General features: G+C 37.2%; 8 protein-coding genes and 2 long non-coding RNA genes across 36 annotated transcripts; 4 read left to right on the top strand and 6 right to left on the bottom strand.

The window, feature by feature from the left end:
• Positions 1 to 1,951: 1,951 nt before the first annotated feature.
• Positions 1,952 to 42,266, bottom strand: TDRD12 (tudor domain containing 12). Of its 6 annotated transcripts, XM_026109530.2 has the most exons (31): positions 42,087 to 42,259; positions 40,492 to 40,544; positions 39,401 to 39,562; positions 38,939 to 39,075; positions 37,407 to 37,526; positions 35,106 to 35,161; positions 33,537 to 33,622; positions 31,358 to 31,559; positions 30,616 to 30,704; positions 28,987 to 29,051; positions 28,147 to 28,207; positions 27,649 to 27,759; positions 27,057 to 27,242; positions 26,200 to 26,356; positions 24,807 to 24,934; positions 21,864 to 22,055; positions 20,582 to 20,710; positions 18,843 to 18,960; positions 15,147 to 15,286; positions 14,828 to 15,048; positions 13,991 to 14,090; positions 13,206 to 13,393; positions 12,595 to 12,805; positions 11,690 to 11,782; positions 9,483 to 9,652; positions 6,150 to 6,265; positions 4,533 to 4,587; positions 3,107 to 3,220; positions 2,867 to 3,020; positions 2,707 to 2,773; positions 1,952 to 2,350 (listed from the first exon to the last, which is right to left on the bottom strand). In XM_026109530.2, the coding sequence occupies exons 2-31, from the start codon at positions 40,513 to 40,515 to the stop codon at positions 2,265 to 2,267; spliced, it is 3,738 nt and encodes a 1,245-aa protein (XP_025965315.1). In that variant the 5' UTR covers positions 40,516 to 40,544; positions 42,087 to 42,259; the 3' UTR covers positions 1,952 to 2,264. The 6 variants fall into 6 exon arrangements, 4 of the variants coding, with proteins under 4 accessions (XP_025965315.1, XP_064375724.1, XP_064375725.1 ...); XM_064519654.1 differs by lacking the exons at positions 12,595 to 12,805; positions 13,206 to 13,393 and having other exon boundaries at positions 42,087 to 42,260; XR_010391445.1 differs by lacking the exons at positions 1,952 to 2,350; positions 2,707 to 2,773; positions 2,867 to 3,020 and adding an exon at positions 3,837 to 3,943 and having other exon boundaries at positions 3,135 to 3,220; positions 42,087 to 42,262.
• A 2,047-nt stretch (positions 42,267 to 44,313) lies between these two features.
• On the bottom strand, positions 44,314 to 49,428 carry NUDT19 (nudix hydrolase 19). The gene is made up of 3 exons (XM_064519652.1): positions 48,649 to 49,428; positions 46,879 to 47,086; positions 44,314 to 45,712 (listed from the first exon to the last, which is right to left on the bottom strand). The coding sequence occupies exons 1-3, from the start codon at positions 49,339 to 49,341 to the stop codon at positions 45,486 to 45,488; spliced, it is 1,128 nt and encodes a 375-aa protein (XP_064375722.1). The 5' UTR covers positions 49,342 to 49,428; the 3' UTR covers positions 44,314 to 45,485.
• A 6,474-nt stretch (positions 49,429 to 55,902) lies between these two features.
• On the bottom strand, positions 55,903 to 61,567 carry RGS9BP (regulator of G protein signaling 9 binding protein). The gene has a single exon (XM_026109534.2). It carries the CDS (start codon positions 61,085 to 61,087, stop codon positions 60,374 to 60,376), a length of 714 nt encoding a protein of 237 aa, XP_025965319.1. The 5' UTR covers positions 61,088 to 61,567; the 3' UTR covers positions 55,903 to 60,373.
• Positions 61,553 to 112,451, top strand: ANKRD27 (ankyrin repeat domain 27). Of its 12 annotated transcripts, none has more exons than XM_064519645.1 (30): positions 61,553 to 61,687; positions 70,932 to 71,085; positions 71,918 to 72,048; positions 74,264 to 74,374; positions 75,474 to 75,630; positions 77,089 to 77,243; positions 77,564 to 77,623; positions 77,723 to 77,776; positions 77,859 to 77,924; positions 78,011 to 78,087; positions 78,458 to 78,579; positions 79,530 to 79,608; positions 80,479 to 80,611; positions 86,045 to 86,137; positions 86,977 to 87,104; positions 87,599 to 87,681; positions 88,468 to 88,583; positions 89,378 to 89,470; positions 89,850 to 90,047; positions 90,353 to 90,412; positions 90,513 to 90,632; positions 94,902 to 94,946; positions 100,155 to 100,277; positions 102,060 to 102,257; positions 104,041 to 104,160; positions 104,779 to 104,940; positions 106,573 to 106,681; positions 108,050 to 108,131; positions 108,718 to 108,790; positions 110,686 to 112,451. In XM_064519645.1, the coding sequence occupies exons 2-30, from the start codon at positions 71,055 to 71,057 to the stop codon at positions 110,962 to 110,964; spliced, it is 3,258 nt and encodes a 1,085-aa protein (XP_064375715.1). In that variant the 5' UTR covers positions 61,553 to 61,687; positions 70,932 to 71,054; the 3' UTR covers positions 110,965 to 112,451. The 12 variants fall into 12 exon arrangements, with proteins under 12 accessions (XP_064375715.1, XP_064375717.1, XP_064375716.1 ...); XM_064519647.1 differs by lacking the exon at positions 70,932 to 71,085 and adding an exon at positions 68,171 to 68,237; XM_026109520.2 differs by lacking the exons at positions 61,553 to 61,687; positions 70,932 to 71,085 and adding exons at positions 61,910 to 62,201; positions 68,171 to 68,237.
• A 2,221-nt stretch (positions 112,452 to 114,672) lies between these two features.
• PDCD5 (programmed cell death 5) lies at positions 114,673 to 120,015 on the bottom strand. The gene is made up of 6 exons (XM_026109522.2): positions 119,862 to 120,015; positions 118,846 to 118,886; positions 117,499 to 117,560; positions 117,018 to 117,109; positions 116,689 to 116,760; positions 114,673 to 115,704 (listed from the first exon to the last, which is right to left on the bottom strand). The coding sequence occupies exons 1-6, from the start codon at positions 119,925 to 119,927 to the stop codon at positions 115,657 to 115,659; spliced, it is 381 nt and encodes a 126-aa protein (XP_025965307.1). The 5' UTR covers positions 119,928 to 120,015; the 3' UTR covers positions 114,673 to 115,656.
• LOC135329779 (uncharacterized) lies at positions 120,006 to 137,073 on the top strand. The gene is made up of 4 exons (XR_010391444.1): positions 120,006 to 120,989; positions 126,363 to 126,528; positions 133,345 to 133,439; positions 136,822 to 137,073. It is a non-coding gene; the product is annotated as an uncharacterized LOC135329779 (long non-coding RNA).
• Positions 137,074 to 137,894: 821 nt separating this feature from the next.
• On the top strand, positions 137,895 to 210,616 carry LOC112988789 (neural-cadherin-like). The gene is made up of 33 exons (XM_064519638.1): positions 137,895 to 138,930; positions 156,957 to 157,154; positions 158,046 to 158,271; positions 160,667 to 160,871; positions 162,472 to 162,583; positions 163,873 to 164,122; positions 166,872 to 167,014; positions 170,055 to 170,227; positions 171,227 to 171,395; positions 172,136 to 172,306; positions 173,231 to 173,403; positions 174,464 to 174,631; positions 175,200 to 175,449; positions 175,577 to 175,704; positions 176,582 to 176,768; positions 177,519 to 177,662; positions 179,124 to 179,407; positions 179,892 to 181,506; positions 183,346 to 183,439; positions 184,628 to 184,812; positions 185,031 to 185,260; positions 187,909 to 188,186; positions 189,613 to 189,827; positions 190,862 to 190,989; positions 191,590 to 191,717; positions 195,597 to 195,720; positions 196,738 to 196,918; positions 197,827 to 197,993; positions 198,794 to 199,058; positions 200,841 to 201,021; positions 202,061 to 202,305; positions 205,096 to 205,250; positions 208,468 to 210,616. The coding sequence occupies exons 1-33, from the start codon at positions 137,895 to 137,897 to the stop codon at positions 208,879 to 208,881; spliced, it is 8,622 nt and encodes a 2,873-aa protein (XP_064375708.1). The 3' UTR covers positions 208,882 to 210,616.
• Positions 210,046 to 254,720, bottom strand: DPY19L3 (dpy-19 like C-mannosyltransferase 3). Of its 7 annotated transcripts, none has more exons than XR_010391442.1 (20): positions 254,453 to 254,720; positions 252,991 to 253,133; positions 251,412 to 251,545; positions 242,390 to 242,480; positions 241,371 to 241,492; positions 241,022 to 241,167; positions 239,221 to 239,344; positions 238,288 to 238,422; positions 236,447 to 236,578; positions 235,208 to 235,309; positions 234,285 to 234,358; positions 233,889 to 234,047; positions 232,241 to 232,366; positions 231,771 to 231,882; positions 231,154 to 231,210; positions 226,161 to 226,243; positions 219,760 to 219,892; positions 218,895 to 219,053; positions 214,490 to 214,577; positions 210,046 to 210,191 (listed from the first exon to the last, which is right to left on the bottom strand). XR_010391442.1 is itself a non-coding variant. In XM_064519643.1 (19 exons), the coding sequence occupies exons 2-19, from the start codon at positions 253,109 to 253,111 to the stop codon at positions 214,545 to 214,547; spliced, it is 2,043 nt and encodes a 680-aa protein (XP_064375713.1). In that variant the 5' UTR covers positions 253,112 to 253,133; positions 254,453 to 254,720; the 3' UTR covers positions 214,213 to 214,544. The 7 variants fall into 7 exon arrangements, 4 of the variants coding, with proteins under 4 accessions (XP_064375713.1, XP_064375712.1, XP_025965297.2 ...); XR_010391440.1 differs by lacking the exon at positions 210,046 to 210,191 and adding an exon at positions 210,665 to 211,524; XR_010391441.1 differs by lacking the exon at positions 210,046 to 210,191 and adding an exon at positions 210,665 to 210,796.
• Positions 253,822 to 301,639, top strand: LOC112988795 (uncharacterized). The gene is made up of 9 exons (XR_010391443.1): positions 253,822 to 254,164; positions 276,584 to 276,682; positions 280,075 to 280,112; positions 281,727 to 281,797; positions 281,879 to 281,972; positions 283,194 to 283,240; positions 298,574 to 298,662; positions 300,934 to 301,046; positions 301,192 to 301,639. It is a non-coding gene; the product is annotated as an uncharacterized LOC112988795 (long non-coding RNA).
• ZNF507 (zinc finger protein 507) lies at positions 259,119 to 284,011 on the bottom strand. 5 transcript variants are annotated; one of them, XM_026109526.2, is made up of 9 exons: positions 283,952 to 284,006; positions 282,986 to 283,028; positions 276,868 to 278,996; positions 275,771 to 275,876; positions 270,071 to 270,185; positions 267,397 to 267,501; positions 263,371 to 263,505; positions 263,176 to 263,225; positions 259,119 to 263,094 (listed from the first exon to the last, which is right to left on the bottom strand). In XM_026109526.2, exons 3-9 carry the CDS (start codon positions 278,989 to 278,991, stop codon positions 262,862 to 262,864), a joined length of 2,868 nt encoding a protein of 955 aa, XP_025965311.1. In that variant the 5' UTR covers positions 278,992 to 278,996; positions 282,986 to 283,028; positions 283,952 to 284,006; the 3' UTR covers positions 259,119 to 262,861. The 5 variants fall into 5 exon arrangements, with proteins under 5 accessions (XP_025965311.1, XP_064375710.1, XP_064375709.1 ...); XM_064519640.1 differs by having other exon boundaries at positions 259,119 to 263,225; positions 283,825 to 284,011; XM_064519639.1 differs by having other exon boundaries at positions 259,119 to 263,225.
• Positions 301,640 to 413,204: the final 111,565 nt, after the last annotated feature.

Here is a 413,204-nt window from a genome sequence, read left to right as displayed (position 1 = left end):
AATGAGATTTTGTGGTTATAGTCAGCTCCATGAAAATATCAGCTGTATGCAGTACTGGCAAAACAACAACAAAAACAAAATGAAGGTTAAGAACAGCTAAGGGAAATAACAGTGCAAAACAAAATTGTAATTATGTCATTATATATGCATACTCGATGAATACTGTTTTGTCCTTGTCCCGCTATTACTATATCTACTATAAATTTGAAGTCACATCTACTGTAACTTTGAAGGTTAAAAAAAGAAATACCTTGGGGGGGGGGGAAGGGGAAAAGGCAGGGAAGATGATCACAGAGGTCTACAAACAGAGTCTTGAGTGACAGAAAAGTGGTGAAAGCAAGCTAATTGTTCCTATTACAGCTCAAGAGGTACAGGACATCAAGTGGACTGTGCAGTGACAGGTTCAAAAAAAACAGGAGGAAGTATTTTTTCACAAAATATGTCATTAGACCATCGAGTTTATTACAGGAGAAATGTTAAAAGTTGACAGAGGTTCCAAAAACTACACAAATTCAAGGAAAAAGTCCACAAAAAATCTCTTCCTCATGAAGAACCTGATCACAAACTGCTAGAGACTAAGAGAGTATTTTAAAAACGTACTGCTACATATTTTAGTTTTTTTTTCTTTATACATTGGCTCTTGCCAGCTGCTAAGAATGTAAAGTTGAGGGAGGTTTTTGCTTTCATCTCATATATGCAGTCTTAGTTTCCAAACAAAATATAAGGTAACTTTCTATGCCTGTTGAATAACCCACTGGATTTACCTATCAGCAGAAAAAGCACCTCATGTTATATTTAGGTACCAGACAAGCCAAAGAAAGGCAAAATGTGCATGGCAGGAAAACATTCTGCTCCACTAGGGTTTTTAAGCTGGTCATTCGACAGGTCTCAGTTTGCATGATAATGTAGAGCAAGATCAAAATAAAGCTGAATTAATCATTTCCATTAAAGCTCTTCTAAAGCAATTTAAACTTTGCAAGTATCTATACTCAAGTAAAGGTTATAATTAAGCTCAGTTGTAAACAGGATCACAATAGTGAGTATTTATCATCTTTAACTGTACATTTAACAATTTTTACAAGCTTTTCTGTTGCACTGCAGTTTTCCATTGGCATCAGCAATATGCATGAACAACTACAAAAAATATAAAATATTTTTCACTGTAAACACATTACCGCAATTTCCCCCCCATTCTTGAAGTAAAGGAATCCAGTGTTTCTTGAAAGAATAATCCCTACCAAGCAAGTACACCATCCCTTGTTAAAAATACAATAAGGTTAAACCTCTGTTCTAAATCATCAGGTAGTTACGCTGGGAGGACTGTAAAGTGCACTGAGATACATGGATGCAAAGTGATCAATACCAGATTCATGTATTATAAATGGCTTTTACATTATTCCTTCAATGTAAAATATTCTTGATGGGTACAAATGTAACAGGGAAAAATCATTTCCTGAAAGATGGTATATTAAAGGGCTAAGCATTAGGGCTAAGCAGACAAGATTTCATTGTTTATCTAGATGAGAAAGGAGATTTAGATGAACTGAGATGGAATGAAGCAAGCAACAGCATTCATGAAAAGTGAAAACGTCAAACTGAAAACCAGTACTGAATCCGCCATCACAGCGCTCGTTTGACAAAAGTGGTACAATTCAGCATTTTGTACCATGTCAATACATCTCCAACCAGGTAACAAAGGTTGTCAGCTGAGTTCAATCAACACCTGAATGGACACCTTGATGCAGAACTGACAAATGTGATGATCACTAACAAAAGTGATAATATATGCATGCAAGGGATGTGGTAGAAACAACTGACCATCAGAATTCATCTAAAAATGAAAGAACAAAAAAAAAACCACCACCCATAACCATTGCTAACACCGCAAATTCATTCAAATAAGCAAACTAGAAGCTCTGTAATTACAAATAAATCCAACTGCTTCACAAACCAAGTTTAATTTTTGCATTTATTTTTACTGTTTGGACAGCACACATTTACACATGTGCACACCATCAATAAATGCCAACAATTTTAAGGTGAAGGCATTGAAAAATATTTATAATGTTGTTCTTCTGTAGAAGATTTCTTCAGATTCTTAAAGCCAAAAGGTAAGGACTTTATTATTTACCTCCTACCTAATTAAGGATAGTTCTGCAACCTGTATAATTAGTTCCACCAACTTGACTGGAAATTCTCATACAAGAAGAGAGATGCTATTTTGAAGGACAAATCTTAATAGAGGAAATAGATTTATCTCCAAATTAATCATCGCTTTCTGTTCCACTGTCTTCTGAAGAGTTCATCAATTCTTCTGTTACTACAGTAGGGCAATGCAACTTTTTAGTACCTGCAAGTAATGAACAGAGATATAACATCATGAAGCGAGAAAAACAACAGCTTCACAACAAACAATATACAGACATATAAAAAAGCACTGTAGACTTCTGTCTACAAGCTAGACCAAAACACTACAAACTACTTTACCAAACTACTTTTTATTGTCTGTGCTTTTAGAAAACAAAAATGCTTTGCTATATGTGGCTAGGTACTAGAGATACTTTCATGTGTTTTCTGAAGACTTCAGTGAATCAGTCAAGAATGCCACATATCTGAAATAACCAAGTATTTCAAAGTTTACACAACAAAAATTAGCATGCTTATTATTTTATGCATGATAAACACCAACATTTGCTCGTTTCTTACCAATTGGAAATGGGCTTTTATCTTCAAAATCTTCCCAATGTTCAAAATCAAAAGACACATGAGGATTCTGTTAAGAAAAACATTGTTTGAAATACTCACACTGAAGCACAACTAGTATGTTCAGAACATTCAATAATTTTCAAATTAATTTCCATTTCACCTTGTTCTTCAGTAACTTGCACCACGATTGTCTCTTCTCTTTTGCAAGGACAATAATAGCCTCTTTATCCTTAATCACACATGCAGACTTTTCTACAAGTATATGCTGATGCAGCTCCATGTCAGCCAAATAAAATTTGTCTCCTGAACAAGCACTAAACCATCAAAAGAGTTTTAAAAAGTTAAATGGAAGCTGACAGTCAAACTTTATGCTTATTAAACTTACATTTCTTAAACCTACCTGAAAACCACCTTCTCTTTAGAGAACTTGCATTTATAGTCAGCTATACTTGCTATTTTTACCTTCACTGTAACAGTCTCTTCATTTTGAAACCATTTTATTTCTGGATAAAAGCTAAAATAAATAAAGTTTAACAGGACTTACTCCAAAATAGAAAAACAAGTTTTAGACAAGCTCTTTTACATACAACCATGGTATTCCCATTAGGGTGCAAACAAGCAGCTGAGTTTCAGCATGTGTATGGGTACTCAGCCACAATAATTTGACACTGTAGAATGCCAAGAAAGCACGTTATATTCTGTCAGCCAAGCTTGCTACAAAAGCACTAGGGTCTCAGTCTTTGGAGGAGCATATCTATTAGCTAAAGTGGGAAGAAATGCAGTGCATCGACTTTGATCAAACATATTGCCTCATTTAAGTATACTATCATAGTCTAATCCTTGGAATGACAGTGGAAAGGGTAACAGTAGCAAGACCAACCTCTAAAAGAAATCAGACTTTTTAACCAGGCAGAGACACATTTCTCATCAAGGTTTTCAACTGCATACTCAACTGCTGTTAAATCTCAGACTTCCCCCAAATTCTGAAATATTATAACCAATAGAAGATAAACCCTGTTAGGAAACTGTGATATCAGTTCATTCAGGTTGCTTCTCTTATCATATCTTCAGCCACATGTGAGCCCTCACAAACCTAACTGATGAGCCATACCTCAACTTATATTACTTACTGGAAAAGACCTTCCACTGTGGTAGCAAAGCTGCAGAAGGAGATACATGCAGATTCAATCTTCAATCACCCTAATTTTTTTTCCTTACCAAGAACTTTTCCAATAGGCTAAAATAGAAAACGAACATTCTAGTACTCGCACAAGAAAATGTTAATCGCCCATAGCTAGCATGATAGGTAGAAGAGAAAGAGTAAGTTGTCCAAGGGAAGCTCTGTCTGCTCCCAAAGTCTGTAAGAAATTTAACAACATTTCAGGATCCACTGTCTGCTGGTTTTCCCCCAGACTGCATGTAAGATGTCCCTCAGCATATTCATAATCACAAACAACCCTGACCTAAATAAGCAAAGGATTTAGCATTCATTTCTACTGCATGCTACACAAATTGTCTTATCCACAAAGCACCTTATAATTTCTTCCTGCAAGGCATCTTAAAAGCAGCTGCAAATCTGCATTAACTGGATCCACATTCCAAAGAGAAAATGGGCCATATAATTCCATGTTGCAGGCATTCACAGTTTCAAAATAAAACCAGATCTTTTTTTTCTTTTAAAGAACAGAATCACATTAAGGAGAGACACACAAAACCAGTTCATCTCATTAAATATCAATACTTGGAGACGGGAGGGTAACTTACAATAAAAAAAAAAAAAAAAAAAAAGTAAAAAACCAGTAACAATTCACTCTGAATTTTTCTACCATTTACGCTGATGAAGGGTAGAGTCTTCTGCTTCCTTAACTTCAGATACACCACCTAAAAAATAAATAAAATACCCTTTGGGTTTCTTATCTGTACTGTAGAAGCCAGATACTTTCAGAATATCTAAGTATTGTCATAAAAATAACTTGTCAGCATGCAGATTAGTACTGCAAGCATGTATCTGTACTTATATTGGGTATTTCCCACTGAGAAATATTTAATGAAGTTAGTAATGCATCTGAAAATTTAACTAAAAAGAGACTATTATACTTGGTATTTAAAACAAAACAACCCCCTCTTCCCATCATAGTTTTCCACCAGGTCAGGAAAAGGCTTTCCAGTCTTCGAGATACTCAAAGAAATCTAAATTAAGTGATATGCATCATTTAAATTCTTTTAATTGCTACATTTAATAGTTCGAAAGTAATACACAAGATTGCAAAGGAGTTTAAGTCTACATAATTATGTGCTTTGAAGCTTCCTCTTTTTTCAGTAAGAAAAGAGACTGCGATGGGTATTTAACTTTGAATTTTAGAAAAATTAGATCTGCCGAATATTGGTGGTAGAACAATAACCTATTCCCCATTTAAGCCAAAAACAGTTTCTAGGCAGAGTAATTTCATCCTTTTCAATATTAAAGGCTTTTCAGTACTATTTTTTCTAAAGTTTTTTTACTGAAGAACACCTGAATCCCTTTCCTCAGTGAAACAAATTACATTTTTTTTTTTGGCTAATTCTGCACTGTTCCCTTGTTTTAAATAATCTCCGATCCTTACTACTCAAAATACTCTAACTGAATTTGGACACTTTCCATAAATACTGTGGAACTCCAGTCCTAAAGATCATCCCATCTATGACTAGAGTTTACAGCAAACTAATTTCAAGAATACATTCCCTGGTATCATCAGGCAACACTTCCTTATTGAGCAAAAAGCACTCTGTTTTTTAACTGTAATTTCAGATAGCTATATAAACACGAGAAAAGGACTAGGTTTGCGCTGTATGGAGAGGGAATGGGGCTGTGTATGTGCATGTAGTGGTTCTTTGAGGGAGGTCAAGGTGAAAGGGTCCCCCCAACGACAAAGGGCAAAAATCACTTCACAAAAACCTTGCAATAGAGAAGTAAGGCTTCAGAGTGATCACTAACTGCTGTTTAACTCTGTGACTAGCATGTGCAGACATTTCTTAGGGAAATTTTTGCAGTACTTATTTATTTGAAACATGAAACAACCTCCCAGTGAACAATACTACTATTCACATATTCCAACAGGTTCCAGCTTCCTTAAACCCTTTGCCACCAAAATGCTCATCCTCTCCACAGGAGAGATTTCCTGCTCATGCATTCCATTCAGAGCCAAACAAGTCTGAGTCTCTCAAAAACAGAACACACATATGGCCCACAGCATATCCAGGTCGCTTATTATCAGGTATTTGTGGCTCACTGTAAACATTACCTATATGGTTCTATTCTGTATGCTCAGAGAAATCTGCCTTTGGTAAAACAACTTTTAGGTTGACACATAATCATCAAACTTTCATTCAACTTTTTTTTTTTTAAATGAAAATTTGTTTTTTTGCAAGTTTTAAAATGTTTGGTAAGTTATGGGAACATTTACCATATGGATGATGCTCCAAAGTCATTTTGGAAGAACTACAGCTTTCAGTAGAGTTTTCTTGTATATTCTGCAAGTGGGACACATTTTGTGGACTGACAGTTTCCTCCTTTATGCTTCTGGACATAGAAAAGACATAGTTTTAAAAGAAAAGTTTTAAACATATTTAATAGTTAAAGCATTCCTAATCATACTTGGAAATTCTGTTGAAGTTATTTGAATTTTCCTTCTAACATACACAAAAAATATAAAGCCTCTAAAAATGTACTCATAGTATTCAATCTATCTCACCACAGGGTTGCTAAACTTCAGTACCACAGAAAGTATTTATACAGAAATCCAAGTTAAGAGAACATTTAAAATTCTGATGGTAGCAGTATTTCCTCTGAACTGTAATCATAAAAACCTATTGCCATTAGTCTGCATGTTAAGGGGGGGAAGGGGAAAGGTGTTACTGATAGACCTAGACAGGAAACAATGATTCCCTTTCACAAAGGATTTCAATTTTCATTTTTCATTCCGATTTAGAAAGAAATAAAAATTCCAGAATACTCTATTAAATAACTGTTCACTCATTAGTGAGAAACCTCTGGCTCTACAGCTCTGCAGCCAGGGGCTTCACTAGCTGGACTCCAGGATTTAAGAAGCATTGAGGCAGAGCCAAGCAACTTGAGACCCCTGAGACCTGTAACCTTCCTCTCTGCAACAGTCAAAGTTTTCATCAAAACATTACTGAGATGAACACAGCCCCATATAATTTTTGAAATGCTAAGCCATCAGGTCAAATGAAAAATTTTTTTTTCCCCATTACCTCCACACAGCTAGCACTATAAAAGAACTGAGCCTATTCTAGTGAGCCTTCACTTAGTATTTCATTCCACAGAAGGAAGTATCAAAAAATACTAACTTTTAAATTAAACCATTTTGGAGATTTAGCATTAATACCTATGGCAAGCATCCTTAATCAGAACCAAAGCAGTTTACCTTAATTACTTCAGAGGTAAATTATTAAGATTAGGCTCATTTTAATCCTAAATGATATCTTTAACCATTTACACCTTAAAAATATCCCTCTCGGCTCTCCCAAATATTTCCAAATAAACAACTCTCTGAGGTCAGGTAAAATACAGCACAGCATGTACAACCTAATAGCATTTTTTGGAAATTTCTGAGTTATGCATTTCAAGTAATCAAATACTTCTTTTCAAAAACTCAATACCCTACGTTTTTCCAAATAGTAATAACCTCTGAATGGCAAAGTCGGACAAAATCTAAGCTTACTTTAAAGCAATCAGAGTTCTACAAAATGTTTATTCATACACCACACAGGCACCCTACAAACAGCCACCAAGCTAGAATGTCCCTCATAAGCTGAGGGAGGACTTGAACATTAGAGGGCTGACAACTGGGAAAGTAAATAGTGGATGAAGTTAGACAAAAGCCTTGTATATTAAATCAGGAATAAAGCACCACAAATCTGCATAACTAACATGTAACTATGCATACTGTGCAACAATTAACATATCCCTACTGATCAGGAGCAACTCAGGAGTATTTTCCAAGCCTTCATGAGATGATATCCAAATATCACGTAAAGAGGTGACCTCCACTGTATACTCAACAAGTAGTATTTGAGCTGCATAATCTACTTGTACATTCTTAGTCTGGTTCCGCTTTGACAGTCCACAAGAGAGGGGAAAGCCCTCCTTTGGTTTCATCTGTAAATGGTGTATGACAGGCTCTCCTCCCAGTGCACAGCATACATAGGGAATAGCATGTGCCATCATATTGTTTTAACTCAACACAATTACTCTGGCAACTTCATCTGATGGAAGCTCTTGGAGTCCACTTATTTAACTACAGCCTTAGTTGCCCCCCAGAAGGGCTGCAGTCAGCTCTGCAGTTTGTGTTGTTTCAACAACAGTGTTGTGCTTGGTGAATCTGCAAAAAGAAATCTAAGCTACTGCATTATAGATATTTGAAGTGGAACTACTGCACAAAGTTGTCCAGGGTCAGGTGTAACATGCTCTGGCAACCGCTAGGAGGTCACCAACTTTGCTGTTTAACAGCATGAAGCGAGAAATAAGTTGGAAAAGGTTCTGCTTGAAGCAGCAGAAGCCTCGGAGCCCAGGAGTCTTTCATAAGGAACGAAACCTGTAAAAAGCCTTCCTAACATCAACAGTACAAAAGCTGTTCTCAAATACTGATTTTTAGGGTTGAATACAATATAGGAAAAATATTATCTGGATAGGACTAAACTCTGATACAATTCTAGATAGAAACAGTGGAACTTCAATGAAAATGGATGGAAGTGGAATCCAGACGGACCAGGCTTCCTCATCCTTTTGGCTACCATAAGTCAGAGAAATACTACCTTAGTTAACGTGTTTAATCCTAAGACAACACATCCATTGCTCATGATGGTAGTCCAAGGAACTTTTGTGATTATGAAACAATACTTACACTCCTAAAAATTTGAGATTTGTTCTGTTCTGCTCTTCTTCATAAATATTAAAAGACTTGGCTTGTCAGACAAAAGCCTTGAAATATTTTTGCAAGGATGGCATTTGAAGCAGAAGAATAAATGGTTAAAGAAACACTCCTGAACAAGATGCCACACAGACCAGAAGGAAAAACTACAGATTTCATGGGTGCCTTGGGACAAACAGTCTTAGGACACTGGACAAACCACAGCAAGATGTGCTCTTTCACTTAGGTAAACTAACCAGACAACTCATTGATGAAAGATGTCCCTAACTCTCACAATAAGATTTAAAAAAAAAATACATCTTATTTAATAAATCCGTGATATCCCCAAGAAAAGGAAATAACCGAACTACCACAAATACAGTATTTACTCAGTTTTAACAATTTACAAAGAGATTGATCTGGAAATGCAAGGAAGACGCGCACAGCACTGCGAAAACAAACATGGCCATTCTCATTAAGAATATGGCTCTAATTCTCAAGAACCCCCCCCCCCCCCCCCCCACAAACCACACATCAACTGAACTTTCCAACTTGAATACCGCGCTTGTACACACACTAACAATATACTTTCTTGAGGTGCTGTACTGACTGGTAAGCATTCAGAAAAAACTACTGATGTTAATAAAGACAACAGAAATTGAGTTCAGACTCAAGACTACCTACCTCAAAGGCTAGTTTTGTGGCTAAAGAATACAGTCAGAGAAAAGCAGACCTAACACAAACACCATTAGCTCCATGTCTAAATGGAAAGCATATTCAGTAATATTAATAATGTAAACATCTAACTAACTCAATGAAATTTTCCTATACTAAAATATATGCTGAAAAAAAATTGTAAACACTTACAAAGTCTCCAAGTTCTTCTCATGAGCTAATACCTTCACGTGTCTGCACAACTTCTGAAGTTGTTTTATATGTTCCGGATTGTCTGTTCCCAGCCCCATAGACAAAATCTCAGATCGAACATTGTATTCATTGACATAAGTCTTCAAATTTGAAAGCCTGGTAACCCGGACCTTGAATTACAGAACACAATATATGAAAACAATAGTTCACAGACTCTCTCCACCCCTAGGCTGTTCTTCAAATTACACAATAAACATATCTCCATTTATTAATAATAGTTTATTAACAATAATCAGTTGTCTCTGATTTTCAAAAGGGAAAAGTTCTTACCTACATTCCATTGATTTCAAAGAATCACCATCTTTTCCACCCTGATAACAGCTCAAGTAACCAATAGCTAGTTCCATCTAACAGAACCAAGAAGGCAAAGAGTATGAAACCCTGGCCCTGATTACAGATATTTCAGCCAAAACAAACACCATACAGTTAAAGTAACTAACTTCTAGACCCCAAAAACAATTAAACTGCTGGAGCGGGGAGAACAAACAAAAACCCAGAGCACCAAACTCAAATAACAGCATAAAAAAATCAAAGAGAAAATACTGAGATACACCAGATAGGAAAAGAAGCTATCCATGAGAATTACTTGTAGATGATTTTTTTCTTTCCACTTTTTTCATCTACAATAGTTAATTGAAAGCACAGACGAAAAACATAGCAAGATACATTCCAAAACACAGGAATACCTTACTGCGCTCTTTGGCAAGACCCAGCAGCCACAAGAAGCACATCACAGATGTCGTAAAATGAACTTAAGACCGATATCGTGACAATACAACTAGTTTGATCATGCTACTGTTAAAAATCAAGCACATTATTAAGTCTTTCTATTTTTGTCCTTTACTGTAACTTTCAGAATAGATAAAGGAAACCTTTAAAGACAGACATAGCCTTACGGCAATTCTCTACCAACAAGGTTTTGGGAGACTAGGAGAATATTTAGGGGAAGCATCACTGCATGCATGACATACTCTTAACTCCTCCCTAGCCATTCCCTTCAAGCCAGCACTTCGGACAGGGATACTTCGTCCAGCCCATTCTGATGGGCCAGAGAAATGACAGAAAAACAACACAAACATGGCACTGACCTTGTAGTTTTAATTCCAGGAAAAGCTTAAAAAGTCAACTTTTAGAGAGAAACAGTATTTAAAACAGTTATGTCATTTGTCTGAGATTACTGCAATGATAAAACTTAACGAAAACTCTTCATCTCTTAAAGGGTCAGAATCACAACCTTTATATCAAAACGGTTATGGGTCCTTTTTTGAATGCTGATAGAAAGAAATTCAGTTTATGTCTCAAAAGAGCAAGAAATCTTCCAAATGATTAGTGCAAGTAAAAGGATATTAGAAACAAGAACAAAAGCACCTATTCTTGCTACTCTGATCAAGAAAACTCAAGGGGAGAGGGAGGGCTTAAGAGCTTCTTTGAATTTGCAGAAAAGCCTGGAATCGAACTCGCTGCAGGAAAAAAGGATTGCAAGAAAACATGAAAAACCCAGAAAGAAACAAGGGCATTTAAAAAGACAGCATCAAATCTAAAAGCCAACTGTGTCTGAATCATTGCAAAAGCAAAAATCGTAATACGACTTGTTATACACTGATCATTGTTCTCACGATATGGACAGGTGAGGAAGAACAATCACCTTCCCCAAACTCAAGTTGGTGCAAGAACCATAAAAAACAGCAAAGAGGTAGAAACAAAGTGAATAAATCTCTAGAATATCTCTCTAGTATAAGAGGCCTTAGACATCCGCAAATAATCTTAACATTAAAGCACAAGTGTCATTCTTTAAGAGGAACGTGTGACAAACTACAGAATTTTACAAGAAAACAATGTGAAAAAAATAGTACTTCCAAAATACATTTTTGTTATTAATTTTTTCGGAATAGTCTGAATGACTATTAGAATTCATATGCTGCTTTGTCACTGGTGCAAATTCAGCTCTCCAGATTTACAGTTCAAGTTATACTCAATCACATATTCTATCTACTCAAGCACAAATATTAATGAATAGTGTTATGTGGATCCTGAATAGAATAAAACAAGAAATACCAGAAGGGAAGAAAAGAAAGAAACAAAACCATTTATAGAGGAGTTCAGATAAAAATATCAAATATATTCTAATGCCATAATTTTATACTTACCATTGGGTCAACCCAAACTGTATTTCCCAAAGTAAGGACCATTTTTGCTTCATGTGGTTTTCCTTTAATTTTGTGATAAATATGACTAGTAACCTAAGAAAAACAATTTTCACTCCATTTGAGATGTGTAACATAATTTTGCAGTTATTTTAAGCTCAGAAAGTTGTTTTATTATAAATAACAACGATAACTGTATTCAACAAACAAAAACCCCTACTTTTGAATTAACTGATGAAACACTCAAAGTATTAACAGATTAAAATAGTATCACTCCTTGAGGAAGGAGCTTCCTTAACAGAAGACTCAAACAGACCAATTTACAGACATTACCCTTTGCCTACTACTCCCCACAGATTCAAGAGTGTCAATAACTTATTTTGGAAGGGGCTGTATGCACCCTTCCCCCACTTAGAAAAATTCCGAAGAGGAAAAAGGTTTTCTGGCTTCTCCAAAGAGTTCTTTGGAAAAAAGATTTCCCAAAGACACGGTATGAGATTTATCACTTGAGTTGTACTGATTAAATTATCACTTCCTGAAACATCCAAAGTTGTCTGTAGATAACAACGAGTAAAGTAGCTGACAAGGCAGAGTATTAAAGATCATATTTTACTTGATTCGATTTGAAGAAAACATGAATGCTTACTGTGACTAATATATCGTTTATTAAATCATTTGGAAGAACAATCCTATAAATTTCACTTTATTATTCTGTAGGCATAAAACCAAGAAAACTAACTTAGAATTATCTGGCCCAGCAACACAGATATCTGTTGGTAGTATTAACAAGCAATGAAATTTGAGAACTAAGTTTACACTTTGTTAACTGTTTTCCCATAGGAAATAAGAAACCAAGAAAACTTACAGAACTTAAAGGAAATACCAGGAAAAAAATTGATGAACATTACCCTTGGGTTCCATTCAATCTCATTGTCAATGGGTTTCACGCTACAAACTATAAATTCCACAGCCTGAGGTGGCAGACACTGAAATCTTGCAGGTAACTGAAGCAGTTGATGGCTCTCAACTTGACTCATTCTGCCTTCATCTATGTATTTAATTGTAACATTAAAGAATAATTTTTCTTCTTTTTTTGGGGAAATCTCTACCACCTGAACCCTTCATGGGGATTAGAGAAGAAAAACTGAATTATTATTCATTATATCTGTTGTAAAAAAGTTTTCTTTTCTAATTTACTCTTTTCTAATCTTTTAAAAATGAAATCTTCACGGTAAGTTAAAACAGAAAATTTTTGTTTCTGCATTAATGTTACGTATTTTTAGAAAATATTACATAGAAATATGTGTGCGCATGTGCATGAATATGCACTTACTCTTTTTTCCATTTGGCAACTTAAAAAAAATATGCTCGCTTTTTAAAGATTGTGTTTTTAAAGACCGATTTGAATAGCAGTAGGGTTTTCTTCTTTGCTGTTTTCTTTTTTTAAAATAAGAAATGTTTAGATTATTTTGTATTAAAAAGTATACCTGAAAAAATTTTTAAAGATTTTTTTTTTTACCTATGAAAAAATGTTTCCTCATACAATCCATACAATGCTAGCTTCTCCACCTTTTCAACAGAGATGTTATTATTAGGCTTCTTAAAATACTCATTAATTTCTTCAGCAAGAATTGCATATTGGTCCTTTTGTTTATCTACTATGCGACCAAAGTAGTTTGTTGCACTTACAATATGCAAAGGCACTATCTGAAAACATAAGACACATTAGGAAAAGAAGGAGAACAGGGTGATTTCTGAGATGAAATGATGTGTATGTTCTCATATTCAAGATCACCTATGTCTTTAAATCCTCACTTCTAATGAAACATGCACCCTTTTCTAATTAAAATTCTCTTCCCTCCCCTCCAGAACATTAATTCTTGTCTCTTCTACAACAAATATTAATTACTGAAATCTATACGAACTTTAACCTTTCTCACTTTTGGTCAATGGTCTCAATTTATGTTCTGTTTATTCCCTCACGTAAGCCCCCCAGCCCATAGAAAGCTAGGCTAGAAAAATCCTCATTATTAAGGCAGAAGAAAGTCAGAGGGCAACTTAGAATCACCTGCAAAACAATTTCAGTTCAGACTAAGAAGGAACAAGGAAAAATATGTGACACTGCTTATTTATGCCGCAACCCTTGCAAGTCCAAGATGAAAGAAACCTGAAGAACAAACATCTCAGAGATACAGTACATAATACAATAATATTAGTGTAATCTGAAAAAAATTTGGTACAAATTTAGCTACTTATGATCTGTCCTCTTGGTACCTGAAAACAAGATAAATACTAACAACTTACTGTCATACACCCAGGCGTTGGTGTAATTTTATCTGGTATATTCTGGGGTATGTCTGTTTGTACATTAATGTGATGACGATCTGGACAGGCTCTCCTATTCCTACATGTTGAAAGAAAAAAAACAGTTCAGAAAAGAACCCTTTACCTTCATTGGTAAGATATTCTGATGCAACTTAAAACACTTCAAACACTAAAATTTTGCATCAGCCCCAAATGAGATGGAAATTGATTACGGAATAGCACCAATGACTCCAGGAGATAGAGAGATAAAACCTTCAAGACTCTTAACAGGTGAAGTTCGTAATAAAGATATCACCTTATTTCAGAGGAAAACAAGCACTAAAAACTAACATTTTTTTCCATTACTCATAACAGTAGCTACACTGAAGTCATACCTGAGAACGCTTTAGCTTCCTCCCTCAGGCATTACTTACAATCCAGTTGTACACAGCTCAGAGATAAGTCATCCTCTACTTGCTCACCTCCAAGGGATAGGAGAGGATAGGTAAAGCACGTACCAGCCCTGTGGAATTGTGCCTAGAATACTAATCAAAGCAATGGCTTGAAGCTCACTCAGGTACATCTGGCTAAGAGTTAGGATCAACTACGCTACTGTGTCAGACTATGTATTAGTCTCCACAGAACTATGTTAATATTTTTGCTCTTATAGAGGCACCTAAAGAATGACACAAGCAAAACAGTGAAGAGAGAATCATGAGCAAAAACCAATCCAAGTAAGAGTACTCAACAAGAAAATTAATCAAATATCTAGTAGCAGTAATCATTCAGAGCAGATAACGCCTTGTTGTTTAAGTATGGGTGTTCTTATTTCCTTACTTGCAAATCCCAAGTGTTTTAAGATAGGTGCACAGTGGCCTTGCAAGCTTCTTCTCTTCTTCAGCTTCTAGCACCCTGGCAGTAAAATCATGCAGTTCTGGTGGAATTTCAGCTTCAGCATGCTTCAAATAGTGCAGGACCCCAAGAGCATGGCACACATTGTTTTCTGTTAGTAGTAAGACTGACCTTGCCTTTGTATATTCCTGATCAACAAAAGAGCCCTAAAAAAAGGGTTTTAAAAAAGTTTTTTTTTTTTTTAAACTTATCCACTGTGTAAGTATCAAATGTTAATATTAACTTTTTCATGATTTACTCAAACCTTCTCTATCACATTATGGAAGTTGTCAGACATGTTGTGTAGACGCTGACCAAAGATTCTTGGAGAAGAAGGAAAACTGAAATGTATCACGCAAGTTGCATCTGTAATTCCCAAAGACTGCATGCAGTCATCTGTTAAGACTAAAAACATGTTTTATACGCACAACATATTTAAGAAGTACTACAAAGTATTACATTATATTTGTCATGGCTGTTTCCTTTTCCCCATTCATTGCTGTAAGAACCAAGAAAAAGGTCTTTTCTAATATACTCACATAAGGTGTTATGTTTCTTCAGTCAAATTTCATAGGCACATGGCAAAGATACAGGATTACACATTAGTATCTTCTAATCATCTCTTGTGTAATCCTGTATCTTGTATCAGTATCAAAACAAAAACAAAATCAGAATTGGCCACTGTAAAGTACTTTGCAATTCATTATCTAAGAATAAACAGAAAGTAAAGTCAAATTCGAGTATAAATCCAACGAAGCAGATGATCTTCATCTGCTAACTTTTGACAAAACAGACTTTTCCCTAGATTCTGAACAGAATACACTTTGTGAAGATTTTAAAGAGAGAAAAGTTTTATCAAAGCTTAATATTCAATAATGTAGCCTTACACTGAACAGGGGATCTGCTGAAAGGTGTTGAAGAAAATGATCTCTGTCACCTTATTTTCTAATTTGTCCAAGTATATTAACACTATATAGGCTGTGGAGAAAACTCTAGCATCTCCAAGGCCTGGAGATACATCCTGTTCTTGGTACAAATTCTCCTAACCTGAGATAGAAATGAGGGAATGAAAAAGAAAAGGAAGAAAAAGAACAAGAGAGAGACTGAATGAGAAACACTGAAATTCTGTTAACTACTTACATACCAAAACAACAACTCGGGAATTTTCTTGGACTGAAAGTCCAAGAAAGTGAGACAGCAGCTATGTATGCTGAGAGCTGCAAACTGACACCATTAAACACTGAGCAACTCAAGAACAAAGGTAAACATAAGGTGGTCTAAGCATAATATAGATTAAAAGCTACTAATAGTAAAAATAAGTCCTAAGTACATTCAGATGAGAAATAAGAAGGTTCCTTTGCTTCATTTTTTTAAAATGCCATTTCCTTTTGAAAAAAAGACTTTGGGACCATTCATATCCAGTTTTATAGTTGTGTCTTCTTTCAATCAAGAGCCAGCACAGAAAAATACAGTCACAAGGAGGACAGCAAAGGCAGAAGCAGCTCAGGAAGCAATTAATTACTTTACTTAGGAAAAAATGACACCTTAATTAACAAAAATATCTGAATTCCCAAGAAAACAGAACAATGCTTAATTAAACAGAAGAGCTTATCCTATGGTAGGATGCAGTTATGTTAGAAACTTATCTAGTGTTCCCACTTGCTTTGAGCCAATTCTGGCAACAGAGAGCCAGAGCAACTCACTAAAAAGTGACAAAATTTGTCAAACAAATACAAATAGAACTTGTAATTTCAAGGAGATAATCAGCTTCCTTCAAAATCAGAAAATATACCAGAGTTGGAGCAGGATGGCTATAAACCCAAAAACTACAAAAGAAGCAAGAAGGACAGAGGAATAAAACCATGAGTGTTTCAGAAAGGTGAGTTTCTAGAGGAAAATTAAATCTACCTAGACTTTCTAGAATTTCTAAAGGATAATCAGCTACTAAAAGCTATTGTGCTTAACAAGGTCCCTTCTAATGAATGCAACCTGAGACTTTAGCTCTAAGGACTGACGCTTTCCTGGCAAGAGGGTATCAAGAAAACATACAGCGAGTAAACTGGCTAACATAAGAAAGACCTTTTAAATTGTAACACGTATAACTTTCGCCATAAAGGTAAAAAGGAACAATCTTTGAGAATAAAGCATTAAGAATGGATGAGTCGTCCACTGAGACAGGGAAAAGAAATTTAATCTTCACATTATTTTCCCTCTGCTTCATTTATGAATTTTATGCCTGTGCTATTCTGAATGCTATGAATATCTGCATTTTACTTAAACCTAGTTTATTCAATTCATCTTTAAATCACATTTATCATCAAAACATTCCTCATCCAAGGGCAAGGCAAATTACAAAAAAGGCAGAAGTAAAGGCTTTTCTTTACAACTTCCTTCCCTGCAGATACTTCTAAAATGTAACAAGGTATTAACCCAAAGAACCTGCACGATCTCTCATCAAAAGCAGGTTTTCCAAGAATCAGAAGAGCAGATATCTTCAAATGACCAGTCTTTACCTAGAAAGTTCTCTAGGATGCTCTAGGACAGTGGCATTTGTAGAAGACCAGGGTAGAGAAGCAGAGGTTATTCAAGACCTGAACAAGCAAAACTCTCGTCAACTGGTGAGCCTAAACTACAGCACTATACAGAAGTATACTAAAAACTAGTCAAGATCCTTGCAAGAGCGACCATACAGATCACACCAAAGGTTTGTGGCTTCGCTCCAGCTCGCATCCTTGTTTCTGACACTGGCTAACAGAGATGCCTAGGAAAACTACAAGACCAGGGCAAGCATGTAGCAATACTCCCACACAGTCCTTAGCGACTTGTGTTCAAGATTCAGTAGGGTGGTGTATCTTTCAATATTACAGTCCCTAATATAGTATTCTGTTTTGTTTTGTTTTTTTTTAAAGCAGTGGCTGAAATCAGCAGGAATTAAAGTAATGGGTGGGTGTATAGAAACAATGATTTGACACTGGGCATTTCTGTTTCCTTTCAACTTGCTGGGGGAGAGGGGCAAAGGGCACAAGGAAAGAAGGAGGGACAGGGGGAGGTAAGAGGAAGCAAGCAGCTGAAGTGACTAACAGCAATGAAGCTTGGGATAGTTACTGGAAAATAAAGAGACTATGGAAAAACTTGACAAGGGCATTCTCTTGAGAATTTCCTGGAATGAGTAATCGTCGCAGCAGGTAGGTGCCTACTATTACAACAAAAACAGCGAAGAAAGCAAGCACTCCTTTCAGAGTTCTCTGCTTCTAGAAAGACTGAGACATGTGGAGCCCCTAGCTGACTGCTAAAGCGATGCAAACAGAAAGCAAGTCTTTCTCCTTCAGCACCTAGCACCAGCCCAGACAGGTCAGGCACAGGTGGTCAGATCCTGGCTGACAAAGTTGGTTTCTTGTGAAGATCCGAACACCTGAAGTAATGTAGAAATGCTAACACAAAGTCAGACCAACGGATCAGATGTAATTAAGTCAGTATTCCTGGTTTCAACGTACAAAAGGGAAAAATGAAGTTTAGAACTGTGTAAGAGTCTTTGCTACTGTGAGCAGCTTAAAAAATAAAATTCTACCAGAACATATGGGAAATGTTTATGCCAAGGCTTATGAGCATCTAAATTACTTCATACTGAAAATACCTTTGTATTAGTACACAATCATAAAACTGTGCAAGTTCTATAAAAATCAGTTACAACAACCATTTTTGATTACTAATATTAGAGGAAGCATAAGGGAATTCTTCAAAATAAGTAAGGCTTACTGACAATTTCACTCTCATCAGCTGGCCTTGGGATCCAGAAAAATAAAAACTGCACTAGCTGTGACACTAGCAAGTAAAGTGGTAACTGGAAAAAAAAATTCATAGGAAACTTGCTCTGTGGAAGCAACAGTGAGCTAAGCTAGTAGAACATAACCGATCATGAAGAAATAATCGCAAACTGAGAACTAAACAGGAAGATACTCACCTAACACAACGCGAGTGCCAGAACTATACTTTTTTGTCCAGTGTTCTAAAACATATTCAAAATTAAACTTGCTTTCTTTATGTATTTTCAAGGAAAATATTGAATTGCTCCTCAGTGCCTGATGATGAAATAAAAAGGGATATTGTCCCAATACTGCAGTAAATGCTCTAATAAACTCTAGTTTTAGTGTATCTTGTTAATCTCTAGCTTCCCTTAGTTACTATAAAGGGAGAGCCAATAAGGGAGTTATGAAATTCTTAGATTGTATGAAAAATATTTAAGATTAAGCCTATTCATTTCCTGTATGAAAAGAAAATTAATAAAGCTCAGCTTCTTACAGATTAGTGTATCACAGTTGTCTAAGAAGGTGCAAATTCCATTCAAAATTTTCCAACCACTAAAAGCATCCTCTCTGTTCTAGGTGGATTCTATTACCTAAAAACACACAGGGTCATGTTTTCTCTCTCAGAAAAAGCACACAAAAACCCCTCAGTGATCTACCTACACTTAAATTGCATGAATGTAATAATCTTTAAAAGGCTCTACGCCTTTTTCAAGTTCACGGTTCACAAATTAAAAGGGGAAATACAAAAGCATTGGTTACTTAGTAAACTGGCATGTCTAATGAACTAAGTTAACACTTAAAACATTCCAGATACACTAACACTTACACTAGAAGTATCCTTAAGGATCACAGGATCTATTCCAGCTTCTGGAAAGGAATGTATTCCCATTTTTCAGGATCTCTGACCATCTATTCCTATTATACCTGAGCAGTCTAGCCATACATCCTTTCAATCTCTCATCTTTGAAGCCATCTCTAAGGTTTCTAAAGGTTTTAATTTTAATATCCTCATAGCCTGCCTCCCTTAGCAGTAATATCCCCATCATCCACATGTCCCTGTCCAGGCTTAACAGCACTGCCTCCCACCTCCTGTTTCCCAATCAAATCAGAATGAACGCCACTCTTACTTCATACCATCTGAACACCAGTAAAGAGACAACTAAAGTACGGAAGAGATTTTTTCTGTTCTCTATTACTATCCGTTGCTATGTCCACTGCAGAAAGACTAATTGCAGGGAAAAGTCCTTAGTCTCCCTCTCTGGAATACTTTGTATACAATCTCATTAAGAAAGAGTTGTAAAACCAGAACATGTTCTAATGGAGATAAGTTTTTGAAGAAATCTTCTGCCAGTTTCTAACAAAACCTCTACTGAGCATGGTATCTTCCCCATCCCCCAGGACCTGAAACTTAGCTAAAATCTGGTGGATTTCAAAGGATGACAGAAAACGCTTTTCTCAAATCAGAGCAACAGCCTTCTACAACTTTAACTATGCCGAAGTAGAAAGGCAACAGAACAAAACTTCTAAATATCATGGCTTAATTTTTTCCCCTAATCACTCTTGTAAACAGTTAAAAACAACCTCCCCCGCCCCCACAAAAACAACTCTCACACTGACAGAACTTTTATGGAGAAAAAGCCACCTTGATCCAACTCAAAAGCTTCAACCTGACAGTCAGAAATTAGTTATGAACTCAATAATGGATGCTTTCTATGCAAGACATTCCTGTCAGCTAAGCTTTTTTAGAGCTAGCAGAAAGGTGGGGCTGGGAGCTATTTTTAACAGGAAGAAACAGCTAACTTCCAAATGTATAGTTCTTTCTTCTCAGAAGCCAAGATATTTTAAACTTGTCATATTAATAATTTAAATAGCATGTATCTATGTAAACTGTTACCTGATGAACCATTTGTGCTTCATTTATTGTACTAGTGAATATCAGCATCTTTTCAACATTATTAGGTGTAAAATCCAGTATTCTGAGCAACACAGCAATTCTCTCACTGTTCAAGCAAAGCTGCACGACCTAAAAGTCAATACAAAACACAGGGCTGATGATTCATGTAATCTATACACATTTTGCTACATAATTCTTCCTTTTAATAAGCACTAAACATTGTTATGTAATACCACCTAAATCAAAAAGAAATTAGTACACCCTAGCTCTTCTGCTAAGCTTACAGAAGATACAATTCTTGGAAAGGTGATCAATTTAGGATGGCTTTCAAAAGCATTTATTCACATAACATAATCAAACTCTCATATTTAGGCACCCAAATAAAATGCTCTGTTAAAAGAAAAATCTTGGTGGCAATTTTATCTATTACTTTATTCAAATTTATCAATATAAGTTTGGCATTTTCAAGTATCACTCCAAAAAACATACTGCACTGCCTGAAATACTCTGTTAAACAACTAAAGCATCAAAACTATGACATCTTTCAAACCTGTAAAACCACAAATCCAACATATTACAAGAAGCAATATTTTTTCAGGTTTGTGTCATGCTTCTAGTGTCTAGTCATACCAATTTCACAACATATTTAATCTCCAACTTACGACAGTCTCAGACACAAAAGAACTCAGGTTACAATTACAACAGTTTGTATTATTATTAATGACTACAGCATACTAACTAAGCATATTAACTAAGTGAGAAAACACCTAATAACAGTTAGTAACTTTGACCTAACATTTCCAGAAAGTAAGTTCCTCCTTGTTGTGTATCACACACTACAAAGATTAGTAAAACTAGCATTTTACAAGCACTGTCTTGGAATAAATTACTTTGTAGTTCTGCCATTCACAATTAATGACTTCACACACATTCCAATAATTTTTTTTTTGTCAAATTATACCATTTACAAGCATTTCACATCAAATTAAAACCTCTATGCACTAATAATGAAAGAGTCGGGGGAGGATCTTCACCTCAGTCCTACAAACCAAATTAAAAGACCTTCAGCTCATTCAGTGATTAACATTATACAAGTTTTCTAAGAATCACCTCAAGCTGATATATGGGAAACGAATCTGAGCAGAGTTTTGAGTTATGACTCCAGCAGTATCCACTTAAAGCAAACCAGCCAACCTGCACACTTGTATGTTGAGCTTAATCACCACACAAACGGTAAGATATCTTAGTATACAAACAGTTGCAACATTCCCCAAGTTTCTACCTGTTGCACGTTTCCACATATGGAAGCTTCTTCTATAGCAGTTATCACAATGTAAGGATCATTCATGAACTCCTTTAGTAAATGTGTTATATGTTTATTCCAACAAGTTCCAACAGCAACGATCTGATGTGGTGAATATAGGCGTTCTTCTATAATAACAGTTTTCCTGTAATAATCTAGTATGGTAAAAACCTATCAAAAAAAAAAGATGTTTTTTTCTATCCTTTTATTCTATTCCAGTAAATATGTAACCACAGTGAAGATGACACTGTTTGATCAAACAAGCATTTGGTTTGTGCACTTTTATTCTACTATTTGAGCACTTTTTGAAGTAAGAAGAAAGTGACAGGAGAAAACAAAGGAGAAATGCACACGTACAGACACACACAGACACAATCTTCTCTAGAAGAGATTGTAATAATCTGTTAAGGGAAGCAGCTAGAACAGATGAATACCCAAAGGAGAAGTTTCAGTAAGCCTTTTACAAAAATCTTCTAGAAAAATTAACATTCCAGTATTACAGGTCAACCTGCTAATAACCACCAGTCTGCTAAACAGAGAAACTGGAAAACATACAACCATGCTTGTACATTTATCAATGCCTCTGCCTACAGTTAGTTAACCCTCTATCTTGTATAGGCATACAACCGAACAGAAAACAAAGAACAGCACCTTAAGAAATACACAGTTGCCACAGAATTTTCAGTGATTTAAAAAAAATAAGTTTTCAGTCTTTTTCTGTGAAGTTACAGACAGCATCCCTTCTTCAATATGGTTCCTCTAGACATCCAATTAAGAACACTGTCTTCTCAAACTCAGTAAAAAAATCTTCAGAAAGCAGTCTTCTTCAAGACATCTTTTGGGATCATTAGAAAAAAAAAATTTAGCTCACAAGACTATCTATGACCAGGTCAGAACTGTCAGTCTGTGACCCTTCAGATTCAAGGAGCAGTCCAAGACACCATCTGAAGATTTCCTTCAAAAGACAGGATCATAACACAGGATTGCCACTGAGAAGGCAGAAACTTCAGGGAAAGGATTTGTTCAAATATGAGAAACACTAAGCCAATGTGAAAGCAGACCTAAGAGGTCAGAGGCAGTCAGCAAAAAGTAAAGTTAAGAAGATAAGCCAGTACACTAACTTGTCCCCTCCCCCAACCAAGTGCTAGAAAAACATTTATTAAAAAGAAAGGTCACAAGGGAAAGACAGAATGAATGTATTTCTAATGACATCAACACACTCTACATAAGAGTCGAGCAACTCAATGGTGGAATGGCACCAGAGTTTTTGGCACATAAAGCACTACCATATTAAGCAATTTTCCAGGGTTCTGCCACAACTCTAAAAAGCAAGCCCTCAACCTGGCATTAAACTTATCCATAGCAGCAATGACATCTCAATATTCTTGATGTTTCTGTAACACAATGCTCTGGAAGAGCTGTAATAGCTCAACTGTAATCATATGACAACTTCCATTTGAAACATCATCTCTTATTTTTTTCCTGTTCAAGATCGATGGTTTTGAGCAGCTCAGAAGAGCCTACAAAATGTTACACTTCTACTCTGGAACATGATAGGGAAAAAATACAATTTTTGCAACTGGTTAAGATCAGGGAGATACAAGTACAGTATTTTATAAATTGTCTTTTCCACAGTCTTTACGTGGCACATCTGCACTCTGTCTCAAAAGAAAGAAGGGATATCCCACTGCAGAAGGACCACATTTGATCTCATTTATGATGAGATCTGCTGCTACAAAGGCACACTGAAGCAGCAAACTGGGCAATCTAGCCCCACTGAGAGATTTTGCTTGCTTTTCATCAGGAATTAGTTTAAGAACTGGAATCATGGCCCTTTCATCTCATCACCAAATTTTAGATAGGTAATACTAATAAATCAAAGATATTTTTTAATTCATAACAGTTAGAAAATAGATGCATCTAAGCTCTTTCTTGCATGTAGACAACAGTGTGCTGCAATACTGTCAGAAAACATTTGTCCTGTGAAGCCACAAAGCGGCAAGAAATTTCATACTTTCTGCCAAAAAAAGTTTTAGCGTGTAAATACCAACTAAGTTGCTAAAATTCTGCTCTTTTTCCCCCATTCATCAAGATACTCTCTCATCAAGAAGAAATAGCAAGACCTTTGGAAGAAATTTACGTGAAGAACGTAACTGTGTGGCTGGCACAGTTTTACACATAAACTACTATGTGGTTTACTCAAATAAGCCACTGTTTGAAGATTAATACATATTTGTCAGTTAGGAACTTGCTACTGTTTTTTTAAACAGGATTCAAGAGTTGGGATCACCTTCTTGCTTGCGCCAACGCTAAAGCCTAAGGGTAGACTTTTATGATGATTTCCAAGAGCAGAGATGTTTCGTAAAGCCGACTTCCGCCTTTCTACGGAGGCTGAGGAGCTTACAGCTAAAGACAGTTATTGGACTGAAGTTGCTCGTAACAGCACTGATGGAAAGGAAAGGGAAGCTCCTAACGGCAGGAAATGCAAGTCTTTAAATTAGATTGAAAAACAAAACAAAAACAAAAAACCCTACACTGAAGCTATAGCTACCATGCTGACAGAACATCTATAAGTCTTCGGGAAACCATCTATGGCAAACAAGACACTATAATAAAGCAGCAGCATAAGACAGGACAAGATAGAGCACTTCCATTAAATAAACAAACAAACCACATACCTGCGGATGGCAGGGAAAGCAGAATAGGTTAGAACTCTACTTTTCTTGTATTTCATTCTGCTAGAACTAGAGATTTTTCTAATTCTCTTCCCAGCTTATACTTTGCCATGGGGTTGAAAAGGGTTTTTTGGGTTTTTTTTGTTTGTTTCTTTGGGTTTTTTTGAGTATCTTCCTGCACCTTCGAGACTGTTACGGGCACAGAACTGAAGTAGCATGTCACCATCTGAAAGTGTAATCCATTTACCTGTTCACTAGCTTCAGAGAACAGTACCTCAATCTCATCAAAAATAAGATGGCAAAGTCTGAGCAATAATAAGCTGTGATGTTCCAACAGTCTCAAGAGGCTGTACGGTGTAGTCACGATAATTTCACCTACGCGTCAGAAGAAAAAATTGTTACATTCTTAATTCGTAACTTGAAAGAATACAAGTAAAAATACTATACGCCATACTCATTTATTAAAAAGGGCATATCTGCATTTCAGATGCATCATCTTGAATATTTATATACACGTGTATATATACACATATATACATACACACGTATATATGTTTGTGTGTGTATGTATACATAAACACACATATATAAAAGACACACACACACACTGAACTCCATTTTCTGACTTCTGGTTGGCAGTCATTTTTGGTCTGCTGGTGCAGTCTTTACCCTTGGAGATTTTCAGGACCTGACTGAGTAAAGCCCTGAGCAATATGGTCTGATCTCATAGCTGAGATTGTTAAGGGTTAACAAAAAGCCCACAAAAGATTAGCAAAACTAAATAAAGTATTTTTAGTAAATACAGATTTAGTAAGGCAAGTCTCTCAACAGCTTTTTTGCCTCTTCTGTGCTACCTCTTCTCTGTGAGGTATCCTCCACATACTACTACAGTTAAATACACAAATTACTTAGAAGTTATTGCAATAATCAGATTGCAATAAACAATGGGAAACTGACATAAAAAAAGAAAGTTTCAAACAATATTAGATTCGTAAGTTATGCAACCTTTTCTTCAGTGAACTATCATCTCCTTTTTAATCCTTCACTTTTCCAATACCACTTTACCAATACCTTCACTTTTCCAATTTTTATATTGAGTAGAGCAGAATTGCATCCAGTGCATATGCTATAAAGTAGCATCAGACCTGTCCCCCCAAATATTTATTAGAAATATGTATGTATGTATGTATGTACGTACACACACACACACACACATATATATCACCTCTGTTAGCAATGGATGCTTACATATCAACCAAAGCTATTACGAAACTGGTTCTAAACCAAGGAAGCCCAGGATTAATCCTAGTTCAGCCTGATCTTTAGCATATCCCCACAACCAATCTGACTCAAGACTAATGGTCATAGAGCTTAAAACAAAGAAGCTGAGTACACAGGTGTTAGATTCACAGGCAGAACAGCACAGAATAGCTTTAACAACATTTACTGTCAAATAGCACTACTGGAGCTCCATATACTACAACGGAGGTAAAGCGACAGAACTATCACTTTATAGAACAAAAGACCTACAAACTATTAAATGTTTCTTTCACAATTTCCTGAAATTAAGGCAGCCTATATAGCTTTCAAGTATAATTAAGTAAATTAAGAAAAAAAAAAAAAGAAAAAAGGGTTCTTACATCCTCGATGAATTTTCACGTTTCTAGCTTCTTCTTTGTTTTGCCCAACTATTATCAACATGGGATGAAGCGGTCTGGAGCATCTGCTGTATGTTTTCAATAATTCAAAAACAAGTTGTGCCTTCTTCCATCCAGGACATACAATTAATGCTAGTGGCTACATACACATACAGACAATTTTACACAGTATTAGACAACAGTTCAGAATCTTAAATCGTACTATTTCAGTATTTAAGGCAAAAACAAAATCTGCAAAACAGGATTTTAAATACTTTAAAACTGAAGCTTTTAGTATTGTAACATATCCTCAATGCAGATGTTCTAGATACAAGGAATCATAAGTCAGGCTACCTGGAAACAAAAAGAAGGATGCATGCAGCAACATACAGTAAAATGTCCAAAAATTTAAACACAGAAACAGCAGCACCTTTTCTCATTTGGGGTTGTACTAGACAATCTCCAGAGGTCCCTTCCAACCTCAATGATTCTATGTTTCTATGATCTGATAAAAGTTACAAAAGGAATTCAGATATTTAAAACAGCTAACACAAATCTGAATTTAGTGAGGACAGATTATCACCTTGAGAACAAAACTTCATGGAGCATCTAAGTGATAATGTCATTATATCACTTCTTAGACATGACTTGATAAATGAGTTTCAGACCTCCAGATTCATGCAGTCTGTAAACCTTTAAGCGGGAGGCTTATATAAACAGCCAAACATTACAGAGCTATACAAAGACTTAGGATGTATATATTATAAACATTCAGCATTTTTTGATCATTTTCTAAATGACATACTTCTACATCTGTACTTTAGAACAGAAAATTTGACACTACTCTGTAATATACATACTCCACTCCTATTCGGTAAGGATGTGTAGCAACTTTCCGACTGCAAAAACGTAAGAACTGGTGGAATATATAAGAGAGGATCATTTCCCTGATGTGAGATGGCAAGTACATCACATCCTCGAGCTATTGGTGGCCAACAGTAAGATTCTGTGAAGTTAGGGCCTAAAATTTTTTTCCGAATAAGTTCCTACAGAAAGAGAAATTAAGAGTTCCACATGAAAATGAGGTATTTAAATGTTAATACTAACAAACAAGACAAAACAATGAGCGTTTTAAAGACTTTTGACCCACTGCCCAATAAACATCCTTGGCACGCAGTATGAAAAAAATCTGTTGGGGTGATGAGTTAAATTAATAAGCTAAAATTAGATTCAAATTCTGTAACGTGGCAGTGGCTGATCTATCAGAAGAAAGCTGTACAAGTCTGACTAGTCTCTCTAAAGTTTTTTCATTTATTAAAATACATAAGCAGCTTCCTCAACATTCGTCAAGCAAAATAACGTATTACCACAATGACGTATTATCTGAGGTCTATGTTGGGGCATGATACTAGCCTTAAAGGTACTCAGTTTGATACTAAATACTAGCATTACCTTTTTCAGATCATCAAAAAGTGGTGCTGTTTCCAAAACTGAAGATGGCTCAATTTTGTTGCTAAGAAAAACAAAGTTTTCTTCTGCACTAACATTCTGCAAATTCTGAAACTGTACGACAAGCAGAAGACAGTTTTAAAGGCAATATGTAATAAAAGGATTTTAGTTTGTATACGACACGAAAGCATTTCTTGTATTTTAAAAATGGTATTTTGACACAAAAAGGCAAAACAAATTGATCTGATCATTATACATGGATCATATTTAAAGTGTATTTACAGTTACAAAGACCACAGTGGTGAGAAATTATTAGTACCCATTTCTTAATAAAAGATTTAAAGATTGTCATAATACAACAACTTTCTTAAACTACTCAAAAGAACGCATTATATGTTCTGTGCACAGTTAGTTCTCAACTACAGCCTCAAAATACAATCAAAAAACTGACTAGTACAATTTGCACAAGACAAATTAAATGAAAGTTAATGCCTAAAATACCTGTTGGTCACCTTTATTAAAGTCAGTCTTCAGAGGATCAGAATTTAAGAACTGCAGGAGTCTGAGAAGTGTCCAGACATGAAATCCATTATAAATGAAAGAGTAAAATATAATTTATAAATACTACCAATGTTTCCAAAATCTTCTCACAAAGCAAGAATTCATTCACAAAGTATTTCTGGTGTATTATAAATGTCAAAGACAAAAATCCTCTAACCTAACTGCAAAAAAATCAAGTATCATTCTGAAAATAATATTCAAATTTAACAGTAGCTTTTCAACATCTAAAAATAACATAAAGGAAAACTTCATAAAAATTAATTGGTAATTCCCTCAAGTTACAGAGAAGAAAAATCAGATCTGAACATAGGAAAAGGGTTTCTTACAGTTTCAAGGAATTGGGGGAGAGAGGGGATGAGAAACCTTTACATCAGTTAAAAATTGAATTAAAAGAATAAAAATCAGTCTTATTACATATTTTTTGGCTGACATGCAGCCTAGGAACTCAGCAAGCATGGCACAAATCAATTTATGTTCTCATTAAGTTTGAAAACATTATAACTTATGCTAAGAATCAACTGAAACAACTTGATCTGTTTAATGCGCAGAACAGTACTTTCTCAAAACATGTTTGTTAAACTTACAAATATGCTTTTGAGGAAGAGGGGAATTTGAACTTGCTGACATTCATCCACACTACACCAAAAATAGCAATTTCTTCTAAAAAATAGTTTGTGTTTTTTTTTTTTAATTTCCTCAGAACAGTAACCAAAAACATACTACAGCTCCTACAAAGTTGGTTACATAACTATTTTAAATATTCTACACATTGAACCATACCTGTCTGTGTGAACAGGAATAGCTGTGTTTTCCTCAAAAGGCAAACCCAGCCCTGCTTTGACAATCTGACAAGAAAAGACAAACAAATTTTTTAAACACTAAAATACTGCTCAAGAACAACATTTTAGAAAAATATTTAAGTTTACAGAGTTAAAACTCGATTTCTTACCAAACTCCAGGATTCTCCAACTATTTGGATTTTTCTTTGTACAAAGTTACAAGCTTGACTGATTACAGCAAAAATTTTGATGAAACAAACTTCAAAAAAAAAAGAAGTCTAACTTGTTATACCACAGTCTTCTCTTTATTCAGAGCCAAGAAGGGTACAAGGACATCACCTACACAAAGCTAAAATTAGTTTATGGCCGTATCTCAAACTACAGCTCTAGACAGGGACTCAGATCAACACGGTTTATAGTATGAACATATTAATTAGTTCTCACACATATACTGTGCCTTTAAAACAAAACAAAAAAGCCCCCAAAACCTTGCAGACAAGAAACTGGAGGAAAAATAAGAACAGGTTATCTGTCTGTAGCTGGATTTCAGAGTAGGTTATCCACATGCGTATTTACAAAGTGAATGTGCATGGACTTAAGTTGCATGACAGAGCAACTTCTCAAGAGAGTAAGCTGTAGCAGGTATTAAATCTAAGTCACCCCAAAAATCTTCAGTTACTGAAGAGGGGATTTACTAGCATTCATCATGAATCACAAGCAATCAAACAGGTACAACTTCACCAGAAAGACCTGCATCACCCAAGTGGCTGGTAAAGGTATTTCAGCTAGCTGTTTGTGGAAGGGTGTAACAGTAACCCTGCTCTGCTCCAGTAACAACCCACATTACCACTTTCATCATGATTGTCTTCAAAATCTTTTATTAAAATATTCCAGGGTAAGTTCAAGAATGGTTGCCATCCTCCAGTTCTCAGCAGAGCTAGAAAGTAATTTCTGTAAAACACCTCTTCCTTGGAGCTGAGGGGAGAGCTAGTACCATTGCTAACAAAAAAGCAAATCTCTCCTTTAAATCTCTCACAGAAGAGGACATGGAACAGCACACAAGTTCTTTAAAGAGAGAGACTGGATACACTAGTCATTATTCATCTAGAAGGTATCGGTTCATTTCCCTTTCTCCCCATGGAAAGGTCATAGTTCCCATTGCATAATTCAGTACACAACTCAACACTCAAGAACAAATGCTAATCTTTTGAAAATGATTCAAAGAAAAACAGTAAGAAAGTTTACAAGATTAGACATCTAATCTAAAGTACTAGAAGACATGGCAAATAAGAGACTCCAGGAACACTTACCAGGGTATACTGTAAGGACTATTTTGTTTACAGGGAAACATTAAAATTTACCTTGCTATATATTCAGAGAACTGAAAACCCTAGTACAGACAGCTACCATCTTCATAAAACTGTAAGCAAAGGAGTGCATAAGAAAGGGTAACTTTTTAGAAGCTATGGTGCATTTTCATCTTCTGCAATTAAAAAAAATTGAAGTAGAATGTTCTGAAATACATCAAGAATTAGTGTAGTCCCAAACCTATGTTACACAGATCAACAAGCTAATGGTTACAGTAGTCATTATCTAACTTTGATAATATAATCTGAAATATAATACTTACAGATTCAGTACTTGCGTTTAGATCTGTGCTTGACATCTGGTGACTGTGCAGTCCTTTCTTGAAGAGAAAGGAAGTGGAAATAGCATGACCTAGGAAGATGATCAGAAGTGTGTTACTGAATTTTTAAATTGCCTGAGCACATACAAAACCAGTCTTCCAGTATTATTATTTACAGCGGGCTGCCCCAGATTTGTCATTGAGTTTCTTGTATCATTTCCTCTCTAATGAGGAAAAAAAAAAAAAGAAATCTACGCAGTTAGCTTTACAGTTCTAAAAGATAACTGTGCAGATAAATTAAAATATTGACCAAAAAAGGAAAGTTGCATAATGTTTCTCTAAACAAAAAAATTTGAATCACTGTAAACAACTTACCATAAATAATACAGTTTTAAAAGTACCTCTGTTCAAATAAAGCCCTTCAAACTCAAAAAACAACCCACTACTGATCATAGCTAAGAGTAATTTAAACAAGAACATCTAATACTATTAGGCATATCAACAAATGCCCACATCAACTCATTCTTAGCTTTCCTTTGTCTTATGCACTACAAAAAGCTTTACAGTATTCCTACATCTGGTGATTTGGCTGCTTTTCTGATTTGTAAGTATGCTTTATTAGGGGGAAACCATTTGATCCAATTGTTGGACTCAAACCAAGAGACTAGGTCCAGGTTCAATATATCCAATTAAAGATGCATGATACATTGCATATATGATTGTTTCTGATATACAGGGTGCTCACCTGTTTCAAGATACTTGGATACCTTCTCCTGAAACAGCACTGGGCTGAAAGCAAGTGCAGGATTAACAATTTTTAGTGGAAGAGGAGACTCAACATTTAATGATGTCTGGCGCTCTCGATCATTTGCAGGATGCTCTGTATTCTCTTTACCCTCCTCAAAACGAGCAAAATTCTTTGAGACAAGATCATCATTAACGCATACCTACAAAACAAGGTATTTCTTACCTAATATCAACAGGCAATAAACTATAACACTACATACTTTTTTAGGATGTATTTGAAGCTTTAAACAACAGCAAGACTGAAAAGGTGTCCATGAATGCTTTCTGAAGAATAGAAAAATCAGTCATGTCTTCATACATCTTCTCTAAAGCAGCATTAGCTACTTGTCAATTTGATACTCTTCACTAAAATTCTATATTCCAGTAACTCCTTCTGTGACCCTCTAAAAATTCAAAACTATTAAGGAGTGAAGCTGATTTAATTCTTTTTGATTCAACAAAAGCATAAAATCAAAACAATGGCAGGACAAAGTACTGCTACAGCTAAAAATTCTAAAACCCTGTTGCCTCAAACAGGATCACTGACACTACTGTTATTTGGTATTCTAAACTGATAAAAGATTAGAATTAGTATGCACCGTAAAAGTTATTGTCTACAGCACAGACCACAGCTTCAGTGTTAAAAGTCTTGGTACATGCCAATTCAGAAGCAACGTTTAAATAAATTTATACATATTGAAGGGCTGCTTAAGTTATACAGTAGTTACAGTAGAGATTTAGCAAAAGTCAAGTTACCTGTTTCATGCAAGTGTATCTAGTTTTTCCAAATGTTCAAGGACACAGTCTTATGCAAGAGAAAGTGTGGAATAGTATTTAAAGATGTTTCATTAAGACAGTCGCATGATAATATAAGATACCGCAAAAGGTGCACAAAAATAATTCACAACAGCTTTTCATATGAATTACTTACTGCATATTTTTAAAGTGACATCTCAACGTGGGGTGCAGACTAATTCAATGTTAAGAATTGCAAAATTTTCTTTTAGAACTCAAAGACAGTATTTCACTTTTTTTTTAAGCAAATACTCCAATGCTTAAACACTGGTATTGGGTTCTGAAACATGTACCGTTTAACTGGGCATTTAAGTGCTTCAACCTTCAAAATACAAATGCTTATTATGAATAGCTGTGCATTACAGCTACAGGAAATCCAAGGGAAAACTCCAAAAATTCATTCAGCATAATTCTAGATCATTTAAAGTTACTTCTAGTAAATCCACCTTAAAATGAAAGTGATGTGGTTTTAACATTAGTATTAGCTTTCATATACTTTCCTATGTATTTAATATGTTATTTGGGCAAAGAACCCTTAGCTTTTTATTCAAGTTTCACACTAATACAGATATCCCTAGAATTCTTGATTATTTGCTCTCTCTCCTTTTTTTTCTTTTTTTTCTTTTTTTTCGTCAAGAACTTGATATGTTACTTTAAAATTTAACATTTCACTGAAATTAATGAGATTTAGGCAAGAAGGAAACAAAGACAGACAAGGCTGCTGTGGTGAACAAAACGGACCTGTTCAGATAACTGCCATTGTTCAAATTTTTACCAGGCTAAATCACCAAGAAAACATGTTCTGCAACCTATCACTCATTTTCTGCAAGCCTCATTTATGGTTTCTTTCTCGTAGTCTTTTCTGTTTTTCTAATAGTTGTACTTGGACCTAAACCAAGCTAGATCATAAATGATAAATTTATAAAACCAAAGAACTTCATCAGAAGCTGACAGAAATTAAGTAACTATTTGAAAGGGCAAAACCGCAGAGAGAAATGAACATTCAAATTATTCTATGGGAATGTGTACTTTATTTTGGTTATGCAAGACATCTCTGTGAAGTTCTACAGAGCTGTACTTCACTTGTTATTTGATAACTTCAAAAGAGAGGTGCAGTGGGGAAAAAAAAAAAGTAAAGTTTTTGCCTCTCAGGATCCCTCCAGAAGGTTATAAGCAGTACAAATACAAAAAAAGCCTTTGGTAAGTAAATGATTTAGGTTTTACTGTACCTGAAAAATTATAGAACTAATTTAGAAGTAACGTTTTTCAGTCTTAAACTGATAGCAATTTTATGATTTATATAGTGAAGCGTGTGAACAGATTTGTAGATATAAAAATCTTACCTTTTCATTTTTTATTGTCACATAAAGAAGAACATCAAGTTTGTTACCTTCAATAGCGCATAAACGTGCTTTGACTTGGGTAGTTGCTAAATGTAGTAACAGAAGCACAAAGGAAAAAGATTAACCTCTTACCAAATTATCAGTATTTCTATTTGTACTTTCCAAGCTAGACAAAAATTACATGACAAAAAACAATTATGTAATATATTTCTTTAAAGAGAAACTAGTAAAAATGTACTAACTTTTTAATGAAGTAAGAGTCTAACAGGGCAATAAAAACTCAAAAACAAAATTAAAAGAATTAAGTTGTCCTTGGTTTTGGAAGGAAGACTGAAAGCTGAAACAGACAAATGATGTCACCACACAAACTAGTCTTAGTTCTACATTAAAAGTTTTAGCTCATCTTTTAGCCACAGATGATCTTCAGTACAAATGTATCCTTTCCAACCATGAGATTTACTTTTCTTTAAGGAAGACATATTTGCACATTTGCATAGTTTGGTTATGCTCTTCATTTGCGTAACAAACTTCGCTATTAAATCATTATGCTTGTTAGAAAATTCTGGAGCATTCTTCTGCATATGTTCATGACATACTAGTAAAAAAAAGTTTATATTATTTCCTAACAGCATAGTCTGGGGATATCTCTGAAACTAAATTTAATGTTATCATTGCTCCCTGCTAACCTTTACTCTGCACAATAATCTACGACACTCAAGATGTGTGAAGAAACAGTAAAAACCATGAAAAGCACTATGTTCCCATCAGTATGCAACATTATCAGCCTAAAGACTCTTTATTACTTTCATATTCATCCTCTCCTCCTCAAATACCTGCTTACTCACAAGTGGAACAAACTCCATATAAACATGGATTTTTTTCAGATAGAAGCACATTAGCAAGAAGATTAAAGACAATTTTAGTATATAGTTCTTTTTATGAGACCAACAGCTGCCCCACACCAAACAGAAGACTAGATACAAGAAAGACTAGATGAGCTACTGAAACACAGAGTGTGGGAAAGGACAAGTACAGACTGGAAAACAGGTAGTTCTAGTTTACTAAATATCTACTTGAAGTACAATCTATTAAACAACATAACTATGTTCAAGTTACACACCTGAAGGGGTAAACTGGTAAGCCAGACCCTTTCATCTCTATACTAGACCACACAACATAAGCAGCTAGCTAAGATGGCTGTTATGCTGATTCAAAGATCTAAGTTAAGGTACAAAAAGGTTCCACTGTCCAAAACAGATGTTATATATGAGTGCTACACTCTTTAGCCTGCCTGAGAAACCCAGAGCCAGATACCACCTAGTCAACTATCAAAATTTCCGTGGCACACAAGCCCACAATACTCAAGGTGCAGATTCATTCATAGTTTTGGCTTAGTCGATCCATACAAAAAAGTTTCATGCAACTATTTTCCTTTCATTTTTTATTTCTATACTTAAGAATGTTGTGAAAAATAATCAAATACATAAACCCAAGTATTTTATTGCTCTGACAGTTAATTTTTCCCAAAGTAAAAGTGCCTATTATGATTCTGACAGGTATTTTATTTACCTTTGAGAAGGCTTTGAAAATACTGAGTAGCAGCACAATCCCATCTTTTGGCTGGTCTAGAAAAATAAACATAACCAGTTGCCCCTTAACATCAACAATTAAAATGGTATTATGAAAGTCGATGCATATGAAAAATGATTTGTCTCAAATCATTACAAGTCTTAAAAACTGCATCCACAAGAACACATTAGCAGAATCTTACTACTTACAAGTTCAGTCTTTATAACCATGTTTTATAGTTTATCAATAACATAAACTCTGATTGAAAATTACTGGATATGGCTTTGTCAAGACATGCTGGCCTCCATCCAACATAAAATATTTAGAAATTAAATAGAATAACAAAAATTTGAGAAAGAATCCTCATGCAGAGCACATTGATTATTTCTAAGAAGATAACTAGTGAGCAATTTTGAACAAGCACTTTACAAACATTAAAGTGCTGAAGACTGAAAGGCCTATAACAGAACATAAAATTCTATCTTTACCACATTCTGCAGCTGCAAATATAAAAATATATTTTAGGAATCAAATAAAGAGCACTAAGACAGACACAGCTGAATCCTTTATATACCTACTATCTTTAGCTGATATAGCTATATACCTACTATCTAATTTACAGAGCTAGTCCACCCTGGAAGTACACTATTTCAGTTCAAACTAGGATAGTATTTGTTTTGTCAGAGTGTTGAAATCAAATACTCATTTCTTCTTCCAAACAAAAGTATAAACTGCTTGACTACACCTAGTTCCAAATATTCTTTAACAACATGCAAACCCAAGTAGGCTTCTTGCTGTTGAGCCGTATTCCCCAGTGAACTAACAGCTTCCTGGAACTCAAGATAAGGATACAAAAGTATTTTGCATTACCACCAGACTCTAGTGAAAAATTTATTCCAGTCCTTCACAACCGCAATAGATGAAACTGACAGTAAAAATAAGGGAAGGACAACAGGAATCCAAAAAATTCTCAAGTGGAGAGGTAGAATGGTGAAAGAGAAAGCTATATAAAAAAAAGAAAGAAAAAGAAAGCTGTAGACCTTCAGTTCAGCTGAACATAGAATTGTCACAAAAAATGAATAATGAGAATAAGCAGAGCACATGCAAGAAACAGCACAAAGGGATGGACTGGTAAAGAAGCTCATGAGCTACAAATTGAGAAATACAGTTCAAGGGGGTGGCAGAGGAAGGACAAGAACTACCAGAAGCTTATCTAAATTTTCTGAAGTGTCTAAATAAATATCAAAAGGCTTAAACAAATCGATGATAAAGCCTAAGTTATTAAGGAAGTAAGCAACCTGCACAGCAATCTCTTACTTAACTTACTGCAATCAAATTGGAATAAACAGACAATGTGCATTCCAGAATTCTGAAACAGCAGATACCTACTCGCTTGTCTAGAAGTAGTATTTTCACCAAGTCTGAGATTCATGATATCATGAAACTGGAACATAAACTAGGAGAATGGAGGAGGGAAAAGAAAAAAAAAAAAAAAAAAAAAAGCCACATACCACCACCAACAACAACCAGACCAACTACAAACTCTTTTTTGACTCCGTGTAGATCAAACAGCTGTTTTTTTGTTTGTTTTAAGGAAAGAATGCATCAAAAACACGAAGAAAAAGGAAGAAAAAACTTGAACACAGATAGAACTGTGAACATAACCTCCTACTGCTTTTAGTACCTGATTACTCTAGCTATGAGAAAGATGGCAGATCTCCTCTCAGGCTTTTAGAAAGTATCTGACCTTTATGAAAAGTTCTGAATTGCACAGGCAGCTCAAGTCACCCATGTTCAAGACGACATTAATTCAAATTTCAGCAAGTGCTAAAGTCTAGATAAACAATCAGAAGAAAGAAAAAACACCATACAAGCAAAGATTAGGAGCGCTTTGATTGTTTAATGCAACAAAATAAAGGCTGAAAGCAGATATAATTGTTCTTAAGTATCCTGAAGAAAGGAAAACGATGAAGAGAAATATGTTAAAGAATACTGCTGGCACAAGAGCAAGTTAAGTTTGAACCAATTATGAATATAGTTAAAATAAATGTTACATGATTCTAACTATCAACATTAAGAGATCCTGGAAGCTTCCAATGGGGTACTGAGTAAAGCTCAACTAATTGGTTTTAAGGTAGGGGTTGTTCTGTTAATGAACTACTCATCTGAAATAGAAAAAGTTTCCCAAATCTGATCTCCTATGTTCTTCCTAAAACAAAATCTCTTCTAAGAAAATTCTGCAACAAAGTTTCACATCTAAAAGATTTATGACTATAGTACACTTATTCTCAAACTACTTACACTATTTTTGCAGTATCTTCACAAAAGTTGATATGCAAAGTCACTGGCTTTGTGCGATACAGTCCACATTGTTTTGCTCTATATGGAATTTTCATAAATGCTTCCACTGCAACCCGAATGCTTAAAAACAAAGCAGAAATAATAACAGAATTTTACAGAGCAAATTTTACTCTCCACACATCATTGGTCCCTCATACACATCCTTCCATTATCCTGTACCTGACAACACAGTTCTAGAATTTTGGCTCCGACTGGCAAACTTCCTGGAACCATTGTTTTATTTTTCTCTCCAAGAGAGGTGCTGTCAGCAGCAATTAGTGAATAGATTTGCTCTGGAAATGAATACACTTTCTATTTACTGGAAAGTTTTCCAATCCTTATCCTCTACTGTTTAGTCTTTTCATGATACTTAGCCTTCACGCTTTCATGTATACCATCTGGTATTGCATATGCCATTGGCAATTCTTACTTCTGAGTGAGAAACCAGATTTACCAGAAGTAAATTTAATTTAAATACATTGACCTACCTCATTTGCATTTGTCTTTATTTTCCTAAAAACATTACTATTTGTAAAGCTATCACTAAAATGTTCATTGATAAGTAATTATCCCTTACACTCAGTTTGCTGAGGCTTTTAATAAACAGCAAGATTCTATACATAGTATGTTTTTAAGATCTGTATTTCAAATTTTTATCAAAAAGCAGTAAATTAAGCAATAAATTTACTTGTATCAGAAAATTTTAAACTCACAGTAGTGTCAAGCTGCTCTCTGATAAAGGGACATCCAGTTAAAAACCATCATTTAACTTGTAAAATTTGTTTTAAAATAAGCTTGCTTTATTTTGTTGAATATTCCAAAAGACATTTATTAAAACCTCTTGTACTCAAAGCTGCGTATTCCGAACAAGGGAACTGTATCTGAAGCTGAAAACTGAAACAGGCTGGCTTGTTTGTCATATTTCAAGATTTTAGAAACAGTAGGTTTCATACTGGTTTTATTCAGAACTAGAAAAAAATGAAAACTCACCTTTTTACACCATGCCAAGTCAGACCGTCAGCTCTTAATAAAGTAAACAAGCTAATAAATTGAATTTGAAAACAACAAAAACCACTACCACGTGTAGATGTCAAAGATGTTCAGCAACTGAAACCCTGCTTCCATATGTTTTGCCAGTGATCTTCACTGGTTATCATTTTTAATTTTGGTAGTATATAATCTCTTAATAAGGAAGAGAAACATGTTTAAATGTTAATTGGCAACTGTACATTTCAGGCAATAACACAAATTGCCACTTTTCAGCTTCAATTTTTTTTAAATTAAAGAAAAACCTGCAATAGAAAAGGTTTTAAAAACACAGAACGAAGACTGGTTTGCATCCTCACTGGCAAACGTCCATCACATGCCTAGCAGTCCTTTGCGAACCCAACCCACACCTTAATTAAACCAATGCCTTGTGACAGGTAATCTTTGTGCACATTAATTAACAAATATATCACAGTGACAGTTTCAAACAAACAACTAACACTTACTCATTTGATTTAACGAAAATATATTTGGCATAATCCACAAGAAAACATTCTGTTAGATAGTGATCTGTACAGGACATGATTGACTTAATAGCTGCTCTACACCAGCATTTCAGTTCCTTGCTAAAAACCACACAAATCTGAAAAAGAAAAAAACAAGACAGTAACTTCTCGTATACAGAGCTCATTACACTGTTAGTTTTTTTCAGAGGCAGGAATGTACCACATATTAAACAGACTTCAATTTTCTTTTTAATCTGCAAACACTGCAGCTTATGTAGCTATGAAGTTTAAATTTAAACACATATATGTGGATGCCATTCTCTACCTTACTACATACCAATATTCAAAGAAGATTAATGCATATCTAGGATACTTCACTCCCAAACCAATGCAAAAGCCAGTTCTTTCCCCGTACACAATGCAATTTCTCTCTCTGTATACATAAAAGAGCAATGATTTTACCTGGCCTTCTTGTAATGTTAGTGGCTTTATTTCATCTGCATCTTGACAAGATTTGTCATAAAACTGATTCATTTCAGCATTCAGATTTTTATATTCTATTTCATTGACTACATAAGGCCCACATCCTTTTACAGTAACCCAAAAGCAACCTGGATCTTCAATCTAATCAAAAAGTGAAGCAAGGGGAAAAAAAAAAGTAAAGATAAATTACAATAACAAATAGTAAAAGATAGATTACAATAACAAATAGTATTATCTCCCACTAAACCAATAAGACATAGTTAAGAACATCTGAGCAGTAAAAGCTAAAATAAGACTTAAAGACAGGCACCTTAAAAATTATGGCAACTGACACTTAGCATACAGGATATTAACAGGCAAAACATCTTTCAGCTTCAGATCATTAGTTAATTTCATGTTTTCCCAGCTTTGTAGTTTCTTTAGCATTCCAGCTAACAAAAATGTGTATATTATAAAAGGTAATAATATTATTTAAAAAGTTGCTTAAATCAAACACTAAGTGCAAAGGCAAAGCTTTGTACTTCCAGATGAATGTCTTCAAAAACTATGCCAAAAAAAACCCCAAAAAACAAACAAAAAAAACACAACACACACACAACCATGCCCAAGAATAAAAGAATTCCACAGATGGACTTTTCTTTATGTTTAGAGGGCCTAAAAGACAGTTTCTTTAAAACGTGGCCATAGGTTTCTGCTCAGGCTTTGCAAACATTTATATCCCAAAATTTCAGCTAATCTGGGTCCCCACTGCTCCAGGGCAACAATTTTTTCACAACATTTTGCAGAATTCAATAGAAACTAGTACTATACCAAATTTAAGACTATATAACACATCTTCCATTTTAGATTTTAGTAGTGTCCTTACTGATCTCTTTTGAAATAAAACCTAACAAAACACCTAAGAGAAATGGGAAAACATATACAGCCCATATTTCACCCTGCATGTATAAGAAATGGCTGCTGAATGGAAATACAGAGGCATCATCTTATTTCTAAATCTGTCTTCCATAGAGTTTCACTGAATTAAAAAAAAACAGCAATTCTTTCAACATTTAAAAATATCGATATACCTCTAATATCAAGACTTCCATCATTCTCAGCTACTGAGTCTTCTTCAACACTACTGTAAGAAATTAATAAACATTTGATTAACTATTTTTAAAGCTGCCATTAGTTTTGAAGCATATTCAAAGAGTGTACATATACAGCAGGCCCAAAGATTTTTGCTACTTTTGAAAGGGGTATTAATATAGGCAGCTGATTTACACACATTAAAGGGTTTAAACCTGCTTTTTTGACACAGCACTATTTTGAAGTGTAAGTAAGACTCACCACCCACACTTACATACAACCACATCAATTATCAGTACATCAGAACATATCTATCACCTAATTTTCAGTACATCAGAACATATCTATCCTCTTCAGTCTACTTTCAGTCTTACATTCGAAGGTCAACAGAAATATTACAGTTGAACACAGGGTTGCTACAATCTAGGTATCTGACCAAATGGACAGAAACACCACAGAGAGATACTTTCATCACTAAAAAAATATGATGGAGTTGCAACCTTAGAAAGTGATTTTAACACAAGGGAATTTTTACTGATATTTGACACTGCCAAAATGGAATGCAAGTTGCTTTAGGTTGTAGATAATACATTCTTCCATTATAATTGCTAGGCATAATATGTTGGGTTACAGACAGCAGATTTGCGTATCATAACTTCATCACTATAACATTTAGCCTACCACTTACAAGAATTTGCATTAGAAACAGGTGCCTAATAAAACATTTCAGGAGAGGAAAGCCAAGACATTGAGCATCCACTTCCAAAGCTAGCGTTGAACAAGTCAGTGCTGAACCAAAAGCAATACAGCTGCACTGTGGTTGTATTAGCAACATGCTTTGTTGAGATAGTACTAATTACTCCAAGTTTGACACTACAACAGAACAGCTAAGCCTATTTTGGAAGCTTTACCTACTAACATACCACACAAGCGTACCAATGAAATCTCTAGCACTGCACTGTAATACAGTCTACGAAGATACACATCCCTCCCTTGGGCACCTAGGGACACTTTAATTTCAAGAATTACATGGGACACAAATAAATTCCTTTCATCTCTCAGTCTGATAAATGCAGAACCAATAAAAGAAAAATCAGATTATCACAGATGAAGCATGACCATGGTAAAGGCTAGCTCTCTCCTAACCTATTTCTAATAACCACATGCATCCACTTCAGTACTCAGTAAATGAAAACAGGAATGTTTGCACAAACCCCAGGGCCACCCCAATGCCATAAAGGATATTTACCTCGCGAAGAACAAGAACTCTCTAACCCCCTCACCCCAAACCACTGCCTTGAGGCAAGCACGTGGCAGGAGGTGAAAGGATGCCTACCTCCATAACCACATAACTCTGATACAAACGCTCCTGGAAAGGGAACTGACTTCCTTTCCCAGCCTGCCTCCCTCCCTTCTCCCAACCCCATTCCCTCTAATGGGGCTCTCAAGAGGTGCAAGTAAAGAAGAACAAGGCAGAAGATGAAGGAAAAGACAACTAAGAAACTTTTTATCCCTTTATTCCTCCCACCTCCATAGCTTTCTTCACACCCTGTCGTCGTTCTGCATTCCTCCTAAGAGGGGCAAAACCTCTAACCTTAATCGCCAGCAGCATTACGGCCACGATCGCGCAGAGGAACGCCGAGGCCGCCGCCCCGGCGCGCTCCCCAGAAGCTTCCAGAAGCAGGTACCACGCCGCCGCCTCAGCTGCCAACTTTCCCGCGCGCAGCACCACGTCCAGCGCGCACGCGCAGCTCCGCCCACTGCGCACGCGTACACGGGGAGTGGGCTGTGGCTACTGCGCGTGCGAAGGCAGGGCGGTTGGAAGGGGCGGGGGGGAGCAGCGCTGGCGCTTTCTCAAGGCGTTAAAGGTATCGTTGGAGCAAATGAGCCTTAAGTGAGAGCGCGCCCCTTCTCCCTGCTCCTGCCCCCGGCTGGGAGGGGCGAGGCTCGCCCGTGCCGCACTGACAGCCTGTGTGACTGAGGCGGAGCAGCGGGAAGGCAGCGCCCGTCCCGCACCGGGCAGCCGTTACAGCCGCGGCGGCGCTGTTTCCTAGAGGACCCGACCTCTGAGGTGGAGCGTGCTCGTAAAAGGTGTGCGAAATTAGGCAGGTAGGGAGCAAGCAGCTGGCACGTCTCTATTGAAGTTCAACTGTACTCTTTAGGGAAAAAACAAAAAAACTTCAACTGAAAGCAGCTTGTTGCGAGTGCCTCACAACGCCTGGGTTTTAGAGAAAAGGTTATTTCATTCCCCCATCTCAAGCTCTGGGATAAAACAGCTATCTAGTTGTTTATTCATTCTCTTGTATTCTGTTCCCGTTTTCATTCAGGCTTAAAAATCTTTCTTCAGCCTGACTTTGCTTGTTTGCTGCATCTGCGCAGACACCATGCCACCCCCAGAGAAGGGGGCCAAACATGCAGCTGGGCAGCAAAGGCCGCTTTTTTTGTCAGCAGCCCTTACTTAGACTGGCTCAATATTTTGAAACTTCAGCCTTAGTCATCAGTAATTTTAACTTAGTACTACATAATATTTATTGTATGTATATACCAAGACATTTATGTTTCCATTTAACGATTACCTTCATTTTTGGTGTAGACATAACATCTTTTTTATTACTTTTTTGTCTTTTGACCTTCAAGCTCCTCCTAGTGGATCGTGTTGCTTTTATTAGTGCAAAGAGAACATTTTAAATTACATGAGATAAGCTGGCAAGGCAGACTATTCACTTAAATAGAAATTACAGATTTAGTATTGTTCTGTTTTTGACACACAGCACAAGTTAAATTAAAATTAAAGGCTAAAATAGAAATAATTTAGAGCATGCTGGTGTGTAAAAACTTGCATAAGAAAATAACCTCTCTTTAGGTTGACGAATCGTTTCTTTCCTAAAAAATATTTTCTCCTAATAACTACTTTCACCACAGAATTAAACTAGTAGAACACCCACAAAATACAGAACAATGACAGATGAACAGGAAAGCTCTCCAACAACTCTGAAAGATTAGATTGCAAAATCAAAGCAGTTGGAGATTACATAATTACTTTCCATTATCAACTGCTACTTACAGAGACTAAAGGATTTTTTTTTCTTTTAAGCCTTTGCAGGAACAGAGCTAAGCAGCTAACCATTGTTACTACAGAATAGCAGTTAAGTAGAAGTAATTCTTACCCTCAAATCTTATTTTTTTTCCTGTTTCTGTCTGTCATCTTTTCCTGGACTGACAGAATAGCATCCTTTGACTGCATCACTGTCTACCAGCTTACACAAAAGGTGCAAAAACAGAGCCCAGCCAACACTAGTTCTTTGTCAGTGCTGTATCTTGTTAGATTTGTGTATCTTTTCAATGTAACTGGTAAAACAGCCTAGCAATTACTCTGATGGCTTATTTTGTCTGTTTATAATGATAACTTAATAAATAACTTAAAGATCATGTTGAAGCCAAAATATTTATGTTACCACAGACCTCACAAACATGATCATTAACATGCCTTTCCTTTTCATCCTTCTAGTACTACAATGGCCAGTGTTAATCTCTAGAAGCTAAAAATCATGCGAGACACTAACAGAGAGTGCTTTCTCTGCTTCCTCTTCTCTCTATTTTTCTCATTTTACTGTCTCCTTCATGTTCAGAAGAGTTAGTCAGAATAGTCTGAATAAAATTTTAATCATAATATACTGTTTCATTGGATCAGGAATATTTACCAGAGGTATAAAAACTTCAATGGCATCTGCAAGACCAAGAATGGTCTGAGCATTTTCAGATATAACAGTAAGATAGAAACACATTTTTCCAGATGAAATGAATGCTGCAAACCAACTCAATTTAATGAAAATATTGTACAAGTTTTTATTTTAATTTAAATACAGAACACAAAGCTTTCTGGCCAGCTCTACTGGCTAATGTAAGTCATCATTCATTCTTCTTCCATATAAAAGAGATTCCATGTCACTGCCCCATTTATTCCACTTGTAACACTGAAGAAATAAAACAAACCAAAAATCCTAGCAGCAGCAAGCAGCAATGCTCCTTCTGATGTCTTTAAATCTCTTAAAGATACATTTAGGAAAATAGTTACAAAGCAAAATGTGGGATGTTGAAATGTGTAAATCGGTGTTTCCAAGGTAGTAACTCTGAAGTTCTTGGTATCTTTTTCAGAGCTAAACAATTTATTTTTCCTATTTTTAAATTGCCAACATATTTAAAGTAAGTATGAAAACAATAAAGAGAACGGTTGCACTCAATGTATTAGCTTATATCCCAATTATTTCTACCTTTGAAATTTGTAAAGTTTTGTATAGATTACCATTAATGGAAACAATTCAGGTGTATCAAATATAAACATTAAGTTTAAAATCAAAATCAGAAAGCAGTCAGTGAATTTTAGCTAACAGTTATATATACACATATATATGGGCTTTCCCCAAAATGAGAGAGAGAGACTAGACTGGAAGACTTCAACAGAAATAGAATGAAGGATTTCATTAATTTCTAGACACACTTATAGTTGCTCATCTGATAACTCTGGGAAACATAGTAAAATAGTTCTTGAATTCAAAACATATTTGTTCTGAACGTAAGTTTACTTTAATTTTCAGTGAGAAAAGAACCTGTGTGACCCAAAGGACCCAAAGTGTTACAGCATATTCCACTACTAGTATGTAAGTAGAATAAGGTGGTAATGGTTCAGTTTGATTATAATCTAATCACTTTTAAGTTTAATCAAGTAATTAAGTTGATGGTTGTTGCTGAGTTTTCAGTAGTGACATGTATATCATAACTGGCACAACTGTGCAGTTTCAGAGAATCAAAGAATTAGCTGCACATGAATCTCAAACCTAGATCCAAATGAAATGCTTTGGCAGGGCAATGAAATATTTTAGTCTCTGACTAAAACTCATCTCCTGACTACTTGGCAACTGTTAGAAAGGACCAGAAACACTAACAATGAATACTTATGTAATTAAATATATTCTAACTTTAAACCAAATGCATACTATAATCTGCTGTTGTAATCTGAATTATTGGAGTTTATCACCACTGGATTCATATGTTTATATTTGGCTTGAATATTAACATAAACAGCAACATCATTGATGTTTTTTATTACTATCCTGTGAAATACAGTACCCTCTTTCATTAGATCTTCAACCTTCTTATCTGTTGACAAGGTTATTTTCTTTTCCCCTGTATAATCTGGATCTTCTGGATATAACTCATCTCCTGGGAAAAAAAAGTTTTAGTTATACATTGCCCAGCTTATTTTTCAGCCTTTTGACTGAATGATACTAGCAAATTTTAAATCCTTATCAGGACATGAAGCTCAGTGGGAATAGATTTGACAATATAAATGTAAATTGCCTCTAAACTTCTCCCTATTTAAAAATGCAGCCACAAATTTCTAAAGTATGTGTCAGTGCCACAGCAGAGTACATTTTAGATGTTGTAATAAATGTTCCAGTGCTCTCACTAACACTAACATGCTGCAATCACAGTCTTTTGAGATAGGAATTTATGTTACAGGGAGAAAATGAGACAAAGACTTTTCCAAATATATAAAGGTAACCTACAGTAGAATCTAAGAATACAAACTTATTTCACTCCATTTTGTTGAAGAGAAGAATGCATTTTTTCATATAAGTGTATGTGACTCTACATGATATATGTAATATATATATTAATATATATGTGTATATATGTGTAATACTACAATACAAAGATTTTAGAGATTGTAATAATAATAAAAAAGGAGAACGGGAGAAAGCATTAAAAAAAAAAAAGCAAATCAGTGAAGCAGAAAATAATAAATGGCAGAAGCAGCTGGGACCTTTATTTTATTTTTATTTTTTTAAAGGAGAAGAGGACAAAAATGCATATGATTCATGAAATGAAAGACATAAATAGGAGGAAAGGGGAAAAAAAAGAATGAATGAGTCTTTTTAGATCATTACATTATCACTACAGTTGTAAAAACTGATGCTGCACCTATGCTTGATCTACTTGCCCTTCAAAGTCAAATGGACAACTGAAGTCAATGAGAATTTTAATTAAAAAGGACCAAATAGGAAGAGCTCTAATATTCTGCAGATAAAAACAGAAATAAGTTGAAATGACAAAATTTCTTCATGAATTAAGATATTAATGGCAACCATATGAGAGCTGAGGTTTAATGAGATTATGATTAAGTGCAGAAATAAGTATGTTTTCTGTATGGTGCAATAGCTTGTCTCTGACAGTGGCCAACATGAACTGTATCAGAAAAGAAAGACAAGCAGCAGGAATAACTTGACTTCTAAAAATACTTTTCTTCACAGTTACAGACCGTTTATGCCACATGGCATAAACCCAAGCTTTTATTATATTTAAAAACTTTCACTTGGGTTTCTTACCTGGTAATAGCTGAATGTAGCCATCTGAAGCAGTTAAAATCACTGGCATCCAACGTTCACATCCTTCTAGAGCTCGTTGAGAGTTGAACTTATGTAGCTCGTGAAGTGAAGAAAAGTTGCACAACCTACATAATTCATAGAACTGAGGAGGAGCAAACCATATTTCCTGAGATTTAAAGTGTTCAATGGCTTCTGGAGGTGATGACCACTGTAAGAGGAAAACAAACCTTGAAATAATAGTTTCATCAGCAGATACTGAAAGTATCAGTAACTTTAAAGTCCATAGCCTTAGCAAGGAAGCCTTCACAGAGTAAGAGCATGAAGCAGTCTAACTTCTCTGAATGCAATAAAAGCCACATATAAACGATACCAAAATAAAAGCAACAACAAAAAGTGATTCAAAAAGTTTGAAAAATGTAATTAAAAAATCTGCTAAAATTACACTTTTTCCTATAAATAATCCTTCATTTTACATGTAGACATGCCAACTTTGGAACCTAAAATTTAATCTGGCTTTAAGAGCTTGACTAAAAGTCTACTAAAATAAAGAGGAAAAACAGAACCTCATTGTGAACTCAGTTAACAGAGATTGCTACCAGTGCTTCAACAATTAATTGAAAATTATCTCTAAACAGCTGCTTCCTATACACATTGTTTTCAGAGCAAGAATATCCAATTTATCATATTTTATAAACATGGAGTTCTTCTAAATGTGTAAACTATTCCTAATCTTAATCTCATCTCACATGATGACTTTGATGATGTGAAATGTGTGAATAAACATTTACAGTAGATTTCTGCCATTATTAAAAACTATAAGCACAAGCACTTTGAAGGTAAGATCTCAGGTGCTTTAAAATTTCTATAGCAAGATCAGTTAAACAAAAAAATGTATAGAAACATTAATGATACCAAAAACATTAGGTGAAGTTTTACAGAACTGCCTGCTTTGTCATCAACTTTTAGCTTGCTTTCAAGCTTTTTTCAGAAGCTTAAAAAAATGTTTCTTTAAAGTCTGATGCATCTGACTGAGTTGTCTCTAAAAAGATCCATTAATCACCAGTCTTTACTCTGTTTTACCCTTTCCAATTAAAAACATCAAAAATCAATATAACTCAATCATGTTGATAAAATATTGCACCTAACTCTACAAGAGACCAAAATTATTAGCAACTCCTGCAGCCCTGAAAGACTCAGGACATACTGCACGGGTATCTCCAAGCGTACTGAATGTCAGCAGGGTAATAATGGCAGTACTCCGTTGGTACCTCATGCATGGAGCATATAAAGAGTGACCTAGAGGTTGTCCACCTTCCAAGCAGATGGTAATTCAAGGTGTAAATGTATGAAGGGCAAACAGTTTCTCCAGCGTAAAGCTTTGTGTAACATAACCTTCAAGAAGCTAATTCCCTTCTACCAGATACTCCAGCAGCACATTTGATTAAAAGGCACAATTGCAGCTATTGATTAGAAGCAGAAACGTACGCAAGGGGAGGATTATCAGGAAGAGGAGCGCTCGCCTCCGACTGCTTCCACCTAAAGGGAGAGTTATTAGGGCGTCCGGACCTTTGGGTGACTATCTGATCACCTCTGCACCTCCCGTGCAGCTTGCGTGGTTTGGGGCTGGGGGAGGAAGGAGGGGTGAACAGGAGGGCTGCATGTGGCAGAAGCAAGATCCCCTGGTGCTTGCTGCCACTAAAATACCGCCCGGCCGGAGTACGAAGCGCGGCACGTAAAGGGGAGCCGCGCGGGCGCTGGAGGCGCTCCTACCTGGAAGGCGGTCACCTCCCGGTCGTCCTGCGAGGTGCGGGGCGGCCGCTGCTCCAGGCAGCACAGGTAGAAAGCTGTGTCGTAGCGCCGGCCGCCGCGGCCAGCCCTGCCGACGGGGGTGAGCCAGTTGCTCCACTCCCGCAGCGCCCAGATGTTGGGGGCGCAGCGCAGGTGGCGGCAGAGCTGCAGGAAGCAGCCCGCGTCCTCCTGCACGCGGCGCCGCCACGCGCTCAGCTCCGCGGCGGCGGGCAGGCGCTCCGCGGGCGGCAGGCGGGCCGGGCCGCTCCCCGCCGCCGGCCCGCGCCCCGGCACCACCAGCAGGATTCCCGCCTCCTCGAAAGTCTCCCTGATGGCGCAGATACGGAAGGCGACTTCCCCCGGCAGCGGCGAGCCCAGCCGCTCCCGGTCGGTGGCGAAGAGCGGGGCCCGGCTGGCGCCGGGCGGCGGCGGCCTCACGCGGCCCAGCCCGCACTGCGGCGAGGCGGGCAGCAGCCCCAGCCACTCGGCGGCGAAGTCCGCCGCCTCCACCAGGCCCCCCGGGAAGACGTGGGCGCTGGGCAGGAAGCCGCTGCGGGGGCTGCGCTGCAGCAGCAGCAGCTCGTAGTCAAAGGCGCCGAGCGAGGCCCGCGGCGGCGCGCCCGCCGCCAGCAGCAGCGTCGCCGCCTCCCTCCAGTGCCGCAGCCGCGAGTTCATCTTGGGCGGCCGGCGGCCGCGATCGCGCCCCGGGGCCGCCCGGGCGCCACCGCCGCCTGGGCTCCCGGAGGAGCCACTGCAGCCGCAGGCGGCGGGCGGCGGCGCCCCGCGGGCCTCGGCCGTGGGCGGGCAGCGCCCGCCGGCGCCGGGGCCGCGCTCGGCGCGCCGAAGGCCTCGTGCGGTCGGGGCACGGCGCGTAGCGCGGTGGAGGCGTATCACAAACGGACAGTAATGCCCCCGTCACGGCATTACCGTAATCCGGTAAGCAGTGTCCTCAGAGGGCCAAAGCTTAGGTAAATACAGAGGGTTTACAGGCGCAGGACTTCTAAACGGCAGTGAGAAATGAGCCAGTCGCTTTCAGTCCAAAAGCCACCCTGCACTTCCCGAGGTTTCCAAGCACCAACGTTGCCACGGCGCGATAAAAGAGGTGCAAATGTCCGGTGGCTACGGGCCCCTGCGTCTTCACGGCTGCTGCTGAAGGCGCTGTGGTGAATCCAGGCAGGGCCAGGAACTCCGATTTGTACTGCTAATACTTCCATTGACCCAGGGGCTGCTCTCAGAGACATTTTACGTCAATTCCACATGAACACACGTTGATAACAAAAATCATTGTACTTCCTTGATTCAATTAAACAAATGGAAGAATTTTAAATTCCCATCCAGAAGCTGTTTGATGTAAATCTCAAAAAAGTAGTCATCTAGTAAGAAAAGTCATATACCTTCTCCTACTATGTAATGTGAAGAGTATGATTAAATGTTGAGCAGAAAAATTTTTACAGGGAAATATCATCTCCTCTTGCCAGACACATAGCAATCCTTAGTATATCTAAACCTTAGGTATGGGTCCCTTAGAACTTTAGTATGTCTAAATGGGTACCAACCGGTGAGAATCTATTAGTGAAATATTGAAGTTTACAGTTAATTATGTTAGGAGAGATTTTTTGCCTAGTTAAAATCAGTTCAAATCTCTGCTTAATTTGTATATAAATTACTTCACCTTAGTCAACCAATAGGCATCTGAGGGCTTAAAGAAAGCACTTACTTAAAGCTTTCTGTGAAAAGAAAAAGATATTTAGATTAATATTTGAGAATGATGTGTCTGTGAACACATGTATATACAGATATTATATGTGCACATGCACAAAGCGCATTCTCTTTAAATCCTATCTGAAGGCCCTTCTGGTTTCATCCCAAACACAAATGCTGGAAAGGCAGAAAAGCATTAAGACTGAATGTGAGGAAAACAATGTGAGACTCAGAAAGTTAGAAGTTTTGTTGAGAAAGGAAATAATATAAAGGCTGATTAAAAAAACTAGATACATGTATTTCTTTGTCTGATTCAAAGACAAAGCAGTTAGTGAAGTTAAAACTGTCAAATGTAAAACTGATTAAAAAAAAATTCTTCCAGCTCACAGTAATCCCATAAAAGACATTGTCACAAGATTCTGAAGCTCTCATTCCTCAGAATCCAAACCAGTCACTGATGGTTTGGAGCTAGAATAGATTCAAGTAAACAGGTTATTTTATTATTTCTATTTGTTTGCTTCAGGTTTATTTAAGAATTCTTTTATATCTATTGGGGGATGCATTAAAGTATCTCAGGGCACCTAGATGCTGCTTCTGAGTACTTTCGAATATTGCTTTAGCAGCACTCTGTAAAATAGTCTGTTGTATTACTGTTAGGCTGTGCTAGGAGTTACGTACATATTCATACACTTGTTTATCAAGTTATCAAATTTTATTTGTGTGTGGAACTTTGGGAGTGGTGGAAGTGAAATTTTCAAGACTGGATAAGGCCTTTTCTTATACAGACTTGAAACCAATTAGTAAATTTGAACTGGATGGACAAAAAGCAGGTAATGGTGATGATGGACCTGGCTTTATCTGAATGATATGATCTTCATTAGCATTCCAGACTCCAAGTTGTGTGAATTTGTTCTAAATATTAATATACTGTGGAGGTTGTCTGAGATTTAATGTCCAATGGGCTTGATTTTGCAGATCAAAAAGATTCAGGGTCCATTATGTCAGATCATAAAGGTATTCAGCATAAAGGCAAATGTTGTAACAATGTTACTGGCATGTGTCATACAGAATCCTCCTCCTATTCAGAATCCTTCTGTTTTTAGTTTAAGGTAAAGATTTGGCATTTTAAGTTTCAGTATTTTAAGTAGGAAGTACTCATGTACAGTTAATGAATGCCATCATTTTCAAATCAACTGTACATACAGGAAACTCTTGCTATGGCAAAAAATGCAATGTATGATATCCCTGAAACAGTATATAATGTCCCCTAAGAAAATCTGATAATAGACAGTGGTGCAGATTATGTTGTCATCTTAAAAGAAGTTTCTAAACTTGCTCTACAGCTTTTTTTACCCAAAGCAGTCTAAAGTCTCACCAATGCTAGTATGTTAGGCAAGAATATCCTGGAAAACAATTCCTCTGGCTTCATTGGTGTACAGTGGTCCTAAATTTGGCAGATCTAGCTTCATAGACATTGTTACATGGGGCAAACTTTAGTGTGTGACTGCCACATGGACTGCTGCTTGCACCATCAAACATAACATACAGGGTCTGTGGCTAGAGAAGTAGTTGTGTGGTTGGTTAGACGTTGCTTATGGCTTTTCTCAGCATCTGAAGCAGTCCTGTGGGATCAAATACAGCGAAGAGATTATTCTCCACTCCAGTTACTATCTTCTTCCAGAAGTCCCAGGGTAAGGAAGGCATCTTTTTCTCATACGAAAGGTAGCCTTTCTTACTCAAAGGTCAGCATATAAACTGTTCCAGGCTATTGATGGCAATTTCCTCTCAGTATCACCTTACAAAACAATAGTTTAAATTTTCATGACAAAGTTGAAACTACCTCATGCAAAGTTCCGGAAGCATATGAGCACGAGTCTTTAATTGACCCAGTTATCAGGACTGGAGATTGCAGGAGATCAGAAACTCTACTAACAAAGATCTAGGGTGTGAAGGGATATTTTAGCCCTGCCAGTTTGCTACTGAAAAAGGCAAAGCCTAAGCACTGTGAATGTGCAGGGCTTTGCATCTCCTCTGTCAAAGCTGTGTGAGTAGTATCTAGCGCTGACTTGCTGGAGATAGCTCAAATGAATATAGAAAACATCCTAAAGCCAAACTAGACTTAAGGTTATCTATAAAGCATGTTCTGTTTTTTCATCTCCAACTTGGATGACTTCTTTCTTCAATTTATTCTGCTAAAATGCTGAGTTTATCTCACTTGTATTTAAAACTTGTATAGTGTCAAGAGTGATTTCAGGAGGACTGGAAAATCTGAGATACTCTGTTCCTCAGGAACATTGATTTTAAAGCAAGAATACTGGTTTATTCCATTACTGCAGTATAAGCGTTCCAACACAAGGGCATTCTACATTCATCTGGGCGCTTCTGCACTGTGCTTCAAGGGCCAATGTGTAGACGGGGAATAAAGGAGACTAACTTGGAAAAAAGTCTCCCCATAGCAAGAGTTAGCTAGAGATATTAATAACTATTCCTGACACTCAGTAAGAGGTAAAAGAGAAGGCTGGAGAGTCAGATCTGCTAGTAGATAAAAATGATTTTTTAAAAGTGCTTTTGCTAAAAATTAAGAATTCAGATTGCCTTTCATGCAGCTTGTATGCCAGAACATACAATTGTCTCAGCTCAATGGACCTTGAATACTTTTTGTATTTCAGTTGGTTGTTTTCAAAGACAGACTGCGCTGTACTGAAAAATAAAGCATTCTGAAGCTTTGAAAAAATTACATCAAATGAAACAGTATAAGTTTATTACATTGATAATGATTCTTTGTGGGATCATATTTCAGCAATGTAGAGATTATTTCAATGCTTTTCTCTCCACTTTAATTACTGCTTATGACACTTCTGAAGAATGAAGAGCATCAATTCCTTTAAAGGAAAAAGACTCAGGTCACTAGAGATGATTGTAAAACTAGCTTTCTGGTTTTTTTGTGTCTAGAATACTTAGCAATTGAACCACTTAATTCATTTATGTTGCATCATTGCATAAGTTATTTTGCATGTCTGCTGAATGACAGATCAGTGCAAACACACCATTGTAATAATTTTAGATGAAAAACAAGGTCCGCCATTATTTCACAATTTAATTTGGCTTAAATAATTTCCTGTGAATTGCATACAATTACAGTCAGTCAGTTCTTGATTTAATTTATTTGCATCTGATAAAAGTTTCCATCCCCATGCAGATATAGTGCCTACTAACGAAATGTTATAACCACAAGTACCAAGTATGAAAGAGGAAGAGTTTAGTGAGCATGTCTACTACTTCTTAAACTGGCTTATTTAAAAAGCAGATTTTAAGGCTTTTAGATTGATTGGCTCATGTCATACAATAAATAGCCAGAGGTAATGAATAATAAAAAAGTAAATAGATTATTCATTGCATATTCTACCAAGTATTGTTTCCAAAACGTGAATAAATGTAAAATCTAGAAAATGCAGGGTTTTAATTATAGCATCTTTATGGAGACTGGCTAAAAATGAAACAAATTTATAGCTACCTTCATATAAAATAATATTCCAACAGATCAAAGCAGATCAGAAAACTAGGTTACAGATAGTATTAACAACACTGGAAATGTTCTACTTCCAACAGACGCATAATGGATTACAGCTTTCATGCAAACTGAAATTATGGTTCTAATTCTGCAGCCTTTAATTATATGAGTAGTCTTTACACATATAATTTCCCACTAAACTGAGCAATGGCTTGTATGAATAAAGATTCGCACTGTTTCCTTTAGGACCCAGAACTCAAATGTACGTCTGCATCTTTCTCTCTCTAAAATATTTATGTATATAGTTACACATGCAGTTAGCGTATTAGATTAAGTTGATAAGAGTATCGTGTTTTGGGGGTTTGGTAGTCCTCAGGCATTTTATATGGTATAGATACTTAAATACTTTCTTTTGCGTGCTTTTCCTGTTTCTGTCTTTTTTCCCCCAGAGGATTATGCTATCTATATATAGCTGCTTCAAGATCATACAAAGGAATTGCATTGAATTTTTAAATTATTTTTTCCTAATATAGCTGAATGACCTAATGTTTGCTACTTTTATAAAGAAATCCCTGATTTTAAAATTCATTTTATGCTATATAATCCTTTAATCCCCAAACATTAATGAGTCTGAGTGTACGTATTCTTTGCATATTTGTGTGCAAGTGACAGATCTGACTGATCACAGACTTGACTGATTATTTTAAAACATAATGGAAAACTGACCAAAACAAATTCCAAGGAGGTAAAAGGCACAGTTTATACATTTATACTATGATTGGGACTTCCTTTTCTGTGCACTTGCATTAGATACAGCTTTTAGAAAATTTTTGGGGTTAATTTGATGGAAATGTTATTAATAATATATGATAAATAATGTCATATAGTAACAGTGTAAATACAAGAAAACATGCAGTTTAGTCAGAAAAAAAAAAAAAAAAGACGACACTGTGGTGGCTCCAGAAGTGGATTTCTGATACATAAAAGAACTATAGTAGATATTCTGGCCAAATTAAGGGCTGTGAGCCTAGAACAGAGCAATGAACATAATTGCTTTTACTAACTAGTCTCTCTAACTCATAGAATTTCAGAGAAGTTGTGATTTTACCTGTAGTTGCCCACATGGCTTCTAGTCACACTACTTTCAGCATGGAATGCTGCTTGTGCTTGGCTTTATAAGAAGGTGAAGAAGAACCATTACATCACTTAGATGCCATGTGACTTTTCACCTTTCCAAAGATTTAATCAGTGTTAACTGATTAAGCTACATTTCCAACTGCATCACAATACTGCTCGAACAAGGTGTCAGAATGGATGACAGAATCCAGCCTTCTGGGACCACCCTCTTCCAATAGAAAGTCTCTCGTGCTGTGAAACAGAGAGAAAAGGGTTGTCTTTCAAATAAAATTGACATCAACTTGCGACAAGTCAAAATATTTTTACTTTTAGTTCTGTATTGAATTAATCAGCGAATGGGTAGACAGTTTCAGAGATGCTATATTCTTTGTCACAGGGGGATATAAGACACTGCCTTCTTATAGAAAAGCCATAGCTTAACATTCTGATGCTGGTGTACTATATTTAATAAAAAGCATACTTTGCTAACATAAGATGAAGACATATTTGCATACATCTTTGTATGTATACATTTGCATACATCTACTTTGCTTTTCTTGTCCTTCCCTCAACACAGTTAATTTTGTAAGAGAAAAAGACATTCTTTTCTAATCCTGCTTTTACTGTATGCTTACCAAATGCTGCTCACGTGTAGACTACTATTTTATCCAGATCTCTTCCCGCATTAAAAGACTTACATAATCGTATTGAGAGAAAGCACTTAGAGATCCATAATCCATTGGTCTTCCTGAATGACTTTTTACATAATGAAAATCTGTGAAGGGTAAATATGTTGACCAGGAGTTCCATTAACACTTAAGTTTTTTTCTGGAAAATGTGTATAAACAAAACACACCTTATATGAGAGAAAAAAAGCCCATAACCAACACTTTCAGACCACAAAGTAAGCACTTGTTTAACTTTTAATCCAAATAGTTGACATCAGCCAGTTTACTCATTTTTCAGTAATTGCATTCACATAAAAAACTTTTCATGTTTACATGAAGAATTTTGAAACTTTAGTTTTATTTCATAATCATAATGCTATGAGTTTCATGTTACATTCAATTTACAAGATGAGAGTCATTTTAATCATATTATTATTCTGTGTTCGTTTTGTTAGTAAATTAAAAATGAGTCTACAAATTTATGCTTATAGACTAGGAGTCCCAGAATAAAATCACAGATTGCTGCATTTAACAGAAACAGTTTTGATAGTTTGATACAACTATTGATAGTTGCTATCAATACCACAGAACCAAATTTCACAGTCTGTAAGTTGTGTACATCTTTAGCTGCAGTGAATACAAGCTTTGCTGGATGAAAGAGTGCAGAGTTTGGACGCAGTAAGAATCCAGTATGTTAGTCTTCTGTAGCTTTCAATCTCCCAAGGCAGAGGCCCACTTTTACCCAGGCAACAATATTGAACAAGTACTGCTGAAGGCAACATCGTACCTGTTATCCTGAATCCTACTGGTAGCTGTTTCCTAAGGCAAAGATTTCTTGATTTGTCAAGACCACTGATTTCCTTGCAATATAAATTAACATACATCACTCTATTCAAGTTTGGTAGTTTGAGAGGGGCAAGTTTATTTCAAGAAAATTTTAATTTGAGGGCTTAGGATATCAGTTCAATGACTTTGGTTGAAATAGGAACTTCTTGTTTAAAGGAACGCTTTGACAAGCTGTATTAATATTACAGTTTTTGTTTGGTTTTAATTACTGCTGCAATCCATCCAATAAGTTATATGAACCTGCTTTATTTTAAGGTAAATAAAGAGTGACAGTAACAAATTTTATTCTAAGAAAATACCACCCATGTGCAGGCAAAAAACAATGTAATTTAAGTCAGTGATAAGATTTTAGTGTATAACAAACTTATACAAAAATGTATATATCTTATGAATAAAGACAGAAGAATTGAAGCAGAACAAGATTGAAATTAAGCAATGAGAATCTTCTGTTGTACTGAAAACACAGTAACATTCTCAGTCACTGATCAGCATCAGAGTATTTGTATTTTTTATCATACTATTTAAATACAGAGTATTTTGATGTTTGATGTTACATTTTTTCACTTACAAAAACAGTACTTCCAATCTCTTTCTGGTTGCATTCCAATGAGGAAAAAATCTAAGGCTGCAAATCTAGCACATTTGTTTACATCTTAATTTAAAAGAAACATCAGTTTCTTCCACATAAAATACAGTTTCATTGCTAATTCCAATGCTTTTGTGGTTAAATTGATAAAGACATTTAATCCTTTTCATTTTGCAGGCTGCATCATTCTCCTGGTATTTTTTATAGTAGAATGTTCTGAGATGATTCAAAACTGTCTAACAATAATAATTGAAGAATAGTTAAGGACAGTTTCTGCTCCCACTTCAAGCACAGACAAACATTATTTGGTGGAAGGAGTGTCTTGCCCTCTGTAGCCCAAAATGCAGCCATGAATTATAGTTAGCAATTATTTATTTCAGAAAAAACCCCTGTGCTTTAGAAGGAAGTTGTCACTGTAGAACATTAAAATCAATTCAGGGGAAAGTACTTCTGGGCAATGGTGGTTTCATGTTATTTTGAATTTGTGTACTGTTGTGTCTGAGCTCTGTCACATTGAGCGCACACTTGTATCAAGTGGTTCTCTCTCTCTCTCTTTTTTTTTTTTTTTAGGAGATTAATGGTAGGGACATTATCTATTTAGATGGTGCCAATCCTCTGTTAGAATTTTACTTAATCTTTTAGTTTCACATAACCCAGACATAAGACAGTACAGATTTTTAGGAACAAATTAAAGATGAATATATTTGCAGCCATCTTTGTCTGAGGATTTGAAAGTGTATTTTTCCAAGGTCCAGTCCTTTAAATACTAATTTGTATGCATACTCATAATGAAGTGAAACTTAAATAATTATAGACTGCTTACATGAAGTCTTGGGGTCCTGTATTATTCAAAATCGAAACAAAGCATAGACTGAAAATTTACAGCTCATCAGCTCACTGATGCTTGCTTTTGAAGATGAGATTACCTATTTTTAAAAATTCTTCTATACAGCTAACCATGGATAAACAGTATACCCACATCAGGATTTCAAGATACAAAATGAGTGCTATAGGTGTTACCATTTACTTATCCACCCAAAACAGGACTTGCATTACTTGCTTTTTCAGAACATTTGGTTAAATCATCCAATCTCAGAAGGAATATGGATTGTTCAAGAAGCACAGAATAGAGTCCAACTTCTCATCTATCTTCATGTGAACTAAGTAACAGGAGAGTGCAGGCAGTGAAAATACCCACAAATCCGTAGTGACTGGCAGTGACAATCCAAATCTGTACATTTTCCCACAGCTTTTGCTGTATTTTCCATAAATATGTTTACTCAATATGATTGTGAAGGAGATCTTCACACTTAAAAATGAACACACAGCAATTTCACCATGTCTATGTCTGGACAGACTCAAACAATAGCACCAATAAATACAGACTTGAGTTTGTTAGAGTGCTCTTTGGGATCTCTAATAATCTAGATTTGCTACATACTAAGCACATCCTAGAGAATGATAGAAGAGAAAGGAGTGTGGAGTCTTATTACATTGTGAAACCCCATAAGAATGGAGCCTAGACTGGATCGATGTGCAGAACTCGTATTATCCTTCCTAGTAATGGTATTGTATAAACTTAAATTCTGGTCTCCCCTTTGCACTATTTTTTCCCACCTACAAATGACCAGATTCAAATCTGACACACACCTTTCCCCCCCAAATCCAGTTCTCTTAAGTTTTAAAGAAAGGTGTTTGCTAGAGTTTTTCTAATTATGCTTAGTTCTCAACTCAAAACTTAGTTCTTCAAGAATGCTCTCAACATGATTCTGTTTAACAAGCATAAACTAGTAACTTCACCAGATACATCTGACTTTTTAATAATTTGTCCATAATAATCAATGCACCAGAATAACTGCTTATTAAAAAAACCTGTATTACAGGGTCTTTGTATTTGTCTGTAGAGTGCGCCATGTATCTATGGCACTATAAAATATGTATGGAATATAGGTACCCATTCTTGAATGGGTAGTGTGCGTTCACTTAAACAGAACAAATTTCCATAAATTACATAACAGAAAGCATAATACATAGGTCCATAAACAAGACATTATAAAGCTTCTCTGCAAAGTTCGTGTCAGTTCTCACACTTTCACCTTTAAACATTTCTAATGCTTCCCCATAAAATTGTCAGTTTTATGCCGTTCTTGCATTTACCTCCCAAAACTGCAGTGTATCAGATTAATTGGACCAGTTATGGGTCCAGTCCTTCAGGCTTCCTCTTCCCTAAATGATTAATCAGACAAAACGGAGATACATTTTTTTACTTTTTCTGGTTTTCTGCAAGTAATTCAGGAGCTTGCAGAAATGTGACTGCACAGATGTAAAACCCTGCCTGTCCACATGATAGAGATGTTTTTGGATGTTTTGAAAGGTCTGCTTCTGCCATGGGTAGATTCATTGCTTCTAGTTCCATAGTTAATTGTGAAGTTCAAACTGTTCACTTCTGCAGAAAGAATAATTTGAACCAGTGGTAAGAATTAGCCTTTCTGCAGGGGAAGATAAAATCATGGTAATTGTGGAAGAGAAACAAGAGGCTTGTTAGTATTTTTCTGAATAAACAACTCCCTGTTTTTTCTCTCTGTATCTGGAAAGCCATTAGTCATTAGCATATGCTGTGCCAATGTACAGGACCTATGCGACTGGGTTCTGTACAATCCAGTCTAAATCTACAGACAGTATTTGGTATCAAACATTGCTTGTTCTGTCTCCTCCATCCTGCTCCACACCGCCCTCTGCCCCAACCACTAATGTACATTCTTTTATTGGGGTTTTCATCCTTCCCCTCCTTTATAGTATCTCATGTATTTGATGAAAAAATCTCCAGACGTTCTATTTACTTCATCAGGCAAAACACCTGTGTTAGCCTCCAAATTTGTGCTACTCTCAAATACTGTAAACAATGACCAGCAGCAAACATCAGAGCCTATTCAAGAATGAAAAATACAGGCTTCTGAGAAGAGTGATCTATTAATAGCAGACAAATCCCTGTTATAGCCAGTAGTGATAATACCCTGATACTTCACAGTTAACCATTACAAGTCCAGCAAATGAATACATCCTATTTTGCAGTCTGATTTGCATCTTTTTTCTTTAAAATACAAGAAGAAACAAATTGTGCATTTAGGATTTTGAGAGGCAAAAGTTTTGTTTTGTTTTTTCAAGTGCTAGGTTTGAATGCTCAGCTCATCCAAGTGACCCACTTCAAAGTTAATCGTGAGGCATTGAACACTTGAGACAGACAGGAGGGGGGTGGCTCTTGCCAGAGCCCACCTCGGCCTAGGAGAGTTTTACCACACACACTGCCAGGACGATAGCGATAATAAGCACAGCGGAGAAAATAATCCCAGCTAGAACTTTGCTGATATCGCAGAAAGATTTATTCTCCTCCACAGAGACCATGCCAATAGAAGAAGCACCCACGCTCATGGTGGATTTGAGTTCAGCCCCAGGGTCTTGCTTAGCCTCTACCGTCCACTGCGGGACATTGACCTTCATTTCCATCTCGTACATCATCTCTCCTACCTGGTTGATTTCGTTTTCTAGATCTTTCAAATCCACCACATCTATGTTGTGCTCAGCCTCGTACTTCATGTTCTGGATGCTCATCGCCCTGGCGGCCACGCCAGAGGTTCCCCCGCTCATGCCTGTCTGGATCAGGTGCTTTTTGGGGACATTCAGCGGGAACTCGTGGCCCAGCTCCAGGGCTCTCCTCATATCGATCTCCAGGATCTCTAGGCACGTGGAGAAAATCACCCAGAGCCTCTCGAACTCGGCTTTGTCCTCCTTACTCACGGTTTTGTCCTTCAGCACCGTGGTCAGCTTGTTCCTGTTGGCCACCGCCAGCTCCTGGGCTTTCTGCCGGGTCTTCTTGAGCTCCTCCCGCAGGTTCTGGGAGTCCGACGTGCCGCCGATGGTCAGCACCATGTGCCGGTAGCAGGCGGTCACCTTGTTGAGCGCGTCCAGCAGCGCTTTGCACTCCTCCTTCACCATGGTGCCGGGGCTGCGCGGGGCCGCGCCGCCGCCGCGCTGCTGCCGCGCCGCCGCTCACCCGCTGCCGGGCGCGGGGAGCCGCCGCTGCCCGCCGCCGCCAGCGCACATGGCCGGAGCCGCCGCCGGGGCGCGCCCGCATGCGGCGCCCTCGCGCCCGGCTCGGCTGCTCACGCGGCGCCTCGGGGAGCCCGGGCGCGCCGCGGAGAAGTTGGGGGCGCCGGCGGCATCGCTGCCGCCTGCCGCCGCCAGCGCGCAGCGGGGACCGGGCGCCTCACTCCTCGCGCCCCGCACGGCGCCGGAAAGCGGCCGCGGCCCCCGGGCGCCGCTCCCCCGGCAAGCGCCGGACCCCGCGCGCGGAACCGGCTGCCGCCGCCGCCCGCGTTGAACGCGGCCCAGCTGCGCGCCGCGGGTCACATGGCGCCGCGCGGGGAGCGCCGCGGCCTCCGGGCGCGGCCGGCCCGGCCCTATAAGCCCTCGCAGGCTCCGCCCCCGCAGGCTCCGACCCGCCGCGGCCGCCTCGCTCCGCGCTCGCTCCCTGCCGCCGCCCGGCCATTGGCTTCGTGCGGCGCCGCCGCCGCGCCGGGCCCGCCCTGGATCCCGGTAGGGCTCGCGGGAGGTGCGGGGCGGCCGGGGGGCTCCCGGGGAGGCCGCGGAGGAGGGGAGCGGTGTTGTGGGCGCGAGTAGCGCGGCCGGTCCCGGGCCGCCCTGCGGCGGGGGCTGCTTTGCGCCGCGGGGCCCTGCCGGCGGGGGAGCCGGGGCGCAGGGGGGGCCGGGGTGCGCGCCCCCGCGCTGGCGGCGGCTCCCGCGAGGCCTGCGGGAGCCGCCCCCGCCCGCGCCGCGCGGCCTGCTCCGCTCCCGGCGCTGAGGCGCGGCGGGCAGCGCGGGGCGGGGCGGCGGCGCCAAGTTGCCGCGGAGGAAGTTTGTCCGCGCCGCGCGTGCGGCGGCCCCGCGCGTCCGGCCACGCAGGCGAGTGGCGCTTCCCCCCGCCCGCTTCCAGTGCTGTAAACCGGCAGAAATATTTAACACGCTGCTGGACTCTAAGTAACCCTGCTGCGCACTTTATTTATGCAAAGCCAACGTTGTCTGCCCGCTGCCAGGCGTCGCGGTGCCGCAGGTAAGCTGAAGTGCCACGGGTACTTCGGCTGGTCCCTCGGGGCACGGGCGCGCGTTCCCTTTACCGTCCGTCGGGGTTGCGTGGGGCGGCGGCCGGGGCGCCTGCAGCTAGCTCGGTGAGGTGCGGGAGACGCTGAAGTCTCCTGCTAGCCGAAATGATACATCAGACTTCCCTTACGAACATGTTGAAGTGCTGCTGTTATGATCAGCGCTGAGCACTAAAATACCCTGTGTATTTTGTGTGTGTGTGTTCTAGAGTGTATGAGTATTCTAGAAAAACAGATAAAGTTGGTAATTCTGAGCACCACATAGCAGACTAAGCTAAGCTGGCTTTGTAGCACATGGTATATCTTCAGCAACGACAACTTCTGGAAAACTTAATTGTCATAACATATGCTACCCCATATGTCTCCATGGGTAACTAAATGGCTTCCTGGTGCTACAGTAACTTGAAAAAGATGTGGATGCATGAGGTGGGGAAGAGCAACCCCTTCCTTTAACGTGCCACCACGGTAGTGGAGGGTGAGCTGTAAGCAGGGTAGGTCACTGCGAGGAGCGGGCTCGTGGCAAAGTGCTTTTCTGTTGCTGAGCCCACCTTGAGGAGTCCATCTAGGCAGCGCTCCTCCTGGACCTTGGTGGCTTCGAAGGTCAGTCACCTACCCTTGGCTTTGTTTTGCTCTGCCTTTACTTTGGCCTGAAGTCACGTGCAGCTTCTGCTGTGAGTTTGCTACTTGTGGAAGAAACTGCTTTATAACTCTCATAGGTTGTGAAGTTACTGCAGAGTAAACTGAGTAGCTCTCTACCAGTTTGTGTGTTGTGTTAATCTAGGAGAAGTAAATTGGTAATGCAGGTTTCCTGGTAGGAATGAAGAAACAATGGATGATTTTGACCTTCTTGTAAGCAAAGTCTTGTAATTGCTTAATCATTGTCAGGTGGAAAAAGGATTAGCTCTTGGTTTGAATCTGGAGTCTTATGCGACTTGAGAGTGTTAAGCTTATTGCTAACTAATTTATGCATTTATATATAGTAGCCGCATTTGAAGTCTGCTGTACATCACTGAAGTTACTAATCGCTGCAGCACATCACAACTTTGAAGCTGTGCTTCTCTAAAACTAGCTGAAAAGGGGGGGGGGGGGTGTTCCAGGAACATGTGACTACTTAAACCTGAAGGTGGCAGCATCTATAATCTATATCAGATAATGCCTAAATGCATCTTCAGATGTACCATGTGGGAAGAAAGACTGTTCATTAGATCAGTTTAAGGTAGGTTGTATGCAATTATCCAATTTGGACAGATTGGGGAAACCCTGAGAATTCAGCTGTAGCTTGTCAGATAAACACACTATTCTGAAAATCCAAATCTTGATACCAATTTCAAGGAAGATAATGACTAGCCAAAGTCATCTTGTCCTGGGAAAGGTATTGGGGTGAAATATAAAAATCCCTAGAAGTGAATGAGGAAGCAGTATAATGGGTAGGAGAAGAAATGCCTTTCCTGTTTCTATGGAAAGGCATAATTAGATGTTAAGAGCATATTGTTCCTATCCCAGTACCTTTAAAAATGTTTGCAAAGTACTCTGTGATGCTTCTGGAACATGCTTGAACTTGTTTAAATCCTATATCTCATTCTAAAGACTTAAGTAGAATTTTAAATAAATGCAAGTCTGGTTTTGTGCATAGTGAGTTATGCAGTATCAAAAGACCAGCAGTAGTTAAAATCATTTACTTCACTAGTTAGAACAGTTTACCTGTTGAGTTATTTCTCACCTTTCTCCTCCTTCTCCCCCCTCCAAGGGAACTAGTGTAATTCTACAACACGTTTTTCATAATTAGATGTTTTAGTCTGATGTTTAAGCTTTTAGCAATGAAGGGGTAAGACTAGGGCTAGCCAGGAGGCTAGCCAGTTTCCATATGGAGATGCACAAAAGTCAACCTAAGTAATAAGGAATGGATTAAATTTCTGGCTTCAGGTTGTCTTTTGCACTGGATTGGTATCAGCGTTATGTAATCTGCTGTGAACAGGGGTGTCCTGTAACTCTGTAGAAAGAAACCATTAGCTCTGGGATGCACATCTCTAGCTGGGCAGCGTTCAGGCCCACTGCAACACCAGTGCAGAGGCTGGGGAATTCTGGTGCTGTCTTGCCTCAGTAACCAAAGGATCAAAATAATTGGCTTAAGTAAAATGTTCTTTATCCTTGTATTTCAACCCTGTGGTTTGTGTTGTCTCCCCAAACTGTGCGCATCCTGACTGCTGATAAAGGTTCTGCTGTGCCAGCTGCACCTTCCGATGCCCTCCCCGACAGCTCCGCGAGCCTGAGGAGATGGTCCTATACAAGTACAGCTTGCTAATATATGGAGAAAGCCTTCTTATTTGAGAACCTGTTTTGAGAACTTTATACCTTCTGTGGTTAATATTTTTCCTCCAAACGTGTTCCTTTTAATTCTGTTTACTTGCTTTGCTGCTCAGCATTCCTGTGTTGTCTGTTCCACTGCTGGCTTGTGAATGGCTTAAGGTCTCCTATCTGATACCTCAGTGCAGCAATGATAATGACAAACAAAATAAAAATGGGTGGGGGCTAACAGCTACTCCAATATATTTTTTTTAAAACCTGTGAGAATTCAGAATTAGAAGTATGATCTTCATTCTCTTGTGAAAAGAGTGCTGTTTGTTGCTAAATATGTGGCTACTGACTAGAAAACTCGTCTCTAAATCGGGAGAGGCAACTGGATAAAAGTGGTAGACTAATATGTTGAGTGATGAGCTGCTCGTTAAAACACTGATTCTCCATAGAGGAGAAAACTAGGTGATTGTTAAGAGTCAGGCCTGTATATTCTTTGGCCTCAAGTCTGAGACAAATAAGATTTTCACATCACAAACCATGGTGGAAATGCATTATTAAAATAAAGATGAACATTCTTATTTCTTTAATCTCTCTTTGAGAGTTTATGAAAGGGGATTCATAACCAAAAGCTGCCTGAGAACTGATATATAACTCCAGTTTCCACTGTACTGTACCGTTGCTGATGGGTGCTGTAGTCTGTGGGAGGCCAGTTTGAGAAGGGTGGGAGGGGTGGCAGGAGAGCCTGCAGGCCCTAAAAAGGGAAGCAGGATTGGGGGAAGCAGAGACAGGCCAGGAAAAAAAAAATCCATGAGATCAGTGTCAGTTCTTAACTCTTCACTGGAAGAAAAGTGTGTGTGTGTGTGTGTGTGTGTGTGTGTGTGTGTGTAAATCAGCATATATCTTCCTGAAATTCTCCTGCCCTCCTCTTTCCAAAATACGCTCTGTTGCTGCCAGATTGAAATTCTTGGATTTAGAACTTAGTTTTTCCCAGGTTGCTAGGAAGCCTTGAGCTGACTGGTGCAACTTTGCCACTCTAGAGTCTCATAACTCTGAGCTGTTGTTCTGACATACTTCATTCTAATAGAAAGCTATATAAGCTGCAGCTGAATCTAAAAGGGATAGACACAAATGTCTCCTTTATTCGCTCCTGTTGAGCAGAGTGCAGTGGAATATGCCCCGGAGCTACATTTAGTAAGATGCTCAGCGCTTGTCCGGTAGAGGAGAGTAAGGTTTCTTGCGTACTGATAAGCTGAGAAAGGAGCTTCCATTTCTGTTTTTTGAGGTGAATGCTGATTTGAGGGCTCAAGTCCAGGTTGTAGCCTTTGCCCTGAAGTAGTGTAAATATGAGGAATAGTAGTTCAGATAAAACAATGTCTGAAGTGTTAACCAGCTTTTTATTTGGACTGAGACTAGTTAAATTGCACTGATGTTAAATTCCTGTCTGTTGCTCACAAAAGCACTTTAAGATATGCTTAGCTTTCAGCTGTTCTTGCTAACAAGAGATGTTTTTAAAGAGAAAAAAGCATCTCTGTGGAAGAGAAATTCAAGCCTTTAGAACTGGGGAACAATTACTCCCTCTTCGTTTTTCTGCAGAGGTCTGCAGTTTGATGTGATAAATACCCATACCAGCTTTGTGTGTCAAAAATGTGTATCTGGCTGCTTCTCTGAACTAAATATCTTATAATTATGGATAAGGAGTCACTGCCTGTTCTGCTTTCTCTCATTCTTTTGAGCCCCTCAAAGTCATGTTCTCTTAGCTATTGGTTTACCAAGCCTTAGTTGTTACTGCTGTAGAGCCTACAAGTTAAGATCAGATGTGAGGTTAAGGAGTAAAACTTCACGATATTACCATACAAGTAAAATTCAGTGGATTTGTGTTTCTTGAATGGCATGCTAGTGGATGCAGTGTGGAGGATATTGAAGAATTTGGCATGGCTAGGAAGCGTTCTGTTTCTTTGTAGCTGTGCTCTTGTAGAGAGGATGTGTCTGTACTTGATAACTAGCATCCTAGTGTAATATCCTAACTTACTTGCTCTCTTACAAAAAAGTCAAGGTACTGTATTAGGGCAATCATTTTCTACCAGTGTCAGTATCTGTCTTACTGTCATTGCTCTGCTAAAGTATTGTTAAAATGTGTTAGTAAAAACACTGAATCTTACACTGTTCAACAGTATATTCAAACACTGTTTTACATTCAGAAAGTCCTTAATTCTATTATGAGAGGTATTTTCTCTGCAGCATGTCTTGTTAGGTCTTTAATTGCAGCGTAGCAGAACATTCAGAAAAGAATGTACTTAAGAATTAAGTAAATAGTTGTATAGTTTGACAGTTATGTCATGTCCACATTCTTCACGTAACCATGCAATGACATCTTCTAGTCTGTACTTTTATGCTTGCTTGTCTTTTTATTTCAAAATGCCTGTTAAGAGGAACTGGAAACCAGACAGGTCTGTAAAAGGCTCCCTGTTAAAGGAAAACACCGGTAGTGACAAACTTCACAGTGAGGCCCCGTTCACTGTGTTCAGCACAAAGTCATAAGACTTCATTTCCAGTCTTTTGGAGAGAACAGTGACGTGATTAGATTCAATGATACAATTTTTCACTTTAGCTATCTCTTCTGCCAGAGGTATCATTAAAAGCTATTGTGCCCCTGTTAAGCTAGAAAGGATTCAGCTGTTTTTTAAAATTGCGATCATGCTTTTTTAAACACTAACAATGCTTATTTGATCCTCTGCTCAGCTGTGTTCTATTCTTCCAGCAATTTCTGAGCTATTTCTATGTGTTTATAGGCATGAAGGCACACTTAAGTGATAGTTATATCTTCCATTTAAACCTTTTATATGAAATTAGTACTCATGTTTTGCTTTACAGCTCAGCATGATAGAATTTAATAAAGGTCCTAGTGAATAAGGTTTATGACAATTTTTAATGGACTTTCTGTTAAGCATTAAACAGTTCTGGTAATGCATATAGAGCTTTGTGCTTTTTCCTCCTTTCTTAATGTAAGTGAATCTAAAGCTGTCCAACGAGAAGATAGAGGAATAAGTCTCCTCCACCCCACCCCCAGTTAAATTGGATTGAAGTTGGATGTTGTGTTCTGCCAACAAATTCTCAATGGAGTATTCTAATGCATTTCTAGGATTACAGCAATGCATTAGGCAGTATTTTCAGATGCACTTAACTTTTGAGGTGGAAAGAAATTGACTTAATCTTAAAAATGCCTGAGCCAGAATTTGGGAAACTTCAGTGTACTATTTTGATTCTGTAACTTAAGCTATTTAAGCACAGTATAGAGGCCTTAGTTGTTCTTGTAATTACTTAAATTGTACATGGCTTATACCTCCCAGTTTCTATTTCTGTCCACAGAGAATGCTGTGGATAGGTGAAAGAGGTCCAAGTAAACATAGTGGATGTGACTGTTTCAGTTAACTTAATAAACATTTCACTCTTCTACAGCATACCCACATTTTAATCAGATACGATAGCAGTACACCAATGTAGCACTGACTGGGAGCTAAGCATGTGCAGGGGTAAGGAGAAAATGTGAGAGAAAAGAGAAGGAAATTCAGAATGGTGATTCTCAAGATAGTACTCATTTGGCTAATGGTGGTTATTTCCTGCTGTGTAGGAACACGTGTGCACTGCTACATGTGTTCAGCTAGTAGTTCAGTCTTCACAAGCAGCTTCTGCTCAAGGTGAGTGATAAACATTCTTGTGAACTAACATTTTAGTTTCCTTATTGGAGTTATAGCAAGTTGATGGCATCTTAGGTACATTACAGTAGCTAAAATGCTAGGGTTCTGTGTTCAAATGCTGCTTCTTGTCATGTGGCTTTTTGCTGGACCTGTTGAGCATGCTTCAATGCAGCCAGTTTTGTCTGCGGTAAATGAATCTACATGGCTGCCACTAAGTGATCTGAAATAAGTTATTTGTGGTGTGTAGTCTCATGAACTGGAAAGTGAAGAATATCACTTTGAACTCTTGACAATCGCAAACTGAAATCACTTTTGAAGCACTTCAGTCTCTTGTGTTTTTTCTGGGTGCTGGCAATGACTTAAAAGCAACATCATAAATAAGGTAGTAACCATAAATAAAGGCAGCAAGCTTCATAAGCTCTGGGCTTTTGTGGGAGTCTTTTCACCTTCAGTACATCTCTTCCACCTGTTTTTTCCAGGGACTGCATAAAATGTTGTTCATAATTTGCTTTTCTAGACAGTGGTCAGTCTTGATAGTATGAGATAAAATTTGTGGAATGTGTGCTTCTTTCCCCCTCTTCTTCCTACTGTGAGAGGAAGATTTTGGGTGTAAAGATTCAGTGAGCTGAAAAACTTTCAACATAGACATGATAGTTGGAAGCACTCACTTGCATGCTGCAGTTTTGCCTCTACAATCACTAATACTTGGTTGCCTTCCAGTGTCAGTATGCTTTTTTTTCCCCACATACTACATGGTATCTTAGTACATCCTCCATCACTGTCCAAGGTGCTGTCTTGTGGGGAGGATCATCGTCTTGTTGACCAGATACTGAGCTTAAATTCACCAAATAAAGGAAGAGGAGGATACCTCAGTGAGCCAGCTTTGTCAGTAAAACCTTGATCTGGAAGATGTGTTGAGAGATCATCTAATCCAGTGTCCTGTCCTCACTATATCCATATCACTTCTAGTAGTGGTTTGTCTAACAGGTTCTTAAAGATTTACAACATCAGAGACTTGATACTTTGCCAGGCAATCTAAAACACATGTTTATCTTCCCTTTAGAAATGAGTTCCTGATCTGTAGTTGGAGTTGTCTTAACTAACCTAAGGCCTGTTTCTTATGGACAAAATTGTCTTCACTGAGAGGAGCTTGATACATACTCAGGAAAAACTTCTCATCTGTTTTATGCAGTTTCTCAGCTTAAACAACATCTGTTTGTCATGTTCTTTTAGATCCTGCTGCTTAGGCTTTCTTGCCTTTCTCACTTAAGTTCTTCCTCAGTCAGTTCTGTCTTCCCTGAGGTGCAGCACCCAAAACAGGACATAGGACTCTAAGTCTTGCTATGGTCGAGCATTTTGCAGGTTACACACATGTTTATACAGCCCTGTATGGCATTTGACTTACAGTAGTGGCTCTGACTCTTGTTTGGACTGTGATCTGTGGCCAAGATCTTGTCTGGAATTGCTGCCTAGCCAGTTGTTCAGCAAACAGGTTTATGTGGCTAATAAGTGCTGTTTACTGAGGTCTGGCTTAGTTGTAATCTGTGGATGTGTGATTAAATACCTAGTCTTGCAGGAGACCCACCGCTGGATTGCATTGTTCCCCACCACTGCACGCCCAGGTTGAGGAAGCCCACAACTTGAGCTTGTATTGCAGCTGCCTCTCTGGAAGTGTTTATAGCAATCATCACTTGTGGAATTGCTAGTGGTAACACTGTTTGCATAGACATGGTATGACAGATCTTATGCAAAGCTTTAGTTTTACTGAATTTGAAGGCTTTTGTAATTACAGAACTTGGCTAGTCTTGTAAAGATGTCAGTGAGCAACTCTTTCATTTCCCTTTTGCATAAATAAACTTCAGATCTGTACTTCAAAGCCTAAAGTGTTGAAACTGCTAAATTAACATTCTTTCACAGAAGCTCTTAATCTTATAATTTTATCTTATTTTTAAAAATGACTGGATTGTTTTACCTGGAACTTCTCAGGTAAACTCTGCTTGTTGGTTATCTGCCATTGCTAAACTTCAGTGATTCAGGCTCAGGCCCATGCTTTAAGTAACTGGTGATAATTCTGTAGTGGAAATTGCCTGCAACTTTAATGGATCATGTTTGTATTTAGCTTTCTAGAGGAGATCTCCTTGCACCTAATTATAATGAGGTAGCAGACTATAGATCAGCTAATGAGGTAGCAGACTATAGATCAGCTAACAGACTATAGATCAGTTAACAGCATAGCTGAAACTGAATTACTATCTAGAAATCTCTGGCAGTTGGGTGTACTTTTTTCCACTCTATTAAACTGCCATACAATATTTTCATGTCTCCTTCCTGATCTCCAGAGGAAGATGCACGTTTCTGCTACCAGTACAGCATTAGGTAGTAAGATATTACAAATAGTACAGAGTAAGTGTAAGAAGTTCACACTGAACATGTAATGTGTTAAATGTAACCACGCATTGGAGAAAACACAAGGGAATACTAACTGGGACAAGGTCAGCATGTTCAAATTAGTCCTGTTACTGCCCTCACCTTCTCCTAGGGCACATAGCTGAGATTATGTGAAGAAAATGTGCAATTTTTGATTCCACATGGAGCTGGGCGAGGGGGGAAAAAGACACAGGGCAGACTTCTTCAGTGCTCGTAAGCCTGTTAATCTCCATTCTTCTGAATAAAATAATTCTCACGTTGTTCCAGAAAGGGCCTGTTGTGGTTGTTCCAGCTCTTGCGTGTCTAGAGCATGTGCCCTGTTCTTTACTGAGGATTGGAGCTGAGGCAGGAAGCAGAGTTTAGTGCCTCTAGAGATCATCTTTTCCTGTGATGCAGCTAGTGATAGATCTGCAGCCCCCAGGTTGGGACTTCTCTTTTCAGTCACTCTTTGCTCATTGATTTGTTAAATGTTGTACATCTGCCTTACAGCTGAAATACTTCTGTCCACAAAATTAGTCCCAGTGGTGATACTTAACAGAAGTGTTCCAGAACTTAGCTTGATTTCAGATCATTGAGGATGTTTCCATGGGAGTACAGATGACCATAAACTATGAATATCATGGTATTGTTTTAATTAAGACTCGGATATTCATATCTGCTTCTTGTACCTCTTTCCTATAGCTTTCCCTGGAAAGTTGAGGATTGCCTTACACAAGGGTTCATGTTACGCTCTCTGGGTGTCTCATTGTGTGTGAGTCAGTAATACTTACACGGGCAAGTTTTATGCCTTGCATGAACTTGCTGCAAAAATATCGGTGTCTTGTGATGCAGTAGAATCTGCTAGAGAGGAGCTGTTAAATCACGTCTCTTAACTGGCATTGCTGAGGTCTCAACCAAGCCATCTTGTGTATCAAAGTGATGGTAATGTAAAAATCTCTCTCCTTGTTTCCTAAGCTTTGTCCAAACGTATCATGTGTTAGACTATAGCACTGGAAACCATTAAGGACACATATTGAGGATAACCATGCAGCAGGAAATGTCTTTTTGTGAAAACTATTCTTTCTGACTAATTTCTGAGTAACTATTTTTATGTTCTTATTAGTTAAGCATGCCCTTGGCAACTCACATCGAAATCTGAAACTGCTTTTTCTTTTTAAACAAGAAGAAACAAACTGCCCCCAATGTATTTCCAAATACTATGCCTTCACAGATGTCATTTGTGATGCATTAACCATTCTCTATACATATCTTAGAAAATCTCCTTGGAATATCTGAAGTCCATATGGCCATGTATGATGAAGATCTCTTGAAAAATCCTTTTTATTTGGCCATTCAGAAGCGGCGTCCTGATCTCTGCAGTAAAGTTGCAGAATTTCATGGTATTGTAAGTATAAATATATTTAAAAGCTGCTTATTAAACTGTAATGATATGTATCTAAATCATATGCCTGCTAAAAACTTGTGTAAAGATTAGTGCAAGCCTACACAAAACTTAGACTAAAAGTTATTCTTAACGTGAAGTTGTGCATTATCCACAAATATGGACCTTCCTTCTGATGTATCTTATGGTGGTAAAGGATCAAAGTGAGTGCTGTTTCTAAACTTCAGAGGAGTCTTATTTTCTTTACTATTAACTAAAGTTACATATTCTTCCACTTGCTTGTAATTTAAAATGGAATTGGCCTCTTAAACCCTAATGAACAGATAATCACTCCTTTCTGACAGCATTTTATATAGTAAAACAAAGTCATTAAACCAGGCTGCTGGAATAAAAACTCCAGTACTTTAAGACTTCTAATTTGAGTATTCTGCATTTAATCTTGATCCAAAACTAAGTGCATGGCAACTCTTAAACTTGGAGCATATCACTACCTGATTATGAAACTGTCTTAAATTGGTCAAAGCTCTTTGAATTGCATATTACTTAAGGCGATATGATCAGCAGAACTACTAAAATCTGTTCAACAGTCCTGTTTGGTTTTTTTTTAAGGCTTAGTTATTGTATCTCTAACATTGTTACTTCCCTGTATTAACTATACTGCAGACCCATTATATAAGCTCGATATGGCTGTCCCAGCATTCATGTGGAATAACAAGCATACCTTAAATAAAAAAATACCTATATACTTAAGTATTTGTATAGGGTCAGAGGGATAGACAATAACCTGAACAGTGAATGTTTGAGCACTTGTTAAGGCAAAATTTTGTTGAATATTTGTGGAACTTTTATGTACCATTAACCTTCAGAAACGACTGATCTCTGTATATTGACAATTCTGGTGCTGCTAATGCCATTACTCTTTGTGCTTCCAGAATAAGTGTTTGAGTTGTAGGTCATGTTGACATTTCCGAAGAAGGTTCTTAGCTCTGGAGTAGAAATGGTTAAATGTTTTTTTGAAGACACTCTCTGAAGCTTTCCTAGTACTGAAAGAACCATTTGCTTCATGCTCATTTTCTCCTTGACAATCAGTGTATTTCTTTTCAGCATGTGTACAGTCTTTCTTGTGTTGAAGGGAGTGCCAGTCTTCTGTTACAGAGCAGAGACCTCTTGCTTCCTTCATAATTTTTTTCATAATTGCATAATATTTTCCTATAACTAGAAAGTACTGATCCATTGCTTTACTCCAAAGCACTGAAGTTTCTGAAACTGAGAAAGTGCAGTCTGAGTGGAGAATACTTGGCCTAAAAATTCCAAGATTAGATCAAATTGGATTGATCATAGAAAGTTGAGCTTCTTGGCTTCAGTAAAATTCTGATGATGACATTACTAATTGCTAGATAGTGCTGTCTATTCTGGCCACCTCAATACATAGACTAAATTCAGTCTATATGTTAAATTTAAGTGTGGCTAAAAGTGTATGTTAATAACATACTTTAACATACACATTTAATTAAAATTTAGCCATGATGCTAAAGTATGAGATGATGTAGCAAAAAGGACTTAATAAAGCTTCAGGCTTTTTTTAACCTTTTACTCTGTCCTGTTTGTTAATATAGTTTGGTTTTGACTATGCATGGAGTATTCTTGAATAATTTAGCACTTGTGAGGTTGTTCAGGTTGAAATTTAGACTAACATAGTGTGTACAGATGTTAAAACATAATGTGGTGCTTATTAATTAAGAATTAATCTCAAACTTTATTTGTTAGTGTACAGTAGCCCTTACAGATTTGATTTGTAATTGCTAGATTTGTTCCTAGATCTGTTCTTCCTTCAGATAGATTTTAATTTTTTAATTTTAATTTAAAAATATACTCTGATAAATGCTACTAGCTACCTAACGTAAGTCATTCAGGTGGCTGGTGCTAACCAACTTAAATGGTGTTTCATCTGTTTCTCTTCATAATGCTTCCTTCAGCTACATCACTCCTCAGTAAGACACAAAATGAAACTTCTAGGATGATCATTGAACTGCATGTGTAGCAATGGTCTCTTCCTTTTTTTGAAAAAAACCCCCATAGTTGCTATATGCTAGCTGGTAAATATTTGTAAGCCTGATTCAGTTGTTTGCTCCTGAAGGAGTGTAAAGGGTAAAAGCAGACTGGGTCTGACTGACACTGCATTTTTCCTCTAAAGTGTGTGTCTAACTCTTTTCTTTAGGTATTAGTTCCCTGCAAAGGAAGCCTTTCAAGCAACAGTCTCTCTACCTGCCAGTTTGAATCCTATGTTCTAAAACCATTAGAAGAAAATTTTCAGACCTTAAATGGAAAGGTATTTCAGTTTTGATATCTGACTGTAGCTTGGACACTCCACTAAATGAATCACTGCAGTTGATGACAGACAGAGTGAGCTAATGACTACAGGAAGTAGCTTAGATTTACAGCTAGCTGGCAAAATAAGTATGTTGCTGAATCTAAGCCAAATTTCCTATGGATATACTGCTTTCTAGGAGGGGCTATATTTTGACATCTAAATGAGAATAGATGTACTGTTCAGATGGTATCACTACCTATTTGATTTCAACTTGCTGCTTTACTAAAGCAGCTTTGTAAAGATTAATGGTGTTTTTCTGTTACGACATCTTTGATGCGGGTACATAAACCAAATAGTCCCCATTTGTGGCTGTTAGGGCTTTTGATTTGTGGCAGAATGAGCTTTATTTTAGTTAAGAACTCAATGTCTCTTAATTTCAGGCAAATAGCCTACCTATAGTGTATACAGATGCAAGTTCACCAAGACTTAAGACAAAATTAGGGTGGTGTCAAATTGTATCTGAGGCCGGATATACAAATTCAGTAAGTCCAGTAGAAACTGACTTTTGCCACTATTGTGGCACCAAGCCATGATAATTGGTACCAACATCGCATAGGTCTTGGATCAAATCTTTTTTCCTTCTCATTTTGCAGTAGAGACAGAGAGCTTGGTTTGTGGTCTGTTACCCAGATATTCCTACTGTAGATGTACTCACAGAAATTGTTTGAGAGGATAACACTGAGCTTGAGAAATGTAGGCAAGATATATGGCCTCTGCCTGAAGCCAGACTTTAGGCCTCAATTGTATAAGTTTTCTCAATTCTTTGCCTCTTCTAAAAGTGCCTTAAAATCTGCAACTAGTCACTTTAACACTTTGGAGAATATTTAATACCTCCTCCAAGAGTGGACTTGTGAGGAAAGCAAGTATAAGTATGATTTAGCTAGCCATTGTAGACTGAAGAAGTCTCTGCTTCAGAGTCCACACAGCCCAGGAATGTGAAGTCTCTTGAATCTGGGGCTTTCTTGTCTTGCAAGATTCTTTCCTCAAATGTAATTATGCGATGTCAAAGAATAACTCTTTGGAGGAATTTTCAACTTTCTTTTTTTTTTTTTTTCAGGAGATCTTTATACAAGGAAACATCATCATTTTAGGAACTGGTTTTAATTATAATCTCTCAGTACCTGTTCTTTTTGAGGAAACATTTTACAATGAAAAAGAAGAAAGCTTTAGTATATTGTGTATAGCCCATCCATTGGAAAAAACAGAAAGCTCAGGTATGTATTGGAACATGAACAGTTGGTCTTGTTTGTGAAGTGAACAAATTAGTGTCCTTGAGGTTTAATACACTTCCTTCACTCTGAAAAACACTCTTGGTTTTGAAAGCTCTCTGCTTATTAACGTGCTGGTGCAGTTGCTGGTATGCTGATGGAGAGATATTAAGTTGTTGCCAGCCAAACTTAGTTCTGTGGGGCTTATGTCCCAGTCTAAGCACTAGAAATCATCCGCAGAATAATTGATCTGGTTTGTTTGGTAAGTCAATGCATCTCAGTTTAGTGATGACTACTTAAAATTAGGATGTAGTCTTTGAAACATAATGTCTGGCTTGAGATGCAAGGTGGGATGCATGAAAACTGGATTGAGGTAAATTCTTTTATATGAGCACTTTCAGTGGCTAGAGGTGGTGTAGCACAGTTATATAGCAGTTCTTCTGGTGGTAGTCTCTCATTACTATTTTAAGTTTAATGTTTTGATAGTATTGAGGGTGTCTTGGTATGGTTGGGGAACACTATTTCTAAGTCTACTACTAAAGCTGTGAATGCAGCTAGAGTTCCTTGCTGATTATATATAAAAAGTAATCTGTGTTTACTGATTAGAAGGTTGAAGGCTCTTAAAACATGTGCTTTTTTCCTAACATCAAAACTGTCTAGTCTTTCTAAATTCATAAGAATCCCTGTTAGTAACAAACAAATGATGACAGGGAAGCTTGAAACAAAATAGCTCGAATGCCTATAGGCTTAAATATTAATCTCTGTCTGAAAAATTATTGTAGTGTGTTCCCCCCCCCTCCCCAGTTGCTTGATGTAGTTGTATAGCAATCTTTCAGCAGTGAGGTAATTTGAAATCAGTGAGACCTGAGCCTGTTGTTCGTTGGCCTTTCTAGATTGCAAATGAAAGGTTTGCCCAGAGGATGTTTTTGGAGAAGCTACATGAATTTTCAGTGGGTGGTGCGACTGTCTTACTCAAAGGAAAGTGGATTTTGTTTAATAATACTTACATGGAGTAACTTGGCTCTTTTTCAGAGAGAAGCTTGCCTAAGTAGAGGTTAGGTTATGTACAAATCAAAGATGCAGTTTGACTTCTCACTTATAGCACACTGCCTGCCTGCATGGGCATTCCAGTTCAGCCGTGGGCTTGCTTTTTTTACTCCACTTTCAAGCCTGTCCCTCTCTCAGGTTATGGTTGTGGCAATAAATTACCCTGGGGTAGAGCAGCATGCAAAATCAGGGTTTTGGCTATTCCAGAGAAATGCTTGGGAGATAAAAGGCAAGAGAGCCTATTCTAAAAGTGGTTATTTCAATGCATTAAATTCTTCTCATTAAAATTAACACTTTCAGTTATGCGTATTAGTCTGAATTAATGTTATGTTGCACACAATTTGTCTGTATGTCTAGGGACAGACAGTACTTTATTATGCATATGTATTGAACTTGTGCTGTTGACTCTCATTTCAGCTGAATCTACAACTTCATCAAATTCCTATTCTCTTAAAAATATTGAAGATGTTAGGGAATTCTTGGGAAGGCACTGTGAGAGACTTGATAAATACATAGGATCTTTCTACAGAACATTTAAAGAACATGAAAGGAAAAGCCTGCGTCACTACATAGTCAGTATCTTGATGTTTGGTATTTAACTTACTAAATATAATTCACTTTATTGCTTTGGGTATCCTTTTCTTTTCAAGCTTTTCTATGTCAGAACAGCCCAAAGTTGTGGGGGAGGTGGGAAGGGAGAGAATTCTTAATTGTGAATTACCATGTCTTAACTATTGGCGAAAAGTGATTTTCAGTTATAAATCATATCTTGGTATAGTTGAGACCTGTATAGTTCTCTAAAGCAGGGAAGACTTCCCTTATTTGTTTTTGTTTTCTTCCTTCAAATCAGATTAACTTGAGTCTAAAATCTTTTTTCTTCTGTACCCCCCAGGATTCTGTCAGTGCACTCTATACCAAATGTCTCCAGCATCTTTTGAGAGATTCACACTTGGTAAATACTTATTCTCCTAAATATGTAGTACATAGGTAACTTACTGCTTAGGTAACATTAACTTTCTCTTGCTTTTTTGTGTGGCTTTTCTTTTTTTAGAAGATGCTTGCAAAGCAAGAAGAGCAGATGAATTTAATTAAACAAGCAGTTGAAGTAAGTGTCTGAAACTGAAGAAAATACTTAGTGAGCTATTTTTAACTCCCTTTCATAGCTAAACTACTGCTTTTTTCCACAGATGTATATTCACCATGCTATTTATGATCTGATTTTTAAATATGTGGGGACTATTGAGGCAAGTGAGGTAAGTGAGGTTAAACTGGTTAGTTGCTTGCTACAGACTAGTTACATTAATCCATTTTTAAAAATTGCTGCCTTTCTATTGGTTAGGATGCTGCTTTTAACAAAATCACAAGGAGCCTTCAAGATCTCCAGCAAAAAGATATCGGAGTAAAGCCAGAGTTCAGGTGAGAGATGAGACTGTGGACTTCTTGAAGTCATCAAGAGACTGTTTTAAATAGGAGTCATTGTAGACAAAGTAGCTTCTGAACAGACAATAACAAGTTTGTGTATGCTTCTCATTCCTTTCAGACAGAAAAATAATGCTTGGCAGATGTCACTTTAGGGCAGTTGTACTGATCTTAATCTTCTTGGCTTTGATATTCTTATGCTTCTGTAGCCTGTAGATGGAGAGAGAAGTGCAAACACGCTTAGAAGGAGGGATAGAAATCTCCTAATACATTTCAGTAATGAATCAGTTTAGACTTTGAGATTTGCACATCCTGCACAGGACCTATCTGATGTATCCTAACCTTTCTTTCAAAAATTATTTCATAGTTTTAATATACCACGGGCAAAGCGAGAACTGGGTCAGCTGAACAAATGTACTTCCCCTCAACAGAAGCTACTCTGTCTACGAAAAGTGGTACAAATTATTATGCAGTCTCCTAGCCAAAGAGGTCAGTAAACAGTGAATTAGTAACTAATTTTAAATTTGGATTTTGCTTTTCATCCCAGTGTTTCATGTGTACCGGCTGACAGCTGTTCAAATCACCTATTTGTGGGTTAAATGCATAATTAAGTAGAGTGGGGTCTCCCTTGCAGATCTCTAAACAAAGATAAAACAGAGGCAAGATAGAAGATTCTTCAACATTGCTTCTCATGGGGTGAGGTGGGATACTTGGTTAGCTACATATGTTTTAGAACATGTGAAAAGTTTGTATGTGCTAGGACTCTTCTCATGTAGAACTGAGGATGATCCATTCTGACACTGAGCTGCTGCCAGATCACTCTTGTTGTCTGTCCCTGCTTCATGATAATTTTGTGTATACACTACTCTTGAGATGCATCTTCTTGCAAAATGCAGTGTTGATAGGGGACAGGCAACTTCTTGTATGCTGCGTTCAAAGGGCCAGCATGGATTACAGGTATAATTCTGTTGTGGGGAAGCATGAGCCTCTTAGTCTGGTACTCAGGTTTATCTAGCCTGGAGAGAGAAGATACTTCCACTAAGCAAATGGAGTAGTAAAGTGAACTTGCACTTTACACCTTCGCATCTCTTATTTTCTCTAGGAAGACTCATGGGCTATGGAGAAGCATGTTGACTGAGGGTGGTTTTTGCCATCAGGAACTTCAGAATTTTTGAGCTAGTGCTCTGGCTCTTTCTGTATGGGAAAGAGAATACTGATCAAATACTGCAGTTGTATTTGTGTTTTTGCGTTTTTGCTCCTGCCAGCCTATTTTGGAGGGAGATTGAGAACATACCTTTGAAAGGCTGCATTGGTTACTTAGTACATTGTCTACTGGGAAGGCTGGCCCTTAGTCTGAGAAGGCAGAACTTCATATATAGGTGTAGCTCTTGGTTTGAGCCATTGCATGACTAATGTCTGATGTAAATTCTTTCTTTTAGTTAACATGGAGACGATGTGTGCAGATGATCTTCTCTCTGTTTTGCTATACTTACTTGTAAAAACAGATATCCCAAACTGGTATGTAACTTCTTTGGCCATACAAAGCTAATCATATTGTATATAATGCTGCTGTAGGGGGCAAATGTTTCTGGACACTTGGTAATAACTTAGGACTGACATAATGCAGAAAAAAATAGGACAAATGGCAAAGATGTTAGTATTACAGGTGTGAAAAAATTAAGTCCCTACTTAGAATGCTCTGCTTCTACTCTTTTAATCCCCAGTCTGGGGAAAAAAGTGGTAATGTAAGGGGTTCCTTCTACCAAATATGCACATCCAATACAGACTTCACAGTAGACTGGTCTTTTCTCATTTGTCTTAGAGCTGCTGAACTTTCGATTCTAGTTTATGTATAAAGTGCAAACTTCTGGAAAGTTGCAGAAGGAGTGGTTTTTAACTGCTTGCTACTAGCACCTGCCATTGTATTAATCTTACCCCACTATCATAAGTGTATATTTAAGCCTTTGAACTATTTCTGAACTGAATTGCAGTGTTAGATATACCACACAATCTCTGGTATTGGCATATTTTTTCTTTGATTTGTAGCAATCACTTGACACTGGTGCTTATGATGCTTGAAGGGTATATTGCAGGAAACATTATCTCCCACTGCTGTCCTTGGCCTGTCTTTGATATTCCTTATATTTGATCCTTACTTTCCATTTGAATAGCTAGTGTAAAACCAACTTTATTGATATGTAGAGTTCTGATCCATCTGCAAAGCTCAGAACAGCCATTGTACTGCTAGCATAACAATCTTTGTTGTTTTTCCTTAATCCACACCTATTGTCTGCCTGGATTGTGTAAGATGAGTTGCAGTATTAAGATACATCATGCTAGTGCTATCTTATCTTTAATGATCTATAGCTTTAACTTTATTTATTACAGGATGGCCAACCTGAGCTACATCAAGAACTTCAGGCTTTGCAGTTCAGTGAAGGATGAATTGGGATACTGTCTAACCTCAATTGAGGCTGCAATAGAATATATCCGACAAGGCAACCTTTCTGACAGATCAACAGTAAGCTACTCTTAGTCTGTCACATGTATATTTGATAGGCTTGTGGGGCTATGTATTATTGAGTGGAGAGAGTGAGTGAGTAAGCTAGTTCAGAGGCTGCTAACAGGTGAACATAAAAATTCCTCTTTGTCATTTGACGAATGGGTTAAGAGTAACTATCTGAAGCAAATGCTGAAATGACCTAAATAATTCTTATCCTAACCTAGCAATACCTGTACACTCCAAGAGAAAGTAGTTAAATGTCAAGCAAGTCTGCCTTTTCATATGATTAGAGGAAAAAATCACAGCACTATTTGACAGCTGAGTTTTCAGTAAGATTTTTAGTACCTCTTATTTGTCCTCTTTTTATCATGCTTGTGAAAACAATGCAGTATTTCAGAGTAGGCATAGTCTAAGCTCTGAAATGCTGAGACTTTCTTTAATAACTTTAAAAAGCTTGGCTATGATAGCAGAATAGGAGGATACAGAATAACTTAGAATTATTCAGTAAATCTTAGTACAGTGCAGTCTAAACAGTTTACTTGCAGTGCAGATTAACTTCATAGCATCAGGTTGATAGTCTGGTGGGAATGCAGGACTGCATGATATTAGTGGTGTTTGAAAGTCATATTGCCTTTCAGGATCTCTAACCTGGCAGGGGCAAGAAATTTGTGGATGCATGAATTATTTCCTACTGGGCAGCTGGACTTTCTGTCAATCGGGTCAAATTGCTGCAGGGCAATGAAGGATGACATTGATGTGACTTCTATGATCTGAAAACTCCTCGTAGCTTATTTAGGGAAAGGATCCAGCCTTACTGTTCCTGTAAAAGTTTCTACTGTTGCAAAATTAGGTGTTCCTGATCTGATGTAGAAACCAAAAAGTGAGCTTGGAACCAGAGGGAATTCAACGTGTCTCAGTCTGCCCAACTGCAAAGCGCTGGAATCTAGTTGCAGGGGCCAGACTAATGGCTCAGTGTGCAGGGCTTGGGATGGGACAACCTGGGGCACAATCTTAAAGCAAAAACACTTTAACATTTTAGCCTTCTGTTATTTTTGCTGTTGTTCTTTTTCTGGGATCTTTCCATGAACCTGTTTTGTACACTTGAAAAAAAGCACTTTCATTTTGTGTAAAAACTGGTATTTCTTGTTTGTAATACTGTATTGAACTATGTTTAAAAAAATAAAAATACTAGTCTAAAAGGAAAACCCTGCCAATCAGTTTGACTTCTGCAGCTCTTGCTAATCAATGTATAAATAGCAGTGCTGATGTCTGGATGGAGAACTGGAACCAAAGTAAACTTGGTCTCTTCCAAAAATGTCAGCAAACTGAAGAAAGGAAAGATTGCTCTTAAATTTCTAGAATAAAAACTGCTTCCTATGAAATGCCTGGTCCTATCCTGCACAGCTAAAGATAGCAGTAGCTTTTATGCTGGGATTGCTGTTAAGTGATTATAGCTTCTTGATAAGTACTACTGCCAATAGGATATTTCTTTGGGAGACCTCTGTCCTGAAAAGTGAACTACATCCTTTAAGCCTAAATGAGAGCAGCCTGATGCTGCTTAAGTTAGAGTATCTGCACTAATAGACAATGTTCATAAGAGCCAGTAATGTGTCCTTCAATTAATCACTCTAGGCCTGGAGCTGAGCCAGCTGATAGTCTCCCTCTACCTTCTCCCTTCAGTGTATGTTGTGAGCAAGCAGCAGGCACTCCTTCCTCCTGCACTGGCTTTCGCAGGAATCAACACAGCTTGAGGGCAGCGCTAAGATGAGATGGTGGGAAACAGCAGAACCTTGAAGACAAGGAAATGAGTGACCCTTTGCTCTCTACCACAGCTGGAAAGGAAGGAACTAGACCATTTTCCCCAAGTGGGGGTGAGGGAGACAAGTTAGCACTTAAAGAGGCAGAATGGGGAAAGAAGGCAGAAATGGGAAAGCAAGTAGTCACTTGACAAGAATAGAAAAAGAAGTAAGGAGATGAAGACTACATGGTAGGAACTCCAGGTAGCATTGCTCGCTCTCCCTTCAAAACCTATCAGTTGAAAGATTTCATTTATTCACTGTTAAAGGAAATCAACTTCCTACTTAAAGCAGTGGTTACCAGGTTGGTGTTCCATGGCTCTGTTTCCAGATTGCTGTGCTGGAAGGGGTTATGGGATGTAACTGAGCGGGAACATTGCTGTGCCTTGGGGCTTTGCTACAGCCACTTCTGCGGCTACATTTAATTTCATAGCTGGCTTCAGATAGAGCTTCTGGCAAATGCCTCTGTTCAATTCTGAATGAAGCTAACTACAGAAGGAAAGTCTGCAGGGAGCAACATACTGTGTGGGATAATGGGCAGTATTATCACGCTAATGTCAGTGACAAAACTGCGGTTAGGAGAGATCTGCCAAATCTCTTCACCCAATATGATCCAAGTCTGGAGAGACATCTTGAGTTTGGGTCCAAAGGAGGAAAGAAGCATGTAACTTGGAGCACAAGAGACTTTCTTGTGCATAGTCAACCTTATTTAACTAGGGTCCAATTCTTATTAACGTGGATTTCAGTTAAGTTCCTATGCACAGTTGATATGTGCTACTTCTAGTTTGGAGGGTTGAAGTAAGGTTGAGCTCTTAGAATAGGCAGTACTTAGATTCTTATATAGAAAGAGCTCTAGGTGACAATGAAGTTGAAACTTAAGTGCAAGTGGCAGAGGGAAAGGAAAACCTCAATGCAAAGTGAGGCTGATCAAGTGTGATGCTTGTAATAAAGTGCGGGGGGGGGGGGGGGTCTTTCAAAGTCCTAAACTGTAATCTGTTAAAATCTTAGATAGGTTATCATGTGGTTAAGCCCTCAGCAGTACAAATATCTTTTTTCCTACATATAGAGATAGATAAAAAGCTCATTAATGTTTAGATATATCTTATTTTCTGGACAAACATTCAAAATAGCTCTGTCATACCAGAGAAGGGTTCACTCTCAAAATAAATAATTTTTGTTTTACTCCCTAGAGCAGGTAGGTTGATGTTAAGCTGGTACAAGCAATTTTGTCTTGAAGCCATTTTCTTACTTAATACTTTAATCAATACCTGATTCTTCTTCTGCACTAGGATTGCTGCCTCAAGTGGCTTTTTAACTTAATTAGCACATATGGGGGAAATCTCTTCTTGTAAAAATCCACTGTGGAAGGAATATTACTAAAACTAGGTTTCACTAGTTACTTAGATTCTGGATAGTGAAAGTATTAAACTGTGAGCATTTGTATTAGAAATTCTGACTAGATTTTTCAAAAATTGGTATCTTCAGTAAAGTATTAACATCTTTTTCTAGTTAATAAAATTTTCAATCAATTAATTCTTACAGAAGCTATTTCTGATTACACTGAAGAATCTATCCAAGGATACACTTAGGGATTTTTATCTAAAGTACCTAGGTTTGAAAAGATTGGTGGATAACTTTGTCATCTTCACATCTAAATACAAAATTAGAAAAAACAATTTCAGGTCAGCCAACAACTCTTGTCTTTGTAATAGAGTATGTCTGTACCGATGGTTTTTCTTTTCCCCTTCTGTGTTTATTAAAAAAAAAAAAAACTTGGTTTAGCATAAATAGCTAAATACAGCGTTCATAAATAGTTCATGCTTTAAAAACTATTATTTAAATGGGGTATGCTGTAAGGGAGAGAGAGCTTTTAAGCACATAGTATATATTAGGAATCTACAAACTTGCAGACTAGTGAGTTTTGAAGAAAGCATGCATTTTATGAAAGAGATTCTAATATTGTCATAGGGAACAGATTTTTACTATTCCTTTTGCAACTTCTCAGTTTCTGCTGTGATCTTTGATTATTCATCCATTTTAAAACCTATATTAAAATATTAATTATGAAAAATACTGTTTATAGATTAACTGTGAATTACGAGTCTGAACTTTTATCTCTGTAAATCTCATGTAGGCATACTTCTAACAGTGTTATCGGTTCTAGCACTGGGGGTTTTTTTTTTTTTTTAGACATCTGCAAGAGATCTGTGTTGATTTTGAAACCGTAGTGATTCAAATTTCTATAAAATCTGAACATACTTCTGGTATTCAAGTGATGTTTTCTATTTGCAGTTTGCTAATTTCTTAAAGTTCATTTTGGCAAGTTGACTTACTATTAATCTCAAGAGCTGAGTTAGACTTTTTGATTAGTTGATGTCTGGTATTTACAGACTTCACTGTAGAAGACTGCAGAGTGGATCCTAAACCATCAAGGAAGTTGATCTGATGGTCAGTGTGCATCTTAACAGCAGTAGTCTTCAGTTTGGATGTCGGGGGTCTTGGGGGACAGTTGATTCTGGTTTACTACTGCCTGTGGTTGACAGTGAATAAAATTTCTTTGGATGTTGTGTCTTTTGGATGACTATGTGTAAGTGTCTCCATCTGCTTTTTTAGGAAAGAGAAAGTGGTTTCTTTAGACTGATTTTATTTCATGTGAGCTTCAATACAGCCATTTCAAAAGCTGATTCTTTTTAAGAATTTTCTCCTGGTTTTGAAAGCGTATACATTCTTAGCACATCCTAAAGAGTATCTTGGGATTGCTGAGAAAGTAGAAACTGCCATGTTGAGTTGCAATACATGTTGGCTTAGCTGAGCCTCCCATTTTCAACAAGTGGCCAGTAGGAAGGAGCACTCGAGTGAGTCCAGTATAGCATTAATCCTTCGCCTGGCACAACCTTCTCTTTGTTCTCCAGCAATCAGCAGAACAGTTACGGGGAGTCTTTGAGTCAGAGTTGCATTTGGGTCACCCTGTTTAATAGCCACCAGCAGAGATGTCTGAGATGAATTTGTCTAATTTTTTTTGAATCCTTTATACTTTTGACTTCGGTAACGTCCTATGGCAATCAGCTCTGCAATAAAAAAAAGCCCACATCCCTCTCTCTTCTTTTTTTCTACCCAACCTAATCTACCCTACCTGTGATAATTTTTGCGAGGTACCCCAGTTCTTGAATTTTGAGAAATTAGTAGATAATCATTCTTTGCAGTTTTCTTCTGCACTTTTTGTGATTTTATGCACTGCTGTTGCAGTGAAACCTCTTTCAGAGTGAAGAATCCTAATTTCTCCTCACAGGGAAGCTGGTCCATTTCTCTCATCTTTCTTGTTGCCTTTTCTGTATCTTTTCTAGTTTTACCGTGTTCTCTTTTAGATGATTCAACCCTAGTTTTACTAATGCACAGTGATGGAGAATTTTGGTTGAGGAATACTCTGGTGAACATCTGGTTATTTTTTGTTTAAACAGCAGTTATGCAGACCTTTAAGTCTTGGAAATAGAATCCTAAATATGAAACTGAATTATTAGAATTTACATGCATCTTACAGTTAACAGGTGGTAAATACAGTGTTTAATATTTTTAAAAATCAGTTTTATTTTTAAGGTAATTTCTTTTTACCTGTGAATGAATATACAGGCAATTGACTTATCTACTTTACTTTCAGGAATCTGAGAGACTGTGTGACAAGTTGCTTTTGAGACAAAAGATGAACTTGTTGTCCCAAATGTCTACCACTCCTATAGATTGCTTATTTAAGGTAAATAAATTGCTTATTTAAGGTAAATAATTTTTACGGCAGAATTCTGCATATACTTATGTAAATCACATTTATACCCCTTCCTTTGTATGATTTTCTGAAATTAAAGGCAGTGTTAATCCAGTATTAATTATGTTAGTGCTGTAAAATATGTTTTAATAGACGATAAAAGTGTGCTTGTAGTCTAGTGCACTTCTGTGCCAGAACTTCAGCAAGTTGTTAATATGGTCTTATAGATTTCAGCATGTATTCTAAAAATATGGAAGTCAATGAGGATGAAATGCTGCTGCTGCTGTTATTGATCAGCCCATTTAACACAGAGATGCAATATTAGCAGCTAGTTCTCTCACAGCTTTCATTGCTTAAAAATAAAAAGATTTCTGGAGAAACATCAAGTGTAGTCACCTGACAATCCCTTTATGTTATGTATTAATCTCATAGTGTCATTCTAAAAGAATTGTGCCTATGCAAGGACACAAAGCATAGCTTCTAATTATATGTGTTCATAGCTTATGGCAAGAGACTTAGTAATTTTATAGTAATGTGTTTACACAGAGGGAGCTTAATTCCGTGACTGAGTCTAAAGAGAACAATAGGAATTGTTTTAATTTTTTTATAGAAAGTGAGGTAAGCCAAGAACAGAGCCTTTTTAATACTAAATGTCCATCAGGGGGTTTTGTGCTGTGGCATTGTTCATTTCTGCTTTCTAATGCTTGAATACATGTCTTTTATAATCAGTTTCTTTGGTTTTGTGCTTCAGTAAATTACTTTTTTTCTTCTTCTTCTTTTAGAAGGCCTTTTATATCACTTCCTCATTCTCTTCTCTTGGCTTTTTGTAGCATATTGCTTCAGGTGATGAAGAGGAAGTGGAGCGATTATTAAGTCAAGGTGACAGTGATAAAGACACTGTACAGAAAATGTGTCATCCACTCTGTTACTGTGACAAGTGTGAGAAGCTAGTTTCTGGGTAAGGACTCTTCATCTCTGCAAACACACAAAAAGCTATATGAAAGCCTTGATTTAAGATATCCTTTAGAATATATACTATTTTTGGTTTTTGAAGATGTTAGTAGCACTTCAAGGTATAATACAGAGCACATGTTCATATGGTTTGAGAAGACAGAAGAAAGAATGAGTATCCTCAGAAATACCCAAGAGGATATGAAAAGGAAACTACTGAACAGTTTGGAACCAGGCATATTTTGTGATGGACGTTGAATATCCTTTGGTAGACATGGGAGGGAATGTCTTGAACCTAATTTACGTGTCATGGACAAAAATAGATCTTTTAACTAAATGTAAAACTCTGTATAGAATAATTTGGTGATGTGAAATGAAACAATAAAGGATAAAAAGTTTTGAAATCCCTTCCTTGTCAGCCTTGGCAATTTCTCTCTCTTCCTCTCCTCCTTATTTCTGCTGCATAGGTAACAGCTTCTTTTAAACCACTATATTTTACAGGAAGCTGAACGATCCTTCCATTGTCACTCCGTTTTCCCGAGATGACAGGGGATATACACCACTTCATATAGCTGCTATTTGTGGTGAGTCTTCTTGTTTCTCTTCACTGATGTTTTCTCTTTAAACAAGGAGGCATGCTAGCATGTTTTCTAAGTTTACATTATACAATGAATTTTGCATTAAATTATTTTCTAGTTACAGGCTTTGGAAACTGGTATCTTGGCCCTGACTGAAGTTACTGTATTTTCTTTTAAACTCAGTTTATTATGGCTAAGTTATTGTCTGTTTGTTTGTTTTCTGGCTGTTTAGCATTACCTTGGCAACTATCACAGTAGTTCTTTTTTCAGTCATGAAAAAAGTATAACTGTCATCAGAAATGAGTCTTGTTTTTAAAGAGCTGGCAGATTGAGATATTAATCTTTAATCTTTCCTGCAGCTAGCTATGCATGGTAGATCTATACTATCTCCTGTCTTGTGATGTTTATTGATTATGACATCAATCTTGCATTTATTAGACATGTATTAATTTACTTTGGAAGTTTTTTTTAATCATCTCCTTTTTTATTATTATTATCCTGACTCCCAAAAGAAGAATACTTTTTGTGACATGACTTTACTTTCTGTCTTTTCTTACTCTCAAGATGCATGCATAGCTTGCTCGTGGCTGGAGGTCCTTTTATGGAGCTGTGACCTTGAGTGGTCTGCAGTAGAATGATACACTTCCCCAAAAAACAAGTTCTCAGGAAGTGAATATACAGTATGCAGAAGTGCAGAGTGTCATGGTTCATAGCTCATGTTTTAATTTGAAAAGTAGCTATGTTCTTGTGCATAGTTTGCTTCTGTCTTTTAATGATGGTATATTTTCCAAGGGCAAACATCATTAGTGGATTTACTAGTAGCCAAAGGAGCCGTTGTCAATGCTACAGACTACCACGGTTCAACTCCACTTCACCTTGCCTGTCAGAAGGGATATCAAAATGTTACAGTAAGCACCAAAAGGCTTAATCAGAAATAAAAACAAATACTTATCCCAAGTAATAAATATATGACTCTCATCCAAGCTGTTCTATTGTTATTATCATTTAGGTTTTCCAGAGCTTTTACCAGAACTGTGTGTACTGTCAGAATTAAAGATCTTTCAGCATTTTAATTTGCATATTTTTTTTTTCCTACAGAGCAACGTTTTCTGCCATTTGTATTAACCAATAATTGGCAACTAGATACGCCTGATAAATTCGTCCCCTTTATTAATACAAATCTCCAACACATAGTGGAGATCCCACTAGCTTCTCTGCTCTTGATTAAGACAAAAGAGCCGTTGCAGTCATTGAAATAAATTAAGTTACTTCAAATTGTGTTGAAGATAAATTAAATATGTAGCTACATTAATTAATGTGTACTTGAATTTTGTGTATATGATCCTTGAATTACCATTGCTGAAATTAACCTATGTCTTCACTTACATAGACTTTTAAAATATAGGGTAAATTTTCATGTAGAGTATATATTGCAGTGTTTGCTGCAGTGGATGATTCAGTTTTTCAGTGACAACTCCGAATATGTAAGAAGCAGCTTTTATTTGGTTCAGAGGGTAGGGCATAAACAGTGCTGTAAGGCCAAGAGGGACTGTTACAGCTTGTTATTTGAAGCAGAAGAGACATAGCTAGTTTTACTGAAGTGCTTTATCATGCTAGAAACCTAAAACAATCTTCAGAGCAACAACTGTTTGCTCATAAATTTTTTAGTTACTTAGATGTCCACTCTTATTTTTCTTTTAAGCTCCTGTTACTGCATTATAAAGCAAGTACTGATGTTCAGGACAATAATGGAAATACTCCACTTCATTTAGCCTGCACTTATGGTCATGAGGATGTAAGTAATTGTTTTATAACAAACTAAATGGACATCCTATTGGAATGGAATTAAACTGTGATCTCAGTTTGCTCTAAAGTTGCATATTTTAAAAAGTAAATAAAACAGATTTGGAGGGTAACTAGTCTTTGCTATAAATTTGGGCATTATTCAGTAGTTCATAGTGATTTTTATTGTGTATTCACATTAGAATTGGTATTATTGTGCAAATTTAGTTATTTGATTTTTAACTCTTGTTTAGTGACACTGAGCCATAAAAGTCTGCCCTGTAGGGACTGGATTATAAGATCAGCAGTAAAAACAACATAATTATTTAGGGTTGCACATGTTGTATGAATTGATAGACTGATATTATTGATGTTATTCTTTTTCTTTCCAGTGTGTCAAAGCTTTAGTCTACTATGATGTGCGTTCCTGTAGATTAGATGTTGGTAATGAAAAGGGAGACACTCCTCTCCATATAGCTGCTCGTTGGGGCTATCAAGGGATCATAGAAGTGCTTTTGCAAAATGGGGCCAACCCAGATATTCAAAACCGGATGAAAGAGACTTCCCTACAGTGTGCATTAAATTCCAAGGTATTCCTCTCTGTCATCTAGCGTTTTGTTTTGTTTTGTTTTTCTAATGCAGTTCCACAGAGGTGGATGCTTACTTGTTAATAGGATTTTGCAGTCTGGTACTATTAAAATGTATGTTTGCATTTGAGGAAGAATGATCACATTTTAAATTGAATAGCATGAATGCAGTCTCTCTGTGGTAATAGAACATAAATTTGTAAGCCTGTGCTTTTAATCTGGTCAGTTGTTGTTGGCTAATTTGTTTCAATCGGTGAATTTCTCTTTAAGTGGAGTTACATTGGTTTTCTTTAATATTTTTTCTGCAGATTTTGTCATTGATGGAACTAAACTATCTAACATTTGAAAGGGGACAGAGTGCTTCTGAGGTAACAACCAGTGAAAATTGCTAATCTTTTTGCATAAGTTTTACCTGCTTAATCTGATGATGCAAGTTTTTCTGTTTGTTTTTTTGCTGACTTATTAAAGTCACCACTTAGGTCTCCTCAGCGCTCAACAGAAACTTTCAGCAGAGGATCATCTGTCTCAAGCTTGTCGTCAGTGTCAATTGATATAAGACAAGAAGATGTAAAGAATACTTATAAGGAGGTAAGACTGTGAGATGCAAGTTTGATAATAAATGAAGCGAAGGAAACAAGGAGCAGTGATGCTTTTCAACATTGTTTTAAGCTGGAATAGCCTTCTCCCTGGTTTGGAAAATGATGTGCTACTGTCCTAATTTGCTTGTCGCCTAAGTATCTAAACACTTATTTTTATATGGTATCAGCTGTTCTGCTGGATCTTTTTAGGGAAAAACAAAAGCATATTTGGAGTAGTTGTTCAAACCCACTGTAGTTAACTACGTAATTTGAGAATTTGCTGAGTTTTACAAAATTTTAATGGTAGTCAGTGCCCCAAGGACCTCACTGTCCAGGAATTAAATGCCATTGTCAGCTTACAAAACCTCTCAGGGATGAGAGAAAGGTACCAGCATACTGGCAAACAGGACAATAAAATAGAATGTTAAGACAAGTTTTCAAAATAGGCATAGGAAACCAACTTTGTAACATTTGAAGAAATATGTATTATATACTGAAAATCTTGCACATACATTTGCTCGTTTTCTTCTGACCAAACCGACCAAGATGCCTTCCTCTGCATTTTCTTTCTCATCTTTCTCTCACATGGCATCTCAAATTCATACTTTCAATTTATCCTTTCTTAAGCCCTTATCACCACTGCTTCTGATTCTTCTCTCTTTATTTTTTCCTTATCCTCCTGTTCCATTTTTTCCAAATTGACCTCCTCAGTATTTTTGTTTCTGTCTGTGTCATCTCTACATTTAAATTCTTCCTCTTCCTTCTATTAAATGATTCTTCTCTTTCCAAAAGTTTCTGTCTCTTAAAACTGTTTATTCTAAAATACTCAAAGATGTGAAGTTTGACTGGACAAAATTAATTCACACTTTGTTATCAGTTACTCTGTGAGAGGCTTGATGTGGGAGTGTACCTCCCTGCTTGTACAGGGCCAAGGTCTGTAAATAAGATATAATGTACATAAAAGTTCACCTAATAGGAGATTGAGGATTTGCTTTTTTCTTAGGGGAACAAATTTATCCCACCCTGGAGCTGAGGCTGTAGTTCAAAACAGGGAAAAAGATTACAAGCAGCTTATACCTTAGATCCTTGGGGTTAATGACCTCTTCCTGTAAACCAGCTTTAGCTCATTAGTGTTTGCCAAGTTTCACATGGGCTCACTGTTATTATTCGTACTAAGCAAAGAAACTAGGGCCTAATCCTGAGAGTTCTCCGTGAAGGGATCTGCCACTGGAAGTAATGGAAAACTGACCTTGCCAGCTTCCCAGACTTCAGGGCTTAGACCACGGATTAAGGGGACATAGTGAGATCTTTATTAATTCACACTGCTGGTGGATTAAACTCTTTGCTGAAATGAGTCAGTCAGGGTGTATGTCTTGTCTGTGGCTTATTTGCAACTTAGAAAAGAGAGAGTAAAGAGCCAGGCATGTAAATTTGGAAACTGCTTGGTTAGGACTTAGAACTTTCAGCCCAATTTCTGTGCAGCAACAGAAAAAGTGAGTATGTGAGTGAATTGCAGTAGATTTATTCAAATGGCCGTTTCTTCTGTATTTGCATTGAAAGAAGATACTACTCTTCAGTGGAGGATTGAGAAAGCCACCTGGGAAGATGAGGAAATGCCTGTAGCAGCAGACTTTTTCCTAAGTACTCTTAATGAATTATATAAAAGCTGCATAACAGATGCTATATATTTCTGCACTGCTAAGGCCTCAGCCAGTTTTTTGGAACTGTGAGGAAGTTCTTACTTTAGAAAGAAATTATCAGAGCCTGTGGGTCACTTATTATTACTGTTAAGCATCTGTGTGATAAAATTGACCCCTGACAATCATCAGGACCTTCACAGTCTCTGGTAACATTATCCTATGTGGTTAGGGAATTTTGTTAAGGGAAATGTGTGAGAGGTACTATTCTCCCTAATATATATTGTCCATTCTAGATATATGTGTGCCAAGTGTGGGATTCAGCTCACCTAACTTCAGATGTCTGAAAGAGAATTTTCTCAGTCACCTGTTTTCCCTCTGTAGTCAGTAGAGAGAAATTGGTATCTCCAGAGAGCAATTAATCTCAGACATTTTAGCTGCTTAATTTGAGCTGAGTGTCCCTAAAAAACAGATAAAAATGGATGGAGGGATTCCTAATCTAGCCTCTGATAACAGGACTTCCTTTTAGTCTCATTCTTTGCTGGACCAAACAGTGCCGTCAGAGTTGACTTGCCTTTGGTCTAAGATCCCATTCCCACATCTGCATAGCTGCAGATTGATTCTTAAGTTTCCTCAGAAGTCGCTTGCTGTTTGTGAGGGAGTTCACCACTCTGTGTCCTTTAGCAGTACCTGGGCCTACATATCTGTTCTGTTTATCCAAACATAACATTATATGATCTTAACTTTTTTTTTATTTTTAACCTCACATAAAACAAAAAATTGGTATGATTCCCTCCAGAAGTGTTATAGAAAGAAGCTAGTAGTTTATGCACAAAATGTAGAGTCAATCACTAACATTTTATGTATGTGCATGCTTTTTAAAAATTAAAAGCTGTATTTTTTGCTGTCAGCATATCCAATTCACAGGCTATACTAGAGCTACAATGTAAAAAACAGTTAGTTTGTACTAAAGTGGACTATATTCAACTTAAGCAAAGATAAACAACCAATTTCCATCTTCACTACCCTTCCAGAAGGGTGAAGACTACTTAATGTGCTGTCATGGTGAAACATAAACTCCAGTGTTACTAATGTAAGTTGTCATTAGTAACATAAGTAAGGCTCTGAACTTCGAAGGAGTGTCCATTTGTTTCCATTGTGTGAATAATAATGTCTCCTTCAAATAATACTTTGACTTGTGCTTTATAAAAAGACTCTTCCATGAACAGTAGCATGCTCTCCTGAACTGTGGAAGGTGAAAATATTTTATTCTGTTATCAGTTCAATCCTTCTGCCCAACACACAGAACATTTGTCATGAATGTGTTGTGTCGCAGTTATAATGAACAAGATGGTCATTTCTAGATAAGGATTGAAATGCAACTCTGTTATTCTGTGACATCTTCAACTTGCGTGGTGTTTCTTAATATTGAAACAACTTTGGTTACACAGCAGCATCTTTGGTGATAGAGCAGTGTTCCTATAATGCTGAAACAATCTTTCACAGCTTATTAAATAATTCTTCAACAACCTGCAGAGGCCAGACATGTTGCCTCTCAATAGCGCTAATGGATTCTCCCTGCCCTTCTACTGGCGCCTGTCCCGTTTCTGTCAAGTCGCATCTCAACTCTTCTACGTGAGAGCAGAGAATCGAAGTGGCGGGGGGAAGTACATGTGCTTCTCCTGCTTTCACGAACAAGGGGAGGGATCGGGGAAGGGCACTGGTGCGCTGCAGAGCACCTTCCATCTCTGCTGCACAGAAGCACATTCTGCTCTCCTTCCCCAGCCGGCCTTTCCCGCATACGGCAGTGTGAGCAGAGCTCATGCACAAAGGAGTACCTACGCCAAGCAGACGCGCTTGCACGTTAGCTGGTCTGTACATACTTAATTGCTCTACTTCTGGTCCCTTGGAAGAACTACCAGTCAGAGACCTGGCTTTTGCTGGTGCTACTAAAATACTGTTTGGTTTTTTTTCTTTTTTATCTTTTCAGATTTTAAATAAGAAAAACTTCACAATTATATTGAAGTTAGATTTGTAAATGTTTGTTTTTAACTTAAGAATAAACCAATGATCTGCAGATGTGCATGTGAACAATTGGAAAGCATCATCTTCATCTTAAACTGTTGTTTATCAACTAATAACATAAAATAAAATAAAACAACCTCCCATTCTATGTGCTTCTGGTAGCATATAGTAGCTCAGCAAGAGTCCAAACAGTTTAGTATTCCTCAGGGTGGGAGTTTGTCTTGAGGGTTTTTTTTGTTTTGTTTTTTTTTTTTTTTTGTTTTTTAAGTGTTAGGTTCACAACAAAAGTACATGCTCAGCTGCTGCACAATAATGTGGTATGTCAGCTTACATGGTTTTGCTTATGCATGGACTGTATGTGTCCTGTAGTTAGGTAAGTGCTGCTTATCTTCAGCCAAGCAAGTCAGAGGTCATCAAATGGCCCATGGCCTTACATGCTTTTGCATTTTATGAATGTTTTTTTCCTTTCCTTTAAAACTTTATCAATAAATGTGAGATGGGCCAGTAGTAATCCTGTCACTCAAGCTTAGGAGGTTAGTAAAGGACACTGGATTCTCAGAGTACAGCTTAATGCCAATAATAACAAAGCAAATAAATTTTGTTTTCTTTGTGAATAGGTGGAAAAACTCTTGAGAGCAGTTGCTGATGGTGATCTGGAAATGGTAAGTCTTAGAATGGTTGCTGAATTATTTAAATCCAGTTTACCTGATTCAAAATGCAGAAGCTGTTTGTGAATAATACTGAGTGAAGAATGTATCATCTGCTTATTTCAGCAACAATTAATCAAATTCATCTCACTTTCTACCAAGAATATTCACTCTATGTCCACAAATTACTTTACCTACAGTACTTTAAGGGTCATTGTTCTAACAATTCCATGACCTCTTACAAAAATGACTTAAATTTGAGTAGTATAACGCAGTACCAGCTAAAAGAGAGCTGTGGATTTAATTATTTTAAATACAATCCTTTTAATCCCCAGTTTTGAAGTACATTAACTACATTTATTTGGGCACCCTTCTGATTTTGGAAAAAAGAAAGTACAGAGCTATAACTAGGTCATCTTGATGAGAATTTTGCTTGGTAGCATTTTTTGCAAAAAAACAAGAATTTTTCATGACCTGCGATAGCTGGAGATTTATTTCAAAAGATGGGATCAGTGCATATTAGAATCCGTTGTAGTCCCATTATTGGCCTGAACCCAAGCTATGGTTTAGATAACAGGGCTCCAGATTTCAGTTTGTCAGAAGAGTTAGAACTGATCATGAGTAAAATACAAGGGGAGGAAAGGGAAATTCTTAACTTGTTTATACTGGTTTTGCATTGGAGCAACTCTGAATCTTGGTGGAATTACCTTGGTTTACCCCCAGTATTGCCAGTAGCCAGGGTCACTTTTTCTCTGTTTAATTTTTACAAGTTTTCTTGATTATTGTGCCTTCTGCTGCTCCCTAGTGTCATTGCTGCATTCTTTGAGGGCATTATGTGACTAGAACATTGTATTTTCTTCTGTGTTAGAATCGTTTTGTTTTATATTTTGGACAATTTAAGCAATTTCATCCCTTGTGAAGTAAGGCCTACCCTTTAAAAATGTTTGCATAGCCCCTGCTAGGCAATGCCAAGAAACCTGGGAAGAACGCAATTCCGGACAGGCATATTGAAATGAAATATTGTGGGAAAGAGCAATTTATGTGCTTGCAGGTGCTCACGCTGCACTGTTGGATGCCATTGTTAGGGAACATGGTACCTTGCAGATCTGTAAAAAGATATGTATATTGAGGTGACAATGTTGAATTGAATGTACAGGCAGCACAAAACAAACAAAACCAAACAGGGCAAGATAGGTGAGATTTTAGGAAAACCTGATTTTTGGCATCAAATCCAGTATAAAGTGTTATTCCCTGTTGCTTGTTCCTATGTTAGAGAAGCCCATCGTATCTTTTCCCGTATGTGAATTGATGCAATTATTTGAGTGGCAATGCTGTGAAGTGGTTCAGGAAATTGAATGGTGGGATTTACAATTTATTGGCTTATGTTGCATTGTAGTAATACAGTTTTTTAATCCACAGTTGCTTTTTGATCCCCAAATATCCAGGTTCTCTAACACTTTGATCGTTGAGTATTCCTTACTGTATGTAGTGCATAGAATAATTATGTATGCACAAGTACTGTGTACATGAAAAATGGGCTTTTATTATTTTTTTATAATAACTTTTTTCCATATTTTATGCTGGGAGCACATTCAGGTTTTACTAGTCAGTACAGAGAAGAAGTTCTCTGAGAGACTCACAACTTTTCTGTATTTTGGATTTCACTTGCAATAGACAGTTGATGGCTATGTTCATACCAGTTTCAGAATTGTTGTCCTATAATTTGTGATACTTACCATTTGTCTTGACATATTTTTTGAGTTAGTATTGCCATTTACTTCTGGAAATTTGAAAACCAAGGTCCAAAGTCACTCTACTGAAAAAATGAAGACGATGCACAGAAATTGTAGAAGTATTGCATTTGGAAAAATGTGTAAGGTTGTATATTTCTTGTTTGTTTTGTAATTCATAGGGCAGAATTATGAAACTTTGTGTGACTGTGCAGGGTTTCTGTACTGGATCTGTGTTCTGAAAAATTAATTTGGGTGATACATACTAGAAATTACATGTTAATGAAGTGTCATACAGCTCTGTACATAATAAAATACATATTGATTCTGTAATGTGTTTCGTTCCAGTTGGATGATAGGAAGGAATTTATTTATCAACTGATAGAGGAAAATACTACAGGAAAGGACTGTGCAGTTGCTAAGTAAATATCATTATCTTAGTTTATAACCTAACTTAATCTTAGTAACTATTTCCTAGTTAGCCCTTAAGTCATCTCAAGAAGCAGCAATACATGCAGTGGTGGCATTTACCATCTTCCTGGTTAAAATGCATATGCAAGTAGTAAACATGAATATATTACAATTAAATTTTCAGAGATTTTTTTGAAATCTAAACTGCACCATAAAAATCTTTAAGGAAAATCAAGCATATTGCTATCATTAGCTGAAAAACTTGTATCTAGTGCTGATCAAGAGATATCAGCAATGTAAAACGTAAAGCTATGCATTTGGATGACAAAATCACCTTATTTCCTGTGGATTTACTTTCCACATTTCTCAAGTTCATGTAAGTGTTCATTATGAAAATAATTGTCCAATTGGCTGGCAAAGGTTACAGCTTGCATATAAAAAAAAAAGATTATTTAAAAATTCTTATCTCGTTCTGACAGCCTGAGATGTGTTTCCATAGGAACAGAAGCAGCAGTAGGGTCATTAGCGCTGTTACAGGTTTCCGCTGTGACAGCTAGCTGAGCTTTGCAAGAGGAGGCATTAAAAAAGTGCTGTGGAACTGAAAGATTAGAAAAAAAATTATGCTGTGATTGTTCAGGAAGAAAAAAAACCCTTTTTCTTCATCATAGCACCCGTAAATCTTAAAAGCAAGTATTTTTTAGATTGGAGATAATGATGTTAATCAGTGGCAGTGATGTTAATGGGCTGACCCAACGGCAAATACTCCTACACTTTGAAAATAAAATTTAGCCCACTTTGATAAATTTTCTGGGTCTACAGTGGAAAAAAGAGTATTTGAGGACAGTGTGGAGAAAGAACCTATATAGAAAGGACTAAGTTTAATTCCCAAAATATGTTTCAGAGTTATGCAGCAACTTTTTTTTTGGTAGAGGGGGCAGGGCGAGACTATACTTTTTGCTTTTTTACTGGTTGCTGAATTGGTAGAAAAAGATCTCTCTATTATTAGTGGAGATTGCCGAGAGTCTTAGATGGCCCATTGTATGTTGCTTTGAAGAAAGCTTTTACATGCCTCTAGGTCAGTGAAATATTGTGTAGAAACAGTCGATATTGCTACTGTGTAGAAATAGTCAATAAATTCTCAGTGTTTCATTCTTAAGCATGGAAGTAGTGGTTGCGTGTACTTCTTGGCTCCTTGGGGATGGCAACCCCATCTATTCAGCTTTCAACAGGATACTTAGATTTAAAAGAAAAATAAAAGGGGAATTAACCTTTTGACCAAAAACCTTCAGATGAAAAAAATGGCTACTCCCCTGTAATTATAAGTAGGTACGCGTGGGAGTAGCGTGTTGAGTTTTTTTGTGAGACACTGATATTAGGATGTTGAGAGTTGCCATGTAGTGTTACATTTGGATAATAAGGGCACCAGTATCGAGCTGTGATAGAAGCAGAAGAAGGTGCCAGTTGCCAGAGTCTTGGTGAATCTGCGGGGAACAGGGGAAGTGAAGTGAAACTAATTATGCTCGTTTGATGTTTTGGATGCATTCAGATGTACCAAATAGTAAAACTTCACTTACCTGGGCTTTCATACACAAATACAAGCTTGAGAGAAAATGTATTTTTACTTCAGAGAACAATGTGGATTTTCCAGGGTAAGTAATGTTCCCTATGAAGCATCCCTTTTCTGTTTCAGTTACGCTGTTATTCTGAAACAGGGATATGGCCCTTATTCATTCTGGCTTTCTGCAGGAAGTTCCTTTCTCCCCACTTTTTTCCTGACCAGCATCTGTAGAGCTCTTGTATTGGTCTTGTTTTGCACCGTCAAACTCAAGCTATGAATCCAGCTCCATTTCAGTAGAAAGAGGTTCCTCGACTTTGCTTCATGCCACTGTTCAGTGATTTTTGTCTATGGTGACAAGACAATGATACATGCTTTGACATGCCCTTGCAAAGGGGTTGGTGCTGAAACAGTACAGTGTCGCTGGCTCTCAAAAGCTGCTGAACAGAAGAAAACCTCAGTAAGGTGACAAGTGTTACAGCTTCATACCCGCCATGTAATCCTGTAACTAGCTGTGTCTGGGAAGTCCCAGAAGATGTGGAGGAGCTCTGAGTGCCACCCTCCATGCACAAGTGAGCGAGGACTAGTGATCTCATCTGCCTTCTGGCCTGTTTTTTGAGTGCCCTGTGATGTTTTGTCCATGTTAACCCTTTCCATGCACCTGGAAAAAGGTGCTTGTTAATGTGCTGTCTCTTGAGTTTTGAGACCAGTTTAGTTCCCACTTCTGTTGTGAGTTTTTTGAAAGGCTTGACTCACTAAGCATAGCAGGACCTCACAATGTTACGGTAGATGGATGTCAGGTGTACCACTGCCAGATGGTATGTATGATGACGGAGGCTTTGGACAGTTGCTCTAGTTCTAAGATTTCTTTAGTCCACAGTGGATTAATGAACCTCAGTGTAAAAGTGTATTTCTTAAACTGCTTTTTTTGTTGCATCGAATTTAATGCAAAATTAACATGCAGTAAGAATCACTGCTTGCGGATTGCACAGGATGCGCCGAGTTCTGAGACTAACTACACTGAAGGGGCTGTCAGCTCTCCAAAATGAGGCATTATACATTGAGACAAAGTAAAACTGCCAAGCTTGGGAGGTTACAGGTCTAAGACAAGTCAGCATTGCTGCACAATTTTTGATGGTGGTAAAATGTCGTCATCCTTGTCACTTCTTACATTTGTTAAAGCAAGTAAAGACACAAAATTCACATTGACGTGAGCTGGCGCAAATCTTTGTCTAATCTTCATCTGAGCTAAAAGGATTTGGAGGGTTTGAGCAGAGGTGAACACTGAAGTTTTGATTAGGCAGCAGGAAGTCATTTATAATTTATTTTACTGCTGTACTTGGTGAACTTTCTAGCTGCTTTGTCAACAATAACTTTTTTTAGGGGAGCTGGTGCTGGGAGGTGATTCTGTATAGTCTCCCTGAGTTATTCACAAGTGTCTGTAAAATTTTACATGTGTACATATGCAAATATATTAGGACGTGGAACTTTTGGGCTCTGTAAAAGAGGGCTTGCTTTTGATGCCAGGTACGTTATCTCTTGGAATGGATGGAAGATGACTTGGAAGATGAAGACGACACAGTCAGTACATCAAAACCAGAATTCTGCCATCCGTTATGCCAGTGCTCAAAATGTGGGCCAGCACAAAAGGTTGGAATATTAATTCTTTAAACAGTATAATTTGTATTCTTATAATGTAACTTTTAGCTCCAGGGAAGTAGCACTCATATTTCTTTACACCTTGCACCTCTGTATTTCTGTCTAAAAAGCAGTTGAATATATACAGACCATAACTGTTGATGTGATGACGTGAAGTTGTCCTCTTTTTAATGAGGCTGTGGGAAGGTTTGGATACAGGAGCAGTGTTCAGAAAGTTGTTTCGGTACCTAATGGAGTGCAAAAACTTTGCAGCTTGCTTTTAGGATTTGTAGACTGCTGTCTTTAAGGTTTGAACAACTTTGAATAAATGAGGTCTACTTTTTTTTTCTAAGCCTCAGTTTCTTCTGGGCCTCTTACGACTTACATTTTGAACTGTCACAGAGTATCTACCTAATCAGTTAGTAATCAGATTATCTAGGAATACCTGCTATTCCTATAATCAATGTAGTGCTGATAAAGCCTTTTTTTAAAAAAGTGTGTAACATTCTTACAAACTGTTTCTAAATGCTCTTCAGCGTTAAAATATAATTGCAAAGACTTCCTTTCCCATTATTTATCACAGACTGCAGAGAAAAATCAGGCTTTACAGTACCTATTTTTTTTTAATATGGAATGGTCCCAGCTTTTTGGAAATAGAAAACCAATTACTTGCACTTCAGGAAGAAAATTTGTTACTGTGTCTGTCTGAAGGTTTACATAACTGGATAAATCACTGCAGAATTAAGTATGAATTTTCAGTGTTTTGGCTACTTTGAAGTAACCATGCCCATAGAGCTAACAGAGAACACGGGAGATGGTTTAATTTATTTCTTCTAAATTCGTCATTGCTACCTTATGTTTATTTTGTGTGGGATAGAGTATGCTAGTTGTCATTAGATGCTTCATATTCACATCATGATTTATTTTCTGATAACTTGTGTCCTTTACCCCGAGTACTGGAATCATGCTAAAGATACCACGGCTTGAGACTCTGATGTTCATCTTACCGATAGCAGGGAAGGAATGGCGCTTGCCAGTGAATTTATTTGCATACTGAATGAAGAGTAGAAGGAACTTGTTAACTAATTTTACCAGTGTATTAGGTAGGCACACATTGAAAGCATACTGAGGATAGGCAGAATGAGAGATTATTTACCACTGTGAGTCTCGGGCCCCTGTGCAGTTTGAGAGAGGAGTAAAGCAGGATGTTTTGTACTGCTGTGTGAGCTGTGGGCCAGGTAGTTTCCTTGATTCCCTGCAGGAGTCTGTGCCCTGGGCTGATGTTCTTCTACATGAATAAAATTAATTTTAGTTGTACTTTATCCTTAATATCTCAAGCTTCATACAGCAGTAAAATACATGCTTAATGTCTGTCTCCAAGAACATAAACTTATGTGTAAATAAAAGGTAACTTGTAATATTAACACCTATTCTCTATATGTAAGGATAGCCGAACAGCTATATAGAAACTGTAGTTTTTACTTCCATCTCAACCTGGGCAGCTTTAGCCTTACTTAATAAGATGAAACTTTGCCTGGAGTTTTTCTATAGGAAGCTATCGTGTTGGAAGAGAGAAAAATAAAACCATTGTTCCTTTGAAAAATACGACCAAGCTGTCCTGGTTTACTAACTGTCTTCCTGAAGGTCTCAAGCTTGACCCCGTGGCAATAGTTCTTGTAATGTCCATCCATCTGTTTTGGGTATACTTAGTAGGTATTTGATTGCTTTTTGGTCAATAGAAAGTAGCATAATTAGTTATATATAATTAGCTTTGTTGTATATTTTCCTCAACAGAAATTTGCAAGGATCCCTGCTAATGGTCTTGGAGTAAATGTTTCAAATCAAGATGGTTTTACACCACTGCATATGGCTGCACTGCATGGACACTCTGAACTTGTCTCTCTTTTGTTGAAAAATGGAGCCAATATCAGTGCCAAGAATGCAAAACATGCAGTTCCTCTTCATTTAGCCTGCCAGAAAGGACACTTCCAGGTAGCTGAGCCTTTTCATAAATGCAAGCCATTTAACACTTAACCACCCAAAAAACCTGTTTGTGAAATTTTCAATGTAACTAAACCAATAATAGTGCAGAAAGTCTGGATTGTGTTTTATTTTATTTTTTTAATTCTAACTCCCCAGAGAGAAAGGGCACCTTTCTGCTGAAACAGTTTCTGTAGGCACCTTTTCTGTCTTAATATCCTAAAATAATGGTTTAATGAGAGTGCCGGCAATAGTGAAACTATCTTACATAAGACACTACAGAAATAACTCATGCAGCTGAATATTCCTGTGTATTTTTAATTTTTTTTTAGAGAAGTGTAAGTTTGTGTTTAGAAGTCTGCTCCCACTTAAAGTTTTGTAAAGAAATAAACCTGTAATAACTAGCTTGTGTTAGCAGAATTCCTGCTAGCAGATTTCATGAAGATAGCCCTGTTGAGTGTAGAATGGCAATATTTTAATTAGGTTTTCCTAGATATTTTGCCTTCAGTTTCAGTGTCATGCTTGTAGTTGTCCCTTGAAAGGAATGTCTCTTGTGGTTACATATTCATATACTTTGAATCACTTCAACCTTTATAGAATTGCAGAACTTCTGAGCTGTGCTCAGCTCTTACTTTCTGAGGTTATGGTATCCCTGCAACTTTTTGCTGCATTTTAAATTAACTGTGGTCACCACTGGACAGATCTGAATCTTGAAAAATCCCAGCCTAGGGAATTAATTTCCTCCCTCTAGAGCTCCAGTTATGTGGCTCTGTTCATTTTAAAGATATACGTCTGTCTGTCTCGGCTCTTTGATGTTGCATTAAGTTTCTCTTAACTGTTCAGAAAAAACAGTCTTTCTCTCTTCCTGTAGTTCAATGAGGAGATGTATATTCATCTATGGGTGCAATGGACTTCTGGGTATCTGGGTATCTTCAGTAGCTGCAGTATTAAATACCTATTGTATCTTCAGTAAAGTCACTCATGCAAGTATATGGGCCAACTCATGGGCCTACTGGAGCTTTGAGGGTAGCAGCGTAACCTCATCCTCTACTTCAGAGTGGACATAAAGCATAGGCACTGAAGGAGAAGCATGAACTAATGAGAGGAGAGTGTTAATACAGGAGAGGAGGTAAATGAGAGGGGAAAAATACTGGTAATGAAAAAGCAGTTGCAGATGTGAGGGGATGGAAAATTGGAAGATACAGACAAGTGGAAAATCGGGTGTAGGAGGAAAGGAGCTGATGATTGCATGAGGGAATAAAAATTGAGAGAATTGTGAAGGTGGTTGTGAGGGAAATCACTAGGGAAGCAAGAAGGACACAGAAGTATACAACTCCAACTTGGAGGTTAATGAATGTTAATTCATGGGGTCTTTACAGTATAAAGAACTCCTTGCAAAGTGAGTTAGGAAACTCTGGTAAGTTAGGAAAGGAGGATAGGATGGCGGTGCTGTTGAGGTTTGTCTTTTATGTTTTGTAAAGTTACTGATTACGTATATTTTTCACATATCCTGGAAGCAAATTTGCTTGTATTTTCATGTTCTGTCTTTTTTTCCAGTTGTTTAGGGCTTTTTTTAGAAGGTTGAGGTAAAATATGAAAACCAGTACGGTAGGAATAGATATTTGTGGTTATCTGTTTGGCCAAGATGAGACTTTTCTTCTCTGTCCTTTTTTCTTCCATCTATTTTTCATTCTCCATTACCTAATTTTCCAAAAACATGCTTGAAAAACAGGACTTTCACTGCATGTTTGTGGTTAGCTAGTGTCTCAAAAGATACTGTTACTTCTTCCTATAGGTGGTCAAGTGTCTGATGGATTACAGTGCTAAACAAAATAAAAAGGATATATATGGAAATACTCCATTAATTTATGCATGTTTGAATGGTCAGTATGAGACTACTGCCTTGTTGTTACAGGTAAGATCACTGAAAACAAAATGTTCAGAATACTATTTTTCATACAGTATTTGTGTTTATCCAGTACTCAAGATTAGTATTTTTAGTTGCGCATTTCTCCATTAAAACGTCTCAAGGAAAACTGGGAGCATCTCTTCCTCTCTCTATCATTTCAGCCCTTCCCTTCTTGTTTTTTATTAGATATTTTATTAGATAAATACTACCTTACTCTTGTACAGCTAACTCTTTTCATGAAACTCTCTTGTGGCAGGGGGCAGGTTTTGTTGCTTAAGGTTATATAATGTAGGATATTTGTGTTTCGTACAGGTGTTCTTGTGTTTCATTTAGAAATCTCTCTCAAACTTGGAATATGTAGCAGATACATGAAAAAATGAAATAAGCTGATCCATGAAATCGTGTGTATAAGCGAGAGGAGGAAATAATATGGTTGGGTGGGTTATTGTTGAACTGCTGATTGCTAGCATATGCTTTCAGCTTTTTGTATATAGCTACAAGGATTCTGTTGCATTGTTCTCATTCATCTATTGAAAATAAAAGGGAGAGAAAAATAATAGTAATGTGCTATCTCCATTTCATTCTACTCTTTATTTATAACTTCAATTTTATTTTGCTGTCCAGCATGGGGCCTCTGTTAACCTTTCTAATGCCAAAGGAAATACAGCACTGCATGAGGCCGTGATAGGAAAGAATGAAGCCCTCGTAGAGCTGCTACTTCGGAATGGTGCAGTGACGCACATAAGGAACGAAAGGCATTGTACCCCTGCGGACTGCGCTGAACCGGTGAGTGCAGAAAGTTTGTTTTTAAGGTTAGATTTTCCTAAAATTCGATATGCATCATGTGGGGGGGGGAAAAGCCTCCAAAACTGTTTATCACAATAACATTTTCAGCCCATCATTAGTCAAGACTTTTGTATTTAACAGTGGAGTGTGATATAAAGACTAAGATTCCTGTTTAATCTGCTAAATCATAAAAATAAACAATCCATTTATAAAACACTAAAAACTATGTACCTATGAAATTATCTGATGCTGAGTATGGTACATTTAAATTTATGAGGTTGTTCTCTTTATGGTCAAGGTTAGTGTAAGCACTTAGAGACATACTAATGTTAAATTTTACCTTTTCCCAAAACTCTTTGCTTTTCAAAAATGAGATAAAATGGCAGGTGAGAGCACAGAATTCCGTGCATCAGAAATGCAGTGTTTATTTTTGAAGATTTTTTATTTGCTACCTTGCCGTTGAATTTTTTTTCCTCTTTTATCCCTCTTCTTTCTCTCGAGTGTTTTGATGGTAGTTGGCTAAAAACCTCGATATTCTTCTTTTGATGAGCTGCACTTGAGCTCTTAATTCTGGCTCTGTATTCAAATAACTAGAAATTAACTTCGACTCATTTAAATAAACATAGTTTCATTAGAATCCTTGTTACAATTTGAAAATAAAACAGAGAAACATATTGCAAACACTGTGAATAAAACAAAATTAGAACCGACATACCACTCTGTCAGCTCCACTCATTGAAAATACTGCTGTGTGAAATCCATACACAGCAATACACACCATCTAATGAAAATCTGCCTTCATGTAGGAGCTGAAAGCTTTGCTTATTGCAGAGTAAGATATGAACTGACCTAAATTAACAAGAAGTTGCTTCTTGATCAAAAATCAGAGCAGCTGGGCAGATGATAGATATTATGTACAATATGACTAGTACCTGTTATGTTTCTAAAATAAGTTATCAAAGATAAAAAACACGAGTGTAGAAAGAGTAAAAGCACAGATACACCATGTATGAAAGAAAGTTAGGAATGGCAGAAGGAGCAGAAGAAATGTCCAGTGTAGGAAAACGAACACCTTTTACTAATCAGTGTCGCTGCTAGCAATCTTTTGTTCTACCCACCATATTTTCCCCTTCACGCCTTTTGATATCTTTTATCAGGTCAACCAGAACTCTGGCCTTCCCCTTTACTAAGAGCAATAACATACTCTGTAATACTACATTATAAGGGATTGTTACACTCTTTGAATGATTTGATGCTTGGTCCCTAGCTTCGTGCACAGTAACAGCCTCTGAGATGTAGGATTATGGCCCTAAAATGCCCTACTGCATTAATTTCAGTATGCATATTATCATTTATTCATAAATTAGATTAACCATAAATAACACAGCTTAAAATAATAGCTCAAGACTATAAAATCATCACTCCAGTACAGTGCAACTTGTGGAACACTGTTTCTGCCCCTATTCAAACTCACGTAATTTAAAGTTTGTATTTAGAAAGATATATTTTTTGTGTGGTACGTTCATTTTGGCAGCAATTAACAAACACACTCTGCATAGACTAGAATCCTAAATTGTACTGATGTTTTTCTTTTTTTTAATAATGGTGAAAATGGAAACTTTTAAATTTAAGAATTCAAATATCATTAAGTTGCTGGAAACAGCACCAAGCTATGTACCTACATCAGAAGAGAGAGAAAAGGATTGTGAGCAGCATGCTACTATCAAGATAAGAAAAAAAGGTGTGTGTTGTATTTTCACTGCTATAAATAAAAAGAGATTTGGGAATTAATGTGTGACTGCATCAAATATTCAATATACTTAATTTATATATCATTAAAGAACAGTCAGCTATTTTGCATATTTATTGCAGGTAACACCTAAAATACTACAACTAAATGTGGCAGACTTTGTATTATATTCATGACATCTTCTGCAGACTAAGTTTTCACTTTTTCTGTGCATGGAAGAGAATTTTACATACAAAAGCATTTAAAAGTTAGAAAACATGGCATGTTTGAGATAATATAATTAACCATGTAAGACCTGCGCATTTCAGTGCAAAGGTTAAAGAGATTAATTAAAATCACCTCCAGTTACCATTTAAGTTGCCCTAGAACACATTAGGGAGTGATCTTTCAATTAGTTATAGTCTCAGATTTTGGGACGGAAATCAAGAGCTGCAGAGGTAACTTCCTCAATCAGTCAGCAAGATTTCCAGAAGATTTCTTTCTGTCAATAGCAGCATGTAATACCATCTAAACAAATACATTGAGATGCATGGCTGATGTGCTTGATTATTGACACTTAAAAAGGGATGGTGTTATTCCTGGTCTGTCCTCACCTCTTTCCTCCCTCCCTCAGCTTCTGGTCCTGCTTATCCACTATTTCCTTTACGCTGGCTCAGAAGTTTGTCAGATCAGTTTTCAAGCTGATCCAGTTCACTAAGCTGGGACAGTGGGAGTAATGAGTTTTGTGGTGAGCTAGACAGCTCAGCATCGTAGAGTATCTGGTGTCACCAGCGCTGTGTGAAGAAGAAGGTGGGACTCCGTGACCAGGAGTTCGGGAAAAGTAGGAGCAGGAGTGCCCATTTCAGCATCAGTGAGTTTTAGTTAGGTTTTTCAAAATGACTCTTGCCTGCTTCCGTGAGAAAGACTGTCAATATTTTGTTGATTAATACAAAAAGAAAATTTATCACAGTATGCTGGCACTACAGACTGATATAGTCCTTTCAAATATTATGGAAATAGTTTTAAAAGAATAGTAGGCAACATGAGTAATATAACTAAGAGGTGGAATAGCACGTGTGTCTTAATTCAGGTTTGTGATAATTTGAATTTAGAGCCTCAAAGTCCAGAATCGCATCATTTCTTCAGAAGCCGGGCTAGTCAGGTTGATCTGATCAAGAATGCTTATTCCTGCAACTTAAAATACGGTAAATTTCCCAATCAGAAATTGTGACTCTGATTCAAATTATTACTATTATAATTTTACTGTAGAATTTTAAATTGAATGTGAATAGGGATCACTTTTCATTCAGAGCTGTGTTTGTTTAATTCTTAAGTGTGACTCAGTTGTAATTTTAGCTGCTTGTTCTTTTAACCCCCTAGTGAATTCTAAGCCATGTGAGAAAGCCGATGATCCCATAAGCAGACAACTGCAACTGGTCCAATCAATTAACAGATTTAACAAGTAAGCATAGAAGCTTCCTTGGAAGTATGTTTGTTGTTTCCCATAAGCCAAAAAGAAATGTAACATACGATAAAGGCCAAAAGTGGGTTACGCATCAGAGATGACTAATTTGACAAGAGAATACTCTGAGGCTTACACATTAATAATACCAGACAGATGTTCGGGATATGAGATACTCAGTGATGGTGAACAGCAGTGACATGCCGGGCAGCAGGAGGGAAAAGCTGGCCAGCAGGGGAGTACTTGTAAACTTACTTAAAATTGTTTTTGCACTACCAATAGTTGGTGTACCGTATGGTAGGAACATGTATGCCAGACCACTTTAAAAATGTTAGTGCTTCACTCTGTGTTTGGGTTTTGACTCTGAGCTCTTTAAACTTTGGCATATAGTCTGTGGTAAAATACAGGAAATACTAGTAGGCCATCGTTCGTGGGGGGAAAAAATGTGTTGTCAGATAATACAGTCTTGCTGTGTTGAGATAGTGCCATCTTGTGGATTTTCAGTGAAGAAGGCTTTTATGGAAAGACTTGCTGAAAGGATGTTGCTTTATGTAGTTAAATTTAATTCTTTTAAAATATATTTTAGAGCAAAACATTTACGGAGAACAGTAACAAGAGATAAAAGTGTCCCTAATTTTGATTATCAGTTATTGCATCAGGTAAGAGGAAATACTTGTTTGAGTTATTTGTATAATATAGTAATTATTGGTATTGTCTGCTATTAATATAATACATCTAACAGGAAAGATTCTTTACTAATGGTGGTCAGTGAACCCAAAAGGCCTGACCTGTTTTGCTAAACTGCTAACGTTTCTTCATTGTCCAAATGTCGATGGTGCTTCTATACCACCTCTTAAACCTCTTATTCTTTGTCACTTATTGCAGGCTTCATCTCTTTGTTGTCTGTGTCTTGTCCAGCAAAATCTGGGATATACCAAGGCTTGAAAAGTCTACAGCATGTAAGAAAAGCTGTAGTCAAGCAGAGATGCTACTGACAAGAGAGAAATTTTTCAGTAGGTTGAAACAGAAGGTTGGAAGAGAAAGGAACAGCTAGACACTGAAATACCAGTTAAAAATTGGGGTTTGCATGATAAGCCTGCTGCGAGGAAGGGATTGTTTGCAAGGGAGATAACAAACTGCATGTCGCATTGTCAGCTGCACCACAAATGTATAGTGTGATCTTCAATAAGTCACTTCATCTGCGGTTGGGGGTACCACGGCACCCTAAGCCAATCTAACTGCTGGCTGCTGCCCTCCCCGCAGAGCATGTGCTCCCCCTCCCTTCTTTGCACTGACTGTAGCTCTCACTGGACCTTCTGCTGAGCCATTTCAGCATGCTAAATAGCAAAACTACCCTATTCAAATGAAAATTAACAGTTTTCTGCCAGGTTAGCTCAGTAGCTACCCACTAGATTGACTTAGGTAGCCTTGGAAATGCAGTCTCTTTGCTTCTCTTCTCCATCTCTAAAATCGAATGCTGTCCTATTTCAGAGATCCCTTATGAGATTTAACATTGGCAAAGAAATCTGAAAATGCCAGATGAAATGCCATAAAATGTATTATTTTATTCTTTCTAGTATTAATGATAGTACCCCATTTTAAATGTGAGATTTAGATTTTATAGTTGTGGATCACTGAAGGCAGTAAGTCATGAAAGCATGGCAGTTGTCAAGAAGCTACTACGCAGCAATGGTATATAGCACTTTCACCACGTGTGACTGTCATGACTGTGAATTTACTGGTCATACAGCTCTAAATTATTAGTGGGCTTAGTCATGCATAATCTTTTCTGGAACTTTTTCAATATTGTTACTGTTATTTCAGTAAAAGGATATCATAATTAATTTGTGCCTTTAATTCCTCTAATCTTAGAAAATCTGTTATTAGCATGCCTGGACTCTCTTTGGTACCTTAGTTATGTTCACTTTTGCAAAGTGGCCAGTAATCAAGGAGAGCCACACATTCTGCAGAGGAAGAATCAGGAGCAGATATGGAAATGGAAGACAAGAATTGTTGCAGTGACCTAAAGAGAGTCTTAAAGAAGAGGGACTACAGGGGCCTCTTCCCTGGGAGATCAGATCTGGAAGCAGAGAGTTTTGCCTTTAGAACACCGTTCAGCAGTACCTGGTTGAATCTGGCTGCATTATTGCTTACTTATTAGTTAATGGTAAAAGAAATGGCTGTGAAATTGAAATATCTTGAGACTTGCATTAAAAAGGTATTCGGAAGAGTTAGGATGATACTAGGATAGTGCAGGGGAAAAAATGTTTTGGAATGCCTTGATTATCTTTTCAGTTCTGGTACTAATTTATATGTAGCCTGGGGCAAGTTAGCCTCTTTTCTCCATGTTTCCTCGTATGTATAGTGAGGATAATTACTAGCCTACAAAGTAAGCTATTTTTAATCGTCGGCTGTGTTCTCATTATGAAGAATGCCATGAAATTAATGTGATAATTATAATCAAGAAACACTATATTCATTTTACTTTTTGGAATGAAGAAAAATGAAGAAAATAGACAATGCTTTAACATGTCCTATTTTTCCACCCCCACAGTTAGCTATTAAAAGCTTTGATAAAACCAAGTTAAAAGCTGTTGAAACGCTGGACCAGAGCAAAGTTAAGATTATTGACACAGGCTGCAGCGGTGAATTTGTGAAACATGATGATGTGAGAGACGCTCCTGATAGGAGTAAACTAATGCACCGAAGACACACTGTTAATGTGCCGCTTTCAGCAGAGAACGTCAGCGATAAAAGCGGTTTAGCCAGTCCTAGAAATCCAAGTATTTCACAGTCCAAAGAGTGCAGTGATGACTTGTTTTCAAAACACTGACAAGCAAGTGTGAATTTGATGACAAAAGCTGAAGAACTAGGTGGTGTTAGTTTCAATATCCTTGTGCTGGATATCAAGGAATTTAGTGATGCTTGCAAGCTATGCCTTCCGAACAGGACACAGGGATGACTCTTCAGCAGAAACAGAATCTTCCTAGCACTTTTGAAGACTGAATCCTCTGGTTATTCTGGAGATAACTATTTAGCCAGTTTGTTATTGATCTCAACAAACAGGGACATATTGAGATGTGGACAGCAAAATTAGTTTCCTATTCTACTTAGCACTTACTAAAAAAATTATATGTAACGGTACACCAACCAAAATCCTGTATTGTACTTTTCAGCCACCCACTTTGTTTTTAAAAGTCTGAATAATTTTTGCATTTTCAGTTTTTACCACTACATTGGATAAATATATATAAATATTTATTTATATATATATAGATATATTGGATAAATACGTATTTATTGCCAGAAGTAATTCAAATGTCTCTATTTTTATTGTAATGTTACAAACCGTTATAATATATATTTCTGTATATTTCAGTAGCTGGGAAAACAACAGTTGATAAAATCTGTGATGCCATCTTAGAGGTTTATACATGCTATTAACACGATGGGAAGTAACCTGTGCTGATTTCTTTGCAATGCACCCCTGTATTGGGTCTGCAAGATCAAGATCTTACAGGAGCCAAGATGCTGAGAAAAGATAGAGAGCACTTGATGAAGCTAAATTGGACTCACTGTTCACAGCCTCATTAAAAAAAAAAAAAAAAAGGCAGAAACAAGTATGTATAAGGACATGTAAAATTGTTTGAAGGTTTTTTTTTTCTCTAAGGCAAATCATGCAAAAACCACAAAAATACTTATGATTCTGGGCAAAACTGGTTAGACAAAACTGCTGCTTAAGAGCCTGTTCCTATCTGACTGCTATTTAAACAGGTGGACTTCTTGATTATGAAAGCTACTACTGACATCAGTAAGCATTTGTTGGAATAGGCCAAATTCTAGAGGTGACCACTGCTGAAGAATTGAAAGCTCACAAATACCTATGAGATGGCAGCTTAAATTTGGACTTCATTTTTGACTATTTCAGTTAAAAATTTTTAAAAGTGGTTATGGTAGGAGAAATGTGTAAATAGCATAAGCCAAGTTTTCTAAATGCAATATTTTTTATTTTTGGCTTATGTCCAGCTTGCAGTTTATTTCATAAGATATTTTTATGAATAATTCTGTTTCTTTTAACTGTGATATTAGTAAACTGCCTGGGAAAATCCAAAGCTGGAGGACAGACTGATGATTTTTTTCAATTAACTTTTTAATCTAAGGGGTAAACTGTGCAAAAAAATGCACACATGGACATTTGGAGATGAGGGTAATGTGTTTATTTTTCTAATAATTTATGAGTTCATCTGATTTTTTCTAATGTGCCTTGGATTTGTGCCAAATGATGGAAACGAGAAAAACAGTAAAATAATTCTTGAAAAAGCTGTTTGAGTGCTTATTTAAAACATTTTATCTTTTATCCCGTTTTCCTTACTTTTGTTCTCAGAGGGATTTGAAAATTTCACCTTGTGCCTATGTATAAATGGAGGGGATCTATTGGAATTTACTTTTAACTTCGGTATGACTCTCTTCTTCCCCCTTCTGTCCTATGTTTGTGGATTGCCACACATGATAGTGTGTGCAATACAAAACTCTTAGAGAAACCGAACATTTAAAGAAGGGTATTTTATATTATATAAAGTTTTCTTCTCTAGCCTTGAATTCTAGTTAAAAACAAATTGTATGATGGATGTTCAGCTATTGCAAGCCAAAGGGCAAGAGGGAAGAGATGTGGGCTAGGCTTTTTTCTTCCTGTAACCCTTAAAAACATGAACTAGAGCAAGTCAGTTACTCTTACCTGTAAAAAAAAAGAAAAAAAAAATTACTTTTGTAATACTAGGCTATGCTGCTTATGAAATACCCAGATGTTATTGTAAAGTTTAAAATACAGGTAAATGTTTATAATAACTGATTTCCAAACTAACTTGTGAGAAGTAATTTAACTTGTGTTTTAATTACACCATGCATTTAAATGAAAGACTGATTTTCATCTTAAGACTTTTTGACAGTATGGATGAGGAAGAATCAGTTTATTAGATTTTTAATACTGGTGGTATCTTGCTACAGCATAAACGTAGAGATTATACTGCTGTAACTACAGTTTTACAGAACATGAGTCAATACAGCAACAGGAAGATCAAACAGTGTCAAGCCAGTTTTGTTAGTCCTTAATAATAGGCCCAGTATGGTTAACTAGCTTTGGAAATAAGTTTTAAGATACCATTGATTAAACACCTTTGAAAAGGGTTAGAAAGAATTAGAAAGGGGGTTATGAGAGGATGTGAACTGCTGAATTTACTTAGTTTCTATTTAAAAACAAATTGGAATTCCTTATACCTGGAAAACAAAACCTGTTAAATACTGTTATATTTGAAACGTAAAATATTTTGTTGTGTTCTATGCAAGCAATGAAACAGCTGCAGCAGTCTAACTTTCAGCCTTGATGTGAATTATTATATAATTGGTAGATTTTATTTTTAAAATTTACAGACTATTTAACTAGAGGACTGTTCATCTGCCCTCTCTACTGGGATGCTCACGCACCTACCAGAGGAAGCTCTGAAGTTCTAGTCATCTTATAATGGCTTTTTTTTTTAAAGCGGGGAGTTGTACACTCACAGTACATTAACAGTCTAAAATATATCCCCATGTCTATTTGCTGCTCTTCTGTCAGTAGGTAACATGGACACCACTGAAACTGTGTGTAAGTGTGGCACATTAAGCACAACTAAAATTATAGGAGGAGTTGGGCAAGTTAGGAAAAGCATTCCTGATGTATTTTACAGTGTTAAACTAATGCTTGTCTTTGAAATTTCTTTTTTCTGAAAGAAAAATGAGACTTATAGGGGGAAAAAAAGTAGCTTACTGAAGTAATTTAATGCAAACCTAGTGCATATTGCCTAATGTAGTTTCCAACAAAAATTATATTTAAATATCCAACCAGTATTTGTTAATGTAGTGTTTTAAAGAAAAAAGTATATATTTGTATTAGAATGAACTTGAATTTTCTTCTGTATTACAGTATCAGCTGTTCTTGTGAACCTGAGACTACTTTAATGACCAAATCATGCTTGTTTATAAAACTGTGTTCAGTCTAGGATAAAGTTATATTTCCAGGCATTTTGGATATATATGTATAAGAAAGCACTTAAATCCTGAACAGTTTCACTATAATCCTACTAGAGGGTACTGCCTAACAAATGATTTAGGTAAATGAAATAGTTTGCACAATTCCCTTGACATGCTTAACCAAGCCTATCATTACAAAATACCTTAATTTTCTAAGGTACCATGACAAAAGGCTAAAATGGAATAGTATTTGAAGGAAGTACCCCTGGAAAGTTCCCCCAGCTATTTGTATTGCAACTATGCTAAGTCAACTTCAGAACACTATTATGAACTGTCTGCAAAATGTTACTGTACAATCTAGTAAATCTCCAAAAGGTAGAAATTAAGATAAATTAAAGGTGTTATTTCTTGTCTTTACAACTGAGATTTTGGAACAGCCTTCCAAGAAGGCAATAAAGCTTACATTGTTGATAGCAGAACTTAATAAAATTTTTAGCCACATTCACACAATGTGAAAAAAAGCACCCACTCCTGGTCACTTTAAACAACTTTATTCTGTCCCCAAACTTTATTCTGTCCCCAAAACATTGCATTTGGGATCATACACACTTCTCAAGTGATGTCAGAAAAGGGTTCTTCTGGTGGTAGAAGGTTTATCAACACAACATTACAGTATTTATCCGATGTATTTCCATAATCTTATTTTTGAATAAAGGTATAGCACAAGTTCAGTTTTATTTTATGCATGCAGAAGTTGTAGAGATTTTAGGAAAACTGTCTTTTTTTCAAAATAAGAAACACTCCAGCCATTTGATAAAAATGGAGGTAGTTTAAAGAACATATGATACCAAGTTTTTGAACAGTGCTGTATTGCACACTATACTTTAACTTGCTTTGTTTTGAGATAACTTGGTTATTTCATGGGGAACAGTTCCGTTACATGCTGGTTGTAATTTCATTACACAGACTACCTGAAAAGAAATCCTCCGCTCCAAACTCCAATCATCAGTACTTTGATACCAAAACACTTTATTTTTGTCAATTTCCAGTAAAGACTCGAGAGCCAGTGAGCTGCCAGATAGGATTCCTTCATGGACTCAGGAAATCTTGTTTCTAAATGAACTTCCGTGATTTAGACTTGGAGGTAAGTCTTTAAACTTCTAGTTGTTCCCAACTTTGTACTTTGACTCCTCATGTTACGGTATCTCCAATAGGAGCAAGTTAAGGGTGTGCATGTGCTGAAAGCATAGCTTACACACTGAGTAAGGGGCAACAAAACATTCATGCTAAGGAAGCAGCGGGGAACCCTCACACTGCTCAGGCCTCTTATACCGCAAAAATTTAAGTTATAAAATCCCCTTCTCAGATTTATTTTACAAGACAAGTTCATTTGTTGGCTTTTTTTTTAATATATATAAAGGTAAAGAAACGTAAACATTTTCAGATCTTTCATTCTGCCTGATACAGTATATTGCCTTTTTTCCAGGCAAGTTGTTTGGCAGACAGTCTTACAGTGTATTTAATAATCATCCTCTTCATCAGAATCCAGTACTTTTCTTCTGTTGAACTAAAATGAAATATATGAAATGAAAATACAAGGGTCATAGTAAATCCAACATAGAGCAAGCCTTTGAAACTCTATATTTTTGACATTAAGTACAAAATTCTCAGTACCTTCTAACAGCATGAATTACTGCAGCTTATACAGGAGCAGAAGATTTCCTCCTGTTGTAATACCCTCCCCCAGTACAATGCATTACATAACTAGTCTACCTGAAATAATCTCATTGGCAGAGGTCATATTTTCCTTGCCTTGTTCTCATCTTCCTTCCCCAATATTTGCTTCTGGCAAAATGCTAGATGCAGGATACAGTCCATGACAAGTCTTTTGTCTGACTTGGTACAATCTAAGCATTACCATCTACATCCCCTCAGCCTCTTTAAGATCACTCACAGGCACTTTTCTTGAAACTCACTTCTGTAATAAGGATAGAGTCTGTGCACACAGAATTTCAAGGGCCTGAATTATGCTGCAGAACTATGAACACCTCTGTTGTTTCCTACATTTTTAGAGGACGGTATCTTCACCATTGGGCAGGTATCTACCCAATGAAGAATTTCAGACATTTCTCAATAATATAGTTTGGAGATTCACATGAGCCTACTAGTAGAACTGTAACAGAAAAGCAGTTAATAGCACTAGCTATAGCTAGCTATAGCACTATTTTCTACTTACCATAGCCAAAAGCACTTTTTAGTGGTCAGTGCACTACTGTGACTGTCTGCTGTTTAGACTGCTCTCCTTGTTTGTCTCGCAACAGAACCCCGATATCCCAGTGATAATATCTGCAAATTATCTACTGATTTGGACAGCTGTAACTAAATCCCAATACTTATCAGCATGGGGAAGAGGGTGATAAGTGTAGAACTTGCTTTCTGATTAACTGAAATGGTGCAATACAAGCCACTTTTCTACTCATTTCTTTTCATATCGGATTATATTTCCTATTTTTTAAACAAATTGAAGTTGTATTTATGAAGTGAAGCTTACCTTTACTGTTGTTTTCTTTTCTGTTTGCTGACTCACTTTTTCAAGTATTTCTATCAAACCCTGTTCTGACACCTAGGAGAGCAGAACAAAAGCCACATAAACACGTTCTGAGAGATGCTTAGTATCAAATAACTGAGTAACACTTTCCCTTCATATAAAAGGTGTTTGGCTGATAGAATTGTATAGTATATAGTATTTAGAAAGTCTCAACCATCTCTTCCAGTTAAGTAATTTACAGATACTGAAAACATCAAATACGCTTTTTTGAGGGCATTAGGTTTGAAAATGAATAAATATGAGAAAGAGAGAAGTAGAGAAATATAACTCACCTTTCCAGGTAGCTGTCCAAATCTTGCCATCTGTATAAGATAATTCTCCACTGCTTTTGCTTTATCTGGTTTCACAAGTGCCAAATTACTTACTGCAACAAAAAATAGGCTTTGTTCATTTTATTTTAAAATGAATGCCTTCACCAGTACTAAAAAACCTGACAAATGCCACTATAAAACTGTCTTGTTCATTGTCACCTTCATTCTAAATATGTTTCCAATAACTATTTTTCCTCTCACTGTGATTATCATTATTAATTCAAGAAAGCATTTGATTAAAAACATTGAGATGTCAGCTAACCCCATCCCGACCAATCACTGATATTATTGCTTGAAAAGCTGTAATAGTTCTACCTTCCCATCAATTACAGTATTTTTCTAGTCCGCCCTCTATACAGCCACCTAAGTGTCTGATTTAAGCAGCACAGAGGTATAGTAGAAGAGAATTTTTAATTAAAAAGTAACCTGAATCTTAACTTACATCGTGCACGAGCTGCTTGATCTAGAACTTGAGCTAAAATAGTATTTCTTATCTCTGCTTCCCTGTAATGAAAAGTTAGTTACACGTTAGAAAAATTAGTTACACATTAGAAGTGAGATATCAAGTGCCTAAAATAATATGCACAAAACAGCTAAGTTTACAGAAGACTTTCAATTCCTATAAGTGACTTTTGAGGTACCTTCCAACCCTACATTTACATAATTTCTTTCATAGCATTTTCTGTCATGGGTAGCTCTACATATTTGGAGGATGGGGTTAAGTAACTGACAATCTTCAAAAAAAAAAATCAAGATGGAGTTTACTACTTATAGCTTATTAAAGTTTACTGTTACATCTTGCTAGAAAGACACATGCTATCCACTCTAAAGATTCTGCATTCAGTTCCATGTGGAGCTTCACCAACAGCAGTGTTTTTTAGAGTAGGCATAAGGAATAGCCATGCAATTGCAAGACTCAACCAGAAATTGGTATTTATTTAGCATTTTTCAGTAAGTCTTCACATACTTACAACATTTGACTTAACAGTTTGCAAAAACAGAATTTATGTATTTCAATTAACAAACTGACTATGTGCTCTCATCTCAAGTTCCTGCAGAAGTCTGGCTTTTTGTTATTATTTTTTTTAATTTCTACTTAGTGCAAATACTAGATGTTTCCACAACTAAGCTCTGACATCAAGCATTTTGTTTCAAATTTTTAACTGCAATAGAAACCCCAGAAAAATCAGATCAAATAGGACAGCACATTCCCATAGCACTAACAGACCAAACCTCACTCAGAAAAAACTCCCAACAACTTTGGCATTGGGAGTTCGGCTTTGGGAATAAGCTACAGCAAGAATAGTCAGCCTTCCAAACCACGTATCAGGATTTTCTTACGACCAACACTTGCTAACCCTGAAAAGCCAAGGTTCCCGAGCTCAAGAAGCAGATGACAGGTGGGAGTGACCATGACTCCCAAAAGCATCCCATTATATCCCTAAGGATCTTGAGATTATCACACTCAGCTGAAACCCAAAGTAAAAATGAGCAGCTCCTGTTGTTTTCCATAGTCAGGATTCAGGCTGCCTGACATACAAGCAAATAGAGATATTGTAGAATATTCAATATAATCATGGCATGGAAGTCACACTTGGACCACTCAAAAAACAGATGTTAGTTGCCCTTGGATCAAATCTTTAACTTTTCAGTTTATTGGTGTCTTTTCCAACAGCAACAAAAGTTCATTTGAGTATTCCAGAGAGATTAAATCATCAAAACAGTTAGTACAAAGCTCAAAGCTAATAGATTTAGAACACTATATAAAAAAAAAAGCTCCCATTTATACCTCTGTTTTGCTTCTTGTTGTGCTGGATCACCAGAAGGATCCTAGAAAGTAAGAACAGGATAAATAATTATCGTCATCCAGAAACATTCCACAAATGACTGTAAATTTAAACATTCCAGCAGAGATTAACATAAACCAAACCTGCCTGACCACGGACTAGATCCTGAAAAATAAAAATTGGCTGCCCTAGCAAGTAAACATGCGATACTAGTGGTTGCTCTCCTTATGTTACAGTAACATAAGCTAGTGCAATGACTAGTGCTACTGCATTTATCCACAGACTGCCACAGGATTGGACATATGAGGTCTCCTCCTTAGATCTAGGGGAACAAGCTTTCCTGAGGCCCAGAAACAGCCAACGGCATTAATCCTGCTAAAGTCAGCAAGCGACAGATAAAATGCAACACCACACTTCATATTTACTGATACACAAGAAAACATAATCCTAACATGGTATTTTGGGATTAAAATTGGCAGCTGTAGCGAAAAAAAAAGAAAAGAAAAGAAAAAAAGAACTAAGCAAGCTGAACTCTATGCTGTATCTGGAACTCAAATTTTCTGGGCAACACTTCGAAGCATAACAGCAGAATAAGAAAACCACAGAGAGAGACAACAAGGCCCATCAAAAGCGGGGAACAGATTCCCCCCCAGGAACAAGGGAGGAAACGGGAAAGCTCCGGCTCTAAAACACGAACGAGGGGAGCGATGACGGCGCTCTGCAGGACCGCGGGCGGCGCGGGGAAGGGCCGGGCAGCGCTTATGCGCTGAACCGCCGGGCCGCAGCCGGCAGGTCCGGGCCCCGCAGCGGCAGCCGGGGCCGCCGCTCCCCCGCCGCCGCGGCAGCGCCCCCCCAGAGCGGCCCCCGCCCGCTTCGCCGTGCGCTTCCCCAGGCTTCGCTGGAAGCGCCCGTTACAACGCACAGGCCCGGGCGGAGGAACAGGCCCAGCCGCCCCCGACGCCGAGGGGGCCCGAGTCAGGGGCGGGGCTCGACCGGGGCGGCGGCCGCCGCGCCTTACCCCGTGCTTGGCCTGCAGCTCGGCCAGGCGCTGCTGCCGCAGCACCTCCAGCTCCTCGTCCGCCATGGTTGCGGGCGGCTGGCGCAGCCGCAGTCGGGCGCCGCCCACTGCGCCTGCGCCGCCGCGCCAGGTGTTGCTAATCGAGCGCCGAGGGTAGCAATCGGGCGCGCGGGAGGGGCGGGGCGCAGGGTGGCGGCGGCTGTGGCCTCGCCTCGCCTCATGGCGCAGCAGTGCCGTGTGGCGCCGCTCTCCCGTCGGCCGCGGGCTGAGCGAACACGCAGGCGGCTGTCAGCGGCTGTCGTGCGGCCGCCACGCTGGTGCCCAGCTCTCCTCAGCCGCCGGTGGCCGCGGCAGCCTTCCCGCGCTTGGGCCGCCCCGGCCGCGCGGGGGAGCTGCTTCTCGCTGGTGCCGCGGCCGCCCTGCCCCAGTCCGGGTGCCGCGGCCGCGCTCTGCGGGCCCCGCACCGAGCAGGGGCCCCTCGCCGCCCGGCAGCGTGCGCCGCGGCCCTCCGGCTGGGGCTGCCGCTTCCCTGCCGCGGTGCCCAGGCTCGTAAGCCGCGGGCAGTGTAGTTTCTCCAGAGGGGTGGTCGCAGCTGCAGCAGCGGTGACGCTCTGAGGAGAAAGCGGGGAAATCACCTCTTTTTGAGAGGAGCTGGCGCAGCCGCTGCGCAGGGAGGCCGCCTCGGGCCGGGCCGGGCCTGCGGCTTCCAGGCCGAGTTTCCCCGAGGACACAGTGCGGAGCCTGTGCGCTCTGCAGGGCGAGCTGCTCCTAGACTGGGGAAAGAGGGTTACCCTGGTACGTCCGTTTTCCTCTGTCCTCGTAGCTTACTGCCATTCTCATGCCCACTGAGTTGAGTTTGTTTGCACTGCACTGATGCCTCCCGAATTTACCCAAAAAAGCCCTCGATTATGCTGTCCACGTGTGCGATCTTGACTGATATTTCCACAAGCTCCGATCAGTCATGACTCCGCAAGAAGTAACTTACCATGCTACAGCCGCTTATTCCAAGTTCGAGTCAGAGCTGGCCATCGGGACTGCAGGAAAAAGAACGACGCGACGCTGCTTCCTCCACCTCAGTGGCGAGCCGCGGCCCCTCTGGAGCACAGCGGCGGGGAAAGCCGACAGCGGGTACGAGCCTTCCTCTGAGCTGGTGCGAGGCTGCTCTAATACCAGCTCCAGGTGACTCTTACAGAAACACGCACTTGACAGCTTCAGTCTTGCTAAAAGAGTGATGTGGGCATCCCAAATACGGCTTTTAATGTTGGTTGGAGTTGCACATTCTTGTTAAAAGCTGTACTTGGTTCATCACACTTTTAAATTTTATTTAACCAAAAAAACCCCAACCCTACAAACACCAGAAGCTATTCTACAAGGGTAGATAAGTCATAACTTCCTAAAAAGAGAAGTTTCTATAGAAATATTAACAAATATTTCTAGCCTTGTTGTTAAAAATAATAAAAAGTGTCCAGTGTTTGTTTCATTAATGATTTCAATTAAGAACTTCTGCAGTGAATGCAGAAAAAATTAGTAGAAAGAAATTAGTTTTCCTTTAGTGGAGCTTTCCACACTGCATGCCCCATATGGGTAACGTGAGCCCATCAATTGTAACTTCAAATCATGCATCCATCCAAATCACCTGTCAAGCATGCTTAAACCTCCCTAAATTTAAAATCAGTGTGTATTTGAGGAGCACGTTTTTTAGTGGATTTAAAGTGAGGTTCTTTTTAGTTTCACGTTAGCAGCAGAGGGAGCCCTAGTTCTACAAAAGAGTATTTGTTGCTCATTACTCTGTAAAGCAGAAAACACAATAATTGTTGTTTTTTGCTGTGCAGTATGTTCTCACAGATGAAGCTTTAATCTATATCGTACATCTCTGTTGCTGTAAATTCATGCTCCATTATACCACCATATGCTTAGATTCAGTTGCAGAAAGCTGCAGTAATCCTAATACTTCTTCTAGCTTCATAGATATTTGTGTTGCATGTTTGATTGCATATTGTTTTCTCACACACTTAAAGGTTATGTCTTAATAAGTTGTTGTGAAATGAGTTTCTTAGCAATGAGCTGGCCGTTGATGAGTTTGTATGTCTTGAGAAGGCCTTGTAGTTGTCAATTACAATATGAGTTTCAGGAGACAAACAAAAGTTTGGTTCATTAAAAAAAATCTGGAGGCATGAATAACAACGTTTTAGGTTTTCTCTCATTGTTGTCTAGTCAGCTGCCTATTTTCTTTCTCATCTGCTTACAGATGTCTATCAGTACCTCTACAACGTGCACAGCTGATCTACAAACATGAAGGCATAGGCATCAGTTTTTCAGAACCGGTTGAGCACTCTTACAGTGTTCAGGATTTTTAATTATGGTACAGAAATACTGGATTCCTGAAAGTGTTATACACACCTAATATGTCCACAGAGTTGTGTGTGTCATTTATATTGATGAAGAAAGCTATAATGCTATAAGTAGGAAAAGAAATGCTTTAAAAACACTGTTCTAATGTTTTAAATTTATTTTCTAATAACTGTGTCTGAGTTACTTTAACAGATACTATTTTCAGATTTCAAGTTCTCCACTTGAAGGGTCCAGTGTGAACTGGGCTCTTTCAAAGTGCCTGAAGTTGAACACCCCAAACTGAATGATCTTGAAAAACTTTGGCTTTGTTACTTGGGCAAAGAGGGCTTAAAAAGTTTAAAAAAAAAAAAAAAAAAAAAAAAAAGAGTTTGTTGTGGTAGTTAAGTTTTATATAGCACTTTGTAGCTACTATTTTGTCCTACCTGAGACCTCAGGTCAAATTTCACAGATATGAATGTCAGCAAAATCAATGGGAGTTAAAATTTGTGTACTTGCAAAGAAGTTTGATTTATAAGGAATACATCTGATCTTCTAACTACTGTAGTATTTTTATAAAATCTTCAGGATTCCAAACCATCTCAAGCTGTTAAACATTACATATGGTGTTCTAACAATATTGTATCTTGTGTGTTCTGATACCATATTATTAATTCTTCCCATTATCTGTCACATAAAGCCTTGCTAAATAGCATAAAGTTAGTTGTTATAAGCTTAGATTGGTGTAAAAATACTGATCTGACCTGAATTATACTCAATGTTTATCGACTAGATCCTGTCTGTCTTGTATTGTTAATAAGTCAAATAATTTTTGCTGAGTACTCATAACATTCTGTACTAGCACTTATTATATTCTGTTGGTGTAAAGGCATTTGGGGTGAATAAGCAGATAAATATAACAAGATCATGGCCAAGCTACAGGGCAGAAAATGGATAGGGTAAGTATGAAGAACAGGACAGTTGATGTGTGAACTGACACCCTTCATAAAAGTAATAACGTATTTTTTGTTGAGATTGGGACACTGGAAGTGTTCACACTTGAGTACATGTTTATTTTTGTTGTATTATATTGGTTAATGTTTTATTTTACTGAGATCTATGTATAATGTAGTCTGCTCCATTTGAAAATTTAAGTTCTGGTCATGCATGAAGGATTCAGACTAATATTTTAGGAAAGAGGACAATTTCCTCAAGGAAATATTTTCTTATGCTGTCTGTTACTTTGATTCTTTCTTCTTTAATATACCTATGTACTTTAGTGAAAGCTGTCATCTAAAAATTAATTCCTAAATTATTCTAACAGAATCTAATCTTTAAATAGACAAAAATAATTTATTCTGGTACTAAAATAATAACATTTTTGTAATGACTGGAGAAAAATAATATGCCAGGGTCAGTACGGTATCTTTAAAAATATATTTGTCAGCTGTGAAAGGTGCTCAACATCAGTTGGGTTGCCAGTGATAATGAACTATAGGTATATTATTAATCCGGTAGAGTGACAGGAAGTTTTTGGTAGTATCTATTCAAGTTACTTACCTCCAAAAAATAATTTTGATGAGCCAGTTATTTCCCAAGACTTTTGAGACTTAATTTCAAACACTAGAGGGCTCAAGAAATGTTTCTATTTTTTACCCTGAGGTTTTAATCGTTGTAAAAACTGCATCTCTTTCAATAATGTTTACATTAACCTCATTATCATGTTTAAAATAACACCATACTATAGTAATAACAGAAGAATAGCAACACATGAATAAGCTCATGAACAAAACATCTTTCTCAAGCAAGTGTAAATAAAGTAAAATACCTAAGCTATGGCACCATCTGGAAAATCCATGTGTAGTATGGGAAAATAAGCAGAAATTCTGTGTTTGATGAATTCCTAGCTTAGTCATCTCTCACCTAAATTAAAATTTTAGTAAAAATCTACCACATAAATATTTCTGTAATGTAAAGAAAAAATAGCAAAGATTGCAGTGCCTTCAAAATAAGCATTGTAAAAACTTTATAAAAACTGAAATATGAGACTTTCTAGAAACTAACTTTAAAAAAAGGAAAACTGAATTCAGTATTTAATATGAGAGATATGAAGAAAAACTTACATTACCTTTGAAAACTAAATTTGTCTTAAATTTAAATGTCTTAAATCATTAACAGGTAATTTTAGCCATCTAATTAGATATTATTATACATCTGGTCAGATTTACTTAAATCGTACCTAGTCCAATGCTGACTGATGTAATAGAAAATTTCCCCTTTAACTCCCATTTTTTAATAAACAAATGCATTAAGGCTAATAACAATTACTTGCAATGAAAGAGACTGAATGTTGCCTCATTAGTGGGTTCTAAATAAATACAGTCTTGAGAAACACTGTCCATTCTGCCTCGCGAATTTACAAAGATTTGTATGCAAAAATATAAAACTATGGCAGAATAGACTTGGAAATGGAATGACATGGACATGCGAGTCAGAAATGTGAGGAGATCTCAGACTATGAAAGACAGGAGTGAAAAAGAGGAAAAAAATATTGATTGTTTGTGGTTACATTTCCTAAATGTACATTGTGCATTAGGAAATGTAAGAACATTTCTTAAAATACAAAACTATATATTTCTGGCTTTCTGGATTACATTTTTTCTCAACTCTAACAATCCTGAAACAGTAAACAGCAAATGTTTTGCAGGAATATAATCCATACAGTGCCATCTGTGGAGTACATTCAACTTTTTTTTTGTGCTATGTATATATTTAAAGTCTCACGCTGAAGCCCGTGAAGTCAATGATGATATCTTAGAGATTTCCATAGAATCTGAATCAAGACTTAGGTCCAACATCTGCAAAGAACTTGAAGTCATGCATGACACTCAGACCATGAGAAAACCTATTAAAATGAGTATGTGTATTTCCTATTTATACATATGTATATTTCCTACTACGAGATTGTCACTCATGAATTTGTTCTGCTGCAGAAGTGCTAATAGTTACTTCAGCCTGGCTGAAGCAATTCATGTGATTTTTATTGCTTAATATACCGTCTTTGAGTGATGCCTGATTTTTTTAAAACATCTGCAATGAATGTTTTTTGTTTTGCATTGTTCTGAATGTAGAGCATGAATGCCTTTGTTTTTGGCTCTAAGCTCATACCTCAGATTGTTTATTTTCTTTCTGGCTAATGTATTTTTGCCCATGTGAAGCAGATGTGTTTAATGAGCTGTGGCACAGCAAGGGCAGTAAAACATGAACTCTGCATTATCAGCACATATATGAAGTGAGGGGCAGGGTATGGATTAAAACAGCTTCCTGTTTTTCTTTTAGAATTGTAATCACATTCATCATATTCTTCTATAGTAGTATTTGCTGTATTGTAAAATTTCTACAAGCCAAATACATGAGTAAATGTTCATTTTATGATGACTATACTGTCTTATCGTCCTGTCCTAAGAACTTTTATTCTTACTATTCTTCATATTCAAACTAGGAATTAATTTGAACAGAGCAACTGTTTTAAGAGTCCAGACCCATTGTGTGCAGACTAGCTGATTAGGTTAAGCACTTCTGGAAACGGAAGAGGAGGGTTGTGCTTGTTCATGATCTGTGTTTGCAGCTAAACATTGCTTGTGCTCAAACACTGACATTCTGCAGCTCCCATGCACGCACTGAACCGTGAATAATAAATATGGAGTCGCCAATCTAGGAGTATCGGAGTTAAAGCAAAGCTATTGTAGTTACCAGTAGTGTCAGTTTATGTGATAAAATTAGGTACTGTCACTTTTAGAAATGTGTTAATTCAGGAGTTTTAGAACTCTTACTAAATGAGATATGGTAGTGTATCTTTGATCTCCACCATAGCAAATTTTAGTTTTTAAAAAAACAAACAAAATCCGTATTCTTTAAATTTGACAAGGAAGATATCTGATGGATGGCTCTGCTAAAAGATACTACTACATAAAAATGAAATGCATTTGCGCAGCAGTTCTTTTTTTTCTGTATGCTTTCTTTAGTAAAAAAATAAACTATTTCTAGTTTTTACTTCTTCTTGGAAATGACACGGCAATAAGCAGTGAACTAGATCTTTTTATAACAGAATTATGTATTTTTATTGTTAATAGAATTATGTACTGCATTCCAATTATTTTTATTGTTCTCTAGCTTACAGAAGAGAATCTGCTTCAGATGATGTGGAACAGAGGACTCCTGTAAAGCTCTTGGCTTGGAATCCTTCAGGATATATGGGTTGCTCAAATATGACTTAAAGTTCTGCCTGTCTTCTAGAAGAGAGGGTTGCCAGATTTGAAGAGGTGTTGCTGCTGAGCACGTATGTGAAATCTGTACAAAACCCTCAATATTAATTAATTTTTATTTTACTATTTTTCCAGTTGATCACTGACGTCGGCACGTCATACTGTGGTCACAGGCTTCTGTAGACTTAACTTCAGAAAAAGTTAATCGACACATTGAAATTTCCTTTGGGCTTATTCCTTAACATTCTGGGCTTTCTTCATGTAGGCACCTTCATAACTAAGGAGAGTTATAACAGTCTATTAATAATACTAGTTGCTTCCTTATTGTATGTGCATGTTAATGAAGTTTGATCTCTCTTTCTGTAACTCAGCTTTTTCATACTAAGGATGAATGATGTTTTCAGGATGGAGGAGGACTCCAGCATTAAGATTTTGAATATTTGGGTAATCCTACCACATTGGCAGTTTTATTATGATGCTTATAATCACTTATGACTGTTTCTAGTAGGGAAAAAAAGGCCTTACCTGTGTTCTTAAGTTACCTCTGAGACACTTCCTCACTAAAAATCTTTGCAAATAGTGGGGCAGTTGCTGTATGTAGCAAGAAACCGCAAAGTATGATTCATAGCGTGATGGGAGTACAGATAACTCAGACTTTCTGTTGAAATTACTTGTCAAATTAATCATCATTGCATTTATGTACAAAATGCTACTGCAGAGGAAAAGATAGTCTACAACAGTGTAAGTCTATAACAGGATTTTTGATCTTTCAGCCTTCCCTAAGTATCAGGAGTAATAGGTTAGGTACATACCTAAAGCATGTATTCATCATGAAGCTGAAGAAAAAATTATAAAAATTACCAGAGTGTCACAATAGATGAACTACTGTCATAGTCAGTACATGACATACCACTGCTGCCTGCTGCATGTTGTAACTCATGGTACTTATAGATAGGAATCAGCTCTTTTTGCTCTCTGAAAATCTGCCAGAATTTACCTGTTTTGCTTTTAATACTTGTCAAGGCATAGGTGGTATGCAGAAGGGTGGGCTGAGCTCTAATACTGAGCAGTTATGAAAAGGAACTGAAAAGTTACGTTGTTTCTCACCTATGTGACATAGTACAAGAAAGAAGATACAATATGGCACTGGGAATGCATGGTAGATCAACGTTTTAGAATGGATATAGGTCTCTTCTTTAAATCTTTCATGTGTGATCGATATTAAAGCCATAGGGAACTCCTGATCGCCCAGTCTGATCTGCTTAACAGCGGACTTAGCATTTCTCCCTTTCTTGTGCAATGGAAGAATTGTTCTTACCCGCTATTTAATTAAACATTCTTCTGTCTAGGCGTTTCTGCTTAAGCAAGCTTATAATTATAGTACAGTGAGTATGACTACATTCTCGATTCTTGCTGCATTTTCAGTTTAATTTAATTTCAATGCTGCTCTTCTTTCTCGAAACTACTTGAAAAGATGGATTTTCCCATTCCATATTTTGTGCTTGGTTATCGTGCATGATGTATACCTAGACCTTCAGGATTTTTCTGGGGCTATGGTTTTATCCTGATGAATAGGGGAGTGATTTCCATTATTTTCCATGCATTGGGACTAACTTGGAGTTGATTTAGAGGTCATTTTAGAGACCTAAGCATTCCCAATAAAGAGAGTTGCACAGACCACGAAAAAAAATATAATTAGTCCTTTAATTGACCTGTGATATCTTGTAATTGACAATTAGAGAACAAATTGACAAATTCAGGACAAATATGGCGTAATTTTCGGTCAGTGGAGTTGTAGGAGTGCCAATGTAGAAGTAATAATATGGAAATTTGGAAGTCCTGCTGTGACCTTTCTCTGTCCTGCTTTCCCTCTGTGTGGAGGGAAAGCATGGTTTTAGAAATCCCACTGTGTGTGTCACTGTATTTCGTTCTATTTTTGACCACTGTTCTGTTCACATGTTTATAATACCAATCAATCAGTCTTGAAATAGACTTTGCAGTCCTGAGAGATTTCTAACTAAAGGCAGTATGATTTTTCTGGAGCAGATTTTTGCTTTACTTTCTAAGAAGATTCTCAGTTATATTCTATATTTTGCTTCATATTGGCTTTCTTGGAAATATATTGAGGAGTATACCTTTCTATACCTTTATCCTTCAGCAGTCACTAACATGTCCAGGCATATTTCCTCTTAATTTTGGTTCTGTAGGATTCCATTAATTCCACTAGAACTTCATGACTAGTGAATCAAAACTGCACATAGCAAGTATACTATAAATCTGGTAGATAATTCTGTTGGTGTCCAACTGTGAAGCCTGTGATTAAAGTGCTATGATTAATTCACAAAACAGGTACGATTCTCATGATACAAAATGCAATGAGAAATATCTGAGTCTAATGAAAAATGTGTATTTTGTATTGGTACTGAGGGCATGGATTTCCCTTCCTTGGTAAAGCCTTATTGTAACTTATCTGTAAAGAAAACATAAGCAGTGATCTATATGAAATACATACACAAAAAGGTCAAATAATGAAATGCAGTAGTAGTTATTATATCACCAAAATATTATTCTCTAAGAAAATTATTCTTTAAATGTGCTTATGTGTGATATTTAAAAATTCAGTTTGTAGCACTTAAGAGCAAACTGCTCTCGAATCTGGAAGATCTCTATCAAAGAGAATTTTGCATCGGATCTAGGTCAGTCCATCTGTAGCTTTCAGAGCCACAGACCTTGGCAGCTGTGGGGTCCCTGATTTTGAAACAGTTTGCGTGCTCCAGATCCTGGAGGCCTTAACATCTATCCCAGGCCATAGGGCTGCAGTCCACATGGTGTGTTTCCCAGAACTGCAGAATCTGGAAGACCAGGACTCTCAACAGCCCTTTAGGCAGGATGCTCAGAAGCCAGCCAGAAACCTGCCTGGGTTCTGCTGGAATCTGAGCAGAATTGAATGAAACACATCATCTTTGCCAAATCTGCAGACTCTGACAATCAACGTAACATTGCAATTTTCTGTTTAGTTCTGCTGAGGTGAAAAGAGTTGGGATACTGACACACAGAGAAGTGTGGAAGGAATAGAAACAAGAATGAGTTCATTCTTTTTATCTGTTTACTGCATCTATACAAATAATTGAAAAATACTGTGAGTGAGGTGTACCAAGATTTAATATCATATTGCACATATGCATTCATTGTGTTTTATGTATTGAATGCAGAAACAGCAGTCTGCTTCTCACATAGACATATTATCAAGGCACTTATAAGGCTGAAGCATTTTTTTGAGACAAATAGATGTTTAGAGAGTAGTATGAGGTCATTTACAAAAGTCATTATTTAAAAACATGTAAAACAGCCTTTTTATATCAATCACATGTCAGAATTCTGATGAATAGGAAATTTTAATCATATGAAATTGTTTTTTTAATAAAAGCTTTTCTTTACAGATTTTCAAGCTGTTTACTGAGCCTTACTAATAATGTAATTAATTCAGTAAGTAATAATGCACCAACCAGGGAAAATAGAATATAACATTAGACTGTTGAGAGTGAGAATTTACTGCTACTGTATTGTCTGATTTCAGTATACATGATATACGTGATTCGGGTTTCATGTTTTTATGCATGTATAACTATTTAGTTAAGAGTTATATAGGATATGTTCCTGACTAACACAGGCTCCACAAGAAATATGTTTGTTTGCACAGGTTATTGTGCTTAAAATATATATATATTCTAACCTTCTTAGACTTGCATACAAATGCACCATGTTTAACTGCAGAGAGGGTCTTCCTGCCTCTGGAATAAATGGGCAAGTAGTTGTTACAACATACTGAGAGATATTGAAAATGTCATCAGTTTTTCAGTTTTAGAGGAAGGATTCTACTCTTAGCGTGACAGAAGGTGTTTCTTGCACTCATTAGGCTGCTAGATTCTGAGAACAAATTGTGAAGTATAGTGAGAAAGCAATATAAAGAGATAGCAAGGATTAGACAACAGCAGCTGTACTTCTGAATAATTTAAGTTAGTTTGCAAAATTATACAGGAAAAGATTATCACTTATACTTGCATTTGAGCAAATGGAGCTACAAATGTTGTTATAAAAAGTGACAATGTACAAAATATCTAAAATAGCACAGGGATTGTCTTGTCACTTGGGGCTAGAGCCTGCAGAGCTGTGTGCCAGTACGCTTGTAGAGTCAGGAGTGGGAAGTAGATAGTGTGGAAGGAGCTTACTTTGTCTAGATGTGCAGCTGGGCAGAATCCTTCCTGAAAGCTTAAACTAGTGCTTGAGAGTAATGTCTGTCAGGTGTATCAGATTATATATTTATCAGCTTGCTCCAGAGTGGTATATTCATTCTCTTATTGATATATATTTATAGTTATTTGTAGTCAAAGATCCTAGGGGACTGTAAAGCCCCTTTCTCCCCTTTAAAAGCCATCTAGTGATTATGCCACAATCACAAGCACTCACTGCTTCAGGCATATTTGTCTTTTGATCAAAAGCAAAGCAAATTATGCCAGTTTTCCCTAAGCCAGCCTGCCCTTCAGTTACAAGGTACGTGTAAAACAAGAATGATTAGCACTGGTTTTCTCTCCTGCCTCAGTATTTACAATGAAATTCCATAAGGTTAAGGTAAGATTTTCCTCAGACTGTTTACTGTTTGTATTTTAAAGGAAATCTAATTTGTGAAATACAAATGCTCAATTAAATAATTGATATGATTTTTTTAATTAATAATTTTCTTATCATAAATCAATAAGTCAAAAGGGATGCATATTCAGTAATTTTCAAACTTGAACTAATAATTTCTGACAGAGGCTATGATTGTCATGGCCTTGCCATCACCTGATCACACAGATGAATTCAAGTAATCTGCAGGCTGGTTCTGCTTGATGCTGTGCACGCCCACTGGATATCCTTGGTTATGTGGGATCTCTGGAGATTGCATTCACCTTGCACCCCATGTTTGCAAGCTAGCAGTCTCTACAGCCTGTGAGCCTGGTCAGGAGACATACAGAGGCATGTAGGTGTACCCTTAGAGCTGTAAGTGCTGGCCTTCACAAAGATAAAAAGAGGTTAACTTTTGATTACTGTACTAATAGACACACACAGGCAGTTTGAGATAGGAGCAAGAAAAGAGTCCTTGCTTTAGTATAGGAACAGGTGCTTCTTAAATGTCAGATAATCTGAAATTAGAGCTAGCAGAAACAGATGGTAAGGAAGGGAGTGGCCATAAATTGGAGAAAGGCCGGAAGAATTCAGGGGATTGTAGTGTAATCTTAGAGAGTGCTGTTGAATACTAAGGAAGAGGTAGCAAGTAATGATCTGTAAATTTTATTCTTTCTAGATCTTTTATCTGAGTAAACTTCTGAAGTAGTAGACCATGAAGAGTCTGGATTGTAAAGTCAGTGTCTGTCTTGTGAGGGCTCCTGGAGCAGTGCTGAAGTTAGAAAGATTCTGTACAAGTATCTAAAGCACCAATTTGGATCCCACTAATTTTGTGGAGTTAGTAGTAGGATTAGAATCTTAAATATGTCTGTGATTATTGTAAGATAGTGAACTGTATAAATAAGCAACCTTTTATTTTTTTAATAAAACATTATAAAGAGTGTCTCTAGTTTCCTGATACAAACATACAAAAAAACTTCTCTGATATATCCATATATATGCTGATAAAATAACATAGGTTGAATTTTGCTCTCATGAATGGGGCTTATCTTTAAAGTCAGTGAGAACCATATTTATATCTAAATTAGTTAAAATTACTTATGAATTTTTAATGCAGAAATAAAAGACCTTTGAAAATGTAGTTCTGTTCCTAGTTTTCATGGATTTGTATAATATTGAGAAATCCTGGTGGACGTAAAAAGCAGAGGTCACTGAAGTGATCCTGTGCCATGGTAAGCCTTGTCTAGATGTGTGGACTTCTTTTTTTTTCCCCCATAGATTATTTCAAGGAACAGAGCGTACAGCATCAAGCACTGGCACACAGGTGGGTGGGCAACAGTCCAGCTATTTCTGATCATATCCTGCAGTATTGGCTATTCTCGATTATGGGTAAAGTTTATTTGTTACTGCCTGGGACACACAGTGTAACTATGTTCTTCAGGATGTTTATATTTTGGAGCCTTTCACCCTTAATAAGGGAATTTTTTATTAGTCACTACTGTTTGAGTAGTTTGGGGGATACCTCAAATCTTTTCTGAGTGCGTTCTCTCATTTTTGAAACCATAATTTTTAATTCATAAGCATAAATACATGAGAACTGTCCGAGTAAATTCATTACGGCAGCAAGATCTTGGTAGTTCTGATACATTTTACATATTTGAGTCATGCATAAATTGGGTAAAAAGGACTGGGATTTTCAGAGCATCTTTTGAGCACAGAAATCATTCACTAACTTTTATTATAAATGTAGGTTTAGTAAATAGAGGTTTACAGCATACTAGAATAGCTAGACATTTTAAAGCTACTCTAACTCTCTAAGGTTGTTCTGGAAAAAATGAGAATTGTTTGGAAAAAATGACATCTGATATAATTGCTACTGTGAATTGTTTATTTGTCAAAAGCTGAGTTGTTATAATGTAATACTTCTTGCAGTTTTAAGATACATGATGTTCTTTTTTTGATGATAGGGGAGGTGAGGAATTTGTTTTACTTGATTTTTCTAAAATTGAAATCCCTACCAAATGAATAAAAAAGATCACCTGTCTTTAATTAAAACCTTCACTTTGTATTGGAGGCATACAAACAAAACAAGCAATTATAAGATTACATTTTGGAAATAAGTGATGTTTTAAATGATCAAAAATGACATTTTCTTGCAAAAAAAAAATCCCAAAACCAAATAGTAAGACCAAGTTTTCATCTCCCCCCCCAACCCCCCCTCATAGAGGAAAGCAAATCTCCTGATGAAGAAGCAGTTTACAGAGCCTTCAAATCCGAAAAAACTCTTCGTGAAGACCTAGAGACTCCTGAGACAATGCCGGTAAGTGTTTTTTAAATCAGATTTATATAATCCAATTTTGTGGAGTAAGTAAATGCAAACCTACTGTCTCTACAGACAGTGGTAGATTGCCATTTCTTTGGTCTATTCCATGTGTCACTCCTGAGTAGGTTTTCTGGACTAGCTGACATTGGAGAAATTTCTAACAAAATCCTCAAATTCCTTGAAGAATCACAGGTACCCAGGGGACCAATATTAGTGTAGAGAGAAGGGATTCCGTATAGGTGGAGTTTTTTCTGACTGATTGCGGAAGACCCAGGCAGATCTATATGTTGTTGATAGCGGAAATATGTTTGTTACATAATTACAGAGAGCTACTATGTTTCAGGAAGGCCTAGTTTACAAAACAATTAATAAAATTAGGTATCTAAGATCTGTTTCATGAGATCTGAGTTTGCAAACAAATGTTGGTTAAATTGTTAGCTCTTTTCATATATTTTAAGTGATAGTTGAAGGCTTGAACTAACCATGTCCAAGGTATGTATCATGCAAATTGCTCCTTCAATTTTTGCTAGTGAAGTAAAGGCCAGTCCAGCTATATGTTTACTACACAAGATTTGCTGGAATGTGCCAGAATTTTATTGTTCTTTGTAATTATGCAAAAACAGAGAAGCTGAGATAAATTCCTAGGTCTTCAAGTACATAAACATATATGAGAAACTTCAGGGATACTTCAGCAGCCCTGTTGAAGTCCAGCTCATTAGTGGCCTCTTTACGCTCAAAGTAGCTGAGCAGGGAAAGTCAGATGACATTCTGCCAGTGGAATTGGACAAGCAGAGGTCTGTACAGGTTGCGGTTTCTCTGTAGCATCTTACTGTGTAGGGGACTGTTGGGAAAGTTCCTTTTATTTTAGAGCCATATAAATCTCTGTGACCAAGTTATGCATTCTTCCCATCCCAATCTGTACTCCACCTCACCCTCTACATGTTCCAAAGACCTCACAAATTTCCTTTTATAAGACCAACAAAGCATGTATGCTGTCACAAAAGAATTGAAGATGTTCCATGTAGGAGGGTACTTGTATACACACATTTCAAGGGACATGTTCGAACTCTGTGAGAAAAACCTCTCTTAAGAATTTTAGTTTTCTTAAGAAGTTGAGCTTTCTACATCAATATAACATTGTAAAATTTCTTATAACAGGTGCATTCATTATTATTATTGCTAATTATGATGAAGATTTAATTTGGTTTGGGGAATGGGTGGGAGATGGATCTATTTATTATTTCATCCCAATCAAGTCATACTTTCCTATATTGAAGTTTAGATACACTATGTTTTTACATTACATTAACTCTTCAAAACTTCAAACATAAATGCATTTTTCCTATAAATTTTGCTTGCTGTATGTGGTCCCCCAAAAGAAAGATCTCATGAAGAAGCTGAGCATTGTAGTGATTGCTTTCTGGATGCAACACCAGAAGTAATAACAGCAGTTGCTTTGTGATCCCTGGTGTCACTGTGCTTAAACCCATCTTCCCCCCTAACATATGGAGGATTTGTGTACATGGTGTACTGACAACTGAGTGGAAGAGAAAAACGTTGGCTGGGAGAAAGTGAATTCCTCATTAGGCAGTGCTGCTTTGAGCTCCACTGGTGGGAACTGGCTGCAGAAGACCTCCATATGGCATTGTGAAGTGATCTGAGGCATGGCAATAGGGATAGGATAAATCATATACTGTTACTGATGTTGGAATGTACAAGCGTCTGATTAGGATGTCTTCTTTGGGTTGGTCTGAGATTTTTCTGAACTGAGAAGGAAAAGAAATAGACATGATCATCAGTATGGGCAAGATTGTCCTGTCCATGGGAGTACAGCTTCTTTATCAGTTACTGCCTCCATCTTATTGCAGCCTTCGGTAGCAACTTGATTTATAGCCCTGTTAGATTGCCCCGAAAGTTAATTTAACATGCATTTCTATAGTGAAAGAGACTAAAGTCAGATGTATACATGGGAAATACCATTTTATATACCACTTAGCTGAAATTAATATTCAAATTAAATAATTAGCAATCTGTTCCTCGGAGATTCACACTGACCGATGTTCACTTGTTAGTCTTGGACTAAGATTGAAGACTGCAAAGTAAATGAAGGTATGCAGATTCACAATTATATGGTAGTGATCAGAAGAGACAGACCTTTTGAGAACATTGTTTAATTTTTTCCTTTCCTCAGAGATTTCTTCACTAATTTTATTAGTCTGCCTTTAAGTTGGAAAGTGTGTAGAACTTGAAAGACAAAGGAGAAAGATGATATTGTTCATCGGCTAGATTCCCCTTTCTGAAGCATTCCCTTTGCTAGAAGGGTGTCACTGAGAAAAGGAGAAGCTGAATTGGCTCTATCTGCCAGTATAACTCAGTCAATGTGCTTGATTTTGAACGTACTTGTAGCTTAAAATGTATTGGCATCAGTTCAATGTTATGGGTACAAAATTTATTTGTGAATACCAAGTTGGAGGAGTTAAAACATAACAAAATTGATCATATCCTCATGGGAAGGAGAGAACGGGCCCAGAGAGTCTGTGCAAGAGGTGGTTTGTTGACTACTGAAACTGCAGAACACTGATCTCCGAGGGCTTTGACCGGACTTGGGTAGTGGAATGGGGAATGAAGTGGGGACCTGATGCCCAAAAATGTTTCTATTTGACTTCTATCTTTCCCTACCTCTGTTTCTCCAATTCCCATTCTCACTTTTTATACAGATAGTCTGTGTTCCTCAGAGACTTTTTTTATTTTTTTTTATTTTTGGTGGTGGAAACTTACTTTACAGGTACCCACATATTCAACAGAAATGTTCATGCTAGAATTCAGAAATTCTTAAAATTCATGACAGTCATTCATCCTACAGCCTAGTTTTTTAGGCATTCACCAGACAATGTACCAGACTATGACACTGCTCTTCCTGTTTAGGACAACAGCTTTAAAACTAGATAAATGCTGTGAGCACTGCTAATTCTTCTTTCTTCAATGACTCTGCACAAAGTTAATTGCAAATAGCTCTTCCTCTTTATGTTTACATCCAACCGGAGTCTGAATTTGCTTTCTTGTATAAATGAGCTTAGAGTAATCCTTGTCAGAATTACTTGGATCTTGTCCTGCTTTGTCCAAACTGAAGATCTTTACTGTACTTTTAGATATTCCAGAGCCTTCCTCCCTGCAGTTTTTCAGGGAAAAAAAGCTAGAGATGTCTTGGGTTTTGTACCAAACTGGAATTGAAAATGCTTACAATCTCAGAAACGTGTGTGGAATGGGAGAAGCAGTTCCTATTTAGTACTAAAGATGAATTTCCTTTTTTTCAGATAAGCATGGACATAATACATTAATGTATGAAGCTGATGATTTGTATATCTTTAATTACTTTTAGGATGAAATGGAGGAGATCTGCCTTGTGGTACTGTACAGCACATGGATTTTCATTCTCAGTCTGCTGTAGGCTTCCTGTTTGATCTTGAACTCCCATTTCCCCACAAAGGTAATCACTTCTCCAGAAGGATATCAGAAAGGTATGATAATTTGCTTATAAGGCTTTTCACAGTCTTGGGTGGGAGGTATAAGGAAAATGTGTTGTCTGTTTTGTAACAAAAGTAACCATTATTCACAGTCTTACAAAATTTGAGTAATATGACAAATACACCATTTTTAAAAATATTTTTTGCCTTTCTCATCTCAGAATAAGATGATTTGTAAGGTTAAATAAGTGATTTATGTACTACATAAAAATGGCTGAACGTCTGCTTTATATTGTGTTTGACTTTATTCTTGAAATGAAAGCACAGTTCTGTTCTGAGGAGGAACTATCTAATATGTTATCTTTTAATGCAACGTATCAGATTTGGGAAGCTAGTTATTAGTTAACTTTAATGGTGAAATTTAATTTTATTGTTTTTTGGGTTTGCTCTCTTCTATGCCAAAAAGCCAACACCAGAGTTAAAGAAACGCTGGATCCTGTTTCTTCCTGGTTATCCCCAGAAACGTTCACTAGTTAAACTAAGTTTAAAGCTTCTACCAATGAAATCCTGAATACCTAAGTTTTAGCTTTACAGATCTGGAGGTATTGGGCAGCAAACCCTGAGAGCATTGCGCACAAAGGGCAGTTCGGGCTGGCAGGTAGGGCTCTTCCCGGCGGGGACCCCTGAGCGCGAGGCTCGGGAAGGCCGCTTTCGGGAGGTGCGGAGAAGGGGCGGCGCGGAGGCTCCGCGCTGCACCGCCCCCGCCACTGGGCGCAGCAGGTGCCGGGGCGCGGGGCGGGACCGCCCCCGCGCGGGGGCGGGGCGGGGCGGCAGGCTCGCTCGGCGATTGGCCGGCGGGGCGGCGGGCTCGCGAGGCCATTGGCCGGCGGAGCCCGCGCCCGCGGGCGGCGGCTCCCGCCGCGCCCGCCCGGGCACTCGGCGCGGAGCGGCGACAGCGGCGCGGAGTCCGCCCGGCGCGGCTGCCGCCATGGGGGTCCCCGGCGCCCGGCGCCTCGCCGGCTGCCTGCTGCTCCTCTGCTGCGCTCTGGCCGCGGCGCGCGGCGCCGCGCGGCGGAGACCGTCGTTCCGCGGGCAGGTGCCGGAGAACTGGCCGGCGGGGACGCGGGTGAGCGGGCTGAGCATCCCGCTGACGCGGCTGGGGCCCGAGCCCTGGTGCGCCAAGGTGCGGGGGCGCCGCTGGCGGCTGCAGCTGCTGGGCGAGGGCGCGGCGCACTTCCAGGTGTCGCTGCAGGCGCGCAGCGGCCGCGTGTGGCTGCGCACCCGCCGCCCGCTGGACCGCGAGGCGCGGGCGCTGTACGCGCTGCGCCTGGGGCTGTGCTGCAAGCACTGCCTGCCCCGCGCCGCCGCCGCCGCCGCCGCCGAGCTGGCCGCCCTCACCGTCCGCGTGCTGGACGCCAACGACAACGCGCCGCGCTTCGTGGGGGCGGCGCGGGCGGGCGTCACGCGGCTCCGCGTGGAGGAGACGCTGGCGCTGCGCTCGCCCGTGTGGCAGGCGCGCGCCGAGGACGCGGACGCGGGCGCCAACGCGGAGCTGCGCTACTTCGCCCGCCCGCGCAGCGCCCACTTCTTCGTGGTGCCGCGCAGCGGGCGCGTGGTGCTGGTGCGCTCGCTGCTGCACGTGCGGGCGCCCATCCCGCTGCGCCTCTTCGCGCGCGACCGCGGCCGCCCCGCGCTGCTCAGCGCCCCGCTGGAGCTGGAGGTGCTGCCGCAGCCCAAGGCGCTGCCGCCGCCGCCCCGCCGCCGCCGCGCCGCCCCGCCGCCGCCGCCCCCCGCCGCCCTGGCGCTGTCGGTATGGGCGCCCGAGGACGCGCGCCCGGGGAGCCGCCTGGCCGCGCTGCCGCCCGCCCGCTTCGCCGCCGCCCGCTTCGAGCTGGTGCCGCCGGCGGCCGGGCAGTCGCCGCTGCGCGTGGACCCGGAGAGCGGCGCCGTGACGCTCGCTGCCGCCCTGGACCGGGAGGCGGCGGCCGCCTGGGAGCTGCTCGTCCGCGTCCGCCAGCGCGCAGGTAGGTGCGGGGGGCCCGGCGGAGAGAGCCGGCGTCTCACCGGGGGGGGGGGGGGGGGGGGTGTCTGGCTGCGGCGGCTGCGGGGCCGGGCCTGGGGCCGCCCTGTGCCTGGGTGGTCTGAGAGAGGCCCTCGGACGCCGTGGGTGCGGGGAGCTGCGCGGTGCAGGCAAGGGGGATGCTGCAGCGCTGTGCTCTGCCGGGGGAACGCTCACCTGGGGCGGCTGCAAGGCCACTCCGTGTCGGGGCTCCATTATTACAGCCATTAACGTTATCGGAGGCGTTAATGAGCGGCATGGAAAACTTGTAGATAATTACATAATAACAGCGTGTGTGTGTTGCTTATGTACATGTTGAGGCAAAGAATGTTAGCTCTGCTGCTCCTTTTCCCCTGCGGTGTTTCCTCAGAAGATGTTTAACGCGGCCCTGATCGCACAAACGCTTAACTTTAAGCACGTGGCTGAAGTCATTGAAGTTTGAGTCGGTATTAAAGTTAAGGGTGCTTGACTCGGGTATGAGGCGAGTTTTTTTGCAAGACTGGTGCCTTCGTATCCTTGTGGCTGTTTTTTTAATCATAAGAGTCCAATGCACACCATTAAAATTACTTGATTATGGTTTAAATTGACACCAATATTCATGGAGTCTTTCTCAGATTAAATAAATAGCTTATTTTATTTTATCTCTGGTTGATTACTTCTATTACTTTAAAAGTCTTATTTCAGTTTTGAATGTTCTTGATTTTTTTTATTTCAGCTAAGAAAATCCAACTTAGTTTAAGCATCTTTTTAATTCATAGGATGGTGAATATCTCTGCGCATTCACCATGCTTTTTTGTTATTTTTTCCCTTATAATATTCAGGGAATTTTTTTTTTGTATTGCTTGTCATTGTAACGATGTTCTGAAGATGCAAAATGACTGACATAAAAATAGATTATCTAGAAATGCGGGTATTTGAGGAAAAAAATTACACCAGAAATTATTTGGTTGGCTTGATTTCTTCTTGCAAATATTTAGAATGGTTGTTATGTTATGACTTTTAGTGCTTGTGAAAACTGCCAGATTATCAGCACTGTAACTGCTCAGAGTAACTTCTGTTATCCCCAGAGCAGCGCGGACAGGAGAGCTGAAAAGCTTCTGATGCTATTTTGTCCCTCATCTTTTCTCTCTCCTGCCTGAGGGGCAACCTGTAGGAGTGCGAGGCAGTTTACTCCTCGGTGTCTGTTAAACCCCTGAGGGTGCCTGCAGCGTTCCTAATTAGTGCTGGCAGTGCCCCTGACATGGATACTTCTGCCTGTGAACTGGCTGGATCACAAACTCGCAGCGCTCAGGTCCTCAGGAACAGCTCTCGGAGCCTTCTCTCCCGTTCTCGCTTGGCTGACGTCGTGCCCATCATTGCGGCATGGCATATTGATGCCAGTCAGCTCGCACTGGCTCTGTGCAGTGCCCTGACTCGAACTTCAGCCGCTAACCTGGAGGCTGATGGAGCAATTTCCAAAACACAAATGCTTTCTGTGTCCCGTCTTCATTACTTAATCCTGAGCAAGGCTGTTTGCCAAAGGGGCTCTCATTACTCAGAGACTGTGACAGAATCTATTGGGTCAATCTGAGTGTGCTTCTGGGATTTTCACCCAGTCTGTCATGTAGCTCAAGTTTCATCCCTTTTTGATGTCACAGCTCCCTCTATCAGTGTCAGGAAGATGTTGTAGAGAAGTGCTAGCTAACCTTGCCCCTGGTTGCTACAGATCTTACTTGTGTGATGGTTTTTACTGTTATCTAGTCTGAATATAAAAGTCTGAGATTGCCTGGAACAAACCCTGTCGCTCTGTCATGCCAGAGACCTCTTCAGAAGCAGTGTTTGCGAGCCCAGTTAAAATAGCTAACCAACTTCAACTTATTTTCAGGGATTCTTTTTTTCACCCATCTTGTACTTCGAGTAAATGGCTTTGGTGTGTTTTCCACTACCTCGATGTATTGCTGATAGTGGTACCAAGCAGATAGTAATCTTTAAGGAATATCTAGAACTAGATTCTGACTGACAGAGACTAGGTAGACAGTTATTAATTGTGGGTGGCAAAGGGGGTTATTAGGTGCTAGTGATTTTAAGTTTCTTTGTTTACAGGGGCCTAAGTTCAAAAATATAACTTTATTAGTGCTAGTTTCTTTTGATTAGGTGAAGGTTAATAATGACATGATCCCTTTAAGATTCATGAATTGCACAGTGCTTAATTTTTCATTTTAGAGGACCTAAAATGTTTGAAAAAGGGTATTGAAAAAGACTTAGAAAGTCATGTCTCATAAGAAGAGATAAGTAAAGGGATAGGACAGGAGAGAGAGGAAGATGGCTGGCAGAACTAGGTGTTTTAATTAATCTGAAATGAGGATGATGTGAGAGCTTGTAAATACTGCTTTTTTCTGGAGCTTTTGCAGAAGTGAATTTTCCAAGTGAATTTAAGTGTGGAGATGGTAACACTTTGTTTTGTTGTGATAAAAGTGTCAGTTCAGGTTGTTTCTCCAATTTGTTTGTTTTGCTTGCCACATTCGTGCCGGCTTATTTGAATCATTGTACATAGCCATAAATACCCCAGCGGTAAGGGTTTTCTGGTTTTAGAGCTTATGTTATCAGATGTTGATTTCTGCTCAAGTGGTATAAAGTTGCATTAATTCCTTTAGCTTATTTTTCAGTTTCTGCCCCTTAATTCCTGCTGCCTGTCAGCTGAGATTTGAAAACTAACCAGTAATTAATTCTGGCATTAGTCTCTTCATTCAGGCAATGTTGTCAAGGATAAGAAAAGATTTTTAGATGCTTTAGAGTATAAATTCTACTCTCCTTGTCCTTATTTTTTCAATCTTTTTTTTTGTGATTCATTTGTGATGTGTACCTCATTATCTATATTAGCAAGTAATGCCTAAAAGCGTAGTAAGATTAGTTGTTTCAAGGTATGTGAATACTATACCATTATGTACACCAAAAATGTGTAGTAATGTGACAGGTCTAACTAAAACTGACAGATGGAAACAGATATTATTCTGCGGCTGCAGCTATACATACAGCATGGAAAATCATTATTTTTGAGTAAGAAAGCTAAATAAGAGTGAATGAATGTTGCCATGTAGTATAGATCTGTTTAAGATCTTTTACATTTCAGTGACGTATCTGAACTTTTCTGTATGTTACTATTCTCAGTGTATATCCAAGGCAATCCTAAGAAGTGCTGTGAGAATTGATTACTAACTGTGAGCATAGGAAATACAGTTTCAAATAATAATTCTAAAATCAACCAGTTCATTTTTTTAAAATGTTTTCCTGGAAGTTTTGATTTGCCTCTTTATGACAAATAAATGAAGTAACACAACTGGGTAGAAATCACAGCTCTAAGTGCATGTTTTAGAATGATGTGCATGTAAAAACTAAACAAACCCCAGGCATATACGCCATGCTGGCATTGATAAGACTATGCGTTGTAGCAAAACAGAATGTTCTTGTTTAAAGCACGTATTTAATAATAGTTTTGGAGTTGGGGAGAGAGAATAAAACTCCAAGCTGCTCAGCTGGGCATCAGAGACTGTCTTCATTTCAGAGTATGCTTTAAAGAAGAGGGAAGAAGTGAAAATAACAAAGTGTTTTCCAGATATTACTCTTGCTCCATAAATTTCAGCCAAAACTGAGGGTAAAGCTTTTTACTTTTCTTAAATTACCTTTGTTACTAAGATGAAGTATCACAGCGTAGTTAAGGTTGGAAGGGACCTCTGGAGGTTGTCACAGTCCAACGCTCCCCCCAACAAAACAGTCCAGCCCCCTGTTCAGAGTATTTAAAAGATAAATTCCAGTCATCTGCCTAATATAGCTACGATATTTAATTTCATTTATAATTTCCAGATCTTCTGAGAGTCTGTTGTATGAAATATGGCAAGAAGGCTTTCATGGTAGCTTCATGTTTTATTTGTGTGTCTATTTCTAATGATAGTCTGAAACTTCTGTGTGGGTCCCTGGAGGGCTCCAAAGTCAATGGCCTTTGGAACAAAGCAATTGGTGCTTTTGATTAATACAGGCACATGGCAGTCAGCAAGAAATTTTATGTTTATAGTGGTCCACTGGCCCTCAAAATTTAGACACCAGTGTTTTATAGTATAAACTGTAGCATATTCTTTGCCTCTTACCAAAACAATCAAAACTGGTAATTAGGTCCATCTGTCAGTCAACTAACAGTACTATTCTGGTTTCTCCAGCTTACCTCTTAATTTCATGTAGTAAACTCAGTGGGGAAATCTAATTCTTTGAAATAATAAATATAATATTTCTATTGTGTATTTTAATGTTACAATAAAATTAACTGCAAACCATGAAGAAAAACCCACATTATAGGGTTTTTTTTGTTCACTTTTCATGTTTGATAGTTTATAGACTTTGTTTTAATATAGCTTAAATGTTTTCTGGAAGCAATAGAGACTAGAAGACAGTGACAAGGAAATCTGGACATATTGTGCATAGTCTGTTCTTCATGGTGTGAGTTCTGCTGTGCTTGTGGAAGGGTAGTATTTCCAGACCCTGAACAAGAGAAACGAGGTACTGTTTTGTTTTGTAGTATAACTTCAAGTGAGTTGCCTGAATGAATTTTCAGCAGAAAGGTTTAAAAGCAAGCAAAAGTCAGTTTTAAGGCCTGATGATCTAATATAGTAACAAAATTGGAAACAGAGAAGAGATAACAGATGAGTAGAGATTACTAGCTTTCATAATCAGTCAGCTCTTGCCTTTCAGAATAGGGCTGACACATGGGTGTGATTGAGGTCAGGTCCTTGAGTGCACCAACAGGCCCTGCAGCCTCTTAACCCTGCTCCCCAGGTGTGACTGCCTGTGTCTGAGGCCAGCTCTGATACAGCGCAGCCAGGTAACCTCAGCTTGGACAGTCGGTTGTGAGGAGCCTTGTCTGTGGCCTCTGCCCCATGTCTCAGAAGCTGTATTTAAGCTGAGATCCTTGCCTCAGCTACACTGCAGGTGTGCCCATATCTGGCCGAGTACCTTGCTCACCCTGTCCTTGCCTGGCCTTGCCTTGGCTTCACAGCTCGACCTCAGACCTTCCTTGCTGCAAATTTGTCTGATGATCGTTGGACTGTTGGGTGAACTTGGTTAACGTCACTGGACCTACGCTGTCTTCTTTCTCAGGTACTGTGCGTTGGTGACAGTGACATCTCTGCCTGCCTTGCTGTCCCGCTTGGCTCCTGTCTTGCCTTCCCTGTGAAGCAGCCCACTCTTGCTGCCCTTTGGCAGTTGAATTTTGCAACTTCAGCCACAGCATGCATGCTTTTGTGTAAAATATTCTTTCTTCCCTGAATACCTAGAGGGCTTAAGTTACTTTGCCTAGGCACTAGGAAGAAAATTTAATCTTAAGAGAACTGAAACCACTAATTTGAAACTGAAATAATGGCCCAACAGTATTTACATTTTTCATAACTTACAAATGTGTTGACCAAAAAATAAAATCCAAGGGAAACACCAGGAAAAATTTGTATGTTGGAGCAACCAGATGTTAAACAGAATTGCTAAATTTAGGGGCTTAAATTTATGAATACATTTTTTGGCACATTGTCCATGATGAGCAAATTCTTCTAGTGATCCCCACCAGTGACCCAACCCTGAGCTAGATTCTTCAGCTAACCTAGATTCTTCAGCTAACCTAGCCTAGAATAAGTGATGGTTATGCTCATGTTTTCTGTAGCATTTCAGATATATCTCATTTATTGGGACACAACATTTATTTATTCTTTCCAAAAGTATGGTACTATTTTAAAAGTTTTTCTCGGTGAATAGAAGTTAAAATATCTTAGATTGTCATGCATGTGAATATTTTAACATAAAGCTAACATTTAATTTAAGAGGGAGCCATTGTTACTCCATTAATGCTTGGGGGAAGTGCTTGAAAGATCCTCTCTCTCTTTAATCTTCTGTCATTTCAAGCTCTTATGACCTGGCTTCATCCATGGGCATTAGCTGTGTAATCTCCTCTGGTTCATTTCTTCTTATCAGAGGATTTACTAAGGGTGATGTTTGACATGCCTTCCAAATAGTTCACAGTAGTCACTTACATTTTAAGTGTATTCGTTGCGTTTAAATTGACATATAGAGTGGGGATGCCAAGAGTTTTAGTGATATGTATATTAAACTTTGAAGGTTTTCATTATTATAAGCCAAGGATCATCTGTTTCAGTTTTTTCCGAGACCTTGGCCACTTACTAGCTACGTTGATTCTTTGTGGTTCCTCCCAAAGAATTAAGTAGCTTCTGACTGATGTTTTGTCTTTTATGACTTTTATTACCCCTTAATGAATTACAGTCATTTTAACAGTTGTGAATCAAGCTGGGCTTAAGTTGAAGTCATCACCTGTTATCAAGCAGATGTATTTCTTGAAACTGCAATGATTCTTATGCTATTAAGTTGAAAGAAAACACATTCTGTGTGCATTCAGAATGACTGTGGCTGTTTACAATTTTGGAATGCTACTTACTGTTGTAGGAAGGAGTATCTTGGGAAGCTTTCAAAGAACCATCTTGATATTTATTCAGTGAACACTTTGATGCTACATGCTTTCTACTGCAAGCAGTCAGATTAAGATCATCTTTGTGAGACTCCTGGACTTTAGCACCAAAGCTATTTAGATCTTCTGGCTGTTTTTTATCTCAAACATTTAATTTCCACAAAAGAAATCAGCTTTTTTAAAGATCTAACTGAGTTTCAGTACAAATCTGTTAATCTGATAGAAGTAGTAAATTGTGGAACATACGGATGGAATCTTTCTTAAAGCTGGTTTATGACATTTCCAATTGAATGTTGATTCTGTGACTGACGTGGCAATTATGTTACTCTTCATTTGATTATGAAACAGTTTTATTTCAGTTTTTCTTAACTTCTCTTTTTTTCAGTTAGTCTCCTAAGTGTAGTCTCCAAATTTGTAAATAGAGTATCTTTAAACATTTTTGGTACATTTGAGTTCAAGTTGTAGAATAAAATAGAAGCCATTGCTGAGACTTTTATCCCATGGCAAATTTTTCTTCTAATTCAAAATGCTTTATAGATTATGAGTTTTGGAACCTGAGATCTTGCCTGAAGGGCTCTGAGTAAGTGCCACACTGAACCCTTTTGCCTAATAACATTTTTTTTCCCCTAAAACTGGAACCAGCCTTCCACAGTCTGCTTTGGACCATTTCGGTTGTGTCTACACAGCACAGAGAAGCAGTGCACCTAAGTCCCAAAGACAGCATCAAGCCTTGTTGGTACATCCAGACTGTGGTGCAGACTTGCCCCTGTTCCTAGGGGGGGTTGTCAGAGCCCCATGCTACAGCTATCCCACATGCAACTCTCACCCTAGCTCATACCAAAATCATAGAAATCTCAACATAGTGCTCTGCTGTGCAGAGCTGTCCTTGTCCTTTCTCTCACTGAGAATGACAAATGGTGTGTTGGGTTAAATTTAGTATTTGGAAGGCTGTTTTCTTTTTATTCAGTTAATAATATACAACATTTCAAACATTAACCCAATCTGTTTTTCCTTATTTCGATAAAAGAGAAGATAATGCCCTAAGTTAGGAAATTTGATTGCCTTAGGTGATTAATCTTATGCCTATGAAGATCTTCTACTTCTTTAAATCAGAATTGCATATAAAAGTATTAGAGTTGAGAAAGCTGGTCAATTGATGTGTCCTTGGTTTGACTATTTGAAGATGCATCCTGGGATACAACCCTTTGAGAACAGTAACAACTATTGTAATCACATTATGCTGTGTCATATGGCACAGAAGTATTTCACTATTCCAGGTTTGTCACTGTTTTTTGGAATTGCAAGGTCTGCTGTAAGATGCACACCTGAATGATGAGCAAGTTCAACATTCCTAGTTCTCTTTTAGGGGTGGAGTTTGGAAAAGCATCTGCAAGAAGAAAGTGAATTAGGGGGAGCAGCGACATTGGAGGTTATCGCAAGGAATCCATGTGAAGCCTGCGGTACAGGACATGGATGAGATGACAGATCAGATAGAGAGGGGAACTGCGGCTGGTTGGGTTTGGTTTTGGGGTGTAGGAAAGTGGTACTTGCAATAGATTGTCAAGGGTATTTTGGGACTGAGATATGAGGGAACATCAGAACAGAGTGGGAAATTTGGTGGGAGAGGAGGAGAATGGGACCGGGACAAGTTAGGGATAAGGAAGTGCCAGCTTTGGGACAAAGGCAGTTTGAGGGCAATAGACCAGAAGAGGGTTGGTATTCAATGGGAAGGCTTTGTATATAAGGCTAGCTCCTCATCGCAGTTTGAAATGGAAACCCCACTTCCTGAGTCCCACTATTCCCTGCTGCAAACAAATACTTGCAGATCTTACAGCAAAGGGTTCTTTCTCCCTCTAATAACAGTGTGCTTAGAGATACCACTTTATTGCTTTTTCTTACCTCTAGTGACAGAGTTATCTGTGGTATGAGTAGGGTTCAGCTTACTGATGATGCACATAAGTTTCAATATGTGATGTGCCATGACAAGGTTTCTCTTTTTCATTTGCCTTTTCTGGAAAATTAGAATTAATCATGGTGTCCTGTCTTTCATGTGCGTGGGTTTGCAGTCCAAATAATGCTAGTTTAAACGATTTTCTGTGCATAAGGATATAAAGTAGTACAGCAAGCTGTATTGTGGAGGCCTTTTCTTATACATGATGGGCTGCAGAAAAATAAACCAGATTACTCCAAGGAATTCTAAGGAAAATTTCAAGAAAAGTTTCCCTCTTAGACTGGAACTGTAGCTGCTACCTTGCTACCTGTTTAACTGATAAAAGTTCTCTCATTATGATAATGCTTTTTGGCAATCGATCATCATTTATTAAGACACATGATCTGTTACATGAAGACGTCTGTTGCGATTATTAACATGCAGTCATTTATTTCACATCTAGGCCAGCTTGCTTTTTCTGTCTGCCAGTCTCGGTGGATGGATGCTGCACTGGGAAGTCTCTGATAGCATGGTTATCTCTCTACTCTATTTTAATTGGTGATTTATATTAAGATCCACCCTGCCATGATCATTTAGCTCCTTTGATGTTTTCTTTACTTCTGTTTTCAGGTTCATTTTATGTGCTTTAACTTTTATTTTAAAAGCTAGATGAGGGTAAGGAGCAGAGACATGACAGACTGTCATAATTCTATCTACAAGCAAGATAAGGCACAGATAGGAGGGAATGTGCCCATCAAAGTTATCTCTTTAGAAGGTTTATGTTTTATGAATGAGCAAACTACTGTACTTAAAAGAAGCCCATCATATACCTCATGAATTCCCAGAAATGACAGTAGAGTAGTGTTTCTGCATGATTGTTCTATTTTTTTGAAGGGTATATGGAGAGATCGGGTACAATAACCAGTAGCTTTTATCTCATGTTGTATTATGGAAATAGGAACAGATAGCTCTCCTGATTGCAGCTAGAGGCTTAGGACATTAACAGTTTTTCTGAAAATGTATCTTTCCAAACTTGAAATCGTAAGTATTTTACATGAAGAAATATTATGAGTGTAGTATTAAGAGTTCAGTATATTTGCGAATTTCCCTCAAAACAGCAATACCCCTTCAACCAAAACCAAATATTTTCTTCGCACAAACCCAAACAATTAACAAAACCTTGTTTTCAAATGCATTTGTGTATCTAAGGCAAGTATCTTATAAGTCAAATGAACTTCAAAAGCAAAAAATCAGTACTACCTTGAATGCCTAATTGCTCATAGATTGCACTTCTGATGTAGACTAGAATGTAACAGCAGTGTTGACCTAAAGACTTGTAAGACTTTTAACACTTTCATAATCTCCTTTTGTAAATGAATTGAAATGACCTAAAAATGCCAGGAGCAGCCTAGCTTCTCACCCATTATTGTTTAATCATAATAATACAATACTACTTCCCTTAGTAAAGTCAAGGAATGTAGAATATTTTCTACAATTGCAGAGACGTGTTCACTCAAATATTCTGTATTGTCAATTTTTTTTAAATTGGAATATCTGGCACTGTCAATTTTATCAATTATATTGATGCAGAGAAGCTTACATATGTAATAAATACAAGTATTTGATTTTCAAGTTTTGGCTTACAGAAGCATCCATTTGATTTTTGAGAGAAGAGATTGTCATGTAATCCTAATGAAATCAGAAGTCTGAAAATATGTTGGATTTCACAGATAGACAGCATCTTTTATAATTTGACATGGTGAAAAGAGATGGGTTTAGAGGCTACTCTAACCTACAATATTTAAATTCGCAATCAAACTATTTCAGCATGTATGATTTTTCCAGGCCTGGTTTAACCAGTACTACATTCAAAAGTTGTTGTTAGCATTGTTGAATGATTAAGTATTAAAAGCCCTCTCATCCTTTCGCCCCAGTCTTTCCTTCCCCTCCCCTGGCTTAATAGTACAGGTGCATGGGGGAGGGCTCCCTCCCCCCAGTTGCTGTATGAAATGAGAAGGTTTATTAATTTGCAGTATCTGGATGAGGTCCAGTGAATCTTTACAGCCTGGCTTTGATACTAGGTTGAAGAGCCATTACTTCATATTAAAACCTTTTCCTACGAAGTTCATGGAAAACACCACAGAAGAGTTGTTTTACATAAAGCTGGATTCAGTAAAAACAAAATGATAGTGAAAAACCTAAAGAAAGAAGGAACCATTATGGTAACTGATCAAGATATTTGATCACTGCTAGTAATTTTGAGTGCTTTCTTCAATTTTGGCAAGACTTACCGTCTCCGAGAGGCTCATGATTTTGAGAGGGCTTTGTATTCCTTTTAGATACTAAGTCCCTTTACAGTGTCCTAAATCTGGCATAACAATGACTAATTATTTTACAAGATTGTGACATTTAATTTGTTAGTAATTTTCCTATGCTTTTTGGACCAGTTATGTAATGCAGCCTTGATAGTATATATTAAACATTTCATATTTTTTACTGGGAATAATTTAGTTTGTATCTCAACAAAGGATCAAATTTCCAGCTTTGCATAGTTAATTAAAATACTAATTTTTTCCTTATGTATTTCACTTTGTCTTTATTAATACTGCTCAATCTTAGGAACTGTGCTTCATGAGGCCCTGTCTGCCTTTTGATCTTTGAGATTTGGAAGAAGGAATCTAGTTAGGAGACTGACAGCAGGCTCCCTCCTTGATCTGTGCTCCTGCTTCCTGAAAGACGTTTGAATAACAAATTTTAATGCTTTCTCTTGGTGAAGTGGTTCCCTTTCAAAGAGTTGAATTTTGTGCTAAATTAGGAGCATTTAAGATACTGCAAAAATACTCTCTATCTGTCCTTATGACTTGGACCTTAATGGACGTGAAGTCATGTTTTTGGATATGTAGTAATTCTGACCTTACTAAATCAGTTTTGTTGGATAGCTGAGATGACCGTATGTTTTTATACATCTGTTGAAAGGTTAAACTGGTCTAACACTAAAATTAGTCTAACATAAAAAAAATGAAAGTCTTAATGCTTAAGGATATTATGTGGATAAATTGTGACATTGCTTGAAGTACTCTTGCTGTAGAAAGCAGCAATTGGATTATGTTGATATGTTATTTTCATGTGTGGTTGGTCATCACAGCTGAAGTGAAGATTTGTGTTTGGTAAGCGTGCGTAGGATGGTTCTACAAGATCTGCTAAGAAGTTGGTACTTAAAATGGAGTCAATGATATAAATAAAAACTCTGAAGCATGGCTGCTATATGCAGAATACGCCAGTAGAAAACTGACTTCCTTCAGTTGTATGGGCCTAGAAATTTGCCTCCAGGCAGACTGAGGAAAGCTATAGTTGAGACTCTTTCTCTAAAATATTCTTTTATTTACTTCATTACATATTACTGCTCTTAAAGAACATTTGTTCTAAGGTAAAACTCCCCAACAAATCAATTAATATTTTGCTTAAGGATTTTTTATTTTCCAAAGGATGAGAGTCTCGAGTTATAGCATATCATGTATTTCCTGTGAGCCCTGTGAGTTTAGTGTTATCTAATGTAGCTTGAATTCAGAGTACGTAAAACAGTATGTGCAATGCTTCCTGTGTTCTCTAGTTTTTAACCACAGATAAACATTAAAAATAAAAGATTATTAATAGATATCTGTAATGAGGTTTTAGCACTGGATTAGGAAGATTGGTTTTGGTGATAGGGACTGAATTTCAGCATTGCCGTGTTTTTCAGTAATACTAAGTTAAAAACGAAGTCATTCCAACTGAAGGAAACACCAGGGAAAAAGCAGACTTCAGAATGAGTCAGAGAAGGATTCTTGAGAGATGAATGGACTTTAATAAGGATTTAAGCAGCTAAGTAGGAAAAATGCCTGGACTAAAGTTTATAATTTTAGTTTTGATTTCTTTTTATATTAGTTGAAAAGAGAACTTTAAAGAGGGCTGAATTTTGATACTGTAAAGGGCAAATGAATGGTGTTCACAAATATTTGAGAAAAGCAATCTACTCATAGAATTTGTTTTCATCAGTTTCAGTAGTGTAGAAAAATATAAGTAATGAGAAAATATTTTCTGATCAAATAAAAAGGTGATTATAGCTTTTTGAGTACAGTGTTCTTTTTTATATAAATTCTAAAAATTATTATTTTAATATAACATGGTCCAGTGTTATGTTATTGTTGTCGTGCTTTTATGCAGCAAAGGGCCATCTTGAGTTTTTATCTTTTGTTGTTCAGTATCTGTGAGAAAGCAATTCTTTTTTTTCTCTTGTCTGAAATTAGAGAAGAAAATCTGTCCAATGGAAAGTGTGCACATGTACAACTATATAATCAGAACTATTCTTTTAGTAGGATTTTTTTCAATGGATGAGATTGTTAGATATCAATAATGTGCCTATCTTGAAAAGCAAGTGCTTGGTGTTTAATACCGAGAAATTCTTATTGGCAGTATGTTATAAGACAATTTGAAAATTCTTTTAGGGAGAATTTGACTTGTGTCAGATTCCTGACTTAGGATCTCAGTATGGGTTGACTTACCCATCATGTAGTTGCAGGTATGCCCACTTGCTGTCAGGGGCTAGTATTTTGAACAGATACTCTGAGTATAACCTATCTGTATGTTTGTAGGATTTAACACAAGTAAACAGAGTTACCAGTTGTAAGTAAATGCTCAGATTTTAAGTGGAATGATTATAACATATTACTTCTCCTATAATGTAGTAGTAGTACTGCTTATGTACTACTTACATACTATTCGTGAACCGCTTCTAATCATAATATACTAATGCAGGTGTATAATAACACTGCAATAATGTACTACTATTAGTATACTATTAATATTCTACTGTACATGCATAACCAATACAACTATTAGTTGTGTTTTGATGGAAGGAGGCATCTAGACACCTTAAATTATCAAGAGATGTAGCTTTCTAAAATTTTCTTCCTTCTACTTCTGTCTTCAAGTACAGGTCAGTTTCATAAATGACAGTGTCTAACCACCTCATGGGGAAGAAAGTGAATTCTATCGCCTAATTTAAAATCAGATAAAGGTCCAGTTTAAGCTACGTTCTGTCAGAAAACAATTGTCAGTTGCAAAAAATAAAAGACCGCATTTTGTAATATGTGTCATGGCAACTACAGCAAATGAAAAGGTTTTAGATATCTGCTGTACTCATTAGAAAATAGATTATACTTTTAAAAATCACATTTGTGTATGTATACTTTGAAATTCTTAATGTGTTGTCCTGCTAGACATGCATATATTACACATTATTGTCCATGTCAGTCTCTTCATCACATTCATTGTCCCCTGGCGAGTCCTTGTCTGATCATGCTTCGTTGAACGCCTTGATGTTGTTTCTACAAGTTGTCAGGTCACATTTGTAGGTCTTGATGCAGAAAAGTATAGTCCTGTATGGTATTTCTGTTATAGTTCTTGCTTTGATATATGGTACACAGTCAATGGAAGACTTTTAGTGATTTTTTTTTCCTCTTCAGACTGCCTTTATCTGAAAACTAAAACATGTCTAAGCATGATAATTTATTTACTATTTTTGCCTGTGAATCAGATTGCCTATGGTTGATGGCAGAAGATAACATACCAATAAGATCTACAAGGTCACATGCAATGAATATATATACTGGTCAAGAGAGGCACTTACGCCTGTCTCTTTGATTATGTGCATTACAGTTAATGCTGACTATCCTAACAAAGTTCTTAGAGTATTCGGATGTTTCAGGGGTAACCAACGTACTGCTGAAAGCTTTGATCTTTGCCAAGATGTCAAATGACATTAAGGTCTCCTAACTATTAAAACACAAGTACCTGGAGGAACATGTCCAAGTCTTTTTGTTTTTTGATGAATAAAATTTGCTAGGACATGTGAGGTTTAATGTCAGTCCTGATGCAGTTTTCTGAAGTTTCCTTACAAGAAGTATTTCTCAGTTATAATTATGTACTAAGTACCAGTATATTGATGTTCAGTGAACAGAAAACCAGTAAGTGACGAGAGTGGAATTTGCATCCAGGTTTACTTCCTTGTCCAATATAAGCAACATTTATTCTTCAATTATTATTTCTTTTTCTATATATGAATATTAAGAACTTTAGCAGAACTTGAAATAGAGTGAGTTCACTGCTTGATTAGGATACTGATTTCCAGACTCCAGAAGGACAAAAGTCAATAACCTTTCTAGTCCTGACAGGGCTAACAAGGTTGACACTCAAATCCTCGATAGATCTTGCTGGTACAGAGACAGATTTTCAAGGGGTCTTAACTCAGCTTCTAATTTAGTGCTTGCTATTTTCAACCTGCAGTGTGCCCTGACAAAATAAGGTAACAGTGATGTATTTAAAAGGTTGTGACAGCTTCCACAAGACCTGTTCTTCAGAGAAAAGTCAGGCAAGTTTGACACCACCTTATCCCTTTTGTGCTTATTCTTTTGAACAACCTTTTCATTAAAATCTCTGAAACATTCAAGCAGACGCTGATCTCATTTGTCACTTCTCACTTAAAACTTTTCCTGCTTTGGGTGATCTTGTTGATCTGTGTCCGAGGTTGAACTACACCATATAACAAGTCTCTTCATCTGCAGTTTCCTGGGGTGTCTCTGAGTGGCTGCTGTGGAACTCCTTGAATGCATGTTCTGACATCGTCCTCTTTGAAACACATCTGGCTTTATGTCGTAGGGTAGTGGGAAATGATATTACCGATGCTATTGCTTTTTGCATCCTAATTTTTGAATGCTTTTTTGATGCCCATCCTGGCTTCTTTAATGATACACATTTTAACAGCATCTGCATGCGAAGAGGAGAAAGTGTGCAATTGCTTTCACAGAGCCTGTCTAAACGTTGAAGAGGATTGTCTCGGCACGCTGCTAGCACAGTGGAGGGTTGAGCTGGGCAACAATATTCTCATCTCAGTTTCAGTCTCATAGTGAAACAAGATGAGTTTCTAATTGAAAACGTCAGCTTCACATGCAACATGATACACTAGAAAAGCCAAATTGAGCATCCTTACGCCAGGCTTCTCAGTACTTCTGATTCCAGAAGTGCGATACATACACACACACCCCTTGTCTCAGTAAGAATCTAGAAGAGTTTGTGAGACTTGGATGGCTGTGGAAACTGAGAACTTTTTTCAGTGAAAATGTAAAAACATGTGAGTTGCATGTATTCGTGCTCTGCAATGATGTGAGCAATGTTTCAGGCTTTTCGTTCAGGAGACTGAGCATTTCTGTGACTTATCTTTCCAGAAATCAGAAGGCTGTCATTGCTGTAGGCACTTCTTTCTCATACATGCCATCTTGAGCTAGTGTTATGTTCTCTGGAACATTCGATTGAGTATAGGACATAATCATAAAGACTTTTTTTTGGAGTTAACAAGTTATTGTCTATCTGTTTTGTGTTGCTCTTTTGAGAAAGAAAAGAAGTGATGTATTCTTAGTACAGTTGTAAAACTGAGATGCATTTAATGCAGTTTTACAAGTTTAATTGAGGAGATCTGTGATTATCTGGTGTGAGTACTTATTTTTATATCAAGACAGTTGTCTTGGTAAGAACAGAAAGTACTCGGAGGTCATGATGGATTAAGCCTCTGGAAGCTAAACTAAGAAACATTTGACATTGTTAATCACAGCACCAAGGAGTTTTCTTTACCCCAATCCACTTACTGGTTGCTTATAGATTGCAGATTATGATCAGGTGTGCTGAATATGCCACTTGCTATCAAACAGAACTTACTAATTACATAAAGCTGAAACTTGCAAAGGACTGTGATGCGCAAGATGTATTAGGACTGCTATGGGAGTGAAGGGATAACTGCAATGAAAACATACATCAGACAGAAGTCACGTATTTTAGTAGGGACATTGATGTTCTTTTGGACAGGGATGTAACGCTGCAGTTAAGAAAGAGGGGAAAGACAGAGTGCAGTTGTTCCAACTTAAGTGGCCTACTTTCGTGGGACAGTATTCCTCCTTAGCAAGATAACGCTGTTCAGACGTTTCGGCAACACTTTATATTTACAGCCTTAAATACTAAGCACTTTGTATTATTAATTACCATTAAATTAAACTGATAATTTTAGATGTTCTTTTCTATGGGCATATTGTTTAAATTTTTGTAAGGCTGTTTTGAAGGTAAATGTGTGTGCATATATATGGAGATATTCTATAATATATATAAAATTATAAAAATGAAATATATATAAAGTAAAATAATAATAATTCACTGGACTTTCCTGATAAAATAACACCATCAACTTACACCATCCTAAGTTTGTGTCCATTATTAAACTTGTGAATAAATCATGTTGTAAGTGTAGCACCTTAGCTGGTTTTACTCAGGGCATTTTCCCTTTCACTCCCCCAAGCTTGTTAACTTGGGTACATTGCCACGTCAATGCAGTTGTGCTGCTTTCAGAGTCAGGCTGAGTGTGTGTGCACTGCTGTTCTGGAGGCAGAAGGATTAAGTACAGACTGCAATGACAATGACACCCCAGTTAGCTTCTGCAGCAGAACTTTTTACAAGTGTAGTGCCTGTCCACTTGGACCCAAGCTGGCCAAGAGGCCTAAATATTAGGCCTCTAAGTATTTATTCTCTGCTCCCTGGTGTTACTGATTATAAAAAAGATACTTGCTTTGTCACAGCCTTGTGTAAGCACAGCTAAGTTGCTCCAAAACCTGAGCTAGCTCTGTGTATTTGGAGCAAGCATTTATCAGTTAAAAGTATATATAAATTTATTCAGGAGTACATAGAGGAAAAGGCTTTCTGTCTGCAGTATCATTTTGCTTTCTTTGGAACTTGAAGATTTTAATCCCATCCTTTAGTTTTGTGTTCAGAAACATTTTTCACGTAGGAAATTTACATCAATCCTTAACTCTGGTCCTGGAGATTTCAGAGCACTTTCTTAAATCTGCTGCTTCTCCTTTTTGTCACTCTTCCAACAATAGCTGCTTGATATTTATTACTTGTTTGGGAGCTCTGCTGTCTTCATTGGTTCGTTTAATAATGGCAGAAGCAAAACAGTTTTTAAGAATCTTCAGTTGCCAATTTTTGGAAAATTGGATAGATCCATTCTGTTTTTTAGCAGCATTTAATTTGTAGTAGAAGTGAAAACTATTAGAACTTGCTTGAGCTTTCTAACTAGCAAAATTAGTTAGTAGATTGATTACACTTTTTTGGTGACAAAGATTTATGGGTTTCAAGTTTCAGAATTGCTTTAATCTGTGTGTAAACAATATTTATTAATAATTTTTTCTTTAGCAAAAAAACTTTTCAGAAAACATGTATTTCAATTTTGAAAACTAAATATGTGAGACACTGGTAGAATGCAATATGAGTAGCCTGATCTTGCAGTTTGACAGTGCTTGTGCATTTTTTTTTTCCATTGCATCTGGGTGCTGTTGATTGCAGAAGATCCTGAAAAGTTAGGTCTTTCTAGATTACATGTCAATAACATTGCAGATGATATAAATTCAGGAACTGATATATGTTTCTGTCATTCCAAGTGCTATCAAGTACCTGGCTAAGTATTTCTTCATTTTTCTGTTACCATTAGGAAAGGACTGGTACTTGCTGCACTTAACACTTACTGTGACAGATGTGAATGACAACGTACCTGAATGGGCCATGGAACCCTTCCCCTTCTTGGCTGTGGTTTCTCCTCAAGCTGCAGCAGGTACTAAAGTATACAAGCTGCTTGCTGTGGATGCAGATGAAGGGATCCATGGAGCTGTAGAATACTTTCTTCTGGAAGGTAAATTAAAATCCCCTCATTGTGTCCTTTTTAAGCTTTACTGTTGTGACTTTTTCCTCCTTATACTTCAGTAAGCAAGCTTCCTTTCCTTGTGAGGAAGGTTCATAAACCTTCAGTTTTGTACGTGAAAAAATCGGCTTTTAGTGAAGGTACAGACAGATTTGCCAGGTCTGAAGTGTGTTCTCTGCTCAAGGTTGGGTTCCTGCCTGGATTGTCACCCAGTGAAGGTAATGGGGACATGAGGTGGGCAGTACTCTTCAGGGCTTTGGCAAGGGGGTGGCAGTGGCAGCCTTTGTCAGAGTCTGCCAGCTGGACTGCCTGTTTATGAGACAGCACAGAGTATCTTGGGTGGAAGGAGCTGAGGTTCCTTCTCCCTCACAGGAGTCATGCTTCTGGTTCATTCACAGCTTTTTTTTAAGAGTCTGGGTTGTGCCTTAACTGCCTAAAGCTTGTACAGACTCGCTAGTCCCACTTCTTTGTGGGACTCAAAAGAGAAAAACAAAACAAAGCCACAAAAAACTTTAGCAGTAGTTTTAAACTGTCTATACTCAACAGAAAGGGTGTAGCAATACCATTCCAGGGGTGAATTTGTTTCTTTTGGCTGTGACTCTAACAAAGTTTTTTCTGGTGAGAGATAATATATATTTAGGGTCAAATAATAGCAGCGTATTGGAGGGTGAGGAAGACAGTAACCATCCAGAAAAGTAAAATGTAACTTAGAAATGTGGTCATGGGTGTAATTAGCCGGTTCTAAACAGACTTATGTTTTTTTTGTGTGCGTGTAAATTCTAAGTCAAAAACAACTTGGAAATGGACACCCTATTCTCCCCTCAATTTTAATCAAATATAAATGTACTTGTTGACAACTATATGTGGACCTGTTCTTCTTAGGTGGAGAAGACAGATTTGAAGTTGAGAAGGACACCGGCTGGATTAAAACAACAGGTTTGCCATTGGTGAGGGACAGGGAGTACTTACTGACTGTACTAGCGGCAGATAAACTTGGAAGCAAAGGGTCTCCGGCCTCTGTTTCTGTAATTGCTGGACTTCGACCACCACAATTTACCAACATATCATACATTGCTAATGTTCCTGAAAGTATGCCACAAGGAAAATCGTAAGTACCCATTAAAAATAATGCAGTGAAACTGTGTTCCTAATTTGTTTCATGTTCCTTGTTTCATCTGCCCAAAGGCCCTGTATTGCTTGTGAATCCCAAAAAGATATCATAGTTAGCAATTTAGATATCTTAATAGAAGAAATGTTTAAGATAGCGTGTGATGATACATGTTTTAGTCACCACTTTATACAGAGAAGTGGTTATGAATAGTTATGGTTTCTTGCTTTTTAGCTGATAAGCAAAATAAGAGCATGTATTGATAGTGTCCTAATTTTCAAATGACATGCAGAATGTCAATTAGAAGCCTTATATCATGAAAGAAAATATCCTGGTGTGAAAGAACATGTGAATTTTCTGTGTCTGTGTTTGGAAAAGTGCCTACTCCATCAAGTGAATATCAGAAAAAACAAAAGACTGTTTACTGCTTTCATCAGTCACAGTGACAAACTGAGAAAAAATGAAGATGCCACAAACCTTGTCATTTTATTTTTCTTGTCTAAACATATGCATCTAAATATTGCAGAAAATGTCAATAATGTAGGTTCACCTGTCTAGTCAGTTCCATCTTTGCCAAACTGTTTCATTTTGAGGCCAAACATTTCCTTTTCCAGTTGAATTAAAAATACTTTTGTCCTACAGGCTTATTTCTTGTGTTGTCATTCAACTGTTATTCAAGCTATATTAGCTGTGGCATTGTATTTTACTGTTCAATCTACAGCATTCAGTTTTACAGCATCTAAGTAACCAAGGTCTGTTAAGATTAAAAAAAAAAAAAAAAAAAAGAATTTAACAACTGTTAATAGCAGTAAACTGTAATAAATGAGCATAAGAGGAATGTATAAATTGTGGAACGCTACGAACACCTATTAGATGCCTGCTGCCTTGGATTCAACAATTTTAGGATTAAAAACAATGGAATTCTTGGATTATTTGATAGTATCCAAAGGGAACAATTTTATGATACAAGAAGCTTGAATATAAACAGTGCCCTCCCAGTGAAAGTGAATTATTATTGTGAGTTAACCAGAAATAGTAATGAAAATCATGGTAGAATCCCTAAGTTCTAATATTTAAATCTGACCAGTTATACAAGTGCACAGTAAAACAGAGTCCCTGTCATGTAGTAAATTTCTGGGGTTATAATTTCACAGTTGTAGGCTGATCTAAGGTTGCTGCTGACAAAACAAGTGTTACCAAATCTTTCTGCCTTTTCCTTTGGTCTGGCACTAGCTCTAATATGCTAGTTGGCTTGGCATGCAGATCCAATGAAAGACTACCCTAGCAAAAAAAGAGTAAAGTTTTCAGCTGGATTGTTAAACTAGCTCACAGCATGGCCTTATGATTGTTAGCGCTGACAGAAGAAGTGGTATGAACATGCAGCCAGGATAGGGAGTGAGGAGGAGGGCAGAATAATTCCTGTTGGCTGGAACTGTCTTGTACTGCCTTCAACTGACTGTGAGACCGCATCTTATTTAGGAAAACAAACAAACAGAAAAGGAATAAAGTAAGACAGTGACCTATGGCAACCTTTGACAGTTTTGCAGTGTTTCAGTGCTGCACCTGCAAGAAGCTAGAAGACAGCAGCATGGAAATACAGAGGGGAAAAAAGGTGTTCAGACAAGTCGACTTTTGTCTGTTTGATTGCAATTGTGATTTGATCCTGTGTGTTGCTGGGTTATTCTGAGAGAATGAGAATCTTTTTTTGTGCAAAGCCTGCAAGATAAGGCAAACAGCTGTTGAGGAATGAGTGTTACATTTTAAACCTTTTAAAAATATTTCTTTTATGATTTATTTCTTTTGCTTTATATTGTAGTACTCTTCCCACTTGAAGACTTTATAAATTTCAGTGGAAACAAGATAGTGCCAGACAAGATGTAAACACATATGTCCTGTATGCTGTGTAACATGTACACTGTATTACTGATTGGCTTCTATCCTTTTGCAGTTACGTATTGAAATACTCAGAATGATTGGAACAGCAAACTTACCATTCTAGTATTAAAACCAGTCTTGTTTTATGTCTTAGTTTCCTACCTGAAAATCATAACCCCCTTGTAAGAAAGATAAAAATTCAAATCAGAACTGCAAATTCAGTTGCAGCAAAAATAAAATCCTCTGTTTCTAGGTTTTTAATCCTTGCTGTGTTCTGCTTCCAAGGATTCTAGCTTTATATTTTTCACCTCAAGATGACAGAAGTATTGCATAACTAAATGTTCAGATTTGATGTTCAGATGAATTTGTCATTAACTTCAGTGAGCATTGCTGTAATCAGACTACAGGATTGCACTTTCAGGACTAACGTGTAGCATTTTTTGCCATATTTTTTGGTATGTTTTATTACAAGCTTAAGAGATGTTTTCTGCTTTTTCTTTTTTTTTAAATTTTCATGCAGGTTTCTCACAGTCTCCGCTATATCATATCAAAACAAATCCTTGATCTACAGTTTACTAACTAATCCTAGCGGTCTATTCAGCATTGGTCAGGCAACAGGAGATATCAGTTTAACTCGGAGTGTGGATTATGAGAGTGACCAACACCAATATCTTCTTTTGGTCAGAGCAAAAGAAAATGAGGAACAGCTCAGTAATACAGCTGAGGTAAGCATTCACTTATGGCATTCCGTATGGATTTTCTTCCTTTCCTCAATTTCCTTCAGTCTTTCGGATTCCTGTGTAGATACACTAGTGGCTTTTATTTGCCCAGCTTATCCTATCTATTCTGCTATCCCTACTAAAAGTCTTTGGATCCTCTGTATAGATGAGAAGGGCTGGATTAAGTACTCTTAGAGTTTATTCTTGCTGATCCTGAAAAGGCTGTTTTTGAGGGATCAATATGCCATCCCATTGTAGGTCCTAGGTCTTATCAGGGAAGATATGGTAAGAGATGCTACCAAGCCAAACATGAGGTTTTCTCTTATTCTAAACCATCATAAAGTGTAATTTATATTTGAGATTACTCCAATTTAAAACAAAAATGAAACAAAATATAAACACAGTGATTTATTTAGTTTCAAAAATACAAAGTGAACTTGTAAGGACAGGAAGTAATAAAAACTCATAGGTATTGGAAGGTGAGGGTTCTTGTTGTTTTAGAAAGCTGTTTGATGACAAAAAAAAAAAATTCTGCTAAATATAGTTACTACAGTTGTTTGAATCCAGGGATTCACTGAGCTAGAAAATGCATGCAATATAATACTGCATTCCTGCTGCAGCAAGTAGGAGTACACTACAGGAGGTAGGATGAGGAACAAGTGGGAGGACACAGAAAAACAGTGTGTCAGTATAACAAACTGGCTGTAGCATACCAATGACTGACGATGTGGTACCCTTTTAGGTACCGCAGGAAGAGAAGCGGTAGAGCATAGCTTGAAAGAGAATTACGAGATGGTTTTTGCCAATATATTTAGCCTAAATCTAGTTTTTCTTGCACTTCCTTTACATTGATTCAACTTCAACAGTTATGAGAGAGCAACTCCCAGTTTATACTGACCAAAGTAGGAGGAAATTGAGTGTACATCTACCTATTGCACTGTGATGCTAGAATACTCTAGACAACTTCAGACTGTCTCAAGTGTAGCAGTATGGACTGCCATAAAGGCTAATTTAACAAACTCCTTACTGTTTGCATTGTAAACAATGCAGCTGTGGACTCAATTGATATAAGAATAAGAAAACATTTTTAATAAGGTTAGAAACAGGATTTGTTTCTTACTTGTTTTAGTGTGATCAGCTCTGTTGTAGTGACTTCTGAATTACACTGTTGTAATTGATTTCAGAACTTGGTCTTGACAGATTTATACTGATAAGAATGTAATATGCTTGGCAGTAGAGTATGGACTTTTACAAATCATAGAAGGGTTGGGAGACATGATAATGAAAAAAGGGTGCTTGGAAAGCAGACAGTCCATTTCCCTTTCAATTAATAATAGGAAATAATCAATGGAGATGAAGGGGAATGGAAAGTATTGCTGTAAGGGACTGAAACTTGGCATTTTCTAATATTTTGGAATCTAATATAAACAATTCTCAGCAGGAAAAGAGCATTCTAAGAATGACAGCTTTTCCTATGTGCTATAGCTTCCAAAATCCTCAAGGATGTTGGTTTTTGGCAAATCATTCCATCCACCATAACAGTGAAGGCATTCCCTTGATCCACTTTGATACCATTGAATGTTCTTTTCTTTTCCATTCCGTTCAGGTTGTGGTTGTAATCACAGATGTGAATGATTGTGCCCCAGAATTCCAACAGCTGATTTACAGCAAAGATAATGTTCCTGAAACAGTTGCTATGATGACTGCACTTCTACAAGGTAAATACTTTTTAAATTATTTGTTACATTCAGTAGGAGTATTGTTTTCTTTCACAAATTAGAACTCATCTTAGAAGCCAAAATTATCCAGCTCAAGATGGGGTAATTATAACTCTGTGGAGTCAGTTGGCACCTGTAGAATTAGGTCATAAGCATTTACTACTGTCACAGTCGAAATGATCTCAGGGGGAGGGAAGAGGAAGGAAACGAATTTTCTCTGCAGGATTTTGAAGTAAGAGGACTTAAAATGTGGTTGCATTAGATCAGTAGGCTCATAGTAACAATCCTGTGGTGTTTCTCTTTTTGAAGGAAGAAAATTATGTTAGATCAGAAATTGTGGAGACATCAGCCCCCCTTCTCTGCCCATCCTTAAGAAGTCTATGTGTGCTCACAATAGGGAATACTGCCCTTTTTATGTTAAAAGCTTCTTGTGCGGCTTGAGCGTTATATGTGAGGTTTTGTTTGGATGCAGGAGAGCAAGATTTGGCTTCTTCCCAACATAACCAATAACTTGAGCTGTAAATGAAGATGCTCTGTATTGTACATAAAATACAAAATCATGTATTGAAAATGTTTATAAGGATATGAACAGGTTCTGTCAATAAAACAAACTTTTGCCAACTGAACAGTTGTAGAAGGGCCTTATTAGTCCTTAACCATTATGTAAACTTGTTATAGATCTTGAGGAAAAAGGAAGTTTAACTACAGGAAAATTATTGATCCCTAGCAGGATGTTACAAAATGCTATTTCCTGTTCTGTTTAGCAATTTATCCCATGGTAATGGTAGTCTGTCAATTATTATGCTGGTGACTGAGTTTTTAGCATGGGTTTTTGTAGGTTATGGGTAGGATCTGACAAACACATTAATTTCATTTGCATGATATCAAATAATATGTGTAAATATAACTTCATCTGTAATCATACAGGGTCTAATCTCTCAAAGTGAATTTAAGTCAGCAGTATATATCAGGTGAACAATGAGACTCTGGCTCTGTGTGGGAATATATTTCTGATGGTATGGGGCTCCTTAGACGCAGCAGACAAAGGCAAGATCTAGTGGCTGTATTCAACCAGAGACTTAAGATTTTTCTTTACAGCTTCTTTTCAAATAAGGGTTAGTTGAATAAAAAGCACAGGATGTAGCATAGTTTCATAAATTATTTCAGGCATGATATGCCAAGGCAAATACTATTACTGCTTATACTATTAATTAATTCTTTTGTTAAAGTCCTTAACATTTCAATTCACAGACTTTGATCTGGAAAATTCTTTCTTTCTCTTTTAACAGTGACAGCCACTGACTGTGATTCAAAAGAGAACGCCGAAATACTGTATTACACTTTGACTCCAGATTTTAGTGTTACTTCTCATGGTACTGTTTTTCCAGCAATACAGTTGGACTATGAGCGACCTAACCATCTTTATGAGTTCATAATTATGGCTGTAGATAAAGGAGAAGAGCCCAAGACTGGGACAGCAACTGTTAGGATCCATGTTTCAAATGTGAATGATGAAGCACCTGAGTTTTCCCAGGCAATGTAAATACATATTTTTAAAACTCTGTTATCTTCGTTTTTTACTGCTGCTTTTTTTTATTTTGGTTAGAAGGGTGATTATTGTACGATGTTCACTGATTTAGGGTCATTCAAATTAGTGTGGTTAGACTGACAAATTTAAGATTTTTTTTTTTTGACTCTGAGACTTTGTTACTACCAGTGAAGAAAGGGCTTTCAGTTTGTTTCTTAATTGTAAAGTTTAGACACAGTTTCAATCTGTAGTAGGACTCATCTCTAAATAGATAGGATTGGTATTGTAGACAATCTTGTTTAGCAGATCTTGCAGGTTTCTTTTTTTCCGGTATGTACTTCCAATTAGTTTTAGATTAATTGGAAATAGCTGTAGTAGCCTACACATTAATGGTCTTTCATTCAGTTGCTCTGCTGAAGTCAGGATCTTTGGATGACCTCATTGTCAGTTTCTAAATAAATAAATAGCATGTTGCTAGGAATTTCAGTTACTGCTGTGTTTTAAATAGTTGTTTCCTGTACACAGAATGGATATTGCTATCCACTATGTGGGTTGTGGCTCTATGGGATACTTGGCAGTGGGAAGCTCATGTTCCTGTTATCCTAGGGGAGGTATGGTAGACTATCGTGTGACATCTTGCTCTTGCTATTTTGAATTGCGTTTCTAGAAAATTAATTACAGGTTCGTTTTCTCCTATAATGGTGCACAGGAGATGAAAGTGCAGTAGCTTACTCTCTTCCTCTGCACAAGTGAGGCTCCAAATCCTTGTATGTAGCTTAATTCCCTGTTGAGTCCTATCCACCTGTAAGGTGCAGTGTGGAGTAGAGCTGACCATGTGAGGAAAACAGAGGATACCAAAACAGATGGTGCAGTACTTTCAGACTGTACGTTTCAAGAGACCCCTACCAGCGGAAATCAAGCAGAAAAAACAGGCAACCTGATGTTTTCTTTAGCCCTGCTCCAGGGCACTTTGTGGAATTCTGCCTTTTCATTAGTCAGTTGAAGCTCAGAGAGAGTCAGCAGTCTCCCTGTCTTGCCAGTTAATCTCTGTCATATAAACATTAAATAAAAATGTTTAGATGACAGAATCCTAAATGACCACTAAATTATAAAAGCCATAAAATTAAATTCACTCTGGTTATTCATTATTGAAATTTGTCTCACTTAGTCCCTTTCCTCACAAGCTGTAGAGCATATTTTCTAAGCTTCAGTAAGTGTTTTTCTTCAAAATTTGGGCCTTAGAAATGTCAGAAGCAATGTCAGAAGCACCGTAAGCTTGCATTCGGGTTAGAGGCTCGGTAATGGAGTTCCCAGTTTACTGTTGTCAACTTCTGACTTGTATGTATCAGCTTAACAGTTGGAAGTTGCTCTGAACAGAACCTAGGAAGGGATTTCAGTGATGCTAAGCTTGTGGTTTAGCCGAACAAAACTTCAGAGCTTCCTGACTGTCTTTATTTTATGTGAAGGTAATCAATGGCTTCAAAATCTTGTGTTTTCCTTTCTTTCCTAAGCATTGCTTAGGAGATACCACTTGGAAAAAGTTGATCTTTTGTAAAGTGTTAGTGGATCTCTGCATTTTCAAATATTAAGCAGATTAAGTAGCTTGCTCTTCAGATGCTGCCTGCTTTTCATTGTTTTTTTTTCTTAAATACTCAAGAGTCATTGAATACTGTTAAAATGTGACATGTAAACGTCTGATTCTGGATGTAGTCTCATATCTGTTGAGAATTTTTTAATCAGAATATGAGTGACAGCATTAAAGATGCTATGAACATCTCTAACAAATTGGAGTCAAAGAACAGTAAAAGAACCCAGATTTTATTACTGAAGAATATGATTAGAATGATCATTATTTTAAATTATCAGATGTTCACCAGAAGCTTTTCTGTTACCTGTGCTATACAAGTTGCTATTGTATACATGTACAGTGTTGGAAATAAATTCATCTCCCAGAGGATGCATGCAGTTTTTATTTTAATCAATGAGGTTGAGACTTTTGCAACCTGGATTAGAATCTGGACCAATTCAAATCACACCTCCTGAGACTACCTAAAGACTCACCACTTTTCATGCGTATGATCCATAAGTCCCAAGGCATTTGGACCTTGTCCTCTTAGTTTTTTCCAAGGGTATTCTATTTATCTCAAGTTCTTGTTTAACCAGGTTAACAAGCTTAGGCTGATGATGCCTCTTAAGAGCTTACAATGTGAGTGATGTGCCTGGTCTTGAGAACAGATTTTTCTTTTTTTTTTTTTTTTTTTTTAACTGACATTATGCATATGTCCTCCAGAACTGATTCTCATCTTAGTTGTGCCGGTGTAAATCCACAAAGAATACACTGAAAGCATTTTGACAACTTATGTCAGAGAGTATGCTACAGGAACCAATGCTTTTAAACCTGGCAAATGTTTGCTTTGATTCTGTGAATTATATATCTCACTTATTTAAAATAAAATGGTGAATTCTGCATATAGCCCAAGTCTTGCTATGAAGGCAAGCGTCAAAGCTTCAATACTCCTGAAAGTTTGTGATGGAAAGCTATAGGAGGCAACAGCAGAATAACATGGATGGAATAATATCGTTTCATTGGTTAACAAAGTTTATAAGTGCAATTGTATTACTCAAAAAATTAATAAACCTCTGCAGTACCCTTTGTACAGGTAGTCAGTAAATGTCAGTAGATGTTGTTGTAGAATGTAGTTGTGTGTATATATTTTCTGTCTTAATTTCTAAGTATCTTGTCATAACTTCTTTTAACAGCTACAGGAGTTTTGTTTCTGAGGATGCAGGGCCAAATACACTAGTTGCTACAGTTAATGCTGTTGACCCTGATGGAGATGGTATAACATATGATATCCTATCTGGGAATCAAAAAGGGAACTTTGTTATTGACCATAAGAAAGGTAAGGATACATTAGCTCTTTGGTGCTGCAGTCACAACTGTCTGCTGATCTTGATGCGATGCATGCAGAATTTGGTCTTTGTTAGATAGCAGTTATAAAAATTGAATAAGCATATGCTATTTTTGGAGCCTCTGCTAATCTAATAAAAATTGCAGGACAAAAAAATGTAATTGTTCTAGACTCTCTTCTAACTCTTAACATCTGTGTATCATTTTCCTAAAAATTTTGTACAATTCTTTTTCTGATTTGTTCATTGTGTCATTTCCATTAGTAACTTAATCGACAGCATTATTACCGATAACAGGTAAACGTCATCTTCCAGAATGTCCAACAAGGATTTGAATAACACTTAATCTAGGAAACTAGTTTCAAAGTTTCTGTTAGGGAGTAACAAGAGCGGGCTGCTTCATAGGGGAAGACAAGTCGGGAGCCAAGGGTGACAGCAAGGCAGGCAGAGGTAGAGACCCCGCTGTCACCAAATGCCATCCCACAGCACCTGAGGAAGAAGAGAGCGCAGGTGCACTCAAGGGCCTGACATCAACTTACTGAAAGTGGCCAAAGTAATCACGTTGCCTTGTGAGGAGAAAAAACTGTTTTGAAGAATGAATTTGCATATTGATACTGAGGATGGAATTAACACTAAGTGTTTCAGCCTGTAGCTGATTTTGGTCCTGATGCATGATGCTCGTGACTACCTCTCCACTCAGTAGAATAATAGTGAAGGAGAGGTGGAGAAAGCAGTCACGTCTTAAAGCCTGGTGATGTAATTTGTTTCTCTGTTTGTGTTTTCCTTGGTTAATAACAGTCTTCTACAAAACCCAGAATTATTTCAAAAAGCACAGTATTCCTTCTGCATATGCAGTGGCCATTATGCTATGCGTGGATTGATTAAACAACAGAGCAGACTCAGGACACAGTGCTGCAGGAAGACGCAGAGCTCTGCATGACACGCCATCTCCCTTTTCATTCCTCCCAATTGATATGTGAGGTTGAGGGGCTAGGGGGAAGCTGTGATCCTGGGCTGGGGGAAAACTCCCTGAATCTACCTGGTAAATATACACCCATATATTGTCCAATTTTGATTTGGCCTACTAAGAATTATGCAGGGCATAAGCCTGTGTTCAACCCTTTTACATATCTTTTTATGCTTAAGACAATAATAAACTTCTCATATAACTGGATCTGTGTGCAATTCTGATATATGGCAAGACAGACTGGAGTCATTTTTTTTATGCAACTGTGGCAATAACTCAATTCAAACTGATTCAAAGTGAGCCTTTATGTTTTAAAAAGTTTTTTTTTCTTTTCTGTGTTTGTCCTGTCAATGTGGGTGTGAGCAAACACTTTTCAACCCAGTTTACTTGTGCTTTGCTGATACAAGGTGATGCACCTGTTGGCAGAATCAGGCTATTACTGCTTTTTTTTCTGTTTAGGTGAAAGTATGTTAAAGATGCACTAAATAAGTAAATTTTTTGATTTAATCCTTTTGAGCATTGTCACATACCCAAAGGAAAAAAACATAACACTGGTGTCTTCGTTAAATCCCACAAGCACACATCATCTGAATAGGTTGGCATACCTATTTGAATTAATAGGATTTGTTCGATGTTTATTGCTTGGAAAAAAAATAAAGGAGGACGTTCTGAGACAGAAATAGGAGACTAAATTGAAATCCCATTGATGCCAATTTTAAATTTTGAATGACTTAACTTCAGTGAAACTACTATATGTTTAACCTCTCTTGAACTCCAGTCAAAATCTGAATTTAGATCCCCCGCCCTTATTTTCCCCTCCTTTTATTCTTTCTGACTTCAGAATAGAGTTGTAGGTTTTCAGGGTAAAATTTCTAAAGATATTTAGGCACCTAAAGAGGAATGATAGTTTCAAAAGTGTCTAGTTGTCACACAGGCAGAATATCTGATGCTTTTGAAAATCTTTATTGCAAATGCTCAAAAACTTTTAACAGTTGTTTGGTAGCATCTCTTAGGGTCAGATCTATAGTTTTTATAATAGAAGATTATCTAAATAATTTTTCTTCCTAATTAATTTTTATAGTCTATAAAACTTAATTCAGAAACATTAGCATTATTTTAATAACACTTTTTGGCTTTTGTCACTTAATAAAACGATAAAGGCTTATACGGTGGCTTGCAACAATTCCATTTCAGAGATCATGTCAGTGGAATAGTCTGTGCCCCCTTGTCACAGAAGTGCACAGGTGAAGCAGAGATGTGTCAAAAATAAGTGCTGCAGCAAAGAAGTACACTTGCAAGCAAACTGAGTGACAGTGATGCTGTGACAATATTCTACTGTAATGACAGTTGCTATTATGCCTGATGAATAATAGTGGTGGCTGATGGATGATGGCGCAAAAGAGTGACAGCTTCTTACTGCATGTTCTCAGATAGCTGTTGTCTGTTTTGCTTATGTAACAGATCTTTCATACATCTTTCTCTGACAGTGCCTTTATGTCCCGTTCGGTAGGAAACACCATTTGGGTGACTTGGGAGAGGAGCAAAGTAAAGGCTTCTGAGGATAGGTCTGTATAGGCAAACGCTGCTATGGTTGTGCTGCAGGAAGATAAACTTGTGCTAGTTTCAGCTGAACTATCATGGGTAACAACACCAATGAAGACATGGTGACACACGCTTCATTGCAATAACTAAAGAAGAACATACCCAGGCTCCCTGGCCGGCCTGGTACAGGTTAAACAGAAGTTTGCCACAATGTTTCTCTGTTTTCTTTGTTTGTTTTTCAGTTTTGTTTTTTCCTTCCTGAAATAGCTACACTAAAGCTAACATATGCAGATCAGCTGCCTCATTTGGCTTTGTAGACCTGCCTGCAGACAAACCTGTTGTTGTGCTGTCTTTTGTTTTAACATCACACTGCATTAACACTACCTAAGTTTAATTTAACTGTAGCCTTGTGGTTTACTGCTGAATGGTTAAACCAGAATGGTTTGCTGTGATGCTTACTGGTAAGAGGGATAACTGTTATTGGTTAATACAGGAAGAAATAACACAACCTATTGTTTTTACAGGGCTAGTTAGACTTCGTTCGAGTCCCTTTCCTAGGCTGCAGGGGACAGAGTATGTTCTTAATGTCACGGCTACTGATGATAATGCCTCTGGAGGGCCCCATTCTCTTACCGGTACTGCTCAGGTTATTGTGAAAATTGATGACGTCAATAATAACAAACCTGTCTTTCAGAAGGTAATGTGTTTATTTTGCTAAGTGATATATATACATGTATGTAATAGATATATATTTATATATATTAATTAGACTGGTGAATATTTAAGGCTGTCACTGCAAGTGATGTAGCAGATGAACTATTCAAGAAGTGATCTCCTTCACTTCTGAGTCTTGCTGCCACTGTCTTCTCCGTCTTTCACATCCTTGTTCTGAGCCATGAGTGGTTTGTTGTTCTCTTCCTGCAGCAGAGCAGCTCCTGAGAGTGCTGTCTCTGCCCTGAACCATATCTCATTTCTGACATTTTAGAAGAGAAGGATGACTGAATAACTTTTGGAGGTTCAGTATGACATCTGAGGAGGAAAGAGAGCGGCAACATCCTTTATGCAGTGGACTTGTTACAATATACCAAAATTCCTCTCTCAAGTACATAGACTTCCTTTGATGATTGTATGACTGAGACTGAGGAAAGAAAAGAGTGAAAGGGTTTTGACTTAAATTATCAAGTACTTTAAGAAAAGAAATGGTTGCATATGTTTTTAGAATGTTGATTTATATTGAAGATCTCTTGTCTAAACATTTTGACTTTGATGCTGATGGTACATACGTTGATTGGCAGTGTTGCGTATTTTGAAAAGTTAGTGACTGTTCATGTCAGTCTTGCAAATATCGTTACTTTGTCCTTGACAAAGTTACTTTGTATAGAAATCCCTTTTTGACCAGAGCAATTCTGTGACTTTTTAAAAAATTGTGGGCAAATGCATGCCCTCTTTATTGGAAGCGTTTGCAGCTGTAACATTTTGTCCAAATATTTTTGTCAGTTGGAAATACTGAATGGCCTCAGATTGCATTTAGTTCATATAATCGCAGAACAGTAAGTGAAGTCTGTAAATTAATCATGGTACAAATAAATGTTAACATTACTGCATCTGAATAGAGGTGCAACTAAATACTTTTTAGTCTAGTACATATTTAAATCAAATGGCATGGGGATTTTTTGGCCTTTTTTCCCCACTTTAGTGTCAGTATTATCGGAAACATGCTTCTGTATTGGAAAACCAGCCTTCAGGAACAGTTGTACTGCAGGTGGAAGCCACTGATGCTGATGAAGGAGCCAATGGTATAGTGAAATACGGCTTGATGCAGAGAGATGGTATCTTACCAGCATTTAGTATTCATCCTGACACAGGTAAAGTGAATATCAGAACTGATAATAGCAGAATAGAAACCATTTTGTTACACTGATGGAAGACAAGCTTAAATAAAATCAGATTTTGCACTTTTCATGGAGTCTCTTGATAGCAGACAAAATATAAGCTTTTTTAGCTGCATGAACAAATATTCTTAGTTTCATACATGTCCAGTACTTACCTGGAATTGATGTTTTTCCTGAAATGTGGAAGTTCTGCTGTGGGAAATAACTGTGTGGTTTTGTAAGTAGATTAAAAAATATTCAGATTTTATGTGCATGGTATCTTGCAGCATTGCTAATGACATATAAATGACTTATCCAAGCAGCAGAGTACAAAGAGACTATATGCATGGAAGGGCAAAACTGTAAGATTAGACTGAGCTTTTAGAGGATAAAAGACAGGAAACATGCCTTACATTGTACTTACATTGCTTCAGAAGAAAATGTAATTTTTATAAACTCATTCTTTTAAAGTCATTTTGGTACTTATCTCTATTTTCTATAATAAAGTCCAATTTTGCAAAGATATAAGTATATATGACATTTTAACGGTCTGAGCAGCACAGTTTAAGTTTCTGAAATTTTGTGATTGGAGCCTTGCACCTAAAATTCACATTAGAGGTGTATTTAACCCATTACATTGTAGCTCAATGTATGAACAATGAAGTAAACCTCTGAATGCATGGTATTGTCAAATGCATGGTATTTTAACTCTTTTGCCTTTAATTTGTTTTCAGGAGTCCTGACAACTGTTCAGGTATTTGATCGAGAAAAACAGAGGGAATATCCTATCACCGTGACAGCAACAGATCAGGCAGCGGAACCACTCATTGGAATATGTCAGATAAATGTTATTATCCTGGACCAAAATGACAATGATCCCAGATTTGAAAACACCCGCTATGAATGTAATTGAGTCATTGGATAGCGTTTCAGTGCCCTGAGTGTGAGCTTACCTGATGTCTAAGATTTTTGGTTTTGCTCTTTCCTGACATTAGATCTTGTGACTGGCTAGATGATAATAGCCAGAGGTGCGCTTATCTTAATTGCAGAATTGTCATTCTGTATAACGTACAATGTAACAAGTACAGTCTTGATTTGTAGTCCTTACTGAGTGCTGTTATGGGCAAACCTTGAAACAGTAGCCATGTCAGTATCTTTGCTCGTTTAAGTACACCAAGCATTGGTGGTACTGCTCCGAGAGGTAAAGGTGGTAATAAGCATGAAAGTTTGCAGCGCTGAGCAGTAACTGTATCCTTCCTTTTCTGATTAATATGTTTTTGTTATAACTTTTGATTACATAGTTTTTCACCTGAATGTCACCATTTTGCAGTGTTTGTTGTTTCACCTTTCCTGATTGGTTCCTCAAAAAACCCTTCTTGTTTATAGATAAACTCCCAGAGGCATTCATAATAATCATTAAAAAAAGAGTGAAAAAGAGGGTATTTCTCAGTTTGTTATAATATGCAAATCCTAGAAAGTAGTTTTTGACTGCGTGGTTCCCCCCCCGGTTTTATGCAGTAAGTTAGAATGTCATTTTGTACATTTCAGCACTTAGTCCTTTAGTGAAAAATGTAAGATTAAAAAAAAGTATCTTGGGAAGAATAAGAATTCTAGGTTTTGAATGTGATAGTACAAAGTTCAAATGTGATCCATAGTTCAGGAGTGATAGCAGCACTTTAAAATATCCAGTCTGATTTTTATGGGCATCGTTACAAGGTGAATGAAGTATAGCTTCCCTCCGTTTTTACTTTACTATTTCTTCATGGTAGAAAATTGTTCATGATGCTTTAATGAATTAATGATCAGTCTGAAATCTTTTTTTGCATTAGATTTCCTAAGAGAGGACACAAGAATTGGGACTAGTTTTCTTCGTGTTGCAGCCCATGATGCTGACTACAGCTCAAATGCTGCTATTACATATTCAATAGCAAATGAAGAACCTGATTATTTACAAATTAATCCTACTATAGGCTGGGTCTTTGTCAGCCAACCCATATCTCAGGTAAGGTGCTTGCTTCCCTTATAAGCCTGACTGCTGTCTCAGTACATCATAGGAGGGACTGAGATCACAACTTTGTCCCTCCACATTACCTCTCCGCTTTAGAGGGTCTATATGGCATGTTTAAATTAAACCTGAGTTGAAGTCTTTTAGCTGATGACTCTGAACTGCATACAGGCAAGCTCTGCTCTCAGCTGGAAAGTAGCAGCTGACAGCACTGCCTGTGAGAACCTGTTCATCCTGCTCCAGTTTGCTCTGGCATACTAATGTCAGAGCAAGGACTGTGGAGGGCGGGACCCTAAGCAGGGGAACAAGAACCCAGGTGTAGGACTTTGTTGTATTAACTGGCAATGAGTTAAGACGCAAACCTGGGTATAAAGGAGTGAAATACTGCTTCTGTTATGGATTCACACTTGATGCATTTTAGTCACACTGAGCTACGCATAGCTCTCTCTCAGGAAGGTGAAGGCATAGTGGACAAAATTGTTTCACCTAGCTGTCTAAAATTCAGCACTTTCAGCCATTTCTAGATAAGCAGTTTGATATTTTCAGAGTTGTAAAGTAATTTGTGTTGAAGTGAAAATACATACAGTTGTTGATGTCACTCTTTAAATACCTATTAGATGTTGTTCATATCTTTGAAATTTAACTTTTAAGTAGCTGACACAAAATTTGAATGAAGGTATATTCTTTTAATATATTTGCTTTATTGAATCTAAGAATCCTAAAGGCCTGATAACAAAAATGTTCATAGGTAAGCTTAAGAACTGAGGGATTCCACAGATTTTTTTTTTCTACTTAATGTGTGTGAAATCTGTTCAGGTTTATTGAGGCATATAGCAGCATTTGCCAATGATCCTAAATAAAGCAAATAGCAGAATTTTCCTACCAGCTTGCAGCTACTTCATATTTTGAGCTCAGTCTTCTCTACTGTGGATGTTTTTCTGTCTTGATGATTTTTTTTCAGTGTGCCTTTAATTTTATATATTCATTTATTTTGCAAAAGAAGCTCATCTGAGCGCTGATCAAACCTCCCTGTAATGAACCTCTTCTTGCTGTTCAGAGGTCCTCTATAATTCGAGAGATTATTGCTACAGATGGAGGCAATAGGAGCAGTAAAGTTGAACTTGCAGTAACTATTACCAGTGCAAAAAACCAGCCACCACAATGGGAAAGAGACAGTTATGAAGTTGTTATTCCGGAGAATACTACACGAGATGCATCAATTTTGGTAAATTTGGGAACTGACTGTTTGTTTGTAAGGCTCTAGAGTATCTGAACAGGCTTGTTTGCTTCAATTTAGTAAACTTATTATAATGTTTTTGTGTATGCAGTGTCCAATGATCTGCTACCAGTTTTCTTTCAAAAATGCTAACAACAGTAGGCATTTTTTGCTCTAATTCATGTGTATGCAACTGCTATTCAACTTCTCTTCCATTTGGACAACACTATAGGTTTTTGAATGCTGCAGTCTTTCCTGAGATGGTTATTGGACTCAAAATTCTTAGACTAGTTCAATTTGATTGCTCAGAACTAGTAATTGGATCAGTAACTGTAAAATACATGTTTTTAGGATAAAACAGTGAGTGACCAAACCTGTGAGAAATGGTAACCTTTGATCGCAGCTGTTTGTGGCTTGGAGGTCTATCAAATAAGCTTAAAATTTCATATCAGAAGATAATTCTGCTAATGTTTTCTCTTGAGATCTGAAAATCTGGGACAGTTGGTACACAAGAGCTTTCAGAAATATTTCTGTACTTATAAATCTGTTAGTTACGCATATGTTTTGAACTGCACAGACAATCAAAGCAACGTCTCCCCTTGGTGATCCCCGTGTGACTTATAACCTAGAAGAGGGACTTGTTCCAGAGACCAACATGCCAGTTCGTTTCTACCTGACTCCAAACAGAGATGATGGTTCTGCTTCGATCCTGGTAGCTGAGCCGCTAGATTATGAAACAACACAGAGCTTCCTGCTGAGGGTTCGAGCTCAGAATGTTGCTTCAGTTCCTCTGGCAGCATTTGCTACAGTCTATATTAATGTAACAGGTGTGTAAGCTGTGTAGTGATGCTATAATGTAATCACAGTGTGTGTGTGTGTATATATATATATATATATATATATTTTTTTTAAGTTGTACAATTTTCTATTTATGCACGCTTTTTGATATCTTAGATGTCAATGATAATGTCCCATTCTTCACGTCATCTATTTATGAAGCCTTGGTAACAGAGGGAGCTGGTGTTGGGACATTTGTTGTTCAAGTCTCTGCCACTGACCTTGACCTTGGTCTGAATGGTGAGGTAAGCAAGGTCTTCAGGTATGTATAGCTCTGTATGAAGTAGAACTAAATAGACTAGAGGTCATCAGCCGGAGAAAGGTATGACTAATAGGGGAATGTGATATAAAAGAGTGAACTGCACATGATATAAAACAGTGAAAAATGCAACTAAAACTAGCAGGTGTCAAATGCAAAAGAAACAAGAAGAAATATTTCTTTATACAGCCTGTAGCTCAGCTGACAAATTCCTTGCGACAGGATGCTCTTGTTTGGAAAGGTTTACATAGATCTAAAATGTGATTGGATAAATTAATTGAAGAAAAAAAGTATTAAAGACTTCTGTGAACTGTAAATTAGAGGCACTGAAAACTGAATCCTTTTAAAGTATGTTAAGTTTGCACCCAAAAGTGAGGGGGTACTCACTACTGATTTTAAAAATCTTCAGTAAACTTTCCTCTGTAGAGGATGCACATCAGTGGAAGCGGAAGTCAGGTACACTGAAACATAAATACAGTAGAGATCAGAACATGGTCCATAATACTGAATAAGGTCCAGTTCAGCTCACCTATGGCTATTATATTAGTACCTGGGATCTTCAGCTGAGTTTGAGTGCTGTTGCATAAGCAACGGCAACATATGAAACATAGGAGCATGCAGTGCAAGCATAGGAACTAATGAACTCATGAACTAATTAGACAAGACAAATTTATTTCCATTTACAGATGGACAGTCAGGACACAAGGAAGTTAAATGACTTGATCAAGCTGGTAGTTTTACTCAGGTTTCTTCCACCTGGCTGAGTTCTTAACCACAAGACTTACTTCTGTCTTTAAGCTCTTCTTTAATTATGAGCTATCCAACTAAAGTCTAGATTAACAAACTTCTTTTTAATCTTTTAGATAACTTACTCCCTGTTACATGACCGTAATGGAGACTCCACACATTTTTGCTTGGATTCACAGACAGGCTCAATATACACTACCTCAGTATTTGACAGAGAGAAGAAAGGGTCCTATCTTTTAGAAGTCAAGTCAGCAGATGGCTCTGAATCAGCTCGACCTGGAAAACGTGGGAAGCCAAACTCTGGTAAGAAACTGATGGCTGTGACAAGCATGTTTTTATGTTGGTTGGTCTCTGAAAGGAGAAGCTCTGAAATGCAAGATTAAATTTCAGTTTACCTTTATTCAGGCAAACTTGTAAAAGTTTTTTTGTTTTGTTTTGTTTTTTACTGTTTGTCTCTGCATCAGTTGTGTCGGAGCTGGAAGAGATGTTTTATATGATGATCATTCAAATTTTTTGTTCTAAAACTAAAAGAAAACGAGGGCTTCGTGATTAGATTTTTGAGAGTATTTTCTAACTAGCAATGACACTCCTGTTATCCGCTGGATGAAAACCTCATTTGGGTAGTGGAGGAGTTTCTCAGAGCACTATATATAGTACTGTTCAGTCGAAAGTAATTATGAAGTATAAAGCAGAAAAAGTTCAAGACGAAAAAAGTCCCATTCTTAATCGACAGGGTTGTGCTTAGATAAAGACTTAAAGTTTGGCTTTTGTGGCTTTAGGACAAAAAGTTATGACTTGAAACTGTACAATTGCCATATTAGGCATCAGTTACTCGCATGTTATCTGTTTAAACAAATTGGATGTGACATTCATTTGATATCCAAGTGCTCCTGAGTAATGCTGGTATATAAATTGTCCACAGTCCTAAGGGTTTGTTTCTGTATTGTCTGCATATTCACCTTCATTTAATGTGCAGCTAGACAGTTTAAGGAATTGTAGCTGACAGAAGTGGCACAGCTGAGTATTTTAATCTCTTGTTTCTTGTCTCTCCAGACATGGCCTACGTGCACATTTTTATCAGTGATGTGAATGATAACAAGCCTGTCTTCACTCAAAGTGTCTATGAAGTAAATGTAGATGAAGACCAGGATGTGGGCTCAACTGTCATTACAGTCAGTGCTAATGATGAAGATGAAGGTAAAGTATTGGAATTCCCCGTAGCGGTATTTAAAACATTAATGAGTTAATTTCACCACACCAAGACATATTTAGTGATGTTAGAAGGAAAATGTCTCTACATTTTAAAACTTCTTTGTCTGAACTGATGGGGCATGAACATTAGTTCATAATGGAGCTGTGAGGCATAAGCCAAATAACTTATTATGTGAGGCAATGCATTAATGTGGGATGATGGGGAATGATTTCTGTGTCAGCAAATACAAATTTATTATAGATCATATCGTTTTTTAAAAATGGATTCTGATAAAAATGTCCTGGTTAATTAGAATGAATCAGACTTGTCAGTGAGATTCCTTTGCTTTCTCTATGGACAGGGGAGTTGTGGTATTGTTGTTGTTTTTTGTTTTATTTTTTGGGTTTTTTTGCATGCTACAGAACAGTGTTGTCTTATTTGAAATTGGACTTCCTAAAAGCATATCAGTCTCTGCTGTATTGGTTTATCTCCAGATCAGTAAGAAATTCAGCAGCAAGTCATGTAGAAACAAGTACATAACCAATCCTCATATCTGAGCAGGAGGGAGATGCAGATTTCCATCTTTTGGTGGTGAACTATAAATTTGACTTGGCTGTTTGGTTAAACCATACCTTTTGTTGCACAAGACCCAAAGGATTGTTCTAGCCGCATGTCTGTGAAGCGCACATACATCCTGGCTGCATTTGGTTCCTTACCCATGTAAGGAGGTCAAGACAGATGTGGCTAAGCTGTCACTGAAGGATTTCCTGCACAAGGGACTCTTAGTTTATTACTTATGATGGCTGTGAACCTACTCTATAGTGTTCGATCAGGAGATCTGATGTGATGGATATGTGGCTGTTTATTTCTATCCTCTCGATAAAATGGATGATTAAAGATACAGCTATGAAAGAAGGGAGGAAGAGAGGAACAGTAACTTAACGGTAAAGCTTGCAGAATGAAAGGCTAAAAGTCTCTGCTTGATCTAAAATAATCTACAGATTGGTACTTCATCTGAAATCGTGAGGTCTTCTGTAATGTAGTAAGCCAAAGTAGGCAGTCAGAATTACCATTTTTGGTAAAATCTATGGGGATGTGTATATGAGTGCAGAATGGTTCTACTGTATGTGGTATTTTGTGATAACTCATTCTTACGTGCTGGGTGCTACCAAGTACAAATTTTTCATTTTGGTCTCATAGCCTTGACCAGTCATACATTACTTCAGTGAATTGGAGGGTTCATAAGTAAAAACAGCATTAATACTTCATTGCAAAGACACATTTTTATAATTAGACACCAATTATAATTGGATATACCAGAATTGTAAATACTGATAAATGATCTGACATAGCTACACATTTTGAAAGAGCAGAAATTATCATATTATTTGTTCTTCATCTTAACATGCCATGTTTTAATGTACTTTAAGAAATGTATGTTTTCTAACATTGTTGGTGATTGACAGGAACAAATGCTAAATTACGGTACCAGATCACAGCTGGAAGCACAGGAGGAGTACTTGATGTAGAACCGGAAACAGGAGCCATTTTTATTGCCCAGCCCCTAGATTATGAAGAGACAAAAATGTATGAGATTCACTTGTTGGCATCTGATGGGAAATGGGAGGATTACGCAGTTGTCATCATCAATGTCATGAATAAAAATGATGAGGCTCCAGTTTTCTCTATCAGTGAATACTATGGAAGTATAATTGAGGAACTGGAAGGGTTACCGGTCTTTGTCCTTCAGGTAACGTATGTAATTTCAGAGATTATAATATTTCAGTGGAAGAACACAGGTTACACTGCTACCGTTAAGATAATAATAATCCAGTAGAAATATATTAATGAAATTTACTTCTCCTGAGTATTTTTGTCAGTGGAAGAAGAAAAATAGTTTTATGAAAAAATAATTAAAAAGATAATAGGATAAGCAGAATGCATCATTTGTGATCCTAAATAGCAGATCATTAACACTTTAAAAAGCTAGTGGAATAGCATGGTTAAATTACCTCTATAAATATGAAAAAATAAAAGATAATTTTTATATTGTAATATGCTACATTGTTACTATGAGCCACCTCTCATTTGCCATTGATCTAACATGCATATATTAATAGTGTATCACACACTTTTGCATGAACTCCTTCCTCAGATTGCAGTAGCATATAGGCTATAGTGTAATCAATGCGTGTTTTGTAATTCCTATGTCTTTGTTTTCAAAACTTCTGTAGGTTGTGGCAAATGATCCTGATAGTAATGTGAATGAAGGGGATGTGAGATACTCACTACATGGGCACGGTGCAGCTGATATTTTCACAATAGATGAGAACACAGGCAGCATTTATTCACAGAAGATGCTGGATCGGGAAGAAAGAGCACTGTGGAGATTCGTTGTATTGGCTACTGATGAAGGCGGGGAAGGACTTACTGGATTTGCTGATGTAATTATTAATGTGTGGGATATAAATGACAATGCACCCATGTTCGCATGCATGCCTGGTGATTGCAACGGGAGTGTCTTTGAAAATTCTCCTGCAGATACTTTAGTCATGGAAATGAGCGCGGTTGATCTTGATGATCCAAATGTAGGTCTTAATGCAGTTCTGACTTACAGGATAATGGACAATGTTAAAAATCAGTTTGGTACCAACTTATTTAATATCAGTCCCAATACTGGCACAATCCATGTAGCTGAGGGAATGCTGGACAGAGAGAGGACTGAAAAATATTTTCTCATTGTTGAAGCAAGAGATGGGGGAGGTCTGACAGGAACTGGCACTGCCACTGTCTGGATTGCAGATGTTAATGATCATGTACCTAAATTCACAAAGGAAACGTGGCTGGCAACAATTCCTGAAAACAGTGTTATTGACTCAGAAGTTCTGCAAGTGTCTGCTACAGATGCAGATATTGGGGGAAATGCTCATTTAACATTCAGTATCATTGGAGGAGATCCGGATCAGAAGTTTTATATTGAGAATGACAAAGAATGTCAATGTGCTACTATCAGACTGAAAAAAAAATTGGATTTTGAGAAAGCACATGAAAGGCAATTTAATCTTACTATTAAAGTGGAAGATCTCGACTTTTCTAGTATTGCATCGTGCCTGATTGAAGTTGAAGATTCTAATGACCACAGCCCAGTTTTTCATTCTCAGTTTATTCAGACCAGTCCTTTCTTTGAAAATATGCCTGTAGGTACTACAGTAACCACAGTGAGTGCTACAGACAAGGATTCTGGTTTGAATGGGAACATTATATATTCTATAAAGTCAGATTCGGATCCTATGAGACAGTTTGCAGTTGACCAAAATGGTCATGTGATTGTGGTGGATGCACTAGATCATGAAATCATGCAGAAATACAGTTTAATTGTGCACGCCTCAGATCAAGGGACTCCTGCCCAAACTGGAAGTGTTACAGTTTTGATTAACTTGCTTGATGTTAATGACAATGGGCCAAGGTTTGAGGCACCATACATGCCCGTAGTTTGGGAAAATATGTTGAGGCCTGAAATGGTGTATGTGAACCATACATCAAAGCTGCTTCATGCATTTGATCCGGACAGTGAGGAGAATGGGCCACCGTTTACATTTTCATTGCCACCAAATTATCAGAATTCTTTGGATTTTTCTCTTACTGACAACAGAAATAACACAGCAACCATTACAGCTTTGAGGTCCTTTGACAGAGAAAGGCAGAAGGTGTTTCATTTGCCAGTAATTATAACAGATAGTGGGATTCCAGCTATGAGCACGACAAACACGCTAACTATAACAATTGGTGATGAAAATGACAACTCCCATGAATCTGGCCATAAGGAAGTCTATGTGTACAGTAACAAAGGTAAGTGCTATTGAGATATTGTATCAGATTTGTCAATATAGTACAATTTTACACATTATTTCTCTCTTGCAGTTTTTTTATGGTTTATGTATTTCCAGGCTAAAGCTCCAGTTCTGTAAAATATTAAATAAAGTGTATAATATATAAAATAAGATATACTGAAGATGGGCTGCACTGGTTTATCTGTTTACAAAGTTTGGGCCCTAATGTGTAAAATACCATCTACCAGAAGACTGTTAGCTACAAATAGATGTTTGTTTGTTTCTGAAATATATACATTTGCAGTTACAGAAATACAGTATTTTCATAAAATAATAAAATCTATCTTTTGTTCATTTTTTTTCACCTACCCAGAGGTTGGTTTGTGTGCACAGGATGCAAAAAGCATCTGGCACTGAGAGCTCTAGAGATGAGAATGCCTGAACTGAAGCAACTTAGATTCATAGAAGAGCCTTATACATACACTGTAGACCAATCCCACCTCCACTGTGACGGCTGCTGTGTGACTGAGGAGGATGTAAATTTTGGAAAAGGAGGCCTTCTGCTGGCAAAAAAATATCTAAGAGAAAGCTGGGTCAGTGCTTTGTTAAGACAAAATGTAAAGACACATCTTCAGGATGCAATGAGCAACTGCTTCCTAGAACAGTCTTAGAACTGACAAAAAAGATGCTATTCTGGATGTTTTCTTGAGTGGTGCACATGATCTAGTCCAAGAAACATTAGTAGGAGAGCTGCTCTGTGCTGTGAGGCCTCACAGCAGCCACAGTGCTGTGAGGTTTAACATTGCAGTGGGAGAGAGAAGGCCAAATGCATCCACCAAGTGAAAGTTTAACGTTTTCTCATCAGAGTGCCTTAACAAAGCAAAAGAAGTTGAACAATGCTTTCTAACATTTGTCTTGACCTTCTATTACCATGTTTTTGGCTGAAACTCCTGTAAAACTTCACCTGAATTAAAACTAGTCCTGATGTCCCTTGTGTGCTTTATTAAGCATTTCCCCAAGTATAGCCAAGTCTAGTTGGAATAGAATATCTCAGTTATTACGATGTTAGAATTTCTAATAAGACAGAGCAGAGAAGATTAAGCTACAGAAGATATTTTCACAATTAATTATTTTTGCTGAATTCAGTATGCCTATATTAGAAATAGATGTGACCACATTCTACCATAGAAATCAGAGAATTCAGTTTCTAGGGTGGATTGGCTCCACATTTGAACTTACAAAATCTTGTATGTTGGTGCGTCTTGGCTGTGGAGCTTACCCTCTTTGGCGCAGTTCTCTATAGGCGGCTGCTTTTGCTGGTTTAGAACAGCAGGATGGAACTTCTGATTTTGTGATAGCCCACAGGAGCCTGAAATGCCAAAAACTGGCACGGGTTAGTGGCTTCCTGTCCATGTCCTGTTCTCTGCCATATCCTTTTCTCCCAGCTGCACCCCGTGAGGTGCTCTTCCTTTTTTGCTGGATTCCACTGATGTGTAATGTAAACGAGCATAGTAATGGAATGTTTGGGATTTTAACTCCTGATGTGGCGATGTATTTATTTTTTGGTCTGAGAATTTTATGAAGAGTTGTATTATTCGTATATCGTTCTATTGTCATTTTGGGTTGTTTTCGGTTTTAATTCCTTCATGTGATATTCATAGATCGCTCACCTTTCCAGGGGAACTTGTAGCAGAAATCACATGACAGGCTATGTGTTATTTTAAGAGGCTTGTATCATAACCATCACCAAATCAAGCGGGAATTTGAAAATGATAAACTCAGTAATGAATGCAGTGGAATTTAAAGCCCACTGAAAAGCAAACATGAAATGCAGATTTATTATAATTTATTTCAACAGGAAAATGGTCAGCAACAGTGCTTGGGGAAGTGTTTGCACCAGATCAGGATGACTGGGACAATAAAACATTTCTCTCTGAAGGAAAACTGCTCAAGTGAAGCTTGTATTTATGTCAAAATGAGTAATATTTATGCTTCTTTAATTATTTTATTCACTATGCATTTCTCTGTGTTGAGGGTGTGCTTAAAGCCAGGATTATTGAGTGTGATAAGGAATTTACCTTCTGAATGCTATTCTTTTTTTTTTAACTTGGGTAACAAGGTATCAAGAAATTAATGCATGCAATATTTTTCTTCTTTTTGGAGAATGCAGGGTCATACCATGACTTTGATTTTTAATCAGATCTCCTCATTAATTTATTTAAACATGTGCTTTCTGTAAGACCCAGTTTAAATATAGGTTGTGTTTTTAATGCATGCCACCAAATGTTAGAGTTGATGGAATACAAATAACAAATTTAAAAGGAATCATTTCATCAAATGTGGAATTGAGTTTGGTGATCTCTCTTGATGGCTAAATTTATAGTTGCATGGGCAATCATAACTTTTAACTTAGAGTTATTTCTATTCACAGAAATACTAAATTAGATCTTTCACTCCTACTAATATGTTATTTATCCATATCATAAAGTGAGATGGCATATAGTGTAATTATATACAGTCCTGAAATATAGGTTCTACAGAAAATGAATGTGAGTTTCTGGCTCTACTGTCAAGAATGAGAGTTTTAAAGCCTTATCTAGATCAAAATTAAAGATTGAGTTTCTGTCTGTCAGCAGCCACTGAGCCTGTTTTCCATTTTAAGAGGTTACTGTTCCGTAATAATGGTCATAGAATATTTCCATAATTATTGATTACTGTCTCTTTGGTTTGGCACGTGCAAATGATATGACAGCTTTCATACAGAACTTTTCCTGTTTTAAATGGATAAATGAGAATCCAGGAAGATTTGGTTTTGTCACTTTTTATTACTTAATGTATGGGCTAGTGCATGATTACTACTTTGAACTCCAAGGTTACACTGACTCCTATGGACTATGTGCTTTTATTCAGGAAAGGGAAGGTCTAGGGATTTGGAAGTTACAAAAATATCTTTTCATAAACTCTGCAGATTGCCATTTCACAATTAAGGTGTTTTTTTCTGAGGTCATTTGCTGATTTTCGTAAGTATTGATCCTAGCATCTTCATAGTAACCTTTTAGGCCTTTTGAATTATGTGAATGAATAAAGAATATTTTCAGTTTTGATTTATTAAGCTTCTCTAATTGAAAGTTTATGTCTAGATCTTTCAGATTAAATCAGAGGACTGGTTCTCTGATGATGGTGGATTACGCTCCCCAAGGAACATACAACTTAAAAGTTAGAGTTTCTGATGGAGTTTGGCCTGATGTTTTATCTACAGTACAAATCCACGTCCAAGAGCTGGAAAATGAAGCCATACAAAATTCAGCTGCTGTGCGTCTAGCAGGTTAGTTTTATTTGCCAGGTGAGAGTTAAATCAGGTGCTTATATAGTTAAATATTATGTGATTCTAGGTATCACTGGTGATTCTTTGATTTCGATATCATTGTAAGGCATATGCACTTTTCAGTATGTTTCCATATTGTTAATTAAGAAGTAAGTTGAGGGACTAACCTGTGGTCTCCCAGTATTTGATGTTTATGTATTTATGAATCTCAAACTCAGATATCACAGCAGAGGAGTTCATAAGGAGAGATGAACATGGCAAAAACAGACTCGACAAGTTCAAGGAATTACTGGCAAAAGTATTTTCAGCTCAGCTTAGTGATATCACTGTATTCAGTGTGATGAACATTGATGGAAAACAGACAGATATAAGATTTACAGTCACTGATGGTTCTGCATATTACAGACCAGAGAAACTGCATGCTGAGTTGGCAGCATTTAAAAATGAGGTATGTGCCCTAGTATTTTCATGTAAACTTGATATTTGGTCCCAAACACCAAACAAACCTCAGTGGAAGAACACGCTACATCTACAAATAGCTTTTTTGCTTTACTCAACACTTATTTCACAGATATTTTTGTCCTTCTCTTTAGTCCCATATGCACAATTATCTTACAGTTGTATTCATTTCTGTTTCAATAGGTGTGACCAATTTTAGTTACGGAAAGATGATCCTCCCTTTCAGATCACGGTACAGTCTTCTGTGTTTTCCAGAGTCAGCATCTCACTGTGCAGTTTATCTAATTCTGAGTATGAAATCAGAAGCATCCCTACAAGCCAAAGTGGTATTGTAATACAGAGAATGTCTTGAAAACGACAGCTTTTTGAACATTGCAGGTCCTGATGGAAATATCCAAATTATCCACTAGTGGTTAGACATTTATATTATAATAGAGGCTTGATGTCACCCAGATTGAAATTCCCTTGTACAAAGAGACTACAGTCTTTAGAAGAGAATTCTTCTGGAAGGAATATGCAGTTTAGAAGATGAGATAGAGCAGATGAGTGAGATGGAGACAACCAGTTCCATCAGTGTATTTAACTAACTGTAGGTCAACTCTAAATATGATGTGACCTCCCCCCTTTTTTCTATTTTAGGGGAAAAACAGTTTTTGAATGTAAGATGCTTCCTGATGACCTAACTGTCCTGCTCGCTTATCACATCCTGCATGCTTTCTGACTCTGTTACCCAGACTTCATCTATCTTGGCCACACTCTTGTACAATTTTCTGCAGTCCTCCAGATTTTGGCTTTTGTTGAAGTCTTGCAGATGCAGCTGATTAAGCAAGTGCTGCTGAGTAAGCTTTGTGCCTTGCACAAAGGCAAGATGTTACTGCTTAGCTAACCGGCAGTAACTTACCCTAGACGGGACAGCACTTCCTGCTTTTCATTTGTGGCTTTGGGGTCTGTTTGCATATAATACATGGTACATCTTATGGAGGACTTCTCCTGAGGAGAGAACAACACTTTCTGTTTGTGTAAATATCGTAGGGTCTGCCTGGTTCTGGGAATCAAATAGCATACCTTAAAATAGAATATCTTAACTTTCCACCTGCCTAACTGCTGTCAGACAGCAAAATACACATTTTTCTTGTATCTTAAATAGTTGTGTGGATTATTAGAAGCTTCAGAATGACCCAAGCTGGAAATATCAGAGACAAATACTATTCATGTATCATAACTGCAGCTTCTTATGCATATTTATAAAATTTTTATAACAATAATACAGAAAATTGCATAGATTTCAAATATTCTGTGCCATAAAATATGGCTGATGAATTCATCGAAGTGATAACAAGGGGTTTGGTTCACATATTTTAATGAAAAAAAAGTTTGTATTAATTATATATCACCTTTCAATATTTAATGAATAGCTCTGCTGAGTAATCACCAATAGTCTACAGAAACCAATCATAGCCAGAGAATTTCTCCAGTAGTTTTTGTATATGTGTTTAAATATAGAAAATAAGTAATCAGCACTGGAATTATTCATTGAATAGCTAAATAAATAATATGTTTTTATTAACCTCCTTGGTGTATGGCTTTGCCACGTTTTCTGTTAGCAGCAAAAATAATCCATCCTAATACTATAAAGGAGCCAAGGCTGTTTATGTACACTGTATTTTTTCTGTAACAGTACTACATACCTGTCTAAACGTGCAATATAGACTCCCTACTAGTGGTTATAAATGTGGACAGTAGACCCCAAACTGCATTGGTGGGATACATCATGTCATTATATAGTATGTTTTTATACCTTTGGGACTTGTTTTCTCAAATACGTCTTATGATATTTGAGGACATCCTGACAACTGGTTATAAAGGTCAAAGTTCTTAGAGTGGTGGATTGAATGGAAAGCACAAGTAAAGTGAAAAAATAAAGAGCATTAGTATTTATGTATTTTGGTCTTTCCAAAGCTTCTTTTTAAAATATTTGTCATATATTTTACATTGGAAAAAATATATTAAATATACAAGTAATAATGAGAGTCTAAATCTGATTGCACATTGTTAGTTTTACATTGGTATATTTCTGTTGCCCATGATTTACTTTTGACTTGCATGATTGCAAGAATAGAGGATCCTCTTGTATTGAGGTCTGGGCACTGAATACAACATTCAGTGTGTTTGAACCATCAAATCATCACGGAAGTTATGAAGTAATATCTGGATGTAACTGATGAAGAAGAATTGATATCCTGGCTTGAGCCAGATCATGCCTGTTGCTACTATCAAAGAGTGCAGAGATGTGTGGCTTAGACCACGCAGTTCACAAGGTGGAATATAACTGCTATCAGAGCTTAATCCTTAGAAATAATGTTAGTAGGCCAGTGCAGATTTAAGATGTTCACTATCAGTCATGTCAATGATTAAGTTTTAGGAAATATCGCTACTGTAAATTTTTTAAAATATTTCCTGGATTTGTTAAGTTATTGTGCTTGCACTTTGCTTGTCGGGGATGTTACTGACTAATATTCAAGGAGCTAAAGTACTCTATTCAGTTTATGATGGCTTAGATTTTTCAGAAATGAAGGAGTAAATAAAAGCACTTATTAGGAAAAGATTGGTGATCTTTTAAACTGTATTTCCTCTTAGATCCAATCAGCTTTACAAGTGAACATTTCACAGATAGATGTAGACGAATGCAGGAGGGCAAATTGTAGCAATGGCAACGGTTGTACAAACTACCTTACAGTGAGTGACATCCCAACAGTGACGGATACTGGAAGTGTGTCATTTGTCTCTGTAACAACCACCATCAATACAGTCTGCACCTGTCCAGCTAGGGACCGAATTCATCAGTCTTGTGACTCTTACCCTCGAAGCCCTTGTCTCAATGGTGGGAGATGTATTGACACTTTGAATGGTTACAGGTGAGGAAACTTGTATTGCAGCTTCCCTTACTTTATCTTTCTTTTGTTTTTAAAATGTCAAGTGTAGCTAACAAGATTCAGATCTAGAAAAAATGATGAATGCACTTCTGGCTGAAGGAGAAGCAAAGGACCCGCAGGTGTACTGGAGCATAAACTTAATGACAACAACGTCAAGGGCCCAATGATAGTGCAGTAGCCCTAAGCCTGTGGGGATCGTGCATGAGTAAGAACTAAAACCTGGGAATCCACATGAAAATGCCTACTGTTTTTGTAGTTTTCTCTCTCTGTGACTTCCACTACCTGATATATATATTCTTATACTCTCCTACACAGTTAAAATGATTTCACGTAGTATACGAAAGTTCTTTTATGGTTTCATCATGTCATTGAGCAAGGTTACCATTACAGGACTTGAAAATATTTGCAGTGAGATCTTTTAAAAATGAGATTGGTTAGCTGAGGATGTTGATAACAGGATAGGGAGCCTTTTATTTTGGATATGGCTAATATCCAGTAAATAATAGCAGAGAATTGTCACTATCTGACACTTACTCATACGAGTAAGTTGGTGGTTTTATGTCTACGTCTAGATTGACCAGTATCTTTGTAATAGCATTCACCAAAATAAATCAAAGGTCTTTTTGGTGGGATTAGCTGAGAGGTCAGAGCGTTGACTTGATATAGGAACCATGCTGTTCTTTCAGCCCTGGACCTACAGGCTTTCAGGGAAAGATTTGGAAAGACACAAAATTTGGAAAAGCAGCAGTATGGTTTTCTCAGGCTCTGAAAGAACAGTGGCATCACTAACATCTGTCATCTTTCAAGAGCACTTAATTCAGTATAAAAGAATGGGAAATGTGCACTATTTTTTTTTCTCTTCCAAAACAGTAATAATAAAGGAGAATACCAGTAGTAGCAATGCTAGCGGGAGAAAGTGAAATGTAGTTTAAACCATGGATATAGGGACGTTAGAAAATATTAGATAGGAAACTTGCTTTACTATAACATCTGTTGGTCTACAACAGTATTTCTTTAGTTAAATTATACAGGTTTATTCTAGCTGGGAATTTACCTCCTTGGTTTTTCTCTGTAATAAATTGACCAAGCAGTGTTTAATGTTCCATCCTTCTTACCTAGTAAAATAATTCTTTGTTCCTTTCATTGTATGATTTTGAGTATTGTCTCTCAATAATGTAGTCTCAAAAATAATTTTTGAAGGAAATAGCATGGTGGATAAATATGCTTTGTACTCATAAAAATATTTTAATAATTAATGCACCCATGTATACATGGAACCTAACTAAAATCTGCCTTGTTTCACTGCTGTTTTTAGTGTGATTTAAGAGCTAGTTTTGTTGCATGTAGAACCAAACAAAAATTGAATATGAGAGAATCTCGACTTTTCTGTGTGCGCGCTCTCTTTCAGATGTCTTTGTCCTGCTTCATTTCATGGACCAGACTGCCAACAGACTAAGCACAGTTTCCATGGAAATGGTTATGCATGGTTTCGTCCCATCAGGCCTTGTTTTGAGAGCTCACTCTCTCTTGAGTTTATTACTGCGGTTCCAGATGGACTTTTACTATATAGTGGTCCTTTGTCAAATTCGGAACCTGGGAGTACAGAAAACTTCATTGCAATAGGTACTTCTGCAAAGCATGTGAGAAAATTAAATGTCTTTTGGGAATGAGTATCATATGAACAGTGTAGTAGTAAAAGTGTGAATTCTGTCTTTCTATCTTATAAGATAATTTATTTGTGAGAAAACTGATTTTCTGGGTTGAAAATGTTGGAAAATATTTTGAAACATTCTCTAACAGGTCATTTTGCTTTGATGTATTGTTTTCTTAGAGCCTGATTTAAGTCCATCAAAGAGCTATAGAAATCAAGGTGAAAACAAAACAGCCAAAATTTTATATAGGAAAAAAATCCCACTAGGAAAACTCCAGTGCTATAAAGGAATTTAGGTACTTTGAAGATGGGTATTACATGATTAATGCAGCCTTAGTCGTATGTCATTCTTATCTAGCTTGCTGAGCAAAGAAATCCACTTAAACCGCTTTCTGTCTTACGGCATTTTTGCACTTTTCTTTTTAAATGGGCAATGATTTGATGAATGAATCCAGTCTCAGTGCACCATTGTAGGAAGATTTATACACCAATAGAACTCATTGCTTTAAGTTGATGCATATTTAAAAGGCTTGCTTACTGCTGCATTTTTTTGTGAGTTAGTATACAAGATGCATGGTATAGTTGGTATTTTATATTTTCCTAATTATTTGAAAAATTATGTTGTTGGATGTTGTTAATCATTAATTTGATTTTTGCTTTGTTTTGCAGTTTCTTGTGAATTTGGGTAGAAGTTGGGAGGGTGTAAAATATGTATGTATTAGTTTTATTTTATAGCATTATAAAGGTACGGATTGCTTATCAGGAATTAGTTCTAGTGCTTTACCCTTGACAAAGAAGTGGCATAATCTAAAGTATAAAAGTCAATACTATATTGAATGAGTATTCCTAGATAATAGACGTCATAGAATATAATTCCAGTATTTCTATACTGAACACTGCTTTGTGTGATTAGCAATAACTATTAAATCAGTACATTCGCTGTGTTAAATATCCAAAATGAAAGATATTTGTAGGTGGATTAAATTTCTTTTGCTTGTTGTGTTAGAACTCTCCAGTGGTATTCCTGTGCTGAAGATGAGCCATGGCTCAGGTTCAGTGATGCTGCAGTTACCAAGTCACCTAAACGTAACGGACAAAAAATGGCATCAGCTAGAAGTCAGAACCAGTGGTCAGGTCAGTTCTTTGATTTTCCACAACAGAATATTGATACTTTCATACCACTTGCCCATGCAGAAACCGAAGGGTAGAAAACTGAGCCTGGGCAGTTATATATGTTAGTCTAACTGTGCCCGCTTAGACTCAATGAATAGTATGAATTCTGGGGAGACTGCACTGTCAGCTCTAAATCCACCTATGTTGTAATCTTTTATATTTTGGGATCAGAGGGTTTTCTGTTTGTTGGGGGATTTTTTTCAAGCTCTGCAGCACATATGGAAGGTTCATTCGGGGTTAGCTATAATTTGCACACTCAGTATATACATTTGAACACTGAAAACCTGTGCACAGAAATCAGAGAATTACTTATTTGCAAATACAGTTACCTGTTTTGTGAATGTGGTTAAAATACTCAGAAATACAAATTAAATACTGAGGTTAAGTGCCTTTTCCTTTTTTGTTAAATGGGTCTGTTTTGGCTTCGCTATTTGTCGCAGGGTGGAAAACAGAACAGAAAAGAAACTTTTTATGTAAAAAGAAAAAAGATGGTATCATATTTAAGAAGTTTATTGAATTATACTGGAATTCTTAATTCAGTAATCCTACGTTTTGATATAGGATATTCGATTCACTTTGGATCACTGCAGTGCAGCTGTTGTTTCAGAGATAGAAGGAGTAGGCAAATGGCTATCTACTGAAGATCGTACAAATTGTGAAGTCTTTGGGTCTGTTCCACGAAGAGCAAGGTAACAGCACATTTCTGGAGATTCACTGAAAAATAGTTTAGTCTAAAGCTTTTGAACATTTTCTTTATCAAATTGAAGCAAAGTTATTAATGACTAGAAGTATTTATTTTTCTCGTTTCTGGGTGAAGACCTGACCTTGAAGTACTAAACAAATTTTAAGGAACCAGTCTTCCTCCAAGTAGTGTTGTGAGACTGCGACAACTGCAGAACATTATGTGGCTAGTAGTGGAGCTCTTGTGGGTAAGATGTACCATCTCTTATCCACAGGACTTCTCTCCTCTTATTTTATTTAATAAATGACTATAAACCTACTCTTGAAAACCTCACAAAATTTGGCCAGTTGACTTTTTAAGGGCAATAACTCTGGATGCTTGAGCAATCTTACTACCTCATTCCTATAAAGCTGAGGGCTCCTACAGACAAATTTTGGCAAATGTGTTAAGGCAGACTAAGACAACAGTGTCTCCAGTTGATTAAAAAGGCTACTGCCTTCATAGCAGAGTCAGAGGAAGCGCACATGTATCCATACCTCAGTTGTTCACTTCACAGACTGGTGTACTAGCATAAGCTGCTAATTAAAGTGGGCTGGTGCTGATAGGCTTGCTTATGAGCCGCTGCAGCTCATTATGAGCTGTAGAATCCACCCATGTTTGTTTTCCAGCCCGGGTGCAGTAAATTCTCTGGTCTTGCGCTGGTGGCTTATCCTCAGTTAAAACCAAAAAAAAGTGGTTGGAAAACCTTTATTTAGAAAGCAGTTATCACAGTCAAAGCAAAAGAATGTTTTGAGTAGCATTCTGCAAGGTTATCAATATCCTTTTCATTAAAGACTGGGTTATGCTTATTACACTTGCTGATGACATCAAGCTGGAAGAAACAACTAGGGCACAGCTTAGAACTGAAAATGATCGCAGGAAACTGAAAATACGACCTGAAAATATACTACGCTTTTCCACTAATGCATGAGCAAAGTATTGCATGTAGGCAGGAGTAACCTGCCTCACAAATACAGAGAAGGAACAACTGCCTAAGTACCTGTAAAAGATCTGGAGGATGGTTACAAGCTGAGCGACTCAGCAGTGTCATGTTAATATAAAAAGGGGCAAGCAGTATACAGTAATACCGCAACATGTATAAAACCTTGAGAAATCAAAAGTAATGCTTAAACTTGTTTAGCAGTGTTAGGCCTCAGCTGTAGTTCTGGGCCTGGTTTTGTGCACCACAGTGAGGGATAGGTGTGGACCAACTGGGTAAGTCCAGGGAGGAACAACTGTCATCAGCTGTCTTTAAGAATATGACCTATCAAGAAGGAACTGAGGTCACTTAACCGAAAGAAGGGAAGACTGAGGAGAGATACAGTAAGTCTTAGAGTGTATATATATATATTTAAAAAAAAAGAAAAGCCATAAAGAGGATTTAGAAAATTTCCGCTGTATGTTCTTGAGAGATGGGAGAAGAAATAGTGGCTTTCAGTCACAGTACGGAAGGTTCAGGTTGTATTTTAGGGAAAACTTGGTACTGATAAAGATACTTGAACACTGGAATAGATTATCTGTGGAGACTATGATGTTCCTTTTATTTGTTCACCCTCCAAATCTCCCCCTCCCCTCAAGACATAGATAGTTTTAAGTATGGGTGGTGATTTTTGAATACGCATATTTACAAGTCTCAAGGAGCTTCCAGCTACTGGTGAATAACATTCCTTTTTCCTCTGAATGCCAGTCCATTTGCACATTCACACTGGGGGGCACTCTAAGCTGATATTGAACCTGTTCTCTGAGGGAGGGCCTTTGAGTTGAAGAGGAACTGCAAGTCTTCTCTGCCTGTGTTGTACCGTGTGTGTGTGGTGGCATACTGGTTAACAAAGGTATGAGGGTAGGGTGCCAGATGACCGCCCAACAGACCTCTGAATGGGAGCAGTCCTTAATGATGCCGTGGAAGTTGACTGAGCTCTAATGGACTAATGTGCCTGACTGCCGTGTTAGCTACCACAAAACAAGTCCTGATAGTCTGCTGTCCACCAAGGGTGTCTGTGTCCAGATATTTGCATCTTGGACACCCTTGCTGCCAAGTTGAAGACAAAAATGTCTTCCTAAATGGTTGTGTCTTGTGTCTAGAATTTGAAATACAAAGATTGTTGGGAGGAATGACTTTGTTCTAGAAGTATGGGGTTTTGAAAAGAAAACAAGGGATTCTAGAAAAAAGAGGTAGGGTACGGCTCACCTAGCTTTTGATGCCTTCGCTGTAAGTGTCTGTCTCTGAGGTAGTAGGACTAGTCTCTCTTTATAGTTAATAGGGAGGCCGTTCTAAGGAGTGATTTATACAACTTACTTTAATGTCCACTTTAGGATAAGACAAACTGCTCTGTAGATTCCAGTGATTATAGTACATAGATCTCCATTCACTGTAAAATCAGCCTAGGGTTACTAGCTCATTCGTAGCTGTTAACATCCACAATGCATATTTTTAATCAGATAAATTCCATGTAAATTGTCCTCTTCCGAAGTTTATCTACTGGTTTGATTAAAACTCAGAAATCGCTGTGGGTAGACACCTGAAGAGGTCAAATGCACTCTTACTCCAAATAAAGGTGATGCAAGTTGGTTCAGTCATTGGAGTTTGAATATCACCTATCATTCTAACAGCAGTGCTAGCTACTGAGAGTGCAGGGTTCAAGGAGATGGAAGAAAGAGCAAGTTGGGTTCAAAAAGCTGACTTGTGAGAGACATTAATAATAACTTCAGATCCCACTGTGGAATGAAATCTCCCAAAGTGGAGGAAAAAGCCACACCAAGCCCCTGAGAAACCTGAGTGTAAAGTGGTGAGTAAATAAGGAATATTTTTCAGTGGGAGATTAGAAGAAAGGAATAGCAGAACTAAAAGAGTTCCCTTCTTTTAAGCTGTGGTAAGCAGATGTTAATGGGCGATATCTAGAATGGAGAAGGGCCACTGCAAACTTGTTTTCTTAGTTATTCAAAGTATACTATGAACTGCTTTCTACAATTAATATTATTTTTCACTGGTGATTAACAGTTCTGTTACAGTTTTGAAGCCATCCACATTCTTTTAGATACCATTTCGACCCTGACTCCTGAGGCAGCAGGCATGGCCAAAAAAGTCACAGCAGACTTCAGAGCACTCTAGATCCTCTAGACTGATCATTTTGCATGTGTTTGATTCTCACTTAACACAAAGTCCCAGTAAGTGTGGTTGTTTGAACTGGGATTAAGCCTTGTCAGCAGTTGCGTGGAGCCCTCCAGATTATGAAAAGAGTGTACCAAAAAGGGGAAAATATAAGAATAAATGAAAAACCAAAAATGAAAATTGGGTTGATAACTCAGACAAAAATAAACTGTGAGAACTAAAGCAAATGGAATTCTTTGGCTTAGAGAGATCACTGGGAGAAATTGCAGCGCCTGGATGTGTGAACTATTCCTTTCAGATCGCATTGAGCCAGGCTTTAGGTGTCTGGCCTGTAGCATATGCAAAATAGTCCTGGTTGTTATTCCTACAGTATAAACGTGCACACAGAAAAGCACTTGAAAATCCAGTATCTAGAATATCATGACTGTTCCCGACCCGAACACACACAGACTTCAATTGTGATCAAGTAACCTGTTAAACTCCCAATAGACTTCACAGCCATATTTAAAAAAAATAATTACCCTTAATTTTAAGGGTCAGAGTTTCTGCTTGATGACAGACTGTATTTCAGAGAAAAAAGCAGATAAAATATTTGGGTTTTTTTGTTCTTTTAGAAAGCCTCTATTCTGTGGAAGTGCAGTCTAGATGTTATTTATTTTTCCTATTCTATACTGTCTATATTTGAAGGTAAATTCACAGTCTATTTTATTATTATTATTATGCATATCATTTTCAAAGGTATTTGAATGTGAACCATGTTCTTCAACTGGGTGGTGTAAAAGAATCGTTACCATATTCCTACCCACAGCTACTGCACAAACATTTTTATGGTTGTTTGCGCAATTTCATCTTGGATACTCAGGTAAGAGAAGCGTAGCATTAATAAACTTTCATATGAAATTTTTAGGAAACTTGTATGGCATCTGAAATTCATTCTATGATAGTTATATCTTGGTTCTGATCAGTAATGGCTTGATAGCACAAAGTGATGGGCACTATAAAGCCTCTGTTACTGTCAATGAATTGAGCTATTGAGTCTGTATCATGGGATTCACATTAAACCTCCACAGATTGTTTTATAATCATTTTGCTTGGCAATACTACGAAATCATAGAAGTTAAGATATTCACCACCACTGGCAAAACAAAACACTGCAGCATTTTAGTTGCTCTTCCATCTCTGGGCCCTGTGCTAGCATCTGTTTTGGTATCTGTTTTGCTCAAATGTCATGCCATCTTGTTTCTCTGGCAGGGAAGAAACTGGTAATAGCAGCCAGTTTTTCAGTTTTGCTTTAATAATGTTCAAGCAGCTGAACTTTTTAGTAGATCCGCACATTTTGCCTACAAGTCCGGTACAGGTAATTACTGCTTCCATTAATCCTATTCCATGCCCATGTGTGTCAATGTATATTATAAGAAAATTCTGCTGGATTTTTCTACTGTAATTAGAATAACTACCTTGAAAAGTTGTTTCTCACCTACAAAAAGATGTATTTGTGAGCCAAAAACTATTCTTTTGTTTATACCCTACTTCATGCATATGTCTTTCAAGCTTCTTTGCCCATTCAAGGAACTTCTGAATGGCAACTGTATGGCTGTTTTCTTATGTCAGCTGTCTGCTTTGTTATGAAATACTAGGGTTTTTTTTGCTTTCCTAGTCAGTTGAGTTTATTCAAAGGCAAAATATGCTCTTGATGGTTAATATTTAAAAACAGGACTTCAATAAAAATAATTTAAAATACAGATGTCAAAAAGCAAAGTTAATGTCTTGAGAGATACAGATAAAGAACAAGCTGTTATGCGGTATAGCTATTACTATTTAAGAATGAAGTATAAGTGTTTAACTGATGTTTTGCTCTCATACGATTTTTCTCTTGAAGGTATATGACCTTCAGTCTCCTGCAGAGTCCCTGAATAGCTTCCCTGGCTGCACACTTACAGATGGGAGCTGTGAGACCTTGGGGTCGTCTTCCTGTGGTGTTCATGGGAGGTGTCTTGGAGACTGGGGCTCATTTGCTTGTCGTTGTTTGCCAGGTTACTATGGCTATCGGTGTGATAAAGGTAAAGTCTCTGTTTTTCTGTTGCATTATTAATTGTTAAGCTGGCTCATTTTATAATACAGAAAACTTAAAATGTTTGCAGGTAATGATTGCTGAGATGATTCCTGATGTTTTAATTGTTTAAGGCCATGTTTCAGTGTAATTTCTGGACATCTTAAACAATGTTTTTGTTTTTAATTCCCTTTGAGAAATAGCTTTCTCAGTATCAGGTCATTTCTTCAGTACTGAAGATGTTTGTGCATTAACTGTTAAAATGGGAACTGTTCGACAAAGAACTAGTGAACCAAATGGTGTGTTCTCCTCACAGTTCAGAGGTTTGCATCTGTTACACTTTCAGAAGTATCTAATAATCTAAAACTTAGATGCGTGTGTGCCAGTGCTTACTGTGCAGAATTAGAACTACGCAACTGGAATTCAAAATTATTACCTATTGGTGTCTGAAAGGGACTGCTGGCCCAAGAGATCTATGCTTTTGGTACAGTAGGATCCTTCCTTGCTGTCTCATAAAGGGCCAAAGTGTGCAGCAGAATGACAACTATAAAATCTCAGGTTTTGAAAGTTCGTTATGGTACTTAACATTTTGTCTGCAATCTCTTCTCTTGTGATGGTCAGAGCTGCTTCTTTCCTGCTGTCATCCTGTGTGAGCATTGTAAGGAGGAATATTAGCAGGATCAAGTCAGGAAGGAGATGACCTATTTATGAAGAAAGATGAAGCAGGAGAGTGACTAAGGGAGTTGTGGGAAGACATAAAAGCACATGTCCCAAAAGGCATCTTGTGTGTTATGGGTCCATGCAGTGCACTGCAGTCATTTCTTTTACTTTCAACTATTTCATTATGAAAACAATGGAAATAATAACCCTTCCCTCTCTCTACAGAATGATTTAAAGGTCTTTATCCTCTCTTTTTAGTTGCCAAAGAATACACATTTGGGCCAGGAAGTCATATTCGCTATCGGCTTCCTGTCAGTGTGCCTGCCCGTAGGACACTGTTAGAAGCCATGATTAGGACACGGCAGCCTGACTGTGTCATCATGAGCATGTTGTCTCAAAATAAGGATGAATACATCACCCTACAGGTGAGCAGACATCCTGGAGAGTATTAGTATAAAGTTAAATCAATCCCAGCCAATGCTTAACAAAGTGAAACATAAGCCTAACAGTTGAAAATAAAACCAAAATGCTCATGCCAGGCACAAAATTCTTGGAATTAGTTCTTTTATCCACACTTACAGATCTGATCCTTCACTTGTGACATTGATTGCACAACCATGGAATCCGGTTGGCTTCAAAGGAATTTATTGCCCGTTACAGTGAAGTATCCCGTTTGCCATATAGAATAAGATGAGTGGTCTATCTGCTCTGGTATCCGGTTCAGCATTGGCTCATTCTACATAGTTCGGACCCTGCCAAGAAAGATGCCTGTAGCAGTTTTAATGATATAGGCTTCTGAAAGTTACATCCTCCTCATTTTATATATACGATTGTATGGGTCACCTCTTGAGCTAAGTTGGTTTGAGCTATCAATGTAGAAGTGATATACCAGATTCTGAACTACATGAATCCCATAAATTTGTCTAAAAGACTTGTGTAATCAGAGAAGCCAGGTAAAATTGCTCAGAATGAATTACATGCTACCACTGGTACACTGCTACCAGTATTTAGGTTGTGTAGTTCAGTAGCACCTCAGGTATCTTTATAGTATACTGCAGTCATTTTTGTATGTGCAGTGTAAATATACTCTGAATTTAAAGAAATGTTTTATTTAATGTTGATGATTATGTACAAGTTTTGGTTCAAGTAATGTGACAGGTCAGTAGAAAATATTAGGTGATGACTTTTTCTTTTCTTTCTTACCACTCTGTTAATTATCCACAAGGTGGTTCAGGGATTGTTAATGGTCTCATATAATCTGGGTGATGGAGACTATTCTGTAAGCCTTCCCTCCTACAACATTGATAATGGCGAATGGCATCATATCACAATGGAGAGAATTGAAAATGAATTTACCCTTCGCCTTTATGAAGGAGGTGGGGAGAGAGAAATTCTGAGAGCAGGAGGAGTATACAAAGAGATTGTGATTGACCCCAGCAGCTTGGTCCTTGGAAACACCTACCCGTTCAGTCAAAATCAGAGTTTTCAAGGTGAGGAATTCCTTATCTCATTGTTCAGAATTTGGACCTATAAAAATGAAGGTTTATTGGTACTACATGTGCATGCTGTGAGAAGTTCATCCTATTTGTGTAGAGCCCATATTAAATGGAACTTTTGCAAGACACTTTGCAAGAGGGACAAGTCTGCTATTTTGCTCAGGAAAACGGTACAGCAGGGAATTAGGTGCAAATACTGTTAGCTACTGGATTTAGAACAAAGATGGTAATCTCTTCACACCACTGTTTAAAGGATATGTATATAGGATCCATGAGCTTCTCCCAGATGGACTGTGGATGGCTCATTGCATTAGATATGGAGAACTGATTCATGTCCAGTCCATTCTTCAGCTGTCCTTTCTTACCAAATAGAATTGTCCCTACACTGAAAGGAATGTTTCCATTTTACATGGGCATTGCACAGCACACAACAAACTTATCTTCGTGCACTTCGGATTATTGGATTTTACAGTCACTCACTTGAAGCATTCTAATTTTAACTAAAGTTAGAAATGGTTTATTGAAGTAGAGCTAACAATTCAAATTTTGAGCAACCAAGTGGACAAAGTCACAACATCAGTTAAAAAACAGATCAGTTTTAGCCTGGAAAAACAGCACAACACTGTTACAAGAGGAGGAATTAGAGAAACATAAGACAAAGATATCCAAAACAGCTTTACTCTGTCCTCTGGTAGCAGCTCACCCTCCACCTAAAATCACAATATGATTACTGCATTGTGTGCAGCATTATTTTCTATATTGACAAGGCACTTGCATCATTACCCTGTTAAATGTGTCTGGTACCTGTGTATCAGCTCCCCTCATGGCTTTCATGTCTTTAACCAGATTCTAATAAATCCATTTGGAACAAGACAATAATGTTTTTCACATCAGATAAAAAATATTCCAGTGAATAACACCAAGTGCTAGGAGAAAACATATGAAATATATATACATTAAAGAGAATAACAACTTAGAACATTAGTGTGTCACAAACTATTTTAAGAAAAGATAAACATTTTTTCACTAGAAGTAATTGCACAACTGAAGTTTATGCTGAGAACTAGAGACCATATTTTGAATTTTTATTTATTGGATTAATAGTGAATGTTTTGAAGTAAATAGTTAAAGAAGTCAAATAGTTTATTGATGATCATTTTAATTAGGACAACCAATGCTGTTGCCACGCAGCTGTATCTGTGTTGAAATGTTAAGGGCTGTGGAGCTGTAAAATGTACTTAATTCATAGCGGTATATGCTTCTATGCTCAGGCATCTCATAGATATGAAACTGATGTAACACATTATAAGTACAAAATCTCATATTTCTATTGGTAACCCAAGGATGTTTCATCCTGTTATTTTTTTTGTTTGCTCTTCTATAAAGGTAAGCTGTAAAATACAATTAAAAATCAACCCAATGCCTTTATACTGTTACACATTGAAGAATATTACAAATTTGCCACAATATTTGGGCTTTTCTTTTGAAAACATAGTAAAAGGGTACCTGTTCTGCTCTCTTGAACACAAGCAGATAGTCGCCTGCAGCAGCACTTGATTCTTGCTGAAAAAGTTGAGAATCTTGATCAAAACTTTAACACGTTCAGTCAAAAAAACGGAGCACAATACTGTAAAAGTTTAGGGAAATTCAGTCCTAGATTTGAATTTTGGCAGCCTGGGTCCTCCTTTAAATATAAGTTATGCCAAATCTTATGGCTGCTTCAAATCATTCTTGCTGAACGGATTTTAAAACAATCTCTTTTGTTTCTTGCCTCAGGATGTATGAAAGATGTCAGATTCAATAACTACAGGTTGCCTCTGGATACTCACACAAAGGAGCCGGTGTCGGTATTAAGTGCCCAGGGAGTGAAAGAAGGCTGTTCTTCAGAGGCTTGTAGGAATAACCCTTGTAACCAGGAATTTATTTGTATTGATTTGTGGATGATGCATGAATGCAGGTAATTGGTGGAAATAAAAACACAAAAACCTCCAGATTCAGGTGAGGAAGGGTGGATGCACACAAAGTGTGCAACATGAAGGCTGCCACAGGCAATCTTGTCAACCAGCTGAACTACAGTGAAACACGGAGCTAGATGTCTCCACGGGAACACTGGCTTCAAGGTTACTCAGGGAACACTGTGCTTTTAGGCACTACCCTTAGCTGATGTAAATCATCATATCTCCATTGATTCTGTAATGATTTTGGCTGTCTTAATCGAAAAAATGTTTAAAGAATAGCAGCAAATCCAGAATGTTTGTAAAGACTGAAAACTAGGAAAAGATGGTGTGCTAGCTTGAGTGGAACGCAGCACTAGCATGGCTACCTTTCTTTTGTGGAGCATGTGCTGTGCAATGTAGATGTGCTTTCTTTTGTTGGTATTTGACTTAAACCATCTTAAGCTGTGACTTTTGTTCCTTTATAGGCCAGTCAAGTTGAATTAGAAGCACTGCATCATTAAGCTAAGAGTTTCTTGTGTGTGGCTGGGGCTGAGGTTAGGACAACACTTCAGTTATAATCCAAGTTACTTATGCAGTGAAGACACCCTTAAAGCATTACTAATTGGCACTGTCCACACAAAGAGAGTTTTCTAGAGATTTTTTTTCCCCTAAATGCTGTAAACATCTAACTGGCTGGAAATTCACCCTAATGGAAACGCAAAGAATGTAGCACAGCTTGTCCCTCCTAGGCAGAACTGCAGACCATGGTCCTAATCCAGCTATTTTTCATAATCAGGTAATCTTTCAGAAGCCGGTGGAACTACTTGAATTTTGAAAGCCATTAATGTAAGGTTTAAAGGTCTGGAGCTCTTTATTGTATGAGTGCTTTAGACAGGACTGCAATCCTGTAACTATTCTAAGACAAGTTACTTACTTCTAGTAGACGTTTCAATAATTCTATATAGAGAATGCCATCAAAGGCTGGTTTAAAGTCTTAAATGCTGTCTTTCATGCCTACTTTTCTCAAAGGTTTGTTTCATTTTGCTTTCATCTTTTCAGTTGCCCTCCAGGACACATGATCATGGAGAATGCCACTGATAGACGCTGCGTATACACTGCATGTGCTAAAAGGCCCTGTAACTATGGTACCTGTGTCTCGCAGTCGCCAACCAAGTTCCAGTGTGACTGTCCTGATGGCTATACTGGACGCAACTGTGAAATCACGCTGGCGATCTTCCACAAGGATGCAGGCCTGAGCTTTAGTTCCATGTTTGCCATCTGCATTTGCTTTTTGGCACTGTTAGGTAGTTATGGCAACTACATCTTGTATTACCTTTGGTGAATTAATTTATCCATCTTGACCTGAATATTCCTCATGTCATCTTGCTGCTGAAAAACCACTTTCCTAATGGAGGCGCAGTTTTTCCTTCACTTCTTTGCCATGGTCTCTGTCTGCTTCATCAGCTCATTTCTCATCCCCGTTTGCAGATATTGCTAAATGAATCAACATTCATCAGCTGTGGAAAGTCTTTGCAGTTTTATTTTCTCCACATTTTCACTTCATTTCTAAGAAACTGTTCAGAACTGGAAGCAAATTCAGTTGAATAGGAAGAAAAGAAATTACTAGCAGTTAAGCATTGTTTAAATAATACTGATCCTGAAACAGATTTTTCAGTCTAGGAGAAATATACTGTGTGATAGGAATACATTTGATCAGAGAGGAGCAATCTCTTGCATCTTACCCACTTTGTCACAGCCCCTAACAGCTGCTTTTGGCTTCTTGCATCATTTTCAGGCTTAAGTAGGGTCACTCTATGAAGAAGGATCTCACTAGTGAGGAAGGATCACATCTTTTAGTCCTGTTGTTTAATCTAATCTCATGAAAGTTTACCTGAGTAAGGACATAACATTTTTGCCATGGCTTTTATAGCGCTTCATAAATCACTTCAGATTTTGTAGTAAGACCATATTATTAGTCATTGTGGACTATTTTGAATCCGTGGCTACCTGGAAAAAAAACATCGCTTTTCCCAGGTCTGATACATACTATGTTTGCCATGCAAATATGAACAGCAAAGAAGGTGGGAAGTTAACTGGTTTTGCAGCTTTTGGAATCAGTTACTTAAAATGGATAAAAGATCATTATGTTAAGGGACATTTTTTGCTGTTTCATAGTAGTTTTATGGTGAATTGACTGTGTTGTTACCTGCACTTGACTGAATGAGAAAAAACTATTTTTACCTAATAATCCTGCTAATGTTTCAGGTTTAAATTAAGGGTTAGAAATGGTTGTTTTTAGCCAAATGGTATGCACTGCTGGAAATTTTAATAGATGTGGTAACTATGGTATTATCAAAGAACTGCAGGTTTTATTAGGATAATTTTAAATAAAATTATTATTCTTAAGACTTAAAATGCCTTTTCTCTTGCATAGCTTCCAAAGAGTGGTAATACATTCATGAAGTGATTAATTCATGTAATTTTAACTATAAATGTATAAGTTTACAATAGATTAGAAAAAGCTGCTTTTCTAAAGTCTGATTACATCTTCTAAACTCAAATGGGGAACCATTTTGCACTTAAAGCAATACTGGGGTGGCTTCACATTGGCTTGGTGTCACAACCCTTCCTGCCAGGAGGAGACTTCAATTCATTTTTTTCAGTTAAAGATGGAGTGATACTTTGGAGCTTGCAACTGCCCTAGCCCTAATGCTATGGACCAAAGAAACAATATACTTCATAGGAATACTTTTAATGACAGTCAAGTTTTATAACTCAGGATCATAAATTTTGGGCTGAGCAGAGAATAGGGTGTGAGATTACACTGTTGATATCTGTATGGAAGAGGCATACTTTCTTCAGTGGGGGTATTCCTGATTTACAGTCTTGTTGCTGAGAACAGGCTTTTGTCTCTGGAACCGAGGCTATGTTAAGACTTAGTACATTTGAGTATGTCAAAATCAGCTCATCTGAAAAAGGACTTTGCCAAACTGTTACAACATGTGGGAAAATCCTTGTGTCTTTTTTTTGTAAATTTCGAGGAGAAGAAAAAAACCCATACATCTCAAAACTGCACTGATTCGGCTTGAAGAATATAGCTACACAGCACAGTGCAGGGCATAGATCTCAATATACGCAAGTTTTAGTTTCAAGCTCATCTAGATACTGCTATACAGAATTGCACTGTGGTGCATAGATACTCCATAAGGTCTCTGTAATTCACTGCAATGTTAATTTATTGTATCCAATGGTTTGAGGTCTTACTATGAGCTTTTGTGTATGAGTTGGTAGCACACTGGTACACCAGTTTCTATTTGCATAATGTTCAATATCTGATATTGCTGAAGCTTTATAACTGTCAGTGTGTAAAGGCACCTAAGCATTTAAGAAAAATGTTTAAATTTGTGGATGCTAAGACAAAACATGTGCCTGATTTTTTTTTCTAATAATATGTATAAAGCAGTCATTTTCGCTTTTCTCTCATGTCATATACTTCATTTCTGTTATTTATATAATTGGATTTGTTACTTTCAACTCATTGTTATTTATGTGCTACACCTTTGTATACATTTTCTGATGGAAAAAAAAAAACCTAAGTCAATACAGTAAATAGGTTTCTGAACACCACTTGTGTCATTTAGTTCTTCAGTAATTGTTATGCTTATAACAACTTAAAGGTACTCTTTAAACATCTTTTCTTCTGTCTTTGATATTTGCTTGTAACTACATTGATATTTAATGGAAGTAATGCTCAAATCAAGAGCAGCTACAACTACAAATGCATCTGCACTGTAGCTGCAAATGATCTCATTGGCTTGACTTCTTGAGGATTTAGTTCTGCTTTCTTTATGGCTTGAATGAAATTGCACCAGATTAACTTTCCTGAAGTTATTCATAGCTTATGTGACTGTAAGCGCAAATCAAACATATACGGAGGAAGACAAAACTGCAGCCTCACTAGTTCAGACTGCAAACCGGTACTGTAGTACTCACGTAGAACAGCTGTTGTCTTAGCCATATTGCAGTACTTTTGTGTATAAATGTTTTATTTGTTTCTGAATGATTCTCGGTTTTGCTCCTATGTGTTCACACAGTTCTGCTTAGTGCTACACTCTTGTGGGCTCGCTGGAAGAGTCGCAAAGGTCTGAATGGAGGAGTTTACCATGTACCTGCACATCATGAGGATTTGGAAGACATCAGAGAAAACATCCTCAACTACAATGAAGAAGGGGGTGGGGAGCAAGACCAAGTAAGACTCATTCTGTTACACTACAATAATAAGTGGGTTGGTTGCTCACCATGCTAATAAAAACACATACTGTTTTATTCTTTATGAAAGAATAAACCTTACCCTTCTAAACCTTCCCTAAGGTACCCTACCTAAACCTTCACTATTGCAGTCGATAGATGAATTATTTGCAAGGGTATGTATACAAGTGTGCATGTTTTTTAAACAGAGTTAAGTGCCTATCAATTTTTGTCTTGAAGGAAGTGATCCTATGTCTGTGATTAAGAATGCCTGTAGAATGAGTTTAGCAGTGAAGAACTAACAGCTGATCCCTTTTTGGTTTCATGGCTCAGGAGACACTGCTATTCTCCATGGCAATTACTGCTGTAGCAGTGAGGGTTTAAAAGAGCCTGGCATGAACTGCTCCTTATGGACTCTTCCTTTTGGAGACTTCATAACGGTGTTTTTTCTGCTATTCCAGACATCAGACTTGCTGCCCCGAAGGTCTTAGTTATTCAGACTTGTTAAGAAATTCTGGTACTACATTTGTTCCACTTAAGCCTTTAAGCACTTGGGGGGTGAGGGGAAGGAGGAAGAACCTTTCTGCTTTTGTCTGTTTTGGACAGAAATATAGCAGAGAATACACCTTGCTATTATACTTGAAGCACACCAGACTGCCCAAAACAGGTAATGCTAACGTTTCTACTAGTTGTCTTAATGGACTTCTACATGGCAGGAAAAGCCAGAACTTTGGTAGAAAACTGAAGATATTCTAAAACAATGAGTAATTTAAATGGATTATTTGCTGACCCATAGATGTTTGCTATGTTAGAAAATGTGAGGAGCTTCATTGCCTTCTTTAAAACAGATCAAAAGGTGCAGAGATTCTGCAGAGCTAATTATTGTCGGATGGATCAGTGAAACATTTTAAAAATTAAAAGTGAATATGATGTGTTCCAAAATTCCAAGCATCTTCAACAATTTTTAGTTATATTAAGAGTGTTTTACAAGGCCACCTTAGGAAATACATACCTACTTGTAAAATGCCCTTAATTCCATGAGGAATTACTGTAAACATATTAAATACAACATTTTCCAAGTGATGCATAGACAGCTATGTGCATACATCCTACTATTTTTAATAAGATTAACTCCATCTGCAGTACTTGGCAGCTATACACCCAGGAGGTCTATAGATGGAGAAAATCCACATTACCATAGGACCTGTTTAGTTACTTTTGGAGAGACTTCCTTAAAATACCGTCTTTATGTTAAGTAGTAGAATCAAATGAACTAATGACTTAATCATCTTAATCTGAGGCTATTACACAGTCTTGAAGAAATGTTGGTTTGAGTGAAGCCTCTATAGGTTCTGTATATTGCTCCTAAATTATTCAGATTGGGCTTGCTGGAATTACAGCTGGGATTGCAGCTAAGACCTTCCAGTATTTTTCTGAATTGCCTAATTGTTTGTCCAGATTTAAAAAAACAAAGTACCCAGAATTACAAAACTTTAAGCACATTCTTACATTATCTTAACCAAAAGTATCACAAGCATAGTTAGACAAGAGAGAGCCTTGTTGTTGGAGTTAGCTGAGGGCACGACTACTGGGACAAGAGACTGTTACTAAGGAGTTTCTGTGCCTGAAATAAATAGAAATATGCCTCAGAAAATTAGGATGTCATAAAAATTGTAGCAGATTAGTGCGCTGCTGAGTATTTACTTAACATCATTTGGTGCTTAGTTGTGTTAAAAGCAAGCTTTGAAGCCAGAGGCAAGGACGGTCTTGGGTTTGTAGACTGCCAACTAATGATGGTATATAATCAGAAGAAATGTTGTCATCTTAATGAGCAACTAATAACAGTGAAGGATGATTAATATCGCCCAGTTTACTGAAGGGGTGATCCTTAGATCTTTATTTGGATAAACTCCCATTTAAATTTGGTACAACTAAAAGTTGCCACCTTTCATTGATTATACTGGGAGCCATGCTAATATAAAATACTCAGAATGGGATCATATATTAGTTAATAGCTTACACTTACTTAGAGCATGCCTAAGATATGTATGTGCTCTGTAGGTCTTGCATTGTCCATCGCTAATGGTATTTAGTCTCTGGATGAGTGGAAATAAGCAGCTAATCTGTGTTACAGTCTTGTCCCAAAGTCTAGTCTTGTCACTGACATGGCTTCTTGATTGCAGAGTTGTGGTAATTTTTTCTTTAAACAGTTCTCTGTCTCTGATTGAAATGCAGCAAAGGGCTCATAAAGATCAGCTAGGCTAAAGCTCTTGTAAAATGGTTATGTGCAATTCAGCACGTGAGAGCATAAACGTAACCTTTTGAAAGGTGCTGATTGACAGCTCTGCCATTGATGGCTACTATTCAGATGAATAGCATGAGCAATGCAAATAATAACTTTTTCTGTAATGAATTCTGTCTCGCACAGCCTGTCAACATTTTTCTTTTTTCTGTCTATAACTATGTCCAGAGACACAACTGTGGGACTGCAGGGACATGGAGGACGCTGTAGGATAAAATTGTTCTTTTCTCAGCTGACATCAAGGTTTTGATCAGTTAATGCAGTTAACGTGTACTGTACTGGTAGCTTTAGTGACTGAAGTTGCACTTCAGGAACTACAGAACAATTATCAGATAGTGTTAACTATTTCTTCACTAGGAGAGGGGATACAGTTTTTGTGACAGGAGGTTATTTGGCTTTTACAATTATTCCACTTCCAGAGAAGATAACTAGCAACTGTTCTATAGATTGATCAAATTATAACAGATATCACAGTAGATGTTTGAACCATTTGCAGAACTATTTGTTCTAAACCGTTACTTGTGAATCATTCTCTCACATCTTAATGTTGCTATTTTCAGTATCAGTGTGTTATAAAGAAACATATTCAGATCTGAATTTTAAAACAAAAATTGGGGCATTTCAATCATTGTTATTTAGCTTCTAATTACAAAATTAAATCAGAAATTAAATTTGACATTGAACCCAACGGTAGTAGTGCAGGCTGCGCAGGTGTTCATCAGCCATTCTCACCTACTGGATGGTCTTTGGGTTTCTTGCACTCAACGTGGGTGGCAGAGTTAGCTGAACAAGCCAATCCTTGATCCGGTGTTCAGGCCAAACAGACTGCCTCAGGATTTTCTTCTTGTCCACTAGAACCTGAAAGTTTGGGACCTATAGGGAATATTAATTTAACACAAACAATTTCTCACTCCAGGATGCATACAACATGGCAGAGCTCCAGGTGTCTATCCAAACCAGTCCAGGCTACTGCTTCTACAAGAAAGGAAAAACAGCAAAACTGGACAGTTTCTTTAGTGATGTGTCCCTGAGCGTGCAGGAGCAGACCAAAACATCAGCAGCTACAGGAGGAGGCTCTTTCACTAGTGGAGACTTTGGTCGGTACTTGTTGGATGTTGTTAGAGGTGCTGACCATCAGCCCCAGGCTTTACCCTGTGATTCACTGCAGGTGTTTTACACTGAGGGAGGAGGCTCGGTTGTTGGCAGCCTCAGTACTCTGGGTTCCTCTGGACTGGATGAGGATACAGTTTATGATGACATTAAAGAATGGGGACCAAAGTTTGAGAAACTAAGTGAACTGTACTCACATACAGATGCAGAAGACTTGTAGATTACCAGGTGTACTGTGTTGGAAGTTTTGGAAGCAAGCATGAACACTTTAGTTTTTAATTCTCTTGCTACTTATTTTTTTAATTGTTTGAGAGTTAATCCACATTCGCACTAAAACATTTAATAGGACCTAGGTTTGGGGCATTTTGGATATTTACTACTTGGGATATAAACTAAATGGAAAGAGTAAAGGCCAGCATGGGGCACTTAGTCATTCACATGCAATGGCTGAGAAATAATAAAAGCTCCTGTCATTCAGATAATGAAGGGCTTAGCTTATGCGTAGAGGCTCTCTCCAAAATGGTGCTGAAAACATGCTCTGTGTACTGCTTTCAGTGCTTTCTAGGAGTTTGTGTTATGCAGGTAACCTTGCTAGGGAGAGCTGACCTTGGGGTATGTATGCATATGCCTGATTAATAATAGTAAAAAAATCATTTTCAGTGAAAAAGAAAATCCAAGATCCCTTGGATGTTGTAAAAATGGCAAAAGACTTAAGATCTTTCCTGTCTCCAAAAAATAATTTCACTCAGCATTGTGACTTCTAAAACTAAAAATCCTGTGATAAATGAAACCTGCTAAAAGGCTAATACAAAGATGGTAATTTTCCAAAAACTAGAAATTAATTACAAGAATACAAACATTTATTTTAGCAATATGATAGCACATAATACTGCAGCACTCAAGTGCTCTTTGGTAGAAAAATCATGATCACTTGGGGGCAAAGAGAGAAGAAGAAAAAGAAGTTACAGGGGATTGAATGCTCTATTATAAATTTATCAGTCTCTTTTTCAGACCATTTGCTGTCCAGCTAGTATTCTGGATCTTTTTTAAAAAGAAAACAAAAAAAATGTATTTGAAGCAGAGAAAGCTCTCTACTTTTCTTTTTTTTTTTTCTCTCTCCAGTTGAGACCACTTCTATATATTTAGTCAAGTGCAGCAAGAACTTGATTAAGGATATTCTGTGCTGTTTCTTTGCCTTTGATAATTTAAATACATTCTACAGATTCTAAGATTTATACTTGTTTCATTAGAACAAAGCATAAAACAATGATGTATTGTACAATGACATATTGTAAAACTAAGACACTACTATTGCTTTGCTTACAGGCACACTGGTAGCTGTTTTGGGAATGTCAAACATGTTACAAAGGTCTGGCTTATATTTAGGCTAAATTAATTTGCACATCTCCCAAATCAAACATACATGCAGTATCTTGTTCTCACACACATCTGATCATTTGTGACACTGGAAAATCTTGAGCATGCAATCAACAAATGGGTACTTGCCCCAGAAAATGTGGTATTTTTCATCTGGAAAAGATAAAAACAGAAATGTGTTTTTTTACCCATGCCTAGTAATTTTAATTCACACATGGTACATAGTCTATGATTTTATAATTTTACTGATAACACTTATCTGCAGGGAAACATAGGTTAGAATATCTTGTAATGTTCACAAATCAGGTATGTCAGATTCTGTATTTCCTGATCATAGCAGTCATAAGCAAGGTTTAAAAAAAAATGAAGTAAAGAGATATTATGCACAAAAAGCTATCCCTTCCCCAAGAGCAGTAATTGTGTCTTTATCCCTTATGTTCTCTCCATTGCTATGGATATGCTGTCATTTTGGTTGGTTTTAATCTAATTCAGCTTGTAAGCTCCTCGGGGCAAGGACTGTCTTTTGATTTGCCATGCCTATCTGCAGCACCATATAAATAATAAATAAGCCTTCTGTATATGATGTGTCTTCCTTGCATATATTTTAAATTGACTAAAGCTTGCACTTTCTTGAACTATTTTTCTCAAAGCTTTGATCAGACACTTCTGCAGACATCACTCAGGCACGCTGTTCTGGCTGAGGATGAGCCGAGGAAAGAAGCAGTTGCTTCTAGGTGGTTGTTATTCCTGTTTCAAACCTGCCAAGAGAACTGTAGGTAAATCAGTCTGTCAGGTTAGTTTAGAAGCTTTTAGAAGAGTTCTTCTAATCCACATGAGCTGAGCAGTACTAGGCAGAAAGCAGAAGCAATTGCGGTTATGCTGGTACACCTGATGGGACAGTAGGAGGTGGGGGGTGATGGAGAAAGGCAGTTGAACAACTGTGTCTATGAATAAATGTTTTGTCTTGTACTTTATATTAATTTGAATTCACATCATGATTTCAGTAATTGTAACTCTGCATACCCTGCTTCTAATCTCTGTTCAGTCAATAATGGAAATAAGTGCGTTCTACTTTCTTAACAATACACTGAAATAGTAATATATGTCCTTCTTAGGACATATGTGGGAATTTTGTCACATGGTGGAATTAAACCTAGGCCATTTCACTGCAGGAAGATATAATTAGAGGACAGTACTCATCTATTGCTTTGCTGGGACCATAGCTTTTCCAGCCTTGCTCTGTCCTTCAAGCCACTGTGTGTGGTCCATGATGCTCAGTGGTCACGTGCCCATGCAAGATCACTTCTGTCCTGGAAAACTGCAATAGTTCATCAACCAGGTATTCTTTCCACTCACGGAGAAGCAGAGACAAATCCAGTTCCTGTTTTTAGAGCAGTATGCTCCACTCTTGCAATATTAGTTGTTTTCCTCGCCACCAGAGGGTGGAAGACACTTCCAGAGGAAGTGGGATAAGAAAAGCTTGGAACTGAAGTCAAAAGTAAGTAAAGTAGAAAATGTTAGGCACTGCAACTCCAGTTATCTTCATATAGCAACAGACTGTAGATTCTTGACATTTGTGGAAAAACACATTCTTAATACCTTAAACATACTCAGGGGGGAGACTGAAAAAACAGAAAGCCAAGGACTACACCTATAGAGGGAACTGGGCTCTTACCTGCCCACCTGATGCACTCACATACAAAAGGTGTAAGCTTTGAATGTCACACTGTGGATGAGCATGACTCCATGGGCTTTGTCTGCGTTTGCACTGCTACCATGCCTCAGAGACCTACGATTCTGGTCACAGCATCAACTTCTAGCTCAATTATGCCAAGCACTTAAAGCCAACTTGCAAGAAACCTTGACAAAGCAAGAAAGTAGGCAGTCTCTGTAAAGTGACTGGGAGCTCACTGCGCTGGGCGACAGGTCTCGGACCCTCCCATGGGGTTATACTCAGCAGCTGAGTTCATGCATCTTTGCTGCCGCAGAAGATGAATGTTAACACTTCTACAAGCTTGCCAAGGGACTGTCTAGATAGAAGGGACTGAAGAAATACAATAGACTTGCATTTGCAGATCTATTTTGCGTTACCCTGCTGGTGTTGCTGCAGCAGCAGCAGCAGAACCCACCTGCAGTTGGTAACTGGACTCAAACTTAGTTATGCACTCACAAGACATGTTACTGTTTCTGAATTTTCCAAGCAGAACGCTGCAGCTGGCATAGCCCAGCATGATTTTTCTCAGATGTCGGAGTCCTGCTTGCACATGGTATGGTCATAGCTTTTGCAATATACAGACAGCTGATTCTTCTAAGGTGAAGTAAAATAATAACTTTACATTCAACAGTTAGTCAAGTCATGTTACCAATAGACTTACTCTGCAAGCAACCCACTGCCTGGGATTTGGGAGCTGAGCAGCTGACATGTACACATGCACATTACTTGCAGCAGGACACATGTATGTGTGCAGCAGGTAGGTGGTCAAAAGATCTTCAAGCTAGACAGGCAGGACAAACTGCAGCAAACTAATACATCTTAAAAGCCTGTCAGTTATTTTAAGAGAAGTAACTTCTCTTTCCTCTTCCTCCCTAGCCTGTTATATTCATTCATTCCCACCATGAACACCAGGTTGAGGTTTGTAACAAAATACAATCAACAGAGGAGTCACTGGTGCCTTGCTACAAGTTTTTTGCAGTTAAACCAATTATTCAGCAGCTGGAACAATTTAACTCTCCCATCTTCCCAGACGAGTGACTGCGATTCAGAGGTCTGCATTCCCATGTCTTTTGTTGAAGCTCTTCTGTCTGTTCATGAAGTACTTACATGGTCATTGGGTGAGCTTAAAAGCAAGCTAGAACCCAGGCCTGTAGCTTGCCGGGAAGACACACAGGGACTGGGTTGCTTAACAGAGTCACAGAGTGGCTCAGGTTGAGCTCTCACCTCTTACCATGCCCAAACCATTCCAAAACAGGCAATTTAGAAGCCAACTTGAAGTTGGTGCTCTAGTACCATTTCTTCCCTAATCACAAGCTATGACACTGATTTGCAAACACATACAGATACTAATAAACTCATCAGGGCTACTTGCGTTTGTGCTTGTAGTTAGACCTAGGTTTTACGGACTATACAGGAGAAAATAAAAGGACAGAAAATATGAAGGAATTAAATAAGTGCTACAGGAACTTACCTTGTACAGATACAAGCTCAGTAACAGGACATAGTCATTTGCTGGTGCCATGGCCTATTTAAACCTGCCTTTTCTCTTTCTAGGACTTGCTAATCAGTTCACTTAATTTATCTGTGTTAGTGCCACTGGTCTAATTACTGTACAAATCCTGACATCACATCACTTTGCTTCTTCCACATTTACAGAGACACATACAAATGTTTTGGTATTTCTTTACACAAAAAGCTTATCACAGTGTGGCTCTGACATCTCTCAAGAACAGGGCCAGCTGGCCTGACAACAAAAAGCTTTGCAATGGGTAAGAGGGAAGGAAAAATTTTTTAAAATTATAATAAAAATAAAAGACAAAAAAAATCAGTGCATCCCTAGGTAGCTGGATTTTCAGTAATCTGGTACTTTTATTAATCTTCTTCCAAGTTCTTTACAGACTTTAACATGTAGTAAGACCATTTTTTTTTTAGTATAAAATATTTGTAAAGGCCTGAAATTCGAATAATCTTGTGGATATTAGTATTTAATCTGTCTGCCTGTCAACTACATTAATCTGTGTTTTTTCCCCCTTTTAAAATAACGTTCCAAGTATAACATGCAGCCAAGCCATACGAAAGCTGCTTGTCCTTAAGTCTGACCTACTGGCTAGTACCAGCAGGTTTAGAAGGGAAACCTTGGCTGTAAAAGGAGCAGGATTAGGAGATTAGGAGGAATTCAAGCAGTTCCTTAGTTATAGAAGTGATGGAAAACATGGCCATTTCTTGGGGATTGAAATAAACAGCTTGCACTATGCTACTGATAATTCTTGATGGATGAGATGGTTTTGAGACACTTGGTTCTCTGACACATACCATTCTATCAGCAGACCACCTTATGATTACATCCCATTAATTAATAATCTTATGGAACTCCTGGGTTTGCGCCTAATTAACATTACTGCCCTCCCCCCCCCCCCCCCCAATAAAAAGATCTCTTAAGAGTGGCATTACATGTGCAAAGATGTACTCAGGCACTGGAGATGAAAAAAGGTGTGCTGGAGAATCATATGTATGCCTCTGTGCAGCCCCTTTCTATCTCCTGAGAGGAGTTCCAGCTTTTCAAAAGTGTATATCTATATCAGGATGTCTCAATTTAAATCATCCTAATTCACACTAATTCACTGAGTAAGATTACTAAAGCCTGAGCTACAATGAGGAAACTAGCAGTGGAGCTCTATGAGTCAAAGCAAATTATATTTACTTAAATTAGTATAATTCCCTCAGACTGTCTACTGACCGTGTTACAGCTAAGCACATGGGGTGAACTGGTAACAGTCCTGACTGCTACATCTTTAACTTCCAATAGTGAAAAGAAGTCCGGCAACCTGTAAAACACAAAGATGATTCAAAAAAGTCAGTGATATATGCCATGTAACAAGCTTGAAAAAAAGTCAAGACTTGCTGAAAACTGTTTTCCTCCATATGAATTGACACAAGGAGTGTTAGATGCCCTTAATGCTCTTTTCTCTATTCATCCCACCATTAAAAAAAAAAAGTTTTGATTTTCCAGTGACACAAGTTTATTTAGTATACAATAGTCATTACATCTCTGTACAACAACATATTATAAAATAGTTGTATGTTAGATTTCACCAGCAGAATATTGAAACAAGAAATGAAAATATAATTATGGATCTCAAAGGCTTTTCTCTCCTCTAAAACATTCTGGCTACTTTTGCTAACATTTTGGCTCTGCGATCTAAAAAAGTCCTTCACACCTACAATTCCACTGATAACGCACAACTTAAAAGTCCTTGCAGATGATACATAACATATTGCAGAAATCACAATGGTGTCATTCACATAGTTAGTTACTTGTAGGATTGCTGTAAGTGCACAGCCACAGGTGTTGGTCACGGGGGTAGATCATACTTAGTATGATGGAACAGCAGCCACTTGGAAATAAGATGCATTGGGATGACATAGTTCCAGTGTAGGCAGAAGTTTTTACAAAAAATTACACAGTTTTAATGCAATGAACATGTATTGTAGAAAGACACAGGAAGCAGAGAAAATAATTCTCAAACAAATAAAACATCACATATCTCCCAGAAGTCTCAAAGACCCTTACACCCAAGCCCTAGGGACAGGAAACGCAGCCCTTTTTACCACGCAGCTCAGCACCTTAGTGGAGGCTGACTACTCACCGCCGCTGCAGCCTTCCCCAGCAGGCCCTGTGCTGGAGCCAAGCCCTTAAATCAGGGGCAGAGACACAGCTGCTGCTGCTGGGGGTCACTGTCCTGGAGAGCACCTTCCCTCTGCTGAGCTGGTGAGTGCTCTGCTCTTGGCATTTTCTGTTTTATGGAGATTAGCCTTCTGAAGGTTGCACTAATTAGTCACTGAAATATGTCTCTCCATTTAAAATGAAAAATTTCAGATACTGGAATGGTTGGAATTGTTTAAGAGTGTCATAAGCTATGGAGGCCTTAGTGACTGCTAACTGCAGAAGCTAAAACAATTTCAAAAATACTGTGAATCTAACATCTCAAATTTCTACTATGCTGTTTTATGGGGGTATTTGTGTTCCAAGGAGATACTATGCTACTGTGGTAGTTCTGGATCACAACAGCTGTGTATTTAATGCTTTCCAAAGAAAAAAAGCTATCTTAGGTTCTCCTCTGTAATTTTTTTTCACTCTGTAGTTTCTACAAAAAGCTTAAATTTCTGTTTTGGCAATAATAGAGACTCTGCTGAAGAAAAACATCTACTCTGTTTAAAAATAACTACTGTTATGGTCAGGACTTAGTTTCCAATTGGAAGAAAGTTAATGCACCTTTAAAGAAAGACACAACCACATTTTACAGAAAGACAATACAGCCTAGAGGTACTTTACCTTACATGTGCTTGTTTTCAATTACTGTAAGGCACTCATTGAGGAATTCACTGACCCATGCTCTCAGCAAGTACTGGCATGCATCATTACAGGCCTAATTAAAGTTTTAATACTGATTAAAATGTTTTATTATTGTATTATGTTAAACTGCAGTGGTCCCCAACCTCATTAAGGGATACAGCATAGAAATTATTCAGGAGTTTCAGTTGCTCAGTTTAACAATCTAGCTACTGTCAATGTTTGATTTAAATGCAGTCTGATTAAAGCACGCTTTCCTTTTGTGTTAGCATGAAAGTGCAGGAAAATGTTGAATGTTGTTTAACGAGTATTTACTGAATATAAAATTGTTTGAGCATGTGACGTAACTGTCTCCCATCTCTTCAGTAATTTACCTGACTGCAACTGAAAAGGGAAAACATTTAAATCATCTGGAATTGGAACACAGCTCAGTTGTGAAAGTTAATCTCATTACACATCTTGATTAAATTAAATGTGGAGTTTGCTATCAGTAGCACTTTAAGTTTCTCATCATTAGAAATTAATTGCAGTGGTAATTATTGTAACTGAGTTATTTGCACAGGCCACAAACACTCTAATAGGTGTTCAAATGTTAATTCAACATTGGCCTAGAGGCACTTGATTATTACAACTTTGTTTCTCATGAGAAACAAATGATCCTAGTAGATATCTAATTAAGGTTGGAGAGTACTCTTAGACTTTGTCAGACTTAATCTCTAATTTCAACATAAAACCAAAATAGCACTAAATTACAGTAAAAGTGAGATGTTATCTACATAGCATTTAAAAAGTCAATAAAATTCACAAAGTTGTAGCCTGGAAAAAAGACAAAGGCTACAAACAAATCACAAAGTTCTCGGAGACTGAGGCCTGCCTTCACTTACTCTTCCCATTCAATTCAGAAAGAACCCTGTAATCTATTTTTTAGGATAAGGGGCAAGGACATAATGACAGTTTTTAGTGTGCTAAAAACGTAGCTTTGTATCTAAAATACTGTAAAGCAAAGCTCTAGTACCTGAATGTATTTTAAACACCTAAATTTCCTGCCAGTTTGAGAGATGAATGTTTCTCTTGTAAGGCTGGCAGTGCTCTATTCGGGTATCCTACTTCTGGAATACGTGTGGGGTGAAAGGGATCCCCTGCCGTTTGGAAAGCAAATACAGAAAATAGCGTTGTGAGAATCCAAGCGGAGAAATTTGTTCTTTGTTTGTCCTGAGCATTGTAAGAGGATACAAACATGCAACATGTATCAAAAGCATGCTCCAACCTTAACTCTCACTAGAAATACATAACACTCCATCATTAAATGCTTAACATTACAAAACAGCATGTTTCTGTATCACTAAAAAAATGCTGTACAATCATTAAAGTTTTATTCTTTAAACTTGTTTGCTGATTCTGCACTCACTGATTCTGCAAACGTACTCATAAACTTGGAAACTCATGTCCACATACAGCCCGAACGAATTCAAAAAAGAGGCACTGAAAGAGCATAAAGGTTGGTCAGAAAGGATCAGACTGTAAGACTGAACCCAATACTGCTGTTATTTTAATGGTTCACAAAGACAATGCATACTTAGTAATGGAGTAGCATGGCCTGCTTTCATGGAATTTCTATCATTTTTATAGTAAAAATCCAAAACCCTGAGCAGAACTTCATAGCTTAGCTATTCTGCAGTGGTCATGCAGGCTGCTCATTTCATGTCTTTTGGTTGGTTAAAAATAGAAAAAATGTATATCCTAGGTGTTCAGAAGGTCAGACTTGATAACCAAAATGGTCCCTGCTAGCATTTATTTATGAATCTATGAAAATTTTGGCAACATCAAGAATGTTATCAAAACAAGGCTGGTTTTTTTCCTTAAAAAAAGTAATTAAACAAGAAACCATTAATGTAAAATGTATTACAAATGTAACATGTTTGTAAACTTCTTCTGCATCTTCTAATGTGGGCTCTAGCATTAAAATACTGAACTTGAAGCCATTGCTAGAAATGTTATTTATGTTTAGCAAGTTTGTAAACATGGAATGTTTTGTTTTGAAACACTCTAGTGAAGTGTACGGTATAAGAAGGCAGGTTTTTTTTAATTTCCTCACAGAAGCGAGGATACAACGAAGGTTTCAAATCAGGTTCATTCTCTCCCAAACCATCCATGATCTGTAATGAAAGTGAACAGATCTGTGAAATATCTTTAGCCAATTCACTGTTATAAGCAATAATAAGAAACCAAAAACAACCTTGGCAATTGATTTGGAGGGTCAGACTGGTCAGATTTGTTAACAGGGACTGTGTGAAACAAGTGGGAGGAAGAAATATTAAGATTACAGTATCATTGTCTCTGTTATTCAGAAATGGCTGACGCGTCAGTGGCACCTATCTGGTCTTGGTTACGTTGCCTGCCACGGCTCTGCGTTAACTCTAGAAATGCTTGAAAATTCCCGTGACACAATGGCCTAGCACAACCGCCCGCCTTCCTGAGGGAGCTGAAGCTATGACATGACTCACTCTCTGGAGGGGAACACTACGCGTGCACTGCTAACCTGCTGCTCAGCAGGAAGTGATTACTGATCTTTCCCAGGTTAAAGTCCTCCTTGTTAATTACTGAATACCATTAAAAGCAAGGGGGGTTCATCCTGGCACTTGTGAGCATGTTTAAAGGCTCCATTAGATTTACTTCCCACTGTCTCAAGGAAGTAGTAAAAATCCAAGCTGCTTCAAACCTCAATTACAGCTCTTCCACAAAAAGCTTAACAAAATATATTTTATTTCTAAAACTTTTATATAATACTTACATGACCATTAGCTATATCAAGCAGGTCACGTAACCGGCAGCCTCTACTATGTCTTCTTTCGTAACATATACTGTCTTCTAGGATCACATAGTCCGTGCCAAAGGATCGTAGTATTTTGTAAACATCTTCAGGAGATCTCTTGGCATAGATCTGATAAATCTATAAAGGAAGAAAATTAACTTGTAAGACGATAAGTGTATTATCACTATGCATTTCTTTGTTTGCTTTTTCATGATTCCTTTACCTTGAACCAGAGAAAGAAATGGGATCTATAATCCACGTGACTTAAGTATTTTCAAAATACTTCTATGTATGTTGTATCCAGTAGCAATCTAGAGTTTCTATACTACAGCTACTATGATCCAGAACAGCATTGCTGTTGACTACAAAACTGAAAGATAATGAATCAAGCTGCTGTCTGCAGAAAGTTCTTGGCAGATACCTGTAAAGCTCTTGGAGACTAACTTGCAGGGAATGATAGCTTAAAACTATCTCTCCAGGTCTGTATGGAGGTCATTTTTAATTAAATGTAATGTGCTAGTTTGGGAGCTGAAGAGGCAAATCAAGGGAATGTTCCATATAGGTTAAAGAACCTGGTTGAGAAGCAGGATTCAGAACTAGCTCGAGTACCTAGGTATAGTTATCCAGACATACACCAGCCACCAGAAGTGAGTTAGCAGATGCTCAAAGCACTGTGAGTTTCACAGAGGAAATTAAATCCTGGGACTGTATCTGAAGATAAGCTAGAGCAATGGATAACACGTATGATGTGAATTCTGATGTGTTATTAGAGATGGCAGGTGCTTTGTGGAATGGAGCCAGTGATGAGGATGAGTATTAGCTGAAAAAATCAGAATATTCTTACCTGTTTTGTTCTCTCTCTCAGATTCTTATCTTCATAATGGGGATGATTAGTTAAGATCCGTCCAGTGCACAGTTTGACTCCTGCTAGTAGCTGCATGCTCCCAGCAAACACTGCTGTGTTTGGAGTGTTTGACCTAAACAAATGTTCACAAGTCTGAGAAGTCTCTGTAGGGGCATTTTTGGCTTCAATTATTATAGACCAGAAGGAAAAAAAGACTAAAAAATATTTTCCTGCCTCTCCTCTTTTCAGGGAGCAAACTGCTGAAGCAAATGTGTGCACCCTTTCCCCCTGCCCCCACCCCTGCAAAATGAAGCCTTAAATTCTACTATTCCCTTTAATGACATATTTTTATCTCATATGAGACATTCTACATAAAACAGATTAGCTAATCTGAATGCAAGCACTTCTTGGTATTGTCCTGGCATTCACTTGGAAAACGAATGGAATAAAAATTTTCCTAGTGTGAGACAGACTGATCTTCCTATTTGGATAATCATGGGAAAGAAATAAAGTACAGTCCCCAAAAAAGTCACCCTAGTTACAAAAAGCATGGCTGTGGGGGAATGATGCAGAAGATGCTAGATAGAAATACTGTTAATTATTGCTGTTATGATCTCACCTAAAATCCAAGCCACTGCCCGGAACTGTTATCTAAATGACAGTTCTGGTATTTCAGGATTGTCTAAATCCCCATAATGAAAAAATGACTTCTGCCTCCCACCCTCATGAGTTTGCAACCTAAAATATATGAGAAGACACAACAGTAGGACACAGCAGAGAGACACAAAGCAAAAATGCAAGGCAGTACAGACTACTATAATTAGGCTAATAAAAATGTGTCATAGTATGCCAATTGCTTAGCTGGTATCTAGTGATCAGTAGGCACGTAATCAAAGGGTGTTCTGTGGAAAGACTGAAACAACAGAAAGAACTATACATTAAACAAAGTAAAATGAAATTTAAAGGAATGTGAATAGACACCTAAAATCCACACACATCCATCTAGGATAGTCATGACTGCGACATGCCAGGGTGCATTTAGAAGCCTTTTGAAACCACAGCTATAAATTTGGTCTGCCTTAAGCTCCATGATAGGCTTGAAAATGTTAAGAGACCAAGCATTAAATTTCACTATTGCCTTCCACAAGATAATGCTTAGAAATGAACTAATATTTATTACAAACCCTTCCTATCTGAAGAGGACAGAGACAGTATTTTTAATATGCCAGTTTAACTTTACTGAAATACTAGTTTTTCAGCAGTTTATAAAACCAGTTTCATTTTAAATTCTGAAAATATGTAATCTCTCTTTAATATTTCTTGTCTACTTAAATCATTCAAAGCCATAAGCATTATGAACTGAGTGTTTCATCAAAAGAAATGAATTAATTAGTCTTAGAATTCAATGTTACTCATACGTAATGTCCCTGACAGGCTGTCAGCTACGACTGATCCCTGAACCTGCAACAAAACACAATTCTTTAGACCAAGCTGAAAAGAGCAAGGACTACATTCACAGAGGGGCTTGGTAGAGCTCAGACACCTAAATAGAAAGTGATGGATCTCAAAGCACCTTCCATATGCAGGTATGGTCATGCCTGCTCCAGCACAGTTCTTTGGTGCTAAAAGCCTGTTTCCGTGCCTGTTCAAGGTTAGTTTAAGTTTTGTAATGCTCAGCAGTACTCATCTCCTGCCTTGGCCTCATCAAGCAATCCTTCACATATCGTTCCTGAAGAGCCCAGTATAATGCAAACTCGCAGGATCAAACTTTGTTTAAAATGGGAAAACAAAACAAAACAACCCAAACCAATCTCCCCAAATAGCCTGCAGGAATAGCTGCCTTTTTTTTTTCTGACCTTTTTCCATAATGTACTGGTTAAAATCTTTGTCAAAGATGAAGATTCAGGTTCAGTTCTTCCCCTTTCTAAGAGCATCTGCTCTTGCCCAGAAGAGGTGAAATTGTGGGTGAATGTGTTTTTTAGCTGGCAGGTGTTAAGAGAGCTGTGGCACCACTTTCTCTTCTGCCTGTCTTGCAGAAGCAAGCGCTGCCCCTCGCTTGCTTTCCGAAGCAGCGGCCTGCGTGCCTTGCTCCTGGAGGGAGCCCAGAGCTGCCCCTTCCTGGGAAAGGCAGACGTAAACCTGAGTCTCAGGGTAACACGTATGAAGTCGCAGAACATGATGCAGCTTAAGACATGTCACTGCCCCTGTCTTACCGGGGCCAGCCCGGATGGTTCCCAGAGCGGCAGGTGGCTCTCAGCAGTGCTGTCGGACGCGCTCTTCTCCTGCGCTTTCCTGGTAACGCCAAGAAACCGAACCTGGCCCTGGGCTGCGCTGCTGGGGGGGCACCGGGGAACCGACGCTGAGCTTACGTGATGCCTGCCCTTCCTATTTCTAGCTTAAGGAACGTGAGCTAGTAGCAGTTACCAGGTTTTTATCTTCTGAAACAGCCACTAGAGGGAGACCTGACAATTAACTAACAGTTTTCAGGTACAGCCTGATTCCTGTGTTTCACGCAAGCATCTTTCTCTCCCGCTCCCACCCGAGTCAGACACTGACTGCCGCGGTCTGTATCCACAGCAGCTAATGTGCTTCAAACCACTGAGTGACACTTCTCTATTATAGAAAAACGAAGCAATTTTTAAAAATGTCTGAACAAATGATGTATAAAATGAAAGGATAATTTGTTTTTATAGCTTTCTGCCGAGCTCCATACCACACTGCCCAACCTGAAAACAATTTATTCTGTACGAAATGTCACTAAATAATGACAAGGACTTACAGGTCAAACTGATTTACATTATATAATTTAAATGTCATTCCAAGCAGACCTGATGGCATTTTGAACAAATAATCTCATTTATTTTTGAAGCTCTAAGCTTTCAACAAGTTAATTACAGCTGAACTAATGCGTAAACTAAGCCCTATAATGTAATGTGTGAAGCTTTTTTAAATCTACGCTTAAGAATGTAGAGAATTATGTAAATACTGAAGAATAACTCATTAAAAAGAAAAGTGTTTTACAGGAATTACAGGTCTATGCTTTACTTACACAAACTTTAAAAAGCAGTAGTAATTCTTTCTCTTATTAAGTTGCTAAAGAATTATTGTGAGTTTGTTTTAAGGAAGCCCTACCGGAATGGCAAACACTGCAATGATAAGTTACATCGTTAGAAACAGAATGGCTGTTTCTATTAAAGTCCTCCAAAGCTGAACTCTGTAGTCAGCTTTCAAAGCTGTAATATCTGACAAATTTCAAATTATTCTTTTACTAGCATCTGAATGTGATAGGAATCTACAAAGCAAAGGGGGTCAGAGAGAAGGAGATTCTGAAAAGGGCCTCTCCAATATGGCACTTGAGAATCTTTTTTTTTTTTTTTTTTTTTTTTTTAAAAAGTCTTATTTCCAGAATACAATATTAAAATATCCCAAGATTAGCTGAAAATGACAGGCAGTTAAGCATATTCAGTGAAACTGTCAAGGTTCTTTTCTTTCTCCGGTTGGGAAAGACTGAAAATGGCAAAAATGGAAAAAGATAGCCACCAACAGAGAGCAACAGGATATGTTTTTTGTCAGTCCCAGCCCCAATTTCATGCATGCACATTTTGCTCTCATAAAGGAGTGCCCCTACACAGTGGATATAAATCCAGTCCTAAGGCACTATTAAGTACATGCCTGAATTTTACTGACAAATCAAGAATCAATCACAAACAATAAGCCCAAGAATTTAAGAAATAGTATTTAAAAGAATTAGTAGCATTACTTTTGAAGTGTGAAATATGTGTTGATTTTTGGTATGATTACCCTTGAGATCATACTTCAGGCACATAGGTAAGTAAGAGTGAAGAGTCAGAATTTATATTTGGCTTGAAATTAACAGATAGCCATTAGCAGAAATTAATGAATAAAAGAACCATCACTGAAACATGGGTATTCCATTTTTGTAACCTTAGCTGCTTATTTTTAAATCTGTGGTGTCTCCATTATAATTAAAAATTTGTCTGATTGTCCCCCACACCTGAATCAAATACACTTGACACACAATCATGCTCTGCCAAATCTCAGTTTCAGTTAACTTTTCCACTGGTTTGGCTGTAGTTTGAGATTTGTAACAAGCTTTTCTATGCTTATGGCTCTCCAATGTGGGACCAGAGCTGTGAACTATCCTGCATCATTGGTAGAACTAGAATACATTAAAGGTGAGGTGGTTGGCAGAAAAAAGCAAGAGACTGGGATAAATAAGATCATTATAACAAAAATTGTGCTCTATAATAGATGCAATCCAATACTATGCAAAGACTTTATTGTAAAGATATAAACCAGTAAAACTTCCTGGAACTGCTGTGGTAATTTTAGTACATGGAATAGTGTTTTAAAAAACAAAACAAAACAAAAAAACCCCCACACTCTGCAGACACTTTACATTGGACAGACGAATAGTTCGCTGTTATTCAGACTGTATATTTGGAAAAGTTAATATGCATTGAGATCTAAGCAGATAGAAGGGTTGTCTTGATGTGGAGAGACTGCAATACAGATGAATTATTCCTAATTCAGTGCTACGCATGACAAATTGGAGCTCCTCATACTGAGTGTTAATAATGAATAATTAGTTCCTGACACCAATGGAGCATAATGCAAACTTGACAGATCATTAACTATAGCAGAACTACCAAGTGTTAGTACAGTGAAGTATTTTTCTTACACATCAAAATTTAAGTAAAGAAAATGAGTCCCACCTTGAGGAACATACCATAAATTTCTGTTGACTGATATTTAATGCATAGATAATTAGCTTTTCTTTACATGAATAATACTTCTAAACACAATAAATTCTAAAGAGAAAATTTCACTCTGTAATTGTCTGTCATGACTTAAAATGAAAAGAGGACAAGCATCAGTTTAGCATTCTCAGCACTAAGAATATAAGAAAAATTATTCTCATTGGATCCAGTCAAATCTAGTTCATGGCTGGGAATAACTCCACATGCATATTTTATGTATAAATCTATATATAACTCCATATATTGTACACAGGAGACCTGAACTATCAGACATTTACCATCTCTTAATAAAACAGTAGTGCTAAATGGAACTGGCTGGTAAACATTAGTCACGAGAACATGTCAATATGGCTGCAGAGATATTAAATGATGGAAAAAACATGGCCTGCTTTCAAAATAAGTCAGTGAAGGTTTGCCATATATCCTGCTTGTAAATTACTCCTGGCTGATGGACTAAAGAAATACAACATTACAGAGCATAAAAATGTTGCTCTGGGTGGAATGGGCTTTAACTGCTGGTTGACTGGTTTCACTTAAGTTCACTGTATGCAAAAACACAACACAGTGCTCCAAGGAAATATTTCAAACGGTTCAGGGCTAAATGTAGTAAATTCAGATTTCCTTTCAGAATATTTTCCTCAAGAAGGGAACACCTTCCAAATATATTCAACTCCCAGGAATATCTCTGTTCAGAACTTAACCTAAAAGCTTTTAGCGGTGACCTTATTTCACAGAACATACCCTTTAAGTTCACAGTCCTCCAGAGAATGCTCTACCTGGCCCTTTTCTCAGGATCTTCTACATGCAGTGTCCCAAACTGTTTACACCTTATAAATACTTTCCTACACTTTGTGAGAAAGCATAACTGATGAGGGGGATTGAAATGATTAATTCATATTCCTGATACAGACTTTGCACCTACGCTGTGTCTTGGGAAGTTCAAATTTGATTACAAATATTTTGTTTCAAGGCTCGGAACACATATTGGGATTAATTCTAATTTCAGTGTAATTAGGTATATTGAGAGCTCTGAATTCAGATTTCCATCCACTTTGCACACCAGAATCACCATGTTCTTGTAACAACAAGGTACTCTGTAAGTATGAACAACTTGGATTATTTTAAAGTTCAAAAAACAGACTGCAGAGTAAAGATTTTCCAGCTCTACAACTCTGTACATCCAAGATTCTTAAAACTATAAAGTTGAAAAGATAAGGCCATCTGATGGAGGAGGCAGAGAGGGAAATTATTTCAATGCAAAGTATTATTGTTGTAAAGAGGTAGATACAATTATTATGGAAGAAACCTGACACCTCTAAACTGACACCTCTTTCAACTGGGAACTAAGTGTGCTCATGGGAGCAAGTGGAGTAAACTGGTTCCAGACACACAGGCAATACACTGCCACAATACTGAACCAGAGCAGTCTGGAAGACTACATCTAACTGTTGTCCACAGCCATTAATATGCTAACCTCTAAGTAGCCCATTCCTCCTTAACTATCCCCACGGGTCACTAGAGTTCACTGATGACCTGTGACAAATAGAAGAGCACTATAACTAAGAACATTAAATCTATATAAATAGCATTTAAACTAAATAGAGAAAAAAATCCTCTTACTTAATCCAGTTCATCAGCTCCACAGTGTCTGGGTCATAGAACTCTCTCAGCTCTGACAGTTCATCCATTATTCCTGGCCAGAACTAAAATGAAAGCAAAATAAAACAAACTGAAGGCAGAATGAACGAGAAAAGCTCTGCATGTTGGAATGGATGTCTTTATTTCCTCTCAGCTGGCAACTGATCTTGTCCGGCTCATGGATAAGTTGCAAGTCATAAACATATCTACCCTTCTTATGAAGGATGTGTGACTGCCATTACAATACATATAGACAGTTTTGAAGCTTGATCTGCAGCTCCTGCTTGATGACCAGAGAGGAACAGAATGACCAGCTGAGGGGAGCCTGAGAACAGCTTTTCTCGGATGCACATCTCACTGGAGGGTCCCAGGATTCTCTGAGCTAGTTATCAGAGTATACCTTAAACTCGATGGGAAACTAGAAGTTGCTACCGAATGTTACTCTTGTGTATTATGTCCACATCACAACAAGTTGTTCCAGTTTCCTGACTGGAGAATAAGTTTAAGTGTTTTAAGTTATTTCTTGATTGAGTTTTAAGAAGAGAACCAAGAGGAAGATGCAACATGTAACAGTTCAAGACATAACAGTCAAGCCATCAAATAATGACTATGATGGCAAGAGAAAAGGCACTAGAAATTAATATGGTGCCATTAACTTCAGAAAGGCAGCTTACAACTAAAGGGATGTAGAAAATGTCCCAAAATCTGTATCAGAACCTAAAATCCTTAGATGTGCTGTGGATGCCACCAATGCATTCCAAAAGGTTGACTCAAAAGAGAACCATGAAGGCAAAAAAAGAAAAGTAGGACTGCATAGTAACATCCAATAGACTATTTGGGGAAAACAGATATTTCAAAACTTACCAAAGACGAAGAATACCTAAATCAAATATGAAGAAAGGAAATGATGACTGAAATGGATTTTGAAAAACTAACAAAAAACCCAACCAACCAGCAAACAGAACAAAGATTTATTTAAAGGGTTTCTTGTTGTTTCAGCAGGTGAGTATTCAAGGGCAAAAGGGAGCAATTAAGAAAGATAATGACAATGCTAATAACTGACTGCTTTGCATCAGAGAGAATGTGGTGGTGAAACCTATTGCAAACCTGCTTTCTTTAGATAAAAAGGATCCCTGGCTTGCAAAGTGAAATGTCACAGGAAAAAGTACAAGAAAACCCTTGTGATCACATAAGCCATAAATCATCCAATCCAGATAGTACTCATCCAAGAGTTCAGAAGAATTTGAATATGATGCTGCTGTGCTACTTAGCAAAAATAAGTATTCTTTCACTAAAACTGTAATTACGTAGGAAGACTGGAGAGCAGTAGATATAATTGGACCAGTCAAGGGACTTATTCGTGTAAATGTTTACTTAATATACCTGTTAAAATTATACTGACTGTTAGACTGAGAAACACCTAAAAGGTCTAGGGATCTGGCAGTACCCCTATCAGAGCATTAGTGCAAGTTTTGAAAAGTACTATAGTATTCCAATAGACAGATTTCTGCTTTTCGAAAGATCCCTCAAAAGAGACTAGCACAGAAACAAAGCAGTTGTGAAGTGAGGCTGTAGAATGTCACGATGCATCAAAGATTCCCCTCTTGGCTGAGCCGCCCCAGCTGGCCAGATCTTTTGAGAGCTTGGAGCGGAGATTGCCTGGACTCCTCAAGACTAGTGGCGGAAGAGAACGCGCTCTGCTTTGCTTCTAGGTTGTGCTGTAAACCTGCCCTGCAATCTACTGCAAATCGACGCTGCATTATCTACTAAATGCTGGGACTATTATATGGCAATACCTAATCTATATAGGTTTTTCAAGTCACAATGTGACACTACTGCAACTTTTGAATGAATAGAAACAGCTGCCTTTCACCAGAGGAAAATTTTGGTAATGGAGCTTTCTATAATTGAGTTTAAAAAGGGAATTCTGAGGTAGCAAAGTTTTCAGATAATGCTATATTTAGTCAAGCCTAGAGAAAACTGAGGAACTCCTGGAGATCCAAATGCAACAATGACAAAATAAATACCGATTAATGCAAACTAAAGCATAGGAACTGATACAACGATTTAGTGTTGTAAATGACGTATGTCAGAGCACGAAAAGCAGTATCATGACACATACGTAAGGGATATCAAAAACAGATTATGTATATCAGATTCCTTAATTAAAGGGGGATATGACAAATTACACAGAATAATGAATGATATGTAAAAGAGCTTTCGAAATTGTAATGTGCTGGTCTCTGGAGGCAAGTCTCCAGGAAAAGTCTGTCAGATGTCTTAAATTAGTAACAGGGATTTCTGTCTGGAATGGAAAAATTTTAAGGGCTTGCCATTTTCTTTAGTTGTTTCTTCTACAGCCTGTCAAGGATTTTTTTTTTTTTTTTCAAACAAGGGTTGTTTACAAACTTTAGGCTTAAAAATACAAACGAAAAGTACATGAAGAACGTGCATGAAGAACTTCTGTATAGCCAAAGATACGATTGACTGTTCAGATGATCAGCATGAGCAGAGCTATGTGCTGCCACAAATATATACCTTTGACTGGAGCAAAAGTACTTGGCCATGGTGAAGATAAACTATCCATTCACGTAACTCCTCAAACTGCCTTTTTACCAGCAAAGAAAATTCAAAATTATTTGGCAAAAAACAGGAACTCTAGACTTGCTGAAGCTCACAAACTCATTTTAAGTGCCAACAACTTATTTAGAAATGACTGATTCACTTAAACACAATTTGGTGGACGTTATTGTGTTGAGTAGTTAAATGCAGGGGACACTGATACTACTGAAATCTATATATAAAGAGTGTGAAGTGAAATGTAAAGAATGTTTAGTACTGCATATACATATGTATGTATATGTGCGTATGGGTTATCTGTAACATAGCTAAAGTACGCATGGAAATACTCCAGAACTTTCACTTTATGTGAGAGAGATTTTGTGCTGTTCTAAAGAAAAAAAATTGTGTAAAGAGAAATGTATCTTGCAGGACTCGAAACATGCTGTATGTGTAATCTGAAAGCTAGCTAGTGTTGTTGCTGCATCTGCATCCCAGTAAGTTATTTTTCAAGTGACGTATCTGGGATTGTAGTAACCACATGCCTCAAAAGAGGCTTTCATTAGCTTATTCAGGATTAGGATAAAACTCCTATTTTGAGGAATGGCACTGAAGCATATTTCCTCTCACAAATGTGACCCTAACAGGTAACAGAATACAGGTTTGCTTACTATTAGTTCAAGAAAACTAGCCATGCTTGCCAGTTAGACTGTGTGTGTGCTGAATATGCAAGATACCCATGCAATCTGAACATCCATTGTGCGTGAACAGATGAATTCTTATCTGGAAAGGAGACAAGTAAGTCTCTGATAGCAAAATCTATTTGAGCTGTCAGTTTGGTTATAAAGGTTTTGGAAGGAGAATACATAAACCTAGTCTCACAGTAGTAATGGAAGGTTTCTAGGTTTCTCTCGGTAAGAATTTCTACTCCAATCATTGCCAGAGAATCTGATGACAAGTTTTATCAGCGTGTCAGATAGGCTTCTTTCCTGAAGGCTCACTAGCTCTAACAGCTTTGCAGAAAAGACACATACCCAAATACATCCACTCATCTGGTAGCTGTATTTGTAAGAACTGACTCTTTAAAGACAAAAAATTCCCTAAGAGGTGACAAGTTTCTTATATCCTATATTTAGAAGAAACACAAAAATCTTCAGATAGACCAAGCACAACTAATGACTGAACAAAAGCCTGTAAAAGTCCATGGTGATTTCTTTTGACCTCAGAATTGAATCTGACAGGATTCAGGAACTTCAGATCTGCTCATGAAGAGGGGTTGGAAGGTTCTTAATTGATATCTCTCATTTGACCATCTATGAGAATGTCGTGCTCTCGCCACCACCCACGTGAAAAGAAATGGCAGTATTTCAGTCCGTTTCAGAGATGAAGATGATGACAATGGGTAGATGAATTCCCCAACTAGCATGGGGGGGGGGGGGGGGGGGAAATCCCTGAAAAGTCCTCCATCAAAACAGTAAGGAAACTTAAGTGAAATACCTCAGTGTAATTTTACTTGATAAACTGTTATATTTTTCTGTTTGATTTTGTTCCCCTATTTTAAAGGGGGGAAAAAAAACCCAACAGACTTCCAAAGTTCAGTCTATTAGCAGCTTTCTCAACTATTAGGCTTCACTACTACCTTTTTAACTTCAGTAACAAAGTTCACCTTGAGTTTCTGTGGAGGTAATGATTTCATGGAAAATTTATCTTTTGCTAGGTATTACAGAAACAATTTCTGCATCAAAGTGGCTTCTGAATTTTTTTTGTCTTTGTAAATACACATTGAAAGAACGGTCTGCCTATTCATTACTGCTGTAACAGACTGACAGACTAAATCTTGAGCATGTTGTTATTTTAGCTTGGTGTTCCATAAATATGTTGTTTCACATATTTTCATATAAAAAATTGACTATAACAATCACTTGCTTCTGGGACAGACTGAAGATAACAGAACTATTTGACTAGTTTAATAATTTTGTACATTTACCTTAAAACGTATCAGATAAGGCACATTAGTATAGAACATTAGGATTATTTCTGCTCCTACAATGAATTATTACACAATCTAACAATCTGTACCTTATCTGCAATTTAGTAAGTTATAGTTAAAACTGGAACAGACAGCTTACCCTTTCAGAAAATTATGCATATAAATCACACCTGGTAACTTACACATGCAACTAGACAAACACTTATCTGTGAGCAAACGTCTTGGATCACATGAGCTTAAGTGACCCTTTAGGTACAATTTTGTATGCATAAATGCATATGCAATTTAAGCAGGCTATCATAATTCTTAAAATTCAGCTATAAATGTTGTATTTAATTGTATATAAGACAACATCCCTTTAGCAGAAAAGGAAAATCTTATACAACTAAAAAATGCCAGAATACTCAGAGAAAAAAAAAATCTTACCTTATATGAAATGTACAGTAATGTAATTATTGGTAGAGAATATCTAATCACACACGTCTAAAAGAAATCACAAAAATAAACACTGGTGATACATTTATTTGCATAGACTTAATTTTTAATGTATTGATACCAGGTAAGTTTGTCATGGAGTGGAATTTTAAGATCCTATTCTAATTCTGTTTTAAAGAAAATCCTATTTAAAAAAGTAACATAATATACAGAAAAGCTAACCTACCACAAACCGATAGTTTATATCTGCATACTTAACTACAAAATGAAAAAGACACTGTATCATTCAGTACAGGAGTGTAAATTTCTGTTCTAGCTGCTGCTTTCTTATATAGCAACTAAGATATTTCAGTAAAATTGTAGTTATTTTTCATAGCTGCATCTATATTGCCATCTAGTGTATTCAAATTGAATTGTTTAATATATAAACACTAGAAAATACATTTCACTTATTAAAATTAGTTTATACAAATACACTTTAGAAATATCTAGCCTAAGGGGACTACAAAACATTATTCATTTGATACATGGCTTATAACTCTGAGTCTTGACTGTTTTAGCTTTGGAGCAAACAGAATTTCATAAAATGCAGTAAGTATAGTGCTAACCCTTTGTGATGTGTAGAGACGAACACATTTCAGGATAAGTCCCCATACTTCTGTACTACACAGACCAAAAGATGCAAAAACACACATGTGGGATGTCCAGAGGTACTTCATTCTGGAAGAATACAGACAAGTTTTTGCTGATTATCTGGAGCTCTGCTAAACTGTGTTGATGAGATCAGTTATGTTAGAGAAATTTTGAACACAACTTTCTTGGACTTTCAGGACACTGAAAGAATTGAGTAAAAGATCAACTCTGCACTTTCCCAAGAACTCTTGAGCACATCTCTGTTCCTAAACACTTTGTGGCAGGACTTTAGGGAAGTGTCTCAGTCTAGAAGTAGTGCACCAGGACTAGCTAGAGAGAAGGAAGGTTCAAGGCCTTAGCAGATTCTGGCCAGCATATTTTATACTCTTGTTAAATTATTCGTTTGTTTGCAAAAACTTTCAGTAAAATGATTAAAAAAGAATACCTCATTGTGCTTAATGCCAAACATCCAAAAAGAACTGTGTGAATTAAGTTGTAAGCAGCCCCAGGCTTCAGTGCTATTGTCCAGTCTTCCATTTTTTCCACGAATTTTCCAACTTTAGTTGAACCACTGATTAAATAAAAGAAATAAAAATTATGTCATACACTTCAAACAGTATAGTTGTATGCATTTTAAAAAGTATTCTATCCTTCTGATGCTAGAGAGAAATACTGTTGCTTTCAGTCTACAATCATTTATTCTTCCAGTAGGGAATACTCTATCTATGATACACTTAAGCCTGATAGCATTAACTTGATACAGTATCAGGTATTCATGGCTGGTTTTCTGGAAGTGCAATGGGTTTAAATGAGCTATTTTAAAACCAGATAAAAATGTTTACAGAAAGGCATGCTTGAACAGCTTGGTTTATTGCTTGCAGCACCTAATCTCACAGGGCTTATTAAAGGGCTCTTGATGCAAGCGAAGAACTTAACTGCATTTTGTGGGCTGTGCTGGTGTACCTGGATTCTACTAAAGTCATAGAATGGAGTTAGCTTACAGAGAAGAAATGCTGAAAGGACTGGTTACTGCTTGATGTAGACAGTATTGCTTGATGTAGGTGGAAGGCTGGTCAGGGAAAAAAGCTCCTTTTTTTTTCTTTTTTTGTGTGTGGAGGTAATTGAGATAACTGGGCAGTGTTTAAAAACTAGGGTAAAGTTTGAGATTGTATTCACAATTACAAAAATGAGGAGCTGCAGAGTCTGCTTTTTTGTTTGTTTTTTAAATTGACTGATGCAGTTAGTTTTGCAGAGCTTGGCTAAATGGTACAAAATGCCTTACAGATGGCTGACTTCACAACTACTATTTTACCATAGTTTTAGGAGCATAATAATATCCCCATGTCCTTGTCTTCTTGTCTCTTATCCTGTCTTCCATAAAATCTGTAATTATTGGCATCAGTTACATAAAAATTGACTAATGAAAAATTCAAGGAAAATTACATCATCCCTTCTAATTTTTGGCCAGGTTCAATGTAAAACTGAGAGGTCTACAATTAACCATTTACTTTTTTTAAAATAACAGTTTAGCACTCATTTTCTTCTAGTCTTCTGTAAATTCCTCTGAATCCTATAGACTAAAAGTAAGTTGATTACAGCAGCACCTGGACTATCTGGCTAGGGAGACTACCATTAGGTGGCAGCTGGTGGAGCAAAGCTGCAGTCTGCCACTCGTCCCAGCTTTCTATGCAGATCACAAGGAGTTCAGCATGGATTATGCTAGCTCACCTCTGGGCAGCTCAAGGATATCTCCAGAGGAGATCTTTAATCTGAAGGGCCTGGCACAGGGGAAATGGGATGAAAGAACTTTTTTTTTTCCCTCCAACAAAACAAAAAAACCAGACACACAGCGAGCAAAAGAGTTTGGAGAAATCTAGGAAAGATTTTGTTGTTGTTTAATCTTGAAACATACTTTACATTTTTTCGCTTTAATAGAGAGTTATTTATTTCCCCTGATTTGTGTATCTCACGTACTGCTGTTTTCTCAGTACTTGTGGAAAGAAAAACTGCATGCTACTGCATTCAACTGTCAGTTCCTTAGCCTATTGAAGAGAAAAAGTGATAAAAATCTGAATTTTTAAAACATACTGTACCTGAGGTTCCGAAAGGCAACAATTGCAGCTGCTACTGTCATAGGGAAGAGAACAAATATGTAGACGTAAAAAAGTAATGTATCCGAGAGTCTTGAAAAAGTATTTAATGGTAGTAAACCAAAAGCTTCTTCACAAAGATACAGGTTAGCATCAAAATCTCTAAAGAAAAAAAAAACCAATCCTTGTCATCATGTATCTCATAACTTGATGCCAAAAACGATGAAAATTTCCTTTTTTCCAAGCAATAATGAAGCCACAGATGTGATTAGGAGGAAAATATGACATAAACATAAGGTAAAGATCTATGACTTACGACCAAGTTTTTAAATGAGTAACAACTTGCAAGTTTTATTTAAGCCATACAAAAAATTAAAATTGCAGCTGAACATATCATACCTTGTTGCCCCAAATCCAAATTTTGCTTTCAGGAATTTGAATATATGTTCATCTGACTCAAGATTTAGAATTTTCTATGAAGGAAAAAAAAATAGTAATTATATTCTAATTATAAAAAGATTAAACTTCACATAGTAAACAGATTTTGGGTTTTTTATCATTATTTTTATGAAACTGTGAATCAACACAGGCTTACTGAAATGTGGAGCTTTGCAACCAAAAGTACACCATAAGCATTCAGTTTGCAATCACAGTGCTATAGTCTGAAGGGCAAGTTATTCACCTTTATTTAAAAAAAAAAATTACTAGGGTAGTCTTTTTAATTACAGATAAAGTTTATCCAGGACAAGTTGGTTTTAACTATGTTTGAGTTCAATGACTTATCACATCTTACTGTGATACTTCAATGTGTACTAAATTTTAATTTGCTGTATATACAATCTCTTGTAGAGACTAAAACTCAAAAGCAGAAAAAAATGTTACTGTCACTAATGTCTGCAGATCTCTCTGCACAAGACAGAAATAAAAGTATGGGATATTCTACATCATTTTTATAACAAGTACTCATTTTTAAGTAGATTCATTGAAAAGTAAATAGAATTAGATGAAAAAATTTGCAAATGCTCAGCAGTATCATAATGCAGGACAGATCTACACTTGCCATAAAACTGCAGGTGAACTTCCAAGATATGCACATGCGTATGTATTTGATTAGGCAGTGTTAATTTATGCTAATATTCCTGAATATATGCTTTAAAAAAAGATTAACAAAGCAGTCTTCAATTTCTAAAGCCTATTCTCTCAAATGCAGTGGAATCTCACTGTAGATTTTTGTTTAAAGACATTATTGTAAATGACCTTTTAACAAATAGCTTTTAATATAATAAATTTGTATAATTTTTACAATAAAATGATTTGCTTACCTTGATGAGTTTGTTTACTAGAAGAGTCAAGCATGAGACGAATAGTACATGGAGGAAAAGTTTCCCAAGCCTATTAAGCAAGCCTCCCTTTTTTAGATTTTTCTAGAAATAAGAATATATTAGCATTTTAACATACTTGGGATTTGTACGTATTTGGAACAAAGACAACACAGAGCATTTGAAATTACTTATCTGTTAGGTCTAAACAGGATCAAATTTGTGTTAAGCTAATGTAAGCAAAAAATTTAAACATAAGCAAGTATCCAGACTCCCCTTCCCACCCCCCGTTACATTTCTTCTCAGAAACTGAAGGGACAAAGTCATAAATGCTGTCTGGCTTTACTCATCTGGCTGAGTCTTACAACTAGCCAAATGGGCATCTTTCAGAGACGGCCCCATTTATGCTCACACAATTGCTGAAACCCAGTGAAACAACAGTGGTTGTGATCCAGGATTCCCCCAATTTCAACAGCTTTGTGTGCCTTTCCATGTATCTATTTGATAGATCTTCCACCTAAATATGGCAAAGGCATGTTCTGATTATAACTGTCAGGTGATACTATTTTGAGCAATTTTCCAGTTCAAAGCTCCAGATCTGACAATTGTCTGCTTACAGGCAATCTGGAATATGTGCAGATGTTGTCTAACTATAAAAAACACAGTTCTGATTTTAAAAGGAGATACAGAGAGACTGAGAGCGACACAGCACAGATAGCTCTGTAAATTCACATATTCCGGTTGGAAGCTGTCAACAATGACCAGTATCAGAAAAAAGAGAACTGTAAACAAAGGAAAAATTCCTAATCTTTGAGGGATACAACAAATTTCAGTAAAATGAATCTGACATATGCCTGCTTCTCATAGAATATTTTGCTGGCGGTGTATTCGTAAGTCCAAGACAAGTTCTGCTGAAACAAAGTCCATTTGCAATTTTTTTTTTTTTTTTTTTTTTTTTGGAACCAACCTGCAGCTTACACAATCATAAATGTTAATAGCAATCACAGAATTATGGAGTGTGATGTACCCAGTTATGCTGCAGTTAGTGTAATTGAATTCATTATTATTTGATCATGCAATGTTTTTGTTCCTTTACTCTACAGTAATTCCTATAATTAACATTAGTAATTTAAGATTATCATGCAAGGGGAGAAATTTTGAAAATTACTTCTCTCTTGCTCTTTCTCTCTCTCTCACTCTCTCACTGTTTATTTACTATTTCAAAAATATTTTAGTACATACCTGAATTGTCCTTGCTATCAAGACAGAAGCATTAAAACTGATAAGTAATGATCCAAGAATCATAGAATTAAAGAACTGCAGGACACAGACTAGCAGTAATCCAGAAACTTGAATGATATAGAGCCTCGTAACCTGTAATAACAATGATGTTTTATGCCTGCAAAACTTTACAGCCTTAGCTCTTTTTCCTTTAATATTTTTTTATTTATTTCAACAATATTTTTACAAAAATATACTGTCTTGCACTAAATTGTTATGCTCATAGCCATTACCATTTCCTTTCTCTATATATGTCCAGAAGTTGTTAGATTAATATATTTTTGCTATGGAAGCCTGATGCTATAACAAACTGGACATGTTGAACACTTGCAGAGTGAGGAAAAGCTAATTACTTCATATTTTGGGGATGTTTTGTATCTTTTTCAGTCACAGAAGTGCTTCTGCAGCCCCTGTAAAGCCTTTATGACCCAAGAGTTACAACTCAGTGCAGCTAAGCAATCAAACATTAGCGATTTCTGCATAACTTTTTTATGTCTTATCAAGCTATACTAAAACACTATTATGAATGTTCAGCTGAATGTATGCCCTAGGAAACAGCTGATCTTCTGATGCAGTGGTACTGAAACACAAATTTTACCTGATACAAAGCAGATCCCGAGTTCAGTCCTGTATTACAGCAGTGATCTAGTCAATATCAAAGGGTCCAATAAACTCCAACAGTTTTAAGTTGCACTTCTTGGAAAATTAATATGGAGCAACAGTGGTACAGTAAGTCCGTTTTAGAACAGTTTAAGATGAAGTTGGTAATGGGCCAAACTTCAAGGTAGCTGATTAGTCACATTAATTGCTAACTTCAGCTTACATGTTGCAGATAATGAGAGGAGTTTAGAAACTATTAAATAAACCACACATTTTGACATGCAGCCACCATACTAATTTTCAGTTAAACACAATCACTAACACTTATGTCAGCTTCAAATTTACAAAGAAGTTAACATGAGCTACTCTTCATCCTGCTGTAACCTTCCTTAAAGTTTAATCGAGAATCTTTTTCAGATAGTATAGTATTTAAATGGGCTAAGATAATTTCAGCAGAATTTCACATTGACACTGAATTCAAAGACAATGTTTTCATCTACTACAGCATATTTATATTTCTTGGGATTGACAGTAAAGGCTTGCTTATCCTCCTAGTAACACTTGTTTACTTTTTGGCTCATTCAGTTCAGCAACATAGCAGTGAAAATGTTGCTATTTTATGGTGAATTTCAATGCAGAAAAGATACTACTTTCCTTGAGCAATCTGGTCTATTCTATTTCTTCTTCTGCAGTACAGTGCCTATACAAGGATGCATGATAGTCAGGACAAAAGTCATACATTGTTATGACTTTGTCTTAGGCAAAGATTTCTTGTGTTTCATTTCTTTCCGGCCAGTTCCAGATGAGATGCTTGAGCTGTGGTACCATTGACTTATTAGATCCACCATTACAATGGTGGTTAAAAGTGGTCCCTTAATAGTGTCAAAACCTAGCTGTGTCTAAATATCTTGCTATTAGACTTCAACAGCATGTAATAAATTGGAATAAAATTAGACAATTAACTGAATTAGACAGAATGAAATATAATCAGCTGGAAAAACAGAAATGGTGTACATTATGTTTATTCATTTCTGCATTTCCACTAAATATACTGTGATTATTTAAAACCATATCAAAGAAGCACAGTGTATATTCTGCATTACTTTTGACATACAGATCACTGAAGAATGTAATACTTCCAAAACTGTTAATTTATATGACAGAAAAAAGAAAAGTTCAGTCATTTCCAATCATGATCTTACCTTTGCTGTGGGAAGCATGTCAAAGCAGTCCAGTATGAATAATACCAGTGCCTGTATTAGCATCATAAACTGATTAAATTGCCAAGTCAGGCTAAAGAGGAGGGTTGCTATGAATACAGCCAGAAGTGTCAGTCTCTGGGAGTGGGAAGGAAAAAACTTTTATTTAACTTCAGTTTTCTTCAACAAAGAAAACCCTTTTTTTTTTGAAAGGTAATCTGGTTTTATTTTTAAATTCATTTTAAAAACATAAGTGAGTTCCCTAACTACAATAATTGCTTTTAGGATAATGGTAACTTTTTTAGAATTCCAGGTTCTTGTATTTATACCTACGTTTTACTGTTTTAATACCACCTGCAAGAAAATGGCGAGTTCTCAGCTCCTTTCAATCCATAGATTAACATGCAGTATGTATTTTACTATGTTATAAATATTAGTTCACCTAAACAAATTGAGGAGTAATGACTCAGAACTGTTAGTCAGAGCAACTGTATCATGAATCTGCTTTTATTCCTGCAGATGACGAGAACTTCCTATTAATACAAATGAAATCAAAAGAAAAGCTTTAATCCTTGAGCTTTACAAGCTTTTCTCCTACCCGCTTTGTGTCAGCCTCTTATGTTTTCTGAAATACACAGCACTGTTGTCTTGTACTCTTTAGAGCTTCCCATTAAAGTTAAAAGCGTCCCTTTAATTTTCTTCCAAAGCTGAGCATATGTATTTCTTCATATTTCAACTACATCTAAATTAATAGAAGGTTTGTCGGGTTAATGTTTTCATTTTTACAAGTGATATCTATATCTATCCACTGCTATAAATGCTTATTAAGTATTTTGTCCTTAAGTTTTATAGACAGTTATCTGCACTTCATGTTTCAGCTGCAGACCGGATGTTTCTGATACTGGTTTTACTGTCACACTTGTTAGAAATACTCACTTCGTGAGCAGGCTGTAAATGAGTCCTAAGTAGGTATGTGATGGCTGCTATTTGAACTGCAAAGAACGGTAGTGCCCAGTTCTCTCTTAAAGGAATGGTGAATTCTACTCTTGTAGTATCTATTCTGTACAAAAGAAAGTTAAATCAATATAAAACAAATAATCCCAACCTGGTGACAGAGAGGTTGCAATGAAAGGCATGTTTTCCTGTTTTCCTGTATTTTAACTACAATTGTCTTATCCTATCAATATAGGCTCTGCCCTTCAACATGTCTGACTAAAAAACCATCAGTATGAAAGTTCTGCAAATCCTTCATTCTTTTTGCACTTCAAATCTTGTACTTTAACTTAACTTACTATTAAAAATTGTATGCTATGGATTAAACCTTCCTTACAAAGCAGAGCTTTGGTGATTTAAAAACAAACAAATTCCAAAACAAAAACACCACCAAAATCCAGCATGAGGAGTTTTCAGGTAACCAGTAATTCTACTCCATTTTTTGGTTTGTGTAAAGCACAATGAGAATAAACAGTTATCAATTTCTTCCCTGTAATCCCAGTGCACTGGATTTGAATACCACTAAACTGATCAGAAACTTCTGATCTTTTTTGGAATGTTCTAACATAAAAATGTAAAGGAAGTTAAAGATCCCCAGAGGGCAGTCATTTACAAAATCTCAATTAAAAGTAAGGAAAAATGACTGTTTTTTCTTTTGTAGAGAAAATATTTGCTAAAAATGAAAACAAGCAGCACATCTGAGACATGCTTAGCTACAAGAAGAAAAAAGATTTCTAAAACGGAGTTACTCCATAGCCTCAGATATAGTTCATTTGGACAAAAAGTCTTTATCAAATCAATTCCATGTATTTATTCTATTTGGGAAAAATGGTAGCAAGCTTCCAGTGTCCATGAATTATTAGAAGGCTGGATAAAACAAATCTGTTCCAAATCTTTTATGAGTGGAAAAGATGACCTCATGAAATGAAGATGCGACTACTGAACTTTGCATGTATTTTTAAATTACTTTGATCTTAGGAGAAAGAACACTAGCTTCACTACTACATACCTATAATCATGCTGTAATTGACATGCTTGCAGATTAACTTCTTTAGAGTTGCTGATTAACATATCAAACAGTTTTGACAGAACTGACACTGTACTTTCATTTCCTTGATTAAGTTACAAATAACAGCCTATGTTACCAGTCTTAGCCTCATTCCAGCTGCTTTGTGCTGGCCTAAAGCCAGTTCCTTAGTGTTTCTCTCTGAACTGAGAAATCTTCAAGTGATGAAGCAGCAGAGCAGTTCAATTGCCATCTTTTTTTCTGACTCTTAGTGCAGGAGATGTCTACAGGAATAATGGAATGGAGAAGCTGAACTTCTGATGATCATAGGTTGCTGAAACAATCCCTGGAGGTTAGGTGTGGGGTGGTGAGGAGAGGCATGAAGGGCATGTTAAGAGGATGTCTGTAACATCTAAGGGATCCTAGGCTGGAAAAGATGGGATACAGCATCTGAGGATCTAGACATGTCCAAAAGATGTCTATTTTTAGACACTGATTTGACCAAAACTTTGTACTCAAACATCTTGAAACTTTAAAATCCAAGTCTGCAATTTCAGCTCATTTCAAATTTTATTATCTAACTTTCTGTTACATAAACATTGTACTGTTTTCTGGCTAATCTGGAAAAAGACCTTGTAAGTTCATTTTTCTCTAATTAATCATGCATTTGAAGGTTTAATGCCTTACCTTTGACATAAGGTAAAATTTTAGAAAGACTGAACGTTAAATCTGACTTACCTGTTTGTAATATACCAGAAAGCTGCCAACAACCCTGAAAGCCACGTTCCACTAAGAAGCCAGCTTGTTACATACAGAGCAATGACATAAACTGCCTGAAGTCCAAACAAAGTGTAGATATAAAAATAAACAGGCTCTAAGTATTGCTGTAAAACAGAAGGATACCGATGTTGACATAAAACAATTTGGGGGGAAAAAAGTATATTTAATATGAATTAGGTTTTGCCTTTACAAATTAAAAAGGTATCAGAAATATTTCTAATTAGAATATAACTGTAAAGGGGAGCTATGATTCACTGGGAAATCTTCATAATGCACTTACAGTCTGAAGCCATAAATAAATGCCTACCTGAATTGGAAGAATCCTATATAGAATGCTGAGAAACACCTCCTGGTAAACATTCATTCTTTCAAGTATGTTAATTGTCCTCACAGATTCAGTTTTATTGTCATATACTAAACCATGTAAACCTTAATGATAAAGAGAAATTGAAATAGGAGATTGTCATTTTTCCCCTTCCACCTTTATTTGAACAGCGAAAAACTTTTCAAAGGTACTTTAGAATCTTTCACCACAAACTTTGGTAATGTTGAGTCAAGGATTCAAATCACATTACTTCTGAATCACTATGACCTTCTGAGGTCTTCAGTTTCCCTGCTTACAATGTGACTCAGAGTGCTAATTCAAGTACTGTATATTTAATAATGTATGAAATGTTTATTACACTTATATTCCTAATGTAGAATTTGTGGTACATCCTGGATCTTGATCAATGGACTCTAGGCATTTTTAGTGAGACAAAGAACCCATCTTGTCACTATTTTGAACGCAGATGAGGTTAATATTGACAAGCGTGTAGTACCAGCAAAATCACTAGGGAGCTTACTTAGGTACCTAGAAAACATGAAACTACCACAAACATGATTTGCTTGGAAGCAGCTTGTTGTGTCACTGACTGAATAGGCACACAGCAAAAATTGCTCTTTTCCACAAATGGCTCATAATTCAAACATACACTGGGGGTGGAGGGGAAGAGTACAAGAAAGGATGTACAAAAACAGTAACACATGTAATCTGCTGAATACATCAGTAAGGCTGAAGCCTAACAGATATGGAAGTTGTCCCTCCAAGTGACTGCACAACCTCAGGGCGAAGGTGTGGCACAGAAACCACTGTATCATTGTGAAACTGCTGTGTCCATAACTTTGTGGCCCTTTAGAATATGAACAGAACTGATCTGTCTCTAGTACAACTGTTACACCATCTTTCATACTTATGGTATTCCTTGTGCTCAACGGTATTTGGAAAAATATTAAAAACAGTCAGCTGTCATCACAAAGTAAAACTTACTTTACAGATTACAATACCTTGCTGGATGGATGCAGCCTGAACCATCTGTTTGTAGTAGGAATAATAGAGTCCACATTCTGTTCTGAACGAAATTTCTCTTTCTACTTCCTGTAAATAAGTTCAACAATAAATTCACTTTATGTTTGCATTTCACTGTCACATGAGTCTGCCTTTTCTCCCCATTATGTCGATTTGACAGATATGGTACTTTGCCAGCTTTGGTCCCAACTGTGTCAAATTTGCCTACATAAGTGGTCTTCTACTATTCTCACCCAATGAATTTGATGGGATATTCATCCAAGTAATAATTACTGAGGTGACAACTTCTTGAATAGGAAGTTTATTTCAAATTTCAGTATAAATAGAAAGTAGAAACTCAGAAATTCTGGCTACACTGGGGAAATTCACCTATACAACGGCTTGAGTCTTTGGGTTCATGTATTCTATGCAGCTCATCTAAATGAAGGTAAAATACATGGACAAATTATGGTGAGGGGCAAATGGCTGAGCTATTGATTCCTCTGTTAACTGTGGGAAAATATCTGACTTTTGTGATTCTGTTGTATAATTCTGAAACATTTTGGATTTTTACTTTTTCTGTCATATGAGATGTTTAGGTAGGTGCAGTGGCCAACAGCTGGATTTTAAAACTATATGTGTTTGCTACATGCATTTAACTTTTTTCTTCCAGATGCAGACACCCAATAGTGTTCCATGGCTTTACTACCTTAAGGCTCGATTAATCCCATGTGCTATACTTGGGACTACATCATAATACCATTCTGAGATTTTGGCGAGCAGGGGATGCAGCTGCCCACTTGTTAAATTCTGTTTCTTGCAGGAAGCCAGCTGTTCACTACTCCTATATTTAAAAATAGGCTAAAGGAAAACTGATTCTTTACTTGTTTTTAGGCATAAGTAGAGATACTATTAATCTTAATCTAGAAATGTTTAAATTATTTGGGTTAAATACATTTCAAGCTCTGCCCTTCCCTTTGGCTGACATTGCAGCAGGTGAGGCCTACTGAGATGTGAAAGCTCTTAATGTCCTAGAGAAAACTGCTTTCAGTACAGGATCTCTGCTTTGGAATTCACTTCCTTTCAGTAGCTTATTAGATAGGAAGACTTTATGAAATTTAACAAATTCAGAGCCTTGGATGACCACATTTACACAAAGTAAGACTACATAAAGAGCCAATCTGAAAAGAAATAATACAACATCTTATCCAAAATTATTCTATTATTAGAGATCTTTTTTTAGTTTCAGTTTATACAAAAACACCCCAGCAAACATCTTTGTTAAGCAGTAAATTAGAAAAGGTTTAATCTCTATTGGAAAATCTAGCAAGATCCCCATATGTGGTGTAAACAAGTCTTACATTAAGAAATCTAAGTGAGATTTCTAAAGATAATCTTATTAATTCATCCTTCTTTAAAAAAGAACGTTACTGAAATAATGGAACGGTACTGTTTTCCCAGATTTTTATGAATGTTGTTCTGGGTAATGCAACCTTGCATAAAATCCTAAGATTTTCATCTTCTTTATACAGTCCCATTGATTATCTCATCTCTTATGCTGGAACAGAATCAATACTATTTCAGAGCTAACAAAGCTAGACAAAAAATCCTGCCCCTCCTTCCTCTACTGCCCAGTATAGAAGCTTATCTGAAGACATGTGTTTTATTGAAGCCAACTGTTGACAAACTAAACCAATATAAGCTCTGGTCTGAGAAAAATCAACAGATAAAAATGCATCTGATTAAAAGTAAGTCCACAATTAAACTCTCCAGCTGCTTTACAGTCTACAAAACATTATAATACCAGCAGAAGAAACTGACATTGGCACGAAATACTAAAAGCCACATACTTAGCAAAACAAGAATGCTAGATATTGAACAAGCTCTAGTTTCAAATTCATCACTACTGAAAAGTTTTCTAATAATACCAGAAAGCGGCTGCTATCAAACAGAAGAAATGTTAACATTTGGAATTTATTAAGGGGGAGAGAGTAGTCTCAGAGGGGGATCTAATTAGCAAAAATGCATTCAAACATGATTAATTTGTAATCCTGGCACCAGCTGTATTCAACCAAATGCTATATTTTACGAGACAAACACTAGTGAGTTTTACATCTGTTTCATGCTAAGATAACATCTGCTTTATTCGCTCACAATACTTCTCCAGTTCTATAGCAATTTATACTTCTCCTAGTACTCCATGTTGATAAAAACATGTAGAGTTATGGGTAAGCATTATAAGAGCACATGTTTATCTTACTGTATATTCAATTTGTGAGTATTTAATGAAGAAGCTACCAGTGGTCCAAGGAAAAAAAAAAAAAAAAAAAAGAAAAGAACAATATATCCTCCAGGATAGATAGAGTTGTGTCTGATTTCAATTTATGCAGTTGTATTCCAGTAACATTAAGTATTCAAAACAAAATACAAAGGAGTCTAGTTACAGCTGACATTCCCTCTTCCTCTCAAAGGCAAAGTGAAATTTTAGAACTTAAGTTTCCTCAAACTCCTTAACCAAGTCATTCAAAATACTATGGAAACAGCCAAAGTCTGAGTTGAGGATTTCTACAAATAAAGAGCATAAGCAAAGCTCTCATTTCATTGACTATTCTCACTAAAGTTTCTTTCTCTGAAAAAGCTAAAGCACAGCTTGTACCACTGAGAATATTTTTATTTTTAGTTGTTCAATTTAAACCAGATCAGAAAGATTTTCAAATAACATAGAAGAGGAAATGCAATACAGCCAGCTACTATCAATGTTCCAGGCTGCAAATCATGCCTTCGGCAAATGTATTTAGTCCACATACATGGTCTCTTGGCTGGTTAACCTCATGGCCATCTGTTAGAATGGCATGGTTCCTACTCAGATGTTGATCAGACTTTTGATCTAGAGTAAAAGTACCCAACAACCACTTAATGGATCCTTCTTTGGAAAGATACCACCAAAGCACTGGGCTGCCCTTCTTCGGTTTACAGCTTACATGTTTATCTCTGTGCTGTTTTAATTAGCTGGCTACCGGTTTCCCCACTTCTTTTTCATCTTTGATATTCAAAATATAAAGACAGAAAAAATACGCACCTCAAAAAAAAAAAAAAAAAACCCAGGATTCTTATCCTGCATGTGTAAAAGATTTAAAATTTTGTATTTTTATTCCTGATTTCTTGCAAGTAGCAACTCTATTAAAGGAAAAATGGGTAACAGTGGTGCAAACACTTGCTCAGGAAGGATGAAGAACAAATGAAAGCTCTGATGTTTATCTGTTTTCGTTACGGTATTTGCTGTGTGGCCTTCATCCATTCCTGTTCAAGGCTTCTTGGAAGTCTGTACCTGAACAAGCAACACAACAGCTGACAGGAAAGGTGACGCAATTCCTTGCCTCACAACTTTGTTCTTTCCATAGCACAACCTGTTCCCAAATGATACTACACTTGAGCATTCAATAAACTGCTACTGAAATTACTGGAAAATACTGAAAACAAACTAGTCATTTTATGTGTGTTGTACCACAAAACGTTCAGGAAACTGAGAAAGGAATTTTTTGCAAGAAACTCCCTTTCGCTTGCACCACCATAAACAAAAATCTTTACTGTTTTGATGTGTAAGAGAAGAGATTAAAAAAATTTTTTCCTTTGAAATTGTTTGACCAAGATAAGTGATTGTAACCTCCTATGACTTCCATTGGCAATTTTTGCAAATGCAACTTTTGATTATATGACATGGTATTCTGCATTCCAATTTGCAGTTCTTTCAGGAGCTCCTGGAATCAAAAGAGACTACCAAGCATGCACCACCTCCTTCATAGCACAGACGGCTCTTCAGAGATCTGCTTTTTTTATTTCTGTGATAAGGAAATGATATTACTATCTTTCTCCAATGATTATGGCAAATTTATAATATTGGACATGTTTATTAGCGAATTAGAACAAAATTCACACATACCAAGGCTCCTGAAATCACTACCTTATTGAAAGCAGTTTTGAAAATAATACTTTGTATGCCAATCACAGTATAAAATTCTTCTAGTTGTGTAAATCATTGCTGGAAGACACCTGAAACTGAACTAGCTTTCCAGTAACTGTAATGAAATTACAGAAAAGCCATCAATACAAGTATATTCACAAGTTGTGACTCCAATCACCTTGAAGTTAAGATTCATACATTCACATGATGAACTCTTTTGACTTTCAATTTTTAGGGTTGAATACAATTGGCAAGCTTCAAAATGTTATAACTTAGCAATTGTGATGGCCATATACCAATGAAGTCTTAACTCAGAACAAAAATTCCACCTTTTTTACCTAAAAAGTATATTCAAAAACCTCCATCTACTTTAATGCTGCAAGATGAACCACAAGCATCAGATAAACAATGCACACTTCCCTCTACTGCTGTACAAAGAGAGCAGTACCTTTATATAAAGAGAAAACCAGCAAAACAAGTCTCCCATCAAGTCTAATTCATCAGGAGTATGAAAGCCCTGGAAAGCCTTTATTCTAATGGTATAAATGAATGCTCTTCTTCAGCATACTGATTCCTATGACAGCTTCTTAAAGCATGAATAGAAAACAAATAAACAGTGGAAAACAGAGCACACATTTACAGTAAAGTATACGTATCTCCTAAAAAACAGTACATCTTTCAGAAGGCCTTGGAAGGAGCCTTGCAATTCAGGAATCTCTGAATTTATTTTTAAAGTTATTAATGTACACAGCACAGAGTGTAATTATATTCAAACTATCAATATCATTTCCAAAATTAATGTCATTTTCCTTATGTTTTGCCTTATCATTTGAGGTCTGACTCAGTAACTATTGAACTCCATTGCCTCTACATCCTTAGAGACAATAACCAGCTTCAGAGTTAAAAGAAAGACTTTATTAATCAGTAAGACAACACTGAGTAACTCATGGATTAGCAGAATACTCATGTTGTTTGTCTTTATAAACTCAGAGTAAAATTTAATGATTTACAGTTCCATACTTATTCTGTACTGCTTTTGTCTGGAATACCCAAAATAATTTTGTCAGTATAACTTAGCTGGCTATCATTTGTTCTCTTATTAGCCATTTAGCCAAGTTTTTCAATTCGGATCCTTTAACATATTGTTACAACCTATTAGGCATGTAGGCCATTTCTTACAACTTCAGCACCTCTCTCTGACCTTGCTGAAGCTAACCCTGAATGCAGCAGTCTGTATGGAAGCTTCTCAGTTCCATAAAATGATGATTTTAACCACAGCCCAATGGCATTAATTTTATCTCATCCCACATTGCAAACTCATGATCAATTTGACTTGCCAGTATTTTTGGTTGCAAAAGCTTTCTAAATAGGCATATTTTAAAAACTTCTGAATAAGCTGTCTCCAATTTACCCCCTTGTTACCTATATTACAAGAGAAAAAGCTAAAGGAAAATTACCACAAAGAATCAAGCATCATGTGTATATGATTTTTTTCTAGCCTAGTTTGAAGTTCTCATCACAGGATGAAAGGCCTTTTAAGGGAGCCATCCCTTAGCACACATCTGAATGATAACCCTTACAGGGAGCTCCGACTAACTAGTTACGAAACTGTGCTGAAAGAATCAAGGGAGAGAAAGCTCTCCAGTGGCAGAGGAGCAGCTGCAGAAGGGCAGTTATCCTACACTATTAGCCTGCAACAAGAAAGCTTGACTGGGCAGAAGCTCTTGGACTGAGCATTCTAGGAAATGGGAAAGGACTGGTATCTTTAAATTTTCTTTGGAACAATTCTATTTGCACCTTGTGTTGGGAGTGCAGAGAAACATTATCAGCTGAGGAGTGATGACGAAGAGAGTAAGTAAGGAGACAGACCCCAAAGGCTTTTTAAACACGGACAGCTAAGACTGTTGAAGAAACTAAGACTGAATACAGCTAAAACTGAGTTTACCCCTACACTTTCCATCCTATTTCACTGTTTTTGATACCCTGTGCTCCCTTAATATCTGTGCTATCTATGAATACAGCTTTCTCTTTCAACAGGATCTTTCACTGCATTGAATTTTTTAGTACACCAATTTATGTATGAATTGTTACCATCTGAATAATTGTAGCTCATTGGATGGAAGGAAAAAATGTTCAGAGAGATAAGATGTCACTGTACAATTCTGATATCAGAGTTCAGTAATATAACTGCACCCCAAACTTGCACTATTTACAGCCAATTCAGGGTAGCTGAAATTACTAATCTAAATTGTACAGAAATATGACTAATTTAGAATTTACTCCCCTCTGTTTCAGAGCAATGGTGATTCATTCCTGTTTCACAGGTATGGGGGTTAACAAAACACTGAATGTGTATTAGTGTTGCTTCCGTTTCCTCTATATGTCATGTTTAATAAAAATAAAATAAAACAAAATAACCTCTGCATTTCATTAACGAAGGCACACAATAATTATGTGTCAAAGATTAGATTATGGTTCCCTTTTGGGGATTAGTGTTGGGGTGTGCAATGAAATAAAACTTATTACTTCACAATTTTGAGATGATTCAGTTAAAATATGCAGAAATATATGTACTGGCCAAACTATAAAAAGTTAGAGAAAAAAAGAAGGAAATTTCCATTTGTTTTCAAGATAATTCATAAGGTTCTAAAATTGTCACAAAGTATATTTTATTGTTGTCTTTTGTTAGTATATGGTATGTGTCACAATGAGACTAGGCAATTTAGAAATGATGAAAAACATGTACATATGTCTACAGATACTAATCCACTGAGGCATTTAGGCCTCATATAGATGTCCATATAATGTTTTATGGATGTTAGGATGAGCTCTCCCATCTCAGCTTACCGGCAAATTTCACAAGCTCTTCATATGTAGTCTCTTCCCATACCACTCGTAAAACAGTATTTTGTTTAAACTTTATCTCATCCTTATATATTCTCATATATTATTTCTCTGCTTAGTTAAGAGAAAGCATATCAAAATACAGTCTAGACTCGTTATCTTGCTAGTCTCACTTCTGGCCATAAAATGCTACAAAATGGATATTGGCAAGATAACGAGTCTAGACTGTACTTCAATTAACACTAAAACCTTTGAAAACTTTCTGTTAACCAAAGTGAAAGTACAGTCAGTTTCTGATTTTGTAGACAATCGCAGTAAATTTTGTAAGAGACTTGAATCATTCCCAACCTCCTTCTATTTGCAAATAAACTGTAGGGGATACAATCTGTTTGTCCTTAAACTGTATTAAATAATTTGAGAACAAACCTTTAAATGTACCTTCAAATCTTGCTTGTAAAGTACATGTTTACAAGTAAACACTTATCAACTTACGCAAATGCAAAAATAAACCGCACTTGTCTGACCATTCAAGAGTTACACAAGTTGAGAGAGGGTACATGCAAAACACCCAAATAGGATGCACACACTGGACATGTAGCTCTGAAAGCAGGAGGATGTATGAAGCCTGGTCAGTTCTGGCTCTGCCTTAAAACTGGTTATTTTACTTCTAATAATACGTTAACTCTCACTAAAGTTTTTCCTGTTATTATCATTTTAAAAATAACACTGCACCCACACAGATTTTCTGGCATAGTAAACATCTCTGATCTCACACGATACCCCTTTTCAGTGAGAATATCTTCATCTCTTTGAGACTTTTATCTTTCCATCAGATCGGCTGAAATTGCTCAACAGGTTCCAGTATTACTGGTTATCATACCAAATTTTTAGGATGAAATGACAGGTACAGATACAGCAGAAACTGGACTAGAAATATCTAAAGTAATTTTTTTTCTTTTTTTCTTTTTTTTTTCCAGTTTGGACATCTAATGGCACTAGAGTGTACTTATAATGAACAAAATATTTATCAAATGGGCATTTCATCCACTTTTGGGCAACTTAATTTCAACTACAGACCTACCTCTCTTGGTGCACTTTGTGTCACCACTCTGTATTAGTTAAACAGGAGAACATAAACTATTCTGTTATGTTCAGATGTAGACTTGTGGCCACATATACCTGTATTTCAAAAAAATATAATACCTGTGGAATTAATCAATACTGGCTTTAGGAAGCAGCAGCCAAATCTGAGGTGCACCTTCCATATATATCCATTCTATCTATATATTCAAAGAAAGATGAGACTGGGTACAGAACAATATTATATGTATAATACAGTATTAATTGTTTCACTAAGTGCCAACTATTTTTATTATCACTATGCAAATGTTTCTGGGGTATGAAAAGTGTACACTGTAGGAAAGAAGCAGACTGCAATACAAGCATTCCAGTTAAATATATATAACCTCTGCATAATGTAATACATGTAGACCTATCACAGAGTAAATTTAGGCTTCTTCAAAAGGAAAATGACTCACCTGTTTCTTTTCCCTGGTTAAATTTAGATGTATGTACAATTGCATTATTCTCCCATGCAATGATTCTGGGAAAAAAACTAGTCAGTCCTGGATCCTGAGAATTAAAGTTCCCCTACATTGTGGATGTTGGTTTTATGCTGGTAAAAGTCTGAAAAATGTTTTGAAGTTTGCAAATTTAGGATAGTACTATATAAAATTAATACTGAATACTGGGAGATTGTGCCTAAGCTGTATTAGAAGATCACATCATAAATACAATTACAGAACTGTATGTCAGGATTTTATATAATTTTTTAAGTTGCTTTTTCCTTGTTCTATGATCGCTTTGGATACAAGAAAGATTATAGAGCAACATACAGTAGACTGTTGAAACTAGGTAATGATCAACAGTTGGAAGAACTTGAGTAGCTATTTCTCAGGCAGGAGAATACTGGCACAGTTGTGTGGCAACATGCATAGAGCACAGTTGGGAAAATTCATTTATGGAAATGACTGAGTACATGAAAAGTGGTAGGGAGTGAAGCACAGCTCCTGATTTTACATATGACATTTTTAAAAGATGGAATATTCTGTTTTTGAGCAAGTTACAAGAAAAATAGGTATATAAATGAAATTTCAACTAACGCTCATACTAACATTCTACGAAAGCACTGATGAAACTATGAAAATAATTGTTACCTTAATATTGGAAAACCAGAGGTCATTTTCATGCAGTGTAGCAACATAAACAGAAGTAAGAAGCCCAAGACAGACGGCAACAATCCCACCAACTGTTAGTGAAAGTATGTTCCACAGCTTTCCACCTGTATGATCTTGGAAGAAAAAATTTTCACTTTGTAATTGCTTAAATGGATTTTAGAAGCCCATATATACAGTGCCTGTGCTAATACAATTTACATTTACATTCTGTAAGTAGTAAGAGACTTGGTTTCAAGAGTTCTTTATGGAGATATGTTTTTTATTTTCTCATATAGGCAAACTCAGCGTACTTTACTTCCATGCGAAGTGAAATAAGGTGTGCCTTAATTGGAAAAATGTAGTTATAATTTAAGAAAGAACACCATGATCCTATACTGATCTAGATAAATACCATATCTAATTTATAAATCTAAATTACAAAGACATTGGAATATCTTCTGGGGCATCATTTTAAATTAATGCTGTACAGGATGACAGGTCACAAAGCAAGACATCAAATTCTTCTTAAAATTTCTTAATATGGTTGTCTTTTTTTTTTTCCTCAGTCTCACTAAATATCCACATAAAGGCTGAGCACTGGTCAAAGCAGTCTGATAATGATGTCATGCTTTCAATTGCGGATATCTCCTGTTGACATCAGAATGAGATTACAGACGGAATAATGTGGAAAGAAAGATTGCTTTTCTAAGCTCAATCATTTATTGTATACTTAAGCCTCTGTTTTAATTTTTTTGTTGATATAAGACTTCATCTTAGTGATGTGAAATTATATTAATAAAATGGCTATTTCATACTGCAGATGACATCTACATAATAAGTAGTAAGCACGCAGTTCAGTGGAGCTGAGGGCTGGACAAGAACTAAGACCACTTTCCCACTGTGTATTTAGCCTAAATATACTGGTACAAACAAATGGGGTAACTTTCCATTCGTCTACCCAAAACGCATACATAGAGAGGATCAGAAGTTATATGGGAATATTCTTTAAAACAAACAAACAAACAAACAAACAAACATCCTATAAAACCCAACAAACTTTGCCAACTCTGAAGTTTTAATTCCAAGCAAGAATGTTGTTAGTATTTCAGTATTTAAACAGATCTTCAAAATAAGACACTTAATGCCTCTCCTTTAAATTTACCTGGTTAGTCTGTCCTGTAAGATCAAAACGTAAAGGTTTGCAGTTAAATTCAGATTCATGCCTAATCTGCTTATATTTAACTATTACTGATCAGGGTCTTCAAACCCTTCTATATGTTACAGATAATATGATCTGTGACTCCTCTAGGAACTTATACATAGGTCTTTGTTACTAAATTGACAAAATATTTTTACTAATTTAAATTAGGATTTTAAAATGGAGATTATCCTGCAACAATCTAGTGTTTCATTCTCTTTGCCCTCTGTCTCATTCAGTTAAATTTGGTTATAGTATTTGGTAAAATATAGTACGACCATTTATCTGGTACATGTTTTGCTCTAATCTGTACTTGGGATGGACAGCAAAAGCTAAATGCTAGTAAAAAACCATAATGTTACAATCCTTTTCACTACCCACCAGACTGAATTTTTCCGTCAGGCTTCACGTTCTTCTCCTCTGAAGGCTGTTCTTCAGCTGCTTCTGCGGGTCTTCCACCCCTTCTCTGTCTGAGGGTCGTCATGATGTCAGTCACTTCCATTCATTATTCTTCAGTCCAGCTCCTAAATAGACACACACAAGCCATGTATATTCCCACACTTTCATTCAATACTGTATGAAATCTCTGAAAACAGAGCAAGATCTTATTGGGATGAGAGACTTTGAGCTTTAAAACTATAACTTAGTTGAAGCATATCTTACTAAAACACAAGATTATTTATTTATTTTTACAACTCGGACATCAAACGAAAGCAGAGGAAACACTAACTCCAAGCACACAAGGACTTCAAGTGCCCACTGAACTTTACATTCCCTTGACACGGTTTTCAGAACGCTCATAGCTTTGAGTGCCCTCACTTTTGGGTCCTCGACTCAAAGTTCACATCAGGCTCTTGTTCTCTGAAAACACGAAGCACAAACCCTTCCAAGAAAAACTAGTCTTTCTAGGGTATTTCAGGTGAATACTGAAAATAGAGCCATTTGTTTTTAAAACTTGGCTTCCAGGAAATCCACAAATGGAGGATCATAAGATGCAAAAATATTGTCAAAGAACAGGTGCAATAACAAACTACCTGAAGATGTACAGTACTGAATAATTGCTGACCTTGTGTCATATCAAGGTACCACAAAATTCGAAAACATTAAGAGACAGAAAGGGGAGAGGCGCAGGCAGGCAGTCCCCGCTCGATCCACAGCTGCTCTCGCCCTGCGAGCGTGGGCCACAGAAGGAAACAGTTGTAATTTGCCCTTCTGTACTCGAAAACCAGTAGCGCCCAGTTCTGAACGCAGACACACGGCACCGTCTCCAGCGCGCACACCCGGCGGCGGCCGGCAGCGCCGCACGGAGCGTGCCCGGGGCACGGCGTCGTGAAGCAGCCCGGCCGCCTTCCCCCGCCGCAGGGGAAACACGCGGCGGCACCGCTGCGCGACACCCAGCCGCGCTGCTTTTAAGGTAGAAAGCGCGGTAAGAGCAGGCGCAGGTCGGTCTCCCCAGCCAGGCCGCCACCGCCGTCGCACACCTGGCGCCCAGCAGCGGCTCCCCGGGCGCCCGCGCAGGCCGCGCCGCTGCCCGCAGGACGGAGCCGCCGCCGAGGTGAGGCGCGGCCCGCGGCCGGGGGCGGGAGGTGGGGCGCGAGCGCGGCGCGCAGGTGAGGGGGCCGCCGCGGGCGGACGGCGAGCGGCAGCCGGCTGCGGGGGGCCGGGCCGGGGCGGGAAGGAGAGGCGGCGGGGCCGGCCCTGGGGCCGCGGCTGCCCCGGCGGCCGGGGCGGGCTCCGCGGGGCGCGGGCGGCAACGCCTCCCCTTCCCGCCGCGCGCCTCGCTGCGGCCTGCGCGGCCGCGCCGGGCCCCTCGCCTCGCCGCCTCCCTCCCCGCCGCCGATACCTGCCGGCGCTCCGAGGCCGCGGTCGCTGCGGGGCGGCGGCGCTGCGTGCGCGGGCCCTGCCGTGACGGGAGGAGGAGGAGGAGGAGGAGGGGAGGCGGCGGCGCCCTTTGCTGGCCGCTGCGGGAGCGGCGCGGGGCGGCGGAGCCGAGGCGGAGGCCGAGGCAGCCGCGGCGCGGGGCTGCGCGGCGGCGGAGCGGGGCGCGGCGCTGGCGGCAGCCTACGCCTGGCGCGGGGGAGGCCGCTCGCGCGGCGGGGAGGAGCCGCTCGGTGGGGAGGGGGCGGGCTGAGGGGACGGCGACGAGCTGCGCCAGGGGCGGCCGCGGGGGCGCGGCGGGGAGCGGGGCGGCCGCGGCCTGGGGCGAAGCCGCCGTCCGCCCCCAGGAGCGCCGCGCCGCGCCGTTGGGCCCCCGGAGCGCGATCCGCCTGCCCCGACCCTGCCACCGCGGCGAGCTGCGGTTTTCCCCGCGGAGCGGGCGGCTCGGGCTGCGCTGCCTCGGGGGACTCGCAACAGGCGTGGAGAAGCTTTGTGAAATAGTGAGGTGGAACTTGTTTTTATCGCTCTTCCAAATACATGTAGTTCCAAGTATTTGCGAAGTGGTTTTTTTTTCCTTAGAATCCTAAAGCTTAGGGGTGTGTTTTGTCTTCTGTTCCTTAGCAGCTCCGTTGTACTTCTTGATTACTTGCAACAGAAACATTTATTGTGGAAAAAACCCTTTCTCTCTGCTGCAGAGAGAAAACTGCAATTCACACTTTTTTTTTCTTCCTTAAAAGGTAAAACATGCCCATAGTTCTTTATTGTAATTTTTACTTGTAATGCCTTTAAAGAAGTTTACTATGGAAAAAAAATCCTCTTAAAACCTTTACCAGCATGCTGACTCCCAGCTCCTATGCCGGAAAGCATATTCCCAATAACGCATACAAGTTTTTGGAACAGGCAGAGAAGGAACTCAGTTTTTCAGGACAATATTCGGTTGCTTTTTGCAGTTGCACCACTTTACAGTCCAGCAATACTTCTTTTTCTTAATTTGAAAATTCGATTCATTAGCAAAGTCAGTGTTTTGAACAGAAAGAGTCATGACAGTCATGCAGGATGTACTCAGGCCAAACTAAAGCTTAGAAGTAGTAATCATGACATTTCAGAGCTTTGAAGCCATCGACTTAGGAAATCAGAAAGTAGGAAACTTTTTTAGTGCCTATTTTTGCACACTTACTATATTTCACAATAATTTTTTTGAACAGGATGACTGTCTTCCTTTTTTAAGCTCACCAAATAAACTCAGTCAAAATTTCCACTGCAAGTCAGTTTGCAACAACTAGACTGCACATGTATTTCTCTCTCTCTCCCTCTCTGTTTTCAGCAATAAGGCAGGTGGTACATTGATGGGGAATGAGCGCTTAAACAAAGAATATGGTAACTGAAGAATTATGGGCTTTACAATGTGTGGCATTAGATCTACCTCTTTTATCACTAATAGTGTCAGAACTGCAAGCATGTCGTACAGGTCAGGTGTTTGCTAAAGTACTATACTATAGTGCAAAGATATACTATATACAGATCAGAGAAATGATTTAACTGCACTAATTAAAAGATGTCTTGAGTGTGTGTATGTTTCTATGCAAATGAGGCCAGATAATACACTTAATTTCTGAGAAAGGGAATTCTGTGGAAGATGTTTCTTAAAATGGAAATTCTGCTGTTTTTCTACTACCTGTTAAGAAGCTGATGCAAAGTAAAACCTGCATAGAGCAAATCACTGCTGAAACATTTTTTAAAACTTTAAGAGCTTTAGAAATCTGCTAATTATACATGTTCAAAACATTTTGGACCACTAAAAGCCCATTTTCTACAGAGCCACAAACCAGATACGTCTCAGGCGGATGTTACTTGAACGACAGGCTGCATAGCCTGGTTGACAACAGGTAGTGCTACTGAGAGGAGTCCTCTTGTATGTCATGTATCTGTATGTGATAGATACAAGCAAGTTACTAAGGCCAGTGGAAGAAATGTTCTGTGTTGTGGAAATCATTGCAGATTACCAACAGTGCAAATTACACTGACATTCCTGAACTACTAATGCAATCTGCTCTGTAAAATACAGCATTATTCAAACTGAAAACAATTTGTATAATAGAAAAGTATTAGGCAGCCTTACATAATGGTTAATGTATCTAAGAGTAAATAAATGTTAGCTTCAAGTCCTTTTAGAATAACTGATCAGCTGTAGCCCTTACTTTGAAATATCAACATTTATTGTTCAGTTTCAGATAGCAGAAGGCTTGACAGTAAGGAAAATATAAACACATCGGTTTCTTTACAGTTCTATGTAATTAAATTTTAACAAGACACTTCCTGTGTGTGTTTTGGTACAGCACTGGGGAAAAGAAAAAAGGCATGGGAGACAGACCCCTCTGCCTTGATCATGTGTCTGAAAGTACTCAGGACGGACAAATCTGATGCTGCTTTAATTTGTGAGTAATATTCTAGGCACCATGAGGGAGTTGCACCTGAGAATTAATATTCAACATATTCTTGCTGAAACAATGCATCAGTTAGTTAGGCAACCTTTCTATTGATAAGGGAATTCAATGCTTTGAGTTGTCGGTTTACAGGAATACTGTAGAGTTTCTCAGTTGCTATTCATCTCTGAAAACTATATTATAAAATGTTAATTAAAACACATCAAACTAACACACTCCTACAGAAACAGCTAAACAAAGGACAAATTATTTTCTTGGTTTATTTATTCATCTGTATATTGCTTAAAAGAGAATATGTAAGCCTCTCTTAGATCTACTAGGTTAATCAGCAGATCCAGACAAAGATGATTTAAACTAGAATTACCTGCAGGCCAACACCCTACCACATGCATACTGTAAAATGGCTTTATACTTGCAAAAGGAACAAAAGAATATTATTTATCAATATTCTTGTTGCTCATTGTGTTCCAGTTAGATCATGATAGCAAAGTCTTAATGTTAGTAACATCTTAAGCTACCCTGAATGCTAAATTAGTCAACCATCTACCAAATGTGTACAGAAAATGGTTGTTAAAACTTTAAATTCAGCTGCTTTATACTGTTTACGTGTTTGTGTTTTCTCTTGGATTGTCAGACTGAATACTGCAGAAAAGGTATTTGGAACTAGAAACACAAGAGGACTCAAGTTCTGCCTGAGTAAATTTTGAGTCTAAAACTATCTTTTCAGCTTCCGTTCAGCTGCCATGTGATGTGCTGCAAGCATGTCAGATGTGTAGGTGTGTTTTCAACATTACAGTTTGTCAGGTGCCTGAATTTTTGCTTTTGGGCAGACTCAGTTTTGCCAGTTCTGAGGTTTTTGCCTAGCCAATATTTATTAAATAGTCAGGATTATCGCTATTTCTTTCTGAGGGGCCCAGTCTGACAGCTGTTTTACAGACGTGCCTATATGGGGCTGTGAAGAGCAGTGGTGTATTGCATTAATGTGTATGCAATAATTCTGTCTATAAATACTTGCCAAACATATAAGACATACTGATTCAAATCCCACCTCTGTGTGGCAGGATTCGAATCCATTTCTCCTAATTCCCCAGAAGTGTGTTGCAAATTATTAAGCAGGTCAGTGCAGCTCTATCCCAAACAGCTGTGTGTCCAGTCCCACTTCTGCAAAAGCTGCGGCTCCCAGGGGCAGGCATGGCTCCCTCTCTGCTGGCAGCGACCGCCCAGCTCGGGCTGGCCGCAGCTAGCGCAGAGGAAGTTGGCTGTAAGACACTGTTTCAGGAAGGAAATGTGCTGCACATCAGATGTGGTGTTTTAGGACGCCAGTTGGATCACCTGACTAGGTTATTTATGGGTGGAAATAACTTCTGCTGAGGCTCTTCTGTTTATTAAGCCAAAGCGAGCATAGTATTTTAGCCCAGTGAATGGGGCAGTACCTGGATGCCAGCTCCTACTCCAGAGACTTTTTGGCAGGTTTTACATTAGAGAAGAAGTGAAAAAGCTACACAGTGTAGCATTCTGTAGCATAGCAACTAAACCCTTTTGCAGTTCCAGCTTTTTACTTTAAGGTGTTTGACACAGGGCTGTAATTGTAACAAACAAAAGGAAGTAAGATACTCCGTTCATGTAAACCATGATAATACCAGCAATGGTACTCTGATGGTACTTTCTCCTTTCTTTTCTTGGTCAGCAACTGAGTTATACCTCTTCCCTGAAAGAGGCTGGGGGAGGGGGGGGGAGCTCCAGCAAGGCCAAGAAATATGCTATACGTTAAATTCAGGTTGCAATGTGTTTTAGCTTATATGATGGATGAGCAAGAGTCAACCGCTTACCTGAAAAAAGCTGTGTAAGGTTTTCACTCCATTTATATCAGGGGCAAAATTCCCACTAGCTTCATTATGAATTTTGAACGTACAGTTCTTTCAGCATCATTCCATCATAACTGCATCCAGACTTACTACTATTTTGACTTGTTTTAATGTTTTTGTATCTCATTACTACAGTTACTTTTACAAAACTTATATTAACAGTATTAGCACCCTGTTACCTTGACACAAGAGTGAGAAATGGCAGTAAAATATTCCAAATACGTCTTGATTTAAGCAGAGACCCATCTCTCTAAACAGTAGTTCAGTGTTTTCCCATAGTCATAATCATATTTCATCCAAGTCAAAAAAAGTGACTGCAACATTTAACAAAAAAGGTTTATTACCAAAATACAATATTAAAGTCAATACGTGACAAACTCCTGTAAAGCAAAATAAATTATTCTAACATTGTACAGTATTTCAGAAGGTAGTTAAAGTAGTACTACAGACTTTGCTTCATAGTTCCAAACAGACAGTCTTCTATCAGGAACACAATCCTAGAGAGAGCTTAAGGCATGCAGCTTAATGTGCTGGATAATTTTATAAAATGAAAGTCATCCTATTTAATAAGATACAGCATCAGAATTAACTGCAGTCTTTACATGTCAGTTTTCTAAATTTTTTTTTATACTTTGGCTATAAAAGCAGTGCCATAGTGTTACAATATGTTTTCTTAAAAAAATACATGTACCCATGTCCATGAATATCAAATGCAAATGTAAATTTATATTAAATATATCTTAACAAATGTTACTTTGAGCACCAACTGTACATTTTTTAAATGATTAAATAAGTGCTTCTGAAAGAGGAAAATACAGTAACTCTGACTGAAAACCACTTTATTTTTCCAGGCCAAGTATAAGTCGGAAAGATGAAATACCCACCTATTTGTCAGTATAGTCTAGTATGAGTGAAGTCTTCTCTTTAGTAGAACTATAGGCATGTAAAGTCAAAACTGAGAGTTACAGTTCACATGCCAAAAAAATCTATTTAAAGCAAACAGCAAGTGAATTCCTGATCAACTGATAGTTTTGTGACAGAAGATCCTAAAATATTTTAAAAACTTAAAGAAAGGGGGAGACTGCAGTGCTGGTAACCTGGAAATGTGCTTGAAAAACCCTTACATAACATGCAACCAAGCCAACCACACACTTTCTAAAGCAGATATCCTGAGGAATAATTTGCTTTCAAAAATTGAGCCTATAATTACTTCACATGCAGAACTTCTGATAAAATCCATGGGATTTTTGAATGGATAACTAATGGCAAGCAGCATGGAGACAGTAAAATCTCTGTGCAGATGGGGAAGAATTATTTGTTGGCATTTGTTAGGACTGGTAAGAGTTTTCAGAGGCAACCAACTTTCTACTGTTTTATAGTAACACATACTCAAACTGAAAAAAGCAACAAGATTGCAAAGAAAAACTGTAAATAGATGCATCCTGCTCAGTAATCCCATTACAATGAATCTTGGTGTGTTATACTTAACACTGCAGTGTGGACGACACGCACACACCAAAACTGTTAATTTTGATTCAAAGTTACTTGCTTTGTAAGTCTTGGTTCATTGCCATCTTCCTCTCAGCTTATGAATGCAAGTTTTTTTCCTTTTTTTTTTTTTTTTTTTTTTTTTACACTAGCATAGCAACTTTAAAATACATTATCCTTTTACTGAAAAATAAGAATGTGGCAAAATACTGTTTCTATGAACACAGATCGGTAGTTTAACACTAGTATGGATCTCTTTGTACCTTTGAATTTTTCAGTAAATGGGCTCTCTGAATGATGAAGACCAGATAAATTCCAAATAATTTACTGCTTTCACATGAATTCTCAATTGAAAATAAAATATTTGTGTCAATAGGACAATAACAATAGCCCATTAAAAGTAATCTCAGTTTCAACTAGAGATGGAAAATGAAAATGAATCATCATTTTAAAATGTAAAATCCACCTGTATGACTATAAAAACCCAGCTTTTGACTGAGAGTTATGTATACTGAGTTCACATCTCTGTGTAAAGTATCTCAAATATCTCTGACACAAAAATGCTTTGACGTTAGATCCAGACCAATTTTAAAATAAAATGTGTACTTTCTGCAATCATCTAATTCATAAACAAAATGATAGATTAAAAAAAAGAACAAGTTGAAGATGCTTAAGGAAATCACTTTAAAAATCACCAAATGTATTTGGAATCTTAGTGCCTTTTACACTGGCCTTTAGATTTTGTGCTGTTTCATTAAGTTATAACAAGACTTTTTTGTTGTTTTCTCGTTTGCCACTCTTAGTCAGCAATAGCACAATAGACTGTACACTACATATGCCACCTTCTTAGATTTATAGTTGCAGCTTATTTCTGCTAGCAGAAATATATAAATAGGAAATAAACATAAAATACTATTTTTTTTTCCTAAGAGTAAGTCATTTTTTAAGCAATGAGCAACTAAAACACAGGTAACTGCATTACCATGTCATGAACTAGGCGTGCTTCTGTGCAACTGCCATTCTTTAAAAGCAGAATTAAATGCCCAGACTAGAAAGTTTCAATCAAGCTGCTAAAGGGCTTCTTCAGAAGTGCTACTACCTCACTCAGTAGGAAGCATGTATTTCAAACAATTTAAGTAGCCGACTTCATAGATAATCTCAACAAATTTGCCAGGTAATTAGCCTGTGTAATAATATTCCCAGCTGATACATAGACAGATGTCTTCTACTGCAAATTGCTGAAACTGTAAGAAAGATCAGTTTCGTAATCTTTGAAGCTAAAGGCTTTAAAAGGGAGAGATTTCTACGTGTTTCTTAGAAAACAAAGTAATCCCTAATTCCCTTTATGAATCCATACTATATGCACTAGTAAAATTTATTCTACAACTGACTGGATCCAGTTTTTACTTAAAATATTGTTTCCCATATTTTATATTTGATATTTTGAAATAGAACATTCTACAGGAAGATTACTGTATTTTTCAGTGAATTATTTCTGTAGATACAGCACAGCCAGACAAGTAGGAATTTTGGACAGTGAGTGGGATTTTCAAAGAACTCCAAAGCATGTAGGCACTTCTCAAAATCCCACTTTGTACTCATCCACATCTTTAGGAATCTATGTAGCTTTAAAAATCTCTTCTTGGCAATTACATATCTGTTAATTATTCTCATTTAAAAAAAATGGTGCTCATGTGTACCACAAAGTAATCACCACAAGTTAAAATGACATATGATCTGCTTTCTTTTGTTTGTTTTTTCAAATAGGATTCGCTAAGTGTGTAAAGAAAGCCATTAATGAACAGCAGGATATTATAATAAAGGATCCTTTACACACTTTTACTTAGACTGTATCTATCAAAAGATGGCAGATATTTAGTGAGGATCTAACCAGCCAAATAGTTAGCAAAAAGCTTCTAGGCTACTCAGCTCCTGCTGCTCTGAATCAACACAGAAGATACCAATCTTTTTCAGGAAGAAGACTTAGAGTTTGTAAGGCCTTAAAATAGACTGGGAGAATGAAATGCCTATGTGCACATGCAAGCACACATATGTGCCCTCACCCACCTCCCTTCTACCTGCCTTCTAAAATCTAGGCAATATGTTTATAAGATCATATTGTAAAATGTCTATCTGTCTTTTGCAAATTAAAAAAAGAGGGTAAAAATATTTTTGTCCAAATATTGCAAAACAACAAAAAAGGAAGGAAGAGAAAAAGCTTTTCAATTGATACAAAGCTTTTTGTTACCTTTGGGTTTTGACTTACTGTACTAATGCATTATTATGGACTAGTACCTGACAATTAAAAAAAAAAAAATTAAAGAACACACTCTTGGCACCATACAGAGAAATAACAGGTTTAAATGGATTGTTCTACTACCCACACCTGAAATTTATCTCTTAAATGATTCATCTGTCTCTGGCTAAGCTAATGTTCTCTTAATGAAACAAGGAACTGGGCTCAGAAATCAGCAACTTTTGCTTGCATTTCTTCTCTTTAGCAAGTTTCTCAGGCAAAATTAGTAAAGATAGAAAATATCCACTCTAGGAAATCCTGTTTTTAACTTACTCCTTCATCTAGTTTGTGCTCTGAGTTGTGTTGTGGTCCTTATTTAGAATGATGTTTATGATTTCACCCTCATGTTCTTTCATATGATCCAACAGATTTTCTTTGTTGGTGGACTCAAACCCACAAATGCAGCAGCAGAAGAGAAGAACACAGTATTCTGTGCCAAGATGGGGCAGAGTGGAGTTCTTTTCTAAGCTGCATGAGGTATTCATCACGTTAGGTTTTTCATTTTCATCAGAACCTGAAATTTCATTAGTAGTTTGGTTAATAGACTCTGTAAAAGACACCAAGTTGTCTGAAATTCCTAGTATAGGTACTGTACTTTCATCACTGCCTTCTAGTAAGGTTTTTTCAGGAAGCTGTCCTTGAAACCTAAAGTAATAGAAATAAAAATAAAAAATGAAACAGATTTCAAAACATACTTTTTTGTTGCTTCTTGGTAGAAACTTTTCTTTGAATCAGAGTTGGATCCTTTGAAAATTCTAGCTGATAAGGCTTGAAAGTAAAACTGACATACCTGCTGCTTTGTGAAATTGCATCATTAATAGCCTTGTTCACTTGTTCATAATTATAATTTTGGTCACTTGCATGTTTCCACATGTGGGACTTCAGGGAGGGAGGATGACTGCATACATATCCACAAAGAGAACATCTAGGAAAAAAAGTAGAGAAGGAAAAAGCGAAACATATAGCAATTAAGTTTTACGATTTTAGTAATTCACTAGTTCTTCCAAAAGGACCAGAAAACAGCAAGATACATTCTTTCTTTCTTCTCCTATCACACAATGGGAAAAATTCTGCTTACTCATTTCAGGACAATAACACCACAATAGTTGTTTTATACTACTATAACGAAACATGTCAATCCCCCTCTCCCTCCTTCTGTCAAGTTTCATACCTAGTCATGTTAGTTTGCAGTTTCATTCTGAATTGTACACTGTTAAAAGGTTCTGAGAATTTTTAAGCTTAGCTTTTCAGACTTCTTAAACAATTAAAATCCTATGTTTGGTTTGTTGAAACTGTTTAAGTACGGCAGAAATGCAATAGTACTGATAACTGCAGAAACAAGGAGTATGTCTATGCGATATTTTGCAGGCTGGTAGTGAGGTGCTCTCTGCCGCTGTTCTGAATCAGGCAGATGCTGTATGAGTATGATCAGCACTGATAAACTTAAATTAACTAATAAAGTCTTTCTTGGTGTAGCATGTATTAGTTTATTTGAGGATAATGATTTGTCTAGAGAGTTTTCCATCAGCTTGGGGTACTGTAAGAATAAATTTCCCATCTCCCTTTAAAATTTTATATAGTTATATGCTGTCTTGTTCTTCAATTGTACACATAGAATTCAGAAAAGATTACCATCTGAAATAATCCTAATTATTAAACAATCTTTCATCTTTTCAGGAAAAGCACTGTTTGAAAAATGCTTTACAAGTTTTAGATGTAAAGCAATTTTTTGTCCCATTAAATTTAATTTACATTCACAGTATTTAGCATATAGGTCTTCATGTATGCAATCCTAATTACCTCTTGCAGAAACAAGAAAGATTTTAGCATATACTTCAGTAAATGAAACGCAACCAAGAATGTTTAATAAAGGTAATACTTTGGTATTTCTTTCTCTCATTTTCCCAATACTCCAATCCCTCTTTCTAAAACAGCTGCAAATTCATACTACTGAGGTATAAACATGTAGCAGAATTCACAATTGAATAGAAAATGCAATTTTTTTGGAATGGTCTGATAAAGCTGAATAGAAAGGTTTGTTCCTCCTGTAGAATTTGGCTGGATGGTTCAAAAATCTTGAAAAAGAAACTTTATTTGCATACAGATGTATATTTATAGACATAAATAACTGAAGACTGATCAAATCCCATAGCACTTTTTTCATACATGAATATACAACAGTAGAGATTTTTAAAAGCATTTTCCAAGATGATAAATTGGTCACCTCAGCATGAAGCAGATAAGTGACAGTGTATGACATCACTCCAGAGCTGAACAGTATTCATGGTAAAAATGAGCTCCTGCTATTTCGGAAGTCTTCAGTTTTTCAAATCACATGGAGTTTGACTAGGATCAAATTTTTTTTTTTTAGAAATCCAAGTTGACCTAGTTCTAATGAATTATAACTAGGAATCTACCTCAGTCTATCTCATTCCTCAATAAGAGCAAAATGGTTTTCAGCTCAAGCAATGTGGTCTCCTGATATGTTACATTATGATGAATCTGTTAAAACAACTACTATAGTAGTTTTAATAGGTCATTACTTTAATTAAGTCGTCTAAGTTGTTTAAGTCAGTTCAGTTTTTCTAATTTTTTTTAAGGAAAACTTTTTCAAAACTGGGACTTAGAAACTACATAAACCAGTGTTAAACACTGGAATTCAGTAAGGCTTTACCACTGCTCCTACTGACAGTAGGATCTAGGACTTAAATGCCTAGCAAATAATCTCATAAAAGAAACTATTTCTACTCAGCAGAAGATTGTAGAGAGTAGCAAAAATCTGATACGCTATGTGAAGGCATGGTACATTACCTTGCTTACGTAGCAAGATAATCCTATTCTGCTAGTGAATAGTATGTCCTTCTAGCTCACTTGTCTCTCTTACTTGATTTGGAATGTACTATTCTATTTTTTCCTCTTCCTTGCAACTTGAAGCCTTATAAAGAAAATGGATGCTTTCAAATATATGCAAGTTCATCCTCAGATTGAGAATTTTAATATGTCTAATAAGGCTGTTACAAAATAATGCCATCATTTTTAATAAGAAATAAAAACACCTTATAATTCCTCTTATGGATAAAATTAGGCCAAAATGATTTTCTGCATAACACAAGTCATTAAATAATCCTAATTTGAATCTATATGCACATGTATTCCAGTAGTCTTTTGGTATATGTCTATGATGGTATATAATTTTTCTACATTGCTAACACAGCTTGGTCAGTGGGTTGATAGAAAATGAAGGAAGCAACAATTCATTGTTAGTTTTTATCCACCTTAATTCAAGTCTTGTTTTCTGAAGTACATTAATTTACTTGGCTAATTTACTAATCAGATTTACTTTGCTGAGGACAATATCATGAGCTTAATGCTGTTGACTACTTTAGACTGGCACGCACTTACTTTATGATCATCATCCATAATACAATGTATATTAAACAAAATGATCTCGAGGGAAATAGAGAAATTAAAATGGGAGGGCAGAAATGGAAGTGAAGGCAATTTACTGATGTTGCTCAATGTTCTATAGAGTTTGGTTTTCTTAAGTAGTTTTTTTAAAAGAAATATCAATTAAAAACTATGGAACTAGGAGAATACCTGTTCCTACCCGTAGTCTGAATTTGCTGCATAGTTACAGTATATGCAAGACATTCTCAGAGAAAAGAAATTATTTTTCCATTGAGTTTTATATTTTAGTAGTAGATTCCTTTCATTTCTATAGCATGATCTGCCCTACTGATTGACCTATGCTGAATTATTAAACTATACTGTGCAAGTGTATCCTAAATTGCTCTACTGAGGAAATAATTATCTTGCAGCTTTTGATAGAGTATTTCCTCAGGGACACGGGGGCCAAAGTGTGGAGGTTTGCAGTAATCTTGGGTAATACTAAGAGTACTTAGTGATAGTGTGTGAAGTATGACAGCAGAGCACACAGAACTTAGTGCTGCTTTCTAATACATTTTGGGGAAAAAATGCAGTGTAAGGACTTTGTTTGGAGTTACAGAATCAGATTTTCTTGAGAAGAAACCCCATATGTGAATGTACTTTATCTGGATTATTCCTGTTTCCTTTAAAATTCTTTCCCAAGAAATGTTCAGAATCATCCTAATTTTTTTCCTTTCCATGTTTTTATTTTTTGTTGCAAATTAGTAGTAAACAATTACCCATTTTTATGCCAACTTTTCCTGATATGTATTTATATAACATATATATATGTAAAACATATCAATGGACAGACTATCACTTAAACATAATGACCCTTCATACTAATTCTTAACTAGGGCATTGCAATGCAAATCTGGATTCTAACTAGTATGTATACACAAAGGCTGTGCCTAGACTAGGATATTAAACAAAGCCAGAGAACATTCCTGGGCACTGCAATTTAACAATCTGTAATACTAAATTATTAGAGGTGCCCCAGCATGGTTTTGGCACATGCATTTCCCCAAACAATTCCAGGCATGCTTTGGTAATTAACATGGTCCAGAACCACTTGCAATAGGCAGTTTATATGCAACTACCCCATTTTGGAAAGAAAGGGTGGAATACTGTACCAAAGGGAGGTCATAGTCATGTTTAATTTACTAGCATAAACATCATCTAGGAATGCCATATTAAATCAATCTCTCTCTCTCTCTCTCTCTCTCTCTCTCTCTCTCTCTCTCTCTCTCTCAAAAAAAAAAAAAAAAAGTCACTGGAACAAAGACTGAATCTAGGAGGAAAAAGAACAGAATCTGAATTCTGCTTTATTTCACAACATAAAAAAATCACTACTATCACAGCTTTTTGTCAAATTAGAACTGTTACATACTTGTACTGTTCCATTAGCTGCACTGCCTGATGCTCCTGGGGGTGGCGCCTCATATGGCATTTCAAGCTATTCATATTTGTGGTGGCAAAGTCACATACTCGACATCTAAAGAGACAAAAACAGATAAACTAATCTGATAATTAACTGCTAAAACTATTCCACAAATAACAATCCAAGAGAATAAAAAGGTATCTGGAAAGACTACAGTGAAGACTAACAACATTTACAGATGTCCAAGTGGTAACATTAACTTTCCATTTTTGGACCATGGGGGGTTTTTGCACCCAAAAAACCCCTGCACCTTTGAGCAAGGATCACTAGGCATATGGAGCATGTTCTGTCCTGAAATCCATCTTGTGCACCTCTACTGAAGCTAGCAAACATCACTAAGTAAAAGAGAGTAAATGTTCCTAAATCAAATCTGAGTGCTCTTGAAGCAGCCATGATACAAATTGCTTGGCTATGTTATGCAAAAGCAGAATATAATCATAAGAGCTATAGGGGATGTGGTGCATTTCAAAGTGGATCTTATTCTTCAAGAATACAAGTTCTACTTAATGCAACAGCAATGTTTCTCATGACAGTTTAAATGCCAAACTATTGGTAATAAAACTTTTATGTTTGAGCATTTTAGTTCAAATAGAAGTCAGGGACAAGATCAACAAATTAAGATTCAAGTGCCCTAAGACAATAACATATCACATTGTCTAAACTTTTATTTTTTGACTTCTGTCACAGCATTTTGTATAAAAAAAGATACATAAAACAGCTTGGATCTAGATCTAGGTCCCTGGATTTAGATCTTAAAGTATTACACAAAATACTATGCTATGCATAAATAGCAATATACTAGCAGGTAAGCTTCCTATACATAATACAGAAAAACAAATATAATGGGAGCCATCAAGCTCAACTAAAACTCTGCTTGTTTATCAGGACTTTAGTTGTTTCATTTTGAAATGATAAGATACTCAGTAATTTACTAAGTCTGGACTACAGTGTGAAAAAGTTGGAGAATGCGGGATAGTTGATTTGAGATTTCTACTACCAAAATGGATAATTTTAGCCATAGGTACATAGTAATTAGAAACTATACAGTTTAATTTCCAGCGTTTTTTTGTCAAACAAATAATAAAAGACGTTTACAGGTAGAAATATAGCTGCAATATAGTAGGTTGCTCTCTGATCCTATGAAAGGCTTAAGAAGGCAGAAGAAGAAATACCATAAATACTGGATCTTTATGTTTCTTAGGCTGTGGCCTGAGTATTCTGCCAGTTCTACAGATATGTGTAAGAAGCCCATGAAAAGTTAGTAAGAAAAGCAAGCCAGATCAGTAGGCCTAAATTTATTATGCAGCAATCTATACCTTGAACTGAAAATTTTCATGTGTTCCTAAATCAAACAGGCTATTAAACACCCACTCAAGACAGCTACACCAAAACCAAGATGCTCTACAGTATCTGTTCTTCCAGCTCCACTAAGCAATAAAAGATAGCAATGGGGAAGATTCTGAGGAGAAAAAAAATCCATTTGTATTCCATACTTGTGCTCTGAGCACATATATTATAATTTAATATAGAATATAAATATATAATGTAATGTGATATATGTATATAGTACCTAGGGTGCCATATAAATAATATATTAACACATCATGTTAATATCCAGTATTAATATATAGTATTAGTATATAATACTAATATATAACGTGATATATATCATATATATCCCTATCATGCCCCAAAATCAAAATACAGGATATCTCGTGGGGCTATTTACTCAAAAGGGAAAATCCCCTTTTGAGCACAAGGTTTCAAGGTGTGAAGATGTGTTTCCAGAGTTTGTACTAAAAAGACAGAAGTATATTAGCTCAAAATTTTACTAACTCAGATCTATTTTTTAGCCACTAGAGAGGGACAGAGATCCACCCTGTATAAGAATAGATTGAATTTGAAGGAATTTTGCAGAAACCAATAGAAAAATGCATGATTTTTGGTCCTCCTCTGAGGACCTGAACAGTAGTATTACAACTAATTTTAGGTATCAACATTTTTATATAAATCTATATAATGTCTTTGAAGGAAAGTTTATAAAATCTGATCCTAAATGAGTGTGTTAATATTGATAGAAATAAGGGGACTAAGGCAAGACAAAGAGCAGAATTTTGCCACACCCTGTAGGAGCCAATACATCATGGATATTCCTTGACTCCTCTTTCTTCCTCCACTAAGGAGTGTGAACATGGTTGCTTGCCCTGCCGCTTTAAAACAAAGCGTTAGAAGTAGCAATATGATAATGGAGAACACCTTGCAATAAAGCAAATCCAAAATGAACTTAGTGTGCAAGGAGTTTGCTAGATATGTTGTTGTTTTCTGTCAAAGATCAATATTACAATGTAATTATTTCCCCTTCCACATCTGGATGCTTCAAACTGAAAACTAGCCATGGACTGTTACAGTTGAAGATGCATCCTGGAAAAGTCACCAAATCTTAATTACATAGTTTCAGTTGATCAGCCAGCATGGCCCCTTCAATTTTGCAGTGCCTTGCAGTAAAATTATGAAACTGGCATTCTTTAACAATATCTTCAAAATTGCACGAGCAAGGAAGTAACCTTGTTAAAACAAGCAGACCAAAAGCCTAGCATTAGTCAGCAATAATTGGGACACTTACCTATACGGCTTATCAGAGTTATGAATTCGTCTGTGATTTCGTACACCAACATAAGTTGTGCTTGTGTAGTCACAAACATCACATCTATACAGTTTTTGAACTGAAGCCTTATTTCCTATACAAAACAAAATACATAACTTTAGAGAGATACACTCAGCATTTTAACACATTCTCAGATGATAATTTCAGCACACAGTTGAATTATGAAACATGAATTAACATTTAAAAATGATACTTCAGTATCTGGAGCAAACTGGCAATGGACATAGAGATAATAAAGGTTCATTTACCATGCTGTTCTGCATTCTCCCTGCCATTTACTGGAATTACTAAAATTTTAGGGAAGCGCATTCTCTCTCACCATCCAGCTGCTTCCCTTCTTGGGTTACTGTGGTCAGGTCAAAATCCCATGTTATAGTATAAGGTGCTAAATGATGAAACCAGGACTTTCACTGCTTTGCAGGATCAAATCAAAGGAAAAGATGGGCGAGAGAGGAGATGTCTGAGAGAGGAGAAGTTTCCAATTGGCAAACATAGAAAAGAAAAACAAAAGGCTTCCTGAAGCATTCAAATACTCTTTATCATCCAGATACACTCACAACCATTTTCAGAAGGATCTGAGATGATCAAAAAAATAGATACTGACCAGATGTATTAAGAAATAATTTGGAACTTCTCCAAATGACTAAAAAGCAATTGCAACAGAAATCATTTTTTCTTTTCCAGAATGAAAGAGACTCTTGAAAAATTAATGGTTGCAGAGACAAAGGCTAATGACTAATTTAACATAGGAAAATGTGTGCCCGCAAGCGCACAGTTTGAATATTTTGGGATGTGACTGCGTAGGCCTTAAAAGCCCTATTCCTGCTCCCTCGCTGAGTAAGGGAACTGATCTGGGTTAAAAATATTAACATTTGGAAGGATAGATGGTATTTTTAATGCAGGTCATTTTTCTGCTCTAGCCTATCATGCAGCCTTCATGCATTCCCAAATGAGGAATAGCAGAAAGAAGGACAAACAGATGGGGGCTGCTTAAATCAGCACTACTGCCAAAAGAAACATGAAACTAAGACCTAAGGTTTTTCTTTCTGCATCTGCATTCTACCTCTTCACTAGCCTAAGTTATTGAAATTCTACTTTTCTTTTCCCATGTGTAAGAAAGGTGTTTAAGTTCACCCTACTTCTACACCAAATTCTTATTAGCTGACTGAACGGTCAGGCCATGACTCCCAGTAACGTATGTGGGCTTTGAAGAAACTGATAGAGATTCTTGCAGAATTTCTCAGGTGGCAAAAGATGATTGTTAAATTACATGCCAAAATCAAAATAAATACACAATTCAACATATTATGTAGGGGAGACAAAGTAAAGCTCAAATCTTGCAAGAACCGACTTCAGCAACTCTTCATGCTCCTATGAAGTACAACACCAGTACAAAAAAACTGTTAGTATGTGTTGTGAGGGGTTTTAGTACTACTAGAATAGACTAGAAGATCCTAGGTAAAACAAAAAAGGAGATATTAGCTGGGTGGTTTTTTTGTAGATATTGCCTTAAGAACTCTGATAATATTAACAAGTGATCTACTTCTCAGCCCTCCCAGCTCCTTCCCAAACCAAAAATAACCTCTCTCCCCACAGAATAAAAGTTCTGATTTCCCAGATTTGACCCCTGTATTCTGAATCCCGAAGAACAATTCTGTTAAACGCTTGTTAAGGTCAGGAGCACTGAAGGTCCCTTGCAAGCTGAGAGGATGGCCTGCCGCTGTTAGGACTGCACAGTTTGAAAGGAAATATAAGTGTGAACTTTGAAATAAGAGACTGTTCAAAAAAGATGGAAAGTAGACTTTTTAGACATATCTCTGCTTAGGTCCAAATACCACAAAGTTCTTGCCAGTGTGGAGTAATAAAAACTGACTGAAACCCTCTCCTTCATCACCTCCTGCATCCCAATTCTTTGTAGCTGAAGAAAGGAGAGATGAGAAAAGCGGATCAAATTAAAGAGGAAATGTAGCATTTATCTTGAAAACAGAAGTTCCATCTCCTCAATCCAAAAAACTGAACAGTTTTTATAAAGATTATTTTGTTCTGGAGTTTCCTCTTGATGATGCTGGGCTCCAACAACCCAGACTGAGTCTTTTCATTATCAAAGTAAAAATTAAGTCTGTTTGTGGTAGAACTCTGTTTTAAGGAGATATTTTGAAGTTCAACTTTTTGCTTCAATCTTATTCCACTGTTGTGTTATGTCAAAATGTTTTAAATATGTTATTTGGAGGGATACAGTGACTTAAACAGTAAGTAAAAATTACCACTACTTAAATTTCCACTCTAAAAATCAGCACTCTTGGTTCAAGATGCAAAGTAATTAGTTAGTGCTGGAGCTCTAGGCTGATATTACCAGAGGTTTATTCTGAAGAATATATCATATTCATTTATATTATAATATAAAATAAAATGACAATTTGAATACAAAGAAAGTCTAAACAAATGAATAATTCTGTGTGTGCGCAAAGATAACAAAAAATATTTTACACTCTTTAAAACTTAACGAATTGCTCACTGTTCTGGCATTTTTATAAAAACAAAATAATACAGAAGTAATACATAATATGCACTCTTTGCAATTCAACCTTAAAGTTCTCAAAACAAAATATATCAGAATTTTTCCTACTCTGTGGTCATATAGCTTTTTAAAATGTATTACTGTTCAAAAAATTTTCTCTGATGACAAATTATAAAAACAGTATTAAATATATACTTACAGACTTAAGAATTTATATTTCTACAATCATGCTTTTATGAATACACATTTATGCAGAAGACCTCAGATGAATACAAAGACACTTACTGGGCTGCAGATCTATAGTAGAGCGGGGTTGTGTGAAGGTTGGGCTATTGCATGCTCTACTTGAATGGTTCTTTCATCTTAAATTCTGCAGCTTTAGAAAAAACTGTTTTCAAATGTATTTTCTGTTAGGAATTTGGTATTTTATTGGGTAGGCAGCTTAAAACAAAAAATATCTAATGAGATTCTAAAAGCATTATGCAAACATATCATCTATTGCATGGTTACAAGTGGCTAACCACCCATAGCACACACTTAGGAGCAATTACTTATACCAATCACTACTTTAGATTTATTATTTCAGCAAAATGCACATAAGTTATAATATATCATATCCTCTCTGGCTGTAGTGAAACAGCAGTTGTTCTCCCCCCACACCCCCCAAAAGGCTTACTTCCTCTGGTTGTGGGGGCTTTTTAGCTTTCTGGATTGATGATATCAGGTCTCTTAAAAGTAAACACGGAAATGAGAGATCTTTATTCTAGCAGCAGTAACAGGTGCTCCTATAATGCTGCTTATTACGCTATTCCTTCATTATTAGACATTTACAATCTGATCATATTCAGTGTCATAATGCTCCCTTTTAATTTATTCTACAACCATGATGAATAAAGAGACTTTTAGGACTAACTATTTCATAAACAAGAAATGAAACTGTTCCAGCTCAGGCATCTTTCACATAAACAGATGCTATGCCATAAACTTCTTTGTTTTGTGTCGCTTTATAGGGATGACATCTGTTTGACAAGAGATCGCTGTACTGCAGTGGTGTCGCAATTTGATTATAAATTGGCTCTGAAATAATTAAAGCATTCCAAAGTATAAGTTAATAAAAGTTTAAAAGGAGAGCTATTTTCATTCAAGCCATATTACTAAATTTGATGTGGAGTAAAAATTCAATTAAGGTGCATGGCTGTAACATTTTTATAAGATAATAATGAACAAAAATTATTCTAAAAAAATCACTGAAGTAATTAAATCAAAATCAGGCAGATTTTGTGAGGAGGGGGTTCTTCTTTCATGGAAGTGACAAGATCAGGACATAAACTCTAAAACTACTCTTTTAAAAAGTAGCATTTTCAAAAGCAGCTAGACATCTTGATTTTCAGTCACCTTAACAAGACCTAAGCTCAAAAGGTACAATATTTTGAAAGTCTGACATATTTCAAGTGTCTCAAGGTACATATTCCTTTATGAGGAATTTATTATTTCCTTTATTATTTCCTTTAAGTCATCTTTAAAAAACTTGGTCTAAAACATTACAGACATTGTCAGCAGTAATAGTCAGAGCTGTGCTTACAGACATTTGTAACTAGCTAAACTAACAATGTTTTATTTCCTATTGCTTCATTAAAACATTTAAGCTAGTGCTTCTAAAGAAAAAAGATTATACTTAGTGACTTTCTCACTACCAGTAGACCCTCCTTAGCCTATGTTCTGCCTCCCCCTGCGTCCCCAGAAGGCCTATGGCTGTCTGAAGCTTAGGTCATACGTATGTAATAAGCACTACAAACTAGTTTCCTGAATTATTTAAGTCTAAATGCTCTCTGCATTGATGAGAGCAAAAAGGAGCTGGGAGGGGCCATTTTATCTGAGGCTGATGAGATAACTAACTTTTAATTTTCTATCTAGTACACTGAAAGCCAAAGAAAGAGGCAGCGTGACCTAATAGAACAGAAGTCAGGCGTTGAGGATCTCATTTTATCCTGATGTGTATTTTGCTTTGGACAACTCATTAATAGTTCGAGCCATCCATCCTTACTCATGCTGGTTATACCTTTTTTCACAAGTAATCGCACTAATTTCAATGATTACTTTCATACTCCCTGATCAACTGTAGAGGTGAGAGCAGAACCCACAAATTTCAACTGCAATCTAAGTACTACATTACAGTACGCATTTTGCTATCTAAACAAACAAGAGACCATAGGACAGAAAAGAGCTATGTGCATAAAACGGGAAATATTTCAGCCCACAGTTGTTCAAAGGTGCTCTAAAACTGCAAAGTACTAAAAATTACAGTGTTCCCCTTCAGAATATAAGCGCTGTAAATAATATCAGGAACTTTAACTCACCAGAGAAGAGGATGCACACAAGTTGCAATAATAAATATTGGGGCTCCAGGACAGTCACAGCATTTTAAGACCACATTTTCCCTAAACTTCAAAATTTGGCTGATTTTCACTATCTTAACACATTAAGTTTAAAAAAAAATCTATTAAATTATAAGCAAATACACAGTTAAACAATAATTTGGAAAATGCATATCTACTACTACTCTGGCAACTGTTACAGATACAGGTTGCATTTTTAGAACCCCTTACATTTGCCTCTCTAGGTCTAAAACAAATGACTCATTTTGGACTTTACCACAATTAAACAGTAATTTCTAAACATGGAATGCAAAATTACATTGTATGTATACGGTGATAGCAAACTACGTTACCACAGTGAGTTAAAAAAAACACCAAGGCTTTCTTGTATTTACACTAGGCAATTCAGAAAACATTGTTGCTGGTAAATGGAGGGAAAAAATGTTTTTTCTTAAAAAAAAGTCAGAGCAATACTGTATACTGCTTGTTATCTGCAGGTATTTAAAATTTTGTTTTTCAAAAAGAAGAAATCCAAGATATAACTAGGCAAAAAATGTTTTACCTACCAACAAATGCCAGTAAGATATCTCAAAACTGAGAATTATAGGAAGTTTTGCAAACTGAAAAGAACATTCCTTTACGTTAAGGACAGGCATGAAAACACTTAGTCTAAAGGAGATCTTAAAAACAGTAAGCCTATGAATACAGCAAACAGAAATAATTTCATGAGTAACTTGTAATTTTAAGTTAAAATATATACAGTACCTTCTCTTTCATCTACTTCATTGGAAACTATTAGTTTGTTAGATGTAGCTGTTGAAAAGATATCTGGAAGACTGTGTTGCTCTCTCTCATGATTTCGCAGTTGGCTCTGAAAAAACAATTCCTTTTGTTTAAACACATAATGCAAACATACAGGGGTCACTTCAGATACTGCAGTAATTTGCAAAATTATTACTTAAGTTTTCATGACAACTATTATAAAACATACATTAGCATACGTACAGATTACCCCTCAGTTAATTTTACTACAAACAAAATGGATTAAACTATACTTTAATACTGTAACAAAGGACCGATGAGAGAGATTATGAGGTGACTATATGATTTATGTTAATCAAAAAAAATTGTTCACTAGAAAAATGACCATATTCATTACATATTCATTTTTTTCAAACTAGGACCTAACAACAGGACATACGGGAAAACCTGCACTACCATTGCCTATGACAGTTTCAGTTTTAAGACCAGATACTGATGCTATCTATTGTGTAAAATCAGCATACTTGAGCATATAGGAATGTACTCACAGGCACTAATGTTAAAAATGGAGACTATAAAACTGAAAGTAGTACATTATTTTGCTCTTGTACATAATCTTTCAGATCTAAGTTCTGCAGAATGTCCATCCTAACAAAGCAACAGAGGAAGAAATAAAAGAACTTCTATTTCAAAGATTCTCACACGTTGCCTCGAAATGCCACTATTACTCTTGCACACACAACTAGTGGGCATGTTTGGGCATTCTTTTAAAGTTTCAACTTTTAAGTTCTCTAATGCTTCCGTTTCTTCATTTAGTTACTACAGGTTGGTAGAACAACAACAGGATATTAATATGTCCATAAGATGGTTCTCAAGAGAAATAACTTCTGTGAGGAAGCAAGCTTATTTCAGTGGGTAAGTTAGAATAATTATGGCAGAATATTATATTTGGAAAGTGCTCCAGGCAATAGTCTCCAACTGTAATGACAATGAAGCCAGGGTGTCAGATTGAATTAAGTTAGAAAGAGGGATCACTAGTAATAAAAAGGTAACAAACAGATTATTTAGCTATTATAAACAGACATAGGAAATAACTTTACCTTATAATGAAAGGATTCTTCACATTGCTTGCATTGATACATTCTTGTTTTGCAGTGGTTGATCATGTGGCTCTCTAGATCCTTACTATTGTCAGCAATGTGTTCACAGATAGGACACTGATACGGCTGCCTCTGACGATGGACTCTCAAGTGTTGTTTTATGTAGCCCTTATTACCACTGCTATAATGGCAGAGGCGACAGCGGTAGGGTCGATCTACATTAGGTATATATTCTACTAGGTTACTTCCTGGAACATTTGCATCATTTGCATTTTGGCATTGTGCGTTGTCTTGTAATTCTTTCAAAATGTCATCATCAGAAGCGTTCTGATCTGTCCTCTCCTTCAATTTTTCAATGACAGTGAGTAGTGACATACTAATGCCCATTTTAATTGGTGCTTCCGATAACTCTGGCCTTTCTTTATCTATCTCCACTATTGCACAGTCACTTTGGTTTAAGCTACTAAACTCTTCTGAAGGATTCTTAAGTGAGGATACCACTTTAGAATGAGCTGCATATGGCCCATCAGCATCTCTCTGCCCTGTATCTGCATCCACACAGTCTTCCCCAGTGAAAGTCCTAAAGCTAGACTTTGTTAGTTCTGCAGCTCTGATAGGCATTGTAACAAGAGCTTCTGCAGCCAATGAGTGTAGCCGTAAAGACTCTGAATTTGTCCTTCTTCGTACAGGAGGAGCATTTTCATCAGTTGCTATGTTTTTATTAGAGCTTAACTCATTATCTTTCTTCTCAGTATTACTCCATCCTATTATCACCTCTTGAATTTCATCTGAACGATAAACTTCAGGTCCTTCACAGATAACATGGGAGCCCTCCGAGATTAATTTTTTTTCTGTTTCAATGTCAGTATTCATCAAGAAAGGCTTTTGTAAAACACTTTCTTCAGCACTTGGCAAACGCTCTACTATTACATTAACATGACCCTTTTTATTTGGACTACAATTAATGATTTTCTGTGCTGATGAAAGTAGGCTATCAGTTATCAAATTATCCTGTTCTGTATCTGATACAGTCTCCTCTAAAACTTCTGTAGTAGGAGAGTGTGCCATTGACTGATTTAACACCTCTTCCTCTTTTACATTTGCTCCTACTGGCGATTTACACGACATTTGCTCAGAATTGCAAATCTGAAGTTGAAGAGAATGTTCACTATGGATATCTAGCTCACTGTTTTCCAATGAAAGAACAACTGCATCCATACTGTGAGGTGTATGAGTTACAACCGTCTCTGACAAATTTGTAGTTTCATTTTCTTCTTCAAAGATAGGATAGGAACAATCAACTTCGCCTGCATGTTTCCAAGCATGTGTTTTCAACATTCTTTGCTGACCACAGGTGTATCGACAAATTAGACACCGGTATATGCCATACTGCTCGTAAGTATACCACTTTCTCCTACCCATTTCAGCCACACGAGTAGGCTGAGTTTTATCTTTGCATTCCAGATTTCCTGTCTGATCAGTCCCTGATTTGACACTTCCTTCCACTGGCCCTTGCAAAAATGAACTTGAGACATTTACACATTGCTGTGCTTTTGTCTGGATGCTATTTTTACTGTCATTCTCATGGTAATTTTGGAAGTGAGATTCAAGCTCTTCTTGATTTTTAGAAGCAAAATGACATTCTGAGCACATTAATATCACTTCATTTTTTTGGCCATGTTGTTTTATATGTTCTTGTAGTGTTAAGAGAGATGGTGATAGAAACTTACACAGACTACACTGGTAGCATGTCACCTTTTTTTTGCTTTGTGGAAGACAATCAGTCACATAATAATCTGCTTGTAACTCCTCAGTCTTTTTAGTACCAATAACAGATAGCTCAATTGTTTTAGCTGGAATTTCACAAAGACCTTCTGTGTCAAAGGACTGCACAGAAGCATTAGGATGGGAACGCTTTTTTCCTATTAAAAGGCATCTTTGCGACTTCTCACTTTCAACTATTTTGCTTAGCTTCTGAATAACATGGATTAGTGGATCAGTTTTACATTTTCTCTCATCTTCACTGTTTTGCAGTGTTGGACCAATGACTGTTTCAGAAATCAGTACAGCTTCCTGTTCTCCAATATTTGGCATCAATACTGCAACACTGCTTCCTTCTTCCATAATATCTAGAAGAAAATGTTTAATAAAATATTTTAATATGTACATGTACAATAATAAATACAGCATCTAGTACAATTTATATTTCTCTCTCTACTAAATTCAGAAGCCTAAAGCCACCAACTTTATAAAAACTTTCAGAATGAGAATATAAATAGCCAAAGATTTTGAGGACATTTAGTGGACAGCACAGATGCTATGCAATACATCTGCACAGAGTATTTTCAAGACAGCCTGAAACTACATGCCTCCAAGTTGTGTAATGGCAGGATAATTATTTTTCAAGTGTAGGCTAATTAGAGTTGTTACAGATACTGTCTATTTCTTTTACAGGACCACACCTTTGAATGTTAGACACTTAAATATGCTAATCAGTAGTAACTGGCATATTTATGTTTAAAAGCCATGATATGATATGAAAAATGTGTTCCTAACATACTTATTCTGATACATTGATGTCTGAAGTGAATATTAATTTGCAATGACATAATTTAAAAACATAAGCAAAATCCTTCTTTGAAAAGTTAGGAAAAAAGTAAATCTAGCATTCACTTGCATTAGTCATTTTGCTATGACTATATTAAAGGCAATTCAAATATCAAGTCATGCTTCTTATTATAAATGTCATTTCATAGAGAACCTATTAAGTGTAGCTTTTCCTACAATTCCTTAATTGTAGGGAAAAAAATCAATTGGTACTTAAGTTCTGAAGAGTAGTTTTTTCTGTTTTGAGGGAAAAAATAGTTCTGGAAGCTAAAGGGAATAACTATTTCCACTTGTACTTCCTTAAAACACATCTAACCATAAACCACAGGCAATAATGTGGTAGTGCTGGAGGTTAAATTAGAAGCCAATTCATATAAATTTACATGAAAACATATTTTGTGATGTGGGCAAGGCTCGGGGGGGGGGAGTCTGGCAGAAAGTCTTACAGTGGAATTTACTTCTGAAAAATGTCTGAAAACAACCTATTCAAGTTCCACAAAATATATAATTTAGAACATAGAGAGATGCCAGATATTTCTTTTATCAGTCATCTTTGAGTATTTATCATGAGTTTTTTCAAGTTGATTTTTTTTTTGCAAGGAAGATCTGCATGCCAAATCAGAACTTCCTTAAGACCCGTAAGTCTACTCTTTTTTATATTATAGTTGTATACTAAATGCCTAAGTAGAAAAGAGAACATATTTGTAGATAATTCTGTCTATTATTGTCGTTGACATATGAAGAGGAATAAAAAGCAACAGAGGCCTTACTTTGTCAATAAGCAATATATTGCATAAACACATGAGAGCAGGTATTAATGTGCCCTTTTTCCACCACAACTTTTTGAAGTAGATTTAGGCATAAGCTGCTTCTCTTTATGTGGTGGCAGCAGGTCTAAGCTCACTCTTCCTGCACTCCAAGCCAGCCAGATGCAAGCTGGTCCAGTCCATCAACTCACTGGCTGCTGTTAGTACATGCCAGTTTACTTGGCCTCTTAGCACCCATCATCCATGTAGACGTGTCAAAGGGACAACTGAAGCAGAGGAATCTGTTGCCAAACATGGCACTACATAGAAATGTTGTTTAGTCAAATGTAAAAATTGTTTTAGAATTTTTAGTTTGAAATACATTACAAGAGATACAGCAGTGTCAGGGAAACATTTATTATAATGCTGGAAGATTTCATGTGATTGCACAGTGTTAACACAAGATACAAGGACTTATTTGCTGAGGCTACAGTTCAGGGTATAAATGAAGCATCTTCCAGTTATATATTCTGAACTTGAGGTAGTCACATTTATTGGAATTTAAATACAAACTATAAGAAGTTCCTTTATTATATAGGAAGACAGTGCAAATGTTATGGCTCTGCAACAAATCTAATCCTATTATTGAACACAAGAACATACAATTGCTATATTTTATCCTAGCATAGCAAAGAAGCAGATTTTCTTCTTGTTATTTAATTATTACAGCCAATGAAGTTTGCCTGACAGCCTGAAGCCCTTTCTTCATATTGTAAGAATTTTATTTAAAAAATACTAATTCAAGAATACATAGAACTACAGTTGTGTGGTAATATATTTCCTCATCTTTTGATGGTGAACATAATCTTTACCTTGACATTTTTCTGAACACATATGTAGATTTTTCTTTGATCCATCAAGAAAGGAAAAACATACAATAACCTGTAATTGTTTCACATTGAGAAATAAGAATTTCTACCAATAAAAATCAAGTTGTGACAAGATCTCTATATTTAAAGAGAAATCAAGGTTTAAAGAATTTGTTTAAAGTAGATACAAGTCTTGAAAGGTACTTGTGCAGTTGCCCCCTTCCATGTAGTACACAAGATCTGTAAACCAAGTTAACGCTTATTAAAATTAAGTGTGATTTAAATAATGCCATTTTTTCCATGTGGTTTTGGTAGAGCTACTCAGAGTTAAATTTAAACACAGGCAACATTTGCAGGATAAGGCCCTTTTATCTTATTAAATGACAGCACAGAATGTTCAAAGACTTGCATAGCGTTGAAAACGGTTCATAATACACAAAAGAAGGTAGAAATTCAGCAACAGAATGCAATTGAACAGAGCACTGCTTACACTTTCTAGGCATTTGTCGTATACATTTATCATACTTAAGGCAGCTACAATTTTTTTCTTGTGATAATTCAAAAGTGTAAGTCATAATTTTGGTCTAAAGAAAAATTTTGAGCAGAAATACTGAAATTGCCTTTATTTGCCATTCAGGTTATCTACACAGTTCCTTTGAACTATAAAGTTACACCAACTGTTGGAAGAACTCAGATTCACACTGAAGAGTAAGTATTTGGAACACTTCATTGAAATAATAGTTCCAAATATGAGTGAGTTTGTAACAATTTTTAATATTCATTTCCTAGCCACATCTGTCCAGTTTGATCAATCTCAACTATTACAGAAGCACTGGAACTATCAATGTAATCAGCTAGTATCATTCGCACTTCATGTGGTCAGGTAAAGTATTTCAACTTGAAAATGCAGCAATATTTGTCAAGTCTGAATTCTTAAGAGAGATGTCTCTTTGGTACTATTATTTTCAATGTTAGTTTGAAAAATATTTACTTGGAAATGGCTAAAATGTAATTTAAAATTGAAAAATTAATAAAAGAAAAATAAAAGCCCAGGCCAACTAGATTCATGAGAACTAGAAAACTAAACAAACTAAGGTGTTATGCCTTTAACTGAATCTGTGTAAGCAGATTAATGATGATGAATACTACACTTAAATAGCAGCTAAACTGGAGGAAATATAAATTAAAAAATATGTATCTCTAAAACAAAAGGTATCATTTTACATAAGAGTATACCAAATAGCCAGTTTGTGTGATTCAAGTTCAGCAGTGTCTTATTAACAGGAATCAATGTATGTATCCAGAGAGTTACTGTTAAACTAAAAAACCCAAGTATTTACATTTTGGACATAGAAAGTAGATGCCTTCAGGTGCATTTGGTACTTTAGTTTCTATGATGTTTGGCAGAGTGTACTAAATGACTAACTCTAGTCTATGTGGCTAGGAAAAAAATTATATCCTCTTCATATTATATCTGCAAGCCACAGAAATATGTTCCAGTCCTTTATTCTTTAACTTAAATGAAGCAATGGTAATCAGGTGACATGATGATAATACAGTTACTAGTGACTTGCCTTCCATTCAACAAAACTTCCATTAAGTTATTTCAGTTACTTATTGTTTGAAAATCATCCAGTTTACTTATACAAAAACATTTAGTTGTTTCATGCTGGCTGTAATACATTTAAGAACCATTATGAAAAGTAAACAAGTGTTTTTTTTTTCCAGACTAGAATTTTACATTACATGTAATCCTCGAAGAATAATATCTACTTGAAATATTCTTGGTGTAAGCAAGAATTAAGGAAAATTATAAGACCCCGGTGCTACTATAAGCTATACTAGCCATTTAAAAAATTTCATTAGTAATGTTAAATAGGCAAATATTTTCCCTACCTTTTTCATCTGAAAAGCAGCACAGAGACTCAGAGAAAAGACCCTAGAGAGACCGTAAAAGAGAAACGTTGCCATATGATACTGTTATGCGAAAACCTGACACAGAGAGAGTCCCTGCAGATGCCCTGCTTTTGGGTGCTTGCGGCGGATGTAAACCCCGGGCTGGGTGATTATGCGTATGAGTAAAGTTATGTCATTCTTCGTTTAGAGTCAGTTGAATGCTCGCTGATGCCGACCCGGGTTTCTCGGGGGACGGTAAAGAGCTGCGAGGGAGCGCGCTGCCTCCCGCCCCTACACCCCGTCGCGGGCAGAGCCGGTCCGATGCCCCGCGACACCGAGCGCGGCCTGGCGGCGGGTCCCGCCCATCCCCAGGGGCTCCGCGCGGCGGCCGCGCCCGCCTCGGCAGCGGCGAGGCGATGTCCGCGGGCCGGGGAAAAGCGCGCCGCGGCCGCGCACCGCCGCCTCGCCGAGCGGGGCCGCTCCGCCGGCGCCGCGCGGCCGGAGGGCAGGGAAACTCCGCCGGCGGCGCGGCGGCTACCGCGTCCCCGCGACGGGACGGGGCAGGGCGGCCCCAGCGCCCCCCTCCCGCCCCCGCGGGCCGCGCCCTGACCCTCGGGCCCGCCGCGGCGCCGGCCGCCCGCCCCCCCGCGCCGTGCCGTGCCGTGTCGCAGGGGCCCCGGCCCGGGTCGCCCGCCGCGGGGCAGCGCGGGCGGGGGCGGAGGGGCTGCGGCGGCGCGCGGGCGGAGGGGGCGCGTTGGGGGAGGGGGCGCCGCGGCGCAGCAGCGCCCAGCGGCTTCGCACATGGAGCTGCGCCGCGGGGCCCGCCGCCGCGCGCCTACCTGCCGGCCGCCGCGGCGACCAGGCCGCGCCGCCGCTCCCCGCTCGCGCCGGCCTCGCCGAGGGGCTTTTTTGGTTTTGCTTTTTTCCTTTTAATCTCTCTTTTTTCTTTTTCCTCCCCCCTCTCACCCCGGCCACCGCTTCAAGATGGCGACGATGGAGACCGGATCACGTGACGCGCGGGGCGGGTCAGGTGACCGGCGGGTAAAAGGTGTCGCCTTCCCACCGCCGCTGCCTCCCGCTTGTTGCCATGGAGACGGGCGCGGGTTGCCCCTCGCTGTCCCCGGCGTCGGCCCGCCCTTCCCTTCCCTTCCCTGCGCGGGGCACGCGGCCCCTCGCGCCGAAGCCCCGTGCTGCCGCCGCAGGGCGGGCTCCCGCCACGGGCTGCCCCTCGGCCCGCGCGCTGGCGCCGTTCTCCTGTCAGGGCGTGCGGGTCCCCCCCCCCCCCCCCCGCACGCTCGGCGTCGTCCCCCACGCGGCCCGGACACCTGCCGCGGCCCCTCTGAGAGGCCGTGTCGGGGGGGGGGGGGTCTGCCCAGAGCATCACCCTCTTAGCTTAACTCTCAGCCTGGCACCGACAGCAGTGCGCGCTCGCTCGTGCCAGCAGCGTTGCCGCTCTTGGTGATTTTAGTGCAAGTCTCCAAACGTTTGGTGTCTTTGAGGTTCAGCTCCTGTGTTGGGGCAATTCTCCTTTCTTGCCGGCGTCTTGCCCTGGGGGGCAGGAGGTGGAGGACATCCCGGCGCAGGGGTCGGTGCCAAACCGGGCAGCGAGGTGTGCGCCAGGAAACGAGATGTTCTCCCACAAGGTGTTTTCTTTCAGCATGGTTTTCGAATGATAACCAGCACCTGCAGTGAGTTAAAAAAAACATGGTTTGGATCTAAAATGATAAAATCAGCCTGAATGTTACCAAGAATAAATTGCAGAGAACTTGCAATGGAAAAAGTTTAGTAATTAAAATAAGCACAAATATATGAGAGCGTATGCTGTGTATCACAGGCAGCCTTATAAGCTGCATACCAGAAATGTTACGTGGTTTGGATTTCTGAGATATTCCACGTAAATTGAAAAGTCGAGGGAATGACGGGTTTTGGAAGTGGTCCATGGCTGGGCAATGAGCGAATCTGATGTTTGTTTGTAGGAAGGGGCTTGAAGTGTATTGGCCTGGATGGGTCTACAGTTGGATTTTGTGGTGACCTGGTAAAATCTTAGCAATTTTTTTTTTTTGCAGATTTACGCCCTCTCACAGCTGAGGAATCTTGCAAATGATTATATATAATTTAGATCAAAGATGTGTTTGAAATGTTGACAAATCCTATAGTGTTCAAGAGACATTTAGCTGTCCTTTCAATAGGTATTATTTCTTCTCTAACTTTATTCATTTACTTTGTTAATATGTTTGATTCCTGTATGTTCATGAATTTAATTAATAAATGTAGTATTTGTCATAATTTGAACTTTTACAGTAATTTACAACACTGAATCACTGTCATATTTTACACTCATGTGGTGGCTGTGTTAACTTGTACAGCGTTGTTAAAGAGCAGGTTGTTTTCTAGTATGTTTATGAAGCTGGAAATTGATTTATTAAAGTATTTTAACTTTAAGAAAATGTTTAAAGTAAGAAATAGGATCGAGTACTGAGTAGCACACAGTGGTGAAGAACGAGTGGCGTTGTGCCAGCTTGGACCTCTTTAAGGCAGACTTTGGAGAAGATTTGCAGAATAAAGTGTTGCAAAAATGCGTTATTCTGGGAGCAGTTCTTACTTTCCTATGATGACTTCAGAGTCAATGCTAATAATTAGCTCTTGGGCATAACCAGTCATGTCGGGACCAACCATATTGAAGTGGTCCATTCGACCGATGCTACTATGAAGCTCTATGTAAATTGTGTCAAGTTTTAGGTTATCCTGTAGTCTATTACTTTAATTTGGCCCAGGACCTAAAATCCAGTCGTACTGATCTCCTACTACAGTTCCAAAATAATCTTGTCTGGTTCTGCCCAGCTGCTAATATGCTTAAAGGATGATCCTTCAGACACTGCTTTTTCTGCTTAAATAATCCTTTTTTGGTAAGGATCTCTTTTTAAAGAGATTGCTGTGGGAAAATGAAAAGATGCATCCGTATTCTTAAAACCTACCAAAATGCATTTCCTCTTTCAAAATTAAAAAAAAAAAAGTTGGAGGTGCATAGCATTCACAATGTAAGATATAATAATGATAATAGTGGCATGTTGCACCTTTTTCTGTCATACTAAACAGAACCTTTTTGTAGAACTGTGATTATTTTTCATGGACTGTGTTCCTTTAAAAAGCTTAGTTTCCACTTCTGTATTTATCATAGTTTAATTAACCAGTTACCTGAATTGAGTCACTGTTCTGTAGATATAAAACACTCACTCTCCTTTATCCAGTCAAAGCATGCTAGGATCTGATATAACATGTCTGATTTAAAGGTACCGGGTAAATAATGAGAAAGTGTCCATATAGTCTGTTATTCTTCTTTGTTATAATTAAAGCTAGGCAAAGCTAAAGATTTCATTCTCATTGTAAGCATGATTGTACAACAAAAACAGATTTAGATTTTACACTTTTAAATTAATTTGGAGGGCTTCTTAACTCACAAAGTTCTTTCTGTGTTTTTCATTTTCATTGCCTTCAAGTTGAAGGAGACATGAAACCAAATGAAATTTGGATAAGGCAACTATTCCTGAGAGGTAGAGATGAGACAGTTCTATTGAGCATAATATATTCAGAATGTTGATACTTTTGTAAAAGTTTATACAAAATTGCTTTGTAATTACTGTAAATATGTACAAAATGTCAGAGGCATAAGTTTTATGTTAAACATTATAAGCTCAATTTAAAAGAGTAATGCATAGTCTAGAAACACCAGGTAAGTTTAGAGCTACATCGGCAAAGATGCTCTCTGTAGTAAATACATATGAAATAGGCATACTTTTTTGTTTAAACTTTTTAAGTAATAGAAACTAAATACAATAACTTGTCCATTCTTTGTAGCCTCAGTCACAAGATTAATGATTAGGTTTATCTTCATTAATGAGTTGAGCAGCAATGAGTTATATAGTTGTCAATAAAAAATTGAGTTTAGCCCATGAGTTTTCTACACTATGTTGCCTAGCTGTTCCAAAAGCTTTATAATTTTCGCTTTATTATAATGTATTATATAACTGGGGTCAGATTCAGACACAAGTCAAATGTTGTCATACTTTACGTCTGCCTAATGGCCTTGCAGTCCAGAATTGTTAGAATATTCTGACCATGCCCGAGATGTATTTTCTACTCTGGGACAGTCCTGTACAGAAGGAAATAAAAGAATATGTGTATATGTATATCTGTCTATCTGTATAATAATTTTGTGTTACCAGTCTGCTGTGAGGCGTTCACTTATGGACCATGTTGATGATCAGTGTCTTCTACTGGCATATTTTAGAAGAACTGTGGTGTAGCAGAATCTAGCCCACAATGTCTGTGCCTGCGTACTAGGTTTATCTGCTCATAGCTGTTCTGTTTCAGGAAAAGAAAAAGTAGAGTCTGAAATACAGTTGGTTACCACATAAAAAAGAAAATTTGGGGAGTTTCTTGATTAGAATGGAAAATGGCTAGAGAATTTACGTATGTTTACATAGGTGTATGTGTATTGGCTACTTTGGTTTATCAGGCTGGCATCTTGATGGCATTGTGAAACGGAGCCTCACACACTGGCCATTTTGACCTTCTAAATATACAAGTTGCAAACTGGGTGTATAATATCTAAAAATACAGCAAGGAAAAGAAGAGTGGTAGAGAGCACTAAATAGAAAAAAAGCAATACTGTGTTATTGGTTTATGAAATAGGACTGTATTATACTTTTTCTCAGAGAAAATATTGTAGGCAGGGATTCAGAATTATTAGAAGTATAGAAAAGTTGTATGAGGAGAAATAAAGACTATTCCGTCTCTTAGGAGATGAATATGATAGATCATGATAAATTATATAAAGATAATAAATGGTATAAAGAAAATAAATGACACTTTAAATATGCTTTTCATACCATTAGACTAATTAAATATTTGGTGAAGTGGAATGGTTGCACTTTGAAAACAGGTAAGGGGGAGGGGTTGAATTTTTTTTTCTTAGCGGTGCATAATTAATCTCTGGAACTCAATGCTACAAGATACTATAGAAAACAAAAACCGTATCCAGCTTTAAAAAGAATTAAAGTTTGGTGTGTATAATGAGAACTTGTACAGTTGTTCTGGATAGAATTAGAGATGTGTTAATGTTATGAAACTTCAATTTTTAAGCAATGAGGCAATCACTAACTGATAGTTACAGAGCATCTTCCCCTGTGAAAGGGCTATATGATGTTTTACACTGTGAGTTTTGGATTGCAATATCGTTTGAGGTGACCGGGCTTTACCTACTTGCAGAGCCGGGATAGTAAATTCTGTATCTTTGTGTATTGTTAGAGCTTTTTTTTGTTACAGCATCAGAGGTCTTTGGGCTTTGGCACTGAAACATTAAAACTGAGCAAAATTTATATTACTTAGATGGTTTATTTAGCTTCATGCATCCTTTCCTTGCTACAGAACTTGCCCAATTCCATAGGAGTGATATTTCAGCTGCAACAATGACATCTAGGGGCTGATTTATATTAATTTAATTTAGATATGTATCTTCTATTTTTTGAGAAGATGGTTACTAATATGTTTACTAAATATCAATTAAAAAGCTGTAAATCTGATATATGCTGTATATTCAGAGAGTAGCCATGATATTTTAATTAAAGTCGGTGAATTTCTCTTTCCTTACACCTTGTATTTTTTCATGACGTTGTCAAATGATGAGATTTTTTTTCACCCTGTACTTTAAGTATTTTCTTTGTGACTTAAATGGAAATCTCTTGACTTTGTTTTTTCATATGATTTATTCTGTCTTCTAAAATTGCATCTACTTTGCTTTGTATAGGAAGTGAGACTGAAAATCTTTATATTTAATCCACTACTTCCCCCTGCTTTATTGGTGTATAGATATAGGTTTGACTCCAAGTTTAAACTGTATGATTCATGGCCACCTCTAAACTATATGTAAATCCAATTTTATGCATGCAAGTAAGTACATACATAAAATACATAATTGCAATTTAGAGGTGATTTAACAGAATCTGTCCCATTATTTGCGAACTTACTTTCTTTCCCTTGTATCATAGTTTGACCATAAGTCACTTATTTGGAATTGCTTTTTACAGAAAAAGTAATGAATATTTTCTTTCTCTTCAGCTTCTTTGCTCATATTTACAACTTTTTCTCAGGAGTAAGAGAATATAATTTTTTGCATGTTGTGGCTCATGCTATGTTGTGGCATATATAGTATTATCTTTAAAATACTGACTTTTCATTGGTATTGAGAAGAAGAGAGCTGAATGAGAAATCTTACGTGTAAGAAATAGGGAGAGGCTCAATTTTTTTCCTCAAATCTTTCCTTAAAATTGTGAGGTCCTGCTTCTAGTTTTAGGAGAATTTTCCTGACTTGAGAGGAGAATTTGAGTCATGCAATTTTTTATACATCTGGGGGAAAAAGAGAACCAAGCAGAGTTGAAAAAAGGAAAATTAAATCCTAAATTTTAAGTTCTCTAAAATGTAAAAGTTACAGATATGTTTTCATACAGTCTGCCAGTCAATTGTTAGGAGATGCTCATTTTAAGAGAATATGAAAAATCGCTCGACATGAGGTACTGCTGATATACTAAGAGTTAGAAACTGAGTTGAAGTTAGGGTCAGCTAACTTTCTGCCTAGCTTTACTGGTAGGTAACAGAAAGAAACTGCAGCCAGGTGAGCTGAAAATACTGAGAGACTGTGGAAAGCAACAGTTGATCTTAAATTAAGGTACTGAAGATACTGAAGTGTTCTCTACACTCAAGGTTTTGTTGATACAGGTATACCAACAGAACTTTTCAACACAGAAATTACCCTGCCACAGCAGCTCTTTTTACAACTGTCGTGTCTGCTGGTTTCATCTGTGAAGTACGTGAAAAATAATTTCCACCACTGAAACTGGCAAAACATAATTATAATGGCATTCGATATTAAATCTTACATAAAACAGTCACCCAAAATCACATCCCTAAGTGATGTTAGTATGCTAGTGGATAATTTTGTTACAGACTTGGTCAAAGCATCACAGTGGACATGTCTGTCTCATTGGAAGGTCTGCAGTGAGCGTGAAGCAGAAGAGGATAAATCTGAGCAGTATTTGAGTATGAATGGGACTGGAGGGAGAAAGAGAAATGAGAGAAAGCTTTATATAATTCTTCAAAAATAAGTAACAATTCTGCTAATCTATATTTTGGACATATATGAAAAAGTACAGGAATATAACGCTTTTGTCTCCTGTTCCTGTATTGGAAAGGAGGGGTTTTGTGATGGTGACTGATGGAGCTAGTAGAATACATTTGGACTTGAAAAAATGCTTCAAACATCGATGTTCCCCTACCTTTGAACATGTACATTTAAAAAATAACCAAACCATGCCATATTCTGTGTAATTCATATTTTGAGGCAAAATATAGAATTGAGAGCATTGGATCCTCTGAAGTCAGATGGATACAGCAGGAGAAGTTGTTAGGGGATGAGCTACAGTTTTTGAGTCTCCTACACTGAGTTAGGGCAGTGCAAGTGTGGAGTCAGCAGAATCTAGCTTTCCATTTGGCTTGTCCTTTCACCAGGTTAAAGTTCCTCTACAGTGGTGGAAATAGTACTACCCACTGATAGGTGACAGCTGGACTTTACTGCCGACTTTTTCCTTTTTTTTTTTTTTTTTTGAAATGATTAATTAGTAGGGGTGACTCTTAACGGGAATTTTTTGATTGTCCTCAGAAGACCAATTCGTTTCTCCCTGGCTCTTAGATAAATCTCCGGTTTTCCTTATGCTTGTATTAACTTAAAGGGAGTGTGGTCTGTGTACGTGTACTCAGGACAGATCTGTGTTATACTAGTGAAAATCACGAGGAAAATCTGGATTGTTTTTTATTGTGGAATTGGCTGTGGGGAAGCTTTGCTTAGAACAGTGACAAAAATTGTTTAGCAATACAGAAAATACCAAGGAAGTTCATGGAGACTTGCCACACAATGTACTATATCTAAATTCCAAGATTATTTTCTCTTTTTATTAGTTTGCCTAGCTATTGAAGTTTTTGCCAGCTCTTACTCTGAGCAATGTTTTCTTAAGTAAGTAATCCAATTAAGGGAGAGTAGAATGTGATATATTACTAGTGCTTGTAGTAAGGGGAGTCGTACACAAGACTCCTACAAGAATGGTAACAAAGTACCACTCTTTTTTCTTGTTACAGTCAGTGAAAATACAGAAGTGTCCTTCACATTTTTAAGAAATTAGCTGTATGTAAAGGGTTGCATTATAGCTGGTTCGTACTGATCCCAGTTGTTACATTTGCCATTCGTATATGCCCCAGTGACTGTCTTCAGTGTGTGTTTTACAGGTTCAGGAGAGTTCGCTGGTGAATGATAAGCTGCAGTAAGTCTGAGATCAGATTCTACCTTACGTAGTATTTCATGTGTAAAAGGAGATCCCCTAAAAAGAATTATACTCCCTGGAGTTCTATATTTAGCTAATATTCCTGTAATTGATTTCATTTTTTTTAGTTGTATTTAAAAAGCATTATTTTTCCTCCTTGTTGAGTCAGTCATCATAGACTAAAATGCACTAATTTCTGGTGCAAGAAAGAATTCCAGAGTATCTCTTACATGTTAGTTCCCTAAGGATGAACTAGTACTAAAAATTCACATATCCAGGCAAGTAAAAGACGCTGGTATAATGATGACAACTTCAGTATCTATTATCAGTGTAGGCCAGAATGAAGGTTTTAAAGTTTCCTGCTCAGCATGGAAACTGTAAAATTTGAATGAAATAATAGCAAGTGCTTTTGACCAGTTCAAAAAATACTATATCATCTTGTGTCTGACAGGCAAAATATCTGAGAAAGAAATAAAATGATAGTTAGAATCCGTCCATATCGCCGGACAATCAAAGACGGCAGCCAAGTGCCTAACCTTGAGAATTTTGCACACCGAGGCCTAACTATCAAATTCATCACAGGTTTTGGGAAAACATTTTGGGAGAGCACAAGATCCTCGTTATGTCATTATCACTATTCAGGATAAAACCTCAGAGATTGGTGTGGCTAGGGCTCTGATATGTTAGAGCTGAAGATTAGAGGGCAAGGATTACTTTTTGTGTTTAATTGTGACTCTTATCTGTATGGGTCGAACAGTCCCAGAGTCCATCTGAGAAACAGCACACCTCCCCATTGGTGATTATACGGTTTCTATGAAAAACAGCTGGTTTCAGCTGTTATTAGGCCAAGTTGTGTGGTGCTCTAAGATTTTATAAATTGAAGAGGGGTGCTTATACATTGAAAAAAGTACTTCAGGAATTCATTGATCAACATTTTCATTACAGCTGGTCTTACATATAACATGTAGAGAAAAAAGGTGTATGCAGTGAGAAGGAAATTAAAAACTAAGAGGAAAAAAGTTAAAAGCTGCAGCGGTATTCAGTTCTTCCCACTAGAGAGAATGGCTCTTTTAAGTGCAATACATGGACATAGTTTTAAAGCATCTGTGTCAATCAACCTCCAATAATTAAAGATTAATCTGAATGCTGCCAGGCTTGTGTCACTCAGCTGAATATAAGGTATTCTGTACTAGCCTGTTGGAGTGATCTAAATCCCCAACTATTGAGTCTGTGTACCAGTTCAGGATGTCCCATGGTTTCTTTTTGGCTCATGGGCCTGAATTTCCTTTTGCAGATGTTTCATAGGTGGCTATGTATTTGTGAGGTACATGTAAATGAGTGGATATGAAGCAGACAGAATGTAAGTCATTCTCACTAATTGTAAACTGATGCAGTGTGCATGTTGAAAAGGATAGGTACAGCAGCGACAAGGTCATCTGAACTTTAGCTTTGTTAGATTTGCCTCTGAATTTGGTCTTTATAAGTGTACGTGTGCACACATATATGCATTTTAAGCTTGTCAGCTACTCTTTGAAATTACTAGCAGCTTCAGGAAGCTTGCTGTAGAGTTTTATAGCTTGTTTTTTGCAGTAACTTTTTCTCAAAGGCACTTACTTTAGAAAGTGCCAACATGTATCTTTCTGTATGAATATAAGTCGAGGATTCATGTTGAGAATTAAATGCATAATCTTGCCCTCATACCTCATTTAATGCTTCTGGTTTGCTGAGGCTGCTATCGACATCTCTACTTAGGTAATTTCTGTAACTCTTTCTGAGCCCAACATATTTGGGCTTACAAAGAGTGTGCCAAATGTGCAGCTATTTGGCTTGCTCCATGCTCTCTTTTCTGAGTAATTGGCTTGGATATTCATATATGGAGGACAGGCAAAAGAGTTTTACAAATGGTTAGTAAAAAATTTCTTTGAGTCAGTATATCAGACATGTTTCTCTCTGAGTCAAGTCTGGTGACAAAGCTCTGACACTGCTTCCTATATCTAGCTCTGCTTATCTTACCTGATAAATTTAGCCCAGCTTGTGATCTCCTAGGGTGACCAGAAAGGATTTGAAAAGAGGGGACCACAATTTTCACCCACAGCCCAGAGCTGACCAAGGAGATACCAACTATGCTTTTGTTCTGGGAGCTCAATGTTGGCTTTTCTTTCCACATTAGATATTTTGTCAAGCAGACAGAAGCTTGGCATTCTCATAAAACACTAATGACTACATTTTAAAGTCTTACATATTGAGCCCAAGAGTGCCTTCAGAATAGTATCTGGAGACAAGGCAGACAAAACCTTTTCCATTTTTTACAGCCAGCTCTTCCAGTTTTGGGGTGGGGAGCCCTATCCCCCGAACCAAGAAGAACCCCTTTCTTGACAGCAAAAGAAGTAATGTGTCAGATCCACAACATTCTAAAACATAAATCCTTACTACAACCGTAGGTATAGGGGCATGGTATTAATAGAAAAAGAAAGCTGTTTTTTTAATGAAGTTTTCATATCATTAAAGGGAATCCCGGACCAATCATCTGTCCTCCCGTGAGATAGTCTGCCTAGCCATGGAAACTTTCTGTACGTTCCATATGTTGATTTTGTCCTGCAGACTTTTATTTTTTGAACTTCAGTCTGTTTTTTGTGAAGTGGGATTAGGTAGGATGTTCTAATCCAGAGGCGTAGGTGTTTGATATGAGTTTTAGGCAGTAGATCATACTTGTAGTGCGAGATATTTTTCAAATAAATTCAGTGAAGCAGTCACATACCCTAGTCTCAATAAATTTTGCAAAATGTTTATAGCTAATCATGTATCTGTCATCTTTGTCATCATACCATTAAGTGTGATTCTTCTGTTACGCTCCTACAGAACTTGTAGTAGTACAGTTCGTATACAGTAGTCACTAAACACCAATGCAAACACACAACACTTTGCAGGTGTTTCATAGTACCTAATAAATATATCCTTTTAGCTTTCTTCATTAACTTACTTATTTTTTTCTCCTCCCAAACCTTATAAAGAAGTCTCTTTTCAATTTTACTAAGTCAAGCTTTTGTTTGCAAGTTTATTTGTATAAAAGTAGGACTTCAGGGGATCTGTCTGACTCTGAAACTTCCTGAAGAGTCAAGGTTTTTTGTTTTTTTTTCCCCCTAATCCTTAGAAGTGTGTGTGCATGCATTTCTGCAGGTGCTTGTGTATATACTTACATGTGCACACAGACACAAAATTATGTTTTCATTGCAAATATGCATGCAGAATCTGCACACAATGAGCACTGAACAACTGCATGAAAACAAAGGAGTCCATTCATTCTTAGTTACTGAATCTTGCCACTGTTTATTAGATACAAGTAGACCAAAAGGAACCATCACACTTTTCAATAGTGACCTTGAGGTGGCAGCAGCATTACATTCAATTCTACCATACGCCAAGTCCATTAAAGGTGAAAGTAAAATTTGCAATAAATCAAAATAATACTGATTGTTATAATTTTATTACCAGAGCATTAAGTCAATAAAACTTATCTGAAATGTCATTTGCATTGTATACAATTTTTACTAGTTATCAAGTATGTTTTAAAAGCATGTTTAAAACACCAAATGAAGAAATCAGTGATAAATTGTTGGAAAGCTGGGACTTGTCTAATGGTGTAGTAAAACTAAAGTCTGTTTTGATCTGTTGTATTGTAAAAGACTGTTTCTGAAAGCATTTGTTAGTACAATAATGTCTCATGTCTTGACTAACTATATTTAATGTCCTAATGTCTGATTAAATATTTTCCTGCAAGTTGTCAGGTCCTTTTTCATTCATGATTTTATGTAGGAAGGTCATCTAATTATATGACACCCTTTCAGTGGAGGAGAATGTGTTTGTTTCTTTTAATAATGAGGAATAATGAAACTTATTTATGTTGGAAGTCAGAGAAATTTATTGGAGAATTACAACATGAGAAACACGAAAATTAAAAAAAACCTTTTAATAGCATATTCATTACCAAGAAGCTTGCAGGTAATGAAATAGTTGTATGAAAGCCAGTATATTGGGTGATATAATATTGCTTGTGTCAGTTTTCAGGACATGGTTATTATGCATTTCGATGTTGTCAATTACTATTAGGTTACTAAATTATTATTAGCTAATTACTCAAGGTAGGAGGCACTAGAAGAAAAGGTTAAAAGCATTTGTTTTTACAAACTTTTTAAAATAACTTCTATCTGGCAAACCAGTTAGTGTGTTGTAATACACCACAGTGATTCTGTCATTTGGGTTGCACTGTGGGTCTTGTATTGCTGTTCAGCAGGGCTAACACAAGTTTGGACTACAAGTCAAAAGATGCATCTATTAAACAATGATTTTAAAGAAACAACATTCAAAAGTAGTTACCTTAAATGCAAAAGAATATTGTTAGTGATATGGTTATATGTGTTCAAACTGATTTGAAGGAAAACATACATGTAACCGTTACATATATGTAAAAGAGTCCAAAAACAGATTTAAAATAATTTATGTAATTATTAAAATAATTTAGGAGTAATTTAAGAAAAAATAAGGTTATATTGATTGTTTAAATTTTTATTTACTTGATCTGTAGGGCTTTAACTTGTTACTAAGACATAATATTTGGATTTGTTTTTCTCTACCTATATTTTACTATTGTTGACCAGTTGTTTTATGAGACCTCAGTTAGCAACTTTTTCAATTTCTCATGAAATAAGAAATTTAAATATATAAATATATAAGCAAGATTATAAATGTTAAATTATAACTTCAGCATTATATTTTATTAGATTAAAAAGTAGGTGTAGAATCACAAACCGCAAGGCAAAAGGAGATAAGACATGAATGCTGTTTGGGCCATGGCAACGGTTACTGAAGCCAATACAAATCTGGACTATTATTTCACTAAGGCATAGACCTGGTCTTTAATTTCTTGTGATCTGTGTTGTAGTTTTCTGTTGGTCACACTTTGATGTTTCTTAAGCTAATTTCTGTGATATTTATAAAACTTTATCAAACTCTTTGTAAGGATACAGAATTTAAATAAGCTGGTTGCCCTTGGCTTCAGTGGGAGAGGAATCTATCATAGAAGTTGCAGAACATCTCACAGGTTTTGACCTGGAGTAAGCTTTTTAGGATTTGTTCAAGTGTTAATTTTACATTTGTCTAGTGTACATATGCTAACGTTAGACCTTGTTGTGAGACCTTGTTGTCCTGAAGTCACAACATTTCTGTCTTAAATGGTACCATTCCTATACCGAAAAGGAAGGTATGTGTTCTGTCTCTTTCAGTTAAACTGTGTAGTGTCTGAAAAAGTGTATTTTATTATTTAGTGGTATAATTTGCATAGCAAAGAATATCTTGCAAACTGTTCAGTTGGCAATACTATTGTTCTGTAAAATAACATTACCTAGAACATTAAAACAATCATTCTAAAACATGATTTATAATGATTTGAACATATTTGTAAAAAATAGATGACCATTGTACATTTACAGTTGACACAGAGGTCCCTGATGTCAGGAAAGCACTCTTGACCTTGATGGGTAGTTGCAATTCCATTTAAATCAATTGCCAATACAAGTCAAATGAAGTTCTTATGGCTGTCTAGTGTACACTTCCCTGTTCTTCTGACATTATTGTTCTACTCCAAGTCATTCTTCAATCTTTTAACGGCTGAAAGGGACCTGAATTCTGCAGCTTTATGGGAAAACAGCACTAAGTTACACTTCCCTGTGTTTTGAAAGCTTCCACTCTTTTTCCCTGACTTTATTTCCAAGCTAAGCAAACCACATATGTTTCTTAATAAAGTAGAATACTTGTTATTTTGCTGGAAAAGCCAAATATTTCACTACTACAGTAAATATTCAGTGTGTTTTCTATTAGTACAATTCTACGAGTTAGACATTTCATTTGATGGAAAAGAAACTGATCTTTTAACTTCAAAAATTGGAGATATCATTGTTAGTTTAGCCTTATGAAAAAGCTTTCACTCTATTAAATATGATATATTTTAAATTTATATTAAAAATGATATTGAGTACAACTTCCAGGGTGTTTTATAGGGAGGAAGAGGAAGGAGCATAGGAACCATATAAAATAGCTTGGAAGATTTATCCTGTGTTTGCTCATATCTAGATTTTTTTTTTCAAAAGTTTTGGGTAAAATTGGAGATGAATATAGCAAAAGTTATATGAGTCTGTTAAACACATTTTACAAAAGACTAAAATCCTTGGACATATAGAACTTATTAAAATTATCTGTTTTTTATGCTATTAACTTAATGTTTTCACTCTGGTAAATGAATCTCTAAATGTTAATGTCTACTTCTTGGCAAGTAGGAATGTTAAAAGTTCATGAGGTGGCCCTGAGCTCACAAGACGGAAAAAACCCCTAAGTACAGATATCTTCTCAAAGATAGATGATACAAACTGGCTAATCCCCTCCTGCCTCCACAAAACTCTTTCATAGGTAGTTCAAGTGACCCTGTACTGATAAGAATAGTAAGAGATCTGAATTGGACTGATACGTTAATATTAAATACATACAACAATAGATAAGAATTAATCATGGAAGAAGTAATTCTGGTCGCCAGTAGAACCTGGCATGGGTAGTATTAACAGGTTGCTGTAATTAATGCAGAAGTAATCACTAACTTTTCATGAAGTGATGCAAAAGGTTGTTAGAAGGCCTATTAATGTTCAGTAGAATTTGTACTGCAGCTAGTCCACTAGCAGCTTCCCTGCTGATGTGTTTTTTTAGGAAGTAATGAGGTATTATTCTTTTCTAGAGATTCTATGGATTTTTTTAGTTTCAAGATTTTGACTGCTCTGTTTTTGCTAGGTGTATAAGTTTGTCTGCTCTTTCTTTCCCTTTCCGATGGACTCTGATCCAAGTGGCCCTATTTCATTCATTTTCCAATGCCATTGGAAACTGCATTAGATGAAGCTTTAGCAACGCTCTGCAGAGCTGACCATTTGGTTTATAGGAGATGTGTTACACGTACTTCACTCTGCAGTGAAATGCAGAGATTCTGCTGCATCTGATGTTCTGCCCATCTGCTGGTGGGCAAGAATAGCTGCATAAAACTTGCATTTGGTTACCTGTAATTTTCATTGTTACATGCAGAATGAAACAAACAGTCATGCTTTGTGTTTTGTGTATTCCATTCTTTTAAAAGTAGTAATAGACAACAGTATTTTGTTAATAGGTCTTTTACTTCTTATTACAGCATATACCCTTACCAACGCACCTTAGGAGGAAACGTACCAGCCATGGGTTGACCTGTTTCTCAATATATGAAGAAACTTGTCTCTAAGCGTAGGTATTCAGATAACTTGATTTAATTTCTGAAGATAGCTATGCTGAACAGAGACTGGTAGAGTAAGTGTCACTAAGATACTGGTAGTATCATAGCAAGACACTGAATCTCTTTTACCTCCCATTGAAACAAATGATAAAATCGTAACATCTCTCTTGAATTCAGTGGAAGCAAGTTCAGGCTTACGTTAGAAATAGAGAACACTGGAACGCTATTACTTGATGTTACAAACTCAGTTTTGATGGCAGTGTAAATATCATTGCTTTTAATTATGAAGGACCAATTCCTTTCAGAGTAAGTGTAACATGTGTTCCGAGTAACTTATGTATATAGAAGGACAGTGTTACTGAAATTGAATGTTTGGCAAATATTTTGTTCAGAAGTGTATGCCTAAGTTGTTCAGTGTTTATTTTTTCACCAAGCTTTATGTTTTGTTGCCATTTGAAGCTGAAGAGCCAAAACATAAGAGGTTATGAAATCTCTTATCTTCTGTATACCATTGAATGTTTGACCTTTTATTGTATAATGTAGTCTCTTCATACATCAAAGATTTTGATCTAGGTATTCAACAAAACATGAACAACTTCCAGCAAAAAAGATAATTTTGGTTTTTGCAGCCTTTTACTCTGACATGAAAGCCACTTCATAAAAAAAAAGCCATCTGCTACTTTATTGTTTGATATCAGAGGCAGAACAATGTCCGATTTTAATATCATACTGTTTGGCTATGTACTGCACTAATTTGTTCTGTGACATCAGTGAATTAAAGTAGAGATCCTGGCAGAAGAACATCAAAAGGAAATTAATCCCCCTGTGACAGTATTAGTAATTTTCAGAATGGACTTGTTTTGCTCAATTACTGTGTCCGTTGAAAGCTGTGTTTTTGTGGACTGTTCGCTCAGTATCACGATTGCTACACAGTGTGCAAGAGTGAGGCTGGTGCTCTTCAGCAGCTGATCAGGAGTGTCACTGATGGCAGATAGGAAGCAAGTTTGCTGAACTTTCTTGGTAGGAGAGTTTCATGGTTATGTAAGGAAAGCACGCATAACTGAAATTGTGGGTGGTGGGGGTAGAGGGGAGGCATCTGGGCAAAAACCAGTAATTTTTCAAAATGTTGGAGGAGGAAGATGGTGGGCCTAGGAGGTGGGGTGGGATGGTGGAACCAGCAGAGAGTTTGTAACCAGAAATTAATTGTGTGATGCTGAAAGAAATTTGGTGCAAATGGAGGCTAACTGATAATGTAAAAAAGTTGATTACAGGGATACGAAATGTATCTCAAAAAAAGATATATGCAGAAGTGTAGCATACTGGAGCTGTTGTAATGTGTATTTAGCAGACATCTTTTGAAAGTACTGTAGTTTCTCACGATGTTTTATTAGTTTCCCTTCTTTTTGTTTTATACCTAATCCTTTTCAGGCAAATATGATGTTTAGGAGATAGCATGTTTCTCCATGTAGGGCTCCCTGAACATCCATATAGGTTCATTCATATCTTTTCCTGTACTGCTGCCAAATTTAAGAATGGCCTTACTGCAGGCTGTTGCACAATAGCTGTCTCTCTGTGCCATCACATTTGAGTGTTGTGCGGCAAAAAGGGGAAACAAACTGTATATATTGCACATGCTATATGTACCATATATATGTGTGTATTTGTGTGTACATTTTATATATAAAAATAAAAGGTATATGTAAATATACAGAATTTGACACAATAAAAAGAAGTTCAACAGTTGCAGATACAGATCCTTTTTTGGGTTTACACAGTGCAGGAGTAGAGGAAATAGTAACTACAGTAAAGCACACCTGTTCTGGCTATGCGATGTGATGCTCACAGGCAGACCAGAACAATACTTAGGGTTCCAGTTGTATGCTAAGAATTGAACTAACGGAGTACAGAGGTCTAAGTGAATCACTAACGTAAATGTTGGCAGCCTTGATATGCAGTCAAAATATCCACATGTATCGGGGACTGACTGCAATATTAAATAATAATCCAGATAGATATATGATTTCAAGTAAATCTGGTATTTCCTTCTTTTTATATTTACTGCTTTTAACTTTCCCCTTCTTTAGTTTCCTTCCGGCCTCCAGCTGGTAGTGTTCATCAGTCAGTGGACAGCTTTGTACTAATGATCTCCTAATAACTTTATTCATGTAAGACTGCCACTGATATTAATTAATTTATATTTTGTCTAGGAAGATACAGAGACTTTACCTTGCAAGGCTAATGATTTCATAAAATTCTTAACAATTGACATGTTTTTTTTCTAGATCAACACTACGAGAATGTGTCTTTTTCGGCATTGGCCGAGATGACATCAGATGTTTTTACAAGCTGTGTCTGAGATCCTGGAAAAATATCTCATATTAAGGACAGTAGATAGGTGAGTGGAAATAGTACAGTGGGAGTGCTTCCACTGCATGTCAGTTGAAAATCCAGGAGAATCAATACAAATCAAACCATCAGCATCTGCATTCTATTCCCTTCTTCCTTCTTTGCCTCCTCCTTTGCTTTCCCCTCTGTCCAAGCTGGAGTTTCCAATGGGATTGATACTGGAAGGAACTGTTTTATCACATAGATTCACAATGTACCGTGGGACCACTCCAAATCTACTGTTTGGGTAACCCCAGGCTGTTTCAAGGATAACGAAGAAGAAAATGATGGCGGAAAAACTATTAGGTAATCCTGTAAGCATTTAACAACAATGACTTGTCCCGGATTGCTGTCACGGAAATTAAAGGATACCCTCATGGTTCTTCTAGTAATTACTAGAGGACAGAAATGTTTTTTCCCTTTGTGGTTTTGCACCCAAATCGCAAGGATTCACTTTATCTGCAGAAGTCAGAAGGGTTTTTGGATCAAATTTTTCTCTTTCTAAACATATGTATAGATTGCTGTTAGGAGAACTGTCAGAATAAGAGACTATGTACACACAGTAGTCTTGGAAAACCATTCAGGAATGTGCCCTTCACACGTTATGTGCTTTTGTTACTCCAGAAAGCACATAATACACTTTAAGAGAACAAACTCACCCGGTTTCCCTGGAGTCCCAGTTTAGAAAACTTACCTCTTCTCCAACTTCTAAATAACTTCAAATCTGGAAAGCAGTGAAGTCTAAATATGTATGTTTAGCTGAAATAATATTTTGATACAATAATGATAATATTTTTGATACAATATTTATGAGCATGGAAACAGTATCTGTAATTAGGGCTAATAGCTTATTTTCTTTATAAGAACATGTAAAGATCATACTACATAAAAGCATATGGAGTCAATGTCTGTTTAGGTTTACTAAAAATCTTGACTGTCTACTGAAAAGTTTAGGTTATTAAGTACATAATGCATTATATCTGTATGTGCAATGTTTATTTGTTCGCTAGCTCTCCTTTTCTAAACTCTTTCTGCATAATATTTTTTATAAAGGTACAACATGCAGTGTTTCCAATGGAGTCCTGCAGGGAGAGATGCAATTAAGAATGTTATGCAATAAGACATTCTTTTTCTTACACACAGTATATTTGTGTGCATCATACATGCAAGCAAAAGTGCTGAGCTCAGGCTTTCAGGTCTTTACATCTCTATTATATTAGCTGTTTTAGCTGCTGTAGCAGAAAGGTTGTAGCTACAACACAGTATTAATGAAAGAAACAGAAAATAGTTCATTAATTTTTTTTTTGTGCGGTAATAATGAACATGTCACTATCTGAAGATTTGCCAGGTTTCAGTTACATTTTTTTCCATTTTAATAGAGATGGTTCATGTCTGAAAAATTCTCTGGAAGGGTTGTGATGAAGCAAAAAAAAAAAGCTTGATTTTTTGACTGTTAAGTGCAATGTTATTGACAGCTAATACTTTTTCATAACTTTATGAATCTCCCATTGTTCTGAGTCTTCCCAAATCTTAAAGGGCATAAATTACCAATAATTTAAGTACAGAATTCCTGAAGAGTAGGATAAATGGTGCTGCTGAGGAAACTGTAGTCTTGACACAGTTTACTATACTTGATTCCTTGGAAAGATGAACAAGTTCTTGGTACAAGTTTGGCAATGCTTCCTCACCAAACCTCCCATCCAAAACAAATAGGTCTGCGCTGTTTTATATTCACAGATGGGAAGGGGAACATCTGGCCTTTTATGGCTGACTTGAGCATAAGAAAAAGGAATACTGTGGGAACAAAAAACCCGACCTTTGCAACTTCTCCTGCTTTTTAGCTGTGTCTTACATTTGAGAAAGATGAGAAAGACCTATCTGGTCATAAGTCTTTTTTTTGTTAAGACTGGACTTTCCTCATATTTCTTGTCTCTTGTCCAGATTTTATTTAAATTTCCCAGACTGTGGACTTACTGAACAGTTGTTTTGCTGAATTTTTGGCAGGTTCATAAATGAAAGATGAAGGAAATCTTAAAATATTTACCCTAAATTTTCCTTTTCCTAACAGTAACATAACTTGTAGTTCTTTCTCATTAATGTTCACAAAAATTCCATTTTACTGTCTCTGAAACCAGGTCACCTAATTAAAATAAAAAGGTAAAAAGCTTGCTTTATGATATTGAATACACTAGCTAAGTAGAAAAAATATCCAGTGAATGAGTTTTAAATACTCTGATAAATCATGGCAATACCTTTTATTGTCCAATTAATTTATGACCATGTGCTGTAAATAATAATAATCAATAGCAGTACTGTTTTCCTAACTTGGCTGGAGTTACCATCATGACCCTTGGTAATACTGCAATAAGAGATTAAACCTTTTGAACTATAGATGTGGGTGAATGTCTTTTATGGGAAATAGCACAAAATTTCATGAGTTAAATTATTAATCTGTTAGGGAACTGTGAAGCCTTTATGAACAAATATCTGATAGCTGAACAAATGTCTTTTATGTATGCAAGAGTTTATTTTATTGTAGTTTAAAAAATGTGGAGAACTAAACGTATTTAGTTATAAAGAGTTTAAGTCTTATTATGCATAGAGGTATCTAAATTAAAACCTAGAGAAAATGAAAAGTAATCATTTTCGCTTTACATTTGCTTTTGGAACTTATAGGTGATCAGACTCACTTCACATGATAAGTGTAAAACATTTTTCTCATATGGGACAGATTAAGTATCTGTGGCAATGTATTCCTAAGTGCTCACGGACATATTTGTGTGAATTCTGGGTGGTGGTTTTCTTTCTATAGCTTAAAGCTGAAAACTGGACTTCATTTTAATGGCTTTGAAAAACTAGAAGAAAAAAGGTAACCCTGATTTTTCACCAGAGTTTCCTCAAGTATTTTCTTGATCTGCTTATGGTGTTATGGAAGTGAAGTGTAATGGTATGGTTGATAAATTGCTATTCATAATGTCAGCCTTTTAAAACTGAAGTTTTTAGTCATGTTTTCATGTGTGGAACTCCAGTAGTGTCAACAACTTGTAATCTCTATCAAAGGAAAATGCTATTAAATATGGGAAGTGGTGATATTGGCACCATACTGATATCTTTACACTCTCTTTTTTTTATTTGACTTTCTTTTAATTTGCATTGCATTTTCTCATACAAAATGAGGGATTTTTTTAAGGGCTACATATTTCTGAGTCAAAGAATCATATGAATGCCTCAATTTCGGTAAAATCTGTGTTTCCCGTAGTTTATATAGTTGTTGTTTGCAATACCTAAGGGAAATGAGGTGCAATGTAACGGTTTCCAAGTTTTGAAGGAAATAATTCATTTTAAAAATGTATTTTATTCATTGAACAAAATACATCAGTGTTTAATGAGCAGATATATGTGCTTTTTATACAGATCTATTACATATATGCACTTATTAAAATATTTTGAAATTACTGATTCTCAGAAAGAAGCTGCATGATATTAAGGCTCCTTAATATAAAAACCTCAGTGGAACTTTTCAGTTGAAAACTTACAAGAGTTTTGCTATTTCTGCTCAGAAAATACTTTATTACTTTTAAAGTGCATACTTAGGAAAAAAAAAGTCTATGTATAGAAAGAGAGAAAATATTTATGAAGGCTTTACTGAAAGAAAAAAGATTAAAAGATGTAAAACGTTTAGTTCTGTGTAGACTTTTTAATATATCACTGATTCATTTATTCCCTAAGTATCTCAAAAAATTCAAAAGGTCTGTAAAAATCCCTTTTCTAGAGCTACAGTGAAATTCTCTTCAGTTTGTCTTTTTGTAATATCTGTAGTTCATTAATGAGCTGTTTACTGCTGATCACTCGTTTCAGGAATTACTAGTAGTGTGTTGATCAATGATGGCTTATTTATAGTCAGAGCTGTTGATGTAAGTTCTCATGATGATCATCTAATCTTACTTTCAGCTTGTAGAGTGGGAGTAAGTTCACTTCTTTGGCACACCTGTATCTAAAGAACAAGTAACCGTAAAGTCTGTATGGCTGGCTTTCTGTTTTTGTGTGCTGTACTTTCTGGTATGAATTTCTAATAGCTGTAAAATCAGTAAGTAAGCTCCTGTTTCAAAACTGCCAATTCTCTAATGAATTCTACAGCAATTGCTTCTTCCCAAGAAAAGTGATCAGTAAACTATATGCATAGACTGCCTCTACTCCTGTGGAAATTTCATTGAGACAGGGCAAGATAATCAGTTGGAAGCATTCAGATGAAGACTGTGACTGAAAGGCTAATAACTAGAATAATAAAAGTAATTCATAAATCCAAAAAACCCCACCATATATTTTGGAAAGATTCAACATAAGCTGATGAAATAGATTTTCAATAGAGACAATATTATTGTGCTCTGCAGCATCACTATCTTAAAAACTCGGAACCACTTTTAACTTTTAATGTGATTATTAACTTTTACCTGGTTAGAAGCTGACATAGCTATAGGAATGAGACAGGATAGTAGTATGGGAGATGAAGATCTTTCTAAGGAAACAGTGACTCCATCTTCTGGCTGAAGAGCGAAACTTAGGAATTTTTGATTTAGTCTTGATGACAAATGAGGGAAATGCTAAAGGGTTTTCTCAGAATTAGCATGTCAGAGAATGAAATGAAAATGTCAGTAGAAAATAGTGATAACTCCATATGTTCCTCCCTTATTAATTTTGCTATACTTTTGTGGCTGCAACAAGTTTCGTAAGCTAGGACAAAGTATGTTATAGGTATATCTGCAAAAAAAATCTTTATTGAATTCAGATTATATAGGAAAAGTTGGTTCACTGCATTTTTTGAAAACAATGATGTTATATTGAAAGCAATTTAGAAATTGCTTTGATACTATGGGTTATTGATTGACAACAAATGGCAGTATCCAGTATACCTGGTAATGAACACATGTCAATATGAGGCATATGGTTAGAATTTGTAAAAAGTGATTTAGGAACCTAATTCAATTCTCATAGCTTATTTATTCACTCCTGAAAATATTATCCTTTCGTTAGGCAGTAGCTTGCATCAGTAAGATGTGTGATAATAAAAGACAGGCTGAATTCTGCAAATTGTTAATTCCTTACTCACCGAACACGAGTTGTTCCAGAGACAGAAAAAGCCTTCAGGCTGTCCGAGCTATGGGAAGCCAAGAGGTTATGCAAGTTGTTCTTTTCATTCCCTCTCCATCTGAGTCTAGCTCTAGTGCAGAGAGGAAACAGGTCTAATCTCTTTACTTTGTGATGTTCTAATTTCAGTTTAGTATCTTAGCTGGAAACTCCTATGTGACCATTTAGAGGCTCAGGCTAAAACTGGGAATTTTATCTCTGAATTGTCTGGATTTATACTCAAGTAAATCTTAAGGAGACACCAATTTTAAAATGTCCTTGCCCTCAAGTGTTGGAGCATATCAACATTGGTGACTCAAAATCATGCAAGATTTGTAAAGAAATTATTAGAAAACCTGATGTCAGAGAAAGTACACTTTTAGACTTGCTTTTATAGATACAATTTTGAAAATAATTTGATATTTTAGTTCACATCAATTTTTAAGAGAATCAGGATGTCTGTAGCAAAATAAAATTACTGAATTATATTGTAGCAGTATACCAATTTCAATGGATCTAGAATATGACAGTAAAGATTATTTGTATGCATTGAGCTTTATGTACATGTCTAAACAACAACCCTATTTATGGTAGCTTGTAACCTATGTGTACAGTTGGATAAACAGTTTAACTATTCATGTGCATTATTTTTATAAGATGGAGTGCAGTACTGTAAGTACACCCAAAAGGATAATACTCCTCACTCTTTTTGTGCTGGAGAGACCAGCAGGGACTGGCCATTTAGGGCTATCAGTAAACCAATACTGTGCTAGGGTGAAAGGAAGCATATGAATCATAAATGTAGCATGCTTCACCTGCTTTGTTGCTAGCTTTATGATTTCATGCTGCTTAAGCATTATGATTTTGTGATTGAACTGTCTGTTTTCCTCCCTTGCAGTGTAATAAGATGACATTGAAGAAAACCCTCCCCTTTGGGTTATAGCGTGTTTAAATATATCAGCATTTGATCTGAGTCCCTGAAATAGCCCTGATTCGCCCTCTATTCTTCTCAGTTTGTGAGTCTACACTCTCTTCTAAATTACTTCATGGGTACTTCAAAAAGAAGAATAACAAGAGTCAAGAAGTTTTCTTAGTCTAAAAGTGTTTGACTCCATTTTATTTTTTGCTTTTTCTTCCATGTCACCTTCTGTGTATATTTCAGACTTATTATGCAGTTAATAGAAAAAAGAATAAAATATCTGTAAAATCTTTTCTGCCAGTTTAAATCCAAATGTCAATACAAAATTTTATACTAAAAATCAGTATTTAGAAATACTTCCAGTTAAAAAAATACCTGCATTTCAGCAAAGAACTTTGTGCTGGAAGGCCCCTTTAGAAATGACAATCATAAATTGAGCTTTTATTTATTTAATAAAATCAGTCTTTGTGGCACTTTCAAACAGCTGATGCTGCTGTCCCCTTTTGACAAGTTCAGCAGTAAGCAGGCATCAGTTTTGTTTTACCATAAATTAAGACAACTCCAAGGATGATCCAGCCATGTCAAACTGATTGTGTCCTTTGTGGCCATTATACAGCAGGGGATTGGCTGAGCTGCTGCTGCCATAATTTCTCATTACTGCCATGCCTCTGACATATGATGTATGCTCTGTCTATGCTACTGATGGACTCCTTAGCTGGTGGGTTAAACAAGCTTTAGGAAAAAATCCTGCTGTTTTGCAGGATTGCTCCAAGCTGCCAACTAGGCAACCAAAATGTGGATGAGCCAGGATTACTATGTAGAGGTTCTCGGCCTCCAGTGCCATGTGGATTCCATAGCTTTACTGATGTTTTAAAGGCCTCAAATCAAAGAAGAAACCCCAACTCTAGGAACAGAGAGCCAGGTGCTCTTCAGGGCTCTCTACTACACCTTAGTGTGAGCCCAAGGACTCTCAGGCCTGCAGCGTGAATGGGCAGAGGACAGGCTTGTGTTTGCTTGGTCGTGTCCTCTAATATATTCCCCTGACTGCTGAACTTGGGCAGATGATCCAGCTGTCCTCTTCCCTGGAGGAGCAGGAAGGCCTGATGGCAGGGAGGCTCCTCTGTGCTTCTTGGTGTTGGTGACCATGTGGATGAGAGGTGGGGAGATCTTCTGCCTTCACCTGCACTCTGGCTTACAGCCGTAGCTAGTAATAATGGACTTGTTTAGTAAACTTCACTGCATAATGAAAAGACTTACATGTTTTCTAGTGGGATATTTTTTTTAAACTTTGTAAAATTTATAAGCGACTTGGTGACTTGAATTGTTAGGTTTTCCTCTTATTAAATTCTTTAACAGCCTAAGTTTTATACTAGGCTACTTCTAATAAACAGTTTTCTGTCATGTGTTAACTGCTTAGTACGTTCATCTACAGAACTGTGATCATGAACCAATCAATATTACTGTTGAATTTAATTTTGCTAAAATATTTGGTAGAGGTTGTTCACTGTAATTCACATTTTAATTGTGTTGGTGAGTATTAACTCACATCCAGAGCCAAATTGTTAATGATATATTTGTTTATAAAAGTGATAGGCATCTTCTGAAAATACCAGTGTGCCTAATTCTCACTAATCCTCAATTAGTCCTCAGATCTCATTCCACTTTTTAGTACAAATTTGCCTTTTCCTCATTTTAGCGAGCCTTCAAAGTGACTGTTGATCTGCCAATACTTTGCTGTATGTGTGTATCTATAGATAAAAAGGGTGTAGAGATTATTGCTAGCATGTGTGGCAAATTATATTTGGTAACTTTATATAATCATTTTTCACCAATTTCTTATAGCTATGTCCTGTGCAGTGGTAAATCATGTCTTTATGTCTGTGGAAAAACATTGTTAAAGAACTTATATTTGGCCCTCTGACAGCCAGTGGTTATTTTGCCAGATATCTCAATGAAAGGAGGAAGGATTCAGACATGGTCACACCCTCGTCCCCTCCTTGTATTTTCCTGGGGTGTCAGAAGCCTAGAAAGCTCACAGCTGCCTTTCAAGCTAGGTTGGGTTCTGACAACTCAGTATGATCTGTGGTTTAATTAGATAATTAGCCAAAATCTGATACTGGACTCCTTTCCTGTGAAGCCAAGCAGAATCCAGCCGGTATACCTTAGCATTTGTGTAAGTGAATTAAGGTTTGAAACTGTAGCTATTAGAACTTTTTCTTACTATTTTATTTCTGCTTATTACTTTATCTAAGGAAGATCTTCCTGTCTTCTTCCAGAGAAACAGGTGGAAGTTTTGCTTTGGATTCAGAGGAAGCAACATCAAACTGAGTTTAGACATAAGGAATGAACAAAGGAATTTGACACAATGACATGTCATTGAGATTGTTCAGATTACACATTTGAGAGTTTCCTCTTCCTCTCTTCTTAGAATAATTTATATATTTTTATCAACTTGATGTTTATGCCATGGATTTTTATAGTACACTTGTATTTCTGATGGCGCAGCAATCGGGCTGCATAACAGAAGCAAGGTGGACACGTGTTACAAGGAAATTTTGGAGAGATGCAAGTGCTGTACTATTGCTGTATCTTGAGAGCCATTAATTAAAGGAACAATCAAGATCAGCGATCACTCTGTTTTAGATAAAACTGTGAGATTGATTTGAAACATTTTTTTTAAAACAATTAAGTTCTTTTTGTTTTCCTGTAGTGTTCTGAAGGTTTTGGTTTTGAGTTTGCAGTGTTTCCTCCTCATCACTGAATGCTAGAAACATAATTAAGAATTGAAAATGAGATTTCTTTACATAATATAACTGCTGGAGTTGGAAGATTAGAAGGAATACTAAGTAACAGGAGACTTGTGATAAAATCATGAGTGTCGCCAACATACTAACAAGCAAGGGAGAGAAATAAATCAAAATAAACATCTGTTGTGCAGTGTTTAGACATTTTCCCATTCAACTTCCTGCAAAACTGTACTGTTATGTTTCCATCATGGTGAGTTCCATTTGGTAATATGCTTGGTCCTGCTTAGCTGGCTCACCTGACTCCGAGATGGTTTTTACTTATACAGGTGACATTGTCATTAACAAATGCCTTCTGACATGATGCACAGATACCCCATGGAATTTGCAAAACTGTCTTTTGCTTTGGCACGTAATTGAGATGAAAAGGTGTCTGAGTTTTACATCTCTTGGAGTAAATGAGATAGTTGCTGAGAAAAATGGTGGAATTTTCTTTTCCTCTTGCATCCAGAATAATTTGTATCTGATAACTTTTAGACTACATGTTAGTTTATACATGTCACTTCCCAGGTATTGACTGCAGCTGTCAGTATTTAAGGATTTAAGAGGATGAAGAGTTATTTTAGGAACGCAGGGATGTGTTGTTGAATTGCTTGGTTCACTGGTGCTCACATATGCTGAATGTTACTGATGCATATTGGTTATGCTAGTTTATTATATAGATGTCAGATCCATATAAAAGGTGAATGAATCAAATATTATTAGTCAAGATCTTAGAAAATTAAAACAAATTTCTTTTTCTCTCATATATATGTATATATGTATTTACATGTGTATACATAATGCAAGAATATCTAGAATGAATTTAGTATTTAAAAAGCTCTGAGATTTTAGCAGAACTATTAATACACATAAATACATCTAATTAATAGGTGAGGGAAAAAACTGCTAAGAGTGGTAACTGTGAGCAGTTTATACTCTAATTGTCCTCATGGGTTACTTGTATCAACTGCTACCAGATTTTTTTAGATACTACTGTGAGAAGACTGCAGGTTTCTAAAATGGAGCTGTGCCTTTATCAAAGGAACTACAGAGGACTGACTATAGCTGTCTTATGCTTATAACTGTGCATGGAAAAACAAACTTATTAGCTACAACTTCATCCAAAACTTTTCGTGTAACCTGAGCACTTCCTCCATACAAGCTTTTAACTGGCTGAAATCAGAATACTAGACTAAATAGACAAGTTGTTACAGAACAGCAGTTCTTAAGTTCACTACACTGTGCCATGTTAATCAGTGGTGGGTTTCTCTTCTGGTTTTTCCCTTGAGGTGAGACGACTCTATATATTATTTCTTTAGTAATCTGTCCATTGGGCTGCTTGATAGTGACTTACTTCTTTTGACTGAATATTTATATGACTAACTGGTAAGTCTACTATAAAGTCTACAGGAAAAGGACACATTGGACCCAATTCAGATGCCCAAGCATTGATATCTCCTGCCACTTGAGACGTTTTGGTGGTCTTGAAGACATTCTTAATGGGCTGATATCTTCTGGATCTCTAGGAGACGTGCACACTTTTCAGCAGCTGTCATCCAGGGTGTCTCAAAGAGGACTAGACTCCTATGTTTAGACACCTGTACTGAGCCCACTTAGTAAGATGGTAAAAGTTAGTAAAAAGAGCTGGCAGTGGGAATGAAATGGCAAGCGAAAAATAAACTCAGAGCATTGGAATGTACACCCCCCTAAAAGTTAGAGGAAGATGTATGAATTCTAGAAAGTAAAACAGAAGGAAATTGTATTTCTTTTTTAAATCATATTTTAAGTAATAAGAAAGCTCCTGTTAAAGCCTCTCAACTTTGAGCTATATCATATGATGAATTGTGTCTCTGTGTAAATTCTGTCTCCTGAAGGCTGAAGACAATATTGTTCTGAACCTCTGCTGAGGAATACCACACAGATGTTCATGGATCATGACGTTCCGTTTCCCATTGATCAATAACTGTCGTCTGTCCCCTGAAGAAACTATTCTCTGTTCAGAAAAAGAACTGTCTGTGGGAGAACTGAGGAAGCGTGGGATTTAATGACATGTTCAAGATTATATGAGAAGTTTGTAGCAGAGCTAGGAATCTCTTTATTCTGTACTTTAACTACAAGACTGTGTTTTCTTTTCAGCAAAGCCCTCTAAGTTCTGCTCACTGTTAGTACTTTCTATGGCACAGGTTTTGAATATGAAAATAGTTATAAAAAAAGCTTGCAAACTGAGATCTCCTATGCAAGACAGTTCAAGGCAGATGTTCAACTCTGGTGAACACCTTGAAATCTTGACTCAGGTTAGGATTACATATGATAGTTTATATCCTATAATAATTGGAAAGTAAGGAATAGACTATTAAAAGATATTATAAAACTGGCAGTTTCAGTTAGAACTTGCAGACTTTCAAATGAAATAATGACAATCCAGATATTTTTTCTCATGGTAAAATGTAGGCACATCTTTAGTAACTGTATATGTTTACTGGTAATCCAGGTCCCCATACCTGCCTGCACAGGTCCTGTATGAGAAGGGGAAGCTGAATGCCTCAGACAGTTGCAATAGCTCTAGTTGCTGAAGGGTTCCATTCTCAAAGTGGCTATGTTAAAAAAGCTAAAACCCTCAAATAAAAAACCCCAGTAGGTTAGATACAGAAGGAATTCGTTCTATTTTCTTAAGCCTATATTTGGCAGTGTCCCATTTTTATATATGCCATTAGGTAGTTTCAGCGTGCTCCTTTAATCCTTCAGTTGCCACTAAAATACATTTATAAGTTAATGCGACTCGAATGATGCCTTCTGTATATATTGGGCTTTCTTGAGATAAAAATAAAGGTATCGTTAATTATATATTTCAATAAAAGTAACCATATCGGTGCGACTACTGCATAGATTCATGATGGAAATAGACATGGAGGTGGAAGAAAAAGAAGAATAAGAAAGAAAGGAGAAACAAAAGAGGCAAAGCAGCTGCTTACAACTGCCTGAAAGAAAGATTATCTCTTATCCTAGTTTCCTCTTGCTGAATAAAATGTGATGTGATCAGGTCACTGCATGTAAAATGCTGTAAGAATGTGATCTGTACTTCATCATTATAAAATTCAAACATTCTTGAACCTTTTATTCTACCCTGTTCATATTTATCTTTTTGGCCCTGCCTTCGTTGGGCACCACATTTGTATTGATAAATTGTAGGTACTTGGAGATGTATTGATGGGCTGAAGACAGTTCAAAATGTAGAGTGCTGTGGCTTTGCATATCATTACACCTAGCTCGCTCTTTGCCTCTTGAAAGCTGTCGATTTGTGCATTATTGCTATTCAGGCTGATAAATGACAGTAATTGTTCTTAAGTTGAAGAGCTGGCTTAATGTGCTGACTTGCTTGGGAATTCTGAGCACCAGGGTTAAACTAGTGCTCCACTGGTTCTAATAAAATGGTCTTTTCCAGCTCAGAATAGATACTTAATTGAATTACTTTAGTTTTCATGCATTTTGCAGCTTTGCATTTGGAGAAAAAATATTCATAACAAGATTAGGGAATTCAGAGCTGTTCACAGGGAGGTCAGGATCGGTATGTGCCCCCACTTCAAGGCACCTGCTCCCAGTGGTGCTACCACAATTAAAAAAAAAGTTGAGAGTAAGAATATATTAGTCTTATCGTGGCACTGGAAAAGGCAGAAGTGGAGTATTAAAAGATTGGATGGAGATGTATCTCTGTTCTTTCTTCCACTGTTCTAGTGGTGGAAATTAGCAAGACAGGTAGATGAAATACAATTCATTTTGTGGGATTTCTTTAAGCAGTATTTTTCAGTTGTGGTGCTACTGATTTTTTAAATAGATTAATAGATAAAATTTCTGTCTAGGAGCAAAATCTTGAAACTTCTGATAATTTAGAAAAGACAGATTTTTCAAGCATAACTCAGGAAAAATTCCTCATGAAATTTAGTATTTTTTCCTTGAATAATGCCCACAGAATTCAAACCAAGAATTCCAGATTTTCAGAAGAGTTTAATGTGACTTATATTGAAATGTTCACATTTGGCATTTCTTATATATACTGCAATACAAATTAAAGCACATGACCCAAATAATAGAATGTCTCACTTACTTCAGCTGGTTCTCGTTGTTCTTAAGCACTCTGCATAGTTATTTGGTACAACAGCTGTGCATTTCCACTTTCCACATTCATGCAGTTAATTTCAAATTAGATTGAAAAAATTGAACTCTTAAAGAAGAAACTTACCAGGTTCAGAATGAAATTTATATACTTCATGGTGATTCTCTCTCTGGGATGACTTATTTGTTTCATATATAATTTTTGAGTGGGATCTATCCCTTCCACTTGAGGTACAGAAAGTCTTTCCTTCTACCTATGAAGGTAATATATTTATTTATGGTCAGTTGTAGTTCCAAGCATGGTGCTTGGTATTTCCTGAGTCTGTATCATAAAGGTATTGACAGTTCATTCAGGACGAATTTTGGTCACCACCTTACTGCAAGATTGTTTTCTTCTTATTTAGAACTCATGTAACTTCAGTGTATAATGTATATAGTTGAGCAGGAGTTATGTGAACACTAGAAAAATGATAAATTCAATATTTAATTAGTCAATTTAGTAAACAGAACTCCTTCCTTTGTCTTGAAAAGGAAGATCCTTTACAGTTATATTTATGACTAGATAGATTTGCTGCATTGTATCTGTCACACAGAATTATTTTAATTCCTAGGATGCTAATGAAAAGTATGAAACACCAAGAGAACGTGATCTAATAAGTAAAAGCCAAAGGAAGAAGATTCCCATTCCTTTCACACCAATTCATGCCTTAATATGCAGAACTAACCCTGTAGTCTTTACCCCAGCCTCAAATACTTTGATTTAGAATATATTTATAATCTCCTAAACAGGAAAATACTACTTAAAGTGTCCTGATTTGAAACACAAATCATTTCAGTGCTGTGAAAGAATATAAAATTCATCTTTTGCAGCTGTATGAGCAAGGAAGCTATTAAAAGAAGATTACCCAAAGAGAAGAACCTGATCTCATCAGGTGCTGAGAGTTCTTTACTCTGATTGAAGTCCCATGAAATTGGTAGAGAAGTTCTAGCAATCTTCTCAGCTGTGTGGTATTTCTGGGAGAGTTACAGAGAGCTGGGAGCACCTCTTGGGGTAGGTTCTATTTGCTTTGGTCAGTTGATAACATTATGTGGAGTTGTATTAGTGTATGATTTTATGAGAGATGTCATTAACTTTTGTATAAAACCATAAAAATGCAGTAGTAATGATGAAAAATGCATACCTTAGGCAGTATTAAAGTTGGCTGTGTGTGTTTGTTAGTAGTCCAGCATAGTCTGAGAATGGTGCTTTGTTTGTTTGTTCTTTTGTTTTCTTTGGGCTAACTGATTCTTAGAACAATGGATGATCTGCTGTGATGGCCTAGGTGCTCAGTGGCTAACATTAGAAAGGTATATTGTTTTCTCTTATACACTTGTGACTGTTACCCTATGTAATCCAAAGGTGATTCTGACTGAAATAGCCTCCTCAAATGTGGGTTTTTGAATTGGTCACCTATGCCTACCAACTAATCCCTTAATGACTTCTTTGAATCTAAGTGTAGATATGATGTTTAGGGCTACTGAAGGCTTTTCATGGCTATATATCTTAGCTGGTCCTAAGGCTGACAACTGAGCAGGGAGAAAGAGATGGTTATATTACTCACTGTCTGTATATATGACATACTATTTTGGTGTACTGTTGTTAAAGTAGGCAAATTTGTTATCACTGGAAACACTTGCTCTTAGGGGAGCACTTATCTGTTTAGATGAGATGTGAGTCTGTCTGTTAAGTGTACAAGAAATACTTTGTTATATAGGCTGTAAAAAGTTTCAGTTTTCTTCCTGCTACTTTGTGATAATACAAATTTCCTACCTATATGGATATTCTGGGTTTACTGCACTAGAATTGAGAATATTAGTTAAGTCTTATCTTCCCCATCCCGTAACTAGATACACTTGCCAGTAAGAAGAAATCCATTATCTGGCTATAATATTGTCTAGAAACTTCATTAAAAAGGTGGCTTGAGGAAAATCTGATTCCCCCCCCGCCCCTTACTTCTCTGCTTTAAAATTAAACAGATAATCACTAAATGCATTTCTTTTAGAAAGGCAGTATTAAGTTTGTTCAAAGGAAGGTGGACCTCTTATGTCTGGTGTGGCTACTGTATTTCTTTTCTGTTTTATTCAACTGTTTCTCTTGACTGTGTGGTTCTTCTTTTTGTTTTTTGTTTTGGTATTCATGAAACCTGAAGCCATAGCAGTATAAGCATTAATGGATGCTATCTTTCATGTGCTGATCTTCACATGCCCAGTTGTCTTGCAGGATTTCCTATAGAATGTTAAAGAATAGTGTGACTTGAGCACATATTTTATTTTTTCCTAAGCTGCTGTTCTCCAGTTCTTCAAACTCTTCCTATTCAAAGTTGGGATAAAGAAAAAAGTATTAGAGTTTGGTTAGTATAAGAACTTTGGAAATAAATAATCTGTAAGTTTCATGCTCTTGGCAGATCTAATGTCTGTCTACAAATTGTGTATGACTGTTAACACTTTCTTGTAGAAATTAATTTTTATTTTAAAGGAAAATGCCTAACCTCTCTAGCTCCAGGAGAACTTTTCAGACATATACTATTAATGCTGCTATAACAATAGGTCTACTACATGTACTTCTCAAACACAGAATGTGTCTCTGCTGAAGACAAACAGATGTGTTCTTTCTGAATGTAAGGATTAAAATACAGTTTGTGAACTCTTTCTATCCAGCCAGGTGGTATTTGGACTATTTTAAATTCACTCTTCTATGAGTGACTGATTTTAATCCCTCAATTTAGAGGCAAAGTCAGGTACTATCAAGTTTGAACTGCATCTCTGATTGTACTGTAACATGGAGAAAAGAGCTAGGGCTTGTTTTTTTCAGGGTTCTGATTATGCACAGGCTCCACTGGGGTGAGATGAAATCCTGCAGGGATTGGCCACTCTGAAAACCCAATGTTTACTGTGAAAATTCTAGGCAGGTAACTGGTTCCTTTGCTGCTAAACAAAAAGATGTGAATTCTTTTAACTCTGTTGTTTTCTCTATAAAATGAAACTTAACCTCTCGGAGCACAAACTGAAGTGTTGGGAGAAAAGTGCTATGGAAAAGGTAATACTAAGGAGAAAAGCAAGATGAGTATTTTAATTGGGAAAGTGAATTTGTATTTTTTCTCTCCATGACTTTTATTCTACCTTTAAAGGAATACAAAAGTGTTGTAGAACCACAAGACCATATTCTTACATCATGCTGAATCTCTAATTATTGTTTCCAGCTGGTTGACTGTCATTTGACCTGATGGAAATTCACTGTAGTGACTGATGTTACTTTATACACTTTGTCTGACTTTATTCAGCTCTTCAGGTGGTTGTGGCTTTAAGTTTGGCTTAATTGGGGTTGCTTCTGGATTTGTCATACAGCCAGGCTGCTGATTGCTGGTCTTAGTTGTTTTATCCTTCTGGGCATAACTTTTGCTTTGTATATATACTTATTGTTAATGCAATTCTGCAGGAGATAACTATGCAGATGTTTCATGGCTGAAAAGGAGGGGTTTGCTGACTGCTTTTGTACTTTCCTATGTTAATCTGCATGCTATATATAGATGTGCCAAGGTTAATTTTGGTTATGTAATTTGTGTTCTTTCTGAATGGGAACTCCACTACTTTAACTGGTAATGCAAAGACATTTCTTGTGAGGGTGCCTACACCAGCATCCTTAATTGCTGCATGGAATTGGAAAGTATGCTTCAGAAAAGGATTTGCCAGAGACTGGTAGAGGGAATGGAATGGATCTTTAGGTAAAACTCATGTTTAAAGTTTATTTAAATTGTATGCCCTATATGATGTTCTCTGTAATGTTTTTTTTTCTAGGCATGTGAGTATTGTTATAGCAGCCCACATGTCATTGTAACTTAAATTTGCCCAGCCTTTCCAATTAAAATGTTTTTCAGTGTCTTCAAATTTTGTTAAACTTCACTTTTTTTTTTTTTTTTTTAAACTAAAACTTTCAAGTTCCTGAAACTTTGGAGCATTTCAACTAAAATGTTGTAGATATTTCTGAGAACTAGATTAGAGGAAATATATTTTGGGCTAATGTTCGAAGTAGTTTTACCACCTGTTTTCTGGAAGTTTTAATGTTACCTTTCTTTGCAGCAGGTGACACTTCTTGCAGTTTTCCATTTCGGTGTTCTCTTGTGTGTTCAAGTCATGATTTGGATATACTTATGTATTTTATTAGAAAATTTTAACTTGGGTAAGTTTGCTTGGTCAAGGTCAAGATTTCTGCTTTGGAAATAAATATGTTAGAATGTAATTATATCTTTAAAATGTTTTCCTGCATGCTAGTAGGGATAATTTCAGTATTATTAAAGCATTTAACATTAGTTGGTATTAGTTACTTGGAGTAGAAAGACTCTATGAGGTTTTTAGCATTTGTTATACCAAGACAGAAGTCTAAATCTTCAGTGATGTCAGTCACCAGCCCAGTCCTACCACTTTCTGCCGAACCTTGTTATACTGAGTGAGTGCAACTGGTGCTGTAGTCACAAACCTCATGAGAGAAATTATTCACAGGGGTGTTCTCTAACTCAAGTCAGCAATTGAAGCAGTTACTACAATCCCAGGGAACCCTCTGGATTCACATTTCCTACCTGTGCAGAGGAAAGCAGCCAGTCCTTTTTGATACAGGCTATGAAGAGAAGGCATATGTGCATAGAGTGTATGAGTATGTATATGTGGTGTAAAAGCAACATATTGTGTGTGAGAACTGTTCAGTAGAATAGTATTTATTTAAGGGTGTGTTGATAGACTTTTGCTTATCCTTGAAAGTTTCCATGAAAACTGTGGATGGCTGATAAGTGGGTCAACTCCAAACATTCTGTTGGTGTGGATCCAGCCTTCTAATATCATGAGACTGGCATAAAAATTAAGGTTTCATAATACAGAAAAATATTCTGTTTGCTTTCTTTATGAATTCAGAGTTTGCTAGGACACAGTTTATCATATTTTTTAGGTTTGTTTTATACTGAAGGAGCTTAAAAAAAGTTTTTTTGAACCTAATTATTGGCTGTAAGAGCTGAACATTCAAGGAAGTATCTCAACTCTTATGACTGACTATGCTAAGAAATAATATTTTGTGAACAGATGTGAACACTTTGTTCCATTATGCTTAAACTGTGGTGTGTCGTGATGGACTGCATTTTAGCAATCAAGCATCTTCAGACTATATTTCAGATCTGCAAAGTTCAGACCATATGTATATGTAAAGCAATCAGCCAGCAAGAATCTGGAATTTTCAGCTAGCATTGCATGCTTTTTATGCTATGCTTTAATCATACACAAACAAAATAGAGAGGCATTTGCAGCACTTAAACTTAATCTATAATACTTATATGATTGCAGGCAATATTTTTAAATGTGTATAAATACATCCCTCTTTGGTTTCTACTTTAAAGAAGTATGACATAGGCATATGTCTTAGACATATGACATAAAGGGACTTCTGTAGATTTTTTCTCTTTGCATGCTTATTCAGTGAGAATATTTCATGCTTTGCAGAAACTAGCTAACTATTTCAAATGTTGTGCAAGTATGGTACTTTCCCCATTGCCTTTTTAGAAATAGGGAAACGGAAGCAGGAAATTCTTTGGATCTAAGCAAAACTATTGGAGAAATCATTTGCCTGAGTTAGGCTTTCCAGTAGTTGTGTGGCTGTGGTTTTTTAGAGCTACTCTTGTAAAATGTCTGATAATGCAGCTAAAACAAGTAAAGCTGTAAAACTAGATTATTTCATCATCTTTAATCATTTTTAGTTTAAAAGATCTTACTGTGACCTTTTTTTATAGTCTTCTCCCCTGGCATCGATGGGGAGAATCACAGAACAATATAAATATTGAAGCTGCAATAAATACACACTTATTCTCATTTCTTCTCTGAAGAATTGTTTGGAAGCTATTTTTGAGAAACTGAAATAATTTATGTAGGTTTTCCTTTCTTTTGTTGTTGTTGCTCTGAAAATTTCACTTAGTTCTGACTGATTATAAGCCAATTCCTCTGTGTTTTCTTTTACAAACAAAAACCAAGGAATAGTTACCAATACTAATGAACACAAGTTCTTAATGCAATGGATTTTTTGTGCATCTTGCTTCTTCATATCTGGTTTTCTGACCACTAAGAAAATGGAAAGTAGATAGTGTGTGGTTTTCTCTCTTGTGTCTCTGTAGAACTCATTCATTGACTTTGATGTCAATAAAATTCTGAATTTCTACGTTGTCCATGAGTGATGTAGAAGTGATACATCACTTTGTATAGCAATGCACCCCAATTTTTGAATTTTCCTTGTGCAGCAATGTACACAATACTGTGTAAGGAACCAAACTTGGAAAGTGGTATATGTGTGTGTTTCCTATTTTTTTCATAAATTGGGGTTTGTTTTTTCCTAATCTCAGTTGCAAAACATCACCAAATGCTTAGTTGCCCCTTTCTCCCTGAACACAGAGTGTCTTGTCCACTGCAGAATGACATGTCTGTGTAAATTAAGCTTGAGGAGAAAGAAGAGTTTGCTCCTGATTGTGGGCAAGTCAAAGAGAATGGGCAACATAAGATTCTCTCTATCACTCTCTAGAGCTGTGGTGAATTTTTTGTTTGTTACAGATAAAGGAAATGAAGTTCTTGGGGCACATGTAGACTTGCACTTGGATCCTGCAGTTGTTTCTTTAGGAACATGGAATGTTTCCCCCTCTCTCCCTGAGAAGTCTCTTCTCCATCAGTTTGCCTTATGAGTGCCCCTGACCTATCCTAGCTCCAGCTGTGAAGCTGGTTCCTTTTCACACAGATGGAAAACACTAACTCGAGTATGGAATGAATAGAGTTGCACAATCTATGAAGCAAACCTTGGTGTTTACTTCTGCAAACTTTCATGTGTATAAAGCTAGTGGGCTGAGGAATGAAGGCATTTGCAGGATGAAGGCTTTTCAAGTTGTCATCTTTTCTGTAAGCTTTCTACCTAGACCAGCTGCTACTTCAGGGTCTTAGCTCATTTGCTGAACATAGACGTTTGTGTTGGTTCTGCGTTCAACTTTGCTTCCAGGAAGGCTCAACAAATCTGCTGTCATTATAGCACGCAGTAATTAATAACCTTTGGTTTCTGTTCATAGAGCAGACCTGATAGATTTAAAGGATGTTTTAATCTAAAAGCAAGTGATAGATAAGGGAAAGCATTAGTTTGTTTTGTTGCAACTGATTCATCTATTGCCAAGGCTGACCATCAAATGGTTGAGGTGGTTGAGATAGCTTCATTATTTTAGATGGATAGCTAATTACTGTCCCCCCCCCCTTTTTTTTATTTCTATTTCTGTCCTTCATGTGGTGATTGTGAATTAGCTTTGTGCCATTTTCTAAAATATCAGGCATTTTTATACATTTGGTATATTGAATGGCAAATACTTGATGTAAAGTCTGCAGTTTTACTCCATAACCAGATTGTAAAATATGAACTGAATTAATCATAACTGCAAAGAGTAATGGCACATTTTCTCTTATTTTATCTTTACTGCCTTTCAGATCATGGTTTAAAACCTTCTGCATCTGGTGCACAGAATGAGGCAGCAGCTTTGGTAGTGGATAGCAAGAGGCAAAGGTCAAACCAGAGGCTGCACAAATATTGTGTGCTGGATTTATTGTTTTAATTAAGAGTGTGGCAGTTCATCATAAACTGTTTATGGTGTTTTTGCACAGTGCAGCATTTTGAAATCAGCTGTTTTAATGAAAACATAATGTCATATCTGTCAAAGTTCTAAATATTTTGAAAGTGAAATATTGAAACAAGAACTTTAATTCTGAGTTTGCTGGGATTAGCTCTTGGAATTGTTTTAAAATCCCTTATGTGTCATATTGCAGGTAGCATATAGTCCTGTGTTAGGAAGGGAATGGAAGGTACTATATGTAGCTTGTTGTTTAATTGTGAAAATACATGTTGAGTGTTAATGTATTAAATGACAAAGCTGTTATGATTTGTGTTGGAATGCTGGAATTAAGACAGAGATAAGGCACTTCCTTCCTCATATAAAGCATGTAAATGCCACATCCTGATTTTACTTTTTTGTTGTTGTTGTTGTTTTCTTTTGTTAAAGAGAGAGATGCTATAGGTAATGTGATGCTTTGATATATTAGCATCAGGGTCTTTGTAACTAATTATTTACAATGACAAAAAGGGTGATGCCTTTTCGTGGACTTCAAGGCTGAGCAATCTGTAGTCTAGCAGTTTCTTGCTATTGTTATGTATTCATGTAGATATGTAAGGCAATTTTGGTTACTTTTTTGTATAGACTGATAAAATATTTGTATAATCGGAAAATTATATTTTTGTAGTACTCTCCTTGGAAAACAGAAATCAAGCCTGTCATTAGATGCTAGGCCACAGTAGTTGGCTGAGCAGGGTAATGTATGTTACATTTTGTGCTATACTTGACCAAGTTTCATATATATCGTATTCCACATTATTTTATTAAATTTAATATCTGCACTTCCTATTACCAGACATGCCTCTCATTCAAAGCACAGAGGCACAGTTCTCTAATCAGAAGTGACAAGCTATATACTTTCTTTCAGCCATTATTCGGTAGCCTAGAGCAAGGAGCTCTGTTTCCTTGAAAATGTTTTGAATTGGGTTATTTTTATTGAAGTATTAAAGTAATTCTTCAGATTTTAGGCTATTATTTAAGCACTTTTGGGAGAATGCAATAACCTCTGGATTCTATAGCCTTTGTTATGTTAACAATTGTAGCTGCTAAATGTATCTTTTTAATGCTTGTTATGTAAGTGAAAACTCATCTGACTGATAGAGACTAACAATATTTAGGAAATAAACAAGATTAGTTGGCTAAATTAGTTTACTATTGAAGTATGATATTAAAATGACTTACTACTTAAATATACCAATAGATTCTGGTCACTATACCTTCACTGACAAATTTACATGACTAACTGTTCACTAATTTGTTGTAAGAATAAATCTGCCAAATGTGAATTTTATGTTCACTCTGAAAGTGATGCTTTTTTATCTTATGGCAGTCTCGCTTATCTCACAATATCACTTGTGATGATGTTGGCTTAAGCAACCTACAAGAACTTTGAATATTTAGCTTGATTGAATATCTTTGTTTAATAGGACCTCTGGAATCTTTGCAAATTTTGTGTCTCCTTTTTCTTTTAAAATGAGAAGAGAGGTGAAAAACATGAAAATGGTAGCTCTGTTATTAAAGGAGAAAGGAGGCAGTTGTCCCAAACCTCAAGAGAAACTCAAGGAGAAGCTGCTTTGTGGAGTCCTTTTGAGACACCTTTTCTGAAAGGTGATCTTAATGCATCAAACATTGCCAGTTTTTCCTCATGTCTTAGGTGTCTTAGGCAGAGAGGTGTCAAGTGTAACAGCAAAACTACCCAGACTTATTAAAATTGGATGAACAATGTGAAGAGATGCAAAGTGTGTTACCTGCTCTGCAGACCGTACTCGCTGATCTCCAGTGAAGTGCTGGCCTTTGTTAAGGGGGAGCCTTGTGAAATTTCGCAGCGATGTTGATGTACACATACGTGAAGGAAAACATTAAGAAACTAACTTCCATTCTTGAATACAGATCTTATTAATGGGGAAATATTTTAATTCTTCTAGGTAAATATCATGGGTACAGTTCAAAGTGTGTGTGTGTGGTTTTTTCTTCCCTTCCCCAGAAACAGTGTCATAATAAATGTCTGCCAATGGTAGGCATTATTTACATCTTAATTGCTGCCTCTGTAGTCTTGCTTTTCTTGAAGTAGTAGTGTGTGTATTAGGCTTTGAGAGAGTTCTTCTGTTAGTATATTTTATTGCTACCTCTTACTATGGCCATGATGTTAAATATCTTTCTTTATCAGTGTTCAGTGCAATCTTGGTATACTTAAATAGTGCAGTGGGTGCTAATGGGAATATTTGACCAGGACTATCCTAGATCTAAAGACAGCTCCATGTGTGTATTTGTAGTTCAAAATTACTATGTTATATGTTTTCTTATGCAGATGAATGAAAATACGGCAGATATCTGGGCTAACTAGATCCGAAGCAAGGAAAGAGAAACAGCAAAAGCATTGATGAGCATGTTAATGGGACAGTAGTGAGTCTTGTAGTCAGTGTGAGAAATATGTATAGTGAAAACCAGTTTAAACTCCATTAAATTGCCAAACACACTGGTTTTGTATGTAGTTTTGATTAAGTAGTTAGTTACTATGCTATTTGATTTGCAAATACAAACTGTATTACAGATACAAAAATTGGTGACTATCCTGTTTAAAACATGGCCATGAATAGAATCTCAGAACTACCGTCCTTATGGTTTGGTGGAATTGGGATTTGAATCCAACTATATATGTGTATATATTTAAATACATTTATTGTTGAAAAATAAGAATGCTTATATTAAAGCTGTCCCTGAAAGGAAGATGTGAACTGGCAAAGAGTAAAACCTGTCAGAGATGACCGAAACATGTTAGACTCTAATAACTAACACCACACAGAGAGAAAGGAAGCATCAGCAGAGGAATGATGTTGCATGTCTAAAATCTTTAATAAGATGCTAAGCAATACCTTGAAAGGAAATAGTGGCAGTAGATGACTCTAGGTAGAAATCTAGATGAAAAATTACTGGGAAATCTGATCTGAAAGTGGCTGGAGGCAGGGAGGGTGTTAGGGGGGAGGTGTCTCATATGCCGGCCCTGTTCTTTTACTGCCTTCTGCTTATGCCCACTGTTGGAAACGGGTTATGAGCTTGAATTAACCATAGGTCTGACCCAGTGGCTTGAGGTTTAGAGTTTGAATGGTGGATAATGCCGTGACATTTCCCTTATATTCTGGCCTCCATCTGGCCTATTTTTCGGGGTGGAATCAGGACATGGCTGAGATATGTATCTATTCTAATAGCTTGAAATGCTTCTCAGTCCCCCCTGTTTAAATGTAGCCATAGTCAGCTAAATCTTGACTTTGGTACTTGTTGAGCAAAGCACTAAACTTTCTATTTTAATGGTGCGAGAGAGGTGGCCTGCAAGTTAGGAGGCATATGTAGTATGTAAGGCAGCTAGTACATATTAAACTTGATAGTAAATGCTGACCCAGGATGTTTTGCACTCAACAGTGCACTTCACAGGACATCACCTTGCCTCTCCCAGAGGAATGACTGTCAGGAGTTTTTGCAGAGAAGATGCTGGGGAAAAGTCTGCTGTTCGCACCCTACAGTAATATGGGCTAGTTTTAATTCTGTTTTATTTACTGCTTATAGCAATTCAGCCTGTTGGATTTGATCTTGGAGTGCTTGGTGAAATGCTGTGGTGCATCCTGCGAAGAAGGTTGGACTAGATAAAAGCACTGGTCCTTTTGAATCTATGGGTCTTTTTCAGATCTGTAGTTCTGTAACGCTGCTGATGAATATTAAAATCTATTCAATGTTCCACTAAAATGATGAGTTACAGCTTTCGCTTAAAAGAAGGAAAAAATTTCAGAAATACCTATGTGTCTTGACTATGATTAATTTTCAAAACTCTTATTTTTGAAATCATAGAAGATGAAGATAGATGTCAGTTGTCTGACAGGGCAACGTCTGAAATGTTAGGACAGTTCATTGGATCTAAGGCAGGTATATAGGAACATTTTATAAATTCACTTGTAAGTCATAAATGTGAACGCAGCATCTAAGTTTCTGCAGCAAGTGTATGCTGTCCCTAACCTGTGTTTTTATTATACTCCCTTTAAAACTGTTCCTTGCCCTTTTTCTGAGATGCACAGGTTTTCACAGCTTGCTAATCATTAATATAACTTCATTTGCAGAAAAATACTTTCTCATTAACATTAATGCGGACATAAAGGTACAAGTGATGAGAGGCTATGTAAATAGAATTGGATGACTAGAATTTTTCTAAAAGATGGAGAAATAGCCCCAAATGGGGCAGATAAATAGTATTTGGGGGTCTTGTGTTTAAATGTTAGTAGAAACAAAGTGAGTGGTAGAAACTATGGAAGAAATCACATAAGAGAAAAAAAGTATTAAGGTTCTTTCCTAAATACTTCTCAAGTGCATATCTTTATTATTGAATAATATTGAATACTGATAATTTTGTTAAATGGTGCTGACATACTGTGCAGTAATTTAACTGATGCACTATTAACGAATGTGTAATTAACGTTCTTAATGAAAAGCTGTAGCTAGATAGGCCAATTTCTGTAGTCTTGAAGAAAAACCTGCACGTTTGTTGTAATAATCTACAGTAAGATAAAATGAATATAAAAATTGGAAATACATTAAGATATATGTGCCCATATTGGATGTTAGTGCTATATATGAAATATATTGGGAATATGTTTCAAAATATTTCAAACATTGTTGACCTTTGTTATATAGTACCAAGCTCAGGGAAATATATTTGCATAGATTTAGTAATATATTGTAAATAACTACACAGGACAGTGCACATTTTTCCTTAAGATGCAGCATTATAAGCAAGACATTAAATTATGCCTATCAGACAAAGCAGCAGAATCTCAACATTTTTTTTTATGGCACATTCTATTGGGAAGACATCTCGGCTTCTAAAAAGCACATGCATTAACTGCCTGATTCATGTGGTGACATGTGGCATATCCAAATGTGTTATGGATCTCCCAGGAATAAAAACAACATAGCAAAATCATCACCTTGGGATGTTCATTGAGTGAATATTTTACAGACATACTCCTTTTATATTTATATAATAATTTAGTGTTATGACAATTTTTTTAGCAGTGTTGGCAGTTTTTCTTTTTTATAATGGTATTATATTTGTGAGCCTATTAAGTGCACATGGGCTAAACTACAGAAAAAAGTATTTTTCATAATTCCTTAGGGTGCTTGTAGCAAAAGAACCATATTGGTATAGAAAAATGTTAATAAAAGGTCAAGCAGAACTTTCCAATGTTTATCATGATAGCAATAGCAATTTGGGGCTTTTTTGAATTGTATATTGAAGAAACAGATTTATGGAGTGTATAGAAAGGAAACTATAGCTACTATACTTTGTGCTTGAACTCTTTATGAGGAGACGCACGTAAGTTTTAATGATAATCAGTAATTCATTTCTACTGTTTTTTCTTATAAATATCTGTAAGTTGTGAAATTGTTTGAAGCAAGCTAAAGAAGTTTGCTGTTTTGCTGTGTTCCAATATTACAACTAGCGCTATGTCCTCTAACGTAGCGATGCTTACAACAGCATAGACCTTTTGCTATTCCAGAAGGTTGGCATTCAGACTGGAAGCAATGCTCTTTGGTAGGGTGTAGAATTCATGTACAATGGATAAAGGAATGCTGCTTTATTAATTTAGGAATTGGTCTATTTGTTCCAGTATATCACCATACTCTATTCACCTTACATCTATATTTGCACTGAAATCAGTGAGTGAAAAAAGCAGGATTTAGCTATTTATCAACTCTTAAGTCTGCTAGAGTTATTTAACAAGGTCTGTGCTCAAATTCGGATGTGGTGATTCTTTCAGATTTTGTGTTTCTTAAGCTTAGAACTGGCAGAGATACTTTGATTTGTTTAATTATGTAATACACATGTTTATTTGGAGTGAACAGTTTATAAAATGTTTTTCTTTGCTTAGCCAACAAATTAGAAGTATTAAAAATGAGGTAATGCCTGTTTTACATCTCTGAACAGAATGAAAGCTGAATGGATAATTCAGATTTCACTGATATTGTGCTTGATGCTCTTTCAAATTCACCAAGTGTGAATGTCTTGCACCCTTGAAGCCTGTGCAATTTTTAAGGATAGTCAAAAGCAAGCTATGATGAGATAAACTAGGACATGAAGGTATACGTGTCCTTATGCTCTGATGCTGTGAGTTTACAGCCCATCGGTTATTATTAACTTGTCAAGGAAAGAGTAATAAGTAAATTTGTACCCTTCCTCCTTGTGCAGTAATTTGCTTGAGTGTCTGTATCCTAAAACAAATAAACTGATTTTTCCATTCTCTTCCTGGTGACAAGAGTAGGCCATAAACTTAGACATAATGCTAATGAATAAATACTGTCACACCTGGTAACTGGATTAGGAGTAACTGCTATGGTCTTTCATTCCTGATCAACTCGGAGCACATGGATGATATACAAATGACAATGCAAGCATCTTCTACCTGTTATTGTGAAGATATTAATTTTCAGTTAATTTTCTGATTCTGCTCCAATGGATAAAGAAAACTGTACTAGGTGTGTTTAATGTGTATCAAAACCTGCAATGCGTAAGTGAAATTAATTCTAAGTTAGATATACTTCTCTATTTTTGCATTTTCCAAATAAATTTTCCTTCAATAGTTTGGTAAATCTTTCTCTGATAGTATGCTACACTTTAATTATATGCAAGTTACAACACTGTTGTAACACTGTAGACTAAAATCCTGACCACAGACAAATACTGCATTTCCTCAAAATAGAAATGTGTTTTCTGTGCAAAAGTGTAGATAAAGGCTATTTTCTTGAAATTGATCCAAGCTGGCTCTGCAGGAACAGAAGCATGAGCATCCAAAGTAGCTGTAACAGCAGGAAATTCACTTTTCATTGCCATTTTGCTGTATCCCTTGTGAGAAGGGTTGAAAATAGTGCAGGGAAACTACAGGAAATCTATATCAAATTTTCTTAGAGATCCATCTTATTGTTTAGCAATTTTCCATTGTAGCATATTAGCACTGTATATAGTTTTTCTTTGTGGCAGAGACAGTAGTGGTGACTTACATTATCAAAATGATAATAAGAGTTAGTAAAGAAGTATTAATGAAGTGTTAATTATGTTGGTAAAATAAGTTATATAAAAATATATAAAACAGTACCATGTTTGCCAATACAAAGGGATTTTTATTCTGCTGTATAAGTAGCAATGTCAAGTTATTCATCGCTTCTACGTTGTATCATGTGGTCTGGAAAAAATATTTTCTTCTGTGTTCGCACAGTGTTTCTAAAAAGTACTGTATTTTCTCCTTCTTTGAAAGCCATTTCGTGTATCACGAGACTTCCCTGAATGTTTTGCTGTGCAGTGGCACTATGATGTTTGCCATGTGTAGAAATCTTGTAGGTACCGCCTGCACAATTACAGTGTGGGTTCATGAACTCGGAATGCAGGTAATGTGAAGATGAGACATCTTGAACATAGGTGTGATACAAAGCATTGCAATTTGTATGATTTAGGGAAATGGGAACTATTGTACCTTCAGATGTCTTACAGCAATACCAAATTCTGTCTGCATTACAGATTAAATGTCTTGGTGTCCATTCAGGTTTTAATTCTAAAATATTTGTTCGAGTTTCACATCAGACAGTAGAAACTCTATGTATGTTACTGGCTCCCAGCTTCCAGGCATACACCAGCAGAATTGAGGTATGGCATGAAGCCTAAGTTGATAAGCTTTCAAGCTTATTAGGCTGAGCTCTGTGTGGACACTGCCAAATTGGGCAGCTGGGGAGGAGGGAGGTAGCAGCAGGGGCCTGAAGAACAAAGGGTAGAAGACAAGGAGACAGCATCAGGCAGTGGCAAGAAGTGGTGGGGTGAATAGGAGGGAGCACAGGGAATGTGGTAGCTGCGAGGGAGGGAGGTCAGGAGGAGGAGGAGAAAGTGAGATAGTGAAGTTCATTCCAAAAAGAACACTGGGGATGAGGATGATGGTATTCAATGTAACATGCAGTGTGAGACCTGATGCGAGTTACTTGTCTTTTCTTGTTTTGTTTTAGTTGTTTTATTTTTTACTGTTAGCTCTCTGCCTGGTGTATAAATGGAATAAAAATGAACCTATTGACTAAGAAATCCCAGCTAGTCTGTGCACTATAGATCAGGCTATATCTGTGGGGGAAGAACAGGGGGTTGTACCTTCATATCCAGTCACCTCCATCGGAAAACTGTGAAAACTATTTGCCCTGCCTGGTGGCAGTGGCTGGGGAGAGTGATGAAGAGAATTTACAGCTGGGGTGAGGAAGCATGCATTATTGTCTGCTTTGAGCTGCAAGGATGATCAGAAAAGTCTGCTTTCTACACAGTTGTTAAAGTGATGTTAGGAGGGATAGCAATTATCTCTTCTAGCTCATCTTCAGTCTGCCAAAGACAGCACATCTGCAAGCAAGACCTGGCAGAAAGGCTAAAGTTCAGTCTTGCCCTCCCATGGATCTTCTATATTAAAGAATAGACCTCTTGGAGCTATGATAGTATGATTTCTTGTCTCTGCTGTGTTCCTTCTTGATGAAGTGATCAGGGAGGAACTCTGACAGTTTTTCTGCAGATATTTTCTTTGTTTAAATTCATTGAACCCAGGAAGAGTAGTAGTCTGGACACAGGCACTTAATCTACTGTAATAGGAAGTGAGGTTTTTGTGGTACATCTTCTTCAAAGTATTGTAATCTGCTTTTGTGGAATATCACCCTTGACTGGCGAATTATTTTTCACTTTACAAGGATCTGTGTATTCCTTCCTCTTCTAATTGGTCTCATTTCAATTTTGAGTGCCTAAGATAGATTGTTTGGATCATTTGTTGGCTACCTTGCCAGCAATACCCAGGGCATCCTTATGGGTTGAAGTGTGTGTGTGTGTGTGTTTTTTTTAAAAGCACTAGAGCAGCTTCAGGAACTTGGAAATACATTATATTCTCAAATATACATATCTCTCAAATTGTGATAGGTGCCAGGATATGACGGAATAAGCTCCCCAAAAAACCAAATACATATATGATGCCACAGTAGTGGTAGTATCTAGCTATGTTCTGACTGTTTATGTTCCTGGAAATATCTAGTATCGTCTTCCCTATGTCTCTTTGTGGACAGAGACATTGCTATTGTTGACTTAGCAGTTACTAAAATGTGAGATGTCTTGGTAACCCTGATATGAACATAAGATGAGTGGGTTCATCTGTTGTTCACAAGGAACTGCAAATGGGCTAGTCTCAAGGACGGAAATGAGAATTGGACATCCAGGTCCTATTAACTTGCAGATGCCTCATTGTCATTTGTGCCTTTGGCATCTTCCAAGGCATGCATTTGATATGGATAGAGATATGCTTGTGCCATGTCCGATTCCCTCTTTGCTGGGATTTCTGCAGCAGAAGCCCTGCTCTCTGCGTGGTCTGCTCCAAGGGCCCAAGGCTCTGAGGCTGCAGCTTCAGGGTTGTGCCGTCCCCCCGGACTGCAGCCGTGCTGCAAAGCTGCTGAATTGCCTCTGCTCCCTTTCCTCCCACCCTGTTGCTGCCCCTGGGGTTTATGGTGAGTGAGTAAAACTTAATGTTTTCAGTGTTTCTCCTCCTTCCCAGGTATAGAAAACATGCAGATAACCAAAGATGCCTTCATTAATTGCTCTATTCTTTTTCCTGTGCCCTTTGCTAGAAATTAAGCAAAAAGACTGTGCAAACTCCCACCCATGTAATAGAGATCCTAGTATAAGGCAGATGTTAAGACTGGGAAATAGATGGAGCAGGAGTGTTACATATTGCATGATAGAAGTGATTGAAAAATATTAAAGCATTTTTATGATTTAAACATGTTCTGCTCTCAGGTACTTTTGAAACTTCCAACTATAATTTCTTGTATATTTTTCATCTTAGATGCTTTAGGAATATCTCAATCCTACTCCTTTTGTTTTCATGTTAAGTAGAAAGTTCTGCCTGTATCACGAATGAGTATGTTAAGATATTTTATCATACAGGCAAAATAGAGGGATGGATAACGTTAAAAACAGCTAGGAATTCTAATACACGTGTTCAGATTTCTACGAGTCCCTCTCTCCCCACGCCCATTCATTTTTCAATGTATTGCAGCATTTCCTCCTTTTTTTTATTGTAATAATAATAGAGAGCTTCTAAAAAAAATCCTATTCGTGTGGTTTTACAGTGGTAAAAATTCTTACTGTAAAATGAATACAATAGTATTTACAATATGAAATCAAGTGTCCAAAATATGAGGAATTTAACTAATTCTGCCTATTATGAATTTTTTACACCACTTCCTGTGACCTTTCCTTTGTTATGGTTAATAATATTAATGCATAATTAGAAATTAGTCACATAAATGAATTTCGGAACATGACTGAATTCTGGCTAAAATAACTCACCAAGGCTTTTCTGTCTATATTATAATATTGGACAAGCGTATGATAAAGAATTAGTCAACTTATTACTTCTAGGGATTTTACCTTGAGTTCTGCTATGTGTTCAGGCTTGCAGAGGAGAAGAGCGTTTGGCTTGTCTGTTAGCTGGCTGCTGTTGCTGACACACCAGCAATTTCAGGAAAATATGTAGCAGCGAAAATGGGTGAAGGAAAAAACTTGGATCTACATTGGACAATTGGATCTATATCAGCATATTTTGTTTTAATCCATCACTATCACTTAATTTTTTTAAAAAAGTATGTATTTTATGAATATTGTGGAGTTGTAACTTGGTTCTGTGAATAACACCCTGAAATGGTCTTGCCATGTTTTGTGGTATTTTTCTTAGCTGATAGGGATCCTTAAAAGTCACTGTTTTCTCCGACTCGGTTGCTGCTGTTAGTCTATAAAGATGGAATGTTTTCCGTCTTCGTTCCCCGACTACGCTGCATCTTTGCCGCACACGCAGCAGCAGCGTGGAAGATCGTGCTGGCGCTGGGGCTGGCGCGGCGGGGCAGGGAGCGATGCCGCGCGCGGCCGGCTGGTGGGAGTGGAGGCACGCGCTCCTCGCTCGGCGCGCGCGAGCGGCAGGCAGGCCGCCGCTGACCTTTGTCGGGCTCAATAGCCTTTCATTTATCACTGATCACAAGAGTGGAATGAACATATTTACTTGTGTTTTACTTTCCACTTATAATATCTAGTGGCATGGGAGGAAAATGAAAACAATTGTTCATATGGGAAATTTATGTGCTTCATCTGGCTGTATGATTTCCACAGTTGTACCAGTGCCACTTAGGGACTGGTATTGCATTTTACATCTTTAGGCTACAACAAAGTAGCTTTTCCATCTGCTGTGAAACCTCTAATAATGCTTGTCTGGCTGTGTTTTTGTAGTGCAGAGTTTCATTTGAATAGCAGACTTCTTTAGCTCTTTGTTTAACAAATGCCTTTCATCTGATACAAAAAACATTTTAATTTTAAAGATATTTTCTTTTTATTCTTAGTGAACTGAAGATTCTGATTTCTCCTGTTACGTGCTGGATGCAAATTCATTTAAGTACCTGAACTAGTCTTATTCCAGTTCCAGAGCTGCAAATGGATATCTTTCTTGGGTATTATGTGCAGGGACTCTGATTCATTCCCGTCACAGAACTGACACCATGTTCCTCCTGTTCTCTTCCCTGCTTTACTTATTCAAATAGTCCCATTAAAATCGATGGGATTATTCATGTAAGGCAAGTGGGAGTTGGTTTATAATTTGAATTATTTTTTTTAAGTGTGACTTGGTTGTTTTCATCGTGTATTTCAACTTCTGTAATATTTAAGACTATAATATTTCTTGATTTTTTTTTTTTAGCACTGTTTTTCAGCTTTGCATTACTTGGTTTTTTAATCTGTGTGTATCAGTACACTTGTGTAAATCCACTGACAAATACGTTCTCCCTTCACCACTGCTTTACAATGTTAACAACGGCTGCTGTTAAAGTGCATTACAGTGTGGAACACCCTACCATTTAATTAGGTTAAAATTTCTAGAAACGTAGACTTTTTTTCAACTTCACAGAATAAGTAAATATATATGTTCACATGTATACTGCAGATTTTAACCACAGAAGCTTTTTCATCATCTCCTCTATGCCAGCAAATTCAAGTGGGTTATATATTGACAGCTTTCTTGTCTATGACCTGACTATAGTGATACAGTTTTGTGTTTAAACCTCACCTGAAAGTTAAGTCATATGTATATGTAGTAGTACAAAAGACAAAGGAGTATAGCATACTATCTGAAACTTGCATTTATGAATTTGATGACAATATGCATGTTTTTTCTTAACAATAAGTGATATTGCTTTATAAATGCTGCTATGTATTTTCAGGTACCGTATGTATACACTTCATAACTTGCTTATGAACAAAGTTGTTAAATACTGTGATCTCTTGACAGATTTTATTTTTCAATTGCAGTGCTTGCATTTGCAGTGTAATCTCTCTTTATTTAACATGCATGGTTTGCAGATTGGAAGCAGAACCAGATTACAGTGAAATCAAAAAGGGTGATAGAGTGAAACTGCATTGAAATTGGAGTTGAATGAAATTCCAAAATTACATTAAGATTACATTATAAAATCAGAATTTTCAGAATAAGTTTTCCCCTTTAGAAAAAGGCCATTGCTCTGTATATGACAGGAATGCCTACTGTTTGAATACTGCATCTAGAGCACAGAAAGTGCAAACATATTTTGCCTTGGCATGATGGTGGTTAAAGGGTGTTGCAGTCCTGCTGAGTTTGCTAATGGGCAGCAGGGTTTGCAAAGAGCTCTACCTTGGTTTTTGGTGCACTTCCTATAGGCAGATCACACTTCTGTATTTATCAATATTGGGATTTGAGTCAAAACAAATAATGAGCAGGTACAAATAGCTTATTTCACTCATTTTACCATACTTTAAATTGTTTGCTGCTTCCGTTTCAAGAATGTTTGTTTACAGAGTTAACTTTTACTTTATTAAAAAGAAGAGAGAGAAAATGATACCATTGCATTAAAAAAAAAAAAAAAAAAAAAAGCATATTATGTTCTGACTAGTCAAATACTACCTAGGTAGATGTTATCTAAGGTCAATTCTGTTTTTCCATGCACAATCCAAGCTCCCTGTTGCTTCATTACTTGTATTTAATTCATTATTGCTAGCTGTTCTTTTGTTTTTCTAAAATGATACAGTTGAAATGCTTCAAGTGTATCTGTTGGCTTACTTTTAAAAGGTAACATTTATTTGCTTAAAAGTGAACTTTTGAAGTTCCTGAAGGTAAGCTGCTGCCTGCTTCTGCAGTGAATGGAATCCTCCCTCAGCTAATTACAATTTACCACATTTCCAGCAGTCTTACAATCAAATTATTCAAAATTGCATTTCTTTATTGCGTATTGCCAAATTCCAAGATGAGAAAATATCAAGATAATGAACAATTATTTATGACAAATTATTACCTTTGATGTACAAGATTAACAACTTCTATTAAGATTAGTAAATATGATAAAACACACATTACACTAGACCTGGACAGAAGATAGTTTGATACCAAAATAAATAATTGATATATTTCTCAACACGCAAATAGTGTAAGTGCGAGAGAGGTATGCATGTATACATGGATTATAATCACGTGCATAGCTTTATAAAATGCTGAAATGCTTCTTTGTTTTTGTAGATGTGTTCGGTGAGCATAGAATGATAAAGGAACTAAAGAATGTGAAATATTTTACTAATTTTATTTGCATTTAAGTTTTAAAAATCTCTTATTGCTTGAAACTGAAGTTAACTTTTTAAATTATTTATAGTAGCAATAATGCATGTTTTTGTTATTGAACTATATCTCTATAGTTCATCCAGTGAACAAAATCCTCCCTCAGCTAATTATAACTTACAGTATTTTCCCAGCAGTCTTACAATCAAATTATTCAAAATTGCATTTCTTTATTGCATATTGCTAAAACCCAAGACAAGCAAACATCAAGATAATAAACAATTATTTATTGCAAATTATTACCTAATATATAAGATTAACAGCTTGTAACTATTAAGATTAATACATGTGGTAAACTGTATTTATTATACTTATTTTGTAGCAAATATCTTTGTATAAAACATATGTTTATGTATTGCAATTAATGAGAAAAAGTGTAAGATTAACAATTTAAGCTGTGTTTTGTTTTTAGATTTATGCATGCTGTAAAACTTATTTATTGCACTTATTAAAAGTATTTAATGATGGACTTTTAGATGCTATATTTTTAATGTGCAAATATAAACTAAAGGAGTATTAAATTACAAAATGGAAAATTATAACTGAAGTCAAAGGATCTAACTATTTTGTGCTATAAATCTACCTTAAAATGATCATCATTGGAATTACAGAATCTTTAAATTGTGGCCTTTATAGTACATAATGAGTTGTGATGAGTTATCCTTTTTAAAGGCTTTTTTCATCATTAGAACTAAACTCAACATCTTGCTCTTAAAGATAAATGTAGCTCATAGTATAAACATTGGAATCATTTCTTTTTATGATGAGAAGTTAAAGTAACATTTCTGAGAGGAGAGAGAGAGCAAAACCAGACAACTTGTGATGCACTGCGAGGAAGGAGCTGAACTTCAAAATGAGGCTTCTGCTTTGTCTCGGAAAAGAGCTACTGCTGACATAGATTGCGTAGCCTGGCTGTTTTAAAGCACTCATGTTTTGGAGGGACTTCTTTGGTCAAAGTACTTTTAAAGTGATTTTTTGCTTTTGTAAAAATGTAATATTTTTCAGTATTTTTTATGCTTTCTTCATTTGCCAGACAGTTCCTTTGCTGCTTCAAATATGTCTGTGGTTAGGGTCTGGTATAATGTTTGCTTAGCATTTTGTGTTAGAAAATACTGATATATCACAAACATATTCAGAACTTACTTATACACACTGGGCTTTTGTTTCATCTCCAATGTAGAGAAACTGTTTTGGGGGAAAGGTATCTTTCAGCTGAAATATAATTCTACTTCTATTTATTTTTCCTATGTGATCGTGCTTAGTACTAGGCATTTAGAGTGTGCTTAATGCTGTAATTATAAGAAACAAGTGATGTGATTGTTTTCATCAGGTTTTCATAATTAAGCAAACAGTTATGTACATAACCAGGCTGGAGAGGGAAGAGAGACATCATTTCTACAAGTTTGCATTCTTTTTAATTTTATGTGAAGGGGAGGGATTGATTCTCGTCCAACACTATACAGATAATATTCCTGAAAAGATTAAACAATTTTTATTTGACTAATTTGGTACATCTAATAGTTGGATTTTTTTTCAAGAGCATTCAAAAAGTCTTGCAATGTGAAGAGAAGGAATTAGTAAGCATGGCAAATAGTCTGTGCCCCCCCCCCCCATTTCAAAGATACTCTAAGCAGCTATTCTCACTACTGTTATTTTTAAGCACCCTGTACAGGGTTTAAATAATTTTGCCATCTCTGACTTACTAAGCTACAACTGTGTTTTAAGGCAGGTAAGATTAATTGTGCTTATATTTATGGTAAGTATAGTGATTTGATGCAATGAGAATCATAAGATGCTGTTTTCTTGTTAAAAGCAATGACAACTCTGAACTGAAAAGGAGTATTTTTTTGTTAAGCTTTCTAGAACAGAAAAAGTCTTTTCCATTTTGCTTAGAAAATGAGTTCTTCAGTTTTGTGTTTATATACATTAAACATTCTGTTAAGTAGTTCTGCTTATCGCTGTAGGTAGTACTCCTGCTTAAAAATTGGATCAGTGTTTCTCTGCATATAATATATTATTATGCATTCGTTCAATGGGATTTTTCAGCAAAAAGTGCTAATATGATGGATTGATTCTACTTCTATTGAAGTCAGTAGGCTCTCTGTCTTTTCTATTCCTCATTTTTTTTTAATATAGACATTTGTAGACTCACATTTCTATCTATCAAAATATGTAATATCCCCTGCGATTATTTTAAAGTCTTGCGTTCTGAGTATGGTGCTTTTGTCCTGAAACATTGAACTTAATTTACTAAATTTAAAGTAGCACAGATCCTGTCCCTATTTTATGTTATCTCTGTCTGTTGAACTTGAGAGATGTTTTACCCAAACCCTGTAATGTGATTTTACTGCCCAGGGAACCCCAGAGGTTTGATTTGGGATGTGTGTGGCTAGCTGAAACTTCCTGAGCTGGGAATCAGTACTCTAGTGCTCTCTCCCATTCACAAATTTACATAAGCTCAACTACTCTGCAGCAGACCAAAAGCTTTCCAGGACAACATTCTCTCTTAGGCACTGGCCAGTGGTGGATTTGGAGGGAAAGAGTAGAAGTAGCACAGCAAAAGTAGGGTAGTTCTTCACAAAACTTTCTCCTTGTTTCTGGATGCCAGCTACCTATGAACTATACTTTTAAATTTCCAGTTACCTTTGTTTCTCTTCTCCTGTGCCTTACTTAGTTGTATTATCTTTTTTTGGGAAACAGTTGCCAGAGTGCATTTGGGTTAAAGATGCAGGCATTCAGACTCTCTGACGAGGAAGGACAAAATGGCTGAAGAACACAACAGAGCTCAGTCCTTCATTGGCATGAACTCCCATAGCTGCTATCTGTGGCTGGTGTTTTGTAGGTGAATACCCTCACAGCTCGAACTAAGGCTGGGACATCACAGCCTGGTCTCAGAATCGGTGAGCTGTCGTGATCCCTGGGATGCTGCTCTTCCTATGACCATCCTTCACGGGGTGCAGCTCGGGCTCTGGAAAGATGCTGACCTTATGACTGGTTACCAATTAGCAAAAATGAAACTTCCACTGATCTGTGTGTGTGTTTCTAGTCTTAGTTGGCCTTAATCCAAAGAACTCCTGACTTCAGCAAAAGTTGTAGGTACACAACACCTCTCAGGATGAGCTTTAGTAGTCCCAGAGGTGAATATAGCATTTTACAGAAGTCAGTGTTTAGACAAGTCCCCTGATTCTGTGTGCACTACGTCTGTTTTCTTTGAGGTTAACTTGACTCTGGCAGTTCTGGCATTTTACTTCAGTGAAGTGAGAACAAAACAACCAACTCTTGCATCTGATCTGTGAAAAGCCATTATCATTAGGCCATCTGGAAAAAAGCATCCTTGGATCTTGAGCAGTGGCTAAGAGCTAGTTTTTGAAGGATAGATTTCTTGTGATTGCCCCATGATAGTGACAAAGAAAAAAGCGTACTGAAATGAGGTTTTATAACATCATTTATATTCAGCACTTATTTCTGCAACTGTTTAAACTTTTTCCTATTTTGCACTATGCTTGTTCTGGTAAAGGTGTATATGGTGTTTGAGGCAGTGCTACCTGGAGTGTTAACTCTGACTGGATTTCCACACACACACACACACACACACACACACACACACACACACACACACACACACACACACACACACACACACAAAACAGAAAAAAGAAATTGGCTACTTAATAATATGAAGCTGAATGAATGGCACCTGCAGTTTATGTGAGATTTGAGAATATTTTTTCTGATATTAAAATAGAACAGACTAAACAGAATCAGAATATTTACTTGGCAGCCAGCCGCTGTATTTCAGATGTTGAAAGCTTTTGCTATAGTCCCCAAAGTTGACTTCTAATATAGAGATCTTTGAAAAATGGATAGATCAGATGAAATCGTTAATGTTTAGTATGAAAGCTTCTTTATGGTTATTTGTGATACTTTTGCACTTAGATTTATTGGGATAATTTTTTAAAAACCTTCAGTGTTACTTGGCTTTTCTTTTCCCAGCTGCCTATGAAGTGCTATGCATGCTGAGGGATATGAGTTCATGACAACAGGCTATGTCTGTGGAAAGGCTTTGACCAATAAGCATCCTCTGAAGATTATCTATAAAAGTTGCTGCTCATGTTGTTCAGAAAATCAAGAAAAAATATGACTGAGACTTTTTTTTATCAGGAATGGGTAAAATAAAGGAGAAAGAGCTAGAACTTAAGTTGCTTGAGAGAATTCTCTTCCATATTTCCACAAACTGTACAGTCAGATGCATTACTCATGTGATAACTGGAAAGTTGTATGTTGATGAAAAAGTTAGGATTTTTTTAGTGTCTTTTCTAAACACTGTAACAGACAGTCTGTTACTGGTCATCTTGTGTCAAATAGAATGGGATTGCAAAGCTAAATTCATTTACAGAAGGAAAAAACCAAGATGTTTTCAACTGAAGATCATATGGGTGGCTGTACAAACATCATATTTACCTGTAATGGACTGTATTATAAGAGCATATGTCCACACCAAGAATTAAATACTAGATTTATTTGTAGTGCAGGCAGTGTGAGTGCACAGCAAACAGCAGTGTTAAGGCTCGGGTCATTTGAATCCTGCAGAGTTCTTTGTGCATCAGCTGTCTGATACCAAACTAGGGATGCTGTTACCAGCCAGTGCTTCTCACATTGTGTAGAAAAAAAATGTAGTGACCATGTGGATTTTTTTATTGTATTCCAGCTGTGTTTCATTGTACAGGTGGCTCTAGTGAAATAAATGAACTTTGTAGAGGAGTAAGTTGATACAGAATATTGTATTCAGCTGTGTCTGGATCCTAAACCTTGTGCTATGGATTTTTGATTGTCTGCAGGCAGGTTGTAGTCCAGTGGTGCTGTCTTCATTTTTCTTATTTATCTTATTTATCTTTCTCCTTGGTTTCTCAATCACATTCATGCCTACTTTTAATACAGGACATACATCCTTTTTAATAGTTTTCCATATGCTGCTCCAAATGCATAGATTCCACATATGCTGCATACTGGAATACATATATATATATATTTTTCAGGAAGACAGTTATTCAGTGGAATTTGTCTGCACTTCAAGAGGTCTCAGGCGAAGCAGATGGAATTATTAAACTCTGGAAGCTACACGCTTGCTCTAAGTGATATGTGCCTGAATCAGGATTATGAATGCAAGGGAGCTTAGCTTGTGAAGGTGCAAATGAGAAGGCATGAGGTCCACAGCATACTGTTTCTGTTTAGATGAGGTCCAGAGTATGAAAGTATCTAGGAATTTATGATTAGAGCATTTTCAACTGTGGCATCATTTGGTCAGAACACTGGGTTAATAGCTGCCATTCTTATGAAATTTTACAGTTTTAGAGATGATGCTTGTTTAAGTATTTGATGATGGCCAGTTTCAAAACAAGTTTACTGTATTTTATAAGTAATATGTATCCTGTGACTACAGTTAAACTGATTAAAGCTTATCATAAGTCCTGTGTGAGTGCACCAAGAATACTGTTTTAAACTGAGAGCTACTTGTAGATTTGAATGTGCAGTTTATTTCTGTTCATAGTTGGTACTTTTCTGGACTCAAAATTGTGTAGGTTTTGATTCAGATAAAGATGATCTTGTGCCAATTGTCCTCAAATTGGCAAGTAGAGGCATACCATTACTTCTTCACTTAACAGCTAGAGCTCAGTAATAATCGTTCATTCTGGAATTAAGTTTATCATTTCTCATTGCTAACAGACTGGATGTCATCTGTAGATACTGTTCAAATCCCTTGGAGTCTAGTCAAAGGGTTTCAAAGTTTGTATTTAGTGGATTTTGGTATAAGTTTTCTATGTTACCTGTTATAGTTTTATAGTTTTTGTCAGAGCCTTGAAATGTTTAGTGCATGTGACTGTACTCATGCTTTAATATCAACCTTGCAAAATTATCATGAAGTTTTACTTTCAGCAACCACTAAACCTGCTTGTCTGCCACGTGCCCTGAAGACTGAAGAAACAAGGATGCTTCACAAATTTATTAAAAAGACAAAACAAAAAAACTAAAAAACCATAGCCTGGGCAAGTGAGTACATAGCATTTTGCGCACACAGCCAATTTTGAAAATCTGGTTTAAATGTTAGGGTATCTTAAGGCAAAGCAGAAATACCCTCACAGCATGAAAAACATGACTCATTTGGGGATAGGAATATGTAAGAATTCTGTTTATATGAAAAAATATTTCAAACTTGGGGGGAAAAATGCCAAAGGAAACTTAAGCAGTGGTTCTCATCCCATTTCTCAAGTTTTGGTTAAACTTGTATGTTCATACAATACTTTGAAGCTGTGAGAACAATACTAAAAGCACATTGCAGGGGCGGGGGGGTGGAAAGCAAACCTTGATAGCTGACTTGAACAAGGTGATGCTTTGGATATGGCATTCTGGTAGAAGATGAGTCTAGGTGATTGTGTTGGACTGTCATTCTGTGGCAAATGGAACGTGCCAGACAAAGCATCTCTGAAAATCATTTTTGTCGACAACACCATCTTATTAGTAAATGTTGTAGCCTCGTTATTTTAGCTTCTGCAGGCAGTGTGGTTGCTTGTACAAGCCATCTTTATCTTGTAGTTTCTACAGCCCTTTTTCCTATGTTGTGTCTGTATGTGGTCAGGAAAAGATGGATTGACCTCTGTTTGGGATTTGGGAGAATTAGAATAAATTAGCTAAGACCTTACCTTAAAATTGCTTTCTCATAGGTTTCAATATAACCTGTTCAACATGTTGGTGGATTCCAAATATTTAGTTCTTGTTATCTGAGGTGTGATAAGTAGTACTTAAGGGTTGGTGTTTGCACTGTGATGAGTTATACTTAGCCTGGGAAAACAGACTCTAGTAAGAAAAAACTTATTTTCTTCATGGTATTATAGCCAAGCTGGAAAGAATATGATTCATTACAACTACACAGGCTATTCTAATTTCATATAACTAAATAAATGACATTACTATTTTAGTGTGCAAAAAGCATTCCTTTCTGATTGCAACCTACAAGAGTGTTTTTTTGGGGGAAAAAAAAGTAGATTGGGTTCAGATGATAGTGGTAGCCCCATGCAGGAAAGCAGAGTAGAAGTGAAGTAAAACAATCCTCCTTTCTCCTGTGCAGCTAGCAATGAAGGAAGTTGTTAATTATCGGCTATAGATTTGCTTCTTGTTTTTTTTTTTTCAGAGCTTACACTACCTGGTAGCTTTGATTATGGAGTATTTTGGGCTTTACATACGTTGCCTCATTAGGGAGACAATAAACCAATTTTAATGTGTCTCAGTCTGCTATTTTCCAATGAAACTGTCATCATGGGCCTTTTTTGTTACACTTCAGAGCCTGGAATATTTTTTCCTTTAGTTTAGCATGTTTTCTTCTCCACATATATTGTAGGCTGGATACTAGCATTTGTGGCATTTCATTTAATGACTGCATGCAATATGTCTTTGGGTAAAATACACAGCATATAATACAGACTAAGCAGATATTCCAACTAAGCCATGTAAAACCAAGGTAATTAACACCTGAGTGGTATTTGGAAGGGCTATTGGTTATCCCATTCTGTAAGAATAGTGGGTCAGATAATGGTGTAAACGTGGAGTAATAAGATTTATCCTACTGGAGATGAGTTCAGAATGTGTTTGCATGAACATTAATAAAATAGAAGGCATTAACACTAAAAATAACTTGGTGCAAGTTTACAACTGAAAAACAGTGTGGAATATAGATACTCAGATTATCACCTTTTGTGTTAGTTGGTTACCTGCAGGTTATGGTTAAGCATCTGATGACAAGTTCATATTGTGTAATGTGACCTGGGTTAAAGCATACTAGGCCGCAGTTTTGTGTGTGGAATTAACCTCACTTAGGTACCTAAACTTTAACTACCTAAAGCTAATAGCTGAGTGAGTTCCTCAAAGTGAGTGGAGAGGAATAAGATGATATGAGCTATGCCCCAGTAGTGCCTAAAGTAGTAAAATTGGTGCCCGTTGTCCTCTCTTGACTAGTCTCCAAGTCCGATTAAGACTTGGATAGCTCATGGTAAGACCACTAAAGTTAAGTGAGATGAATTCTGTATTTGGATCAGAATTATTAGTTCTGGTCTTCAGTGATGAAGTAAAGAAGTTGAAGCTGTATGGCAAACCACTGTGCCTATTGCTAATGATAAATGCCACCCCTGTATGATTACAATGTACCTGGTGGCTTGCCACACCTGCTGCTTGAGCTACCTCAGCTAATTGGCTTGTTAATAGGCTACAGAGGCAATGCTGACATGGCCAGTGGTGGGGGAGGAGGGAGCAAATTTTATTGCATTTGCTAAGAGAGGGAGGGGGATTTTAGCATTACATTACATGTCTTTTTAATGATTACTGCAAACTCCCTTTCTGCTACTACTAACCTGTCATAGCAATCAGTGAAGTTTAAATTCCCTCTCTTCTGAATAGCTATAGATAGCTGCATTCCTGTTAAATTTTAGCTACTGTTAACACTTAATATAAAGCTCTTCAGAGAATTTGTACCTTTTTATTGCTTGAGTGCTTTGTGCTTTTTTATTTGACAACTTGTGAAGAGATGGTACTGGTGAGGTATAAAAAAATAAAAAAATCCTGTTGTCCAGGCAGAAGTGTGTGTAGCAGCAGTGTGGCGCCAGGAAATGCAGAAGGAGCTGATAACCTAAGAATGGAGTAAAGTGAAGTAACCTTACACTAGCATGCACATATTAAGTGCTATAGTGTGCTAAGCCTTGAGCTTTCTTGGCATAAATGGGTTTAAAACCTAGTGGGCAGAGAGCAGAGGCCCAACCTTGACACTTTAAACATTTAAATGCAAGCTTAACTAAGGCTAAAGTTTCTCTGAGGTTGAAATGTACAGTTTGAACTTATCCTAAATAGTTGAAGGTTTTACAGCTTTATTTTGATGCTCAATTATGGATTTAGAGACTAACTTTAGGCACTTGGGTCTAAAAATGTATGCTGTTATGATTATAGTAAAATTTTTCAAACTTTCTTGACCTACCTCTTGCAAATAAACTTATAGGCTGTGATTTAGTAAAGTGCTTAAACATACATTTGGGAAAACTTGCATACTTCAAGCTAATGAATAGTGTAGGATTATTTGTGTATTTAATCACCTGCTTAAACACATTGAACTAGAGCTCTAGCTCTTACATTTGTATGCTTTTTTCATGATACTTATGAAGTAGGTAGGAATCTTGCAGCTGAAATCACTATAGCTGATGCTAAATAGAGCTCCATTTATGCATTTTACATGTAATAGCTGAATTCTATTATTTACAGAGACAAATGCTGATTGAAATTAGAGATCAGTATCAATTCATTCTTATTTGATACAGATTACAGCATTATAAAATTTAGAACTGGAACTGTTGGAAAAATGAATGAAAATATCAGGAAAATGTACCTTATTTAAAATATATTACAGCCTTTATCTAGCTGAAAAGAATGTTATCAGAAGTAGTAATCTGAATTATTGTGGAAGAAATACATCTGTGTTATATGTTGGTTAAAAGATTATGGTTGGGTACTACATAGACTTGTATCCCAAATTTCACTGCTAAATTCTGAATTTTCTGTTTTGGGGTCAGAAAGTTTCATTTTTCACTTTGCATGAGTGTAAGTAGCCTGAATGAGTGGGGGCAGTCTACATTAGAAAAGATAGCTGAAATAGTCGTTTAGGGAGAGAGCAGACTTTCTAGAGTGGATACCTGTACAAGTACAGAAGTGTTTTTGCTAATGTAACTTCTCCTAATAACCAGAGAGAAATTGCTTTTACTAGCAAACAGTCCTTTTATGCTCATAAAATTGTTTTGATAACTGGCCATCTCCTGGATAAGGAGATAAAACAAAAAGATGATAAAATCAAAAACGGGGTGCATGTTTTGTGTCTTTCTGCGCTAGTCCTAAATAAGAAATATTTCCTTTAAGTCCTGTAGCTCATCAGTATAAATCTAATTTAATTATATTGCAAATATCTGGAACATTTCTTTCTGAGCTATGCTTTGTGGGAGAACTAAGCTAAACATACCTAAACGTTGTTACCTTTATGATTAGGAACAATCTTGTAATATTGTACCTCACTTACTCTTTTGTGTGTACTACATATATATATGTGTACTACATATATATATGTGTACTACATATATATATGTGTATATACACACATATATGAAGAAAAGAATGGGTAGAATGTAAATCATGGCTATTTAACCAAAAGAGTAAACATCAAAATCATTGAACCAAAGAACTGTATTTTGTACAATATTTGCACACAAAATGGCTTCAGGTTTAAAAGTATACATTAACAGGATGTGAAAATAAGTGTCTGCTGACCTGAAATAGATAAAACTAACTTTCTGCAGAATGAGTTCATCCAGAAACTATTTTAATTTGGGTGAAGTGAAATTCCATTAAAAGTAGTATTCCTCATTTGAGTTTTTGAACTTTTTTCTTTTCAACAGCTGGAAAGAGCAAATGGGATCCGCACAGTTGGATCCTGGACACACCAATAGACTAAGTACAGCAACAGATTCCTTCCTTGTATTCTAACTGCATAAATAGTACACAATACGCCATGCTAGTACTCCTGGAGGCTTTCAATAGAACAAAGGCTTCTAGGATTTCAACAGTAACATTTCCCACTGTATTCCTGAGGAAAAATGAGGTGAACTAGTAGCTGTGGGACAGATATTGAAAACTCTTTGTATCTGGTATAGGATATGAGAAAACCTTGTACTGTCACTGACTCTGATATGATTTGCTGCCTAAGTTTTGTTGCTCAGCTTAAAGCTGCTTGAGGCTGGTAACTAGTGTCCATTGCATTGCTGAGATGTTAAGAAAAACTTGAAGAGAAAAACGTGTAGCTTGTGGCAGGAGCTCCATTGTGAAGCATTTAAATGTAGCTTAGAGTCAATGGAAGGAAAAAAATCTGTTAAGAATAATTTTATATTAACACAATGGGGATAATATTAACAGAATGGAAACAAGATGGCCTGAGATCTTTCCAGCTCTAATTCCTAGTACCATAGATATTAAAAAAAAAAAAAAAAAAAAAAAAGCAACCCCCCCCCCCCCCCAAAAAAAAAAGACTTGAACTAATGTCCCCATGTTGGTCCCTGCAACCATCAAACCCTTGATAAAGCCAGTGGAATTCCTGAGCAGCCCCTTACATTCCAGGAGAGAGACTTACAGTAGTGACTATTTCAATGAAAGATGGATTTTGACACTTTGTATGTGTGTGCGTGCGTGTGTAATTTAAGTTAAACCTGAGTTACATAGAGTACGAATGAGATCAGAAAAGAGCTTTAAATTGCTATAATGGCATGTGAATTTTCTTATTTTCCCCTTCAGACTAGAATTTGTAATGTTAAGAGTCCTAGCCTTGAAAATAACATCCACAAAAAATGTTGTCCACGTATTCTCTACTTTGAAGATTATATTATTAATTTTATAAAATCCAGGTTTTGTGGCAGTACTTCCAGTCTTAACCAATTCCCCTTTTTTCTTTTTTAATGTACTCATTTAATTTTTTTTATTAAGGCATGTTTCCAAATGTACTGATACTATAAACTTCTCTGTGCTGTTCTAGCCAAATCTCTGTCATTCAGGCCAAAAACTGTGTAACAGCAACAATTACAGTGTAGACCAACATACAAATATAAGTAAAAGGGCAAAATGGGAATCAGTTGCATATGCATCTGCAGTTGGACTTCATATTACAATAGGAATTTGTCAGTCTCTAAGGTTTTTTTTAAATAGGTGAATGTCTTTAGGATGTAGCATATAGAAGGCTTTAATAACAGCTAATGTAATCATATGGTTACATCATTTTATCCGTTTTTTTTCATTTTGTTAGGGTCTTAAATCCTTACCTCATGTTTAGGGCATGCCTAAATGTATAAGATTTTTTTTTTAACTAGAGATGTAATATTCTTATGTATATTCTTTAATGTCCTTTTTTTTAAAGTTTAAGGACCATAACAGGGCCACATTAAACAGAGGTAGACTTTACATAGTTAAAAGTATAAGCAGTCCAATGATGCAAAAAAGGCAAATAATTCAAATTACAAGGTGACTTTAGGTTGTGGACGAAGGTCACTTAGCAGCCAAGAGGATGTTCTGAATATGTTTTTTCTTGTTATGTCAGTAGGTTATCAATGGTCATTATTGTGGTGGTAGAGAAAGCTTGAAAAAGCTGATGGAAACTGAAAATTTTTAATCAAATTGCAAAAGAAAGAAAATAAAGATTTTGATTATCCTAACTTGTATGGACTCTAGTGGAAAAAATACCCAAGTTTGTGAATGAACCAGGTGGTAATGAATGTCACTGATGTGCCAGAGTACCTTTTTCTCCCCATTTCTTTTATTTATGCAGGTCCTTAGGTGTGAACCCAGTCCTGTGGTAGTGTCTGTGTACAAGTTGGCTCCTGTGCTTCTTTCAGTGTGACTGGACTTTCACTGCTTTATGTAAACTTATTGCACTCTTACACTTACCAAAATCTGTTCTGAAATGGAAAACAGCAAAAATTACACATATGTCAATGCAATCATCTGCAAGTTGGAAGAAGCAGAGATGCTGAACTAGAAACCTATTTTAACAAAACTTGTCAGTCACAGAGCAAAACCACTGGCTGTGTTCTCCTCTGAAACCCACTGTGTGGACTGGGTGGTTGTGTTCCTCTTTGCCCTGTCCTCAGACAGGGTTTGATTAGTATGTTTCCCTAAAACCATCTTAAGGAAAAAATTTCCCCATGCCCTAGAAAGCATGTTTTCCTCAGGTAATTGCCTTGTTTGAGTCCTAAAGGCTTATTTTACTCAAAGTTAAACTGTTAAGTGGAAATAACCAACAGAATGTTCCACCTCAAAACAAAATTTACATCTTTCCTTGTCAGAAAAAAAGTCAGAGAGAAATTAGGAAATAGAGGCATGTGTGAAAAATATTGCAAAAACTTCATGCTTTCCCTAATAGTAGCTTTTCAAAATCTGACTATCATTATTTTTCAGTAAGAAAAATATCTTCTGTGGCTTCCCCCCTCCCTTTTGTTCTTCATTTTCATGAAAGTTTTTGACTCTAAGTCCTACCTCCAGGAATATAGTACTGTAAAAGAAGCAAAGGGCTGAACTAGATGCACAGTGAAGACTTTGCGTATTTATATTACTGACATGGGTGATGCAAAACTAAATAAAGGTAAGCAGTGGTGGAACTAAGTCAAACCACACTGTTCAGGTGAAAAGTTAGGAAGGTGAATGGCTGTGATAGAAGTGAAAGCTTAGATGCTGTGAGGATTATTAGGTGGAGAGCCCTGAGGAACTACATGATCACAGAAGGACAAGTTCTGATGCTGCAATTTAGTTCAGATGCATATGGCAAATTTACTCCTGCCACTGGAAATCCAGGAGGATTTATAAGTTTAATATATTTAGCAGTTTTTTCATCAGGTTGATGTGGACTGTGCTTATTTAAATGTGTTACAAGTCAGCATTCTTATTAACTTACTTTCCTAGTAATTCATAGGTTTTAAAGTGTTATGTATCTTTTTAATTTCTAAGGTGGTTCTACCAGTTATAGTCTGAGTGAAGTAAGAACTATTTTTAATTAAAATATCCACTTTTTTTGTTGTTGCGGTGAAATGTATGTTTTTTCATTGGGCTGATGGAGGGTTCTTGCTTTTGGGAATAGCAGTTGTATTTAAAAGCTATTGACTCTTGTGGAAACTTTTCCCAAGAATGCCAAAGTGATTCTATTGTACATTTTTTATCTTCTGTGTTATTTAGGGCCCTGTTTCCATCATTATTTGCATTGTGTCACTGTGTGAGGACTTTGCTTATAGACCAGTATCCTGTTGTAGTAGCCATGATATAAATGTACAAAAAATATATATCTTTGCCGAAGGAGCTTGAAAAAATTCCTTTTATTTTAATACTCTAATTGTCAGATTAGAAAGACCTGACCAACTGAATTTGGACACTAGCATCTTGTAGTCTTTTTGTTATGCCTGCTATTTAATTTTCAGTCTTTTGATCTCTTTTCCTTCCTTGCTTCTGGAGAACATGTGAGATGTCTAGTAGCTTCTTTGAACCGATTTTTTTTCCACTGTATGTACCCTAGGCTTCCTCAAGACATAGGAATTGTGGCTAGCCAGAGCAAGGGGCTGAGAAGAAGCTGGGGGGGGGGGGGGGGGGAAGGGGGAAATAGGGCATATGGTGGAAGATAGAGGCACACAATATCCAAAAGCATATACCTAGAAAATATTATAGATTAATTGGAGTAACACTTGGAATGTGAATACTTAAATTAGTAATTTAAAATATCACTTCATGCAGGTACTCACAGCTCTCACCCAACCACCGTGGCTATTGACAGAGGCCAACAGCTGTTGGACTTTGGGGGTTTCTTCTGATTTCTCATGGTAGAGAGCCAAAGAGTGAAAATGAAAATCTTGCCAAAATCTTACCTTTTATGAAACAAATGTAAGAACTTATTCCCTGTCTCTTTTTCTCTCAGCAAGCTTCCAGTGTTTATACCTGCTCTCCATTTTTTATTTTTTTTGGAAAAAAATAATCTTTATTCATGTGAAGAGTTTCTGTGAGAAGATTAACCAGTATCGGTGTTATCTGGCAGGTCTCTTCTCTGCAATTCTCAAGCAAGTCCTGTTTTGAATTGGCAGTATCAGAATAGGTGACACTATCTTTATATGATTTTGAAAACAGAAGACAAAAAATGTCATCAATGTGAAGGTGAACTTCAGTTGCAATGCCTGTAGGAGGAGTTTTCATGCCATTTTATCTTTGTTCAGCAACTTAGATTGTGCAAGAACTGTCTGAAAGCAGATGTGTCTGGCATAAGAGTCTAAATGTGGATATCTCTGAATTCTATTTCTTGTTTGCTTGTTTTTTCCCAACCATGCATTGTGGCTTTCTTCTGCCCTGAAGTGGGAATGTTTTTCTCCCCCCCCCCCCCCTTTTTTTCTGCTGAGGTTTATAAATTTGGGTGTTTTATTAAGAACTTGGATAGCTTTAGGAGTCAACCTCAGCTTTGCGATTTTTTCCAAATGTCTCTTTCACATTTGGCCCCATGCTGTTCTAATTCTACCTGCCATAGGAGCTAACTGCTGTTAGAATATGGCTTGTAAAATCTGTTCTTTAAAAATAACATCCTTTTAAAATGTATTTTGTGGAACTTTTGCAATATAACATCCTCCTGCAAAAAGTAGTCATTATTGCAAGGTTAAGAGTATAGCTTTAAAAATTTACCTAATTTCTGTATTTAACGTTCTTGTTCTTTCTGTTAGGAATTTTTAGATGATGTGGTCTTAGTAGCTTCTTTTCCTAGTTCTAGAAACATTGAGGTGCCTTAACAGCAGGCTGTGGCCTGTTACTTTCAGTGTACCTTTATAAAGTGAATAACATGGACTATTGAGCAACTCCCAGTTAAATGTCAACAGGAAAGATAGAAAATGAAGGGGCAGATAATGCTGCTAGGAAGTCAGCATGGGATTCTATAAAGTCAATTTACGTACTTACTGCAAGAGTTCTTGTTCCATCTTAGTCCCATGCTCTCCAATGCCTATTTTACTCTGTCCTTAATTCTGTGAAGGTTTGCATTGTGATATCTACGTGCATGTCATGCTCTGCAACATCTTTGATTCATTGCTCAGTACAGAGAAGGAACCAAAAGGAAAGGTTGGGACTGCAGGCACACGAGACCCTTATTCCACTGTAATGTCCTTGTATAACTTTGCTTATGATAGCATTGTTACCTCTGCAGTGAAAAGGTCTTGTCTCCCCAAAAGTTTGAGTGCTTTTTCATTAGGAACACCAAGTATTGCCATAAATCACCTTGAGATTAAAAAAGGGACCTATTTTAATTTAGTTCTGATGATAAATATGTCTTGGGAAAATTGATGAAGTCACTCCTTCAACTGGATTTTGTGTTTGATTGGATGGACTAGGCAGAATGATATAGGCAAAAGTACTTTATGGCCTAAATGCTTATTATATGTATCAGATCTTCTTTTATATCTGTGTAGTTGTATTTGTCTTTCATCTTTTATTCATGTCTTTTATACATGTGGATATAAACGTTTGTTGATTGCCATATCAAAAGACAGAAGTAACATCATAACAGTCTGGATGATATGCACAGTAAGACTTTATGATAGTCAAAAATTTGCAGGAATTATGCTCTTGATATTTCACTGCTTGAGCCTAGATGTGGTATGTGAGATCACTAGTGATGTACAAAACACAAGGGTTTGGTTTAGGAAGATGTTAGTTGAAGCCTTTCATGCTTTCCACTCTTGACAGTGATTATAATGAAGATAATGAAGTGGCTGACAATGGAGCCTTGAAGAATGAAATATGATAAGAAAGGGACTGCAGGATAGATACAAAAATGGTAGCTCAACTCTCTAACATGTGGAAAACCAAAAGAATGATTTAGGGAGACAGTTGATTTCTCAGCATTCTGAAGTCTTAAGATATGCTTCTTAATAGTTCTGTGGTAGAACTCTGTTCTATATATTTGAACCAAAAGCAAAACTATAGGTTGAAATCTCAGTAGGTCAGTCCTTTTTATCCTTTAAGAATAGAAACTATTGCAGTGCAGTTTGCTGGGTAAGCCATTGCAGAATTAAGAGCTGCAGTCATTGAACTTCCTGACTTCTCTGATCTGCAAGTTGTCAAGGTTAACAACTGAGTGTATTTATATTGTTTATAGAGGAAGAAGTGTAACTTACCTACTGGGGCTAAGAGTCAGCTAAGACAAAGTGTATCACAGGCTCAGCTCAGGGTTGCTTGCAGTTTTTTGGACAGTGTGAATTGCTTTTAATATACTTAATAGAACAAATATTTGAATAGCCACAGCCCCTGACATCATAAATATGTGCTAGAGCTGTAAAAGTTACTTCCTGAATGCATGCAAACTAAAAATGTGGGTAAAGAATATGTGTGTGTGTGTGTGTGTGTTGTTTTTTTTTTTTTTTTTAACCTTTTAAAAGTGAATGAAAAAGAACAGATGTGCACTTGGTTATTTTTACCTCTCTCTGGTATGGTGGTAACTCTTTCAAACCGAAAATGTTTGGTTCCTTTTACTCCTGTTATCCTTGTTGAGGGGGGGAAAACAAACCCAAACCAGACTGGCAATGTAGGATTGTGCAGATTCCTTGACAGGTCTATGACCTGTCAAACAAGACATGTTTTGGAGATTCTGGCCTTTTATAGGTAAGGTTGAAGCTGAATTTGGACTGGAAAAACCTTTTAACGCTGGTGACAGTAGGCACAGTAAAGAGGAACCTGGCCTGACTTTCAGATTCCGGATTGTTGACAGTGCAAGCATGGAACAAAGCATGTTTGTATGTGCACCCTGAGAATTGTGTTATAGAACAGGAAATCATAAATCCAGACCTCTGTAAGTTGTTTTGCAATATAATTTTTTTTCAGAGAATAGTAGCAGTTTTGCTCTATGCTTTTATTAAAATTGTTTCCCAGACTCTTTGCATTATGGTGGTTTGTGTACTTTGAACATTAGGGACGAGAGTGTATATCCATATGTAGGTTCTTTCTGCCTCAAGTATAAGCATTTTATTTAGTCTGATACTTTTTGAGGGCTTTAAGTCTGGCTTAGAATTCCTAATGGAACTAGTTTGCATTTGGCATGTATGAAAAATCAAGTGCCATTTATTTACCTATTTAACTTAGGTGTACAAAGTTTTTGGTTTCTAATTCTGACGTAGAACTAAATATGAAGGTAACGGTGTGTGGGGGTATTTCTCTTTTCTTCCATCCACTGTAGATAAGTGTGTGTATTGCTTTGCTGATGGCATAGTTCATTAATGAATATTTCTGACTAAATGAATTTCAGAATGCTATTGTTTTTGTTTTGTTTTTTCCAGTAACAAACTTTGCTTCTTATGTTACACTAGGAGGCCAACCTCTTTATCTAGTGAACTGCCTATTAAAATCTCCATATTTTCAAGATCCACAGAAACACATTCTACAAACTAAAGGGAAAGCGCTCAGTGGTATGAGCCAGAGAGGGCAATGACTTGACCCAGGGCAGCAGCATTATGAAAGAAGACTGGGCTGGTGCACAACTGGGAAACAGAGTACTGTATCAGAATTGTATGGTAATAATGCTGGTCTTGGCAACCCCTTCTTACTTGACTCTTCCCAAAGTAAGGGATTTGGATTTCAGTCCTGTTGCCAGTCATGTGCAGTAGCCACCAAACAAGCCCTGCAAGTCAAGAAGCATTGGCCAAGGACAACCTGTTTGTTCTGTGATTTAAGTGAACTCTGTGTTTCCTTTAACCTGCTATTCTGCTAGCCAGTATTCATGTTGTTGCTTATAAAATGAATGACTTCTGCTGACTCGGTAAGATGGGTACTTTATTACCTTACAGGCAAATAAGGGAGATGAGAATGACGCTTTGAAGAGAAAGACATGAGTTCAGGTTCAAATGGAATTCCAGTCATCAGGTGCTCCTCTTAGCAGATTTTAAGTAGGATTGAAGAAGTCTGGGTGCTGGTGGCTGCTATTGAATTTATCATGACAATGCCTATGCCTTCCCAAGATTTTCTGAGTCAAAGTTTTAGCTACATCGATAATTCTCATGCATCCAGCTTTTGTCTACTAGCCTGATCCTGTTAAACCATGTTTCCATATGGTTTTGTTACCGAAGTGATGTGTGTATATCTTTTCCTGTAAGCCACAAAAACGATGGGCTCCCCTGCCTGTCATTCCTTCCTCTTAAACTATTCCCGTTCTACTGCCAGCTAGAAAAACTTTTTTTTTTAATTTTGAAAGGCAAACACAGTAATGCATGTATGCTGAGCCTGATTTTCATTTATTGAGAACCTGACAGGGATTTCTTCCTCTGTAGTTTTCATCTCTGGGTAATAGTTTTTCTCTCTACTTGTGATTTTTGTTCATATATGCCAAAGAGTACAATTGTAAGTTCCTGTTTAGTTTTTGGCACTAGGAATTGTATATAATATTTAGCTGGATTATTTTTTCCTTTGAAAACTGTGCTATCTGAGGAAGCATCTCATCTTTTAAAACTGAATTTAAGTAACAGAATTGACCTTAAACATGGAAATATAGATACATTCTTGTAAGAACTAAGAGCTCAGAGAAAGTATAATTGAATGTTTTGCTGTATCTTAAGAGATATTCCTGCTCAGAATTTAGATCAATAATATTTGCAATAAGTTTTCATTTCAAAAGCACATTAATACACTTTTTTGAAGAATATACTTTTCAGAAGTCTTGGTGCATAGAAAATACACAGCAATAGTGTGCAAGGCTTATTTTCATTCACTAGTAGTAAAAAGTCCTGTTAGGTGTATGAAGAGCAGAATTGGCCTGTTTGCTCAAATATTGTTTTTGATTATCCCTCAGATATGAAAGGGAGTTTTGTAATGTTCTTTGTAAGCTTGCAAAATCAGAGGGGGAGATGAATTTCAAAAGTGATAATCTACTTTTGGTGATAACTTGGATTAGTTAGAAGTGATTTTTGAATTCCTGCTTACATAAAAGAAAGTGAATCCAACTTCCAGCTCTTATTCTGTCACAGTTTTAAGCACTGATGGGAGCACATAAAAAATATGGCTTCAATCATAGGTCAGACCAAGCTATGACAAACATGTGAAGCTTTGCTATCTAGGTCAAATACTGTGCAGCTGTAAAAGAGCTGGTATAATGTGTCATGTGATGAGCAAAATTAAGTAAGTGGTTGGCTAGTTTCATGGCACACCAGCCATGTAATAGCTCAGGAATCATGACTGGAAGTAACAAATCTGCATTAGTGGAACAAGGTTTGCATCGGAAAGTGTTTTTGTGATTAAAGAGCAAATACTAGGAATTAATCATAATTTTTAAAAGTTCCAGTCCTATTCTCGTTAAAACCAATGGAAGCTGACAGGCAGCAAGATTAAGCCTCTACTGCTTTTGAAGAATCTTAGTTTTCATGCTGTCATTCACATTCCTCTGTTAGCCTCAGAACATGTGTGGCATAAGCCATATGAAGACCAGGCAAATGTCATGTCTCCGGTATGGCTCCGTGGTGACACACTGGGATCACCTTAGAGAGAGGAATGAATCTGTTCTGTCTGTCCTGAGCTGACCAGCTAGGTTGCTGGTTGTGATGGTGTGTGTGGTTTGGACATCTGTTTGCTAGGAGCAGGGCCACATTGATCAAATAATTTCATACTATTTGTGTCTTTTCACTAAGGAATGGCTGTTGTCAGTTAAGCAGAGGGTGTTGTAATAAAGGCTACAAGTGTAGGATGGTCGTAGTAGGCTTAAATTTTTAATACAGCAGTTCAATTCAGAGACTCCATCTAAATTCCCTGTGCACTTTTTACTAGCTCTAAAGTAAAATTTTGCCAAGGCCAAGACTGACCCATCAGAATGTACATTCAAAGTAGCCAATAGTAGCAATCCCTTTATTTACAGCACAATCATTCATAAATGTATTTAAGAAAAAGGATGATGTATTTTCTACGTATTCCTTAAAGGGATTCCATTTTAGCTTCAATTGTAATTTTTACCTTTTTCAGTAGAATTTATTGACACAATGCCTAGCACAAGCCCTAGATTTTGCATCATCCTTTTGTCTGCAAGCATATTCACCAGCCGTTTAATTTGTCATAGCCCTGGAGGTATCAAAACTAATGAGCTTTGTTTGAATAGACTTTTTCCAGTTCATCTAGCACACTTTGGGGTAATCATTCAGTTTCTGTTTGCTTCTGATGTGAAGCATTGTGGGAAATATAAGAAAATAAGGGTTTAAAAAAAAGCAGTATAAATTGTTAACAGCCACATTCTCTGCAAAGCCCTAAAGATGTTATATTTTTAATTTCACTATTTATTGAAGTATTGCGAGTACCTTAAGTATAATCACTATAAGATAATATCAAAAGAGAATCTGATAAAATGCTATTTTTCAATTAGCTCCTAGTTTAATACTTTGCTTTTTTAAGTAGTTCACAGCTAACAAATCTTTAAACAATCTAACCTTTCAGGATTTGGAAGTGGACGAGATAATAACTATGAATACATAATACTGCAGCAGTGGTAAGGGTTTAAAAATCTATTACAGGGATTACATACAGGAATACCTTTTATTGGTCAGACAATTGCATTTTCATTTTTATAAAGCATTTCCCTATACTCGGTATTATACCACAGAGATGCACAAAAATGGAATTCAGAGGTGTGCACTGCATAAGTAATTTCTGGAAGTGTCGGATACTCTGTACGACATATGCTTTTAATCTCCAGTTCCTCAGAAGATTTGTCCTTCTTGCCACTTAAGACAGCACTTGTGGTTTATGCTATTTTGCCACCTATGCTCTAAAACAACATGTCTGTAACTTACAAGAAGCTTCCAATTTATAGAATAAGGGGTTTCAAATTCTTTTTAATTTAGTGCAAAGAAGGCAGATTCCCTAGAACTTTTGGTTAGTTTCATCAAAAAAACCAATCAACCAACCAAAAAAACCCAACAAAAACCCGCCCGGTAGTCCAAGTTCTAGACTTGATTGCTAAGAAGCTTGGTGAGTCATTATTTTTCAATGGGATATAATAAGCAACACAAACTTATTGTATGATAACTTTGCATCATTGAAACATGGCTCTTCTAAATTACCCACTATGATCTAAAAATGATTGTTTCATATGAACAGTCCCAGGACCTTTTAGCGTGTTTTTACGTTTCCCAGTTAAGTTGATTTGATGAAAAGCTTTTCCTGAAAGAGGAGTAAGGAAAAGTGAGAGAAAGGAGATGGAGGAAGCAAGAGAGCAGGGCAGAAGAGAAATTATTTGCATTTTGCTTTTTAAAGTGTTTAGATCTAATTTGGAACTTACTTCTAATACACTGTCGTATTAAGATGGCTTGGAAGAACTTGCAGGAGAAAGTGTGAAGATAGGGGTAATGCTGGAAGGCGGTTAGCAGAAACTTGGCCTGGGTGAGACTTAAGTAGAAGCTATGGTGAAGACAATACCCTTGTTGAAGGGTTATTTTGCGTCTCAGTTGGACTAATTAGTATTAGATTCATGCTAAGACACCTGTAATATTTTGTACCCAAATTAAGTCTTGTGGATGTGTATCTCTTCATAGCTGTGCTGTGTTGTGTAGACATGCACTTTGTGACACAAACCATTTGGCAGTCCAGAGCTGCTTTGGGTCTGTGTCTGCTATTGAGTACTTAAATGGCAGTGACGAGCAGCATTTGTGTTCTCTGAGATGGAGCTATAGCTTTTGGTTGTTGCCTTCACCGGGTTACTCTAGCTTTGATCACTTTTGAATGGGACTGCTACCGTGAGATCTCTCTTCTCAGAGGTCACTGGAAAGCCAGTTCAGAATACAGAACACCTTATCGGAATGGCTAAACTGGTTTCAGTAAGTACACTAGTTCACAAAGCTAAGAAAAACCTCGTGTTGATTTATGCTTTACATTATGATTTGGTCCTTATGTATTGTGGAGTATAGGTAGGATTTGCTAAGACACAATCTCCTGATTTGTACATCAGGGTACAGGGAGGGAATCATTCTCAAATAAGAAACATGTCCAGAACAGCTTACAACGCAACTGAGGCTTCTTGCATATGAGGATGCAACACCTCTGACTGCCCATCTTATGGGAAGGTACCACCTCTTTTTCTCCCTCGTATTGCTTAAATGTTGAACAGCAGGGCAGGATTTAATATCACTGCCCCTTTGGTGCAGATTAATTGGACGTTTTGTGTTAAACAGTGACCTATTCTGAAGCCTCAGTCATAGAAATGAAAGCTTAGAGGGGCTGTGTTCAGAGAGGGTGTCCAGAAAAAGTCTAAAAATTCTTCATGAAGTGTTTCTCTGAGCAAAGCCAGATGCTAAATCAAACTCAAAAAAGAAATCTGAGCAAGAATGGTGTGTGAGGCAAATTCTGTAGCACTGTTGTGCTTTTTTACAAACTCAGCTGCTGCTGCCTGCCCCCCCCTTATTTGATCACTTAAAGTTAGACACTGAATTGATTTTTTTCTTTCTTTCTGTTAGTGTTTCTATACTGTTCCTAGTGTATTCTCCAGGATAATTTCAGTCAGGTAACCTCAGCATCCTATCTATATAGGCTTCTTTCTTCCAAAGTATTTATGTAATTTCTTGGGATTGAACAGGTGATTTACAGATTGGATTATTATGATAGAACTGAAAGTACAGGGTTACAAAACATATGCATCTGGAAAAAGCATCTATGTTATAGTTGCATTTATAAATAATAAAATAGTAGCTTCATGAGAAAGGGTGCTAAAATATTAAATGATGCTGTCTATCCTTTATTATGGCATGCATTTAATGCACTTTTCTTTTTACTGTGTCTACCTCTCTTTAAAATGTTTTCTTCAAACACTTCAGTACATTGCAAGACCAGTTTCTTGTGGTAACTGTAGCAGACCTGGGTTTTTTAACTGCCTATGTTATGTATACCCTTGCATACTGGTTAAGGTTTAGATAGTTTTTTGGGAACCCTTAAGATATTATTGAAAGTTTCTGACAGATTTCTGTAACTTCCCTAGAAGTTAGACATAGAAAAAATGTTAAAGGCGTGAGGTTTTATAGTTTGTCTGCTTGCTTTGAAGGATATGTTATTGTGGCTCAGCAATGGGGAGATACACAAGAGACTGGAAAATCTGTTATGAGAACTTTGGTTGGAAGTAGTTCTTTCTTTTAATATAGTGTAAGAAACAGCACACACTTTTTTTTTTTTTTTTTTTTCCCTGAACTATATAGCTAAAGTAACAGCAACCTTCATCCCAACCATGTGGCCCTGTAGCCACCTGAACTTAGGCATTTGAGAAGTGCAGTTTGGGTGTAATGGTTTCACTTACCATTGCTTTATGAAGTGTGGAGGGTTATGAGAGCGTGGCTGACATCCAATGGAAGAAAAGAAGCCAGAGCAAATGTTGGAACTATAGGGACAAGAAAGCCCAAGAACTGTATAGAATTTGGCTGTAAGAGGTGCTGGAAGAGCTTTTCCAGGCTCCACAACAGTTGGAAAGGAGCTTGGAACTAGGAGTGAAGACTTAAGTTCCTTGTAAATAAACATAACAGTAGTAAAGTAATGCACTCTGTCATCAGGTTCTGCTCCTGTGAGGAAAAAAGCCCCTGGGAATTTCAGCCAATCACTCGAGGAAAAAAAGAAGTCATTTAGAAAGGAAGTATATCCTCTCTGTATTCAGGAACTGCCCTGCAATATTGGGTTAAGTAGGGCATTTGCTGCTTAGGATAGTATGATGGTTGTGGAGTTAAGTACATTAAGTGGACACATCTCATCTCAGGCCTTCAAGACTCCACTATTTTTGTCAGACACTCACTCTACTCTTCCTCCTTCCTTGCTGGATGATACCTGTTACCTTAAGCTGCCTTGCATTTATTAATGAAAATGGCTTGATTTTATAGTAGTAGGTCTATATATTATTCTTTATAAACTTAGGGAAACTTCAATCTGGATAAATCTGATGTTTTTGCAGTCTAAAGTAGCTCACATTCCTATTAAGCGTTAATGTACTTATAAGTTTGAATGAGCTGTTGAACGTGACAGACAAAAACATAGTCAAATTGACTATCTGTCAATTTATGTCAGAAATTGGAATATCTGTTTTGACATAACTGGAATAAAGTTGCTAAAAAGTAATGCTGATAGAAGTGCCAAACCCTCTATGATGAGATGTTTGATTTTCAGCAGTAACAAAAGCATGCCAGAAATAAGCCCTTTGGAGAACAAATTAAAAGCTGCAGTTGACCTTATGGCCTTGCCTTTGCTGGAATTACTACCTGGATTAACAGTCACTGTAATGATAGAAGTTGTTAGTGCAGAAAAGATTAATTTTTTTTTTCTGCTGTGTCATCTAGAGCTGTTTGTGAGCCCTCTGTACTTCACCACTCCTGACTATTGCAATTGCACATTTTCTTTTATTGCTAGGTATCAGCATCATAAAATGTTTATATTTTCTAATCCTGGAAGGTTCTGCATCAGTCAGGCATTATTCACTGAACAAATATATTGGAGCAAAATTAAAGTGAATAAATTTTAAAATAGACAATTACTTCTAAGATATTTAAGGTCTTACAGTCTTTTAATCAAAGTTTTCTAATCAGTACATTGAGATAACTCTAACTTCTAAATAAAAAAGCACATGGTTTTAAATTATGCATGTGATTTCTTTTCTGTGTGAATAATCCCAGTGAAGTCAGTGGGACTACTTGAGAGGTAGTAATCCAAATATAGGCTTTATTATATGTATCTTCTGCTTTGTAGCTTTGCACGCTTTCGTATAAGCTTGTGCCAGGAGGGGGCAAAACATGGAAATGATGCAGAGCTGGAGCACTGGTTGTCAAAGGTATGTCTTTTTGCAAGTTTGGCATAAAACTTGCTAGACCAATTTTTGTTGAACATAAAGATATGATGTAATGAAACATCTGTGGATCCTTTGGGGCAGTCTGCTTTGAAGATTATTGGTACCTACCATTTCTGGAATGTATGCAGTGGAGAGAAGAAGCCAAATAATGGCTGAAGGGAAGTGTGTGTGTGGCTTTTTTTTTTTTTTAATGAACCCATTATGAGACACAAATGCTAGTTTGATGCTGCAGCTGAATTAAATACGATAAAATTAGCACAGATTATAGCAGCATTGTTTAGCTGACAAAAGCGTATGGTGGAGTATAGTGGACACTGACTCACATTGGCAGGAATCAGCTTTAGGGAATTCTGCTTCACCAGACATCTCTTTACCTCTAATATTTGACAGTATAGCTATTCAAAGGAATCAAAGATGAGAAATATGAAAAGGGAGGGATACTTTAGTATAACTACCTATAGCATTAGGAAATCATATCAGATATTAATTCTTAGAGTAATATGAAATGCAAAACTTCAGAAAGAAAGCAGAAAAATATATAATGAAGACTTTTGCTAAAACCTTAGAAATCTTACTTCATTCTAACATCCAAAGGTGAATATGAAATTTGTTGCTAGAAAATTATGTATCATTGTGGAACTTCTATAAGATGCACTCAAGAGTTAAATGAAATTTTTATCTGTAATCTTACAGAAGACTTATATAAATTACCTTATAAAAACATGGTAATAGAGGGAAATAGTGCCAAAAAAGTAAGAGCAGAATTGTTGGACTTGAGGATGCTCAGATGGCATGTTAAGATGCTTTCTGGGTTTGGATTATTGTACATTTTTTTTAAATTCAAATGTGTATGGATGTATGTATTGTGTGATTTCTGATGCTAAAGCAAAATAAGAATCAAGGATGAAGTAATTAACTGATCTGTATGTGATACAAATGTGTAGTATAAGCAGTTTGGAGTTGCAGAAAGTTTGTCAGCCTTTGTTTTGCATTATACAACATTCAGATGTATTCTCGTAGCTCACATACTTTTTAAAAATGTGACATTCAGGAGTATATGAGCGGGGTGTGAAGGTTTCTGATAAAACATGAGAGATGCTTAACTGGGTTAGTATAACAGGTTATGGACAGCTATTTTCTATTGTTAGCTGCAAGAAGTGACTGTACATTTGAAGCATCACATTAACTTTTGGTTAGATGTCAGTTTGATGTTGACTCTTGCCATGCCCTCCTAAATTTGCCATTTAAGTAGTGGCTTCTAGCATTTCTTTTGGTTTTCAGAGCTTTACTTACGTTTGACCCAACTTTCTTTCAGACTGTGTTAGTTACTATTAGGCCCCTCATGCATCCTCTGATGTTCTTCAGAAGCTGTAAATGCCCCATCCTTGGGAAACAGTTGTTTAGGAGACTATAAGTTTCTTATAAAAACGCTATTTTAAGATCTGCAGTGAAATATTTCTGGAGTGGATGTGCCTGCTAGGAGAAAACTAAGTTACTGTCCTTACGCAGTTTTGCAGAGGGCATTAGCAAGAAGAACAAAACAAAATTCCTCTGGATCTTTTAGCAGGGGTGCATTGGTTGTCCTTACATTGCTTGTAGATGCTTCATTAAAAAAAACTACAGCTGGGTTTCTGTGGTGGGTTTCTCTCTGAGTCTGCTGTGAGCATGGAGCCTGGGAAGTGACATTTTTGCTCACCCTGTCTCTACTGCCAGTGATGGATGCAGGATGTGTCCTTCAGCAGAGGGGGTGGCTCAGTCTTTTGCTGGCGGAACTACTTCCCATACGGACTTCCTTGCCTACACATCCCAGAGGAACACCGCAGGTTTGAAGAGGAAAAAGTACTGTTTGGAGAATTCTCTTTCCAAATATCTTTGTGGTCTACCTATGCAATAGCAAGAGTTAAATTGCAAACATGCATGATAGGTGGTTATGTCAGGAATTTAATCTGAGCACGAGTTCTTTAATAGCTGATTTTTCCTCTCCCTAGTTCGTTGACTTGCTTTCTTCCATGGATTTTCTTTGCAAGTATGAGCAGTGTCCAGTGTTATCCACTGGACAAATAGAGGCAGCGACCCTCCAGCCTGGAACACAACCAGTTCCAGCAGTGATGTTCACCGTAAGCACCAAGAGTAGCATATAGAGGTGTGTTTGTAGTTAGGGTCAAATCATGTTTGTGACTGTGGTACAGGAGCTTTTTGGTGCTGTTTTGTTTTTTTTAATGACTTGGAAGGGGAAAGGACCCTGTATATTTTTATTGGAACTGGTAGGTAAAAATAGATCGTGTTTGATTTGAAATGTTATTTGAATGTAAGAATCTAAGAATGTAAAGTTTTTGTTGCTATTAAATTATTTTAAACTCTACTGAAGTTGGTATATTGTTGATTATGGATTTTCGACCTACAGTAACCCTTAAAAGCTCCATAAGGGCTGTCAAATAAAACAACTGTTTTGGCAAAGCCTGGAGAGAAGGTTGAAATGTATGTGTGAAAGAGGCCTCCTACCTATTGCAGTAGCCAGCTGCAGGATAAACGCAGATTAGGAAGTGATTAGGACTATAAGATTTTAGAGGCTTTAGTAGCTTTGTCTCGGTTATGCTACCAGAATGCCAGTCTTCAGACACTGATGACATTTTAACTTGGTTTCCAGCTCTTAGTTGAATGGTGGCTCAGGAGTATTAGCCAACCAAGTGCTGCTTGTACGTTGGTATTCTGTAATATTTATGGTTGGGGTAAGGCAAGCCATAATCTAGGACGTGATATTAACTTACTAATAAGTACGAGGGTCAGTTGATGCGCGCAGCCCCGTTAATGACTTGGTGATGCGGGATTTACAGGGACCAGGTTCTTGTTTTAGTGCCCAGCATCCCAGTTCTGGAGGGCTGCTGTGTGGCCGCTTTCCGAGGCACTCGGTTAGCAGTGCCTTCTATTAGTGGTGGCTTCTGGCTTGTGTTTAAATGTGTGCCTACCCTGTGGTCCACATATGTCTCTCTTTACCCGCTTATCCTGTGCTGAGTGAATGCTTTTTTTCCCCACTTTTCTTTGTTATGCCATCCTGCTGGTTCTGAGGTATGTTTTCTTAGGGGAGTTTAAAATGAGCTTCCTGACACATGTATTCTTTAGCTAATTCTGAACACGACACAAAAAGGAATCCTTTTCTGCTAGAGTAAATATTTTTGTAATACAGCATGCTTATTTAATGTAAGTCAGCTTCTGAGATACCATGCAAAATGGGACCCAATTTTATTAGAGTAGCCTAAAGAACCGAATAAATCCTTTAAGCCAATTGTATAAAAATGCAAATTTAAGTCAAGCAATTAAAAACAGATAGAAATTAGAGATTTGGATTTTGCAGATGCAAGCTTTCCACAGCCACTGCCAGATTACTGTGCCATTTATCTGGATTCTGTCAGTGATAGTCAGACTAGATTTTGATAAAGAGCAGCAAATCTGTCCCTCCGTAGCTTCTGTGACTTGCCGCAAATTTCATTCAAGTTGAAGCGTCTGTACAATCCCTTGAATAATTTGGAGTTAATCATTTGTACTTCACAGCCTCTGATAGGCCTTAGACTTGGGGGGTGGGAACAGATTTGGCTTTTTAATCGCCTTGTATATTGTACAGCTTGAGATAAATGGCACAGACTGTCTGAAATCTACATTCTTGCTTCTGATGCAAAACTGTAATTAATTTTGTGCAGTGTTTCAGAATTGATCGTGGTCACTTGAATTTCTAATTTTTCATTCACTTCAAAGACCTTTTTTTAAAAGAATGTGCTCAGAGTGTGTGAATGCTCTCTGATGCTAGTGTACTAAATGACTGTTTTACGCCTCTTTTTCAATAAGGTGAAACAGAGGTCAAGGCATGTGGCTTGTGTTTATCTCTGTCCCAGCCTGCTTCAGGATATATTTTCTGACTTACAGGAAAGGCAATCAAACTTATGAAATCATATCTAAATACTTGAACTATGCAGTATTTGCTTGTGTGCCTTGTAGAAATCCAAAAGGCATCTTTCAGAAATCCTTTTCAGTATAAAACAATTAAGCACAATTTAGACAATAATTACCCTAATTAACTACACTATAATGTTTGTATTGGAGATTATAGAAACATTGTATCTGTGCACTACTGCCATAATAACAAGTCTCCCTAATTTCTTTGTATTGATAGTACTTGTATGTGCCTCTTTGTTTGGTATATTTCACTGTAAAAATATTTGTCAGTGAAAGATTGAACAATATGAATGAATTTGATTATGCCATTGTCAAAAACCCCATGCATCACAATTTCTTGTTTTTAATCACTACTGTAAACCTCACAGCCTGAGGGCATAGTTTTAATTTGGGTGCCTTACTAATGAAAAGAAAAAAATAATTGTTTTGCCTGGATTTAATAATAAGCAATAAAATCAGCCAACCAGATTTTACCTCTGCATTCAATCTCTTTTTTATTATAAAACATTTTTGTCCTTTTTTTAGATTACAGGCGTAGATACCGAACATTTTACTAATAAATATTTCAGTTTGCTTATGAAGGCTAATGCTGTCATCTGAATATGGAATTATATTTCTTTCATGCTTCATTATCATTTCATGGTAGTAATGACAGTGAGGCGATGGAATATTTACAGGCTTTTCAGAAGACATTTATCCAATACATTTCCCTGAAGGGCACCTAGGCTTAAAGATACATTATCCTTTTATAAAACACTGCCCAGAATCCCAATTTCTCAATCAACCAATCAGAACTTGTTTTGCAGCAGTTACTGGTAAAACCCTCAAGCCAGTCTCATATTAATCCTGTGAATCTGTTGCAGGGTGTGTGTGTGTGCGGGGATGGGGAGGAGGAGAGAGGTAGTATTCACTCCTGAATCATCAGGCTTGATACTTTCAGTAAAATATGTTATTTCTTCTTTATTGCTACAGTTTTTCAAAGCTGTGCTTAGAACATTTCTTTGTGACTGGGTGGATTGCAGTAGTAAAGGCTTGGAGGTTCAAGTCTGGATGTATCTTTTATTTAAAATTTGTTACCGCCTCTTAATGTAGAATAATCTTGTCCTTTGTGTGGCCGCTGTTATGTGAGCGGGTTCCTGGGATCTCCGGGATCTCATATATAGCATGAATCCGTCCTATTTTATTCAGTCTGCTGATCAGTAGGTGGGTCCTCTCTGGGAGGACCTTGTTTCTTTGCACAGCAGCTTTACACTAAGCAATTTCTTTGTGTCTAAGATTATTCTTTTCAAATAAGAAAACTTGCACTGCTTTAATGTCTTTCATCCAAAGGTCTTCCTGAGAGGCAGTATGTTACAGTGATTAGAATTTTGGATTATGTTATGGAATCGGGATATATAACATAGAGCAATAACTGTTACATAACAGAGCAAATCACTTGGTATATGCCTACACTGCATTTGGCAGAGTAATATAGGGATTTCCATTCAGGTTGCAGAAGAAATCTAGCCAGGCTACTGCAGAGCTCTGTAGGAGCTAATTTGCTGAGCCCTTTGTTAAAGTTAGCTTGAGGATCTCTCTGCTCCGTGGCAATAAGTAATTCAGACATAACATGCACACTGTTGAAATTAGGATAGTGGAAAGATCCCTATCTTAGCACTCCCTGATATTCAGCATACTGTAAGGTGGGAAAAGGTGAAATTTCTTGTGAAAATTGTAGGACAAATCTCTCTTAGAAAAAAATGTGCTATAATACCTTTGTGGAACTATCTCATCTGAGAGGTGCACATCTTAAACTGCACAGAGATTGCATTATCCACCTCAGAGGGCTGATGTGACGAACTTGGCTGTTCAAGAGTTCTGACTTACAGTTTCAGAGTACCAAGCTATTTCAAACTTGCAATATTTGCTATTAAAACAATTGGCATGTGCCATCTGTTATTGCATGCATATATCCAAGATACTACACTTTATCCCCAGAAGGGCTGTAGGAAATGTTCATGTCCGCCCGAAAGCAAGTGGCTGTGATGAAGGTAGTTTAAAGATATGTTAATGCTCCTTGGCAGCCAATCCCAATGCTTCCGGTAGTCCCCTAAGACCAAGTGGCAAAAGTGCTTTCCACAAATGTAAGTTTTGAAATTCACATGGGTGAGCCACTTTGGGGCATGTTTTTGGTGGGCTTGAGACTCTGCTCTTTTTCTGACAACCTGCATTTTTACTTGCATTGAAAGAATTCCAGAGCAAGATTTTTGAAAACAAACCAACCTGCATATTTTCCTCTTCTTTTGTACCAGAAGACAGATGATTAGAGATAAATGTGCTCAGATGTGCACCTGCATATCAATTTGGCTCCGAAAACAACTTCTGTTGTTCAGTTTCCAGCATCTGTCAATGAAACAGCTATGGCCCAAAGAGGGGGCAGCATTCCGGGCCCCGGATGTTGCCGAATTAAAAGCACAAGTCTCTACTCCCTATACGAATAGCTAACCTCTTTATGTGGAGTTAATATAGTCTCTCTTCTTTGACCAGACTAAAAGAGATGCATATCATAACCTCACGTCTGAGTTGCAGAAGTTCTAGTGATCTTTGAGCCAGCTTCCCTTTGGATCTGGAGAATACAGAAGACTCCTTAGCTTCTGCTGTTGTGGATGAGCTGCCCCTATGCCAATGCCTCACAATGGTCAGATAAAATGGGAATCCTAAATGTACACTCCACCGTCATTCAGCACTGCCACATACTTCCCACATGATCATTACATGCCCACCATTTGAGCAGAAATAGCTCTTCGTGGCTGTTAATCCTGACAAAACTGTGAAGCTGTCTCATAATAAAATATGGTTTCGTTCCTGGTGAAGTCTTGTGTATATTTTCACTAATGCCATTGTTTTCTCTGTAATCTTCACTGAAATGTGTAATGATTTCTAGTGACTTCTAGATTAGTAAAGCAAGATTTACCTTGTAAACTGCGTATACTTCATGTTCTGTCTGAAGGCTATAGATACAAATGTGATTTGAGCCACTGTTTTACACAGGCGGTTTGTGTTAATTTGGCAAACTTTTTAAATGCTGTCGATGCTCCAGTAATAGTAAAGTTGTTTTGCATATCTTTATCTGTCCAGCTAATCTTATAGCTATAGTGGCTTTAGATGCTTACCTAGTGCTGTTGGATAACCACTTTATGCAGTGGCTGCTGTCGTCATGCCTCCGTGCACTGTATAGCAATATTGTTAGTGGGCCGGTGGAGATGCTGCCTGAGGAGAAGGTGCCAGCATGATGGTGGAAGATGGATTCATAATGCATATTGTTTGCATCAGTTTGGTCTGCGAGCGGTGAATGAAGGGAACTAGCCAGATATCTACAAAAATCTAGCTTCTGCATAAATCTTCCTCCCCTCAACACCAAATCTGAAAGTCAATTTAAATAAATTATTGGGCAAAATCATAAGATTCCTCATCAGGGTTGGGGGAGAGGGGACAGAAAAAATGCATTTTTGTGAGAGGTTATCTTCATAAGCAGCTTGATATCTAGCTTTTTTAGTTCCTCTATGCTTTACTTAGAGAAATGTCTATCGTATTACTAACACCTGAAGATTAGATACTCAAGATTCAAGCAGATTCATAGTAGTTGTAGTGGGAAACACTGGTTAGGTCCATGTGACAATTGCTCAGTATATATTAAATGTGTAAGCTACACTTAGTGTGGATATGCCAGAGAACTTTTTTCTTTGGAAATGACAACACAAGCTATTTCTAAGATTTTTCAGAAATCCTTCTCTCTCTGTGACCGACTTTGAAGAAAAACGTTTTCTCTCCAGAACTTGTTTCAGCAGGTTGGCTTTAAGAGCATCAGAGGAATGAGACCACTCTAAAGCAAACACTGAACTGAAGATATATTTGATTACAAAGGGAATTGTGCATAACAGTAATTTGTATCTTTAAATAACCTCTCATACAGTAGATTTACAGTAGGGATGTGTGGGGGTGTGTGTGTGTCATGGCACAGGATAATAAAACTTGTAGCTAGAATGCAAGATGCTAGTGGAGCATGACATTCATGCTCTGCGAGTGTCAGGTAGCCTGTCCTGCACTAAGGCTCTTCTAAAAACTAGGGCAGAGTCGCTGGAAATTTAAGCAATTGGATTTAAACATATCAAAAGAAACAGAAAACACTAATAAAACACAAATCAGAAACAGCCACTTAATTCTCCTTTATTAAAAAGTTAATGTGGAGGTAATATCAAATAAAATCCAATAATAATAATCTGAATCTTTTAAGTTACTTTCAGGCCTAGGTCAAAAAGCATTGCATGGTGATTGGCACAAAATAAGATATTATTCAAAAACGCATTCGTTGCTTGCTCAGTTTATTGAAGAGCTATGCAAAAAGGGGGGGGACCCAAACTGTAACCACTAAGGGGGTTTGTGGTAGAAAGTCTGTTAGGGGCTTTGAAAAATACCGTTCCTTACCAGAGTGAGTAAACTGTGCTCAAACGCTGTGGCGTGCGCGCGGTAGCTTGGTGCATCCCGGGTGGCTGGTCTCTCGCTTTGGGGCGGTTGGGGCTTTCTGCTCTGAGTGAGCCTGGTATGGTGCCTTGACTACTCTAATCTTCATTTCTTTTTCAGTTCTGATAACAAGAAGAAAAAAGATAGTACTTTTATAATGCACTAAGTTCTAAAACTGATTATCTTAATAATTTTGCAGCAGGATAAATGACAGTTTCTCTGTTTTTGTGTTCTTAAGAGTCAAATGCTACTTTTTCATATTGTGGTCAGCTGGGAAAGGGGGGGGGACTCCAAGCAAACTGTGCCCCCCCCCCCCCAAGCCCCTGATAAATCCTAAGCAGCTGCATGTGACTCGAGCATTTGAACTCATAACATTTGGGTTGAAAAAACAAAAAAGTCCTCGGAGCTGCTCACCAATCAAGAATGAAACATTTCTACTGTGCAAAGCTTGCTTCAACAAAGAATATATCTGTAAATCATTAACTTCTTTTCCCCTGGTTCTTTCTTGGGGTGCATCACTATGTGCAGTGGTTTGAAGCAGACACAATCCCTTGTAAAGTCATCCTGGCTGGAATCTGATACAGCACTTGCTTTAAAATCCACTTTGATCAGTGAACATTAACCAAAGTGTCGACAAAAGGTCATTTGGCCTCGGGGAAGAAATAGAAAATTTTATATACACAACACATTGCAGTGAGTACAGGGTCATTATAACTAGTAGAAGAGCTGATTTTTTTTCTTTTTTTCCCCCTCTTCCTTGGCTACTATATGACTTTGAACTTGGCAAGGAAGCACAGGCTGCTGAAACAAAAACTCCTCCTTCCCGTGATCACATGAGCCCCTGTGAATTCTCGACAGGGCCAGTAAAGAGCTGTGTCCCACAGCAGAGATCATATTTTTGACATAGGACTTCAATTGCAAAAGTGTTGATGACCAGTGCAAATGCATCGATTTGTGTGGTTTTTTTTTTTTTTTTTTTTCCCCTCCCCTCAATAGACCAAAGTGTTGTTTGTAGTTAGAGGAGAAGAAAGCTAGTGAAACAGAGTTGAATCTACTTCTTAGAAGCCTGGGTTATCAAACTCATTAATCTACATGTCAAGAGGCTAGGAATGAATAATTGTGTGTAGAATTTATCTGCCAACATGATAGCTACTTTTCAGCTCTCTCTTCAGAGCTCTTTCATTGTGCTTGGCTTTATTATATGCTTTGTCTTTTCTATTTCTAGTCTGTTGGGGAGGTATAGAAATATGTACCTCAGCACTACGGAGGACAGTTGCTTTGAAACATGACACTGCTTAGTTCTTTGCATGCACATTTATTCCTACGTAGGTGTTTCAGCATCGGAGTAGCTCGTAAGGTTTATGCTCTGTTCAAATGTGAATTCTTAGCATTATGAACGTTATTCCACTAAAAAAAAAAATTACCTTAGGTAATGACAAAGACTTTTCTTTGCGTCATTTTTGACAGTTATGTAGAAAGTATAGGCTGCTTTATTAAAATAATGCTCATGTTGGTAAAGCTTTATGAAAGATGAGGATGAAGAGGCTTCAGAGCTCTTACAACAGTGTTTCAAGACTGAGCAGAATTGAGATACCCCTATAACAGATAATAGAGAGTATTTCTTGCCATGACGGACAAAATACAAAACCAAAGCCTGTGGGGAATGAGTGGGAGAAAAGCAGCTTCTGTGAAGATGTGAAATTAATTAGAGTCAGAATATTTTGCAATTCACTCTCTTTCTTTCTGAAAGAGCATTATCCTGATGCTAGTCTTGAACTGGCTGTATGGCAGTGTGGCAGGACAGTGGCTTAACTGACTTATTCAGAATTTCCCCTGCTTAGTTTGTCCATCTGCATGCTTTGGTCTTGCACACTGTATGTGTTTTCAAAAAAAAAAAAAAAAAAAAAAAAACTTCATATCATGGCAGAGTTTTATTTCAAATGTATAGTGTGTAGGAGCTGTTGGGTTTAGCAGCTTTCTCTTTTTATGTTGGTGAAGATCTAAGGAAACGTACCACAACTATGGTCTTTGCTGTAAAAGAAGTTGGGCCGGCTAGGTTAGGATATGACTTGTCTGTATCTTACCGATACCTAGGGATTCACAGAAAAGAGTAATATATACTGCTCCTCCCAGCAAAAACTAGAAGTGCTGCTGAGCCCTTCCCATCTTCTGAGCTCTCCGAGGCACCTTACGCACCTAAAGAGCTTCGCAGTGGCACTGCCTGGGTGTTGCGCTTCTGCTCGTTTTCCCAATAACCCATATAACACTGACAGCAAAATTCAGCACTTGGCCCTTACAGCATGGATATTACACCATTGTAACTTGGGTAGCGAAAGGCAGATACTTTATTTTTAAAGGGTCATCAACAATGCGCTCTCATATTTTCACCAAGGCGTACTGTAACATTTGATGAAATGAAAACCTGTAATGAGAAAGGGAGGGAGCTCTGTATTCGCTATGTATATGGTAACTCAGAATGCTGTTTATTGTAACAGGATGGAAGTACTGCAAGTCTAAGTGGTTTCGCCGATGTTTCCTTCATCCCAGGAGCATCTGAACCCAGCTTCTGCCTTGTCAGCCACATTTATGATGTGTTCATAATTAAATGTCCACGAAGCTCACAGCATGCTGACCACAGAGGGGCCATAAGCAGTAAAGATAAATGAGAGAGAGAGATGTAATATTGCTTCACTTGTGGGCTTAGTCTGATGTTAAAGATTGTCAGTGATAATTATTAATATGTGACCTGGTTGAGTCTTTATGTGAACAATCACAATTTTAATAAAGTGGTAAACTCTACTCTCTCTGTACTCTCACTCTGCATTTAACTGTTTTACATTTAAACCTAGCATTTCAAGACAAACTTCAGCTACTGAAAAATGATATGGTAGCCTATTAATATAAACATGTTGGTACTAGCATTTTTATTTATAGCTTAAATAAGAGCAAAATTTGAAGGAGAGAAATTGTAAAGTATAGCTATGGTCTAAGTTGTGGTAGGCATAAAAATCTAGTTCAGTCAATTGTTTGTCAACTCATACAATACTTAGGCATCCTTCTTTGCTAACATCAATAAAAAATAGATCAATGTGCCATATGTACCACTTAAAAATCCTGTATCTGTAAGCACCTAAAATTCCTATTTACTGCAGTGTCTACTGACCTGTTTGTTGCCAAAAAATATCTCCTTCACAGAACTGGAAAATGCTTTGTTGTTGCATTTGATATTTAAGACTTTCCACTTTTCTCTTTCCTTTTGCATATATCTCTGAATTTCATTTTTGGGCAATTGACCAGAAGACATATTCCAGTTTAGAAAAATAAAATGCTGTAAAAAAAAAAAAAAAAAAAAAAAAAAAAGGTATTTGTGAAGAAATGCCATCTTGTGACTGGCACACTGCTAAAACTGCCCACTGAATATTTAAAATATCTTATCTCTTATTTATTTCAAATAATTGCAGCTATACAAAGGGGATTTTTCATCCAGTTATATCAGGAAATAACACTGTGGTGCAGAATGTTGTTTAAGAGTCTGGTGAGTATACCAAGATAATGTTTTACTCTAACCAGTGGTACCTTTTTTTGGTGTGTGTGTGTATGTGTGCACATGTGTGTGCAATCAGATTTGGAGCTATAAAAAAACCAGATGCTTACATTAGTGCATCTGGATTTTTCTTTTTTTTTTTTCCTTGGCATTGTTGTGGAGGTGACAGGGAAAGACTGAACTACTTTTTTTTTTTCTTTTAAGCCAGAAATAAATGTTAATTCAGAGTGTGTGTAAGTATCTTTCAAAGGCCATATTTTACAGCTAGAATTTCCATCTACTTTCCTGTATTTCACATGCATAGCAGCTGTAATTATTAGTTATTAATTCCCTAGTTACTGATTACCCATGGCACTTCATAAACTTAAGATCGGATTCTGACACTTCTACAAATACTTGTTATTCATTCTATCAGTGTTCCTTCTGAAAGGTGGAAGGAAATTGTTCATCTGAGGGATGATAACTGGGAGCAGGTAGTACCAAATTAAATAACAAATATGTTCCATAAATGATCTTACTGAAGAAGTTAATGGGTTTGTGGAAAAAGATGCTATTTAGCCTTGGTAAAAATAGGAGAAACTGGCCTATTCAGATTTTTTTTTGCTTTTAATTTAAGAAGGACTGTGGGAATGGAGAGGTGAAAATTTGATTTCTCTTAAATGACTTGAAGGGCACAGTCTGTGCACAAAATAATACCAAGCCAACTTCTGCTGCCTAATACAGGTGCTTATGCAGTAAGAACTTTATACTATTCTGTTGTCTATTGAAATATTGTTTGATTATATGTGGTCTAAAGCATATAGTTTATCCCTAAATCCAACTGTTTCTTCAATTCACCAGTTTATGCAAACTTAAGTCATACTTAAGTGATGTGTAATATCAAAATGGATAGTATTTTTATGATGATAATAAAAGTAATTATATGCATTAGCATGGTTTTAAAAAAAATCAAATGTTTCTCAAATGCAGTCATTTATCAGGAAAGAATGTTGTAGCATTATATCTTTGGTAGATCAGCCTAAGCATTTTATCAAAGTTTGCCTGTCAGACTTGCATGTCTTTGCAAGCCTAGTTGACAATAATAGACTTGAAAAGAGGAAGAGTAAACTTAGAATATAATGCACATATAAAGATTCAGAGAATTGGTAACTAGTTATAAATGCATCAATGTGCTTTCAAATCAAAGGCTTAAACAAAGGAATAACATTTGGATGATAAAGAAGTCCATTACGCTTAAATGGCTATGAACAGGTTAAAAAAAAAAAAGTGTTCTGTCAAATCAATACTTGTAGTGCAAAATTAATCACACATTTGACAAGACATGATTCTGTGTTATTTCCACCTACTGTATCTGATTCCATCTGAACATCCATTATTAATAAAATATTCTCTCTTAAGGAATACATTATCCCAGAATAAACACTTTAATTTTTTTGATACAACGTAGATTTGAAATACTGTTTTAAAATTCACTCAGTATAGATGTTTCTCACGAATATATTTCTCCATCTCACCTAAATGATTGTAACTTTCTTCTGTTAGTTCTGTTCATGTCATTTCCTAGTTTTCTAGTCACCATATCTTGTACGTGACTCTTAACTGTGAAACTGTGGCCTACATACAGCACATCACTCAAACTAATGGAGACTGAGCTCTCTTGATTTTAGGAGTACATAATATCTTTGTTTTCTACTATTAAATAAATACAAGGACCGTGGTAATTGATTACAGTTTTTGAAGACTCTAAACATAGCAGAGTTGTGAAAAATGCTGTTGGTGACATAAATGGTGATGACTCTGGGTAGAGGGAAGAAATAAAATGGAGAGATCTGCTCCACCTCCTGCTGAAGTCAATGAGAAGAAATAGCGATGAGAGTCAACAGTCCTGACTTCAGTGGGATTAGGATGATTGAAGGCTTTGTGAGAACCAGATCTGAAGGACTAGATTCAGTCTTCCTACAGAGGTGAGGGAAACCCTCTCTAACCTATATTGCAACCTTACATTTTAATCCTTTGTAGGCAAGTCTTTTTCATCAGTAACTTATTTTATGTCTGCATATTCTATAATGTTTTGAATAATGTTAATAATAGCCTATTGTGATAATTTGCATTTATGCCTTGCAACCAAAGATTTTAAAATGTGTTGAGAACCTCCAAGCATTTAGCACTAGGTCAATGTAACTTTAGCATTTTCACTACCTTTGTACAGTGGTCATGCTGTAGTTCTCAAAAGCATAAATGTTGGAATCCATTGTTCAAATATAAAAGTCCATTGAAGCATGTCGACTTCAGTGAGTTGTTACTCCTCCATTTTTTTTGACTATTTGGATAATAGAGTCTAGTAAGACAATGGAAATATGCTATTTTTGTACAAATATATTAAGTTCTCATTAACAAACTTTAGAATAACTGTGTTAAACTCATCTTTCACAGTAGACATTTGACTGTGAAGTTAACTTTGCATTATTTTATAATGTTGACAATTTTATACCAGATATTCAGAATTCATTATTGTAATAGAGCATTGTTCATAAGACACATCTGCCTGTGTGTTAGATAATGAAATATGATAATATTCTTTGCAAGGCTGCAATATAATGTGTTCAAATTTGCCATATAAATGTAAAGAAGTAAATAAAATCACTACAGATTGTACACTTTGGTCTTGGTGCACATTATGTACAGTAAACAAAATGTTCTTGGTGAAAGTTTCAAAAGGTCTCTAGCTGGCCTATAAACGTAAGGGGTTTTTGTCTTTTTAACTGTTATCTTGAGACATGCAATAGGACTTAGGTGTAGAGACTTGTAAATACATGTGGCATTGACTATTGAGATGAATTTTTGTCTCTTTAGTTAATTAGGTGCTGCTGAAAAAAATCTTCCTTCCTTATTGTGGATATCTGATGATTCTGTTTTGGGTTAATCTGGAGGACAAAAGGTTGAAATTATGGTCATGTCGAAGTTAATGGCAAAATGGTGTTTGTTAGAGTCAGGATGTAATATAATGCTAACTTGAACCATATTTTAAATTAAAACAGTATCCAAACCTATAAACAAATGTAGCTGAAAAATAAAATGTAACCCAAACCGGTGGGTTTATGGTGTCACACTACGTCAGCCACAGTAACTCCAATAAGGAACTGACCGAAAGTCATTGCTTGGACTAAGTCTTAGACTCTCTGATCCTCTGTGTCGTAGAAAGTGTGTAAGGCAGGTGGGCTCTTACCTTCTTTAGCTGCAGGGAAACATATGATGAATACTGTATCCTTAATGGAAATGGAGGCGTTAGTATTCAAAATACTACCAGCAGTTTAAGTGTTTGCTTGAGGGAAGTTCTTAGAGGAAAAATAACTTTAAGCACTTATCTATGATTGTGGTAACTGTTTGGAAATATCAGTTTGCCTGTATGTCACTTTTTTCCCCCCCCTCTCTTTCCTTGTATTCATAAAGTAGCTTTTGTCCTTGATGATTCTACCATTTCCCTTGTGATTTGGTGTACCTGCATTCTTGATGTGTGCTTAGTAAAGTCTGGTACAAATAAATGGTGCTTTCCTCCTAAGGCTCAGCCGTATGGGAGAACCAGAATGGTGAGGGATGGGAGATTTGGCTAACTGATTTTACCTATACTGTTAGCCAGACAGGAGTATTCTTTTTGCATTTTTAATGCTTTCATCAAGAGCCTTGCTGTTGAGAATTGGAATGAATTAAAAAGACAAAACAAAACCTCTTGCATTTTGTGAGTGTTTTTCATGATTTTTTTTTTTTATTATATAGAACACTTGCACTGTGTGACTTCATGGAGAGCTGATCAGAAAAACTCCAAATATATTTCTAACATGCATTGATTTTAAAAATGAAAATACTATTGGAAATTGAAGTTTAGAAATTGTAGTTAATCTGAATAACTCAGGAAATACATTGTCTGGTTGGAAAGAATAGTGGGCAGGTTTTTTTGTTTAGGTTTTTAATTGTTTGATTGTTGCTCTCATCAGAACTTTGTTATATCCATTTGCTTTGCTTCATCTTGAATGAAAGCACTCTAAGAGCTGTGGTCCTTCTCATCCTATTTTAAGCTTGTAAATGATATAATAGAGTTTGATTTGGGTGCTCTAATTGTGTTCATGTTTTGTTCTGGTGACATAATAGAAGTAGATGTTGTGTTAAATGTAACTTCTTTTTAGTACGAGGTTTCCTATACTCCTGCTCGTCAAGTGGGCTTGGTATATAACTCTTCTGTGAGTAGTATTTGATTAATATGCTGGTCAAGCCCACTTAAGCCCCTACTGAATGTATGCACTTGCATTCTGCAAAGAAACCTAAATGGCATTGATCATAGTAGCTGAAAAAAATGACTTCTCTCGATGTCTTGCCAAGTGGCTGTTGTAGAACGCTGTCTTTGGGGAAAGCTTGCTGATTTCTTGATTTGTAAAACTATCTTTCTTCACGTTAGAGATGAGATGAACTGAAAGTGGAAGTGCAGCTTGTACCTGAAGAAGCCAAAGGAATGCTTTGGTTTGATTATTGGGAAGTCAACAGTGAAAGATACTCTTATCCCCTTCACTAAGGGTTGTCTTCAGCTCTTTGCTTGCTTTTTTTTTTGTTGTTGTTGTTGTTGTTATTAATATGCCACTAGGACTGAAGTTGAGAATTACAGTCTTTATCATCACTTCATATTCCAAAATAGGCATTCATTTCCTTATCTGAACAGGTGTTTCTTGCTCCTCCTGCCACAGATTTTGGGGATTTGTGCAAAGTGCTGTTGCTGAGATAGCAAAAAAGATAGAAGATGGCATCAGTTTATGTAAGTTTTAGGTAATGAGACTGTAATGTTGACTTTAACTTTTGAACTGATTGCATTTACTTTTTTTAATTAATCATTTGGTTTTGATATTACAAGAAGAGGTTTTACTGTGTTAGCATACCTCACTCTTTTCTTCTTTGTCCTGTTAAGACTGCATCAACTTTTCTTCTGTAACATGCAAAAGAATTGCAGCCTGTCTCTACTGTCTCTGTTTATTTTGTGTTGAATATGTGGTTGTGGTACCAATTACTTACTAAAAGGCAGATGGCAATACATTAATCTTACCACTGCACTGTTTTACAAACATCTTTAACAATGCTTAACTGCCACCATGGATGACTAGCAATAAAACTTAGATGCATTGAATGATCTTTAATTTGAAACTTTGTACTTTAATATCTGTATAAAATTGTCATAGGCAAACTAGTAATTCAAAAAAGGTATTTGAACATTTGTGTATTAGAGCCATGCTGAAGGTGGCAAGATCTTCCATCAACTTCCTGCGTTCTCTTCCAGCATTTTTCACTGGCACAATGAGCTCTGATTAGTTTATTCTGATATTTGCTAGCTCACACGCTACACTATCAAATAATATTAGTAGCAGCACTGTACTTTACTGTCTTTATCATCCTGGACAATGATTCAAGTAGCTGCTGCGTGAGCTGCATTGGAAGATCTCATCCTTTAGGTTTTGCCAGTGTGTTTTTGGAGGTATGGCTAGATTCAGCTCTCACTTAAAATTACTGGGAGTTTGCCTTGGATCTCATAATGCAGGAGAGAAACAGGAGGAGAAATATCACTGTTTTGTAGAAGGTGCCATACCTCAAACTTATTTGACTAAAACCTGTGATGAATGAAAATTCTGCAAGGCAAAGGTATTTTTTGCGATCAAGAAACGTTAAATTTCATTTTGATAACTTTTGTGTGAGATCTGTTTGACTTGCACTGCTTCGGGACATGCTGTTTGCTACTATGAGTTTGCAGCCTCTACTTTCCAAAACCCAGGGATTGCATGTAATTCATTTCATAGGAATGTTTTATGCTTGCAAGAAATGAACAGATGTTTACAAAACAAAGCTACTAGTCACTAGTTTTTTTTTCTTCAGCTATGTTGGTGATCAATTGTATGAACTTTACAGCATAGCTGTATTGGGATGGATGTTGCAGAGGCATTTCAATCAAAAGTGGTGCCATTCTGGGATTGAAACATAGGCTTAGATTTATTTTTCTAGCAGTGCAGTCCTCAAAGATTATACTTCATGCACCATTTTCAGGCATATCAACATCCCTTACAAAATACTAAGATAAGCGTTATTTCATAGAGGTGGCACAAAGTAATGTAGTAAAATGGATTTATTTCATCTTAATTTATTTAAAATGTGCATAGACAGAACTGGGGTAAAATCTGTGAGATAAAATATTTTGTTCATGTGAATATATTGCAGAAAAACAAATCAGCATGTTCTAACTCTGAAAGAAGAGCAACATGCGGTCTGCTTTTCCAGGCTTGGATGGAAAAGGGTGGTGCATTTCACAGTATTTTTGCACAGGTTTAATCTTCTGATGTCCAAAAGTATATATTTGTTGTAGTTTGAGCTATCCTGTAAACTCTGTGAATGCTGTTCAGTGGCTATTGCAAGTCAGGACTTTTGTTTCTTCTCCTGTCTGTGCAGTTGATTTGAAACAGCAGCTAGTGATGTAAGGCACAACCTGCGCTGGTTGGGGCCAGAGACAAAACTTGCTTTTTAATATCATTCCTATTGAATAGTTCTTTAAGTACAGTTCTGAGTATGCAGCTGCACTGCCTCAGTGGAATCAACTAATCTAAGCTGTGATCAGGAAAGGTTTAGAAAGCGAACAGGCAAACAGCTCAGCAAGACCTAACAGATAAAAGGTATACATGCACTCTGGCTTGACTGCTCTGGGTAGTAACTTCGTACACAGTTTGGGCTAGATTCCCTGCAGCATACCTGACCGTGGTCTGAGTTGAACTTTCTCTAAAGTGTTGTTTTTTTCTTTTTCATTCACTCTGATATATGCTCAGTTTGTATTTTATCAAATGTATCATTCCTCTATCTCCCCACCTGCAACTTTTCCTTCTTTCCCCTCTGCTTTCCATTTTGGCATAGTCGTGAGTTAAAGGTAAAAGCAATAGCTGCTTGATCCTTCATCCTTGTTCACAGCACCTGTCAAAGACCACCAAGCTGTTATAGCTCTCATAACTTTACAGGATGATAAGATGGGCTTTATTGTCTTACAGCGCTGAGTGAGACCGCAACTTAGCTCCTGATCTTTGCTTACGGTGTGGACCACGCGCTGCCGTTTAGGATGTTCTGTTTGGTTTTTGACAGTATTCCAACTGCCACAACGTTACGTGTGGATGTCTTTTGCCAGCAATCTGTTTTTGCTGGCTGTAGGTCTCAAGAGAAAAGGTGTTTCTTAATCCATAAGCAGTGTAAGAAGGAGAAATTCTAAGCTCAAATCCTAAAAATTTGGCCAAACATCTGAAGAGAATCTAAAGAAGAATCTCTGTTTCACGTCAAAAAATCCAAATGACTGTTTTGCAGCCAAATAGTCTATATATTGAAATTCTGAGTAAACTAATTCTATAAAATTAGTCTGCTATGTGTAAGATTGGTGTTAAATTTTACATTTAAAATTCCATCAGTTTTTATTAGAAGTTTGTGGTTACTGCTATTCTGACAAAAATGTAACAGACATTTTTAATTGACATAATGCTAAACAGAAAAACTTAGTAAGATGAAAACCCAAATATAGAATACAAGAACTGCTTTAAAAAGAAGCATGGTCTGGTGATATCCCAAGATTTAGAATTGACACCTTGTACTCTGTACGAAAAATAATAGTTAAGGGCTACTTTTTGTATGTGGGAGTAGCAGTGGTGTTTTTCAGGTAATAGGTTTTGCTTTGTGTTTGTCAGAGTTGCGGCACAAAGCCTCGGTGGCCGTAGCGGTGCTGTTGCGCCGGACGGGGCTGCCGCAGAGGCAGGGATGCCGCAGAGGCAGGCCTGCGCGGCCTCACTGGGGTCAGCGCGGAGGTGGTGGCGAGCAGCGTGTCAGCCTCCGGAGGGTTTGTGGACCTGAAGCCCCTGAGCTGGGCTTGCCTGCATTAAAGGTGCATTACATGACACGGCTCTAGGTGACTGGTTTACCTACTTGCAGTGTCGCAGCGGTCGGCTTTCCTTTGCCGCTTGTGACTTAAAGCCTACGGGGGTCACGCTGTCAGCCGATGTGTCAGACAGTGAGTGATACCAAAATAAGCGTAGGAGTAACAGAAAAAATAGCATTACTAGAGCTTTGGTAAACAGATTGCCAGAACGCCAGGTTGGTTCGGGTGTGCAAGCAAACCAAAGCAGACAAACTTCTGGCCTGGTTCTGTCAGCAGCCTTGCTTGCTTTGCCCTCCCTCTGTAGCTACAGCCCACTGGGGTCCCTGCTGAGCACCACGAGTACATGCGAAACGCAGGAGAGCTAAGCCTTGGGGAAAAAGGAGCAGCTTCAGGAGCTTCTGACATGGAAAGCAATACTTTCTTTTGAGACCAATAGAGTTTTGCCTTGGTGTCTCTAAGGTGAGCAGAGGGTAAGAAATTGCATGAGAGCAGAAGGCCAACGTGCTATAGGTACCGCAAATAAAAACAGTGTTAAAGATGAGTGATGGTTTGGACTGCATTAAGAGTAAATTCAGTGAACCTCAAGCCTGAAGACGACTGCTAGACAGGGTATACATTTACTTTAAATAGGCATAATCACCTGAAAAATGTTATAAAAAAATAATTTTTAAAATGCCACCTGCAAATATTGTAAATGCATACTGCAGTATCCTAAATGATAAAGGGTGGCACCAAGGTGCAATTACCTTGGTTCATTTGAGCTAAATGTATAGAGTTTACCAACTTAGTCAAATTGGTAGGGTTCCTTGCTTTGCCAGTGCTGTATGGGGATCCCATGGAACTGAAAGCTAAGATGGGCTAAATAGACCTCCCAGCCAGTTTGTCCCCTGAAATTTCATGAGGAAGCGCGCGGGCTTGAAACTTGAATGAGGATGTACATTTTTGTATCTGGCTTTTGTAGCTTTTTAACAATTTAATTGTAAGCCAGGTTCTGAATAATTGTGAATGAGGAGGAATCGTCAGTAACGGGTCCAGAAGCCGGTCCCTTGTCTTTTGAAAGTAAACTTCTTCCGACGGTTCTGTTGCCTTGCACGGCCGGTAAGGCAGTGATGGGGACATGGGAAGCATGTGGAAAAATTATAAACTCGTTTGGAACGTGGACCCTCTTCCTGTCTCTCTTAGTCCTTTAATCTTTATTTTTAGAGTGGTCTGATCTTTTAAGGCCAAATGGATCCTGAGATATACTGGATCAGTTGTGTATATAAAAACCAATCCTACCGTCATGGAGAGCAGTGCCTAGGCGACTGGTAAAATAATTCTGTTATTACAGCCACTGACAGGCTTTTTACAGGAGCTACATAGCTCCAGTTGGGGTATAACACGTGGATTGGCTATTTCCAGCAGCAAGAAATTAAAGTGATTATCGTCAATGTGTCAGGTTGTTCAGCTGAGAGCAGTAAACACTAGAAGGTACTGGCAATACTTTGGAAGTATCGTGTAAGTTGTCTCTGCCTTGCCTGGGCATGGTGAGAAACGCTTTAGTGCCCGAGTTTGCGTATTCCTTGTAGCACACAGGGTATTTGGTTTGCTGCTGCTATAGGTGGTTAAAATGTGTCTGAGACACGTTGTTGTAGGGCGTTCAGAGAGTTGTCTAGGATCGGGCCGCTGGGATCAGCCCCGTTGTGGAGCGGCCGCTCACGTGTTCCTCTGCGGATGCTTTGCCTGTGCTGACAACAGATTTCAGGGTGGCTTTGCAGGTTAGGAAGACGGCTTGAAGTCATGAATGCAAGTTTATATTGTGGGAGAGGTAATTGAAGTGGTCAGAAAGTTTAAAGCCAGTGATATACATGAGTTTAGCTTTTCTTGCTTTGTGGAGAGTTTGGAGGGGAGGTTACAGAAAGCTTAATTGGTAGCAAACCAAGAAAATACACATTTTGCTGTAGGCGTGCTGTCATGGAAGCAGGGAAATATTAGTAGGTAGTGCAAGACTACACAGGATTTCTCATCAGGTGTGTTTGATCCCAGTGATTTCTCAAGATGCTGCACGAGAGCAAATTAATAGATTATTCTGTCTTCTATGCATGAATTAAACAGTAAGGGAATGATGCAGATGCCTGACTTTTACCTTTCAGCATCTGAAAGAGTTTCAGAACAAGCCCTAGTTTCTCTTATTCCTTTGCATTTTTATGCCCAAACCTCAGCGCTCTTTAAAAAAGTAATTGGTAAAAGTCTTTCATTAGCAATTTTAATGTATACATAGGTAATATAATAATATGATAAGTGATGCAATTAATAAAGCAGTTTAAGTCATTTTTTTTAAATAAGAAAATGAATTATAGAACTAGAAAACAGAAATTTTTGGAGATACCAAGTAGTATTATTTCTTCACGATAAACTAATGCTATGTATATTGTTTACCATTTAAAATGGGAATAGTTAAAATGGATGTGAGTTCTGATTTTGGCTGATAATATTAAAAATCAAACACTTCCAGTACAGATTAATCTTATTTTGTAAGCGTTAACATGGTGTTCTTGAATGAATAGTGTTCCATTGACTTTAATCTTGGGTTCAGCTCAATTGATCTTACCAGAAACTCTGAATAGTCAAAAATGTCACATGCCTTTGAACCAGGCTTTTGAACCTTTGCTTTTGTGCTTTAAACACCTATAGCAGATATGTTACTGAACTGGTTGAAGGTTACAGTGCAGAGGAAAAGGTGAACTCTTTGGTTTGTTTCTACTTTAATCTGGAGCGGAACACAAAAAACATAATGGGATATGAATAGCTATTGGCAAAATCTTCTATTAGTGTCAGGTATTGTGTTTTCCTATTGTGCTCTGACACTTGCTGGACTACAGGGACACTGATTTAATGTAATGTATAGAAGAAAAAGTGTGGAGTTGCAGAGAGATGTTGGCTGTATAATACACAAATTCTTCTTTGATGTGTCTTGTGCACCCCATTTGGTGGTTGCAGCTAGGGAAAAAATAGTTAATTTCCCAAGAGAAGGCATACTATACGCATTCAGTAACTAAGAAATTAAATAGGAAAAGCAAAATAACATGGAATCCACAGGCTACAGTGTTACCAATATTTATGTCACAGTCTTGACTGAACTTGGCAGTACGTTTTGTATAACACAATGTCCAAATTACATGCCATTAAAATCCCTTTTTTTAGTACTATAAATATCTATTAGAGAAAAATGTGATTTCTATGTTTTTATAGTTTAAACAAATGTATAATTTTTAATGCTGACTACTCTATTAAGAAGTTTATATAAATAGTGTTTTATCTTAGCCTTAAGATAGCCTCATTTCTTTTCAAACCTGTACGAATACCATTCGTGTTTGCAGGCGACAGAATTTAAATGTTTGCCCTCTCAAAACAGGTATGAAAGGAAAAGCAGTATTTATGTTTGTGTGAGGATAAATATGTATGCACATAAAATATTCACATATGCAATAATGTTGACATCATCTTAAAAGCTAGACTGAGGCTCTCTTGGAAAATCTGGCCTGTAATTCTGGCACGTAGTTCTTTTATTTCTAGTACTTAAGTGTGATGGCAAGCTCATCTGCTGAAACCGAGTTTACTGGGTTTAGGCTTAGTTTTATACATTCCTATTTCATTTGTGTGTGGGGTTTTTTTTTGGTTTTTTTTTTAATCCTGCTGACATCTATAGCTTACTATTCCCCCTTATAAAAGGGACTTTGTTTCAGCATCCCTTTGAACAATGATTCAATATTATTAGGTGCCGCAAAGGGAGGGAAGGTGGGGTTTGTTTAGACTCCATTTGTCTTTCAAGTTGTGATTCTTTCCAGCTATAACACACAAGCTTCAGGGCTATTGTACTCTGTCAACTTGTCAGTCTTTAGACTCTTAAGCTTTTTTGCAGCAGTTTGTCCTTCATTAGTGTTCAGAAAACATTTATCATGCCGAGAGTGTTGTCATAATTAAATTGCACAAAAACAGTGAAACTCAAAGTAGAAGTTTTAATCAAACATGGATTCTGCCTACTAGTGAGACTGCTCCATCTTCTGACGTAGCCTCCTCTCCTGCTGGCTTTCCTGTGTTCCTCCGGGTGCCTCCAAGAGCTAAACCAATATTCCCTGGTAGGTTGTCCCATTTTTGAATTGTGCTAACTCTTCCTAGACATGTTGCTCACCCCACCATTCTCCACCCTTGCTCTGAGGGGTTGGGACAGCACCTAATGTCATCTTACTTCCACTTGCGTCTCATCTTTGAGCAGGGCATTGCCATTCTGGTTAGGTGGGCTTGGAAAGGCGAAAAAGTACTAATAGGAGGCCTCTTTCAAAAGAGCTGGTATTTGCATGTTTTTTGGAGTATTTGATAAAATTATTTTTGCCAAAACTTTTTGCTAGAAGTGGGGACTGTTTTTGTTTGTTTTTGACTATTTTGGGGTAAAAAAAATTTTTTTGTTTTTTATTTTGATTTTACCTTATTTTGTGGTCATCCTATATGGAATAACTGTTCTTTCTGACTCACTATACTTAGAATTCTAATCTTCATTTAGCCTATTCAGTTTTACCAAGCATTCATATATCATAACTCATCTCTTTTTCTGCTTTCTTAAACATTAAAGCAAATTTGGAGGCTTGTTTCTTCTGTCGCAGCCATATTGATAGTAACTGACTTTTAAAATGCAACTGTGAAATGTGTAATCTGTAGTTTTTTCTAGGATCATGTTATCCAGTAACTGGGGCCTTAAAGAAAACCAAAAAGCATGAGATACTGGAAAACAAATAAAACAGTTGTGAGATTTGTCAGTATGGAGCATTTCACTAAGACATTATTAACAGATTACCAGTTGATTAGTTTCACTTGACTATTTTGTTTTCCACTTTTGATCCTGAATTTTTAAATTTATTTTTATTATTATTTTTTTTATTTTTATTATTTGTATATTTTATAAGGAATTAGCTTCCATAAGTCCATGTTATGCTTAGTCAGATGTGTACCAGCATGTTTATGTTGGTCTTTGTTTTGAGTATTTAGCTTTCCTGTGACCTGGTGGCTGTGTCCAGTAAGGAGTTCGCCTTCCTTAGCTCGCTTCACTGGTGCACACTGAAATATAGTCTTTTCAATCAATGCTGATTGAAAGGATCAGCATCTTACTGTTTTCACAGTTGTCGTTTCTCTGTTTCCTTTTTGCTTGCAAATCCTTTACATGTGATTGAGTCTTCGGGATAGACTGTGCGTTTCTTCAGCTCAGGTTCAGCCCTGGCTCCTAAAAAAAAATTATGCACGTGAAGGCTTCCTTTCAATGACCATGCCTGTTTGTGAAGAAAGGCACATTCTGGGGACATTGCGAGTGATTGCTTATTAGACGCATTTTCCCTTGTGAATCGTCCCACCTGCCGTTGGCAGAAATCTCAACTTGACATGGATCTTCTTTGCATTATGGGAGCATGTGTGCAGTGTATTAAACAACCTGAGCTACAAAGTACTGTCCTTCAGCATCGGACATACAGTACCTTATCCTAAACTCTTTATCGGAACAAGTATGCATAAGTAAATCCTACCTGGTTTAAAGTTTAGCTCCTGTAAGTGCCTTTTACGTTACCCCAGGTTATTTATAGCTTATCTGCTCATTCTCCCCACTTACCTAATTCTTTTAGGATTCCTTCCAAGCCTACATGATAATGGGACAACTTGTAGTGGTGAGTGACCTTCTCTAGCAGTAATTTCTTCCCTTGGGCGTTAGAATTGATTTTCCTTATCCTGGCATGTGAGGAGTCAAAGCGTGCCCCTTGCCCTGCCTCTCCCATGAGCATACGGTGGCATCTGAAGCAGAGCAGATGAATACTGCAGCTTTTGGGCCTTCGCTGTGGCAGCCTCAGGAAGAGGGGTATGTGTTTAGGCCGTTTCCCTCTGTGCTGTGATACTGTTTAGTTCAGAAACGCTGCTTACTGTGGGTTGCATATTGACTGGGATTGTTTTTGGGGGTGTTTGAAGATACGGGTAACAGGAGAGTTCACGTTACTTGTGAAGGTCGAAGCCAGCATGTGCTGCAGGGGAGAGCTCTCTGCGTGCTCGCTGCTCTGCATCCTGGTGAGGAGCAGCCCCGGGCGGCTGCCTGCCCAGAGGCAGAAAATCCTAGCCTAGGAGTGTGTGTGTGTGTGTATACATATACATATACATATATTTTATGTTTAACATTGGGCTAAATTCCTTGTCTTTGCTGGGATACGTGTGGTCCCTTTATGATGTTAAAATTATATTCACTATTTTGAAGTGCGTGAGCAGTTGCATGCTGGAAGAAGCCCCCCTGGATATCAGCATGCAGCCTGGCAGTGGCAAGGCTCCTTGTGTGAGTACGGTATCATCTGTTCAAAGCACTAGTTCAGTGTGGGGTGGTGGAGAGCATGCAGGGAGAAGGGAAGGTAGAAGCCTGGAAGGCTCATGCCTGGGAGTTCATTTCAGTGTTCAGTAGCTACGAACCTTTGAGAGTCAACGTGAAGAAAATGAACCATAATTTATCAATAAAATAGACAATTGCTTATGCTCATAGTTGCCAAAATTTCTTGAGATTTTACAGAATGAGAAAAAATATCACAAGGGAACAAGTGTTTTGTGAGTTTCATTTTGTTTGGTTTTTTGCATATATAGAAGATGAAGGCAGGGGACGGTAAGGAAGATTCTTACTTGAGACGACTGTAAGTGAAGGTATCTTTCCCTCAGCAAATTGGCTTTTAAAGTGATTTTGATATGTTAGCTTAGATAATTTGGACAGAAGCTACTGCTACAGGAACTTACAAAAGATAATAAAATGTAAACTTGAATGTGCTGATGTAATTCAATCGTGTCTGAAAATTTTGTTCCTATTTTACTGGGTGTATCCTATCTTGGGGCTTTTAATAACAGTGTAATCAAGCCCAAGCCCAGTGCAGAGGTGTCTAAATAAGAAGAGATGAAAAAAATAAATAGCAAGAGTGTGGTGTGAGGATTTTTGAGGGAGAGGGAATTAGGCTTTTGAAGTTGAAAAGATATAGGTCACTGATGTTTTTTAGTGCAGCTTGTAGAAGAGTCTTGCTAGAAGGAAATACTTGATTGCATGGCAGAGGCAGGACCAAATTTCTGCCTTTGCTGTCCTCCTCCATTCCAGGCCACTTCATTGCTTAATCATTTCTCTGGCTGTTTTTGTCCTTGATCAGTCATCAACTAAATTCTTTTCCCTGGTGCAGAGGAAAGCAAGTACTGAACTTATGAATGTGTGAATATTGGCAGCATATACTTGAGTCCTTCAGTTGTACGTGTTCATTTTGGAGAATTGAGATGATGTGTCAGCCATGTGTCCAGTCAGGATAAAAGAGCAGTTGAACCTGCTTGCTGTCATTCTGGAAATCTGCATAATAACTCATCGGCATTACTTGAACAAAACTGCTGAACATCAAGTATACCTGAGTTCAGGAACTGACTCTGTACAATGTAGAATGATGGTGACTAAAATATATGGATTATTTATTGCTGTTAAGAATATTAGGTAACTGAAGATAATTTTTTGCATGTCTAAGATGTTGTTTGTTGTGAAATGGAATGATTTTAAATTCCTCAGAACAATTACTTTCAAAGAAAAAAAAGAGTATTTACACTGTTTTTTTTACTATTTGTTAATACATGTTCTATTATATGTTAAAAATTCTTTGTTATCCAAAGTATAACAAGCCTACAGCACTACTGTTGTTGTTTACAGAGTCATAAGCAATGACTTTGTGGAACAAGATGTAGCAAAAATACTGGAAATTGTGTTTAAGAGCTCTTAGAAATTTTGCATTTGTTGCTATTTTAAAAACTTCACTAGTTTGTAAATGCATAGAACACCTTTAAGATATGAATAAGTAAGTAGCAAACACAGAGGATCTGAAATAATTGTGAATTTTCCCAGGTAGTTATTTAAATAATAATCCCCCTGTAGTACCACAAGCCAAATGTTTACAACCAGCTTCCTAAGAAGGTTTAACCTATTGTCACAGAAATGCAGTATAATTATCCAGGTGGATTTTTATTACTAGAAATTACTATTATTATTAGAAATCCAGTATGAAGATTTTCTTTCCTAATTGTGTTTTTTTTGTTTTGTATTAGCGTAACAGGTATATAAGAACAATATTGCACAAATACTCCTTCTGTAGCAGCAATTAGAATTGGGAAGGATGGCTTCTATTATAAATCACTAGGTACAGACAAGCTACCTTGGGATTTCCTCTGTGAACTGTAACACACATTCTCAACAAGATGTTAGCAGATTAAAAAGAAAATATAGCTGAGAGAGAAGTGGAATTAGGCTGGTGGTCATCTTTCTCAATCATGGTATAAAAGTATTCTGAACTGAATCTTGTTTGAGAAAAGGTAAGACAGAAGAGTAAATCAGACAGAAAATATCTTTTCTAATAAAAATAAATGTTTCACCTTAAGGTTTGTGATACTAGATTGGTGCATCCAGACCTTATGTGCTTTCTCCAACTTCTCTGCTGTAAAGCAGTGAGTGGCCTTGAATACCATGGTCTAGAGCAGATGAGTTATTTGAGATTACTGCCTGTTTTTAGCCCAATAAAGCACAATTGAAAGTATTTAGGAATAATATTGTGCTTCTTGCTGTTGCACGTTGGAACTGTTGCCTTACAGACGGAAGTAAATGAATGAGAGAGCCGGGGTGAGACCCAGCCGAGCTGAAGGTGAGGTGGCAAAGAGCAGCGCGGGAGGCATTTGAACGCACCAGCTGGGAAATGTGGCTGCCCGTGTAAAACGCCCTGGCTGAGCGTGACTGGGGTGTGCAAGCGCGGCTGCCTTGAGGAGGCTCAGCTCGGCCACCCAGAAACTGCCAGGAGGGACTCGGAAACTTCACAGGTCTCCAGCAGGGACTGGCCTTGGTGGCCTGGAAGAGCCATAGGAAGGTGGAGGCCAGGAGCAGCTGCGAGAGGTGTCTTGCTGCACGTCGTGACTTGGGAGTGGGGCACTGTCTGTCTTGGAAACCTGGACTCTCCAAGGACTGCCCGTGCGAGTGTGTGTATGCATGTGTCTGAGAGGGTGTTTCCCCCTGAATTCTGCACCTATGTCCCCTCTACTTCGATCAGCTACTCTAAATAAAACTAGCTTGAATGTAGCTCAACAAGTTACTGCTTCAGAGCAGGATGACTATGGATAAGACAGTTCATAGGTAGCAGTGCACAATTCTCTTTAAAGTATGTGCATAATAGTTAGAAAAAATGCATAGTCAATAAACTGTGAGTTTTTGCCTTAATTCTGACTAGCAACACTGCAAATATTTAGAAATAAACCCATGGTCTATTCAGCACAGAAATAAGCATATATTGGTGAAATGTGTGACTATTCAATTTTAGCATTGATCAGAAGATGATTGATCAGCCAATGTCTGGGGGAAAAAAGAAAGAAAACAAAGTGGGAAAAACACAGCCTGTATTCTTCAGGCATAAATTAGCAAAAAACCAAATATGATATTTATGTAATAAAAAGATACACTAGTGTAAGAAATGAATTATGTTAGCAGGCAAAACTCCTGTTAACAGGCAGTTTAATGGAAGAAAAAAAGAAAAGGGTGATAAGGGAGATGGCAAACTAAATGGGTGAATAACTTGTATAAGGTTTCATGATAAACGAATCTAAACAGCAGTCATTAAATATAATTTTAACAAGATCTCAAGAACAATAGTATAAGCAATTGAAGAGGCAACAACCCATAGTGGGGCTGTAGCGTGTTCTTTCCTTCAGTGACTGTGATAGCACGCTAATTATAATTGTCAGTAACAGCATCCTGTGGTGAGCAGAAGAGTTTCAGTGTCATCTTTACATGAATGTATTGTGAAAGGGAAGACATAGACAGCTCTATAAAGAAGGGTGAAGGAAAAGAAAGAGGACAAACTGCAGAGATGGATAGCAAAAGAACTTCGGAGAAGAGGATTTCAGATAAATGAAGTGGTAACATTAAGGGCCTTCAATTCAAAAGAGACAAATATGAAAACATCATTTGAATGATGACATCAAATGAAAACATCATCTCTGTTTTATTTTGATAGTTTACAACATTTTAAATAGTATTTTAAATATCTTTCACAATGCAACATGAGGCTTCATTCAATCGAGACTATTATGCAGGTACAAAGGAATTTGCTCTGAGAAAGGAGGCTCATCATTTTTATCTGGCAGGTGGAGCACATACTCTTCCTCCATCCACCTCTGTACTGTTATGTACCTTTGCTCCTGATTTATATTCACCTGCTTTTTAATTAGCATCCTATAAAGTCACATGCTTGCAGTTTATTTAACCTCGATCATGACACTGTAGCCATTACCCCTTCCATCAGGGAGGGTGATGGTTAGAAGAGCTGCCACAGAACCCACCTGGTTACTTGTGCATGGCAGGTATCAGTTACAAGAAAGGTCTTATGGGGCTGAAGTCTTTAGGAGTCTGCAAAGGCAAGTTTTAGTGAAGGTTTCTTTCTGTTCCACAGAAGGTCATGTAACAGACTATTTCTGTCAGACTTTTATATAAAGATATTGAGCAGAATAAGAAAATGTAGTGTTGCAGACTCTTAGAACTTTGAAAACTGTCTTCTGAACTTTAGGGAAGAAATAGGTTTGGTATACTCTTCTTGATAGCAAAAGAAAGCATGCTGGCTCATATATACATGAGGATAGCCATGTCTTAATTATCCTTAAAATATTTTTTATGTAATCATGATTTGTGCTGACTTGGAAGTGTTTTGGTCCGCAAATATTTGTGTGGGAAAGCCAGTCATTAGCGGTGTAGTTTAGATGTCTTTAACCTGTCATCGTTCTGACGACAGTGTATTTATTAAAAAAAAAAAAAAAAAAAAGTTGTCAAACTGAAAAAATAGCATCTAGATATACAGAAGACATTTTTTCACATACAAATACTATATGAAATCAAATAGCCTAATTTTTGGCAAAAAAGGGGAGTAGAAAAGAAACAATTTGGTTGTTCTGAAAACTAACCAAACAATTTAAAATTCATACTGAATTTTTGACATTTCATATAAATCTGGAAATGCTGATACAGCCTGAATTATTTGAGCAGTCTTTGGTCCACAAGTAAGTAATTACTTCTCCCCTCTGAGGCATTTAAAAGCCTCAGATATATTGTCCAGTATAAATGCTTCTCCTGCCTGTGGAATTCCTTTTTGACTTCAAGGAACAGTTTCAAATACTGGATAGTGACTCCACTGCACATCAATCAGATAAGATTTAATGAATCATTATTAGAGTCTTACAAATGTTCTTTTAGAATGCTACTCTGCAAAAGAATTAAATAGTCAAAATGTGATATAAGGGCAGGTTTTAGTTGGAAAATGTAATTCTGACAATTTCTTTTTTCCATTCATGATATGAAAAATCAAATTGTCCTGTGTCACTGTGTTTCCAGGAGCAGAAGTAGACATGAAGTCTCGGGCAAGGATATCTTTTCCCAGAAGTGAGGTGATTGCAGAGTGTTACGTAATTCTTGTAGAAGCTCGTGTATGTTCCTGAAGATGAAGCAGTACCAATGTGGAAAGCATGATGACAACAGATAAAGGAAATTGAGAGACGTTCTCCATACTTACGGTCTGCTTGTCCCAGCCTTTTGTTTGCTTTCTGAGTTGATTAAACTCTAGTTTGACTAGTGGAGTCAACCATTTTATGGGTGAACTCACTTTTTAACTGAGGACTTTGGGGAAAACGGGAGTAACAAACTATTAAATCTTTCTAGCAAGAGACTATAGCAATATCTGTTTTATTGCCCTGTATGAACTGTACAGGGCATCCCAGACCTGAGGTTCTGAGGGAGCTCCAGAAAATGCTAGGTGAGTACTCTGCAGTTTCTGCAAACGTGCTCTCAGTTGTACAGGAAGCCACATCACCCATCACTTCCATTTTTAGATTTCCAAACAAAGATAACGGAGGGTATCGTTCGTCACTCTCAAAGTAGTTAAACTTATGTCCTGTTCCTGTTGCTCCTGTGTTTCATGGACTGAGAGATGTGGCCATTGGTGTAGTGTAGTGTGGGGGGCAGGACACATGAGAAGTGAATACAAATTCAAAGCAAACCATTTCAAAGCAGTGGAAATTATGAAGTTAGGTTTTAGATTATTGGTAGTGGCCCACACTTGTGGGGTTTTTTGTTCTTTTTTGTGTTTTTTTTTTTTTGATTTGAGAATGTGCTATTTTGATAACGCTCCTCAATTTCATGCTCAATTTTTGAAGTTTTTTTCAATAAGCAAAACTAAAAAATCTCCATGTACAGCTGTATTACTTACAGGGTTTACTTTTTCATGGGCCTGCTAAACCAAACTCTTCAGTAAGGATGAATGTAACTGCTATGTTGTTTATCTTTCAAAAGATAAAGCTGGCTTCTATACCACCTATGAAGATGTTGTCAAATTTATCATCCCAGATAGAAAGCATTTTTAAGCAAAAGAGATTGTTGACAGGCAAATCTGGTCAAATGTACAGTGTAGGTATTTCAGAAGTGATGTACACTGTTCAAAAATCTTCTAGGCTTCCTTGAAAATCAGATTGGACCTACATTAACAGAGGTTCAATGCAAGTTTTATGAGTTTTAAAACATTTTTTGAAAAGGCATTTAGCTTAAGGTTTTCTTAGGTAGCTAGTGGATTAGACACTGGTATTCTGAGTTCTGAACATAGGAACATTCAATGAAATTGAAAAAGAGTGAGTATAAAATAAGAAGAAAAAGAAAATAGTTTTTCACCCTGTATATGCTTAGCAAATGGGAATGCTTTGCCTAAGGGCATGTGTGGGACTAACAGTTTACCATATTAGACATGTAGATGGGTAATAAGATGATCTAGAGTTGTTACCATAAATTTCAAAGGAATGATCTGAGATCGTTTCAACATGAGACGGTAAAATATGTAGGAATAGGTTTTTGTAGTATGATCCATAATGAACTACTAAAAAATTTCAAAACATTATTTGTAAAGGCAAATACAAGAGACAGACTGTTAGGCTAGATTGACCACTGAGGTGACCTTCTATTCTCACCCTTATGTTTACTGCCTATGAAGCTTTTTTACACTCGTGGTGTGGTGTTTTTTTTTTTTTTTTTTTTTTTTTTTTTTTTTTTTTTTGCAACTCGGGACAAGCCAATCATCCTGTAAAAGGATGAAAGGGAATTGTAAGGGAGAGAACTCTGCACAAAGGATATGGAACTGAAGCAAAACATTGAGTTTTGCTGAGTTGCCTTTTTTAATCTTCCTTTTTCTTCTACTAAATGTTCTCAGTGGAGACAAACACTATCTAGAAGAAGTATCCATGAGACTTCATCCTTTTAGATGAAGAAGGAATTAAAGTAAACCAAACCTTTCTGAAGGTTTGTATGCTACTATCTAGGTCAGCTTAAACATCGCTAGATTCAATATGACTAAATGGAAGATCATGTGTTATTCTTTCACCTTGAATTTACAAGATATAATGTGTAAACTTTGCCAAGTTTCTCAAAGTAGAGATCTTTTTCTGGAGGAAAAAAAATGTATGTGCTAATATATCTGTGAAATAGTAAAAAACAAATAAGCATCTGTTTGAAACAATCTAAGTTTTTTAAAGCTAGAAGAAACTTACCTCATTTGGGAGGAAAGCTTGGACAGTGATCCATTTTCATAGCATAGTGAACAAAAGCCAAGGGTTCTATGAGTCCCCCTTGGCTTGTATGTTCAGGGAAACCTCATCTGATTTCCTCAGACCTCACCTTTGTACCTCACATTTGAAATTAAATATGGAGAGAAATTCAAGGCAAAGAAATTCAAAGCAAGCAGCTATTAGTACTTAAAATTGTGTTATTAATACTTAAAATGTTATTAGTAATTAAACTCATATTCTGTTTATTACATCTAAATGCATACCAGCCTTTTAAAGAAATCATCAATAAAATTACTATGTTCAGTAAAGTTCGACAGATGTTTTAATAAAACACTAGATTTTCAGAATGAGGTCCACAGTACAGGATGAAGGTTTTTATCAGGGGTGTAATTTTGTTATAGAAGTAACTGAATGAAACTTTTTGATCTATACTGCATCAGATCAGATTAGATGATCAAATAGTTCCCGTGACCTTATGTCTTTGGAATCTGTATTCTATCTGGTGAGTTAAAACAATATAGAAAAGTTGTCATTTCTAATAAGTTCCATAATTTTTTTTCCCAATTTCTTATTTCATCTTATTTGCATAGAAAAATACAGGTTAGAAAACTTGTTTGCATACTGGAAAATCCATGACCAAGTGAAAAGTGAGGATGCTGAATACATTTATTTTAACTGGAAAGGCAGCATGAGAAACTGATAGTTGACACATTAACTCTGCACAATCTTCCATATAAAAATCTAAACTTTGTTATTAAGATTGCAGTATTCCTTCTTGTGTAGGAAATATTAAGCAAACTTTTTTTTTAAACTTGCTTGAAATTTAACAAGGCTGGTTAATTGTAGCAATTTGTGAAACATTTCACATGGAAAAGTTGGGATGCAAATAATGCTGTAGGAAGTTGCATCCAGAAGCTTTCTTGTATGAAGCAGAGAGCAGAATAATACATATATAACACGCTGAAACCTCATTTCACAGAAAATATACAGTTTTAGCTTTTTAATATTTTTCCCTGAAAGCAATGTTTTCTAAATATAGTATCCCATACAGAAATTATCTCACAAGGTACTTTCTTTTTGCTAAAATATGTTGTTTCAGTTTAAGTGTCAGTAACCAATAATTATGTATCTGTAAACACTGTCAAAAGAGAACTTGAATGGTATTTTCGGAGTAGGCTGAAATTAGTTTTCATTACAACCTATTTGTAAATCGTTTGAACCAAATAGCTCAAGCTGAAAATGTAAATGTGTTTTTGTTTTTACTGTAGAGATGAGGTCAGCAGAAGTCTGCAACAAATATGATTACTTGGGGGGAGGTGACATGATTTACTTAAATCAGGCAATTTCCCCATTAAAGTATTGAAGCCTCAACTCATAAAGAGACTGTTTAGCAGATGAACTATAATGTCTTCTAGCATTTGTTATATTAGGTGATTTGAAAGAAAAGAACAATTATAAGAATGAATGTATCTCTATGTTGAGTGGGAAAAATCCAGTTTTTACAGCAGGGGGTGGCTAATTTTCAGCAGAAAAAATAGGGCTGCTTCGTACGAGCTTCGGTATAAATATCGTACAATTAAATGTTTTATAAAAGATTTATATTGCCAGGATAGAGCGATGTACAGATGAATCACTGGAGTGGGTTTCTTACACGCCTCCCCCACTTCCAAAATCAGAAAATCCTTTCTCCTTCCCTTTCCTCCCCCCAATAGGAGCAGCTCAGGTACTATAAACCTTGATCCTGTTAGTTTTTTTTAGTGGGCTACTTTCAATTAGCAAGGATTATTAAACTGGCAAAATTTTAAACTGCTGCTCTGGCTTCTTTGCGGCATTATGAGCTGAGCCAGAGGCCACACAATAAAACCTGATTGATTAGCAAAGAATGTAGTTACAGTAACTGAGGTCTGATGTCATATTTTCTGTGTTTCATGGACTTCAAGTGGCTGAAACGAGGAGATTCAGAGTTAAAGCTGAGAGTCGAAGTGAGGATGTTAGAACATGTGTTTGACTCTGCAGAGGTTATGCAGAGGTATTTTTAGTGGGTGGTATCGCTGTTGTGGTCTAAGCGTGTTTTTTGTTCCTAAGTATTTGCACTTGCAGTTGGAGTCTCCAGTGCTGCAGACAGGATTCTGGCCCAGCTGGACCTCTGGTCTGACCTACTAAGGCAGTTCATATATTCTGCTGTAAGAGAGACAAGATTTGTAAAGAGAAATGAAATTTTTAATTAGACCAACAAATGGTTTAATTTATTCTAGGGTACATTTTCTTGATAATTCCCATATTTTCCATTTTTAGAAAGCGATTTACTGCTCTATAGGCCACGCTATGTAGGTACATCTGAGCAAATAATAAAAATTGAGTTTTAACCATAACTTGGGACAGTGGATCATGACTTTAACAAAAGCACATAAGAGATTGGTGCAGACCACAAATATTTATTGTTTTCAATCTTTTACAGATTGCTATACTTTTTTTTTTCTTCCTCTTGTGGAAGCGCAAAAAAATTTGATACTTAGTTTGGGCACTGTGTTTCCCAAAGAACACAGATCCTGAAAATCTCACTGAGATTACAAGTTCTGATCTCCCAAAGAGCTGAATGTGTTCAGTCTTGAGCAGAAAATGTAAGAAATAATTAGTAAAACTTGATCATAGCATACTTATAAGGATCATTTCAGGGCTTTATTAGGATAATATCATTTTGCTGTAACAAGAGGTGAAAAGAGATGGAAATCGGAACCTGCCAGAAGTTCATTTCGTCTTTAATGTCAACGCACGAGCCCCTTCAAAGGGGCCATCAAAATATGCATTAGTCTCATATAGATGCGTCTTGGTCTTAGTCCTTACTGCTTGTGATTAGAGCTTAGTGTAATATATTTTTGATGGGAGAAAGAGTGGGTTGCTGCAGAGGAGCAGGAAGTGTAGTTAGAGCAGGCACATTTGAGAAGGGGCTGAATGTTTACATTGTGTACGATGGGGCAAAAGTACATTGCTTAGAAATTCAGCATGTAATCCAAATGGACATTTCATGCAAGAGCATCTCTTCCAAAACTGCTGGCTGTGAGCACCACCTCCAGAAGCAGCAGTGTTGAGCTCAGTCTGGCAACCTCTCTCATACCACATCTTATTGCAACTCGAGAATCTTTGCAAAACTGTTAAATATTTTTAGCTTGCTTTTTCAAAATACTGAAAGCAATCTGGTAGTTTTGTAATCAAAAGTCCAGTTGCTTCATCTATAACCATATTCTTTGACTTCATGAGTATAAAGGAAAATAACTGGTTAATCTTGACAAACGGTGAAGATGTCTTGGTATTAAAGTGCTATGTATTGCAAGTCCTCAGTATTCAAAGTAATTCAAAACAACCTTTTAAATTAAACAGGCACTAAATTCAATATATTTAAATATTCGACTATCCCTGCAAGTGACAGTATATAAAAACCGTCCAGAGTAACTTTTTTATGTCAGTTATAAAACCATAAAGCTGGAGAAGGAATAAATACAATGAAAACACTGATTAATCCCTCTCTGTTGCAGTGCCACTTCATACTGTTGTAATGCGGACCCTTTCCTCTGATATTACTCAAGAAATACAAACAAGAAGCATTTATTATCTCCCAAGTAGTGCCTGCTCCGGAGTGCTGAATAAGGAGGTGAGGTATTGCAGCTGTTATCTTCTGAACTAACTGCTACTGCGTGTTCCATGACCAGCCCTGGCAGGGTTTTTGTTCCCATGAATGAATAGGCCATAAATCTGTCGTAGCCGACACTAGCAGCACTGCTGGAGAGTGTAAAGGGAAAATTTGCAGAGGAATCTTGTGGTCTTTGCTTGCCTGGAAAATGAGTTCAATAAAATGGAGGTGATCAGGGCTTATTTATAGGCCAAGCTGATACATCCAGCATTGGCTGTCAGAGTTTAACTTAGTGTTTCCTCATTTATGCTCACTCTGTAAAGCAAAACATGGCACTGTAAGAAGCTTATATAATGCTGTTATAGTGGGCTCGTCACTATTGTCGAAAATAGAAAAAGCGAAATAAAGGGAGGAAAAGATAAAACCACGGATAAAATGTACAGGAAGGCACCGTGAGAGGCTGCCAGACGCAAAGACCCTGAGTAGGGCCGTAGAGGTGCTCCTGCTTTGCCTGAACCCTGGATGGAAGGTGCTTGTGTCACAACAGCAGATACCTCTCGAGAACCCTGCTATGGAAGGAAGCATGTGCGTGTTAGTCCAGGGAAAGGGCTGGAGGAGCTCGCGCTCTCTCGTTATCTACGGAGCCGGCCTCTAACAGCACATTCCGAGGTGGCGGTGTGCTGGGATTGTGTGTAGTGTGCGCACGCGCTGTCCCGTGCAGAGGGCTTGTGCGTGGATTTGTGCTCTGTGGGAAGGTGTTTAAGTAAGACAAATTCTAAAATGTAACTTTCTGAAGAGAAATATTGAGTGAAAATTTTATGCCTTTAAATGGGTGTTAACACCTAGGTGTTTTTTCACTTCTGTTTTTGTTGCTTGGTGATGTTCTATGAAAAAAATGATGGTAAGTTGTTTCAGGCCTTTGAGGATAGTTAATTGTAGCAGCAGTGAAAGTAAAGACTTGTTAAATAAGGAGACAGCGTAGTGCTATTTTTTTTCCCCTCCCTTAAACGGCCTTTAATGCTTGCTGGTAAAAACTGTAGTACAAACTACCTCCACAGCACAGCCGCCTGTGCGTAACAAGTGCACCTGGGCTCAGGTCGACTCGGGCATGTTCACTCAAAGCTCCACCTGTAAATACTGCAGTTAAATTTTTAAGAAAAACTTGCATGCTGTGAAGTGGGAGTGGTGCCACCTTGCAAGGTTGAAGTTTACTTCCCTAGAGTTAGTCTAACTGGGAGCTCGGACCCAGTCAGGACTGTCTGGTGGTGTGACCCAAAGTACGAGGAATCTAAAAACTAGGTTCACTGGAAGACTTCAGTGAATCACTTTTTTTTCCCTCTCCCCCTAGTTATTTATCAATTTTGTAGATTTTTTCCATGTGGCTTATAATTCTTGCTGTGTTCAAAAGAAATTGAAGTAAATCTGCATGTTTGTATTTCCATCCCTGTGATAGTAGACCGAAGACCTGTAGCCTGTATCGCTCTTGCCTCCATTGATAGAAGTGACCTCTCTGTCTGAAAGCAGAGATGATGTGGAGTGACTCCTCTGAGTAAGCTGGCTTCCCATGTGACATTCTAATGCACTGTGACTATATGATGTTCTTTTGAATGAGGGCTTTAAAAGAAAAACCTAACTTAGTATTTTAGGAGTTTTAGAGACCATTGCATTAAAAGGGCCTTTGATCAGTTGTATCTTTGCAAAACCAAAATTCTGTTGTAACTGTAGTTGGAGGCTAAATATGGAAGAACAGAATAGAATTTGTAATCTTTAATTTGTTCTAGGATTTTCTCAGCATTGTGCATTCAATTAAATGAGTACTTAAAAAAAAAAAAAAAAAAAAAAAAAAAAAAACCACCTTCCAGTATGTTCCTTTAGTTTTGCAAATCCCATTAGCCATAAGCCTCTGAGTTGTGAAACCTGTCTTGCCTTTGCATGTCTTTATGGAGGCTGAAGTATCTACTGATTTTTTTCTTTTCTAGTACTCTGTAATTTTCTTTCTAGTAAGTTTGCACTACCTGAGATACTGAAATAAATTCCAATCTCCTCCTGTCCTGAAATTACTTACTGTAGTTGTAATGAAATATTCCAAAAACATTTTAGATTATTTGAACACACTGACAAGCTTTGAAGGGAATTTCAATAAGAATGCCAAATTAAGTGATAACACTCATTACTGGACTGTTTCACGTATCATTCAGAGCCCCTCCAGAGACGATGCTCGAGTTACACATGTGAATAGTACCTGGCCTATTGTGACTTATGCTGTTTCCATGCCCTTGTGGCCCATGCTTTAACAAATGAGCCTGTAAATTTTCTTGGTAAAATTAAAAAAGGGAGGGGAAAAAAAACAACCCCAGAACACATGCGAGTGCTTTGTTACATCTTTGTAATTCCAAGAAAATCTGGAATGCACAAACTATTTCTGAAAAGTCTTTCACATGTAACTAAAAGCTTAAAAATTCCATGTTTTTGTAACAATAGACGATAAGCCCTATGGTCACGTCTCTACCCTGCAGTTTGAGAACTGATGCATATATTTTGTTAGCAAGGGCCCTATTTGTCTTCAATTTCCAAAACTGAGTAGCAAAAGGTGAAATGTTTGTAAAATAACTGTTTATCATTAGAGCACTGTTAATTAAAGCAAGTGTTTTCCTTTCCCTTAAATTAGCAGAGCTTAGGTCCAAGTATCTGTTCTTGCTGAAGCCTGTGTCTGCGTCACCCTTTCTTTCATGGTGCAGTTCCTGTCCATGGTGGTGGATTTATCTTCCTGAAGAAGGAAGCAAGACCAGTATTTGTTGTCTGTAAAGAATATGTGCCCAAATTCTGCTGCGAGTCCAATGGGAACTCATAGTGGATTGGGAGCCCTAACTCCTTACATTCAGAAAGCGTGCATAAGCAGGTGCTTAACGTGAAGCACGTGATTCCTTCTAGCCTGAGCTTTATTCAGGCAGAGGTTTCATGCAGTTACTGTAGTGAAGATGCACCTGCGGGAGGTCGACACGCACTTGCTGCAGTACCAGGCTGCCTAAGTCTGGAGGGTGCTTCCTGTGTGCCCTTGCATTGGTAAGAATGGAAGGCAAATACTTTCCAAAAGCAAAAACAAACTTTTCTCAAACTGAGAATTTTCTTTACCCTTGAATGATTGTTTGCATGTTTTTTCATATTTCTCTGGATTGTGACTATTCAGTAAAGTGTTTACAAATGTTACATTACAAATACAAATAAAACTAGCTGGATCCAAAACATTGCAAACGTAAAATCTGAAATAAAAAGAAGCAACAAGTCAACTGTTTCATAAAACCTAAGAAGTGAGGAAGAAAGACTTGCACTTTTCCAGTGCAGCAAGAATTGTGTGTTGATTATTAGTCACACCAGAGCAGTACTCTACCTATGGCTCTTTAATTAGCTACAGGTATTAGTACTAAAATACAATCAATCAGACAGGAAAGATGATAGGTGATCATGACAGGTACTTGCAGATGCAGCCTGAAGTTATAATTGTACAGCGTGCCAGCAGCCTTCTCTAAGTGTGCGTGTCTGTGTGAATGAAGGGGGACTGAGGAGAAGAGAGAGACCCCTGACAACAGGCAAGTGAAAACCTCAGCATATACCACAATGAAAATTTTAGCCAGAGATTGTTTTTATTATTATTTTTGACTGGGGGGAATAGGAAGGGGGAGGATAAACAAGAAATAATATTTGTAATAAAATACTAATATTTTCAAATGTATTTATTTTTTACTTTTTGCATATCAACTTAAAACTGATTTAATTAATAAAGTAAAGATTTCATTCTTCTAGCTGTTGTAAGCATTGAGTGCTAAATGAATGCAGTGCCAAATGCAAGGGCATATATACAACAATATGTACTTGTGAATATACTTGTGTGCAACTGTAAATGACAAACCTAAATAAGAATTTTTGTGGGGGCAATGTAGGATAGTATATTCAAGTGGTCGTAGTCACAGTGCCCTGTTGAAAATCATGGTAATCCATGAGTGCAGCTCTGTGACTACATTAGCACTTCACAATAAAGGATGGCAAGTGGGCAGATTTGCATGCAAATTAAATTTTCAGCAATATTTCTGCATGCAACTTCCATTACAGTTGGGCAACTTTACACAATTGAAACTGATGACTAAGAAAAAGCATTTATAATTTAGTAAATTACAACAGCGATGCCTGTAATCACCTAGGTTAGCTGCTAAAGTGCCTCTAGGGGTTTGATTAGAAGGAGGAGAACCTTTATGAGGCTCAGGAGGCGATATCGGGCACTGGGAATTGAAACAGTAAGAGGAGCTCTTACAGCCCGGACCTAGTGGAACAAATCTGAGATAAAGCTATGAAATACAGGCCACTTCTGATCAGTGGAACAAGAATTTATCTGTCAAACGCACTGAGGAGCTATTACTAGTATGATATAAATGTTAGAATTGAGGCCACATTTTGTTAAACTGTATATGCAAGACCTTGTCAAATCCCCAATGAATATAAAAGGTGATCAGCGACATATGAAAAATGCAGGGAGAGGGAGACCAGCTAATATACATACTCCAAATGCTCTGCATTTGTCAACTCCACATGTACCTCTTGACATGTCTGTGCATGATTCGAGTATGTGTAAAAACAACAACAAAAAACCCAAAGCTTTGTTTTGTATTTACATCACACACATTTGGTGATTTTGTGCAAGATCAGTGTGGAAGAGGAACATGTTAGGAAGAATAATATTCAGTCAGAACTGCCCTCTCCTGATGCTTGGGTCAACCTGGCATTATGCGAGTGAAACTCCTAATTAATTTTTGTTAGGAACAATTTTGGTCCTTGATCCTTCAGCCTAATTGTTACATAACTTGTAAATGCTTTTTCATTCTGATAATGTATTTTTCATCTTTTATTGTGAAAAAGTTAATGAAGATATTTGCTGACATTCACAAGTTAAATTTATCATCTCCTGTTCCAAAACAGATCCTTAAAATATTTTAAAAATATTTTCCATGTTGCTTGTTATCAATTTACTTAGATTTAGAATTGGCTCATTAGCAGATTGTTGAAGATCATTAAAGTGTTGGCAAGGTGTTAATGAAATTAGCCTTTCCCTCCTCTGTAAACAGGTTGACTTTTTTGTGAGGGTGCGGGGGAGGGAATATGATGATCTGTGATAACGAAGTAGAAGTGAATGAGAAGTTTTAAGATACTGCATTGGAGTGTGAATTGTTCATGCTGCACACGAGGAGTTAGTTGGAAATGTGCTTGTTGCTAGAGACCTTCTTAGTCAGACTCTTCAGATGTTAGGTTCTTCCACACATTTGAAGCCAGGTTGCATTTTGTGGAATCCAACTTATGGAAATCAGTACTGTTTTTTGTCTGAAAGTCAGATTGCTTCTTGATCTATTATTTAGTCACAGTTGAAGAAGATTGAGTATAAACACCCTGCTGCTCTTTCACTTATTCTGAGAAGGTAGATCAGGAAGATGTGAAAACCTTTTCATCAATTATTTGGAAAACCTCACTGAACCTTTCTTGCCTTCAACAGGACACATGCTGATGTATTCTTGAGAGTTAATGGATGTACTGTTTTTCTGCTCTTTCTTTTCTGTATGCTGTTGTTTCTTCTACTTCAGTTAAGTAGACCCTCTTTCTGTGGGGCAAGAAATTAGCAGTCAGTAGAAATTTCTTTTGTAATGATCATGTTCTCTCCATATGGTATTTGTAAGATTGCTGATAAATTACCTGAAAGCACTACTGTCCTTAAATGGTGCAGAAGTAAAGAAATACTTCTGCTTCATATATTACATGCGTGATTTCCCCCCCCCCCCCGCCAAAAGTCAGAAGTGTTGGGCATCCTACCTCCAGAAGTTGTCTTTTATTCAGGGGTAATGAACCTATTTCTTGAACTCTTAGAAAACTGCAAAAATATCAGCTCTGGCTTCAGAAAATAAATCTTAATATAAAGCCGATCGGTGTATCACCTCACTGAGGATTAGCATGGCTTGGAGAGAATGATGAATAAGTAGAGAAGGTCTTGCAAGAATGGCAAAGTGTCCTGGTAAGGTGTGGAGCAGCTCTGATATCCAGGAGACTGGAAAAGATTTCTGATGGAGCTCTTTGAGGACTAGATAAGCTTGAGTGTGTACACATACTTCATCTAATTTAAACTGTTAAATTCCGTGCTTTGTTAAGGGTTTCTCAGTGCTGTGCTGTGAGCTGTTGGGGCAATTGCTGGATACCTGTTGCTTGGCATCTGTTTCAAACAGTGTTTTGGGTGGTAGCTTGTGTGGGCGGTGGTGTGCGATGAGTATCAGTTGGGCTTTACTCGTCCCTCATGGGCTGCTCTGGGATAATCCTTCCTACTACTTCTGTGAGTTTCCACAGCCATAGTCTGTGGAAGGCACTGCGGTACTGCTGAATGCTGTAGACAAGTGGCAGACATTCCCCTGTAGCATCCCCGTGCATCCCTCTGCAAGGAAAAAGGGATCTATCTCCCTCTGGTGACTGCTCGGCCAGAAGTTCTTGCTGCTTGCTGCCAGCAGAGGACCTTTTGGCTCAGATCATCCACTGCTGAACTGCAGGTTTTTCTCTGGTTGCTGCTTTTTTCCCCCAGGCTGTCATGCTCCAGTCACTTAGTGGGACTTCTGAACTTTGAGGTCACTAGCTCAGAGATAATGAAAGAATGGTCAAAGACAGCAACATCTTGAGAGTATTTCAATTTGGATACAAGTGTTTATTCTGATTTGAGCTACCTTCAAGGAGTGGAATTGCTTCTCCCCTTTTGTCTGGTAGTAAATCATGACTGTAAAGCCCTGCCTTATATTGCTGTTGTGTTGTTTTTTGTTTGTTTTTTCCTTTTTTGGTTGCAGCTATGTATCCTGTACTCTGTTTATTACCTACCAAAACTGAGCCTGATCCCATACTGGTGGTCTTAGTGTACTGCCAGTGCAAAGATAAGTCATCTGAGCTAGGCAGAGCTAGGAGTATACACTTTTTTTCCTAGCTAAGGGCTGTTGAAAGCAGCTGCTCCCTCTTCCAACTATAGTTTAGGATTGATGTTTGAATTCTCTTCTGAAGATTGAATGTATAATATCAGAGTGGTGTTTACATCTTCCTGCCATAAAGTCCAAGTCTCCTTTAGTAAGCACTTAGCCACACCCTCCCATCCTCATCCCCTTACCACCAAGTTGTCAAATTAATACCATACATACATATATATTTATAATGGAGCAGTGTAGTTTTGCAAATGAGTTGTGCTTCAGATGCTGTCATAACCAGTCATATTAATCTAAAATTATATATACTAAGTTTTAAATGTACGTCCTATGACACTGGTACTATTTTTGGAGCAATGATATTTGTGTTTTCCCATAGAGGTACTATATGGACATTGAGGGAATGTGTGTATAATTCTTATGTGCTCTTCTTGGGCATATTTATGTTAATGGCCAATAAGATACTGCTGTCTTAATATGGTACAGTGCTGTGCAGTTCTGAGGCCTATGAGGGGGTCTCTGTTCCTGTTAGTATGATGCTGGGAGAGAAGGAGGTGGTGATCCAGAATATACAGCTGGAGCACGAGGAAATGAGTGGTGAGAGGTGACATAAAACCTATGCAGTCACAAATGAAAAGGTCTCTTTAATCAGGCTACAAGGTTGCAGAAGAATTTATAGTATGTGTATGTGAAACTGCCATCCCTTGGGACTGAGACAAAGTTGACAGTAAAGAAAACAACTTCAAAGAAATTCTAAAATATTACTTAATTCTTTACAAAGCAAAACCTATTCCTTATTGTTAAATAATCTTGCTTCTTCAAGAAACCATTATTAATGCTGTTGGCAGCTGATTTACCACTTCCCCAAGCAAATGTCCAAACGTTGGACTGTTGACCAGTTAGCATTAATATAGTTATTTGTGAACTGCATATGATAATGTAATTTGCCAAGGCACACCTTTCACATTTAATTATTCATGCAAATTACACTAAGAAATGTTGTAATATTGGTCATGCAAATTCAGTGCAAACAGCATATTGGTGCAAATACTGTTTGTGAGATTAAAAGTGGGACTCTTATTGCTCATTCAGATCAGAATCAATTGTTAGGTTTTGTGTCCTAAAATCTAGTGGAGAGTAAAACATCAGCCTTTACTGAAAGGCTCAACACTGGTCAACACAAGTGCCATATTTTAATCCATCACAAATATATTTAGTTGTCTAAGAGCTCTTGGTATAAAGAGATGAACAAAGCAAGGGGGTCTCTGTGATTCTTATCTTGATTAGGTGTGTAAACAAATCCTTATTAAACTAATGGTTTAATAAGGATTTTAATAATGGTTTAAACTAATGATACTTTAAACTAAATGGATGTAAAATAGGTTTAACTCTTGGTTAGTCATTTTGGGCTCTTTCAAGTTAATAGGTAAGTGACAGGATAGCACCATGTAATATTTTAGTGATATAACCAGTGAATTGTTATTATTAACAAAACATTAAAAGCAAGGCTTAGTGTCAGTGTTGCAATGTAGATTGTGAAGGAGTTGTTTTGATTTGCTCCCTAAATCAAAGGTGTCTCTGGCTTGTTGCTCTGTTAGATAAACAAGGCAGTGATTAAACAAGTCTGTCCCGTGCAGTCTTCCTTATTTATGGAGGGAATGCTTTATAAAGCTTGGATTTGAGCATCTCATGTATTTTCCGCAGCAATACATGCTTGGCTTCCTTGTGCATGAAGTTCAGGTGTTGGGAGCAGGTGCAATGGGGCTTCAAGATGAAAACAGAGTTTAAGCTGTAATTTGACATAATAGAAGAGAAAAATCCTTTTTCAAACATGGATGCAATCTCCCTAAGCCTCATCAGCTCAACACAAATTCCCTCCATGTTGTTGTGTCCCAGCACAGTGTTAACTTCAATGGCCTTGCAGTAGCCTGCTCTGGGCATGGTTTCAGATGCGTCGCCTTCGTTAGCTGAGATCACTTCCTCCTCCCTCGTGTGCAAGCGAAGTTCTGCAGTAATAGATGGCTCTGGCTGGGAGTTTGCCAGGCAACACAAATCTCTCGAGAGACTTAAAATGTCCTTCTCTTAAAAAAATGTCCAATTTAACGGCTGTATTTAGGTGTTTGAGACCATACAGTGTTTGCAACAACTGTGATGGCTCTATTATGATAATGGAAGAAAGCTACATTGTGAAATAAATGCATTTTAGGTTTTCCTTGGCAACATAATGTAAGGATCGTTCTCTGTGTTGGTACTAAAGAATCAAAAACAGTTTAGTAAGTGGATGTGAACACTGTTTCTAGTCATCCGTTTAATGGATCTACTGTTGTGTGTTTGTTCTTTCTAGCTCTGCTGCCTTACATCAATGAAAAATTGTTTTTTCTTCAGTGCCACAACACTAGTTATCTTTATATTCAGTGTATTCCCCTTCAAATCTTTCAGTATAAAATCTCTACCATTTTGCTGGTTTTGAGTCATTTACCTGGTTCTTGGCAACAGAAAAGGGTCATCTTTCTTGATTATTGATGTTGCATTTAATAAGTTCAGTTTGCTATAGTTATGTTAATGCATGAACAAATGCACTTTTTTGTATGTAGAGCGGGCTGGAAACATGGCTCTATGTATTTATTCTGATTTTGTTTCAGGTTACATCAACGATAAATCATCTCCCCTTATAGATGCAGTGTAGCCCCTTTAATCCTTCTTCCCTCTCCCAAAAGCTGTTGGTTATGATTGGTTGGGCAGTTTTAGGAAACATGGTGAAAATCTTTATGAAAAGCAGTTACAGGGCATGAGTAGTAGGCATTCTTCAGATTTAAAGAGGTCAAATTGATTTTTGTGTGTGTGACAGAATTTGTTCCTGGGGTGAGACTTTGAAGTAAAATTTCAAAGCATTGACTAGGGGTGCAGCTCTGCAGCTCCTTATTGACTTTGTTCAGAGATCAGCAGCTAAAACTGCATGCTGCACTTTGAAAATTTACCCCTAAGTATTGAGTTTTACCTCAGAATAATTTTTTTCCAATAATTTAATAAACCCCTGAGAATGCAGTTTATAATGGAAATGCTGACATACTTAAAGTTAATGCTAATCACTGAAAATTAGTAAGATCTTAGAAAATTAGTAAGAAAACTTGGACAGAACTTGCAAGTCATGAGTCTTGTGTAGCTAATTAATAGGAAACATCTCAGAAACACAGAATATTCAAAACACTGTCTTAGCAGTGCCCCTGTCAATAGTAATATCCCATTTTGGTTTATTCTTTAGGTTAGTGTTATCCTGCAATGTATAGCAGAATGCCTCTGAACATCTAGCCATTTCCTAAGCACATGGCTGCACTGTAGAACTAAGATATTCAAATGTAGAAGTTTATGGTGAGAATTGTTCATAAACGCTAACAGCATGATGGATTCTTTGGTATAAATACATCAACAAGATCAGTACTGTTACAGACTTGTCTATTCAAGTAGGTCCTTAGGAAGGAACTTCATCCAGTCTAGGACTGAAATGCCAGGAGAAATGGCACTGGTTTTGAATCCAGGTACGTTTGCTGTGCTGCTTCCTCTGGCTTCTCTGTAGCTCCTTTGTACTTCTCCGTTACGCTTCTTCACAGTAAAGTAATTGTAATGACAATATAATAAGTGTTCTTGGTAAGTGGGAGGATGAGGTAGTGAGGAGTAAAGGACTCATTGGTGTTGGAGATGATAGATCTTTATGACATTGGGTCAAGTTTTGGGAGACTTACCTTCAATTCTGAGCCCTGTGAAAAAACACAAGATTTTCTTGTATTATGGCTGCTTTGTATTGTTCAGGTGGTTCTATGTCTGCAGGAGGTCCACCTAATGCAGTTATGTTAGGTGTAAGTCTGGTCATGGTTTTGCTCTCCCATCACTTCCCTTCTTCTGTGATACATCAATATCCCTCTCCTATAGGAGCCAGCAAAGATGAAACAGCAGTAATGGTAATATATGCCTAAATTTTGTATTGTAGGGTGGTGATCTCAAGTCTTAGTCATTTAAATCAAAATACAGTACCTTAAAATGCTAGTATCTCCTCAGAGGAGCATTTTAAAGAGGAATTTGAAGGAGAATGTTGTGGTGGACTTGTGAATCGCTGCAGAGCTCCATTTGCTTATGAAGGGTAATGTAGGAGAAAGCGCATAGAGAAGTTTGAAAATGGAACAAATAAATGTGTTTTTCCTTTAATTAAAAAAAACCCCTTTCCCAAATACTAACACTTAATATTTTTAGTCACAATAGAGCTCGTGAATGTCTCAACCAATTTATACAGTTTTAGGTTAAAAAAACAAACAAACAAACAAACAAAAACTGTGCATCTGGACTGACAAGCTGTATGCCAAGATTCAGCCAGATGCAATTTGAAATGTCCAAGACATTAAACATGCCCTGAAATGGAGCTTTTAATGAAAGTGCCATCTCAGTCTCAGCTATAGTGAATGCCAGTGTAACACACTGCAAGGAATTTATCATGCTAGATTAGTGTAACCTACTTGCAGTTGAGATCTAGAAGTAAATATACTGGAAATCTGCAGAAGCTGATATCTGGGAGGTGACTTTTTCCATCATATGTCCCATTCTGCCTACATACTGTTTGTTTATAGTAATGTATTTCTGATAACTACATAAATTTTACCAAATTTTAAAAAAAGTTGTGCGCTGCGGGCTTGGTATGCATTGTTTTGTTTCTTTCATTAATTCTTGCTGGCATTCTGGATGCTCAGATGAACAATAGCAGTAGCCTGCAAAGATCAATACCAGATTGCTGATAGTGCCTATCTATTCAAAGAGTAGATTATTTGATAAATGGGCTGGTCCATATGTTTTGACATTTGTTAGCTGTATAGCCCAGACCAACTGGTAGAACTGTAGTTCCATCATAAAAAGCAGGAGCAGCAAACAGAGTATTTCCTTTTGGGTGCAAAACCTATATATTGTAGTTTTAAAGCTGCAAGTAATAGATTCCAAGAGAGAAAAACCAGAACAAGTTGTTAAAATTTGATTATGCATATTTCTAAAGTTTATCATTACATTCTCTGACTACAACATACATAATCTGTGTTTCATCACTTCATACTTGACAGGACTCAAATCTCATAAAATGGTAATCCCAGGCATATTTTTCTATCTCGGTCTTTATATACAATGGATCAAACAATCCTTTGAGAGAACTCATTTCTGCCTGCCTAACGCACTTCCGAAAAAATCTGAGAAATTTAATGGGAGATGCACTGTGACAAGAACATCCACAGATTCCAAGCGTAAAGAAACCTTGGGCAGCATCTGGAACTCTACGTGAGCTCAGATTTCATTTCCTAGCCCTTGGGTCAAAATTCTGAATTGTCTTTGAAAAATGTGTGCTCCTCCGTGCTTTTCTCAAATGCTTCTCACTTATAATACGTACTCAAGCTATTCTGAGGTTGAAAAGTCCCACACTGTGTGTGTACTTAAACATGGGGCATTTAGATGGTAGACTCTGTTCCAGCTGCAGAGGACCAAATAAATCCCTTTGTGAAAGGCATATGGCAACATGCTCTATAAACTGAACTCAAAGAAAGGGTTAGAGTTACGGTATTTATTTCAAACTTACCATTTTCCTGGTAAAAGGAAAATGGAAAGTGCCAGTATTTCTCCTCTTTAAGTAACTGGGAGTAAGTGGATGTAGGATCCCTGAACTACTATTCTCAGAATCATCTTCAGACAGCCACTTTCTTCTTCTGGTGTATATGTGAAACAGGTGCATTAACATATTAATGATCAGATGTTATGTTTAGCTTTGCATTTTAAGAATCTTTAGCAATGTAGAAAAGGGTGATTTGACAGGCTTAATTCAACACTGGGCAACAAATAAAGCTTATAATGAAATTAACATAAATCATTAGCATTAATCATTCAGTATTATTGATAGCCATATAAAGAAATGTATCACAGCCCTGGAAGTAAAAAAGAGAAGAGCAATGCTTCTTGCCAGCTGTCCTGATGAGCTCTGAGCACATATGGTAGTGGTACTGCCTTTCCTTTCTAATTTTCCTCCTCTGCTCGAGCTGTCAGAAGCCCCTCTCTCTCCTTTTCTTCCTCCATAGGCTACAGAGATAGCTTCTATGCCATTTATTTTTTGAAAATGCCAGCTTTCTAGAATGGGTCAGACTCCATCAGCATCTGTGACTGTCACTAGCCACGTGACCGACACAAGCAAACTAGATGACAATTACCATGCAGCCTATGTTCGTCGTTTCCAATTTGGTAACCTTCACTTCTGCTTACACGTTCATCTCCAAAACCCAGTAATAGTTTTTTGTACTGGGAAGCAACATACTCTTAAAGCAGCCTTTGGAGATTATGTATTGGGAAGTGTGTGTTTGTGTGTGTGTGTTTGAAACTTGACATGCAAACAATTGAATAAACGCAGGTGTGTTTCGGGGTGTTCAATCATCGTTCCCTGGGTGGCCAGGGTTTTCCAAATGTCTCTTTGATGTTTTCATAGATTGTGTTAAAAATGTATGATGAAATTAAGAGATTTGCAGAGCTAGTGAATATATAGAGAGAAATCGGAGATGAAACTGGGGCATGCTCGTCTTGAGCATTTCTAGAAAGAGATATAGTCTGCTAGCTCAGATTTCCTGATTAGCCCTGGTACAAATTGTGTGGGTTATCTCCCCCCCCTCGCTTTCTGAAGAAAACCATTTTGAGATCCTGAAATTACTTAGTTATCTTTACTAACCTGAATTAAGCTCAGTGAAATGTAAGTAGGTAAACAGAGATACAGAGGCTTAGGAGGAGGATTAGCAATATATTCATAAAGCTTGTTCTGACCCTAAGCCCTCCCAGCCCCAACGTGCTTCCTGGCTTCGACCCGCTTTAAAGCGTTCAACAAATCTTTGTGATCAGCGCTGCTCAGCCTCAAAGCTGCGAGCACATGAGCGAAGGTGGTCGTGTTAGAGAGGTATCACAGAGTGGGAAGCTATGGATGGCAGTGATAAAATTCACCTCCTTTTCCACTGTGTTTTGTCTTTCCCTTGCTCCTCCCAATTTCTTCATGTTTTGTCTGAGGAATAGAAATTATTCTGCCTACTCTAAGCCTGTCTGTATTTTTCTTGTTAAAAGGAAATAGAAAATTCCTTAAAACTAAGAAAGCAATGCATATGGAAACAATTTTTGCGTTTCTTTGGAATCTTTTTCAGTTAGTTCTCTGTATTTACCTTTGAAAACATCTAAACATACAGAAAGTGAGGCTTTCCCAGTCTTAATTCAGTACGGACAAAATATGAGGGATATGGTTAGGGCCTTGTCAGAGTACTGCACAGCAGTACAGTACTGCCAGGTCCCCTTAAAATGTCCGTCTTTTTAAGCATCTTAGCTAAAAGGATCTGGTATACTAAATGTGGGTTACTAAATTTAAGTTACTGGACTTCCTGTTGAATAATTAAATAGCCTTTTCAAAGAACACGATTTCTGGCTTCTCTTGCCATAAAATATTCTTCATTTTCAAGTTAGTTGCATGTAGAAGAGCATAAAGAAAACAGAGGTGCTTGTAGGAAACATATATGAACATAGCAAAGAATCCCATGCTTTGTCACTCTTGGGCAACCATGTGTTCACCTCCTAAATTTGCATGGAATCTTAATCTCCAATATAGAAATACATATCATTCCCTTATGCTCAAAGTCAGTGTTGCAAGGGAGCATAATGGCCAGGACTGGTATCCTATACCAAAGCGAATAGATCCCTTAATTTCATGGTTTAAAAAATACTTGAGTTGACCTCAGTATAATTCCTATATTTTAGTCATTTAGGTGTCATGGCTCAGTAATCATTCATTAACTATAGTGCTTTTCAAATGAAGAACTGAGATGAAAATTTTTCTTAATGATGACAAGTGATGTAATTTAGTTTTATTCGTATATTATAGTGGTGCTCGCTAGCGCCGCTATAGTTAAGGGCCTGTCAGTGGTTCTATTATAAACCCCTATTTTCAGAGGGTTTATAACTCAAAAATTGATTTCAGACTTAAAACTGCCACCCAAGGTCTAAGTCCTGGAGGTTGTTGTTATATACAAATTGGCATTTTTGGGGAGGAGAAAGAGGGAAGGTTAATGCTTTCTTGGCTGTAAGAACAAGACTGAGGATTTTCTGTGTTCGATTTGTGGTTTTGCTTCTATTGTACTAAAGACACTTCACCCATCGCGACACCAAAGAAAA

The sequence above is a fragment of the Dromaius novaehollandiae genome, chromosome 13 (genome assembly GCF_036370855.1).
Source record: "Dromaius novaehollandiae isolate bDroNov1 chromosome 13, bDroNov1.hap1, whole genome shotgun sequence".
NCBI lineage: Eukaryota > Metazoa > Chordata > Aves > Casuariiformes > Dromaiidae > Dromaius > Dromaius novaehollandiae.
Note: the sequence above shows the minus strand (reverse complement) of the source record. Positions and strands in the feature narration are given on the sequence as shown.

Coding starts and splice junctions, on each gene's coding strand:
- LOC112988789 (XM_064519638.1), top strand. CDS start 137,895: ATGGGGGTCCCCGGCGCCCGGCGCCTCGCCGGCTGCCTGCTGCTCCTC. Junction 157,155..158,045: donor AGAATACTTTCTTCTGGAAG/GTAAATTAAAAT, acceptor TGTTCTTCTTAG/GTGGAGAAGACAGATTTGAA. Junction 175,450..175,576: donor AGTCTATATTAATGTAACAG/GTGTGTAAGCTG, acceptor TTGATATCTTAG/ATGTCAATGATAATGTCCCA.
- ZNF507 (XM_064519640.1), bottom strand. CDS start 278,991: ATGGAAGAAGGAAGCAGTGTTGCAGTATTGATGCCAAATATTGGAGAA. Junction 263,506..267,396: donor CAGCTAATGGAACAGTACAA/GTATGTAACAGT, acceptor TTTTTTTCCTAG/ATGTTCTCTTTGTGGATATG. Junction 263,226..263,370: donor GCAATTTCACAAAGCAGCAG/GTATGTCAGTTT, acceptor CTATTACTTTAG/GTTTCAAGGACAGCTTCCTG.
- TDRD12 (XM_026109530.2), bottom strand. CDS start 40,515: ATGATGGAAGTCTTGATATTAGAG. Junction 33,623..35,105: donor TTTTCAAAGCCTTCTCAAAG/GTAAATAAAATA, acceptor TACTACATTTAG/CAACTACCCAAGTCAAAGCA. Junction 27,243..27,648: donor TTTTTGATGATCTGAAAAAG/GTAATGCTAGTA, acceptor CTCTTTCTGTAG/GAACTTATTCGGAAAAAAAT.
- NUDT19 (XM_064519652.1), bottom strand. CDS start 49,341: ATGAACTCGCGGCTGCGGCACTGGAGGGAGGCGGCGACGCTGCTGCTG. Junction 47,087..48,648: donor GGGAGGTGACCGCCTTCCAG/GTAGGAGCGCCT, acceptor TTCCTCTTACAG/TGGTCATCACCTCCAGAAGC. Junction 45,713..46,878: donor CTACATTCAGCTATTACCAG/GTAAGAAACCCA, acceptor TTTTTTTCCCAG/GAGATGAGTTATATCCAGAA.
- ANKRD27 (XM_026109515.2), top strand. CDS start 62,153: ATGCAAAGCCAACGTTGTCTGCCCGCTGCCAGGCGTCGCGGTGCCGCA. Junction 77,624..77,722: donor TTTTGAGAGATTCACACTTG/GTAAATACTTAT, acceptor TTCTTTTTTTAG/AAGATGCTTGCAAAGCAAGA. Junction 77,777..77,858: donor TAATTAAACAAGCAGTTGAA/GTAAGTGTCTGA, acceptor TTTTTTCCACAG/ATGTATATTCACCATGCTAT.
- DPY19L3 (XM_064519642.1), bottom strand. CDS start 253,111: ATGGAAGTGACTGACATCATGACGACCCTCAGACAGAGAAGGGGTGGA. Junction 238,423..239,220: donor ATTTACAGCCTGCTCACGAA/GTGAGTATTTCT, acceptor TCCCACTCCCAG/AGACTGACACTTCTGGCTGT. Junction 234,048..234,284: donor TTTGGATTTGGGGCAACAAG/GTATGATATGTT, acceptor TTTTTTCTTTAG/AGATTTTGATGCTAACCTGT.
- RGS9BP (XM_026109534.2), bottom strand. CDS start 61,087: ATGGTGAAGGAGGAGTGCAAAGCGCTGCTGGACGCGCTCAACAAGGTG.
- PDCD5 (XM_026109522.2), bottom strand. CDS start 119,927: ATGGCGGACGAGGAGCTGGAGGTGCTGCGGCAGCAGCGCCTGGCCGAG. Junction 117,110..117,498: donor TCAAGCAGCTCGTGCACGAT/GTAAGTTAAGAT, acceptor TTTTTGTTGCAG/TAAGTAATTTGGCACTTGTG. Junction 115,705..116,688: donor AAAAGAAAACAACAGTAAAG/GTAAGCTTCACT, acceptor ATTTCATTTTAG/TTCAACAGAAGAAAAGTACT.